The 557,305-nt window shown below is 45.6% G+C and overlaps 2 protein-coding genes and 1 long non-coding RNA gene across 54 annotated transcripts; 2 read left to right on the forward strand and 1 right to left on the reverse strand.

Annotated features, from left to right (window-relative positions):
- Positions 1-226: 226 nt before the first annotated feature.
- Positions 227-41,320, forward strand: RFLNA (refilin A). 3 transcript variants are annotated; one of them, XM_083590673.1, is made up of 5 exons: positions 442-1,115; positions 1,825-1,959; positions 3,650-4,038; positions 28,494-28,603; positions 35,832-41,320. In XM_083590673.1, exons 3-5 carry the CDS (start codon positions 3,820-3,822, stop codon positions 36,163-36,165), a joined length of 663 nt encoding a protein of 220 aa, XP_083446799.1. In that variant the 5' UTR covers positions 442-1,115; positions 1,825-1,959; positions 3,650-3,819; the 3' UTR covers positions 36,166-41,320. The 3 variants fall into 3 exon arrangements, with proteins under 3 accessions (XP_083446797.1, XP_083446798.1, XP_083446799.1); XM_083590671.1 differs by lacking the exons at positions 442-1,115; positions 1,825-1,959 and adding an exon at positions 227-427; XM_083590672.1 differs by having other exon boundaries at positions 430-1,959.
- Positions 41,321-70,155: 28,835 nt separating this feature from the next.
- NCOR2 (nuclear receptor corepressor 2) lies at positions 70,156-419,791 on the reverse strand. Of its 50 annotated transcripts, none has more exons than XM_083589595.1 (47): positions 419,081-419,791; positions 332,828-333,070; positions 315,879-316,006; positions 305,306-305,480; positions 288,986-289,165; positions 282,200-282,313; positions 264,643-264,699; positions 257,381-257,433; positions 244,744-244,810; positions 240,058-240,230; positions 238,438-238,531; positions 236,564-236,742; positions 233,919-233,973; positions 229,061-229,159; positions 205,983-206,128; positions 203,662-203,834; positions 198,039-198,101; positions 173,657-173,799; positions 154,485-154,638; positions 147,254-147,794; positions 136,175-136,295; positions 134,614-134,842; positions 126,581-126,742; positions 124,885-125,021; positions 123,606-123,711; positions 123,286-123,390; positions 122,126-122,229; positions 116,357-116,507; positions 110,768-110,917; positions 108,574-108,660; positions 107,650-107,756; positions 103,838-104,222; positions 94,605-94,832; positions 93,859-94,107; positions 92,851-93,000; positions 92,345-92,494; positions 92,031-92,193; positions 90,349-90,788; positions 88,064-88,210; positions 87,407-87,555; positions 85,533-85,729; positions 84,163-84,303; positions 82,760-82,905; positions 80,865-80,918; positions 78,386-78,472; positions 76,409-76,585; positions 70,156-75,021 (listed from the first exon to the last, which is right to left on the reverse strand). In XM_083589595.1, exons 2-47 carry the CDS (start codon positions 332,930-332,932, stop codon positions 74,840-74,842), a joined length of 7,203 nt encoding a protein of 2,400 aa, XP_083445721.1. In that variant the 5' UTR covers positions 332,933-333,070; positions 419,081-419,791; the 3' UTR covers positions 70,156-74,839. The 50 variants fall into 50 exon arrangements, with proteins under 50 accessions (XP_083445721.1, XP_083445704.1, XP_083445702.1 ...); XM_083589578.1 differs by having other exon boundaries at positions 78,242-78,472; positions 90,235-90,788; positions 92,851-93,003; XM_083589576.1 differs by having other exon boundaries at positions 90,235-90,788; positions 93,859-94,104; positions 107,476-107,756.
- Positions 419,792-446,142: 26,351 nt separating this feature from the next.
- Positions 446,143-454,831, forward strand: LOC310751442. Its single transcript, XR_014542502.1, has 4 exons — positions 446,143-447,398; positions 448,526-448,795; positions 450,730-450,878; positions 453,701-454,831. It is a non-coding gene; the product is annotated as an uncharacterized lncRNA (long non-coding RNA).
- The last annotated feature ends 102,474 nt before the right edge of the window (positions 454,832-557,305 follow it).

The following is a 557,305-nucleotide window of genomic DNA, read 5'->3' on the forward strand; positions in this document are numbered from 1 at the left end:
CGCTTGCTCCTGTCAACAAACAAACAGGCTGGACACCAAACTTCCACCAGTCCCGGGCAGCGCGATCAACGACAGCACAGTATATAATTTCTCAACATACTGCCTCCTGCTCCCAGTTTCTTCAGGAGAAAAAGCCAGCTTGGAGAGAGGAGGCTGGAGGAGGGGAGTTGTTGGGGGGAAGCCCCCTCTGCCCTGCCCGCGAGTCCCTGGCGCTGGCCGGGAGCTTGCGAGGGGAGGGGTCTGCTGGGGGCCGGGCGAGGCTCTCCCTGGGGGCCGGAGATGGAGCCGAGCCAGGCGGCAGCCGCCGCCGTGTCAGTTGAATAAGTCTCTCCGCCCGCTCGGCGCGCTCAGTCCTCGCTGAGCCAGGCGGGCCCGGCGTCGGCGGAGGAGAGACGCGGCGCCTCGTCGGGGACTCGCTCGCTTCCACGTAAATGGCCGGCTTTGGCGCGGGGGCGGCGGGGGGGGGGGCGCTCGCCTGGACCTCTCCTTCTTCCTCCTCCTTCCCTCGGGCCGAGACCCGCCTGCAGCGGCTCCTTGGCGAGGCCCCGCGCGCAGGACGGGACGGGCGCGGAGCTCTTTGTTTGCTCGCCGGCGGCGGGGGGAGAAGCCGAGCTGCGCTTGGAGGAAGCGGGCACCGGAGAGACCCCTGCGCTGGGCGCCGCCGCCGCCGCCTTCCCTCCTGGAAACGCAGCCGAAGCGCGGCGCCGTCTTTCCCGGGGGCCTCGGGGCGCCGCGCGGGTGGCGAGCGGGGATTTCGCCGCGGGGCGAGCCGAGCTGGGCGAGGAGATCCTCGGCGTGCCTTTGTCGCGCCCGCTGCCCCTTCCCTCTCCGCCGAGCGCAGCTTCTGGGGCGGACTGGTTTGGGTGGCGGGACTGGAGAAACCCGGGCGCCGCGGCCGGTGCAGCTTGGCGAGTGGTGGGTGTGGGGGGGGGCTGGGGACGGGGCGCTGGGCATCTCTCCCTCGGGGGGTTTCTTTGTGTCCGAAGAGGGCAGTCGTCACCGAAATCTGCCCCGTATTGGGACATGTTGTGCCCCAGTAGGGGACAGAGGTTGGGGGGGATACATTTTGGGAAGGGGGTAGTTCGTGATCTTACCAGGTTCATGAAGGGAAAAAGGTTAGTAAAGTGTGAGGGGAGAGTTAAATAAGCAAACTATTCCCACCCCTCTATAAATGTGCTTGGCCCCCTCTTGAGAACTCTGCACCAACTTCCCCTGATTCCTACAGTCTTCTGTCTTGATTTTACTGCATAGAAGACTCAAGTGTTCAGATGTTTAATTTGTCCAGACTTTGATTTGCTGAACTGCTTAGTTTTTGCTACATTGGAGAAGCTCATGAATGCGACCTTGTTTGTTTGTTTTTCCTTTAAAGGACATTCCTAACTAAGCTCAGGTGCAGGCCAACCCTTGAGGAGCCCTTGTCCACAAAAGGCCTTATTCTAAGACTGAAATCTTAAGAAGAGTTTGCTTCTGGAAAAGCAGGCATAGGATCAGAGGGGTAACTGGGAAGACTGGGGGTCTGGGAGCAGATGAAGAAGAGTTCAAGACTGTCTCTGTCTTTGACAGAGGACTAGAGAGATTCCTGCAGGAGAGGGCTATTGATGGCTACTAGCTGTGATGGCTCTGCTCTGCTCCACCGTGGGAGGCAGCGATGCTTCCAAGCACCAGTTTCAGGGAACCACAGGAAGCTGGAACCCCTCTTGTGGGTTTCCCACAGGCAACTAGATCCCCACTGTGAGAACAGGATGCTGTACTAGGCGGGCTGTGGGCCTGAAGCAGCTTCTTAGATTTCTTCTTCTTAGATTCTTCTTCTTCTATTTGACCCAGAGCACTGGAATATAGTCTTTTGGATCCAAAGCCCTGTGGAACTATTCCGAGGCCCCCAAGAGGGATTTGGGCTTCTGCTTCTTAAGCGACAGCGCCACTCTCACCCAGTGCTGTCCAGCAAGCCACTTTTAAAAGGTGGGCTTTTCGAAAAGGCAGTTGAGAGAAGTGTTTCTCCACCTCTCCTAAGGCTAGACCCACTGAAGCTGAAGGGCAAGAGAGTCGGGAAGACCATCCCTGGGAAATATGTAATAATCTGTGGAACGTGCTGCTGCAAGATGCGGTGAGAGCAGCAGCTTCAAATGGCTTTAGAAGGAGGTTAGAAAGGTGTGTGGAGGAGGCTGTCAGAGGCCCCCTGCACCTGAAAGCTGCTTGCTGGGACCCAGAATGGGAGAGCTGTTTCCCTCCTGCCCTGGCTATGGGCTTCCTGGAAGCATCTGATTGGTCCCTGTGGAAAACAGGATGCTGGACCAGGCAGGCCTTGGCTCTCTTCTGCTCTCTGCAAGTCATTTGGGGGACTTTGTTTTATATATACCCTTTCCTCCAAGGAATATACAATGACTCTTCCCCATCCACTTTAGCCACATGGGATTGCAGGGGTTTGGATTGGGTGACCCTTTTGGTTCCTTCCAGCGCTACGCTTCTGTGAGGCAGGTGGGTCAGTCAGGCTGAGAGATAGGGAATGGCCCAAAGGAACCTGGTAACCTGAATAGCTTAGTGGGATTTGAATCTGGCCTCTCCTGTCTTAATTCAACACAGGTTAGATTTACAGCGCAGTTCCTTACATGTTTACTCAGAAGTACGTCCCATTTGACTTAATGGGGCTCTCTGCCAAGTAACTTTGCATAGGACTGTAGCCCAAAGCACAATGCACTGCTTGGAAGTGAATCTCATTGAGTTTGTTGGGGCTTACTCCCATAGCTGTAATCCTAAACACAATAACCTAGACTCAGAGCGTAAAGCCAGCTTTCAAGCTCTCTGCTTCTCCCAAAGATGTATGTTTACTCAAAAACATGCATAGGTTTCCACTTGGTTGTTTTTTGTGTGTGCACCTGCCATTTAAAGGAAACACTTTTTAATTTAAAAAATGCTTTATATAGTCTTGATTGAGTGGATAAGACCAATAGTGGGTCCAGTGGCCAAGAAAGTGGTTTCTGCAGTGCTATAGAGGGAGGTGAGGGGCAGATGGGGCTCTTCCACCTGGAAGGGAGCCCGTCTAGGAGGAGGAACACACTGATCCTAAACCTCTGCTGCCTTGCAGAATATCTTCAGAAGAAGAAAAGGCTAAGGAGTAAACTCTACACAAATCTGGAGTGGAGTCCCTATGATTGGATGGCACCTTGTATGCCTCATTCCGGCAATTCCTTCAGCCAAGTTGGTGCCAAACGTCTTGCTCTGCTTTCCTTTGGACCACATGAGCGAGGGTGGTGTCTCTTGTCATCTGGCCAGCCCAGGACCTCCACGCACGCTGCCCAGGCTTGTGCCCCAGGGAGGTCACTTTGGGGCTGCTAATGCAGTGGTTTGACTTCACCCCCGGAGGCACACTCCATTGTCTCTGGAGACAGACAGATGCCAGCAACAACTCCTCCATCAGTCCCAGCAGGCATGGCCAATGGCCAGGGATGATGAGAGTTGTAGTTCAGCAATATCTGGAGGGCCAAAGGTTCCCCACACCTGGGCTAGCCCAACTGGTAGTGTCTCACCTGGGTCTCAGGGAAAAAAGGTTATTCCCCAGGTGTACTTGGAGATCTGCCCTCTCTTCTGCACTTTTGTTTTTTGTGTTGATGAAGAATGGTCTGTTCATTTCCACTTTCTCTCCTTCCAACAGGGGGCAGCTGCAGCCACAGGAACCAGCCCTGAGTCACCCAAGGCAACAGGCGCACAGGGATCCGGCTGGCACTCCCTGTGCATGTACCCCGTGCGTTTGCCTCCCTGCAGGAGGAGGTGGTGGGTTTCCCCCTGCTTGGCAGCCACAGCCCTCACTTCCCCACCCCAGTCATGGTGGGTCACCTGCAGTTGCAAGGAATGGAAGACAGCTTGAAAGAGAAGAACCGAGAAGGTTTGCTGGATAGCCCGGATTCGGGGCTGCCCCCCAGCCCTAGTCCACCTTTCTACTCCCTGTCTCCGGGCATCGTTGAAAATAGACCTGGAGGCAGCAGCTCTTCCACGGATACCCAGGGACATGGGCACAGGAAAGATGGCAAGGAGGGGAACGTGGTAAGAATTCATTCACCACTTGGGTGTCTGAGTGCACGTTACTGTGATTGCCCTGCTGTGTTTCGGAGAGCGGCCTCTTTGGAAATAATTCCACCCTGTGTGCATAAGAACTTGCTTTATGCAGAGTCAGACCGTTGGCCCACCTAGTTCAGCATTCTTTACACTACTGGCAGAGGCTCTCTAGGCCAGGGATTTTCCCCCAGCCCTCCTTGGAGATACCAGGGATTGAAGTGTTCTGCATGCAGAGCACGTGTGCTGGCGCTGACCGATGGCCTTTCTCACTGCATGCTTTATCTCAGGCTTGGGCAGTGATGTCCTTTTGTAGCCCCAAAAGCCTGACCAAGAGACCTGTGCGATTCCACAGCCTGCTGCCTTAACACGTTAACACAGGGGCCTCTAAGTCAGACAGGTAACCTGAGTTCCTTCATCAGTCCGCAAAAGTTTCTCGCCGTAAATAAGCTTTTCTGGATACCCTACCCAATATGTATTCTAGTTATAGTTTGCCAGGAGACAAAATGTTTTCCTTTGCATTGTCACCTAGACTTGATTTATACTCGCCACAGCTGATCAGGCAAGTGGATATGAACTGGTGTGTGTTGCATAGTTACTCAAAGTGGCATGGACGGAAATGCCAGCTTTTTAAGGAAAGGTAGATTGTTTTGCTCTAGCAAAGAATAATGAGCTGTTGAAGTTTGTTTTCTAGAAAGAATCACTCTGGAAGCGGATAATATCTTAGGGAGTGTTTTGCTGGTTGAACCACTAAGGAATAAATTAGAGGAGCAGTTCATTAGTTTCAGAGCTGAGTTGCAGGTGTGGTGAAATTTCCTCGTTGCCAAGGCACCGAGAAATGTGAGGCTGCTGGTTTCTATGAACTGAAGAGATTTGATTTAATTTTGCATAAGTTTGGCAGCTTTAGGAACAGGAATATATTTTCCCTCCAGAGCAAGGGATGTTGCACACCTACAGTGCATGGTGACTCGGAAGTAAGTCTCATTGCATTTGGTGAGACTTACTCCCAGGTAAGTGCATGTAGGACCAGAGCAGTATTTCCCAACCTTGGGTCTCCAGCTGTTTTTGGATTACAACTTCCATCATGCTCAGCTACCAAGACCAGGAATGATGGGAATTGTAGTCCAAAAGCAGCTAGAGACCCAAGTTTGGGAAACCCTGAATTAGACGCCTGTTTTGTGTTCTTGGTTGGAGATACATTCCATTGAATCCGTCAGGTAAGCGCTACCTATGCATGATTCTACAGGAACTCATAAAATCTGCATAGTGTGTTGCTGGATGTGGAAATTTGCTTCCTGAGATCATGAGCATCTATATTTTATAAGAAGTTCTCAGGTTTCTGGCCCTTAGTTGTGGAGATGGGCTTGAAAGTGTGGTGCAATCTCATAAACCAGAGCAGTCACTATACCAGATTTCCAAAGGTGAGTTATTCCTCTTGTTTTGCATTAATTGCCCAGAACTCTGTATTGGAGGAGCAGGATTACTTCCTGGTAAGTGATTAGGTAGAATTCAGCCTCCATGCTTTTCTTCTAGAAAGATCTAGAAACATGCTGGTATTTTCAAATGGAGATGAACATTTATGGTGGGGCCTCGAATATCCCAGAGAGGGCCAGGTACTGTGCTGCTGACTGCCAGCAGCCTATGATGATCCTGAATCAGGGTGGTGCTGGAAATGAATCTAGAGCAGTGTTACAGCTTTTTTTTTTCTTTTTTAAAGATTGGCTGGAATTTTCAGTGGCGTCAACAAGTAGCTTTTTGAAAAGTAGGATGCTAGGCCTCATTGTCATGGAGGTAAAAAGCTGGAAGCGGTGTCATGTGAAGGCTTCGAGAGGCTAAGATCATAAAAAGAGTCCTGGGGAAAGCAGATGGAGAGGCGTTTTTCTCCCTTTCTCATAAAACTAGAATCTGGGGTCATCTTATATTATTTATGCCATGTCACTTTCCACACACACACAAAATGTCAGTGGCTGTTGGTCACGTCTTATCTGCTGATTTCTCGCTCATTGTTTCTTTGGGCCAGGACACTTAATGTGGGGCTCCCGGGTAGCACAGAGTCCAGGGCCTAAGCAGCTTTATAAGCAAGTTTTCAAACCAGTCCCTGACTTGTTTGTATGATTTTCTTTTTTTGCAGCTTCTTATCTCTCATGCAAGGTAGTTCTTTATTTAAACAAATTTGTTCTTGTCAGGGCTACCCTAGGTCCCAGCTCACAAAGGACCAACGCTGCTTCGTTGTTAAGTATAAAAGCCTTTATTGAAGTTCAGTTTCACTTCCAGAGCCGCAGCGCGCAGCCCCACGTCTAAAGTGTCAGACCACTGATGCTCCGTCTGAGTCTCCTCCCCCTTGACACCAATTTAAGAGTCTAGCCTTGCTCCACCTTCTCCGCTGCTCCTTCCTCCTCTGGGTCCGCCTGCCCGCCGGGGTTCCGCCCTTTCTAGCCTCTTCTCCCGCTGATTCCCCTGAGCCTTCTCCCTCCCTCCGGCGGGCTTTAGGAGCTGGTTCCCCATCCGGGTCTCCTGCTGTTCCGCGCGCCTGCACATTTGAACTTGGCGCGCGCGCCCAGCCAGCAACTTTCCTCCTGACCGTTCCACTGCTGCTGTCACTGCTTCCCCCATCGGGGGGGCTAGCTGCAACTGACCTCCCCTCCGTTGGAGGCGTGGTCAGCCCTGACTCCCTCTCTGGAGGAGACACTGCTCCTGACACATGTGACTCCTCCCCCCCACTACGCTCTGGTGGGGAAACTGGTCCTGATCCTCCACTGCTGCTTTGGGGTTCCCCTCTGGCTCCTTGTTTCTGGTGCGTCCCCCCTGGGACCCCCCTTGCCCTGACCATCGGCGCCCCCTTCTGGGAATCTTCTGATTCGCTGGAGAAGCTCATGGAATCTCTCGGGCCACTGTCATACTCCCCTACGCTGCCCTCGGATTCTTCCCCTTCGCTCTCCCAATCCTCTCTCCCCAGTGCTCCTGCTCCTGATTCCCTGACATCCATCCCCCCCTCGAAGCCCCCCCTTCCCCCCTCCCCCTCTTCGGGTGTGGGTTCCGGGTGCTCCAGTCCAGTGGGTGTGAGTGCGGGATACCATTCTTCCCCCCTGGTGTGTAGCCGGTCCACTGGATCCGGCCCAACCGCAACGGGCTCGTCGACGTCGATTTCCTCTGCTTCCATCTCTCTGCTGATGTGCTCGAATCCAGGATCCTCCCCCAACACGTCCATGTCCTCCCCTCCCCCGGGTACCTCTGGTGAGACAGCTTGCAAAGGTCCCCGCAGCAGCTCCCTGCGCCACCCCACCTCCGGTTGAGTGTCCCACCAATAGGAGCGGTCTGTGGCAAACCCCGAGAGAGACCCCTCCGAGGAGCTAGTGTCTGGCGTCGTCTCTTCAGCTGATGAAAAACCCTGGAACGTACTGGCTGACAGTGTGGGCGTGAAGAGCCAGTCGTCGAAATACTCTGCCGGCATAGGTCTGTGTGGGAAGAGTGCATGGAACTCGTCTTTAAGATAGTGCTCCTCCACGGCATAGCACGGTACCCACCTGTTGGCACTGGCTGGGGTACCTTCCCTGGCGAGGAGGTATTCCACCCCCTCTTCCCCCCACCTCGAGTCCAAAATCTCCGTGACCTCGTTGAGTGGCGTCGCCCTCCGTGACCCCTCCCTCTTCGGAGATTCACTAAGTGTGTCTGGCGCGTTCCCTGTCGCCTGAAACCTGTGGGGTTCCCTGTAGGGTGTGAGCACTGACCTATGAAAGACTGGGTGCATTCTGGAGCCCTCCGGGAGTGTCAACCGGAAGGCCACTGGATTGATTTGCGCCGCGACCTGGTAAGGTCCCAGCTGCTTGTGCTTGAGCTTCCTCTTAGCTAGCGTCCTGGCCGGCACTGCCTGGGCTGCTAACCAGACCCAGTCCCCCACCTGGATGTCCTCCCCGACCCTCCTGTGCTTGTCTGCCTGCATTTTGTAGGCGTGTTTCGCCAGTTCCAATTGCCTGCGGAGTTGCTCGTGGACCTCCTGTAACTCTGCTGCTAAGTGCTCTGCTCCCCTTGGCTCCCCCTCCCCCTTCGTCTCTAACCCTGGGAAAGTTCTGGGATGCCGCCCATTATTGGCGAAGAACGGTGTCACTCCCGTAGACCCGTGCTTCGTGTTGTTGTAGGCAAACTCGGCCAGCGGTAGGTAGTCCACCCAGGTCGAGGGTTGTTGATTGGCGTAGCATCGCAGGTACTGCTGCATGATGGCGTTGACCCTCTCCGCTTGTCCGTTGGTCTGCGGGTGTCGTGCCGACGCTAAGTTGATCTTGACGTTCAGGATGCCCAGCAGCTTCTGCCAGAAGCTCGAGACGAATTGGCGACCCCGGTCGGACAGGATGGACCGCGGCAAGCCGTGAGCTTTGAACACGTGGTCTATGAACAGCTTGGCGGTCTGTTCCGCTGTGGCCACCTTCGCGCACGGAATAAAGTGTGCCATCTTGGTGAACATGTCTACGACCACGAGCACCGCTGTTTTGCCTCGCGAGCTGGGCAGATCTGTGACAAAGTCCAGGGCCACTCTCTCCCACGGTTCGAGCGGCGTCTGTAGGGGTTCTAGTAGACCCGCTGGCTTCCTGTGTACTGGCTTGGCCCTTTGGCAGGTGTCACACCTGGAGACGTAATCCGCGACTTCTCCCCTCACCTTGGGCCACCAAAAGTCTCTGGTTACTAATTCCGCCGTTTTGTCCTTGCCGAAGTGCCCAGCGCTGGGCGCGTCGTGTAGCTGCTGCAAGACTTTCGCGCGGAGGTCGTCTCCGGGCACGTAGAGAGCCCCTTTGCGGATGAGCAGTCCGTCTCGTATCTGGAACTCGTCGTCCTTCGCTGTGCCTCTTCGCACCTCCTCCATCTTGGATTGTGCGAACGAATCCGTCTGCAGCGCTCGACGCACCGCGTCCAGGTCCACGGCAGCTGAAGCGCACGCCCACGCTTTCGGTGCGAAAATGTGCTTGGCCGCCACCGGCGCCGCTTCCTCGAGATACTGCGGCTTCCTGGATAGTGCATCCGCCATGACGTTGTTGTCTCCCGGGATGTATTCTATCCGGAAATCGAAATCCGCAAAGAACTCCGCCCAGCGGATGTGTCTCTGGTTCAGGAACCGCGCCGTGCGCCAGTACTCCAGGTTCTTATGGTCCGTGCGGACTTGCACTGTGTGTCTGGCTCCAACGAGGAAGTGCCGCCACGCCCTGAAAGCTGCATGAATGGCCAGCAACTCCCTGTCCCAGATGGTGTAGTTCTGTTCCGCCTTGCTGAGTTTCCTGGAGTAGAATGCGCACGGCCTCCATTCCCCTTGCGGATCTTGCTGCAACAGGACGGCCCCCACTGCTCTGTCTGAGGCGTCCGTCTCAACCCTCATTGGTCTGCTGGGGTTTACATGTAGCAGCTGTTCTTCGGACGCGAAGAGACGCTTGAGTCTCCGAAAGGACTGCTCCGCCTGGTCCGTCCAGGTGAACTTCTTCTTCTTGGAGCTGAGGGTGTCCGTGATGGCCGCCGTCTCCTTCGCGAACCCTTTGATGAACTTGCGATAAAAGTTGGCGAAGCCGACGAACCTCTGGACCTCCTTCCGATTGCGCGGGCTCTTCCAGTCCAACACCGCGCGGACCTTGGCGCTGTCCATGGCGAGTCCCTTGTCGGACAGCTTGTAGCCCAGAAAATCCACCTCCGTCATGTCGAACTGGCACTTCTCTAATTTGGCGTAAAGTCTGTGCTCCCGTAGCCTCTGCAGGACCTCCTTGACGTCCCTCTCGTGAGCCTCCTGCGATTCCGAGAAGATCAGGATATCGTCCAGGAAGCAGACGCACTTCTTGTAGAGGAGTCCCGCTAACACGTGATGCATGAAAGCTTGGAAGGTATGGGAGCCATTTTGCAGACCAAAAGGCATTACGCGATATTCATAGGTGCCTAAAGGTGTAAACATGGCTGTCTTCCACTCATCGCCCTCCCGCATGCGTATAAGGTTGTACGCCCCTCGTAGATCCAACTTGGTGAAGATCCGTCCCTTCCTCACCGTCGCGAGCAGGTCGTCGATCTTGGGCATGGGGAATGCTGCGGGCTTCGTTTTGGAATTTATGGTCCTAAAATCAACTATGAGTCTCCGTTGGGGCGTGTCCTTCTTCTTCACGAAAAACACGGGACTGCCCCCCACTGCTTTAGATTCTTGGATGAACCCCCGCTTCAAGTTGTGATCTATGAACTCCCTGAGTTCTTGCAGTTCATCTTCAGACATGGAATACAGTTTCCCAGTCGGCAGCGTCGCTCCCGGCAGGAGGTCAATCTTGCAGTCGTAAGGCCTGTGGGGAGGCAGCTTATCCGCTTCCCTCTCGCAGAAGACCTCCAAAAACTCCTTGTACTTGTTGGGTACCGCTTGCACCATGCCTAGGTGTAGCTGCGGTTCATCCTCTTGCCCCTCCTCCTCCTGGCGGGTCTGGATGCAGTGTTCTGCGCAGTAGGAGGAACAGAAGGTCAACTGCCGCTGGTACCATGCCAATGCCGGGCTGTGCCTATCCAGCCAACTCATACCCAACACTATGGGCGTGTCCGACAGGTGGGTGACGTTGAAGCTGATGACTTCGCGGTGGTTTCCAATTTGCATCACCATCGGTGGTGTTTGCTGTACCACCTCTCCTCCCAGTAGCTTCCTGCCATCGACCGTGACGACGTTTAGGGGCATCGTGGCTGGCATGAGTGCTATGCGATGTTGCTTGATAAAGTCCACTCCAATAAAGTCTGCGTTGCTCCCAGAGTCAATGGTTATTGGTACTTGCATGGTGTGCCCATTGGGCAACTGGAGCGATGCGGTGAGTTGCACCACTGGTTTGGGTGGGAGGGGGTCTGTGGGCTGTAAAATCTCTGGGGACTGCTTCACTGACTTGCCTGGTTGGGCCCCAGTGGCTCTGTTTCCAACCAGGCTTCTTCTTCCCCCTGCAGCTGTTTCAGCTGCTCACCTGTTCCCTTTACTGTTGCTGAGGCTGCAGTGTGCTTCTGGAGCCTCTGGGGACACTCTTTGGCCATGTGCTGTGCACTGTCGCAGATGTAACACTTCCTGGTCCCTCTAGGAGCCTTCCCCTTGACTGCTCCCGGTGTTTGGGCTCTGCTGGCAGTCTGAGCCCTTGCACCACCAATCTCCATCGGCTCTTCTCCCCTTCCCAAAGGAGGCATGGACAGCGCCCGCCCCGCCTCTCTGGGAAAGAAAGGGGTTGTCCTGGCTGGGGTGCTTCCCTTACGTCCTTCCAGGCGCACACCAATTGCCAACGCTCTTTGGGCAACTTCTTGGGTATTTTGGGGTCTTTCTCCTCTTGCCAGTTCATCTTTCACCTCTCCACTTAGCCCCTCCCAGAACAGGTCTCTGACAGCAATGGAGTCCTTCTCCCAGCCCAGCACGTTCAGTAAGGCAAAAAAGCGCGAGTGATACTGCCTCACCGTCGCTTTCCCTTGCTGTAGTCCATGCATTTCCCTCCGAGCAATATCTACATCTACCGTAGATTTAAAGCAAGCGTCCATAGCTTTGATAAATGCATCGGAATCTTTGAGGGCAGGGTCTTTTTCGCGCCACAAATTCCGCAGCCACGCTTTTGCTTCCCCATGCAAATGAGTGATTATGAAGCCCACCTTCTCTTCCTCATCTCTAAAGTCTTTCCGAAGCAAATTGAGCGCGTAAACCACGTCAGCTCTGAAGTTAGGGTATTGCTGCAGGTTCCCATCAAAGTGCGCCACCAGGCTGCCCCCCCTCTTCCCGAGGCCAACTCCCTCCGGTTTGGGTCCTGGCAGCCCCTCTTTCCCCCAATGGTCCCACCTGGCTTGCAGATCCCGGCAGAGCGCTACTGCTTCTTCTTCTCTTTTCCTGGATGCTGCTACTTCCGCGTAAAGCGTCGTGACTGCTTCTTGCAGTTCTTTCACCTGGCTCTCTGTAGTCATCTTTGCCTATCTTCGTGAGCTCGCAAAACACCAAGTCTTGCCCCTCGCTGCACCAACTCACGCTGCGAGGTTTTTATGAGAGACGGAGCATACTGTCAGGGCTACCCTAGGTCCCAGCTCACAAAGGACCAACGCTGCTTCGTTGTTAAGTATAAAAGCCTTTATTGAAGTTCAGTTTCACTTCCAGAGCCGCAGCGCGCAGCCCCACGTCTAAAGTGTCAGACCACTGATGCTCCGTCTGAGTCTCCTCCCCCTTGACACCAATTTAAGAGTCTAGCCTTGCTCCACCTTCTCCGCTGCTCCTTCCTCCTCTGGGTCCGCCTGCCCGCCGGGGTTCCGCCCTTTCTAGCCTCTTCTCCCGCTGATTCCCCTGAGCCTTCTCCCTCCCTCCGGCGGGCTTTAGGAGCTGGTTCCCCATCCGGGTCTCCTGCTGTTCCGCGCGCCTGCACATTTGAACTTGGCGCGCGCGCCCAGCCAGCAACTTTCCTCCTGACCGTTCCACTGCTGCTGTCACTGCTTCCCCCATCGGGGGGGCTAGCTGCAACTGACCTCCCCTCCGTTGGAGGCGTGGTCAGCCCTGACTCCCTCTCTGGAGGAGACACTGCTCCTGACACATGTGACTCCTCCCCCCCACTACGCTCTGGTGGGGAAACTGGTCCTGATCCTCCACTGCTGCTTTGGGGTTCCCCTCTGGCTCCTTGTTTCTGGTGCGTCCCCCCTGGGACCCCCCTTGCCCTGACCATCGGCGCCCCCTTCTGGGAATCTTCTGATTCGCTGGAGAAGCTCATGGAATCTCTCGGGCCACTGTCATACTCCCCTACGCTGCCCTCGGATTCTTCCCCTTCGCTCTCCCAATCCTCTCTCCCCAGTGCTCCTGCTCCTGATTCCCTGACAGTTCTCTATTTTATTTATTTACTAGCAGCTTTGTACCCAGCTTTGCTCTGGAATTCTGAGGAACCAAAAAACCAGTGGAGTTTGGAAAGGTTCCGTCCTCCATCTTGGTTCAAAGTGGCACCTGATGTTACCGAAGCAGAAACCAAAACCTGCTCCTTGGTCCTCAGGGACCATAATGCAAAATTTGGTTACCATACCTTTAGTGTACAAATGCATAGCAAATGAGCAGCTTTCCAAAATATATAGTAGTAGAGCATTACATTTATACCACATCTTCCCTCCAAGGAGTTGATGTTGGTTGTGTTCAGCATGAGTCCTACTCAGAGTAGACAGATTCAAATTAATGGTGGGTAGCACTTAGCTGAATACAATCCATGGTTCTTCTCCCAGTTCTCCGGTTTATCCTCATAGCAACCCTGTGAGGCAGTTTAGGCCAAGAGGCAGTGACTGGCTGCAGATCAGACCCAGGCCCTAGTGCAACACTTAACTACTACACAACACTGGCTAGTTAAACTTCACCTCCCCTAAAAAAACAACCCACCATTAATTGTAAGACATTTGTGAATGGCTTGTGTGCGATGCTATAATCTAAGCAGCAGCCTTTGACTCACAGGCCAGTGAGCCTTGGATGCTGACTCAGAATCCATGCCCAAGCAAGAAAAAGCCTTGCGGGGCAGAAAATCTGAAGCAATTTTCTGTGCCTGCTTCTGGAGAGCCTGGAAATTCAGCTGCGGGTGCCAGCGTACGCTCTATTCTTGGCTGCTGCTGCTGCCACAAGTCTCTCCTCACCCAACACCAGGTGACAGCAAATAGGCATGGCAGGGGCGCCACTGTTTGGGTTTTGAAACAGCTTCTTCTGGCGTAAGCCCATGTGAAAATGGAGCCCAGGATCTCTTGCAGCAGTTGCTGCCTCTCATTTGCGCACGGCAGGTCTCAGCCGTTTGATTTTTTTTCCAGGTAATTTGTATACCCTGCTTTTCTATCAGTTGCAAATGGGATCTGCAACAAGCTGTAGAAGCATAGAGGAACCCTGTTCAGTGTGCCAGCGAGCCAGTCACGCCCTCTTCCAAAATGCTCCATTGCATTCTTAACCCCTTTTCATTTTCCTTCCCCCATCTTCACCAAATTAGCACAGAGTCCTGTGTTCACTGAGCTTACTCCATTCTCATCGGACTGCCTTTTTTTGTGGAGGGTTGGGTAAGTTCACCTGCTTAGGTTGCTGCCCTGTAAAATATTATTTCTACTTTTGCAAACCATGAGTTTTTCTTGGGCATGCAGATTCCTCCCTCATGTTTCTCAATAGCACCGTTTTTGCTGCAGCTCTGTTGGCACTCACCAGCTGAGTTCACTGTTAAAAGGAGTGCTGTATTCAGGGTGGCCAACAGTCTGGTTTAAAAACCACATCATAAAACAGACACTCTTCCAATATCACCGTTAAACAGGAGGAAGACTATCACAACAGATTTAGAATGATCAGAAATAAATCGGCTAAAAAGTCCCAATTCAACAACACATAAAACTCAAACACCTGCAGAAGCACATGGGGCTTTGGTACCCATCTAACTACCAGAAAGAGGAGGAGCCAGAATTCTAAGGTCCACTGCAGAACATATCCTATCTTCTGCTCTGTCTGCAAAGTGGCACTAGCTATTTAAAACTAGGACGAGAGGGTGCAGATTAGGTGACTTGGTTTGCCCGCTGATGGTCTGTAGGTTCTGTGGTCACTGTTGCCTAACAGTGAGTGTATCTTTTTTTTTTTTTTTTTGCAATCTTAAGCAAGTAAATCCTCCTGAAATCAGTGAGATTTATGCTCTAATCATTATGTTTAGGAATGTAGCCTTAATTTGGCTACCTTCATGGCGCAGAACTTGCAAAATGAAAGATAGCCACTTTAATCCGCCATAAGGGTCAAGAGCTCTCTTTATATTCATTTATATACATTGCATTTGGATTTTTATTTATTTTTTGTTTGTAGGAAGTTGTGTTTCTCTTTGTGTCTCTCTAAATGCAGAGAAGAAGGGCTCCTAGTCTTCATTTTAAGACCCATTAAAGAGAAATGGGAAGAATGATTATACTTCTGTCACTCTGGTGATCCTGATTGAAAAGTTTGGGGCAGTATTCTGAAATTCTTTTGGCAACTCTGCTTACAAACAAGAGAGAAAAGAAGATGCGGAGTGCCCCCACTTTGCTGGTGGTGCCATACTGTGCCTATGGGGTAACTGGGCACTGCCTGCAGCTCAACTGCCCCCCCCCGCCATGTGCCCTGCTGGTTCCTCCAGCCAGCTTCCCAGCCAGGGTATAGCCAAGCATTTCCTGCTAGCCACTGCAGTTTCTCCCAGCTTACCTGCTGCTCAGGCAGGACTCCAGCCCATCTTTCCTCGTGTGTTAGAAGGAGTTCTGGAGTCTCCAGGCCAACAGCTGTGTCTTGTCCCTGCTGTTTCATATCTGGCTTATCAGGCCACTCTGCAGGGAGAGGAGGCTACCTCTTGTCCTGCAGGTAGTTCATGCAGAGTTCAGACAGCATGCGTTAAAAAAAAAGAAAACATTAAATAAAAGCCACTCAATTTTCTGCTTAAATCCAGCACAAGAAGAATAATGGCACAAGAAGCATAATTTCTCAAGGAGAAAAGACCTGGCTCTTAAAAAAAAGGTCTTCCCCAGGTGGTAAAAGGATCTTAACACAGGCACCCAGAAAGCTTCCTTGGGGAGGGCATTTCAGCCAGGGCACCACCACCAAAAAGTCTCTCACCTATTCAGTTGGGGAAACCAGGTCCAGGGCCTCTGATAATAACTCAACGCCTGAGCAAGCTTACTCAGGAGGAGGCAACCTTCAGAGGTAGCCTGCCTCCACAGTGGGCAGCAGTGGAATGCCATAGCTTCCTCCAGCAGGTTTTCCCCATGAATAGAAGAAGCTGCTTTGAGTCACACCACTGGCTCATTTAGCTCAGTATGGTCTCTACTGGCTGGCAGCGTCTCTTCGGGGTTTCATAAAGGGCTTCTTCCCAGTCTTGTCCAGGGATGGAATATGGCACTAACTCCACGCAATGTGTGCCCTTTACCATGGAGACATAGCCTTGCAGTTTGCAGTTATTTTGATCCACATTTAAGAGCCCAGGGACTGTGAGATATTTAATGTGGGTGAGACTCCTGCCCAGAATTGAACAGGACCTTCTCCAAGTGACACATTGAGTTTTTTCAGCCTACTTGGCATAACCTTGCCTCTCTCTGACGCTACACTGCTATATGACATATCAGACACTTCTAGAGTCTGATATGACACTCTTGGATCTTTTTACTTCTAAAGCAGCTCATAGTAGTGAAGCAATTTCTTGCTTGCATGATACAAGTCTCCACTGTGTGAGGAAACTGCATGCCATGCTTATATAATGTATATTAATGCACATTAAATAGACATGAAGGCACCATGAGCCTCCAGGGCCCATCTAAAAGGCTGTAGTTGTACAGCATTTTACTTGTGCTTTCAATGTTTATATGGGCAATTGCCTCAGAGCAACTACCAAGAATAAAAGTTGCATTGTGAAGAATCCTGGGGAATAGAGAAGAATTTAAATGTTTCTGAAAGTTATGGTGGAAGACTTAAGTTGCATAAGAGTGAAAAATTTGAAATGCTTCTAAATGCTCCCACTTCATACTATAGGAAAATGAAGTGCAACTTTAATCCAATGTAAAAATATAAATTTGTAGTCAAAACAGATAAAATAGCAAATATGATACAATGACAAACTGATTTGCCTATTCAGGTCAAAGTCTGATCAAAGTCCATCTATGACCAAAAGATGACAACATTTTTTTTTCAGAGACCAGATGCATTTCAAACTAATTTATCTTCTTCAGTGGTCAGAAGAAAATTATTTTATGCTACAGTGGTACCTCGGGTTACAGACGCTTCAGGTTACAGACTCCGCTAACCCAGAAATAGTACCTCGGGTTAAGAACTTTTCTTCAGGATGAGAACAGAAATCGTGCAGCGGCAGCGGGAGGCCCTATTAGCTAAAGTGGTGCCTCAGGTTAAGAACAGTTTCAGGTTAAGAATGGACCTCCAGAACGAATTAAGTTCTTAACCCAAGGTACCACTGTATTTGGCCACAGGGAATTGGTCCACTAGGTTAGTTTGAAACGATGTGGTGAGTTAGCCATTTGTATAATGCAGCACCGTTGAAATTACTATGCACGTGTGGTACTAATTAGTACAGGAAGTTGTATTATGGTGGCGAGATTGAAGCAGTGACTCCCTGTGTCTTTCCTGATTCTGTGTTCCAGACATGAATAAGGGTTGATGAGAAGTAAGACTTGATGTATTGCCTTCATCAGTATACACTGTCCAAGTGCAGAAGACCAGGAATCGTGGGTGGGCAGAGCGCTGTTGCACTTGGGTCCAGCTGGCACGTGTCCCACTGGCATCTGTTCAGCCATTGTGAGAACAGGATGCTTGGACTAGAAAGGCCATTGGCTGATCCAACAGGCTTTCCTTATGTCTTAGAAGATGGACAGACTTGGGCCACATCTTGCATTTAAAGCACTGTTATACTACTATTAAAAGTAGCAACTCATGGTAGCAGTCATGGCTTCTCTCAAAGCATCCAGGGCACTGTAGCTTGTGAAGGGTGCCAAGAGTTGCTAAGGAGACCCCTACAGTTCCCAGAGTGGTTTAGAAATCAATCTGTCTTCCCAAGGTACTCTAGAAATTGTGGCTTTGTGTGGGGAGGCTCTCTTAACAACTCTTAACACCTATAGCAATATATAGTTCCCAGGATGCTTTGGGGGAAAGCTGTGGCTGTTTAAAGTGGAATGAGAGTGCTTTAAATGTATGGTGTGGATGTGGCCTTGTTCTCTGTTGTTGAAGAGGATAGTAGTTACTAGGAGTGGTGGACAGAAATGACAACAGTGCAGATTTCGGCTAAACATTAGAACATCCTGATGTGCAAGAACTGTCTGGCAGCAGGACAGAGGACCCTGGAAGGTGGTGCGCTCTCATTCGCGTGGAGGTATTGGAGCAGTGATTGGACCTGCCTAGCATCTCATGATATGATGCTGTAGCTGCATCATGCATTGCAGATTCACCAGGGGTCTGTACTAGCAGCCTTCCAGCATCCCTTCGACGTTCTTTGATTTTAAGAAACTTGGGGAAGTGCTGGAATCTTGGCTTCATTTTTTAAAAAAAGTTTCTGGCCCTCACGGTTGCAGAGAAAAGCATGAAAATAGGAAGACGGTTGAAGTGGCCAGGAGTTCGAAGGGTTCTGGGCAGGTTTCCAGCGGGTCAGGGTGGAGTTTCTGTGCCTGGCACAGCTGTGTATCTTCTGCCCTTATTCTCCTGTTGTGCCTCCCTCCAGCCTTGCCAAAAACGAGTCAAATTCTGCAAATCCCCAGCGAAAATATACTATGCATTATAAGTAACTTTACGAAAATTTGCTTGGCTTTCCATAATTTATTCTGAGTGGCGTATTTGTGTTTCCTTGGCATGGATTTTGGATTCCTTGGCATCGGCTTTGGATACTTTCTTTGGCCAGAAGTACGCACAGCTCTGGAGCAGGAGACCACTTGTGTTGCTGGAATTTCGGGACTTTGCCTGTTTGTGGTTATTGAAAATGACGGTGGCAGTTTTGCTTTAGAAATCTCTCCCTCTCTCTCTCTCTCTCTGTTAACCCATCTAAACTAGCCTGACTCCAATTCCGAAAACATACAATCCACCACCAGGGCATCCTTTAGAGTCTAGGCTGGGTGCTATGCCCTTTTTCCTTTAAGATCAGCTGGTTAAAATCCAGAGCATGATTAAAAGGTAAGCTACCAGTCTTAGCATTCAAGGGAGAAGAAAAGCTGTTATTTCCTTCTGCAGCTGATTGCCAGCTGCGCTGCTGTTTTCCCACTGCAACCACTTTGTCTCATTTCTTGACTGCCAAAGAAAGAAGACTGGGGTATTTTGGGATTCTATCAGCCTTTCTAAACCAGCAGGAGAATGAGCAGGAGGTATATTGAAAGGAAAAGTTGAGAGTAAAGGGAAACATTAGGAAGACTTTTTAATCATCAGATTAGGACAGCCATGGGCAAACATTGCAGGCGTTTGTGAAGTCTTGCAAATAAGTCTGAACAAGTAAGAACCATCCGAGTCAAGCTGCCCTAGTCTAAAACAGAGTTCCTCAAATGGCGACCTCCAACTTCTATTCAGATTATTTGCTGGAAGGTTGTGGAACACTTTGTTCATAAAGAGCAGCATGTCCATCAGAGTAGAAAGGCAAGCCCACAGTTATCACAACACACATTTATCATCATCATCATCATCATCCTCCAGCCTTTTCCCCTGACAACTTACAGAATAAGTATATTAAGTGGTCTGTGCAATTATTAAGTAGTCCACAGAGGGAAAATTTGAGAAACTCTGGTGTAAAAGAAACCAGAAACCAATGTTTCTAGGGCTTCGCATGTGTAGTTGCCTGTGGTGGACATTTGCTTGCGGCTGGTAACCAGGCAAGTGGCTGTTTACAAGCATGAACTTATTCCTAACTTCCAATTCATGTTGTGTGAACTGCAGGGAGGAAGGGGAGAGAAATTATGCCTCAGACCCTTGAACTCTGTATTCAGAGGGTCTCTATACACACACAAGGAGAGGGTCTACATTTATTTGGGGTGTGTGTGTACTTTTTACCTTGTTTTTCTGTGGCATTTCCGTCATCAGGTTTGCTGACATGTTCTTGGGCAAACATTTTTCTGAGGTGCGTTAGGCCATGAGGATGCTCTGTGTGTTTGCCGTATGGGTTGGATAGCCTAGAAATTGCCATTCAGCTCATAAAGAAAGGAAAAACCACAATGTTCTTCTGCATTCTTGCAAGTGTATTTCATCCCACAAGTTTTGCCAGTTCATAACTCAGTTGTTGGTTGTTTTTAGCAAGAACAGGTGATGTCTGCTTAGTGAATAAAATTTGCTATGTTGCATTTTTCCGTGTTACAGCTTCCTCCCACTCCTTTGCTGTGCTGAGAGGGTCAAATAACTTGTTCGGTTTCTCCTATGCTTGCAGTATTTCTTTCTTTTTTCTAAAGATAAGTAGACACAGAGGGGAGCAAGCACCTGTCTTGCTCCTTTCCCGTCTCCCAGCAGAAATACATAACTAATTGGGGCTTCTAATCAGAACACTTAATCAACAGGCTGTGTGCAAATCCAGAGGGCCATTTGTCATGGATGCTTTAGTTGAGATTCCTGCATAGTAGGGGGTGGACTAGATGACCCTCAGGATCCCTTCCAACTCACCAGTTCTATGATTCTGTGATCTTGCTTGCCCTCCTTTGCACACATTCCACCTTGTCAATATCCATCTTAAACTGTGGTGCCCAGAACTGGACACAGGACTCCAGGTCTGACCAAGTCAGTATAGAGCGATACTATGACTTCCCTTAATTGGGACATTATACAGTGGTACCTCTACTTACGAATGCAATCCATTTCGGGGTGCCGTTCGCACCCTGAACAGTCTGTAAGTAGAGTGCAGCTACTGCGTGTGTGCGAAGCACGCAGGTCGCTTCTGCACATGCGCGTGGGGTGAACAGTTTGCCGCGTTTGTAACCTGAAAAGCCGCAATGCGCAGCAAACATAACACGATGTTTGACTGTATTTTTTGTGCTGATGCATCACACTGTTGACTCCTGTTAAGCTTGTGGTCTACTAAGGTTCCTATATCCTTTTCATATGTACAGATGTCAAGCCAGGTGTCTTCCATCATACTGTATATTTTTGAATCTGCTTATTCCTGCAGAACCTTACATTTGTCCCTACTAAAATTTATTTTGTTAGTTTGGGCTCAGTTCTCCAATCTATTAAGGTCATCTTGAATCCTGATTCTGTCTTCTGAGATATTGATTTATAAATTTTGTAAAAAGAAAACAATAGGCCGACCCTTCCATTAGGCAAGCTGAATCAATGGCAAATTTGTCCCCGCCAGCTCCTGCTTATTTGCCTTGCCATCCAGCCCAACCAACGGACAGCTGACGCCACCTGCCCACCTGGCTCATGGCCAACCCATACCTTCCTCTGAGGCATTTTAGGCAAGATGGTCCAAGAGAGTGCTTGCAACTCTACTGCCTTTCCACAATCACTAGAAATTAGTTTTAAAAATTAATTAAAGGGAATAAAAAAACATGTCTTCCGCTTAAAATGAAATGTTACAGCCCTAATTATTTGTTGACTAATGGATTACACTTGTATACAGTAGTACCTCTGGTTACGTACTTAATTCGTTCCGGAGGTCCGTTCTTAACCTGAAACTGTTCTTAACCTGAAGCACCACTTTAGCTAAGGGGGCCTCCCGCTGCCGCCGCGCTGCCAGAGCATGATTTCTGTTCTCATCCAGAAGCAAAGTTCTTAACCGGAGGTACTATTTCTGGGTTAGCGGAGTCTGTAACCTGAAGCGTATGTAACCTGAAGCGTCCGTAACCCGAGCTACCACTGTATTATCCAAACGTTAGTATAGGGACATCAGAAACTGCTTTATTCAGACCATTGGCCCATCAAGCTCAGTGTTGTCTACACAGATTGGCAGCAGCTCTCCAGGGTTTCAGGCAAGAGACCTTCCCAGCCCTCTCTGGTGATGCCGGGGATTTTGAACCTGGGACCTTCTGCATGCAAAGCAGATGATCTATCTGCATAGAGCTCTTTGGAGACATCTTGGCACCATTTATTAAAATGTGAATTAAAATATGGTTCATTCTTAGAAGGGAAGGCCATTTTAATGTCCTTCAAATTCTGAACTCTTCCAGTTAACCCCACCTAATTAAATAAATTAATAAAATGCTCTGTTACAAGCACCCCACTCCTTACTGATGCTTGTAAGCAGGGTTGAAGGCAGACCAGCACTAAGCAAGGTTGTAGTTCCCTTTTGGATACGATGCAAGAGGCACACCAGAGAGGCTGTTTTCCATAACACTGTATATGTATACCAGCTGTTCTTGATAATTGCAGGGCAGAACAAACTGCTTTAAAATGGGCTGAATCTGCATTTCCTCACCCACCCCAAATGAAAGCTCCTGGCAGAAGCCCAAAGGGGCTGATAGGAATGTGTTGAAGGAGGAAAATGGAATCATGAGCATTTAAAAAACACCTCAATCATGAATGTTGCAGGTTCCTTGGTCCATCAGTTCAGTGGAGCTGCCACAAGTCAGCCACAGGTAGCTGCACCAAGTGGGAGCCAGGTGCTAGGATTCATGGGTCAGCATGGGAAGGTCAAACCAGAGAGCAAGCCAGGAGTGACTCTGGTTACCCACGTACAGCCCCTGACCAATCAGGAAGTCTTTGGAGTCCTTCCTCTTGAGGAGAGCCAATGGTTGGCCTGGATAGGTCCTTCACTGCCTGGGAGATGTTACAGCCAGTGTTAGAAGCTCAGGTATATAAGCTAGGTGACAAATGGCTCCTTAAACCAGGGGTACAGTCACCAAAATGGAATATCTACAGTAGTTGCCATTTTGGGGCCAGACAGCTCAAAAGTTGTATTTTCCAGGACAACTTTTCATTCTGATTTTGTCGATAAAATATAATGGATAGAATTGTACAGGATGTGGTATTAGTGTGTGAAAAGAGTCCAGATCCAAGGATCCCCAGGCAGGCACCTCCAGATGGTGGAGACGTCAGGTGCCATCCTGGCACTCAGGCATCTTCACTTGGTTGCAAGCGGCTGATAGCCAGGGGCAAAATGTGCCTGGTGAATTGAGAATGTCACTGCAGCCTTTAGAAGGTTTTTCCGTTTGGGCAAATGGGTCCTGTCACACCACTCTCTGCCTGCCTTAATCCTCCCCCTGTTGCCTGGGGAGGAAAGAGCTTTCTTTTTCTTTTTTGTGATTCAACTTTTACGAGTGAGCTTTCTGGTGTGCTGCTGGGAGGTGTTTTGGGACAAAGTGAGGCAAAAGCAAAATAAGTAACTAATTAGTAATAATAATAACAACAGCAAAACAACCACAGTTTTATAGGATGAAGCTGTTTTAGTGCCTTTTGTTACCTTCAAGCTTTCTGAGCTGGGAGATGCAATTCCACCACCGACTACTTATCATCCAGATGTTTTGAACTTCAATTCCCATAAGCTCCAGCCAGCACAGCCATGGCAAGCTGTCATCCAAATCACCCAGAGGGCACCAGGTTGGGCAAGGCAGGCTTAGAGAGTGATGTGCAGAGAGCTAGTGCAGTGTGGTGGTTAATACATTGGGCTAGGACCACAAAAGCCTGGATTGAAATCCCCACACTGCCAAGAAACTGACTGAGTGACCTTGGGCCGGCTGGCCACTGTCTCTTAACCTACCCTGCCTTATAGGGCTGTTGTGAAGATTAGACAGCACATGGGTGCTTTCCTGAGCTTTTTTGGGGAAAGAACAAAAATATAATAAACAGTCAGGGTTGGAACCAACTAAAAAACCCCAAATGTCATAACCTTTCCTCATAGAGGAATTGCTCCAACCCTTTAATCGTTTTGGTTGCACTTTCCCGAACTTTTTACAGTTCCATGATTTTTGAGGAGACTAGAACTCCCATTTTGTGCATCATCATCATCATCATCATATTGAGTGCTTTATTTTCAATCTCTTTCCCAATGAACTCTAACCTGGGATTTGCCCTTTTCACATCAGCTGCACAGGTAGACACCCTGAGTAAGTCACGCTCTCAGCTTAACAAGGGTTCTTGTGAGCATAACATAGGAGGTGAGAGCCACACTGTTACCGTCAACTTCTGAGTGGAAGGGGCATGATAAAAACGCAATACAAAAAGTAAATAAAAATATACCCAGGCCCCTGATTTGAGATCACCCATCCCTGAGGGCTGGGCAAGGAAGCCTGGAGGGCGGTATTCAGCCCTGAGCCTGAACATGCCCTTCCTCCGACTAGGACAGGAGGTGAAATTTGAATTGCGTTCACATGTAAAGGCAAACCTACCTAATTTGCACATTTCAAAACTATATGGGGACCAAAACACAACAATTCTTCAAAGTTCACACTTTCAATTTTCTTTGCAGATAATGTGAATAAAAATGCATATAATGGGAGAGACATGTCCATAAAAATATTTATATTAGTGAAAATAACATACAAAAATGCGTTATTTAAGGGGAAATGGCTTTGCAAAAATGTGTATCTTGGGCAGAATTGCATACAAACATGTGTATGGTAGGATTAATTTCCACTAAAATGTTGATGAATTTTCATGAGAGCCACACACACACACACACAAAACCACAATCCCATTGAGTAAAGGGCCAGTTTTATGGTCCCTGGCATTGGAGGCTGCTGCACTAGGGCAAATGGGGCACTGCCCCACTGATCTCAGTCTGCCTTCAGCGTGCGGCCACACCAGTGTGTGGGCTCTGACCATCATTGGTTCTAGCTCTGCCTGCCGTTGGTTCTAGCGCCACCTGCTAGTGGTCTCCCTACCTTCTGTCTTCCCAGTCCCAATGGGCACCGGTATCCATGGATGGCACATGTGGACCTCCCTGTCTGTGGGTGGAGATGGTCAACCCCAGAGACCTTTATGTTGTCGCTACTGGAAAAAGTGGTGTGTAAACATAGTATTTGCATAAAGCAGCATATACTCAGCAAGCAAAAGTCTGCCATAATAAAAATGCCCTTGCTGACCTGTGAAAAACTGCCACAGAGGGAGCCGTCTACACTTCAGTGGGCCAGGTGTTCCATAGTTACTGGTGCAGCCACTGAGAAGGCCCTGTCCCTTGTTGCTGTTGATGCTCCCTCCACCCTGGAAGAGATGTAGAGAAGTTTGTTGTCCCTCTCTCCTTCGCAATGGATCCTCAGAAGCGCTATTTACGATCTCCCATGTGGCATTTTGCGCCCGACACGTTACCTTCATCATGCTCTCGTTAAAAGCCTCAGGGGCGCAGGAGCATCTGATCAAAATGAAGATGGCAAAAAGGCAGTTATTTAATTTCAGCCATGTCAGAAAACCCACTCTCCTGGGCCCTCCCCATACGGTTTTCATTGATGTAGCAAAAACCCAGAAACATCTGTGAAACAGGGATGGGCTTGTTTGCTGAGCTCAGCAGGAGGGAAGCTTGCGGTTAAGCTTGGTTTTGCCTCCTTGCAGGTCCTTTAAAAACAAAAAGCCAGAACAAAAAACCTTGGCTCTCCGAGAGCTCTAGCTGGGCAGGCAAGCAGATGGAAAGGGGCAGGGGAGTGTGTGGGGCAGGCAGAGGCAGGGGGGAAAGCCAGAAAGGGATGGCACATCAAACCAGGCCTTCAGCCCAGAGTGTGTGTTGGGGGGGGGAGACAAAGACAGAAGCTGGATTCAGACAACCAGTAATTTCCTAACCCTCATGTTTTTACAGTCACTGTGGGGGTGGAATTCACTAGAACTGGGACATAATGAAGTATAACTTAGGCTGTTCTGTGGGGACGACTATTTTTTGTATGTTATATGAAAATGTTTAATGTTTATATGATTTTGTGTTTTTTTATGGTGTAGCATATTTATGTTACTGTTTTTAAATATAAATCGCTTGGAGACCTTTTTAGGTAACAAGTGACTAAAGATTGATCGTAATAGCACAAGAGCCCTGTGTGACCAGATCAAAAAGTCACCTTTGGCTATATTTATTATAATATTAAGGAAATGTATATATTGCCCTTCATTATGCAGTTACCACAAGGTGTTTTCCAACATAATATATAAAGATTAGTCATATTGTACAGTACTATAAACTAAAATCCAGTTTACAGCAATTACAGGTAAACAGCAGCTGATCGGATAAACTAAAGTCTTAAGCACCAGCCGAAACGGAAATAAATTAAATACTGTATTTCAAAAAGCTTGAGAGATCAGGTATGTTCTAGCCATGTGTCTAAAGTTTAGTCAACGTATCTATCTGTGCCTCTAGTTCTTGTTTTTAATCTCTATGCTGCCTTGAGTCCCATCAGGGAAGAAGGCAGGGTATTTTTTTAAAAAAAATCTAATAAAAGGGGTTGTGAGTTCTACATTTGGGGCACCAGTACAGAGTAGGCCCTGTCCCTACCTTGCTGGGTTCATGGCCCATCTCAGTCTATAAAGGAAAAGGTATCAAATACCTGGACATTTGGTGCTTTATAAGCCAAAACCTACATCTTGAATTGGGCCTGGTAATATAGACGCAGCCAATGCAGACTCTTTGTGCAGAAGCACTTGCCAATGCTCTTGTGGCATCATTAATAATGATTGCTGAATATTGAGGAATACCTTTATGTGGACTAGTGGCTGGTGAATTTAACTTTTTTGGAGCAATCCATCCTATATAATAAGAACTGGGCAGCAGGATTGAAAGTTGCAGCTAGAACATATTATGATGTACAAACCAGTCTTCAAATACTTGCCTGGGAATATGTTGCACGGAATTCCTCTGATCCAGGGAGCACAGACTGCCCACTCAGACTGCCACTATTTTCTGCAAGTCACTTTGGGTCACTTCTGTGAGGAAAGCAATTAATAAGTATGGTAAATTATTGTCACTGTTCTATGTTAGCTGCAGACCAGCTTCTTTTATATGCCACTTCCCGTCCATTTTATCGTCACAACAGCAACCCTGTGAAGTAGGTTAGGCTGAAAGTGACGGGCACAAGTGAGCTTTGTGGCTGAGCAAGGGTTTGAACCTGGGTTCCCTTGGTTCTGCTCTGCCACTCCAACCACTACACCACACTGTCTCTCTCCTAGTCCATTCTGCTTCCAGCTGTGGCCAGCTGGGTACTTCTGGCATGCAAGCACTGTACAAAGGGCATGACCCTCCCTAGCAATGGCATTCAAAAGTGTGCTCTGTCTGAACATGGAAGTTCAATGGCTAATGTCTAGTGGCCCCCATGAGAATAGAGAGTATGCAGCCAAACTATGGGCGAGTGTCAGAAATCTCTTTTTCTGCAACTAAGTCAGAACTTGGGAAGCTGCCTTATACCAAGTCGGACCATTGGTCCCCTTAGTTCAGCACTGTCTGCACTGACTAGCATCAGTTCTCCAGGTTTTCAGAGAGTGCTGCCTGGAGATGCCAGAGGTGGAACCTGCAGCATTTTGTGTTCTGCTCCTAAGCTGTGAGCCTTCCCATAAGCTGTGTTGAGAGTGGAGCCATGTGTGCACATGTTCCCTTCATAAGCCTCTCGCTCCTTTGGATTTCCACATCTGGTCCTCCTCAAAAGAAAAGAAGGGCTGGTTGTCTGAATGCACTCGGGGCTCATCCAGACTTCCTCTTGCACCCTGCTCTCCAGGCACAGGTCCACACTTTGAAGCTCCATGTCTGCGTGAGGTTTCTTTTTGGTCCTGGCACTTTCCCTGGGGAAACCCATTTTCACTACTGGATCAAAGCAAATGGCAACGCATGGAATATTGCCTTTTGCTCTAATTCAGCAGTAAAGTGCAGGTTTCTCTGGGGGTGGGGGAGGCTGGGATGAAAAAGAAAGTGCAGCACCAAAGGAAGTCTGAATGAGCCCCCAGAAAAGAAGTGTATTTTGGGGGTGTTCCAACATTGGAGCAGCCGAGGCAGGTGACAATGAAAACCCTTTGGAACTGACAAGGGGCTCATCCACACTTCCGCTTGCCCCTTGCTTAGAGAGCATTGGTCTGAACGGTTTCCCACCTGCCCCTTGCTTTCTAGGCATGGGCCCAAGCGGTTTAGCCTTTGCCCCACTGTTTCCTCCTGGAAAACCCACTCTTTTGTGGTAAATTGGAACAAACTGCAGTTTTGCAGAAAATGCAGTTGCTGTTTGTTCCAATTCAGCACTAAAGATCAGGTTTTTCTGGGGGCAAACAGTGCAGCAAACAGAGGTGCGGATAATAAGAATTATTAATATTGTTATTTATTAAATTTGTTTACCACCCTTCATCCATAGATCTCAGGGTGGTGCACAGCATAAAACTACAAGATAAAAACACAAAATGCATAATAAAAACAAGAACAAACCAATAATTCCCCCCTCCCAAGCCCAAAGAGTGTATGTAGAGCTGATTACGTAATGGCACACCTCCAGATGACACAGATTGGAGCACCCACAAGTTCAGATAGACGTGGTTTAAAAAGTCAGCTCGTGTAACCTTCACAATAAGAAAAAAGTTGTGTGAATTAACACTTGCTTTCATATACATCTGTTTTGGAGCAGAGTTTAGCCTTGCGGTGCTTCCCAAACATTGAATCTAGATATACTTCTGCATTTTGCATCCTGGAACACTGTATGCATATTTAAGCCTTCTTGATCTGGACCTCTGTTTCCTGATGTTGTTCTGCACTGATTTTGAGGTGGAAAGCTAACTTGAAGCATACCCTTGTACACATCTGTGTTCTGTTAGGAATGTAAGAGCCCTACTGGCTCAGACTAGCATCGTGTCCTCACAATTACATGCATGTGAGAAGCCCACAAGCAGGGCACTGTTGCAGTGTGAAATGTTTTCCCATTACACACATGGTGTTTCTGGAACTGGCCCGGGTCTGAGCTGGCCTGCACCATATGTGAAAATTGCGGGTGTTCATAGGGACTAGGGTCCTTGTGAGAATTAAACAGGTCCACAGCAATAGCTTTTCTTACCTGTGCTTAAAACTAACCACGGATTCAACTGTAAACATCTCAGCAGGCTCCAGATTCCTCATGTGTTTCCATTTTGCTCTCCCCCCCCTCCCCCTGCCCTGTAGATCCCTTATCTTCTTCTGAATGCCTCCACGTCAGAAATAAGGCCTCGGATGCACCCTGTGTTTTTTGGTGAAAGCATAGAGGTCAACCCCGAACCGGCACAGGAAATTAGGTAACGTATGGGCTTCCTTTTGTGTTCCTGCTTTCTCCTGCAAAAGATTAGTGGTGTTTATGAATGGGTTGGTGGGTGTTTTAGCCAGAGCTGTGGGTGGGGTGAGGGGAAGAAGGAATGGCTGAAATTAAAAAGAGTGAATGCTGTAGAATAATAGGAGAGTGTGAGTGGGGTGAGGGGTGGGAAGATGGAGGGGTCACCGCTTAGATCTCACATTGAATTCATCTCAGTTCTGAGGCAGAAAATCACTGCCAGCTGTTGAGCGGCCTGAACTCCGTGAATTGGTGGTCTTAGCTCAGAGACAGCCCATGTGATACCCTCCAGATGTTGCTGAGCCACAGCTCACGTCCCCCTGACCCCTGGCCTGCTGGCTGGGACCTGGTGGCAGCTGCAGTCCAGCAACACCTGGAGGCACCAGGTTGTCTCTCCTTGTCTTAGCTCAACTCACAACGGGTGGGGAAGATTTCTGTTGAATTTTCCCTTGCTTGCCATGGCAGCTGGCACCCATCACATCTTTCATTTGGCTGTCCGTTCCTTTTTCAGTGCTCGATTATTGTGGGTGGGTAGGTGGGCAAAATGAATGGGTCCTTAATGAAGTCCAGATGTTCCAGCTCCTTCCAGTTTTGGCCAAATTTCCCCCTCTTTAGATTTCCAAAACACTGGCAAAGTGGGGGGGGGATTACAAAAGGTCAGGGGGCCAGCCCCCAAATCCCTTATCCCTCACACCTCTGTAATTTGTTTTCTGAATCTCCTTTTGCTGAGCAGGGTTAGGTAGTGGCCTACATTACAAAGCTGACTTATGCATTGTTGCGCTATCCAGGCTGACAAGTCATTGGACTCCAGTTCCCATCAGCCCCAGCCAGCGTGGCCAGTGGTGGGGGATGGTGGGTGTTGTGGTCCCAAGTCATTGGGAGGGCTTCTGCCTCTGTGTAGGAGATGGGCCTGTGCTCTCAAGCAGGTGTAACAAAGAGGTAGGATTGGTATGATATCTTACGCTGCTGTAACCTGCCATGGGGAAAAGGGGTAATAAACCAAATAATTTGGTAGATAAACCAAGGGGTAATCTACCAAATAAATAAAAGCAATAGCTAGCGCAGTGGCAAGAGGGCCACTTCAAGATCGTATGGGAAAGCAAGTTTACGAGACTGAGCTGTGCACCAGGACAGCCCTGGTCCATGAACACAACTCATTACGCGACCTTAGGCAAGTACCATCAGTCCCAATCTCTGCTGGAAAAGAAAACCAGATGTGTTGTGCCTTTCTCGTGTCCTTTGTAGCTTAGAGTGTCCTGGAGGAGACTGGCTGGCTGGCTAGATCCATGAACTAAAACACTCTTGCTTGGAGGCCGGGCAGTGGGTGCTGGTCCGTTAAGGGCAAATGGGGCACTGCCCCGTCAAGTTCCGTCTGTCCTCAGCCAGCTCCCAGCTCCCTGCCTTCTTACTTGCACCCAGTCCAGCGGGAAGGAGCTGCCTCTCAGCTTCCTCCTCTTCAGTCTCAGTTTTGCCCTTGTGGAACTCAGTATGGAAGAAGAGGAGGACAAAACAATAATTCGTTTGGCTCTGTTTGACATTGGCTCCGACTCCACCTACTGACTTCTTTTATTTATAATATTTGTTTTCCACTACAAACAATTTGTCTCAAAAGCGATTTACAGTTTTCAAAAAAGCTTATCGTTGGCCTTCCTGCCTCTTCTGCCCTGCCAGCCATTTCTGAAATGAGGACATACTTCAGTATTTGTTGAAGTACGCACTTGTGGTGAAACCTTTCATAATCATCCTAGGTGTCTGCTGGGCGTGGGCATTTTCACAGCATTTAGGGCCAAAGCTGTGCCAATCAACAACACTGCTAACCCAGAGATCCCAAGATCATGGTTCTCCCTTTGGATGGTAGTGAACAATTTAGCCATTTCTCTAATGATTGCAAAGAACTGCTGTGACCTCTCACCCTTCTGGAATTCTTCTGATAGGCAGAGATTACCACCCCCATCTTCTGGTCTTTCTGTCTTACACTGTGAGGGTTTGTGTGCTGAGGGGTAGCGTTGCCCATCTCCTACTTCCATGTTTTTGGAGTCTCCTCCAGTGCTCTGTGGTCAGATTCTTCTCTGAGGGTCTCCAGTCCTAAGAAAGCCCAACAGCCCAACCATATGTGGGCACGACAGTAGTGGTGACATCAGACTCTTGTCCATCAGTGAATGGCAGTGAGAGTCCTTGACATTGCTGCTGAATTTTGCTTTTAAAGGCAAAAATGTAAGGTTAAGTTCAAGTGTGTTTTTTAAGTGGGCCAAATTTCCAAAACATTTTAAGGGAAGCCAATGTGGTTTTGGTGCAACGAGTGACATTTCTCACTTGGGGTTCTTCTCAACCTTCCTTTGGTGCTAGCCCGTGATGTTCTGGTGGTTGCTGGTGTGCCGAAATGCTGCTGCAGCTTTCTGCCCAGTGTCACTGCTACCCATGCACCCAATTTTTAAAGAGTAGCCTTTGAAATTTCAAGGTGCCACCAACAAGGATGTTTTTCCAATTGCCATCGAGGACTCCTGCTGCCTGCACCAAGCAGCTTGCTGGCCTCTGAGCTTAGCTGTGCAAAACTCATTAAGCAGATTGTGTTACGTGTGCCGTTTGGTGGGCCAAGCCTCCTCCAGGGCGTTGGCAAATGCCGTGCGCCACACCCAGCGTTTAATCTTTTTATACACAGAGCTGCAAATTCCTCAGCTGCTGCTGGTTGCGCCTCCAAGATCTGGAAGCATCAAACCATGTAAAACCCCTACGGCAACCTGGCAGCGGGATGCTTTGCGTGTCCTTCCTGCTTCTTTGAAGACAGAGATGCTTTTCACAGACTATAAAAGCTGCTTCTTCAAGTTGGGTGTGCAGTGAAAGAATGCAAAAACTAACAGGGATCTATCTAGATATCTGTTTGTGAAGTCTGTTCCAGCTTTGGCTAATATTTTAGGACACTTACTATAGACACAGAGAGACGAGCTAGATATTGAAACGCCAGATTTGCAGGGAGATGTAGGTTTTTCCAGTTAACTCCCCACCCCTCCAAGACACAAATCAGACAAATTTGCCAAAAGATGTGTAAGTGGAGAAGACCTGAAGAAAATGTGGATTCCAGCCTTCAAGGTTTCCTTACCTGTTCGTTGCAAAAACCAGACTTGATCAGTGGCGTAGCGTGGGGGGTGCAGGGGGGCTGGCCGCACCGGGCGCAACATCTGGGGGTTAGGGTTAGGGGGCGCAAATCCACGGGTTAGGGGGCGCAAATTACTTGCCTTGCCCCGGGTGCTGACAACCCACGCTACGCCACTGGACTTGATGAATCTATTCTGGTGTTTGCTTATGAGCAGTGCTGGCGTAAGGGTATTTTGCGCCCCAGGCAACCTCTGAGTCACTCCCCCAGTTTTCTTTTTGATATTTGAATTTTTATTGATTTACAAATAAAAGATAAACAAAAAATAAGAAGAAAATAAAAAGAAAAGAAGAAAAAAAAAATAGTACACGTTACATGTTTCACATCAGATATTTCACATTTCCATCTCTTATAAGACTTCCTTCAGCTTGTCCGTAAATCATTCGTGGTAATAATTAAGATTACGCATTTCCTAGCTTATATTGACAATATATATCTCTCTCTCTTCTATTCCCTTTAGTCAATAACTCTTCGTCTTTCACAATGCTTCTTTAAATCCCCTTAACGTTGTTTGTCCCTCACTTATATATTCCAGGTAATCTACATATTTTCCCCAATCCTTAATGAACTTTTGGTCTCTTAAATATCTAATCTTTCCTGTCAATTTATCCAACTCCGCGTAGTCTAATAATTTTGCTCTCCACTCATCCACCGTTGGTATTTCCTGCTGTTTCCACTTCTGGGCTAGCGTTACCCTTGCTGCTGTAACCGCGTAGTACACAAATTTACAATCCTTCTTTTGTATCTCGTTCCCTAGTATCCCCAATAGGAAGATTTCTGGTTTCTTTAAAAACGTATATTTTAGGATCTTCTTGAGTTCAATATATATTTTTTCCCAGAATTCTTTCACTTTTCTACACTCCCACCACATGTGGTAAAAGGAGCCTTCCTTGTCTTTGCATTTCCAGCACTTATTACAAACCTTGTACATTTTCGATAATTTTATAGGTGTTATATACCACCTATAAAACATCTTCATGACATTTTCTTTTATTGTCGTACATGCTGTAAAGTTTAATCCATCTTTCCACAGTTTTTCCCAATCTTCAAATTGTATACTATGGCCCACATCTCTAGCCCAGTGAATCATAACGGACTTGACTTCCTCATCTACTAAATTCCAATCTAACAACATCTTATACATTTTAGATAAAGTTTTCACATCATTGTCTATAATTTCCGTCTGAAATTTAGAGTCTTTATCCACATATCCTCTTTCTTTGCTGTCTTTTTTAAACATTGCATTTATTTGGAAATACTGTAGCCAATCAAATACTAGTTCTTTAACCTGCCCATAAGGTTTCAATCTCCATTTCCCACCTTCTTTAATTAATAATTGGCTGTATGTTACCCAGTTACTTCTCATATTAATCTTTTTCACACTTAACACTTCAAGAGGTGATAACCAGTGTGGAACTTTAGGCTCCAACAGGTTTTTGTACCTTTCCCATATTTCAATTAGTGGACCTCGAAAGATGTGGTTTTCGAATCCCTTATGTACTTTCCTTTTTCCGTGCCACAAGTAGGCGTGCCAACCGAACCTGTTGTCGAAACCCTCCAGATCTAGCAATTCATTGTTCACTAACTTGACCCAGTCTTTCAGCCAGCAAAGACATGATGCCTCATAGTATAATTTCAAATCTGGCAGGGCAAAACCTCCTCTTTCTCTTATATCTGTTAACAATTTAAATTGAATTCTCGGTTTTTTGCCCTGCCAAATATATCTTGAGAGCACCCTTTGCCACTCCTTAAAGACTCCATTCCCCTTAATTATTGGAATGGTCTGAAATAGAAACAACAACCTTGGTAGCACATTCATCTTAATTGTGTTAATCCTTCCCCAAAATGACAGTTTTAGTCTTCCCCACACTTCTAGGTCCTTTCTGATTTCTTTCCACACTGTTTCATAATTATTCTTATATAAGTCTATATTTTTAGGGGTTACCCAAATTCCAAGATATTTAACTTTTTTAACCACCTCTATCTGTGACTGTTGTTGAATTGTTTCTATTACCCTCTGATCCATATTTTTGGCTATCATTTTCGTTTTCTTCTTATTTAGTTTGAAGCCTGCCACATCTCCGAACAGATCTATTTCCTTTAAGATTTCTTCAATTGTAGCTATGGGATCTTCAGTCATTATTACCAAGTCGTCTGCGAATGCTTTAATTTTGTACTCATTATGACCGATTGTTACTCCTTTTATTTTTTTGTTTTGCCTAATTGAATTCAGAAGGACTTCTAGCACCGTTATAAATAGAAGTGGGGAAAGTGGGCAACCCTGTCTCGTTCCCTTCTGTATCTTTATTTCTTCCGTTACTACATTATTTATGATCAATTTAGCTTTCTGCTCCCTATAAATTGCTTTTATCCCATTAAAAAAATCTTTGCCCACTTCCATATATTCCAAATTTTTCAACATAAAGTCCCATGCCACATTATCGAATGCTTTCTCTGCGTCCACAAACATCATTATAGCTTGTTTGTCATACCTGGCAGACAGATATTCTAACATATTAATTATGTTCCTTATATTGTCTCTCATCTGCCTGCCAGGAAGAAAACCCGCTTGGTCTCTGTGGATAATTTCTGATAACAAAATCAGTTGCAAAATCACTCCCCCAGTTTTCACTCATCAGCAATTGTTCTGTTCCAGAACATTTTGGTTCCATCTCTCATTAATTTCCCTGCCATCTGCCCTTCAAACATGGAAGTGGCTCAAACATGGAACTGGAATAAAGTGAGAAGAGGCGGGGATACCATCATTTTTTTGGCAGCAGGGGATGAAAATGCAAGTCCCTGCCCTGAGCTGCCACCTCAACTCCCCCCACACCCCGAATATAGGGCAGAGTTGGGGCAAGGTGCCATTTCTTGGTCCTCCATGGCTCTGTATCAGGTACGGTGTCCACATGAGAGAGAGGTACTGAGTTTCCCCCCAAAACAACAACAACACTTGAGCAGACGCAGATTGGCAGTAGCTCAGGATGGGGGATATACAACTGGTCCTTCCAAAGTTGATGGGCGTTGCGATTCAAATGATGTGTGTGTGTTGCGTCATGTGATCAATTATGTGGGGCGGGGCTTACCTCCCCTCCCATTTTTTCCCCAAGTTGGCACCACTCCTGTTCTCCCTCCCTGTAGAGGTGGCTTGCAGGACTTGCCCCACCCCACTGCCAACAAATCCCTAATTCTGCTGGGCTGGTCAGGCTGCAACTACTGGCTACATTTGCCTAATCACATACAGTGCTACCTCCGGTTGCGAATGGGATCCATTCCAGAGGTCCGGCTGGATCCCACGGTTTTTGCAACCTGAGGATCGCTGTTACACACATGTGTGAGGCGGTAGACGTGGGTGTAGCCAAGGGGTGCAAGGGGCAGCTGCCCCATCAAGTAAATGAATAAAAATGCTTAACTAACTGACCAGTTGTGTCACAGATAACTCGGTTCTGCTCCCTCAACATAAAGCCTTCCCCCCCCCCCATATATCCTGGCTATGCCCATGCACTCTAGTGAGCCATCTCTGCTTTGCACAAGCAGTAAAAAGGGCAGGATCAGGCCCCAGCTGGCGAGACTCAGCTCCAGTGAAACCCTGGTGAGTTTGCAGCCCTAAACATCCTTTATCCAGAAAGGGGAAAGGGCCAACTCTCATGTGACTCTCACAAGACTTGAACGGGGCAGGCAAAAACAAGTGGTGCAAGAATTGCTGGGAAGTCCGTTTCCTGCTAGACACAATTTTGGGGGTTGTTCGGTGATTCTGCCTCTTTTCCTACTTTTTATGTCATGCTTTTATGGCAGCCATTTTATGAGTGGGACCTATGGCACTTTCTCAGCATTTCCAAATGTGCCCACAGGCCCCCCAAAACTTGCAGCTCAGGGTCAGATATGGTTGCGTCTTGTTGGAGAGCAAAGGGTTCAGCAGAGGAGGAGGTAATTGCTGTGGGGAACAGGATGTGGGACTTGAGCAGGTCTGTGGTTTGATCTTGTTGGGGCTCCACTGAAGTTCTTGTGCGTGACTTCTTGTTGCCCCCCCCCTTTTAAATTCCAGGTGCAACTCTGAGGTAAAATATGGCTCCGAGAGGCATTACAGGGATGATGTTTTCTACTGCCCAGTGCCCACGGTCACCACCTACAGCGAGACCGTCATTGCTGCCCCCAACTGCACATGGCGAAACTACAAGTCCCAACTCATCTTTGAGCCGCGCCAGAAACCCCTGAGGTTCCAGAGTACAACAATCATCTTCCCCAAACATGCCAAGAACATATACCGGACCACACTCAACTATAGCCTTGGTTCTGCCAAAAGATGGTTTGCCTCAAGTGTGCAGCTAGAGCTTTGTGAGGAGAACAGCCCCTGCATTGTCTACACAGAAAATGTTTAATGCAGTGTTTTGTTTACAGAAGAACTCTTGACTACAACATCAACGTAAGGCTTAGGCCTACGCCGGAGGAGAAGCCTTTTAAGACTTAATGGCCTTTGGCTGAGGGCATCCATTAAATGGCTGCAGGATCATTCATTTTTCACACCCAGGCTTGGATATGCCAAGTAGCTTCCCTGCTCCTAGAAGCAGCTGAGGGAGATAGTCTCATGTGCTGAAGCAGCTAGAAGCTGGTTTTGGTTCCCCTCAGCCTCGGATCGAACCTCTTTAATTAGCACTTGAATGCATTTTCAGTAGTGAGGGCCTTCCGTTACTTGGTCGCCATTTAGAAAGCTTACTATAGGGTAGTGTGTGGGCCCTCTGTAGCATGTAGGATGTGGCCAAATATATCCTTAGAGAAAGTGATTGTGTCACAGAAGATCATCTCCAGTTTGGCAAAGACTTGGCTTTGCAAAGACATCAGGTAGATCATGGCAGGCAGTTCTTAGTCATATCAAACATTAATTTTGTCCTGGGATCTTAAGTGGAAGCCCCAGCACAATAGATAGGGGTGGAAAGGCAAAGGAGTTGCCAAATCCCTGCTGCACAGGGGCCATTCGTGGAAACCAGGCATTTACAGTTCCTTGGCAACCAGCTGCCTTTATAAAGGAAGCCAACGAGAAGATTCCTTGGGCACCTGCCTCCTTGTGTGGATATAACAGATGGAAAATAGCTGGATGTATAGTTGAATGTGTGGGGAAAGAGTTAACATGTGGACTCATTCCTTCAGAAGGCTGCATTTTTTTACTAAAGATCTGGAAGATAATAGCTTTTTAAAAGACGGTGTTTGAGACCAAAGGCCTTTTTTTACTTTCTGGAATAAAGGACTGTAAAACTCAGGCCAAGATTTCCCAGAAGGGAAGCTTAGCTCTTGAGGGGTATGAGGAGGGGAAATGACATTTGTTCGGATTTGCAGATTCACAAACCTAGTAAACCTGAACTAAATGAATGAAACAGGAAGTGACTGTATGGACAACAGAATGAAGGGAAGGGACTTGAAAGTATTGGCTTAGTTGTGGAAGCAGTTGTTAAATTAATGACAGTTGTGCATACAATGCACAATTGTCTTGATGGTCATTATACATACTGCTTTTAAGAGCTGTCCTTTCGAATGGGGAAAGATGCATGGTTACACAAATTGTGCATCTTAATGTGCAACAATTATTACATATCCATTATGCTGCTTAGACATATTTGTTCTTTTGAATGGAGGAAAGAGTTCATTTAAGTCAACTGCACATGTACCTTGCAACTATTATGCAGATTTTTTTTAAAGTGTTCAGAATAAATGATGCCGGTCTTATTGAAGGCAGAAAAGTTCATGAAAATAAATTGTGGGTGGGTGGGTATCATATAGCTCCTATACATAAATGGATTCTTACTGGCTCATCACAAACATCTTACTGTTCTTTCTGCAATGCTGGCTTGTTTTTCCTGACTTCAAGACTAAAATGCAAGTGAGACCCAGGCCTTAGTTTTGTTTATTGCAACAGCTATTGCCTCAAAATGTTACCATGGTGAGTGATGGCAAACGTCGTTTGAACCTTTTTTTAATTTATAAGCCATGTTGTGTGGCATAATCAACCTCCATCACATCCCTTTAAAAAGTGTATGTTGTGGAGGGTGGGGGAAGCTCTTTATTGGAAAATGGCAGCCTTTAAATTCTTGGATTCAGATTAAAGATGTATGTTAAGGGTACATCATGTATGCATGCATCCCACATTTGAGAACAGAGAACTGTTACAGGTAAACAGTTAGCCAAAAGGTTATTTACTACAGGTACTGAATGCAGATGACTATTTATCAGCATGCCTTGGGGGGCTTGTGGGTGGGGAGTCGCAGGTGCTGTTTGACTTGCATCTTGCTTGTGGGCTTCCCAGAAGCACTGTGGGAAATTGTGGCAGAAAGTTTGAGGGCTTGTCCACGCCAAGTGGTGCATGTTGCTAAACGGTTCCAGAACTGCTGTATCATTGCAAAGTGAAGGAAGGAGCTCTTCCACACGGCTAGTTTCCCAACTGGTCGCAGGAGCTCATCAAGGGGGTAAATGGTTGTCTGCTCATCCTGCCAAGCGTTGACAAGACTTCAAACCTCACTTTTGTAAATTTATCCTACATCAGAAATGTGGAGAGGGGAAAACAGAGGAATAATAATTCTTCTAATCACTTGGAAGGACACCGTAGTCTGAACTCTCCACCCATCCAGCCCTCATCCATAACTTAACATCTGCACATGCCGTTCCACTAAAGCAGAATTACTATTGACTTTAGCCAGGCAAGACCCATGATATCCTGAGAATAATGGGTGATAGAAAGTTTATATGTTGCCAGATTCCGAAGAATTGCAAATATAAGATGAAGCTTTTTATACATGACCTGAATGCTTGAGGTAGGACTTTAGAATTGCTTTATCTATGCTATGTTGTGTAGGGTTATTATTAATTTTGCATTCAGAGCACATTTTGTACATTTAAGGGAACTATTTGCCCCATTAAAAAAGGGGGATGCTATTTTTTTAAGTGACAGAACTTTATATATTTATCCCCCCACCCTGAGATTGCCAGCTATTCAGTCTGAGTAAATTAAGCACAGCTTCTAAAATCTTGAGTGCCTTACTTCTGTAGTGCCCAAACCTTTCTTGAATATTGTATTGAAATGCTTTAATTCTAAAACTTTTATATTTCACAACTCTATACACAAATGGAAAATAGAAACCTTTACCCAAACTGGCTGCATTCCACAAAAAATGGTGTGTGTGTGTGTGTGTATGGTGGGAATTAATATATGAAGCTCTCCTATGTCACAACTGCACAGTGAGAGTCAGGGCTCCTGCCCCCTGCCCAAATTCTGGGAACTGCACTTTCTAACGACTCTGCACCCTTAACAAACTACAGTTCCCAGGAATCATTGGGGAAGCCATGATTCTTAAAGGCGTAAGAGTGCTTTACATTTATGGTGTGAAGTGGCCTCAATCAGACCATTGGTTTGTTTAGTCTGGTGCTGTCTGAGATGGGTAGCAGTGATGTGCTTTTGTCTTGGGCTGAGAGATTCCTCCACAGCCTTCTAACTGGGAAACTTGGGATTGAATTTGAGAACTTGTGCATGCATAGTGTTACTCTTCCCACCAAGCTATCATCATGTAAGCAGTTAGATCCAAATGTGTGCTCACGCCTTGCACTAAAGCATGTGAGAAAAGCAGAACTTTTGCACACAAGCGAAAACATAAGAATGGGCTTTGACTAACATGTATGTGAATTGCCAAGCCAATGAAGAAGACATTGTGTAGCATTTGGTCATTAGACACAACCAAATTTGCACACACAAGACAGTGACAGAAAGATAATTTATTGGTGTTAAATGAAGACTAAAAGTGCATGGTTCCATGCAGGCACATTAAAAGCACAAGATGTGGGTATTCAATGTAAAGGTGAATTTCCCGAGAATCCCAGCTTTCATTGTTTAAGAAATCAAGAAGTTACTAGCCCTAGTTGCAGAATGACACCCACACCAGACATTTAAATTATAATTATCTCTCTTCAACGGTAATGGTTTCCCCTCAAATAATCCAAGGAACTGTAGCTTGTTAAGAGTGCCGTAACACTTTGAAAGAAGACATGTCACTTCAAGCAGTGTAGGAGAGCTTTAAAGGTACCAGAGTTCAGGCCACTTTAAATAATCCAGTGGTTTGGCTATGGTTGACTTTTTATCACCTAAATTAACACACGGGCAAGCTGAAGAGAGCAAGTTTTTCAAGTTCATGAGTCTGATAGCACATGAAGCTCAGGTCTAGCAACAGATAGCCTCAGAAAGTCCTCTACATTCTTGGTTTTGTTTACTCTCATGAGGCAGAGCAGCCTTTTTCCAGGCATGCTCAAGCCCCACACCCTTCTCCAGGTGGTTTAAATTACAGCACTCAAATATACACAAATAAAAGGCCCAAAACACTGTAGCATTTAAGACGTTTCACAAAAGGACACAATTCCCCCAACACATTTGCACATTGCCACACCCTTTATGGCTGTGCTGGCAGGCCACTTAGGTGAGGGGCCGGTTACAGGCCTCTTTCAGGCAGCTGTTTCTCTTCAGAAAAGCAGGTGCAGGCATCCTGTATTCTCAAATCCAATAATTCTTTCCCTCAGGTGGTATTTTTTAAAATTGCAAGTGGCTTGTCCACCCTGAGTAACTATATGTTTTCATGCTGCAGTTCCATCGGGGGAAAGAGCAGGATTTATTCCTGTTTAAATGAATGGGAATTTCTCCACCGAGTTAGATTGGGTGGTTTTTAAAAAATCCATGTGGTGTTCTCAGTTGAAACAAGACATTGCCCAAGTGGAATGCTACATGCAAGCCTTGGCATCATGTTTAATATTAAGCATTGGGGGATGGGCATTGAGTAAATTAATGGATTTGTTTTTAATCCATGTTTTTAAACCATGGTTTGCACTAAGCATAGACTCCAAACCCTTACTTCCAGATGTACAGGCAAATAGTGGTTGGTGTGGTTTCCTTCTTTCCACACCTACCCTCCAAATCCCCAGATGCTATCTTAAACAACAGCCTCTTAGGGTGGACTGATGTTCCCAAGTGATGGCTTTCAGAGGAACATGAAAGCCATGGCTTGCTTCAGATTGTGTTTTGGTACCTAGATTGTGAGTTGTCTGTTCCTAAGTCGTGACAAAACCATGCTCTGGCTGTGCAAATCATAATTTGGCATTACATCTAAATCATCTAATAGTTTGGGACTCTTTTTTTCCTTTCCCATTCACAAAAGCCACTACATCTGCGGAAAACTGAAAGTAAAATTCCAGAGCTTAAAGAAGGCAGTGGATGCTGATTTGATGGTCAAAGGGGAAGTTAGAAGGTAGCTAATGGCTCTGTTGACATAGATATGTAATTATTTTTGTAGCTCTGCTCTTTCTAAGTGCTTACAAAAGTATTTCTGCTGTTTTATATTTTGTGATAAGGTGTTTTGCAGTGCCTTTTTATTTTTATATCTATATAAATATGGTATTTCCCCACATCCTTTAGTCAATAATGTCTTTCTATTCGACTAATAGAAAATAATTTAAGAATTTTTAATATTGCTAAAAACCCTATATATCATAATAAAATGATGGGATGCTTCTGTGTGTGTTGTGATTTATGAGCATAAACCTGTAGACAATATCTTGCCTTAGGTTTCAGCTAGTAGTAGTAGTAATTTATTATTATGGTCAAAGACCAGTTCAAGAAGCACAACTGAGACTGCTTTCACAAGAATGAAATACAGTGGATGCTCGGGTTGCAAACGAGATCCATGCGAGAGGCACATTCGCAACCAGCAGTGTTCGCAACCCGCAGCAAATGAGATCCATGCGGGAGGCACGTTCGCAACCCGCAGTGCCACGTCTGCACACGCGCGGCTTGCGATTCGGAGCTTCTGCGCATGCACAAAGCACGATTTAGCGCTTCTGTGCATGCACGGCCGCCGAAACCCGGAAGTAACCCATTCCAGTACTTCTGGATTTCAGCGGGTCCATAACCCAAAAAAATGCAACCTGAAGCGTCTGTAACCTGAGGTATGACTAGCCATTTAAAACAATATACAGTAACAGCTTATAGATTAAAATTAAAATAGTCGCATGAACGCAAAAAGACCTAAGGTGAAACTAACATGCAGATTGCCCCTGGGACGCCCGGCTAAGGCAGTTTTCCTAGAGATCTACTTGTTCCAGGGGGTGTTCTACACCTACAAATCTATGCGCAGAATCTGGCGACCATCCGGGTCATCTTGTGATTTTTGCCTAAGAAGAGAAATTTTAGTTTAGGCTTGTCCAGAACATAGCTGTCAACCTTTCCCTTTTCTTGCAAGGAATCCTATTCGGAATAAGGGAATTTCCCTTTAAAAAGGGGAAACGTTGACAGCTATAGTCCGGAAGGTCAGCAAGCCTCACCAGATGGTCGAGAGTAAAGGCCCTTCTTGCATTTCTGGATACGAGGAAATGGAGATATGCTTCCGGGACAGCAACATATCTCTCGTGTTCTGCAATTATGTAATTGGGACCTCACGCAGTCCTGTTGTCTCTCTATGTCCATAATTATTTGCCTGACCACAGATCTTGCTTGATCCAATCCCAAATTTAGGATGGCTTGAGGAGCAAGGCCCAGTTTCTGCAGAGAGTTCAGGACCGCTATCTGCCAGGCAAACAAACCAATCACAAAGAATCAGTGGAGCTATACCTTGGAGCAATTTCAGTGTCAACCACTTATAGACTGATGTTAAGCTAATATGAACCTTGACTCTCATCATCCCCATTTCTAATCTATGCATTTGAAATGCATCTGGGGACTTGTAAAAGGGCTCTGAGAAATTTAGATTGGACTCTCTCGAGGGGAGTGAAAGAAGAGGATGGTGGGCCCAAAAAGGACCCATATAGGAGCTGTGCCAACATTTTGGCCTTGTATAATTTTAGAGCCATGGTTTTCCCAGTAGTGATGTATGGAAGTGAGAGCTGGACCATAAAGAAGGCTGATCGCCGAAGAATTGATGCTTTTGAATTATGGTGCTGGAGGAGACTCTTGAGAGTCCCATGGACTGCAAGAAGATCAAACCTCTACATTCTGAAGGAAATCAGCCCTGAGTGCTCACTGGAAGGACAGGTCCTGAAGCTGAGGCTCCAATACTTTGGCCACCTCATGAGAAAAGAAGACTCCCTGGAAAAGACCCTGATGCTGGGAAAGATGGAGGGCACAAGGAGAAGGGGACGACAGAGGACGAGATGGTTGGACAGTGTTCTCGAAGCCACAAACATGAGTCTGACCAAACTGCGGGAGGCAGTGGAAGTTAGGAGTGCCTGGCGTGTTCTGGTTCATGGGGTCACGAAAAGTCGGACACGACTAAATGACTAAACAACAACAACAACAATTTTAGAGCTGTGGGGACAAAAAAAACCACCCTTGAGTTCTAAAGAATTTGAGGATACAGTTAGCAGATCTTTCCCCATAGTTTCAGCTATTTCTCCCCCGTTGGCCTAACTTCTTTATCTTTTTAAAAATTTATATATCAAATTTTTCTGTACCACCTTTCAGCCGAGGACAGTTCACAATAAAAGGTGCACCAAAATGCCTTGTTGGTGTCCATCTGTCTCAAGAGACAATGGAGTGCACCTCCAGAGGTGTAGTCAAACTGTTGGGGAATCATAGTGCCTGCTGTGGCTGCAGAGACCGGTAACTCGTAACTAACGCAATAAGACGCAGTAAAATATAGAATCTATTTTTGATAGCAGTGACCTGAAAGTCAGAAATATAAAACATACTGTTTTCCCTAGCATGGAGGTGAAATTAAAGGAAAAGCTTTACCATTTTGTCAGACTTCTGTTGAAACACATATGCTGCCAACTAAAAACTGGCAAGCATAGCACGTTTCCATTCATCTTTATTACAATCAGTAGACTTGAGCTCAATAGACACTGCCTTAAAACAGAGACTAATAATATCTAAGATTTTTGCAAATAAATAGATAGCAAATTGTGCTATCTAGTAGTTGCGAATTCTTTGTAAGACACTTTGAGGATAAAGTTGCTCACCTCCAAAACTGATTTTGATGCAGAATCTCTCTAGGTGTCCAATGCACCACGTGAGTGTTGTGGGATCAGTTTCACCAACCTGGTGATGTGAACAAGGTGCTTGTGGCACTGCCCCCGACACCTGTCCTCTCAACTCTTTGCACTTCTTGGCTGATTGAAACTAACTGGTGGTGCTGATTTTTGACGGGTGGGTCTAGGGGGCAGCTAATGCGTCACTGCGCACGAGGGTGGTGCCTACCACTTTGAAGGGAGTGTTGATGTGATCACGTCTGAAAAAGCCTGCCCTGGATCCAGTGGTGCACAACAACTTCCACAGGATCACGAATGCTCTCTTGAGAGGGCACTTGCATTTCAGCTGCAGTTGAATGAAACTGAGTACTTTGCCCCTCACCAGACTGGATTCCAAAGTGGGTTTGGGACTGAATTGGCCTTGGCCACTGATGGCTGACCTTCACCAAGAGAGGGGTATGGGTATTGCCTGCCCCTTATGCCCATGCCCAGCCACAAAGAGGGCTACTTCTCTCTGCCTTGTGACTTCAGTGCTGTGGCCCCTTTAATGTGAGAGCAAGCTTGTTCCAAGAACCTACTGTCCCAAATGCATGCCTGAGACCTTTTTATTTACCCAAGCCTTTTCTAAATGAAATGGTTAATTATTTTCTGCTCATGATTTTCTAGTTCTTTTCACAGTCATTTTAATCATACTATTTCTCCATGCACACACACACAGAACACACTTGTTGCACTTGGTAGAGCCACCTCTGGAATGAGGCTTCTGAAAAGAAATAGTTAATGTAGCAATACACCAGAGTAATACTGACTTTCATGGCCTTCCTCAAGGTCTCAGCCTGGACTAGAATGTCAGGTAGGAAATCACCATATATAACTACAACAACAAATATTTAAAACTGTCCTCTGTTCTGTCTTATTTCAGCATACAGTAGCACTGAAGGCATTGGTGAAGTTGTTATTCAAGAAGTCAACATGCTGGTATCTCTTAAGAGGCCCCACCCTATCCTCTGAAAGCACACAGATTATTTAAAGGTGCACAATAAAAATTTATAGGAGGAGGATGAGCCTTAACTATTCACAACTTAAAATACTGGAGCACAGTACAGCATCATTGCACAGAAAATGGATGCATGGTTGGGTAGGAAAATGGATATCTAATTTGCAGTTGTGCTGTAGTTGGAATTTGACTCTTATTTGTCCCCTATCTTGCATGTTCCACTTTTTATCCAGCAGCTGGCAGGGCAGTGGGAGAGATCTCTGTTTTCCTCCATAATCTCTTCCCTCCTGGCTTTTTTTGAGAAAACATCTCAGGCTGTTCTGACTGGTAACTTGAAGAATTTTCTCCTGTTTTCTGAAATTCTATTTGGGTTATGTAGTTATGATGTCCAATATTTGTTTAAGACTACTTAGTAGATTTTGTCCAGAATAGGCAGAATTTCATCTGTGAAAATGATTCTATTATCAAAAATTATCTTTTTATTTCAAACAGTTCCAATTTGTATTCCCATTAAAACTTTGTGAGAGATGGGAGAAAATAGTTACTAATTTAATACACAAATGGAAGCACCCTAGACATCTACCAGCAGAGATACCATGATACATTGCCTTGCAAAAAATATATAAAAACTTATGTACCTAGAGAAAACAAGTCATGGCTACATATGGAATATGATCTTTCATTGGCACTGAAAATTCTGGGACTCCCTTTTTTAATACACCACAAATGTATATGGGGGGGGGGACCAACACAAATAAACAAACTGACACCACTAACATCACCAGTGATACTGTCTGTTTCACCTACTTTTTTACACAGAAGAAATAGATACTTTGTGTGAGCAATGGAAAAAGACAGATTTATTTAGATTAACTTTTACACAGATGACATACCTTGACAGGGGAATAAGTATTACTCAAAGCAAGACAAAACACCAGGAATTGTTTAAATATATACCAAAATACACATTTCTAGCAAATCCAACAGTTGCTGCACATGCTTCTAGACCTTTAACACCATTTGAAAATTTAATACAAAATCTAAGAATATATTATTAAAATAATCATTGACAGGCAATTAGGCCAAACAAATTTGACAAAACATACTTGGGACTCAGATCTCAAGATGGTGATTGAAGAGGCAGATTGGCAGAACTTGTGGGACAAGAAGCCCTTAACATCAGTATCTATGTGCATAAAACACTCTTAAGCTCCTACACAGGTGGCATTAAACACCTTTGAGGTGTAGTCATATCAACAAAGCTATTTCTCCTCTTTGCTGGAGAGGTGTAAAGAGATTGGAATCGCTGTACGTACGTGGTGGACATGTGACAAATTGCAACCATTTTTGAAGAATATTATAGATTAAATAAGGTTGATCACAAAACAAAATGTTATTCACACTTCAACTTTAGTATTGTTAACAATCTTTAAAAATAAAAATGCCAGTTTTAGTAGCAGCTCAACAACTTGTTGCTCCAACTCAAAATCTTTAGAACATATGCGAATATCACAATGGAAACAAAAAAATTGGACCATAGTACTTTCAGAGAAACTGACCAAGGAAGTTCAAGCTGTAACTGGAAAGGGAAACGAGGACAATTTTTAAAGAAACATGGTAGCCCTTCATCACAGAATCAACAAAACATAGTGGTATCCACCAGACTGACATTTGAAACTTTGGAATAATGTTTTCCCACAAGATTTTGTGCTTTGGAAGAGGGGAAATGTTTCCTATGGGGGGTTATGTTCATTTCTGTAATGGAAAAGAGTAAGATAGTGCTATCATAACATAAGGTAAAGGGACCCCTGACAGTTGAGTCCAGTCGCGGACGACTCTGGAGTTGCGGCGCTCATCTCGCTTTACTGGCCAAGTGAGCCAACCTTTGTCCGCAGACAGTTTTTCCGGGTCATGTGACCAGCATGACTAAACTGCTTCTGGCGAAACCAGAGCAGCGCACGGAAACGCTGTTTACCTTCCCACCGGAGCGGTACCTATTTATCTACTTGCACTTTGATGTGCTTTCGAACTGCTAGGTTGGCAGGAGCTGGGACCAAGCAACGGGAGGTCACCCCGTTGCAGGGATTTGAACCGCTGACCTTCCAATCGGCAAGCCCAAGAGGCTCAGTGGTTCAGACCACAGCACCACCCACATCATAACATACACAGACACAATAACAGATCGCTTAGATAGCAATAATTTAAACAACAGTGTTCAAAGCACTGCATTTAATTTAAAAGGTTAATACTCTCTTTCTCTTAGTTTTGATTTTCAAGTGCTAACAACAATGTTCCAGAACCTCTCTGCTGCCATTCTAAGAGAATGAGGGAGATGTTCATGGTTCCTGTACCTGTTTTCTAGAAAAATAGCACTAGGTAAAACAATAAAGGAAAATACAAAATCTATACAGTCATACCTCGGGTTACAGACGCTTCGGGTTGTGCAATTTCGGGTTGTGCACCGCGCCGAACTCGGAAGTACCGGAACTGGTTAATTCCGGGTTTCGGCGCTTGTGCATGCGCAGAAGTGCTAAATTTGTGCATGTGCATGTGCAGAAGTGCCAAATTGCAACCCGTGCGTGCGCACATGTGGTGCTGCAGGTTGCGAATGCTGCGGGTTGCGAACGTGCTTCCCGCACGGATCATGTACGCAACCCGAGCATCCACTGTATGGATAAACAATCAGTATTCAAAAATAGCACAACAGTTGAGAACCCTTCAAAACCAACAATGCTGACCAACCTGTGGACCACTCTCTGCCCAAAAGTTTGTCTGCAGAATGAGGTTTTGGCCAGGTTGCAAGAAGCTGTAAGAGAGATTGAGTTAGGTGGGTCTCTCTTGGGAGAGCAGCCTGCAACTTTGATGCAGAGACTCCCCACCCTAATAACCCTTATCGGTATCAACAATCCTCTGGCCAGATGGGTAGGGCGGCTATTAATCCAACTTTACAAAGGATAGCCCTCTGTTTTCAGGGCCAATCCCATGTTTGGTCCAAATCTGGTTTAAAGAGAAAGAATCATTAAGAAGAGAGAGCAGAAGAGGGCTTGAAGTTGTTTATCTCCAGAACAAGTCACATGGTCATAGCCTTCCCTGCTAAGATGAGATTACTATATTTACGTATGTTTAAATTACAGTAATCATTATTTAAATTGTACATGCACATATAAAATATATTTAAAAAATTTAAAAAATATCCAGTAACACCTTAGAGACCAACTAAGTTTGTTCTTGGTATAAGCTTTTGTGTGCATACACACTTCTTCAGATACCTGAAGTATACCAGATACCAGGTGCTGTATCCCATTTCCTCCCTAGGGATGAGAAGAAACCAGCAGTGCCTCCTATTTGCCAAGAGGTTGCCAAGAAGGAGGCAGATCCAGCCTCCAAGGAGTATGCTGCCACCGCCACCACTACAACAGCAGCAGTGGTGCGTTCCTTGGAGGCTGGATCTGCCGTCCCTATGGATCCAGCCACCTGAGGTGGTCGCCTCGCACTGCTTCATGGGTGGGCCAGCTCTGGTTGCCAGTGGTCAAATGGATATTCGGGTGTATGGCCAATGGATTTAATCTCACTTTCCCCATGGCCTACTTGCACTCACTGAAAACAACAGGGTTTATGAGAACACTGTGTGATCTCTTAGCCCACCATGCAGCGTACCTCTTGCTTCAGCACACTTTTGAACTTCTTTCTCAAAGAGCAACCCTGCACCCCCCCCCCATGCTGCCACATGTCCAAACTGCTTTTAAAACAGAGGGGTGTTTCCAAAGCGGGGGGTGGGGGGGTGGGGACTGTTAAAAGAAAACCAGAAGTTTGAAAACCTACTGGGCTTGTCCCTGAACTCAGCAAACTGCATTTACATTGAGGATTTCAGAAACATTATTCTCCTCTGGGGATTTTTGAACAGTGAAACAATCCAATTATTCAAAAAGCAGCAAGGCTGACAAATACCCCCATTTATCATTTTTAAAATAAATAATAAGCCAACCACAGAAATAACAACAGAGCAGTGAGTTAGCCAGAGACATGATGCTGAAATCTGCCCATTCCCCCCTCACTATGCCCCACTTAATAAACAGGCATCTGACCAATTTCTTGTATTTGAATCCAGGGGCATTGGGTTACAGGAAATATAAACCCCTGGTACCTTGCAGGAGGCCTGAGAGCATTCCCCCCCCCCTTCTTTTTTCAGGGACACTGGTTAGGAAAATGCAGCAAAGTTAACAAGAACTTGCCTCTAGCAAATTCATAGTCAAAGTTCAGAGCACGTTCTCACCTAGTGTTGTGGTTTCCCAGTTACAGGACTGGGTTTGTGCAAATATTTAGCAAAAAGAATATTAGAATATTTTACTCCAAGCTTTGCTGAAATGGCATGGTTAGGAATAGATGATGAGGAAGAGTTTATGTTCCTGGCAAAAACAGAACATATTTTATGCTGTACATAAACCAGAATAGTTACTCGGGCGCAACATCCAGCAAAGTTGATAAGGCCTCGGAGGCTCTGATTTACTAGAAAACACTTGCCTTGAACAAAGACCTCAAGAGCAGGCTTGTTGTTTTGTTTTGTTTTTTAAAAAGTATGGAGGGGCCCTTAATTGAACTGGGTGTGGGATGTGAAACTTATAGCAGTCAAGTGCAGTGGTACCTTGGGTTAAGAACTTAATTTGTTCTGGAGGTCCGTTCTTAACCTGAAACTGTTCTTAACCTGAAGCACCACTTTAGCTGAAGCACCTCCTGCTGCCGCCGCGCCGCCAGAGCACGATTTCTGTTCTCATCCTGAAGCAAAGTTCTTAACCCGAGGTACTATTTCTGGGGTAGCGGGTAGCAGAGTCTGTAACCTGAAGCGTCTGTAACCCGAGGTACCTCTGTACAACATTCCTACGGTGGACATGTTAGGGGATGTTTGTCCCACTCAGGAGAAGACTTCCTGTTTCCTCCTGAGCTGGGACAGACTTGAAGAGGATGCGGTCTGTTGTACTAGCATGGAGGAGCCCACGGCCTCCATGTTTGGATCAGTGTGTCTTCTCCATTTTGGATGTTGCTGTGTGTTTGGAGAAGTGACTGCTTAGTCGCAGTCACTTGGGACTCACTTCTTTATGGAATAGTTCTAGTTATGTAACCTAAGCCTGCCTTCAGGGATATGTCTGTGAACCTGAATGAATCTGTGAGTAAACTATTTTTACAGTAATGTTAATCAGATTCTTGTGTTTATTCTTTTTAAGAGGGATTAGAAGGGTTTTTACCAGGAAGGAATCTTTAATAGTAAGACTCAGATGAGTCAGCAACAAGCTGATCGCTGCATAATTTAAAAAGGGGGACTCTGCTAGAATATGGAACTTGCTAGCACAAGTTAGGAAGGAGATCATTAAATAATATATCCTCTCCTGCCTCCCTAATCATCCCCACACTGGGCTTCTGGGGTGCTATTTTGTTTTTAATCTTGCTGACAAAGTGACACAATTTAGTTCTATCCTAGGGTTGCCATAGGTCCTCTTTCCCCCGGACATGTCCTCCTTCTCATGGGTAAAATGCAAGTCTGGGGGGATTTGTTAAATAGGCCAAATTTTCCTGGGGATTTTTGTTTGCTACCCTTGATCCCACCGTAGATATACCTCTATTGGGCACACCTCCTGTCATTCAGCAGTACTGCGGCGCTCATTGGCTCGAGGGCCTCCCTTATCTACCTATGTCCTGCCCTCCATTGCCGTGGGATCTGGTGTCTCCCGCCTGCCAACTTGATTCGCTTCAGGGCCTGCTTTTCAAGGGGTGTGGCAGACCCGGTTGGGTGGCGGCAGTGTCCATCAGCCCTCTCTTCAAATTAATTGGATGAAGACGAGGTCTCTCCCCTCAGCATCCCGCCCCACCGCCTGGCCTCTCATGGAGCTCAGGGAGGGCTGTGCTGGAGAGGCCAGCTGTTCCCAATCCCTCTTTTCTCTCACCCCCTTTTTCTGCCTCATTCCCTCTTTCCTCCCCTTGCCAGGGCTTCAACTCCGTCTGAGTCTCCCCCCCCACCTTCTCCTTCTTTTCTCTGGCAACTTGGTGGTTCTTCTTTGGGATTTGATACCTTTGTTGTTGTTTAGTTGTGTCCGCCTCTTTGTGACCCCCTGGACCAGAGCACGCCAGGCCCTCCTGTCTTCCACTGCCCCCCTCAGTTTGGTCAAACTCATTTTGGCAGTTTAGAGAACACTGTCCCACCATCTCGTCCTCTGTCGTCCCCTTCTCCTTGTGCCCTCCATCTTTCCCAACATCAGGGTCTTTTCCAGGGAGTCTTCTCTTCTCATGAGGTGGCCAAAGTATTGGAGCCTCAGCTTCAGGACCTGTCCTTCCAGTGAGCACTCAGGGCTGATTTCCTTCAGAATGGATAGGTGTGATCTTCTTGCAGTCCATGGGACTCTCAAGAGTCTCCTCCAGCACCATAATTCAAAAGCATCCATTCTTCGGCGATCAGCCTTCTTGATGGTCCAGCTCTCACTTCCATACATCACTACTTTGAAAACCATAGCTTTTACTATACTGACCTTTTTCGGCAAGGTGATGTCTCTACTTTTTAAGATGCTGTCTAGGTTTGTCATTGCTTTTCTCCCAAGAAGCAGGCGTCTTTTAATTTCGTGGCTGCTGTCACCATCTGCAGTGATCATGGAGCCCAAGAAAGTAAAATCTCTCACTGCCTCCATTTCTTCCCCTTCTATTTGCCAAGAGGTGATGGGACCAGTGGCCATGATCTTCGTTTTTTTGATGTTGAGCTTCAGACCATATTTTGCGCTCTCCTCTTTCACCCTCAATAAAAGGTTCTTTAATTCCTCCTCACTTTCTGCCATCAAGGTTGTGTCATCTGCATATCTGAGGTTGTTGATATTTCTTCCGGCAATCTCAATTCCGGCTAGGGATTCATCCAGCCCAGCCTTTCACATGATGAATTCTGCATATAAGTTAAATAAGCAGGGAGACAATATACAGCCTTGTCGTACTCCTTTCCCAATTTTGAACCAATCAGTTGTTCCATATCCAGTTCTAACTGTAGCTTCTTGTCCCACATAGAGATTTTGCAGGAGACAGATGAGGTGATCAGGCACTCCCATTTCTTTAAGAACTTGCCATAGTTTGCTGTGGTCGACACAGTCAAAGGCTTTTGCATAGTCAATGAAGCAGAAGTAGATGTCTTTCTGGAACTCTCTAGCTTTCTCCATAATCCAGCGCATGTTTGCAATTTGGTCTCTGGTTCCTCTGCCTCTTCTAAATATTTATGAGTATTTATGAGTATGTAGTATCAAATGCAGGTGTAGCTTGGCTGCAGAAATGCACTGTACATGTGTTAGCATCCGACATGGGTTCATGTCCTTGGAGTCATTGTTGTACCTTGATGGTAAAATGGGATGTTTTCAGGAGAGATCAATGTTGGTTGTGTTTTAGGGGTTGCTTTGGGGTTGTTCTTTTAGTGTGTTTCCTATTCTCTTCTCCTGCCTCCCTCAGCAATTTATCACAGCTTCTATAGCCTACATATAGTAGGGGTCTTTAAAATGAGAGTCGTCATAGCGTCCTCTTTTTTGCTCTTCAAAATGTGTCAACCCTGCTCTATCCCAGGTCTGCTCAGGATCCTGTTTCCACAGTGAGTGTCTGAAGAGATTGTTTTGCTTGGCAGCATTTCCAGCTTGAATTCAGTCAGTGGTTATTTTCTGATCCTTACTGCCATCCTCATGGGGTTTGTGAAATTTGCCTTGATGCTCAAATAGGCAGGTTGTACACAGTTTCAGGTTGGGATCAGCTTTTGGCCTTGTAGGTCAAGGGGTTATTTATGTCATACGGCAAATTTTGTTTTCTGACTGGGCATAAGAGTCACCTTAGCTCTGCTGCTGAGAAAGGAACATAAAACAAAGGGATTTACCTCATGGCAAGTTAGACCACTGGTCTATCTGACTCAGTACTGTCTACACTGACTACATACTATCCAACATTGCCCTGATGAAAGTCAGGGCACCAGAAGTTGTGCGTCTTTTGGTGCCGCAAGAATCAGCTGGCTCACAAGAGAGTGGCACCAAAGGAAGTGTGTCTTTTGGTGCCGTGCTCTGCACCACTGCAGCTGACTTGCACGAGAGCACAGCACCATGGCAAGCACCAGTGCTGGCTGCAAGCACTGGCTCATCCCAGGACATTCCAGGGTCACATAAGAAGCCAGGGTGGCTTCTGTAATTTCAGGAATGTCCTGTTAAAATAGGGGCGGTTGGAGGGCATGTGCTGGCAGTGGCTCTCGCAGAGTTTCAGGCAGAAGTCCTTCCCAGCTCTACCTGGAGATGCCACTGGGGATTAACCTCAGGACCTTTTGCTCTGCCACTGAGCTACGGCCCTTCCCCATTGTCTTGATCCTTACCACCTGGTCACCTGTTGCCCTCATAGTGATTTCCAGAGAAACTTTGTGGTTTTATCTAGCGTGACCATATGTTAGGCTCTGGTGATAACATCATAATTTCAAAGCATGCACAGATGACCAGATTTCAGCTTTCTATCTATTTATGGAAGTGCCCAAACAGTTTTGATACCCTGTCAGTGAACAAGAGAGAGATAAGGCAAAAATTTATCCTGTAAAGCAGAGTGCTCTGATATGGGGCTTTCATGAAATGTTGTGCACCGTATCAGTTTAGCTTCCACTTCGGTTCAAAGCCATGGGCAGAGCTGGGCTATACTTATCTTTACAGTATGCATGGCACATGTGTTGCTGCTGTTTATGTGATTATGCCACAACTAAATATGAGGTTATGTCCAGGCGCAACTGTATTTTTAATTTGGAATTTATACTCTCCCACTCTGATACCACCATCCCTTTTGCTGTAAGATCAGAAACAATTTTCTTTAAACTTCATAAATGACATCACATGTTGCCAGATTAAATATCCCTATAGCTGTTCCTCTGCAGGTTCCTGGATTTTAACCTTGAAAAGTGAAACACAGCCCCGTACAGTAATTGAATTACAGCCTTGCACTAAACATGGGACCAGGCTTTATGCAGACAGAATATATACCCTGGATACTGAAACCTCTTTGGGAGAGCGGGGAGACAAGTAAGGAAAGAGGCAGTGGCCCGCATTTTAAATCTGAGTGAGATCAAATGCAGACTGACTTGGTGGTCTCAACCTCGAGGTTACAGATCAGTGCTCAGGGCAGAAATGGATATGTTTCACATGAAGCGGCTTGGTTGAATGTGGGAGAATCTTTAGTGTTTGGGGCGACAAACCAGAGCAAAGCTCTTCTTTTGAGTTTTTATTCCTTTGGAACAATAGTGCCCCATAGCAGGGGTTTGTTGTTCTCTTTCAGAATACAGAGTAAAAAGTCAAGGCGGGCAGGTGGTGGTAGAGGCCTGTCAAGATGCCTCTTTAATTCTTTTTATGTCTTACACCTGAAAACATTGGGTTGGGTCTGGACTTAACTAGCTGTACTTAAGTTATTTCAAGCTGCAGTACAAGGAAAGGAGATTCTGACTAAACATTCGGAAGAACTTTCTGAGCTGTTTGATGGTGGAACGGGCTACCTCAGAAGGTGGTGGGCATGTTTAGCCTGGAGAGGAGGAGGTTAAGGGGTGATATGATAGCCATGTTCAAATATATAAAAGGATGTCACATAGAGGAGGGAGAAAGGTTGTTTTCTGCTGCTCCAGAGAAGCGGACACGGAGCAATGGATCCAAACTACAAGAAAGAAGATTCCACCTAAACATTAGGAAGAACTTCCTGACAGTAAGAGCTGTTTGACAGTGGAATTTGCTGCCAAGGAGTGTGGTGGAGTCTCCTTCTTTGGAGGTCTTTAAGCAGAGGCTTGACAACCATATGTCAGGAGTGCTCTGATGGTGTTTCCTGCTTGGCAGGGGGTTGGACTCGATGGCCCTTGTGGTCTCTTCCAACTCTATGATTCTATGATTCTATGATTCTGCCAAAAACTATGCTATTTGTCTCCACTCTGGCAAAATTAAGTAACTTACATAATTATGTATATAATTACATATTTATGTAAATTAGATTGTCATTACATTATGCTGTCCCACTCATTTCAGCTCAAATTCATTTCCCCATTTCCCCCCAATGCAAATGGGCTGGGAAACATTTACATAATGTTTGTGGACTGAAGGCAACAACAGATTTGTATTTGCTGGATTGATTTATCTTCTGGACATGGGCCAAATATGTGAGCATTGGCAGTTTTGCCTGGTTTCATTTTCATCAGGATTCCCTGACATTCCTACACAGATTCTGCGCTGCTTCAAACCATTCTCTCCCAGCCTGCTATGGCTCACTTCCTGTGCTGGAAAAAACAGACTCTCTCCCTGCTCTTCACTCCTGCATTATAGCCAGTCTGGAAGGCAAGTGTTTTGCAAACCAATGGCACTTTAGTCCGGCCCTAACTTAACCGTCATTGGTTTATATGGGACTAAGTGTGACTGGATCCAACCTAGGATGTGCGTGTGACCAGCACATGCTTTCAGCTGTGTGCATCATAGAAACTATTCCAGGTAGTGAGGAACTGGTTGTGGCTCTTCACTGTGTATACATATAGCAGAAAATGCATATTGCTGCTCAAATGAAGTGAATTTCTAAAGTGGCCTCCCCAAACCTGGTCCACTGCAGGGGTTTTGGATCATTTAGGATTCCATTTATTTCCTTTCACAAAAAAGGAACTATCTCCAAGTTACTCCACTAAAATATATCCACTAAAACAAAGAAAACACGTTTAAAATGTTAATGCAGTCTGCTATGCCAACCGGGGGTCGTCAGAGGAGTTGTATTCCACAACCCCTGGAGGGGGGCAGGTTGGAGAAGACTACTTTGTCGTGTTTTGAAATGCCACGAAACTCCTACATCCAAAGCATGTCTCTAAAGGAGTGAGCGTGCAACATAGACTCTTGCATTTCACAGTTCACACATCTCTGTTTTGCTCCTTACTGATGCGCTGGGAAGAGACAGGTTATTGTGGCTTTCACTGCATGAATGAATCCAACACATTTGATTGTCAACTATATTTCAAAGCAGCCTTATATCAGTGGTGGTGGGGGTGGAGGAGTTTCTGAGCTACCGAAAGGTTAGCTCAGTTAACATTTCTTACTATGCTCCAGGTTGGGCAACTAGTAGACTAAAAATAGGGGCAGAAGACATTCTGCATTGATCTGCAGCTTGTTTTTATGCCCATGGACACCTGCTGTCTCAGATACCAAAGCTCAAATATTTGCAGTATGGATTCTGGTGGACATACTTTGTTTACTGTTTTCAAGTGTTGACCTTTTGGATGCCTAGTATACTGAAACACCAGCTTGCTTGTTTTTAAAAGTGTGGGTTCTGAAATCTGGTTTTGTGGGGGCGGGATCAACCCATTGGGCTAATCCGGGCCAATATCCAAGACATCCATTGAAAGCAGTTCTGCATTAATTATCTGAATTTGAGAGGGAGATGTCTGGCCGTGGATGTAGCTGGGGGGGGGGCAGCGAAGGGCAGCTGCTCCCCCTAAATCGATAAAAATCAATATAAATACATAGCTAACTGAGGTTCTGCCCCCACAACAAAAGGCCTGCCCACCCTAATAAAAATCCTGGCTACTCCCATGTGTCTGGCCAAAGGGGTAGAAGGGGTTACATTTGTGGGGAGCTGAGACCAGCAGGGGGGCTGCACTCTTAGCTTTCATTTTCAAACAGTAAGTCCCTACATGCTCTAGTTCAGGGGTCAGCAAACTTTTTCAGCAGGGGGCTGGTCCACTGTCCCTCAGACCTTGTGGGGGGCCAGACTATATTTTGGAAAGAAAAAAAAATGAATGAATTCCTATGCCCCACGAATAACCCAGAGATGCATTTTGAATAAAAGCACACTTTCTACTCATGTAAAAACACAGTGAATTTCTGGTGCTAGGAAAGCAAAGCCTATGAATTGTGCAAACCTAAAATTCTTATATGTGCTTGAATCCTTCCTGCAGTTGTGGAGGAACACAAAATAATTCAGGCCGAAGATCAATTTTCTCGGGCAGCTGTTAAGCTTTCCTCTCTCCCCGCCCCCTCCTGGTAAAAGTACCCTTAAATGTTTCAGGCTTCCTTTCAAGCTTCAAAGAGGGGACCAAAAGTCTCCAGATGGCGTTTAGTGTTATTACTAAGACAAAAGGCTTCATCAAATTACACATTTACATCACGAAGGCGTTTTGATTGTTCCCAAAAGGTGAAATTCAAAGTGGAGGCCTGGCTTCCAGGGGCTGACTTTGTACAGAAAGCAGGTCAAGGGACTGACTACACTACTGGGGAACAGAGGTCCAGCTCCCCAGGGATTTCTCCCTTTTGCATAAGTATCCACACCTGTTCCATATTCTTTGCTGCTTCATGGTGAAAGTTGGCCTCCCACGGTGGGAGCACATTTTCAGGGCACTGCCTGGAAAAGGACGTCTCCAGTTTCCTTCTGCGCCAAGCGGATCTGCCCCCCTTATAACCAGATCCCACTCTAGGTCCTCTCTGTAGAAATACATGCAGTTTAGTTCTGCTGAATGGAGCAGCATGAAGGTTGGATCCCTGCTTTTGTATCTCCTGCAGGGGAACCTGACAATCTAAAAACCTGGCCATTCACAACTGATGGCAGTGCATATATATTTTGCAACTTAAGCCTTGGATACATTCTGTATACAAGACGTTCAGGAAGGTGCAGGTTGTCTCTCAGCACTGGGGTGGGGGTGGGGGTTAGACCAGACTGGGCAGGATGGTTGGATCTAGTTCAAGTGAGAGGCAAAACTGGTTTTGAGTGGTGGCAATACGCTTAGAATTAAGGAAGAAAGAGGCTTTGAGCACATCCTGAGCCCACTAACTGGTTTTCAGTTCCAGAACTGAGCTCATAGCTTTATCATATAGTTTTGGAGCCTTGGCGAAATCATGAAGATTCAGGCTGGCTTGGCTTTTTGGTTTTTTGTAAACAAAAGAGTTTACTATACTATACACCACCATCTGAGGTAGAACCTTTTTGGCACAAAGGTGGAGAAGAAGTCTAGTACCTCCTAAGGAAGAATGGCAGTGCAAAATGTTTGAATATGCTGAACTGGCTGGTCTGACGAACAGGATAAGGGAAAACAAAGATAAGGAATATAAGGAGGAATGGACAATGTTTCAAGAACCAGTATAGACAGATAAATAGCTTAGCAGGTCTTGAGTATATCCAGCAGAGTTGAAATAGATAAAAGTATTTAACAGATAACAGGATGATTAAAAAGATGTGGATTATGTGGAGTAGTAGAAAAGCAAAGGAACCAGGAATGGAAGGGAAGTCATGCTGTGTTTGGTATGAAGTTTAAGTGGGATTTTGAGTTCCATGCTGGCTTGTCTTGAGGAGCCTTGTCTGTGGGCACCTTATTTGCCAAACAGGAAAAAGAAAAGCAAGGCCCCTGCAAGGGATCTTGGGGCTCAATCTGCTCTCGTGGTTTGGCAGGCAAATAGCAACTCCTCACTCAGCCCTCCTGGCAGGAGCAGCATAGCACCACCTCCGTCTCTTTGGGCCCCTAGCAGACCATCTCCATGCTGTTGGACTGGACTCCATTTCCAAGGCTAGCAAGGAGAGAGGCTGGAGGAAGCAGGAGGCCATGGGGCGACCACCAAGCTCATTGGCAGAGTACCTGCAGTGCACACAGACGTTCCCAGCATCTCCAGCAGTGGCAAACTTTGGGCTTTAGAATTTCAGAGGCAATGCTAACATTTGGAAACCCCTCCTGCAGTGTCCTCTCGGTTCGGCAGCCAGTGCGGGTGAATTGATTGTGCCCCACAACTCCACCTCTGTCTCCAAATCAAAGGCTCAGACAGCAGGGGGTAGAAAATACACTCTCTACTTGTGTCTCAGCATAGCTCAGTGGGTTAGAGCATGGTGCTGATAACACAAAGGTTGCAGGTTTGATCCCCATAAGGGACAGCTGCATAATCCTGCATTGCAGGGGGTTTGACTAGATGATCCTCAGGGTCCCTTCCAACTCTGCAATTCTATGATTCTATGACCCCGAAGAGCCACTACCTGCCAGAGGAGATATTACTGGGATAGATGGACATACTGTATAGTCTGATCTGGTTGCTTTCTATGCTTATTGAAGTTCATGGCTTCTTTTAATACCAGGTCTAGCCAACCCAGAGGCTCCATGCTGCCTGCCAATTATAAGAGACAGACTTGTGCATTATTGGCACCGGAAGAGAGATATGAGACTATGCAGTTCTTAGTAGCCCACTCTTCTGAAACCGCATCTCAGACTGCAAGGTTCTTGGGCCCATACCCCAGAAACCCTGGCACACAGATTTGCCAGTGCTACTGCTAACAGAACTGTTAGATAAATACTGTTTGTTTGTTTGTTTGTTTGTTTGTTTGTTTGTTTGTTTATAAGCTTATACATTGCTGGATCTTTAAAAAAAACTCAAAGCAGTTTTAAAAAAGATAAAACAACAAAATCAAGGAAAAAATTACAAGCCCACTTAAAAAACCCCAAAAGTTAAAATGCTGAGATTTAGAATGCCTTGACTTTCTAAGCACCTGGGTAGGCTTGTCCATACAGGGATGTTTTTGACAGGCCCCAAAAAGGTGAAGGCACCTGCTTGATCTCAACAGGCAGGGAGTTTCAAAGTGCAGGTGCTGCCACAGTAAATGATCGAGTTCCTACAAATGCAGAGCCAGTTTTATATGGCGCCCATATTGGTGCCAGTTTTGCTGATTGAAGCAGTCAAGTTGCCACGTCATGAATGCATTAACTTCGTTGCTGATATAACTATCAATAAAGGGCAGCTTTGGTAAGTAAGGGAGGCGATTATGGATTTGGGCTAGACTGGCATTGTGATGCCCTTTAGTACAGGAACAGAATCTGTGGCTGTTGCTGAGCTCCCAGTTCCCATCAACCCCAGGCGGCATGACCAGTGACCAGCGCTCAGGGTGATGGGAACTGGAGTCGAACACCCTCTGGAGTCTGCCCCCCGCTGCTTCAGAGCACCCATCAATCTTTGGCTCTACATGTATGGTAAGCAAACCTCTTTGCTCCTCCTGCCATCTCTTCTCTTTTATTAAATTTGACATCAATTCTGGGCTGCTTGAAACTCAGCCCTTCCAACTCCCAGGCTGTGGCAAGTGATTTATTATGGTTCTGCTGGCTGGACTCCTTAAATATTAAGTTCAGTAATTATTAGAGGCAAGAAAAGTGAGAGGATAAATAAAGGTTAACATAAATTTGTACACAAAAAATGGGAGCAGAAGGAGAGATGGCCTACTATTTGCCACCTACGCTGCTATTCTGGGGGAGACAATAGATTCTCACCCTCTGGCTGGGATTTTGAGCGCCCCAAAGTCTTCAGATCACTAATATAACAATGAACAGCATCCCACAGCTGCTCTAACTTTTCCTCCACAATTCCTGCCAACCTTGAAAACCTTTAATGCACTGCCAAAATCAACTCTTTAGCCTGCTGCATCATTATCAGAGATCACATTTAATTTCGTGGCAAGGCTCCAGGAACTGATGAATGATTTGTTTTGGATTGCAATTGTCAGGGGAGCAGGGAACTCTTCCTGTTGTGAGGAATGTAAGAGACACAACCTGCTCATCTTTTGGGCCAAGGATGTGACTGTCCAGTAGAATCCAGTATATTTTAATAACAGCAGCAGCAGCAACAACAACCCCTCTTTGCTTTCCTGGAGAGAAAAGACTGGCTGCCCATTCTGTCAAACTGGAAACTATTTTCCAGGCCCTCCTTGGGATACCTACCATCCACATTGCCCACGACAACATAGGGAAACTCTTCTGGGAACTTCCTGGAGACCACCCAATTTTCCTCTGTCCAGAACTATAGAGGGGGAGGGAATGAGTGAGTAGGTTATGGAATGGCTCAGTCTTTCTCCTTCCTACTTCCAGACTTCCCTGCCCCCCCCCCCGATATAAGGCAGATGAGAAGTGGCAGTGGGGGTTAGAGGCAGAATTGTTTGGAATAATCTTACTATCTAGATCTGACCTGGCAGTGGAAGACTTGATGCCCTGTGCAAAACCAAAATTTGATGCCCCCCCAGCCCTTGTGCTGCCTTTCCAAAGGCAGGGAAGGAGGCATCTGGCTTTGGGAAGGAGGAGTGGGGGCTCTGGCAGGGTCCTAGAGCCTTTTCCTAGCTTGGAAAGCACTAACTAGGCTTTGGGAAGGAAGCGGGAGGACTCTGGGCTCTGTCTGAGCCCCCACCTCCTTCCCAAAGCCCAGCGCCTCCCTTCCTGGTCTTTGAGATGGTGCCCTCTCAGCTCAGTGCCCAGTGCAGGTGCATCATTCCTACAGCCCTCAATCCTCCCCTGCTTCTGGAGACTGCAAAGTTCCCCATAAACCAGTTGAAGGAAGGCCCAGTAGTCACAAGCACCATTCTGAGCTGATGTCCATTGAGTTCAAGAAGCATATTTCAGTTTCTCCAGCACAATATAGAGTTGGGCTATGAACCCACAACATGGACTTGGGATGGAAGGTTCTGACAATTTCGGCTTTCTCAGTTTTGACTTTTCCAAGCTTCAATTCACATTTCAGATCCACATTTCTCTAGCAATCTGCAAATTTTCTTTCAAAAAATCCTCATGAAAATTCTTAAGCTTTTTAGTGTGAAATTCCCATAATAAACACATTTTTTTTATCCAGTTTGGGCTAACAAATTTTGAATGATGTGGTTATAATAATACTATCATAACAATTTATTATTTATACCCCGCCCATTTGGCTGGGTTTCCCCAGCCACTCTGGGCGGCTTCCAACAAAATATTAAAAATACAATAAAATATCAGACATGAAAAACTTCCCTAAACAGGGCTGCCTTCAGATGTCTTCTGAAAGTGAGATAGTTATTTCCTTGACATCTGATGGGAGGGCGTTCTACAGGGCAGGCACCACCACCAAGAAGGCCCTCTGCCTGGTTCTCTGTAACCTCACTTCTTGCAGGGAGGGAACCACCAGAAGACCTTTGGAGCTGGACCTCAGTGGGGTGGAAATGCTCCTTCAGGTATACAGGGCTGTTTAGGGCTTTAAAGGTCAGCACCAACACTTTGAATTGTGCTCAGAAATGTACTGGAAGCCAATGTAGGTCTTTCAAGACCAGTGTTATATGGTCTTGTCAGCCATTCAGTGGCATAACAAGGTCAGGTGGTAGGTGGTGCAGAAAATTTCTTGTCACCACCCCACATTGAATTTTTAATTTATTTTTGCCTGCAAAAATGGTTTGACTTTATTTCATATTCTCTTTCAAAGGAATGTGGATTCTGGGCCTCTGATAACAAGTAGGCAACTGTGGACAGATACTTAATTCTACAGGATGGGTTGTGTTTGGCTTGTGTTGTTTTATTTATATTTATTGTTTATTTATTTAATAAAATTTAATTTAAAAAACAATCTGCAAAATGGTTTCCCAAAACAAAAAACAAAATTAAAAAACACCACAGCAGTAAAATCAAGAAAAATTAACACCCTACTTTAAAACATACAAAAGCTAAAATATTAAAACCAATTAAAATTACTTCAACTTCCTAAGCATCTAGGTATGCTTGCCTAAACAAGAATGCTTTTAGCAGGTGCAAAGGCACGTGCTTCATTGCAATAGGCCGGGAGATCCAAAGTGCAGATGCTGCCACACTAAACAATGCGGTACAGATATTATGTGGAACCTGAAGTAGTGCTTGAAACTATGGAAGGGGAGGTTTTATTTATTGTGATTCCACCATGCTCTGTATTATCTGAAAAGGAAAACATTTATTTAAAAAGCAGGTCTGCACAGCAGCAATCTATTCGCCTGCAAGTCTCATCATGATCAGTGGGACTTATTCCCGAGCTGACGGTGATTAAGATGGGCTGCAATCCTATGCACACCTTGCGTCCAACTTGTAGCTAAAAATCTGCACAAGCGAGAATTGTAGAGTTGGAAGGGACCCCTGAGGGTCATCTAGCCAACCCCCTGGGGCAATGCAGGAATCTCAACTAGACCATCCCTGACTGATGGCCATCCAGCCTCTGTTTAAGATCTCCAAGGAGAGGAGAGTTCTTTCCACTGTCGAACAGCTCTGCCTGCCAGAAAGCTCTTCCTGATGTTTTGACAGCTTGGGGGAGGCTTGGGAGTCGTGGGTGGGCGGCGTGCCATTGTCCTGCGCTCCCGGGCTGCTTTGGGGGGAGGAGCCTTCCAAGCCTCCCCCGAGCTGTCCAAATGAAGGGAGAAGGGGGGGCACCCAGGAGTGTGGGGCAACGACACACAGCCTGCTCACAACTCCCAAGCCTCCCCTGAGCTGTCAAAACGAAGGGGGAAGGCCGCCGGCAAAGCAGTGCAGCTCCCCCCCGCCCCCCCGCCAGGAAGCAGCACAGGAGCTGCCATTTTGTCACACCCCCCCTCAGTAATGACACCCAGGTCAGCCCACACACCCCTTCCTATGCCACTGCTGCCGCTCCCAGTCACCAGTCTAGCTGCCGCATTCTGGATTAATTGTAGTTTCCGGGTCACCTTCAAAGGTAGCCCCACATAGAGCGCATTGCAGTAGAGATAACTAGAGCATGCACCACTCTGGTGAGACAGTCCGCGGGCAGGGAGGGTCTCATCCTGCGTACCAGATGGAGCTGGTAGACATTCGCCCTGGACACAGAAGTAACCTGCACCTCCATGGACAGCTGTGAGTCCAAAATGACTCCCAGGCTGTACACCTGGTCCTTCAGGGGCACAGTGACCCCATTCAGGACCAGGGAGTCCTCCACACCTGTTTGCCCCCTGTCTCTCAAAACAGTACTTCTGTCTTGTCAGGATTCAACCCCAATCTGTTAGCCGCCATCCTTCTTTACATCCTTGTTGTTATACCCTCTTACCTTGTGTGATATTGACTATTCCAGCCCCCTCTTGCCACTGCTGACTTCCTCCCTCCCTCCTACTCATTCCTTATACGTTTTTTGATGTGTTAAAACCCACATGAAATGGTCACCACCTGTAATAAAATAGTTGACGCTAGGCAGTCTTGACTGGCCTTTCTCAATCTTGTGTCCCCAGGTGTTGGACTACAACTCCCATCATGGTGGGACACAAGGTTAAGAAAGGCCTGCCTAGAAAATAGAAGGTGCAAATTAGGCCCAGACCAATCCACCAAGCACAAATGTGCAGAGAGGGCTTGTTTATTGCCATAAATGCCCTACCCGCCTACTGCAAAGTCTTTGCCAGAGAATGCCCACGCCCCCTTTTGCCAAGGCGGACCACGGGTTTTTCCAGTTCAGCATTGTCTGCACTGGCAAGGCTCCTTCCCAGCCTTATTCAACTAGGGACCTTCTACCACTTTCCCCAAACTACAGCCTGACTCCAGGTTCTCCAGGTTCTCACCTAAGGAAGAATCACACCACGAGGCCAACGAGGCTGAACCTGTTGACTTTTCTGCATCAGTCCCATTCTGCATTCTGTTTCTGCCTCATGCAAGAACTGGTTTTTATATAGTTTTATCTAATTTATTTAGAATACCAAGAGCTGCTTTTATATAATCTGATGAACGGAGCCTCAGCTGCTCATGGCTGAGGTATGGGGCAAATCTGTCAGTTTTGGTTTCTCTCATTCTTCTAGTCTTAAGTTTAGTTCTCCACATTTCTGCAGCAGTTTGCAATTAAAATAAAAAATAAGTCCTTATGACAATTCATCAGCATTTCAGTGCAGATATATTTTAATATATACATTTTTGTATTTGATTTTGCTAAACATGCACATTTTTCGCAAAGCAATTTTCCTTAGTATAGTTAATTTTGTATGCTGTTTACATGAATATATTAGGTTTTGTGCACACATTACCCTAGTATATGTGATTTTGTAAACATTACTTAGCTGGAGAACTGCACTGCAAAATTCAAGGGAATGAGAATTTTGAAGGATCACACACGGTTTCAGAAAGTGTGGATTAGGTAGGTTTGCCTTTAAATGTGAGTGGAATCAGATTTCTCCTTTATCCTGACTCAGGGCTGTGATTTATTTTTCCAGTTTATATTTGCACATCATACATTTTTCATCATACATTGTTTCTATAGAGATTTCCCAACTCATCACGCCATGGCATTCTAAGTATCCCTTGTTTTGCTGCATATCCGTTAGTTTTTCTACCCCATTTTCCTCCCATCAATTTCTTTGTTGTTGTTAACTGTTGCTCAAAGTACTACCCCTACTTGTAGAACAGTTTTGGTGTCATATCATTTTAGGTATTCTTCAAAATATTCCCACTCGCCCCTTATTTTGGCTGTCATATTTTCTAGTTCTGCAAGCATCAGTTTATACAGCCATTGCTCTTTTGTTGGAATACCTCTTTCTTCCCAATTCCTGGCATTTGCTCTTCAAGCTGCAGCTGCTGCATAGAGGAATAATTATATGCCTTCTTTGGTATCTTTTTTAATTCCTCACGTACCATCTCCCAAAATTCTTTGGCATGTTTGCCCCCCCCCCATATGCATAAGAGAGGTTTCCACCTCTGAGCACTTCCAACAGAATTTAGACCCTCTTTTATACATTTCAGCGTCTTTGCTGGCATTAACTACCACCTGTAAACCACCTTTTGTATATTTCCGTTTATCAAATAACAGGTTGCAAAATTCATTGTTCTATTCCATAGCTGCTGTTTCAATGCTGTGTCCAATAACTATTGCCCAGTGTAACATTGCAGTTGTAACTAATTCATCTTTAGTCTCCCACTCTAATAAGATTTTATATGTTTTATATATTAGGGTTTTTTTTTGTTTTGTTATTTCCCAATACTGTGTGTTGCTTCTGAGCCACCATGAGATCAGAAACACATTTCCTGAGGCGAATGTGTCAGTCCCTGAAAAGGTGAACAGTTGCCTAGACAAGAGCAAGTTACTGTCAATGTGAAAGTGCCTTGAAGAGATTTTTTACTGCACCAGAGAATCTAGTCATAGGGCTTTTCAAAGGTGCCGCCATTTCCCGTCACCTTTCCCAAAGCCAAGACACAGCCACGAAAGAACGCAGCATGGAGATTTTGGGAGAGCTGAGAGGCTTTAAGATTCCCCTTGAAAACATCCAATAAAAACAGTCTACTGTGCATGGAAAAGAAGGGAGGGAAGGAGCCTCCAGTCACACATATTCTGTGGTCAAGTGTTTCCTGCCATTTGTTAGCACTGCCAGTAAAAATGAGGGATTGTTTGATCCCCTTCCCTTTTTATCAAGCTGCAGGAAATGGCAAGCTCACATTTTGAAAAGAACCCCCCTCCCTGCCACCCTCTCCTCCTCAAAATATGACATTTAGGGAATGGAGTATTTCAGTGCTGACAGGATGGATCAGCTCAGAGAAGTTGGGGAATTAAAGCAGAGCCCGTCCACACCCTGACAACTTGGCTGCGGCCTAGCCGCTCTTACAGCCCGGCCCCCTTGCTCCTTCCCCCTTTCTTGCTTCCCAAAAGAGTTTCTGAGAGGGGCAGGGGGAAACATTGGACATTTAGGCCACTGACGCTTTTTAGTCGTGGGAAATGTTTCTGTGCATTTTTGTGTACTATGTGTGTGTAGGTGTGCATACTTGGTTTCTGTCTGCTGCTGACACCCACACCTCCCTACCTCCATTCTCCGCTTAAACTAAAAGTCCCGTCCAGCTGGAGGGGGCTACTGTGAGGCCAGCACCCCAGTACACATCTGCTGGATAGACATTCTGTGATGCATTTGAGCCTTCCTTGCTTTGCGCCCAAACTCAGGCTCTGTGCTTGCAAGTGCGTTGCATGGGAAAGGCGAGGATTCTTGATCCTCTTCACAAAGTTAAGTTGGTGCATTTGTAGTCACGGTGCTGTGTTGCATTTCTGCTCACATTGGAGGCTGTTTCTTCTGCTTCCCTTGTCCATGGCTTTTTTCAGACCCCTGCCTTCCTTTCCTTGACCCTTTGCTCCTTTTCTGTGCCTTCTGCCCAGTGCAGACTTCCCCAGAAGACGTATGCTGTTCTGGGTGCCTCTGGGCACTTCAGCAAACTGAATCCTGCAACCTGACCACCACCACTGCCCCTGGAGTTCAGATTTTAAGACACAGCGGCCGGTGGGGAGTGGGGGCAACCTCTGCTTGAAATTGCAAAATGACACTGCATCATCATCATCATCATCATCATCATCGTCATAGCCAAGAATGGTGATGGTGATCTCCAAGTAAAATTGCACTTTATTTAGCACTTCAGAGCAGGGATGGGCAAATGTGTCAATTTTTCTCCCAGTTTCTCATTTTTTCCAATATTAAGTTCAGTTCTTCACGTATCCACATCAGTTTGTGATTTGTAAAAGCCTTCCTCAGGATTTTAGCATGCACTTTTCCCAATATACACATTTTTGTATGCAGTTTTGTCAAAGGTACATCTTTTTCAAGCAATTCCCCACCCCCGCCCTGAATGAATTTTTTGTATGTTATTTTCAGTAATCTTTTAATGCGCACTTTATCCTTGCATTCACATTTTTGTGCACATTGCTTGGCAGGAGAAGTGTGTTGCAAAAGTTGGACAAGTGCAAATTTTGAGAGATTTCTTCTTTCTTGTATTTTTGGGGAAAGTGCCATGTAGGTCCACCTTTAAACAGGAACTGGATCGAACCTATTTATTAGGAAGGGTTTGGGAACAATTAATCTATTTCACAGTTTGGGAGATTATCAGCCATTACCAGAACAAATCTGCAAATGGAAGGTGCTTGCAGAAGGAGCTGAAGAATTGCAGTGGAGTTAGGCTGGCATGGAAGGAATGAAGGAAGAAGAAAGGAGTCATTTAAAGAGCTATTTTGCAGCTCAGTGCAAGTCCAAAGTAAACCCAGGCCTGTCTGTGGTGCCTTTAACAAGGCAGGGGTTTGCTTGCTTATTCCACCTTCCCTGTCTCAGCCAGATGAAAAAAACATGGGGGTGGGGTCTCATTTAAAAGCTCCATTTATAAGTTACACAAACATGCACCCCTACAGCATCTTGTCTTGCTGAGGCGCTGGCAGCAGCATACAGGTCATCGCTGTCCTCGCCGCTTCTCAGCCTTTTCATTTCCCAATTTGTCTTGTTTTGGGAAAGTGTTTCAAAATCTGTTCTGTCTGAAGAGCAGCACTTAGTATTCCTTGGAATGAACTGCTTTTGTAAAGTTGCTCACCATATATATATATATTGCACCGTTGGAGGGGGCAGTGGTGGTGGTGGGCGATGCAATGGGGAAATGAGCTTTTATTTTGGGAGATCAGTCATACATACCTCTTAACAAACAAACAAAGGCTCCTCAAGACGTCCTTTTCATTGTGCATTCATGACTTTTGTGCTCATAATCTTACTGGGGTGGTCACATACACAATCCTGCTTTCAATATTGTTTGTGCCTGCAAGTTTCATGCTGCTTTGTTTCCAATCACCACGTCCCATAGTGTCCTGCTGAAACCCTGATTCAGGTGTGTGTGTCTTGCTTTTGTTGCAAGCACGCCCCTCCTGACGGCAGCCTTTGAATAACATGCCAGGACAACAAGTAACAAGCAGAATGTGTGGATGGTCCAGCATAAATCCACCATTACTATTGTTGTCTCACTGTTATGTTGCAAAATACACCTGCTCCAATATGGAATGTGTGGCATGGGCTGTGCAGTCAACTGCAATTTAAGTGGCTAAGCTGGGAAAGGTTGCTTGGCTGCTAGGACTAGTCTTGGAGCAGCGTTGTGTAATTTCAGCAGTTGCAGGGCAAGCTAGGCTGGTGGACGCCCCTTTCTTCCATGCCCCCCTCTCCCCCCACATGGCTGGGCTTGCTGATTTGCGATCCAAGTTTCTTAGGGATCAGCCCTCCAACTGTTCTCTGGGGGAACAGGATCATGTTCGGCCACACAGGTTATAATTTCTTCATTGTGATTAGTGAAGTTTTCAGCATTCCCTTTTCTTCGCACTAAAGCACTGTTTTGGGGGTGGGGGAAGGGGAGCAGGAAGATCTTCTATCCACCGTAGAAAAGGGCCATTTATGGGACTTCTTCTGCACCAAAAATTGCTGGCTAGGTCAGAAAAGCCTGCCTTTGTCCAGACTGGTTTTCTGCCTCTACAATTCTCAACTTGTTCTAAAGCAAAGAGAAAAGGCCTGTGTGTTGGCTTCTCTAGGGAATGATGCTCAATAAAGCCAACACAAACTGCTGAGGGAGGAGAAATAAGGCCTGGTTTTGGTTCCTGCTCCCTTCTGCTGCCAGCAATAAAATGTACAACCACCGCCAGCAGCTGAGCACCCTACCTTCACTCCTTCCAAATAAATGAAAGTGCTGGCCTTAAGAAATGCTGCCATCTAGCTGGCCAGACCTGGAACAGACACACATCCTTAAGGAGGACAGACTTCTCACTTGCCACCAATTGTGCAGTAACATTCAATGTAACAAATTCAGTCCTCTGAATTGTAAAGTGATGCATGTGATTTTACAAGACTGGCATCTATATGAGGAGGTAATGTGGGTCCCTAGCTGACTACAGCAGACTGCTTTGGGGGCAGTTCTCTATGGTGGAGTGGCATGGTGGGCAGTACAGCTGTGAGACTTTGTTCAGGTGTCAGAAGTGATGACCTCACCTGCCAGAATGCCATAATTGATGGATCTTCTTTGCTCTGGAAGTGAAAAAGAGGCTTCCAAATTCATTTGCGACAGATAAGCAGAGAGATGTTGGGGAATGAGGGAAATAACTGCAAGGTGAGTGCTGCTTCCCTTCCCCTCAATAGGGTTCTTACTTTACACTAGCAGATTCAGGAAATGTGTTATTTGCAAGATTCTCTCTCTCTCAGTGCGTATAGACTAATACACTTTCCATATAATTATACAGAATGGATAAACAGAGCTGCCTACATTTCTGGATTCTCCCTGGGGGTATGAAAGAAAGGACAGCTTAATTTGAGGCACAAAGTCAATCCAGGAAACTGCTAGCAGCTTTCAAATTGTGAACATGCAAAACAACACTTGAGGAAGTGCTATGCAAAATGTGTTTTAAAGCTGCTCCATGCTGTATTTCCAGGCTCTGGGCTGGGCAAATCTCTGAGCTTCTATGTGATGCTGAACTTCAGTTCACAGAGCCAATGATTAGGGATGACGATGCAAGTTGAAATCCACCAACATCTGGAGGGGATCACAGGTTCCCTTAGTCCTACTTTAGGGTCACAGCTTCCAGATTTTAATATAAGCATTTGGCCCTCCTGTGGCTTCCAGCAACTGGTATGCCAAAGGTCACGGACAAACAGCACAGCCATCATGAGTGGCACCCATGGAAAACATGCAAGTCTTCCAAATGAAGTATTACAAAAGCATTAGAGTAGCAGGTGCCCGTTTCCTCCATTAGACAGTTGCTCTGCTCCACAAGTCTCCCGGTTGGGTTCAGTGATGAGGGCTCCTGCATGCCTTGCCCCATCCTGTCATATGAAATAGCCATTTTTAACATCACACACAAGAATCATGAGAGCTCCATTTTGCTGGCAATAAGCTTCTCCCCTCTCTTTTTTTATTTAAACAGTAAGGCAGTGCTCTGACACTGCAAACCCACAGTGCTTGCTTAGTGGGCATGTAGAGCGAAAAACCAAAATAACAACAGTGAACAAAAACTTCACTTTCAGTAGAAGAAAAAAACCCCCAACCTTTTAGAGCAAGCTGCATAAATATTTACAACTTAGCAGTTTCTATATACAGTCCATTCTATCATACAACTTGCTTTGAAACAACTATGCACAATTTGGTTGTACAAAAGATAGATTTCTTTTCCCACTCTCCCCCTTGTACATTTCAAACAATAAAATTGTCCTTTTAATCTCTTTTTTTGTTTTTTGTTTTTATGTGTTTGTACAAATTACAAAGTTGGTAACACTTCAAACTTTAATAGTTTAACATAACTTCCTTTTTTCTTGATTGCACAATTAATAAAAAAAAATCATAGCCAGGTAGCACAATAGAGATCTATGTCACTAAAACCGACACAAATTATGCAGACAGTTGTGTATGAAGGATGGCTTTCCTTTGAAGCTAACACACAGTGCTCGGTGCTCACCTTACGTAGAGCTAACAGTCAATGGGGACGAGGCTCGTCTGCATTTGGTTGAACTGTAGTGAGTTAGGTTTTACCGAGATCTGGCTTGTGCGTGCAAGTACACACATGGATATGTGCCAGGCCACTGATTCAGGCACAAAGAAAATGTGTGTGTATGTATTTCTTATACATGCACACGCAAATGGAATAATATGTATACACAGAACCCAAGAGTATATATATATATAAATATATACACACACACACACACATGTACAGAGAATGTACAATGTCTGGTAATGCGGGAATAACCTTTTGGAAGGGAGGAGGGGCTATTCCTAAATCCCTTAGTGGAATGTACACATGACCTCAACTTGCAAGCAGTGGCAAGAGATGGTGTTCCAAAACTGTGAACGTGTCGGTCAAGGAAAGGCTACGTGAAGCGGCACAAATTCCATATGGTCTAACAACAACAATAAAATAACCTCATCAGCTGTGAGCAAATCCTAACCGATCTGTGCAAATGGTTCTGTGATGAGTAAGACAAAATTTTTGTGGGCAGCAAGTCTACAAAAATGTGGTCTGTGTATGTCACTTTAAAAAAAAACACAGCCAAGGGCATTTGGACCAGTGATATAAATATGGATATTTTTAAAAAGATCAGGGTAAATACTGGTTAAAGCACAAAGAACCTTAGACCTACCCTGCACAATGTTTTTCCTACATGGAGATAATCTGAGTGTAGGGAGAAGTATGCATCCCATGATGTAAGAAGCAACACAAGCACAAGCCAAGCAGTCGTCACACAGAGACTGGCTTTCTGATTTATGTGCTTGTGGTAAACTAAACTTTCTCCCTGCACATGGACTCCACAGAGATTATCTTTGCATAGGTAAAAACTCTGTATGAGGCCACCCCCAAGATAAGAAAAGCAGTGGCTGGAAGCGACAGGGACGAAGGAGAGGGAAGCTGTGCAGGTAAACTTAACACTGCCAGTGTCCAATAAACACAATAAATGCTGCTTCATCTATCACTGGGTTTGTTGGGCAAAACATGCTCTATTTTCCAGTTATTACTTGATTGCAAATTAGGATGATTGTGTAAGAGTGAGTTACTGACTTGGCCTAAATGAACTGATGGCAGGAGAGATGCTTTCGTGTTAAGATTGACAGTCAATTACACTGCAGAACAGTCACTGGCAGAAACTCCATCTGTGTCAACAGGCTATTGCTGACACTGGGTGTAATCCCAGCCAAGTCTCACCTCTCCGCAAGCTATTTGGCCCAACGTTGCACAATCAGCATCCAGTCATGCTTGTGGGGGCGTCCCTTTCCTTGTCAGAGTGGAGTGAGTGGGCCTTCTGTCACTGGGAAAGATTTAAAGGTTTCACTACTGTGAACTGTAGCTCTTGTGACAGAGCCAGGATTTTAAGCGGCATTCATTGACGACCCCCAAAGTGGTAAAACTTCAGGTCTTGCTAGGACTGAAGAAGCATGTATCGCTGGCATTCTTGCAAGAATGGTCTTAGGCACATGCGGCTAAGTATATTTCAGTATAAAACTCTTTAACCACTTTTCTGCTAAGAACACTCAAAGGTGGTGTATGTGAAATGATAAAACAATGCAAATCAGATGAAGTGACACAAAACAGCATGCAGGCACAAAGTACTGGTTTGGTAGTGGTTTTGTCACTAACACAACTGTGGCTCGGTTCTGGGTTATGACATTTCCCATAAGCTGATGAGCAAATTGTTTCACTGTCTATGCAGACAGATTAAGTACAATATACAGAATAGTGTTGGGGGGGGAATGCACATGACTGTATTTCTTGCCCAGTGAGAAAAGTATCCTCAGGTGGGCCTCTAGAAGGAAGGACTGGGCATTAAGGGAAGGCCCCTGATGCAAGCTCAAGGCAGCTTCTACTCGCTTTCTGGTGTGGGCCTAAGTTCTCCTGACCCTGGATTTCAGAGTCCAGTTTGGGTACATGTTCACAAAGCGGTCTTTTGGAAGGGAGGCTGTGCTGTTTTAATCTCCTGCAATCCACATGCAACTTGAGCTGAGCTAAGAGGAAGCAGCACTTGGAAAGGTAGACCATGCGTGGCTCTAGAATTCCTCCTCTGCCCTGCCAAACACCTGTGCTGGGGATTTTTGGTTTTGCAATCCTTTAGCAACCAGCAAAGCCCTGCAGGGCATGAAAATGGAGGCAGGGCAGTGTCATTCTGCAAGAACTGTAGCTCTGCTGGGGACAAGTGTTTTAGGAGTAGAGGCTTACAGGATAATGAGATGGATTCTCTCAGTAGATGTTCTTGCACGGAACCTCCACATTTTTGTGTCTTAACTAGTTTAGCAAACAACAAGCAACAGTTTCATCATCAAAACTGGATGGTGTGTGGGAGAAAGATGGGTGAGAAGGAAAACAAAATAGCAAATCTCACTGTAGAAACAAACTCACACAGTACAAAAACTCTGGTGCTGTGGTGTTGCTGTTCCCTGGATGCTGTGTCAAAATACTCAGCTTATGAAAACACGACTCTTGTCTGTTCCTGCAGAGAAGCTGTTCCCCAGATCTGCTCCCTCGAGGGGACAGAATGAAAATGATGTGTGAAAAAAGGAGGAGAATATATATATGACGAAAAAGGAAGCCTAAAGTGTTATGATTGGGGGAGAAGCAAACACCCACAAATGGAAAAACAGAACATTGTGGGCAAGTCACCAAAAACATGTAAACTTCCTGTGAGTGTCTTGGCCTTTCTCACTGCTCCCAAAAGAGACAAATCTCACTTGAAAAGTGTTCATGTTATCTCCATGCTGGAGTGTTAACTATGCAAATAAGGGCCCTACAGTTGTGACTATATATTTATATATATATAATATATTATATATATACTTCTTCATTTTCTTTTTCTTTTTAAAAAAAACTAAGTTAATACATTCTACTGAATTACAGAACCATTTTGTTGGAACATTGTTACCTCTTGACAGTTCCATACAATGGACAAACCCATCAAAAGCTGGCATGCAACATAGAAATCCTCTTTGTACAGGAGCAGAGACCGAAAAGCAGCATATAACACTGTTTTTAACGTCCTTCCTTGCGCAAACACACCATTTGCCAAAGGTATCAAAAATATACCCTGTAGACCATATACACAGCATTGTTTTGAAGAAACAACATATTCAAAACAGCTGCTTCCCCCACTCCCCCCCCCTCTATCTGCAGCTAATGCCAATATAGAGGAATTTGTTTCAATTACAATGCAAACCCAGCATTCCTTTCTCCAAAGGAATCATTCCTTTTCTTTTCCTGTTTTTGGCTTGTCCTCTGGCTCCTGCATCCAGAGCATTGCTGCCTGAATCTGTATTTGTTGAAAGTTCAGGTGAAGCTCCCCTCCATATATCTCTGGGTGCAGAGAACAAACTTATTTAACTGTGAGAAACAGAAGAAACCAACACTTTCTTCCAGAGGGGTGCTCTGCTTTGTCTCCCTCCACGACCAACATGCGACTCCATGGGTGAAACCCCTCGTGAAGGTAAAAAAAGAGGCAGGTTGAAGGAAGGGGCGGCTGAATGAATCCTATTTTCAAGTACTGGATTAACAGGCCACTACAGTGTGCAGAGGAAAGATGGGTCACAGAGGTGGGAACACGCAAGCAGCACACGCCACCTTCTCCCAATGGGCCCGCCGTTCCCCCTCTCTCATCTGGGCTGAAGGACAGAATTGGAATCCCCTGAGTGTTAGTAACCGAGATTCAGCGACTGGTTACAGTCCCTTGGGGGAGCTTTCAGGGCTCCCCACTGCTGCCCCCCATTAGCTTGGTTTAATTTCTTGCTGCAATGGCTCAAGGTATCAGCACCAAATTGGGAGAGAGGATTGGGATGGGTTCCATTTGCTTGGTGTTTTTTTTTTAAGGCTTTAAAACTGAAGAGATTTTTTTTCCAACTCCCTTCCAGATGTGACAAATAATATCAGCTGACTGGAACAGTGCTGCTCCTGCGCCTGGCCTAGGACAGCCGCACTCTGCGACAGCCAGCCACAATCCCCAAGCCCTTGGGCTAACTCAACAGCCAACCTATCAATATCTGTCCATTTGTTGCTGGGCTTTTTCTCCATCTCGCTTCCTCTTCTCCCTCCTCATTCACTGTCCGAGAGGGTCTCGTACTGCGAGACGAGCAGCGGCTTGGGCTCCTCCTCCCAGCCGTGGTGCTGGCTGCTGGAGTTGCCCTGCGGAACGGAGGCAGGCGGTGGTGGGGCAGCTGCCACTAGACCCGTGGGAAGCCTCATTGTCAGCGGGTTGTATGGAAATGGCGTTGAACCTGCGTTGAGACAGGAGGACAAGGCAAGGTCAAAGAGTTGGCCAACCACTGGCCCAGAAGGTCTCAAATTCTTTGTTCCCAAGGAAGCAGCCTCCCTCTTTTCTCTCTTGCACACTTTCCCAAAAATGCGGCACTGATCCTGGCATTTATTACTCTCCCGCCTCTAGAAGGCACTTTATTAATTTAATAGATTTCTGGCTTGCTTCTAAGGGTTAAAACTCCCACAAAGACGATTACAACATATTTTTAAAAGTAAATAATCAAACCATTAACCCCCCCCCCAAAATATGACCCACTGAGAAAGAGAGGGAGGGAGGGGGGGGAGAGCCTCAGTACAGGCTCTTTAGAAGAGTGTTGGGTTTTCTTGCTGGGAGCAGAGGTGACCAGGTTTCATTCCCATCCTGGGGATGCTAGACCTTAGCCTGCACTGCATGTGAATGGAGAGGAGAGGAGAGCAGGCAGTATGTGAGTTGTGTCATGCATGCAAAGTATTGCTATAAGAATTGGTCCCCAATGCTGCAACCATGAGGTGTATATTGGAGAAGATAGCTATGGCTGGCTTTTTCCGCCATTTAACTGGGAAGCAGGTGCTGGGCAGTTTAACCAGAGATTCCCAAGTGCCAGCAGCATCTAAACTGGGTCAATGAGAAAGCTCTCACGAGATGAGGTACCATGACTAGAGTAAGCTGAACGGAAGGCTGGTTTGAGGAGGAAAACTGCTGCAGCGTGGCCTGGCTAAGCCTGTCTGCATTGTATGGCAGGTGACTGATGGGCTGGCTAAAGCACAGCAGGGTGACCTGTCACCTTCATTATTCCTTTCTGTGGACAGTTTTGAAGTGTTAGAACAATCAGAAAGCGATCACTTTTCAATATCAGCATCCCTGCGTCCTCTAATAGAACGCATAACTACAAATGAATCTGCAAGTGTGAGTGGATAAATACGGGGCGTGTAAAGATTGACATCGTCTCACAGATTGAGAAGTGCTATCCGAGATACACTCTATAGCAACTGTCTGACGAGTTTGTGTCAATTTTTTATGACCAGGTCTTCAAATCCTGCTGATGTCTTCTAGCAAATTGTAACAGAACTCAGACCCTATTGTAACAGAACTCAGACCCTAACTTCTGCAATCACTAACTACAAATAATCAACATACCTTGGTTGGTTTGATGGTCAAGGCAAAGCAGCTAAGAAAGTTCTGGCTAAGACAATTAGGGTTTCTTGTACAAATCCATCAGAGGAATTCACTTGTACTGCTGACTCTGGCTCCCTGAAATTCATTTCCTCACATCTTTGCACTTGCTAACCCCAACCACAGTGCTTCCTGACTGTTTCCAGCCAACAGATGCAGCCAACATGGCACAAACAGATTCCTTCCCTGGTTACCTGCAGATGACGGCCTGTCCTCCCAGACGCGGTTGGTGAGAGGTGTCCTTCTGTTACAGTCTCCCTCTGAATGAACAGATGACACAGATGGTGGCCTCTCGGAGGAGGACAGGCCTGGTCCTGGCGACTTGGCCTTGCGGCTGTTGGCTCTGGCAGCAATCTTTGGCTTCCCTCCTCCTGACAAAAGAAGAACCATTCAAACAACCAAATGGTGGCCAGGTGTTCTCACATGACTAGGGAGGGCTTGATGCCCTAAAAGGGGCTCTTTAATGACAGGAAGAGGAAAAGAACGCTGAGCAGATAGCAGGGCAGATTTAGAAAGCTGGGAGACACAGGTATTAAATCCTTCCCACTCTAAAACTGGCCCCGAATTCAGTATGTGGCCGATGGAGGCAAACTGCTACTAGATTCAGGTTCCCATCATGCAAAATGATAACTCCTCCCTCCTCCCCCAGCACATCATAGGGTGTGTCCCTTCCTTTTGGCATCTAATAGGGGACAGGGAACAACTAGGACAAGATCTCCAAGATCTAACGCACACCTTAGTGCAAGTGTGAGTTATCTGCACTATGGTGCTTTTAATGGGACACATCTTCTGGTGCACACCCAAACAGGCACCTTGCACGGGCATGTGCTACCAAATGCACATTCTGTGGAAAGCCAACATGGTGCAAACAGGCAGCACTTGCAACTTGGATGTGCAGCTCCTGGTCTGGCATATAATACATCCGGAAAAGGCTGCTTTCACATGCACAAGTGGTTTGTTCAGCACAGCAAGGCAAACTATGGCTTGCCACAATTGCAAAGATGTGTGGGCTCCCAGAGAGGAGTTTGCAACAGCTTTGTTGCTTGATGGTCCTTCTTACTCTTACTCTTGTATTGTGTCAAGGTTTGACTTAGCTGTCTGCCTGAACTGGAGCTTGTGATTAAGCCCTCTCCTCACTAACCATGAGTTGGAGCCAAGGTTTGTTCATGGTTTCAGCTTCTGGTTAGTGAGGAGAGTGTTTAACCACAGGCCCCTGGCTCAGATGATATGCTGAACTGAACTGTGGCTTCGCTCAGCATGGCAGTAAAAAGGATTGGGAAGGAGCAAAGTGGCTGCCAGCTGCTCCCTTGGCACCCACATGTTGTGCGGTCCCAGTAAGCCATAGTCTGACTTGCTGTGCTGCGAGATCTCTGCTGTACTAGGTGAGGCAACGTGGGTGGTGGGAAGAGGAAATCTTTCCTTCTCTGTTTTTCTGAGGGTGGGACATAACAAACAAAGGCAGGAGCAAACAGACAAACCATGGACACACTTTTCGCAAGTCTGCATTTGTAAATGTGTATATTGACAGCATGATGTTAAGAAAACAGCTGAGCATAAACACCTAGTTCTCCCTTAGCCATACAAATGTACTTTGTTCACACCCTTCCTTTGCACCCTCCCTTCACTTATCCTGGCCCTTTCCAGCAAGCCTGGAAGAGGAGTTGGGGGATTTCCTGCTTTTCCTCCATGACCCCAGCATCTTCAACGCCCCCAGCCTTTCTGACAATTGCACCCCTCCCCATCAAAAAAAGAAAGGACAGCACCAATGGTCAGTGTTTCAGAGGAAGCAAAATGGCACTTCCAGCCTAACAAATTAAAGTGCTTCTTATCAAGCCAGGAACTGAGATTAATCGGTGTAATTAAAAATGGGAACAGAAAGTAAATGCCCAAAAGCTTAAAGAGAAAGGATCTGGGGTGGGGGTGAGACACAAAAACCACTGAAAAGACAAAGAGAGAGGGGTTAACAGCACAAAGAGAGGGTTTAATAACACAGCGAAAAGGGCAACAAAGGGGGGAGGGCTGCAGACCTGGCAAGGAGGAGTGCATGTCGTCAATCCGTCCGTCAGCAGTGGTTACAGGCATAGCAGCGGGCAAGCTTGCACTGGCATTCAGAGGGTTAAAAGCATTGGCACTGAGAGGAGAGCGCTCGTCCCACTGCTCGTCATATTTACCCATTAGGGCCTTCCTAATAATTGCCTCCAACCCCATGTTGGTACTGGAGTTTTCTTGGACCGACTGGCTCCTACAACTGATTAACCCTGGGAGGTGTGGAAGGAGGGGGAAGGAGAAAGGAGGGAGGGGGAGAAATAGGGTTGGGGGAAATGGGAAACCAAATAAGAAATTGGGTTGGGGGGGAAGAGGAGGAGGAGGAAAGGCGACAAGGGATAAGGGAAGAAACAAACAGTCAGCACATTCTTGCAAAGCAACAAACTCTGCCCGGCTGTCTTCTTGGTTCCCCCAAACCCCCTGGCACAGCCAGCTCCTCGCCTGCCCCCAAGGAGATTGCAGGGACACCAAAAAGGAAGCAGAAACTACTCACAGATTTTTGTTTCTGGAATGCCACACACACACATACACACAGAGACTAAAGGACTGAGGGCTGTGTGCACCAGTTTCACATCCAGTGGGGAAACCAACTTTCAACTAAATTCTACTTAGATTGGACCCACTGAAATTAATGGACCTAAATTAGTCATATCCATTAGTTTCAACAGACTGAATCCAATCCCTTCAGACACAGAGCAGTCTCAAGGAGGAAGGAAAGCTTCCCCCGGTGCCTGCCCAGCAGCATGAGCTGAAGAAACGTTAACACGTGGGCTCATGCAAAGCACCAGGGAACAGGGCATTTGACTGAGGCCATGACACGACAGGCTCTGTTTGCTCCAAGTGGAGGAATTTCAGTTGTGTGACATCACTGCTTCTGGACGCGCTTAAACACAGCACTGAGCAGCAGAAAGAGCAGCGTCAACCACGTTCTCTCACACCACAAGTGATGTTCATATGGGAGAAAATGCTCTGAGAGCAAATCGCTACAGACCTGCAAAAGAATTATGTTCTCCCAGGGAGAGCATGCAGGCTAAGAACATTTCAGGCTGCATTCCTGAGCATAGTTGCTTGGAAATAAGCCTTGCTGAAAGGGGTGGGATGTTGTAACTTCCAGATGTCACCAAAAACACTTTTTTTTTGCAGTTGAGTGTCAGTGAGATGCTGGGTGTCCGCAGACAACCATATCACATATAGACCTCCACTCCAGGTGTGCAGGCAAGTTCACCTTCCTACTTGGGCAGGTTGGCATGGACAACCAGGAAAGCTAATCTCCCTGGGGTGGGGTGGGCATCAATATGAGAGTCTTCCTTCAAAAAATAATCTTGATCCAAATGAAAGGGATGGAAATTTGAATAGAAGGAATATAAGGAGTGGCTGGGGAAACTCAGCCAGATGGGCGGGGTATAAATAATATCTATCTATCTATCTATCTATCTATCTATCTATCTATCTATCTATCTCTTGTCAATTCCCTTTTCTCAAAGGATTCCCCTTGCCAACAGCCTTTTTTAAAATCAATGCTTTCATTCATTCATTCTCTCTCTCTCTCTCACACACACACACCTTAATTTTAATGTTTGGCATGTTATTATGTTTTACGTGTGCTGGTCTGATTGGCGGGGTATAAATAATAAAATTATTATTATTCCTCTAAATTTATCCTTTCTAACCAAAAAGCAAACTTTGTCACTAGAAAAAGGAGGATGCCAAACAGAAGGAAGGAGGCAGGTGATGCCCAACTTCTACGCCTCACAGGTGAAACTGCTGATATATAATCTGGAAGTGGATTATTGTCATCTTTTCCATCCTTAGTATACATTGGAATCATTGGGCTGCATCCAACTAAGTTATACGTCATGCTCATGAGTTTCAGTGGGTCTAAGTGTCAGGAGGGCATATACTGGATGCAACCCATTCCTTCTACTGTGCTGCTTAGATTTCCCAAAATCCAAACTCTGCCACCCAATCTGGATCCTTCCAGCTTGATTCCACTTTCTGATGGTGGAGGCTGTGAGGACAGAAGGACTTCTGTATGGGAGACAGGCTGAATAAACGTGTGTGTGTGTGTGTTGGTATTGCGATTGTGAGTCATTAGAAGCCATGCAGTTAAGGTGCGGCAATGCACAAAGACCAGAGGTGGCATTGTGGGTCAGTGGCTTGCTAACCATTCCCAGGGCAAGAGGAGCCAAAATAAATAAAACAAAACTTTTAAGAGAGACTGAGTGATATGGAAGAGAAAGAATGTTCTTTGTAGAAACATAAAACATTAAATTAAATCCAGCCTATGATTTGCTCCCCACTCTGCCTTCCTGGGTTGACTTCCCCATTTCCACACAGGTGCCTTAATGGGAGTTCTTTGACAACCAGCCTCATACAAAATGGCAAATGACGCTCCCTCCACCACTACTTCCACATGACTCTCTTCTGCTGTCTTGTACAGCTGTTCAGGAACATGGCTGAGTTATCAGGAGTCTGACACTTTGCCCAATGAGACTGCATGGCCACATCTGCAATGCTTAAATTATCTGAAGGCATTTGTGATCTGCAGAGTCCTGTGTGGAATGGGAGTGTCAGACGCCGGATGAAGAGGAAGCACAGCTGTACCTGTTCCAGTAATGGCTGGCATGTTGAAGATCTCTGTTCCAGGCTGCCCGACATCTGGAGGAGGGGGGAAAGAGAGAGCCTCAAGCACAAGTCACACTCCCAGGTAGGCTAATTATAGACTCAAACTCCTGTAAACTCCCCATCATTCCAACAGGAGGAGTTGCATAAAAGCCCAATACTTTTTATCTTGGAGAGCAAAGATGGAATTGGGTTTGTTGTCCTTGAACGTACAGAACACCTGGCCTAATACAAGGCACTACCCATTTTTCTTCATTTCCCACCTCTGCAGCAAGAGGCTGCAGAACTCGCTGCCACTCCCTGAAGAAGCCATGATAACGCAGTTGGGATACTGGAGATATTAAGAGGAACATCGCTTAACTCTCTTGTCCAACACAATTGTTCTAAGAGTGGCTCGGATAAAATTGAAAGTGACTACTTATCATTTTAGGATACATTAAAATACAGATCAATTTGTAGTTAATGAGCAGATGGGAAGAATTTCTAATACAAGTTGTCCACTGTCGCAGGGACTCCAGGAGGGGCTGAGCAATTTAGAGGTTTGAAAGCAGCCACCTGGCTGAGTCGGAGGCCCCATCGGAAGCAGGGTCACATGACTTTCAACAGTCAAGACTCCTCCCAATGAATCCCAAGACCTGTAGTTTGCCCAGGGTGCCGAGAGATGTTAGGAAACCCTTGTCGCCCTGACAGAGTTGCAATTTCCAGAGTGAATCAATCCCTGTGGAGTCCTGGGAGGGCAATAGGGGTTGCCTAACAACTCTCAGCACCCTTAACAAACTACAGTTCCCAGGATGCTTTGAGGGAGGTTGTAACTGTCTAAGGTGCGGCTGGGCCAGATTCAGGCAGGATTGACAGCACTCATTAGTTTATGACATTCTTAGCAAATGAAACCAGGGCTCCTCTATACTGCCACTTACATGTGGATACTAAGCTTCCCGTGACTCCATTGTCCCGTGAATCACTGCCTTCTCACACCTTCCTCTCCCTCAGTTTGGATTTTCTCATGCCAGGGATTCTCCGAAACAAAGAGGGCATGGGGAAATCTGGACTGGGGGAAGGGAAAGTGTGGGAAGGCAGTGATGGGGGGGGTTATATTAACAACAGGGAATTAATGGGTGTATAAGAAGCTTACTATCCACATTAAACAACAGGATGGATGAGCCCTGAGTTCATAAGGGAGCAGGTGGCACTGTGGTCTAAACCACCGAACCTCTTGGGCTTGCTGATCAGAAGGTTGGCGGTTCGAATCTGTGTGACGGGGTGAGCTCCCATGGCTTTGTCCCAGCTTCTGCCAACCTAGCAGTTTGAAAGCACACCAGCGCTCCCTTGGCCTGAAAGCGAGATGAGCACCGCACTTCATAGTCGCCTTTGACTGGGTTTAACCATCCAGGGGTCCTTTACCTTTAATTAAGGCCACCCTTTTCTTCCGATCTGTTAACTGTTTTACCTGATTTTATTTTTATAGTGTTGCTATCTACTTTGGGACCTTGTAGTGAAGGGTGGGCAAGAGATGTTGTTGTTGTTTGTCAATTAATTTATTTGATTATATTTGAATAAACCTGCCTTTGTAATGAAGTAATTACCTTTTAATATTTTGATGCATGTGCCATGGCATTCACTGTTCACTCTCACACTCAAATATCCCTTCTAAAAATGACACTTGCAATATTCAACTTTTACATGTACATGCATAAAAATAATAAAAATAAGCTGACCAACTCATCAGGGAAACGCTTGGGGTCAATCAGAATAGTTTAGCTGATTAAGTTTGATTAGCTGACTGAACATTGCAGCCCCAACTGTAACCATCACTTCATTGCTCCTGCCCTGTCCCCACAGATAACAGGAATAGAATCCCAGCCCAGAGAAGTCCTTACTGTACTCTGCCTCGCTCCTGCTGTTCGTGCTCAGTTTCTTGATGATCTCTTGCTTCTTGGACTTCACCATAGCAGAATTGCTCTCTGTCAGTTTGCTGAAGAAGGCTGGTGGTTGCACGTTGTTTCCTGGAGATTTGGAGCCCATCCTGCACAATTGAAAGCCCATCAAACTGATTTTGTTGGAATCCTGATACCATCATGTTCGGCCTAGACAGCCCTCATCACAAAATGTATCCCAGGATTTATCTCTAAAATAACAAGTGGCCCAACCTCCTAATCCACTAGCAGTTTCACGCTAAAAGTAATACATGCTCCTGGAAGGGGGTGATCTATCTGTTGAATAATTGTAGGAATGATGTTGTGGAGAATGTGGCAAGATTTTTGAGTGACATCATGAAATTACATCACCACAGGTCCTAGGAGCCACTTTTGCATCTCACAACATCTGAACAGTTTTATCCTAAAGTACCTCCAACTATGTTTTGTCGCCTGTGCTGTGCTGTTCTGATCCATGTATATGACGTACTCTTACTACGCCAATAAGGGAGTTTGACTGATTGTTCCTGGAAGGGTAATGAGTGCCCCCCCAGGGCTGCTCCACACGTTCTCCAGCCTGCTGCTTTCCTCCTATGGAAAATGGCAATTCAGGTTTGCTCCGATTTTAAGCTTAAGAATGTGTTTTTAATGAGCGGGGCAAAGGGAAAACCACTCGGACCTAGGCCTAGAAACCGTGGGTCAAGCAGAAAACTGCTGCCCCCCATGCTTTCTAGGCATGGGACAAGCGGAGGTGTGGATGAGCCCTAACACAAACACACGTGCACACCTACCTAGCTCACTTATACACTGTTCCGCATGCACGGTACACAATGCACACAGCTGGACTAGGTGAGCCCACAGGCTGCCCCGTTAGCAGGGAAGACCACCTGCTTTGCAGGGAGAAGCCCCCCAGCTCAATCCCCAGCATCCCCAGGCAGGGCTGGGAAAGACTCCTGGGCTGAAACCCTGGACAGCTGCTGCCAGTCAGTGTTGACAATACTGAGCTAGCTGGACCCAATGGTCTTACTCCGTGTAAGGTAGTTTCCTATGCTTCCCACAACCATGCCTAAGTATGCCACTGATCTAAAGAGATTCCATCCGATTTCCCTAATCAATGCTGGATGCATTGAATGATTGGTTTCTGAAAGAGCTATGTGGCTTTAGAAGATGGTTTTAACCAAGCTGGGATGTCCAGCATTCAATGCACAATTGAAAAGCCTGATTGCCCACCCACAGAGCTAGTGTTGTTTGGAAGAGAACGACAAAAATCACTGGTTGCCCAGCGGGGAAGACAAAATGGGCGGAGTGGGGAGGCGGGATCGTCCCCAGGAACTCCCGCTGGACAGCCCAGCTGCCGCCTCCATTACCTCTGCTCCAGCTGTTCCCCTTCTCGATACAGGATGGGATATGTGGCATTTCGCACGTGATCGGCTTCTCCCACCCCATCTGGTGGAGAGACGGGCTCTATGCAGTTGTTCGGAGCAGGTGTTCTGATCTGCTCGGGAGACCTGAGGAAGCAAGCAGCAGGACTGTGTGAACCACACGGCTCTCTTTTCCTTCTGACACAGAAGAGCTGGTGTAGGTAAAGGGGTGGGGCAGAAAACCCCAATGTTTAGAGTGGGCAGAAAAGTGACAGAATTGCACTGGAAGAAATGGACAATCGCTATGGGGAAGGCTGGGACAAAACAACACCACCCCACTCCTGCAAGGTTTTAAACAGTCTGGGCTTTCCTCCATATCCTATTGTGATTCCCTTACGTTGAAACGGGACACTACTGTACAGTATGAGTGTGAGTGTGGTGATTGGTGCTCTCAATCAAAGGGGGAAAGAAAGAATAATGCCAGTTCCAATTACTGCTAGTCTAAAACAGACAAGAGCTTCTATTGCATCAGAATATAAACTGTAGCTCCAAGTCCTGCAACTGCTGGGCCTTTTGAATGAGGTGCTCCCTAAATCGCTGGCTGGTGCCGCTCACTGGAGCAACACCCAGAGGGCATTCTTCAGTCCGTGACATCTGTGCACGGAGTTCATAAGAGGAAGGCGTGCAGATGGCATTCTCAGTTGTTGCTCCACATCTGTGGAACTCCCTTACTGTTGAGACTCTGCACAAGAGGAAGGGCTGCAGCTTTGCACGCAGGCGTCCCAGGTCCACTCCCCGACACCTCCAGAGGACTGCCTGAAATCTCGGAGAGCCACTGACAGTCAAGTTAGGCTTCACAGACTCCACATTAGCAGCTTACTGTGCTCCTATGAAACTTGCCTTGGGGGGTGTATGGAAGGCAAGGAGGAGGATTCAGCTCGAAGGATCCCAATAAAGTCCCTTCTCTATCATTCACAGATTGGGAGGGGGCCGGCCTTGCTGGACTGTGATTTGCAGAGCTAGAATCCCGCAGACAGGAATTGCATCCAGCTTCCTTTGCTCCTGGGGTAGGAGGAGGCGAGGAGATGTGTGGCAGCTCATGGATATTGCCTCTCCCAAGGTCCCCCGTTTCACTGACGATACCTGTGCTCCTTTGGGTTTGGATTCTATATCTGCCTGAGCTTTGGACACAATCTCCCTAATCTTGAACCCCATTTGCTTCAGTGGAACCCTGTGCCTTCCTCTCTCGCCCCAGCAAAGGGACTTCCAACTCCGTAACTTTGGCTGGAACACACCCGTAGTATCAGAATGGGGCGAGACAGAAATGCAAGAAGCAGGCAATCAATGGCAAAGAGACAGGGACGAAGTGGGCTCACCTCTTGCTTTCTTCACTTTCGGGGGAGATTCTTGAAGCAGGGATGTGCTCCATTTGCTGCTGCTGCTGCTGCATGTAAGCCTCACTAGGAGTTCGCCGAAGATCCAGCACAGACCCTGGGAAGGGGTACATAGGGGTCTGGATGTGGGAGTTCAGCTGCTGGGGATGATGGCGCGTATAGTCTTGGGTGATAACCTCCTGCAAGAAGAGAAAACAGCTCTGCTTTTGTCTTCAGATCATTCCTTGTGTGCTCCAGGCAGCCTGCTATGAGGGAGGCTGAGGATGCAGGGCGCATGCGAGTGCTCCCGCTCCAAGGCGCTGTGTGAGCACCAATTGTGTGGGTGGCATGCTGCATTCTGGAAGGGGATCTATGCACTTCCCCCTCTCTCTTTTCTGGAGGCGGGAACTCAAAGGGCTGCAGGGTTGCAGAGCCAGAAGAGATTCCTCACCAAAAATGTAGTAGGGAAAACCAGATCTCTTATTTGGGGAAGAATGGATCACTCTTGGGCAGGCCTTTCCAAACTTGCACTTTCCTCAATGAGAGCCTGTGTGCCCACTGTGGAACAATGTCTGGACTTTGGAGTGTGCTCCAGGGTAGAGTTTATCAACTTGAGGCCTAGGGGCCAAATGTGGCCCTCCAACCCTCTATCTGGCCCTCGGGACTTTCCCCAGATTGCACACACCTCGGCCACACCCCTCAAATCACATTTGTCTGGCTGGGATGCATCACGGGAGGCTGCCCAGAAGGGAATGAAAGAGATTCCTACCCCTGGTTCTAAGGTTGAATGCTCTTGTGCCCACTTGGGCCTTGGCACTGCCCTGTGTGGACTGAGAGGGCACAGCAGAACAGAGCTGGTTCCCTGCTTATAGCTGTGCGTGGCAGGCAAAGATCAGCTGCAATGGGGGGCAAGGCTGGCTGTCAAGGAAACCTGCCTGCCATTCCAGAGCTGCTCACCAAGGAACCCCTGAGCAACTTCCAGGGAGCTCCAGGGCTCACCAAAACACACAGGAGGACATTTTCAATTCACAAGCAAAGACACTGGCAGCACCCACACTTTTGCCTAAAATGACATCAAGCAGGCACCTTCGTTTCGGAGCCCGCTAAACATCAGGAAAAACTTTCTGCCAGTAAGAGCTGTTTGACAGTGGTACCATCTCCCTCGGGAGGTGGCGAACTCTCCTTCCTCAGAGATTTTTAAGCAGAGGCTGATGGCCACGGATGCTTTAGCTGAGAGTCCGGCCTTGCGGAGAGTTGGGCTGGATGACCCTCAAGTCCCTTCCAGCTCTATGATTCTAAGCTTCATTGTTTGGCTGACTCTACCCAGGTGCTTAGAAAGTTGAGGTAACTTCAACCTGTTTTAGTATTATAACTTTTGTATGTTTTAAAACAGGGTTGTAATTTTTTCTCGATTTTACTATTTTATCATTTCGTAAACTGCTTTGAGGTTTTTCACAATCAAGTGGTGTATAAATTTTATGAAATAATAAGTAAATAAATTCACATTTTTGCCAGTCGAGTCGGTTATTTTATGTTGTTAGCTGGTCCTACATAATGCTCTACAACTGCAGGGCAGTTAATACTCTGAATGAAAATGTTTTATCTGGACGAGTCAGCCATGCCACAACCTCCAAGTCATTTATTCTGAGCTTAAAAGCAGAGACAAAGTCTGCTCCATGGATGAATCTTGGAAGGGGCTGCACGGATCATTCCTTCCAATAGAAAATGACTGTGCTTACAGGAGCTCTGCTTAAACCTAGCCTGGGATTGTGAGGCTTTGTGTGCTATGGACTCTTTCCAAACAAGCACGGCTTTAGCACTCCCCATCCAAGCCTGTGCAACATCCATTGGGAAGCTAAGTGACTAATGCTAATTACATTGATATGCTGAGCCAACGTGACGACCCGCTGGTGGCCTTTGGCGCTCTGCGACCCTTGGAATGGCTGGCTTGGAGACTGCCGATCTTCAGGGAGCTGGTGGAGCTGCTGTATTTGTGAGATTTCTGCTGCGGAAGGCTTAAGAGAACCTATGAGGAAAGAGAAAGATGGGCAGAGCAGCCCAGGAGGAGTTAAGAGACCTGAAATTCATCTTGGTCAGATGCTTGCTGCTTCTTTTAAAATTCACATAGGCCATCCATTTCCAGTGCTCTCACCTTTCCTTTAAGTCAAGAAAAATAACCCCTTACGTATAAAGCAAGCAAAGGCAGACAGGCAAAAACCGAACGACAAGAGCCAGTGATGACATGTCAAACATTTTAGAGGTGACAATTTGATCTGAAGATTGCAAGCAGTAGTAAAATCAATGCCACGTGCTGACTAGCAGAGATAGCCAACATGGTGCCCTTCAAATGGTGTGGACTCCAAATCTCATCAGCCAACATGTCTGCTGGTCAGGAGTGCTGAGAATTGCAGTCCAGATCACCTGGAGAATGTCAGGTTGGCTTGTTCCTGCTATTGGTTGTGCTTTTGGGCAAAGAGGTGATGCAACCAATGTTCGCTAGGTGTATGGTGGCCCTTTCCAGGAAGTCCCCTCACCTGGCTGCTTCAGCCGCGGGTCATGCTCCGCCCCGCGCCCTTTCTCAGCCTCCTGGGATGGCTTTGCCCCTTTCTCATGGAGCGTGCTGGGTGAGCTCACAGGACTTATTGCTTCTATGCCATCAGGGCTGTAGCTTCCATGGAAACCTGGAAGGCATGAAAGAGAGCAAAGGGTCTTTTAAAATGGCAACAACACTCTTTCCTTCTAAGCACTAATGCAGCAGTTGCAAAAGAGTCACGCTGTATTTAACAGAGGGATGGACTTAACAGAAACCCTTAAAAGACCTTCCTGACAGCCATAAAAACCTACAACTGGTTTCCATCCCTGCTTGGCACCTGGTGGTTCAAAGCAATTTGTCTCTGTGTTCTAAACTTGGTGGCACTTACTGATGGGGAAGGAAGGTGAGGAAAGGGGCACAGGGGGCAAATGTGTCTGCTCCTTAGTGCTTCTTTCCTGAACAGAAAGCCAGAGGCTGAAACACCAGGAAGCCAAACTAAGTAGAGAAGCTGTAGGTATAACATGTGGCTGCTCTCAAAGCAAAATGCAACTTAAAGAGAGATAATAATCAAATCTCACAGAATCTAGTTGGAAGCAGGGAGCCTGGGGGTCACCCAATCCAAACCCTGCAATGCAAGTGAATTTTCTGTCACCTGTGGAAGCATCTGCATCCTCACATCTCAAAGTGCTTTACTCCCTAGATCTTCCTACTTACAGCTTTGGCTTTCCATCAGATTTAGTTGGTGTGCCAAGCTGTGCCCATATTTAAAGAAACTGGACCTGGCTGCTGCTATTCATGCCCTAGCTACACCCAAGCCGGATTATTACAGAAGTTTTTACTTGGAGCTGCAATTGAGAAGTGCCTGGGAGCTTCAGCTGGTTCATAACACAGCAGCCAGAGTGATGCCTGGCATGAGCTGGTATGATCATATTACCCCAGTGGTACTTTCAGCTCAAAAGATTGCCAAATCGCTTCTAGGCTCAATTCAGTGATGTGAACGTGCTTCAGAGTTTGGAAACTTTGGAGATTGTAACTGCCATTAAAGAAAGTCCTAGATGCATGTATTGTGTGTTGGCATCTGTCTGTCTCAAGAGACAACAGAGTGTGCCTTCAGAGTTGAAGTCAATCTGCTGTGTTAGCAGCCCCAAAGTGTCCTCCCTGGGGCACAAGCATGTGTGGGCAGTATGCATGGAGGACCTGGGCTGCCCAGATGACAAAGCCCCACTCTCAGCCTCACTGATGTGGTCCAAAGGAAAGCAGAGGTCTACATTTGGCACCAGCTTGGCTGCAGGTGTTGCCGGAAAAAGGCGCACAAAGTGCCATCCTTAGGGATTCCACTCCAGATTTGTGTAAGGTTAACTCCTTAGCCTTTTCTTCTCTCACAGGAGGCAGTGGAGGTTTAGGATCAATTTTCCTTCTCCTAGGTGAGCTACCTGTTTGGTATAGACTCTGACCTTTCAGAGGCAGGGAGCAGGATGGTTGCCACAGCCCCTGGTGCCCAGCTGAATTATGCAGGCAATAACCCATGACAGGGATGGGGAACCTGCGGCCCCCTCCAGGATGTTGCCCCAGCCAGCATGACCAATGGTAACAGCTGTAGTCCCACGACACCGAGAGGCACACAGGCTCCCTATTCCTGCCCCCACTACTGCCCAATGCCAAACACAAAATATACATGCTATGATCCATATATATCATACAAACACTGAAAATCATGCAACTTATTCGAAAAATGTAAATCTTTGGAATTTGGAGCAGAGAATAAACTAAAGCCCCTGAAAACAAAACTCCACCCCAAAGTATCCATGCAGCATACAGTACTGTTGCCCATTACACTCTCATTCATGTTTCCCTTCAGCCACCTCCTTTTGCCCGTCACAATCACAGCCATGTACCAGGAACTGAATGATATGCATAACAGCAGCAGCAACAAACCAAACCAAACCAAACCCAAGAAGGCATGTAGATGGGCAGGAGGAGAAAACAAATATAGGAGTAAGAACCTTCATATGAGACACCACATGAAATAAAACAGGCCGTCACCACAAATGCAAAAATCAAATTTAAAAAATTGATGGGTGAGAAGGGTCTTCGGGGGAAAAAAAGGTATTTGTGTGTGTTTTAAGGCCACAAACTTGGAAGAACCGCCCCGCTCCCCCTCCAATTTCTTACCATCGCTATTGGCGTCGTTACTTAGCGAGCTTCTCTCTCGCTTCCCCTTATCGCAAGAAATTTGACGCATGATAATCACATCTATGAAGCTGGCCGCTGTCATGGTGGTCTTACCGAGTGCTCGGAGCTCCTGTTCCTGTACTGAAAAGGTTTTACTCTTTTCTCTACTGGGCTGCTCACTGGCCGAAACTGCATGCAGCGACTGCTCCAGGGGCGGGTGGTGCTGAGGGTGGCTTTTCCCCTGTCCTCTGCTATACAGGTGGGTTGGACCTGGCCCAGAGGAGGACAAAGGCCTGGGCTCCATGGCTTTAACGGGTGAAGGCGACTGTTCCAGGCCGCCCCCAGCAGGCAGCTTGGAGGAGAACAGGTTGCTGTCTGCCTGAGGCCGCTCCGCTTTGACATCCTGCGCTCTGGAGGCCTCCTTCTGCATGTGGGCAGGATCCATCATAGAGGTATAGCTGTCCAACCCACCTACGGAGCTGCGCAGTGATGATACCGAGGAGTATCCTGAGGAGCGAACTGGTGATGTGGTGGTGGCAGAGGAGGAGGTGGATCTGAAGAGCAGAAGGCAAAGTAAGAGACCTGTGGGAAGCTTTTTGGGTGGGGGCAGAGGTGGATTTAGGGCACAACTGTGGGTTCCCCGGCACAACTGGGCAAGCGCTAACTAGGCTTCGGGGAGGAGACATGAGGGCTCTGGCAGGGTCCTAGAGTCCTCCCACCTCCTTCCCAAAGCCTAGTTAGCACTTGCGCAGCTCTGGGAAGGAGATGGGAAGGCTCTAGGACCCTGCCAGAGCCTCATGTCCTCCATGTATTTATCCACCCTTTTGGAAAGCCATCTAACCAACCAGCAATCAGAACCTCTTCGGACAGCAAGGTCCAAAAACTAATTACGTACTATGGGCTGTATCTAGTGCTAGTCCTACTCAGAGTAGACACATTGACATTAATTGCCGTGAATATATCAGGCCCATCAGTTTCAGTGAGCAACACCGGCACTAGGATATAACTTTATGCAAATAGGTAATTCCCTTTTGTTCCTCTTGGACCACTTGTCCCTGACTCTTGAACCTTGAAGCCCTCCAGATGTTGTCAACCTCCAAGTCCTATCAGCTCTGGGCAGCAAAGCCAGGATGGTGGGGAGTTATAGTCACAACAACACCTGGAGGGCCATCGGCTCCCCAGCCCTGTTCTAGTTTGAGGGGAGAGGGAGAAAAGTCTTCCATGCTCCCCACACAAATCATTTTTTTAAATGGTGGCATATTGATTATGGAATGCTCACCCCTTGAGAGGCCTTCATAACCTCCTCTCTGCTGGCTTTTAGGTGAATGTGGAAGCTTTATTTTTATTTTCTTTGCCAGGCTTTGAGTGTTATTTTTCCTGCTGGTCTGAAGTTTCATTCTGACTCTGTTTCTGTAGTTTCCCTGTTCTCTTTTACAGTATCTATTCTTGCTTTCATGTAGGATTTGCATTTTAAATGGTTCTTGTATGCCCCCCTGGGGACCCTTTTAGGCTGAAGGGTGGGTTTTGAATGTTTCAGGTATATATATGTATGCTACAAACCTCTGCCACATCCCCCAAGTGGCACCTTAGCCGTGACACTAAAATGTCCTCTTTGCAACATGATCTGCACCCAATGCAATTTCCTCCCTGCAAGGCCCCAATCGGCAATGTGAAATGTAAATCGACCTGTGATCCTTGGATGAAGGGCAGTACAGAAATTTAATAGATAAAATGTGCTGAGCAACCCTGCCCATTGGTCAGGAACCAATAAGGCCGTTAGCGCATCTCTGACATACCGCAGAACTGAGGGAGCAAGGTTCTCCGAAGGGATCATCTTCATGTTTGTGTTATGCAACACGCTGGGGCGTTGTTGGATGTTCTCCTGGGTGCGGGGCGAGACAGGGGAGTGCTTGTGATTGTGAGAGTGTGCTGATGGCCGACTGCTGCTTTGGTCTGTGCCTGCCACAAAACACAAAGAAACACTGTGAAAACTCTAGATGTGGAAAATCCAAAACGAATAACAGTTGAACAAGAACGAACTTAACCAAGTCCCTGCCAGGCACCTCCACCCGCTGCCCCCCCCCAGGTCACTAAAGGAATGCGATCCAACCTGGTCTCCAGATGGGGGCATGCTCCACAGTGGTTGTGGCTGCTAAGACCGACTTCTTGCGCTCCTTCTCACGCTCCCGTTCACGGTCTCGTTCTTGCTCCCTTTCAGAAACTGAAGGTCCTGTCTGCTTGGTCAGGTGTGTGTGGCCTCCTATGAATCATTAAACACACAGTCTGAACATGCTCAGAAAGCAGATGTTTTGGCCTGAATATTAAAGCAGCTATTTTGCAGGCCCCCTGCCAGCAGCCAAAGAAAACTGCAGCCTGAAACATCCGAGGACACCCAGGTATAAAATGACATACCCATTTTAAAGTACTGCAATTTTAGCCCCTTAATTTTGCTTTGTGTCCCTTTTTTGGGGATATCCATGTGTTGTTGTTTCTTATTTTCCTCCTCTCCATGTCCCTTATGTTCTTCTAGGCTGAGAGTGCACATGTGCGTGTGTTAACTTAGGCTCTTAAAGAAGCACCTAATGAATTTCAGCAACATATCAAGAATCAGCCTACCTGGGGAGAGTGGAGAGCTGCTGTGTCGGCTAGTGAAAGCCTGGGGGGCACTGTGGATGTATGTGATCCGGTCAATGGAGGCGGCAGAAGTGCCCGGGGTGGGGGGCACAAGCACAGGCAAATGTGGCACTTGAGACAGGTCAATTATTCCTGCTAAGAGAATGGAGGAGGGAGAGACAGTTAGGAGAAGCAATATGCCTTGGTACTAGAAGTGCAGTATCAAAAAAGCAGTAACCTCTTGTGGCATTGTACGACGCTGTAGCCTGTGCTGTGTCAGCTGTGAAAGGATGCCTTAATCTGGACAGTGGGTACCACTTTCCGACTTTCCTGTCTGCCCCATGCCTCCTGCACTTTTTAGGGAGATCCATCTTCTGAAAGCAGCAAATTCTGTCCCTGTCACATGGTATCACATCACCTGAAGGGCAAGGCCAGCTGCCCAAACTGCCTGCAGCTTGTTCAGAACGGCAGGCAAAGAAGTGGGCAGACTAAACACAGTGAAGAACCTCTCTCTTGTCAGTTACACTTAATGCAACTTGGCAATGCGGAACAGGGAAAACTACAGGCCTGGGGAAAGGGTTGCTGAAGAGTTCCAGGTAATGCAAAAGCTTCATCACTAGAATTACTGGTGCAGTTAAGAAGCACCATTGGATCCCCATGATCTGCATGCATTATGTGAAACATAAAAAGTGTTGCAGCTGATTGATGCCTTCACCAGTTAATGTTGCCAAATCAGGCCCTTATGCCTGAAACTTGCTCCATGTTCACAAAGTCCTCCTAGTCTCAGCAACACAGAGAGCCCTATGACACCTTGAATCTAACCAGTGAATTGGGGGAGATACTTTTGCACTCTTTGTCCAGCAACGGACCAAGTCTGGCCCATGGAAACTTATGCTATAAACAAACATGGTTCTCTGAAAGTGCTTCAAGGATCTCTCTTGCTTTTGCTGCAACAGACGAACACAGACACCTGCCAGAATTTGCCACACAACCCCAAACCTATTTTCGGACCTGCTGCATAATTGAGGGCTAGCGAGGGCTCTCGCGGAGACAGGCCACGCAGCAGGTCTGCCCTCTGGGCCATTGCAGTGGCAGCCGCAGCATTGTGGTGCATCTGCTGGGAGGTGATGTAGTCATTGATGATGGTCTGCCTGTTCTCCATGGCAGCCGTATCTGGGTAGCCGCGGATTAGGTATGGTGGGTAGAGATGGGGGTACGTAGGGCTAGGAGCGAGGTGCCTTGGCAAGTAATAAGCGGCTGCTGGACAGAACAGAGAAAAGGGACAATATTAGCTTTTTCACATGCTGTGTGTTTTCTTCTTGTCTCAAAACAAGAGCACTTGGAGGGCAATTGGAGCCATCTCTGTTCTACTAGATCTCTTCTTCAGCTCTATCTTTGGCTTCTCACTGTAAGTTCACCACTACCACCCATGTCCAAACTCTTCTCCTCTTTACCTGAACCTTGCCCCCCCCCCCCGTTCTTGCTGCAACTATCCCAGGGTGTCTGAAACCAGAGATATTCTTCTTTACTTTGCATGTTGCTAGAATGGCCTCAAACATCTCCCAATGTTCTCTGTCCTTTTCCATTGTCTGTTAAATTGTTCTAAACTGAACCATGCATCCAGATTCTTAAGAACTAACCCAGTCAAATCTGTACAGAGAGACTAAGCTGTGTAATGCTGGCCTAGATAACTCAGCATATTCCAGCCATGGTGATTGTTTCACTGCTGCCATTTTCTGAACCTAAGACACGTTTACCTGCTTCCAGGGGGATTCCTCTGGGAATAGCTGCTGGGTCAAAGGCCAATGGAATGTGTCCCCTGTACAAGTCCACACCGCTCACTCCCCGGAGCAGGTGCTCATATGGAGAGATAGGGGGGGGGTGGTCTGCAAGGGTAGCATGAGGCGACTTGGAGCTGGCCATTTCTCTTGGCGTCGGGGTGATCTTTCTGTCCTGGGATACAGGCTTTCCAGCAGCGATGCTCCCTGTCAAAGTAAAAATGGTTTGTTACAAGACCCTCTGTGGAAACGCCCTCGAGATCTCAAGCCATTCTGAGACAAGTACCTCCCTTTACCTGTTAGATTTGACTGTTGGCTTTTTTGGCTAAAATGTTTGTAAAAGTTGAAAATGAAAAATGAAATTATATATAAAAAAGAGACAAGCAGAAGAGGTACTGGAAGAGGTTATGGAATATTTTTTTCCATAAAAATAAAACTACCAAGACGAGAAAACACACAAAAACAACTATTGATATCTCCAATATCAGAAGTTGAGATTGGGGAAACAATCTCAAATATGGCAAATGGTAATGCACCAGGGCTAGACTGCTTTCAAGTGGAATGGTATAAAACATATACTGATCTCCTGTCACCTAGATTCTATCAGTTATATGATGAGATATTTAGAGAAGGAATCAGCTAAACATTATTCAACCATGCTTACATTACTGTTATTCCAAAGCCTGCCAAGGATCTGATGCAATGTGCCAACTATCGCCCAATTTCTTTGATAAACATTGATACGAAAATCTTAACAGCAATATTGGCAAATAGCTTGCAAAAAGTAATGCCAACTATTATTAAAAATGACCAAACAGGGTTTATAAAGACGAGACAAGCTGCAGATAACATCAGGCTGGTAGTGGATTTGATAAATTTAAACAGGAACAGTGAAGATTTAGCTACTGTATACTATCTCTAGATATGGAAAAAGCTTTTGATAAGATCCACAATCTATGTGTGGAAAAAGTACTACAAAATTTTGGTTTTCCATTAGACTTTATAAAATGGATAAACATATTATATTGCTCCCCTACATCTAGATTTAAGACAAATGGCATAATTTATGCACCTTTTACATTATCTGGAGGTACTAGGCAAGGCTGCCCACTTTGCCTTTGCTTTTTAACATCTGTTTGGAGTCCCTGGCATGTACTATTAGACAGCATAAGGAAATCTTTGGTGTAATTCATAACTCATTTGAATACAAATTGGTAATGTTTACAGATGATATTCTTCTGTTTATTACGAAACCTCACAGTACTATTTCAATATTAATGCAAAATATAGATTTTTTGGCAGTATCTCTGGATATATTATAAACTGGTCCAAATCGGAGTTGATGTTAATAGGAAATAACTTTTTGGTTCAACCGTTTAAACAATACCAATTTCATATTTGCAAAGACAACATTAAATATCTAGGCATATTAATACCACAACTTGTCTAAATGAGCATAATTAAACATCAACAAAATATATCATGAGGTATCAATAGACATCGACAGATGAGAGTCATTGAACCTGACTCTGCGGGGGAAAGTCAATGCTCTTAAAATGAACACAATACCTAGACTTCTTTATGTCTTAAGAAAAATTCCAATTCACACGACGAACAAGTACTTTCACAAAATTAAATCTTTTATTAGAAAATGCCTTTGGGGCTCTTCAGTTCCAAGAATAACTATGCAAAAAATGCAAATACTGATAAAAGATGGAGGAATTTAGAATTGTATCAACAAGGATATTGACTGAGACCCACAACTGAAAACAACTGTCCAAAATGGGCTGCTTTGGAATATGTAGCACCTCTAGAGAGATGCAGCACTTCTAGAAAAACGGCGTTTCCGTGCGCTGCTCTGGTTCTCCAGAAGCGGCTTAGTCATGCTGGCCACGTGACCCGGAAGCTGTACGCCGGCTCCTTCGGCCAGTAAAACGAGATGAGCACCGCAACCCCAGAGTCGGCCACGACTGGACCTGATGGTCAGGGGTCCCTTTACCTTTACCTAGAGAGATGGGCAGCACTCGGGTCTAAATACATTAATACTTAAGATGCTACTGAAATAGTAACATCAGTTCGAACGATATGGTACCATATGTCCCCAAATTACAAATTTGATTTTTTCTCCCACGACAAAATTTTTTAAAGACTGAAGCTAATCTGTAATTTATTTAAAGGACCACTGTAAACAGTTAAAATCACTGGCAGGGTTGTAACGAAAATTGTAATGTGGATTTTTTTTACGATAATTATGGATATTTAATAGATGGATAATGATAAAAGATGCAGCAAACTTAATCTTAAACATGGAACCCATGGAGGGAGGGAAGGAGGTCCGAAGTTTCAAATGTACCTTGCATTTTAATGTTTGAAATGGTTATGTTAAAATGTATAAAATATATAAAATTGTGAATACACACACACACACACACACACACACACACACACACACCATATTTTTCGCTCTATAGGACACACTTTTCCCCCTCCAAAAATGAAGGGGAAATGTGTGTGCGTCCTATGGAGCGAATGAAGGCTCCTTGGCTTCAGCGATAGCAACACGAAGCCTCCAAAGCGCAGAGGGAGCGCTCCCTCCGTGCTCTGGAGGTTTCAGGGATAGCCGCCTGAAGCCTTTGGAGCGCAGCGGGAACTCGCACTGCGCTCCGAAGGCTTCGGGATATATATATATATATATATGGGGTATATTAATGTTAGACCAGCTGATAAATGAAGAGGATGAATATTATATATACTCCATCTTAAGAGACAAATACAGATTACCTACAAATGCTCAATGGCAATATCTCCAGATGAAACACTTGCTAACCACCATCTACGGACCAGGAGCTTTTACAGCCTCAGAGACCCCAGAAATATTGAAGCAGTTGATTAATTCTTATGCCACAAAAAACTGGCCATCAACATATATAAATCTTTGTTATTAGCAAACCAAATTGATATACAGGTACTGAAGGAGGTTTGGAATAAAGAATTAAGAGATCTCAATTTTGACCTTATACAACAACAAAAAATATTTAGAATATACTGGACCCCATTATGTTTAAAAAAGGGCTATCTAAGGTATCTAACTGTTGGAGATGCAATAGGGATAATGCTTCTCTAAAACATGTTTTTTCATTGTCCTATATTGAAAGATTTTTTGGCAGACGGTAACTGAAACTATCAACAGAACTGTACAGAATAACCTTACATTTACAGAGCAGAATATCTTCTGGAATTATATACCCAGCACCTGGAACCTTACAAAAGGACAATATGACCACAGCAAAAAGATTGGTACTGATGAATTGGAAAAATAAAAATGCGGCTCCCTTCTATGACTGGATTGAAGACTTGCCATGGACAAATTCAATGATATTTGGAATCCATTCTTACAAATACTGTAATAGGTTAAGATCTGGTGAAGTACAATAACAACCTTGTAAAATATACAGTTTGGGTCCCCCCCCCTTTATTTCCCCTTCTACGTGGGTTCTGTTTTTCTTTTTCTTTTTCTCTTATTTACGTCTCATCATGTTTAGTGCACATATAATTATGCACTCTTAAAACTTTCAATAAAGATGTTTTTAAAAAATTCAAGACAGAAGGCATGAAAACAGTTTCATTGCATTTAATAATAAATAGAAAGAGAGAAACAAGGCCTTCCTCCTGCTACCGACAGGTATGTTATCACAGCACTTGAAACCTATTGTAAATACTATCATTTTGTTATTTGGATAAAAGAAAACAGCAATACCATCCTTATTCTTTATTTTTTAACTTTTCTCCAGATGGAACACTAGTTCTTGCCTCTGTACAGCAGGATTTAACATTCCTTTATTTAAATCCATGGCACTCCCAATTCAGTTAGAATTCCCACAAACACAAAATCCAAAGTCACCCCTTTCTATTTCTTAACCTGATAGCTTCTGTTGATGTTAACCTTTCATTCATTCTGTTAAACCTTGGCTTTGTGGCAGTTTGATAACTAAGTACAACTAAACTAAACATAACAAGAACCCTGCTGGATGAGTCCGAAGGCCCATCAAGTCCAGCATTCAGTGCTCACAGTGGCCAACCAGATGGCTTCTGGGAAGCCCACAAGCCTTCTGCCACTCCTGGTCTCAGAAGAACAGCACCTCGGATTCTGGAGGCAGTACATAACCACCACGACTTCTAGCCATTGATGGTCTTATCCACCTCTCCCAGCTTTCAGCTGCACTGGATGACCCTGAACTCTAGTATTACAAGAGAAATCCATTTTCTGCACACTATGCAGGATTTTAACACCCCCTCCTTTACTCAGTTTTTCTAAACTAAAAATCTCCAAACACTATCACCTTTCCTCAGTTGCTCCTGTACTATTATAATTTTGGTTACCCTTTCCTGCACCTTTTCCAGCTGTACAAAATAAATTTCCAAGTTGCAGCAACCTGAACTGTACACAGTATTCCAAGTGTGGTCACACTACAGGTTTGCAGAAAGGCATTATAATAACTGGAGTTTTATTTTCAGACCCTTTGCTACTGGCTCCGACATGGATTTTGCCTTAGCTGCTTCACACCGTGTAGACAACTTCATTGAGCTCGCCACCTGAAACAAATCTGTTCTCATCAACAATGCAGTTCATGCACACTAGGGCATTGCTTGGAACTTGACCAGGCTATCAGATCTCTTTTGAGAATGCTATATATTATTCACTCGATACCCTGATTCAAAGGGTCAACTCACATCCTTTCCCCCAGGTGTAATTTAATGTGCCAGACATGCATTGTACCAGGACAGTCACTAGAGAGCCAGGATTGGCTGTGGCTCCCTCCCAAGTAAACACCTGAGTGAGTCACAAACCCAGGTTGGCTATCAAGTGTGGAACAGCCGCCTGTGCCATTTAAAGGAGCTGTTGTGCCCTAGTGTTTCTTTCCCACAACCCTACTGGATCACCTTAAAGGGAAAGACTGGTTTGCAAGTCCTTCCTTAACAGGAGTCTTGTTGTGTTTCAGTGGAGATGACGTGCAACACAGATCCATAGAAAAACTGCCTTCTAACAAGATCAAACTAATTGCACGCCTAGCTCAGTCTTGTCTACTCTTTGATCAGCAGCAGCTCACCAGGGTTTTGGGCAGACTCTGATCTGCTCATTTGAACTGGAGTTACCAGGGACTGAACTGGTGACGTGCAAACCATTTACATCGGCCATGGGGAAAGGAGACACAGAGAAGCCAAGGGGGGAAGTGGCACAGATCAGTGAGGGCTGGGATTTGGCTTTTGTTCTTTTGGCAGAAAGTATGGAGCCAGAAGATCTAGTAGGTTTAAAAGGAGCATGGGGAATGATTCTGTAAACATCTAAGGAAAGCGTACACTGAATGTACCCTTGCCTTATATATTCTGTCAGCAGACAATAGGTTAATGTGAAAATGAAAGTGTGTGTGTGTGTGTGTGTGTGTGTGTGTGTGTGAGAGAGAGAGAGAGAGAGAGAGAGAGAGAGAGAGAGAGAGAGAGAGAGAGACCCAGCAACCATGGAAAGAATTAAAAACATGCAAGGTGAAATCGAAGGCCAGATGAGGCTGACAGCCCCCCCCCCTCCTGTCCTGGGGAGCTGGAAGCATTTTTGCAACTTGCAGCTGGAAAGATGACAGGCTCTTCACATTTTCCTTCTCATTTGGCAATGGCACCTCAACTTTTAAATACTTCCCTTGCCAGCCCCTCCTGTTTTGGACTGAACAAAGCAAAAAGAGCTTGTTTGAGACTGAAAGGAACTGTGCCCATTTCCCAAACCTGCTCTTATCTGAACCAGTGTAAAACAAAGCCTGGAGTGTGACCCGGATCTGCCCGATGAGAACAGTTTGGGTTCTGCAGTCATACAAACACAGCTGCAACAGGCCCAGAATAGGTTGTACACCAAGGCTTGCTTTATTTATTGTTCATTTGACTTATTTATAGACTACCCTTCACTCTACGGCCTCACAGCACAAACAAATCACAAGGTCATCAAATGATCAACCAACACTATAAAATATTACAATAATAGAACAGGCACGCCTGAAGGATATAAAAGCAGGTGATGAAATTATCCAAGTGGTTCCAAATGTCAATCCCTCCTGAAGACCTGGGGAAATAGCTGCTTCTTTTGCTGCCAATGAAAAATTAGCAGTATCTGTGCTCAATGCACCTCAGAGAGAAGGCTTGCTCACATGCTGACACCCCTCTACCTAGATTTCTCCTGGCAGCAGGATCACTGATCATAACTCAGAGACCGTTCATATGGAAGGAGCCACTACTTGAGATATTGTGTCACGTGTAGTGCAACATAGGCATCTATGGGCTTGGAATCAAATTGGTAACCACTACCATTACATGGATTCGACCCAGACATGCCCATCGGCACTCTGGTTGCTGCATTCTGCACTAGTTGCAGCTTCCAGATCTACTTCAAGGGCAGTCCCACATGGAGTGCACTGCTGTAATCCAAGATGAAGGTTACCAGAACCGTGGCCAGGCCTTCCCAATCCAATGGTCACAGCTAGCAAACCGGCTGCTGCTGGGATTAGGCACACCTAGGCACTGAAGTCAACTTGGCTTCAACTGGCAAAGCTAGATTGAACTGCACCCCCAAACTACTCAGCCTGCTCTTTCAGATGGAAAGCAACTCCATCAAGGGCAGGCTAAATTCCAAATCCACAGTACCGCCATCTTGTCTGGGTTCAGCTTCAATTTATTAACTCGCCTCCTGGTAACTGACCAACCACACCAGATTCTGGTGTAACAGAGAAAGAGTTGGGTGTTATCTGTATATTGATGATGCCTTATTCCAAATCACCTCAGGACATCTCATAGTGGCCTTGTATTGCAAGATTAATCCTTGAGGGACCCCAGTGAGTAGTTCCCATAGGGTCAAGTAGAAATCTCCCACTGCTACTCTGTCTAAATAATCATAGAGGTGGGAATGGAACCACTGCAATGTGGTGCCCCCAACTCTCTGAGTTGTTCCAGATGGATGCCATGGTTGATGGTGTAAAAAGTTGTCAAGAGACTGAGAAGAAACAAGAAGGTTGTACCCCTCCCTTCCTCTCCCTTTCCCAACAAGAGTCATCCATCAGGGCAATGTTGCTTCAGTAGCATCATGAACAAGATGAACAGGACACCACAGAGGGGCTGGTCTGGAGCAGGATTGTCCAGCGGCCTGGCACAGACTCAGCACTAGATTCCACAGTATTTCCTGCACCACAACTTAGGGCTTATCCACACTTGCCTTTCCTCCATGCTTTCCAGGCATGAGCTGTGTTTTAAAGCTCCATGTCCAAACATCATTTTTTTTTGCTCCAGAGTGTTCCCTGCGAAAACTTGTTCTCTAAAGTTGAACTGGAGCAAATGGCAATCTGTGGTAAACCTGGACTGGTGTTCTGATGTTTGCTCTGGCTGAGCGCTAAAGAGTGGTTTTTCGTGAGGAAAACTCTGGGACAAACGACAACAATGCTCAGTTGTGAGCTTTTAAGCCCATGCCTGTGCCTGGAAAGAGCAGGGCAAAAGGAAAGTGTGGATAAGGCCTTAGTGCGCAAGAACCAAAACAACCCCAAGGCATGGTGGGCGGCACAGACTGGTATTGTTTCCTGCTCTAGATTCATTGAAAAAAGTTGGATGCTGTTGGTGGAAACCACCAATGCATTTTAAATAGGGCAGGGGCACACCTGATAAATTCCATCTTGTGTGTATGATTTTTAGAAAACCCACCCAGTACACCTGAAGTTCCAGCAACACAAATATTTCTGAGTACCCTCCTGTACCCGGCAAACTCATTTAGCATCAGAATATGATTAACCCACACCTGAATACTGCCTTTGTTTTGTACCCACATGCCATTTATGCGGTGTGAAATAATGATGAAGGCTTTTTGAGGTATGGCGTTTAAATATCCATGCCACTAATCTGCTTTGCATAAGCCAGCGATGGGGAACCTGTGGCCCTCCTGAAGTTGCTGGACTGCAGCCCTCAGCACCCCTGACCACTGGCCAGGCTGGTTGGGACTGTTGTGAGTCCAACAACATCAGGAGGGTAAATGGGTCCTCATTCCTAGCATAAGCAGCACATCAATACATCTTTAGAAGTACAGTAATTATTTCCAGAGAAAGAGTTCATATTTGCTTTCAAAGTCACCCCCCAATTCTACAGTCTTGCTAAATTACACCCCTGGCCCGGAATTTAAAACAAGTTTAAAACTGGGAATCCTCCAAACCTCTTGGCTACAATCTGCCCTGGAATCTTGCTTGCAGAGGGCTGGCCATATGTGTACATTACATAAAGGCCAGCCAAGAGAATCTTCTGTTCTTAGAAATGAACAAGATACTTCATTTAACAAATATGTTGATTCTCTTAAGGCAAGGGGGTGTCACAAACTAATAGGCATAAAGACTGTATTCGTAGGGAGAATAACCGTGCTAATCTTTTTCAAATGCATTGGTCAAGTCTGGAAGAAAAAAATAGGCTGACATAATGAAGTCTCCCTGTTTCTGCAGAAGTGGATCATGCAACTCTGGGAGTAGAAGCCGGCTCTTCTAATATGACTGACAGCTTCCTTAAAAGCAGGTGGAATCTGCAGTGACCACCTGCTGGCCAAACACTGCTAAAAAGCAGCAGCAAAAGGGGCAACTTTCCTCTTGAAAGTTATCATGGTGGTATGGACAGAAACATACTGGGTCCCGCCCAGAGCTACTGCTGATTTGCATATGCTAATTAAATATGTATACATGCAAACTTGGGCTTTAATGCCTGGACTTAAATGCCACACAAGGATTTATGCTAACTAATTCCTCGTTCAAATCACCCCAGATAAGCTATTCAATTAATCTGCACTGCACCACAGATCAACCAAAACCAGTTCCTTTTTCATTCATTTACCCCAATTAATGTACCAAACAACCCTGCTCCAGATAAATTGAATTTCCTTCAATTACCCCTATTTGTTACCCCCTAAGCCATAATTAGTTAATTTATTTCCCCAAATATCCTACCCAGTAAACCTAATTACCTCTGGTTCAATTCTCCTTGAATTCGATATTAACCAAGAAACATTCAGGGCACTTAAAAGAATGTCTGGGGCCTGTGCCCCATAAGCTCATCCCTGGACACGTCCCTGGTTCCCGTGCCTCACAACCTGCCTGAAACGTACAACCCGAAGAAGCCCCCTAATCCACAACCAGAGAAACAGGACCACTGACCTTCATGCTGCCGGGCGCTTGGCTCTCTCGTGGAGACTGGGGACCCTCGGTGCAAGTGACTGCTGAAAGCCGTCCCATGGGCTGCCTGGTGGTCCTCATAGGCAAGAGGGCTGTGGCGAGGTTTCCCTGCTTCAGGCACGATCACAGGGGCTCCTCTGGTGATGGAGCCGCCAGAGTTTGTCACTGGGCTGGGCCTGCTTTTCAAGCTCTCCTCGTAAGCACTTTTTAAACTCTCCCCGTAAGCTCTTTCCAGAGTCCTTGGGTCCTGCATGACATCCAGGGAATGCAGAGGATGAAAAGTCCTCCCCGGGCTTCCAATAATGGAACGGACATCATGCTTTTTGGCACTTGCCGAAGCGTTGCTGTCATATTTCAGCGGGGTTCCCTGGGGGGACAAGGTGGGAGACAAGAGAGAAAGGTCAGCAAGCTGGCAGGAAAAGGACAGCAGCACGGAAGGTCACAAATGGCTTTCTGAGGCTGCCGCTGGCATTCTAGGCTTCGCTTCGACAGATGAAGGGGGGGGAGGCACACTGATTCGTTTATTTTGTCAGTTAATTCCCATTTGCAGTTTGCCAAGTCTGTATGAAAATAACCACCGGGTTATAGCAGAGGAGGGATGGGATGGGATGCAGGGCTGCCACTTGCTCTGCTGAGAAGTCAGGCTTCCCTCTCCACCAACTGCTGTCCCCTGGCAGCCGCCATTCCACCAGGCCTTGGCAATGGAGGGAAGAGAACGGATGTCGGGTCAGCTGCCCTGGCAACAGTGCAGAGACCAGAAGCTTCTGGTGCCTCCTCTCCGTGAACATTTCCACCCAATTGGTCATCAGAAGAAAGTGTAACTCTGAACTTGTACCAAAGTTTGTTTATCTCCTACTCCTCCAATAACGCATTTTCTTTTTGTGTCATGTTGTAAGCTTGAGGGCAGGGGTTATCTTTTTTTTAGCAATCTGGGAGCCCATTTTGGCTAAAGAGCATAATAAAATTTATTTAAATAAATAAATAAATAGCACCCGCTTCCTTTGGATGCTCTTTCCCATCTCTTTTCAAATTTTCCACTTTCTGGGAACACTTTCCCGCACTAACTTCATTGCTGTGGAACCCCTATTACCTGTCACGTTGCAGAGGATTCTGGTACATCTTCTAGCCCAGCCTTTCTCAACCTTGGGTCCCTAGATGTTTTTGCGACTACAACTCCCATCAATTCTAGCCAGCATGGCCAGTGATCAGGGATGATAGAAACTGTAGTTCAAGAACATCTGGGGACCCAAGGTTGAGAAAGGTAGTTCTATATAGTAAGTTCATTGCACCAAACCATTGCCTACAGAAACCAAACCACAAGAAAATGTCACACCGAATAATGGTTAAGGAAGTTCAACCCTCTATTCCCTTCTCCTAAGATGTTTGTTTGTTTGTTTGTTAAGACCGAAAGGCTTAAAAAGGCTTATTGAGGGCCAGGACTATCCCACTACTGGCTTTTGTTAGTGAGTCTATGAGCCTTTCTGGCTAAAGGTATAAATACCTGCAGTGCTTTTTTAGTAAAAAATGTTTAGGGCTACTCTCATTTTCCTACTCATATTGAAATACTGCCCCTCAATGAGGCCAAACTTAGATTCACAAAATGTTTAGGGGTATGCGTACCGCTGCATACCCCCAGAAAAAAAGCACTGAATACCTGCAATAAACAAACTCTGCTTTGACTTGATGTTTGAAATGACAAACCATGGTTTGAGCTAACTAATTTGGTATGATCAAGATGCATAAATTAACACACTGTTATCACAGCAACTGGAATGCCCTGGTTTTCCCGTACATTTGGAAGCTCAAACCACGGCTTGGGTTCTAAACTATGGTGAGCACAAACCATGGTTTGGTGTGATATCTGTATTGAGCATCCGCTTATGCAGATGAAAGACCAAGCACATTGGGCCCCATGATCATGTCATATGAATTGAGAATGGACCTAAAAACACATTCAACGTTTCTCCTACAGCTCCACGTTGCAAGGAAAGATCAGAAGCGATGGTTAAACTGGCTTTGAAGGAAACATGTCCAGTGGGGAATCCATGACTAGGAACACTGAAATCACCACTCTACCTCACAACTGGTGGTCACTTACCACCTGAATGATTTATACCAACCAATAGGTTATTCACCATTAGCTACCAATAAAGTAAGCAGAAGCCTTAGTATTAAGAAGAGAAGGACATATATTTCATTCTTCCTCTAGGGCAGGACACAATGTGTGATTGGCAGGGAGTGGCGAGAGGGACTGCTAGGCAAAACCATAGATCTGCAGGCCTGGGAGCAAAGGGTGCTCCTGGGTCATTAAATGAGACACCTCTCCCAAGGGGAAACAATCAGCTCTGTATAAGAACAGGTGGAACCATTTGAGGCAGGATGCTTAATACACACATCCCAAAAATGTGGCATGAGGTAAAGTGGTTAGTCACTCTCAAGGAATATTGACATACCCACCTCATCTCTCCATGGGAACAAAGCAGATTTGTAGACAGCCCTCACTGAGGCCCGGCATAGCTGCTATGGAAACCATCCAAATATTTTATCAGCCCACGCAGGAGACACGAGCCAAAAGCGGACTCATCATTAAATGAATCTGGATCTGCTTGGGTATTTTGCTTGAAACTTGTAGCAGAGGCTCAGCTAGGAGAACTGAAGAGCAAGACCCGGGTTCAAATCACTCTATGGTCATGCTCTCACTCTGTAGCCTTGGAACAACTCTATGACCCAATTTTAGGTGCAGTGCTGAGATAAATCAGTGGCTTCCTATCCTGGCTTGTTTTAACTAACTGTCACCCTCTGTTTGGAAGCAGTAATAATAATAATAATAATAATAATAATAATAATAATAATAATAATAATAATTTATTATTTATACCCTGCCCATCTGGCTGAGTTTCCCTAGCCACTCTGGGCGGCTTCCAATCAAATACAGCATGACGAAGCAATGACGAATGGTGGTTATTTTAAAGCAGATGTCAAGACCCCGGAGTTCGCCACTGACTAGAACCCCAAGTCAGAAGCTATAGTGCTACTGACTGCAGATCCCACAGCACCAGGGCCCCTAAAACTGGACCCCCATGGGCACTTCCCCCTAGGCCTGAGCAAACTAGTGCCTCCCACACCACCTTGCCAGTCCAATGCTATAGGCTGAAGGTCATAAGAGTGCAGGATGAGTGCCCAACCTCAGGCCAGAGTGTTAATGTATTTATTATTTAAAGTATTTATATCCACCCAAAAGTCCTAGGATGGAAATATTCGCAGCCCAAACAAAAAATTACAGCTTGACCCTAAGCAAGATTCTAGTTCTCCCAGAAGGAGTGCGCAGCATAGGAGAGATGGGACAGAGGTAGAGGCCCAGAAGGCCTTAGTTCACCACCAACCCTCACTGAAACAACCTGCTCACTAGGAGTTCTCCATAGCGCTGAGACAACCAGCCTGGTTTGCTGCCTTGCCTCCTGGGCTCATTTGCAGGACCAGAACATCAGGAAGTGGACAATTCCAATCTCTGCCTCTAGTTACAAATAGCAGGAGCTCCTAAGCATCTGAGCAGAGAAGGACACTTGTGTCTTAGCATCCTCCCTACCCCAGTGCCTCTCTGTTACAGACCGTGTGGATACCTGGGTAATAGAGCCCTCCTTCACAGGCCTCGTCATCAGAGAGATGTCAGGCGTGCGCCTCAGCTCCTCCCTGGGAATCTCATGGATTGACCTTCCTGCTTCCTTCACAGTGGCAACAAGGCCTTCATGAACTGCTTTCATTTTCAACGGGGTAAAGCTCTCATGAGGCCTGACCTTGTAGGCCTCGGATAAGTCCCTCGGAGGTGTGCTTTCCCTCTTGAGCTGCTTAGCTTCTCTTCTGAGGTAGTCCTCGGAGGCTTCCACGTAAGATCGAGGTATTCCTGGGGGAACATACCAAAAGACAGAATCCACCATTGGGCTTCTTACAGAAAAGTAACTTCTGCAATTCTCTCTTTTATCCTCCAGATGAAGCACATCACACAATTTTCAACTCAACTAATTCAGTTAATTTGCAAAAAGGACCATACTTGAAGACCAGAGGCCAAAGCGCAGCCCTGTGGGCAACAAACAAAATGGAACACTAAACATGCCATGAAAATTTCCAGGTCTAATTTGGTAACATAGCCCAAAGACCAACATCATTACACAGTCTTTTCTAGCTCACAGAACTGACTTGAATCACTCTGCAGGTCAGTTTGTGGTGAGGCTGTCATGAGATGGACTCCACCCCAATGCCAAATTTATGCACAGCCCTTTAAAGTGTCTTCACATGACTGGGACAGAGAACAAAGTCCTCTTCCCCTTACTCTCACTAGCTGACATTGTATTTATAGCCTCCTGAGCCTGAAAGCCCCATATTGGCACACTGCTTTATTATAGGAGGAAGGGGATTCGGGGAACATGCAGGGTGAGTGCAACTCATACCAGCTGCAGTCCCCCTTTGTGTCTCCTGAATCCCTTTCCTCCCAGAACTTCCCACAAACTCCCAACAAGTCCCTCATCCTCCTGAAGAGATTATTCAGCTGTCATAGGCAGAAGGCTGGATTTGGCTGACAGACAACCTACTGCCTGACCCAAAACAGTTGCCAGAAAAGTAAACAACTACTGAATTAGGATTAGAAAGGAGTTTATCAGCATGACAGTCTGACAAGTTCTGCACCCAGGTTAGATTTCCACGCTCCCTTTGCTACACATTACCTTGCGTGATGGAGCCCCGGATGTGATGCGGTTCTTTCAAATTGAGGGGACTGTGGCGGTCGGGTGGGATGGCTCGTCCCATTAGACCTAGAGTTGCCCCACACAAAAGAAGAAACATATTAAGACATTTCAAAATGTGCACTTTTTATGCTCCTCTGTTCCCTCTGAGAACTTCTAGAGCTTCTATAACCAAAAAGCCAGACAGCAGAACTGGAATGAAGGGCCTTCCCTTTACACCTCGTTTCCACTGTGTTTCCTTTTCATTTTAATTGGACTGTAATTTGGAAACTACCCCAGCTGTCTCCAAACTGGTGCCCTCTTGGTCCTGCTGGCAGGGGCAGATGAAAGTCACATTCCAAAGAATCTAGAAAGCACCTGGCTGGCAAACGTGGAGTTGCAGCTTGTTCCTTTATTACTTTCTGTCTCCTGCCCCCACCCAACCCACTCATTATTAAGCACATGAAAGCACCACAAGCAAATTATGAAGACCTGCACACAGGCCCTTGCTTCTAATTATGAAGAAATGTGGGGGTCCCCTTCACAAAGGTCCCCAGCAGCACAGAGGCCTCGTTCTCAAGGTGCAAGGGAACACGTGTAAATAACTTAGCCATAAGCGCAGGGCCAAAAGTGGGTCCAGTGGTCAAGAAGGCAGTTTCTGCATGTGCTACAGAGGGAAGTGAGGGGGAGATGGGACTTGTCCACCTGGGAAGGGAGCCCATCTAGGAGAAGGAAAACTCTGATCCTAAACCTTTGCTGTCTTGTGGGCTATCTTCAGGAGAGGAAAAGGCTAATCCTACACAAATCCGGAGGGGAGTCCCTAAGATGGTTGGATGGCGTCTTGTACTCCTCTTTCCAGCAACTCCTGCAGCCAAGCTGGCGCCCAACTTCTTGCTCTGCTTTACTTTAGACCACATCAACAAGGCTTGTCATGTGGGCAGCCCAGAACCTCCAGACACACTGCGCAGGCTTGTGCACCGAGGAGGTCACTTCGGTGCTGCTAACGCAGCAGTTTGACTTCACCCCTGGAGGCACACTCCATTGTCTCGAGACAGATGGATGCCAACAAGAAGAAGGGCAGGGCACCTTGTGTCCTTCCACCAGTGGCCTAACTAGGACTGGGAAAGACACATTGCCCATGTAATCACATTATTAACATGCATTTCCTTGCATGCATTCAAGGTTTTGATGTATTAAAAAGGTAAAGGTACCCCTGCCCGTATGGGCCAGTCTTGACAGACTCTAGGGTTGTGCGCCCATCTCACTTAAGAGGCCGGGGGCCAGCGCTGTCTGGAGACACTTCCGGGTCATGGGGCCAGCGTGACAAAGCTGCATCTGGCGAGCCAGAGCAGCACACGGAAACGCTGTTACATCACTGCAATTCTTTTATTTGTTTTTATTTTCTATTTCTCTATTCTGCCATGGAACCTAACGGTGAAGGGTGGGCAAGAATGCTTACTAATAAATAAACACAAATCTTGGGACCGCAAATTCCAGCTTACAAAATAAGAGTTAAAAATTGATTGAGATTCTTCATTCTTTTCGCAAGCTGAAATAAGGAAATCGGTAACCCAGGATCAACAGGGATGTTATATTCAGGTCTTATGGATAGCAGATTTCTCTTGAGGGTCAATAAAGCATTCCCTTGTTTGATGTGCATGGAGGCTTATTGTGTAGGATGTCCAAATTAACATTCTCCTCCAACCCTTCCCCTTTCGTTCTGAATGGTTGATTTTAGATGAAAGGAAACAAGAGGAATGAAATATATTCCGAGAGACAGAAAGCAGCACCAGATTAAAGGACACAGATGCATAACGCTGAATGTTTGGATGGAGTGGTCCGTATGCCGCCAACAGAGAAGGTGGCATCAGCCACCTTTATTGGAAACCTGATTCATTGGAGAGAGTACATATGAATGGACAAAGCTGCCTTAAATGGAGACCGGCCACTGGTCCATCTAACCCATACTGTCTACTGTGACTGTCAACAGCACTCCAGGGTCTCAGAGAGGGTTTTCCCAGTCACCTGCTACCCAGTGATCATTTTAATTGGAGATATAAGTGGCTGAACTTGGGACCTTCTCCACGCAACCTGTGGGCCCTGTCATTACGCCCCTTCCAAAACACGGCAAGGGCAACTGATGACAAGCAATACAAATTTGACTTGACTGTATGCAACATTGTTTGTGAAAGCCCACCTTCGATGCTAGCAGATGGAAGCTCACGCCCAGATAAACCCCGTGATCCTCTCCCTTCCATCATGTCATAGGTCCGTTTGATGCCCATGGCCTCGTGTGGGGTTCCAGAGTTTCTGCTGTTCTCTTTGGGACACTGTGCAACAGCACCACCTGAAGGGGGAGTGGTAAAAGAAAGCAAAATAAGAGATGCATGAACATCCAGGCGAAAGATTGCAAGACTGCGGCTCATGCTTAAGGCAGGACCTTGGCCGAGGGGAGTCTCCGAGGCCTCAGTCCAACATAACTCAGCAGCTTTTGTAAACATTCCAATTTGGAGTCAATTCCCGGGAACCAAGTCATGTTTTCCCTCCCAACTTGCAATTCCAAATTTGGTGGCCTTGTGCTGAGATTCACCCCCAAACTTCCCGAGTGCCTGTCTCTAGCCAGCAGAACACTGCAAGTCAAATCCAGGCCTGGCAGAATTTGACTTCGCCTTTGCTTTCTTCTCTAGAAGGAGCCCTTTGCGAATATAGTGGCCCTCTCTTATTTTCTTTATGGACTCCTTTAAGATCTCCCCAACCCCCGCATACTGCTCATCAATCTGTGGAGAAAAGACAACTCAGAATCGCTCCATATCAACCTGAACGCAAAGGGGGAACCTGCATTTCTCCCCCCCCCCGCCCCCAAATTTGAACCAACAGATGGGCTACAACGCTCCAAGCTTAAAAAGCTGAAGGACGAAATTTGAGGAGGAAAAATAGCAGAACAAAGGGGGGGGGGACTACAAAGAGAGAGGCCAGTGCCGGGAACATGCTGTGCAGCCAGAGACCAGAATGATAGCAAGACATCTGCTGCGCCTGATATCCAAACCTCATGCAAGGGAATCTTATCTCTGTACAAGTTCCTAACTCTTTGCTTCCCTTCCGTGAGACCAATTCAGACAACCATTCTTATTTATAGAAGTTCAGATTTGCTGCACAGATGGTACTACAGTCTTTATCCATCTTACGAGAGATGACTGGCAGAGACCCAGCAGTGGTAACCCCAAGCAAACCTTGAAAACTACTCTAAAAACTCCTCCCAAGTTGAAAAAGATGTATAGATTTTTTCTGCAAAAGCTACTGAAAGGGGCCATGTGTTCGCATGTGTGGCATAACAAGAGTGCACACCACTACATCATAGGAACACTGAAATGAAGGAAGGTGCCCGAGTCAGGCCACTGGTCCATCAGAGTGAAGGCTACTCTGAGTTGGCCTGGTACTGAATACCACCCTTTGCTTCCTCTCTCACCCAGCAGCCAAACAAGATATGGGTGTGTGGAAGTAAGCTATTTGGGGTCATAAAAATGAAATTTCTGCCCAAGTTGCCAATTCTTCCTGCTTTTAACAGGCTCAAGTCATGCAGTCAGAGTTTAAAGGAGCTGAGTTTTGAAACACGCGGGGTGTGTATGTGCATTCCTACATCCTGTCATCAACAAACATCTGTGCTGCTCTTTTCTCCCTCTGCTCCCGAGCATGTTTATGGGAAAGGGGGGCAAAAAGAGAAAGAAAAGGATTCTGTAAACATTTCCCTTCCCCACAGAAGAGCTATTAGCAATAAGAATAACCAATCTTCTGCAATTCAGCTGACAGACACTGCAAGCTTTTGCCTCATTAGAGCTCTTTTCTTGGCAAGTATCACTGTGGCATCAATGTGTTGACAGTGCTCCCCCCTTCCTGTCCACCAGAACTCAATCACAGATTTATTTATTTTTAAGCTTCTCCCTTTCTCGATTCGACACTTCCCTCCTTATAGACTTTGCTAAAATTCCAAAGAGGACTTTCAGATTTCAATGTCTTTCTTTTTAAAAATCCAACTGAGATTTTCTTCCTCTGAAGAGCCAGTGTCCATGTGGCCCAACAGGCTGGTGTTACTCACCCTTGCTTCAGCAAAAACCACCCACCAGGAAAGATGCCTAAACTGTTTTTATCCATGTTGACTCTGCCAAGAGATTTTTGGGTAACTCTTGGCCAAGTCTTTTGTTCAACACTTGCTATCTGGTTGGGGGAAAGTTAAAAGGCAAGAAAGGAAGAGGAATAAAAGATGCCTTATACATGATGCCAAGAATTTCCCTGAAAAGAGGGTGAGGTATACTTTAAATGCTTATCCACAATTACTTTGCCCTGCTCTTTCCAGGCAGAGGTCTGCACTTTCACGTTCCATGTCTGAGTGGTTGTGGGTTGGGTTTTGGTTTTTTGCCTGAGCTTTCTCCACGAAATCCCGCTCAAAGCTGAATCAGAGCAAATAGCAATTCAGGTTCTCTGTGGATAACTGTTTGCTCCGATTCAGTTTTAAAGAGTTGGTTTTTGCAGGGAAAGCTCTGGAGCAAAAGAAGAAAAAGAAGAAAAATGTTCAGACACAGAGCTTTAAATAGCAGACTGTTCCTGGAAAGAGCAGCTGCTATTATTTATTTTATTATTTATTTAGCCTGTATCCTGCCCTTTTGCCCCAAAGGAACCCTGGGGAACAGGGTCTCCACCCCTGGATTAGTAGCTTTAAGTACACACACAAACAATGGCGCCACCTTGAGGGAAATGCTGCACAGACTTTGCTAGGAATCCCAAAGTACAGCTGGGGTGACAGTGGCCAGATCGACACTCACAACCCACATGCATGAAGTCCACAGCAGAAAAGCTAAGGCCCAGCTGCACAGCCTGGGAGCCATTTTGGACTCACAGCTGTCCATGGAGGCGCAGGTCAATTCTGTGTCCAGGGCAGCTGTTTATCAGCTCCATCTGGTACGCAGGCAGAGACCCTACCTGTCTGCAGACTGTCTCTGTTGGAAGCCGTCCAGAGTGGCTGGGGAAACCCAGCCAGATGGGCGGGGTATAAATAATAAATTATTATTATATTATTATTAGGACCCTTGACAATCCTCTTCTCCAGGTGAGGATACGAGCCCAGAACAAAGGTCTAAAAGCCGACCCTTCTCCTTTGGCAGCCAACATGGCAGTGCTGTTCACATGGCCTGGCTTTAGCTCTGTAGCAAAGACAACTGGAGGCAGATGGAAAAAATGTTACTGGGAAAGGAAGCCATCCATTCGGAGTGATGTGTAACTTATATGCATGGTGCAACTGCTGATTTGTGAGAGAGATGCAGAAGGGCATATGGGGCAACACAGATTAGGATCTGGCTCTTACCTCTCAACTGTGCTCAGCACAAAAAGCGATGCAGTCCATTAAAACAGATATTCATGAAATCACAGTTGCATCTTGCCATGCTTCCAGGTCAGGCAAGGCATTTGACATCACACACCATTGCCAATCTGCATATTCTGCAGCCCTAGCACTCGCACTGTTGGGCCCAAAATATGGCCTGCAAGGTTTATCCCATTTATCGAGTATTCTGCCAACTGGGGCAAATCAAGAAGCAGCCCACTCTCTCAGCCTAACCTGCCAAATATTGGTTCACTGCCCCGGCTTCACTCTGACCAGAACTATACTTGCCTCTGGCTCTTGTAAAGGACTTCCAATGGGCATGACCTTACAAGGCCTGTCAGCAGGTTTATAGGGAAGCAGGCAATCCTGCTATGCCTGGTTACCACAGGACCGTTCTCTCTACCTTTCACAGCTTAATGGAAGCATGAGAAACAAGTGGGCAGGAGAGGTTCCCATGGCCCATCTGCCCCCGCACTGCAGCCTGCTAGGTGAGGTTTGATTAATTCCCTCTGCTGCTTCTGACCTGCTGGGCTCCTTTGTGGTCTGCTTCCAAATCCAGTCAAAGAGGAAAGAGGCAGGAAATGCACATGCTCAAATGACTGCTAAGCTTTCTGAAAATAAAGCCCTGTAGGCACACTAGGCCCCAAAGGTTTCTTTCCCGTGCTTGGAAGGGGTTTCTCTGTGATGGGTATGTCAATAAGTTCTCCAAAAATCACATTGTTCTGATTCAGACATACCGTATTTTTCCCTCTATAACACGCAGATTTTTTCTCCTAAAAAGGAAGGGGAAATGTCTGTGCGTGTTATTGAGCGAATGTGTGGTCCCTGGAGCCAAATGGCAAAAAAAATCAGGCAAAAATCAAATCGCGCGTCTCGGAGAAGGGAAACCTGAAAAGAGGAAGTGGCTGCTTTCCTGCATTCTGCCTCAGGGTCTTACTGCCCACCCTCCTCTGTTTCCTTGCTGTGTTTGCTCAAACGGAACAAAGAGCAGGGAAAGCCCCTCCCCTCCAGGCAAGCAGAGTGTCGTCTCTGTGCTCCGGTGCTGCTGAAAACATGCAGGAGGGAGAGAGAGAGAGAGAGAGAGAGAGAGAGAGAGAGAGAGAGAGAGAGAGAGCTGGCTGGCTTGGGTGGGTAGGTGAGGGAAAACTTTTGCCTTCCTTTCCTCCCTCCCGTTATACCCCTCTCCTGCATTCTTAGCCAGCTGCTTCTCTGCACACCCCTCTCGTGCTCCTTGTCCATTCTGTATTTTTCCTTCCTTCCCCACTTAAAATGTGGTTAAAAAGCATGGATCCACATGGATCCTCAGGATCTTTGCATTGGGTCACCCCAAATTCACCATCAGATCACATAGCATGTCCATGGCTACAGCCTGCCCCCCAAAAATCACACACGCACTGTTGCCTGGGGCTGCAATGGTGCAAAAATGTGGTTAAAAAGCATGGATCCACATGGATCCTCAGGATCTTTGCATTGGGTCACCCCAAATTCACCATCAGAGCACATAGCATATCCATGGCTACAGCCTGCCCCCCCCCAAATCACACACCCACTGTTGCCTGGGGCTGCAATGGTGCAAAAACGTGGTTACAAAACATGGATCCTCAGGATCTTTGCATTGGGTCACCCCAAATTCACCATCAGAGCACATAGCATGTCCATGGCTACAGCCTGCCCCCCCCAAATCACACACCCACTGTTGCCTGGGGCTGCAATGGTGCAAAAACGTGGTTACAAAGCATGGATCCACAGGGATTCTCAGGATTTTTGCATTGGGTCACCCCAAATTCACCATCAGATCACATGTCTGTGGCCACAGCATGAAGCACAAAAATGATACATCCACTGTTTCATTCAGAATGTTTTTTCCCTTGTTTTCCTCCTCTAAAAACGATGTGCGTGTTATGGTCAGGTGCGTGTTATCGAGCGAAAAATACGGTAACACTAAACCACAGCAAGAGCCTTATGAGCAGATTGGAAACAATCTGTCCCTGGTTTAAATGAAATACAGTTTATTGATGTGTCTGAACTGGGAAATGTGGTTAGTCTCTAAACCATGGTGTATTGAAATAAGTTGGGACTAGAAACCATGGTTTGATCTTGGCTTGTTTGAGTAAACAATACTTCAAAAAACGCCAGAGTTTGTCTTTGCCAGATATACTGACAAACCAAAGATATAATTTTAACTGGAAGCAGAAACTTCCAATCTCCTCTTATAGCACTAGTTGAGGGAGAAGGGAGGGTTTGAGCAAGAAACTCAAGCACACCTTAGTGTTATGTCTGAGCTGGGCTAATATTACTAACCCCTTTGCCACTCCTATATAACATATCCTGCCTCATTTTCAAGGGATGCTACTGGCTCCGTCATGCAAAGCCTTCTCTCACAAGTGGTGCCAGAGAGGAATTTTGACTCACCATCGTAGGTCAGGACATGTCCCTTCTTCCCCTCGTAAATGACGTGTCCCTTGGGCAAGGCGTCCTCTCTCACTTTCTCTGCTCTGCTGGGGCTGTCTTCTCCGATTATCCTGGTAATGGTTCCTTTGTACAGCACTTCAGCTGGGGTACCCTTGGAAAGAGACCAAGATCCATATTTAACAGTGTCATAAACAATTAAGGCAGAAGCAGAGTGGGAATGTGAGCGCACGCACGCGCACACACACACACACAGATGAACACACTGTTCCAACAGACAAGCTGGACAAAGGGGAGAAAGACAAGCAAACTCCATCCTGCAATGCCACTTGCTGTCACAACCAACAGATATGTACAGCTTAATTATTGATGGGCACAATAACTGTGGCCTGAGTTTTGTCCAGGACAGTGGGGGTGGGGTGGGGGGGTGGCGAAGGTTAAGTGTTTCATCTTAGGTTGCTGGGAAGAGATGAGGTGAGAGGAAGATGGAAATGACAGGCACCACAATTCAAGAAGATGGTGCGAGCCTGAGACCTGGTACGGCAGATTTTCTGTATGTGAAGCTGAAATGGATGCCAACACCCATGCACACCCACACCTCTCCAGGTTTCTTTGATTTCTTCTTTCTCCCTGCACTGACCCTGAACCTCTGTATTGTAGAAAGGGGCCAGTGGGGATTTATGCCTTTGTGCATTTCAAAAATCAGCTTCCATTAGTCATAGTTGGGACACACCTTTGAATGTGTGGAAGCAAATGCCTCTTAAGAGAGGAATCTGCTGTGTGCTAAGTCAGGTCATTGGCCTAGCTCCTCCAGTCGTTCTCAACCTGGTGCCATCCAGATACTTTGGGCTACAAATCTCATCAGCTGCAGCCACCTTCCCAGTCTGGGTGCCTGAGAGCCTCTTGTCTGAGTTGCTGAGAGTAAACTCTGGGCCACGGGGTATGCACTGAGTTCTGGTCCCACCCACCGCCATCCACAATTTGCACAGGAGTAGAGGAGTTGTGCTTAGAGGAAGTTCTCTCGAGGCCCACCTTCCCTAGCAATTATTGATTTGGGGAAAGGAATAAAAGGACCACACAGAACCATAGAATTGTAGAGCTGGCCCAAGGGGGGCACAGGTGAAAAACACATAAATGGGGGGCAACGGCACGAGACTAGGGGGCCACAGTGGGAAGTGAGAAGTGAAGAAAACACAGAAGTAACTGAGAAAAGAAAACAGAAAAGAAAACAGAAAAAACAGAGTAGAGTGAAGAGAAAGTGACCATGCTTCCCAGTGGATGGAGCACCATGCGCACTTTGCAGCAACGTCCCTTCCTCTTCCTTCTCCCTCCCATTTTCGCACTCCATGCTGGCTGCATCTCCTTTGTCACGGGCAAGGTGCATGGGTGCAGCAGGGTTACTGTGGGGGGGGGGGCTGTTTCTTTGTGCAAGTATTACTATGAAAGGAGGTGATCTGTGGGTATCCCTCACAGCAATATAACCGGATATAAAGAAGCCTTTTTTCTTGTCACCAAGCACAAGGGTCGCATTGATTGAGAAATCAATTTTGATGTAATTGTATTTTGCATACATTATAAAAATTATAAATAAAACATGTTCTATTTACAAACAAAACATTTCTACCGGTAGGACAGGGGGCCACAGGAAGGAAACAAGGTCAAAAAGGAGTCACGGTTGGAAAAAGGTTAAGAAACACTGATCTAGTCCAGCCCCCTGCAATGCAGGAATCTTTTGCCCAGTGTGGGGCTCAAACCCATGAGATTAAGTCTCATGATCTACCGATGTATTCTAGAAAAATATTTGTTTGTTTATTTAAAAGCATTTCTATATCGCTTAATATCTCTAATGAGTGCATAGTCTAAAATACAAACAGTATATAATTAAAACAGAACCACAACCTAAAACCAGTAGCACAGCAATATAAAAACTCATAAAACCATATAGAAGTGAATAAAGCAAAAATCGTAAGACTCAATCATGTAAAAACAGGGTTGAATCTTATGGCTCAAGTTGTCTAAAGATACTTGTGGCTGTTGCAGAAGGAAGGACATTCCACAAAGACACCCCTTGCTTCCTTATTCACAATCCCAGGCACAGATTTGAGATCACACCTTGCCCTCTTCAGGCATCAAATCTAGGTAAGTGAAGAGTACCAGAATGCAATCTTATGTATAAGTGGCATTTGTTTTTTTTTTGGGGGGGGGGCAGCAGCTAGGCCGCGTATTTTAATCCTACCCCTCCTTGATTCAGGAAGACATATCAGGTGAGCGGATTGCTGAGCTACCCGGATGATTGCTTGGAGAACATGTTTGTCTTTACAAGGAACTGATGGCTCCAGGGGGCAAGGCTAAAGGAATGGAGACTGGAAAGAGATGAACAATGCCCAGCCAGGACTCAAGACACAGAACCAGAAAGAAGCAATCAATAATATCTTAACACATCGCTGAAGGTTGCTCTGAGAGCTTCCCTGTTCAATGTAAATGGAGTGTGCTGTTCCTCTTGCGTTGTGCAAGAGGCACAACGGTGCTGTTTTCAGTACCTCGCCTGTTAGCCCAGCTTGACTGAAAACATTTGGTGGCAGCTTTCTACACCTTCAGCTGAACCTCTCCTTTACAGCAGATGTGCTCAGAGGGGATTTGAAAAGAGAGGGGTGGCAGGTGGCTGTGGAGAACACAACTCACCTTTAAGCATCTGCATTCTGCACATGCGGCTTATGAATGGGTAGTATTGGCTGTCGCAGCCAAGCAACAAGAAACCATGATTAGCCCTGGAGGATGTTGGGTGGGTGGGTGTGTGCGCACACACAACACTGTGCGCAAGAGGGCACTGCCAATCTAAAGTCCTTCTGTGTAGGAAACAGTGTGCAAATCACCATGTGTATTAAGTGCCTAACACAAAGCCTTTCATTACACGGACATGTGATGTATATGTATCGGGAAGTTGGAAGCACAATGGGGGCTTCATTTCACCCAACAAAATATACATGTGCCTGCAAAATAAGCACAGAAAATGTTCAGTGAAGGAATTCTATTGCATTAAGGTGCTGTAGCAAAGCATTAAGTGCTGTAGAAAAGATTAGCAACCACCTCCAACTCCAACTTGAGACGCACAATAATTTGCTACTCCCCCCCCCTTCCAGCAGCTGAAGTAGCAGGGAGAAAGATAATGGAGGGGGGAGCTACCAAGAGAGGGAGAGAATGACAGAAAGAGACAGAGAGAGGACTGGCAGGCATCCCAAGCTGAGCAGAACTGTTGAAGACTGCCTCAAGGCAGGGAGCCAGCTGAGTGCCCTTAGCCCAACCAGCACTGTGAATGTCAGCACCTTGCAAGTGACGTCTAAGCACCCATTAATGGATCAGTTCTGAGCCCCAGATCCACCCCCCACCCCCACCCCCGCACACACACTCCTGCAAAGGCAGAGTTGTTCTACATGGGACAGAAATCCTCCATCCTTGGTCAGCCCATTGAGTTTGAGGAAGTAAGATAGGATCAATAGGATTTAAACCTGAATGCAAATCTTAATGGTTGGGGTGTGACATTGGCAATTTAAGAACCAGTAGGTGTGAATGATTAATGTGGGTGGCGCTGTGGTCTAAACCACAGAGTCTAGGGCTTGCTGATCAGAAGGTCGGCAATTCGAATCCCCGCGGCGGGGTGAGCTCCCGTTACTTGGCCCCTGCTCCTGCCGACCTAGCAGTTCAAAAGCACGTCAAAGTGCAAGTAGATAAATAGGTACCGCTCCGGCGGGAAGGTAAATGGCGTTTCCGTGCGCTGCTCTGGTTCGCCACAAGCGGCTTAGTCATGCTGGTCACATGACCTGGAAAAACTGCCTGCGGACAAATGCGGCTCCCCCGGCCAGTAAAGCGAGATGAGCGCCGCAACTCCAGAGTTGTCTGCGACTGGACCTAACGGTCAGGGGTCCTTTACCTTTTAGGTGTGAATGATTAAGGGGTTAAAGCACTTCAACTGCTATAGTTTTGAGCTGATGCGCAGTTTTCAGCATTTTTTAAAACCAGCATTAGACTAAAAGGAAGCCAACCTCAGCCATTATTATTCGCCTCTGCCGTCTTCTGCAACCCAGTGCCCTCCGCTTCTTTTGGGCAGCAGCTTCACCCCTGCTAGCAAGCACATCAGAAGAGCCGAGGGGCACCTGGTTGGAGGAGGCGGAGCGAGTGCAGTTCTGGATCTCCCAGTGACAAGCCTTCTAGCGGCAGCTGAGCTCTTATTTATCCTTCCCAGATAAGGAGCCCAAAGTGAGGGCAGAGGAATCCAGAATGTTTATAAAGCAGCTTTATAGATCTGAACACCAGCCAGCGAAAAATCTCTAAGGGAAACGGATTCTCTCTGCTCGGTTTCCAGATAAAGCAATAACTCAGCAGCCCAAAGTGATCACCCACTTGGCAGGGATTCTGCTGCTGGAGATGACGGATGGGAATCGGAACTCGCTGGTGTGTGTGTGTGTGGTGTGTGTGTGTCCGAGGGACAACGCCTGGAAGAAGACCCAACCCATCTGGCAGCCCACTCTGTTTCCCTTGACTACTAAATGATACACTGATTTGGGGAGAGGGGTTTTAGGAGCCGCCAAGCCTTTACCCACATTAGCGGCAGACCAAAGCCAGAGAGCTGTAAAAGAATGGCTCCTTGCCCACCTTGTTCCTTTCGCATTTCCTCACAGAGCCTGGTCTACTTCTCAGGCTAACAAGGCAGGGGCGGACCCGGGAGTAGGTGGGGGCCTGTTACACGCATTGTTCTCTTTCTGTGCCAATTCAGAATGTCAGTATTTCAATAAATCAGCGAGGGAGGGCAGAGCCTGGTACAAGTAACTGGTTATCATTTGTGCTGCTCAAGTTGTACCTCTCCAGAACATAAATGAAACTTTATAAGGAATAATAAAAACAAGACCCAGGTCCACTTCAGCAAGTCACTGTGAGGTTTATAATTGCAACATGGGGAAAAAATATATTTACACACGCACTTCCAAGGAATAACAATTCCTAGAATATCAGTATTGCTAGTAAAAATTATGCAATAAAAACTGAAATAAATTATTTTATCAACTTGTAAACTGCCTTGGGTGTTTCAGATGGAGAAAGGTGGGAGAGATTTATTTATTTTAGTCATTTACATGCCACCCAACAAAAGAAGTTCAAGGGGCAGTTTATAACAGGACTGTAGTTTGTCCTACTTAGGACACAACCTGCTAACATTCCTTTTCATGAAGACGCTCCAAAGAATGGAACTTCATCCTATGCCTAATCCAAGCATCTGGTTTGGGCCACAAATAGATGCATTTACCCTCCGATGGCACGAGAGAAGCAGAGTTTCCAGCCAAGAAAGCACTGCGCCTAAGCTTATGAGGCAAGAGTGCACCAAGTTTAATGCTGCAGTTAGAACGACTGTGGGATGCCCCTCTTGACACATCCACCTCCCTGCCCTGCGCCCTTCAGCAAGGTTGATGCCTTGGTGGTAAAGCACTTTGTCCTATCAGGCTTCTCAAACCTTTCCACATTGGGTTGGACTAGATGACCCTCAGGGTCACTTCCAACTCTAGAATTCTACGGTTTTCCATCTGTCAGCGAACTCCCATGTGTTGTTCAGCCTAGGCCCCTTGGGCTCCACAGCCTCTCTGCACAAATTGAGAAATGCACTCAAGTACACAGGTCTCCCTGGTGGAGAGGGGAGGTGGACAAGCGCTTTCTCAGGAAAGCTTGCCTCCTGAGGAAGTTCCAAGCCAATTTTCAGTGGCCCCTGGAAGCAGAGAAGAGACCTACGTGTGTGATGGATCCTCGATACGTGATGGGAGACTCCGATGGCGGCCGTGGGCTTGGGGTGCCTTTCGTGATGCTGCCTCCCGACAACGAGCCCAGGGATGTTCCTGCAGGATACAACCATGTCAAAAATGCCGCCAGCCTGGAGGAAGCCCAGGCACTGCAAATGAAGGCACTGGTGGGTAGGGAGTGCTTTTAGACAGGGGTGGGGAAACTTTTTTCAGTTTTTTCTAAGGACCGCATCAACACCCGGGCAACCTCCTGAGGGCCACATGCCAGCAGTGGGCGTGGCCAGAAGTAAAAAGGGGCAGGGCAATGGGTGTAAATTTCTGGTTTCTACACACCCTTCTCTGCTCTCCCATTCAGGCAACCAAGACTTCAAGGGCCCATTCCAGACAGGCGAATACACTCAGGGGAATGCAGCAGAAGCAGTGAGGGGGGGGGGTGGCCTGGAGAGGACAGAGGCCTGGGGAGCTGCAACTGGCCCCCAAGCCTGAGATCCCCCGGCCCCACCCCTGCTTTTAATATTTGCCAGTTTCTAGGGCACTTCTGGACACTTAGGAGGTCAGAGGTGACATTTAGGAAGAAACAACTTAGCTATGGACGTTTCCCTGTTTGAGCTCTTCTGTTGCACACAGGCAAGGCCACTGTTGGTCCAGTATGCCAGACAGAAACAGCGTCCGCCCGGCTGTATAAGCCATGCAAACAGCTCCTTGGAGCAGCAAGATTTTCAGGGACACTGAAGAAACATTGGGAAGGACTGCAGCTCAGTGGGGAAGTATCTATCTGCTTTGCATGCAGAAGGTCCCCAGTTCACCCCCAGCATCTCCAGGTGGGCAGGGCAAGGCTCTGGCCTGAAATCCTAGAGAGCTGCTGGTTTTATTCTGTATTTTTATGTCGTGAACCACTCTGGGATCTTTGGATGAAAGCTGGTATACAAATAATAGCCATAATGATAATAGCAATAATGATGACGATGTTCTGATTCAGCATAAGGCAGCCTCCTATGTTTCCAAGAATCCTGTGCAACGCCATCAAAAATGCTGGGATGCAACTCTCAAGACTGCATATGGCAGCTTCAGAGAGGGATGTAGCAAGTGACCCACCCCCCCCCCCCCGCCCAGGGAATAAGAACCTCAGACAGCACAGTGCCACTGCCTCACCCCGAAGGACGGAGTTCTCCTGCGACGTCTGCACAACTAAACTTTCTGGTTGGCCAGCCTGGCTCCGCGGAGAGAGCTGCTCCTGCTTCACTCCGGGGAAAGGCACTAGAAAACATTAACATATCATGCAGCCATGTTACAGTACCAGAACAGGAGTGGACTGGGGGTGGGGGCAGCTGTCAGGCGGCTTCCTGCCATAATTTCTCAATACTCATTAACTGTGAAGTCTCTCTTCCAGCTGCCAGCTGTGGCTCTGGTGCCGACATCTGCATGCCCCACCCCTGCAGTCCAACAGAATGGGGAATGTTATGGTGTCTTACCCAGCTTCTTGGGGTCCACAGTCAGAGGAAGGCCCATGCCGATGGAGCCAATGGGGACTTTTGCATGCTCGGAGCTGAATGGAGTGTGGAGCTGGATAGGCACCCCCTGAAAGGCACATCAAAGGGTGTTGTTACAGGGGAACAAGAGCGAGAGGTGCAAGTACCAAAGTAGCTCTGCTGTCACACCTTCTGAAATAAGTCATTACTGCTGCAGTTTGATATTTCATTCATGGAAAGAGGGTGCACTGGAGGACTAATGGGACAAGGATTGAGGGCAAGGATAAAGCTTGATAAAGCCAACCACATGAACCAGTCCAGGCAGCCTTTAGTTTAAACTACTGTTTGCACAAGCATTTTCCCACAGTCATCTGAAAACTGATTATGGGTTTTGGTGGACCATTTAGGGCTTATTCACACTTACCTTTCCTCCACTCTTTGCAGGCACGGTCCACAATACAAAGCTACAGGTCAATGAGCCTTTTTTTGCTCTGGAGTGTTTTCCCATTAAAACTTGCTCTTTAAAGCTCATTTGGAGAAAACAACCATGGAAAACCCAAATTGATGTTTGTTCCAATTCGGCTTTAAAGAATGGGTTTTTGTGGGGAACCCTTGGTGCAAAAAAACCAAAACAGAATAAAAACGCTTGGACATGGAGCATTAAGAGCACAGACCTCTGCCTGGGAAAAGCGGGAAATGTTATTGCATTCTGCAGGATTCAAACTGCAGTACAATAAAATGCAATCTAAACAATAAAAGAAGTAGAAAACACACGATTAAAGATCAATGAGAATGTTTAATGCAATGAATGCGCTGTTTCTTGTTTTCAGTCACAAATTGACAGACACACTGCAGACCTCCTAAAGGAACCTCATGGACAACTGTTGGCCTGGGAATCACAATGTGGGAGGAAACCTCCCCCGCCCCCGCTTATACTTTTAATCCATATTCCTAAATGCAACCAAGGATGGCAACATGGCAACAATGTCTGTCCAGATTCATGCTAGCCTCCCTTGGTCTCTCCCTCCTTCCCATCCCTGTTGCTTTCCTCACTGTCTGTTTCAGACTGGAAGCTGCTTGGGGGCAGGGACCTGTCTAATTTTTGCCTGTGAAGTTCTGCAAGGTGCTGTACATACACAGATGACACTTAGTCTCTTACACCACCACCCCTCCCCTGCTGATACTCTTTGTCTGGGAGACTCTATAAAGATCAGAGCTGCCACGAAAGGACCTGCCTAGCAAAAGGAATGTCTTCCACATGCCCTGACACCTGAGCCTTTACCTGGGAAATAGAGCCAAGGGGCCTTTCAAGAACTGAAGGATGCTTGGTAGAGATGAGAGGGGGAGGGTTGGAGATGGCGGACAATCTCTGGAAGCCCGGCCGAGAACCTTCATGCATGTTTAAGGAGATTGAGTGACCTGCATACAAAAATAAATAAACAAAAAGCAAGGAAAAAAGCAAGAGGTATTTATAATTTCAAATTTTTATTTTTAAAGAAAGATTGCTTCACTTGTCTCAAGCTTCCAGTTGGGGGGTGTGTGTGTGTCTGTATGTATGTGTGATAAGACTAGCTCAGCTGGTAAGAGTGTGGTGCTGATAACGCCAAGGTTGCAGGTTTGATCCCCATAAGGGGCAATTGCAGTGAGAGTCATTGTAGACAACACTGTACTAGACAGATTAATGGTCTGACTTGGTACAAGGCAGCTTCCCAAGTTCCTAGTGCCTACGAGCACTGAGTTTCCAAGAACGGTGGGACAGGATGTCTCTCATGGAAAGCTCGTAAGCAACAGATTATGAAAACTGCTTTCCAAGGGGGCTCATGGTGGCAACTGCTACCTGCACCAGGTTGTTCACACCAGCAAAGCAAGCCCACTTCAGAGTGCAAGGACCTCAAGGATCCCTCTCCCCATATGAACCAACCTGGACCCTGCAATCAACATCTGAGGCTCTTCTTTGTGTGCCTCCTCTGCAAGAGGTCCAGAGGATGACAACACGAGAACAAGCCTTTTCTGCGGTGGCTCACCGCTTGTGGAATGCTCTCCCCAAGGAGGCTCGCTTGGTTCCTTCATTATATACCTTTAGATGTCAGGCAAAAAACATTCCTCTTCTCCCAGGTCTTTGGCAAACTAAATAATCTATGACTTTTAAACTGCATGTGTGGGGGGGTGTTATTATTTTGCTTGTTGTTATGTTATAAATGTTTGTGTTTTTATAAAGTGTCCTGTGATCCTTGGATCACAGCAATAACCCAATACCCTTTTAAATGTTCTGTGGGAGGAGGTTACTGGTTTGTATTCTTGTTTTTATTATGTCTTTTTTATCTTGTGTTTTTATGGTGTGAACTGCCCTGAGATCTATGGATGAAAGGAAGTATATGTCAGGAGCGAGCCAGCAATAAATCACTCAAAGTAAGTGAAGTTAACTCTCTGTTGGAAGAAATCAGGATGCGCTCAGAGCTGTCAGGCCTAATGAGCACAGCAATTCTTCTCTGGTAGGTCTTGCCCCTATGAAGCAGTTGTGGAGACTGAAGGTCCCTGCCTTCCCACAGCTGCCTAAGTTTCCTCATCTCCAGGGTTTTCCCAAGCAATCTGAGACTGTGCCTGCATGTCTGCCTTTGCTCCTCCTGCTTCATGCCTCTCCGTTGCAGCAGGAGGGGAAGAAACCCGTGCATCCTCACCAGCCTGACTCCCTCATCCCACTGTCCTGTTTCAGCTTCTGCCTCTGATTCTTGGCTACTCTCTGCCACAGACCCTCCCAGCTCCCTAAGCTTCCAACACCTCTCTCCCGCCCCCCTGCCACAGTCTTCTCCCTCTTCTCCCTGTGACCACTCACTGCCCACTAATCCCCAGGCTCTGAGCCTTCCTTCCTTGGGGGTTCTTTAGCTGCTGCCTCCCACCATTCCTCTGCATCCAGCCACTACATGATAGTATACAAATTTAACAACAACGCAACGCAAACCTGACTGAACCTCTCTCACCTGGAGGATTATACTGAAACACGTGAGGCTCAGTGTGTGGAGAGGTTCGGATCAGATCCCTTGAACCTTGGTAGGGAAGCACCGGAGGCCAGCAGGTTGTGATGGAGGGCTCTCCAACCAGCTTTGGCCCCTCCGGGAGGGAGGTGAAATGCACTGGTTTCTCTGCAAGAGAAAACAAAGGGACAGCAAATCATCAGTCAGAAAGGAACCCCAAGTAGACAAAACACTGGGTTTGGCTGCAGGACATCCATATGCAAATCCCCATTCAGCCATGATGCTCATGGAGTGACCTTGTGCGGACAATCAGGCTCATTCACACACACACACACACACACACACACACACACACACTGGTCAAGTGATCGCTGCAAAATCAAGCAACAACTTCCAGGCGCAGATGGGCCACTGCATGTGTAGCAGCAAAGAGAGAGCCATTCGTATTGCTATCCTGCATCGCTTGAAACGCAGTGCTTTGCAGTGTGACCTGACCATATATACAGCTATCAATCACAATTCAAAGAAGTCAAGTTTCACACAAGTACATATGAACTGCAGGCTAATTATTCTCTGTCAAACTAACTAATCTTGTAAAACCTTTGTAGGATGATCTGAAGAGTTTTGAGTTATGAAAAGCTCAGGGGGGGGGGCGGGGAGAATAACAACAATAAGCATCTCTCGTATGCGACAATCCGAAGGAAGAGCAGGTAGGAAAGGCTCTTATCTTATGGTGGCAACCAATCTCTGATGTACCCTCATCAGAAACTTTATTTATTTATTTGAGTCATTTATACCTTGTCCCTATTTAAGCCAAAGGGGCTCTCAAAGCAGTTTACAAAAAGACAAACAAACCCGAACTAGTTGCAAAACTAACTTGTTCAGTTCACAGTTCAGGTCAAGTTCATGCAAATTATTCTCCCCCCTCCCCAGCATTCAGAATGTTAAAAGCTACTGTGCTGAAGTATACAATGTGCTTAAGAAGGCTAAGAGTACATCAAAGCACACACACAGAGTGGAAGTTTAATTACGATTCTTAGCCTTAAAGGCCCAAAGGCGCTAAAGTCCAAAAAGCACATTTAAGAGAATGAAGACAAATGAGAAACTGTTCAAAGTTCTACCCCAAACCAAACTTAATTCACATTCAGTTTGCCTGGCGATTATGGAAACTACTCTCGGGTGCAGCTTGGATGTTTTTGAACTAATTCAGTGAACTTCATTAAACTGAACCTGTTCCTTCCAAGCACTGTGTAAGGGGGGGCAGAGGACATGGGACCCAGCTGTGGGGCTCCAGCCCTGCCAGCCAGCATGGCCAAGTCAGGGGCGCTAGGAGCTGTGAGTCCAACATCTGGAGTCAGCAGCTTCCTGTTCCCTCTGCAAGGGCTGCTTCATCAGGCCTCTGCCCACCACAGAGGCAAGGACCTCAAGACAGCATGGCTGGGCTGAACATGGTTCTCCTGTCAGGAATGTACTCCTCCTACATACACAGTACACAACTGTTTAAGAATAAGCCTGGTTAACGTTACCCAAAGCTGATTCTATCTGCTGCTCTGCTTTTGAATCTGTTGCCTTTATTTGTTTTATTCTGGATTTATTTGTCTCTGCTGTTACTGCTAGCCCACCCTGATGGGTGTTTGCACTTAAGCAGGGACTATAAACCATTGAGTTAAAAATAAATAAACAAAGTTGCTTTTTTCCAAGTCAGAACATTGTGCCATCTAGCTCACTCTTGCCTACACTGGGATGTGGGGGACCTTTTTCACCTCGATGGTCACATTCCCTTGTCATCGCTGGGGTGGGGGGCATATGCCAATGGCAGACATGGGCAGAGCAATGGACGTGACTTTTCCCTTTGTGCAGTAGGCTACATTCCAGCCGTGGAACCTCTCCATCCTCTCTCCAGGCAAGCAAAAGGCATTGCCACAGAAGAACACACTCCAGCCAGGCAAAAAGGTTGCAAGGAGGGTGAAGAGCAGAGCAGTGTGAGGCATGGCCTGGGGAGAAGGGGACCGGCTTGGGGAGAGGATGCAGGGCCAGAGAGAAGCCCGAGGAGCTGCATTTGGCCCACCCCAGCCTACCTGGCCTAGAGAGTTTCAGGCCAGGGTCCCTCCCAGACCTACCTGGAGAAGCCAGGGATTGAAACTGGGACCTTCTGCATGCAAAACAGGTGCTTTACTACTGAGCTATGGCCGTCCCCAAAAGGAATAAATGAACAAATTATCTGTTTGCCTTTAGTTATGTAAAAACAACTTTACTGAGAGGCCCACAAGCCAACAAACAAATGCCCTTAAGGTCCTTCCAAGCACAACTAATATCTGAGACCAATGGAGAGATGAGGATTGCCAAGACCTTCACAGCACTTGATGTCTAGGGAGCAGGTCCCTCGAGAAAAGCAAAAGCCCAATAAAAAAGGAGCAGCATCCACTGTCCCTGTGAAAACACGTACGAAGGGACTTGTGTGACTCTAAAGTCTGCCTTTACTTGCTCAAACTGCTAGCAATGCAGATGGGGACTGTTTGGAGTTACGCCAGAGGTAAGATGGATACTGAGGGACTGAAAATGACCTGTTCAACCAAGGACTTTTTTGAGGGGGACAGAGATGAGCCTAGGGCCTCTGCGTGGGCCCTCACAGTGCCAGGGCTTCGACCCTGGAAAGAGCCAAGAGGGAGGTCTATGTGAACCCCCCCCATGCTTTGATGTGACCCCGGACAGACAATGGAAGAAATGGGCATGGAAAATTCTCCCAGCCAAGCCTCACCATGTTGGATGCTGCACCCTTGAGGGGGCTATGTGCTCTGCTGGGAAGGGAGATGCAAAGAAATGGGGTTTACTGTCCTCAAATGCCTGTGTGTTATATAGGAATAGCTCCTCACGCTTCTCCCTGGAAAGCCTACCTCATACTTTTGAGAACCAGGAGACTAAATTGCATCCATGTCGTCACCCCCCACTTTCTGGCTTTCATGATTTAAGATGTGAAACATGGTTTTTATCTGCACCTTCAAAGGATGGCATGAAGCAGATGGGAGACACGTCAGCATCAAAGGGTGAGGCTTGGAGGCAGACAGCAGCACAGAGGCCTCTGGCTCTTCAACGGCTTGTGCATATTTTCCTTGGTAATTCTCTGTGCTCCTCCCAGACTTCAACTCTCCCCTCACTGCACTCTCTTTGACTCTCCCACAGGGACAGCCAAGGCTACGCACGGAACCCGGGTGCAGGAATCGTGGCCCTTTGGAGGGCCTTTGCAACAAAGGGAAGGCGGCTGCCCCACAGCTAGCAAGGCGACGGTACCTTGACAAAATGGGGAAGCAATACGCCAAAAAAAGATTTGTACAAAAGCTCGGCTATGGCCCCATGAATAAGGTGAGTGCGGGGCCACCGCTGTTCTTCAAAGAAACAGTTGGCATTTATTTAACACTTGTTTTGAATAGTTTTCTTTTTAATTTAGCAAACCTGTGTTTGTCTCCACCTTCTGTAATCCAAGCAAAATATTTAGGGTTGCAGCCCATGTTGTTCCTACTCAGTAAACCCATTGAAATGAATGAACATGAATAACTTGGGTCCATTAATTATACTAGGTCTGCTCTGAGTAGAACTTAGTTGGAGACAACTCTTGGCATTTCTACAGCACTTTATTGTCCACGAAGAGCTCCACGTGCATTCGGGTGAATCCTGAGATTGTCAGGCAAGTGAGAGTGAGGGGGGGAGTGCCATGTACAGGGGCAGCAAAGGCCCCACAGCCACTGATCAGATGTTTCATCCCTAGCTAGCAGGACCCGGGGTCAGGGGTGATGGGAGTTGTAGTCCAACAGCAGCTGGGGACCCAAGTTTGAAAAACAGTGCACTGCACTATGGGTGTCTCCAGACTGTTAATACTTTGTGGGAGGGATTCAATCACACCGACATATTGGGACTTTAGGTTTGCAATTAAAACCAATTAAGAAGCATTCTGTTGCCCCTAGTGCAACAAATCCACTTTAAACATCCTGCATGCCGAATGGGGTGGATCACTCTTTTGTTTTATGACAGCTTTGTAAATAAATAATAAGAAAAGCTCAATGAAGACTGGATGGCGCCTAAATTCTGTGTAAGCTTTGTGCAAGCAAACTATGATGAAGGTTTAATGAACGGGTTGTCTGGAGGAGTCTACGTCAGACCACTGCTCCACTTAGCCCAGAACATATTGGAAGTGGCTCTCCAGGGCAGCCTTCTCCAATAGGGTGCCCCCAGGGATGATGGGAGTTGGAGTCAGACAACACCTGGAGGGCAGCAGGTTGACAAAGGCTGCTCCACATTCTTAGGCAGAGACCTCTCCTTCCCAGCCTTGCAGCCCAAGATTCTTTCAGATGGAGATGTTGGGAGCTGAACCTGGAACCTCTTCCGTGAGAAGGGCTGTAGCTCAGTGGCAGAGCATCTGCAGGTCGGGCTGGGAATATCCCCTTCCTGAAACCAGGGAGTTCTTCTGCCAGGGTGGACCAGCCTTTCCAACCTTGGGTCCCCAGCTGTTGTTGGACTACAGTTCCCATTATCCCTGACGGCTGGCCCTTCTCACAAGGGATGGTGGAAGTTGTAGTCCAACAACAGCTGTGGATCCAAGGTTGAGAAAAGTTGGTATAGACAATGCTGAGCAAGATGGCAGGCTGGGCTGACTCAAGGTAGGGCAGCCTCCTTTTCTCCCCCTAAGTGCGAGCTCAGCTACTGAGCTTTAGATCGCTCAGCATAGAGTGCTGTTGCTGTTTCTCCCAAAGCAGCGGAAGTCAGGAAGCCTGTGCGGGAGCTGGGACAACATGTGCTTTTATTTCTATCACTGAGTGTCTGGTGCAACAGGGGAAATGGCAGGGGAAATTCCTAATGGGAAATGGCAGAGGCCCAGAAAATTGCTGGATCCTGGTATAAGTCCACTGGCTGCAATATCCAACATACGTTATTTGCAATGGATCTTCAGCCTCGTGCAAAGGAAAGACGTGTGCTGCGTATATCTGGAAAGCTATCCCACCCCCAGCTGAGGGTGGAAACGCTTTGAAGTCTAAAGTACGAATGCTTTATTTTGACCTCCTCCTGCCATGCCGCAACCTATATTAAAGGGGGGCTATAACTCAGGGTCTTTTTGATAGAGCAGCTCTTATCCCCAGAAAGAGAGTTACTATTACCGTTTATCAAGGCCCTGGAAATTGGAGCAAGAGAGACATCGTTTATACTATCCGTCATCCAAATGCATGCTCTTGGCTTTCAACTGGCCCTCAAAAGGCCAAGCTAAAAAGGGTGGCTAAATCAATAGGAAACATATTGCTAGCTCCAAAGCTGCCAAGAGAAAAGGAAAGAAAAAGGCAACAACCCCACATTCGCACACTCTTCCCTCCCCTCCCCTCCAACCCCTTGCTCTCGCCTCCTCTGCTTGGCTTCTCCATACAAAAACAAAAAGCAAAACGCAGGGAGAGGAAAAAACCGGGAACCATCTGAGGGAGAAATGAGAGCCAAATGGGCAGTGCTCCCGTCCGCCAAACCAGAAAAAGGCCTTCATGCCAGAGGAGGAGGAGGAGGCGGCGGCAGTGTGTGTGCAAATGCTTTGGCTAGAGCAGCTCCTAGCTGACAATGGTTCAGCCAAAAGACCTGCAGGACAGGGAACCCCTCACTCAGGTTGTGATGGTGCTCTCTTAAAAGCCTGGCCAACAAAGCCGCTCTGGATGTTTGGGCCAGTTTAGCTGGCTCTGTTCTTCACGTGTGGGAGTGGAGGAGATCCCTCCTCCCGCCACCATATTTGACTTTTTTTGGGGGGTGAAATCCTCCCATCCAACCTGGGAGAATTGAAACAATGAACTCCCATTGCCTGAAAGTATAGTCCCTTTGCCAAGACAGCACGTGCCCTCCTGCGCAGGGATGACGCATCTCATTACCTTACTGCTCTGGTCTAAGGAACTTCATTCCCTGTATGCAATTCCCTCCCAGCCAGAAAAGGGAATGACAACAAGAAGGGAATGACAACAAGAAAATTGGTGGGGGGAGAGACCATGTAAAACTAAACAGGACTGCACTTGCTGATTTAGTATATGGCATTTGTCTTGCTTTTGTGTCTCATCGCATCTGCCTGTCCCTGCATTATCTGGAATCAGTTGAGATTCCTGCATTCTAGGGGATTGGTCTAGATGACAATCAGAGTCGCTTCCAACTCTCCAATTCTGCTGGAGGGATAAAAGAACTAATGACATACTGGTTGAGGTCAAATGCAAGGAACAGCACCAGGTAAGGGTCAAGGACATGAGCAGGATGAGAAAGTCCTGGCTAGTAGAATGTGTTTGCACCAGGTAAGTAAGTGCAGTTTGCATGACATCTTGGGTGGAGTTACCTGTTAGTGCTCCTTTCCTGAGTTTTCTTGTGTTGAAAGTTCTTCATTTAAAATGGGTCTCACTTCCCCAGATATTCTGTCTCGACAGACCTAGGAAACATGGCTAACCAATACCCAGCCTGACCGCTAGTCCAGCCGGCTCAGCATTGTTTACACTGACTTCTCCAGGGCTTCAGGTGGGTTCTCTCCCTGCCCTACCTGGAGATGTTGGTAATTGAACCTGGGACCTTCTGCATGCAAAGCAGAAGCTCTGCCAGGGAGCTACACTCCTTCCCAGTTAGACACCCCAAGGAATGCGGCCCATCTCCCTGCAGAGCAGGTTCAGCAAGAAGAGCACCTGCCCTGCATGGAGGAGGACTCAGCTGCAAACCTCAGCATCCCCACTTTAAAGGGCATACAAAGACTTTTGCTTGAGATTTCTCAGCCGAGGGGAGCTGGGCCAACTGCTGCGGCTCAGAGACCAGCAGTTTTTGGCTCTTCTGTCTCTTTCAACCTTTCCACCTTGTGACTAAGACACTGTACCCAACTTTTCTTGTTCCCTCCTCCCTCCCAATGCCTTTTCCTCTTGTGTCATGTCTTCATAGAGAATGCAAACCTGAGGGCAGGAGCTGCCTTGTTTGCAGCAATTTGTAAGCTGCACTATGGCTTTTGGTTTTATTTTTCTTACTGCAGAACTGGATAAAAAATTCTTTAAATAAATCAGCCTTGGAAAGTGGCAGACTGGCAAGCGGTCCAACTCAAGTCTATGGCAGCTTCATGTGCAAGCTGGAGACCTCCCTGCTGGCGAATCTTCTCATAAGTAAACACTTCACATGGCAGGATGGAGTGCCTACTGACAAGGACTTCCTCTGCTACTCACATTCCCCCCCCAAAAAAAACATGTTTGTGTCCCTAAAGATAATATACCATAGCTCAGGGGTAGAACATCCACTTCGAATGCAGAAGGTTCAATCCCTGGCATCTCCAAGCAGAATTGGGAGAGAACCCTCCCTGAGATCTTGGAGAGCTGCTGCCAGTCAGTGTAGGCAATACTGATCTAGAGGCAGCAATGGTCTGACTCAGTATAAGGCAATGTCCGTATGCAAAAAGGCAGAGGCCCAGTCAGCGCCACTCTCTCTTAGCACAGAAGGGAGCCACCCAGCAGCGGAAGGATTCTTAGACATGCATTATGAGGTGACCAATTGCAGTGCCTCCTCAAGTGTTTTGCCAATCAATACCAGGGAGGCACAGAGAAGGGGAAGAAAGCTACAAACTGCCCATTAGGTGCCCCAGCCATTTCCACCCTGAATGCAGCATAGAATCTTTTACAGGAAGCCTTGCCCTTCCAGTCAGGGCATTAGCATTGATTCTCCAAGAAATAATGTCTCCAGCTGAACACTAAAAGCCTTCTGAAGGCAGTGGGGAGTAGCTCGCCCCACAGCCCTGGCCCTGTTCCAGGTCTCCTTGCCCCGCTTCCAAACGCAACGGCCGGGGACATTAGTAAGAGGGATCTCCCGCCTCTTGGCATTTGATCAGGCAGAGCGAGACACGATGTTCCCTCTAATTAGCCATGCCTGCCTGACTCTGTGGAGAGAGAGACAGAAAAAGGGAGGCAGAGAAAGCTTCCAAAGAGCCCATGAGGTTGGCGTGGGGGGCTAATCTCCACCCTCACCTGCACTTCTGTGGCCATGGCCTCCCCGGACCCCAAACACCCACACACCTTCTTTATCAACCACAGCTGGGCTCCTGCTCTGGGCCCTGGGACTGCTGCTCAGCGGGGGGTCCTTTTCAGCTGGCTGCAGCTGCAGCTGCTTACTCTGTGCAGAGTCCTCGTGGGCAGATTCGTGGACCATGGTGATTTGCTGCTGGTAAAGGGCCAAAGCATGATGAGGCACCTGAGACTTCAGGCTTCCGCTCTGCAGAACTCCCTCCTGTAAACCTTCTGAAATCTGCAGGGAAGGGAAGAAGAGAAAAAGTGGATGAATCCTGCCATTTGCAGCTGGTGTGTACAAACACACACATGCATGCACACTCCATGGGGCATGAATGAATGCCACACTTCAGCTCCTCTGCAGAGAGGTTTTCAAAAGCCAGTTCATCCTCACTGAGCCCCTGACTTTTCCCTCATTCTGGGGAACAGGAAAGAGAAACTGGAACAGCATGGGAATCATTTTTAAACCAAGGGCCGCATTTCCCTCTGGGAGCCACATGCTGGGGTGAGCAGGGCCAGAGGCAAAAGTGGCCAGGGCAATGAATATGACTCTTACCTTTCTACAATGGGTGACATTCCAGCCATGCAAATGTCAGAGGTTTAGAACTACACTTGTCTCTCCCCATCTCGTCAAACAAGAGGCATTGGCATAGTTAAGTGAAGGGCTGGGGCAGGGAAAGATCGGGACCCTGCAAGACTTGATTTCTGCATCTGTGTGCGCCTGATTCAGCTGGTGCAAAATGCTGTAACTGCACTGCTGGTAGGGGCAGACTACCACCAGCACAGAACATCACTCTTTAAAAGCTTGCATTGGCTGCCATATGCTACTGAGTTACTGTAAGTTCGAGTCTTATATTAATTTCCAATGCCCTTGTAAACAACTTGGGTCCAGGATATCAAGGACCTCCTGATCCCTTATATCCCAACCTCATCCCTGCTATCTCTGGGGTAGTCTCTGCTAGTGGTCCCCCGTGGCTCAGATGCACGCCTCGTAACTGCTAGGAGCTGTGCATTAACTGTAGCGGGCTGCAGCCTATGGAACGAGCCTAACTGAGATGAGATGGGCATCCTTTTTGCTGAACTTCAGGTGCATGACTAGGATTTTCTTGTTCCGGCAAACATTTTGAGGTAGTATTTGGTTCTATGAAAAATATTTATTTTTTTATTGTCCTATTTTCTGTGGTTTGATTTTATGTATGCCACTTAGAAATAGGAATGATTAAGCTATATATAAATGTCTTACATTAAAAAATAAGCATTCAGGAGCCAGAACGGAGAGACTTGGAGGGTCAGATCCAGCTCCTTGGTCTGAGGTTCCCCAGCTCTGAACTGTGTGATAAAACCTGCTGATTGCCTGACTAAAAGCACAACAAATGGCAGGTGCCCTTCAGCCTTGGGGCTAACTCACTGTCACTTGGGGGAGCTGAATGGTCCATGCAAATTATTCCTACCGAGCACAGTCTTGCAGGGGTCACCCCCTCCCCAAAGCCCCGGGTTTAAACACAGCGGGAGCAAAAAGACAAATTGTTTTGAGGAAGGTGTTGGAGCTGGTTTGGGAGCCACTACTCACAATGGGCGGAATGGCAGCAGCTCTTTGCTTCAGCTGTTTCAAGTCCAGCGGCTTCTGAGGCGAGGAGCTGAGCCGGGTGTCATTAGTTGCGTTGAGGAGGCTGGGCCGGGAAGAGATCAGCCTGCATGGAAACACAAAGCACTGCAGTTAAGAACGGCTACTATTATGTCAGGAATCCTATGCCAGGGATAGGGAAACTGTGACCCTACAAATGCACCCCACAGTCTGTTTTCAAATCAAGCAATCAGTTCAGGGATCAGAGATGGATAATCTGTATCTCTGTACATGATTTTGTATAACAATTCGTCTCACCCCCCTGACCATTGGTTATGATGGCTGAGGATTAAGGGAGCCAGAGTCCAAAAACACCTGGAGGCATCACACTGGGCTATCCCGATCTAGACCAATCCCAATCCCAAGAGCAGCCTTCTGCAACCATCAGGCACCTGCTCCACCTCCATCTGCCAACCCCTTCCAGGTGTCCATGTGCACCCTGTGATATTTCTGTTGGGAAGCTGGTAAAATGCGAGCTAGATAATGGTACAGTTCAGTGGTTTTGCAGCTGGCTGATGGACTGCACCTAAAATGTACTTACCAGCAGCTTCTTGTCAACCTGAACATGTGGTACCCCAGGGTTCTGTCCTGGGCCTGATGCTGCAAAGCAGCTCTAGAAATGACTGACTAGAGGAGCAGAGGAGTTGCTGAGTTGCTGATATCTTAAGCCAACAGAAACAGGATCCAAGATGATACTGACAGAACAGAGAACTTGGCCAAAATGAACAAAATGAATGCCAGCAGAGATTAAGCGCAAATTTTTGCATTTAGGTAGGAAGAACAGCAGTAGATGTGTCAGTAGACCACAAGCTAAACATGAGGCAGCAGTACAATGTGGCAGCAAAAAGGGCCACTTCCTTGCCTTGCCATCACTCACCTACCCAGCTACTATCTGGTTCTTCAGAGCAGGTGGCACAATGAGTCAGTGTGTCTGACTGCTAACCAGAAGGCTGGTGGTTTGAGCTCACCCAGGGATGACTGTGGGCAGGATTCTTGCATTCCTGTGGGTTGGACTAGAGGACCCTCGTGGTTGCTTCCAACTCTATCACCTGCCCATACCTCACTCTGAGTAAAGAAAGAGGCTGATACCCTTCTCCAGGATATAACTGCTCTGTATGGGTAAGCAGGACTCCCACCTCGCCTCTTCCATCCCAAGGAAGAGGAGCACAGCAATGGAATCCAGGGAGGGTGTCAATCAACCATGAGGGCTGGAAGAACCAAGGTCCAAAGGGGAGGGTGGTACTCTTGTTGCCAGCAACAGACCATCACCCCTGACACAGTGAGCGGCTGCATGCTCAGCATTCTCGCAAGGCTCAAGGGTCTTGCAAGCAAGCTTGCCTTGCCCCACCTTTCAAAGCTTGACTTGTGGGAATCGGGACAACTCTGTTGGTTCCACGCAGTTCTAAACTCCTTGCCCTGATCTAGGACTCTGCAAGGCTGGCCTGTTGCCTCCAGCCTGATTGGTCTCACCTTTCCCATCACCTCGTCTGTGTGTAAAAGCTACTGTGAGTCTGTGCTGCTGAGTCTGTACCTCCAGTGCTGCCTCAAGAGCTCTTCCTTCCTATCAGGTAAGAGCCTCTGTCATCAGTTTCTGAGCAGCCATCAGGCAACCTGGAGACCAAGTCCTCTGTGGAAAGCCTGAAGGCGTTGGGAATGTTTAGTCCTGAGGACTGATGATAAAGGGGCACACGTATATCAAAGCCATCTTCAAATATGTACAGTACTGTACAATATGTTATACAGTGGTTCTGCTCCTTCCTCCTGGGCCGTGTCCAGAAAGTGGTATTGGGGGATGAGTGTTCAGAACCCTGGGCTCTAACTTATGGGGTGCCTCAGGGTTCTGTCCTCTCCCCCATGCTTTCTATCTATATCATGGGTAGGCAAACTAAGGCCCAGGGGCCGGATCCGGCCCAATCACCTTCTAAATCCAACCCTTGGGTGGCCCGGGAATCAGCATGTTTTTACATGAGTAGAATGTGTGCTTTTATTTAAAATGCACTTCTGGGTTATTTGTGCGGCATAGGAATTCGTCCCCCCCCCCCCAAAAAAAATATAGTCCAGGCCCCCACAAGGTCTGAGGGACAGTGGACCGGCCCCCTGCTGAAAAAGTTTGCTGACCCCTGATCTATATGAAACCGCTAGGAGAGCTCATCAGGGGGTTTGGGCTTGGTGTTCATCAGTATGCAGATGACACCCAGCTCTACCTCTCTTTCAAATCAGAACCAGTGAAGGCGGTGAAGGTCCTGTGTGAGTGCCTGGAGGCGGTTGGAGGATGGATGGTGGCTAACAGATTGAGGGAGAATCCTGACAAGACAAAAGTACTGTTTTGGAGGGACAGGGGGCAGGCAGGTGTGGAGGACTCCCTGGTCCTGAATGGGGCAACTGTGCCCCTGAAGGACCAGGTGCGCAGACTGGGAGTCATTTTGGACTCACAGCTGTCCATGGAGGTGCAGGTTCAAATTCTAAGAAAAAGAGTTTAGACTAAACATGAAGAAGAATCTCCTGACAGTATGAAGTTGTACAACAGTGGGGCGGACTTGTCTCCAAAAGCAGCAGGCTTTAAAGCAGAGGCTGGGGTCACATCCACACCGTACAATGTAAGCATTTGGCTTCTTCCAGAGACTCCTAGGATCTGTAGCTTACCTGTGCAGAGCTGCAACTCCCAAATTACAGTTCCCAATATTCTTTTGGGGAAGTCATATTCTTTTACTGTACGGTGTGGATTTGACCAGCATAGCCACCTTTCAGGGATGTGGTAGCAGTATGTGTCCTCCAATCGGAACAGAATTGCAGCAGATGACCTTCCCTGCTCAGAAGCCACCTGCAGAGGAAAAATTCCTTCCCAAATACAGTGATCTATCAGAACCAGAGCACAAGCTAAGGCAAACAGCTTTCCAACAAAAAATCGGGGCTAGGCCAAGCTTGCCTTTCGTGCTGCAAGCCTAAAGGAGAGTTGAGGCAGAAGGGAGCCAATTGTTAATCAGCAAGTTTGAATTCTGTTCTCAGTTAGTGACATGCTCTGCAAGAGAGAGATAAGAATCTGGTTAGGGAGAGAGGAGGCGGGAGAGGAAACAGGGAGAAGGGGAGGAATGACCACATCTGGATTAACTAGAGCGGAAGAGCACAGAGTTCAAGGACACAGAGAGTCTGAAAGTCAAGAAGGTGTTTTATGATGAGGAGTGTGTATCTGTGTATGTGTGTGCGCGCACACATGTTGTGTGTGTGTGTGTGTGTGTGTGTGTGTGTGTGTGTGTGTGTGAGGGAGAGGGAGAGACCAGATGAGTTCTTTTATATGATCAGCAGCCAAATAAGCTCAACAACTCGCTCCACTATGGTGCAACTGTTTGCCAGAGGCAAGCCTCACAGATATGCAGTTGGAAACCCTTTGCACTATCTACCTCATAACAAAATTCTGAGATACTAGCAAAATGCCTGGCATGACAACAGGTAGGGTCCTTCATCTCATGTGGATCTCTTTGTGTTTGTGTGGTGGGAAATCCCCCTCAATGGCAGCATTCACTTACATGGGAGCAATAAAAGAGGGGTGACACTGCAATAAGAGGCTGGGGCCTAGCCACTAAGAATCAAGCTTCCTCTAGATCTGCATGGCCTAGTTTCTTTTTTGTGGTCACTCCAGAGCAAGGGTCTGCAAACTTTTTCAGCAGGGGGCTGGTCCACTGTCCCTCAGACCTTGTGGGGGGCTGGACTAATTTTTTTGGGGGGGTGGGAAATGAACAAATTCCTATGCCCCACAAATTACCCAGAGATGCATTTTGAATAAAAGCACACATTCTACTCATGTAAAAACACGCTGATTCCCGGATTTAGAATCCGCAGGCCGGATTGAGAAGGCGATTGGGCCAGATCTGGCCCCCGGGCCTTAGGCTGCCTACCCATGCTCTGTGTTCGTAACAGGCAAAACTACCTCATGGATACTAGCCAATAGAACCTGAATGAAGACAATTAGTGAAAAAGAGGTAAGCCAAAGGTAACAGAGCAGAAAAAGCAGATACAAGAGGACACAATTCAAAGGCTGCTTCAGATGGGGCATCCCACACCGAAACGGCCTGAAGAGGAAAATGCATGGGAGTCTCTGGTGCAACAATTAGGATTACGCATGAGGCGACTGCAATTTAACATACGCTCCTGGTGAAATTACAAGACGTACTCCCACTTCCATAAGGAAGCCTGCCTTACAACCTTTAGAACCCAAGTTTTGCACTAATCACAGACCATGCAGGTCTTCTGCACCTGCAGGAGTACAGAAAAATGGATATTTCAAGTGTTCTACAGCAGACAGTGTTCTGTGTTGGCAACAGACTGGAGGATCAGAAAATCCCAAATGCACCCCCTCTACGATTATGCGACACGGCAAAATCCCATGGCCACAAACTAAGCAGTTTCTGTATAGACCAATATACCAGGGATAGAGTACCCTGGCGTTCTCCAGATGTTGCTGAATACACCTCCATCATCTTTGACCACTGGTCCCTGTTGGTTGTAGCTAATCTGCAGGGGCAGGGCACAGACTTCCCATCCCTGCCATACACCTTGCAGGTGGTGCACAGGCTGAAGAGCTGTGGATGAGGTTCCATCAAGTCCCTCAAAGTTTGCTATGTGAAGGCACTTCCAGTTCTTACGAACAATACACTGGCATCAGTAGTCCACACTTCTGTGAAACAGGTGGGTGGTGGAAGACTAGACTGTGCCATGGGCAGACTCTGCGTGGCCTGTGGGTATCAGAGGCACTAGAAGATAGAATCTGATCCTGCAAAAGAGACACATGCAGATTTGTCTCCAGTTGGCGTGGCTGCCACATTGGGTGAGCTGATTATCCAGCTCAGCCAAGCAAAATGAGTTATTCTTCATTAAGAACGCAAAAGAAGTGGAAAGGCTCATTCTCACAACAGAGTTAGTTCCCTGGGAAGCAGCATCCCAGGTGGCACCATGTCAGCCGGCATCTCGGGTCTACCTAGGGCCAAAGACCACAGTAATTTCTGGCAGGGGCGAGTGGACATCTCCCAGACTGATCAAGAGACGTGGAAGAGGAGGAAGAGAGATCCCAGGACAGATCATATGGGGGTTTGTTCCCTTTGTGCTTGTTTGTCAGCCTGAGCTTGGAGTGGCCTTGAAATTTAGGCAGTGAAATAACCAGCTAAAATAAACCAGGAGGAGGCGAAGAGCCTGGCTTTAAAACCCACTGGCAGTTGCAGAGGGGTAATCTGAGAGCACATTGAGAGAGCCACGGGGGGGGGGGGGAGCCCTGAATTTTGACCTAGCTCCAATCCCTGATGTGGGGAACAGAGGGGAGTTTCGGTGTCGTGGCCTCTGCTACAGAGCTATCTGAAAGCGTGCCCCGTGCTTTCACCTGGCTTTTGAAATTCTGAAGCCCTTTCAATTCAGCAAGGCCTGAACCTCTATGAACCTCTGTTCAGTTCCAGGTCACGGACAGTTCTTTGCCCACATAACGTTGCTCATCCGGTTATTGCTACTTTACTTGCTCCAGTCCTGGATTTGTTTACACATTTGCTCACCCCAGTGTGAGTCTTACAACTTGAAGCAGGAACTTGGAAACATCTGCGCTTACTGGCTTTCACCTATATTTCAAGAGATTTAGGCTACCTACCTCTGGGAGCTTTGCTTAATAATTATGTTTGCTCCTGGCTAAAAACTGTTAACAGTTTAACATCACTGGCTCTTACTCGCTACTCCATCTTGCAACACTTGGGTAAAAAAAAGCAGCCCAGTGCATTAAACTAAGACATCTTAAATAGCAAAACTCACTGTCTGTGCATTTTGTTCCCTTTACTTTGGGATAACTGACCAGAAATTGAGCTTTAAAAAAACACCAAATTTTAAAAAATCACTGAGGAGCATATCAGAACTTTTCAGCTGCTGCCACAAGGGCAACAAACACTTGACAAAAGGTTCCTCAGGGTTTCTTTCAGAACACCCAGTTCTCAGTCTTGCTTCCTCAGTTTAGTTTATTCTATTTGTTATTATTTAGAAAGCAGATGCCAGGAGACCAGGCCCAGACTGAAGAGCAAGGATGTAGAATGGATCCATGGCTCACGACCAAGGGGCCTACGTGTCAGTAAGCAATCCCTGGAACTTCTTTACAACCAGCAGTTGGGGTTCAGGCATGGTCTAGGAGGCCAGAGGATGTAAGGTCTCCCTACTGAGCTGGAAACAGGAGAGGTCTGTGGCTCCTTGTTCCTGATTCCATTCCTGCCCTCCTCGCTGCTTGCACTTCTTTTGATACTGACGGCAGATTGTTTCCCAACCTTACTTTTGGATCATGTTTGGGACCCTCTGTGTTTGACCCTGGCTTTTTTGAGACTATGCTGCACCTTGAACCTTGCTTGGGTAAGCGCTTGGATAAATGTGTTTTACCTCCTTAGGCTGAGATCCTGGCTCCTGAGGGCAGCCCTTGGAGCATAACAGTGGCGTATTAGTGCCAGGGGATAGTGGCTGGACATTTATGGGGCAGGGTAGTCAGAGTCCTAGTCTGTTAGGTAACAGGCTGGAAGGGCAACAGGTTCAACCGTCAAATGTTGTCCCAGGAAGTTTTAAACTACTAAGCAAATAGGATAAGGTTTCTGCTTGGCACCTTAGAACATTCTCTGGTCACCTGACATTAACAGCCTTACCTCTCTCTTAGCAATGAACTGACAACAGTTAACTTATGTCTCTACAGGCTGGCCTTCTGCATTCATTTATATTTAGCATGACCTACAGCTGAACTTTTATTCCTAGCACTGCCAGAAGTCTTTATAAAATATATATGTAAAGATAATTATCTTGGGGGACTAGGTTTTTTTAAAAAAAACACAACGGAAAGAGCTAAAAGCTGTTATTACCTTTGCTTTGGCTTGGCAATAGCTGGCAAGAGCGGCAGAGTGATGGAGGGCAGCCAGCGAAGTACTCCCTGAGCACCACTTCTATGAACTGTGCTTCATCTCACTGCTCTCCTCAGGGCTTACCCACAACGTAGCTTTCTGCTGCTAAAATGTGCATGCTGGCAATTCACTGCCTCTGCTGGCCTTTTTATCTGGCTGCAGGCCCTTCTCCTAAATTGCTGAGAGGCACAGTGAACGGTGGCGCCTGGGCCCATCCTGCCACCCAGGCCAGCATCAGGATAGGGCAGGAGCCTTACTTCCTCCTCCAACACCCCCAGGCCAACTCTGACAGGCAGCCAGTAGCAACCACCTGACACAATGAGGGCAGGTGACCCATGCTCCTTTGCACCTGCGGTTTGAAGTAAAACCGTGCAGCTGAATGCAACGGACAGCTGATTGTGGGTGCTTGCTCTGGAGATCCTGGCAGCCCTTGCAAAAGGCACACAGGGGCTTACAGGTGCCACCAATTGGCTGGTTGGTGGTACCTGCAAAACCCAGTTTCAGCCATGGGCCTTATTTTCATCTGCCCCATACCCCTTATGGTATATGATGTCAGGTAGGCTTGGCCAAGTATCAAGAGGTTTCCTACAGTTAACGTTTGGAATGGATCTTGCAAGCCACCCAGCCCAACCTTTGGCACAGCATGGCCACCCAGCCCCTGTTTAAATGCCCCCTCTACGGGTCATAGAGTACATCCCATGTGCAGAGGCAGCAGAGACCACCAGGTGCAGAGGAGAAACAAGGGAGGAATGCAGCTGCCTGCATTTCTTGCCCATGGACTCCTCAAATGCATTTGGCTGGCCTTCATCCAGCCAGACACTTTCAGGGGGAAAGGGCTAACGGAGCCTTGTTCAGAGATATCATCGTATGAGGAGCCTGGAATAGCTCAGTCAGTAGAGCAGGAGACTCTTAATCTCATGGTCGTGGGTTTGAGCCCGTTGGGCAAAAGCTTCTTGCATTGCAGGGGGTTGGGCTAGATGACCCTTGTGGTCCCTTCCAGCTCTACAATGCTGTGATTCTATGATCCATTGCCAGCATTAGTCCTGCAGCACTGTCAGGATCAGGCATGGGTTGGCAGCCTGACGCAGGAGGAAGACACGGGGGGAGAGGCTGAATGGGGAGAATCTGGGTTGGATTCCCGTCTCCAATCAGATTTTGGTCATTTTGGAAGGGGGAGCAGGGGTGCCAGCTCTCCTCTCTGCCCTTCCTAAGGAACAGGGAGCCACAGTGGAGGCTGGGGAGCACTTTGGACAGCTGAGAAGAGGAGAGACTGAACAGGAGGCGGCTATGACTACACAGGAGCCTAAACAGGGAGAGTGCAGCCTTGTCGCCTAGGACCAGGTGCCACCTCCACAGATGGGAGCAGACCCACCCCCTTCCAACAGAGTGTACACCTGCAATTCTGATATTCCCATAGGGCGAGGAGGTCACCTGAGTGAATACACGACATCTTGTCCATGAAAGGTGCTGGGAGGGGCAGAAAAACTTGTTGGGACATCTTCATTGCTCCCTTCCAGTTCTCAGCTCCTTGCTCTGCTACAGAACTCCTGAATTGTGATTCCTGAGTACTGTGTTTGCTGCCGAGCCTGTCCTGTTACTTGCCTGAATAAATATATCCTACTTACTTACAAGGAAGAGCTTCTGTCTCTCTGTGCTGGGAGGGAGCCAGGACAGTTCCACACAATACAAGAATCAGGCTTCAGTGCAGTGGCACCTACATTTTCATCCTTTCCCATTAAGGTATTAGTCATCTCTGTTGTCTTTTTTGGTGCCTACTGAAGACTGTCCTCTTCCAATAAGTCTTTTAAACGGAGATATTTGATCCGAGTCTACATCTATTTTAAAGCTGTTTATGTATGGTTTTTTAAAGTTTGTATTGTTTTGTATGTGAATTTATAATTTTAATTTTTGATATATGGAACGTTTTGAACTTACTTTTACATTTATTCTGTTTTGTTTTATGTAATTGTATTTCTTTTTATAATTAAATATTTTACTGTTGTAAACACCCCCCCAAGGGTCTTATGGGTAGAGGGTGGGCAAGAAAGCTTCTAAGTTAAGAAATAAACAAAAGAGGAGGGCCTTTTAATCTCCAGCTGGAAGATGGGCCTGCTGGACTGACTATGGGGTGACCACTGGAAGGGCTCGGATGCAAGCACAGAATCCTATAGCCAGGGTGAGGGCAAGACATTAGGTCTGAAGTGCCCTGGGAGTGATGCAATCACAATGGCTGGGGATGGAAGGATCAGCGTGATTTAAAAAAACTTTTCTGGATTAACCAATACACTACACTGGACCTCCTCCAGAAACTATGGGTAGCCTGACTAAAGGGGAGGGGCTGTCCTGCATAAGCCATTCGCTGGACGCCAAATGCAGACTGAACACACTGTGAACACCTATAACTGGGCAAAGAGAGAATGACGGCCTCCCATAACTCTAAGGTAGCTATAGCATATTTGACTTATTTAATTCATTTTCAAAGTATCTGTCTCAGCAGCAAATCTATAAATCATTGTCTGCAAGCTTACTGTCTCATTTAGATGAAAGCCAAGATTCCCTGTGTGTTTGGGAACCAGAACTTTAAGCAGATGCCTAAGAATCAGAGCCATTAACCTTCACTCATGTTTAAATACGGCTACGTCATTACTGTTTGGGGGGGGGTGCGCACGCGCGCACATCTGGCCTGCTTCCACCCTAAGGAACAATTTGTGCCCCCAATGAACCAAAGGCTCTTGTTTGTTCCTGCAAGTGCCCAACCCTCACTTGATGAATGGCTGTATGGGAGTATGGATCCAAGAGGCATTTAATGAAATTGACCGAGGCTATGCACTAAACCACAAATCACCTGTCACCCAGCGAAAGCAGACACTTGTCCTAATCAAGAACAGGCCACTGGCATGAGATGTGACCATATTGCATCACATGACCTTCTTTAACCCCTGACAACGGGCATCGATCCTGAACAGTATAAGCACCAGGGCCATAAAGTTGCCCTTTCAATTACTGTCACTGGCAATGCGAGGCTCGAAGAGCCAAGGCGCCACAAATCATTAAGCAAGTGCAAAACCCCACTGAGGAGAGCAGTGCAATAAGTCAGCGACTTTTAAGCTGCTGGTTACAGGAATGGTGCCCATCCACAGGCCGTTAAGAGAAATTTGCAGGCTGTTCTGTTCGCGTACAGGAAGTCATATTTCTTTGGCAACAAACACGGCTCTCACTCCTAGATCCAGATACTGTCTCTCACTGTCGGATGGCTGGGACTTGAGTCCTCAGGACTGTGTAAAAGCAATCCCTCCCCTCAACCCCCCCTCCCCGACCCTCATTTCCTTTCCAATTCTTCCCCTTGCCCCACTCCCCAATTGATAAGAAAACCTAAACCATATAAAATCAAGTATGAGGCATTTAAACACCCAGAATGTGAAGTTTCTGATCAAAAGAACTTTTGGCAGATGGAAGCAAAATCCTACAAAGCTCCATAAATTACAACACAAGAAACAACTTCCCTTCTCTGGTCCCTGAAGGCATTAGTGATGGGTTAACACGCGTTGAAAAGTCACGTGTCCCTTACAATCCTTTAATTGCCTGTGATTGGTACACAAAAGTCAACCCCACCCAACTGAAAACCAGACACAGTTCTACAGAGGCCCTCACTCCGTTCAGGAAAAACATGATTTCAAATCTCCAGACACCAACATTAAACCTTTTTTAAAAACGCTTAGGTAACTTGGCAGCTGGGTTTAGGTATTAAGATTACTTCTATAAGGATTCCTCCATATGACCTATCCATTCAGCATTCATCCTTGCATGCGTGAATAAAGGTTGGATTATATCAGGTCTTTACTGAGAATTTGTGCTGATTTGTTTGCGGGGAGGTTGCATGACAATGAGTATTCATCCTGATTTGCTTCCTTTTACTCATTTGCTCACCCCACACTTTGCAATGCAATCCCTGTCACTTTCCTAACTGCAAAACAGTAAGTTTCTTTTTTTAATGTGGATTTGTTGTGCCAGGGCAACAAAGCACTTTAATAATCCACTTTAATTTTGCAAACCTTTCCCAAAATACGGAGTGTCTGGAGGCCTCTTAACTCTTCCAAGTTTCCCACTCCATTTGCTCCTCACTCACTTGCTTCTGTCACCAGCATCCTGCTCGTCCATCTCATCGGCACTGCACGTGGCACTGGAGTCGCTGTCAGGATTTGCTCCCTTCCCAGCTTTGTGGTTCTCCTTCTTTTCTGCTTTGGGTGCTCCCTCAGCCCCTGTCACAACACTGGTGCTGGTGCTGCCACTGCTGCTGCTGTTTTCTGTGACCTGGTCACTGTCCTTCTCCTGGCAGACCTCTCCCTTCTCCATTTTTATTTCACCCCTGCTGGGTTCTGGGCTCTTGGGCTTTTCCTCGGCCTCCTCCATTTTCACCACATCAACTGTTTGCTCCTCTTGTGGCTTCTCTTCAGTGCAAGTTGGTTCAGGGGCCTCCTCCTCCACTGCTTGGATGGTGGCAGGATTTGCTTCTGGGGAGCTAGCGGTTTCCTCCATCTTAACAGCCGGTTCTTCTCCAGCATTGCTTCTGGTGTCTGGGGCTGGTTTGGGTCCATTCTCTGTGCTCTCTTTGGCTTCTGGTCTTGGAGAAGGGAGGCTCTCTGTGTCTGAGCTGTTATTCACTGCAACTGGAAGTAGAAAAACACATTAAGAACACAAGATCAACCCAGCTGGGCCAGGCCAGTGGCCCATCTAGTCCAGCATCTGGTTCTCACAGTCACCAACCAAATGCCTATGGGAAGCCCACAAGTGCAACAGCCCTCTCCTCCCCCCCCCCTGTGGTTCCCAGCAACCACTGCCTCCGACAGTGGAGGGAGCACTCAGCCATCTATCTTAGTAGCCACATTATTTTCTATTTACTTGGTGTGGTAGCATTTGCTGTGCCCAAATAGTAACACATAAAGCTATGAGCCCCCACCCCACATCCCCAACCTGATTTATTTATTTTTTAACAGTCTGAACAGGCCATGGTGCAAAGCTAGAAATTTGATAGATGATTTCCCTAAACTGCATTGGGCGCATGGCATACACACAGAGTGCAAATCTTCTTTTCTATGCACCTATTATTATTTTTTATTATTATAGGCAATATTTTAAAGATGGAATTTGGGTTTTTCACTACAGATACATTCAAGGATACTGTCTTGACACCTTCTTTTGAAGCAGCCACACACACACACACACACACACACACACACACACACACACACACACCACCCTCCCACACACGTCCCACACCTGTATACCACACTTAAACACAGCATATATTTTTACACAATATACACCTTCCCCATGCTACACATGTGAATACGACTCATCTAGAATTATTTATAAAAATGTCTTGCTTGTGCTAAACTGTCTGCAGACTTACAACTTAAAAATATATCCAGGGCTACAGCTGTGATAACACAAGGAACTGTCCAAGCAGTTTGCTTATAAAGGACCTAATCAATCAATGTCTCAAACAGAAGGTTGCTCTCCTATAATCACTGATAATCAATAGGAAACTTAAACTACCCTCACTTCAAGTTCTGTACTCAAAATCACTAATATGGTCTAGAATCTCTCTCTACAGGAAACTACTGAGTGGGGCAGAACTCTGCAATGCTTTATCCAAGGGATGGCCAATTGACCATCTACTGGCTGGATCCATACCCCAAGGGAATATAATTTACCCACTGGCTACCGAAGGTGTGGTAAAAGTTTGGACCATCACTTTCACTAGTGAGGGGAAGGGTTTTTATTTTTATAGGTATAGGTTGCTAGTCCTACTCAAGGTAGACCCATTGGAATGAACAAAAATGACTAACTGAGGCCTATTACTTTCAGTGGATGTACTCTGAGTAAAATTTAGTTGAATACTGCTAGAAGTGTCAGGGTACAGCTCCACGTACGCTGTAAGCTGATGTACCTAGATGAGAAAGGGTAGACAGGAGGAACTGCCAAGCCTCCTAGACTGTCCTCCTTATGCTGACCTTCCTTTGGTGTTAAGATGGGTGCTCTTAGGGGAGGGTTGCTGTATTTCAAAAATTAAAAATCTGAATCTGGACATTTTTTTGGGCAAAGTTGTTGAGCTTTTCTGGCAAAATCGCAAAAAAAAAACGACGTTTTTGAGCTATTTTTATGGAAATTGGCAAAAACAACCCTGCCGACATGGGTTGCCATATGTCTGGATTTTCCCAGCCATTTTGCTGATTTCCACCCGGACACTGCTTCCGACTTGAGTATTCTGGATATGTCTGCCCTGGCCCCACCTCCTCCTTCATGAGACATACTTGGAGCTTTCTCCTGCTGAGATGAAAGAGAGGCATGGCTTGCACCTTAGATAGAACTAGATCTTTCCTATCAAACATGTATTTCCTGTAGTAAGCATAGCTTTCGCATTTTGCAAATTCAGGGCTCATCCCTATTTCCTTTTGTGCCACAGGATTTCCAGGTCTGAATCGTAGAATTGTAGAGTTGGGAGGGACCAGGAGGGTCGTCAATTGTAACTCCCTGCAATGTAGGACTCTTTTGTCCAATGTGGGGCTTGAACCCATGACCCTAAAATTAAGAGTCTCATGCTCTACTGACTGAGCTATGCCAAGTCTGAGCGGTTGTTGCCCCCTCCTCTCACTTTCCCTTGGAAAACCCATGTTTTACCATTGAACTGGAGCTAATCTGCAGAAAACCCAATTGCAGTTTGCTCTGATTTAGCGGTAATATGTGGGTTTTCCCAGGGAAAGCAGTGGAAGTTAAAAAAAAAAACCTGCTTGGACACAGAGCTGGAAATCCCAGACCTGTGCCTTAAAGCGTGGCACAAAAGGAAGTGTGGATGAGTCCTTAGTCTCAGTGTGATTATATCCAGGGAAACAGATGCTTCTCCAACAGAGATTCTGCTGAGCATTTAAACTCTGAATGCCATCCGGTGCAACCCTATGTGTGTGAGAGAGTAATAAAGAGTTCCACACTTGAATGTTACATCTCCATCTGGCTTCTGCATGGGATGAGCCTCGCATGTCTGAGTGCTTATGGCTCATAACTGAGCAGTCCTTACTGCAAAGTGTTGCCTCTGTCATTACAGAGCCTGACTACCCAGGAAGCGGTTGGTTTGTATGACAAGATATGCTTCAGAGCCCTGGAACATTGACTAGAGAAGAAGACATCTCTTGAGCATACTGAAATGGGCCATCTCTGCCTAAACAAAATTTTCATCCAGACAAAACAATTGTGGTCCAAGCAGTCGTGATTTGTTGAATAGGGAACAAGATGCGTGCCCACAAGCTCCCCCTTCCCCATTATCCCATCCCTTAGTTCAATACTTCCTAAACTGGGAAAGTATGGTTTGAATGATCACTAATAACCAGAATATTAAATCACAGTTGGATATCCTGTTTTCAGGGATCTCTCAAGTCACAATGCTTGTTGTTCAAACACATGGGAGATAAAAGTTTAAGAAACCCAGAAGTATTGATTTGAACACACAGGGAGAGAGGTGTGGAGGTAGGTTGCTGAACCAGAATTGTTATTTCTGAATTAAGCCACTGACCACAGTGTTTATAGGTGCCCCTTGGATTTACTTCAGTATTTGCCTTATGAAGATTCCTTAAGGTTCATAAGATACCTTCTAATACCCACTGAATAGTTCAAAACTGAGGAAGAATCTGGTGCAGGAGGCGGAGGTTACTGTCAAAGTCACAGACTTAGAAAACTAGAGTATATGAATTTGAAGCTAGGTAGGTGGACATCTGCATATTTTAGCCATCTTTGTGTTTGTGAAATGGGGGCGAGGAGAAAATCTCTTCCATAACTTTCTCATTCTCTCCAAAAAAATTCCAGTCTGTTCTGATGGATCTTAGTATGTTTTGCCTAGAGAGCAAGATCTCTCCATGTAAAAAAATTTATAAAAATAATTCAGCCTCCTCTGAACCTCAGTGAGGCAGTGTTTGTGCTGGCTGCCAAAAAACCCGTCCCCCATCAGATCATCTGTGAAGAGATCTAGGGAGCCTTCCAATATCCCCCCCCAATCTAGTCAAAGAGAAGGGAAAACCATGTCATGGTCAGTAAGAAATTAAATAAAAAAGAATCTGACAAACACCTTCCAAATCCTAAGGACCAGGTTAATAATTAAAATGTGAAGAATTGCCTGGAAATCTTGCATTCCCCTAAAATGGAAATGCAGCTAACTATTAATAAGAGAAGAGCAAGAGGTGGAGTCACTTTGTGGGGAGGGGCATGTTACATTGCTGCAGATTTGGCAAAAGATCCCCCCACTGCTCTTGTTGGACAGAGTGAGCTGGTAAAACCTGTGTACAACATGCAGAGTACAAACAACTGAGAGATACTGTTAGAGAAAGAAGTGTGTGTGCCTGGATCACACCTCACCGAAGGGGGGGAGCCTTTTTCAGCCTCACATCCACATTCCTTTGGGGGCAGGGGCACGTCAGTGGGGGGTGGGACCAGAGGCAAAAGCAACAAAAACTAAATTTTGCAGGGTGTCTCTCAGAAGCTCTGGAGAGCAGCTGCCAGCCAATGTAGACATGAAACTGCTTCCATGTGCAGGCCTGTTAAACTCGTCTTCTTGGTAGTGGCTTGGTTGTGGGTCTTCCCTCCAAAATTAAAACAGTTGCAGTAGCATGGAGAAGATCCTCTGGTGTGTGTCATGCAACTTCATGTGAGTAACAGTGGCCATGGGCCACAATCTGAAACAGAGGGCTCCCCACTTGCTTGGGAACCGCTTCTACGTGAATGGGTTTTGCATGGACAAGTTAACATTTCAATGACCCAGCCACTTGCACAGGGACAAACCGCTTGGGTCTTAACGACAGAATCAGCACCCTCCCTGGATGGGAAGGTGCTGGTTCCCCCACAGAAATCTACGTAGATGGCTTCAGTTGGTCATTTCACCACTACCCTAGACATACAAGACCCACTGCTGTGTCCCCGTATTCCTTTCCCCCACCGCACGGACATGCCACAAAGAGATTTCGATATACTTTATTAAATTTCTCGTTTGTTTCGAGGATAGAATCTGGAATTTCTGGCACAGCGGAAGAAAAGCTTATAGTGTATATCTTTATATATCCTTTTTGGCTCACACAAGAAGTTTCTGACCTCTGGTGGGGTGGAGGGGACTATGTTACATGCTCCACCCTAACTCTGGGATTGCATCCAAGAAGGGAATTGTAAGGATGGCAGAGTGAATTTGAGTGTGTGCTTTAAAATGGAGACTTCAGCAAATGTTGCCATAACTAAAGGAGAAAGTGAGGCATGAAGCCAGAATTCTGGACCGGGGCGGCGGGGAGGAGAGATGACCTCATTACAATCTGCAACATTCAGACATTTCCAGGTGCTAAGGGATCTGAATATAGAGTGAAGCTCTCATGGGGTTTAGGGATTTTGTCTCAAAGTGTACTAGGTGGGGTGGGCGTAGATTAAAATACATTCAAAAATGGTTATATGCAGAAAGAAAGTCCCCACATATCTTGTGAAAGGAATGGAAGTGCTTTTGGGGGGCTATGCTGGATTCCTACAAAGTGGAATAGTATCCGCACAGCCTGGGGATATCTCAAAGCATTTCACATTTTTTGGCCTCTCCAACCAAATTCCAAGCATCACTGGAGTTTATTTACTTGCCATGCAACTGTGAAAAAACCAGTCCCTCGCTCTGCTCCAAAAGCAGACAATGAGGAAGGAATTTGCAGTATTTAGGCTGGGGTGGGTTTAGCCAAAATGCAGCTGCAGGGAATATATGAGCCTGCTTCTATTCTCAGTTCAGAAAGGATTGTAGGTTTGGGGGTTCAAACCATAAAACTTTTTTTTTTTTTTTACTTCCCAAGGCAGTGAAGCGCCAGGATGGGGTGATTGAGAAGATGTTGGAAATCCCATGGAAGAGGCAGTTGATCAGGAAGAACAATGCAAACCAACCATGGGAAAGAAAGCCAGCAGTGTGTTTGAGCGAGGCTGGAAAAGTCCTGGTGTGATGAAACCACCTCTAGGCCTTTCTGAACGCACACACGCACACACCCTTGGTATTCACTACACTGAAAGGCCTCCCAAATGTCAAATGACAAACTGCTGAGGCAGAAGGCTGACCTGACATTTCTGCTCCTGTGACATTTTAGCCACCTTGGCTCAAAGGTCTGTTCAGTTTCATATCCCATTCTGGATAAGACAGTTATCCCTGTGCCTTGCCTTCAAGTTATATAGAACTGAGGTTGCAAAGCTCCCAACTCTGTCAGAGCGATCCGCCTTTTGGGGGGTGTGAGGAGCATATGAAAGATGTCCTCAAAATCTGAGCCTACTCTTACAATTTGAATCTGGATGATGCACACTTTTTCTCACAGAAGATTTACCTGGAAACTGTTTTGCAATGAGTCACTTACAACACTGATTTGAAAAGATTTCCAGTTGCGCATGCCATTAGCCCTTCACTCCAGTGCCAATGAGGTTTTGTGTGTGTGATGTTAAAGCTATTAAATCACTCCTACAGAAGTTAAATGGGGTGACTATTATAAGTTACACACACTTCTCCTAAGCTTGCTGGCTCTGCTCCCGAGTGAGAAATCACTATGGCTGAGCATTTTCATTTCATCCTCTCCCTGCTCCCTCCCTATTTCTTTCTGGTGCCAACTGGACAATGACATTGCTTCAGCTGAATGGGGAGATACCACAGCACACTCCACTGTACTTACTGATCGTCCAGTGGCTATGAGGGGCCAAAATCAGATGTTGCACAACTGCCAAATCAGCCTCACACCTTCCCTATTCCCCAACTCTTGAACACCTTATATGCGTTGAGATATCGCAGTGCTGTGTCTCTGTGTGTTTTCTCCCTCTTTCTCATGCCACACACTGCTCACTGGATGCTGCTGGTGTGTGGGGAACATGCTGTGTTGCAGCTTTACAACACAAGAAAGTGCTAACAGATGTTATGGAGGGAGAATCAAGGAGCTAGGAGGGTTTCTTGGTTGATGCCCCATTTCCTAAAATAAACAAACATCCGGTCAGGCTCTGCAAACAAGAAACAGCATCTTTGTGAAGGAGCCTGGCTCTCTGCCTGCGTGAGTGAGGGCAGTCAAATGTCAGCTTCCCCACATCTCTGACACTGTGTGAAAGTTTCACCCTCACACATCCCTCAGGGCGCCAGCTTCCTCCCTTCTCTGCTGGGCAACTGCTCTTGCAGACATACGGACGCAGTGACATTTCCCAGGTTACGGAGAAAGCCTCTCATGCCATTCCCCTTGGCAGGACAGCAACAGTGAGACAGAGTTGCCCGTCTACCTAGCTGTCTACCTATCTGTCTACCTCAGACACAACAAGTGGGGCAAGTACTTTACCTTCTGCATCCTCGGCCATCTCCTCCTCATTGCCACTGGTGCCTGACCCATCTTGCCCCATCTCCTCGTCTTCGGCTGCTGGAGGGAAGGCCGTTTCCTCGTTTTGGACGGTGGGGGCTTTTTTCTTTTTTCTCCTAGCATTCCTTTCTTTCTCCTGGAAAAGACAGGGTGACAGAAGTGAATCTTGAGAAAACATCTTCCTGCCGTCATTCCCAATATCAGTAAAGTTGGCATTCTCAGTGAAGATGCACTAGAAGTTGAGGGGGAGGGGGGAATTAGAGGGTATTATTATTTTTAAACTTTTTATTAAATCTGTATACTGCCCTTCAACCGTAGGTCTCAGGGTGATTCACAACGTAAATGAAAGGAGGGAGCACCTACCATTCCAGGGTAGAAACATGTTATTTGGGGGGGGGGGGTTGGAATGACCACTCCTGAAACTGGCGGGGGCTTAGGGCTGCCCAGGTACCTGGATTTATACTGACAGGGAATACTGACAACGAAGCATGGTGTGCAAGCAGAAGCCTGGAGCTAAGCCAGGATGGGAGTTTGCCTGTGAAGAATGGAGAGAACTGGGTTTGGGGGATGCTTCCTCTAAAACCAATTTCTGACCACTGTGAGGCTCCTTTTAGTTGTGGTGAGGACTGCCCTCTTGCAGGTTCAAGGACCACAGCTTAGCAGTAGAGCATCTGTCTCAAGGGCAGAAGGGCTCCAAGGACAATCCTCTGGTGTCTCCAAGTGGGGCTGGGCAAACCTCCTTCCTGAAACCCTGGAGAGCTGCTGCCAATCAACACAGGCAATACTGAGCCAGATGGACCAATGGTTTGGCTCAGTATAAGGCAGCTCCCTGTGTTCCCATGACGCATCATGGAGGATACACACATCCTCTATTACGTAACTCAGACGGGGTCCCCTTTATATCATTACTGTTTAGTTATTTGTATGCATTTTACCCCAGTACACAGACCATCTTAAAATCTACACATCCATTCCATGCTACAGAAGGCCTGAGGTTCAACTCCTAGCAGCTCCAGGTCAATATTAACAGCAGCAGCAGCAGCAAGAAGAGGATGAAGTAGAGAATGCTAAGCAAGGCCTCTCTGTCCATGACCCTGGACAGTCATTGCCAGTCGAAGTAGGTAACACTGGACCAGAGGGACAAATAGTTTGAACCAGGGTAAGCCAGCTTCCTATGCTTCACAGTCCTGTGAAGTAAGGTGCTTAATATTCCAATTTTACAGATGGAGAAATGAGGATCACATGAGCATTCTGCAACCTGTTTCAGGGCAAGCTTTTTGGATAGGTCTCCGGAAGCCACCCTATAGCTCTGTATTTAAGGAAATGTTCACTGTTCTAACAAGCGGTAGCACTCCAACCCCCCAGTGTTGGAGGCAGTACTTCTGCACCCCAGCTGCTGGGAATCACACCTGGAGAGAGGACTGCTGCACTCCAGTCCTGCTTCTGAGCTTCCTAGCAGCATCTGGTTGGCCACTGTGAGAACAAGATGCTTGACTAGATGGGAGTCTGGCATTCTTAAAGTTTACAGGCCATCAAATAGTAACACTGCTGATGATCAGGGCTGGGATCTGCTATCAAGCCAGAATTAAACACCCTGAAAGTATTTCAGTTTCCATAAAAAACATCCACGCCAAAGTTTCCGGCTCTCATCAGCCAGGAAAATGAATGGCCAAGTAGCTAATCTGAGAAGCCTGAGTGAGATTTCTAACCACCAGCCAATAGGGCTTCAATGACCAGCTGTCGGAAGCAGAACAGATTTTTTCTTTTTTGAAAGCAAATTTGCTTTAAAAGCCTAGTTTGTTGTAGGATGCCTGCATCTTGGTAGCACTGCTCTATGTTAGCGTGACATTGTTCAGTGTTAGCTTGATATTGTAGGCTGGGTATGTCTCTCAGAGCTGCCAGAGAGAGAGTGGTACGACCCCCAATACAAGGGAGTAAGAAATGGTCCTCAGTCTCTTAGGATGCACCTGCTCTCTGCTGACCCTCTCCAGAACTGAAGATGAGATGCACAGGCCTGCTTCAGATCCCATCATATTGGGAAGCTGGACTGGCCTCACAAGCAGCTTTATCCTCTGGTGCATTTCTGTGGGCTGGATGTTTGTCTCTCATGGCATCCCATAAACAAGGTTAAGATATTTTGCAACCACAAAAGCACAAGAAGTGGGATCAAGCCGAAGATTCAGGATCCAGCTTCCTGCCTCCCACAGCGGCTGGCAGGATGTGTCCATGGAAGCACACGACCCACATATTTAAAGCACCTTTACAGCACACAGCTCCCCCAAAAGAATACTGCAAACGTGAGTCTACCTCTCAGGCAATGACAATTCCTAGCACCCTTCAAAAAACTACAGTCCCCAGGATTCTTTGGGGGAAGCCATATGCTTTAAATGTATGGTGTGTACAAAGGAGACAAGCCCACACACTGCCTTCTCCCTTTGCTGTTCCCCAGAGACTGGCAATTCAGAAGCAGGCTACCTCTGAACCAGATAATGTTTTGTTGTTGCTGCACTTTTATTGACAATTTCTACCCCTTTGCTCTTATTTTTTGTTTTATTTGAACTGTTTTATTGTTGTTTTGGTTAGCTTTATTGTAAAACAGTTGGAAACTGACTTGGGGGTGAAAGGCAACATAAAGATCCAGGAGACAAGCCAATGATTAACTACTTCAGCCTGATGTGTCAGATAGGCTGATGTAAATTCTTTTTATGAATCACTGTCTGGGTCTCATCCTCCTGATATAGCTAACGCTGCAGGTGCTTTGCCAAACCAAGTTGTTGAAGATTTAGGGCAGATAAAGGAAAGTCCTTCTTCATGTAGCACATAGTCAAACTATGGAACCTGCTCCCCCAGGAGGCAGCGATGGTCACCAACTTGGAAGGCTTTAGAAGATGAGACTTTAGAAGGCTTTAGAAGAGGAGAAGAGGGCTATCAATGGCCATGAGCCACGATGGCTGCGCTCTGCCTCCACAGCTGGAGCCAATGCTTCTGAAGACCAGTTGCTGGAAATCACAGGAGGTGAGAATGCTCTTGTGCTGGGATCCTGCTTGCTGGTTTCTCACAGGCATCTGGTTGGCCACTGTGAGAACAGGAGACTAGGTGGGCCACTGGCCTGATCCAGCAGGCCCTTCTTATGTCCTTAAGGTTATCGCCGCCATCTTTTTTTGGAAAGATTTCACTCTCTATAAGGAGATGCTTCTCTACACTGCATCTTTGTATGCTGGGAAAAGCTTGTTGTGTGGGTTGTTAAAAGAAACCAAGTAAAATCTCTTAAAAAGTGGTGCACCCCTACTCACGTTGCCAAACACTTAATTGAGACGTTCCCCCTTCAAACCGAAATGGAAACATCACCTTTGTGATAATACTGAATTGCAAGAACAGGAAAATTGCTGCAACTAATCTTGATAACAGCCAATACCAAGATAAAAACTGCTTCCTCTCGTTTAATAACCATTTTGACAAAGTGTATTTTGAGGTCTAAGGCAATATTAGGGACAATGCAGAAGGCTTTCACAAGAGTACAAAAGAGACACGTTCCATGTCAAACATTAATTACCTAACTGGTGTGGCTAAAAGGCCATGTCTTTCCCCTTTAAAACACAGGAGTGGTGATCAGGAAAGGGTCCAACCCTGGGCCTCAGGTGTTTCAAAGGGAGAAGCTGTGCTTTAAATGCTTAGTGGCCACTACACAACTGAATGCAATAGCTAAGTATCAATGCTGGTGTGGGGGAACCTTTGGTCCTCCAGATATTGCTGGACTACAATTCCCAACAGCCCCAGCAAGCATGGCCAGTGGCCAGGGATGATGGGAGTTTTAGTCCAGCAACATCTGGAGGGCCAAAGGTTCCCCACACCTGAATCGATGCATCAAAGTCTGATGTTGAGTACAAAGGCCTATCAGCTGAGCAGAGAGAAGCAACCATTATCTTTTGAGGGCCATTTCCCCTTGGGAATATTATGCCAATGGTCACAGCAGAACTGGGGCAGGGAGTCTGCTTGGTCATTGGTCTAAGCCAGTCTTCAACTTTGGGTCCCAGATGACAACGTCCACCATTCCTGACCACTGGTTAAGCTGGATGGAGATGATGGGCAGCATCTAGGACTCAAAGTTGAAGAATTCTGGCCTTAACAACTAAGTTACTCTGCTCTTCCTTGCACTTACTATGGGTCATCTTGAGCTAGTTTAATGCTACCCAAAAACCTGGCAGATGATACAAATTTGCCAAATATAAAATTGATCTTCTATAAATGGCTCAGTTACACCTCAGGGAAAGTCTTCCTAAACAAAAATGTATCAGGAGATGCTTAAACATCATCACACTAGCCACTGGTCTGATCTCAGCTGATAATTGGTTCCAGAGAGCTGCAGCTACAACACTCAAAGCCTGGTTTCTGCTGCTGCTGCTGCTGCTGCTGCTGCTGCTGCTGCTGCTGCTGCTGCTGCTGCTGCTATTTATATACCACCCTTATCCAAAGATCTCAGGACAGTGTACAATATTAGAAACACATTACAAAACATCAATGATAGAAACATAATAAAAAGATAGTAAAAGGCATACTGACAGACAGACAGCCTAATAGTAAAATAATTGTAATACTAACAAGAGTCCTGGGTAAAGAGGAATTTTTGCCTGGCATCTAAAGACATGTAATGATGGCACCAGGCGAGCCTCTCTCCACAATCGGGGAGCTAAGTACAGGCTAAGCACACCTCTGGGGCAAAGGGTCCTCTCAGTAATGCCCCACCTGAGCTGTGCTTAGATACTTGCACTTATGGGCTTCCTGGAGACATCTTACTGACCAGCTATAATAAACGAAGATGATAGACTAGATTGACTTCTTGTCTATCTTGGCATGATTCTTATGTCCTTTAGTTGGGTTTGAGGGCTTTGGTTCTTTTTGTTTACTTTTTAAATAAACAAAATAATGTTGTTGTTGTTGTTGTTTGTTAAAAAGGTTAAAACTAGCTCAGCATTGGGAAAGTTGCTATATTTCAGCTGCCCCACTCATTTGTAAAATGGGTATAATAATGACCCATCAAAGGAGTCCTATTGCAAGGGTGAATGAGGCAAAGGCATCAAACAAAGCACTCTGTACAGTAAAAGTGCTGGATGAATGATGAATACTCATAGTCACCATTTTCAGGTCTTTATGAAACACCTGGTGAGAAAGATCAGCAAGGGTGACGCCTTTCAAAAGACGGCTTCACCTGGGCTGTAGGAATGGTGTTTCATATCTGATGCTGTTTCCCATCATTAACACCTGAATAACTAAAACTAGCAGGGACCTGCCCGCTGCCTCCTCCCACAGTCGCCAGGCACACCATAATGAATGCTATCCTTCTGCGTGCACACAATGAATGACGTCATGTAACGGTTCCGATGGAAACACTGACTTGGCCACCTGAGCTCAGAGAGCTGTTGAGTTCTCCTTTGCCCCCCCCCCCCCCCCGTTTTCAGGTAGAACAAACAGTTCCTCACTTCCCACCCTGCAGGCACAACAATAAACACCCGCTTCTTTCTGGCCTAGCCCTTATCAAATACGTTAGTGAAATCCAAGTTTTCCAAGAAAAGAGATAGGAAGACCTTCCACACCAGAGACAGGGTAGACTAAACAGTGTCTGGGTTGTGCGCAATTGCTAACCAGCAGCAATATAAAGAACACGCCATTTTCTTCTGAATTCATGCATCCATTCTTGCAAAAGCCCATGAAAAGCTACCAGCCCACAAATGTTCCAAAAAGCTACTAGCTCCTGTCACTACAATGCAAGTGCACAGGGGAATGGTGTATGTTTGTGTGTGAAGTCACAGATCCACTTTACAAAAACTTGCCAGTCACCTGGGAAGTCTTCTTAGAAGCAAGTTGTTGCTTTCCCTTCTCAGCTCTGTGTTCACGTACTGATATGCAGAAACAATTCCCTAAATTAAAATGATCCCAGCTACAAAAGAGGCAGATTTTTGAGGGTGGCAAGGTGCACAGCACATGGGTCCCAGCACCCCACATGGCTGCTTCGTGTATCTCAGACTAATGGAACTGACAGGGTTGTTGTGAGGCTAAGGTGTGTGTGTGTGTGTGTGTGTGTGTGTGTGTGTGAGAGAGAGAGAGAGAGAGAGAGAGAGAGAGAGAGAGAGAGAGAGAGAAAACCATGTATACCGCCTCAAAGTTCCTCGATGAAGGATATAAAGCTAATATAAATACATATGAATGCTATGGGGCTAAACTGCCATAAGCCCCACAGTGCTGCAGGGATTGGGGTTGAGTTGGCAAGCTCTGCCGTAGGAGGAAGAAACAGAGGAGGAGTTGCTTTGGAAACAACGTCAGTTGCTTTGGAAGGGTGAGCAGGGATACCAGCTCAACTTCACAGCCCATGGTTTGGAGTTAACTTGTTTAGCAACTTAACCATTGTTTGTTGTAAACCACAGCCCTCTGTTCACACGTAACATGAAGCCGAAATTATTTGGAAGTGAAAGTGAATGTGTCAGAATTCCTTCACTTGGCTATATAGGAGGAAGAACAGGGAGGACACAACCCAGATGATTTGCTCCGAGTTGTGGAGGCTTGTCCACACAGCACTAAATCAGTCTCCCTCAGACGGGTGCCCTCTGAATGTTTTACACTCCCATCAGCCCCAGCCAGCATGGCCAATGGTTAGGGATGCTGTGAGTTGTAGTACAAAACATCTGGAGAGCACTAGGTTGGGCAAAGCTACACTAAGCTGCAGTTTAGTTACATGTGATTGCAACCACTGTCTGAATCATACTTCTTCAATTGTTTTCCACCTGCCTTTGATGGAAGAATATGTGGCATGCAAATGGTAAGCGTTATGAGAAACTGCAGAGAATTGCATATATCCAGTGTTAGCCCTACTCAGAATCACTAGAATTAATTAATACGACTAATTTAGGTCCATTAACTTCAGTGGGTCTGTTCTGAGTAAAACTTAGCTGGATAGAATCCAGAGTTTTTTGGGGGGAGACAAAAAAGAAAAGAAAAAAGAAAACCGCCTCCCCACCCCATGTCAGTTTTTGAGTTCCTTCTCTGATTTATTTTATTTTGTCTAGTTCATTCTGCCTCAATTCACCACCTGTGAGATGGGCATAACAGCACTTGCATCTCACAGGCCCGATGCGCAGAGAAACAAAAACAAAACAAACAGCGAAGCCCTTGGCAAGTCAAAAAGTGCCGCTTCCTTTTCCAAGGAAAGCCTCGCCTGGGCTTGAACTGCTGCCAGACACAATTTCCATAAGTACTCATTATCAGCGGTTGAAGCAGCCTGTCGCTGGGGCACTGGATGATGCTAATGCGAGCACAGCTACGATCTCGTTACTATGGCAAAGTGGTCTTGGCCTTGCTGCCTCTTACTCGTGTTGTGTGTGACTCATGCGAACTGACGGAGCAAGAGATTAGGCCGGGGGAGGCTGCTTCAAAACCAGTCTTTGAATACGCACGGCTCTCCACTGACAGATGTTCTCCCTGAATGGCTTTTGCCGTGGCGCAGTTTGGAGAAGGGGCTGGAAGAAAAAGAAACCCATCGCCTGATCACCGCGTAATCCAAGCATCAAGTGCAGGAGCATCAATGCGGCACAGGCAGAATTCTAGGCTCAAAACTGTGGGGGAACCTAGGGACACAGGAACCTGCATTATACCAAGTCAGACCAATCATCCATTTAGCACTGCATTGCCTGCACTGGCTGGCAGCAGCCCTCTAGAACTTTAGGCAGGATTTTCTCTCAGTCCTGAGGGAATTGAACTTGGAAACTCCTGCATGCGAAGCAGATGCTTCCCCACTGACAAAAGAGGGCTTTTCCTGCCCTCAACTTGCTGGAGAGCACTGAGGTGGCCACTGTGATAAGAATTTAATCATGAGATCCGGAGAAGGAACCCACAGCCAATGCAAGTGGACTTGAAGTGTCAAAACAGAAAACAAAGAGGCCTTCATTTCAGTGCTTTAATGATAATCTGGTTTGTCTTTGCCTTGTTTCCTTTCTTGGTAGTTACAGAACACATTGTTATGCTGGTGCTCAAAGCACTTTGCCTCTATTGCCTTAGGAAACTTTACAACAGTCCTTCAGGGTAGGCTAGCATTAGTAATATTGTCAAATTACAGGCAGGAAGGGTGAAATCAGAGAGAAGGGCTTGGCCAAGGTCCAACCAGGGGGGCTACACCGTTAAGCAGGGTGTCTGAACTGTCCTCAGTGCTCCTCCTCCTCATTTAAAATACTTAGAACAACCTTCTGCACACCACGTTCCAGCTTCCAGGGCAGAAAGAGAGTGGGCAGCCCTGGGCCGTGCGCACATTGTTGACTTTACATGCAGCTAGGTCAATCTTTTTCTCAATTCAGATTTTGAAAATGCATCAAAACACAGGATCAATAAAGATTGTGGCCAACGTTGTGTGTACACCACTTCCCAAACCAATGGTGGAAGCACTTGAGACGCAGAGTAAGCGTGAATGCGCACGCAGCCTCAGGAACTAAGGCACACAGGTGGGACCTTCATGGGGCAGTTCCACTGCCCAGACCTAGTTCTTACTGAAGTGGAAACCTTGTTGTCTGGAAAGCATCACTTCAGATTGCAGGCCAGGGACTCGCATGACGGAACGCTTGTCCATACAGGACACTGAGCAGGGGAGAGTGAAACCCCCTCCCCATAATATCTGCATGTGCAGATATTTATTTAAAAGCCTTTATAAACCACTTTTTATTCCTTAAGCCAGCCTTTCTCCAACTTTGGGTCCTCAGCTGTTGTTGGACTGCAACTCCCATCATCCCTAGCTAGCAGGACCAGTGGTCAGGGATGATGGGAGTTGTAGTCTAACAACAGCTGGACACCCAGGGTTGAGAAACACTGCCTGAAGCAATGCACAATATGAAAACAAGTAATCAGTATTAATACAAAAATACAACATTAAAACCAATAAAGCAGCAATGTAAAAGCATATTTTAAAACCCCAAATAAAACAGATTCTGTGGGTAGTTACATTCAGTGCTGGTTACAAGCTCTGGAGAGTCTACTGGAAATCCTTCAGAGGTCTGCCACTGCAACCCAGTCTAAATTCTGCCCACCCCTTGAACAGCCACCCCTCACCCCCCAAAAAAAACTCAGGATTGTCTGCAATGCAGAGTTGTTCCTCAGCTGAAAGGTTCACTGAAGCTAGAATGTCCAAAATCCACCACCAGACAGAAACAACACGGGCGATAAATCCCAATGCATATTGTACAGCAAGGTTAAGATAAGAACAGAAGAACCGCTGTGCTGGATCAGGCCAAGGGCTCCTGTAGCCCAGCACTCTGTTCTCATAGTAGCCAGCCAGGGGCCCATGGGAAGCTCGCAAGCAGAACTTGAGCACAGCAGCGCATGCTCCACTTGTTTCGCAAAAGCAACCGGCTGGAGTGAGCACTCCATGCACCGCCCAGAACAACCCAGCTGGAGGGAGACAAACCTTTCTCTGTGTGGGGGACTGTGAAGCCTTCCTGCGCTCCATTTTAACAGGGAGAGTCAGCCCTCACTCTCCAGGCAGGTTTATTTTCTTTAACCAAAGGACAGGCCCTCAAAAGCTCTGAACTAAACTTCGTTCCGAGCATGTGGGGGGAAGCTGTGGAAACATACAAGCTGCCCATGTGGGGAGAGAGAAACAGGAAGCTCTGCGAGGTGGGGCTGGGGAGCCACATGCTCCTCCTGGCTCCTGATCAAAGGCGTTTGCCGGGAACAGGAGACACAGTCCCTTTGTCACAAGGCCTCTCCCTCCCTCCCACCTGGGAAAGAAGCCTCCTCCAGCTCTTTATTTTTCTGCAGTAGGAGTCTTTTGCTTTTCGTGGCGGAAAAAGCAACGTCCCCAAACACCAAGAGGGCTGGCCCAGCACACCTAAAGGAGCACCTGCTTCCCAATGTGGTGAAGTGGACAGAAGGCAGGAAATCTAACAGTTGTTGCTGTTGTTTGTAACCACCATTATTATCTGGGCCTCTGGAAACATTTTCTCCATGCTCCTCTCATTGGGATCAGCACCCCACCTCCTCAGATACACAGAAAGAGAAAGTGTGCACACACAGGCTTCACTTTTCCAAGGAATCTGGACAAAAACAGGATGCAGTAGAAGAATTAATCTGAGCCTTCAAAAGCACCTGCAGCTGAAAGAGGAAGTGGGGAAGACCCCCCACTCCTCCTGCTTCCTCTTTCTATGTACTTTTCAAGGGAGGAAAAGGTCACCCCTCTCAGGATTAAAGGGGCAGTGAGTGGGGGGGGGGGCTCAGAGGCTTTGCGCATACTGGGGAACGACCTCAAGGGCACCACTGTGTCCATGGGTACCACAGTGGCGACCCCTGGCTGCATTTATATCCCACCTTTGCTCCAAGGAGCTCAAGACAGCATAACTCAACCCCCCCCCCCCCATTTTATTCTCACAATATCCATGTGAAGTAGACTGAGCTAGCAACTGTGGTTCATTTATTTTATTTTCAGTTTTTAATGGAAGGCTATAACAATTAAAACATCATTCACACAAACAAACAAACAAACAGAAATAAAGTAAAATGGGATAGTTTAAATAGAGAACAGGAGTCATGGCGAAGAACTGCCCTCTCTACTCCCTGCTGCTCTCACTAGCTGGCTGGGCCCAGAAGTCACCAATTCCACCCGCCCTGCTGCGAAAAGCAGCAGTAAAATCTGCACTGGAGGGGAAGGGACCAGCTGAGCCCCGTGAGACAACCTGGGACCACAAGCCGGGGGATTCCAGGAAGGCCCCTGAAGGCCAAGGCTGCCAAAGTCAACACAGATGCCACAGGTGGCAAAGCCATCCATTCCAGAAAGAGTTGGGTCGCCACTGTTTCTGAGATGCCACCAAGGCCTAGTCCTCCCCTGAAAACCGTGAGAGGCCAGTTGCTCCTTGCAAGAACCTTCATAACATGAAGAGTTGGGGGCCTGGGTTTGCTTGTTTTCTTTTTCCGTAATATTTTACTAAGGCTTTTTCATAGTACAATAAAAGAAACTAACCTAAATAAAATCAAAAACATAGAAAAGAGAAAAGAAAAAGTAGAGTCCTCTTTCCAAGGAAGATCTTAACCCCTGTCTCAAACAGAAAGGGGGGGGCCCTCTCAGGTCTCACCTGGGAGCTTCCGTTTCTTCTTCCAGTCTCCCATCCTGGGAGATCTTCCCTTCCCTGCCTCTCACTCAGAATCCTTCAGCAACCATCTCATCCCGTTTTTGTTTTGTCTAGTGTCATTTCAGATAACAGGGACCCAGCAATCAGACTTGTTTTTTCTTTTCTTTTTTTTACGGGTTTGTGAATTGCTCTGGGAGCTTATCCAGCTGGAGACTAGGGTACAGCAAGTATTTTAAGCAAACAAATAAATAACAGATTAACCATTAAGGTGTTTTGGCCGGGTCTCTATCTTTCAGTCTAAAGGTCACCCAGTGAACTCTGTGGACAGGTGTGGATTTAGATACAAGTTAAAAATAAAATGGGATGATACACCCAAATTTACATAGAGCAGTATTAGATAGATTTGAACCTGGTATTTCTACTCTTGACACCCTGGCCGTCGGGACTCTTTTCAGTCACACCCCTTTCCCCAGGCCATGCACTTTGCCCTCCTTGAATGTTTTTGCCTGGCTGGAATATGTTCTTGAACTATTACAATGCTTCTTGCTTGCCTGGGCAGAGTGCAGTGTGTGAGGTTGTGGACAAACCAGCCCATTAAAACAAAGATAACATTCACATTTATTTTGTCCACTTTTTGCCCCTAGCTCTGCCCACCACTGGGGGGGGGCGCGGAGGGAGAAAACCACAAAAGCTGCACTGAGATCCTTGGGGAGGGCAAAGCATGAGAAACGCTGTAGAAATAAAAACGCCTCCTAATTAATTAAGGTGAGCCTAGAAAACTAGCACCTCAGAGAGATGGATTCCAGGGAAGCCTTCTTTCTGACATGCTAGCTTTCTATGTGGGACATAATTTTGTATGGAGAGTTTATTCCAGGAGTGGGAAACTTAGTGCCCTCCAGATGTTGCTAGACTCCAACTTCCATCAGTCCCAGCCAGCATGATGCGAGCTGTCCTGACTTAGGCTGAGATGCAAGTTTACTGCCTCAGTTGGAAGTAAGCCTAACTGCAGGATTCCTCACTTGGCTGCAACTCTGCTTAGCTTCCACTGGCAAATTCTGAACAGGAGCCTCTCACAAAACCAAAGGACCTGAACTTGGTCAACATCTGCCAGCTGTTGGCTTGTAGACTAGCTTCACGGTGTTGTTTAAAATATGCTATTACTTATTTGTATTCCGACAAAATAAACCACATAAAGAAAAAGTAGGCATTTGTAAAGGTGGGTTCATCAGGGCCCACACTTGTGGGGGCTTTTTGGTCAACTCTAGGCTGCCGTGGTTTTAAACCAGAAGGAGAGTTGTGGCTCAGTGGTAGAGCATCTGCTCTGCATGCAGAAGGTCCCCAGTTCAGTCTCCAGCATCTCTGGACAGGCCTGGGAAACCCTGGAGAGCTGCTACCAGTCAGTGTACACAGCACTGAGCTGGATGGACCAACGGCCTGACTCTGCAAGGCAGCTTCCTATGTTTCGGTGTTCCTATGAAGTCATCCGATACAGGAGGGAAGAACAGGGCCTGTCAGCAACAAGCGGTGGATCACCAAAGACTAGAAGCATAAATCAGAATAAGAAACCCTTCTTGGGGTTGGCTCAAGACATTTCTCTGCCGGAGGTGAAGGACACAACTGCATGTACAGAGAAGCCGACTGGACTGGCAGCTGAATCCTAGCTCAACATGCCAGCAGGAGGCTCACTGAGGGGGCACAGGACAGGCCCCATGGCACACACAGCTCCATCTTCCAACGGAGTGAATAGCCAGGGAAAACAGCTAGGGCAGTAGTTCCCAATTAGCTAAGTAAGGTGGGAAGTACAGCTTGTGAAAATTTTGATATCTCTATGGTAGTTTTTGTTATGTGAATGGTGTGACCACCAGTTGGGAACCACTGAGCTAGGGGATAGGTGCCTGCCAAGATTGGCCGCCTAAGGAGGTTGCCTCACTCTGCCTAATGGTAGGTTTGGCCCTGACCACTGTATCTGTATCTGAGATAGTGGTGCACTGAGCCAGGCGAACCAAAGGTGTGACTTAGAACAATGCAAGCCCTTATAGCCTTCTCCCATTTCCTTCATTGCTTCATTGGACAGCTTCACTGGAGCTGATCAGACTACAAGCAGCAAGAAATTAGCCTTAATTCTGCTGTTGGGCTCCTCCTCCTGCCCAGAATGTGGCCCCTCCATTTGAGTGTGCACGCTCACGCACGCAAAGCAGCAAATATGTTTAGGAAAACAGTTTGCTAGATTAACTGCAGATTTTGTCTCTCCGCTTTGTATTCAGCTGTATAACATCTGTTGCTGCCAACAAACAATAGCATTTTTTAAAAAAAAACAACGAAAAAAGAGCAGCAACCAGGAACAGCTGAGTGCTCATTGTCCTTATGCAAAAAAACAACAACATCCAAGACTGCCACTGCTTCAAATTGTTCACCCAAAGAAGATTATCAATCCAGGCTAATGACATAAACTAGAGAGAGATGGAGATGCCTAATAATTAGCATGAAGGAGTTGAGATGCTACATCCGAGGAACGGAAGCCGGGGAAAATAATTGGAGCTAGAAGAAGAAGAATTGTGCATGTAAGATTTCTGAAACGCAAACAGGAGAGAAAAGTATGCTGACATGTCCCAAACTAAGTCTGTCACAAAACAGCAGTCGGAGAGGTTTTCTCAAGTGAAGTATTAAAAAAAAAGACAGAAGAGCACTATTTATATTGTAGCATACTTGAGGATTTTGTGGGTGTGGTGAATTTTTTTTTTATATTTATTAAATCTGTATACTGCCCTTTCTCTATAGATCTCAGGGCAGTTCACAGCATAAATGAAACCTTTGGTAGTGACTGGCTGAGCTACTCATAATGTCACAGAAAGGCAAGGATTCCACTGATCTAGCAATGTGAGAAGGCATCACCCCCCCACCCCCATCTTATGCAGTGCTGTTTCTGTTATGCTGCAGTTTACTTTCTGCTAAGACCTGTGTTATTTGTCTTGCTGTCTGCTGTGGCAAACTCACATAGCTTACATAGTTCAGCAGGTAGAGCATGAGACTTGGGGCCTGGGTTCAAGCCCCACATTGGTCAAATTGGGGGGGGGGGGAGGAGAGACAGCAAAGATTATATGTCATTTGCTGACCGAAATATCTATCACATTTGCTGGGTTGATTTCTGTTCTGCACATAGTCTGAACACTAGCAATTGTTTCCATTTCCACTGGAATACTCCAACATCCCCAGAGGTGTAGCTAGGCTCCCTTGCACACACACACCCCAATCTCCAGGGGGAAAATAACGTAATTTAATAATCACAAATGATTCAAACTGGCTGTTTAACAGCACAAGCCTATAGATATCTACTCCAAAGTAAATCCCACCACGTTCAATAGCGCTTACTGGGTGCACAAGACTAAATCTGGCAAGACAACGACAGGAGCTTCTGACAATACCTCACTTGCCTTTTCGTTATTTCCAACAAGGCGCCAGCAGAAAGGCACTACCTCGGAGGTTGCGCCTCAGTGCACACTCTACTCAGAAGTAAGCCCCCTTAAGTCAATGGCCCTTGCTCTCTCTGGGGTAAATATGCAGCGGCACATGCACTGGAAATTGGTCAAGGTTGGGGGGAAACCAGGGGAAAGCGACCACAAAGAGCCTCGCCTGACATTTCTCAGTCAGCACATCAGCTGACAGCCATTTTTGGGGCAAGCAGAGGGAGTGGAGGGTGGGGAGTAGTGGTTGCGCTAGGACAGAGAGCCAAGCAGTGGTGTCCTCATAGAGAGCCCCACTGCGCAAACTAACGTGCAGCACTGCCAGCCGACAGAGGAGGGGGCTCTGCAGTTTGGTGCAATGGCCCACGCCAGTGTCAGGATTACCCCACCAAGGTGACAAGAAAGGCACAGCTTCTGTGCCATTCCCCAGGCCTGAGCCTTTGGTGGGGTGCAAGCTGGCCAACTGCTAGGTAAGCCCCTAGACATCCCTACACTGGCTTAACCACTAAGGTGTGTGGGGGGGAGAGAAGGTGCAAGGGCTTCGGAAAGAGTAGAAGCGATAGAAACCTAGGAGAAAAGGAGAAAAGGAGGCTGGTCCTGGGAAAGGAGCATGAGCGAACTGTCCAGAGAAACTACGGCAAACGTTTATCCCTCTCGCATAAGATTAGAAGCTGACTGGCAAAAGAGTCAGGGTACCACCTCACCCAGTGCACTGTCAACTTAAGGAATTTGCAGGTGTAAGTAGTGGTGATGGCTAAAAGCTTAGGTAGCTTCAAAAGCAGGATTAGACCCATTCATGGAAGAGGAGGGGAGAAAGAACAAGACTATCATTGGTTACTAGTCCGAATGACTGTAATCATCCAGGGTCCTGTGAAGAACAGTTGCTAGGAAACAACAAACGCACTCATGCACTGGCTTGCGGGATTCCCAGAGGCATCTGGTCGGCCACTGTAGGAAACAGGACGCTGGACTTTGATGCACTTGGTCTGATCTGGCAGGAAAGGGAGGCCATAGGAAGACTTCAAAATAAGAGAACACAGAAAGAAAATAGATAAAGAGATGTGCTTGGCTAGGGAGCACAGGCTAGGCAACATCTCTCAGACTGATTTGAAACAACTACTAGCCAATACTTTGGCTTCAGGCCTCTAAAAATGTTCCTCTAGTGCGAACAGGAGCAGAAGGTAACCTTTGCATTTCATTCTTGTTGCTGTTGTTCTCTCTACAGATGGCTTCCCGCCCCACTTCTTTAAAACTGGCCCTAGTGAAATGCTGGAAGGCAGCTTTGCTAACTTACATCCAAAATCCCCTCCTGCCCCAACTCCTCCTGAGCTGCCCTAAAGATCCTGGCGGGACTAAAAGGCTTTTACGCTCCCTAGCTAGTAAGCATGATCAGTGGCATTCCCGAAGCCCCCTTGGGCCAGGCGGGAGAGGGCTATTAGCACTGAGGCCTGGAACCCCCACAGTGCTTTTAAAATGAAATAACAATAATTGCAGCACTCGGCAGTTCCAGGGCAGCCTGCCGTGTCTCCAAAGTGCTTCCAGAGCATTAGCAGGTTCTAGCCACACTGGGCTTAAATGTATGCCCTCCGCCACAGCATCTACAGCCTCAAACACAATACTTTTAAGTAGGTGGGGGGAAACTTAATAATTCTCCCATCTCAGGACAGCTGGGATACCCCTGGTACTTTATTTCAAGCTGGAAGAACACACCTCCTCTGCAAAACATGTGAGGTGACATTGCCATGCAGAAAACTTCCTCACCTTCCTGCTGCTTTGCAGGGGATGCAAAAACCTGCAGTGTGGTATTTGCTTTCCAGGTCATTTACTTATACCATTCTCTCTCTCTTTCTATCTATGATTTAAAAAATATGACTTTGGTCATAACGTCTTCAAGGCAGTGGACAAAACAAACATAAAAATAATGTCCAACAAGATAAAATTAAGAACGGAGGAATAAAACCACAAAAAAAGAGTTCCCCCCCTTTAAAAAAAGTTGTCTAAACAATAAAAACCATCAAATGCTGAGAGGCACAGACATGCCTTGCTGGATGCTGGGCAGTGAAGGGGCTCACTTAGCACACCTGGGGAGGGAGGTTCACCATCAGGGTCCTACTATAAAACAGGCCCCTTGCCATGTTCCCACCGTTTGTCTTGTTCTAGTCTTGCTGAGGGGGCTGTTATTATAAAATGAGCAACCAGTCCATCTTTCAGGATCCAAAAGTTTGTTTAACAACATAATAAGAAAACAGTTGCTGCAAAAAACCCCGCAGAAATCACCAGACAGGCCATAAGGGACAGATACATGAATTTGTCACAAATGCCCTCTGAAGCAGCTGTGTTTTAACCTGTCAACTGAAAGCTATTAGTGAGAAAGTTAGGCACGTCTGCATAGGAAAGGCGGATCCCAATCTGGGAAGCATCCCATGAAGGAGCAGAGAAAACAGAAGGAGCACTAAGGGACGGCACCAGCACAGAGATGAAGGCACCTGCCTAATATTGACAATTGCCAAGGGGATCAAAGGAGGATTGAAGAGGGCAAGGCAATCAAGGAGCAAACGATGACAATTATAACTGCCTTTTCTCTCCCTCCAACTTGCTTCTCAACTGTCTTGCTCCCTTCAATTCTTCTTTGATCCCCATGTCAATTGTCAATATTAGGCAGGCACCTTTGTTATATTGCGTTTTGATACCTGCTAAAAATTTTCTTTAGGCAAGCTTACCCAGACATGCAATTTCAGCATGCCTATTTTTAAACTTTTAAAAACTTGATTTTATCAGTATTTTGGTAATCCTATTCCATCTACTTGTTTCTTAAGTCTGTTGATTTTATCAGTATTTTCTGATAAATATTTTATATAATTCTGTGTGAACCACTCAGAGGTGTGTGGATTTTTCTTCTTCAATTAAGCAGCATCTGAATCTAGTAAAATAAACAAATAGGTCCAGGGGAGGCAGGAAAGCTTCTGCCTTTGCTTTCTTCTCTGGTGCCTTTAATAGCAGCTCCTGACATAGAAAGTAAACAGGATGCTCTTTTCCTTTCCAATTATCTCCATGCCATTAAAAGCTTCACCTGCTTACTTTCTGTCTATCACGTAGCAACGCCAGCAAGAAAAGATGGAGAAGGAGAAGTTCGTGGGATTTCTAAAAAAGGGGGGGCAGGGGGCGGGGAGCAGCAGCAACAACAATAACGTAATTCAACAACAACAACAACAACAACAACAACAACAACAACAACAACAACAACGTAATTCGAACCAGCACCATCTGAAAAGCAACTTGTCCCAAGACATACATGTCAACATGGCCCAAGGCAGATAGAAATAACGGAGTCCTCACCACCTCACTGGCCCTTCACCAGGAATCACTGGCCCTTCACTTAATGGAAGGGTCAAATTAAAGGGCTCTGAACAGCAACAAAACACGTTTCTCTTTCCTTCTCTCGGACACCACAAAGAGTAATGTGAACGTTCGAGAATTTTTTTTTAAAAAAAAGTTCATAAGCAAACTTTCTTCATAAACAAATTAGGATAATTTGAGCTGGGAATTTTTCAGTTTGCATCATAATTCCCCCTGATGCCCTAGAGCTGAGGTAGCCAATGGGGTACCTTCCGTATGCTTTGGACAACAACTCCCATCATCCCAAGCCAACATGTGAAGTGGTCAAGGATGGGGAAAGCTGTGGTCCAGCATCAACCAGAGAGCACCATATTGGTTATCCCCGCCCTAGGGAGTGTTTAGCATGCTTAATTTACTTCTATTTAGTAAACAGAACTAAAAACTTTAAAGCTGCCAAGCTTGCCTAAATATTGTATTTGCAGTTGGCACCCATTCTCACGTTTACTTATGAGACGATAAATTTTCCATAGAAAAATGAAGCACTGTGAAAAATTCCACCACATTTCACTGTACACACATGTGAACCCTCGTTTCTGGAAGTATTTTCACTCAGTTCAAGAACATCAACTCAACTACCTTTGTGTGTCCACACCCACATTTGAAGCACATTTATGACACTTTGTAAGTCACGGCATCCCCCAAAGAATCCTGGAAGTGCAATTTACCCTACACAGAGCTACAATTTGCAACACCTTTAACAAACTACAGTTCCCAGAATTCTTTTGGCGGAAACCACAAACTCTAAATGTATGGTGTGGATATGAACTTCAAGAATAACTCATCGCTAAGTGCTAAATATGTATTCCTCCGTTATAGCCTAGAAACATCCTTACACATGGTATATATCGCTCCACACATGGTATATATATTTATGTATTCTAAAAGACGTGAGCTTAAGATTTTTTGAGAATACACCTAAACATGTAAAAGGGTTAATATGACAAAATAATGTCATTTCATAAAAGAAAAGGAAACTGTTGTGCAGGCAGACTCAACAGAGAACCAGGATTGTGAGCAGATATGCTGTTGACTGCACTCTCAGTGGCAAACCTGGGTTTTGTTACTATGGACAGTGTGAAACGGCTCTATACCCAGGTAAATTCTGCAGGAGGTAAATAAATCCAAACCAGACACTGCAGACTCATCTTGGAAGATGTGCAAAAGTTCACCAAAATGTTATCTGAGAGGTCACTGCATTTACCATTTTCAGTTTGTGCTGCTGCAGGATCTCATCCAGGTTCTGTCTCTTCTTGTAGTTGAAGTAGAAATTTTTACACTGGGAGACACTCTTGGATCCCACCATCCTGGAAATGGCTGACCAGTTACGTCCATGTTCAAGGAGACCTGCAGATCAGTGATACATACATACGGTCAGAAGGGTTGAAACTAGACTTAAAGCCAAGAGGAAGGAAGGAAGGAAGGAAGGAAGGAAGGGAGGGGAGCATTTAGAACAAGGGCTGCAGTTTAGTGGTAGAGCATCTGGTTTGCATGTGGAAATCCCCAGGTTCAATCCCTGGCATCTTCAAGTAGGTCTGGGATGAAACCCCTGTATGAAACATTGGAAAGCCACTACCAGTCAGTGGAGATCAAGGTGGACCCTTAATCTGATTTAGTATAAGACAGCTTCCTATGTTCCTGTGAGGGATTGTTGTTGAAGGAAGAGAAGATAATCTCCTGTGATCAGCAAGTCACAGTGGATAATAATAATAATAATAATATAATAATAATAATAATAGTTATTATTTATATCCCGCCCATCAGGCTGGGTTTTCTCAGCCACTCTGGGCAGCTCCCAAAAGAATATTAAAAACACAATAAAACATCTGCCCTGGACACAGAATTCACCTGTGCCTCCATGGACAGCTGTGCGTCCAAAATGACTCCCAGGCTGCGCTCCTGGTACTTCAGGGGCACAGATATGCCATTCGGGACCAAGGAGCCCTCCGCACCTGACCGCCCCCCTGTTCCCCCAAAACAGTACTTCTGTCTTGTCAGGATTCAACCTCAATCTGTTAGCCACCATCCATCCTCCAATTGCCTCCAGTCACTCAAACAGAACCTTCACCGCCTTCACTGGTTCTAATTTAAAATAGAGGTAAAGCTGGGTATCATCCACATACTGATGAACACCCAGCTCAAACCCCCTGATGATCTCTCTCAGTGGCTTCATACAGATGATAAAAAGCATGGGGGGGGGGGAGGATGGAGCCCTGAGGCACCCCACAAGTGAGAGCCCAGGGGTCTGAACACTCATCCTCCAACACCATCCAGGAGGATCGGAACCACTGTCTAGCAGTGCCTCCAGCTCCCAGCAAAACTTGCTATTGTCTCTACTGCCCCTTGCAATAGCATGGGAAAGAAGACCATCAAAAGAGATATTTTGAGTCAGTGCTCTCTGTGCACCGCTCTTCCATCACAACATGTCTACTTTGAATCTCAGTATTCATTTAAAAAGAAGAAGCGCCAAAAGGCATGTTTCCAGCACTCATGGCTACAAAGATAGGTTTCAAAACATGTGGGCAATACCTACAGCAAAAAAGTGCTGGAAGAAGAGTATCTCATGCTTTGAATCCAGCTCCACACCCAGGTGAGTGATGTGCTGCTTGGGTGTCAGCGATCAGGGAGGAGAGGAGCTCAAACACTCCAGAAGACCTTGCACTCAAACCTCAAGTCACAAAAAACTGTTCAAGGAAGGCAAGAGAGCAGGTCAGACCCAACTGCCATGAACCGCAGACAGGGCCAATCTTTGGGGAACACTATATTCCCTCCCACAGAGGTTTTATTTAACTTTATACAGACGTTGTTAATAAATTTGCATTTTATTTTTTATAAATAATAAATAAACACAATTACAGGAACTTCCCCTCAAAATTATTTCCATATATTACATTGTAATGCAGCTTTTCCCCAGCCTGCTGCCCTCCAGATTCTTTGAACTCCAACTCCTACCATCCTCAACCCTTGGCTAAATAGCTGGGACTAATGGGACAGTATGACATGCCCAGTCATTCCCAGGTGTAGCCCACCCTTTCCTGAGGCTCCTGGTTTCCTCACCGTTCAGGTCTGAGAAGAAGTTTTGGGTTGGCTGAGAAGACACAGAGCCTGTGAACCTCGCCTCCTTCATCCCCCTGAGGGGCCAGAGCCACAGGAGCTGCATGAGGAGGTGGTTATGGGAAGGAACGGGTCCACACATGCTTTACACACTCCACATGAAAATGCAACCCAAGAGAAAACACTATTTTAAAATTGCCAGCTTGCTGAAAATCCTGCCTTAAAACAAATGCTCCAAAACCAAAGGTTCCCAAATTTTGTTAGCCCTTTATTGGTTTGTGTATTTCAATGTCCCTTCAAGACTCACATTACCCTTTCCCCCCCTGGATGGTTCACCTTAGGAGAGAGTGATAAAAAGAACAACACAAAAGAAGGAAAACAAGTCAACCAATCCCAAAACGTGCTAATATGAAACCGCTGAGTCGGGTTATCCAGTGTTTTGGAGCATGTTGCCAGCAATATGCTGATGACACAGAGCTCTACTTCTCCTTTACATCTGCAGGTGGGGCAGTGGAAGTGCTGGACTTGCCTCAGTAATGGACCAGATAAGAGCCAATAAACTGAACCTCAATCCAGATAAGATGGAGGCAGTTTAGACAGAGGTGCCAGGAGATGAACCTGGGGTTTCCTGCAGGCAAGGCATGTGCTCAGCCACTGAAATAAATTCAATAAAACAACTAAAAATTCACGATGGCTGACAGATGACAGGTCATATTGACCACAAAGCTCTATTGAAAAACAGCAGCAGCAACAATAGCAACAACAACCAGCATGTTATATAAGTAACTTACAGCTAACACAGCCCCTCCCAGGGGCCATATCAGGAAAAAATAACAATATTGGAGTCCTTTTCCAGCAATATTCCTCCCTCCGAAGATCACAGGGCAGTTTACAATCGCAAAGAGACCACAAAACCCTTGCAGACACCAGAGTTATCCTTTCCAGCAAGCTCTCAACTGTCAGGAAATGCACTGGGATATCCTTCCACAGAGGAACCCCAATCGGATTGGTGAAAAGCCCCTGGAACACCAACGTACTTTGGCAGACACTCATCAGCTACACAGTCGAGTCAAGGGCTTGGCATTTGAGGAAGAATCTTCTTTCTGTATATAAAGGTAATGTTTAAGCTGCCAAGAAGGGAGAACCCACTCAGAGATTTATTAGATACTGCTGGGGGAGGGAGACAACGACGGACAAAACACCAGCACAGTTCTAAGTGACTTACATTGCAAATTAAATGTTGAAAATTAAAAACGTGTCTGCAACAAAGAAATGCAGCATGATAAAAATCATTGACACTAACCAAGCAAGAGAAGCAGAAAAACTGGTATATTAAAAGTCTAACAGGAAGCCCAAGATAAAATATAAAATGTAGCTGAAAATAAAATACTTGCCCAGCAGAGAATGCCTTCTAGATGGAAAGAAACAAACCCTTCTAACTTCACCTGTCCACCAAATGGGGGACGGGGGGAGGCGACAGTAAAGGTAGAACCTCTCCAAGAAGGGGGGCGCCACAAAGGACGATGCTGGTTGAAAGACTACTGAATTACACTTTGGGGGGAAATATCTGTCTGAGATTTTAGAAACCCACTGCCAGTTGGAATTGGACCAGCTTTCCTCAATACAGCGGCCCTAGATGTTACAGACCAGGGATGTCCAACAGGTCAAGCAGGATCGATTAGTTGATCCCCGGAGTTGATGGCAGGCTCCTTTTCCTTTGGGGTGGCATAAGAGCATCCGCCCCCCCTCGCCCCATCCTCCATATTCGCATGACTGCTGGAACGTAAGACGGAGTTTCCGCTGTGAGGCAGATTGTTTTCTTAGCGATCTTTTGGTGAGCGACTTTTCCCTTTACTCAATTTTGACATTTTTCTCTCAAGAACGGGACTTTCTTTGACCTGAACCCTGCCAGTTTTTTATTCTGTGAGGAGATTGCAGTCTCTTGGGAGTTGGACATCCCTGTTGTAGACCATGACTCCCATCATCTCTGACCATTGGTCATGATAGCTGGGACTGATGGGAGTGGGGGATCTAAAACATCTGGAAGGCACTTGTGTGCTGGAACAGGCAGTAGTGAGCTAGGCAGCTAATGATCTGACGCAGGTAGCTGTTAACTTCCTCCACTATGTTCACTGCTGAAGAAGAATTGCCCATAGTTCAGTGTGCACCATAAGGCCCACTGCTGGGCTCTGACCTGCTGCTCTGGATTAAGAGAGGAGCAAACATGTGTATTTCAAGAGGCCCATGTCCAGTCTCAGGCTAAGCTGCCAGAGTGATGAAACTGAGATCTAAAAGTCCCCAGCATGCCTAGCTAGGTCTTGTCTTCCAGGGCACATGAGACTCACATTCTATTAACACAAGACAGTACAGGTAACTCACAGCTTACAGACGGTTCAGCTCTGGGGATCCATGCATACGTGCAAAATTGTAAAAAGCCAGGGACCCCTGAGACCGCCACCCACCCTCACGCAACCATCCCTACCTGTCCGGGCAGGCCTTGCCCTCTGCATCACTTACTGGACTCTGGGAAGGATGCATGAGGGCACTGGGAGTGTCCCAGGGCCCTCACAAGACCTTCCCCTGGCCTGGTAAGCAGAAAGGGCAGTAAGATCTTCAGGTCACTGAGTGGTGGTGAGTGTTTGTTCTTCCAACCTTACAAGGCAAGTCTTTCTTGCCACTATAAGGGCTCACGGGATCTGCTTTTCTGCTCATTTGCTAGTCCCCAGCAGGGTTAGCTGTGTGGCAAACTATACTTCCAGCCCTGCTATGTCTATCTTGGGGTGGCAACAGCAGGCAAACCTAAAGGCACCTTGCTTGGGAACGTGACCGTAGTCCAGCGGTAGTGCACAGCGGTAGTCTTTACACCCCAGAGGGGTGGTCTGGTAAGAGAACCTATCTTTGAGGTCTTGATGGCAGATGCTGCAAGCATATTGTTAAAGCTTAGCAAGCCTGAATTGGTTTCTGGAGGACAGCTTTTCCTGGAGGACATGCTGCCCTGAGCACCTGAGTAGGAAAGATAGGATAGTAAGGCAATACAGGCAACTCACAGCATACGATGATTTCACCTATGCAATCTCAACTTTACGTGGGCTGCAGGAAAATAAATAATTAAATGGAGAATGGGGGGAAACCGGCCATGGAAAGAGCTTTTTAAGCCTTCTCTCTGTCGTGACATAATCAGTCTTGTTTAGATACCTATTTGGACATGTGGACTGCTTATACTATTTTATATGTCACTGTTGGGATTGATTTAATATATACATGCTAGGATATTGCATACAAAAGTCTAAAGAGACAGGCAGTATTTGAGGTTGGGAGTCTCTTTCTCTCTCTCTTTTGCAACTTTTGCTTTTCCTTTTTCCATAACACACCTTCACCAAAACTGGGAAGGATAAACAGGGACCACACAAAAATACCTTCAGGGATGAAGGGTGGACTAGATCTAGTAAAGATCTAGGAGTCAGGGGAAAGACCCACAATCTCAGTTCAAAGAACTTCTTGCGTCAAACACATACCAAGGCCTGATCTACACATGCTCCGCGGAGAATGGGATAGTTGAGTCCAGTCCTGACACTGCCTCCAGGCTGCAGGTGGGAGGTACCATTTTGAAACCCAGGTTCACTCTTGGTGCTAGTTTTCTCCTTGCAGGGAGGTACGCTTGTTTTCAATGCAAGAGAGCATTTAAAAATGGTATCCTCTACCATTGTTCTGAAATACTACTGTCCATTCTGCCACTTCCTCCTCTCCTCATTCTACTGTGTGTTTAAGTCCACGGCCAAAACTTCAAGGAGAAGAAGCAACATCACCTTCTAAACCTTCTGAGTCCTTCCAAAGGCACATCCCATCTTAGGCCAAGACATACAGCCCTTTCAGGAAGCACAACCTCATTTTCTTTTCATAAGAAGCTCCCTCATCTCAAATAGCCTACTCACCCTTATTTAAAGACAGCAGGTTGGAAGCTGGGACCAAAGGCAGGCAAGTAGGATGTAAAAACAAACAAGCAAACAAACAAACACCTGCATTTTTTTAAAAAAAGTCTGAATTCTGCAACCTACATGAATTATGTAAAATGAATGTGTTTGTTTTTCTTGAATAATTTAGGTAGAGAAAAGAGCAAGGGGCAAAGCAATCTCTAGCCCAGTGATAGCCAACTCTCACCAGTCTTAGCCGCCACGGCAAGCCGTCAGGGAGGATGAGAGTTGCAGCCCAGCAACACCTGGAGGGCATCCCCTGGCCCCCTTGTTCCTACTCAGACATATGTTAATCATGTGGGGGAGGAAGCATGTCCTCCTCCCTTCCCCCTCTGCTGCCTTTGGGGTCATCTCCTCCTGAGAGTTGGACAGTGGCCTTAGGCAGAACAGAGTCCTAATCAGCTTGAATAAGTTCCTTGTGGATTTTAAATGATTCTAAAATGTGCAGGTCCCTAAAGTCATCCGGGAACACAGAAACTAAGAAGGGACTCCTGAGGGTCATCTAGTCCAACCCGCTGAATCCCTGGTTATCAGTCCGATGCACTGACCCACTGTGCCACCTCAGACCCCCCACTTCTTTCACCATGTGATTGGCATTGTGTGGAGGAAAAAATGTCCAAGCAGGGCCTTCTCTTAGAGCTTCTTACAGCTGAAAACTTGTTTCACTTTCCCCAGCTCACCCGTCATAGCCACAAGGACTAGAACACTGGTCAGTTTGTTTTTTCCTAAAAGAACATAAATTGAGTTTCTCGGCATACTGAGTTTTGCATCCAACACCTTGCAAAAAACTTGTGTGGAAAAACACACAAAGTCCCAAATTACCTTTTATGTCTCAAAAGAAAGAACACCAGAGTAAGTTAAATGATCTGGGCTTAAGCCTAACCTCAGCCAAACCACCACCCCAAAATACACCATCTATGCAGCCCTGGACAAGTTAAGTTCTCCCAGAATCAGCTCCTCTTCTGTGGCAATGGAAATATTTTAATGGACTGCTGTAGAGGACTGCTGTTGTGAAGTTGTATCAGAAACTGCAAAATGCTCTGCACATTAATAGCAGGTCACATGTTTAAAAGCAAGCACTTGTTTTGAGAACACAAATCATCCATCCAGGAGCTCAGAGTCATGATTACTATCTCTTTCTTAAAGTTATATCCTGCCTTCCCCTCCTCCCATCCACTCGATGCAGCATGTATATTCCCTCCACCCCAATTATATCCTCACAATCACCCTGTAAGGTAGGTTAGTCTGGGAGAGAGTGAGTGAACCAATGCCACCCACCCAGCAAGATTCATGACTCATCAGAAATTTGAACCTGTGTCTCCCAGTCCTAGTCTCCCAGTAAACCAACTATGCCAGACTAGCTCCCAAAGTGCTGGACGTAAACCTGGTGGGAAATCAGGTTCAAATTCCCACCCAAACACTAGGCAACCTTAGTCTGTTCCAAAGGTTGTGGTGACAACAATATTATTATTATATATTAAGTTTGTATGTATGTGGCCCTTCATTCGATGATTTCAGGGCGGTTCACAGCATAAAAATACAGAATAAAACCAAAAAGTACATAATAAAAACAGGACAAAAGAAAACAAAAGAATAACCCCCTCCCGCAATCACATATAAAATGACATGTTGAAGAGGAGTGTTTTCGCCCGGCACCTAAAGGTGTTTAATAACGGATGGGGTGGGGGGAAGGGTACCCAACCAGCCACGTATGCCACCCTACGCTTGCGTGATGACGCGAGATTAAAATATAACAAATACTGAGAAAGCAAATGGAAGTCCATTCTGGATGCATGCATACAGCACCCCACAACCTGGCTCCTGCAGGGTGCTCCCTCACAAGCCACGGCACTCTACAGTTCACGGTGCCTGCCCAACAGGAATAGCCCTCCCAAGTCTTTGGCGGTGTTCCCGCCTCTGCTACTCCTGGCTGTACAGGTGTCCCATTTCCCTCTCATTCGGATGGGGCGGTCTTGTTTCCAGCATACACACCTGAGTCTTCCCTGCAGGAGCGAACTGGCAGGTACAGCTGCCCTTATCTTTACAGTAACGAAAACCAAAACACCAACACCTGCTTCCCAAAACTATAATTATCCACACACGCACTCGCCTGGGGAGGGAAATGTCAGCAGCCACCCTCATTCTTGCTAGGGAACACCCAGAGTTACATGGCACAAACAGGCCCATGCTGATCACCCTGTCATCTAAATCCCTCCCCACTGCAACCCCCCCCCCCAGCACAAATCTTCCCATATAAACGCACGCCGTGACATTCAACCTATAAATCACTATCACAGGAACAGGGCACTGACTTCAGGTTGTGATGCACAAAAAAACACCAGCACTTTTTCCTGCTGCTTCCAGCGGAAAAAAGAAACCCAAAGACAGACCTTCAAGTCCAAATTGGCTTGAAGAGATATCACAGAGCTTTACAAGGTATTTGTCACACACACACACACAGTCCCCCGTGCCACACACTACAATTTTCCACTGCCACCCCGAGTCTGTTTAATGACCCAAGACTTACATTCTCTTCTCCCAGCTTCGCCTGCTGGCAAATCCACTGAAAACATGCGGCAGGCGAAGGAGGGGAGCTCTCTCTCCGGAGGAGTCAGTCGTGATAGAGAGGAAAGAGCAAAACAAATCAAAACAAAAAACCAACAGAGAGCAAACAGTGCATTAAAAGCCCTCTTCTCTGGCCGCCTTCCGGCTTTCTTGGCTTTTTTCTACTCCATTCCAGTAGCCGAAAAAGCAAACTGGGAAAGCCATGCTGCGCTCCTCTCCAGCACTTTTTAAGAGCAGGGGGAAGCACAATCCGAAGCCAGGGGAGAGGTCAACAACTCCTTGGGCTCCTTTGTGCGAAGTTGCGGGGCACCCATGCCAGGTCTTTCTCTGCTTTGGGGCTGCTGCGTCCTTCCACGTTGGCTGGTGGGGGGAAAGAGGGGGGAACCCGATAGGAAAAAAACACCACAGCACTCGAGCGCTCTCTCTTTCTCTCTCTTCTCTCTGTCAAGACTCCCACCTGCTTAGCTCCTCAGAGGTTTCCAACTGCCTGGAACTACAATCTGTTAAGGTGGATTGGAAAGTTCTTTCGGATTGGTTAGGCTTCCCCTCTCTCCCCCCCCCCCCCCGCCTTACAATCCTCCTCTGCCTTGCTCAGCAGCTGGGGGGGGGGGGGAGAAGAGGAGGCTGTGAGAGGCAGATTTCAGGAGATGCTCAGGGTGCTGCCAAAAATGCAGACGGGCGGGCGACCTGCAGCAGGCTTCACTCGCTCATCAAGTCAGCTGAGGGAATGGCAGAGGAGCAGGAAGAGGAGGAGGAAGAGGAGGAGGAGGAGGAGAGCTGGGTGCCTGTTCCAAGGCTGGAGCCAAATGAGCTGTGCGTAATCTGCTCCCTCCCCACCCACCCCCTCCCCACTGATCCTGCCCCCAGGTGACCCAGAAGTTTTCTTCTTCGTCTGAATGTGACCTCTAGACAGGGCGCTCATAAGCAGCGTGGCGCTGGCCCAAGACGACAAGGGTGCGGCCAACTTGGCAACCCTTCTCCTCTCTCTCTCCCCTGAATGTCAACAGCAGGGGGAAGCGATCCAGGAAAACAAAGCTTTTCTTAATAGCTTCCTTTGCTCTGATGTGAATCAAAGGGGTTTTTCTTGGCAAAGGCAGGCAAAAAACCCGACAGCTGAGCTTGCCCCGCCTGTTGCTCCCCTGTTCTGCCCCAGAGGTGGACTTTGTCCAGAGCACATCTGCCCTCTTTGCAGGCAAAGCAAGGGCTCTGGAGCAGCATGCAATGGTAACTGTTCAAAGAGGTCAAGGCTCTCCACACCAATAAGTGACCGGCACACCCAACGACATGGGGGTGGGCACCATGCTTTTAGGTGGGAGGGGGTTAACTTAATTGAGGGTTCAGGCAGGATGTGAGGTGTGGGTGGGCAGAGGAGCTGGATTTCTCCACATAGAATCATAGAGTTGGAAGGGACCATGAGGGTCATCTAGTCCAACCCCCAGAAATGCAGAAATCTTTTGCCCATGACCCTAAGATTTATGCTCTACTGGCTGAGCTATTCACAGGGCAAGTGCAAACAGAGGGGCTTCACGTATCATGCATTTTCTGCATGTGAGTCAGGGTGCAGTGTAGTAGCTAGAGTGAAAGTTCTGAATTGTTGTCAGCTCTAATCCTGCCTCTGCCATGGACCCAATAGGTTGGCTTAGGGGGCTGGAGCTGTTGAGGTATTGATTTCCCATACATAATATGGGCACAATGACCTACCTTGCAGGGTTGCTGCAATAATGTGTGCAAAGTGCTTTGAATACTGCCAGCACACGTACACATGTCAGAGCTTGTGAGTGTACCAGTGAACCTCCTACTTCCTATGTGGAAACATACGATTCTGTCTCCCTCCAGCTAAGCAAAGAGTCACAGGCTTTTCGCAAATGTGTGCATTTCTTCAGTAAAGATACTTTTGGCTTCAAGTGAAATCTCTCCTCTTAAGAACAAGGCAGAAGGTGAGTGTCTTTTCCACAAGAGGGCATCAGGAAGGGAGCTCAGATGGATTTACAGATCAAGGTTAGAAAATGAAAAGAAATCAGAGACATCACTATTTCATCCCCAAAGAGCCCTAATATCCAGAGCAGCAAACTATGTTTATCAGGTGCATTTGTTGACTGATGAACCCAAAGACTGCTCACTAATGGTTCCTCATCATCCTGGAAAAAATGGACCAGTGAGGTGCTAAAGGGTTCTGTCCTGGGCCCCTTGTTGTTCAACCATCTTTATAAACAACGTGGATGAAGGAATTGAGGGGGTGCTCACCAAATGTGCAGATGACACCAAGCTGGGAGAGGTAGCTAATGCCACCTTCACAGATGGAGAACTTGGCCAAAACTAACAAAAAGGATTTAAACAGGGACAAATGTCAGGTTCTACATTAGGGCAGGTAGAACCAGATGTACCAATATAAGATTGGGGGAGGGCACCTGGCTTGCCAGTAAGAGTCTCAGTAGACCACACACTTAAAATGAGTCACTTAACTGGTGACTGGGGGTGGCTGCAGAGACCATATTCCACCAGTCCTGAAAGATCTACATTGGTTCCTAGTGCGTTTCGAAGCAAAATTCAAAGTGTTGGTGCTGACCTTTAAAGCCCGAAACGGCCTCCACCCCCACCGTTCAGCCTGGACACTGAGGTGCAGCTCTGAGGGCCTTCTGGCAGTTCCCTCACTGCTAGAAGTGAGGTTACCAGGAACCAGGAAGAGGGTCTTCTCAGTAGTGGCGCCCACCCTGTGTAACACCCTCCCATCATGTGTCAAGGAAATAAACAACTACAGTGGTACCTCGGGTTACAGACGCTTCAGCTTACAGACTCTGCTAACCCAGAAATAGTACCTCAGGTTAAGAACTTTGCTTCAGGATGAGAACAGAAATCGCGCAGTGGCAGTGCAGCGGGAGGCCCCATTAGCTAAAGTAGTACCTCAGGTTAAGAATAGTTTCAGTTTAATAACGGACCTCCAGAACGAATTAAGTTCTTAACCCGAGGTACCACTGTATCTGACTTTTAGAAAACATCTGAAGCAACCCTGTATCAGGAACTTTTTAATGTCTAATGTTTTACCATTTTTAATGTGTTGTAAGCCGCCCAGAGTGGCTGGGGAAACACAGCCAGGTGGGTGGGGAAGGAGGAGAAGAAGAAGAAGAAGAAGAAGAAGAAGAAGAAGAAGAAGAAGAAGAAGAAGAAGAAGAAGAAGGCGGCAACGGCGTGATGCAGCAGCAAAAAAAGCGAATGCTTTCTAGGCTGCATCAACAGAAGTATAGTGTCCTGATGAAGGGAAGTAATAGTACCACCCTATTCTGCCTTGGTCAGACCACACCTGGATGCTTCAATTGAGATTCTTGCATTGCAAGGGCTTGGACTAGAAGACCCTTGAGATCTCTTCCAATCCTATAATTCTATGATTCCCAACCTTAAGTGTTACACAGGGATGACTGAGGTTCTTGGGACATTACCAAACTTAAAAAGGGAGCACAGAACCAGGTGGCCTGTGTAAATGTTTTGCTGTCAAACTTTTTAAAAGCGACAGAGCCAAGGAATATCCATCCTAGGAAAAAGAGCAGACTTTGGCAGCTGGTCTAAATTATACAAATTAAATGCATTTGGATAGATACACTTATATTGCCTACATTTGTTCTGCTACTGGAGGTCAAGGAGAGAGTCAAGGATCTGGGGAGGGAGGTGAAGCCAGGCTCCCAAAGCATTAGATATGCTTGTTGAGGTCATCCACTTTTCACCCCCAAGCTTTGAAGATAATTGCTCTCCAAAGGCTTCCAAGACTTCACAGGCAGAAAGACAGCATGAAGCAACCACATTCCTGAGTCAGACCCTGGCACTAAGTGGCAGTGGCTGCAGGGTTTTAGATATAATGGTGTTTCCCCAACTCTACTGGGAAGGTCGGGGATTGAACCAAGAATCTTTTGTAGGAAAACCATGTGATCTACCCTGAACTATGGCCCTTCCCCAAGATCAGGGGTATGGAACCTCTAGCCAATGGGCCAGTCTTGGTCCATGAGGTATTTCCCCCAAACCACATCTACCTGACAGCACTCCTATGGGCCAGTGACATCAGCTGATGAGCAGGGTTCAATACTGTGTTGGCTTTGCCACTTCCCCTGGGGTGTGCGCAATACTGTTCAGATCCCTGCAGGGAATGTGTTGGTGAAGTAGATCCCTGCAGAGAACAGGACTGAAGTCTCCTCTCATCAGCAGATGAGCGGAGAGTTCAAACCAGCTCGGTGCTGTTTCCTGGATGCTATCTCCTCCACCCCACCCCACAAGACAACTTTGCCAGGTGGGCAGTTCATGATGACATTGGATGATTGACAGGTGGGTGGCGCTTTCCACTTGTCAAAGTCGGCTCGCAGACATGTGGTGAGATAAAGATCCAGCCCCCGGGGACAAATATTTTCCCCACCCTTCCCCAAAATGGTGAACCTATATCAAATCATGAGCTCCTCCCAAAATTTCACAGTTCTCTATGTTCTTGGACTGGCTCTCAGAAAAGCACCAAGGGCTGGAAAACTGGATTCATATTGGTGTATTACCAAGAAAAGCAGAATGAAGTAACAAGGTTTGAGGGGAGCTAAACTTTTTCATGTTTGCAACTTCAGAAGCGACAGAATGTCATCAGAATGTGAATTAAAGCCTAGAGACTGGTGACCATTTATATTATGAAAAAGCATTTCAATTTCAAAGTCTACACAACGTTTTATTAAGTTAGCATGAATGGAATTTAATCCTCACCAGATTTTAAATTTTTATCTTCACCCATTTCCCCATTTTTCCACGTGGTATGTTGCACATGTTCAAACGAATCTCACCCAGCTGGACGCAGGCTAATGCTACAATCCAACACACCAAAGGTTCCCAAACTGTGGACCATAAGCTTTATTCACTTGGTCTGACTGCAGTGTGTCCACACTGAATACTCATATGTACTTTTATCACTTCCTTTGTTTATTATATTATCTTACAATTTGAATTCTGTGGAATGCAAACTGTAACACAACAAATTACAATGCAAAAAATAAAAGAAGCAGTAAAAACACAATTAAGAATCCTGCATCATCTAGCACAGGGCATTACAATTGCTGCAACAGGCAGAAAAATCATTAAATGGTCCACCAAGACCATCAGCAGTTTTCAAGTGGCTTGTGGGGGAAACTGCTATAAACAGTTACTGGAAAGTGAAACCCATTGATCTGAGTGGTATTTACTTTTGAGTAGACATGCACAGGAAGGTAAGTTAGCATGAGCATAGCCCCGGGGGGGGGGGGGGAGCTGCCTCCCTAAATCAAGTAAATAAAATTTTTAAAAAAACTAAAAGTGGAAATAATCTGAATATTTGAAATTGAAATGCTCACAAAAACCAGTTAAAAGAGCGGATCTAGTAAAAGAGGTGGAAATATTTTAGGGTAAAGGGATCCCTGACCATTAGGTCCAGTCGTGAACAACTCTGAGGTTGTGGCGCTTATCTCGCTTTATTGGCCAAGGGAGCCGGCGTTTGTCCGCAGACAGCTTCTGGGTCATGTGGCCAGCATGACCAAGCTGCTTCTGGCAAACCAGAGCAGCGCACGGAAATGCTGTTTACCTTCCCGCCGGAGCGGTACCTATTTATCTACTTGCACTTTGATGTGCTTTCGAACTGCTAGGTTGGCAGGAGCAGGGACCGAACAATGGGAGCTCACCCCATCACGGGGATTTGAACCACCGACCTTCTTATCGGCAAGTCCTAGGCTCTGTGGTTTAACCCACAGCGCCACCCGCGTCCCTGGAAATATTTTACCCTGCCACAAAAAGGCTCTGCTCATCTCTCCTGCTCAGCCATGCAGCACTTGTACCCTGGAGCAGTCATTCAGTACCTTGACAAGAGTAAAGACCTGGCTAAGGTCAAAGATGGTAGAGGAGCATCTCAGTGGACTACACTTGGTGAGGGTGCACAGAAAAACTGTGCTGGCAGACAGGAGGACTTTAAGAAGGAAGTGCTGAAAAAGTTTTCAGCAAATCCAATAAAACTTGTTTTGGTTTAGATTTTTTAAAAATAAGATGAAAAAAAGGCATGTTCTTTGTAATTTTGCAAAATCTAATCTTTAACTGCATGAAAGGTACCCCTTGGTGTTAATTTTTATTTAACTTCCTAGTTTATATTTTTTTAAAAATAAATTTTATTAAGGTTTAAAAATACAAAACTTAGTATTATTTCCCTTTTTTTCAACCAAACCAATATTTTTATCTAGATACAATAAAAACACAGAAAGTGGCAGGGGCGAGAAATAGAGAAGGAAAAAGAAATTTTAAAAAGAACAAAAAGGAGGTTAAAAGAGAAAGATAGAAAATAAGATTCATAACGTTTACTAACTTCATAGTTTTCAAATGACTGAAGACTTTGACAGATTTTTCTGAGCACTTGGTGCCAAAAGAAAGTAATTTAAAGCAATTGTTGTTGAGACACTTCATTCCGAATCTGCTAGACAGAGCCAGACAGAGGATGATGGCAGGCAGGTGTCCTGCTCTCTGCCAAGGGCAATCCTGGCTACAGCCCTGGAAGTTAGCTGCAAGTAGCTCCCATCTGAATCAAAAGGACTTGAAGCCACAAACTTTTCACACTATCAATGAGGCTGCAGCAGAAATAACTTAAGGGCCATTCCCACTTCTGCCCCCCCCACTGGACCCAAGGTTTTTAGGCAAGGGGCAATCAAAGTGTGGATGAGCCCTTAGTCTGGATCCGGTGTCCAGTTCTGGGCACCAGTTTAAGATGGATATTGACCAGGTGGAATGTGTGCAAAGGAGGGCAAGCAAGATCACAGAATCATAGAACTGTAGAGCTGGAAGGGACCAAGAGGGTCATCTAGTTCAACCTACTAGTGAATACTTTTGCACACTCTCATGCCGCCCCAACTTCCCCCTTTGCTTTGAGAAGCTCTGGCACCACCCCCACTCTCCTGCACCACCTTCCCACCTCACCCAGGATGTATAGCTAGGAGACAGTTTTTTTGCTAGATATTCCACTAAATGCCTCCTTTATTCCTGCTGCCACCAGAGAAAACCTTTTATCTGAACACTTTGCCCTTCGTGTAGCCAAGAATGAGGCATGTGGTGTGGCATAATTAATATAGCAAACATTTGTATGTTTTAAATATTGTAAATTTTCTTGATTTCGTACTACTCAGAGTAGACGCATCAAAATTAATGAAGAGGGCTCACTTAAGTCCATTAATCTGTGAGTGCCTGGAGGCTGTTGGGAGGATGCATGGCGGCTAACAGATTGAGGTTGAATCCTGACAAGACAGAAGTACTGTTTTTGGGGGACAGGGGGCGGGCGAGTGGGGGGGACTCCCTGGTCCTGAATGGGGTAACTGGGCCCCTGAAGGACCAGGTGCGCAGCCTGGGAGTCATTTTGGACTCACAGCTGTCCATGGAGGCACAGGTTAATTCTGTGTCCAGGGCAGCTGTCTACCAGCTCCACCTGATACGCAGGCTAAGACCCTACCTGCCCGCGGACTGTCTTGCCAGAGTGGTGCATGCTCTAGTTATCTCCCGCTTGGACTACTGCAATGCGCTCTACGTGGGGCTACCTTTGAAGGTGACCCGGAAACTGCAATTAATCCAGAATGCAGCAGCTAGACTGGTGACTGGGAGTGGCCGCCAGGACCACATAACACCGGTTCTGAGAGATCTGCATTGGCTCCCAGTACGTTTCTGAGCACAATTCAAAGTGTTGGTGCTGACCTTGAAAGCCCTAAATGGCCTCGGTCCAGTATACCTGAAGGAGCGTCTCCACCCCCATCGTTCAGCCCGGACACTGAGATCCAGCGCTGAGGGCCTTCTGGCAGTTCCCTCATTGCGAGAAGTAAGGTTACAGGGAACCAGGCAGAGGGCCTTCTCGGTAGTGGCACCTGCCCTGTGGAATGCCCTCCCAGCAGATGTCAAAGCAATAAACAACTATTTTACTTTTAAAAGACAACTGAAGGCAGCCCTCTTTAGGGAAGTTTTTAATGTCTGATGCTGTATTGTTTTTAATATTCAGTTGGAAGCCGCCCAGAGTGGCTGGGGAAACCCAGCCAGATGGGCGGGGTATAAATAATAAATTATTATTATTATTATTATTAATAATAATAATAATAATAATAATAATAATAATAATAATAATAATTTCAGTGACTCTCCCTTGACTGTAACTTAGTTGGACACTACTGAGAATACTTTATTTGTAAGACAGGGTGGCTACCATCCTATGCCCACATACTTGAGAGTATGTGTTATTGGACTCAGTGTAACTTACTCCTAAGATTGTGAACTGCAATGGAAAGAAAATTTCTTTGAAATAATAATAATCATTCAAAGTAAAGTAAAGTGTCATGTATTAATTTAAAACATTTGTCTCCCGACTTGCTATCTAGAGGACCCCAAGGGCAGCTAAAAAATCATTGCAGACAACAAAACAGATTTTAAAACACTATTACAATAATAAAACAGCTAGCAGGAAAAGAAACAACAAAGCATTAGCAACTATTAAAAAACCACAGGCATCAAGAGAGTCTCTTTTGTTTCCAAGAAGCTCTAAATGCCATCTGAAAGTGCCTGAAGACAGAAAACATCACCTAGAGCTGTGAAGAGACTGTACTAACAAACTATTCTATACAGATTTAAAATAAAATGGCAGGGCGGGGTTTGCACTGAAGTAGCTGAAATTTTACATCACAAAACCCTAATTTTGCAACTAATATAGATCACTCCATGTGAATGTTATGGACTCCCTCCCTGCCCCCAATTTCACAATGCTTTGTGCTTTTGTTAGTCATGGGGAAAGATAAAACCAAGCAGGGTTCCCCTGCAGACCCTCCCTCACCCTTGCACATGGGGGGGGGGGTGTACACAGAAACACAATTTCGTAATCAAAGGGCTAGAAAATTAGACTGTTGTCAGCAGAGATTCTGAGTTCTGTCTCCATTTGTGCCACATGTTTTCATGTTTTGCGCACACGCACGTGCACCCCCCCCCAGCAAATATGTTATATGAGCAGGCTGTGCTTTTACAATTCTTGCAGACCTTCAGACGTCTGGAAGCACACCATAGGAACAAGGAAGGATGTTCATTAAGCATCAAGATCCCAAGGGGATGCAGCTGGGAACCACACAGCGAATACAGCTCAGGATCAGTTGATTCCCCGTGTTCTGGACATAACAGGTGACCAGGGAAGGGCAGAAAGCCCAGTCATTACCTTCCGCAAAGACAAAAGGCGAATAACATTTTGCACCAAGGAATCTAGATCTGGCCTCCTTTCCAACCCCAGGCAGAGAACAAAGCCTTATTGATGGGGACATCCTGTGCATTCAGGTGATCCTGGATGTTACAGAGCAGTTTGAGAAAGCTTTGAATCTCAAAGGGAGAGGAGATGGCTATGCCTAAGGAGATGTGCCTCCTGGGCTCCAGGAGGTGGGAGGGTTTTGAACCACTTCCTCACAGGAGGGGTCATGCACAGGGCAGAGCGGGCATTAGGGCTCATGTAGCAGGATGTGCCATCGTGATAAGCTCTGGGAGCCAGCTGTTCAATATGGAGCTATGGGTTCAAAAGGAGAGTTGGGTCAGCCTGCCAGCAGGTTCCACCACACTGGCCAACATCTCAAGAGTTCTTGCCGATCCAGCTGGATCAAATCAGTGCCAGCTGCTCCTGGTCAAAAAGCAAGGAGGGCCATGCAATCTGCCAACCCCTGGGAGCTGAAGAGACAAACAGCAACTTGTTGACTATGGTCCCCTACTGTATACCTAAGGGAATGGCACAGTATGTTGCCAAATATCACATGCCAATGTGCTGCAAGCTGTTTCCTCTAACCCTCTGCTTATTCCTGAATCACTCCCTCCAAACACCCACCCACCCCAGAAGTGGAACAGTCCAGACAAAGATTCCACCATTTTACTCTGTGAGAACAAAGCCTGAAATGAAGAACACATAGACACAGCTCAGCTCGTGACCTCTGCATGACAACAATAACGATGACACCGCAGCAGAATTAAAAATGTAGGATGAGATAAAAATTAAATAAAATTTGCAGTAATTAAAAACAATCTCTCTGCTTACAGCAACAACAGCAACAGAACAACTCAACTCTGCAAAGCTCCTCATGACAGACGGCCAAGTGTGCAGGAGGGAGAGCAGCGCGACAGGAGAGACGTTAAGAGCTATGCTCAGTGCCTGCCCCCACACCTCCAACGCATTACTCAGGATGCTGCAGAACTGCCTTCCAAACAAGAATGTGTGAAAAACTCCGGGAGGGAGAGGAGAATGCCAGCTTGGAGAGCTGGAAGCAGGCAGCCAACTTATCCCATATGGAGACCTGCACTTAGCATTGCCAGTCTGGTGCCCAATTGTATCGGCAAGAGTGCCACAAAGACACAAGAATCCAAAAGTGTGCTAGCACCACTCTGGGTGTGCTGCAATGCACAGAGGCTGCTTGCTTTTGCTTTGGTTTCGGTTGGTCTAGCAAGTCAAAAGCATGCATCTGCTCAGCCCAGATGCCCTTTCGTTCCTCCTTGCACCCAGAAGGGTGTCAAGGGCCATACCTACAAGCTGCAGAACTTTGGAATTCACACAGGGGACAGGCAGTGTGTATGGGGTGTTAGAGTAGAGGCAGGATGGTCTGCCCTTGGAGGCTGATGGATCCAATGGGTTTCCAGATAGCTCTGAGGAATTTCCCGACTGATATGACTGGCGCTCTTGTGGAACATCAGGATGGCTTGAGCTGTTGACACGATCGCCCGTGAGCTCCCTCTTCCACTTTGTGGAGCCCATTTGTGCAGCTTAGGGCAAAGAAAAAAGCTGGGAGACAGCTTGAATGCAAGTGAAAGAAAAACTAAGACAATTTAACCAAACACTGGTGAGTGTGCATTATCGAGCTCACCCAGTGGCTGGGAAAGTAGCAAAAAAGGCATACTTTGCTATCTCCATTGCATCCCCATTGCGCCATCCGGCAGAGCCTCTTACAGTCTGGCTCGAAAGAGGTGGCAGAACCGACAGTAGCTCCCTGTGAGTTGTTTGCAAAGCATTTTGAGGATAAAATCTCTTGCATCCACCAGGACCATGGACCTGTTATAGCAGATGCATATTGAGAACTGCCCAGAGCACTGTCTTGTCCTGTTACATTAGATGAGTTTTAGCTAGTAAGGCTTGAGGATGTGGACAAGGTGCTTGGATTAGTCAGGGCGACCACTTGCACTGTGAACCCTTCCACCTCTTGGCTGAAGGGGAAGGGAAGGGACAGCTGGCTGGGCCAGGAAGGTGATTAATGCTCCTTGCAAGAGAGGGTGGTCCCTACCTGCTTGAAAGAGGCTGTGGTAAAGCCACTCCTCAAGAAACCCTCATTGGAATCAGAAAATCTAAGTAATTACCAGCCAGTAGCCAATCTCCCCCTTTTTGGGCAAGGACCGCCTGTCCCCATAGGAACCAACTCAGACCCTGCAATCATCGTCTGAGGCCCATCTTCATGTCCCTCTCAATGAGAGGTCTGGAGGGTGACAGCGGCTCCCCACTTGAGGAATGCTCGCCCCAGAGAGAGCCAACTCACCTGGTGCCTTTGTTACATATCTTTAGATACCAGGCAAAAACATTCCTCTTCTCCCAGGCCTTTGGCTGATCAACAACCTGCATCCTTTTAAATCTAATTGTTTAAATTAAACAATTTGAACTGTGTGCAAGTTGTTATTTTTGTTTATTACTATGGTATATATTTTGTGTTTTATACTGCAAACCACCCTGTGATCCTCAGGTGAAGAGCGGTATAGAAATTTAATGAATAAAATAATAAATAAAAGGCGGGTCTGGAAAAACTGAAAATTACTGGTTCTGTTTAAGACTTTATTTTTTAAAACATGGTTTTGCTTTTAACAGCCAGGCATAATCCACTATGAGGGTGGCTTTATTGGTATGTTTTTATCTTTTTAAAGCAGATTTTAAACTGGACATTTGTTATGCATTATTTATATTTTTTATATTCTTGTTTCCCACCCGTAGCCTTCAGGGACAGTCTGGCTGAATATCTGGATGAATAAATCATTCAAAACAGATGAGAAAGGGTTTAATGGCATGTAATGGGGGAAAGATGGAACGCGGGTGGCGCTGTGGTCTAAATCACTGGGCCTAGGGCTTGCCGATCAGAAGGTTGGCGGTTCGAATCCCCGCGACGGGGTGAGCTCCCGTTGCTCAGTCCCTGCTCCTGCCAACCTAGCAGTTCGAAAGCACGTCAAAGTGCAAGTAGATAAATAGGTACTGCTCCGGCGGGAAGGTAAATGGCGTTTCCGTGCGCTACTCTGGTTCGCCAGAAGTGGCTTAGTCATGCTGGCCACATGACCCGAAGCTGTACGCCAGCTCCCTCAGCCAATAAAGTGAGATGAGCGCCGCAACCCCAGAGTCGTCCGCGACTGGACCTAACAGTCAGGGGTCCCTTTACCTTTACTGAGGAAAAGGAGGATCCTCCACATTTGTAGTAGAGTTTTGCCCAGCTCAGTGACTAGAGGTTTGAAGGTTAGGAAACCACTGCACAGTCACCCCAAGCCATGCATTTCAGCCAATGTAATGTAATCACAGTACAATCACTGTTTAAACCTGTAACAACAAACCCCTTTCCAGACATTGTACCACTGAAAAGAGAGGGAAGCCTTTCAGAGAAGAGAATCCCATAATTTCCCAAATTTGCTAAAGTGCCTAACTTTCAGGGCTGGATGCTGAACGAAAGGTACACGCTGAGCCAGGAAACAGATAGGTGTGCATGCAGAAAAATGGGCAAGCATAGATGGACTCCAAAGATGGAAAGCAAATCAATCTGGCACAGCATTGGCACTGTCCTGGGCATACTCCAGTAGCTGCTGGGAGCTCACTGGGGCTGATGCCAACCCTCATTGCTTCAACATCCTCAGTAAGCAACACACACCCCACTGCCGCCAAATTGCTGGTGCTCTTCCTACTGGAACCAAGCAACAACTTGGCTCCAATTGACCCTGCACAGCCACCATCTTTAATTTTCCAAAATGCAGTGCAATAAAGCACTTGATATAGCCCTGTTTCCACTTATCCTCTGCAGCATTTCATTGTGGAACATTAATAATGGTGGCTGGCACAGCTGAGTAAGTGGGGCTGGAAGCATCGGCACAGAAACAGAAAGCTGGTGGTCACCTTTTGGGTGCTACTGAAAATAGGCGCTCCTTTACTGGCATGCAAAGATGGTGCAAGAGAGTAAAGTGTCAGGATCTGTAAGGTGCTTTGGGGCTCAAACTGGGGATTAAGGCAGTGGAGATCCAGGCACCTTACTTCCTGCAAAACCAAGGTAGCTCAAGAGCTGAAGGAATTACAAACCTGATGTTTCCCATGCTGCAGCAATGCCTTTATCACAGCCAAGCACGCTACTGAAGGTCATCAACTCAGCAGGGCCCCATGGTCTGAGAAACCGGTGAGAGTCTGGCTGGCTGTATATAAGTAAAGTGCCACACATGGCTCCTCAGTCTAAGCAACTTGCCTCATGGAATAGCTACAGAGACTGTGGCCAGCATCCTTGATCTGAACCACCAGCCCATATTCTATCACTTCTTCTGCCTCTGGCCCATTTGCTCCTCATTTCCCTGCTTCAGACCCTAAATCCCCATCTTCTTCTTGACCACATTGTCTTTCTTGCGCCCTTCAAGGCTGCCTGTTGCAGAACTGGACCCCTCTCAGTGGACCACCTCAGAGCTTGGCCACAGCCTGTCAAGAGTGCCCCCCAAGTGACTTACACCACCGCAAAAAAAGCTCTGCTCTGTGCAACCACTATTTTAGACTCAGAGGGAGCCACAGTAGCCAACCTGTGCCCTGAGTGTGTGTAGATACATGGGGAAAGGCATTCCTTGAGGAAAGGGATTCCTAACCATAGTGAATCAAACCCTGATTTTGCTCCAGTTATTTATTCCGCTCCTAGTTGAACAAGCTAGGATCAGGCTTTTTTTTTAAAGGAGGGGTACTACACCTCCAACAACATTACCGTACCCCATAATTATAATAGCTGCTGTATGTTTTGACAGCCTGTTGGTTCAACGGTTTATTTCATGATAAAAGTGTCATTAGGCAAGAACTTTCCTCTTGCCAGACTTGCATTTCCTTGCTTAATGCTAATTACAGGGTGCTTCCTTCTTTTGTCTCCTGCAGCAATACGCAATCCCTCCTTCCTCCACTTAAGCCTCCCTCTTGCCAAGAGATGCACTATCCCAAGTGCTGCTGAGCCTGTTCTGCCTCGCTTGCTTCTTGACAGCAACCCACATTGTCAACGTGGGGCTCCGCAAAGCAGCCTATACCTGCACCCCGTGCAGCACATCTGATGTGCACCCATGGCATAACAATCCACTGCGCAAGTGCCCCGCAATGGACCTTGTGCACTCTGAACTGGAAACAAAATTATGTATCAAGCAAGTTGAAATCCTGCTGGCAGTGACTCATTTTGTACTGATTAATCTGTGTTACAAATGTGCTTGTACTGACAGATTAAGCTCTATACAATTTAACCTGAATGTTAAGATGGAGTGGAGGTGCCCTCATGTCGCTGCCACATTTGCTGAGAATCTGCTATGGGGTGATACAAGAGAAGACATTGCCAATATAAGTGCCCCAACTGTGGAACTCCCTGAACTCTCAGTTACAACTGGCGCCAACACTTTAGGAGCTTTTGGTGCTAATTGAAGACTTACTTCTTTGCACCCTGGTCTTTGTTTGAAACGTGTTCTGTTGGCCCTGTTTCTTGGATTTTGCTGGCTATGTATTGATTGTTTATTGATTTTGGTGCTGCATTATTATTAATGCATATCAGACCTTTCCAGCATTTTGTTATATACTGTGGCTTTTACTGATTGTATGCTGCATAGAGATTACAGCAATAATGATGAATGGGTAAGAAATTCCGCAAATAAATTAATGCACCAAGTTTTGCAGGGATTTGGTGGATGGCTTTAAAAGAGAATGAGACAAATTCATGGAGGAGAAGACTATCAATCGCTACTAGGCACAATGGCAATGTTCTACCTCTACTGTCAGAGGAAGTATGGCTCTGTATAGGAGTTTCTGGGAGCTGCAAGTGAGACAGCAACAGACTCAGGTCCTGCTTGTGAGCTTCCCAGAGGTGTCTGGATGGCCACTGTGAAAACAGGAAGCTGCACTCATTAGGTCTTTGGCCTTATCCAGCACTGTTCTTCATATGCAATCTGGATATTCAATGTGGGCAAACCACAGACCACCTGAACGAAGCTTGTGAACCACAGTTTGGGAACCTCAAGTCTAGGTAAACCAGCCAGAATTCTGGTAGCTTAACTGTGTACTAGTTGAAATGTTCTGAGTCATTTTCAAGGGCAGCCTCATAAATAATGAATGCATTACAATAATCCAATTTGGAGGTCAGATTATTGTGTACACAGCATCATCAACATGTTTTATTGTATTTTTAATATTTTGTTGGAAGCCGCCCAGAGTGGCTGGGGAAACCCAGCCAGATGGGCGTGGTATAAATAAATTGTTGTTGTTGTTGTTAAATTTTTGCATGTCTCTAGCATTTCCAATGCCTTTTCACTCACTGGCTAGAACAGATAACCAGAACTGGAAGGTGAGAGCAGTCTTCCCTTAACTAAGCAAGTCAACAGGCTACTTGCCTGCACACTTTCCATATTCACCACAAAACAAAGGACAAGAATCTCAGCAAAGAAGAAAAAGAAGAGAGGGATCGTATAAAATCCTTGAGGAGGCTCAGACCTGCCTCTTGCAACCCAAGTGAATACACCTGGCGCTGCTCACCTCTGGCTGCAGTGTCAGCCCAACAGGACACAGCAGGGCTACTGCACAGAAGCTGCTCAGACTCAAGGGCCATGTTTCAAATTGCTCACAAAAAGCATCTTCAATTCCACAATATTCCATATTGCACCAACTATGCAAGCACTGAATAGATCTAATGACAAGCAAATTTATTCAGGAGAGAAGAGACATTTAAACAGAAAACAAAACAACAGTGTCACCTTTTTTAGCCGTTTCCATCTCCTCCTCTGTCCAACGAGAACTTTCATTCATCTCCAGAGAGGCTGAAAAACAAACCAGAGCTGGCTGTAGCAAATGGTGGGGGAATAGAGCATAACTCAATTTCTCTTCCTGCCCCATAGCTCAGGGGCAGAACACCCATTTTGCATCCAGGAGGTCCCAGGTCCCAGGTAGCAAGCAGCAGAGCTGGGAAAAATCACTGCCAGAGACAATCTAGAGCTGTTGCCTGTCAGAGTAGACAATACTAAGCAAGACAGCTCAATGACCTGACTCAGTTCACCTACTTCTCACTTCCAGTTCTTGAATTCTTGAATTGTGGAATTCTTGAACCAATAGCTTTCCCAGCATTGCAGCTGTGGGGAGGGGGTTACAAGGGAAAGGTGGCAGGCGAGGGGCAGGTTAGGCTCCCCGCACTCCCTTGGGTCAGCTGCTGAGTGTGTGCTTCCAGCCTAAGCTGGAGGGCTGCCAAGGCATCGAAGTTGGTAAAATACTGGGAAACAGAAACAGACATGGTATTTACAGATATAGTACTAGAATGGAACATGGAAGTGTGACAAATCACACTTCCCACCCAAACTCGGTTTTCTCAAAACCAGGCCCAAAGCAATGAAAATCAGGATGTTCAGACGTAGCCAAGCTTTGTGGAAGGAATGGGGGGGGGGCTGGTTATAGTCAGTGCCATTCCTTTATTTTTAGATTTTGAGGCCAAAAGAGAACACAGCATTTCCACTGACAAACGAGCCTGCCCGCTCTTTTTGACATCTTTTAATACCAATAGCAGTAACTGGAAGGGATACAGGAGTTGGCATTCTCAGGAGCCACACCTGGATTAACGAAGGTCCTACCTTGGAAAGTCCATGTGACCCTTTCACTCCTACTTTAAGTTTTGATTTTGGCAGGCATTTGTCCTCCTGGAATCAATGAATTTGAGTGGCTGATCTCTTGTTCTTGTTTTCACCTCTGGAGCCCATCTTCAGTTTTATTAGATTTCCCCCCAATTATATTTTATTAAGTTTCAACATTTTTACCATATGCAGTCATAACACAATTTCATCTTTTCTCTTATTTTTGTCAACTTCCCACTCCTCTTCCATGGAGTTTTTTCTCCCCTTCTGCTGCACCCTATCTTCTATCTATCAAATCATAACCACAATATTATAATTAATGACTTCTGTTGCTCGTAGCTCAAATCCAGAGATTTCATCATACTATAATATTTTTAAATAGTCTGAAAAATCAGTTTTATTTTGTTATAATTTATTATAATAACTTTATTTTTATTATGTTTGTCTTTCTTACAAATGGTTTTGCTATTTGTTTTTAAGCTGTCCTGGGACAGCATTTACATTAGAAGTACAGAGGGCATTGGCTCCACCCACTAATGATCTCCGTCTTCTATCCTACAAGTCTCAATGAGCACCAGCCACTGCTGGGTGCAGCTGCTATCCTTTCAATGGCCAAACATTCTGTGGGTTTGCCCTCTGTGGAACCGCAGTCAAAGCAGAGGTATCGGCTGGGAGCTGAACTGGAAGGTGCAGGAGGACTCCTAATTTTCAGACTTTAAATTTTTATTTCATGATTTCTACTTCCTATCTCAGCTTTCCATACTGAAACAGAGTTGACAAGGGCAGCTTTGGGATTTTGTGTGTGAGAGCTGTTTGCTTCAAATCTTCCAGCCCGCGATCCGGCCCACAGAGGAATCTCCCAAGGACCAATCCGGTCCAGGCAAGATAAACCATGCTGACCCCTGCTCTAAACTAAGAGAAAATGTTATTTTGATCACAGTGAAAGATGTTTGGACAGCCTCCTTTATGGAAATAAAAAATAGCCTTAGAGGCTCATTTAAAAGCCTCTGCAGAAAGAAAAGTTGCAACAGTCCTAGAAAGACTTAAACAAAAATATAGAAAGCTAACAAGAGACAGGCAAGAGGAAAGCTACAATTCTCAAGGCCCATGTCTTGTTCAGAGTCAAGGGCTAGGGAGGCAGAGGAGGGGCTGGCCTTCACATCTGGAGGGATGGGGTTGCAGCTGGCTCCCCTTGCATGTCAACAAGGTAGTTTCACCCTTTGCAAAACTGATTCCCCATAATGAGACAAGCTCATATGCGATAAGCACGTTGGGAAGAGGGTGAAAGGATGAAAGTTATCCAAGGAACTGGCATTGCCAGGAGATGCTCTTCTACTCAGAAATCTAGCTCAGAAATCATTACAAAACCCCTGCAAAGCAGGCTCATTGGGGCAGTATGATTAGATTACAGCCATGGATGCTTGCCTAAAGTTGTCTGTCGCTGAAACAAAGTTGAATTCAGGGTCTTTCCAGCTCATATCTTGCTCTTTTCTTTTTCTACCCATGCTTTCAGAAACTTTTATGAGGTCCTAAATATGTAAGAGCCTAACTGATCAGTGGCACCTCAGAAGCTCCTTGTGCTCCAGCCCAGCCACTTTTTTACCTGCCCAAACCTGACATCAGCTTCAGGTAACTGGCAGGCCATTGCTTAGTTAAAACAGACTGTGGAGGGGAGGCCAATGAGACCAATGGACTTGAGGTCCCCCACACCCTGATTTAATACTTGAGAGCATCCCCATGTAGGTCACATTACAAACAGTTACACATCACTTGGGAAGACAGGCGAACAAATATCAGTGTACTGAAAAAGCAAAGATCACCAGTGTTGAAGCAATGATTCTTCAACATCAACTTTGTTGGACTGGTCATGTGGTTCAGATGCCTGATTATTGTCTTCCAAAGCAGCTACTGTACTCGCAGCTTAAGAATGGAAAGCGAAATACTAGTGGACAGTAAAAGAGGTTTAAAGATGCTATCAAGGCAAATCTTTAAAAATGCAGTATAAGCACAGATGATTGAGAAACACCGGCCTGTGAGCGCTCCAATTGGAGAATAGCTGCTACCAAAGGTGTCATGGACTTTGAAGAAGCATGAACTCAGAAAGAAAGGGAGAAACGTGCTAAGAGGAAAGCACGTTTGGCAAACCCTCACCATGATCAACACCTGCCCGGAAACCAGTGTCCCCACTGTGGAAGGATGTGTGGATCTAGAATTGGCCTCCACAGTCACTTACGGACACACCATTGACCATGTTCATGGAAGACCATCTCACTTGGCGAGTGATCGCCAAAGGGTAGGTCACATTACAAACAGTCATGCCTAGAGGCTATGGAACTGTGAAATGGTTTTTAAATAGCACTCAGCCTTTTCCCCACTATCCCTGCTTATTTCTTTCATTTATTTTTATTTTTCTGTGGAGGAGTATTTGAAAATGGTACCCCAGCTCTGCAATACGAAGAAACTATCCACTCTACCCCCTCAGAACATGGCTGCCTCCTCCTGCTAGAGGTGTTTCTCGAACCTTGCAGAATAGCTCTAAGGCTGATGTTGCTAAGGAGAGGGAGCTCCACAGGTCACGTTTTCCTTTAGCTGCGTTTTCTGCTGGCATCATCTGTCCTTCGGGACAACTGACCTTGACGCAGGTGCAGGAGGAAAGCCTTGCCTGTGACCGTTCTCAGTGGCATGTTCCACTAGGGAGGACTAAACCCTCCCAGCGGCTGTCTGTTAAAGGATGTGTGTGAGTGTGAGAATGAGAGAGAATGGTCTTCTCCTTTTGCGCCAACGGCACTAGTGGCCTATTCATTTCCAAGTGCAATTCAAAGAAGTGCAGGTTTAGACCTATAAAGCCCTTTCCAACTACCTTTGATCAGGATCAACTGGTCAGTTCAACACAAATGACCAAAACCTCAAAATGAGAACCTTCACTGTACAGTGGTACCTCGGGTTACATACGCTTCAGGTTACAGACTCCGCTAACCCAGAAATAGTACCTTGCTCCAGCAGCGCAGCAGCAGAGGGAGGCCCCATTAGCTAAAGTGGTGCTTCAGGTTAAGAACAGTTGTTTCAGGTTAAGAATGGACCTCCGGAACAAATTAAGTACTTAACCCGAGGTACCACTTTACTATGTCTACTTTCTCTACAGCATCCATACATTTTATACACCTCTAAAACTGCCTTTCCAATTGCTTAATCAACTAGTGTTTGGGTTGATTAATCTACCAGTTAAACTCAATTAAAGCTACAACCTTGGTTGGTATATATTCCAGCCCAGGAATACACACATGCCCTTTTCCCTGGATGAGATTTCTCAGTATTCCAAGGCCCTCAAGTGGTTGAGAGGGGAAACTCTTCTAAAGTTTGCATACCAAGATGGAAGTGAGCAGAAGAAGAAAACTGCATTATAAGATGATCCTAACCCCAAAGCATCTCATTTCTTGTTCTAGTGAGTAACCCCAAGTTGTGACAAGAAATTAACCCCCGCTCCCCAAAACACCCATGCAATTACTAAAGACAAAATAAAGGTGGACAGGCAGTTGCAGATGCTCATTCTCAGTACAACTCTGGAGATAATTCCAAACAAGAAGAGAAAAAACAGAAGTGGGCATGGCAGTAACACCACCAGATTTTCCTTGTGTTAGGATCCATGACCACATTCTGCTCCTAAGAACAGCCAGCCACAAATGCCTGTGGGCCCTTGCAAGCAGAACATGAAGTGAGGGGATATAGCTCAGTGGTAGAGCATGTGTTTGGCATCCAGAAGGTCACAGATTCAATTTACTTAAGCCAGCACCTGTTAGCTGACTGATGGTGACGGCAAGCCTCCCTTGCAACAAACAATTGGGAGTGCTTCAATATGTAAGGCTCCCGACTGTGCACTGGTATCTCCACTGGCTCTTCTCCTGGGGCAGGTGGGCAGGGACTGGAGACAACAGTCTTTGGGGGCAAATCAGTCCATCAGGCCAGAGGTTTCCCATCCCTGAGGCAAACATTAATGATCATCCCAGAGCACAACAGATGCATTTTCCCAGGGGCTACAGTCTATTTTGTGCACCTACTGCTAGAAAGACCTGAAGATATTCCCCATATAAACTGTCCTGGATCCTGAGATCATCTTCTGAGGCCCTTCTCTATGTGCCTCCTCATCATGAAGTCTGGAGGGTGGCAACACGAGAACGGGGCCTTTTCTGCAGTGGCTCCCTGTTTGTGGAATGCTCTTCTGGGGGAGATTCACCTGGTGCCTTCATTATATATTTTCAGGCACCAGGCAAAAACGGTCGTCTTCAACCAGGTCTTTGGATGATTAATATTCTACGCCATTTAAATGTGTTTGTGGGAAGGGGGGGTTATTGTTTTGCTGTTTTATTTTATTTATTTTCATGTTTTCATCCTGTATTTTATTCTGTGAACTGCCCCAATATCTTATGATAAAAGGCACTATATAAATCAAAAAGATAAGACAGACAGAGCTGGCAAAGTTTCAGTCCCCGCTGGCATCCTTCCTTATACTGGTGTGCATGTGTTGTGTATGCTTCTGGAGGAAGGGTGGTATATATAAATTGAATGAATGAATGGAGAAACAAACAAACAAACAAAAACAAGCAAGCCATTAATACGCTAAATAATATAATCAATAGTAACTAACTATATGAGTCTCCCCCCCCCCTTTGCTACTGGGCTCCTGCCTATCGGTTGCGTGCTTCACTTTGCCTACCCAGATGCCACCTCCTCCCTCCGTGCCACAGAGGTAGCTGCTCCATACCCAGTTCTGCATTCTGCTGGGGAGCAACCACTTCCTCGCTGTTGGCTTCACTGGCCATGGAGCGGGTGATGCGGCCCTTGCGCCGGCCCTGGCTGTTGGCGGTTTTGCGCCCTTTAGAAGCAACGGCTTCTTTCTCGTCATTGTCCTCGCCAGACGTATCCTCGTTCTTCTCCCTGTGCGAGCCAGAGTGGGGGGAACAGAAGAAAACTATCACCATCAACCTGTGGTACTGATTTCCCTTGCCTCTCCCTCTTGCAAGAGAGGCACTTTCCCCACTTTGTTCTCTCTGCCTTGCAGAGGGCTGCAGTTTCTCAGCCACAGCTGTTGAGGGACCTAACAGAGACAGGTTGAAGACCAGGGCAGCCAAATCATCTTGGCTCTGTCTCCTCGTTTATCTTCCCAAAAGGGATCAGCTGAGAAACGCATCACGAAGCCCGGATGCCACAAAGCCAGATGCTCCTTCAAGCCAAAGATTAAGCCCCATTAAAGAAAGTAAGCAAACATATGCCAAATCATCCACAGAAGTCAAGTGGTGCTCATTTCATTTCCCTGTTAACCGGAGGACATGCCAAGTCTCTATGGCAATGCTCTGCTGCACAAGTAGCAGGATCAAGCTCAACAGTCCCTGCACCAGCATGTTCCTGCAATGTAGTGGGACAGACACCCAAGTAGCACTGTTGCAGCAACACTCCAAGATGCAACAGTACACAAGGGCAAAAGGAAGTGGCATAGATGCACCCTGTAAAGTTTTGTGCAAGTGACACTGGGGAGGACACAAAAACAATCCTGCTGGATCACCACAAAAGGTCCCTCTGGACCTGAGGTAGGGGATCTTTGGCCCTCCGGATGTTGCAGAGCAGCCAATAGTCAAGGCTGATGTGAGTTGTAGTCTAAATAATCTGGAGGGCCAGACCATTATCTTGTTTCATACTGCAGCCAACGCACGCCTCTGGGAAGCCCACAACAGCTCAAGTGTGCTGCAGCTGACAATACGTCTCAAGCACTTTTTGTTAACAGCATAAAAAAGCTTCCCCTGAGAGATTCCTTGAAACTCACTGGCAGCCATTCAACACTGTGCAGCTGTGTCTCTGCACACACCTTTTACATTTATACATTGCTTTCTATTTCAAACGTAACTAAGCGGTGTACTGTCTAAAAAAATATGGAACACTTCACTAAATTACATGAATTCCTATTTCTATTGGTTCTCCACTGTTACATTTGTGTTAGAAATTGTCTTTATCATGTCAATGTTATAGCAGGTCATCTATCCCCCCACCATCCCAATCTGCTCCTTATCACTGTGTGTGTTGTGTTGGGATATGCGTCCTTTGTTTGGTGTCTCTGCAGTGAGTGCCTAGCAATTTCAATCAGAAAAAGGTATTGGATAGCGATTCCAGGACTTGGAGAGTTGCTACCAGTCCAGGTGCATTTGGATGTGGGGTTTGCTGTAGTGGTCTTCCTGGTTACAATGCTAGTGCTTCTGTCCCTGTTCCCAACATTCATTTTACACTGCATTACCCGTTTAGTTATGGATCTGTGGCTTTCCGGTCAGTATGCTGCCACGACACGGCAAATATCATTTACAGCACTGGGTGTGGTGCAGCATAATAGCATCTGTCAATGGACATGCCATCACTATTTATGAGTATGCTTGCTTCTGTTCCCTCAATATCCCCCCATGGAAACAACAGAAAAGAACTGGATGCCAGAATACCACTCCAAATTTCAACATAGGCATGACCCACGAAACCACAGGAAAATCACAGCGTGAAACTCCAGCAATTTTCTGGGCTAACAGGGTTAAGCAATTAAAACAGAAATGAGCACTAAACCTCCATCAGATTCTGCTAGATTTCCAGAAGTGGCTTTTATGATGTGTGAAAGATCACATAAAAGGTGGGAATTATCAGGTGAGGAAACATCAGGAAAATGGAATAAAGTAGTCTCAGAGTAGCCAATACCGGGACCTGGAGAACTGCTGCCAATCAGGGTACACAATATTGGTACACTCCAGACAAACCAATTCTCTGACAGATTACAAGAAAGCTTCATATGTAGGTCAGGGAATATGTGAAACAAGATTAGTATTTTGTTTAGGAAAACTGTGCTTCACCTTTCCCCTAATGCTTTCATTTTATATTTTCTCTATATTGTGTGCCATCTGGGACTAGGCCTTGAGCCTTGATTCTGCCAGCCAATGTCTGGAGAAGGGAGCGCTTCTGCCTTGCACCTTGGAGGCAGGAAGAGGGAGCTGGTAAGCAGGTGCTGTCCTGCTGGCTCTTGGGTTGCTGGAAGGGAAGAGAAGTGGTCAGACTTACTTTGACAGTTCCTCTTTGTCGTTTTCTGCTTCTGGCTTCTCTTCCTCCTTCTCTGTGTCTTTCTCCTTTTCTTTTTCATCTTTCTCGTCTTGGCTGCTACGGGGCATCTGTTGCTGCTGCTGCTGCTGTTGCTGCTGCTGCTGCTGCTGAGAAATGGAGAAAAGGGAAGCCAAAACCAATGAGCACCTGGGTGACACTCAAGGGATGCCAGACACACACCAAGGCAAGAGAGCTAAAAGGAAAGGAGAAAAAGAACGCCCCCCATGCTTCATATTGTTACAGATTTTTTTGTGACTGAAAGCTTTATAAGGCAATCGTTTTATTTTATATTTTTAAGTTATTTATATGCCTTCCGCCAATAAAAAAATATATTTTCAGGGTGGCTTATAAATAAAACAATAAAGCCAGAGTAGAATCTTTTATTTATTTAGATTTCTTGCCCACTCCAAACCATAGCATCCCACGGTGGGTTAAAACAGTAAAATAAACAATTATAAAACAAATAAAACAGCTACAACAATAACCCAGGAAAAGTGTGAAAACAATTAAAAACATTTCCATACAGAGAGCTGTTCCATCTATAAAGATGACACAAACATTGGGCGGCCTCCAAAAAACACGTCCCATCAGTGCAAGGATTTTCATTTGCGCAATGGGGCTTTCCTGCTTCTCCTCCCCCTCGTGCACCCTGTGCCCTCCCCAACTCAGGTTGCCACCCTGAGTATGTCCATCGGCTGTCCCCTCCACCTTAATGTCTCTTCTTAGACTCACTGAATTGTAGAATTGGAAGGGACCCAAAGGGTCATCTGGTACAACCCCCTGCAATGTAGGAAACACAATTAAAGCATCCCCCCACGCACTTCTTTGTGGCAATTGTTCCCATAAACCTATGTCCTAAACAAGGAAGAAACCCAGGTCTAATGTGCCAACACATATATCTTTTACTCTGGGAAACATAAGTGAAGTGCCGAGCCATTCCAAACAGTATGCTTGCACACACACACTATTGTTAAACCATCTGTGTGGCCAGGAAGCAGCAGTGGAAAGTATTTAATGCAAGGGCTGGGGAGGAATATCTGGCACTGCATTTCGGGTATGCCAGCTTTCCATGTAAGAGCCAACTTTCTACGAAAGGAGCTGGATTCTTTCACTCACAATGGGGAGAACAGATATGGCCATGTCGCATTCCACAATACTCTTCCCATAAGCATTCCGCAACAACAATTTATACAACATGCAAGTTACTCCTGGAAGTGTTTCATCTACATGGTCTATTCTTTTTCAAGATTTGCCATTTAGATGTGCTGCAGCAATGTTAAGAGGAAGGCAAGAATGGAGAGGGAGGAGGGTGTGGAGATTTCCCCATACTTTCCCCTGCTGACACAAGGGACAGAAACTTGTTTTTAAGAAAGAAATGAACCAACCAAACTGATGGTCAAGAAGGCAACGCTAGATATAAACTGGGACACAGAAACTTGGGAAGCCGCTTCATACTGAGTCAAGACTATTGGTGCACCTATCTCAGTGCTGGAAGAAGTGCTGCCAGTGTAGACCAAGTTTTTAGATGGGGTTTCCCTAAGCCCTACCTGGAGATGCCAAAGATTGAACCTGGGACCTTCTGCATGCAGAAGAGATACCCAACTGTGAGCCACAGCGCTTCCCCCAAGATGAAAGGCGTCACAAATAAGAAGCTTAGGGAGAAAGGAGTAGAGTGCACAAGGTGCTGAGAAAGGAAGGAGCAGATTTCTCCTGCTGCCAAAAGCAACATGAGTCTAATCTTCTCATCCTTGATGCACTTTCTAGGTGCTGATGGATTTGATGGGAGTGGCCACCCAAGAGGAGAGTGTCTGCAAAAGCTGGAACTTGCACGCACCCTGCACAAATCTACTTTGACCACCAGAAGAGAAAAGCACAGCTGGCAAAACACACCCATATCTAGGTTCCATTGCCTGTGCTGGTTGGGTCTGCAGTTGTGCCTAGCCCTGACCAGGTGCCAAATGCTAAGTTCTTTGAGGACACACCAGACACTCCACAGGTCGTGGACCTTGGGGAGAAGGCATGGTCTCCTGGAACCAACATTTAGTATATTCTTGAGGGGCCCACTGGTAGGAGGCCTGTTGAAGAAGCCCTGGAGTTGTTAGGAGGCCATGGAACCAATCCTCTGTGCTTGAGAACCCTGGCACCAAAAGGTCCAGGTCCAGGTTGAAAAGAGATGACATAGCCTGCATCCATGGACACAGAGTTGTCACGTGGCTTCTAATTAAAAGGATCTACTTGTGAGTACACAATCCCTGGTACTTATTTACTACCAGCAGATGCAGTTAGTGTGTGGTCTAAGAGGCCACACTATAGGAGGTCTCCCTCTTGCAGCTGTTGGAAACAATACAGGTCTCTGGTGTCGGGTTCCAGATTCCCCTGCATTGCTGTTTTTCCCCTTGCCTGAGCAGTCTGTGCTATTGACCTTAGACTAGCCCTTTTCAACTATGAGTCCTCAGATGCTGTTGGATGCCAGTGGCCAGGGATGATGGGAATTGAAGTTCAAAAACATCTGGGAACCCAAGGTTAAGCAAAGTTGCTTTAGACTGTAGCCTGACCTAGCCTCTGGATGTTTTGGATTTAGACTGGTTCCCTGCGCTTGGATTTGGCTTGTTGAGACTATGCTGCAGCTTGAACCCTACTTTCTTGGGTAAATGCTATGCCTTACCTCCTGGGACTGAAACTCTAGCCTCTGAGGGCAACTCCTGGAGCATGGCATCTGTTGGGAGTCCAACGGCACCTTCAGGATGCCAGTTAGCAAAGGCCGCCCTCTACAGAACTCACAGCATGATCAGAAGGCCCAGGAACCTTAACTAGGATTTCAGCAACCTCCTGGCTGACCCTGCGGGGAAGGCCAAAGCAGGCTCTATTAAACAGAATGGGAAGGTTCTACAAAGAACATCCTACTTCCCCTCCAGCTCAAGAAGAGACTTTAGCAGCTGCTTTACCTTTAAAGTTGTCAAAAGAGAGAAATCAAAAGCTGAATCAGACATGCGTAGGAGGAGCAGCTGGAAGTGAATCACTGGAAGGTGACAAGAAAGCTGGAGGATGTGGCTGTCATACCAGTTTACTTTACTCTACACAAAAAATCCCTTTATTGAAAAAGGGAAAGAAAGAAAAGGAAGCACAACTCTAGTAGAAACACACATGCACGATCACACACGCATTCCTGCCGCCTCAATCGCTGCTTTTGCAAAATGCTTCTTTGGTGACTAAGGGGACTCTTTGGGCTTCAAAGAGTCACATCTTTTAAGAATGCTAGAAGATCAAGCACCTCCTCAAACCCTTTGACTGCAAAGGGCATCTACCGAAGCAGCAGACTGTGGCATTGCCAGTGCCGTTACTATGAAAGATCTTTTATGGCTGCAGAAGTATGACAACGCGACATATATTGTTGCATCCACAACGTTTTGAAAGTAATAAGGTAAATTGATCTCATGGGCTTAGATGGAGGGAGAGGAAGGAAACCCAAGCAACTTCCACCTATAACATTGTCAGTTTCACTCCCAAACGGGTATAGGAACTTTCTCATGACAGACATCAAAGAAAACACCCAAACTGTAGTCCATGAGCTTTATTCAGGTTGTCCACAGCACACACAACTGTATTTTATTGTACTGTATTTTATTGTACTACCATTTCAGTTATATGGAATGCAAAACGTAATACAATCAAATACAATAAAAAGTAAAAAAAATACAATTAAAAATCAAACAGCCTCTTTGCAATTGCTGCAACAGGCAGAAACATTATTGTCCCCAAAGACCTTCAGTAATTTCAAGTGCTCCATGTGGGAAAAGGTCTGGTGACCACTGCACTAAAGGACAAGTTCTTTGGAGAAACCTCCTGTTCACGTCCAGGCAACCCAAAGAAGATGAATGGGGAAAAAACAGTTCAGAGCAAAAACAAAAAAGCAGCTTGGAGCTCACAGAAATGAGATCAAAACTGGGAACTTTATAAAGGTATGCATCTGGGTTGCAAAGGAGCACAATCCCCTTTGAGTTCAGTTTATTTACTGCACTTATCTCCTCCATGAAGATCAAGACAGCATACGTGGTTCTCCCACCTCCTACAACAACCATATCAGGCAGGTTAGGCTGACAGGAAACGCCTGGCCCAAGATCATTCAGCAACCTTCATGGCTACGTGGGGACTTTGGATTGTATTCAACTAACTTCCACTCAAGAGCAGACTCATTAAAATGAACAACCATGATTAACTTAGGCCCAGTAATTTCAATGGGTCTACTCTGAGGAAATGTTAGCTGAATACAAGCCTTCAACTGTGATCTCTCCAGGCCTAATCCAAAACTTTAACCACTACGCTCTGCTGGTCCTTACACTGTCTACAAGTATGTCAGGAGAGGGCTGCATCTGTAGGCTTGGTCATGGCAGCCCCTGTTGCACCACCTGGCCTTAGTCAGCATCAGGCTTCAGAAGGTCAGGTTCTAAGAAGAGGGTGAAAGGGTACGACCACGACATGCACAATATCGGGAACATGATGCTTCTGTTAAAGCAGATGATGTACAGGTAATGCTGATCGGAGGTTCTTCCTCCATTTTATTTATTATATTTCTATGCCACATTTCCTCCTTTTTATCCTCACAGTGAGCCTGTAAAAGTAGGTTAGGCTGAGAGGCAGAGACTGACCCAAAGCCATGTAGTGAGCTTCATGGCTGAGCGGGGATTTCAATGCTGGAAAGAGGCTGAGGGACAGGTTCCAAGACAGCAGTCAAGCATCAGAAGAAGAACCAGGTCCACAGTCAAATACAGGCAAGGGTCAAATTCTTAGGCAGCGTCCAGACTGGAAGAGCAAGCAGGGAGGCCAGGGATTTATAAGGCCTGGTGGACAGGGATTGGCCCTTTCAGTCAGCTGACTGGGTGTCCAGTTAGGCTGTTACCACAACCCAGATGGTGCCCTGAAGTCCCAGAGAATAGTCTACTGCGATTGCAGAGCTGGTGGAACAAGAATGCAAGGACCATCAGCTCATCTGCCTAAGAGGACCCCCCTCACCTCACCTCCAAAAAAGAACACTTCAGGCCTTAACAACCCCTGTGACCTATGTCTCACTAGCAACGCCAGCATCCTCTGCCTAGATAAGGAAGCAGTGCAGACTTCTGCTTAGTGTTTTCCTGAACTCTTTAACTCCTCTCCCTTTGAACGACTGAAGGAGGTGGATCAGCAGCGGGAGAACCTTGGAGCCAGCTATCATCTCAGATAAAGAACTGGAAAATTCAGAAAAGGGCTCCCCACCTGCTGGCAACCGAACAGTTATCAAGAACACTCTGCCACAGTTGGCTTGATTAAGTCCTTCAGCCTTTGCCAGGTGCCCTCCAGATGTTTTGGACTAGAGCTCCCACCAGGTCCAGCCAGTAGGGCCTATCCCCACATTACACAGATGACAGAACTCTGTACCAGTTTTACATTTTTCTTAAGCCACTCCCCACCCGCATATGCACACCAAACACCCCTTTATGTAGTAATCACACCAGGGAGCTTCATCGCCACCAGCCCTCTGTCCCGCAAACATTATATTAATTTGCTCTGAGATTTCCAACCTGGAAGGGCATTAGAACATTATACATAATCGAACACACCGGCAGAGGTACTGTCCAAATCTCTCACAGCTTGTTGCAGAAAATGTAGTTCTGCTTGCAGAATTCAATGACCTTTGGTTAAACTTGGACCAGAACCAAAATACATATATGAGAAAATGGGTGTGAGATTTGGATCAAGGAATAACCAGAAACAATGGAAATGGATTTGGAACAACTTCCATTCCAATATAATTCTAGCAGACCTAAAGGAGAACTATTTTAAAACCCTCTATCAGTGATATTTAGCACCTTGAATTGAATTTAATATATAAATTAGGATCAGAGAAATGTTGCAGATATGGATTAAATAAAGCAGTTTACATGCAAATCTTCTAGGATTGTTCTCAAAGAGAAACATTCTGGAAATCTATTCAGGCTAATATCTCTGATATATTAGGATATTACATACCCATGGAACCTAAAGTATTTCTGCTTGGTTATCTAAAAGATGTTATTCTGGAAAATGATCAAGAACTAGCTGCTAAGATTGTTGCAGCTAAAAATGGGGGTGGGGGCAATTTGTCATACTATATCTCAGTGAATTGAGAAAAAATGGTCTAGAAACTAACTTACTACGAAAGAATACATATAAACCAGCCTAACAGCTTTAAGGAGAAATGGGCATTTTGGGGTAATGTTTTGGAACAAGTTCAGTGAAAATGTTCAAACTTATGCTGCTTTCAACCACCAGTAACACCATTTCCTTCTGCTCTTTATCTTTGGCTTATTTTCATAAACAAACAAACAAACAAAGTAGCTCAATTCTTAGGTAATGGGGAATCCTGGAAGCTGCTTAGCCAGGTGACAGTCACTGCCGTTCTATTAAAGTTTGTGGGACTGCCTCTTCCTGCAGCAAGCAACATACAGACAAACGTTCAGTCAAAACATCTTCCCATGTCCCAAAGATACTGCAACTGGGAGGCTGTACTCCAAATACAGCTAGCTGGCTGCATCAAATGTGGTCCAGAGGGAGCCATCATAATTCCCTGGCTATAAACCAGAATGATGGTCCGGTTTTAAAACAGCTCTGGACTCAGCCTCCAGGAAAGCCTCTGTAATGGAACTCTAGATGCCAGAGTTTGTCTTTAAGGTTGTGTTCAAAACAAAGATGTCCATTCAGTGCTCAGTTACAGGCAAGAAACGGCAATCCACACAACCACAAAAGGTGACACATGGGGTTTTCTGTTATTGTTGATCCATGTGATTGTGCTGCAAACGGATGTTTGTTTGTTTTTAAATAATTTTTATTAAATGGCCAATCACATCAAATTAAATCACATCACATAAATTCCGAATTACAAAGCCAAATTTTGAATTTTGTTGGGGGGACCCATATTTCAAGATCCGAAGGGGAATTCTAATCATCTTCTTGCTGCTGCGTTAATGTCCAAATCAGTCCAAATCAGTCCAGACAGAGTTCATAATTCTATCCCATCTTATCTTGCTGTTTCCACATCGCATCTTGTTCATATAATTTCTCTTTTTTCTTTATGATCTCTTCTGATAGTCTCCTTAAGCCGATAAACACCAATAGTAATAATAATCCTGTGTGAATTTTCCGTTCTTCCAATCCTCAAATCAAGATGGTTTCCATATATCATCTCCTTCATGGATAACATCGCTCTTTCCATCATAATCTTGCAAAACTGTCGCTCTTAAATCCCACTGAGGAGTTTAATCCACAATATATAAACAGCTCTATTTCTCCTCTCAGACTTAAGTCCTCCGACAGAACTTCCCAATATGGCGACGGCATTTTTAACTGCGTCATTCCAAAGCTCTTATACATTCCACGCTCTTCTTAAAACATGCTTTGGTTCGAAAGTTTATCTCCACACAACCTTAAATCCACAGCTTAAGTCCTTAAAACGACATTTCTCACTCATAAGGGGAGGGGATTCTTGTTTAATCACATAAGAAAAGAAAGGAAAGTTTTTTTTCCCCTCCCCCATCAGTCATTTGCCGTACCGTGTCTTGGCGTATCTTCTCATGTTTTATTCTTGTCTTGTTTTATCAGAGATCTCTTCTGTTAGCAGTCTTTACTCCCCCTTCTTCCTTGAAATATGTGCATTCGCCTCATCCAAATTGTTTCTTTTGAAGTTCTTGCAGCCAGTGGCGCGAATCAGGGACGGCGTCCAGGAGTGCCGAAATCCCACAGGAGGGCTTTGTGCCTAGTGCCCCCATCCCCACAAATTCGGGGGTGGTATAGGGCACAGCAGGCAAGGCAGTCCCCCCCGCCATCCTGGGGGGGGGGGTTAGGGAGGCTAATTACCCCCATCATAGCCTCCAAATTACCTTGTGTGGGTCGGAGAGATGTTATTGTCAGCCACCTTCCGATGCGCCCCCTAGTGGGCCCCGCTGCAAACGGATGTTAGCAGGTTATCAGGGCCCCCTTGCGATAGAAGTCTTTGTTTGAGTAGATCCAATCTATCGAGAATAGCCTGCTGTTCTTCTGTTTTTATGTTTGTACATATTTTATGGGCTAATAGCCGTAAATAAATAAATAAAAAGGTTATCAGGGCACACAATGTCCCAGTGCAGTGAGGTAAAATGTTAACTGGGCTTGGACCTGGGAGGTGGTTGAATTCCAGAAGTGCCACAAGAAGGACACTCTTTCTTAACCTCCATTTTCCATTTCTAAAATGGGAATGACAGTGACAGTTCCACTGTAACACTGTGAAGGTTGCAAAACTTCCTTGCAAAATAAAAGGGTTATATAAATAAATGGACACTTGCTGGATTACCCCAAAGACCCTTCTAGTTCAGGGTTAGCCAGCATGGTGCCCTCCAGACTACAATCATCCCTGACCACTGGCCACACTGACTGGGGATGATGGGACCTGGAGTCCATCAACATCAAGAAGGCATCAAAAAGGCTACCCATGACTAGTCCAACACTCTGTTTCTCCAAAGTCACTAGGCAGATGCCCTTCGTGAGAGCAATAGAATGGAGGAGGAATGGTCACCCCCCAATTGTGCCTGCTGTTCACACCTGTGCTCATTACTCTCCTGTAAGGCATACTCAAGCAGAGACCTGAGTTTGAGGGTGGGGTGGGTGTGCCTATTACTATAATTATTGTTGAATTTATATACTGCTCTATATCCAGAGGTCTCAGGGCAGTTAAATAAATATGGGTGAATGCACAAGTTCCACTGTTCATGGAGGCGCAGATCAATTCTGTGTCCAGGGCAGCTGTCTGCCAGCTCCATCTGGTACGCAGGCTGAGACCCTACCTGCCCACAGACTGTCTTTTCAGAGTGGTGCATGCTCTGGTTATCTCCTGCTTAGACTACTGCAATGCGCTCTACGTGGGGCTACCTTTGAAAGTGAACCAAAAGCTACAACTAATCCAGAATGTGGCAGCTAGACTGGTGACTGGGAGCGGCAGCAGAGGACACATAACACCGGTCTTGAAAGACCTACATTGCCTCCCCGTACATTTCCGAGCACAATTCAAAGTGTTGGTGCTGACCTTTAAAGCCTTAAATGGCTTCGGCCCAATATACCTGAAGGAGCGTCTCCACCCCCATCATTCAGCCCGGACACTGAGATCCATCTCCGAGGGCCTTCTGGCGGTTCCCTCACTGCGAGAAACCAAGTTACAGGGAACCAGGCAGAGGGCCTTCTCAGTAGTAGTGCCCACCCTGTGAAACGCCCTCCCATCAGATGTCAAGGAAATAAACAACTATTTGACTTTTAGAAGACATCTGAAGGCAGCCCTGTTTAGGGAAGTTTTTAATGACTGGTGTTTCAATGTATTTTTAATATTTTGTTGGATGCCGCCCGGAGTGGCTGGGGAACCCAACCAGATGGGCGGAGTATAAATAAATTATTATTACTATTATTACTATTATTATTAGGGTTCAACGCCCTCTGAACACCCGGTTGTTTGAATATCCCAACAGCATGGAGCCTCTATACAAATGGTTGTTTAAGAAATGGCCTGTTATTGGGGCGCAGCTAAAAGTGTATTCCTGTGCAGATATGTCCTACACACTAATAATAATTTTATTATTTGTACCCTGCCCATCTGACTGAGTTAAAAAGAAACTCAACCTTAAAATCTGTTTCCATTTTTCTTAGGGAAAACTCCTTAAAATTACTACACAGATGGCATCACACTTCTCCGCAAATGTTAAAAATGTTTTCCTCTATGTCACCTAATCATTGGAGGGGTTGCAATAAACTTGATACATATTATCATTTATTGTGGGAATGTAAGCTGGTGCAAGATTTTTGGAATTTAATTTTGCCAGAAATGATAACTATTATTAAAGAAACTATTTTTTTTTACGGAATATTTTATATTGGCAGCACGAATAGTAATTGCAACCATGCAATTTCAATGGAAAACAGTCCCAAATCTTACCCTGGACGCTTGGTACCACTCACTCTGAAATACAGCTATAATGGAGGATATTATGCCTAATTTGAGACCAACAAGGACAGGCACCTCCAGATGATGATGATAACAACAACAACAACAACAACAACAACAACAACAACAACAACAACAACAACAACGTATGTTTGTTTGTTTATACATACCCCACCCATCTGGCTGGGTTTCCCCAGCCACCCTGGGTGGCTCCCAACAGAATATTTATAATAATACAGCGGAACAATCCCTTTCAAGAAAACCCTCATCACCTCTGGCAAATCTGGAGCTATACTTGATAATCCAATACTGTTGATAGCCCTAACTTGGGCTTTGTTATTTAAACCCAAGTGCCACTGTATGCATTCTAAGTGCCTAGTTTATAGTTTTGTTTTTCAGCTTTTAATGCTTGTCTGTTGTTATAATTGTTCTTCCTGTTTTATATTCATTGTGAAATCGGGTGTATGGGTGTGACCTGGCGCCCTCCAGAAGTTGATATACTACAACTCCCATCATCTCTCACCACTGAGCTAGCTGGCTGAGACTCATGGGATTTGGAGTCCAACCCCATCTGGGATGGTCACAGCTTCCCTATCCCTGTCCTAAAGCAACTCTGGCACATTTCTGCTGCAAACATGAATCAATTATTGGCTGCATCTTACTTGTGCTGCATTTCTAGTGTTTTTGAGTTTGTATTTTAAATTTTCTTGTACATTGTCTTGAGACCCAATGTGTAAAAATTTCCCCCAAACAATTTTGTTCTGCTTGCCACTGCAAGCGAGGCACCCTGCTGACTACAGTTCTCCAAATTACTGACAGAGAGTCGGCAGGTCAGACGCTCTGAGAAAAACTACAGTTCCTGGGGTTCTCTTGGGATTGGGGACAACACCACCCACCTAAGTTAAGACCTATTTGTCCCTGTACAGAAGTAGCCTTAGTGCCCTGCAAAACAAAAATAAAACCCATCAGCTTCAACAGGTGCAGTTCCAAGCCCCGCCCTGCCCTCCGCGCACTCCAAAATAATACTGTGGTGTTATGAAAATAAATGTGCTCCTTCCAGGCCACTGCTCAAAGGCACCAGGCCTCGTCAGCTGTTAGTGATCGGCCCCTGGGGCCTTGAGGCTGATGGCACCGTTCCCTGCCTCCGCATATTAATTATAAACAGCTGCTCACCTTTGTCCCAATTTCCAGTTGCATCCTGAGCGGCCCAGGCTGCCAGCATTCTCCCCACCCCACAAAAGTAGGGGGGGGGAGCCGAACGAGTTGCACACTCCACTTAGTTCCCACATCTACGCAATTGCAAGCACACACACATATCACCAGGGAAACACCACCCAGCAGATAGCTTATCTTCAGAATAGCACGCTGGCTCATATAAACAGAGCACAGGCGGTTGCAACATTTTCTGCCTTGGCCATGCCAGACTGAATCTCTGAACGGACGCTTCTCTCTCCCTCTCCCTCCTCGGGACCTGTTCCTGGCACCCTCCTTCCCACACGGCCCAAGCGTACGAGGAACACAGTTCCCAAACCCCAACAGCCTCTCTCTTCATCACCCTGCTCCAACCAACTTCCACGGCTGCGAGGTTTTGGCGGGAAGCAGCTGAACAATTGGGGAGGGGAAAGAGAAGACTTTGTCTTTTGGGGAGAAGTTCCCACATGAGACCCTCAAAAGACACCCCTCCCCTCCCCAACAACAGGCAAGGACCCCTTTTTAAAAGCCTGGCACCCTGAACCAGCCAAGGCGGAGGGGAGAAGCATGTCCCCATTTGGCTCTTGAGGCAAAGAGGACTTTCCTCGAGCCTTTGTGGAAATCTCCTGCCAAAAGCTCCCTCGCAGCAAGATCCAGGCCAAGTCTGCCCAGAGCACCGGACGTCCCTGCCTTCCCCCGGAGAAGCCCGTCTCCCTGCAGAAGTGCTCAGCCTCCAGCCCTGCTGTCCCAGAGAGCCCCCCATCACCTCCTCCTGGTGCCCCCGGTGCCTTTTCACAGCTCGGCCATCCCAGCTCGGCGTGCCTTACGCTCTCCGACTCAAATGGCTTCCTGGCGATTTGCATAGTTGAGCCGTAAACCAGCCACGGCATTCCTGTTATGATTTTGCAATCTACTGGAATAACACGGTCGCTCTCAGTCGAGCCGATGAGTCATGAGCTATAAAACCACAGCCCTCGTCACCGGGAGCTTGCAGTGTTGGCTACAGCCTGTGAGTGATTAATATCTGAGGATGGCAAACTCAACCCTGCAGCATGCCTGCCTCCTAATTTCTCCCTCCCCTCTCCGATTCCTAGGCTCTCAGAGGGTGCCAAGGTCGTAGTCTCTGTTGCCCTGCCAGGACAGGACACAGGCAGCCACGGTAATTCTTCAAGACAGTTACCCAGTAACACACAAATGAAAAAACAAACAAACAAACAAACCCTAGGATGTTGGTTTGTCTGTGTGACTCAGGAACCAACTCTTGCTTTTTTAAACTTCTGGAGCTCTGGCTTTTGATCAAAATCAAACATATGTACATGCTTTGTTCCTGGGACAAAATAACCTTCCATCAAAACACACCACAGATCTGCTCCAGTCACAAAATGGGTCTAATAGGGGTTGTTTATTTGGGTTTTTTACTTCCCATAATTGCCTCTTTGATGACAGAAACAGGCACTAGGCCATTTGCCCACTTTGCCATGTCCCTGGACAACAACCAGGGCAGGTTTTCCTAGAGGGATCCTTGGCCAGCATTATCACAGAATTGCAGAGTTGGAAGGGACTCTGAGGGTCATCCAGTCCAGCCCCCTGCAATGAAGGAACCTCAATTAAAGCATCCATGACAAATGGCCATCCACATTCTGCTTAAAAACCTCCAAGGAAGGAGAGTCCACCACCTTCTGAGAGAATCTGTTCCACAGTTCTTGCCGCCAGAAAGCTCTTCCTGATGTTGAGTCGCAATCTCCTTTCATGTAACTTGAAGCCACTAGTTCAGGTCCTGCCCTCCAGAGCAAGAGAAAACAAGCTTGCTCCATCTTCCATGTGACAGCCCTTTAGATATTTGAAGGTGACTTTCATATCTCCTCCCAGTCTTCTCTTTTCCAGGCCAAACATACCCAGCTCCTTCAAGCACTCCTCACAAGTGTTGGTTTCCAGACTCTTGATCATCTTGGTGTGATGGCCTGGGAATCTGATTCAGAGGCTGAACTGGAGGAATCCCAGCCTGCACAGGAGTTCCCGCCTCCAGGGCCGGCTGAGCCGGGGCAGGGCCTTGAATCTGAAGCGCCTGCACCTGTGCCGGATCCTCAGGAGCAGACACCAGATGAATCTACTCTGGCTCTGGAGGTGATTGAGGGCCCATTGCCTACAGGTGCGCCTCTCCCAGCCCTGTCAGGGGAAGGTGAGCCTCCCCCTGGGTCCGGTAACCCTCCAGCCTCTCCTGAGCTGCAGAGGCTCAGGGCAGAGAGGCGGAGGGAACTGGGTTCTCTCAGGAGGAGTGCTCGCCTTAAGGCCAGGAGAGGCGGGTCACCTGTGGGCCGGGACCGCCCCTGGCCTCAGAGAAGATAAAGGCCAGTCAGCCCGGTCCCAGGTTGCGGGAGCAACGCCGTTGGAAACCTGTTTCTGCCAGCACCCAGACCTAGAATCATAGAATTGGAAGAGACCACAAGGGCCATCGAGTCCAACCCCCTGCCAAGCAGGAAACACCATCAGAGCACTCCTGACATATGGTTGTCAAGCCTCTGCTTAAAGACCTCCAAAGAAGGAGACTCCACCACACTCCTTGGCAGCAAATTCCACTGTCGAACAGCTCTTACTGTCAGGAAGTTCTTCCTAATGTTTAGGTGGAATCTTCTTTCTTGTAGTTTGGATCCATTGCTCCGTGTCCGCTTCTCCGTGTTCTTCTTCCAGAGTTCCCGACCTTGTCTGGCTCCTCGCTTTGGACCCCGCTTCGCCCTTGGTGGACAGTCTCCAGACCCTCTGACCACGCCTCACGGTAACCTCCCTCCGGGACCAGCACACTTGGTTGCCCTTCTCTGCACACGTTCCAGCTTGTCAATATCCTTCTTAAATTGTGGTGCCCAGAACTGGACACAGTAGACCAGCTGGTGTCTGACCAAGGTAGAATAGAGTGGTACTACTACTTTCCTTGATAGAGGGCTATACTTCCTGTTGATGCAGTCTAGAACAGCATTTGCATTTTTTGCTGCTGCATCACATTACTGACTCAAGTTAAGCTTGTGGTCTACGAAGATCCCTAGATCCTTTTCACGTGTACTACTAGTAAGCCAGGTGCCCCCATCTTATATTTGTGTAGCTGGTTCTTCCTGTCTAAAGTGAAGAACCTGACATTTCTCCCTACTGAAATTCATTTTGTTAGTTTGGTCCCAGTTCTCCAATTTGTTAAGGTCTTCTTGAATACTAATTCTACCTTCTGCAGCATTAGTTAGCCCTCGCTGCTTGGTGTCATCTGCAAATTTGGTGCGCATCCTCTCAATTCCTTTATCCAAGTTGTTTATAAAGACGTTGAACAATGATGGGCCCAGGACAGAACCCTGCAGCAGTGCAGCCCTCTCCAGGTATTCTGCCATCTGTTCCTGCCCCCCACTGCCTACTGCCACTGATATTCAGGGGCATTTTGGTCTTCAGAGTTCCACTGAGCTATCATGGCTCATTACAGTAGCTGGATCTATTTTGCCTTCATTTTAACATTTCTCCCTTTAAATCCATCCAAAACCAGTGGCCACTGCCACTGAATTCTTTAGCTTAATTGGGCTTTTGTGCAAAGAAGCACAGCTCTCAGTGCACCCTGGTCACAAGGACTTTGCACGTGATTTGACGACATTTGAACGCATTTCACACAGGCAGCAATTTTGTGCAGATATCTATATAGATATGTGCAGGGCTCATATTAACTTATATGTTTAAGATTTGTGTACTGAAAGCCACAGTATCTGCAATGTAAATTGATGGAGGTCTGCTATTATTCTACTACTGGTATTATTATTATTATTATTATTATTATTATTATTATTATTAGCTTTTCCTTCTCCCTCCTGTATTTTTTCATATTTTTTCTTTCCTCATTAAATATGCAAGTAAGCTAAAATGTGTGAAAAGAGACCAGTGCTTCACACACAGACAGAACTATCTGACCGCAGACTGTCTCGCCCGAGTAGTGCATGCTCTAGTTTTCTCTTGCTTGGACTACTGCAATGCGCTCTACGTGGGGCTACCTTTGAAGGTCACCCAGAAACTACAATTAATCCAGAATGCGGCAGCTAGACTGGTGACTGGGAGTGGCCGCCAAGATCACATTAACACCAGTCCTGAAAGACCTTCATTGGCTCCCAGTACGTTTCCGAGCACAATTCAAAGTGTTGGTGCTGACCTTTAAAGCCCTAAACGGCCTCGGTCCAGTATCCCTGAAGGAGCATCTCCACCCCCATCGTTCAGCCCGGACACTGAGGTCCAGCTCCGAGGGCCTTCTGGAGAGGGCCTTCTCAGTAGTCATGCCCACCCTGTGGAACACCCTCCCATTATGTGTCAAGGAAATAAACAACTATTTGACTTTTAGAAGACATCTGAAGGCAGCCCTGTTTAGGGAAGCTTTTAATATCTGATGAATTATTATATTTTAATGTTTTGTTGGAAGCTGCCCAGAGTGGCTGGGGAAACCCAGCCAGATGGGGGGAGGGGTTATAAATAATAAATTATTATTATTATTATTATTATTATTATTATTATTATTATTATTATGAGTGCCGGCGTGGTTGCTCGAGAGCAAACAGGCAAGACTCCCCCCGTTGGTATTTCAAGTCTTTATTATCTGTCCAAAACGTTCACAATGCAGATCGACTCTTTTCCATGTCTGCTCAGTCGCTAGCAGAATCTGGGAGTGGGCGGTTCTTAAACTTTCCCCAGCAGAGTAGTCTCCTGAACCCCATCCTACGCCTCCCCTCTCTGTGCCTAAACCTACTACGCAGAGAGGACGTGGGCAAAGGGGGACCTACCTCCCCCCCGCTTTGTTCATGCTCGGTGCTGTGTCTCCCTTGCATCCTCTGAGCCGTGCACCCCTTCCCTCTGGAGGCGTGGCTTCCCTCCTCTGCGGAGGAACTGCTGCTTCGCACGATCTTTGGAGGCTCCCTGTAACCCAACTGCCCTTCAACCTCTCGCCTCTGAGTTGATGGCAGTTCCCTGACAATTATCATCATCATCATCATCATCTTGAGTGTCCTCCTGGTGGACCTTACTAATCATTGCATGCAGAAGACAATGCGACTTCTAGCGTACGCAGAGTCATCTGGGGCCCTACTTTTTTTTTTTAAAAAAAGGATATTATATACAAGAGGCAGCAGGAAGCCATGTTAGATAGGGAGGTGTTCAGAGGAACACAGCAGGTCAGCTTGACCGGGCCTTCTGCCTCAACTGCCAGCATCCATTCCAGCTGCAAGAGTGGGAGAGGAGGGAAGAAGGACTGTTCCATCGCAGGAAAACCAGCTCCATCACTAGGCTCCTCCTGTCCTTGAACTGCTTCCAATCCAGCTGGTCATTTTAAGAACTGTTCTTTTAACTTTTAAGAACTGGTGCCTGAGGTTGCTTTTTCTCCCCCTTCTTCTCTCTCCATCCCCCTTTCTTCTTGTGTTTTGTCTTTTAGGTTATAAGCCAGGGACCGTCTTGTTTTAATCAACTGCCTGTAAACCGTTGTGTGAGAGTTGGTGGCTGAACCGTTAGGTACAGATGTTACAAATAAATAAATGAGCAGCATCAAGTACTTCCATGGGAATTGCTCAGGGGGGCACAGCTAACTGCTGTGCTGCTCACATATTCTGCAAGAAGAGGCATATGATATGTAAAAATCCAAGTACTGACACCTGGCCTGCCTAAATCTAAAGGTCTGGTGCCGCCTATCCAGCACAGCATTTGTTGCTGCACTATTTCCTCTGAAGAAGACCCAATAGCCTGACGAATATGCCATCCTGTGTAGCAGACTCAACTACAATATTCCCAGGTGTGATGGCCTGGGAATCTGATTCAGAATCTGAACCTGAGGAGTCCCAGCCTGCACAGGAGTCCCCGCTTCCAGGGCCGGCCGAGCCGGGGCAGGGGCTTGAATCTGAAGAGCCTGCACCTGTGCCGGCACCAGATGTATCCACTCTGGCTCCGGAGGTGATTGAGGGCCCATTGCCTGCAGCTGTGCCTCTCCCAGCCCTGTCAGGGGAAGGGGAAGCTGCTCCTGGGTCCAATAGCCCTCCAGCCTCTCCTGAGCTGCAGAGGCTCAGGGCAGAGAGGCGGAGGGAACTAAGTTCTCTGAGGAGGAGTGCTCACCTTAAGGCCAGGAGAGGCGGGTCACCTGTGGGCCAGGACCGCCCCTGGCCTCAGAGGAAATAAAGGCCAGTCAGCCCAGTCCCAGGTTGCGGGAGCAACGTCGTTGGAAACCTGTTTCTGCCAGCACCCAGAACTTTTCTTCCAGAGTTCCCGCCGACGCTCGGCTTCTTGCTCTGGACCCTGCTTCACCCTTGCTGGACAGTCTCCAGACCCTCGGCCCAGGACCGGACTCTGACCACGCCTCACGGTAACCTCCCCCCGGGACCAGCACACCAGGTCATACCATAGGCAGGTCCATCTAAACTAGGGATGGGCAAGCCAGAGTTCTAATTCATGATTTCATGAGTGTGACAAGGTAGGCGGGAGGTAAAGGGGTGGCAGAAGAAGTGACAGCAATAGGGTGTGTCTGTTTTTACCTCTGGCCCCACCTCCTTTACATCTGGCCCCTCCCACCACGGGCACATGCCCCAATAGATATCTGCGGAGGGAATGCTGTTTTCAGCAGATTCCCAGCCTCTGAGGGAAACCTCTCATTTATAGCAGGGAAGGTTAATTGTACCTCTGGGTCATCTTTTCCATTCTGCAAATCAAACAGTAATGTGGGTTTTCCAGAAAATTATTAACTGGAAAATTTCCCTACACAAATTGGGCAAGAAAGCTGGAGAGAAAGCTGTTGCCCCCTGCCCCCACTACTCCCCAATGTCTTTCTTGCAGGTTTCCCACAAGCGTCTGGCTGGCTACTGTGAGAATTGAACTAAGCTATTTGCACAGAAGGGATGCGGGTGGCGCTGTGGGTAAAACCTCAGTGCCTAGGACTTGCCGATCGTATGGTCGCCGCTTCGAATCCCCGCGGCGGGGTGAGCTCCCATCTTTCGGTCCCAGCTCCTGCCCACCTAGCAGTTCGAAAGCACCCCTAAGTGCAAGTAGATAAATAGGTACCGCTTTATAGCAGGAAGGTAAACGGCGTTTCCGTGTGCTGCGCTGGTGCTGGCTCGCCAGAGCAGCTTCGTCACGCTGGCCACGTGACCCGGAAGTGTCTCCGGACGGCGCTGGCCCCCGGCCTCTTAAGTGAGATGGGCTCGCAACCCTAGAGTCGGACACGACTGGCCTGTACGGGCAGGGGTTCCTTTAACTTTACCTTTATTTGCACAGAGGAACTTGAATTGGGGGAAATTTCAGTTTACATGGGGAAAATTTTCTGATGCCCTAGTAGGTGATTTAATTTGGTATGCTTATTTTACATGTATTTAGTAAACAAAGTTTAATTTTTTTTTCTTTATTTAGTAAACAAAAATACTCCCTGGAAAAGACCCTGATGTTGGGAAAGATGGAGGGCACAAGGAGATGGGGATGGCAGAGGACGAGATGGTGGGACAGTGTTCTCAAAGCTACCAACATGAGTTTGACCAAACTGTGGGAGGCAGTGGAAGACAGAAGTGCCTGGCGTGCTCTGGTCCATGGGGTCACAAAGAGGCGGACACGACTAAACAACAACAGCAACAACAATGATGTTGTGTTTGCAAATGGCATCCATTCACTGTCACTAATGAACTTAGGAAATGGATTTTTTTCCATGGAAATATTAAGCAATGGAAAAATTTCCACGTTAAAAAACCTTCTACCCCACATCACTGAAAGCATCTAAATGTTACTTTAGGATGACTGGCTTATACAACAGTGACAGATTCAAAACAAGGTGCTGGTGAGTGGTAAGACCCAACCAACTAGACTTGGGACATATAAGAGTAAGTACTTCTTTCCACAGCACACTGAATTCACTACCACAAATGTACAAATAGTCAACAACTTGGATAGCTTTAAATGGTGAAAGATTAATACGATCTGAGGAGAAACCAGAGTATAAATGAGAAGTACATCAGCTCCTGGTCAAAAACCAATGGCACATAAGGCCTCTTCAATAGGTCTCCCATCATCTTTTCTTACCCACCTGGGTATGACACTGCCCTCAAAGCTGTGAAGCACGAGGTTATGGGATATTGCCTTTAGTGATGTGTGATCTTGCTCACATGTGACCTGTGGCCCATCTGTGTCACGAATCCAATACCTACAGGGTTTTCTGTTATCTCCCTACCTTAAGAATTTGACTGTATCTACTTACTACCATCTGTTTTCTAAAGCCAGATTAAATGTTTTCCCTTCCCTTCTGAAATGCTGAGGGGAAGATTGGCTGGTGTCCATACCAAGCTAGGCTGTGCCCATGTAACCAGGATATTAAATGTATGGAGCACATTTTATTGCATTGTAGTTGAGACAGCATCTAATCAATCGAATACTAAAAGAACAACCTGGAATGTCAAGGTTCTCCTTGAGGATAAGTTTGATACTATTACATTATCTGTAGCAAAATCCTCTCAGAGGCAGCAAAAATCAGAAATCGGTATCTACAGGCTAAAGCTCCTCTATTGGCTAGCAAGGCCGATTTTACAGCTTAATAACTGTTGATATTTACTACTGTTGTACTATTTTGGGTCCATGGACTGCAATAAGGCTGTGTGTGTGTTCTTTAAATGGGGATAAGACTACTAATCGTGTGGCGATAAGCTTGCTCCAAAGTCAAAGGCAGCATGCCTTTGAACACTAGTTGTTGGTGAACACCAGCAACCACTTTGAGATCTTTTAAAATCAAGCAGTATATAAATTTTATGGAATAAATAAATAAATGTTCTTCTTGCGGGGTTCCAAGATACACCTGACTGGCCACTGTGAGAGCAGGGTGCTGGATTAGTTAAGCCATTGGACCCAATTCAGCAGGGCTCTTCCTAGGCTCATACAATGTTGCTTTGCCACCAGTTTTAATAATGTTTTGCAAACATCCCCCTCTGTCTTCCTTCCCCTCCCCACCCCCGCCTCCCCACATTCTCCATTGTGATGCTGTGACATGAAGTTCAGTCTCTCTGCTCCCTTACATGGTATTGCTTTCCAACCAAATCTGTTTTGGGGAAGCTATTCTTAAAAGCAAGCTAACAACCTTCTTAGTCCAGAGCCAGCCAAAAACAGTCCAGCATATTGAGGTGGAAAATCAAAACTGCACAGCCCCACACCACGCCGCATACGCGTGTACACACAGCCCAACAGACATATGGCAGGGTCTTCCAGAAAGTTTTCCTCCATGTGCCCCACTGAAATACATGAGAGCTGAGTCAAAGCATAGTTGAACTGCTTCTAAGGAAAAATAAAAGCACTTAATAGTTCGGGTTATAAAATAATGCACAGCTCAAGCAATGTCAGCCCGGATCTTTTGTTTTAACACATAAAATGTCCTAAAGTGTGGGTGAAGAAAAAAGTCTTCGCCTATTTGCAGAAAGACGACAAAGGTGCCAAGCAGACCTATCTAGGGAGGCTATTCCATCGCCAGGATGCCGCCACCAAGACAGCCCTTTTGCTAGTGGTCACCTGCTTCAGATAACCCTCATTGAGCTTCTTGAAAAAATGGTGCAGAAACTGCAGGATTTTTAACTATGACTGGGCATTTTAGCCACATCACACCAGTGCTTTGTCAGTGACACTGGTTCCCAGTCTGTTTCCAAACCCAATTTAAAGGTAGATTTTTATTTTTAAATCCTCCATCACTTGGGACCAGGTTACCTGAAAGATCACTTTCTCCTGCACACACCTACCCAAACATCTAAAGTAGAGGTTACCACAGCATGGCTAACACTCTACTCTGACTTAAACTAGTTTGAGGGGGTTTGTTTATTTGAAAGAATTTTGGAACTGCTTAATATTTACAAACTGCTAAGCAGCGGGTTAAACCACTGAGCCTAGGACTTGCTGATCAGAAAGTCGCCGGTTTGAATCCCCGCAATGGAGTGAGCGCCCGTTGTTTGGTCCCTGCTCCTGCCAACCTAGCAGTTCGAAAGCACATCAAAGTGCAAGTAGATAAATAGGTACTGCTCCGGCGGGAAGGTAAATGGCGTTTCCGTGCACTGCTCTGGTTCGCCAGAAGCGGCTTAGTCATGCTGGCCACATGACCCGGAAGCTGTACGCCGGCTCCCTCGGCCAATAAAGTGAGATGAGCGCCACAACCCCAGAGTCGGCCATGACTGGACCTAATGGTCAGGGGTCCCTTTACCCTTTACCTTTAAGCAGCATGCAAAAATAACATAAAAGCAATAAAACAGTATCAGTAAAAGGACAAAACAGGATTATAGAACAGGAATTCAAAGATTAAAAGGTTCATAACTTACAACACACGAAAAGCTTGGGCGAAAAACATCAGGGCTGATTCAGAAGATATCCAAAGCAACTAACGGATGGTGCTTCACATAACAGAAGATGCTTCAGATGGATCTGCTAAAGAGCTGAACCTGGGACCCTGGTCATGCACAGAAGGTGCCCTGCCAACTGAACTATGGACCTTTTCCAAGGCAGATATTGCCTACTCCTAAAGGCAGAGGCTCTCCAAGGCCACAGGCAGTGGTCCTACCCCGCCCTACTAACAGAGACCTCCTTAAGTGGAGATGCCAGTGACCAACCCTGAACCTTCTATGTGCCAAGCAGGTGCTCTACCACTGTGCTAGTGGGCCCTCACCTCCCTGCCTCCAACCCACTTACTCATTGTATGGTATGAAGGGTTCACATGAGCACCAGTTTTCAATACAGTTGCAGGCCCAATTCAAGTTGCTGGCTTTAACCTAGAAAGCCTCACACAGTTTATTGCACACAGCACAATATACATAAAGCCATATAAGGCTGGGGACCCCAGTACTTGAAGGAACATTCATTTCCCCATAGAAGGCCCTAAGATCATCTCAAGAGGCCTGCCTACAAGGGCCCATGCCTGCTGAAGATCGGGGGGTGGAGGCTGCAGCAGGAGAGGGCCTTTTGGGTGGTGGCTCACCACTTGTGAAATGCTCTCCCCAAGAGAGTGTGCCCACCTGGTGCCCACTTTCACATCTTTTTGGTGTCACCTAACATTTCTCCCAGGCCTTTTAATAACCCAGGCTTCATGTGTCAGTCACATTTGGATTGTTCAATTTGATGGAAATCATGTTTGCACTTGGGGTGGAGATTTCACTGTTTGTCTTTCACAGTTGCTTTGCTCTATTTATTGTATATTCCATGCAGCATATACTAGATGTATTAATTTTACTGTTAAGTCTTCAGGGACTTCAGCATAAGGTGACTCAATCTTAGTAATAATACTAATTTGTTTTTATTTACTCAGCCTGTGCCCTGTACAGATTTCTGCCCCACAAAGACAATTATGGAATTGTAAGCAACAAACAGTCCCATTCATACTAGCTAAATTCTACCTCCATTGTTGGGAGGAAATTTAATAAATAATAGTAATAATAAATATGCCTCAAAGTATCAGTTGCTGGCAATCCCAGGTGGGGAGAGTGCTGTTGTGCTCAGATTCTGCTTCTGAGATACCCAAAGGCATATGCTTGGCCACTGTAAGAACAGGATGCTGGACCAGGTAGGCCTCTGGCTTGATCCGGTCGGATTCAGCCACATCTGCAATTCTTAGTGACAATTATTATTCTTCAGAGCAAAGCCATGGGGTCTGCAAGCAGAAGGTTCCAGATTCAGTCTCTGGCATCTCCAAGAAAGACTAGGAATGTTCCCTTGTCTGAAAAGCTGAGGAGCCACTGTCCGTCAGTGTGGTCAGTACTGAGCTAGATGGACCAAGAGTGGGACTCAGTGCAAGACCCCTTCCCATGCTCACTTCCACATGGTCAGTGCATGACAAATTAACAAAACCTCCATCACATCTGCTCCACAGGACCACCTCTGCCTTCCTCACCTGGTTCTTTCCACGCCTCCGGTAGTTCCTTCTCACGAGGTTCTTATAGTTCTCATTCTTCTTGGTCAGGTAATAGTAGAGGACGCAGTCGGCCACCGTCTACAATAACACAGGATGGGGACAAGAGTTAAGGTGGATAACTGGAGGACTAGTTGTGCGCACATTGAGCAATGAAATGCATAAGCAGCAGCAGCAGCAGCAGCAGCAGAAAGTTAGACCACAGAACAAAATATTTATTCTTCATTTGTACGTTTACAAACCACTTCACAATCAACAAAAGTGGGGCATCATAAAATAAAATAAGATAAAATAAGTGTTGCATCTGCAGCCCTCTGAAATCAGTTACCAGATAAAATTAGGTAATCATTCTGACGTTTTGGCATTTGTGGAAGATATTATTGTTTAAGAAGGCTTTCCCAGAAGTGTGACCCATTGTAAAAATGGTTTTATTGTTTTTCGTTAACTGATTTTGTAATCTGTTGTTTACACTTAGCATATGTTATCTCATTAATCCCTTACACAACAACCTAGCAGGGTAGGTCAGTATCATTGTTTCCACGGTGAAGTTGGAGGGCTGAGATGGAGATAAGCAGCTTTCTGAAGGCTATCCCATGAGTTCATGGCAGAGGTTGAGATCTGAACCGGGAATGTTCCTGACAACTGATTACACTAGCACCATATCTGTGCTTTCAAACCCTTTCTCATTTTACTCTCATTTCGAATTACACACAGATAAACAAGGATATAATATCACCATGCTGAGAAAAGTATGACCTCACATTTCAATTGGCATTATAGTATTGTGACACTTCCGTTATGCAGCAAATGTCAACAAGTCCCCATCTCAACTCCTTGATTGTAAATGCTAACATCCTTGTTTCAACTACGGGCCAAACATTCTCCAGCAACTCCTCTTGCAAGGGTCAAGGTTCTAATTTCCAGTTCTGAGCTAACAGCGTGTTGAGATTCCTGTATTGTAGGGGTTGGACGAGATGACCCTCAGGATACCTTCCAACTCTACAATTATTTGATTCTATAATAGAGCTTTTACAGCAATTACAAAACCCCTTTGCTTTGCTTCACAGTCTGCTTTGACTAGCTGCAAGATAGATGAGTGTCAGGGAAGTCCCAGCCATCCTATCCTATGGCCTGTGAAACCTCTGTGACACCCACTACCCTCTGTAACCAATACAGATTGTGGGCCATCCCACACACCACCACCCATCCTCCTCTGAGCAACAGCTACTTTCTGTTGCAACTTCCTCTGTCTGTCTGTCTGTCTGTCTCAGCTGATATGTGCAGAGGCAAAAGACATCTGGTTAGCCAGTTTCCTTTATTGAGAATCTTTCCCTACTCTCTCTCTCCTGCCCCCTCCCAGTTGGGGCCTCAAGTGGAGCCAAAGGTAGAGAATTAAAGGGGAGGAAGAAACTCTGCATTGAGAAATCATAATATAAAGTGTTAGAGAACTGATACATGCCCTTAAGTGAATTGCATCTCTGCATTCTGGCAGAGTTTTATTTCCAGCATTATGGAAGACTGCACAGGAAAAGATGGAAGGACTGACCCCAGATGACTGGAGCAACTAAAAGCAAAAGGGGGAAAGGAGGGGGAGGAGTAGGAGAAGTCTATCATCCTTTAGCTTCAGTGGAACACTACATATAACCTGCCATACAACTGTCAGCAGCCATTATTTCCACCCATTAAGCTTGCAAGGTGGAACACACTTCACTTTCAGGCTGATGCATTCAGTTTCCCGCTTTCGGGAGCTGTCAACTGCATTCCAATCCCAGCGTGCTGAGGAAAGGGCAGGAAATCAGCTCCTCAGCGGTGTTTTGAGACTTGACAAGTTATATTTCAAGAGCAAAAAGGTTTCCCCATCCAGCTTGCTAGCAGATTAGCTCAAGACCCGGAGCTGCCCAAAGCAAGGCTTCTTAAAATGCAGCCACATGAAGTTATGGGGGGGAGGCGCTTTGGATAAGGCCACGCCACTGCGTTGCTCCACTGAGCTGCATAGGATATGACTGCACAGTGCATGTCTTGTAGTTCCTCCACTGGTGCAGCACCCCTCTCCCGCTTCAGCTCATGACTGCAGTGGACAAAAGCACAAGCCATAGGAGGCTTTGAACAAGAGTGGACAAATCTCAATTTTGGAATCGAGAACCACTGCCTCTTGCTTGAAACCACCATGGGGCACATAGGGATGGGAGCACAATTTGTTTGGTTAGGATCTTAATGCAAGTCTGTGTAAGTTGCTCTTCTGAAATGCAGCCAGCCATCAAAACTCACACTTCTCCATATTTGGCAATGCAGTTGTAACCCCCACCTCCCAAAAAAGTGTGCAAAAAGAGGGGTGTGTGCACCCAAAAACACACAGATTAGTGAAAATAATGTGCATTATATTACGAAAATTGCTTTGCTATAATGTTTTCATACAAAAATGCCTATACAGTGGCACCTTGAGTTAAGTACTTAATTTGTTCCGGAGGTCTGTTCTTAACCTGAAACTGTTCTTAACCTGAAGCACCACTTTAGCTAATGGGGCCTCCTGCTGCTGCCGCGCCGCCGGAGCACGATTTCTGTTCTCATCCTGAAGCAAAGTTCTTAACCTGAGGTACTATTTCTGGGTTAGCGGAGTCTGTAACCTGAAGCGTATGTAACCTGAAGAGTCTGTAACCCGAGGTACCACTGTAATAGGCTACAAAGGTATAAAGCCACATTTGAATTTTATGTAGGCTTAAAAAATAAATAAATCACAAATACTCCAAACTGAATTTAATACTGGAAGAATAAGGAACGGAGAGATCTTTCCCGCCTCAAGCAGCTTTACCAGCCCACCGATGGAAGCGAAGGCTCAGAAAAAGCTCAATATGGAGGCCAAATGGCCGAAATATTGGGAAATTCTGGAACAAGAGGGAGATAAATTGAAATTGCAGAGCTTTGAAAAACTAAAAAACAAAGTGTGAGATTGGCTTCATTATTATCAAATAATGGAGGCATACAATTTGGACAACAAAATTGGATTCCAGGTGGAAAAATCAAAATTGGAAACAGAACTGTTAGATCCCACAACTAAGACTCTGTCAAGGATGTATAAGTTGCTGTTGAAATGGAATACTCAGGATGAAACGGTGAAATCTGCTATGATTAAATGGGCACAAGATGTTGGACATATTATTATGATGGCTGACTGGTCACAGTTATGGATCAAAAGTATGAAGTTCACGGCATATAATGCCTTAAGAGAGAATATTATGAAAATGATATACAGGTGGTACATGACACCAGTCAAGCTTGCAAAAATCTATCATTTGCCCGATAATAAATGTTGGAAATGTAAAGAAACTGAAGGTACATTCTTTCACCTTTGGTGGACGTGCTCAAGGATTAAGGCTTTCTGGGAGATGATATATAATGAAATGAAAAAGGTATTTAAATATACCTTTCTGAAGAAACCAGAGGCTTTTTCTCCTGGGCATGGTTGGCCAATTGGTGCCAAAGAAGGATAGAACTTTCTTTATGTATGCAACAACAGCAGCAAGAATACTCATTGCAAAGTATTGGAAGACACAAGATCTACCCACCCTGGAAGAATGGCAGATGAAGGTGATGGACTATATGGAACTGGCGGAAATGACTGGCAGAATCCGAGACCAGGGAGAAGAGTTGGTGGAAGAAGATTGGAAGAAATTTAAAGACTATTTACAGAAATACTGCAAAATTAATGAATGTTAGAATGATGTCGGAATGAAGTTAAGTGGTTTTAGCAGTAATGTTACAAAGGAGTATGTAAAAATAGATTGTTAACAGGTGAGAATGTAAAGTTATAATATATTAAGATAAAGGATTAAGATAAAAACAAAGAGGGAAAGGATTTGCTGAATTAACTAACTGAACTGGAATACAAAAAAGGGAGGTGTGAGGAGGTCAGGGAAACAAGTAAATGAAAGACAAGACATGGAAAGTTACAGATAGGTAGCTGTGTTGGTCTGAAGAAGTGTGCATGCACACGAAAGCTCATACCAAGAACTAACTTAGTTGGTCTTTAAGGTGCTACTGGCAGGAAAAAAATTTTTTTGTTAAGACATGGAAAGATTGATTTGTTTTTAATTGTTTTTATTTTTCTGTATTTTGTATTTTTTGCTTCTTTTTTCTTTCTTTTTCTTATTTTTGTAACCTTTTCTGAAACTTTAATAAATATCATTTAAAAAAAAAAAGCAGCTTTACCAGCCCTTTGCCTTTCTTTGCCTCTTTCCTGTGTGACAGGATTGTGCCCCTCCCTGCTTGATTCAAAATGCTGTCATGCTCAGTTGCTATTCTGGGGAGGTCCACCTCAAAGCTAAATCATGCTTTTGGATCCTCTGAAGTGAAACAAAACTGGTCTGTGTTGTACATACATACACACTTAATTTTATTTATATGCTGTGTTTCCATAGTTCATGCTTGAGGAAGATTACATGAAAAAAATATGTAAATACAACATAACAAATGTAGTTGTAAACATTAAATAAAGCAACCAAAAATATACAACCAAACCCCCAAATCCCCACACACATCTCATAAAGAAAGATATAACACACGCACACACCCCACCACCACCACCATCATCATCAACAACGGCGAGAATTACCCCCCCCAAAAAAAAGCAATACCCCAGGCCCAATAGCCTGCTCAGCAGCCCCAGCTTTTGTAGCTGGAGTCATTCTGGGCCCCACCCTCCCACATCAGGTGAAAAAGTGCCTGTGGGGGGAGAGCAGATCTTCCAGGACTCACAGCCAAGATGCAATCTAGACTGAACAATTTGGGCAAGAAAAATCTTTGCTTAAAAAGGAAACATAGGAAATGGGGGAGGAAGACTTACTTTCCGGTCCAAAAAGGAAGCGATGAGGCCAAAATTCTTTGGATGCTGCATGAACCTAGAAAACGGAAACAAGAGGGGCAGGCAGGGGGTGGAATTAAGAGGCAATTATAAAGGGCGTTTCACTTGAAAATCCTGGTTGATTTTGTTCAAAGAAACAAAGCAAAAATGTGTCTGTTTCCTGCTGGTCCATGTGCTGATCACAGGCCCTTGCTCAGCAGTGGTGAACTGTTGGCCAGTGGGTCTAACCAGGCCCCCCCCCACCTTCCCATTTGACCCAGAAGGCCACTGCAGCCAAGCCACATTCACCTGCCTAACACCTGATGTCATATATAGGTTTATCAGGTCTCTGCCTGTATAGTAAAAAATGGTTGTGGTTGTTGTTTTTGATGCTGCTGTGTGGGCTGATGTGCTGGCGTGTTGTTGGTGCGCTGCAGGTAAGGGCACAGCTGTGCCAGAATGGAGTTTGCAGACACTGCCAATCAACTGAGTCAGTGCTTGCAAGGCTCTTTTAGCCTTGCTCATGTGGTTTGATCTGAAACCACAAGGGCAGAAATGGGTCACTAATACAAACATCAAGTGATTGACAGACGGGCAGTAGCCCCACCCACCTGTCAATCTTGGCCTGAAGGGGTGGAGAAGATAATGCCTGGATCTGCTGCCCTATTTCTTTTATTTTATGATTTTAATTTTTATCCCACCCTTCCTCAAGTGATTGGTGCTGTACTCCCTAACACTGGTGTTAGGCTCTGGGAATGTGTGCAGCAAGTCCTGAACCAGGATGTCTGGCCACCAGGATTCCAGACAGTACCTCGTGGGCCTATAAGCCTGGCATACTAGCTTCTGGGCTTCAAGGGTGCCATCTAGGCCACAGGTTTAGTCAGCTGATCCCAAAGACCAGTCCCAGCGCACAAGAGCCCATATAGCCCAGGCCTCAGAGCTAAGGCCTCATTTCAAGCACAATCAGGTCCTGCTTGCAGGGCTTCCCAGAGGTCTCTGCTTGGCCACTGTGAGAAGAGGATGCTGGACTAGACGGCCCTCTGGTCTGATCCAGTCGAAAGATAGTCTTGTGACTTAACACATTGGTATAGTGAAGGGGAGGGACCACCATTCAGTGGAAGAGCATCTGTATTGCATGCAGAGCGTCCCAGGCTCATTCCCAGAATCTCCAGGTAAGGTTGGGAATGTTCCCTGCCCGAAACTCCGGGGAGCCACTGAGAGTCAGTGTAGACAAGACTGAGCTCCAGTGCCAGGCAACTCCCAATGCTCATGCTGCCCCACAGTATCTTATCTCCCAATTGCTCCCTCAGAGCACCGTCTTCACGTGCGCTGGTCTTGAACCCACCCTCTTGTGCTTCAGAACTTGATCTTCTGCCCAGCGTGGACTATGGCCTCCTTCTGGACCTCATCTACTAATCTGCTTTCCTTGGAACCTGGCTTTGCCTGCTCTGGTCCCAGTTTCCACCTGATGGGCTGACAGCCAGTTCCTCTGGGCCTTGGGACTTGACAGTCTGAGTCAGGCTGCTGCTGAGGCACCTGGTGACTCCAGACAATGAGAAATAAGCCCTGCTCTAATCTACATAGTCCTGGCCTAGTTTCAGCGTCTTGGTCATGCTGGTGTGTGGCAGGATCTCAGCCATTCTAGATGAAGATGGAATAACTTTGGTGACTAAGAAATTGTCTTTCCACATCGGACTATAAACAGGTATAGTACTAAATATAGCTGGACTGAAATTATGATATTAAGTGATGTATACTAGTTTACTGTATTTGGCAATTAAGACATATAACTGATGTAAAATCAATGTATTCATTTTATCCTGATACTATAGTTTTCATGTAAGTCCATATCAGGGGTGGCTAATTTGTTGGGTTCAAGAGCCACATTTGCTGTCAGTCAATCCTCTGAGGACCATGTGTTAGCAGTGAGCAGGGCCCAAGTCTGCACAACCACACATGCACACGCACGCACACAAACGCAGACACCTCTTTTTGTTTCTGGAGCATTCCAGCCTGTTAGCAGTGGTGTCTTGGAAGAGGGAAAAGAAGCATCAACAAATTTGTTGGGGGCAGATGGGCTACTTAAAGTTTGTAATAAAATTTTGTAATATAAAAATATGGAAAACATTAGCATTCAGTGCAATATTTGTGCCCCAAAATGACTGGAACTCTTTGACCTTTTGTAAGGGGTTTTATGGTGGGAAACAGCTACGGCCATTGGACTGTTTTATTTATTACAGGGTTTTTGCACCGTGCCTTCTGCTCATCCTTTCAGCAGAGGGGGCCCTTTCGGTACCTCCACTACCTGCAGAAGTTCAGGGTTTGCCCAGGAAAGCACCTTCTCTGCGGAAGTCAGGGGTCAGCAAACTTTTTCTGCAGGGGGCCAGTCCACTGTTCCTCAGAACTTGTGGGGGGCTGGACTATATTTAAAAACAAAAACAAAAGCCACGAATTCCTATGCACACTGCGAGGGGGACAAGTAGTCCTCCTCCCCACACGCCCCAGCCCCAGCCGCCTTCTCGGTTTGCCGCCTGACTCATCCACCAAAGGGCTGGCGGTGGTGGCGTGAAACGGGCTTCCTCCCCGCCCAGAGAAAGAACAGATGAATAGATGTGACTACGAATGGGCCCCTCCTCAGCACAACTCACTTTTCTCGGAAGGTTTCTTTCTCCTGCTCGCTCCACATGTTCATCACCTGCCGATCTTTGTACACCTTCATGGGGTCGTCCATGAGGCCATTCATGTTAATGAACTTGATGCGTTGCTGCTCAGCATCATACAGCATGGGAGGGATGACAGCAAGCTGGCGCATCTGTTTCTCCAGATTCTGGGCAGGGAAAGCAGAGGAAAACAGGTCTCACTGAGAGCACAAAAGGAAAACTGACCCAAGAATGAAGACATGAAAGACCAACCTTCACCAACCTGGTGCCCTCCAGGTGCTTCGGACTACAACTCTCATCAGCCTCAGGCAGCACAGGATTACAAAACACCTGGGAGGCACTAGGTTGGTGAAGACTGGTGTAGGTGCTGCACGAAAGAAAGGAAGTTATCAGGGAAAAGCCAGGAAGTGATGCACTACAGTCAGTGTTGAGGAAAGCTGCTGCTGCGACCAAGAGAGATCCACTGCATCTTCTCTCTCCAAAAAGGAAAAGCTTCAGCATTAACTGAAAGATGCTGTCTGGATTGTTGCTCTAGAGCAGTCATCTTCAGCTTTTAGGTCACCTGGCCCTGGGACCTGGGTCTCCTTGGACATATTCAATATTCTAAACACTACACTACTGACTCTCTAACTAGGGAAGCTGTCTGGGAAACTGAGGGCTATAGTGGTCAGATGGGGAGGGGCTAGAGCAGTGGTTCCCAATTAACTAATTGCTGAGGACCCCCTATTTTTCAAAAGGCAGGCTAAAGACCCCTACTTCTAAAAATTTTGATAACTCTATGGTCGTTACCTCTGCAAAGCAATTTTTGAACAAAAAGTGGGGTAGCCCCTAATAGGCAATGGGTTTTTGATATACTAAAAAACAGACCATAAAATTTGTGATATTCCCATACAAAAATGACAAAAAAATAATTGGGGGGGAGGAAAGGGATAGGGTCGTGGACCCCCTGGGTGCTTTTTGCAAACCCCTAATTGGGAACCACTGGGCTAGAGGATGGACTGTGTGCCCAGGCCAGCAATTGTTTGTTGCTCTGGAGCTGGGGTGGTCAGCCTAATGCCCTCCCAATGTTGATGGGCTCCAACTCCTATCGTAAGTGACTGTGCTGGCTGGTGAGCATTGTAGTCCAACACCATCTAGAGGGCACCACGCTGGAGAAGGCTGCTGTAGAGCCTAAGCTGTTTCAGAGTGAAACAATTCTCCCTAAGAATGCACATGCAATATATAGGATTTATCACATTAGGCACACTTAGGGAAGACAGGACTGTCAATGGATATCAGTTATGACAGTTCTCTGGAACCCTCTATGTGTTCAGGATACTGGGGCTAGATAGATCTTTGCTCCAATCTGCTAGTGCCTTTTTATGTTCTGATGACAATAACTAGGGAAGGCACAACCTACTAACACTCTGACATTTTTATCTTGTTGATGCCCAGCAGAGTTCAAGGGAGCATCAGAATCTCAGAGGAAGGGGCACCTGACAAAGAAACAATTCAGGAGCCCCTTTTTAGAATGGCGTCACTGAATCTCATCAGCAGTGATAGGTAGCATCAACTGGCAGACACCGCAGAAGCTAACAGACCCAGGAGGGGGGGGGAGAGGGAGGGAGGGAGGGAGAGAGAGAGAAGTCTCCCTAAGTCCCCGTTTAGGGTCCTGTCAAATCCATCAAGGCATCACATTCCCCAACACAAGACAGTGTTTGCTAAACACAGCTTGGGCTGAAGCTAATGCAATTTGGCAGTAGCGTCAACAGTAAGTTCCAACGCCAAGGTCTGTTGTGGCTGCACTGGTTTCCCCAGAGGAAAGGAAAGAGAAGAGAAGGAGAGAACGCAAAAGGAAGAAGAAAACGGTGACCCAGCCTCACCTCTTGTTCCGAGAGCCCATCAATAATTTCTGACACCTCGTGTTCGCTGCGTGCCGCAGACATGGAGAGGCCACTGCCCCTCTGTCCTACCCTGCTGGGAAACGGCAAAGAAAGTGCTGAAAGATTTATGCTCCATTTTGCACTTGGCAATGTATCTTCTTAACAATTACTGTGGCTGCTTGCGTGCGATGAAACAAGTGCCACACAAAGAGTGGAGAGGTCAAAGCTGGGAAAGGTGGAACTTGTGTGTGTGTGTGTGTGTGTGTGTGTGTGTGTACACATGGCACGGGGCACAACAAGAGAAGAGCAAACTTTACTGATAGCTCAGTCAAAGAATCAGAGAGCTGCCATACAGATAAAACCAGCATTGAGGACTGGCTTCGGAGACTTTTCCAACATAGAGGTGATGGCACAATCACTGCCACAAGCTGACACCTGTGCTGTGGCCACAAGTCTTGCACATGCCACAGTATGTATCCAGATCCAGCTCTTGCAACTGGAGCCACTGAGTGGGTGAAGGAGGCGGTGTGCTTGGAAAGCCAGTCTGGACTACATTGGCTCATCTGTGTGGGTTTGGAGGACTGAGACCATTGTATAGTCTCTGTGCTAAACCAGTGATAGCCAAATTCCTGAGCTTTCAGGAACTGGATCAGACCTTTCCCAGCCAAGGTGCTTGAGGACTACATCACCCTTGGCAACAGAATTCACTGCCACAAGATGCAGAGATGCCCACTAACTTAGGCGGCTTCAGAGAGGAGATCAGACAAATTCACAGAAATACACCTATCAAGAGCCACCAGTTATGATGGGTGTACATGACCTCCCACAGAGATAGCATGCCTCTGAGTACTAGTGGCTGGACCAATGGGAGCTGAGAGCGCTCCTGCACTGAGGTCCTTCCTGTGGGCTTCCCAGAGGCATCTGGCTGGCTCTAGCGAGAACAGGATGCTGAACTAGCTGGGCCTTTGGCCTGATCCAGCAGTGCAATTCTTATGTCCATACAATAATATTTCCCCCTCTGGTTTTAATTAGAGGAAATTAAATATATTTATTTTATCTAGAGAGGATTTGGGGCAAGGTGGTGGTGGTAACTGAAGGGAAACCCAAATGGTTTGGTGCAGGGTCAACTGAGAAATTTATTGCGTATTTGATACTAACTTTTGTGTATCCTTTTTCAAACTTTAATAAAATTTATTGGGGGCGAAAGAATTTATTTGTTGTTGTTTTAAAAGGAAAGTAACTGGAAGTAAACAAACTGAAAAAAATCAGATTTGGGTTCATCTGGGACATGTTGCAAAATTAGCTAAAAAAATTATCTCAGGTGATTTGGACTAAAAATTAGTTGGCTTGACTTCTTTGACATTTCCATTCTGAATTCACATCTATGTGCTTAATAGCATATTGTAATTCCATGCAAATTTCTGCTCATGGACTTCTTCCCCAAACCATTTTAGCGAGGCTGCTGCCTGGAGGCCAGCATTTCCCACACAAGGAGCTAGAGGAAAAGCCCCTTTTTGCCACAAGACATTCGTCTCCACCAGAAACTGACATGCCATCTTCAGTGCCAAAGGAGTCTTAATGCGCTCCTGCCAACACACACTTGAACACATCTCCACTAACCTCTGCATGCGCTCTTGGAGTTCCCTCTGTTTCCTGATCTCTGGGAACTGCTTCTCATAATATTCACGTACTTTGCTTTCCTTTGCTCGGCGCCGGGGGTTGTTTTCTATGCGCTCCACTTTCTTTTCCCAGGCTTCCATAAGCTGGTCATAGCGCTGGCAAAATTTCTGTTCCTGAAACGGTGGGTTTTGTGGGGAGGGAGAAGGTGGGGGAGAGAGAGAGGGAGAGGGAGAGGGAGAGGGAGAGGGAGAGGGAAAGGGAAAGGGAAAGGGAAAGGGAAAGGGAAAGGGAAAGAGAAAGAGAAAGAGAAAGAGAAAGAGAAAGAGAAAGAGAAAGAGAAAGATCAAAAATGGTCCCTTGGAAGTCCATTTCAAGTACCTTCTCACACCTCAGCAGCAAGGTCTCAAAGGAAAATTAACAATGATTCTCAGTGCAAAGTCACAAAACTGAAGAACATGGCAGGGAAGATAAGCCATACAACCATCTCCTCATGTGCTCAGTATATGAAACAAATCTTTATCATTTAAGTTCTGGTGATAAATGCTTCTGGAAGGAGGGGGAGGTGCTAACAAAATGTGCAGTCTAGGAACATCTAGTCACTGAGGAACAGGATGTGGCGAGGGTGGTAATCACCTGAGACAAAGATGATTGTACATTAGGCAGATAGGATGGGGGAGCCCCAAATCCTGTCCCTTGAGCTTGAGATTTTAATCAATTGAGCCAACTGATTAAAAGCTGCCGCCACAAAAGCATGAATGAGGATAGAAATGGGTTTTGAGCCCAGACTTTCGGGAAATCCCCGAGAGCTTATCAAGGGGGTCCTTAAGGAGAAGATCAATGATAATAATAAATTATACGCCGCCCTTCCTCCGAAAAGAGCATGGGGCAGCAAACACCCAAATGACAAAACACTTAAAACATATAAAAGTAATTCCAGTGCATATGGAAACTAGGAAAGAGGTTTTTCAGAAGCCAAAGGTCTTCAGGAGGTGCTGAAAAGACAACAGAGATGTCTAATGCTTAGGTGCCAACAAGCAGGTGCCGCAGCATTAAGGATCTGGTTCCTATTTTGTGAGGAACAGACTTCCTGATAAGAAGGACTTCCTGATCTGCAGGAGGCCCTCCCCTGAAGAGTACAAATCATGGTGGTCAAACTAAAAAATGGTATGGCTGGAAAAGGGACAGAAAATAATCAAGGGCTTGAAGCAAATTCCCTATGAGGAAAGGTTGCAACTAGGTTCCTGAGTTGTAACGAGATTATTGTGACAACTGGGTGTTCACCCTGGGACATTTCCCAAACCTGTAGGGTCCCGGAAAAGACACCAAGGGTCTCCTCAGCAGGCAAATGAGTGTGGCAAAAGTTCAGGCAGTTTTGAAAAGCACTATGGTTTTAAGAAAACACACACACAATTAAACAAAACAGGTAAAAGGTAAAGGTAAAGGGACCCCTGACCGTTAGGTCCAGTCGTGGCTGACTCTGGGGTTGCAGCGCTCATCTTGCTTTATTGGCCGAAGGAGCCGGCATACAGCTTCCAGGTCATGTGGCCAGCAGGACTAAGCCGCTTCTGGCGAACCAGAGCAGCGCACGGAAACGCCGTTTACCTTCCCGCTGGAGCGGTACCTAGTAATCTACTTCCACTTTGACGTGCTTTTGAACTGCTAGGTGGGCAGGAGCAGGGACTGAGCAATGGGAGATCACCCCGTCGTGGGGATTCGAACTGCCGACCTTCTGATCGGCAAGTCCTAGGCTCTGTGGTTTAATCCACAGCGCCACCCGTGTCCCAAAACAAAACAGGAACAACATATAAATAATGAAGTACATAGACATGCTTGTCATTTCTCGACAACAGGTCTGCAAAAATGCTGTACAATACAGTTCCTTAAGTAGATAGAATGAGAGCAGGAGCTCCCCGCCCCCTTTACACACACACAAACGTGAACAGGAGTATGACTCAGTTGGCAAGAGGCATGGGGGGGGGGCCTGAGCCAATTGTCCAGAACCCAATAGGAAGGCACGCATTAAAAACCGCATTAACTGGCAGGCTTCCATGCCCCCCCACTGCCGCCCCAAAAAGACTGAAAGGGGGGGGGAGGAACCAAGAATGTTCAGAGAGTCCCTGCAGTAATCCTCTTAGGCCTCCTGGAATTACTCTGGTCTATTGTGTACTGCAAAAGCATGGCCGAAGCTCTCTAACGGTGAAGAAAAGCATGCAAAATCCATCTGACGAGAAGGCCACAGCCATTTCCTGTCAAGCTTGAGCCTCTGTCCTGCAGTCTTCACTGCACAGGCCCATCCTTAAGGACTGCCTGGAAGCTTCCAGGTTGATTCCCCTCACCTTTATCCATGGATGGTTTGAGGCCCATGTTCCTGAGAGACCATTCTTCCCCTCACAGCTTCCATAGAGGTGCTGCTTTTTAACCTTGAGTGGCTCAAGCCTTACATTCCTGAGAGACCACTGCTCCCTTCACAATGTCTACAGTCTGTGCCAAATAAATAAAACAGCTTTCTACGTGGCAAGCACTCAATGGCCTGGGCACGCAGATTGGCATTTTCTGCTTAGGTGCTTCTTGTCACTCACATCTTTTCCTGCTCCTTTTTCATGGCCAACAGCAATATGCTTTGAATGCCAATTGCTGGAAACTGCAGGAGAGCACTGCTGCACTCAGGTCTTGCTTGCGGGCTTCCCACAGGCATCTGGTTCACTGTATGGAAGGCTAGATGGGCCACTGGCCTGATCTAGCAGGCTCCCCCTAACTTCTTATATTCCTTTGGCCAGAGTTCCTATTATGCAAGGTGTGGATAAACCTCTGCAGGTGGCAGATTGGGAAGATGTATGGGTCCACTCATGGGAATATTGTGGGAAATCTGACCCACAGGGCAAACTCTATTGTGAAGTTCACCAGAGGACACCGTGCCAAAGGCACAACTTGTATGCTGTCTCCGTAACCACACGGAGGTCAAAACAGTCTCAAAACTCCCATCATCCCTGACCACTGCGCACGTTAGCAGGAGCTGATGGGAACTGGGAGTCCAGTAACACCTGGGAGGGTCACAGGTTCTTTGCCTGCCATAAAGAAACAAAGACCAGATTGACAGCAACTCAGAGAGCAGCACAGGACAGGATTAAGTCACTATAGCCCCAAATGCCCAGGTAGGAAAGTTTGGCCTGCCCAAAATGAAACAAGCAGCACCTGGTCATTTCTCTGCTTCATAGCCCTAGTGATAAAGTGCCTGAATTTGAAAGAGGGGTGGTTTCTTTGCAAAACAGAGTCAACCCTTTCATTTTAGCAACAGCTTAGGGGCTTCTTGAAACAGGTCTAGATCCAGCCAAGAACAAAGTGCTGCTCTGCTTCAGCTGTGCTTGATGCTCAGCCAGGAAGAGAAATATAAAGAGATTCAAGTTCGAGCTCCCAATTAATCCGGCTGAGGATTCAGTCACTTTAGCTCAGTACCTTGAAACACCAAGCATCCATCTGACAAAAGGAGTGTTCCAGCCAAACAGCATCTCCTCTGCTAACTAGTTAAGCTCTGAACTGTAATCCCTTTAGAATGATGATTTCAAAATAACTTCCAAAGAGCTTTAGAAGTAGCGGCAGAAAGTGGAACAGACCCCAGTTATGCATCTTGTCAAAACATTTAAGATACTGGCATGACTCAGTCAGTACTGCTAGGATCTATGAGTAAAAGGCTGCAAGGACCTGGCCAGATTCTTCAGAAGCTGTACCCAGATCTAGGCTTAAGAACACAAGAAGAGTCCTACTGCATCAGGTTAAAAGCTCATCCAGCCCAGCATCCAATTCTTACAATGGCCAAGCAGATGCCTATAGGAAGCCTGCAAGGAGAACCTCAGTGCTTTCTCCTCTTGTGATTCCCAGGAACTGGCATTCAGAGCATAGTGCAACAGTGGAGGCAGAGCATACCTATTGTGGCCAGGAGCCACCGATGGCTTGAAGGGTTCGGAGAAACTGAAAGCCGAAGGAACTCAAAACAGGTGGCAGCTGGGGCCTTAAGCACAGGCGGCAAAGGGTCCTACTCAGCTGACCAGGCAACCCCCCTGCAATTTAACCCAGGGATGACCAATCCAAAGACATCATGTTGCCTGCCAATCACACAGGCTGTTATTGCACGGCCTGGATTCCCTTTGGTTCCTCAAGGGGGCGCTGAATCCAGAACACGAACAAGGTTCTGGGTAGCTCGCCAAGGAGGGTGCCTCCTCACAAACAAGCAGTGTAAACAGAAAATGGGGGGGGAATCATTTGCATGGATTGTTGACCTAATGACCCCACTTTATTCTCCCGGTAGCAGTGCTCATTTACAGCACCAAATCCTTCCAGTTTTAGCTATGCCCCTTCCTTAAACACTTAACTTAAATACAGTCTGGTTATTTCAAAAAAGCAAAACTCCCCTCCACCTGCTTTCTCTACCTGTCCATTTCCCCTTGCCCTCTCCATCTACCTCGTCTGACCTGCTCTGCATCAGACTTCCTTCCCCAGGGATCGACATTGGCTACCACCTACTTCTTTCCTAAGCACTCTTCTCCCCTGCAGATCAACGCATCTCAGTGCCACAGTGGGGGTGAAGCTGCATCCTCCAGGATCTGCATACATGAGTTGCCAATAGAACTCCATCCTGGATATGTTTGTTTTTCAAAGGAGTCCCACAGAAGCCAATGGGGCATCACTTACCCACTGCTTGCGAGCATGATTTCTCCTCTTGAAGTATAAGATCAACTTCTTCCGCATTGCCTGGTTTCTGCAAAGGAGAAGAAAAGGTAAGATTCTGTTAAAGTGCCTCTCTCTCCTTCTCCCTCTCCATCTCTCTCTCGCACACACACAGTTCTAGCATCAGTCTGCAAGGTAATTGTTCACACTGAGTTTTCTCCATGGTATGATCCTCAAGAGGCACTTACATGCTTCCAAACCATGCAGAGAAGGTTCCAGCAGCATTTTCTCTGGCCCACGTTTTAAACAGCTGCAGAAGTTTAACTGAGCACCTACAGGTACCTGTCACATGCAAACTGCTTATATAGACGGTTCACACGAAGGTGGGAAAAAACACAAGTCCTTTGGAATTACAGACAACCTGAAGAAAATTTCCCAGCACAACTTCAGTGTTATTATTTTTATTATTTATTAAATTTGTATACCACGCTTCATCCGTAGATCTCAGGGCAGTTCACAACATGTTGATGGATAGCTGAACCCAACAGAGTACAAAAGGCTATTTGAATGAAGTTCTTTTTGCAGGAACTTCATTGAGCAGCTACAATAGAAGTGTACATCTACACTATGGTTTTGAAGGAACTGCTGTGTACCTCTACACCACAAACTTGCATTACTACAATAATTATTAATATATTATACACACACATAAAATATAGTGCATACAACCTATAAAACACAATATATATTCACATTTTAAATTGATGAATATAATTCTTATACAGTATAACAAACAACTGCTATATATTACTTTTATATAATAACTTAGATAAACTGTCATTCATAGAATCGTGGGAATAGTAGCATTTTCAGGAGAGGAAAATTAGGATTCTCTAACAACACTCTCAGCAAACTACCATTACCAGAAATCTTTAGGGGAAGCTAAGACTGCTGAACTGGTATAAAACAAGCACATATTTAAAGTGAAGACAAGCTGCAGATATTTGCATGTGACCAAAATTTTGCCTGGTCAATCCTCACATAAATCTAAATCTCTTTGTGCTGAAGGCAGGGCAACCCATTTGCCTTCAATGCCACCCAGGAACCAGCTGGTGCAACCCAAGAATAAGTGTGCCTCAAAGCAGATGACCGTGCAAGCGAGCGAAGTTACGTGCTGCAATAGCCCTTTAGATTCCCTGTGACTTTGCTTAATTGACTGAGCTCTGAAAATCATCAGGCCAACCTGGGGCATATGACTTTTCAGTTGCGGGGGGCCAGAGACCATCCGATCAAAATCTACCTTTCCTATGTTGGTATCTGTTTCCACAGCTGTGTGACTCTCACCAAAGCTGAGCCCACTCCAAGCCTCCCTTTGTGCCCTAGTAGACTCAAACGGTTAGCCAGGACAGGTACATACATACTTTGTGGAAGTGGCCTTTTTTTAACCAGCTACATGAGGTGACAAGCTAACACCAGGTTCCCAAACAATGGCCATATTGAGCCCCATTTTCTCCAGTTTGGCTGCAAAGGCTTTGATGTAAAAATAGGACACAATTTCCAAGGTATTGCTTGGCAGGGTGGCAGCTTCCTCCTTTCAACTGGAAACAGGAGCTGACCCTCTGAATCAAAAACCCTCTACCCCTTTAAGCAAAGGGAAAAGCAGAGGGAGAGTCCTCTGTGGTTAACCCAATTACAGCCAGCAAGAAGGGCAAGAGAAGAAGCAGGTCCACCATTAAACAATTCCATTACAAAGCAGTCTGCTCCGTTTTGATCTGGTATGCTTAAAAACAACAACAGAACATCACCCCTCCGCTGCTGTTTGGAACTGCATCTGCCTCTGCAATTTAATTAAGTACCACAACGCTCCAGCTTGATTTATTTTACATGCATGTTTCTAGATCTCATGGTGGGAGCAACAAACAAGCTTTTCTTGGGGGGGGGGGCAACAACTGTGAGTCACTGAATGCTAAACAGCAGCAGTATGGCAATGCCCACAAGCCCTTCCCTATAAACTTCATGCTTGTTGCCCTGGGTTCCTTCAGCAGAAAGGCCAGAACAAAATTTTTATTTCTAGTAACAACAACAGTAACACCTCTGAAGATGGTTTGGAAACTTCAGCTGGTGTAGAATTTGGTAGCCAGGTGTGCCTCACTGTGGTAAGATGGTTTGAGTGTATTACACCGATGCTGGTCTGACTGCACTGGCTGCCCGTTAGTTTCTGGGCCCGACTCAAAGTGTTGATTTTGACCTATAAAGTCTTAAATGGCTCAGGACCACCTCTTCCTATATGAACTGACCGGGACCTGAGATCAACATCTGATACTCTTCTGCGTGTGCCTCCTCCACGAGAGGTCCAGAGGGTGACAACGTGAGGACGGCCTTTTCTGTGATGGCCCGCCCGCTCATGGAATGCTCTCCCCAAGAAGGCTCAACTGGCACCTTCATTACATCTCTTTAGGCGCTAGGTGAAAACACTCCTCTTCAACCAGGCCTTTGGCTGGTCAACAACCTATAGCCTTTTAAATGTGCTTGTGGGAGGGGTGGGGGGAGGGGGTGTTAATGGTTTGTTTTTCTTCTTGTTTTTCTTATGTATTTTGTTTGTGTTTTTATATTGTATTGCTACGCTGTGAACCACCCTGAGATCTTCAGATGAAGTGTGGTATACAAATTTATTAAATAAAAATAATAAATGGCAGATCTTTAGGTCTGGGCAGCCAGCCTCTGGACCCCAGGCTTAGTTCCTGGTATCATGCAGTGGTTTGGGGAGATAAACTGAATGTCCCAGGTTCGAGTCTCAGCCCAGATAGCAACTTACTCAGTGAGTTAGAAAAACCATTAAATTTCAGCTACACCCCCCCAACACATGAGAATAATAACAACACCCTATTCTGCAGGGCTCTCATAAGAATAACAGACGTTATCTTTATAAAGGACTCTGAGAAAGTGCTACGTATATACTAAGTGTAGAACCAAAATGGTGCAGCACAAGGCTGGAGGATCTCAGGTCCGCGGGTGAAAGGCGGCCTGCTAGGGCCTCCCCATTTCGCCTGTGAGGTCATTTTGGTGGAAGTCATGCTCACCCATTCTACACTTGCTGCCATATATGGGGCAGATAAGAGTGGCACCTGAAAGGAACAACCAGGAGCTTAATTTCCCCACTGTTGCTCTGCAGGAGCAAGGCACACTCCCACTTCCCTCTCCCAGCATTGCTCTTTGAAGCAGCTTCTCACTGCTCCTGTAACTTATGAGAATCGTGAGTTTAATGGAACACCACAAGGCAGCTTCCCAAAATCTTTCAAATAGCCCTGCACTGCTCCTTTAAATCTCCAATTTTCCCATCCTGTGCTTTGAAATCCCAACAAATGGGGCTTCAAAGCACAGCATCACCCAATGTCAGGTGATTGACAGATGGGTGACCCCTCCCACCTGCCAAATTTAGCTGACCAGGAGTGGGGAGCCTCAACTCAGCCAGAAAGCTCATCAATTGACTTTTTCCAGTCGTCATCTCTCAACCAAACATATCTCCCAGGGTGGTTGTGAGTACAAAATGGTTGGGAAACTACTTTGAAAAAGTGGAGTACAAAATGCAATAAATAAATAAGAATTCATTATGAGGCAACTAATAAAGATCAAATTGAATGACAACTTATTTGTTTAAGGGGTGTTTATCCTAATAATAGATGTTCATGGAGAGCGAACCCAGTTTAACACCCTATACCATTGTGGTTGCATATTTTTGTGAAAGTTAATTGCTCAGCAGATCCTATTCCCATCTTGTTTTCATCAGTAGGTGTGTTGCCTAGTGGTTAGAGTGTCAGACTCAGCCCTTGAATGCCATGGTTCAAATCCCCACTCACCTGTGACACTCACTGAGTGACTTTGGTCCAGTCACTGTTTCTCGGCCAGAACCACCTCACACGCTTGTGGTGAGGATAAAATGAAGAAGGAGAGTGTCAGGTACACCCCTTTGAGCTCCTTGGCAAAAAGGTGGGATATAAATGTACCGTATTTTTCGCCCCATAGGACGCACTTTTTCCCCTCCAAAAATGAAGGGGAAATGTGTGTGCGTCCTATGGGGCGAATGCAGGCTTTCGCTGAAGCCTGGAGAGCAAGAGGGGTCGGTGTGCACCGACCCCTCTCGCTCTCCAGGCTTCAGGAGAGCCGCAGCGCTAGCCCCACAACATCGGGGGACAGCGGGGAGGCGGAACACCGCCATCCCGCTGTCTCCCGATGTGGTTTGGAGGCTGACGGCGGGAAGACGCGTGCTTCTCCCCGCTGCCTGCCCCGCAAGCTCCGGGGACAGCTGGGAGGCGCAGCGCGTCTCCCCGCTGCCGGCCCCACAATCGCCTGGGGGGGAAATAATTTTTTCCCCCTTTATTTCCCCCCCAAAAAAACTTGGTGCGTCCTATGGGCTGGTGCGTCCTATGGGGCGAAAAATACGGTAGTAATACATAAGATGAATAAGAAAACCTCGTTGGAATTGTGCAAAAACCACAAAGCAACAACCCAATTAAGCACTCGGTGCAATGAGGCAACAGCAAAGGTGAGCTCCTCCTGTTCTGCCCTCCTTAAGGACGGTCATCTGTGAAGGGCCTTCCCACGTGTGCCAAAGGTACCACACCAGAAATCAAACCCCTGAGGTTAAGGAGAAGGGCTTCTGGTGCTCTTTACGTGCACAAGGGAGTAGCTGCAAAAGTGGGGGGGGGGCAGAGAGAGAAAGACAGCGGGAGAGGGAGTAGAAGACCATCCCAGCAGCCTCACCTTCTCCCTTCTGGGCAAGACAGTTGAAATAGTCAATAACAATCTTTTTCAAAAGCCTTGGGAACTGCTGGCCCAATCTGAGAGCAATGCAGGAGACCAGGAAGCCGTAACACAGAGACTCCAAGCAAATCAAAAGGGCTTTACAATACCTGCCTCAATTATTCAGTTTTGCTGGACCCCCAAGGAGGTTAATATGGAGGAGTGAGCGAGGCTGAGCTGGCTCTGTGCATTTGCAAAGGCAGCAAAGAGTTTCGAAAGCTGCAAAGCGTTTACAAAGGGGCTGGGCTGCCTTGGTTTCCTTACCTTCTGCACCCCACCACGCCTTGTGCGAGGGAGGGGGAACTCTGCGGATCCCACTCCGCTTCAAAAGGCTCCTGTGAGCATTGGTGTGCTTCGCAGCCAGTCCTCGCTACGTGCCACTGCCGTTACTTAGAAACCGTTTGCGAGAAGGTTAATTCGGGCCATGTATCGGAGGAAGCACATGTCGCGGTCCCTGGAGGCATAGCAAGCAAGCGAGGCTGCTGCAGCGCAGCCGGCAGAAGGTAAAGAACCGACACACACCAGTGGGAGAGGCGCTCAGCGACTGCAAACAGCACTTTAGAAAGGTCAGAACTGCAACGCGCCATCACCTCCCCAGCAACGATCTTCTAACTGTTTACATCGATTAAAAGGGAAGGAAAATCAGAGATGGCAGAAGCGCTGGGGAGTCCTAGAGGGTGGGGCCAAGCTAAGCAAACAGAAGCTCACCTTCGTAAGCAATGCAGAGGTTACATTTTTGGCTCTAACGGGCTCCTCTTTATTAAAAATAAATTGTAAAAAAATCCCCCAGACCTTGAGGGGTACTTACATATAAAAAGTAACAGGGTTGTTGTTTCTTTGCCTTTTTAAATGTCAGCTGTCCCTTTTGCCATGGGAAGCTGTCTGCATGAAAAGATAGCTGCAGGGTTCGGAGCTGACTTTCATTTTAAAAAATTTAGAAGTTCATTTAGTACCATTTCCAAAAATGTAACAGGGGAGGTCTCTGCATAAAGACACTTACAATCTAAAATTCAAAAGGCAATAATATATGAAGAGGAAGGAACTGGAGACTGAGAGCAAAACAAGGGAAATCAGGTTTATTTGCCGTGGGGCAAGGGGACTAGCTTTGGCCAACGCAGCATGACCAGGCTCCTCCTACTTGGACTTGGGCTGGACATGCCGCTTGCCCACAGCAGAGGCTGATGCTGCACACCCAGATTCCCTTCACAGCCTAAAAAGAGGGTCCTGGGCAAGCACAATTCTGGGTAAGCTCCTGGTTCAAACCTTGGAGTGCCTTACATCAGAGATAGGGATCCTGCAGCCTTCCAACAATATCTGTAGGGTTGCAGGTCCACCTACTTGCCTTCCTGAGGAGCACTAGCTTCTGCGTGAAACGTCTGTAGGGTCAATAGCCAGCATAAGCAAAGTTTATTCCCTCTGCTTAAAAGCCACTGGGCAAAGAGAACAATTCCACCTTAACGCTCTCATCGGGCACAGTTCCAAGCTCTTTGGAAAAGGAGTCTGTGAAAGAAGTTTGGTGTTTTGTATTCCCTGGCCCACAGCCACCTGAATATCTCTGGCCAGCCTCCAGGGGGGTTAACAGCTTCAGTATATTGTGTAAACGTATGCTGCACGTAGATTAAAAACCCCAAAGCCAGGGAGTGGCTGGCGGGGGAAAGGAGAGAGATGAAGGCAGCGGAGATATAAGAGAGGCCAGCTTTCCTGAGACGAAGCCGGAGCCAAGAGAGAGACAAAAGCATGTCTGTTAGGTGGTCACAAACTTTTATCGCAGGTATTACATTACACAGGAAGCCTTTTGACTCATCCAAAAGCCAGGATCAACATCAGCAGCGAGCTTGGCAAAGGGGAACGGAAAGAAGGGGACCAAGTAGGGCCGGCGGTTCAGATGGCAGAAATAAAACAGAAGGAGATGCCCGGGAGCTGAAGAGGAGCAACCCACTTGCCCTTGCCCTTCCAGTCTAGGAAGAGATTTGTGCTGGCGGGTTTGGATGGAATGAGGCAGCCCCAGTAAACAGGAACAGAGAGTAATTTCATTTGGTTTGCATTTTAGAGAAGAAGCTTAATTCTCAGTTCAAAGGTTTATATGTGTGTTGGTGGTATAATGTGATCCATGGGTGCTTGGTCAATGTCTTGAGTTAGCACATCCCCAAGCTGCTGGATGTTCTGAGTTGCACTGGGTTACCACAGCAACAGAGCAGAGTTTGAGTGTACGACTTGCTAAGTCATTCACCTTCCCTTTGGTTCAAGAATGCAGAGATAGGTATAATGGTCTCTAGGGCATTGCCTTCATTATGTCCTTGTATGCATGGGGGTCCTGATGCAAATCCTGGTGCTGCCCTGTTTGCCGTCAGGGTCTGACTCTGAATCTGTGAGAGTCTGGGGAAGAGGCTGTGAGTTTTACAGAGCAGCGTTAGCTAGCATGGTGACAGTGTTAGCGGATCTCTCTGTACCTATGTATCTTTACTACAGAGACCAGAAGATCTGTATATAGTAGATAGCAGTGTTCAGCTTTGTCTTGTGTCTGGAGACCAGAAACACTTCGGTACTTTTAGCTGTGTGGCATAGGAGTTTTCCCGTAACTGGGACTCTGGAAGAGGCTGTTGTGCTGGAGCAGGAAATCTCTGAAGACTCTGCTGAGACATCACAGTGGCTGAGGTGTGGTGAACTAACAACCGCCTTCCACAAGTCACCAACATGTGTGTCAGAGGTGCTCTGCAACTCAGTGGCAGGAGTTTGCATATTGCAACCCCTGGCATCTCTGGTTTAAAGAAGGATCACAAAGCCAAACTGGCTCCCCCCAGATACTACTGGGCTCCCAATTCCCACCAGCCCCAGCCAGCCTGGCCAATGGTCCAGCCCTTTGTGTTGGTCTCATAGAATATGCGGAAAGGGTGTGGCTCTGTGGAAGAGAACCTGCTTTGCGAGCAGAAGGTGCCAGGTTCAATCCCTGGCATCTCCAGCTAGAGTTGGGAATGCCTCCCCTCTCAATCCCTGGAGAGCTACTGCCAATCAGTGTAGACAACACTGAGCTAGGTGGACCAAGAATCGGACTCCATATGAGGCAGCTTCCTACGTCCCTATGCCAGGGATGATGGGAGATGTAGTTCAGCAAAATCTGGAAAGCACCGGGTTGACTACCCCTCAGCTAGAGGGACAGGTAGAAGGACCTGTTGTAAAACAGCTTCCTATATTCCTACTCATACTTTGCTCGCCACAGTTCTTGGTACTTCATCCACTTGGGTTGAGGTGGGGCAGGGGAGAGGGAATGGTACATAGTATTGGGAGACAGGGGTTGAGGGAGAAGGAAACCACCAAGGCCAGCAACATGCTTCTCAAGCATTTAAATAATTCATCCAAACACTTTCTTGCAAGCTCACAATAACGGAATGGGGAACTCTGAATGCTAGGGAGCAGAAAAGGGACGTGGGGAGAATTTTTAATTGAGGAGGTTGCCAGCTGTGTTTAAAAGGGGAAAGGGAATCAAGCCCCCAAGAAGACTATACTAGTATGTGGCCACCTTGGCAACTTGCTGCATACCTTCAGCATGAAGCAGAGCGTATTACAGAGAAGAGGAGGCAAAAAGGTCAAAGAAGGAGAGAGCCTCCAAAAGCAAGATTTTAATAATTGAAAACAGTAGAAATGCAATCCTTTTATAGCCCAGCTCTTACCGGTGCAGATTCATTAGGGTCACTCCAGGCTAAAGGCATTTGAAGCTGAAGCCAAGGAGGGGTTGGTAGCAGTGGGAAGCAGAAGGTTCAATCCCTACTGGCATCTCCAGGTGGGGCTGGAAGAGACTCCTGCCTGAAGCCCTGGAGAAGAGCTGCCACTCAGGGTGGACAATGCAAAGCCAGGTGGCTCTTCATATGCTGGACATTAACTTCCATCAGCCTCAGCCTGGGTGACATGAGCTGGAATCTGACAATGTGTGGAGGGCCACGGGTTTCCCATCCTTGTGCTAAAGGATCCCATGTTATTTGTTTATTAATTTATACACTGCCCCGGCTACATGCCAAAAATGGCTTCAAAGCAGTTTACAACTCTAAAATCAAGATATAATTAAAATTAACAATAGCCATACACCGGGGAATCAAAACATCCTTAATTAAAATATACAATAAAACTATCAATCAAAAAGCCCAACAGTTTGGAAAGAACAGCGAGATCAATAAAATCAGCTCAGGGGACCACCTGCCTAAACAGATGAGTCTTCAGGAGCTGGTAGGATGCCAATACCGATGAGGCTCCATCAGAGCTGGCATTCCGCCAGCTCCCAAAGACATACCTGTTTAGGCAGGCATTCCCCTGAACCCAATTTCTGCTACAAGGAAGGGAAAGGCCTCTCTCTGCCTAAGGTCTGGGAGAGCCACTGAAAGTCAAAACAGTGTCAAAGCTGGGCTGGACTCACTAGAGGCCAGATTTTACATTAAGGCAGCTTCTTGTGTTACCACCACAGCTAATGTACAAAGTCACAGTGAAGCTCTTTAAGCCACACTGCATCTTGGTCTCCCAGGGAGCTGAATGCAATGATTTAGAAGCTCCTGAAACTGCAGATGCAGGAATGAACTGGGGCATGAAATTAATTTTAACTGTGCACTGTTAAAAGGCAGAAACATTAAACATCCAGGCATTGGTTACGTGGATCAAAAGGGCACACTGTGCACAGGAAGAGAGGGCAGCCTTATGGGGCCAATTGTTAAGAATGACATGCCAGAATGGAGACTCATCATCACATCTCCAGGCCCACAAAAATGCAACAACGGCGTACCTTGGTAGCAGTGGAAGGAGAGGAGAAGGAAGGAGAGGGAACAGATAGGAGGACAAGGAGTTTCTGGGCTCAAAGGCTCCCTGGGGAACCTCAGAATTGATTGCATGACTTAAATCAGGGATGGGCTACCTTCCGAGGGTAACATTAGCCATACACAAGAGTATGCCCATTAAAACTGGCGGAGATGGCTAACTTCACTGAGTAAAACGTATTTGGATACAACCCTATGGTTTCTTTCATTTTAGTTAAACACACAGAGAGACAAGTTCCTAGTCCTTGTTAGTTGTGCGGCACTGAGACCGCAGAAGCCAAAGATAAGAGGCAAAAGGAGGTTGGGGGCTGGCAAGGGCTTCTCGCAGTCTTCAATGCTGTTTCTGGTGTTTGTTCCCCTCCAGGTTTGCTGTGCCAAGTCTCAGATGCATAGGGCCACAAATGCCAACCCAGCAGTCCATTCCGATTTTATCTCCTCACTCACTGGCTTGGGCTGACAGCCTCCGGGCAGCAATGCAAGTCTGCTGTGGCTGTTCTTAGGGCGATAGCATTACACTCTAGCTGCACTGTGGCTGAGCAGGCAAGGGACAGCCCTCCAGAGGGGACCACAGAGGATATACATTACCATCATGTTCCCCTCAGTGCGTTCCTGAATGCCAGGGCAGCCACCCACAGCTGACAAGAACCGTATTTAAGCTATCCAATGAGGTGAGCCACTAGGAAACACGCAAGGACTGTGACAAATGGCCTTTAAATCCTGAGCTGCACCTATCAGGGTCTGGGGGTGGGGGTGGGAAAGGGCATGCACACTGCCTCAGCACCAGTATCTCAGGGTCCCAGGATATGGCATGAAGCAGGGGTCAGCAACCTTTTTCAGCTGTGGGCCGGTCCACCCTCCCTCAGACCATGTGGTGGGCCGGATTATATTTTTTGGGGGGGGAATGAATGAATTCCTATGCCCCACAAATAACCCAGAGGTGCATTTTAAATAAAAGGACACATTCTACTCATGTAAAAACACACTGATTCCCCGATCGTCCGTGGGCCGGACTGAGAAGGCGATTGGGCCGGATCCAGCCCACAGACCTTAGGTTGCCTACCCCTGGCATGAAGGCATAAGGAGCTGCCACCCTGCTAAAGCTAAGTGGGTGTGGATCTGGTCAGTACCTGGTATATGCCACCTTGGGATCTATGATGGAAGGCATGAAGAATATAAATATAGGAAATGCAATGCCACACCGAAGACCACCCTGGCCAGCTCTGGCAGAGGAGCCTCCTGGGCAGCATGGCATCTGGTGCACCAAAAGAACTCCAGTACTGTCTCACATACACACCGCCTGAAGGGGAAGCGCTCAAAACCTGGGAACTAGAGAACTTGAGCAGGGGGCTGGTTTGTTCCTTCACCCCACCTCTCCAGGCTTGGCTGCAGCGAGGTTTGAAATCTGTAGGTCCACAACAGGAGACCTCTCCCACCTCCTCCAGCTGGTGATGCATGGCAGAAATAGTTTTGCTTATTCTGGATCAATTCCTGGATTTTATTATCTTATTATTGGTGGCGTAACATTAACCTGCAGCACCCACAAACGCAGGAGGCTGCCAACAAGCCTACTAGGCCGCCCCAGATGAGGCGGAAGAAAGGCCCTCACAGTTGTCCTTCTCCCATCATGGAAGCCCAACCTCCTTCTGCCCACTGCTGTGTGAATGTCAGCATCCAGCCCAACAACTCCCAGCCTTCCAAAAACACATATTGGCACTCCGTCAGCCATCCCAACCCAAAGCTAATAACAAAACACCAGGGAGAACATTAAAAGTCCCCACAATAATGAACAGATCCAGGGAGCATTATAGCCAAAGCAGGGCCAGCACAACTGTTCAGGAAAGCGAGGCAGCTGACTCAAGCAGCGGGAGCTGAGGGGTGGCAGTGGCAGGAAGACAGAGATGCATCTCGCACACAGCCTGCCATGTGGCCTCTATGTTAGCCTGCTGCTCTCAGTACGACTGAGCGTATTCTCCTGTCACTTGCCAGTTCTGTCAGCTTCTGTACATGGAAGGTGCCACCCTTTCCTTTGCTTCAAACACCAAGTATGTATCAGGAAAGCCAAACTATTAATGCAATGATGGAACCAGAACAACAGAGATAAAGCACAGTGCTCCCAGCTCCCTCCCCTCCTCTCTGTCTGTCTGTTTCTCTCTTTTACACACACCCTTCGCTACAGTTTGGCTCAATCTTCCAAAGCATGGCACTCAGTGGACTTCGTTGGACAGCAACTCTCATCAGCCCCAGCCAGCATGGCCAGAGATCAGGCATGATGGGAGTTCTAGTCCAAAACATCCAGACGTGGCCAGGTCGAGGAAGCCTGATGATCTACACCAACTCAAAACCCTCACCTGATCTGCTGTAAGATGACACACTGTGGTTGTGCTCTCTTTGGGGGAAGGACAGGAAACTAGACTTAAGTTGCAAGGCTTCACTTCAGGATAACTTCTGGGTCAGGTTGGAATTTCTGACCTGAGCACCAAGGGACCTGGCCTCACTCCCCTCATCCCAATCTTCTGGCTGTGCTGACCAAAGCCACCTTGCTCCCATGTCTAGTGCAGGATCCTTTACAGACACCCCAAACAAGCTCTGTGCAAGTGCAGAATCCTGTTTGCTGAACTGCTCAGGGATGGTGAAAAATTGCCATGAATCTTCAGGTCGTTTCAAATCTCCCTTCCAAACACAGGCACACGAACGTCCCCCAATTTCCTTCTCATCACACCCCTTCCTGTTTTCCTCCCTCACCCCACCCTCACCTTCCACAGCAATTACCCACAACACTCCAGCCACCCCTGCTCCATCTCTCTGCTGACTCCAAATGACAAACCACTTAGGACATTTTGCTGCTTCAAGCCTCAAAAGCAGGAAACGCAGCACGAGGGCAAACAGGAGAGATGTCCCCTCCTGCTTTTCTGTCTCGGCTGCGCAGGAAGAGATTTGAGGCAGGAAGGGCAAAGAATCTCTTTCTCCCCCTGCCTTAATCTCACTAATGCACAGACCTTTGAAAGGAAGGCGGGGAGGGGGTCGAGAGAAAGAGATGGAAGAGGACTTTATTGCCATGTACTTACATTTTAATGTTCTCATGGTATTGCCTTGTGTCTGAGGGTTGGTTGTAGAGTGGCTGAAAAGAAAAAGGAAATTTGAAGTGTAAATCACAGCGTGGGCTAGCATATCATAATTATGGAGCGCTGACAGCAAGGCACCCTGTACTGCTTATGAGCTTTGGCTCCCAGGGAGCTGAAGGCACGCTAAGTCCCCACAACTCCAAACGTCAGTGCCAAAGGCCCACTTGCTTCACTGCCCACCCACAGCCTTCCACCATCACCTGAGATGCTTCTCCTCTCCATTCGCTTCTCCTTTCTTCCCCAAGGTGCTGCCTGCCTGAGTCACTGCAGAACTAAGAATACACTGTTCAAAAGCAAGCTTGTTCAGAAACAAGCAATTTGCAACGTAACTCCTCTGAAGCCCCATGTGCGACACAGCAGAGAGTAGCAAGCTGGGGAGGGGCAGGCTATTACTCACTTTATTGTGGAAGAAAATGTTCACGTCGCACACATGGGAACTCAGGGGATTGGCCGGGGATGTGGGGAGTGTGGCTGCAAAGGACAGAGCAACCTCCACAGCTCAGAGGTAAAGAACAAGCTTTGCATGCAGAAGGTTCCACACAATCAGTGCTCAGCACTGGCACACGAACGTCCCCCAATTCCGGAAGCTCAACTCAGGAAGCAGAGTTGACAAAGATGCAGCTGAGATGCTGGACAGCTTCTGCCACATAGGGCTCATCCACACTTCTGTGCATAGAAAGCACAGGTCAAAGTGGTTTTCTGCTTGACCCACGTGTTCTAGGCACAGGTCTGAGGGGCTTTCCCCTTGCCCTGCTCCTTTCCAAGGCAAAACCTGCTCTTCAGCAACTGAATGGAACAAAAGGCAATTCATGAGAAACCTGAATTGTCATTTGCTCCAACTGAGTGCTGAAGAGCAGTTTCCCCCAGAAGGAAGCAGCAGGACTCAGTCCAAGCAGAGCATGCTTAGGAACATAGGAATCTGCCTTATACTAGATTGGGTCATTGATCCATCGACTGGCAGCGGCTCCTCAGGGTTTGAGGGTGATGTGACCCCACAATCCCAGTTGCCTTAGGACTGGGGTTGGGGCCTGGGAGGGAGGATGGGTGCCCTGCTTCTACACCTTTCAAGGGCATGAAAGGGGAGACCATCCTGCTGGATCCCTATTCTGCCACCAGCCAGGGAACTGTGAGATTCCCTAGCAATGACCAAAGATGTCAACCAGCCGAGAGGAGGCGGAGGAGGAGGAGGAGTCATGGGGGATGACCTCTGTCCTGCTGACAAAGACTCAGTCGCCTCCACCACTGGGAGCAGACCCATGATCCCATTTGGAGGAGTGCATGCCTCCAAGTGCTCCGGTGCCATAGGAGGAAAGAGCCTTGCGAGTGAGCAGGCCACATCTTGCCTTTAATAGCTGGCAGAAGGGGAGCAGCTAATCGTCGAGACACATTTGCAGCTCTTGTATAGTCTCAAATCCTTGATGCAGTTCTCAAACTCACTTTGGCGTTCTGTACCTATAGCCTGCCCTGCACCATTGCAAGTCTTGAGAAAAGCTTTCTTACTCTCCACGTAGAGATGTAAAATTTACAGAAATTGTCAAGCTTCCCACCCCCACCCCTGGTTTTTCTAGAAGAAACTTTCCTTCCCTTGTGACAATGGCAGAAATTGCAGAAATTGCATTTTGCGCTTGCATTTGAGAGTTGTACTCTCAGTAATGATCTGTAATTATCTGATACTGTCCACAGTCTTACATAAAGGTCTCCCTGCTGCATAGTTCTAGAAATCATTTGGACACCTTGCCTTAACATTTTGCTCACCGTTCCAAAAGAAAATATTTCATAATCCCACCCATCCCCAATGCATCCCCCCCAAATCTTCCTTCTTTTGGGGGGAGGGGTGCAGAGGGAGATTTTGGGGCAGTGGAGATTGAATTCTTTCCAGGGCCTTCACATCTCTACTCTCTCATGAGAGCCTCTGCTGTGGAATTTGGGATGGGAGCCTGGGCAGCGAGTGGACCTTCCCAGCCCCACCTGGAGATTCCAGAGAATGAACCTGGGACCTTCAACATGCAATGTGGATGCTCCGCAACTGAGCCCTGGCTCTTCCATGGTATTCTGAGGTTTGTTATATGGCATAGTGAATTTATAGTAGTGTTTTTAAATGTGTTGAAAGTCTCTTAGAGACCTTTGGGTAACAAGCAACCAACAAGTATAAATAATAATAAACAATAATAGCAACAACAACTATAATGATGGACCAAAGACCTCATTGAGCTGGGATATACTTTATGTATGTTCTTTTGACCAATAAACACCAAAGCATCAGGACAAAGATGTATCAGAAAGCCTAGCCTAGCCTGAAACCTCATTTGGCCATACACAGGGTTGGATCCAATGCTAGCCCTACTCAGAGTACACCCATTTAATTAATTTGTTAACAAATTTAATTAATGCAGGCCCATTAATTTCAGTGGGTCTACTCTAATTAGAACTTAGCTGGATACAGATGTTAACTGCTGCATTTATATTTAATGATTTTAAACTGTGAACCACCCAGAGAATGCGGCTGAATGGGCAAAGTGTACAATTTTTTAAACAACAACAACAACAACAAATTTCATAAAGGGATTGTGATTTGGGTCCCTAGAGAAAGCAAATGGTGCAGCAATTCAAGAATTAAAACTCACTTTCACCTGGAACAAGATATAACAGCTGCTCAGGGTGAGCCTTGAATCCAATCTTGATAGTGGATCTATTCCCTCCCCCCACATATCCTGACGATGTTCGGGAAATTTATCTAATTGCTTTGTTTCAATACTGCAGAAGGGTTTGTTGACACCCACCCACTCTTACAAGACTCTCCCCACTTCTCTCCTCTCTATCCGTTTAATTTTTCAGACAGAAGACAACAAAGCTATAAAGAAAACATCATTGGAAAACCACAAAAAAACGGTATGGTCAATAAATACAGTCCAGTAACTTTAAAAATATGCACACACACATACCCAGGATCTATTTCCCTAATTTCCAGGTGGGCAGCTATGTTAGTTTGTTGCAGCAAAACCAACAGAGAGACTTGTGGTATTTTCAACACAGACAACTCAATGCTGAATTCCTTTCATGTACTACAACAGAATTCAGAGACTGTGGAGAACACCAACCTGTACAGTAAAGCTCTGTTTCTGTTGGTTTTTTGAGAGAGAGAGAGAGAGAGAGAGAGAGAGAGAGAGAGAGAGAGAGAGAGGGAGGGAGAGGGAGAGCTGTCTCCTCCTTGCCTTCCCCCAGAAAGATATTTTGCATGTCTAAAGACTACATGTTCAATCTCTGGCACTGCCACTTCAAAACATACTGGCTATTAAAACACCCGCCAGAACTGCTGCTGGAGTGTCACTGCAAGTCAAAATAAGACAGCCCTAGGGGAGGTGGAGCAGCCGTGTGATTCTTGCATCTTCAAAACAACAAAGCCCAGACCAACCCAATGTGTGAATGAGACTGAAGCCCTTCTGGGGAAACATCCTGTCGCTCAGTGACTTCTCTGGGCCTTCTCACTTAAGGAGAAGGAACAAAGCGCCCTCAAGGCCACCTTAAGCAGCTACCTCCTCAGACATGACTAACACTTGGCTTATGAATCATTCATCAAAATTATGGCCATACTTGGGCTGCTTCCAGATGAGTAATGCAACCAGGGCCTTCGGAGTTGAACACTAGTCATGAGTTGGGAAGCTGCAGAATGTCCCAATTTTTTCAGGGTCAGCACAACAAATTCTCCCTGTCTGCTGTGCAAGTTGAGGCCAGCACAAGCTAGAGAAAGCGACTTGCACAGGGGATTTCCTCAAACAAAGTTTCAGAGTGAAAGTTTGAAAATGAGTCGAGTGGAAGCCAGGCAGACCAAATGGCACAGCTTCTCCTGGGATGTACTGCTACACCACACAGGTAGATGGGTTACGGTTTGAATAACCCCCATGCATTTAAAAAACAAAACAGAAAACTAGGAAGTCAGAGAGAAGGACTTTCTGTCTGAACATGTTTGTGTTTTTTTTAATCTGTAAGGGGGCACATCCTCCTTGGCCACTGGGCCATGCTAGGTGCAGCTGGTAGGAGTTATAGTCCAGTAACACCCGGAGAGCACAGGGTTGGGGAATGCAGGATTGAGGCATGGCAGCTTCATAGGTCATAAGTCTCCTCTTGATGGAGCCAGGTGGAGGCTTCATCTCCCAGTTTACCTCCATCCCTGTTTTTTGGGGGGGGGCACCCAAGCTCTTGCCATGGGCACGGGTAGCACTATGCCACTGAGTATATAGCACGTTATTCCCAAAATCTGAACAAACACACTCTCATGTGCTGGAGTAGCCACAAGAAGGGCGTAGACAATTAAAAAGGAAATCTGTTTCAGTGAAATGCAAATTCTGCACCAAGAAAATGAATTATTTCAACTCACAATGAAATTATAAATATGATGTGACTTGAATCCAAATTAACCTTCTGTCAATCACAGAGGAGAGGCAAAGAGTTATAATGAGCACTGGTCCCACCCACTAATCACTGAAAATTCTGCTGAGACTCTCCCCTCCACAATCTTAAGTACTAAAACAGTCATCTTTAAAAAACAAACAAACTGAGATTTGCCAGTGGGCATGTTCTACACTGCCAGTACCAATGTTCCACACTTGAACTGCCAAATCTACAAAGCCACAGAGGTAAGTACTAGGGATGTGATCCTTGTGGGGTATTTGACTTTATGTACAGACCCAACCAACAGAAACTAATAGCACACTATGTTAACATAGCTGTCATTGTATGGACTACTGTAAAATGGGGCACATCTACACTATAGAGTGAAAGCACCCTTTCACCATTTTAAAAGTCAAGGCTCCACCCCCCACCCAAGAATCCTGGGAACTGTAGTTCGTTAAGGGAGCTGAGAGTAGTTAGGAAACTGCCTCCAAGAGGTGCAATTGACAACACCCTGAACTAACTACAGTTCCCAGGATTTCTTTGGGGGAAGCCATGGCTGTCAAATGGTAAAAGAGCACCGCCTGGATGTGAATGCAGTCAGGGAGAGGAGGCACACCAGCAAATCAACAGAAGACATCAGTCGCGTTTAATTTTGAAAGGATGGGAGGCCCACAGCGGGGAAGGGGGTTGGGAAAGATTTTTTACTTGAAATGATTTAATTGCTCCAAAGAGACCAGCCTATTTTTTATTTTTAAAAAACTCTGAAAGACCACGGTGACATCCACCATCACCCTCATACCATTTTATGAAGGCGCACTCCAGGTGGCTTTCATTCATAGGCAGGGTGATAAGCCACAGTGCAAGTCGCTTACCTACTGCAGCCCAAAGGAATCATCACAGCTGCCTAGTAACCACAGACAGCAACCAGAGTGTCACGACCGGACATGAAAGGCAGCAGCCAAAGACCAAAAGGAGCCCTGCCCACAATTCACTGTGCAATTTACATCCAGCTGCTTCCTGCAGCCACTGGGCAGGCTAAATTTAACAAATTTCATGTAGGAATTGAGGGGTATAACCTGTTCAAAAGGAATAGACCGAACAGGAAGGGAGGAGGAGCAGCATTATATATAAAGGATGTGTACACTTGTGAAGAAATCCATGACATGGAGCATGAAAAGCAGACTGAGAGTATATGGGTAAAAATTGAGGAGAGAGAAACAACAGTGACCTTCCTGTGGGTGTCTGCTATAGACCGCCAAGCCAGACTGAAGGCTTGGATGATGCCTTACTAGAGCAGATTACCAAACATTAAAAAAGAGAGAAATAGTAATCATAGGGATTTCAACTTCCCCGATATCTGTTGGGACTCCAACTCTGCCAAGAGTGTTAAGGTCTGACAAATTCCTCCATTGCCTCGCTGACAATTTCATTTCCCAGAAGGTGGAAGAACCAACAAGGGGATCACCTATCTTGGACCTGGTCCTCACCAATAGGGAGGAACTTACTGATGAAGTGGAAGCACTCAGAAACTTGGGAAGAAGGGATCATGTTTTCCTGGGTTTCAGGATACAGAGGCAAGGGAAAACTGAGCGTTGGCTACACACTCTGGACTTTAAAAAGGTCAATTTCGAAAAGCTGAAGGAACTACTGAGTGTGATCCCATCATCAGAAACACTCAGTGAGAAGGGAGTCTAAGAAGGATGGGAGTTTCTAAAAGGAGAAATACTGAAGGCTCAAATACAGACAATTCCAAAAGTAAGAAAAGTGGGAGGCATCTAAGGAAACTGGTGCGGCTGCATAAGGAGCTTACAGATGAGCTGAGAGTTAAGAAGGGCATGTATAAGAAATGGAAGAACGGGGAAGTCATAAAGGAGGAGTACACACGAGTAGCCAACAGTTGCATGGGGAAAGTCAGGCTGGCTGAAGCTCATAATGAGCTTTATGAATGAAAGTTTCTTTGGCTACATCCGAAATAAGAGGAAAAACAAGCAAATGGTAGATCCCCTGTGTGGGGAAGACAGAGAAATGCTATTAGGGGACAGAGAAAAGGTGGAACTACTCAACACCTACATTGCTTCTGTCTTCACCTAAAAGGAAAGCAATGTCCAACCTGGTGATAACAGAATAAATGATGTAAGGAGGGAGCTGCAGCCTAAGATAGGCAAAGAGGTAGTAAGGGAACACCTAGCTACTTTAGATGAATTTGAATCTCTAGGGTTTGAAGAGCTGAATCCAAGGGTACTAAAGGAGCTTGCTGTTCTTGGATAACAGTTGAGGTCCCTACACACTGGAAGCAAGCAAATGTTGTCCCCATCTTCAAAAAGGGGGGGAAGGAAAAGGAAGACCCAGGTAAATACTAACTGGTAAGCTTAACATCGATACCAGGGAAGGTCCTAGAACAGATAGTTCAACAGTCGGTCTGTGAGCACTGTGATTACTAAGACCCAACATGGGTTTCTCAAAAATAAGTCATGCCAGTGCAGACCATACTGGAGTGAATGGGCCAATGTACGGCAGGTTCCTCTACATTCTGTTGTCACCAGGCAGGTGTTCTCAGCCCACTGGCCCTGTCTGCTGAGCTTCCTGCACCAGAATCAGGCCATTCTCAAATCAGAGGGAGGCTTCCTTGCAGATCTCGCTGTCATGCAGATGCTGCAGTCAGTCTACCTCCTTCTCAACCATTTGGCTACCCTCCAAAACTCCAAGGATGGCAGGTAAGGGGGGGGGAGGAAGCATGCAGGGTAGGTGGGGGCGGCTGTAGGGAGAGAGAAAAACACTGTATGTATATTTGTTAAAATCACAGACAGACTTACCAACTCCACCTGAGGTCCCAGCCCTTCCAGAATTCTGTGTGCTGCTTCTGCTTTTTTCTGCAACAGTGAAAAGGAAAAAGGAAAATGCTAAATGACTTAACAACTGGAGTCTCACACTTGCAGGCTTCACTTGCTTCCCCGCTCCCTCAAATTTTCCCTCAAAGGCAAAGGGCCTACAGATTTAGCCTCATTTCCCTCCACCCCCCCTTCCCCAAGGCAAGAGGAGAAAGGTTAAAAGCGCAGAGAGAGAGAGAGAGAGAGAGAGAGAGAGAGAGAGAGAGAGAGAGAGAGAGAGAGAGAGAACCCTCCCACACACACTGCAATGTCACAGACTGGGAAGGGTTTGAACGGCTGCCAAGCTGAAAAACCCAAACAAGAGGCACACACAGGAGAAAACTCTCACGTCTGCTTCAAGGTCTCAGCTGCAAAAATGAACCACGGGACGGGGGAAAGGATATACTCCACTTGTGGTGCCTTAGCGGCAATCTAGCACAAGACACTCACACATCAAAAAGCCTTTTTCTCTCTTGCTGCGACAAACAAATTCTCTTTCACTTTCAAATTGTCTGGGTACTGTGCAATCACTTCAGTGGCTATCCAAGAGTGGAGACGTTGTGGGAGAGAGGGGAAGGTCTGCTTTGCCGTGCCCCCTTTTCCAGGAACTGGCCTTGCAAAAGGATGTGATCAGAGTAGCACCACCATCCTTGGGTCATCTGCCCTGACCCACCCCCCAGCACTCCTCCCTCTCCTCTTTATCTTCCTGCTCTTTTCCTCCCCAAGCTAGATTACCTTGTGCTCACAGAAATATACACAAAACGAGCAGACATGCTCTTGAGGGGACATGTCAGAACAGGGCTTGGAAGAGTCACGGGCTCACGGCACCAAAGCGATTAAATAAAAGATGACCTTTCCACTCACACACAGGCTGCTTTCCCTGATGATTCTTACTAACAGCCTGGTAAACCTGCTACCTAAAAGCCAATGAGGAACGAAAGCAAAGAGGGCAGGTCCAGGAACAGATGGGGCTGGAGACAAATCCTTCAACAAATGGAGCATGGGGCTTAAGGCACCTTACGGGAGCAACACCCTGAGCAAGGGAAGTTGGTTCACCCCTCTCTGAGGATGTATCATCAAGATCATTTGTGGAAAACTTGCTCTCGCCTAACAGCCTTTCAGCTTCCCAGTGCATGGCACCAAAAGGAGTGGATCTTATTCCTTGACCATGCTTGTTAACAGGGAGTTCTTATCAGCGTTGGCAGTTTTGAGCATGCAACCATGGGAATGTAGTTTGTAATAATCTCATTATAAATATCTCCCAATTAGCTAGCATCCAAATTAAAAACTAGGCGCTGTGCAATTAATAAAAAGACGTTTGTGTTTCAACCATACTGCAGTTTAGTGTGACAAGAGTCTGCACATTTCCTGCTTCCTATTCCTCCTCCAGCAAAGACATGGAACATTTGGAAGTTTTCACTTCTGATTTCAATTAGGAACCATTTAATGTAGGGCTCAAACTCTTAAGCTGTGGTTAATGGTTTGTTTAAACAAGCAAGCTTCATAACCCATGGTTTGAAGTTGGCTTGTTTCAAACAAACCATAGTTTAGATTAAAAAGTTTGTGGGCTGTAAGAAGAGTTTTATAAGACCTCATCACAATCGCACTAGAGGAGGAAAAGGGCATACACAAGCCAGCGTATCTCTGAAGCTAATTTTCACCATGCAAATTATGGCTTTCTGTGGCATTCAGACATAAACTATTGTTTTGTCATATGCAAATGAACTGGATAATGTATTGGACTCAAACACTCCTCTCTTGCCCATGTGGAGTGGGGGGGTCTACTTTTTAATTTGTGGCAAACTATAGGCTGTCAAATATAGAAAATTTAAGTTTTGAGCAGACCACAGTTTGCTATATCTGGATGAAACAGTAAGCTATTAGTTGCCGCACATTAGAAGGAGATGTAAAGGAGAATGGGCAGTAGGGTCTCATAAGGACAAAGCATAGTTCTGAACCAACAATCCTCCTCAGAGATTTACAGTACAAGAAAAAAATATATAAAGAACAATGAAGAAAGTAGAAAAAGAAGTTACTCTGGATTAATCATCACAAAGATGGATGGAGAGATCTTATGGGGGGGGGGGGGAATTAAGACCTGAAAGTTTCTGGCCCTTTGCGGGGTGTAGAAAATAACCACCTTGCAAGCAAGAGTGTGACAAATCAGTCAAGAGAATGAGCTCTGAACCAAGAAGTCCCTGTTCAAATCCCACCTGTATCATAAAAGTCATTAGATGGTCTTAAACAAACCCTGACTATCTGCAGTATGGGAGTAACATTTCTGGACTACCTTACAAGGCTGTTGTATGAACTTTTGAGATAATGCATGTGCACTCTAAGGCATGATATAAATAAAATATTGTAGGAAGAGGCCTAATGGATCAGAACAAAAAGTCCCATCTAGTCCAGCATCCTGCCTTCCCAAAGCATTCAACCAAATTGTTCTTTCATTTTACTTACTTAACTGTATTGCCATAGTTTTAGTGACTTGTAATAATCCAACAACAGGGAACATGTTGTCCTTAGATGTTGCTAAGACCCCCAACTTCCATTAGCCCCGGCCAGCATGGCCAATGGTGAGGGAAGGATGGGAGCTGTAGCCCAATAACATTGAGGGGGGGTCGGGGCAGAATAACCCTGCAGTAACCAATAAAAACAGGCAGGAGAAGAGAGCAATGTGAGAAAGATCCAAGAGAAGTAGGTAGCATAAGAGATTCATATGCAACGATGGACAGAGAGTAGATGAAGATCTACTGATAGATCTGGGCTGATAGGCAGTTGGCCAGCAAAGATTCTGGCTCCCAACTGTTTAGCAACAGCAACAAAGCAGCTTTCCTCCTCCTTTCTAAATTTAGAAAGGCAAAAAGCTCAGCAGGCGGTATTTTCACGTACTGGTAGTGGAAGCAAGAATGCTCAGAGACACAGTGCTCCTTAATTCTAAGGCCACATGCACACCATACATTTAAAGCACACAGAAAACTGTAAGAATCCTGAGAACTGTAGTTTACCCCTCTCATAGAGCTACAATTCCCAATGCCCTTAAAAAAACTACTGTTCTCAGGATTCTTTGAGGGGAACAGTGTGCTTTAAATGTATGGCACCTATCTAGCCTAAGAGTATCTTGCTAGATTCTGAGCCACTCTCTTGGACCTGGCTCAAGTTGGTGGATTCCAAGCGGTGTTAGAAACTCAGATATATAAACTAGGTGCCAAACGGCTCATTAAATCAAGGTTATAGTCACCAAAACAGAATGTCTAGTTGCCATTTTGTGGTAAGACAGCTCTAAAGTCTAATTTTTCAAATGATGGACTATCAGTTAAACATCTGGCTAGTTCAGATAACAACCTTGAGCTAGGTTAAGAACTTTGAGAACTTAAAGAAGAAAAGTCACTTGATCCAGGGACAGTCCACATATATTGGCCTATTCTAACCTCTTTTTCTTGATGGTGACTGCTCCTGCTCAGGCTGTACAGAAGGCGCAATTTGGTTCCAGAAATTCATTCTAATTGTGCAGATTAAATAGAATGGATAGAATTCTACAGGATGTGGTATTAATGTGTGGAAACAGTTAAGATGTAATGATCCCCAGGAATGCACCTCCAGATGGTGGAGATGTCCGGAGCCATCCTGGCACCTGGACATCTTCACTTGGTCGCAAGTGGCCAATAGCCAGGTGCAAAATGAGCCTAGTGCCTGGCTAATTTTGAACACTGATTCCATGGTTCTAGCAACAACAAAATAGATCTGCTTGCCTCTGCCATACAACCATCTTGACTACTTGCTATCAATAGGCTAAAATACTAAATATTATTCTGTTTTCATTATCATCGTCCTCTCATGCCTAACCACTTGAGGAGAATACTGACCACAAAGGATAAAGCTGGGCTTCCTGATCTGCCAAGCATCTGGGCATACACAGCTGGCAACACACATTTCTTGGGTGCTACCACAAGTGACCTCAAAAGATGGTTCAAGTGGGGAAGTTTAACTCTGCAGGTGGCAAAGGCAGAATGCAGCAGGATGGTTGAGAGGGCAAAGATCTCAGACTCTCCCGAATATCCTGTTCTCTCTTCCTTGAAAAAGAGGTGCTGGGTCTCTAGTCTGTCTGGAAACACCCACTATAGAAATGCTTTTACCCCTTGACCCTGGAGATGTGGGGACTCTAGTTGTTCAGCATTATAGCAATTTTATTTGTTATTGTTATATGGTTTCATTGTATGTTTCAAACTGCTATGACATGTTTATGAATAGTGGTATATAAATATTTTTGTAAGTAAGCAAATAAACAAATTATGCTTGCTCAGGGGCACTCTCACTTATAGGTTTCGAAACTGAGCCCTTGCACTGAAAACAGGTGCCAGAGCTGAGCACTAGGGAGCTAAGTTTAAGCTATGGGGAATCAGCCCTAAGAACATAAGGAGAGCCCTGATGGATCAGGCCAAAGACCCAGCGAGTCCAACATCCTGTTCTCACGGTGGCCAGTCAGATGCTTATGACCTGACTGCAATAATATGCGGGGTCCTAGTGGATACTTGTGGTTCCTACTTCTGACTCTCAGCAAATGATATTCAGATGCATCTTTCGTCTGCCAGGATAGGGGGAGCACAGCCACTGGGCTAGTGACCATTATCCTCCATGAACTGTTCTGATCCTCTTTTAAAGCCTCCAGGTTGCTGGCCAGCACTATATCCTGAGGGAGCGAAATGCAGTGCACGGTAATGCACTTTCTGTTGTCTGTCCTAAATCTTCCAATATTCAGGTTTGTTGGATGGCCCCCGGTTCTGGTACCTGTTCACTTTCTCCACACCCTTCCTCATCTTATGCACCTCTTACCTTTTCTCTAAACTGAAAGGCCTCAAACCTTGCAGCCATTCGTTGCAGGACAGCTGCTTCAGCCCCTTGATCATTTGGTTGCCCTTTTCTGAATCCTTTCCAGCACTGCAGTATTCTGCTTGAGGCAAGATGACCCAAATTGTATGCAATGTTGTGGCTGAACCCTTTCCTAATGACCCCTAGCGCAGAATTCACCTTTTTTCATGGCTGCCACACACTGGGTCAACCCCTTTGTCAACCCCAAGCTGTTGTTCTTATTGTCACTCACCACCAGGTTCAAACCCCAGGAAAGTACATGCAACATGCAATACTTTTTGCCCCATCATGCATCACTTTGCACTTGTTTACGCTGAACTGCATCTGCCATTTGTTGCCCGTTCCTCCATTTTAAGGACAGCCTATTGGAGCTCCCTGTATCTTTTTCTATTCTAACTACCCTGAACAATTTGGAATCATCAGCAAGCTTGGCTACCTCACTGCTTACCCCTAACATTCATTCGTTCATTCATTCATTTTATCTGTATGCCACTTTTACACACACTCATGTTCGAAGTGGCTTACAACAAAGAAACAGGGAGGCATTTCAAACAAACATTTTTAACGCTAGATCGTTTATGAGCAAGTTAAGAGGACAGGGTCCAACACCGATCCTTGGAGAAGAGTATACTTAATACACCTCTGCCACTGGGAGAACTATCCATTTATTCCTACTCTGACCTTCCTGATCCTTTAACCAGTTAAAATTCACAAAAGAGGCCTTCTCCTCTTATTCCGTGACTGCTAAGCTTATTTCAGAGTCTTTGCTGAACCCCTCTGCACAACGAAAGCGGCTCTTGGACACGTTACACAGCCGGTGACGCCATCCAGTGGTCAGCTTTTGAATTACCACCCACAAAAGACCCGGTTTCAGAGTCTGCAACTTCAGGCTGACTTTCAAAGGAGCCACCGGGTGGCTGAGGGGATGAGTCACTGCCAGAAAAGGGAAGTGTGAGCACAAGCCTAGTCAAACCACATCTGAGTGATAGGGTTTTAAATTGATCTAATTCCAGGAGGGAAAGGAAGCTCTTTTCCTTGTGCACATCTCTTCAGAAGAGCAGCCCAGAGGCCTGGAGCGTATTTTGTGACCTGACAAGACTCTTCACAGTTGGTTGCAAAAGGCAGGAGAACCAGCAAGGAAGGTTTCAGGGTTATGGAGGGTTTGCACCCAGGCACCGCTCAGGTGTCCCGTGTGCATATGCAGAAACACACACAAAACGAAAATGCTGGGGTGGATGTTTCCATCTCTCTCAGCTTCTGAAAACTATGCTCTTTTTCCTGACAAATGAAACTGTGGACAAAACCATTCACACACACCTCACATACAAGCGTGTAATACATACCAAAATTTACTATTTATGATACAACTCCCCTGCATTCCATAGATAAGATTTATCAGTTTTATATCACATTTTCCCCTTACTATTTCAACAGTAAAAACACACAAATAACTCTAAAATCAGGTTTTTGCTTCATTTAACCAATGAAGGGGGGTGGCAAATCTTAAAACTGTTCCTGCCTTTGTCCCTGTTCTCCTAATCTGACATACAATGGTACCTCGGGTTATATACATTTCAGGTTACAGGCTCCGCTACCCCAGAAATAGTCCCTCGGGTTAAGAACTTTGCTTCAGGATGAGAACAGAAATCGCGCAGCAGTGGCACAGCGGCAGCAGGAGGCCCCATTAGCTAAAGTGGTACCTCAGGTTAAGAACAATTTCAGGTTAAGAACGGACCCGGAGAACAAATTAAGTTCTTAACCAGAGGTACCACTGTACTAGTATAATAATAATACTTTTAAGTAAATCTTATTTTTGTGTGTTTAGACATTTCCTCAACATACCATGTTTTGCTAACCCACTCCTGTTCATTACTTCCGAAGTTTGCCATTTAGCAGCTAATAATGTTTTTGCTGCTCTTCACAGATTTTTCTAGTATAAAATAAAATACTTTGGCCATGCATCTGCCTTCAAACAGTCCAAGAGAACTTGTAATGGATTTGTAGGTGTGGAATAACCAATCATACCTTCCATTACCTTTAACTATTCTCTCCCCATGAGTTCTAACTTTGTCACAACTCCACCAAAATTGCACAGACTCAGCTTCATTTTTTTCTACATTTCTTACAACAGCAGTAAGCTTAGGAACAAATACTTGCTAGTCACTTTTGAATCCAACACTGGCAATAAAGTATCCTGCCTGACAGTGTCATTAATTTTTTCCAAACTTCTTCCATGGTATTTATCTGTAACAGCCTTTGCACATCTTTGGTGCATCTTCATTAAAATTAGGTAATAGGTCAGATGAAATTGATTTGCAGGGCAGGATCTCATCTGTGGGCTGACAATCAGCCATGCCAGACTTTCTGTTTACTATGACTAATTTCAATGAGACAAGTGTGAGTCACTTTCAACTTACATTCATGTAAGATTTATGCTCTGCTTACATCACATTGAGGTCTCCTTTCCAGAGAGAGGGTGATTCAGAATACAGTGACACACTGCGAACCGGAGGTCATATGGAACATATTCGCACCGTGTTGAGGAGGGAGTTTTGTGTTATTGTTTCACATGCCACAATGCCAACCTGATACTATTTTGAGTGTCAATTTTATTACTGCTGTGTGTTCTCTTGCAATCCTCCTTGGAAGCAATTGCTAAATTAAATGTGTCTACAAACCAAAATATATTCTGCTATTTTTAAAGTACACTCCCTGTTTAGAGCTCTGTCAAACCTCTCACAGGGAGAAAGCTCCATACATGCGGGACATAAGAACAGACGAAAGCTGTGCTAGATCAGACCAAAGATGCCTCTGAGAAACCAACAAGTAAGACATGGGCACAAAACCACTCGCTATAGTTCTCACTGACTGGTATTCAAAGGCATAGTGCCCCGATATGGCAGTTTTCATGACTAGTAGCCAGAGGTAGCTGTATCCTCAATGAATTAATCTAAGGGCTTATCTACTTACCTTTCCTCCGTTCTTTCCAAGCACGGACCTCAATTTAAAACTCTGTGGACAAGCACTTCTTTAAAGGTCACTCGGAACAAACATCAAGAGTTGACATTTGCTCCGATTCGGGTTTAAAGCACGAGTTTTTGCAGGGAAATCCTGGGGGAAACCAAAATTTTCAGACACTGAGCATTAAAACACAGACCTCTGCCTGGAAAGAGTGGGTCAAAAGGTATGTGTGGATAAGCCCTGATCCACTGGGGGCGAATTGAAGAAGTCCTTCCTTCTATGGGTCCTCAATCTCCCAACATCCAGCCTCACTAGATGTCCCTGAGTTCTAGTATTATGACAGAGGGAGGAAAATGTCAGTCTACCCATGTTGTGTATGACATGCATTATTTTATACACCTCTATCTCACCCCTGCTTACTTGCCTTTCTCCCCCCCCCCCCAAAACTAAAAAGCCTTTCCTCACAGTGGAATCACTCCACCCCCTTGATCACTTTGGCTGCTCTTTTCTGGACCTTTCCCCAGCTCTGCAATATTCTTTGGGAAGTGCAGCAACTAGAGCTGTACACAGTATTCCAAGCACCGTCTCACCATGGATCCGTATAAAGGCATGTTTCTGGGTGCACTTGGTGTATGCAGGCAGTATTGTGAAGAGCAAACAGCCACCAGCTGTACAGACCCCACCCTCAGAGCTGCTGGGTAGGTAAGAACAAGGATGTTCATGGCAGAGCGGCAAGTCAGCTAGGCCATACTGAATCACACACCAGCCTTGCTGCAAGTGCAGAAAAGTTCTTTTATCAGAAACTCAATCCTAGTATTCCAAATATTCATAAAGTTTATGGATCAACGTTATCATTCAGAATCAAAACTAAGTGTGGAGTAGGGTTCTGGGTAAGCATGCTTGAATCAGGGACATACTTGAATCAGCAAGACAAATTTAAGGAGTACCTTTACAGGGCATGTGCATGAGTGGGTCTGGCTCCTAGGAGGCCTACCAAATTTAAAGTAGGGTATGCAAAGCGCACCTAGAGACACAGGGCAGATCTGCACCATGCATCTAGGTACCCCTGCCCATACAGGCCAGTCGTGACCGACTCTAGGGTTGTGCGCCCATCTCACTTAAGAGGCCGGGGGCCAGCGCTGTCCGGAGACACTTCCGGGTCACGTGGCCAGCGTGACGAAGCTGCTCTGGCGAGCCAGCACCAGCGCAGCACACAGAAACGCCGTTTACCTTCCCGCTATAAAGCGGTACCTATTTATCTACTTGCACTTGGGGGTGCTTTCGAACTGCTAGGTGGGCAGGAGCTGGGACCGAAAGACGGGAGCTCACCCCACCGCGGGGATTCGAACCGCCGACCATGCGATCCCTAGGCACTGAGGTTTTACCCACAGTGCCACCCGCGTCCCCCCACCATGCATCTAGAGCACATCTAATGTACATTTAAAGCATGTGATTTCCCCCAAAGAATTTTGGGAGCTGTAGCCTGTTGGGGACACTACTGCGAATCATAGCTCTGTGAGTGGGACACTACAGTTCACAGGACATATGGTGGGGATCTGTCACTGTTGAACCACTAAGTGGAAGTTAAACCCCACTGATCTCAGTCACTGGGAGATACTTGACATTATCAAAAAAGAGCTTCTATTTACATGGCCCTATTTCTTCATCTGCATATTTTAGCCTGGCTTGTTTCTTGGTCTCACTCAAGTGTGACCGTGTGTGTGTGTGTGTGTGTGTGCGCGCGCGCGTGTGTGTGTGTTTACAGATGATCAATTGTCTTCCTTTAATATCTGAAAATGGCCTCTCTTCCTAGAACACTGAAGATCCACAGGACAGACTGCATTGTCACCTATAATACAACATTAATGAATTACTTGTTCATTTATTGCATTTATACCCTCCCTTTCTTCAAATATAAAATTCGAAGTGGCAAATACTGGGTCCCTAGGTGGTCTATCATTTGGGCACTGAACAGACCCAGAGCTGCTTAGGTTCAGCAAAGTGAATGTGTCATGTGCCCTCAAACCAGGCCCTGAGACGGTGATACATTTTTTTTCGTTTCTGGAAATGCTAGTCCAAATATTTCCTCTACCATTCAATCTGTACATAAACACTACAGTTGGAATGTAAATATACAGCTTCCCTCCGGTGGTCTGATTTCCACTGTGCACTCTCTTTGGCATCAGAGTAAAATATCTTTAGTCCATAGAATAAGTAGCAGGCAAATTCCTGCTAACAAAAAAGCAAAAGGGACATTCTTCAGAAAATTCCCCTGCCCAGCTCTCCCAGGCATGGAGACCTTCTTGTAGGACACAATGCGTAGCAATGGAGACTTCCTGTTAAATTCAGCAAGTAGTGTTGATCTGTCCATACAATTCATCCCACAGCCAGACTCTCCCAAACCTGTGTATCCTAGCAGAATAAATGAATCACACTGTTCTATCCCTTCCTTATTGGCGCTACAGTTTCATTACTACAACCAAACACTGACAGAAATATCACTGCACATTCAGACACCTTGCAGGTCACTGGCATTACTGTCACTGAGTAATAGATACCAGAGCGGCATAAATTTGATGGTGACATTGACTGCTCCATCATGCAGAAGGCCAAATAGCTGGATGCTGCTGCCTCTAGCCCAGGGCCATACCTCAAGGGTAGAGCACCTGCCCCAAGTTTAGCCCCCAGCATCTCCAGGTGGGGCTGGGAAAGACCCCCAGACTGAAATGGTCGGGAGCTGCTGCCAGCCAATGTGGACAACATGCTGAGCCAAGTCGACTAATGGCCGGGCTCAGCATAAGGCAGCTTATTGCATTCCCACGGATCAGTACAATATCACACTGGGCCACTTAAAGATATGGGCATCAAAATTTGGTGTACTGAAGTCGCCAACTCACTGTGCTTAAAACCTTCAGAGAGCCTTCCTGAAAAAGCATTTCAGAACCAAAAAAGTAAGAAAATAATAACAACAACAACAACAACAACAACAACAACAACAACAACAATAATTTATTATTTATACCCCACCTATCTGGCTAAACTAACCTCACATGTGGCCAGTGAGGCAGCCTGGAAAAATGACACACCGAGATGAATGAGCTGCAATCTCAATGCTCGTAGCTCTTTCACTGTCCCAAGGGGCTTCTGTTTCCTACACCCCAGTAGGAATTTGCTCTAAAAGGTGTTCTTAGAACATTTGATTATTTAAGGAGCTAGTCAGATTACTCCCAGGAGGAGCTTTCTGGAACACAGAGTTCCTGGAAATCAGGACAGCACGCAACCTATTCTGTTGCCTTTTATTCTTTTACCAGGGCGATGATGTAGTGAGTGTCAAATCTAGTTTCAAACCCTCACTTAACCAGGGAGCTCAGTGCTTGAACGGCCAGGGCCAAATTGTGGGGATCTTGATTCAACCTTCCCATGCAGGATTGCTGCGGGGAGTAACTGTGGGAAACCCCTCTGTACGCTGCCTCTAATCTGCTAAGGGTTTAACAGGACCTGGTATTTTCCCACCCAATATATCCAGTTTTCAACCCCACAAACAGGGCAGACCCACACCATACATCCAAAGCACATTTGAAGCATGTGGCTTCCCCACAAGACTTGTGGGAAATGCAGTTTCCCCCAACAGGGCTGCAATTCTTAGCACCCTTAACAAACTACAGCTCCCAAGATTCCTTGAAGGAAGCCGTGTCCTTCATATATGTGTGCTGGATGTGCTTTGAATGTATGGTGTGGGTGTACCCTGAAACACACCGCTGCACTTCTAACGTGCAAGTCGCAACCTTCCTTGTTGAGTCCTACGAGCTCCACTATGATTTCTCCACTGTGCAGTGGAAAAAAATAGGACTCCCATCTGAGATATCTGCTATTAATATCAAACAGTGGGGGCAAACAAAAGGGGAGGTCCGTTGCCTTCATGCTCAACTTGCAGGCTTCCAGAGGCATCTGGCTGGCTCCTGTCAGAACATAGGAAGCTGCCTTGGACTAAGCTGGACCACTGGCCCATCTAGCTTAGCACTGTCTATACCAGCACTTCCCAACCTGGTGCCCTCTAGCTGCGCTGCACTGCTTTCTTAGTGCTTTCCCATTTGAAGAATGATCTTCCCAGGGACGTATGTCTGGCGCCATCACCCTCTGTTTCTAGGCTGGGGCAACCCAGCCAAATGGGCAGGTATAAATAAGAAAATTATTATTGTTAATTATTAGGCACCGGGGGGCGGGGATTATGCACCCATGTCCTTTAGACCTCAGTTTTCTTTCTTTTTTTCTTTTTCTTTTTTTAAATTTTTAATTTTTAGTAGACCTCAATTTTCTGCTTATTTTTTAGTAGGGTGTGTTGAGTTGGATTTCCTGGATATATTGGTGTGCATTTTAGGATGTTTAATTCCTGTTTTTGTAACCTGTTTTGAGTTAACCTTTCTGGAAAAAAGCAACCAAATAAGAATAGCAGCAATTATTATTACACCACCTGGAGACGCCAGGGACTGAAACTGGGACCTTCTGCACCCAAGGCAGCTGTTCCACTGCATTCCAGATGACTAGTGGGGCTCTCCAGCTTTGGCCTATGAAGTGTTGGCTTTCTCTGGGCTGCTTTAATGAACTGCGCTGTTTTACTGTGATATTTTAACTTCCTCCTTCCCTTCACCAGATTGTAAATTCCCCTGCAGGCCTGCTGGGTCAAAAGGCAAGGTAAAAATATTTCAGTAACTAAAAGGGAGAGGAGAGACAGAGTGTACCTACAGATAAAATCCAAGAACATCTTGGGAAATGACATAACTTGCCTACGAGGCACTGCAAGCGATCTAGTTCCTTGAGGCTGCAATCTAGACATACTTGCGAGGGGAGCAAGCTTCACTGAACGATCAGGCCTTACTCCTGAAAAAGCATGTTTAGGATTGCCCTGTGAGTCACTCATGCGCTTCAGCGGTTGACAGAGGGGGCTTAGGCTTTTGCGAGTCGAGTGGGAAGAGATGAGGAAACTGGAGTTATTTTGAGAGAAAGAGGGAGGTGTTTTTCCTGGAATAATTCCAGTCACCATTCCAGAGAGACGGCTGCTGAACCATGCTCTGGATTTTATTTATAGCATTGCTCAGCTCCACCGCGCCTCGGAACAAGGCATAAGCATTTCCATTCAGGATCCAGCTTTCTCGCATGGATGGAGGCAGGAAACACAGAGAGCGAGCCTTGCTGGGAAAACAGGTCTCCCTCCTACTCCTCCAACTGGGGAAGTGCCATAGCTCAGTGGAAGAGCACGGGCTGTGCGTGCATGCGGCCCCCAGTTCAAGTAACGGCTGGCAAAGACTCAAGGCTGGGAAAGAATGCAATACTTGTATTTATGGGTGACTTCAACTACCCATATTCAGTCACAAAAAAGAAGGGCGGCAACCCTGGAACGCATCTTTGGTGGCGCCCAGGACCAGATGCAAGACATCAAATTTTAAACTAAATATACATGTAAATGACCAAATGCCAAGAATATCCAGCATGGCCACCTTTGCCTTCAAAAGAGGAAACTCTCCCCAAATAAAGGGATTGGTAAAAAGGAAGTTGAAAGGCAAAGGCAAGAGCAGGGGTCAGCAAACTTTTTCAGCAGGGGGCCGGTCCACTGTTCCTCAGACCTTGTGGGGGGCCGGACTATATTTTTTGGGGGGGAAATATGAACAAAATCCTATGCCCCACAAATAACCCAGAGATGCATTTTAAATAAAAGGACACATTCTACTCATGTAAAAACAGGCTCCATGGGTCGGATTCAGAAGTGATTGGGCTAGATCTGGCTCCTGGGCCTTAGTTTGCCTACCCATGGGCAAGAGGGTCCATTTACTCCAGAACGCTTGAGAGTTGTTTAAAAACACATTATTGGAAACTCACTTGGAGAGCACACCACAAATCAGGAAAGTTACCTTGAGAGTTAAGAGGGTGCTTTGCACAGTTGACAAGCAGAGGCAAAGAAGCTATTGCTTTATGACCCGGAAGCTGTACACCAGCTCCCTCAGCCAATAAAGCAAGATGAGCGCCGCAACCCCAGAGTCAGTCACGACTGGACCTAATGGTCAGGGGTCCCTTTACCTTTACCTTAGAGGAACAAAGGCTTCCTTTCAAAAAATGCAAGTTTTGTCTAAATGGAGAGAACAGAAGGGAACACAAAAACTGCTCCCTCCATGCAAAAAGAAAAATTCCTCAAGCTGATTGTAAGGGTGATCCACACTCATCTTTCCTCCGCTCTTTCCTGGTGCAGTACACAATTCAAAGCTCTGTACCCGAGCATTTTCTGGGTTCAGAAATTTCCCTGCAACCATCCACTCAAGAACCTTGCCCAGGAAGGGGAGAATGGCAACTGGCTGTTAGTTACTTAAGATTTTTCAAATCCAGGGAGGGTTTCTTGAGGAGTGGTTTTACCACTGCCTCCATCAAGCAGTCAGGGACCACCCCTCTCACAAGAAGGCATTGATCACCTGCCTGGCCTGCTCAGCTGTGCCCTCCCTGCTAGTTTTTATCCGCTAAGGGGGCAAGGGTCCAGAGCACAAGTGGTCACCCTGACTGATTCAAGCACCTTGTCTGCATCCTCAAGCCTTACCAACTCACCCAACACAACAGGACTGCAAAGTGCTTGGGCACCTTTCAATATTCATCTGCTACAAAAGTGGAGTCAAGATCATGGTGGATGCAAGCAATTTTATCCTCAAAATGCTTTGCAAGAAGTCACAGCGAGCTACCATTGGGTCTGCCACCTCTTTCAGGCCAGACTATGAAAGGCCCTTCACTATTCAGAAAAGCTTTGCCGGATGGCACAATTCGGATGCAGTGGAGGTAGCAAAGTATGCCTTCTTTGCTGCCTTCACTGCCACTAGGAAGGCTCAATGATGAGCCCTCACCAGTGTTTGGTTGCATTCAGCCGGATCTTCCTCCACTTGTGTCCAAGCAGTTTCCCAGGTTGTTTCCTCACCCTAAGCTCTGGAGCCAAGAGAGATCCACAAAGCAGGAAAGGGGCTAAGAGGTGATTGTGTTAATGGCCCAAGCCATTCGGACACTCCAGAAGTTGGCTAGGGCTTCGACAGAAGTGCCACCCATATCAGCTGGGAAATCCTCCATCAGCCTTCAGGGGCGGACCATACTAATAGGTCCCCTTCCTCTGCGAAAAGGTGCTGAAAGCCCAAACTTCAACAGGAAGTGATCTGGCCATGACAAGCCACTGGTGTCAATGTCCCCCACTTTCAAATCACCCTCTTTCTGCCCAGCCAAGAAAACAAGGTTCAGAATGTGACCTGCCACACATATTGGGCTGGCAAAATGTTGGTTCAGCCCCATGGTCATAGGACTAGGAGAAACCTCTGCCTGAATCCCTAAAGTGCTGCTGCCATTCAGTGCAGAGAGAGCACTGAGCTAGGTGGGCAAATGGTCTGACTCTGTACAAGGCAGCTTCTACTCTCCCAGATGGCCCTTTGGTCAGATCCAGCAGGGCTCTCTTCTTATGGGAGGTGGGTGTTTCTAACAGAGCGAGATGCAGATGACTCAGTAAGGAGGAAATGGGTTGCTGGGGATGGCTCTGGAGACTGCTGCTAACATTTCCTCTGCAGAGTGCAAAAGAAGAACATTTCCTTTCAGTGGGTTTCTGAGAGTGAGGTCTCTATGTTCTGGCAATGAAATATCATAAACCTGACGGGAAAACAAAACTGCTTTCCTTCTCCAATTCTACCCCAAGGACTTTTTTTAACCAGCAATTAGAAACATATTTTACACTCCTGCATTACTCTATCTGGATATTTCCACTAGTTTATTTGGCTAATGAACTGAGGGGGAAAACAAAAAACAAAAACCCAAAACCTTTGGATCAACTAAGAAAGTTCCCTGATGATGATGATGAATTAGTTGCTTTGTTTCCCACAGCAACTCAAAGCAACTTACAATATTTTAAGAAAAAAACACATACATTAAAACCAACATTTAAAAAACCCTACATTAAAACATCCTGTCCACCAACATATGCATCATCTAAAAACAAAAGTAAGGTGGTTTAAAAATATTTAGAACGATGCCATATTTTTTTACTTGTAAACTCACAGAAATTTGGGTTGCAATTGCAGTCCCACTTCCCAAGGGAGTAAGGCCCCACTCTGCTGGGGCTTACTCTTCAGCAGATGTGTATAGGACATCAGGTTGGGTTATTGCATTTAAAAACTCATATGATTTAAAAACTCGTATGATTATTTATAAACAGCTGGCAACCAGATTTAACTGATTCATAAATGATAAAAACAATTGCTCTTATGTCCAATGTCTCCTGAAAACATACTTTGTCCATGAAGTCTTTGGCACAACCTTCAAACCCAGAAGCTACACCTACACACACCAACACACACAATCTGCAATTGTTTTAACTGTTTTTATACATGTAACTGCTTTATATATGTTTTTATATTGTAAATTGCTTCAGGGTACCTCACAGGAACCAATTCATAAATGAAATAAATAATCATTAACCACTGGTAGCTAATAGCCACCCACAGACGGAACCTCCATGAATTTGCTTATACAATTGCAGGGGGGTGTTCATAATATTTACCAATAAAATGAATTCAACACTTACAGTACAGCCATTCTTCTTTAGAGGTGGGGAGGAACTCACTACTTGGGGTGGGGGAGAAAGTACTTCAACTCTCAATTTTTTAGCATAATGTTGTGTGTATTAGACAGGCAGCTATGCCCTTTCAGAGATACAAGTGCTGAGACAGAGAAGGAATTAAAATTTAATCTTATTGATTTTTACAGACAGTCCCAAGAGCCAATAGACATTGCTGCATCACACTGGGTATTTTTCTCTTTTTTTTCCTTTTTTTTTAAGCATTTTTTAAAAGCCAACAGGCAGTAAGGCCTGGAAAGAGACGCTTGGAGCTTCTCTGCCACCAACTGTCACCCTCTCCCGGCCTACCTCTCCACCAGAGGATTTGGGGAAGGGGGAGACTTTAAAGGATCCAGAAAACCAGGATGCTGCGCCTTAATTGATCCTTTCAAGAGAGAGGCATTGCCTTTTCTTGATGCAGCACAAGCCGTGAAAGGGAAAACGCTGCAGTGGGTGTCCTTACATGAACTCTCCCTCTCCAGCGAGAAAGAGAGCGCTGACGAGGAAAAGACAGAGAGAAACGATGAGGTCAGCTCTCAAAAAAGGAAGCTCGCAGGCGGTTGCTCAAAGGCTCACTTGCATCTGAGAGAGAAAACACCGCAGTCTTTGTGGGCGGGTGAAAAAGCAGCCAGTCTCCAGGGGAAGTGCTGGTGCTGCTGCTGCTCCGCAATGCCCTGCAAAGCTAGCATTAAGAGAGACCTGCTTTTAGCAAGTTGGAGAGCCCAAGGGGGAGAGGGGAGAAGAGAGGTGCCAGACACACTAGATGGGTTGGCAGCGGTGCCTGCATCTCAAGAAGCCAGCGAAATAAAGGACTGCGGTTTCCTGAGGTGAGAGGCAGATAAGCCATCCAGGTCTGTGCCCCACTACCAGAGATAGCCAAGTGAGGAACAAACTGTGCAAAACAGTAAACGCTACAGAATAAATTATGCAAGATAAAGAGAAATCTTACAGAAGGGCACAATTTGGATAACCGTGACCCATTAAAGGGGCCAGCTCTGGGTTGCCTGAGCAGAGAATTTCCCCCAAAGCATCAAGCACCTCAGGACTTACCCGATTCTCATCATAGATTATTTGGACCAGGCTGCGATGCTTGGACTCAATAGGTGGAGGGGAGATGGGCTTCTCTGGCTCCAGTGGCTTTGCTGCTTCCTCCTCCAGCTGCTGCTGTGGGATTTTGAAAAGAGAAGAGAGAAAAGTGTGAGCACTTGCATGTGGCATTGCTGCGCTCACAGAGTATGCCATTAAGGCTGGGGAACCTGCTGTGGTCTCTCCAGCAGGTAGGAAATTGAGCCCCACATCTGGAGAGCACATCTGCCACCCTGGTCTAACTCTTCATCACTACTTGCACAATTGGTTGAAATTCTCTAGCACTCACAGATGCAATGATTTACACAAATGTGACACATACTAATTCTGGTTAGGGTGAGTCACATGCAAAACAGTTGGTTTTGAAGCAACTCTCACCTTTAATTGTGGCTTTTTTAAAAAAAAGACAAGTTTCTAGCCCGTATGATTTTCGTCAAGTGTAGATCTAGCCTTTCCTAAGCTACTGTGAACCTGTCTGTTCCAATGTATAGAGTGTCAATTTGAAATTCTGACTAGGGAAGCCCCGGGGTCACAATTTCATCAAAAATTGGCGGGATCCAACATGGTGACGAAGGTAGTTACTAAGTAATTTCGCTTACCCTTATCAAAGTTTTAAGTGGTTTTAAGCGGCTTTTATCCTCCCTTGTTTTTATCCGAGAGTTTTAACGATCTGCTGGCTGTGCTGGCTGTCTTTTAATAAAAAAAAAAAATTCTGACTAGGATTCACTGGCAGGTTAATTTTTGAGAAGGAACAGATCAAGTCATTTCCCCCCACCCCACAATAACAGCCAATTCATCAGTCAAAGATTATTAAGAAAGTTCAGTTCACTCAGCCCTCACATCATTCCAATTGTGATAGAAGGTCCAGCTGCCCTCCTCAGTACAATAGCCTGGTTCACACATTACACTAAACCATGGTTTCTTTAGTTTAACTATGATGTGCTTGAATGTGTGAATGCAGCGCAGCTGACTGGGATAGCTCAGTTGGTAAGAGCATGAGACTCTAATCCCAGGGTTGTAGGTTTGAGCCCCACATTGGGCAGAAGATTCCTGCACTGCAGGGGGTTCAGCTAGATGATCCTCTTGGTCCTTTCCAGCTCTACAATTCTATGATTCTGTGACCAACAACAAATCATGAAATGAAGCCAGAGTTTCTTGTTGGTTTATGAACCAGGGTTGCTTTGGGCTAAGGTTTGATGTGAGGCCTAACCCCAACAACCTTTTTTTACCATGGATCATTTGGCCACCCCACCCCAGATGCTCACCAAGCTACAGAAATAGGAGGCAACAGAAGCTGGTAAACCAAATTTGGAGAAACAAACCATAGCTTGTTTGCTCGCCTATGAGACAACACCTTGTTTGTTTGTTTGTTTGTTTGCTTGCTTGTTTTTTTAAAAAACAAAACCCCAATGATTGGACAAACCATGGCTCAGTGTTATGTGAGAATGAAGCCAGACTGGTGCTATTAATAGCTGGAACAATAGTTACACCAAGCACACAGAGACAGCCCTCCCAAGCCTGCTTGGATTTTTTTGCCTGAGGATGGATGCTAAAAGGAGGGGGAAAGAGTTGAAGGCCAAAGGACCTTTTCCAAAGACTGTGTACAGTCAAGCTGCAATGATACCTGGGCTTTACCCTTTGGGGTTGGAAGGAGAGAAAGGACAAGGGGATCAGACACAAGCAATGGTCAGCCTGTCTACTTGCCTCTTTCTGACATCTTGGAAACTCTGGCTGCATCAGGGTCTACTGAGCCAAGCACCAGCATTGTAGAGCATGCCCAACAAAAGGCATTGTTGGATTAACTAGGCATTATGGAAGACATGCAGCTGCTCTTGAAAGAGGCTGTCCCACATTTCTCTGCCAACCTCCCAACTATTGCCTAGGATGGGGGTGGGGAACCTTTGGCCTTCTATCAATCCCAGCCAGTAGGGCTGCCCCTGGGGTTGGTCCAGAAGCAGCAGCAGCTGAAGAACATGGCGGCTTGGCTACTTGCGGAGGGGAACTACTGATAGCATATAACACTTTGGCAGCCATTGCAAATTCTGCAAGCAATCTGCTACAAGGCCAAGTTAAAAGTGTTGGTACTAACACATAATGCCCCATACCGATCAAGAATAATGGGAGTTGTAGTCCAGCAATATCTGGAGGGCCAAAGGTTCCCCATCCTTGGTCTAGGAAAGCCAGATGTGTGGCATTGCAGTGCTCCAAGTTTCTTTAGTTCACTCATTGGCGGCAGCTGGTGGGAATAGGGAACCCTGGAGAACAACATCATCACCCAACTCCCACCAGATGCATCATTTCCCATGGCACCCAAATCCAGCCTTGGAAGGAACTAGCCAATTCCCAAGAGCTGGAGATGGTCAGGAGGCCAAATCAGGCCATGAGACAAGTGGCTTTTATACCACAGATGAGCCCAGGAGCTTAATCTGAAAGGATCCCCCATAGGTATGTTACTGCTTTTTTGCAGAATATATGCTCCTGATTACCCAGGAGGACTCCTGTGTTGCAGCCAAAATAAAATATCAGCAGCCACGTTTTATCCCAGAAAGCATGTGCCTCGCTAGCTGTCCCCAAGAAGCGGGCAGCCAGCAAGAGAAATGTCTCCTCAGCACCCTCTAAAAACAATAAAGCCTGGCCAAGCGAGCAGCCTCTATTGGGATTTGCAGATAATGTAAAAGACAACAGAAAATAAAAATAATGCAGGTCAATGTGGACATACAATATATTTTATTATAAAGGTCTAAAATGTTTGGGGGTGGGGGAGAGAAGCCAAGCTTGTGACCTTTATAATCAGAATGAGTCTTGGCAGTTTCCCAGTTGCTCTTCCCACTCCCCAGCCAACAATTGCGTGCCATCTCTCCTTCCCTGCAAGAGAGAAACCCCCTGCTGCGGCTACTCAGGAGGGGGTGACAGCATGACCCTGACTCTCCATCAATGCTGCAAATGTCCAGCCAGTCAGTTTCTAAGAGGAACTTTGAACCAATTTCTCATTTTAGTCGCAGACAAAAATATCACAGATGTTGGTCACGCACTTGGGAAGTTATAGCTCTTCTCCACTCAACACTCAAAAAAGGGCGCTCGGAGCATGGCTGTGTTGGAGAGCCTTTGGGCAAATCCGCATCAGCCCAGCCAACATGGCCAATCACCAGGCACATCTGGAGGTGCACAGGGTTCCCCACCACTGAAGTACCATGTTGTTCCCACCAACCTGGGACCTTGAGGGTTTGGGACAATGAGGTCATTCCATTCACACAAGGACTTCTGCGTGTGCAACAGAATGCCCAGTACCGATTGGATGGGGCATCCGCAGATGGGGGGGAGAGAGTGGGGGGAGTTCTGTTGCACAAGCAGAAATTCTTGCATGGATGGGATGACTTTGTTGGATAAAACCCTGTGTGTCCCAGAAGATAGTATCTTGAGGTGCTAGATTGGACAGAAGTCAGAAAGTAGTGCAAGAGCCAAAAGATCCTGCTCTCTGTATTTATTTATTTTTCACTAGACCAGGCCAATCAAGAGACTTCATTCTGCTCGCTAATCAGAAGGGTAGGTGCTGCAAACCACTAATGCCTTCTGCATCTGAAAAGGGCTGCAAGGTCTGAAACCAGACAATCCCTTAGACTAGTCCCCAGCCTTTGGCCAACAGGCTTCCATTTCAAGTCTTGTGAATTCCTTCACAAAACTTGGTTTTAGGTACCAACATTCAAGATGAGTGGTTAGAACTCAAGAAGAACCAATGGGAGCTTATAAATATGGTAAAAGGTGCAGAGGGAAAGCCCAAGCGGGGAGGGAGGCTAAAGGAACCGGGAGACTTGCTGAAGACACTATATTAAAGGATAACACCTGTTAAGTTCCCAAATATTTAAGGAACCAGCACACATTTTAAACTGTGGAACTTGATCCTACAGGAGGCAGTGATTGCCACCAACTTGAATGGCTTTTGAAAGGACTGGTCAAATTCATGGAAGGCAAGTTTATCGGTGGCTACTAGCCACAATGGTTATGCTCTGCCTCTGTGGTCAGAGGCAGCAACACTTCTGGAAACCTCAAGATGGGATTGTGCTCAGCTCCTGCCTAAGGGTTTCCCACAGTCATCTGGGTGTCCATTGTGAGGACAGGAAGCTGGACTAGACAGGCCACTGGCCTGATTCAGCAGGTTCTTCTTATGTTCTTAGATTCTTAATAAAGCAGGTTACACTGTGGTACAGTTTGTTCTGCAAGCTCTGCTATTTCACTCACCCACATGGATCACTACTTTATCATACAGTACATGGCAGCCCTCACTTGGAAGACCACTTTGAACAGCTTCCAAATTAAAAACATGGCTTCAGCCAAACTCCTGACACAGCTTTATGGAATGCACAGCTCTAGTGTGGGCAATGTTAGGAAAAGATCTGTCATAGAAGAAGCCACCTTCTCCAATCTGTGCCTTCCAGATGTTTGTTGAACTACTATGCCCATCAGCCCAATGGTCAGTGATGATGGGAGTTGTAGTCCAGGCACATCTGAAGGGCGCCAGGCTGAGGACAGCTGCTGTAGTATGTGGGCTAACCAACTAATTAAGATGTGGCTTTCCATTAACAGAAGGGGGTGGGGAGACAATGGTCAACAGACAAGACCTTCTGCAACATTCAAGTTGAAAATGTCTGGGCTGCAGACAGACTCTCCACATTGCAAGCTGTGGCAGTTTTGTTTCGTCTTCCATTTTCCACTTTTTGTTTCCATTTTTGGAAGTCTCAAGGATGTTGGCTTTGCTTGCATGGCCTAAAAATGTGACTCATTATTTCCTGGAGGCCTCCCAATGAGAGGGAGGGAGAAAATGCACTGAAATGCAAGGCCCATGTATACAACATGTTCCTGATGCTGCTACAGAAGGAGCTCCACCTCACATGCATGGTTTGCTCCCTGCCTTTCTCCCTCCATTTAGCATCTCAAGAACCAGCAATAATCAAAATGTTCCTGGAAACACGCCCCCCCCCCCCCGTGCAGGAAGCATCTGTTGGTGTTGTGACTAATCAGAAACAGCCCACTGCATTTGACTGTGCCGTCCTTATGCAGTATGTTTGTGGAGTGTTGTAAAGAGCAGTATGGTTGTGATATGGGGTGGGTGGGTCTCCTGGAACTTATACAAATGCATCCATCAGACACATTTGCACAGGTCACTATTAATACTGAAGCACTCACCCCCCCCGAAGACTCCTTTCAATGAAAATGGAGGAAAATGCCTCCAAATGTTTGCAAATCCAAATGTTTTATCTACTTGGATCTTTAAACTTGGCAACAGAATAAAACAAGGGAAACGCCATACCTCTCTTTGCCTTCCCACTGCTGTCTTCCCTCCACCCACCCTCCCAAGATGGTAGTTCCAGATGTTGCAGTCACTCTATAGGGCCTGGTTGTGCAGCTGCTTCTGAAATCTTTTCCTCTCTTCAGCCCCTAAGCCCTTTCAATAGCGCTGTGACAGACAGCAACAGAAAGCAGGTGTCTGGGATTAATTAAACTTGTTTTGCTTGGGGGTGGGGAGGATTCTTCCACATGCACAGAGAAGACACCCTGCCTTTATGCTTATGACAAGTTCTTTGCTATCTAAAAACTAACCCTCTCAGCATACACATATGGAGAATCAATCTCCTGAAAATTAGGGCCATGTCTAATCAAAGTTCTCAGCTAAGCACTTGGGGGGCAAGAATCTCCAAAGCTCCCTCCCTCTATTTGCATCTGCTTGCCCACAGCGATTTACCCCTCTAGGCAACTGCTTCGCTGCTGTTCTTTTGTTGTTCCTCACAGTGCAATTCCAGTCAATAAGGGAACATATTCCAAATGTGATGCTTCGCTGTCAAACCACCCAGTTAGAACTGGCATTGTGTCAAAATCACTGGTGACAAACGAGGCTAATTCAGAGTGAGGGCAATGATCCCCATATCAAATTAACCTTCCTCGGAAGGTGCAGTGTCAGGCTCCCGCCCCAAAACACTGCAACAGTGACTCTTACTTGCAAAGAAGGTGGAGATCTTTATTCAGGCTACTGGTGGCACAGGCTCAGCAGCCAGCACAAGGGCCAAAGTCATGATCCCAAGGTACATGAGCAAGGCAAGAGGTTCACAACTGAACAGAAGCTACGATGACATCCCAACAGGGCAGGCTCACTCACAGAATTCTCACACATACAATCCCACCTAAGAAGGTGGCACTGGGTTCTTGGTGACAAGACTGTCCCTTATGCCTCCAGCTGTGACGCTTCCTGTCAGAGGCTCCTTCCAGTCCTACCCTTCCATAATGAGGCTGTGTGCTCCACAGGAGGGACAGAGCCAGCAGATCTGCTTCCTCACAAGGAGAGGCCCTCACTGAGCCCCCCATCAGCTCCTCCTTCCTCCTCCTGTGTCTGGGGCTGCCAAACCATGCCAGATCCTGACAGAGCCAAGGGACCCATGACAGTTGGGGAGGGAATGGGGAAATGTTTGCCCTGAATATGACACATGCAATGGAGTTTAGGGAGGGAAATGCAGCTGGTATTGTGGTTGCTGCTGCCTAAAACATTACACACTACCCACTGTACTATGCTAGTAGCATGCCTTTGCAGGGCAGAGCTGTGAACTCACGTGGCCAACTTTGGCTCAAATGTCTTAAAACCAGCTCATTTCTGTGGTTGGTTATACTCTGAAACACGCTGAAATGCCAGCTGTAACCTGATTAGCAAAGATGAGGTTCAGGGAAGCTATTTCAGTGACAGCAATTGTTTGGGGGAGAAATTACCTGCTTTTTCTTCAACTTGGAAATCTGCTGCTCAACCATGGTGATTTCACGGTCAACACGGTCCATGTTCTGGATCAGCTCCTCCTTAGACAGCCTGGATGGCAACAGATCCAGTTCAGAGTCAGGATGGACAGGGCTGGCTGGTGAAACCGGCTCCAGTTTTCCTGTTAGGCCCCGATCCTGCAAAGTTGAAAGGGGGAGAAAGGCAGATTAAAAAACATTCTTGTACTGCCATTAAAGATCTTGCTGAGGAATCCTCAAAGAAAGTTCTCAGGAATTCCAGGTTTGGCTGTCTGAACACACCAAGCATGTGCTTTGGTTGTATGAATGCAGGTGTAGTGTACCCCTCCCAGACATTCAACATTTCACATGTGTCTGTTTCAAAGTAGGCACTAACTGCTTTCATAAGTCCTTCCCCCTTCTCTTCCTTTCCTCACAGAGGACAGATGGCTGGGTGTGTAACCTTAAACCACTGAGGAGGTGCATGGCTGTCACTTTAGCAGCTGCCCCTCATAAAGAGGCCCACATCCAAGTTTGCTACCTTAATCACAGGCAGCCTCCCCAACCAGGGGAGCAGGGACGACAAAGCGACCATTGTTTGGTAGTACTAACTGGTGTTCCCTACACTCCTGGCAACTGGGAGGCCCCTTTGGGAGACGTTCAGTCAAATCTAATAATGCATATTCTTGCCAGTTAGCATGTGAAGGGGTTAAGACCACAGAGCTGAATTGCTGATAAGGAGATTCAGACCATAGAAATGTAATTGGTAGAGAAGGTTCTGTGTGATGTCATTTCCCCTCCTCTCCTGGGAGGAAGAAGCAAATAAGTATTTCTTGTTCCTTCCACCTTCTCTCTCTTCAACCAACCATGGAAACAGACATCTGTCCACTTGTTCCAGCATCAGGCACAGGCCTTTTCAGTCTGTAACCTGTTTCCCTGAAAAACGGGGTCATAAAGGGGGAGTCTAGTCTAATGGCTAATTCCTATGCATTCGATTAAAATGTATGAGATTTAAACTTTGCTCAGCCCTGTGCTTTTCAAATGCAAGCGGTAAGCTGATCCTTTTACCTGCTAACCTACATACGTGGGTCTGTAATGAGAGAAAATATAGTTAACTATATACCTTCACCTACCCAATAAAACTCACCAGTTCCCTCCCCTTTTTTACTGGTGATTCACTCTATCTGGGCAGATGCCAGACTCTTTTCCTTGTCTTGAGATGACCAGCAGAGGAACATAGGAATCTGCCTTATACAGAGTCAGACCATCTGGCTCTACACTTATCTACACTGCCTGGCAGCAAGAGTTTTTTCCAGTCTTACCCGGATGCCTGGGGTTGAACCGGGGTTCCTCAGTATGCACCGCAGGTGCTCTACCACTGAACTATGGCAGGTGAGTTATTCCATCACCTCTACAGGCCTGCAACCATCCACAAATACCGTCTCCTGCATTCAGCCTCGTCAACTTGTTATTTAGCTGTCTCAGTGGGCAAGACCTTCATTTTATACTCAGTTTAGAAGCATGAGAAGAGCTGATAAGATGGAAAACAAAAGGGCAACTCCCTTAAGTATGAACAGATTTACTGCCCAACAACCAAAACTGCCCAAAACCACTGATGACAACTCTCCACTCAAACCAGATTGTGTTGATGGTGACAAGCATTGGAGCCACGCAAAATATTAAGTCTCCAGAAGATGCAAGACCACAGAGATGCATGCTAGTTCGCTCACCTGCACCAAGGCTTCCTTCTTTTCACTTCCTAAGCCAACCTTCACCAACCTAGGGCCCTCCACATTTCAGACCAGATGTGGGGAACCTTTAGCCCTCCAGCTGTTGCTGAACTATCATCCCTAGCCATTGGCCATGCATACTGGGGCTGATGAGAGTTGTATTTCAACATCATCTGGTAATACAAAGGTTCCCCACATCTGTTTTAGACCACTGGTCTTCAACCAGTAGGTTGGAACCCACCTACCAGGTCACAGCCTGGTCTAAAGAGGGTCACAACTGCAGCACTACCACCATACCAATATATGGCTAAAAATATGAAGAAGACACTGTTCCCCAAATACATGTCTGGGTTATACATGGGCCCCAGGTCTGAAAAAGCTGAAGACTATTATTTTAGAGTAGAATTCCCATCCTTTGTGACCCCTGGCCATGCTGCTTGGGTCCAAAACATTTGGAGGATACCAAGAGCTCAGTCAGTAGAGCACAGGACTCTTCATCCCAGGGCTGTGGGTTCAAGCCCCGGCTGGAGTGAATGATTCCTGAATTGAAGGGTTGGACTAGATGATTGTGGACCATTTCAGCTCTTCTATGTTTCTATGATCTCACATTTTTGCTTCTGATCCTGCCCACCATTGGTAGGTGCCCCTTCCTTCCCCAACATCCTGACAAAGCATTGAGAGTTGGAAGCTGCCTTGTATTGCATAAGACCTTTGGTCCATCTCGCTCAGCATTGTCTACCCTGACTGGCAGCAGCTCTCCAGGGTTACAGTGAGGGGGCTCTCTCCCAGCCCTAGCTACCACTGACCTTCTGCATGCACAGGGGCTGCTCCAGCTGTGGCTCTTCCCCCTCTTGGAAGAATCGGACATTTCAGAAAAAAGCTGCAAAAAACCTAGCTCACTCTCCTGACAGCATCTCCCTTTTCACTCTTTCCCATTAATTGTTCTCCGCAACAGCTGCTCGCAGCTCAGGGCAGTTTTATGAAAATCTGTCTCCCCTCCACCCCCTCCCCATCTCTGCACATATTGTGTAATTATACCAGTAATCCTAAAACTCCAAGGTACACTTACTGTTAACCAGAAATAAGCATCAAATTGCGGGGAAAGGGAACAATTTCTGCCAAAACATCGTTGTGAGGAATGAAGCCACTGCTTTCCCACCCCATCCCCACCCCCAGGAAAATGCAATCCTTGGCATTTCCAGCTGCGAGACTTTTGGGCAGCAAGGAAAGAGGAGGCTTCTGCCCAAGAGTATGAAGAGCTGGGTGGCTAAGCCGTGGCTCTCAGTTTGCTGCCAGGCTCCGTCTCTCATCAGTCTCAGAGGACAACCACCTGTCAGTTAGCACAGGCAAACAACAAGAGTGATGCGAGTTGTGGTCCAACAACATCTACTGCTATTACATAACTCTGGTGCTCTAAAGCTTACATTGGTTGCTCAGACACTATCAGGCCAGGTTCTTCTGTTAATTGACATTGCCCGTAACAACTTGGGTCCAGGATACCTTTAGGGCTGCCTGATGACTGAGATCTTTGGGGCAGCCACTATTAGTGGTCCCCATGGCTTGGATGCACAGAACAGATCCACCAGGAGCTGTGTGTTGACTATTGTGGGCCCAATTTTGTCAAACTTGAGGTCAGGCAGGCACCCTACTTGCTGAACTTCCAGGACTCACTGAATCTTTTTTGCTATTATAGTTCTAACAGGAATCTTAAATGAATTCTGATTTTATACAGTTTTAACTCATTTTTAGTTTCATTGTACTGAGTTTCTCTACACCGCTTAAAGGCAATTGTCATTAAGCTGCATATAAATTGTCAAAACAAAGCACTGGGAAAGGCAGAAGTTAAACCACTGCCAGCCAGAATACCAACTGCTGATGGTTGACCTTGTGGTCAAGTCGTAATAATGTAAGAACAGCTGTACTGCATCGACCCAAGTGGCATCTAATCAAATTGTGACCAGCTAGAGCAGGGGTGGGAGCAGAATGAAATGGTAGAGTTCCACAAGAGCTGTGTTCACAGGTTAGGGCCAAACCAGTTGTAATGCTAAATAAAGCTTTGGACTTAACGCTTTCCTCCCCTGTTGCGGCCCTGATTAAAACTGCCCCCCTGCAGCTGGTATTTGCATTAAGAATAAAGTTCCCATTAGCCTCAGCCTTTAAAAAATGGCCTCACTCACCCCAGTGGGGAGCTCCTGTGCCATTCCTGCTTTCCCAGGATCTCTTGTCCCATTTTGCAAATGCTACACTGGGAGTTTCCTAAGCTTGTGTTTCACAGAATAATAGAATTGGAGTTGGAAGGTAGAATCATAGAAACACAGAATCTTAAAGCTGGAAGGGACTAGAGGGTCATCTAGTCCAACCCCCTGCAATGAAGGAATCTCAGCTAAAGCACCCATGACAGATGGCCAGCCAGCCTCTGCTTAAAACCCTCCAAGAAAGGAGAGTCCACCACCTTCCGAGTGTGTCCATTCCACTGTTGGCTCTTACCACCAGCAAGCTCTTCCTGTCCAAGATCCTTGAGTCTCACAATAAGGCTTTTAACTGCCCCCCAACCCGTCTCCGCAAGTATGTGCCGCAGGGACAGCCCAAGGACAAGATCAGGCCAATTATTTTTAGCATCCATACAGAGCTGGAGGGATTCACACGCTTCAGGTTCTGCATCCTCTCCTTGAATCTCTGCAGTTGGCATCTTTCTCTGAAACTAGAGGAAGGGGATGCCAAGTCTCACATACTCTCATGTGGAGATGGCACACAAGTCGCTAGTGCCAAACCACAGTTGATGTCTGAGCTTTACACAGTGTATGGGGGAGAGATAATGCTGCTGCTGTTGCAAAACACGACTGCATAACAGGAGGCAAGAGAAGAAGAGGGGAGCAGAGAGGAAGATGAAACTGGATACAAAAGATGAGACTGGGTGATCCAAGGAAGAAACAACTGCCATTAACACACACACCCCAAATCAAAGCAGGAGCAGGAGCATCATCCATCAGGCTTAGCAGCCCGTCCAGAAGGCCCTTTGCAGAAGGTCCCAGGTTCAATCCTCAGCATCTCCAGGTAGGGCTGGAACCCTATCCCAAACTGCCACTCTCCATATGTTGTTGGATTCCAACATCCATCAACCACAGCCAGCAGGTGCAATGGTCAGGGATCATAGGAGCTGGAATTAAAAACATCTGGAGCGCACCAAGTCAGAAACAGCTAGTGTACATAATGCTGAGCTAGATCCTAATGGGCCAATGGTCGTATGTGGGATAAGGCTGCTTCTTGTGTTCACTCAAACCCCTTGCATTGTAATATACTTCTTTCTTCATTAGATTTTTATTCCAGTGTCTTACAATAAATTCAAAACAGCACACAAAATGAGTATGCCATTTTCCCAAAAGAAATATTCAAAAACAACAGCAAAAGCAACTTGAAAACAAAAGACACACAACAGTATCTCCTTCACCTGGGAGCGAAATTTCCATTTCAGCCAGTTTCCTAAATGGAAGAATAGAGGTGGCCATGCATTAATCCTTGTGCATGGCATTCCAAATGCACTACTTCTCCTAGTCAGCACCAGTCACACCTCAAACGGTTGTGGCACTCTCAGTGCAACCTCCTCTGGCATTAATGCAGCTTTCCCCAACTGCCTAATGTCACTAGACTCCAACACCCATCATCCATGACTGCTAGACATTCTGGCTGGAGTTGTTGCAATCCGGAGTCCAACAACATCCAAAGGGTGTTAAATCAACCAAAGGGGAGGCAGGGGAGGCCACCTCCCAAAAGAGAAAGGTGAAATTCGTTAAGGAATTTTAGGAAAGTGACTTCATATGGGGGCTTCCCCAGACAACTTATTTATTGTGCATTTATCCTAAGTTGCATGCACAAAGTTTACACAGAGTTTAGACTATGTCCTGACTTTACTGAGTGTTTGTTCTGAGTTGTTTGTGGGGAGGTTATATAGCAATGAACATTCATTCCATTTGCTTCCACAGTGGTTATATGCCTTCCCACTAATAAATCATTCAGCCCACACTTTACAGTGCACTTCACCAACACCTTTCTAACCACAAAAGTTTACTTTTTAAAAAAGCAACCATGAGATTGGTTTCACCGCGGCAACAGAGCAATTAATCCACTTTAATTGCACAAGCCTACTTTTCCTGTATGTGCTTGTATCCTTCCACAAAATAGTGACAGACTGGACACAGCCTGTTTGAGAAGCAATCCGTTCAGTAACAGGCTCCATTGGCTCTCATGTCCAGCTTTAAAAGAAAATTAATCTGGATAAGTATAACTAAGAGGGCAGCAGTCTCCTTAAAGAATTAGTCAGGCAGGCAGGTTTGAAATATATTAACCGACCAAACCTACACTTTAATAATAATAATTCAACACAGAACATGATACACTCTTTATTTTTCCAAAGTTGTGCACAGGTGAGAGAAGATATGCCCATTTTAATAGGGCACCTGCCACCCACAATCTTTCTAGGGGCTCATCCACACTTCCTTTTGTGGCACAGGCACAGGTCCACGTTTTAAAGCTCTGTGTCTCAGCAAGTTTTCTTGTTTTTTGTTTTGTTTTGCCCCACCGCTTTCCCCAGGAAAACCCACATTTCACCACTGGATTGGAGCAAATGGCAATCCGCAGAAAAAGACACATTTTCCTCATTAAATAAGGTTGCTGAAATAAAGAAAACTTGGGATAACAAGGAGTGGGCATTGGTGTGAAAGAAGTGTGACTTCAGGGTTGTCTCCAATGCTAAGCTTACTTAAAGTAGGGCCATTGAAATAATGAACATGACTAAAACTTATGCCCATTGATTTTATTGAGTCTACTCTGAGTAGAAGTGAGTGGAATACAACACCCTCAGTTCTGAATGCAAATCCCTAGGCTGAGAATGCACTCAGAGGCACCCTGCTGTCTATTTTTGTACACGGCTTTTGTACATGGCTCAGGTTGGTAGATATTTTAATCTATTTATTTCATAACATTTATACATCACTTGGTTGTTTAAAAAAAGCACTCAAAGCAGTTTACAAAAAGAATAGAACAATAATACCAGTGAAAACTCTTAAAAACAGCTATATAATATATTAACAAAATAATTAAAATCAAGGGTAAGTAAAAAGCCGATTAAAACACATGCCAACATTATACATATCTAGGTAGGTTTGTCTAAACAAAAAATGTTTTTAGGAATGAAGGCACCTGCCTGATGTCAATAAGCAGGGAGTTCCGAAGTGTGGGGGCTGCCACAGTAAAAGATTGAAGTTTTTCAAATGTGCAACGAGTATCGTATGGCACCTGCAGCAGTGCCAGTTCTGCAGACTGAAGCAGATGAGAGGCTAGGCATGGCGTAAGGCGATCTCACAGGTAATATGACCCCAAGTTCTTGAGGGCTTTATATGGTAACAGTAACACCTTGAACTTAGCCCAGGAGCAAAACAGTAACCAGTGCAGGTCTCTGAGCACAGGTGTTCTATGCTGATAGGGTCTCCCTCCTGTCAGCACTTGTGCTGCAGCATTTTCTGCACTCACTGCAGCTTCTGAATCAAGCGCAAGGGGAGCCCCACGCTGCAGTAATCCAGTCCTGAAGTAACCAGGGCATGAATTACTGCGCCAAGCTTTCCTGATCCAGAAATGGTCACAGCTGATCTGAGTTTCTAGTAAAAACAAACAAACAGATATATCCCACTTTATATCCTGAGAGGTTCTCAAAGCAGCTTGCAAAAGGTTCTCATAATAAAAACTACATTCAAGTCCAGTATTTGGAACTGGTATCGGGAAAAGAAGCAATGGGGCATTTTTTTTTTGCCCTCACCCTTAGTCTTCCCTGTTCAGGGGCAGCCCAAAACATGTTGGCACCTGAGGCGAACCACAAAATGGCACATGCGCACTCCTTCCAAGGAAGAAGGGATGAGTGGAGCTATACATCTGAACGAAGGGCTAATACAGATTTGCACTGGGAGGGTGGGAGGAGGCCAGCAGCACCTCCCAGAGGCAGCCGTGGGGGTGGTATTGTGGGGGGTGCTAGAGGGGCAGCAGGCGCACCAGGGGCAGCGGACAAGAATTCCTTGGGGGCCAGATCTGCTGCTGTTGTGGATTCTGCCACCTAGGGCAGTCGCCCCCCCTTGCCTCATGAGGGGGGGCCTCTGATGCTGCTCTTCAGCCTCCACCTGCGAAGCCACAGAGGCCACTGGTGTCCTTGGAGGAAGGGAGGGCAGCTGAGTCGCCCAGCCCAGGATGCAGACAAGTTTGAGACTCCAACTTCGCCAGTCACCATGGTTTAATGGCGAGGGGTGATGGCAGTTCAACAACACCCAGAGGGCACCAAGTTAGGGAAAGCTGTTCTAGAGAGCTGGGGGAGGGGAGAGAAGCAAGGGAGAAGCTATTCTGAGCCTAGTGCATTTCCTTTAATCTCATTTATGAGAAGAAATTGGGTGGGGGGACACCCCAGTGCCCTTTTCAGCACTCTTATCAGAGAAAGGAAATGAGATTTCTAAAGCTCACATTTAGAGAGAAGGAAGGGGGAAGGGAGGAAAGTGAATTTCCACTTGAGACACACTTCAGCCAACAGCTTTTGTAATGGAAATGTCGCTCTTTGGGAATGCTCAGATTTCAGATGGGGCTTTTGGGGGAGGGGGGAGCTGAAACTCCTTGCTCCAGCCCTTTGAATGCTAGCTCCCAGGTGACCATCTGGGAGGAGCAGAGGGAGAGAAAGAGATTTGCCAGACCATTAATCAGCACCATTGGGGGTGCTAATGCTGGGGAACAGGCCTGGATTGACAGCTTCGTGAATGGAGGTCGCTTTTATTCAATCAGTTCCGCAAACGAGATTGGCCTCCCAAGGGTGCCCCCATCCTTCCACAGCTGGGCCCGTCAAGGACCCAATTACATTATGAACTCGGCTTCAAGGGAACCAGTGCCCGGGGGGGGGGGGATTACATCCCCTCCACAGCCAGCACTAGGGTGGGGACTGAAAGGAGGAAGAGCAAATAAGAAAACAGTGGTGCACTCTTTACATAAATAAGGGCTTGTATTAGGACTGCCATGCTATATTTACTTCTCTCTATCTTACAAGGGACTCGAGCCCCCCAAATACCACCAACCCAAATTATTGCAAGTGTTTATATCGCATAGGCTCATTGGTAGTACACATGCCTGGTATGCAAAGCCCCCCCCCCCAAATCAATCTCTGGCATCTCCAGGCATCTCCAGCAGCAGGTGCTGCCGCCAGTTTAAGAGCACATAAGAAAGAGCCACCATGGGCTCCTTAGCTTCATCAGGACTTGGCATGGCTTGGCAGCTCAACATGGAGGAGGAGGAAGGAGATGAAGCAGAGTGGGGGGGGGGGAGGCAGGCATCCAGTAATGGAAGATGGCAGTTCTCTTCTTTTGACTCAAAGTATCAAAAGAGAGGGAACTGCCACTCTCTCCACCATCCCACCTGGAGAGGGGGTTGGAATCCACTCAGAGGGAACATTCCCGTAAAGCAAGAAAATCTCGCTGTGCCTTGGCTTTAAAAAGTGGGGGGGGGGCACCACAACTGTTGGGACATCTTCATTGCTCCTGCTCAGCTCCAAATCTCCTGCCTTACTTGTATTCTTTGGAATCACAACTTCTGGACCCTGCGCTGGCCTGAATTAAGATCTCTTTCGTACTCACAAGCCTACTGCACAAGGGGGAAATGGAAATTCATTGCTCTACACACTTTTGCCTCTGACCCCACCCAGCACAGGCATGTGGGCCCCAGAAGGGAACAGGGCCCTCAAGCTCAGAACACCTTCCTCAACCCTGGCTTCTCCAATGCTTGTGCAAAAACTGTACAAAGCTTCCGGGTTGGCAACTTAAGGTAGAGTATAATTTTGTATCTCCTTGCCTTCTGGCATTTCAGCCGCCTTATTATCATGCCTTAAGGATGCACTGAATGAGATGCTGAAGCCGTCATCCTGTTGGTGTAGTTCAGCAAAGCTTCTCATCAGAAGGAGAAGAGGGGAAGAGGGAGAGAAAGGGAGAGACAACATTTCTTCCAATTACAGAGGCGGAATCCATGAAGTTAAGGGATTCACTTTCACCCAGAGCAGACAGGGTGAGGTGTCACCTTGTAATATTGATGGAACAGAACGGAAAGGTCTAATTATGTAAATGATGAGCTGGGCTTGCTAAGAAGAAGCAGCCAGCCTTAACGAGGAAGGGGGGTCTCTTGCCACAGTTACAGCTTGAAAGGTAATTTAAACAGTGGCTATAAGCGTCAATCAAAAAGGCAAGGAGCAGAAAGCGGCAGAAGATCACTTCTAAAAGCTGCATCCAAGTAGCGGGCAGACACACAGCACAGCACCAGGTGAATAAATTCCCAGGATTCCACTCGTCTTTGGCATCTCTCAATAAAATACGCAGTTGACAGCCGATGGGAAACAGAACAAGAAATCCCAGCCTCTCAGACTCATAAGATCAGAAGCCTTCAACCTTTTCAAACTCAAAATATATTTTACGGATCTGGGTCCTTTCTGCCTTTTTCCTTTGTGGCCCCCGCTATAATGTCCCTAACCTCTTCTCACAAACAACAGCACACTTGAAAATTGAAGATCAGTATGTTGTATGAATCACTTTCAATTGTAAAATCAATGCATGGCATAACTTGTAAATCAATATCAGAATTATAGGGGGAAAGGTACGGCATTAACAAGAGCCCTGCTGGATCAGCTTAAAAGCCTGTCTTGCCCAGCATTCTGGACTAACAGATGCTTCAAGAAGCCAAACAGCAGGGCTGGAAGGCAACATCCTTTGGTCACTGTTGCTCCCTATTGACAGATATACTGCCTTTGGGAATGTGGGTTCCATTTAGCCATCGTGACTAATATCCACTGATAGTCATACAAATTAGATGGTAAAGCCACCTAATCTAGGTCAGTGTGAACTATTGCATCTTGCGGCAATGAGTTAACTCCATAAGTTAACAGATGTTGTGTGGCCTGCAGAAACATCCCAAGGGCCAGGGGGAGGCCTGGGCCTGAGCTTCCCTAACACTGTATAACAAAACAGAAACAGAGGACCACCAGTGGGGAAAACAGCAAAATAAAACAAACAGTTCTCCACTGAAAATAAAATGCTTGGGATCTGCTCCCTGAAGGGATAGTACAGCTAAGCACAGGCCACTTTTTAATCTCCTCACTCACACTACAATACCACACTGTTCAGGCCTGCACTACTTCATTTTAGCCACCTTGGTTGTTTTGTTTTGTTGTTGAAGCAAGAAGTGGAATCTGTGAAGTTACAGAGACGAGGTAACGTCTCTAAAGCATGTGTTGCTTTGCCTCCGTGCTGGGCTAACGGCATCCCGGTCCGACTGGCAGGAACCATGCAGTCCGGCAGCACCGCCAAAGGCCAGCCCCTCCTGCTTCACAGCCTTCTCCTCAGGAAGCAACCATGATCTCTTTGCTGAGGAGAATGGGGAACAGCTCTCCACCTGCCCCAGTGCACAAAGCTACTGTTGTCAAGGGAATGTCCACTTGGTATGTTCACTGCTTTCCCCCCAAATGTAAGCATTCAGAATGAAAATAACAATACAGTGTCTGAGAGGAGGAGAAATAAATCACAGACTTAAGTTGGCTCCCTTTAATCCTATGATATCACACTGTTTCTTTCACCCACAAGCCTGTGGCTATCTCTTTTTATTTGTTCGTTTGCTGTTAATGTGGATGTACCGTATTTTTCGCTCTATAGGACGCACTTTTTCCCCTTCAAAAATGAAGGGGAAATGTGTGTGCGTCCTATGAAGCGAAGACGCCATAGCCCCGCGACCCTCTCCCGGCTGGAGAGGTGACGCGCGGCTATGGAAGGAGCCTCTATAGCCGCGCGTCACCTCTCCAGCCGGGAGAGCGTGAGCGGGGCTAAAGAAGCCCCCCGCGACCCTCTCCCGGCTGGAGAGATGATGTGCGGCTATGGCAGCAGCCTCCCCGCTGCGCCTTTCCGCTGCTCCCTGACCTGCTCTTTGGGGCTGGCGGTGGGCTTCGAAAGGAACAGAGCAGGTTGAAAGGAACCTGAAGCCTGGAGAGCGAGGGGGGTTGGTGCACACCGACCCCTCTCGCTCTCCAGGCTTCCAAGGTAGCCGCCTGAACGCACCTTAAATGGCACCTTGTTTTAGAGCGGAAAACAAGAGGGGGGAAATTCTCCCCCTCTCTGCGCAGCGCCTCCTGCCGCTTCGCTGAAGGGGCACTGGGCAGAGAGGGGGAGAATTTTTTTTTCTTGTTCTCCCCCCTCTAAAACAAGGTGCATCCTATTGTCCGGTGCGTCCAGTACTTCATTAGTACATCCACATTAGTACAACAACTGTTGCATTCAAAAAAGAGTAAGGAAAAAAATTTCTTTTCATATACTTCCCATCCACGCCTTCCATGGTTTCCTCCCTATTCCCAACCTATCCACGTCTTCCTGTTCTTCTAAATTTTCCTCTCTCCTTCTCTTTATCTCATGTTATAACTTGCACTGCTAAATTATAATCACCCTGCTAGGTTGATTGTCTTACTATAATAATTTTTCTTATACAACACACAATCCTCTTTAAGTTCTTTTTCATCTCTGTTTCTGTTAGTCCTACCCACGAGTTCCGCATATTCCAGCAGTTGATGATGCCACTCTTCTTCGGCTGAAATCACGGCTGTTCTCCACTTTTGTGCAAGTAAAATCCGTGCTGCCGTGGTTGCATACATCAATAGACTCACTTGTTTTGGGGGGGACTTCTGTCATTATTATAGCCAGAAGATAAGCTTCTGGGTTTTTAGGAAAGGCGCTTTTAAACATTCTTCCCCCCCCCCAGTTTGCTATGGATTAATTCCCAGTAATTTTTAATAACCCTACAAGACCACCACACATGGTAGAATGTTCCTACACTCTCTCTACGTTTCCAACATTTATCACTCTCTGCTTTGAACATCTTTGCCAACTTGTTGGGAGTTAAATACCACCTATGAATCATCTTAAGATAGCTTTCTTTTAAAGTGTAACAGGCAGTAAACTTCAAGCTGTTTTTCCAAAATTGTTTCCATAAGCTTAGGTCAATATTATGTCCCACATCCCTAGTCCAGCTGATCATAGATGACTTAAGAAATATATAATTTTTTAAAAGTTTTTACCTTCAATCCTAATAACTCCTTTTCAAATTGTGATTGATTGTCTGCAAAACCATATTTTTGTCTGCCTTAAACAGAGCATTTAGTTGATAATAGTTTAGCCAGTCTGTTACATACTCTTTAATTTCTTCTTCTTTTTTCATTTTTGGTCCCCCCCCCCCTTAAGATCTCTGTATGTACCCCACTCAACAACAGTGGCTATCTCACAGGTTTCTTTCTCTCCGTCTCTCACAGTGGTGACTTTTTCCTTCAGAGTTTCTTTTTTAAAAATGATGGAAAATGTGTTGTTGCCTCTGCAAACTCCTCCATTTCTTCCCAACCTGGTAGTGATGGGACATATTTGGGAGAAGGAAAGGCTAAGGAATGAACCCAGAGTGGAGTCCGTAAGACAGCTGGATGACGCCTTGGACGCCTCCTTCTGGCAACTCCTGCAGCCAAGCTGGTGTCAAACAAACATCTTGCTCTGCTTTCCTCTGGACCATGTCAGTGAGGCCAAGACGGGGATCTTGACGTCTAGGCAGCCCAGGACCTCCATACACACCAGGTCCCAGAAAGATTTATTGGTGCTGCTGGAGCAGCAAGAACAACATGGCTTGACTTCACCCACAGAGGCATACTCCATTGTCTCACAAGACAGACAGATGCCAACAGGTGGTGATGGTTAAGGAGCTGGCAGCTGTGGTGTTAGCACACACATTTACTGTCTCTGTTCAAAGAGCTACAACCCCGCTCACCACCACCAGCACTAGAGCTAGATCACTCATTTAGATATTAGGCCCTTGCCAAGTGGGAGGCCTACCAAAGTCTAACGCAGGATTTGGCCAGTTCCATTAATAACTGCATGACCCAGACCCACTGAGTGTGAGTGTGGACAGCGTGGGAGGACAGAGCCCATGCCTGCTTAATCCCTGCAACATACAAGAGCCCCAGATTCCCATAGGAGAAGGAGAAGGAAGGTGGTGGTGGGGGGAATAGCATAGCCCTTTCTCAGCTGCCTGATTTTGCAAGAATCCCTCATTAGCAAAGGGCAAGAGCACAGCTCCACACACCGGCCAGGCAAAGCAGATATACTGCTCAGTAAGACCCTATCCACACTATAGTTTAAAGCAGCAGCATGCCATTTTAAATGGTCATGGCTTTTACCCACCCAAAGAATCCTGGGAAATGCAGTAGTTTGCTAAGAGTGCTGAGAGCTGTCAGTAGCCCGCTATTCCCCTTACAGGGCTACAATTCCCAGAGTTCCTTGGGAAGCGGGACTGGTCATTAAACCATTTGTAGCTCTGTGAAGAGAATAGGGGGTCTCCTAGTGATTCTCATCACAAACCACACTTGTCAGGATCCTTTGGGTGAAGCCATGACTAATTAAAGTGGCATAATAAGGCTTCAAATGTATAGTGCAGATGGGGCTTAAGGTATTCCCTTACACCTCTGGAATGACTATGAAGAATTCTGTGGGCTAAATTCTGCCAGTAAACAAGTTTTCTATGTCCTTCCCAGCTGCCCCCTCCCCCAACAAGATTTTTTGTGTTGTCATTTTCGCCGCCCGCAATGGTCTGACTCTGTATAAGGCAGCTTCCTATGCTCCTGTGTTCCCCCCAGTCACGTCCACTCCCCAGACTATGCTTATTTCCTCAGACCACGATCTCTCACTCGCACTGCTCCACCATCCACTCAAATGATTTTGCCTGGCTGGAATCTGTTCTTGAACTGGGATATTGCCCAGAGGGTGAGAATGCCCAAGCTTTGCACCAAGCCAGAAGACAAAGCAGCTTAATCTACAGAGCAGGAGTCACCAACTAGGCCTTCTCTAGTTCTCACGAAATACCCTTGCTGAAATTAGGCTGTTGGCCGCTGCAGCCAACAGAACATAATGCAATGGGGGTGGTGTTTGTGATGTGTGTATGGTACCCACAACAAGCTTCTCCAGTTTGCAAATTTGCCCAGAGGCCCAAAAAGGTTGAAGATGATGCATAAATTATTCCCAGCAAAATCTGTGGTCCAGAACTGATGTTTGCATGTGCTTCTAAATTAGACTGCTTTAAGTTAAGAAAGCCTTAGAGAAAAACCAGGAGTGGAGCTGGGATAGAAGATTAAGTTCTCATTTCTGGCACTGATCAGAGGCACCTTCTTTCTTAACTACGCATGCATGCACACCCCCCACACCCCACTACTTTGCATCTGGCTCTAGCTGGTGTACCTCTAGGTCCTAGTAAAAGACCAAGTAGATCATACAAGGCCAAAAGTCCACCCCACAGGGGCACATAAATATATTACAACTCACTCGGAGAACGATTATAGCCCACCCAGACCACCATAGAAAAACAAAATTGGCAATTGAGGTTTGTGCCAAGCATTTGCAGCTCAGAGCATGCTTTTCCAAAGCCAAAACTGCAGCCAAATTCAAAGCCTCAGCAACTGAGCATCCAACACTCGGTCTGAAAGGGACACACAACAGCCTATAGTCCAATGTGCAAGTGCAGGACTATCACTGCCTGCAGCCAAATCGTTTATTCAAATCCACATGCAATACCCTGCCCCTTAAGAAACCCTCCCCACTTCTCGTATAGCCCTGGGAGCTCCTTGCCTTCTGTGCTTCTACACACTCCTTCCCAGCTTCTTCCCCATCATCCTTTCCCTCAGTCACCTCCACATATTTTTTCTCTCAACTCAACCGACTTGTATCCCACTTATTCTGAAAAGAGCTCAGGGCAGTGTGCATAAGGCTAGCCCATGTTGTTGTTATTGTTGCTATTATTATTTAAATCTGAAGATCCTGAGGCACTTCACTACAGAAAAATACAAAATTAGAATACAAAATACTAATAAAAGCAAAACAGAAACAAAATCTTCACAAAAACTCTGTAAGGTAGATCCACACTGAGAGGCAATAGCTGATCAGTGAGTGAATGTCTCAGCTGACAGAAGGAAAGGAACCTCTATCCACTGCACCACACCACTGCTTTCCATTCCCCAGATTCCTGCTTCCCAACCAACTATTCTGCTCTCTCGTCTTTCTGCCACCCTTTCTCCTTCAGTTCACTTACACCAGCAGCCCTCCTGTTCATCCAGCTTCCAAAAACCTTGGCTTTCCCTGCAGACAATATTGCAGACAAATCCATTAAGGTTGCAAATCCTTCCATTTGGCAAAGCAGAATTTTGTGGGGTCTGCAAGGTGCATTCTGGGGTGCCTGTCAGGCCCTTCTGCTGCAAAGCGTTCAGCCAGTGGGCCCATGTAAGGTGAAGGCAACGCCAGCATTTTAGTTCCTCTGAGCCAGCCTCTAAGACCAGCAGAAGTGAGAGTTCTAAAAATCCATTTGCTGGCTGCATATTGCAAACAGCTAGAATATTGCAGACCACACAGACAGTTTTCAAGTTGCCCATTGTATTTCTCCCAGCCGCCACCTCCTCCTCCTCCTTTTCCTCATCGCAAAACCAACATGTACTGTACTGCGTGTGCCTGGCTCCTTGGCTTACCTTGGAGAGATCCTCCGTCCCTCCCTGCTGACTGAGCAGAGGTGAATGTCTCAGCAAAGGCTCTTGCAGCAGCTCCAGCCGGGGCCGTTTCGTCTCAATGAACTCAATTTCCGACTGTTTGCTCAGGTCAGAGAGGTAGGAATGTGACTCAGCTCGGGCGTGCAACTCCTGCGACCTGATGGGGAGGCAAAAAGAAAGGATCCGTTACAGGGCCACAAGGCAGCCTTAGTCCTGGGATGCACCTGCAGTACAGAGAAAGCAGAAGAAAGGGCACAGGAATTAGGACTGCTGTGACAGGTAGTGCTGGGTCCTGGCCTAGGAGCCTTGGTGAAGGAAGTTTCCTGCAGCTTTTCCACTAGCCGGAAAAGGGAACTGTGAGCAGTTCAGGCTGAGACATCCTCACACCCTCCCAGAATCCTCTCAGTCCTAAGGATCACACAAGTGCACACAGCCGATCCTATGGCACTGCCTGCTATTAATAGATACATTGATTGAATCTGTATACTGCCTCACTATAAAGACTCCTAGATCTGCTGCTCTTGCTCAGTAAGCAAACCCAGCTAAGAAGAAACACCTTCACACAACACACTATAATCTCTCTTGCACCACCCAACAAGGCTGAATATCTGCCATTTTGCCTCTGGGCTTTCTGTTGTTGCCTCAGGTGCTTGACAGTCTGTCAGAAAGACAAAAAGAAATTCTTTTTTGAGAACATTTTATTAAATTTTCCAAAAGTAACAACAAAAGCATCATCAACAAATTTTAAAACCATAATTTTATTTGACTTTCCTCACCGCCCCTTCTTGGTTTCATTGTTTGATTCTCATTCACGCAGGTCGTTAAAAGCTTGACAGTCTTTCAACCTGAGTGCCTGACACACTATCTGTCACTATGCTGAATCTTTCCCATTTGCTAAGCACTCTCTTGTATTCATAGCATGCATCTTCAAAACAGCTCCTTGAGGCAGGCCTGACATATATCCCTAAGGCAGAAGGCAACTTGAATCCATTCCTCCCAAGTCTGCACAGCATACCATTTCCCTCAGCATGAAGAGCTTTCCCAGGGAAAGAAGCCCCACCTGGATTCCCTTTTGTAATCACGATCTGAATCAGGTGCCACCCCCTGCCAGGCCCTGCTCTTGAACAGTTGTGGGCTGTGGAAAAAAGTCACTGTGGTCGAGAAGCTTTCACTGGTGCCAGAAAATATCAGCTGATCCTCTCTCACCCAGTGGGTGCAAGGCAGTCTCATAACCAATGTCCTAGTCTCCCTGCAGCTTCCCTCCTTTAGTCAGTGGGGGTGCACAAGCTGAACCCCACCCCCCAAACCACCCTCAAGCATCCAGGTGCCCTCAAGAGTCGTTGTAGGGGGGAAACTGGGAACCTGTGGCCCTCCAGATACTGCTGGGTGATTGTAAACCACTTGAGGATGCCTTGTGGCTTGTGAGAAACAATTGAGGAATAATCATACTAGCCATACTTAGCTGTTGCCCTTGTTATGTTGCTGGGGCTGCTGGGAGTCCAACAGCATCAGGACGCATGGTGCTGATAACACCAAGGTTGCAGGTTCGATCCCAATATGGGACAGCTGCATATTCATTCCTGCATTGCAGGGTATTGGACTAGAACTAGATGATCCTCAGGGTCCCTTCCAACTCTACAATTCTGTGAGTCTACGACCAAAAGGTGACGACAGGAGATGAAGAGGAGAAACCCCTTCGCAAACCTATTTGGCTGCATCTTAAATCTGGTAAACCTATTGAGCATCCCATCTGGCATTAGCACTGCAAGTGCTACCAGCTCGTCTCCCCAGCCCCAACCCACCACCATCTTCCCAACCCCTCAATCAAGAGGATTAATTGCTTTCAATAAGAATCGCAATTAAGCTTTCCCCTCTCAACACACTCCGCACGTCTGCTTCGGAGGGCTGCAAGCAAACGTAGGCTTATTAACGTGCACAGAATGTATCGTTTTTGACAAAAGGACCATACTTCTCGTTACCATGGGACAAATGCTTCAAAACCTTAATTGCCAGGAAGGGGAAAAGAAAAAAGATAAAGAAAACAGAATTAAAAGCGGGTGAGGAACCCTTAACAACGACCAGCTCCAAGGAAGAATGACTCACAAACCTACCCAAACCTCCTTTGAAAACAAACTGCCTTGCCTTTACTACTATGGGTGGAGGCAAAAATGCACAGGGCAAATTTACATGTACAGCCATTTGTTACAGCTTCCATTTCTTTCCTCAAGACGGAAGTCTAATGATTAATCTTCCCCGCTCCCCTCAGAAAAGCACTACACATAATGAACTCTCTATCCATATATTGATTTTTTCTGAAGTGACTATGCAGATATAACTGTACCCACCTACCCACCCTGTGTATTCAGGTAGAGTAAAAGATGGTAGAATGAGTGGGGCAAAGAAGGCATGAACTGGAATAACTGCAATGTTCTGCTTTAGGGCAGAATTTCGGGGGCCCACTCAGGTGTATGATCAGGATGTGCCCCCTCCAAACAAATCAGGGCTGGCTTACATCACTTCCTTCAAAAGGTGGTAAAGGTAAAGGGACCCTGACCATTAGGTCCAGTCGTGGCCGACTCTGGGGTTGCAGCGCTCATCTCGCTCTATGGGCCGAGGGAGCCGGCGTACAGCTTCCGGGTCATGTGGCCAGAATGACTAAGCCGCTTCTGGCGAACCAGAGCAGCACACGGAAACGCCGTTTACCTTCCCGCCAGAGCAGTACCTATTTATCTACTTGTACTTTGATATGCTTTTGATCTGCTAGGTTGGCAGGAGCAGGGACCAAGCAACAGGAGCTCACCCCGTCGCGGGGATTCGAACCGCCGACCTTCTGATCGGCAAGTCCTAGGCTCTGTGGTTTAACCCACAGCGCCACCCGTGTCCCTCAAAAGGTGGAAATGCCACCTAAATAAGACCTCCCCATAAGACATGGGTGGGGACTCTCCCCAGGTGACACCTCTTCCCCAGATGCACACCTCCCTGTTTGCTTTTGGGCTCCTGAGCTGTGATAATGCCTCTTGCTTAGAAGTGCAGAGTTGGGAGGGGCCACAGGCCATCTATTTCAACCCCCTGCAATGCAGGAATATTTTGCCCAAGGTGGGGCTCGAACCCACAACCCTGAGATTAAAAGTATTATGCTTTACCGACTCAAGCTCATCCCAGTGGAGGACAGAGAGGGGTGCATGAGCATATAAGGAAACTAGCCAAGTGTACAAAGATAAAGTTTCCATATGTGGCCCCTGGCTCCACCTGCTGCTGGAAGGTTGTCCAGAAGGGCATGCAGCTGTCTGGCTGAAAAAAACATCCCTGCAGGACCATGCAGTCCACAGTCCAAGACTGCTGTGCCGCACCACTGAACAAGGCTAGGCTAGGGCTGAGGGTGGTTAAGCCTGAATCTAGGCCAGGTGGGTTTCCCAACCCAGGGTGTGGGAGAGGGGGAGTGCGGGATCCTCCAACTGAGGTCAGTTCCCGGAGTTAGAAGATGGAGCCTGAATTTCGGGGGGTTGGACTAGATGACCCTCAAGGTCCCTTCCAACTCTAAAATTCTATGGTTCTATGAAATGCTGAAAGCAGAGAATACTGCTCTGTTGGCACAAAAACATTCAGTGCCTGGGGAGGTAATGGTGGCGGTGAGAGTGTGCTAAGCTGGTTGCACGGTGTTGAGTGAGGGGGGAGAGTGATCTATTCACCTAAGACAGTGGTTCTCAAACTTTGTTCTCTGGGCCACACGAAATATTTCATTGAAAAGAAATACATTGGAAAACACAACTAGGATTGTTCTCAGTATCACTTGATGCTCTTGCTCACATTTTGAAAATATATCTATCCATATTCTACAAATATTATATATATATATATATTATACTACACTGAAATGTTCATGTGTTTCATTGATTGTCCTTGAATCTTCCCATCACGCTTGCCATCCTCTTCTGCCACACCAGTGTGTGCACTACCACTGACTGAAGATATATCCCCCCACTAAAAAAGGCAACGGGTGAGTCTTGTCCTTGCTTTTCTGGCAATTTGCCTGTTTTGAAATCTGCTGGCTGGGTAAGAGAGAAAGTATTTATATCAGATCTGGCCAATCAAGAGATTTTGTTCTGAGAGGAACAAGAAACATGGTCTTCTCAGTGGTGGCCATGTAACTGCAAAGATTTATTTTGAGTGAGCCCAGGCAAGCCCCATCCCCCAAATATTTAAACAAGCCTCAAAGACCTATCATTTAGCCTTTGTGGGCAAATTTAGGAGTTGGGCTGTAGGTGCTATCCTGATTATTAATGTTATGCTAGGTTACTGTTACTGTATTGTTAGTACCAAATGTGAATATTGCTTGAATGAACTCAATGTTTTGCTGTTATGTTGTATTGTGCACGGGTGGATATAAAGTTCATAAACTGCACTGGGAGGCACGGTTTTGTTTCTTTGTGTTTTTAGCATGAAAAGCAGTCTTTATAAAGTAAAACAAATGTTGCTTGCCCATTAAAAGGGTTCCATACCCCTTTGGGCCTGCAGTGGGTTGTGAGGCCTATGGAAAAATAGTCCTGGGTAGCTGCATGACTCCGGCCTGCAACCTGAACTTTCCATGTTCAAGCGCCACACTTGCTTCAAATCTCCTTCGGTGGCCTTCAGCAAGCCTCCCTCTTTCTACCAGAGGCCCTCCATCTGCCATATGGGGTTAATAATACTGCAAACATACAGATAATGATACTTGCAGAAGGGCTGCCAGCTGAGATAAATATATGTGAAGTGTTTCCTGCTGGTTTTCTACACGGCAGTGAAAGAAAAGCATTAAAAGCCAGGGATGGCCCTCCAGATGCTGTTAAGACTCCGAACCCCATATAAACCCCAGCCTGCGAGGTCAATAGTCAGGGATCACAGGAGTTGGAATCCATCAACATTCAGAGGGCCACCAGATTTACATATTGTTTCTACAGCACGGTGAACTACAAGAAAACTCCACCTGAAGCAAAATGAGCAGGCAGAGGCAGGCTGGAGGACTGCAGGTGTGGCTCAAAGTGTACAACAGGTGTTTTTGAACGCCAACCCATCATCTGTCCTGCTGGCCAGCATGTCCCAATGCATCAGGGATGGTAGAAGCTACAGTCCAGCAAGTCTAGAGGACCACAGGTTCTCCATCTAAAATGGAAAACATGCCAAAACCCACATTCACATTTTGAGCTGGAGGAGCAGCATCAACTTGTTTTGACTCAGCAAGGCACACCATGCTTTCTCCAGCCCACCTTCCGATGGTGATGTTCCCTGGGCACTCCCTTTCTTAAAAGGGGGCACTACCCTTTTGTAGCATAAGGCTTACACCTGAACACTGAAGACCATTCTGCTGTGATCTACTCCAACTTTTAAGGAAAAATATATGCAATTCTAGTCCTTTTGCTACATTAATATATTTACATATATGCTTTCTTACCCACCCTCCACTGCGAGGTCCCAGAAGAGGCTGCTGCAATGCAATCATGCTTCCAGTTGTAAAACCGTTTGCATACAATTGTAAAAATACAATGCAAAACCATTTCAAACAAAAGCAGCAAGGTACAAATTAAGCAAAAACAGAAATACCTTAACTGTCAAAGGCTGGGGTAAAGTTCTGCATCTTCAGAATACGGCAAAAACTATGCCCCAAAGGTGCTTGATGCACCTCTCTGGGGAAGGAGCTCCACAACTTGGGGGTTGCCACAGAGAAAGCCCTGTCCCAGACAGCCATTCCTGACACTTCTGAAGGTGGCAGTATTACCAAGAAAAAACCCTCCACTGAGCTTAGCACTCAAGAGGGTCTCTGTGGGGATGGAAGCAGCTTTTCAGACATTTGGGGCCTAGACACCAACGTGAGCACCTTGCATTGGGGCTGCAAATCTGGATGTTTCGAGGGCACACTTCAAATATTCCTGGGAAACACTACACCATTTCTGAACAGTTCAGGGACAGCCTAGGATGTTAGAAATATGCCTTGGGGCGGTGATCAGACAAAGAAAAGAAGCAAGATTGCCAGCACATTCCTCTGCAAGTATTTGTGGTACAACGTGTACAAAAAGGAGATCTTAAAATAACTTTTCAAAGCTCATTTGTCCCAGCTGGCGGGGCCCACGGCACACACGCTGCAGGGGAAACCTTCCAGAAAATGGCCCACAAACAATAGATGAGGTGTGGCAAGGCATAGCTTAGTGGTAAAGCACTGTCTAGGTGTTGCAAGGTTAAATGCCTCACAACTCCAGATAAAAGTGCCTCAGGGACAACTTGCACGGCTCCACAAGCAAAATATGGCACAGATCTTCAAGGACTGTACCAATTTAACTGCAGGCGAGAGACTGTGTGCTTGAATACTGCTACCAGATTTGGAAGGCGCTGGTGCTGGGTGCAGGCAGTCTGGCCCCTGGTTAACAGCTTTAGGGACACACAGAAGGCATGGAGACAGGATCACTTTTCAGCCTGAGGGTCTGAATAATAAAATCCCTTCAGAGCAGGATTGGAGCAAAAGTGGAAGCAGCCAACACCCGCCCGCTCCCCTAAAAAAAACTGTGATGTGCTTGCAGGATGTGATCCTTAGAAACTAGAGTCATAGAAAGCTGCCTTACTATGGCAAAAAGGCTAGTATTGAGGCACAGTAAAGATAAATCTATGGCCCCCTTTAGTCAATGGATTGAACATATGACAGCATTCGCAATGTATGAACAACTTGCTTACAGATGTAGCCTTTCTACGGAAAAATATAACAATATTTGGAAAGCTTTTATAAAAATTTTGTTTAATTAAAATCTTCTCAATTAAAAAAGTAAAGAAAAAAATAGAAAGCTGACTTATTGCTTTCTATTGTTATTCCATCTAGTTCTGTATTATCAACACTGGCTGACAATAATTCTCTAAGGTTTCCAGAAGGGAATCTTTTCTAAATCCACCTGGAGATGTTGAAGGCTGACCTGGGATCTGTATCTCCTCTACCGCTGAGCAACTGCCCTTCCTCCTAGAAGGAGCCTGATCTGAAGGCCAAAGAACATGCAAGCAGATGTGGAACCTGACAAACAGGGAGGGAGCAGGCAGGCAGCAAGACAGACAACACAGGTTCTGGAATATAAAAATAACTCAAAACAAGCCCCAAAGCTGGCTGTTACATGGGCAGTGACTTGGCTCTGACCTCAGGAAGCAGCAGCAGAATATCCACTTGGCATGCACATGTGACGTCACGTTGGGCCTGTGGGGACAACAGTCTTCCACTACTCTGCAGCCTGAAGTGGCCCACCAGCAGACAGACTGGGAGAGCCTCTCCGATTTGAGTCTCCTTCGACCACAGGGCAGGGAGCCCAAGGGCAGAGTTTTCTTCTAAGCAACCTGCCGATGGTGGGCAAGGCCAGAGGCAGAAGTCGGCTGAGCAAATCATGCGACTTTTAACTTGGGACATTGGCTAGTTTCGGCTCATGGCCATCTCTATCATCCATCCAGGCAATGAAGGGGCAAAGCAGGGCCAGTGAGGGTTCTGGCTCAGCAGTCCTAAGGAGGGGCCAGAGGGCTGAAGAAAAAGGCTTGGAGAGGCCGGAGGGTTCGCCATACCTGCCTATTGCCAAACAGAACTTGGATAATTGATTTCACCCCCTTTTTTGCCTTCACAAAGCCTTTGGAACATGCAACGGATGGTATTTAGAGGGCATTGTGAGGTTGTGGTATTTAGAGGGCATTGTGAGCTTCGGAACCTCAAGGGATCATAACTGCGAAACACATTGTTATGTAGATCACTGTGAAAGCTTCACTTACTGCAGAGCATGACAAACTTGCCGGGAGTGATTTTGTAGTGTTCAGGAGAAATGTTGGGAGAGGTCTTGGAGCACAAATAGTGGCCTTTGCTGTCAAAAGACACAGACACTGCAGCCCAAGGTGAGGGGAAGGAGTGAGGGAAGCTCCACACCAGGAACAAGGGGGAAAGAAAGACTGACATCCAGATTTGCTGCCTTGAGGATCTTGCCGCCTCAGGCGGTTGCCTCACCTTGCCTCATGGGTAGGCCGGCTCTGCTGAAGCCTGGGCCGGGGAACCTTTCTCAGCCCAGGAGCCACACTCTCTTCTGGAAAAACTTCTGGGGGCAACATGCCAGTGGAGGAGGAGCAACAAGAAACCTTCGTGCAGGAGCCTGGCTGCTACACACAAACACTCTCTCTAGCCTCCATTCCAGCCAAGCCAAGCACTCATGGGGGATGCGAAGAAAGCCCTGGAAAGAGGGAGTGTGGCTTTGAGGGGGGGGAGCCTTGGGGGCCAGATAAAGATTCTTGAAGGCCCCCAGGCCTGAGGTTGCTCACCCCTGCCACGGCCCCAGCCGCTGTTCATGTGGCAGGTGGGGTTCATTTCTGGAGCTGCTGAGCAGCCCACCAGCTATCAATCAAAAAGCTCCTCTCCCTCCCTCCCTCAGTTGCTCTCTTGCCTTTCCAGAAGCAGAAGCGTTTCAGCCAAAAGGAGAAGCTGGAGGAATGAGAAGCAAATGCCGCTGTTGTGCTGGTGATGAGGAGAAGACCAAGGACTCTGAGTAAGCTGCTTTGAAAAACAGGAGTGTCTTACGAGAACTGACCGGCAGGCGAGGAAGCGGGGTGGGAGTGAAAATAAAATAAAACTGGGGCTCCAGCAGATTTCCGGTTAACAGCCATTTCTGGAGGGAGGTCATTGTGGTGGCACCTTCCAAAGTACTCTGGTCATGCATTCAACTAAAATGCCACACAAAGGGAAGGAAAAACTAACACCCAGGGCATCAGACAGCAGATGGGCAGTGAGTCGGTAATAATCCCCCCCCCACCGTCCATTCCTCTCTGAATGTTCTCCCACCTCAACCTACTGCTCCCATCAAACATTGTAGGACTGCAACGCCCATCAGCGCCAGCCAGCATGGGCAACAGTCACAGCTGATGGAAGCTGTATTCACCAAAAAACATCTGGGGGGCAGCAGGCTGGGCAAGCTTGTCCTACTTCAGGGGTGGGGAACCTTTTTCAGCTGGAGGGCCACATTCCTTTCTCAGCAGCCTTCTGAGGGCCACATGACAGTGGTGCCCGGGCCAAAGACAAGCAGAGGAGCGCATATATTTTAGAAGAAGAAGAGTTTGGATTTGATATCCCGCCTTTCACTCCCTTTAAGGAGTCTTAAAGCGGCTCACATTCTCCTTTTTCCCTTCCTCCCCCAGAACAAACACTCTGTGAGGCGAGTGGGGCTGAGAGACTTCAGAGAAGGGTGACTGGCCCAAGGTCACCCAGCAGCTGCAGGTGGAGGAGCAGAGACGCGAACCCGGTTCCCCAGATTACGAGACTACCACTCTTAACCACTGCACCACACTGGCTCTCTTTTACCTTTCTACAGCGGGCTTGTTCCCACTGGCACCCCCTCTATCCTCCAGCCAGGTGAAACACAGACAAGGAGGGTTCAAATGCATGGCTGAGAGTCTGACAGAGGGTCCAGGGGGGCCATATTCAGACCCTAGGCCTGAGGTCTCCCACCCCTCTTCTACCTAACGCCAAGGGGTGGCCTGACACAGATAGCCCTGGTCCATGCCAGGCTTGGCCTCCTGCCCTCAACCGTTTTTCCTCCTCCCCTCAGAGACACAGCAGCAGTCTGTGCTTGCTGTTTGCTTGAATCCTCTCCTCCAAATTCACAGGCCTCCCTTGTGCCTGCCGCTCCTCCCCAGCCCCTGCCAGCCCACAAGAGCCAGCTGCCTCAGCTGGAAGCCAAGCAATCGGAACCTGGGAAGCCAGCCAAAGCTCTTACAGATGCGTCTAGCTTGACTCTGCGGGGGGGGGGGGCTCAGCTGCATGGCCGGCTGCTCCTCCCCACTCCTCTGGCGAAGGAAGGGCGAGGGGGAAATGAGGGAACCGCTTCTGGTGCCAGAGAAAGCCCAAGGAATTTGCTGTGGCTAGCCCTCACCAGCACTGCAGCCTCCAGCCACCAATAATTCCAAGAAACACAAAGGGGGGGGGAGCGTGGGGGTGTGGGAAAGGGCCTCAAGAGGTCACCTAAGTCCACAACTGCTGCACCAAAGAAGGATTAATTAGGCTTGAGCCGCTCTTGACATATGTTTATGCAGGTCTATATTTAAAAACTTCCACTGATGGAGAAAGGAAGGAACTCCACGGCTTCTCTTTGGCAACCACTTCCAAGAAATATTGTGGATATTTTTCTGGCTATCATAGACCACAAAGCTGGGAAAGGCCACAATCAAATGATCTCACCAGGTAGATCCCATACTTGAAAGCATCCCTTGCCAACACTCATACAATTCTCCAGAAACCTCCAAAAGGAGGAAATGCTGGTTTCTGAGCTGGTTCCCATGTTCTGTGTACCCTTCAAGGTACTGGATGAACAGATGAGTTTATTTTTCTGTCCATTTCGGGCTTGTTCATTTTTGGGTCCATTTCGTGCCACTTCTGCATTAACCCTTGGATGGTGGTGGTTGTTTAAAGACAAAAAATTGTATTTCAAGATTTTTGCAACCTTTCCCTACAGACCCACTTATATCGGTGCACAAAGCACTCTGTGCATAGCACTACACATGCAACCGCTCCTTGCATTCCCCTTACCTTTCATTCCCTGGCTGGAACTCTGATAGCAAGGACGGCCTCCTCCGCTGCGGCTGCAAGATAGACCCAGGGGGAAGGTGAGAAGGGTAGTCCCTGGAATGGTGCTGATACTCCAAGAGTCCCACGTCCTGAGCAAAAAGGGAGGGGGGAGAAAAGAGACAGGATTTGCAGAGGCTTTCACATAGGTTCCAGCTGCCTATTACACACTCTCAATCTTCCCCACAATAGGACTGTGAGCCCACCACACTAAAAGCACATCCTCAAAAGATTCTGTAGCAAGGGAATATGCATTTTGTGACCCGCATACACTATGCAAGCTTACATCTAACAATTTCTATGATTTATTCTGTTTGGGGTATTTTGCATCATTGTTTTGCCAGTCGTGGGGGGGGCAGGGGTGAGCAAGAAGCTTTGAAGCAAACCAAAGCCCCTCTGGAAACCACAAAAAAAACTATTTTTATTATGCCACCACTCATTTTTGACAGGTATCACACATGAACTTTTCAAACTTACCTCTGCAGCCTCTAAAAACCAGAAACATGTTTGCTTTCACCCTTCTTTAGCCAATAAAAGGAAGATTGGTGGGGGGAGATAATCTTATGATGTAAGAAAAAAACTGCTCCTGTTCCCTTATCGGGTACCCAAGAACCCATATAGAGTCCTTTTGTAGGTTCTCTATAGGTAGGAGAAAATAACAGAAACCAACTAGAGAATATTGAGAAGCAAAGTCTGATCTTTATTAACTGTTGCAACAGGGTGCTCCCCTCACACGCAGAAAAGGAGGATGACCCTAAACAAAGGTGTGCCCGCCCTTATAAAGACATTTTAAATTGCCCGCCCTGGAGTCCAAGACCACCCCCCAGACACATCATACCTACATCACAAAAGAGGCAGTCTACAACAGAAATCTGAATGCGTTGCTTATCTTATGTGTGGCAAGTTACCTGATTGCATTATCTGGGTTTTGGCCACTCTTTTGTTATTATAACTACTTAATTCCTGAATCTAGGTCACACCCTGTTCATATCTTGAATGTGCCCTTAAGACAGGATTTGTGAGGAAAGAGACAATGGGGAGGTTTCCCACTTTGACCTTGCAGAGAAATATTTGAGGTCAATTTGTTCAGGACCTTTTCTATGGGGTTTCAGACATGTGGTTTATATATAGTTATGAACATGCATATATATATATATATATATATATATATATATATATATATATATGTATATGTATATGTATATGTATATGTATATGTGTATATATATGTGAGAGACCTTAAAATTCTTATAACAATAACAACAATGAAAGCTGACATTCCCAGAAAGTTTAGTTCTGAATCAGAGACCAACAGACCATGCAGAGCCCTGACCATAGCGATCCATTTCTTCAGATGTTAGGAATGTACTAAACTGCCTCACACAAAGCTGACTGTCCAGCTCAGCACTGTCCACAATGACTGGAAGCAGCACTCCACCATTTCACAAAAGGGTCTCTCTCATCCCTACCTGGTGGGGTGGGGTGTTGAACCTGGCACCATCTGCAAGCAAAGCAGACGCCCTACCACTGAGCTCTGGCCTTGGCTTCCTGCAGAGGATTACCATGGAGGAGAACCTTGTCAGAAAGCCTGGAGGGCTGCTGCCAGTCAGTGCAGACAATATTGAGCTAGATGGACCATTGTAAAAGAAGAAGCAAAGTCTCAAAGTGGTATTAAAAACAAGTCTTAATAGTCCGAGATACAGTGTCTTGATAAGCAGAACCTGTGTCTTGTGCCCCTGAGAAAGGTTGTCAACAATCAAAATGGCCAGACATTTTATTGTTCTGTTATTTGATCAAGACCTACACTTCAGTACCACCTTCCTTTCGCTTTTCGGTACCATTCTGCACACATGCACACACTTCCCCACCCCGCCGCCAGACTATCACTATTCTGCCTTTCCTTCAAGAAACTCAAGATGGCTCTCCCTTCCCCATTTCACCTGTTGTAAACAAAATCTGCCCTTTTCCCTTATGGGGTATCCAAGAGCCCATATAGAGTCCTTAAGTGGGTTCCCTATCGGTAGGAGAAAATAACAGAGGCCAACCAGAGAATACTGAGAAGCAAAGCAGATAGTAAGCCTGATCTTTATTAAACTGTTGCAACAGGGTTCTCACTCCCCACACGCAGGATGGAGGAGGAACTCAGAATAAAGGTGTGCCTGCCCTTATGTAGACTTTTCAAACTGCCCATCCTCAAATTCCAGACCACCCCCAGAAACATCATACATACATCACAGAAGGGGTGTAGCCCAGGACACCCCCCAATACATCATAAATACATCACAAAAAGAGGTGGTTTGCAGCAAAAACCTGTCTGGCAGAAAACCTGTCAATGGTCACTGATTGGATCACCAGGCCAGCCTGGCCATTCTTTTGTAATGATAAACTCTTCATTCCTGAGCCAGGTCACAGGCTCACCCTATTCACACCTTCAATGTGCCCTTAAGGCAGGATTTGTGAGCACAGAGACAATGGGGAGGTTTTTTCATTTCCTCCCTCCTGGCAGAGAAACATTTGGTCAGTTTGGGAGAGTCAAAATGGTTTCAGGACTGTCCTCCTATACTGTTTCACACATGTGGTGTATATATTTATGTACATGTTTGCCTTGTACATTTAATTTATGTATTTGAGACCTTAAATTCTTATAATACACCCTTACAACAACCCTGTGAGGTAGGCCAAGCCAAGAGATTGGGACCAATCCAAGGGCACTCAAGTGAGCTTCATAGTTGAGTGGGGATTTGAACCCTGGTCTACCAGTCCAGGGTCAACAATTGGCTCTGCTTCACAACTCAAAAGGGTCCCATGGGCGATGCATCAAAGAGTTTCCTGAAGGAAGATAACTTGAAAAAGCTCTGACCTGGGCCATTTGCCATTATCTCAAGGATGTCTCTTCAAACACTCTCAGAAGGGGAATATTTGTTTCGGAGAGAGCAGGATGGAGGTGCTATTTTATTAAAAGGCACATCCATCTCATTCCTAGACCCCTCCAAAAATGAGAGGGCTCCTGCAGTTTAATTAACTGAAAAGCTCTCTGCCACACCTATTAAACACCTTGATACCTCAGCTGTTCCTTATTAGCAGATATGGTGCCTGCCCACAGGAAAGGGAGGGGAGATGCTGTGCAAAGAACAAAGAGCAAATTATTTAGAACCTAGGCCAAAGCCACATGATACCAAGAGCAGTTTCATTAAAAAATGGAAGACCTGGCAGCCATAACGGAGTCACCGTGCAAAAATCCACGAGGAAGGTAAGTCAGTATTTTAGCCGGGCCAAAGGAGGATTTCAAAATCTCTCTTAAAAATCCCTTAAAAGAACCTGAAAAGGAGGGGGGGAATCCTAATGTTGGGGATTTGGGGGCAGCTCTTCTTAAAAATCTTTTTACACCCATACCCACACCCTCTCCTCACACATACAGCCAAGCGTGTTGTGGAACCAAGCATATACACAAACCTGTTCATAGGTCTGAAAGGTAAAGGACCCCTGGACTACCCTCTACCACATCCTTTTAAATCAGCCTTTGCCAACTTAGTGCCCTCCAGAACTTGACTGGACTCTCTCCCAGTCCTACCTGGAGATGCTGGGGACCGAACACTGGACTTCCTGCATGCAAAGCAGATGCTCTACCACCAGGAATTCCACCCCAGGACTGTGAACCTAGAAAACTTTTATTTCAGCGGAACTACTCTGATTATTACTTAAAGGTAAAGGGACCCCTGACCATTAGGTCCAGTCGTGACTGACTCTGGGGCTGCGGCGCTCAACTCGCTCTACTGGCCGAGGGAGCCGGCGTCCAGCTTCCGGGTCATGTGGCCAGCATGACTAAGCTGCTTCTGGCGAACCAGAGTAGCGCACGGAAACGCCGTTTACCTTCCCGTCGTTATCTACTTGCACTTTGACGTGTTTTCGAAAAGAGTTGGGTCCCTTCCAACTCTGATTCTTTCTTTTGCAAGCCCCCCCCCCCAAAAAAGGTGCTGTCAAAAAGAAATAAAAATATAAAGTATGATGCAATAATAATGGTACAGATGAAGCCCTCTGGGGTGTGCATTAAACATTTCACATTTTGTAAGAAGTGAAAACGGAACATCTATCAAGCAGATGGAAAGAGCAGACAAAAGACAAGCGTTATTAGCCACAAACCACAGCCTGGGTCTAGGTTATCAGATGCATAATCTCTTTGCATGGACAGCAAAAGTCTTCCTTTTCTTGGTCACGCTGAGCTCCTGCTCTGAACGTGAGCTGTGCACACTTGCACACCAGACATTCAGAACTGCTCCACTTCATAGCAGCCTGCACCCAAAAGGCACCAAACAGAAACCATTCCGTAGTTTTCTAAGTTCAAAGTCCTGGGGTGGAACTCTATGCTGCGCCATTACCAATGTTCCAACTGCTCAAACGTTTCAGCTTACCCCCCTCTCCTCTCCCTGCATGCTGTTCTCTCAACTCCCTCAAGCCAAATTCAGGAAGGTGGGGGGAGGGAAGACCTGTATCCCTGGTCAGTAATTTAGGTCACCTCCTGTACTTTGCAGGAGGAATTCCATTGCCCTAGCATGATAAACCCACTTTTTTAAAAAAATGGTTAGAAAAGTGACAGGGAAATGCACTGCAAGTTGTGGGATGAACAGACAGTTAGCAGAAAAGATGTGCAAGCACTTTGCAAGTGAATCAGGATGAATGCTCATAGTAGTATAAACCTCTCTGCAAAAAAATTCTAAATGAAAGCTCAATAAAGACTGGACACAGTCTAATCTCCAGGTAAACTTTCTGCAAGCAAATCATGTCATCTGGACGGGTACTTAATACACACAAGCACCATGTTTTGAATTAAGGCAAGAACAAAGACCCTTTGGCCCTACAGACACAAACTGCAACTGATGTGGTTGCCGCTTAGAATAGCCTCCCTCAACTTTGACCCCTCTGTTTAGACTAGGAAGACCATCTGCCTCAGCCAGCATGGCCAATGTGTCCAGGACGATGGGAGTCCAGCAACATCTCGAGGGCCCAACACCAGGGGAGAGCCCTGTTCTCAGACACGCTGAATGATCTTGTGGGAACCTTTCGAAATGCACTCTGCTTCTCTGCCCACATCTAAACAAATCTTGCCACCCGAAAACAATTCTTCAGGTTGCTTATATAAGACCCCAAGCTTCCCTTGCCACACCTCTCCATGGGAACTTAGGAAGCTGCCTTATCCTGACTCCACGGAGCTCAGGGTCTCTCCCAACCCTATCCAGACCTTCTGCATGCAAAGCAGTGCCTCTGCTGTGGGACTACAGCACTTCCAAGAGCAATGAGCAAGTGCAGCTGCTGGGAGAAGCCACCATCTTTCATCCACTTTTGGCATTTGGAGCAGGGAAGCATTCTATGAATGGGAGGCTGGGGATTAAAATAACTAACTTTCCTGGCATCCCAAGAAGGAGAAATCTTTAAAATACTTTTCTTTTGTCTCCCCCGCCCTTCTCTCTCTCTCTCTCTCTTGCTTTCTTTCCACCAAGTAACTGTAAAATATATATTATTACTTGACAGCCCCAAAAGCTCAGCTTTGATATTTCCTGACATTTCTGTCTTCATGGGAAGCTCCCAGCTGGAACCGGACCACCAATGTGCCAGCCTGGCTTGCCTTTTCCTTGTTGCTTAGCCTAACGCCACCACAATAAAATCTTGTTTGTAGCAGAGCAGAGGGCCACGCGGAGTCCAGCCAAAAGGAGGAGAAAGACGACATGGTGATATCTGTAGAAGAACCAATTGAGTCAATCCTGAAAGTAGTACAAGAGATAAACAAATCTGGCAAGCTAGCAGGTCTTAAGATTAATAAAGATAAAACCAATCTCTTGGATAAGAATATGAATGCTGAGAGTAAAAATAAATTACAAGATGTGTCTGGATTAAAGACTGAAAGGAAGGCTAAGTATTTAAGTGTAAATCATATAGATCTGTATAAAGATAATTATTTAAAATTATTTATTTATATATAAATAAAAATTAAGCAGTTTGTATTTTTTTCTAAATAAATAAATAAAACACATGCTGCCGGGAGAGGAATTGTAAACAGTAAGGTCAGAAGAAAAATGGACAGAGAAAAGCACAAATGGTGATAATTACATTTTTAACAGTGACCATTCATGAATACACCATGCTAATAACACAACCAGTACTGGTAAGCTATTAGCATATGTAATGTGATGAAAATCCATTGTGCTGATTCAATCCGCAAGGGATAGCATTTGAACCTCTTGATTAATTATCATTCAGCAGTTTTCAAGTCTCTCTCTGAAGCTCCCTCTGCTACTTTGGCCACTGTAAGGTCAGTTGCTGAGGGCCTGAGAAGCTGAATTGTTCCCCAACTTGTTTTTCAATATTGCCATTTCTGATACCAATTTTGCATCCAATTATTGTCTTGCGCTGAGACTGGACTGTTTCTCCTATGTAGAATACAGAAGGTCACTGTCATCACTTTCAGAAAATGAGCAGGTAAATGAACCTCTGATGATGTAGATGACATTATTAGGTCCCATAAAAGCGTTGCCATGACATGGGGAACAAAGTTGGCATCTGGATCTGCTAATGTGACCTGCTAGTTAAATAGCTGTTTTAGGTTGGGGGTGGGGAGCAGGACTGTATCAAAGCAAACATAAAAAGGTAAAGGGGACCCCGACCATTAGGTCCAGTCGTGACCAACTCTGGGGTTGCACGCTCATCTCGCTTTATTGGCCGAGGAAGCCGGCATACAGCTTCCGCGTCATGTGGCCAGCAGGACTAAGCCGCTCTGGCGAACCAGAGTAGCACACGGAAACACCGTTTACCTTCCCGCCGGAGCAGTACCTATTTATCTACTTGTACTTTGACGTGCTTTCGAACTGCTAGGTTGGCAGGAGCAGGGACCGAGCAAAGGAAGCTCACCCCGTTGCAGGGATTCGAACTGCCGACCTTCTGATCGGCAAGTCCTAGGCTCTGTGGTTTAACCCAAAGTGCCACCCGCGTCCCTTCAAAGCAAACACAGGTTCCTGTAAAAGAGAAGCATCGTTGTCTAGGGTGGGCTGTAGGTAACTGAGGATACCTTTCCATGGCTTTAGTGTCTGTGGTTGTAAATCACTTTGAATCATTCCTGTGAGTAAAATGACCAATAAATATTAATAATAAAAATGACAAGAACTGGGAGCTGTAAGTGAGAACAGGTCCCTTTTTATTCATGTTAATAAATTAAAAAATGAATAAAGGGCAAAACTACCATATTGACTGAAACACCCTGTCAAAAAACTGGGGTTGTCCAATACACGGGTAGTGGCATGGGGGGGGGCAGCACGCCTGCCAGCCAGCTGGTTGGCGGGAGCGCAACTTCCCCTGATTCAGGAAACGATCTAGGGAGTGTTTCCTGCCCACAGCTGCATTGGGGGGAGAAGCTCAACAACTTTGGGCCATCTCCCCTCATTTTCTTAAAACTGAGTCCCATAAATTGGGGGGGGGGGTCTTATACATGGAGGCGCCTTATAGATGGGAAAGTACGGTATTTCCACAAATTTAGCACAGGTCTCTTTGTGATACGGGTGCCAACCAATAAGTAGCACCCACACCAAACCTCCACAGCAAACTTGAATAACTCATCTTTTCCCTGACTTTGTGGCTAACATTAAAATCTCAACTGACTCACTTCCCTCTCCCAACCATTTCTGCTTACCCCTACTCATTGAAAACCTGCACACACACCCTAAGAATAAAGGGGGGAAAGTAATAGCCTTCAAACACTATTTTCTTCAGGGAGAGATATGTCTACTGTTGCAGGAAGCCACATGGAGTCCTGCCTGGGTGTCCTGCATGGACAGCAAAGGCAGGAGACTGAGCAAGATCAAGACTCATGGTTTTTTGGTTTTAAAAAAATCAACAAAGGTAAAGCAGCACTAAAAAGAAGAAGAAATTAAGGAAAGTCCCAACTCTCTGAATTCTGGCAAGAAGACCAACTTCCCAAAAAGCAACTGCCATCTTTAGAATAAAACCACAGCAACTGCAACAACATAGATGTAAACTTGTCTGCCAGAACTTCCTTTGTGCCCCACATAGTTATTAGTTGCAGCCTTACACTTGTTTCCTGCCTTCATTTCAAGGAGTTCGGGGGCAGCCTAGGAGTCTCGCATCCACACCTCAGGCAGACCTCCTGCCTGCTTCACTTCAATGATGTTAAATGGACTATTCAGACCAGCCAACCTGTTGCCCTCCACGTTTCAGGCTACAACGCCCATCTTTCCTAAATACTGGTAAAGCTGGCTGAGACTGAAGAGAGTTGTAGTCCAAAACATCTGGAACAAAACAGGTTGGAAAAGGTTGGTTCGGGTCACAGCACACAGGCAGGCCCCTGCAGCCAATTGGAAGCTGCACCTTGGCTTCCAAACATTTGAAAGTTGAACAGACTTCCAGAATGGATTCCTTTCGACTTCCAAGGTACGACTGTATCTGAAAATCAGTTGCTGGGGGGCAACTGGAGGGCTCTCCTTCCTGTACAGCCAGCTTGTAGACTTCCATAGCTGCGAAGAGTTGTAGCTCAGTGGGAGAGCATCTGCACTGCAAGCAGGAGGTCCCAGTCTCTATCCCTGGCATCTCCATGTAAGGCTAGGAAGATGGAGAGCTGCTGCCAGTCAGTGTAGACAAAACTGAACTAGATGGACCAACGTTCTGATTCCGTATAAGGCAGCTTCCTGTGCTCCCGGAGGTAGCCAACCCACTTTAGGAAGCTGGTTGCGGGACTGGGTGGAACTCTGACCAGCCCCTGCAGGCCTCTTCTTACATTCACAGAAAAAAACCTGGGTGTGGGTGGGTGTAAAGCTCATTGCATGTGACTGATAGAGGAATGTGCAGGATTACAGGGTGGAGAGGAGAACTGACCAATGACTGACCATTGAACTTTCATGTGCAGGTCAAGGATGGTCAACAGAGGCTCCAAAGACATCTGGAGTATCGTATAAACAAAACATGTGCACTATGCTTCCACAGCTCATTGCACACACTGCTCTTCTCCTTCCATGACAACCACATCTTTGACATATGCACGGTAATCTCCACACATATTATAATTCAACAGATTAGCACCGGGAACTCTGTCATAACAGGCCACACAAAATGCACAGTAGTGTAAACATGTCTGTAAGACACATTTTGATCTAAAGAAAATTCTGATGGGAGTTATTACAACTTATTTAGCCCAAAACATGTGGAGGGCTCCAGCTTGGCAAAGGAATCAGTGTATCATATGTTATGGAAATTACAGGGGGGGCACATCTTTAAAGTTAAATATTACAAATATTATGCCTGAATATATCCTTCCAACTTGACAGCTCAGGGAAGTCACCTAGCTTTAAAAATAATATAAAATCATCTCCTTTCCCAGTTCCCCCCATTCCAAAGCTATTTTCCCCTTGCAAAAGGACTCCAGGAAGTTCTCAGAGGTGACAATTGCTGGGCTCATTGTTAGCCAAAGGAAGCCAAATCTCATCACCTGACTCGCCGCAGGCTCCAGACATGCAAAGGAACTTCTATTGTAGTTTTGGGTGGTGGGTACTTAAGACATATTTGTCTATGCTAATCTTATACCAGAGTCTTGCCCTGCCATGTCTGCTTATGCTAATCTTGTACCAAGGACTTGTCTGGACATGTTTGCCAAGGTTGACCCCTCCCCTTCGAACAGTATTCTGGGATGTGGTGGGAAAGTTTTAAAAGTCTTTGTCTCCCCATCCTCGGGGTTCAAAATTTGCTCTTTGAACCTATTTCGCAATAAACTTTGGTCTACAGCTATTTGCTCCGATTGGCTGGACTCCTTCCTTTATTCTGCAGGGACCCGCGGGTTCTGCCCGACGAGCTGGGTGACTGAGCAGCCTCGCACCTAGATTTTTCCCCCTAACACATAAAAGAAACAAGAATTATTAAAATAGGAATCCACACAGCTACACTAAAAATGCGCAACATCTGGAATCCTTCTAAATCAAACCTTAGGTAAAGGGGCCCCTGACCATTAGGTCCAGTCGTGACCGACTCTGGGGTTGCGGCGCTCATCTCGCTTTACTGGCCGAGGGATGTGGCCAGCATGACTAAGCTGCTTCTGGCAAACCAGAGCAGCGCACGGAAACACCGTTTACCTTCCCGCCGGAGTGGTACCTATTTATCTGCTTGCACTTTGACGTGTTTTCAAACTGCTAGGTTGGCAGGAGGAGGGACCAAGCAACGGGCGCTCACCCCTTCGCGGGGATTCGAACCGCCGACCTTCTGATCGGCAAGTCCTAGGCTCTGTGGTTTAACCCACAGCGCCACCAGCGTCCCTAAATCAAACCTTACATCCATCACTAATGAGGGTCAGGCCAATTTTTATTTTCCCAGTGTGGAAGACATTTCTGGGAGCAAGCCAGAGGCAGACGGTTACACAAAATCACCAAGGCTTGTCCCTGTTTTTCCTTTTTTAAAATTCATATTACTCAGTCAAAATAAATTAAAAAATTGTCCAGTAGCACCTTAGAGACCAACTAAGTTTGTTTTGGGTATAAGCTTTCGTGTGCATGCACACTTCTTCAGATATCATTTTGACTGTGTCAGACCAACATGGCTACCTACCTGAATCTAGAATCATTTTTACTCAGTTTTTAAAATTGGTATTTTCAGCATTTTTTAAAAAGAAGGGGTTCTCTTCCATTCTTTGTCACATCCAAAGAGAGATTTCTGGGAAATCCTTCTGCCCTAAACAACCTCAGGTGATCTGGACTCATTTGAATACAATAATTAAATTGCCTTTTCTGGAAAAAAGAGAATGGGGAAGAACAGGAAAGAAAAGTGGGATAGTACCTATTTTAGTATTTTTCTAGCTCTCAGGAGTGTTATCATGTTCACCGCATTGTCCAGCATAAAAGCCTGTGTGTCAACCTAGAGATCCTAACACCTGTGTGTTAGGATGCAGGAGAACATAGCTAAAAGGTGGCCTCCCATGCTGTGCCCACAGGAGGCCCCTGGTTCAAACCACAGCATCTCCAGATTTAAAAACATACAGTGGTACCTCGGCTTACGAACTTAATTCGTTCCGGAGGTCCGTTCTTAACTCTAAACTGTTCTTAACCTGGGGCGCACTTTCATTAAAGGGGCCTCCAGCTGCCACCGCGCCGCTAGCACGCGATTTCTATTCTCATCCTGGGGCAAAGTTCTCAACCCAAGATAACTCTTCCGAGTTTGCGGAGTTTGTAAAATTTAAATCAAATCCACCCTGTGATGCATATCTACAAGGAGTGTCACCAACATGAAAAGTCTGGAAAGCTCTGCCCTAGAGCACTGTATGTATAAAATTTGTCTTCCTCATCTATCAGTTGGTCCTAGGTCAATACACCTGTTACCATTCAGTTTTCCCATATTACCATCTTTTTTCCAATTATTGAAGTAGGATTTCCCCAGAGAGTAAGTTTTAGCGTGTGAAAATGGATCACATTTATTTTTATTAGCCAATATATTCCGTATCTTTCTAACTGACTTAATTGTTCCAAGAGTTGCTGGAACTTTCAAATATTTTGATCCTAATACTGTCCACCCAATCAAAGGCATTATATATGTATATCCTAAGGTTGCACAATTTTGGAGATTAAGATCATCAGCAGGTCTCCAATGTCTGTTACTTGTCAATAAACAAGTAATAAATAATAAATAAATCCACCTTCCTTAATGTGTAATTTGCAAATTGTGGCAGTGTGCGGGGGAGGGAATGTCTTTCCCATTACCTGTTACCTGGTTCTTGACTTTTCTTCAACTGGAGAGGCCAGGGATTGAACTATAAGACCTTCAGCATGCAAAAGGATGCCCCAGACCATTGAATTCTAGTCCCCTGGGGGAAGCACTGAAAGTGCAGCAGTAAATGTGTTTGCCAAATAAGACCATCTGCAGCTGTTCAATTTCCCTGCTTCTTCCTCCTAATCAGTGGGAAAGCCATTTGCAATGGAAAAGTTCAGTACTGCAGCAGCCGAGCAATAGGATCCGCCACAAACAAATAGGTACAAAGCCAACATTGCTCTCTGTGAATCATTTATAGCAGCACAGAGTAAATGGAGCTGCAGCACACCAGTGCGTACCTGTATGCTACAAAGAGCCAAAGACTATATTATCATCACAAGGAAATAGACATTAAAACAGTGGAGACATATTTAGGTCCACTTAGGAGAAATCCTCCATCCTTGGCAAACAGATGTTCCCTATTAAGGCAGCAAGGGGAAGCTCAGTCCCAAGAGGGCCTGTTTTACACATAGAAGGTCCCGGGTTCAAACCTTGGCATCTCTGAGTAGGGCTGGGAGAGACCCCTGGCTGAGAGAGCCACTGCCAGTCACTACAGGCAAAAGCTGAGAGAGATGGAGCAATGGTCTGACATGGCAGAAGGCAAGAAACTATGTTCCTAGGGAACTAGAAAATCTAGTGGTAGGAACACGACACCTCTGCACTGCCATGGTGGCTTGCCAGCTCTTTGTCCAAATGGCAGTACTAGTGGGGATCAAGTGACCCTCATCAGCCAATGGAGTCCCACCTGTAACTATCAATCGTCTGATTCTGGCCCAGTTTCTCAGTCCATGCAATTCGCTACTCTGAGCAAGCTGAGCTTCTAGAATCTTTGACCCTGCTTGCCAGCTTGGCTGGCTGGCTGGCTGCACTCCAGAGCCCGAACCCAGACCATCACCATAAGCTAGCTGGTCCAACTAAAACTCCCACATTGCTTCCAAAAACATTCAAGGATTTTGCTCGGCCTTTGCGGAAAGCAAGTTCCAGGAAAGAGCCACAACTTGCAAGGATAACTATCCATGTCCGTTTACTGATCTGTTAATAATATTATTATTAAATATTGCTCAGCGCTTGTTATCAAGCAGCTACAACAGGCTACATCTCACCAGCATTCCAAAAATGATTGCCACCAGCAATGTTTTTGCCTGATTGTTTTCGCCTGGCTGAAATGTGTCCTCAAGCTCTTGCCTGCCTGGATTAGGGATTGAGAAATACAATACTTCTTCATGCAACAAACACTGGAATTCGCTCCCAAGAGGCAATGATGGCCACCAACTTCGAAGGCTTTAGAAGAGAATTAGACAAACTCATGGAGAGAGAGCTATCAATGGCTACTAACCAGGACGGCCCCTGCTCTGTTGGAGGCAGCAATGTTTATGAATACCAGGAAACCACAAGTGGGGAGAGTGTTCTTGTGCTCATGTCCTGCTTGCTGGTTTTCCGCAGACACCTGGTTGGCCTCGATGAGAACAGAGTATTGGACTAGATAGATGGGCCACTGGCTGTTTCATGTCGTTAGAGAGGGATGTGTGAATGTGCATAAACCGGGCTACAATATAAACGTAAATTGTGCATCTGTTGCTGCACCCTCTTTTTCTTCTGGCCCCACCCATCAGCAGCATATGGCCCCCCAAATGTGTTCTTGGTCTGGAAAGGGTTCCTTAGCCCTGTCTTACGCAGTTAATAGCTACAGGAACCCTACCAAAAAACAGAGAATTCTCTGCATTTAAATTTCTCTAAGAAGATAAAAAGAAGGCTATTGATCAAGCAGGTTGCCCTAACTCACAGCCGCCTGACCCAGCTTTTTTCAAACAAGAGTTGCAGATTCCAGACAAAATAAGGGATCTGGCACTCCTTTGTAATCAAATATGTTGTTTCAGATAAGGGTCAGCAGTGTAAACCAGGTTGAATTACTCATTTGGCTCTTATCTGCATGGATGCAACAACAGGCTTGAGAGACAACAGCATCTTCATTGTTCCAATGACCTTGTCCTTGTCATCAATCTGCAAAGCTGCTGGTTGCTGGGGTGTGTGTGTATGTGTTAATCTCTTTCAGGTAGCGGCTAAATCAAGACACAGCTCCTGCTTATGGGGCATGATGATTTCCAAGGTTACTGCCACTACAAAGAAGAAATGTGAACAGTGCTTGGAGGGGGGGGGTAGGGGGTCCTTCACTAAAATCCACAAACCTAGAGTCCATGCCCCACCTCTCCCCATAGTCTAACCAAACAGTGTGGAGGGTCATAAATAATAAACAAACAAACAAACAAACAACAGTAGATTGGAAAAAGTTTCTGACTCCCAACTGTTTATAACACCAGCAACAAGAATGGCCTCCAGTGACCTGAACTTTTCCCACCCCCAACCTCGGGGTCCTCATCCTCTGATCCTAAAATCCCCCCCCTGGTGCCACAGGGCCTATGACACCTGGCTCAAGAGTGGTGAGAGTGGCCACCCTTTCCTCCCTTGTGTGCAGAAACTAGGTAAAAAAAATCAACATTCCTTCATCCGACCACTTTTGCCTCTGGCCCCACCCCCCACTGACATGCGGCCCCCAGAAAGCTGCCCAGAAGGGAAGGTGGCCCTTGGAATGAAAGGGGTTCCCTAACCTTGGTATAGGAGTTTCCTAAGGACTGGCACCTCAGCAGACCCTCAAGCCATGCCTTCCAGCCATCACCACCGCCCAGTTCCTCCCAACATCTTCTCCTCTGCCCTAGGAAAGCACACAGAGACTCAGAAAGCTGTGAGATGTGGCCGTCAAGGTCAAGACTGGCAGGAAGTGATACGTTTGCATGCCAGGAACAGCCCCATGATTCACCAGGTGATGCAAGAAAAGAAAAGAAAAGAAAAGAGAAAAGAAGGCTGAGCTAGAAGAGGAAAACGTTCTCCAATTCAACCACATTTCCCCTCCTCGCCCAACAAGCTCGCTTCTTGGTGGTGTTGTTGTTTTAGCCCAACTGTGAGCTCAAAATCAAACACAAATTACTATGTTTGCCAAGGGTAAGGCTGGGAGCAAGCAAAATAATGGTGCCAAGTCAATATCAAAAAATGTTTAGAAACATTGGCTAGAGTCGTGGCTGGGGTCAGAACTATGTCACACATTCAGAGAAGAGAAGGAGATGCAGCCCAAGGTGGCGTTGAGCAGAGAATTCAGACTTTATAAAAACAAAAACAAGTAAAACTATATGTTTCTAGACCTAGTGATGGAGAAGACATGTTTGAAAGGGCAGTAAAACCTCTCAAGCAACAATGGAGGGGGGGGGTCTTCTCAATTTGTGTGCTTTACGTAAATCACAGGATCCAGCTTCTCCTGTTTATGAATTTCTGATATGCTAGTGCAAAATTGTGATAGATGTGCTATTTAAAAATACAACACACCTGCAGACCTGAGTTTAATCTGCAGCAACCATCTTTGCCAATCCAAAAGCTATTGCCAGAAGGTTGGGGTGAGGCTCTTCTTCAGCCACCTCCTAGCAGGCAGTAATTTCGGACTGGTTCTCCCCTGTTCAGAAGGAAGCTAAAGGCTGAACTGTGCTGGCTGAGGAAGGATTACTTTGAAGACATTAAGTTAATCTGCAGATTGGATTTTCTTGGAGAAAACAAAATGGTGTTGATCCAGGTAAAGCAAATCACAACCAGTGGAACAAGTTTGGTTGCAACCAGTTTAAACACGCTGTTTTTAATGGGTGCTCAAGGTTGACCAGAAAAAATACTCTCTGTTTTCCCCACTTCTCTGACCACAGGTAGTAAAGGGGCATTTCAGCTATTATTGCAGCCGTCGGGAAAGGAAGGGTTGAAAACAGGAGGAGACGCTAGCAGCATCAGTGGCAGGTGCATTCTTCTAGGGAGCTGGTGCCTACTGTTTTTATTTCTCATAAATCCAGTGGGAATTACTATATATCAGGTTACAGATAGGTAGCCGTGTTGGTCTGCCATAGTCAAAACAAAAAATTTTTTTCCCTTCCAGTAGCACCTTAAAGACCAACTAAGTTAGTTCTTGGTATGAGCTTTCGTGTGCATGCACACTTCTTCAGATACACACTTTCGTGTGCATGCACACTTCTTCAGATATATATCAGGGAGAGTGGTGGGTAGAGCCAGAAGCAAAAGTGGGTGCAGCTACAAAAGAAAAGTTTACATTTGTACAGTAGGCTAGTTCTTACACACACACACCTCTCTCAATCCTCTAGGCAGAAAAGCACGAATTCAGACATTATTAGCATTCAAGGGCTACTTTCCAGCCGGGATGCGATGCATATAGGATGCGAGGCAGGATCAGTAAAGGATAAGCCATAGGAAGCGTTTCAGGAACCAGATGGAGAGGCCAGCAGGGCTCCAGAGCCTGAGGTTCTCCACCCCTGATCTATAAGATGATGCAATGTCATTTCCACATGACGTCTGGAAAATAAAAATGGTGGCCAGCTGCAGGACAACTTTCACACGCGGTCACATGTTGAGCACTGTCATCTCAGCCTTTGTGAAAAGCCAGTTAAGATGGATTGAAGTGAAGATGCTTGAACATGGCATGCCTCTTTTCTTCCCCAAAAAGTCACTGGGTCCCACTTCACAAGCTCAGCTGGCACCACAAGTTGGCATGCCTGGGTATGTTCTGAGGGGCCCACACTCAAGAAGTAGACTCACTGACAGCAGCCCCCTGGACCAACTGTAGATATACACACTTAGGAAGGGGGCAGCATGGAGGGTGTCATGCCCAAGGAATGGGCTGTGACTCTGTGGCAGAGCACCTGCTTTGCATGTCGAAGGTCCCAAGTTCAATCCCCAGCATCTCCAGGTATTATTATTATTGCTTATTCAACTTATATTCCACCCTTTAGCCAAAGATCCCAGGACAGTGTACAACATTAAGAACATAACTTACGCAGCACAATAATAAAAACAGTAGAGCTGGGAAAGATTCCTGTCCGATAAACGGTAGAGTGGCTGCCAGTCAGTTACACGAGTTACTGAGTTACATGGAGCAATGGTTTGACTCGGCATGAAGGCAATCTCCTAAGAGCCCTCTGTAAGCTAGGGCCAGCACTGTCAGACACACCCAGGCTCCAAACCCCTCACCACCATACAATTCACCTTGTTGATTAAACAGAGGAGAAGAGAGAGCGCCACACACTCACCACATGCTGTTGACTTATGGCTACCGGGTAGGACATGGCATGAGGAGGATAACGGGGTTCACTCCCTCGCCACGTCTGCGCCACAGGTTGGGTAGATCCAGACATTGTGGAAGAAGTCCAGAGGGGTCTCACTTTTTCTTGTGTAGATATATAGAGAGAGATCCCCAGAATCTGTGATGCGAAGCACTAAAGAATCCTAGATTTCCTCCTCATTACGCACGTGTTGGACGACTCATGCTGCGACTGCAAGGTAAACAAGAGGAGGAGAGAGAGAGAGAGAGAGAGAGAGAGAGAGAGAGAGAGAGAGAGAGTGTGTTAGAGCACAGTCAAAACCACTTTGGGAAGACGCCACAGCTTTGTGGCCATGTGTATGCTTTGCATGCATAAGGTCCAGGTTTCAATTCCCAGAATCCGCAGGCAGAGTTCAGAAAGACTCCTGCCTGAAACGCTAAAAAGCTGTGGCCAAACAACACAAACACTGATCTAAAGGGTATGGTTTCCTAGTTTCAATTGACCCAAGCAAACCTGAGAAGAATTCAAGCCGAAGAAAAGGCTGTATCCAGCTACATTCTATCAGAGCAGAGCCATTATGAACACGAACCCTTAGTTTCCTCCACTTCAACGGGTCTACTCCAAGAAGAACTGAATTGGAGACACTCTCAACTTCTAGCTCTTCTTATCACTCGATAGTCACTCCACCGTTTGCCAACCTCTGTTATCTTACCCAGGTATATATTATTTAACTTTACTACAATGTTAAACCAACAGGCAATGAATTCTTTACTTGTAGAACACTCTTGCCAGATAAGCCCGCCCTGAAGAAAGGCTTGAAGGCAGCAAGCTCTCTCTCCCCAGCTACTGCCCCCCCCCCAGCCAACAGGAAGTTCAGCCGCCATCTTGATTAGAAGCCAATGGCAGACTTATCCTCCACCAGAAATTTGTATGATCCTCTTTTAAACCCAGACACCACCGGATTGCACTGTCAGTCATCTCTCTTTTTTATTTTAAAAAGTTAAGAGAAAATAACTAATTCTTTTATCCCTTCCACATAGGGGATGCCCTCCCAGTCCATGATTTTGGTTGCCCTCTTGCGGTCCATTGTTACTGAACAGATAAAGATGCAGGAATGTGAAATGTCCAAACTCTGCTTTTGCTTCCCTGCACCCAAGTGGAGACCACCCTGATATATGCACAAATAAAGCAGAGTTTTACAACCTGCTGGCTTTTTATGGACACTTACAACCTATTTTGCTTGGAGATGGTCGCGCGCTTCGCTTTGTCAGGTTTTCTATTAAAAGTAACGAATGTCTCCATGCGCGCCCTTGACTGCCAGCTGTTTAAAGAGGCATTAAGCTTGGTTCCTGGCATTAACTCTTAATTATACAAAGCATAAATTGCCCACCGCTGCCTGCAGGGCAGATGGGAAAGCTGCTACCACTCAGCTGCTGCCCATCTTCTCGGAAGCACACAACTTCAGCCCACTTTTCAAGCAAACGGCCTAGTTCAAGAGCACAATTTTATTTAAGGTTTTTTGCTTTCCTTTTTGCAAACCTTGCAGCAGCACCAAGGGGCAGACCTCCCCACCACAAACAAGGCTGCTTCCTTTTTACTTTCTCCTGATCTCTGTTGAAGCTGAGAAAAACAAGCCAAACAGACATCGATTTCAACTGAAAGTGGAATGTGTGCACATACAGAAGCATTGAGAAAGAGGAAGAAGGATGTGTCTTCCCCCCCCACCCCTCCTCAGCCTACAAAATCAGTCTGCGCTGATAAAGCACCCCCTCTTGACCACAAAAACGGACACCAGAGGGGCTGCAGTTCCATGCCTGCTTACATGCATGTTGGTTGAGGGATAAAACAACTGCCAAATCAAGATGCTACACACATTGGCTACCTCAAGGGTGGGTTACTGCAACATGCCCTATGTGGGGCTGCTCCTGACGCTGGTCTCGGGGGTGCAGACAGTGCAGAATGTAGCTTGTGGAAACCCAACACAGGACACCTTGCCGGTGGGATTTGCACTAGCTGCCAATCCGCCACTGGGCCATACTCAAGCGTTGGTACTAACAAAAAAGGCCCTATACACCTCAGGACCAGGTTACCTGAGAGACCGCAACATCCCTCATATACCCTATAAGTCACTGTAGTCTGTGCAAGAGATTTTCTTTCAAGTTGCAAAGGTATCAGAAACCCTCTTGACAATAATTCAGAGCACAGCTTTTAGTGTGGACACTGCCCGTTCTGTGGCACACCATTCCTGCCCAGAAAGGACAGGCACCCACTATTTGCTCTTTCCAGAAACAACCAAGGGTTTTTTGTTTCAACAAGCCTTCCTAGAGGGATGAACAGGTTTCTGCCACAAGTGTCCACTTCGCATTGTTTTTAAATTATTCTGGTGTTCTTTCTGTGTTGTCTTTTAACTATTTTAGGGTGTTTTCAATGCATTTTGCAAATTACCTAGAGATATGTATGTGGAAAGTGTTTCTTCTTTTTTATTATTATTATCATCATCATCATCATCATCATCATCATCATCACTACTACTACTACTACTACTACTACTACTACTACTACTAACCAGGCAAAGTCTTGCCCATATGAACCCAATCCTGGAGGCAGAACTGCCATTACCAAACTGTCTAGAGTAAGTTTCTATCCCAGAGACATGAAGTGTAAAGCCTGGAAAAAACTCACCTGCATGTCGGGGATGAGGGGATGGTGATTTGTGGTGGCAAGGGAGAAACCTGCCCTTAACTTGGCATTACTGAAACTCTTGGCCTTAAAGTGGAGGCTGGGACTGTGAGATACAAATGATGCTTTGCTTTCAAGCTTCAGAGCAGAAAGTTATCATGGTGGTGCAGAACAAGAACTGCCTCTGCAATGGGCAGGCAGTAAGAAGCTTCTGCACTGGCCAGGACAGATATAAACGAAGCAGCCTGGTTTTCTATACCTTTGACTGCTCAAGAATTACAAGATTCCTCATAGGTCCAAATTCCATATTCAGAATCTCCACAGGCTAGTAGCTGAACATTACTTCCATGCTGGTGGTGGGATGGCATCCTTCACTGACCAGAGGGCAGCAGGTGGTACACAGGTGGTACACAGCAGGGCAGGTTGGGACTCGAGGGGAAGCGTGGCAGGCTGCCATCCTGGGCCGTAGCCAATATTAGCCCTACTCAGAGTAGACCCCACTGAAATTAATGGACATGGCTAACTGAGGCCCAGTAATTTAGTGCGTCTACTTTGAGTAGGACTAGTATTGGCTACAGCCCCCTGCCCCCACCACTTGAGCCAGCTGCCTCATTCTGCCCAAGGGTAAGACGGTTCTGCCTCCAGAGTTACCTAGACTCCAAACAAATTTAGAAGTACAGGTCCAACTATTTCTTTTTCTCAAAAAGCACCATGCAAACAGAGAAAGGGAGGGGGAGGGACCAGCAAAAGAAGGCCCCCTAATCCTTCATAAAATCACACTGCATGAGAAAGTAAGTAATGGCAGACAAGCTGGATTTAGGGAAGGATGTCCGTCATCACAACTATTTCCCTGGAACACAACTGGTATGGCTGAACGGAGCTTTCTTTAGATGGAGGTCAAGGCCAGCTTAAAAAACAAAACACACAAACATAACTGCAATGTAAACCAGTGTCCACATATGAGAATCACAGGAGAGAAAATAAAACTGTAAGCGCATGATGAGTTTACCATACAGGGAAGATAAATATCCATGCTTACCAACTGATCTGCATTCTTCACATAGATTTAAACAGCAACACAATAGCCACCTTCATTTCACCAACAGCTCGTAATAATCCTCCATTTGCAGGTCCCTTGTGCTTGCATATTAGGATAAACGATGCTTTTCTAATTTCCCTTCAATTTTAAGCACCTGTGGGGGGGTATTCTCTCACTGAAATGTGATGCTCATTTGATTCCCCCCACATCACCTTCCTAACACAGAGAAATTGTATTTCTGGCAGAAACTATCTCTGATGTCTTTGGAATGTCACGGAAGCCGCCTGCTAGAAATTCCTTTGTTGAACATAATTGCTTGGATCACAAAACAATATTTTTAATGATTGAACATCCTGAATAAAAGCTGCAAAATACGTGCCTTGATTGCTTTGAACTCTGCTGCATCGCTACACAGCTTTTGTTGTGCTCCTCCATTTCGAAGAACATCAACCAAACCAAAGAAAAAGCCCCCACATGTTTTAAATTCAGGATGTTCTTCCCCCCAAAATCACCACCCCTTTTCCATTTTGTTTTGCACCTACTGGTATGGTTTGGGAAAGCAAATGCTATATCCATAATGGGTCCAGGGCATTCTTGCAAACGCTTCCATAAAATTTAGGAGCCCAAAAACTTTTTGAAATAGCCCACCACCGTAACCCGGTATGCTCAGCATCATACACTGAGAATCAAGGGAAGGAGGCAGGTGGTGAACACAATTTTTCTGAAGCTTCCCAAGCTAATTGCCTAGAGCAGTTTTAAAAATTATCCCTGACCACTGGTCCTGCTAGCTAGGGCTGATGGGAGTTGTAGTCCAACAACAGCTGAAGACCCAAGTTTGAGAAACATTGACCAAGAGGCAAATGCTACATGCTGCAGATGAATAGGTAAATGACTGCTTGCTTGCTTTTTTGAGTATCGCCCAGGAATACAATATGACAAAGTTTTCTTTACTTTTTTTTTAATCCAACGCTTTCTTGGAATATGGAGCAAAATTGTTTTCTCCTGCTCAGTGGCGTAGCGTGGGGGGTGCAGGGGTGGCCGGCCGCACTGGGCACAACATCTGGGCTTAGGGCAAATCCACGGGTTAGGGGGCGCAAATCCACAGGTTAGGGGGCGCAAATCCACGGGTTAGGGGGCGCAAATTACTTGCCTTGCCCCGGGTGCTGACAACCCACGCTACGCCACTGCTCCTGCTCTGGTGGAAGGACCCCAACCAATGGGTTCGCGTTACAAGAAAGGAGATTCTAACTAAACACCCAGAAAAACTTTCTGACAGTAAGAGCTGTTCGACAGTGGAACAGACTCTCATGAGAGGTGGTGGACTCTCCTTCCTTGGAGGTTTTTAAGCAGAGGCTGGATGACCACTTGTCATGTATGATCTAGTTAAGGTTCCTTCACTGCAGGAGGTTGGGTCCTTCCAACCATACGATTCTAACATTCTATAAAAATACTGGTTTCAATATATTTCTCTATGACTCTTGCTGCTGGTCCTTGGACAACAAAAATTCTCACAATAATCATCACAAAAGCGCTAAAAGGTAAGTCTTTGGTGTTATCTACTACAGAAATGAGTGTGCGTTGCTTTCTTTTTGCAATGGAAAGGCAGGAGAGGAATGCTTACAATAAAATATGCAAACCAACATCACCACCACAACCCCTTTACTTGTTTACCCATCTCTATCCCACCTTTGCACAAATGCCTCAAGGCAGCTAACAAAACCCATTTCAAGTCAAACACAGTAGGGAAGGAATAAAACAGGAGCGATCTCTGCATTCACCTGCAACTATGGTTTATTGTAACATGCAAACTGGGCCAATATACACCCGCAACACACATGTTTTTCAATCATTTCTACTTCCTGCTTCCAGTTTTCAAAACTCCCATTGTTCTAGGTGCATTTTGCGACAGGGAACTTCATTAGCGCAAGTAGTTTCTGAGCTCTGGGAGCAGTACTGTGCCTAAAATTTCAGATTAAACCTGCAAAGTGGAAGGCAAGGAGGATCTTTTTCGGCATTCCCACTTCCAGCTACTCTGTGAAGACTGGAGAAGAGACCCTCTTAAGAATATTAGAGGGGTGGGCAGGAGAAGGACTAGACCCTGTGAAAAATGAACGTAATATTATAGCTGCAGTTCATTCATTTTCAGCTTTGTATTCTTGTCATAAAAAGTGTGCCTAGACATTCTGCTGTTGCACCCATAACCTAGGTTTAAGTTGCCATTTAGCCCCTAGCTTTGCTATCTCGGTTTCCAACATTGCCTGCTTCTCTTTCGGGGACACAAACCCATGCATGACTAAGACAAATGCCTTCCCTGCCACCTCACCATCCCACACTCCGCCCCCAAGTCTGTCTGCCTGCCACAAAAAAGTGCATGGCTCTGGGCAAGGTCTGCTTTCCCCCTTTTCAATGCCTTCACCGCTTAACTGTCAGCCCTTGTCCAAGTGAAGCATCTTTATTAGTTCCTATTATTAGAGGAGTCCTCATCTTCAGAGAGAGAGAAAGACACTCTCCCAACATGACTCACAGCAGCCCTCAATTACTGACGAGGATGCAAGCAAAATAAAAGAGGAGAGAGAGAAGACATCTTGATTCTGAGAGCTGTTATTGTATCTGGGAGGCTTGAGAGTCAAAAGAGGGAGGTGGAGTGGAGTGGGAGATGCTCAGCCTGATTCCATTTAAAAACAACATGCAAAACACAGGGTCATATAGATGGCTTACTGAGTACGTTTTAGGTTAAAGTCACTTCTCATTTAGAAGCAAAAGTCAAAAGGAAAGGTCAACCAAGCAGCAAACAGGACATTAAAATCCAAAACATGACTTTAAAAATATTTGTGGGTGTATTTATTGCCCAAAGTCATTTTGTTGCCAACTTTCAATCTTCCATATACCTTGAAATTGCTTTTTTGGGTTGGAGGAAAAGGGGCAGGAGAGCATGCAAGACAGACATAGTCAGTAAAAAAGTTTCTTACTCACTCTTACACTATAAAAGTACAGTGGTAAAATCAGTGAAAACAATGTGCAATCAGAGGAAATGGGTGGGCCCTGTTAAATCATGGACGTGAAGGAGCATTCTCTTCTTCACAGAGCACTCTACCTTACTTTGATTCAGGTCTGGTGAAGGATCACTTCACCCCTAAGTCCCAAGCAGGAGTAGTACTCAAGAGGACATGCTGGCACAATTAGCTAGTGACTGGGTCCATGGTCCATCTAAAAGACATGGAATCCAAACTGCTCTGGAAGTATGCCACATGGCAGGTCCAGTGGCCAAGGATGGTGGGAGCTGAAGTCCCACAACATCTGGAAGGTACCAGTTTGGGAAAGGCTGGAACCAGACCAACAAAGTGGACATAATGAACAAAAACCCTGCCTCCCAAAGTCTGTGTTCCTCACTACCACTGTCACTCCTTTTTCTTAGCCACCAGGCATTGCCCTTCACCAAATAAATAAATTTGCACACTCAATCCCAAAAACTGCTGGTTGTGAGCAACTGTGGCCCTGCCTAGAGCATCAGAAGTGGAGACTTTAGGAGCCATCAGGTTGCAGAAAGCAGAAGTAGCAGATAGGTCATCCCTTTTGTGTCATGAGCCTTCTTTTCCCCTCCCAAACTGACTCAGCTATTCATTTCCCCTCCCGCTGCATCAGCAGCTACTCTGCAACCAAGGCAGCAAAAACAGCACCTAAGAGCAATGGCAGAGCTGACCGGGGAGTGATTGCAGAAGGCAGGGGTACAAAATTTGAGATTAGGTGACGAAATATTTAAGCTAAGAGGGCTTGGCCCCTGCACAAATTTATGGGCTTACTAGAAATCATTTGCATTCCAGACACATTATAGGTCAAGTGGGAGGGGAAACAGTCTTTAAGCAAGCACATTATGGAGATATCCAGCAGCAGCAGCAAATCACAAGTCTGTGGTCTTAATTCTATTTGAGATGCAACTAGGGAGGGCGAAGATGGCTCACCCAATCATGTTTATGCAGCCCAAGGGCTAAATGTAGCCTTCTATCTGGTCAGTTTAGGATTCTTCCAGGTGACACCTCCTTTCAGGCCACGCCCATCACTGAAAGTGCTTGAGTGTTTATGTAAAGGTAAAGATACCCCTGACCATTAGGTCCAGTCGTGACCGACTCTGGGGTTGCGGCGCTCATCTCGCTCTATGGGCCGAGGGAGCCGGCGTTTGTCCGCGGACAGCTTCCGGCTCATGTGGCCAGCATGACTAAGCCGCTTCTTGCGAACCAGAGCAGCGCACGGAAACGCCGTTTACCTTCCCACCGGAGCGGTACCTATTTATCTACTTGCACTTTGACGTGCTTTCGAACTGCTAGGTTGGCAGGAGCAGGGACCGAGCAACGGGAGCTCACCCCGTCGCGGGGATTCGAACCGCCGACCTTCTGATCAGCAAGTCCTAGGCTCAGTGGTTTAACCCACAGCGCCACCCTTTAGTCTGGCTGAAATGCATCCTTGAACTGACAAGGGTTCTAGGTGACAAGGCTTCACTTTTCCATTTAACCTCTCCCATCCACTGATGAAGAAAGCCAGCCTCAGGCTCTCCACTACGCAGGAGGGTGAGGCACCCTTGCTCCCCACTCCTGGGGTCAGGGTGGAAAGGAGATCTTGCATCCTCTAACCCAGATTCCCACAATTCAGCCTCCCTCTGTTTCTTCCTTTTCCTCGGTCTGAGCCTGTCAATCCAAGCTTGAGCCCGACAGTGTTGTAGTGCTCATCACATCCAGAAACACACCAGTGTAGCAACCCCCACTGGTGCCTGAGACCGGGGTGGGGTGACGCACATGACCCCCTCCATGGGGCAGGGTATCCAAGTGGGCGGGGTACGCCACCTGAGCAAATGCATCCCTCCCAAAAGGGAAGCAGCCGGTGTGCGCCAGCCCAGTGCTGTCAGAAAAAAACATCAAGGGGTGCACCGCTGGGAGGGCGCCCGGGACTCAGGAGGGAAATCTGCAGGCCAGCGCACACCAGCCACGCCCCTCCCGGGTGTCCCTTCCAGGTGCCCTCCTGGCAGCGTAAGCCACCCTGCTATTTTCAGAAGTGCTGGGCCCGCTGGAGGGCAGCCACGGCTGGGGCGCCCTGCAGACCCTGTGCCACCTGCATCGGAGCCAACACTGTTTCCAGGCAGCGCTGGGCCCGCCCTCTGAAGGGAGCCCTGCAGCCCATGGCACCCGCCCCCTACTGTAGAAACACCTGACTTCTGTATGGATGGGAATGGGATGCATTCAAACCAATGTGGGCTGTGCATGCTTTTATTCTGTCCCTGATGCCATGTAGAATATACCAATAATAATGATTTGAAGTATGCTTTGTTTTATTTTCAGTTCTATATTACCATTTTGGGTGTTCCTCACCTTGGGGCCTTCGAGTGAAGAGTTCACTATAAATATTTGAAGTAAGTAATAATCTGAATCCAACAAAGGGTTGGAGTAACATCAGACGCCATGCAATCAAAGTTCCTAGTGCAAGGTAGAGTCGTCCCCTTTCAACTTCCCTACAATACGCCAATCTATAAGAACGTCCAATATAGCAGTAGGATAGACAGAAAGATTTAAACCTCTCCATCCAGCCAAGTACCATGATGTTACCTGCTGCAGATTCCGATTCTGCCATAGTCAGTGTGGCCAAAGAAACCGCTTGGGAGCTGGATTCAGTCCACAGACCATCAGTTCACCACCCCGACAAATAGTCTGCACGAGTAGTAACTTTTGCAAACGTATTTGCTAGGCTGCTTAAATCCCAAGCATGAATATCTGACAGCCAGCAGTGCATAGGAATCTGCCGTATGTTTCCTTTCTCACCAGGAGATGCTCCAACAAGGAGAGTTAAAGTCCCATTTTGACATTTGTGTCATTTTAAGTAAAGCACAAGATTGAAGTAAATTGGATTAAGTGCAAATCTTCCTCAGATGTTTGCGGTTCGGACTGATTTATAGATAGATGTCATTTTCACGTCACTCTGGGTTATTTAAGAAGCCTCTTGGCTGCTGCTTCAACAGTATTATTACAAATCACACATGGAGATGACTCTGAAGCAAAAGGCAGGGAACAAAATAGCATATTACCCACAGCAGCTCCAAAGGAAGGAGAAGTCGGTGAGAAATGACATTAATAATGATCATACAATAAAAGTATCTGGAAAATACAAATGGCTCAGAGAAATAAAACAGGGGAAAGCAAAACAATGAAATCTTGTTGCACCTTAAATACTTAACAGATTTATTGTGGCATAAACCTCACATAATTGCATTTTCCCCGGTAACTGCATTTGTAAATAATTGCAAACACAATTACGTGTAATCACATTTTCCCTGCAGCAGCAGCAGCAGCCAACCTTGTTTTGGCAAATGCATCAAGCTAAAACCCAACGTTTTGTATTTCAAAACATTCCCTTTGTTCCACTAGTTTACATGGTAGCTTTCAAAAACTATATGCAGATAAAGTGAAAACACTATTTTTTTTAAAAAAAAAAACAAACCTAAGAAAAGAGCAGGATACAGTATACAAGCATACAAAGAATCTGAGCTCAGCAGATATTTGTCTGGTTGAGTATGGTGTGATTAAGAATCATGCCCAAATGACCGAGGAGAGTTTCCAGTTTGCTTGCATAATTTGCTTGCCAAAGGCCCCAGGTTCAATTCTAGGCAGTTGGGCTGTCTCTGTAAGAAGCACTTAGCCGCCTGGAAGCCCTTCTGCATGAAGCATCCATGCAGCCAGTCCCCTCTAGCCCAAGGGCAGCACAGTTCCCTCCGATGCCTCAGAGGACTCCAGCTCAGAAGCTCTACTGTAAGGTTCCCCAACCTTCTTTGTTCATTGACCCCTTGATGAGATTATAAAATTATCATTGAGCCTCATCCAGATTGTTAGGCATATAATTGAAATAAAGTCAAGCAATATAATCAATATTTATTAATCACTGATGCCCAGAAATCATAAAAAAGTAAAAAATAAATATTTTCTGATTTTCAGAGATTCCTCCCTAGCAAGCTAAGTACACTCTGTGCATGTCCATGCCATTTATTTCTGTAGCTCATACGTTCTAACTAGATTTTTCACACAATACCTCATGGACTTTTCTACCTCAGGCCCTTTTTGACCCCATCAGGTCTTATTTCACCCCCTGCACTGTCCCATCAACCGGAGGGGGGTCAATATCAACCATTTGGGGAAACCCTGCTCTAGAGCAATCCATCTAGAGTCAAGCAGGCTTCTCTTAGCAAAAGTGGAGCTAGTGAGGTTTCTGGGGCCCCCATTTATGGCTCAGTCTAGGGCTGGCTGCTGCTAAGTCAACATCTGAGCTCTGCTCTCATGGAGTCTGCAGCCTAAGCTGTCCAGGGTAAGCTTACCTTGCCTCTGCTGAACTTCTGTTGGACTCACCAATGACTGGTGGTTGGTAAGATTCTACCAAATATTATTTATTTTTATTCTTTAGGTTCTTATCCCACATCGTCAGTACGCTAGTATTCCCAAGGTGACTAACAAAAACCAAACAAAAGCACCATACGATCAATGAGAGGTCAATAAACGTAACAGAAGATAGAATGGATAAATTTTGAATCAAGGTCAGAAACAGGGAAGGAGCCAGAGATTAGCTGGACTGAGCCACCAGGCTCAGCTGACTTGCTAATGCAAGAGTAGGCTCTCAGGTTCCCTGAAGGCAGGTGTATATAACTAAACCGCTAGAGATCAAGAAGCTGGAGCAACTCCCCTGTGAGGAAAGGTTACAAGGGGGGTGGTTAGTTTAGAGTAAAGGCAAGTAAGAAGAGACACGTTAGTGGTATCATCTAGTGGAGGTTGTTGTTGTTGTACCCTACCCAAGAGGACAGTGAAAAGCTTTTCTCCATCTTTCATAAAACTAAAGCTTGGGGACACAGAATGAAGTTGAAAGTTGACAAACGAAAATACACTTCTTAACAAAGCATATAGCTAAAACTCTGCAATTTGCACCCACAGAATGTAGTGGTGGCAATGAGTTTCAATGGACTTAAAAGAGGATTAGACAAACTGGTGAAGGCTACTAACCACAGCAGCTATTCTGTACCTTCACTGCCAGAAGAAGTATGCCTCTGAGTCACAAGTGGAAGAGGGCTTTTCTTAAGTTCCTACGAAATGCTGTCCGTTGCACATTTAACATGTATCAGGAAGACGCAGGGAATCTCATAAGAACAAAATGAAATAAGCAGGCCACACAAAGCTGGCCAGCCTCCCCCGACTCCTGTCCTCAGCTTTGTTAAAGGCTCAAGATTTATGCCCCATGTTATGGCCTCCCTATTAATTACAATTCATTTCTGAATTGCCACTGAGTCCTAATCCAAGGTGGGTGGGGGAAATATTTCCTCCATCAGAAGCAGGGTCTTCCTACATTATTTAACATGCATTCTGTAGGCTAAACTGACAGGCCTATTTTACTTTAAATAAAAGCTAATTGGAAAAAAATTGCTCCTCCAGGTGTCAACACATTGATAGGGCTTCCCGCTGTTTCAGACATCTTGATATTTCAGTTTTAGCAGTATGATGGGCCTGGGGGAAATCGGAGAAGGGAAAGCACTTGTACTCCAAAAGAGAAACAGTGGAGCTGAGGAGAGTTGTCTTATTTCTAGATAAAGGGCCTCGGGGAACAATGTGCCTCTCTGGAATTGCGAGATCTGGTTCACCAATGCATCTGCTCCTTCAGAAAGGCGAAGAAAAGCAGGCAGGTGAAAGGGAGTCGGATCAAGGCCTGCACCCCCAGCCCCCCTCACACTTCTTGGGGCTCAATGTGACTCAGTGGTGATCAGGGAACAGACTCCATCGATGGTGGCACCACAAACAAAACAAGCCAGCCCAAGTTGGCCTCCCTGTGATTCCCCATTAGCTCAAGGGGACAAATTAAAATGGACTATCATCTAAGGTGCAAATTCAGCAAAGAGCAGACCAGTTACACACAATTCAAGTGCTTATAGGAGTAAAACACACTTTTTAAAAGCACCTCTTAAGGCTGACCCCCCCACACAAACCTAGGCGTCTTTTTTCTGGTTCACATTGGGTTTTTTCTTTTGCTTTTAGTTTCCTAAACAGACCTTAAATATCTGTTTGTTTCAAACGGTGTTCTGTTAGAAATGTCACGAGTTGGGTTTTAAAATTTTGTAATTGTCCTATTTGTTTTTCAAGAACTGTTTTAAACTTTAATTAGATAACTGCAATTTCCCGCACAGAACTATAATTCCCAGCATGGTTGAACGATCCTTCTCAGGAAGCTGTTGCTCTGTAAGAGGAACTGGGCGCCTGGCTAACAACTCTGAGCACCCATAACACAAACTACACTTCCCAGGATACTTTGAGGGAAGCTGTCACTGTTTAAAGTGGCATGATAGTGCTTTAAATGTACAGTGCAGATGGGGCTTAAATGCTCTTAGGACACATGGGAATCCTATAGCTAAGTGGATTTGCACGTTCTGAGACAGTGTGCCCCTTCCACACTTTCTGCAGTTCCTTAATTTTATTTTTTAATATCTTCTACACATCCAAATTCATTTAATTTGCTCATTTAATTATCTACTTTAAATATATACTCTTATGAAACTGCAGGTTATTACAATAACCCTGCTAATGTTTTGATCTGTTTGCAATTTATCTGTAAATATTCAAAAAACCATTTCCATTCTTTAACAAAAAAGTTTGTTATTTTGATTTCTTATTCTTCTAGTAAGTTTCACCATTTCTGCATATTCCATAAATTTTTGTATCCATTCTTCCTTTGCTGGGACTTCTGCTTCTTTCCACTTTTGGGCAAGTAGCATTCTTGCTGCTGTAGTAGCATACATAAATAAATTTCTGTCCCTATAATTCCCAAAAGAAAAGCTTCTGGTTTTTTTACAAAAGTTATTTTGAACATCCTTTTCAATTCATTATATATCATTTCCCAGTAAGCTTTAACCTTACAACAAGATCACCACATAATATAAAAAAACCTCTTCTTTCTCTTTAGATTTCAAACACTTGTTTGATTTAGATTTATACATTTTTGCCAGTTTACTCGATATTAGATATCAACACTATATCATTTTTAAATAATTTTCTCTTAAACCATAACATGCTAAATTTTATATCCATATTCCACAATCGTTTCCAAACTTCCATATCTGTATTATGATAGATATCTATTGCCCAGTGTATCATTGAGGATTTTACTTGCTCATCCTTTGTCTCCCATTCCAGTAATATTTTATACAATTTAGACAACACTTTTACATTACATTCCAACAGGTCTCTCTCCAGTTCCCCAAACCCTTGCATCCTATCTTTCTTAAATACTTCATTCAAATGATGATATTGTAACCATGTTGTTAATTTCCCAGATAATTCCTCTTGCTTTAATAAATTTCTATAAGATGTCAACCCTTCTATCATATTCTTTTTCTTTACCACTTTAGCTTCCAGTGGTGAGAGCCAACGTGATGTTCTTACCTCTAATCTATCTGTTATATTTTATCTGCACAATCAGAATGAATTTCTGGAACCAAATTGTTTTTTTCTAGGCAGCCTGAGCAGGAACATTCACCATCAAGAAAAAGAGGTCGGAATAGGCCAATATATATGTACACTGTCCTTGGATCAAGTGACTTTTCTTCTTTACGTTCTCAAAGCTCTTAACCTGGCTCAAGGTTGTCATCTGAACTAGCCAGATATATAACTGAGAAGCAATCAAAGTCAGTCCATCATTTGAAAAATAAGACTTTAGACCTGTCTTGCCCAAAAATGGCAACTAGACATTCTGTTTTGGTGACTGCAACCTTGGTTTAAGGAGCCATTTGGCACCTAGTTTTTATATCTGCATTTCTAACACTGTGTTTTAGTTGAGATTCCTGCCATGCAGGAGGTTGGACTAGATGACCCTTGGGGTCCCTTCCAACTCTACAATTCTAGGAATACCAGTTGCGTGTTTCTTGCATGGATCAAAATACTGTATCCTTGGAAACCCAGTCAGTAACAATGCATTAAATCCCACGGCTTTCTCTCAGCACCCCAACCAAGGCAGGCCTACCAAAAATAAAGCCCTTTATCTCTTGGTTTTTTTTGGGGGGGGGGGTTGCAGCCAAAAATATGAGTAGTTCCGTCCGTCCCCCTCCCATTTCAGTCCTGGCAGTGAGTAATAACTCTTTGTAGCTATGGTAACCCTGGCTGCCGTCCAAAGAGCCTGTGGGTGAATTGACACACCACTACGAGGCCTGATGGAGGCGCAGGGAGGGAGGGAGGGCGCCAAAAACAATAGTTAAGCCAGCCCAATAGCCTTGTCTCCCCACCCCACTTTAAAAAAACCATTTCCTTCACTGCAGCTTAACCGATTTCTACTATCAAGCTTCTCTTTCTCCAGTTTTGCAGGCCTACCTGTTTGAGAGGGGTGGGTGGGTTATGGGTTGTAACCAGCGAAAGCCTGCTCAGAAAGAAGACCTACCAAAATTAAAGAAACTGACTTAACCAGGTCCACTAATTTCAATGTCTTTACTCTTGAGTAGCACAGGAAACAAAAAACCTTTTATTTCCACACCTCTAAATTTCATAGAACTTTACAATCTTAGAATTGTAGAGCTGCAATGGACTCCAAGGCTCGTCCAGTCCACCCCCCATAATGCAGGAATCTCAACTAGATCATACATACGGTAATTTGCTTTACGTTTTGGCTATGTTTTCCAGTGGGTTGCTGCATATTACTTTTGGAGGTTTTTCTTGGAGGTGGGTCCCATAATTAATTATAATTGCCTTCCACATACATCCCAAGGTGAAGTACAAAATAAAGACAAATAAAAAACAGGCACTAAAAATAGTACAGAAATTAACAGAAGCTAATTTAAAAACAATTTTAAGAATGAAACTCTATGGCAGATATTTATACATCCAGCTGGGAAAGCTTTTTTTTGGGGGGGGGGAGATGATGCCTTCAGCTGTTTCTAGAAAGTGCAGATGTTGTGCACCTGTGGTATCTCAAGAGGGATGCCGTTCCACAGAACAGGGGCAACCACACAGAAAGCCCTGCTCTAAGATACTGTTGAGCAGGCAAATTCTCATCCTATATACAAATAGTAACCTCATTCTCCAAAATGGCACCATCCTTGCACAACAGACAACAGACCTAGGGGAGCCCCAAGATTTGCAGAAGTACAAAAAAACCCTGTAGAGAACCCCCCCCAAACACCCCAACATAGATGGAGCACACTAGTTAGCTGCTGAGAATGGAAACCTTGGGGGATGGGATGGAGTATCCTGGGAAAGGGCATGGCTGACTGGCAAGCTTGATGAACAGCAACATTCCACATTGCAACATTTTGTTTCAGGTCCCCCCTCCTACCCCCACTTCTTCTTTATTAACAGATTTGCCAACTCTTTTACAGTGGTACCTCAGGTTACATACGCTTCAGGTTACAGACTCTGCTAACCCAGAAATAGTACCTCGGGTTAAGAACTTTGCTTCAGGATGAGAACAGAAATCCTGCAGCGGCAGCACAGCGGGAGGCTCCGTTAGCTAAAGTGGTACCTCAGGTTTAGAACCGTTTCCGATTTAGAACGGACCTCCAGAACGAATTAAGTTCTTAACCCGAGGTACCACTGTACTCCCTTCATGCAGTCCAAAATAGCTGCTGCGGTTCAACCAAAGAACAAGGGTGGGTTGGAATGGCTCGCTCATTCATTCTTTCTTTCTTTCTTTCATTCTTTCCTTCCTTGATTTATTTATTTATTTAGACTCAGAGCAACTTACAAAATAAACATAAGACCAACTAGAACAAAAACTTAAAAACAAAAGACAGGACTTACAGATCCTGACCCACTAAACTTTAAACCCTTCGAATTAAGGGCCAGAAGCCTGAGTAAAAAATGAAGATTTTGCCTGGTGCCTTAAAAAGATGGTGCAGGGCAAGCCTCTCTGGAGAGATTGTTCCACAAGCAGATTAGCCAAGAAAAATCTACATTGTCCTTTGCCTACTTTATTTGTATCCTGTGTCATCTCCAAAAGCTCAGCAGGGTTTATATGGGCTTCTCATTTTACCTCATAACATCTCTGCAGGGTAGGTTAGACTGAGCACATGCAAACTGGCCACCAAAAGCCATCTTAGTAAGAATAATGAACTAGACTGGGAAAGTGTTTCACATACAGCAAGTCTGCAAATCACTTCTGCAGAAACAAGATGGAGGTTTCATGTAAATTCTGCAAGAAGGGTAGTGACCAGAGCACCTTCCACAAACCTGGCAACCTCCAGGTGTGTATTACAACTCCTATCATTGTCAAGGAATTTAGTTAAAAATATCTTGCAAGGTACCAGGTTGTCAAAGGGTACTCTTTTTCTTTTTGTATGCAACATAAGGAGTTGGAAACATTTTTTAAAAAATGACGACAGAACTTGTGCAATCGGGTATACCGTACTTTTCCGTCTATTAGACGCCCCCATGTATAAGACTCAATTGGAGGACTCAATTTTAAGAAAATGAGGGGACATGGCCCAAAGTTGTTGAGCCTCTCTCCCCCCCCCCCCCCACACTGCTGATAGGAAACAGTCCCTAGATCGTTTCCTGTGTGCAGGTAGGGAAAGCATCAAGGGAAGTGGCGCTCCAGCCAGCCAGCCGGTTGGCACCTTCCCACATGCCACTGGGAGCGCTTCCCATGTGCAGCGGCATTGGGAAAAGCTGTGCGCCGCCAGCCAGCGCCCCCAGATCGCTCCCCGCGTGCAGCGGCATCTCCCCCCCCCCATGCCACTATCCATATATTGGACGACCCAGTTTTTTGACATGATTTTTGGGTCAAAAAACCTCATCCAATACGGTAAAAATATACGGTAATTGCTCTTCTGTAAATCTGGAGGTCACAAGGGTGGCAAAGACTGTGTTAGAGAGATCAGGAAGAACCAAGTTCGAATTCCCCTCCATCTAGTAAGCTCACTGAATGGCCTTTGTCAGTTACTACTTCTCAGTCTAATCCAACTCATTTCTTGGGAGGATAAGACTGATAGGGGGCGGACCATATACACTAATCCTGAGCTCCTTAAGTGCAAGGGTAGTGTTTGTAAATAAATAAATAAATAAATAATATTGTGTCAATCAGCACCACAATCTTCAAAATCACACCTCCTAATTTCCATATGAAAGTGGCAATGAGCCTACCACCTCCTCTGCAATATGTCAGTTCCCCCTATGGCAATGCAATTTACTCTGCCCATATCAGAGCTCTTTTTCATACTGTAAAATGCAGAGAGAACCGCTTATATAATAAGCTATTGGCATGTAAGGGGCCCATGGGATCCCCTTGCCACATTTCCACGCTGCTCTCGCATTTGGGGGGTGTTGCAGGGGAGAGCCTTTTCCAGCCATTAGAAGCTGGTGTTCAATGCTGAAAGCATACAGGAATTCCACACACCACAAAACCCCTGTTTTATAGCCTCATCAAATACATAAGCACTGGAGCACAGTGCAAGGATCCTTTCCAACACCGGGTAAATACATGCAGATTTAAAAAGTGTTCATGGGCTAAGACTGAGCTTGTGCTAAAGAAGGAAAACCAGCTGGTGGCTTTCAAAACAAACAAAGCAAAAGCCCCAAGGGACAGTTTTAAACCCTCCCTGTGAAAACCCTGCTCTGGCATGGATCAATGCTTTTGATGAGGAAGAGAGAAAGAGAGGGGGAAAGCAGCAGAAGAACACAGAAGAACACATCGTTTAATATTTATAGCACACCTAAAATGTACTCCCAACACTTAGAGCCTGGTTTAAGCCCAGGCAACTGGCAAGAGCAAAAGCTATGTGAGCTTCTTGTGTGTGCTGAAATCCATTTAAAATGTGCTTTCCATGTGTGCAGGGAACTTCATTTTCATTCATATCTATATTTCTTTTATTGTATTTGTGGATCACCCATCCCACCAAGTTCTCTGGGTGGGTTTACAGAAAATAATAAAAATACAGTTAACAATTAAAACACAAAAAAACAAAATCACAAAAGCAGTAAGCCCAGCCCCAACCACAAGCCCAGAAACCCACAACCAAATAAAATCACCAAAACAAAACCCCACAGTGGCTAAAACTATCTAAAACCAGCATTAGAATCCAAGAAAATGGAACTTTATATTTTAATGGGTGGGTGGGTGGTTTTTATACTTAGAAGTCTACTTTGGCATCAAGAGGTACATACTTGGTGCAAGGACTGAAAACGGCGATCAACTGAGAGTTAAAAGACCTGGGAAAACAAAGCAAGCCTTGCAGGTGCCAGGCAAGCCTCTCTTGGGAGGCCCTTCTAGAGGTGGGGGCTACTTCTGAAAAGACTGCAGCCCAGCAGCACCTGCTGCGTATCTGTGGGGTAGGGAGCAAACATGGAGAAAGGCGTTGGCAAGACAGTGACTGGTGGTCCAAATGGACACACACACACACACACACACAAGCACAAACACACTGATGGCATGCTAATGAGAGCTTCGCCAGAAATCCTTTTAACAAAAGTTTTATTTGTTGATATTTCAGGATTTTCACAAATATTCACTGTATTTTACTCCCACCCTTTGTCAAAGAAGCTCACTAGCATTTGCCTTGAACAGCAGAACACAAGAGGTGGCGCCCCCTCACCTTCACCGCCTGCCTCATCACCTGCGCTGCCAGCAGAGGCAAGATTCTGCTGGAAGCCACAGCTGCCGCTGCTGCTGGCGCTTTGTGGGGGCCACTGCAATGCAGGTAACAGAAGCACGGCCCAGTGAGGCAGCAGGTTTCTGTTTCACCAAGTGATGAAACAAGGCGCCCCTCCCCGACTCAAGATGCTGTACATGGTTTCCCCAACTCCATTTTATCCTCACAGTAGCCTCACGAAAATAGTTTAGGCCTAAAGAGTGAATGCCCAGACCAGTCACCCAGTGAACTTCATGGATGAGCAGGGCTTAATATTTTCCAGCACCGAAACTCAGAATTCAGTCTCCAACTGGTCTCTCTCCCCATTTGTTCCCAGGTCACACCTTTGAAGAGGAAGCCGGTATGGACACATCCAAAGCAGGACACTGGAAGAGGTGCAATTCCTGCCCAAATGTTTAAAAAGGGTAACCAAAACACCGTGTACCTATGGTGTCTATAATACTATAATTACCAATACTCCTGGAACAACTCCGCTTGCCCTTGTTCTAAAACTAAAACGGAGGGGAGACACCTCCTCTACAATAGCTGCAGGAAGTCACTGTTATACTCACTCGTAAACCAAGATTTAGATACACTTACATTTTAAAATATAACTCTATGTCCCACAAAGCCATGTATCTAATACCTTCAGATGACCCACACATTTTTCCAGCTTCTTTTTTGTTCCAGCTTTGAAGAGACAGAGGCACAAACTTGAAAGGCACTGAAGAGTTCAAAGCCATTTATAATCAAAGAATCTGGAAATTTGCAAAGCGCAATTATACCCAGTTTGCATGCATACATCCAACCCCTTAAATTGTACAGAAAAAGCAACAACACAGAGCAGTCTTTGGTCACCAGGTGCCATCAAAATGTTTTGCACTGACATTCTCATCAACCCTATCCAGTAGTCCAAAACATCTGGGGGGGCACCAGGTGGGCCACAGAGAATTAAAGAAAGGGGGTAAGCACAAGCAATTGCTATTCAGGCAAGAAGACCAGCAAGCGAAGTTGAACCTGGCCTGAACGGGATATAAAGGCCTTGAAATACTGGTCTTCCTCTTCTAATCTTTTATTTCCACTCCCCTTTCCCCCAGTGTCTTGCAGTCTTATTTTGAAAGTTTGGTGGCAAGTCACCTCCCTCTATTTTTAAATTGATGTAAGCCACTTTGAGAAGAATTGCTGTCTTAAAAACAGGGAGGAAATACAATCAATCAATCCATCAATGTGTAGGGGTAGCATAAACCTAGAAAGTTTGGTTGAGGCGTGGGCTATGAAAAGTCTGCTGCTGCTTCGTTACTATTGCAGGTGTCCCCACACTTGTGGGGGGGTTATGTTCCAGGCCCCTGCAACCTAAGTGAAAATCGCTTAAGTGGTGAGCATCCTCTAAACCCCCTTTAAACATACTTTCAGCTGCTTTCTCTTCAAACCACAGCAAAAAGACTATATCCAAAAATATTGACTACTAGAATTGAAACTCTGGGGCTGGCAAGAGGCTGGAGGACGTGTGAGAAAGTAGCAGCAGCAGCAGACGCTGACAAAGCCCTGCTGTGGCCCTGGTCTCTTCAGGGCTTCCTCCACCCTCACTGACATCCAGTGCGGGCTCCGGGAGGGTCTCTTTGAGAGCCACGGGGACTCTCCAGCTCTCTCCCGCCGTTTTCAGGTTTGAGCTTATTTATTAAATTATTTCCCAGCGCTGCACATATACATGGTCACGCACGAGTCAATTATGTATAAGTGGGGGCACCTGTATTATATTCCTTGACTGCCCTTCCCCAGCAGATCCCAAGCTGGGGTACAATCCTCTAAAATTTAACATTAAAAACTGTTTTAACAAAAATTGATTATTTTCATAAGAATCTACTTTACATGAGCAAGTATTGTGAAAGTTATTTACAACTTTTAAAAATTGTTAAAGTAAAAGGTATATATTTAAATGGAGTCCATTCACACATGTTTTGTGCAAGCAGGCAATGTGAGATCAAGGGTTGTAAACAGCGATTACATTACTAGTTTGATCATTAGGCTTCTAATGACTGAAATGCTTTCCCTTCACACATTCCTTATTTATGCCCCCAACTGAAATGAATGTGAGCCATTTTTTTAAGCATTAGTTAAAGGGGGTGGGGGAGAGCTGCAGGGAGACTGGGAGGAAATCCCAGCAATTAACTCAAGGAGTTCCGACAGCAAATTACACTGTTCAGTCATGTATGTTCCCAAATGGCTTGATAAAAAGGATTTTAGAAGAGAATGAGCAAGAATGGCATTCCTAACAATTAGCTGAGGTAGGATGGTTTAATCAAGCTTCCCCACTGCAAAATACCAACTTGTCACAAGCTAAGGATGAGAGGGGCAATTATCAGAATCAATCACCATGTGGCACTTGGTAATTGAAGGCTCAAACATTACCTTGGGCTGAGATCTCTTCACACACAAGAGCTGTCTGTGCAAGCAAGCAACATAATATATGTAAACTGCAAGCTTGCAGATCTCTGATGCAGCAGAAACTCTCTAGGTTCCACAGTGTAACTTTAACACATTCAGGGCCGCCTAGTATCAGAGACAGTCCTGTGCTCAACATCTAACGGTGCACTTGCTGCTCATGCAAATCTCTGGCCTGTACAAGTGAGACAAGTAGTCACAAGTCAAACTTACAAAAGCACAGAAATTGTATTTAATACTTTCAGCGAGTGGCATGCATACACGTACGCAGGAATGCAAGCATCTTTCTGGCACGCAAAGCTTCTATTATTTGCTAGCATAAATAATACATGCATATTTATATAATACCACCACTGTGCAAAATGCTTGGTTGAAAATGTACAGTCCCTGTCCCAAACAGCTTGCAATCAAGAATTTGCAGGTGAAGAGGCAACAGGGCAAGCAGAGTGAAACGGAGGAAGAGGTAAACGTTTATTCCATTTATCTCTATCTAACCTTAGTAAGATACGGGGAATATGCAGCAATGCCAATCCTGATCAATGAGTGGGATCAAGGCAATTTCCTGGTTCACAGTTTGCACTCATCACACAACTTTTCAATTTACAGAAGCTTTGCCATCTTTATTGTGTTCCTCTTCATAAGAGCCCAGTAAAATAGGTTACTATTACTCACATTTTACTGGTAGGACTGAGGCTTAGAGATAGGGTTAATAGGGTTAAGCCCATACGAAGGGGTCACGCTTTCCATTGGTGGAAGAGCATCTGCTTTTCATAGTCTGAGAAAGAACCCCACCTGAAACCCAGTCATCGAGTAAGCAAGACTGTGCTAGATGGACAGGCGCTCTTTTGATGGGGAGCCCGGAGAAGAGAGGTTCATATTGAAAGGATTCTCCCTACATGTAGAACGGCCATGGGGAACCTTTTCAGTCCGAGAGCTACATTTCCTCAATCCAAACTTTGCAGGGGGCACATAGCAACGTCAGAGTCAGATATTTGCACAAACACATACATACATATACCCCATGTAAGCAATGGGCATCAACACAGTCCAAATACACATTCCAGTCAGCGGGGAAAACACAGAAAGCAAAGGGCAGGAGTGTGAAAGGATACGGTCTATGGAGGGGTGAGTGGCACAGAGTCCTCAGAAAATTTAATAAATAAAAATAATTCTATGTCTTTTTAAATGTGTTTTGGGGTGCTGTTATAGCTGTGTTTTGTTCTTGTTCTTATTTTGTATTTTGATGCTGTGAACCCCCAAGATCTTTGGATGAAGCGTGGTATACAAATTTAATAAATAAAATAAATAAACGATAACCCAGAAGCCTGAAGGAACACACTGAATGCTTCATTTAATGGCAAACCACATTATACATAATACATTTCATGTTCCTAAAATAACAAAGTGACTTTCAATCTGTAAAGGGTGTTAAAAATGTATTTATTTTTTTTCTCTCTCTCTCTCTCTCTCACACACACACACAAATATTCTGTCCTCCCTGCCCCCATCGTGTCAAAATTTCCAGAACTTTTACATTTTTATTCACAGTTGACAACACTATGCTACGTAGAGCCTGGCATGGTCTGAAGTAGCAGATTCAAGTGTTGCACATGGTTTTCAGGTCAGCTCACCCTCAGGCACTGCTCTGTCACCTGTTCATAGCCTCAGCTGTTGAACCTTAACATGTGCATTTAGGATGTGCACTGTATTCACCGCTCCACACTGACTCCTAAGCTGAAAAGAACATCGTCACTGAACCGCATACTTCCGATACCCAAATACCAAAAGAAAAAGGACCACACCGTGGTTTTCAACACATTTCATCCTTCACTGGAAACATGACAACAAGCCCTTATAAGATAAAAGCTATGACAAAGATGGATAAACACGTTTCGCAGAGATGGAAAATTGGCTGGAGACGTCAAAGCCATTTCACTTCAATATCTGGTCTGTGAGGCATCAGTGCACCCAATTTAGCCTTACTAAAAAGAACTAAAAATAGAACTAAGAGGTTTATATTCTGTGCACAGTGGCCAAAAATAAAGCCTAGTTGTATTTTTAAAAAAGAAAAACAAAAACCTGAAGTGGTAACAGAAAAGAAATTCAGAATGATAAAATGAAGCGGAATTGCCACTGGCAACAAAATATCCAAAAACATCTTTTATTTGTGGAAATTTGCACCTCACTCTGTAATTTAGGGCAAAAGCAGCTGACTAAAGGAAAACTGCAGAATGCAACTGCAACTAACCAGTACAAAATTACTAGTGTATAAGATAGCCAGGGCTGAAAGTTGGGATATAAACATGAATGAATGCCATGTTGGTGTGATATAGTCCCAACAACTTAAAAGGGCTGTGAGGACTAAAACGCATAGAATTTGTTCTCACATTGCACAGGACATATGGAGGTTATGGTGCAATCCTGCTCCCTTATCCATGTGGTTCAGTGGCTGTGTGAAGATGAATCTGAGAATACAGTTAGCAATGGGAAATGGAGGTATGGTCTTAGCTGTGCTCAGCTCAGTCATTTGCCTGAACCCATAAGTATACTTTATTCAGATATACCTGCAATTTTAGGGATTTTAAAGAGTGCTTGATTGAACACCTTTAGAAACCTCCCTGGGAGCAGGAAGCCAGGCTTACTGGGGACAATGCCAGTGGGCTTTGCAGGTGTGCCCTGCCCCAATCACTGGGTTAACCCTTTACATGTTCAGGTGAAGACCCGAAGACAGCACTTGGAACGCTTCCTCTGAAGCTGGTAAATTAAGGGCAGGAAAAGATGGTCTCGTGTTTTCACTGTTCAAGTGATGTACAAAATATTTCAAGTTAAGAAAAAGTTTAAAGTGCAATGTTCAGGGAAGACTACAGCTGATATTTCCCCAAACTTGGCTTCCATGCCTGTGTTAATTGCACAAAGCCCCACTGCTTTCTTCCACAGGGAGAATCTCTGTCAGAAGTTGCTCTAGTTTATATATTCTTGTGGCTTAGACATGTGGTAACAAGGGCTCAAAGGGAGCACAAGAGGGGCCCCCTAAATTTAATGCAGCTTAGATTTGACCACGAAGGGCCTATTCACACTTCTTGTCCCACTGCTCCCAGCCCCCCAAAACCACTTTAGCATCCAGTAGGAGCAAATGGCAATTCAGGTTTTCCCTGCATTGCCATTTGTTCTGATCTATCGCTAAAGAGTGTGTTTTCCCTTCGAAAGGAGCGAGGCAAGGGAGAAACAACTCGGACCCACGCTTTCTAAGCATGGCACAAGCAGAAGTGTGGCCGAGCCCAAAATTGCACCTGTCAGCTGTATTAATTTCTCCATCACCTTTTCTTAACCTTATGACCAAGGAGGCTTGCTCCTGGAATTATGCTACACCTTGACAGCCCCTTGAGCGAGTCTGTTAATTTATTAGACACTTCAGTGCTCCCTCAGTCAAATCTACCAGTCACTGCTGTCTGTTTGGGCTTCTTAAGATGTGGCAACCTTTATGAAACCTGTGTAGTCAGGGCTAGAAGGCCAAGAGAAGGCACAACAACACTGGCCACAAGGCAGCAGGGAGACCACCAATAATGGCCAACCATGGCGGGAGGCAGCAGACCTAAAGAAGGAAGGTCACCCTTACAAATTAGGAGCCCCCATTCGGTTTCCTTGATGCACCTCAGATTTCAGGAGGACGGGCCTAGGTCTCCCCAGTATTGAAATGTCTGAGAAGGATTCTAACAGCCTGGTGCTATGCAGAATTAGGGGCACCTAAACCCATGGAATCAAGCGCTTTGGAGCACCTAACCCTGCAAAGCACCAGGCCTTCACCAAGTCTTTCAGACAATTCATTGGGAGAGCTCTGGGCCCTGTTTTCTTTCTTCCCACTCTTCTCAGGAGTTAGGGCAACATAGGAAGGTACATCCTACCAAGTCAGACCCCTGGTCCATCCAACTCAGTACTGCCTACACTGACTGGCAGTAGCCCTCCAGAGTTTGAGGCAGAGGACATTCTCTGTTCTACCTGGAGATGCCAGGGATGGCATGCAGAAGGTCCCTGGTTCAAAGCAACTGTTCTGCTACCAAGACACAGATCTTCCACTTATTTCACTGACAATCAAGGTTGTGTTCCAGCAGATCCCTTTTTGTTTGTTGTTACTGAAATAGCAGTGCTTTTTATATGTTCAAAAAGAGGCCTACTGAAGCCTTTCTGTTCACCTTGGGTACCTTTTTTCTCTTCTTGTACATTTTCCCCCTTGCTCCCAAAGGACAAGCATCCCCCACCCACCCACCACCCTATATTTCTTCCTTTTTACCTTATTAAAAAGAACAGGCTGCTATGTGCCTTACAATAACTCCAGCTTCCTGGCTCCAGGAAAGGCAGTTTTTCATTGTTTGCCTTTGCTGTGCTCTAAAGAAAGCCAGTTGTATTTCAGTCATCCCCCAAGAGCCTTCCAAAAGACAATCCAGGACAAAAGCATTGACAGACAATGAATACAAAAACAGGCAACAATGCTTTCAGGATGCAACTTGCCCATTCTTAGTCTCCTTACACGAAAGCCTGGGAGGAGGGGGAGAACAAGGAGAAGAACAACAACAAGAACAATTCTGCACCTGGACAACGCTGTGACAAGGTGCGCTCTACAGCCTATTTAATCATTATGCAACCTTTTTCAAAAAAACAAAACAAAACCCTCCTGCCACATATTTATTCAGCTTCCACAAATCATTCAGAAAGAAAGTAAGGGGCTGTGCCTAACCTGGTCCTTTGAAATCTGGCCCACTCCTTTTCCACCTTTTCTTTTTAAAGCTTATGTCAGACCTATGTACAGTACTTCTAATTCTGAATCTGCAATCACAACAGCAATAAACTTGAGTGTAAAAGGAACTGAAAGTATTCAAAGGGACAATTTCTCTGACAGCGTGCAGCAGTGCACAGAATGTCGCACAAGTAAGACACCGCTGTGAAGCTCAATGGGTCACTGACCATCTCTTAGTCTGACCTACCTCACAGGGGTGTTGTGATGATAGAACTGTGGAGGTGGGAAGAAGAGAGCCTTGGAGGAAAGGACGGGGGGAACAACATTAACATTCTGGCATTCCGTCCCACCTTCCCCCCCCCCCCCATCATAGGATTTACTCTCTCACACCTTCTCCATGACTGTGCCACAGTATCCTCTCCATCCAGCACAGAATGAACACAATCAGCCCTCTCAAGCAGTGGTCGCAATTTATCTGCACAGTTTCAGGCAACAGCTGATCAGCCACATTACCAGGCACATACTCCCCTTTTTTATTTGGCAAACTTATAAACCACTTAACCTTTTCGGCCAAAATCCCAAAGCAGCTTAAAAATATTATGAATTCAAAATACAGTAAACACAATAAAATAATATAGATGAACATTATTGTGCCATAAATAAATTGTTAAAACTTCATCACTTATGATATCAAGTCAGCAACTGGACAGGGTAACACCACCAAGCATCCAAAACATGTGTTTTTAGGAGACATCTGAAGCATCCCACAGACAGAGCTTCCCAAATCTCTTCTTGGGTCAGCGTTCGAGGGGGCCAGTGCTACATCTGAAAAGGCCCATTTCCCAGAGGTTTATTATTGTAAAGGTTGATTTGGCTTGTAATAGTGAAGGTATCCTGGTCCCAAGTTGTGCTTTATATGTCAATAAATAAAACATTGTGCTTGGCTGAGTAGCAAACAGGCAGCCAGTGCAGATCCCTAAGCAGCAGTGCAATGTTTGTGTGGCTAGATCAAGCTTCCTCCAGATGTTTTTGGCCTACAACTCCCATGATCCCTAGCTAGCAGGACCAGTGATCAGGGATGATGGGAATTGCAGTCTCAAAACATATGGAGGGCCGAGGCTGAGGAAGCCTGGGCTAGATGTACCACCCTTAAATCTATATGCAGCTTCTAAACCAAGCACAAGAACTGCCTCATGTTACAGCAATCTAATATAGGAAGTTTGGTCCAAGTTAGCAATTTTTTAAAAATAATATTTATTAGTTTTCAATTACAATCCAATAATAGCCTCATCGTAACAATACCAATTTATAATACAATTATTAATACCAATCGTTCAAATACCGAATTATGTAATTTAGATAAAGTGGCCCCTTGCATGCTAGATTTGATTATTTTCTTTATTCTGCGTTCTCTCCACTGGTGAAATTGATGTCAAAGACAAGGCCCGACTTTCTTGCAGTAAAGGAATATTGAATCATTAAATGGTAGTGTTGGAAGGGTCCATGAGGGTCATCTAGTCCAATCCCCTGCAATGCAGAAATATTTCGTCCAATGTGGGGCTCAAACCCACAACCCTGGGATTAAAAGTCTCATGCTCTACCAACTAAGCTATCCAGCCTGAAAAGCACTCTCTGCTCTGCCAAAGACTCTTTTCTCTCTTTTCTCTCTCTCTCTCTCTCTCTCTCTCTCTCTCTCTCTCTCTGTTTCTTTCATAGGGCAACAGACTATTCTTGGCACTGTGGTGGGAAAAGCAGTTGACATATCATATGCACGGTTCTTTCCTGTGCTCTGCTGACCTCCACGTAATTTGCACATACTCCTAAAAGCACATGGTCCAAAGGCCTTGCTTCAGATATTGCACAGCAATGAATTCTGTGTCACTCCCTTTAAAAACGGATGTAGGAGCTATACTGGTGCTCCAACTTAAATGGGGAACCATTCACAAACATTGCAGAAGCTCAGGCACTGGCTCCCACCTGCACTGGGGCTGCTAACTGCTAGCCATTTCAGATTGGAATTCCATTCCATGATGCTCCTGGGTCTACAAAGTCAGGGGATACTGGCGGACTAATCCAACGCTACCCAAGAACTAGGAAGGCTGACATCTCTGCTTACTTCTTTCTGTCTGAGCAACTCACAGCTGGGAAGAGGCCATTTTCATCCTCTTCCTGCTGTCTCCAGGCTTCTGGCTCCCAGACAGTCTCAAGGTACCTGCCTGTCCTTGCCTGACAATTATGTCATTAAAAGCACTTAGCATATTTCACTATAGTATTGCAGAGCTCGAGGTTTATGTTCCATTACACATCACTTTTTATCTTCCCTGGAAATAGTGGTGCATATGTTTCAAAATTAAAACAAGAAGTAGCATTAGAACACACATATAGATTTTGATCATCCAAGCTTCAAAGAATATTCTATATTACACAAAACAAATAGAATGCCGATAGAGATATCAAACCAAACAGACCAGTGGTTGGTATAATTATATTGCAGCTATTCCTTTATTATGAGATCCAAAAATATGACTTGGGAAGGTGATATTGTGCATTTTCCATATGATCTAACTTTAAGGTGGCCATGCACACTCAAAATGGCCGCTCAGAATGTTCCTCCCCCCAGTTCAGAGGTCAGTAAGTCAGGAAAGAATGTTGATGGTACCATTTGCCATCAGATAGGAGTGTAAATATACGAGGTCACTTTCTTACATCTACAGGACCCATAAAGCCAGAAAACAAAAACATGACTTCCACACCAGCCCCAGGCTAAAAGGCTCTCACTTCCACCAGTCAACAGGCCTCATTTAGCTTTTCTCAGCGTTTGCTTAGTTACAACAACGCAGATGCAGTTCTGACAAAAACACTACATTCTGCAAATGCAGTTCAGTCCTCATAGTGGGGGTGGGGAAGTCCATCCACAATGCAAAATTTTAAAATGCTTAATGACTTCCACCCCAAAATCCATGATGTGTTGCAACAAGCTTTTAAAAATAAGTCAGTCAATCCCAATATTTTCAGGAGGAGGCTGTGGCCATTAAAACTGCTCCCAAGCCAATTTGCATTTCAAGTGTGAACATTCCCTCCATTAGGGATGGGGACCCAGAGGTTGCTGAACTCCCAAGCTCACATCAGCCCCACCCAGCATGTTCAAGCTTCAGGGATGATGGGAGTTTTAGTCCAGCAACATCTGGAGGGCTGCAGGTTTCCCACCCCTGTCCTAGATTGACTGGAAACATGAATTCCCAAAAAAGGATTCTACAAACAGCTCCCCTCCCTATGCTTTTTACAACAGGGGATATTTGCCCCATATTCATGATAAATACACAGCACCCAGGCACACCACAGCAGCAAATGTGCTATAAATAACCAGGATAAGCCAGTTAAGAAATTCCTTTCAGTAATTCCATCCTATTACTTCTGGCTCTTCATCCTTCTACTGCTATACACAATTCCGACTCCTTGGTATTTGCCAGTCAAATATTTATAGACTATTAGCAGTGCTAGTCCAGGGGGATGGCTGCAACGCAAGAGAAGAGAACATGCTTTGCATGCAAAGATCCCAGGCTTAACTCCTGCCATCTCCAGCTGAAAGTATCAGGTACCAGGTGACAGGAAAGATCTCAGCCAAAGGCCATTCAGAGTAGATAATACTTGGCTAAACAGACCAGAGACCTGACTCGATTCCTGATGCGATTCCATTAAGTCAGTGTGCAGTCAAACATAGGAAGAGATGCTGGTTTAGGAAAGGGCCACAGCTCCAAAATGGGGATCCTGTTTTGCACGCAGAAGGGTTGCAGGTTCAATCCCTGGCATCTCAAGAGACCTCTGCCTGAAACTCTGGAAAGCTTCTGCCGGTCAGTGTAGACTATACTGGGTTACATGGAACAATGATCTAACTATGTAACAGGATCCTCTGTAGCCACTGCACATCCCCATAGAAATCACTTAGCAATTTGTGTTGTGAAGGCCAGCAGTTTGTCCCCACAAATGAGGTTGCTACAATTTATTCCAGCTTTGATTTTTTTATTACATAAAAGCAAGCAAGCAAGCAAGCAATCCAGTGCTCCTCTTTTCCCATTCAGAATTTAGGGAACAAAAAGAGAAAAACCCAGCTAAATGTGAGGGAATTTAAATCGGCTTCTCTAGCTTCTCCCCTTAAAAAAGAAAATGTGTTGCATATCTTAATAAAACTGTCTCCCTTCTTTGCGCCATTTCTGTGCAGGAAATACAAACAAACATGTTTATTCCACACCTAGAATTTAACGCAAAAATATTATCCGAAGCACTTTGCAAGGTATGGCAGAGTATGGAGAATGAACTCTCACCAATTTTGCTCCTATCCTCAGCTTCAAACTTAGGCTTCAGAAGAGCTCAGAAACAGTCACATCAGTATGCCCTCAGAATGCAACACAATGTCGGATCTGAGGTTCCTTCCACCACACCCAGCCGAGTCTTCTCTGCATGCCAGAGGACACAGGGAAAAGTAGAGCCAGTGGCAACCACAAACATTAGCTGCCTGTTACGGCTGGAGAAAATATGTGAGCCTCTCTGCTCATCGTGCGCAGGCAACGGGGAGGGGCTGTAGCTCACCTGCTTGGCACCATCCGCCTGGCATTCGAGCGGCGCCGACGGCAAACCGCTACGTACAATGCATGCGCGGTGTCACACACATGCGCTGTACATAGCGACGTCGCACATGCGCTGTACGTAGCGGTATGCCACCGGTGCCACTCAAGCGCCGTACGGACGGCAGTGAGATCTCTCCGCCACCTCGAGCAGAGGATCCTGCCACCGTCCATATGGTGCTTGGGCAGCGTCGGCAGCAAACCACTACGTATAACGCATGCACGGTGTCGCACACATGCGCTATATGTAGCGATGCCGCACATGCGCCCTACGTAGCGACGCCATGCATGTGTCGTACGTAGCGGCGCAACGCATGTGCAGCCGGCAATTTGCCCCGCCCCAGGTGTCAGTTAGCCTTTGTTTGCCCCGGTGACAAAAGCCAACAGGTTACGAGCAACCACAATTCTCAGCCTGGCTACCAAGGAAGCCAAAGACTGGACCTCCAAGGCCACCCTATGCTTGGGGCCAACTGAAAGGTACTCTGAGGCCTACGCACTCTGGGGCAGCTTTCCTCAACCTGGTGTTCTCCAGTTGTTGTTTGGCCAAAACTCCCATTAGACCAAAGGTCTAAGGAGTGATGGGAATTGTGATCCAACAACATATGGAGGACACCAGGATGGAGAAGGCTCTTGGAAGAGATGCACACTGAGGCCACAGGGATGGGGAGGTGCAGAAAACAGCCTTAAACATCAGCTCAAATCACTTTCAAATCAGTAAGCATGGCAGGGCAATTTGCCACTGGGCTACACTTCCAAAGCTGACCCCTTCACTCTCTTCTCCCCAACAGCTGGACATTTTCACCGTCAGGTTACTCTGTTTTTAAACAGATCTTCCAACCATAACAAGCAGAACCCAGGGAGGGCTTGAAACCGGCACGAGAGAGAGAGTTTGCAGACAGTCCCGTCTAGACGGATTTACATCCTTGTAAACACAGCAGTCCCTATTTTGGGGGGCTGCCACCTGCCCCAGAGCCAGAGGCACTGGGATGCAGTAAAGCTCTGTGTCTGATCAGAGCTTCCTTCACAAATGCAATATGACAACTGGAATGAAGAAGGGGGGAGTGAGAAGAAGAGGAGAACCACATAAACGCTCCTTTTCTTCTGTCACAGCATTGCAGCTGCAAGCTTGCCAAAGCAGTGCCCAATTCTGAACAACTCCATGTTGATCAGATAATTTATGCAAGTATATAAACCGTTTCTCACCTAGTCACCAATGGAGGGTAAAATGTCGCTCCAAGCGACCAGGCATTAGGCAAACACTGCAAACCAGCAGAATACAGTTTTCATTCTGTTGCTTGGTGCATTCTCAACTAATGTTTAAAAACTGTATTTTTTAAAAAATTACTTATTTCATAAAAATTTATATATTGCTTGACTGTAGACAAAAACCTCAGAGATTTGACCCAAAAAAAGACAATAAAATTAGCAGCAATACTAAGAAAATGAGCAAGGTAAAGAATACGCACACCCAAAGAATCAAGTGCATCTTTCAAATCTACCAAAAATAGGTTTGTTTTTTAAAAAAAGATTAAGCTAATCAATCAAGTTGGTGAAACTCTGCAGTCAACGGACAGCCCAAATAAGTTCAGAGAAAAGGTGTTCTTACTCTTCAACATTTGTTGCTTTTTTAAAATGAAAGTACACCACCCCCTCCTCTTTTTACATCCCCTTTTAAAACATGACGGATGACCTCAGTGAAAAATGTATGCATCAACATGCCAAAAAGCACTTTTACATCACTCTGGTGGTCTGCTATGATGGAAAGCAAGTAGAAGCCAGGATTGTTAGCAAGCTAAAAAAATAAAATACTTAAAAGCCGGGTTTGTAAATAATACTGCACCAAAAGAATGGCTAAGCATGAACACGCAGGTGCACAGAGCAAAAACTGCAACTGCTTCAGTCCTCCACTGGTCTTGCTGATGTCACAAAACACAGGGCTCTTCCTTGAGAGTAAGGAAAAGCTCTTTATTCAGGCTAATCCCCTGGCACTGGCTGGTCAAAGTCCTTCCCACTCCCCAATGCCTCTCTGCACAACACAGGAGGGATGGTGGGGAGAGAAGAAGCACCTCCCTCCATCACCTCCCTTCAAGCCCCACACCTTCCATTTCTTCTCCTTTGTCTTCCCCTTCTTCTGTCTGGGACTGCCAAACCATGCCAGATCCTGACAGAACTGAGGGACCAAGTGATTTGACTTAGTGATAAGAGTTCATGGTTTGTCTCCCCAAACCTAACAAACCATGAGTGATAAGCCAAGAACAAAACTTGGCCACAGCGAAATGTTGTCCTTGGCTTACCACTCATGGTTTGCAGCTCTAGGACTAGCGGGGAGCAAAGTTCTGTGCGCCTGCCTGCCTGCTTGTTTGTGCTAACCAATGCTTAGCATTACATGTGAACTAGGCCTTGACTAAGAAATGGGCAATACAGCGGTACCTGGGGTTACATACGCTTCAGGTTACAGACTCTGCTAACCCAGAAATAGTGCTTCAGGTTAAGAACTTTGGATGAGAACAGAAATTGTGCTCTGGTGGCGCGGCAGCAGCAGGAGGCCCCATAGGCTAAAGTGGTGCTTCAGGTTAAGAACAGTTTCAGGTTAAGAACGGAACTCCGGAACGAATTAAGTACTTAACCCGAGGTACCACTGTACTGCAAGATACTGGCTACAAATACCTAATTTAGGGGGACTGATCATGGGTTGTCTAAAATAAGGAGCTGGAAGGAAATCAAACTGCTAACCAGACATCTTAGGCTGTATACAAATTACCCTTTGCTCCAGGTCCATTATGCTCCCACCAGTGGGTTTGGAATCTGCATGCATGCGACGTCAGCAGCGCTTTAGAGATACCCTTTAGATTCTTGTAAAGCCTCTCCTCCTTCCAGAGGGGAGGAGTTGTGAGCGGGAGCCGTTTCCCACGTTTTGCAGGGGGCGTTCTGGCCCCTGCTTGGCTGTCCCTGCTGCCGCGCCCCCGGGCAGCCAACCAATCAAGGGGAGGCTTGGGGGCGGGGTTCAGCCACTCAAATGCAGTTGCGGCAGCGCTTTCCCCTCATTGCGCTGCCGGGTTTCAACGGATCACCCACCCACCTTTCCCTTTAGTTCATTACTTTGTACTTGACCTTGCTATGGACCTGTGGTTGGTTGCCTTGGTTGTCCAAGGGCCTGGTAGGAATTTTTATCCAACTGGCAAATTGGCACCAGCAACTTGGTTTTTCGCCTACTTGGTAGCAAATCATCACAACTTTTAGGTATTGGCGGCTCGGCATTGGAATATGTTGTTGGTATACTGGAGAGCAGGGTGTGGCCATTGCCTACCCCTCCACTTTATGGGTATTCCATTAAAGGAATCCGGTGGTCGTGGATCCTGTCCGATGCCCTGCTAGTGGCTAGGGCAATGGCACGACCCCCGGTGACATCAGGGGGAGCTTACAGTTGTATTTGCATCAACAGGCTCCTCCTACTGGTGGTTAACCCTTGTTAGACTCACCCTTTCCTGAGGGGATGGAGTCAAGCTCTGTTGTTTTATCCAATGCCTAAGCCAATACCTCTCACATGCTGTAATCAATAAAGTTGTGGCCTTTTTAGCCCATTAACCTAATATACTGCATCCATGTGTCTTTCTTGTCCTCAAGCGGGTGGCGGGTCCTCGAATCACAAAAAAATGTGGTTTCATGCAATTTGCGGGAACAGGATGCTGGACTAGAAGGGTCATTGGTCTGATCCAGCAGGCTCTTTTATGCTCTCATGTTATTCCATACCAGCTACACGTCAATTTGAGAATGGTTGTCATATTCAATTCATTGTGAAGCCCACATGTGTACATTTAACATGCCTATGACAGGGGGTGTCCTATATGTCTGGTGTCAGTGGGGGAGTATCGCTGAGGAACATCATTTGTCTTTCTAGAATCCTTGCGAGCACCTCAAGAGACTGATGGCCCCTGCTTGGAGCCAGTACCTTGAATTCCCCTCCACATTTGATTTTATTTGGGGGCTCTAATATTCTCATCACCTCTCTCTCTCTCTCTCTCTCTCTCTCTCTCTCTCTCGTGTGTGTGTGAGTGTGTGTGTATAGCTGCTTGTAAAACATGCTTTTCCATTAAAAACAGTTGTTGGCATCCATCTGTCTCAAGAGACAATGGAGTGTGCCTCTGGAGATGAAGCCATACTGCTGCAGAATCACAGCACCTGCTGTGGCTGCAGAGACTGGGAACTCGTAACTGCTGCCTCTCGTGTTGTTTCTGCTGTGTTCACAGCACTGAAGTGGCCTCTGCATGGCGCAGGCCTAGGCAGTGTATGTGGAGGTCCTGGGGTCAAGACCTCTCGTTGATGTGGTCCAAAGGAAAGCAGAGCAATACGTTAAGCACCAGCTTGGCTGCAGGAGTGGCCAGAAGAAGGCATACAAGGTGCCATCCAGCCATCTTAGGGACCCCACTCCAGATCTGTGTAGGGTTTACTCCTTAGTCTTTCTTTCCCAAAGATATCTTGCAAAGCAGCAGGTACATTAAAAACAGACATCCCAGTTCAATAGCACTCGCGGACTGCCTTGTAGTACAGACAACAGTTTGGTTTTCTGGCACCTTAGAAGACTAACAGAGCAATTCTATCCATTTCTACTCAGACTTGACTCCTACAGGATTTCGTTCGCTCACTCCCAGGTAAACGGGGTTAGGACTGCCCCCTTAAGCGGTAAGCCTATCTTTGCTTATTTGAGAGTAAGCCCTATTTAATTAGACTTAGTTCTTCATGCACGGGGCTCCAGTGTTGAGGCTGGTATCATATGCTTTTACTTACTCAGAAGTGTGATGACGGCCACACAAATAATTATTACTAGGGGGTGAGGTTTGAGGGAGGAAAAGCTTTATGAGTAGACATTTGGGGGGTGTGGAGGGGCAGGTAAATCAAGCAATATATTTGCATCAAGCTAATGCATTCCATCCCCTCTCAGCAGGGGACAGAAAGGAGGAGACATGGAAACACATCAAAGACAAGTGATGTGTATAACAATGTGCAAATTCGAATTGAAATGAAGCAAAAATACTTCACTGCATTTCAAGACATTAATGTGTGCACACAGCCTTATTTTCTGCATCATGCTGGCTCATGTTAGGAAACAGCACTGCCAATGTTGCATAATTTTTATCTCCAGTGAAGAGTTTACAATTGCATCAATTTGGCATGCATTTTTTGAAGCACAAGAGCAGCATCTGCCTGCTCTGGTCTGGCAGGAATGTAGGGCATAGGTTACTACAGAAGCCTTAGGGAATGGAAACGAAAACAAGATCAATAGTGCACTATGTGGTTAAACCTGCTTGAGAAGAGAAATTAATTTCTGCTTTGCCAAAGGGGAAACTTTCCCCCAAAATTTAAGTCAGCCACCTGCCAACCCACCATCCAGCAACACCACTCCAGTTCAATTACTTCAAATTTTTATTTTCACTTGCCTAAAGAAGGCAAAAAGCTTTCCAATTCACCATTCATCGATGGGACAAACTACTGGGAGTACTGAGGTTCTGCAAAACCTGGTCTGTTTTATGATCAAAGCAAGACATTAGCTGTCAGGCAAGCATCGTACACCTTGAAAGAGATCAGCGGCACATTAAAATTCGAATTTAATAACCAGCAACCAAGAAGACAACACTGTCCTAAGTTTCCATTCTCTGTCCATAATTCTAGTTCAACAAATCCTTTTAACCATAAAGAGTGTTGTGTGTGCAAAGGTCGCTCAGGACTGCTTGGGTGTGACACCTTAGCTCCCGATATGAAAGTGCCCCAAGGTCATTGCTACGTAGATGTTAAACAGCAATGGGGATGGAACTGAACCCTGAGGAACCCCACACTGAAGACTCCGCTGGGCCAAGGAGCACTCGCCAAGCATCACCCTCTGGATGACTGCTCTTATTCTGCACATAGTGTGCACCTGAAATATTAAGCTGTTTAGAAATGGTTTTGTTTTTGGTTTTCATCTTTCTGATGAAAAGTGGTATATAAATACTGGAAATAAATAAAACAGGCTAATTTATATGTAGAGGTGTATATATAAATGCAGATTCTCATGCAAATTCAGAGAGGGGGAAACTGTTTTTTGCCATTAGGGCTTTTGTGCATACAAATCTTGTCCAACATCTAACACCGAATTCTCCTCCAACATCTCACACTCCCCCCCTCCCATTTCTTGTTCCACACCCCATTGAGCTCTTTCATGTGCTTACAAGTTTCCTGTTAACACTATGCAGACATGATATCCAGCAACTAAATATCAATACAGCCTATGCCACAACTGGAAAACAAGAAAACAGACTGTGTGTAGAGCAGATTAAAAAGTTAGTTAAGCTACACATTTTATCATCTTGAAATTAAGCAAATAGATTACATTCCAGAAAACATATCACCATTTGGGACATGGTAACACAGACACTTAAGCTTGAGTGATGTAACAAGCCCCCCTCCCCCCACAACAGTCTGAGATTATAAAACAGCCCCCCTCTCCCTTTCTGAATTCCAGGTTTATTTATTGGAGGGGAGTAGTTTCTATTACTGTTATGTCTTTCTTGTACAATTTCCCAGACACACTTAATTCATAACTTGTTTGCTCTGCTTCTTCTTTGATGAGCTCGGGGCATCTGCAGGGCAACAGGTTGGAGAAAGCCGGGGGGGAGGAAGGCAGGCTAGATAAAGAGGAGTTTGGGAGCATGGCAGCCATCAGCATCTTGCACTATTACCTTATTAAAGAACATGTGCCTGCTCAAGAGGACCTTCTGATAGTCTGGTTTAATTATTGCTGGGTGCTTATTTATTGCAATAATGGTTGTGTTGTAGGGATGTTTTAATTAATTGGCTAGTTCTTTTATGAGCCTAAAGCCGGGGTTACCAACCTTTCTGGGCCTGTGGGCTCATTTGCAAACATGAGAGGCTGTTATGAGCACCACACACACCACAAGCAAGTACAGACCACAATCTATTCTACTGGCTACAAGCCCAATGGGGTTGGGGGGGATGGAGGGGACTCTGTGGGCAGCAGGAACAGTTTCTGAAGATGCACATGTGCCCACAGGTGCCACCCTGGCAAATTCTATCCTAAGCCATGGTTCATTTAACGAAAGTGCAGCATGCATGAAAGTACATACCCAGCCAGGAACCATATTTTGTTTACCAGCAGTCAGTTGCTTTTGGCTTAAGGACCATGGCTTATTTTAACAACGGCTTCATGTTACATGCGATCTGAACAGCCTTGCTTAAAGCTGGGCTGTTTGGTTATCCCACCTCAAGATGCTCAACACACTGCAGAGGGCACAAGTGAAGAGCAGCTGCAAAATACGTAAGTCAAGCTTTGTAGAAACAAGTCACAGCTGATCTGCTTGTTCACGGGACTCGGTGCTGTATGCTGAACAAACTGTGGCTTAATGTGATGTGCAAACTCAACCAATTTGTATGAACTGTATATTATGTTTACCGAACTGTTAATTTCCCCTTACTGAACTGTCATTTTATAAATTATTGTAGCTTTTATATTTCGTCAGTTTTCATATTGTTTAGTTTTACTGAATTTGTTTTGGGGTGTAAGCTGTTGGCCACCTCGGGCTTCATTACTTTTAGAAGGAAAAGCAACATATAAGCATTAACTGAAATAACAATTCATTGAGCACTGAAAGTTACCTCTCATCTTCAATATCTCACCATCTTCAATATCTCAAAGAAGCACAGATATTGAGGTTCTGGTAGTATACAGAACTGATTAAATGAATTACAGTGGTACCTCAGGTTAAGCACTTAATTCCGTTCTTAACCTGAAACTGTTCTTAACCTGAAGCACCACTTTAGCTAATGGGGCCTCCCACCGCTGCTGCGCCACCGCTGCACAATTTCTGTTCTCATCCTGAAGCAAAGTTCTTAACCCAAGGTACTATTTCTGGGTTAGCGGAGTCTGTAACCTGAAGCGTCTGTAACCCGAGGTACCACTGTAAATGATTAATGGATTATTAAAAGGACTTAATTGGTTGGCAGCCTTTATTTTAAACAAGACAGGAATAGCACTAGGAAACAACCTTGCTAAAATAACAGATTCACGGCATTTTTCGTTCCATAAGATGCACCTGACCATAAGATGCACCTAGTTTTTAGAGGAGGAAAACAAGAAAAAAAAATATTCTGAACAAAACAGTGGATGTATGATTTTTGTGGTTAATGCTGTGGCCACAGACATGATATGTGATTTAGGGTAGCCCAATGCAAAAATCCTGAGGATCCATGTGGATCTGTGCTTTGCACCATTGCGGCCCCACACAACAGTGGGTGCGTGATTTTTCTTTGGTGCAGGCTGTAGCCATGGACGTGCTATGTGATCTGATGGTGAATTTGGGGTGACCCAATGCAAAAATCCTGAGGATCTCTGGGCTTTTACTTCCTCCCTCTGAGGCAGCCTCCTTTATCTCTAGCTTCCCTTATCTCCCTCCCGATCACCTGCCGATCAGCTGCTTCCTTTCAACACCCCCTTCCCTCTTGTTTGCCTTAGTGTCTTTTCCTTAGCTGGAGCAGTTTTTTGCTCCTCCTTTTCTTCTAATTTCTCTCCTCATTGCTTGTTTTAGTATTCCTGTGTCCTCTCCTTGCAAGTTCACTGTCTTTACCTTCCCCCTCCCAGGCAGCCTCCTTTATCGCTAGCATCCCTTATCTCCCTCCGATCTCTTGCCGATCAGCTGCTTAGCGGCTTTGTTTCAACACCCACTTCCCTCTTTCTAAAAAAAAGAGCATGATCTGCTTTTCGCCCCTGGGCAAATCGGCTCCAGGGACCACGCATTCACTCCATAAGACACACAGACATTTCCCCTTACTTTTTAGGAGGGAAAAGGTGCGTCTTATGGAGCAAAAAAATGGTATATAAAAATGAGCCAAACATTTTTGATAATAATAAGCTAAAGCAAAAAAGGGGGAGTGGAGTGACTATAACCCCTTCTGAATGAGAAAGCCCTCCATGCACTCACATTATTAAATTAGAAGCTGCCTCATTATCTGTCATGTTTACTACCTCTATGCAACCATGCTAAACAGCAGCTGCTTTTCATGTTTAATAATCCGCCCATTCATAATTGAACAGCAAGAAGTACTGCAATGCACAGAGGAATTAAATCCTGCAAATTTTTATAAATTCTTGAGAGAGAGAGAGAGAGAGAGAGAGAGAGAGAGAGAATGAGAATATTAGGTCTTTTCATTAGCATTGCAAATATAAAAAAATGCACTCACACAGAGAAAGAAAAACTATCAACATGATTTGGGGTTTACTTGAATAGTAAGTGAGGGGGAGGTTTTTTCGAATTACATATGATCTGAAAAAAGAAAGGAGTAGGAGAGGAACTGCATGTCTTATACACCAAGGACTTCATTACCTCAGGGGCAATATGTTTGTGGAGGCATGGTGGTATGGGAAGGGGGCAGAACTATTGCCATAACACACTTTCCCCCCTCACCTCATGAAGATGTTAGGCACATGCATATTAGGAAAGGAGGGAAAATTTGGCCCCCAGAAGTAACTGCTGCATCGCCTGAAGACCTTCTTATGCCAACAGGCCTTTGCAGCAGCTTAATTTGTATTTTTTATTAACTAGTCACCGTAATGTGGTTGTGCTTTCTGTTTTAACATCGTATACCGCCCTGAAATCTTATGATATGGTGATATAAAATTACTTAAAATCTGCACACTCCCAAGATTTCCCTGTGGTGTTTGCCATTTTGAACAGCCACCAACCAGGGCAAGGAGTGTTCCCAGTGCCAGTGACATCTAGATTTTCAGCCACCACAAACTCTTACACCAGTGTGCACTGACTGACAAGCCCACTATAAATCATAAGACGCGCCCAGCTGTCCACCATGTGCAGCATATATTACATAACAGCAAGTTAAGATCAGCACCGATCAGATACGACCAACTGAGGGAGGCCTGCTTCAAACCTACCATGCCCAGATTGACCTCTATGAGAAGCAAAGCCTTCTCTGACTGCAAAAAAACCCCACAGGGCACAGACCACACAGTTCCACAGGCTCCACATCCAACCCCATCCCTTCTGACCCTCACAGCCAATAGTTTCCACACTCTGTTGATTGTTGTTGCTGCTGCTGCTCTCGGTCCATTTTTTAAAAATCTGAATTACTGGCCTGGTTAACATGCTGCCTTAAACAAACTATGGCTTACCAGAACCATGCATATACATACACAGGCGCCCACCGAGAGGAGCCTGCAACCGCTTTGCTCCTCCGTGGTTTGTCTCTCACCCTCACTGCACTGGATGAAGCCAAGGTTTGGCTTAGGAGTCCCGAGAACAGTGACTCATCCTTAAGCTCTCTCCTCCTCACTAACTCTCTGGGGGCAGCAAAGCCTGCATATTTGCACAGTATTGCAAAGTCATAGTTTGGGCTTACTGTGGCATGGAAACCAGGCCGTCAAGTTGAATTTGTTTATTCATTTGTTTTTTACTTACTGCCGCCTTTCACCCCAAGTTCCCAGAGCAGTTCACATAAAACATCACAATTTTAAGCAATACAAATCATTTAAAACAAAAACTAAACTAAACTAAACAAAAAGCACAAAAAAGCACAAAGAGGAGTGTGCATCAAACACACCAGGAGAGGAAACATCCACTCACCCATAAATGTAGTGAAATTGTTATGATTATTTACTAGATTTGATAGTCCCTTGTTATCCAAGGTCTACAAACTGGCTTACAATATGTTTTAAAACTTTAATGTAGATGCATCATCCCATAAAAAGCAAAACAAACAACCCCTATAACAGCCACAGGAAGTTTTGACAGTAAGGAGATGCATTTAAAATTTTCATTTTTACCATAGCCCACTTTGAAATCTCTGCATTTGGGGGTGAAAAGTAGTCTAGAAACATTTTGGAAACAAATACGGTAAGTTAAATAAATGTGCGCACATGCACACGCTCCCCACCATAATTTTTGCCACATTTCACAGAAATAAAACCTTGCATCAAGAGAAGAGAGGCCCTGCTTTGAAGGGTTTGCACAATATTGAGTCATCAGCAGCACCAGCACAGAGGGACAACGCTAGAGGACAACTTAATTACCTATACAGAACAGGCTAAAAATAGAGAGCAACACGCTGTACCACTGTAACGTTAGACAAAGCCCAAAACAACAATTACATCGGCAGAGGAGAAAAAGAACAACCTGCCATCTATAAAGACGTCAAGGACTCCAGAGAACTTCATCTCCGCCTCTTGAGTCTCATTTGAAAATAAAAAATTGGCTTCCCTCAGGAGGGAAATAAAAATTAAAAAGAGAAAAACAGGCAGCTGCTGGATAAATGGAGGGAGGGAGCAATTTAATTTGCTTATCAACAGTAGAGCTTGGAAGAGGCACGAATTACATCACTTGACAGATGAGCCAAGACATTTGTAACTAAATACCATGATGGCCAGTAGGGAAGTACTTGGAGGTGCCGAGAGGGGCCTGGCAGCCCAGCCAGCCCAGTTCTGCCACATTGCACACCTCGGCCGCTTTCTCCCAGAGCAAGGATGGGGCCCTCCAGATGTTGTGAAACTACAATTCCCATCGTCCCCAGCCGTTCTGGCCACCAAGTGTGGCTGCTGTTCATTGTGACTGGCAGAGGAAGTGACAGACAGAAACAAGAACCAATGGAAGGCACAGAAAGCCAACTCTAGTTTTGCTCCCTGATGAGTTCTGCAAGGGCAAAACTGAGGACAAAGAAGAGGAAGAGCAAAATATATATCCTCGCTGTATGTGAATAAATGACAGGATATATATTATATAAATATGGTAAATGGCCTTATAGGATTTTTTTCTTCTTCTTTCTCTTTTTTCTTTTGCTTTTTAAAAAAATATTCTTGCTCTGTAGACTAGTTTGATTCTTATTGTATTTTATGTCAAAAAAATTCAATAAGAAATGCTTTAAAAAGGGGAAAAAATGAAACAAACTGATAATGCCCTTCCCTCACTGCGAGAAGTGAAGCCACAGGGAACCAGGCGGAGGGCCTTCTTGGTAGTGGCACCCGCCCTGTGGAACGCCCTCCCACCAGATGTCAAGGCAATAAACAATCATCTGACTTTTAGAAAGTTTTTAATGTTTGATGTTTTATCACTATTATTATTATTCTGTTGGGAGCCACCCAAAGTGGCTGGGGAAACCCAGCCAGATGGGCAGGGTATAAATTTATTACTATTGTTGTTGTTATTGTTATTATTATTATTACTACTACTCTCCAACAAACACATTTAAAAGGATACTGTATGTTAATCAGCCAAAGGCCTGGTTGAAGAGGAACATATTTTGCCTGGTGCCTAAAGCTGTACAAGGTGCCAGGTGAGCCTCCCTGGCGAGAGCAATCCACAAGTGGGGAGCCACAAAGGCCCCTTCTCACGTCACCACCCTCCGGGCCCCTCATGGAAGAGGCAAACAAAGACGTCTCAGAAGATTATGGCAGGGTCCGGGTCGGTTCATGTATTTCTCTTTAGTAAAACTTTATCTACAAAGGCTCCAATCTTCAGCAGATCTACAGGTTCACTCCAACATCTGGGGGGCTATAAGATTCCCATCCCACCTTGATTTGACATATAAATATAGCGAAGAGAATGCATGGAGAACACTAAATGTCTGAAGAGCTACCAATAAACTGTTTGGCATTTTAATGCACAGCTGCAGACGGAGAAGCTTTAACAAGTATAAACACACACACATACACACACCCACACAGACCCCAAAAAAGAAAACTGCTTGTCAAGATCTGGAATGTCAGCACTAAATCCCGGAAGCATCTGAGTGAAAAATGTATCTGGGAGATGGGGAAAACATGCCTCAGCATTCTTCCATTTAGTTTCTGCTGCTTGTTAGTCAGTATATGATAGTTTGGATTAATAAGAAGTTCATTCACAAGCAGCACAATGCCATGGTTTATTTGTCCTGCAAGATTTGGAAAACCTCCTTCTAGCAGCAATAACCCCATGGGCTTTGGTAAACCTTGGGCAAATCTCAGGAAAGGAGGAGGGAGGGAGAGAGAGAGAGAGAGAGAGAGAGAGAGAGAGAGAGAGAGAGAGAGAAATGGTGGTAGTAATGCAAAGATAATTTAAGATCTTTGACCATTCTAAAGCACAATATCCATTAAGTTGTTGTTGTAATCATTTTATTAATAGCTATCTTCATACCAATCCTGATTTGAATCTCCTGTGGGACCTCTGCTTGGCAGAGAACTCTCCAAGCATGCAGGTGCTCAAAAGAAATTATTATTATTATTATTAATTATTATTATTATTATTATTATTGAAAGAATCCAAAGGAGGTGAGGGGAAAACTTTTGAAGACACACACAGAGACACAAGCATTCCCATGATCTCCTGTTTTAATGGGGTTGGTTTTACTACGTATTTTAATAATGGACATTGATATTTTAATGAGATTGTTTTCTTGTGTGCTTTAACTATGGTCTATCTTTAATTATTGTTCATTTTGACAATGTTGTAGAATTTGTTTTATGCTTTGCAATCTCCTTAGAAGCCATCTTGGCATTAAGCAGTATATAAATAATTATGTATAATATTGCCTCCGTTAGCAGAGGTCATCATGGCAGTATTCATTCATACTTTAAAGCATAGGTAGGCAAACTAAGGCCCGGGGGCCGGATCCAGCCCCATCACCTTCTAAATCCGGCCCTTGGACGGTCCGGGAATCAGCGTGTTTTTACATAAGTGGAATGTGTCCTTTTATTTAAAATGCATCTCTGGGTTATTTGTGGGGCATAGGAATTCGTTCTTTTTTTTTTCCTTTCCAAAATATAGTCCGGCCCCCCACAAGGTCTGAGGAACAGTGGACCGGCCCCCTGCTGAAAATGTTTGCTGACCCCTGCTTTAAAGCAACGTTTCCCAAAGTGTGCAGGGCAGACAAAGGGTACAGAACGTATTTTTAATTTTACTTTGTTACAGCTATTTTTGCTGCAGAAAACAATTCAAAGATAAAACAGCATTACTGAAACTACCCCCAAATTACCTTCACCCAAGAAGGGATACAACAGTAAGACTAAACTCTCAGAAGGACTATGCAACTTTTGTAAGTTACTGGGAGTAACTTCTGGCAACATGGAATAATAGAGCCTTTTCACCTCACAGTGTCCAGTCTGTTATATGACTGGCACAGACATTCTATCATTTTGTCACTAGGTTAAGATTGATTTATTTGCCCAGGCATTTTATGGATTGTTGCTTAAGCTGCTCCATTGTATTAGCAGCAATTATTTGTTTTATGGCTTTTTAAAAATTATTTTTTAAATAAGCACTGTTGTTTTCTTTTTTGATTTGCTGTCAGTCTTTATTTTGGGTTCTGTGGGTTCTGTACCATGCCCTAGATTATGCATCAATAAAGGGCAGCTTAGTTTTCAAATGCCCACAGGTTGCTTTATTCTGGAACGAAATGTACCAGGAGGTATCAAAAATTATTTTGAAACACATATTCAAATTTCTCTTCAGTTATCCCTACTAAATATGTGGGCAGACACTATGAAGACATTTTGCCAAAAGGAACTTTTGGAATGGATGCCGGCAGCTGCCAGGATCTCTACAGTGAAGGATATTAGGATGTAAAAGGGACCTTGTGAGGACTATACCTCTGGCAGTTATGAGGAAATGCCAACATAAACAGCACAACAGTGGAAATCATGTCTTAAAATCTGAATATATCCTCATGGTATAGAAATCATTGGCATTTAGTCCTTGCAGAAAATGTAACACATAAGTTACAGGGCTCCAAGGGACACCAAGATCCTGATCATTTCTACCCTGTGTGGTGGGATTTTATATAATTTAGTTAGATAGATGGGTAGTTAGTTAATTTCATACACCACCCCTAATCCAAGGATCACAGGGCGGTTTACAATATAAAAACACAAAAATATGTAACATAATGACACACAACAGAGGTTTGGTGCATCAACGGAAATATAGTATCCAGGTCAAGGGAAGTAAAAGTGCTGCTCTAGTCTGTCTTGGTCAGACCATACCTGGAATATTGTGTCCAGTTCTGGGTGCCACAATTAAGAAGCACATTGACAAGCTGGAACATGTGCAGAAGAGGGCATCCAAGGTCACCAAGGGTCTAGAAACCAAGCCTTATGAGAAATAGGGCTGGGCGGTATCAAGCTTTCATCTTTGCGATATATCACCAGCTAAACATTGCAATAAACTGTGGTACCTCGGTTTAAGAACAGCCCTGTTTACAAACTATTCGGTAAAAGAACTCTGCAAAACCGGAAGTAGTGTCCCGGTTCGGTTTGCGAACTTTACCTCAGTCTAAGAACGGAATCCAAACGGTGGAAGGTCACCAGTGGCAGGAGTCCTCAATAGGAAAAGCGCCCCTCAGTTTAAGAATGGTTTCGGTTTAAGAACGGACTTCCAGAATGGATTAAGTTCGTAAACCAAGGTACCACTCTAATGATGTATCACAAGGTCTGAAATAAGGACGGAGGCATTGGCTGGCTTCAGAGTTTTCCCCATATTGTGATTTTTGCATGTGCGCACGCACACTTGCACACGTTTTGCAATATATTGCCAGGTCAAAAATATGAAACCAATTTCATGATATGGTCTTGAAACTGGTTTTGGATGATATATCAATATATTCCCAGCCCTAATAGGGAGCTGGTATGTTTAACCTGAGTGCTCACTGGAAGGACAGATCGTGAAGCTGAGGCTCCAATACTTTGGCCACCTCATGAGAAGAGAAGACTCCCTAGAAAAGACCCTAAGGTTGAGAAAGATGGAGGGCACAAGGAGAAGGGCTGACAGAGGACGAGATGGTTGGACAGTGTTCTCTAAACTGCCAAAATGAGTTTGACCAAACTATGGGAGGCAGTGGAAGACAGGAGTGCCTGGTGTGCTCTGGTCCAGGGGGTCACAAAGAGCCAGACACGATTAAGCAAACAAAAACATACATGTTTAGCCTGGAAAAGAGGAGACTGAGAAAAGATATGATAGCCATCTTCAAATATCTCAAGGGCTGTCACATGGAAGATGGAACATGCTTGTTTTCTCCTGCTCTGGAGGGCAGGACCCATTTCAGTGGACTCAAGTTACAAGAAAGGAGATTCTGACTAAACATCAGGAAGAACTTTCTGACAGTAAGAGCTGTTTGACAGTGGAACAAACTCCCGCAGGAGATGGTGATGGTCATGGATACTTTAGTTGAGATTCCTGCACTGCAGGGGGGTTGGACTAGATGACTCTCAGGGTCCCTTGCAACTCTTATGATTCTATGAAAAAGTTTCAGATATACATGCTGTCTAGAGAAATATGCTTTTTTCATGGTTGTCATATGGTTGTCATGACTGGGTGCTATTATTTAATATGTTTAGGTTTTACATGCCCTGCCTTTAACTGGATATATTACTGATTTTTTGTTACTGTTTATTTGTTTCTCAGGTAGGTTGTCAATTGTTAATAACACACCCCTCTGCACTATGAAGTGGTCCAATCCAGACGTCTCCCACCTCAGTCTATGAACCACATTTGTTCAAAGGGCCCACCCCACCTCCACTGCCACACCATGTTCTGCGTCCTTAAACATCAAAAGGCAGAAAGAAAAATCAAGATCAGCCAGTAATCAATAATCTCCCTCAAGCCAGGCCTCCTGCTACCCCTGACAGAATTCAAGATTATTTTTTCCTCTGTTTCCCCCAACTCCCCACCCCACCAGATTTCCCTTTGGCAGCTGAGTCAACAGCTGCAATCCCACTCAGGCTGCTCTGTTTGAGCTCAGAAATCGCGCTCTGGAATCAAGGCCCCCTCGCTCTCCACCCTGCCACTTTTTAGCTGTGGGCTCGCTTACCTGCCAGCAGCCGTGAACAGGGGCAAGACGCCTAGACAGGGCATGACCTACGGATGCCACTGGCAAAAATGTCCCCACTGCTGTGTCATCTATTAGCTCATAATTTAAGTCGGAAGGCAAAAAAAGACTTATATTAACTGGGTTGTACCTAATGCTAGTACTACTCAACAGTAGACCCACTGAAATTAATGAACCAAATGGGTCTACTCTGAGTCAAACTTGGTTGAATTGTACCCTGCAGATATTTAGGAAACATGGTAATCTGCTTTTCTTAAGTCAGACCACGGATCCACATGGCTCAGTGCTGACTCCATCGACTGGAATTGGCTTCCCAGGGTTTCAGACAGGTAACATTCTCAGCCCTACCTGAAGATCACTGAACCTGAGACATTCTGCATGCCAAGCAGGTGCTCTGACACTTTTTAAAGCAGGCAATAAAAACTTAGTTAGTGGTGACTTTTCATAATTGTATTCGACTGCTGTTACTGTGCTATTACTCTGTGATTTTATGGTGCGAATGGTTGTGCAGCATTAATATTTGCCATTGCCTGAAATGTATTGCATGATATTGAGGTTAAATGTTTTGGTTTTAGTTATGTTACTTTATCAATCATTAATTTGTTTTAGTCAGCCACCCTGTGAGAAATGCTTTTCTAAAAGGCAAGATATAGATTCATTAAATAAGTAAATTTAACTTTTGAACAAATGGACAAATAATTTCTAGTGGGCTAGCTATGGTGGTTTGTTGAAGCAAAAACCAAAGTCTTCGTGGTGGATTGGGAGAAATTGTGGAAAAAAGGAATTAAATTTACAGCATGTGATGTATTAAGAGAAAATCTGATGAAAATGATGTATTGATGGTACTTGACAACAGTGAAGTTAGCAAAAATATATCATATTCATGATAATAAATGCTGGAAATGTAAGGAAAAAGAAGGAACCTTTTACCACACGTGGTGGACATGCCCCAAGGTGAAACACTTCTGGGAAAGGATTTATAAAGAACTGAAATAGTGTTGAAAAACACATTCATTAAGAAACCAGAGGCCTTTTTACTTGGTATAGTGGGGGGTGAAATCCCCAAAAAGGGTGTTACTTTTTTTCTGTATGCCACAACAAGCTGCGAGAATATTACTAGCGAAGAATTGGAAGAAACAAGATTTACCAGCTATCGAAGAATGGCAGATGAAGATGATAAGACTATATGGAACTTGCCAAACTGACTGGGAGAATCCAAGACCAGAGAGAAGAGAGGGTGGAAGAAGATTGGAAGAAGTTTAAAGAATATTTGAAAAAAATATGTTAATATTTAAATCTTAGAATAGCTTTGGAAGTGGATATAGGCTGTAGGGTTAGAAGTAGAAGATAGTGTATTTTAAAATAGTATTATTTGTAAGTGATAAAATGTGGAGATTTTTATGGTAAAAGTAAGCGTGATTTTAAAAAATGGTTAAAAATTATGATATATGTAAACTGCTAAAGATGAGGTAAAATGAAAATCAGATAGGGGGACTTGGGGAAGCTCATCTAACAATGTTTAGAAAAAATAAGGATAAGACAAGAATCTGTTTGTATTGTTTGTTTTTCTGTTTGTGTTGTTTAGTTGTGTTATAAAATGGAAAAAATTTGAAAAAATATTAAAAAAATGTTTTATTAGTTTTTTAAACAAAAATAATAAAAGTAAAAACAAACAACAACAAACAAAGAAAACTGTAGATAAAACAGTATCAAATCCATGAAATGGGATTCTCCGAATCCCGTGACTTCCCCTCCCCCCTCCCCTAGTTCCTTAATTTTCTTTTTCAACCGCATATCATTTCTACTCCAAATTATTTTTCTACCTCAAATTTCTTACATTATTTCTAAAATTACAAGTGCTCTTAAAACCCTGTCAATGTTTTAACCTGTTTATAATATGTTTGTAAGCACAGTGGTACCTCTGGATGAGAATGGGATCCGTTCCAGAGCCCTGTTCGCATCCGGAAGCAAACGTAACACACGACTGCGCGTCTGTGGGCCGTGTTTTGCCGCTTCCACGCATGACGTCAATTTGAGCGTCTGCGCATGTGCGAGTGGCGAAACCCAGAAGTAACGTGCTCCGTTTATTCCTGGTCGCCGCAGAGTGCAACCCGAAAATGCTTAACCTGAAGTGTACTCATCGCAAGGTATGACTGTACATAATAAACATTTCCCATTCTTTTTAAAATTTCTTGTCCTCTTCATTTTTGAGCTTTCCAGTTAATTTAGCCATTTCAGCGTAGTCCATTAACTTGGTTTGCCAAACTTCTTTGGTCGGGACTGTCTTAAGTGTTATCCTGAGTTGCAAGTCACACACACAGTTGGGGATTGGGGAGACTTGTAAACACTGAGACCAGAACAAAATGAGATGGAGGGGAGGGGAAAAGATTGTGGTACTTATTTACAGAGGCCATTCTCACTCACACACACAATCGTGGTTGTTGATAACACATTCATCATTGCATTGGTAGGTCAATTAATAGATGTTATGTGATAAGAATCCTTTGACTCAATTTGATCCACAAGCGATAGCATTGTTAGAATTTGAATACTTTTTATCAAACTCACCTGGAGAGGAGGACAGCTGCAGAAGCCAAGAGGCTCAATCAACAAAGGCTGAACCTCTCCACTCCTTGCCTTAGCCAATTAAGGTATCTCAATTTCTCCACTTCCTTGGCAGCTTCTAGCTACCACCCCCACCCCACATGAAAACTCTCCTGCTTCTGGGTCAATCCATAGCTATCCATCAGCTGGGTATGCCATGACACCCACTGAAACCAATCAAAAAGGTCCATCGTTAAGACAGGACAACTACACAGCTGTCTGCTCTGGTGCCACAAGCATAAATGACCTACATGAGGACAGAGGAGTGCTTGTGAATGTTTGTGAAGTTTGTGAGCCAAAAAATTATTTGCAAGGCTATGTTGAACTTCAGGAACTGCATGCAACACAGCCTGGTGTTGCTGCTCTCTCCTACTCCCATTATTATTATCTCTGGGAAGGAAAAGCAGCAAAAAAGCAAACATTCACCTTTAAGTTTATCCACTGAAGACCTCCCTCTTGACTTAACCTTTAGGTTCTTATCTTGCCCTTATAAAAGGCCACCTTCCAAGACTCCAATTATTTGTGTACACACAAAGCCATACAGGGACCATCACCATGCAAGACAATGAATGTTCCATCGTTGCACTGAATTTGAGAGGAGACAAGGGGGTCCCCCAGGTTTCTCTGCACCGCCAGAAATCTTCCAGAACAACTACATCAGCAGTGTGCTCTTCAAATCCTGTGTGCATTCTTCAGCTCTCTAAATTCTCACTAACCCTCAGGGCTCCTAGGAGAAGCAAAATGCACATCCTGGAGAGTGGGGGGGAAGAAAGCCACAGCGCAGAACAGCTGAAAAAAATAGGCTCATTTCATCCTCTCATGGCTCTCTGGTTATTATTAAGTTGCAAGCGAGAGAAGGGGGGAAAGAAGTGAACAATGAACACGTTTGCCAAAATGAAGGCAACCACGGGAGCTTTAACCAGGGATTGTCTTCACACGGATAGCAACTGTTGTAATAGTGGCAGACCAGAGCCTGCACTAATCCTAAATGGGGGGGGGGGGTCCTTCTAAGCAGAGGCTGGCTGCTTACTTCCACCTTGGGTTGCTGGACTGTAATTCCCATTACAGTGAACGCTCCGGTTGCGAACGTGATCCGTGCGGGAGGCACGTTCGCAACACGAAGCGTTCGCAAACCACAGGTCGTGATTCGGCGCTTCTGTGCATACGCAAAGCATGATTTACTGTTTCTGCACATGCGAGAGCGCCGAACCCAGAAGTAACCCATTCCGGTACTTCCGGTTTCAGCGCAGTGCGCAACCCAAAAACACACAACCTGAAGCATCTGTAACCCGAGGTATGACTGTATATCCAGCCAGCTGAGGAAATGGTCAGGGATGGTGGGAATTGTATTCCCAAAACTTCTGGGGGACGAAGGCTGAAGAACACTTGCATACATAGCTTCCATCAAATTTTGCCTAAACTGGAAGCTTCAGGTCAAATTGGGAGGTTTCACCTGGGCAAACATCTGAGATATTTCAAAGAAAGGATAACACTAACCATCTTTTTCAGGCAGGATTCTGTGCATCCTACATACTAAGAGCAGCTCACTCTTTTGGCCCCGGAGCCAAGGCTGACCAACCCTCCCAAGGGCCGTGTGTCTACAGTGGTCATGGCCAAAGTAGTCGTGGTTACAGAACACGCCTTTGCTCTGATGCTTATATGCATACACCGAAGCCACATGCCTATCACCTTCATCACAACTCATTGTCTCTCTCTCTCTCTCTCATACAGAACATAACCTGCATCCTTGAAGACCACTCACACCACACCAGCACTGGGGTAAACAGCTCAGAGGTACAATATACGCTTTGCAAGCAAATGGTCTGTTTCAATCCCCAACATTTCCAGGAAGGACTGGGAAAATATTGTCTGAAGAGCCCCACTGCCAGTTGACACTGACAATACTTACTGCATGTACCAGTGTCTACTTGATATAAAGGCAGCTTCCCATGTTCATAAAGAAATTTCTTTAGAATTTTTGCACAAATCCCCACCCACAACTTAGTGCCTCTTTTTTGTGGGTTCCATTTCCTGCACTTCTGGTTTTGCCTTAAAATTGCACAACCAGTAGCATGGGAAATTGCTGTCAAGATTCAGGCAGATTGGCCAATCCTATCACTCAGATTCAGACTTTGAGAGCAGGCTCTCTTGTCAACCCCGAACATGCAGCCTCAGAACTGTTCACCATCTGCAATTAATTTATAAGAAAAATGGAGGGTTCTGTAGCCCTAGGAACCACAGCCAACCTACAAGTTTCCATTTCCCTGAAGCAAGCTGTTTCTGGAAATTATGTGCTTCAGCTATGACATAAGTCTCTGAAAGACTGCATTCTTCCTCTCTCCAAAAACATGATGAAGAGGCAAGTCTCCTCCTTCCTACACCAAGCCTTCGGACTTCATCTTTTCCCCTATGGAATATCTCACGCACTGTCTATGATCCTAAACGTCCCACAAAGCAACCCAAGGCCATGTAGAAAACAACACTAGACATTGCCTGACACTAGCAATTACCTCCAGATCGCAGATACAAAGCCTGCTATTGATCTATTCCTAAAGGGAAGAACAAGCTTTCCAGTTTAAAAAAACCCCACTGGTGTCACATTATTAAATTCTGAAAGGATAATAACAACCCTTCGGAGAGCTGTTATTTGTATCTTCCCCTGTTTTCACCTAAAACAAAAGGGAGTGCAGAAGCATAGTCAGAGCACTGAAACACTAAGAGTGACAAAAATTATATGAATACATGACTATATCCATATCTAAACCGAAGGCAGGCATGCCAGCACTGTTCAGGTAGACACACTGATGACAGTCCATGGGGTCCTGGCACTAGAGCAACCTCAGAGACTGCTGACAGACGGAGGATTAAATGCACTTACAAAACCAGGGATGGGGAAACCTGCTGCCCATCACCCCAGACCACAAGACATTCCATCTAGGGCTGATGGGAGTTACCACAATGCTCAATGGATGATGGGCCAGTCATCATCTCTCAGCCTACCATACTACAGTGGTACCTCTGGTTACGTACTTAATTCGTTCTGGAGGTCTGTTCTTAACCTGAAACTGTTCTTAACCTGAGGTACCACTTTAGCTAATGGGGCCTCCCGCTGCTGCTGCGTGATTTCTGTTCTCATCCCGAAGCAAAGTTCTTAACCCGAGGTACTATTTCTGGGTTAGCGGAGTCTGTAACCTGAAGCGTCTGTAACCCGAGGCACACAGGTCACTATTACGATAAAACCAGAGCAGGGAGCAAAACCAGGTACACAGTCCTGAGCTCCCTAAAGAAAGTACAGGGAAGCCATTGCAACAAGTGAATAAAACACACAGAACTGCCAGCCAGGCCTTACCGCTATCCCCCGTGAAGCCCAGTGCTCTCTCTGTGACCCCACATCTGCAACACTGGTGCTGCAGAGGACATTGCCTGCCATTGCTCGCCTTGCCTTCTGAGGAATCCCTGGGTCCCCTGAACACAGCTGAGAACCCCAACGGCCGTGGGTCACTAATACCATGCTGCCATGACCACTTCTGACCTGGCCTCAAGGCAGTCGACAGGAGAGTCCTGGAGCTACGCAAAGCCATGAGTTGCCGAAAGGGGTGGGTGAAACTCCAGAAAGGTTCTTCTAAGTAACCCCCATTACAGAAGATGCCAAGCGCCCGTCATCGGAGGAGTTCAGTGAGGCATGAACACTTTCGCCCCGAGGTGCCCTCGCCTTAATGGCCCCTCAGCAAGGCCTGTCAGCAAGAGACAGGCCCAGGATTTAGCCAGGCCTGCTTGAGTTTCAGATGGCGAACAGCAGCAGCATTGATCCATTTGTCGTCTGGTATGTTGCCATGGAGACCACAAGTCATTCCCCCCCAACCTCTTTTTTTTCTTCTTCTCCTCTTTCCCCACCCCCTTCCTCCACCCCACCACCCCTTGCAAGCTTTTGAAACTGACAGCTGGGCACTCAGGAGACCATTCTGAGCGCCGGGGACATTAAATCCACAAAAGAGGGAATAGCGGGGTTTATTTTATGTTCTATTTTGGACCCAAATGTAAATCAAGACTTTCAGGCAGGCCCTGCCTCCTCTGCCTCCTTCTGCTCTCTCCACCACCTCCCTCCTCGTCGCTCACTCACAGTTCCCCTCATGAAATAAATATTACTATAATTGAGTAGGCTTTCCGAAATGCCGCTCTGTGGATTTTCCCAGCACTCTATAGCCAAAGAGGCTTTGTGTGACAGGACACGTTCTGCATTTCTGCAGAGGGCACAAAAGCACTGCGTCACTTTGCCAGCTTCCTCCCTTCCTCTTTATTGGAGAGAAAAAGGGGACCCTGCTAAATGTTAGCAGGCTGCTGAGGGCCAAGTTTGGATTTGAAACTTAACCAAAGGGGCTTGGAATCCAGTGTGTAATTCTGGCAGCTTGCCTTCTTGCATCTTGAAAGGCAAGTAAACACAACAAGTCAAGTTTAAAACAGTTTTGGGTAGGGGTGCCAAAATAAATAAATAAAATCTATGCAGTTCCCAAAAATGTCAGTGTGGGGAATCTCCACATGGTGGAATCAATGTGGCTGCCTGGGCCTCTCTACCTGACCCATGAAACTCTGCCTAGGACACCCCCCTGTGCATCCCTGCACCCTCTCCAAATGCTTTGGCCTAGCTGGAAACTGTCCCTGAACTGTCGTAATACCTCATTTATCTGGGTGGGTGGGTGGTTTGGTGGGTGGGTGGGTATACACATGCATGCGCAAAAGAAAGCCTCCAACTTCTGCATGGCTAGAGGGTTGCCTATTGTGCAAGGTTGGAGGCACACCTGTTGCTCCACTCACTTTTTGCTTCTGGTACTGCCCACCACTGGTAGGCAGTTCCTGGCAGGTTGCCCACAAAAAAGGGCTAAGTAAAAAATAAAAGACAAATCCTCACCTCTGCCTTACAGGCTGATAAGATCTCAGCTTGACCTTTGGGGGGGTCTAGGAGAGAGAAGAGCTTCTCTACATAGGAAGCTTCAAAGGGGAGGGAGCAACTGCCTGATACTACTTGTGACTGTTAAGTTGTCAGGAGAGTGTTGTGGCTGAATGGGGAAACTTCCAAAGACCTTAAATGTGCAGGAAGATTTGCTTTCCCCCCTTAAATATTCTGGACTCAAGTCATGGTGCATAGCAGAGAGAGAGAGAGAGAGAGAGAGATACATTGTTGTCTTATTAAATTGTTTATACTGGTTTTAGTTTAATTTTTAAATAAACATTATTTGTTTTGTGACAAAATAAGCTGTCATTTCTACGGCATTGTAATTTTAAATGTTGGAAGCCGCCTTGAATTGTATTTTTGCAATGGAAGGGCAGGATCTCTCTCTCTCTCTCAGGCACCCCTTGAGCTCTTGACCAGAGACTCCTGTTGTAATTGCAGTGTTGTTTTAGTTGAATTGTTTCATTGTAAATTTTAGTTACTGGTTGCTTAACTGTATCTTTAATTATGACTGTTTATATTTTAATGTCTGTGCAATGACTTTTCATGCTTTGTAAAACACTTAGGAGTCCATTTTGGCATTAAGCAATGTATATATCAATTTTAGAACATTTTAAAAGACTCAGGAAAGAATATGCGTGCCATTAGGGCAGGAATCCACAGATAAAGTAAATCAGCCATCAGTATCCTTTGCTACCCATAGCATGGACCCATACTGATCAGGCAAGGACCACCAGTTCTGCCTTCTCCCCCCCCCCCCCCCAAGTACATGAGGTGGGTGCTCTCAATCCCCTCCCTTGTAAGGCCTAAGCAGCCAGGCCCTTCTTAGGAAACAGCTCATTCCTGTGCAATGCACAAAAGGTTTCTTTGAAACCAAAGGTGCAAAGGGAGAGACTGTTGCAGAGAGAGAGCAGAAGCCAAATTCTTTATGGCTATAAAGGGATCCCAGAGCCAGCTATCCAGGAGGAAAGACAATGATAGAAGCGAAAAGAGAAGAAAAGCAGGAGAGAAGAGCTCCTGTTGGGAGGCTGCAACCCTTAAGAGTGGTGTAAAATGCTGCCTGAGCACCAGCCAAGACCTGCGTGTGGCATTTCCTGAAGGTTACCTCTAATAAGTGCTGTCAGCCTGCCAAGCACAGACAGCCTGCAGAGCTTTTTATCCCACAACCACCCGCCCCAATCCTCTGGCACTCTCTCTGAGGAACACGGCACAAAGCCACCCAGACTGCCTTGTGATTGTCACAATCTGTGACAGCAAGGACTTGTAAAATAAAAATCCATTCTGGGTGTCACAGAGGAGGCAGGTGTCGGGAGCCTCAGACCTGGTGGAGAGATGATGGCACACCACAGGCTGGGCTGCAGGGAGGCCAAGAGGGAAGAAAATCTCTCATTCAGATTCAGAATGAAAAGAACTGATTTTGAGGCAAAACTGAAGCAGGAGACACAACAGCTAGCCGGAGGAATCTGTATGCGGGAAGGGGGCCCTCAAACTTTTTTTGGCCTGGAAGACTAAGACACTGTTGCATGCACCACAGAACAGCCATTGATGGGAGAAAAGCCAGCAACACTCCAAACCCCCCTCCCCAAAACAACCACGTGAATACTCATATATGCTCCCAAAACAAAGAGTAAAAAAGCAACCCGTGCCCCCAAAGTGAGCTATCATCCCAACTAAGCAGCCAGAGACCTTTTAAAACCTATATTTTAAAAATTAATTAATTAATGGGAGGATCAAGGGGTTGGGGAAGGAAGATGCTGTGGCACCCACAGGTGCTATGTTGGGATCCTTCCCACATAGGAAGTCCTGCTATGTACCAATGAAGTGTCAGGACCTCACTTGCAACCAGGAGAAATTAGGATTCAGGGTTGATGTGCCAATATGTGACCAACGAAGGTAACTACAAGATCACCAGCAGTCTTATATATGCTTTGCTCCTTCCTGTGGATCTGCCTTTCTGCATCCAGAACCATAGTCCCCCTTCCACGCACCCACCACAGGAGAGATTAAATCCAAAGACAGCAATCTCAAATGCTGTCCTCAACATACCCCTTCTCTGCCAGTAATCTAGAACACAGCATCAATACACTTACTACACAGTGGCTGCTGCTGGTGCAGTAATATTATGCGCTAGTGCACACAGCATCCTTCAGTAGGGATTTACAACATCAAAAGCAGAAGCACTGAGTCAAAGAGACACATACAGTTGACAGTAAAATGGACCACAGGGTCAGACCACAGGCTGAATGTTCTGCAGAAGTTATATGTGGAACAGACAAAATAAGAGCAGTCACTGCTAGTCAAATCCAGGGATGCAGTTGCTTCTGCAAATGAATGAAACTCACATTGGAAATTATTTCACATTTGTGGGGGCCATAAGCTTTTAGGCAACACCATCAAAAAATGTGCAGATGCCAGGTCAGCCACTTAACTGGGGTTTCCCCCCAAAGTCAGCAAGGATGTATTTCCCCACCCCCACCCCAGGTTACGTAACTTTCATTTCCATGTCTTTCAGCTACAGCTCAAGTTCAAGACCTATATTGAGTAAGCTACAATAATCCTCTTAGGAATTCCCCTCACATCCTAGCTTGAACAGACCTGCAGGAGAGAGCTTACAGGGTTGCCTCCAGTTAAAAAAAGTAAGCACAGGCGGACACACTTTTATTTATAGCCCTGAGAAATGAGAAGCACGAGATAGGATACTGGGAGCTGAAATGAAGAGATCACAAAGCACTGTCCAAATAACCTTCTCCCCCTCCACACACAAGATCATCAAAGCTGTTCTTAATCATGCAAATACTCCCACATATATATCCCAGGAGCCAAAGTGAGTTAGCACCACCACACTCAAGGAAAACAGAGGGTTTTCGTGGACAGAAAGAATGTGAATTACTGATTAAAACAGGCTAATATCATTGTGTCCTGGTCTAGAAGCACAAGGGAAGCCCAATGATGTCCCTTCAAGAGTTCAAGGCTGGAGTACAAGGTTCCCCAGCCCTTCAGCACCTTGGACATTTCAAGTCATTTTATTAGCTTTGGTCTCTGCAAATGTCTAGCTCCAAATGAAGTTCTATACATGTGGTGCCTTCCCAAAGCAGCTAGTTGACTGTTAAAGAGCCCTCACCTCAATTTTCAGTGTTTGGCTCCTATGGGGTTGCAAGGACATAGGTACCATGAGAGACTCCTCTTCTGAATCAGAGGGAGGCAGCAAGGCTGCATCCTCCAGTCAGGAAGGTCTTGAGTATGGTCCTAGCAGTTCTTCCCCGAAAGACAGAGCCAGAGCCACATCATCTTCTGAGTCCATCACACTGGGCATGATCCCAGGGTTGTGGCACCTTTCTCTACCTCTAACTGGCAGTGGCTATTTGCGGTTTCAGGCTTTTCCCATCATCCAATTTTTTATTTTAAAAATGGTGGGTGCCTAGGATTGGACCTGGGATCGTCTGCATGCAAAAGCAGAAGTGATCCACCATTGAGCTATGGCCAACCACTTACTTGTGGTGAGCTGAAAATATCTTCCAGGTGACCAAGCCTGGAGGTTCTCTCAAGGTATGACCATTTCAGAGAAGAGCTGTGAGTTTCATAGAGTTTGAGGCATTCTGAAGAAAATCCTAGTCCCACTAGGAGAAAGAATGAAAACTGTGTATTATCATTTCCTCAAGTGTACTTAAGAGATTCCTTACCTCCCTCCAATTCAAAACAACATTTCTCTCTATCAGTAGTTCATTAAAGATTTGTTCATTATCGGCCTTCCTCAACCTAGTGCCACAGATGTTGGATTCCAACTCCCATCAGTCCCAATCAGCATAGGCACGGTAGTTCAAAACATCCAAGGCACCAGGTTGGGGAAGGCTGATCTATTACAAAATAGCAACTACTACCATACTTCTGCTACTACTTAAGAAGAGGAACCGTAACTAAAATTAGAATGAAAAGTTTTGAATAGCAAATATATTGCTCCTTTGAATAGTACAAACTATCAGGAAGTCCAGAGGCTTCAAATATTTAGATTATTTCCCTGTATATATAAACCCTCCTTCCCTGCACATCATAACGATGTCCTAAAAGGTAAAGGTAAAGGTAAAGGGACCCCTGACAGTTAAATCCAGTCGTGGACGACTCTCTTGCTCATCTTGCTTTACTGGCCGAGGGAGCCGACGTTTGTCCGCAGACAGTTTTTCCGGGTCATGTGGCCAGCATGACTAAGCTGCTTCTGGCGAACCAGAGCAACGCACGGAAATGCCGTTTACCTTCCTGCCAGAGCGGTACCTATTTATCTACTTGCACATTGATGTGCTTTTGAACTGCTAGGTAGATGCATTTGAATCAGTTTTCCTGACCCAATAGATCCAAGTCAAAGTAAAGAGCATTAGCAGAGGTTTCTGTGTCGCAAACACAAATAAATAAATTAGAGGATTATGAACGACATGGGGAGGTGTTTTTCTCCTTCCTTCTCCTGATTGCAGAACACCCCAAAGAGGTCATTTGCAGTCCATTCATAACTGATAAAAGTAAGTAAATCTCCATGCAATCCATTATTAACTTACAGAATTCATGACTACAACATGGGCCAAGATTCACCAGCTTTGATGTCTTTCCCAAGCAACAAGACAAATTCACAGCAAAGAGCTTTTGACAGCTATTAACCATGGCCATCACTACCTCCATCTCCCATCAGCCATCAACCCCAGCAAGCATGGGCAGCTGGCGAGAGTTGTTGTCCAGAAACTTCTGGAGCACTGCTGGATCTGTACCCCTGGAATGGACAAACTGGGAAGGCCATTCTGATGCTCACATTCCTTTCACCAGCTTGGAAAGTTTTGCCTCCATATGAGAGAAAGATACACAGTTTAAAGATTACCCAACACCAGGAAGAATAATGTTCGCAGGCAGGGTGTTGCCTGTCCCTTTCCAAGGCAAATGAACTGAAATGAACCACTCAGCTTAAGCAGAACATGGGCTTGTGTATTTATATAGATGCCAAATCCCAGGGCTATCAGTAACAGTCTCTTCAGTAAAACCCAGATTACAGTGCTGGAATCTCTAAACTCCCTCCTGCTTGCACAAGCACATACAGGGCGCACCAGGAGCTTCCAACTGCTCTCCACCATTTCCTCATTACCGAGAAAGGATTCAGATTTATTTATGAGGTCGCAAATCCACTGCAAAACACAACTGGAGAAACAAACCCCAAACATCATGGAATGTTACATATTACGATGGTATTAACATCCCACCTGTCCTCCAAGGAGCTTAAGGTGGCATGCATGGAACCTCCCCTCCCAATTTTATCCTCATAACCTCCCTGAGCGGTAGCTTAAAGTGACTGGCCCAAATGAGCTTTATTAGCTGGGTGGGGACTTGAACCCTGTGTCCCAGCTACTAGCCTGATGCTCTAATCGCTATACAACACACAGTATGAAATGTAAAACAACACAATTCTCAGTAATAATATCTGAGCTCTTACCTTGATTACCAAATTATTAATTTTTTTTTAGAAAAGGTTACACTTCTAGTAACATATTTGTCCCTTCATACAAAATTCTAATATAACATCAATCATATGTGTATGTGTTGATTCTACTAAACAAGTTATTATGGGCTGCCCTGCCTAAATGGTGGCTTTAATTTAAAGTGATTAAGAAGGCCTGGGGTGGGGGTAGCTGAAAATCAGAGAGTGTAGTACACCTACAATTGCTCTGCTCAGACGCCAATTGTGTTTCTTAGATGCTTTTCAACTACAAAGGACTCTAAGTTGCATGCATTATTAATACATTGGCCATCGTCACTATCTTCTTTTAAAAAGCAGAAAAAAATAAAATTCAGATTCAGCAGATCTTCAGGCTGGGCACACCTAGCAGTTATGGAGAAGGCTCAACATCAAGGGATAAGAGGTCTCAGTCACTGCAAAACGCACTGGAATCAACAGAAACCCTCTCCTGAATGGCTACCAACTCAGCCTTCCTATCAGCAACGAGTTTTATATAAAGCTTCCTGGGACAGATTGGCACCAACACAGAATGCTCTATCCACAAGCTTATGCCAGGACAAAGGACTTCCTAGCACAAAATCAAGAACTTCTGCATCGCAGGACACTGTTCTGGTTCCTTCAAGAATAATGTGGCTGGCAATCCAGGAGGCTGCTTGCAAGCCTTTGCAATTAAAATTCAGTTTTTACTCACTTGGACAAATAAGCGGAGCAAACTCACCGCAGCATATTGGCTGCAGAGGGAAAGACTCCTTGCCTCCACACAGGATGAAAATAGAACAGTGAAAATGTTATTATTTATTAAATTTATATATCACCCTTCATCCAAAGATTACAGAGCAATTTACAGCATAAAAATACAAAATGAAAACACAAAATACATATCACAGTAAGAACAACAAAAAACCAATAGCCCCCTCCCACAAACACATTTAAAAGACCATAGATTGTTTACTACCTATCTGTAACATAGATTGTTTAATTAGCCAAAGGTCTGGTTATAGAGCAGGGTTTCCCAAACTTGGGTCTCTAGCTGTTGTTGGACTCCAACTCCCATCATCCCTAGCTAGTAAGACCTGTAGTCAGGGATGGTGGGAACTGTAGTCCAAAAACAGCTGGAGACCCAAGTTTGGGAAGCCCTGTATAGAAGGACATTTTCACCTGACATCTCAAGATATGCAGTGAAGGTGCCAGGCAATCCTCCTTGGGGACAGCATTCCACAAACAGGGAGCCACCACAGAAAAGGCCCGTTCTCATGTTGCCTTGCCACCCTCTGGACTTCTCATGGAAGATGATTGCAGGGTCCCAGTCAGTTCATATGGGGAGAGGCAGACATGAACTTCCTTGTCACGCTGTCTCCAGGTAAGGTCTGAAGGATGGTGAAGAGAGAGCAGGGCCTTTTCTGCAGTAGCTCCCTGTCTATACGGAGCACTCCCCTTAGGGATGCCATCTGGGCACCAACTCTGTCAACATTTTCATGCCAAGCAAATGTGTTTTTCCTTTCTCTGGCATTCTGGCAGTACTAGCAAATGGCTGCTTTAACTCTGTTTTCAGGACGCTTTTTTATTATTACTTTATTTTATTTTTGTTGTAAATGAGTCCAGGACAGCTTGTTGTATAAATTCAATAAACCTAAACACAGTGCTATTTTGGTATTTTTTAACAATATAAGTTGTTTGTACCCATGTATAAGTGTCATGGATGCTAGCAGAAAATGTCTGCCATGAGCAAAAAACAAAACAAAACGGTCATTACCAAAAAGGTACTGCCTTAAACTAACTATTTCATGAACAGAAAAGCAGCTGCAGCCTTCCTACCCTGATTCTGTGAAGTACAATCCCGTCCCCCAAGCGTGTTGCTACCAGAGACACAAACATACTAACCCTTGAAACTAAAAGCCTCCCCTCTCTAAGGCGCACACCCGTCTCCTCTTCACAGCAATGGCAAAATGGCTCCCAGTGGCCCACTCCCTCAGCCAGAGCCTTTCAGGCGTAATTAATTCATTTGTGCCCCAACTTTATTTTATCTTTATGTAAAACATTTGTTACCCACTCTTCACTAAAGCAGGTATCTGAGAGCAGGATACATTAAAAAATTAAAACACAATGTATTTAAACACACCCACCCAAATATAACAACCCACTCTAAACCGCCAGAAAACGAACACCTCTTCACAAAGAAAAGTCTTCTGCTGGCACTGAGAGCTGATGGGGCAGGCTATTGAAAGAAATCACCTCCATCAAGACTCCTCTTGCCTCTGCACCTATCGCTGTGTTCTAAAATATCAGTATTTTATTTGAGTCTACTTCTAACAGCACAGGTTTGGGGCAACCTTTTCAACACGAGGGCCACATCCCCTCCTAGGCCACCTTCCAAGGGCCGCATGCAGAAACAAATGTGGGTGGAGCAACCTTTGTGCAGTAGGACACTTTCCAGGCCCACAAAAGCCAAAGGTTTCTACACATCCCTACACACGTTTATATTCAGGCCAGCAAGACCATATCATAGTTCAAGCACATATTGCAGCCAGGCAAAAAGCACTCAAGAAGGATGCAGAACAGAGCCAGTAAGAGGTCTGACTGAGATCAGTCTGGAGGGCCAGGTGGAAAGCTTGGAGGGCCACATGTAGTCCCAAGACCAGAGGTTCCACACCCGTTACAGAGGATAAGGCTACTGATGGCCATTAATCATGACAGCTGTGTGTTATTATTTCTGTGCCAGAAGGCAGTTCTGAGTCCTCAGCACATAGGAGGTCCCATTCAAATCCAGGGCTAGCAGTGTTCATTTATTACAGCAAAAAAGCAAGTCTATGGATACCTTAAAAACTAATGGATTTTCTTCATGGATCAGCACCTCTATTTTCTCCACTTTTGAGAGGCCTCAAGAGTACTAGGTTAATTAGCATCCCCAGTTCAATCTGGTCATTTTATAACATTGGAAAGATTAGCTAATGAAGGCCACAGCGCAAACAAACAAGCTACTGCACTCCAAGTGAGACTTGATCCACCCCCTTCCAAGCGATAACAAATAGTCTATTTTAGTAGCTTATGGAAATCCTCAGTTGGCACAAAACACACTCTCATTTACAGGACAGTGAATGAACAATACCAGAAAACAACAGCTTAGGTCAACAACCAAGAAGCCAAGACCAGCAGCTCAGGACTTTTTGTTTGGAGAACTTCATGTGCCACCAAATTTTCTGAACCAGCCTGGACAGATCTACTCACAGGCACGTCTCCACAAGCCGAAGAGAATGGCATAACATCCAAACCCACAAAACTGCTACTCAAAGAGAGCAAAAATAAACTCTGTGTAGCCTTGAAGAAGTTGGGTAGGAGATGCTGCTCATTAATTATTTTCTTAAAAGCTGTCAAGACTGCCAACAGATTTGTGGGTTTAACAAGCAAGCCACCTCTAACCGCTTAGCTCAGATATATCAGTAGTAGCCCCAGTTCATCTATCATAAATTGCATGCATCTGTTATAACAACAACAGCAGCTAAAGTAATATTGCCCCAAACCAGGAAAGTTTTATTGCAAACAGTCCAATTAATAGAAGTGTCTGACGTAACTTCTATAAGCAAAGTGGCACATCAGATAGAAAACATCATACAAAAATCTTTTGCAGATGTATGGAGACCCTTCTTTCATTATGGGGACTCCCCAGGTTTTACTTATATATTCTCTAATATTTATTTCGTGCTAAATAGCCAATAAAAATAAAAAATGGCCACCCAAAATTTAAATATCAAAGTATGAGTTTTTTAAGAATAAGACAAAACAAAACAGCAGGTATAGCAATTATATGGTACAAGATCATCTTATAATTATTATTCTATCCATTTCTGATATTTAGGATGTGAACACCCAGGAAAAATGCTGGGCCAAATGAATGCCAAATGAGGCCAAAGCATGCTCAACTGACCAAAAAATAGTGGCTGTTTCAGGGGAGAAAAGAATTGAGTGGGAATGGAAATGAAATGGAGTATCCTGGAGAAGGGATTGCTCTACACGACATCATTTTGTTCCAGGTCACTCTTTTCCTGAGTTCATAACCATTTCACAGATATTCTTCCAGTAGTTACATCAAAATGCTGTATAGGAGGCTTGCATTACCATTCTCATAGTGGGGCAGAGATAAGGGGGAAATATTATTATTTATTTGACTTCTTTGTTGCTTTACTACAAAAACTCTCAAAAGTGACTTACAAACCCTGAAACCCAGCAGGAAAAAAAATATTCAGCAGAGAACTTTCTGCACAACAGACCACCAACCAACCTGTAATAATCCATCAACTGTCTGGGAGAATATATAAGTTTTAATCAAACACTGTAATAATGTTAATGATGGCTCCAGGAGAAACTCATTGGGGAGAGTATCTGACAGAGAAGGAGCCACAAACAGGACTTCCGGAGGCGGCGCCAGCGGCAATGGCGGAATCCCTCTAGTTCTGAGGGAGTAGCTCCACGGAAATCGGGTCTTGCCGCTACGGCGAAGCGGGGACCCCTTCGAAATCACAGGCGGGTGAAGCGGGCACTTCGGCGGGCACCTTTAGCGCCCCCCCAAATTGCGAGGGAACCCTGCGAGGGGCTCCGGAGCGTAACGGGGAGTCTGGCACGGTGCTGAGAGTCAATTGCTTCTTCCGTGGAGTGAAGCCGCACAGCTGTTGCCGGAGAGCGCTGACCTTTTTCCTGTGACAATTTGGCTACTAAACAACTACCCATGAGTAGGTCAAGTTTAAAGATCGGGGAATTTAAGGGAAAAAAGGATAAATTTGGCACTGAAGCGGGAAGGCGCAAACAGGAAGTCCGCCTTCCGCTTTCTGTATACAGATCAAAGCAAAGACTGTCTAAGCTAAGACCTGGAGAGTTGCGTTAAAAAGACCTAAATCCTAACGTCAAATTAAATGAATTCCCTCCCTGAATTGCAGGAGAGGGGAGGGAAGAGGGGAAAGTATTTTTTGCCTGCAAAAAAAGAAAAGAAGGAGAGAAAAGGGAATAAAGACCACCACTTAATCCTTGGGAACGGATTGCCAGGATCAATAGAATTGTTGCATTGAGAGTCGCACTATTTATGGACAATGTAACTTTTTGACAGTTAACTCTGCAAGTGAGATACTTTTTGAAGGGCTTCTTTGGACTTGAAACTGTTGCTTATTTTGTTGAAGGGGGGGACTTTGGAAAGTTGGAAAAGATACTTTACTGCAATATCATTGACTGTTACTGTGTCCCTCTAGAGGAACACTGAAATTGTTACAACCAGTTGGTGAATTTTCCACTCCTAACTAGCCAGGGAAATTTCCACTGCAAAACAAGCTTTGGCCATGGGACTGACCTTGATCCTCAGATAACGTGTTATGGCAAACCTGCCTCAGGAAAAGAACTTGACTCAGGAAAAAACAACAAGATCGGGCAAGGTCAGACTGCAGCAGACCAGTGCAGCATTGCAGCAGCGCAGCGCAGAGCATCTGCATCCGGCCCTTCTGCATCACAAGGGGAAGATCCTGCACAAGCTGGGTCAAAAGGAATGGCATCTGAAGAGGGATTTACTTCAGTATTAAGTAAAATTTATGAAACCTTGGAAAAATTTAGCAAACAAGTTACTGAAGCAACAACTAAAATTGACCAAAATACTACTAGCATCAACAACTTGGGGCAGAAGGTGAATTCAAATACAGAATCTATTGAAAAACTGCTGCAAGAATCTACTTCGAATCGAAAGACAGCAGAGGAAGCAAAGGAAAAAGCAGTGGCTGTAGAGGAAAAGATAACACCGATATGTAAACAGCTTGGGGACCATCAGTCGCTTTTGTCTATGATTGAACTGAAGGAGAAACAGACAAATCTGAGGATCAGGGCGGTACCTGAACTTGAAAAAGACAGCCTAAGTGACTTTCTTACACAGGAATTTGCAGGCTTTTGGAATTTGGATGATAAGCAAGACTTCAAGATAGTAAGTGCTTTTAGACTTGGAAGAGGAGGGAGAAAGAACAGGGTGAGAGACTGTTTGATTACCCTCTGATCAAAAGAGGAGAGAGACAAAATATTGAGTCTGCACTTCCAGAAGACCTTAGAAATAAACGAATCAAGAGTGGAGATATTTAAGGACATCCCGAAACATCTTTTGGACCTTAGGTCTAACTACGGAGATTTGGTGGCCCTGCTGAGAGGAAACAGAACCATTTTCAGGTGGGAATTCCCCCAAGGCCTATCCTTTACCTTTAAAGGGAGAAAGTTTAAAATAAGATCAGTGGAAGATAAAGAAAAATTTCTGAGAGAACACGGAGAAGACCTGCAAAAAGAAGCTGAAGAAGAGCCAAGAGCTTTAAAACCAGGAATACAAGACATAGTACCACTACCTTTGGGATTGGACAAGCTAGAGAAAGTGATACCACCGTCAGAACAAGAACAATTATTGGGAGCAGTTGGAGGAAAAGCAAAATAAATACACCATGTCTCTGCAACTATTAAGCTGGAATATTCATGGTTCAACTCCCCGGAGAAAAGGAAGAAAGTCTTTCATTTATTGAAAAAGGAACAATTGGACTTGATTTGTTTACAGGAAACACATGTGATAAGGCTACACAGGAAAGTATTGATTAATAAAAGATTGGGCCAAGAGTTTATTTCATCGGACAAGGTTAAAAAGAGAGGAGTAGTTATTTATGCAAAAGAGAGCCTATCACCGAAATTTGTTTTTAAAGATGATCAAGGAAGATTTGTGGCAATCGAAATTCAAACATAAGGAGAAAAATTTTTGATAGTAGGAGTATATGCACCGAATGAGGGGAAATCTGAATTTTTAAGAAGTTGCATGAGACATTGTTAGACTATATGGATTACAACATTATCATGATGGGAGATATGAAAGGAGTGGTATCTACAAACATGGACAAGTCGCAGAGACAGGTAGTTACCAAAGATGGCAGACTACCAAAAACCTTTTTTGAATTGACTGACAATATGGATTTGATTGACATTTGGAGAACTAAGAATCCCTTGGGTAGAGAGGGAACCTTCTTCTCTGAAGCCAAAATGACATGGACAAGAATTGACCAAATCTGGATAACTAGAGGACTGGCACCTAAGACTCGAAAAGTGGAAATTTGCCCTAAAACTTGCTCCGACCATAACGCTGTGAAAATGGAGATGAAATTAACACCAACCGGTTCCTTCAGATGGAGGGTTAAGAGATCAAGAGGTTACCAAGAAGGCCCAAAAAACCTTGAGAGACCTATTTTGAGATAAATTTGAACACCACCATTGAAAAAAGAGTAATCTGGGACGCAAGCAAAGCAGTTATGAGGGGGTTTCTGATTCAACAGAATGCAATAAAGAAGAGAGCTCAAAATGAGAAAAAAGATAAAATTTTGGAAAAAATAAAAGAGGGTGAGAAGAAACTGAGAGCGAAACCAAAGTCACAAGAGATTCTGAGATATATAAAGTTATATCAAGTGCAATACATGAAGATGACGAATCAGGGAATCGAATGGAAAATTAAACAAATGAGACAAAGGACATTTGAATCGGCTAATAAATGTGGAAAATTGTTAGCCTGGCAAATGAAAAAAAGACAAAAGCTCAATACTATTACCAATTTGGAAGTGGAAGGAAAGAACATTCAGAATCCAGTGGAAATTAGAAAATGCTTCCAGAGGTATTTTAAACAGTTATACACACAAGGGCCACAGAAAGAGTTTGATATAGACCAATTCTTAAAAACAAATGGACTACAAAAAATATCTCAAGAAAACAAGATAATGCTGAACCATAAAATTACAGAACAGGAGGTAGAAGATGCCATCCAGAATATGCAGTTGGGCAAATCTCCAGGGCCGGATGGCCTAACCTCAAAATATTATAGATCTCTGAAGGATTGGATAATTCAACCACTAAAGGAGGTTTGCAATGAAATTTTGGAGGGGAAAAAAGCGCCAGAGTCGTGGAAGGAAGCCTATATTACGCTTATACCGAAAACTGAGTCTGAAAAGACACAACTTAAGAACTACCGCCCCATATCCCTGCTCAATGTGGATTACAAAATATTTGCTGATATTTTGGCTAAAAGATTTAAAAAAGTATTAGTGGAAGGGATACATAAGGACCAAGCTGGCTTTCTCCCAGGTAGACACTTATCTGACAACACGAGGAATATAATTAACAGTTTGGAGAAGTTGCAAGTGAACATCAATACTAAAGCAGTTTTAATCTTTGTAGATGCGGAGAAAGCCTTTGATAATATTTCTTGGAGTTTCATGAAGAAAAATCTTCAGGGGATGGGGGTTGGTCAAGGGTTTGAAAATGGTATAAGTGCAATTTACTCAGAACAAAAGGCTAAACTAATAGTTAATAATGTGGTGACAGAGGAATTCAAGATAGAGAAAGGTACACGACAAGGCTGCCCAATTTCCCCATTGCTTTTTATTTCGGTCCTGGAGGTTCTGCTAAATATGATTAGAAGGGACCGTCTGATTAAAGGTATACAGGTCGGAGCCAAACAATACAAATTGAAAGCTTTTGCAGATGACTTATTATTGACGTTACAGGAGCCAGAATCTAGTACTAAAAGAGTATTAGAACTGATTCAAGAATTTGGTCATGTGGCAGGATTTAAGTTGAACAAGTTAAAAACTAAAGTTCTTGAGAAAAATTTAACACCGATTGAGAAAGAGAGGTTTCAGAAGGAGACAGGTTTAACATTGGTTAAGAAAGTAAAATACCTGGGGGTTAATATGACTGCTAAGAACTTAAACTTATTCAAAGACAACTATGAGAAATGTTGGTCAGAAGTGAAAAAGGACTTAGAAATATGGTCAAATTTGAAGCTTTCCTTGTTGGGTCGAATTGCTGTTATAAAGATGAATGTATTGCCAAGAATGTTATTTTTGTTTCAATCATTGCAAATTTTGGACAAAATGGATTGTTTCAAGAAGTGGCAGAGAGACATTTCTAGATTTGTCTGGCAGGGCAAGAAGCCCAGAATAAAATTTAAAATACTAACTGATGCAAAGGAAAGAGGTGGATTTGCCCTGCCAGACCTTAAACTTTATTATGAATCAGCAGCATTCTGCTGGTTGAAAGAATGGCTGCTTCTTGAGAACACAGACATTTTGGATCTAGAAGGTTTTAATAACGTTTTTGGGTGGCATGCATATTTGTGGTACGACAAGGTTAAAGCACATAAAGCATTTAAAAACCATATTGTCAGGAAAGCATTGTTTAATGTCTGGATAAGATATAAAGACTTACTTGAAAATAAAACCCCAAGGTGGTTGTCACCAATGGAAGCAAAGGCTCAGAAAAAGCTCAATATGGAGGCCAAGTGGCCGAAATATTGGGAAATTTTGGAGCAAGAAGGAGACAAATTGAAATTGCAGAGTTTTGAGAAATTAAAAGACAAAGTGCGAGACTGGCTTCACTATTATCAAATAAGAGAGGCTTATAATTTGGACAAAAAAATTGGCTTCCAGGTGGAAAAATCAAAATTGGAAACAGAACTGCTAGATCCCAAAACAAAGATACTTTCAAGAATGTATAACTTGCTGTTAAAATGGAATACGCAGGATGAAACGGTTAAATCTGCTATGATTAAATGGGCACAAGATGTTGGACATAACATTATGTTTGCTGACTGGGAACAGTTGTGGACCACCGGTATGAAATTTACGGCATGTAATGCCTTAAGAGAGAATATTATGAAAATGATATACAGGTGGTACATGACACCAGTCAAGCTTGCAAAAATATATAATTTGCCCGATAATAAATGTTGGAAATGTAAAGAAAATGAAGGTACATTCTTTCACCTTTGGTGGACAAGCCCAAAGATCAAGGCTTTCTGAGAGATGATCTATAATGAAATGAAAAAGGTATTTAAATATACCTTCTTGAAGAAACCAGAGGCCTTTCTCCTGGGCATAGTCGGCCAATTGGTGCCAAAGAAGGATAGAACTTTCTTTATGTATGCAACAACAGCAGCAAGAATACTTATTGCAAAGTATTGGAAGACACAAGATTTACCCACCCTGGAAGAGTGGCAGATGAAGGTGATGGACTATATGGAATTGGCGGAAATGACTGGCAGAATCCGAGACCAGGGAGAAGAGTCGGTGGAAGAAGATTGGAAGAAATTCAAAGACTATTTGCAGAAACATTGTAAAATTAATGAATGTTAAAATGATGCTGGATTGAAATTAAGTGGCATTAGCAACAAGGTTAATAAGAATATGCAAAAATGGATTGATAATGGATGAAAACATATAGCTATAATATGTTAAGATATAGAGTTAAGATAAATGAAAGAGGGTAAGGATTTGCTGAATTGATTATGTAAATGGGAATACAAAAAGGGGAGGTGTGAGGAGGTCAAGGAAACAAGCAAATGAGCTTAAAGATACCAAAAAATGGATTTGTTTTTAATTTTTTCCTATCTATTTGTTTTTTGTATTTTGTATTTTTTTTCTATGTATTTTTGTATTTTTTGTATTTTTCTTTTTTTCTTGCTTTCTTTTTATTCTGTAAATCTCTGTTTTTTGTAAAACCCTAATAAATATTTTATAAAAAAAAGGAGCCACAACCAAAAAGGCCCTCCCCTTGCTGCCACTCTCTCCGAGGTGGAACCGGAGGGAGGGCATCAGGTGAAGACCAGAGTCTGGGTAGATTCTTATCAGAAGAGGTGCTCCAAAAGATATTGGAGCCCTGGCCCACAAAGGACTTTATAAATAGAAAACAGCACTGTGAATTGGACCTAGAAACATATTGGCAGCCAGCACAGCTCTGTTAAGATGCGACTTATATGATCAGCTCATCTCAAGCCTGCCAAACTTTAGATGGCCTCACTCTTCACCAGATGCACTCTCCAAAGCATCTTTAAAGGCAGCCCCATGTAAAGAACATTGCAGTAATCTAAGCTTCAGGTTACCAGAGCACTGATGACTGCAGCCAGGTTTTTCCTGTTCCCATAGAGCTAAAGCTTACAAAGCAGTGATTACTACCTCAATCTAAAGAGAGGCAACACAAGATGGAGAAGATTTTTACATCTATGTTTTCAAGCAGGCAACAAGAACCAGACCTTCAGCAGGCTTCTGCATAATCTGACCAGTTCAAAAGGTTTACTAGTTTGTTTGGCTTTGGCAAACATAGAAATGAAGTGGATTAGGGCCTGTTAAATATTGAGCAATATTCATGTGGGACTGAGAAGTTATGGAAGTTTCACTACAGGCTTGTCAACCCCTCCCCACCACTCTCATCCCAAAAACATTCTCCCCCACCTACTTTCAGTTTCAATAGCATAGTTACCTGAGCACCAAATTGCAGTTTGGAACACAATTAGAAGGAGAGCTGAAAGCAGTGGATTGTGCTGACCATGGTTGCAGTTCACTGCATGTAACTCTAACCACAGTTATTTGTAACTAAAAGTGAGAACATCCATTCAAGGAAGAGAAGAGGGGCACCTAAGCCTTTGCAATGCTCCTAATCACCTAACCATAGCTAGGAAATGGGGCAGTATTATATCCACACAATGCTAAGAAATATTACAGTGGTACCTTAGTTTAGGAACTTAATCCGTTCCAGAAGTCCGTTCTTAAACCAAAGCTGTTCTTAAACTGAGGCGCACTTTCCTTAATGAGGCCTCCCGCCGCCGGTGCCCTTCCACCGTTCAGCTTCCGTCCGTAGACCGAGGTAAAGTTCACTAACCGGAACAGTACTTCCGTTTTTGCAGAGTTCTTATACTGAATAATTTGTAAACAGGACTGTTCTTAAACTGAGGTACCACTGTATTTTTAATTCAAAGCAGCCTCTGCATTGTACATCCACTGTATTTCCCAAGTTTTTGAAAACTACTCCATGAGTTTTATGCTTAAAGTGTTTTATTGCCATGAAGTATTTTATGAAGCAGCAGCCAAATCCCATCATCTTGTTGTACAGTATAGTATAGGATAGTATAGGATAGGATGATATGATATGATATGATATGATATTATTATTTTTTTGCACTGGAGTTGGAAGCACCTCTGCAACCTGCTCCTCTGCGCTCCACTTCCTGCACTTGCCATTCCCCTTAAGGGACCTCCTACCAATTTGCTTGTTTTGTTGTGGGATCTCTTTTCTCTTTTTAATATGCTGAATGAAAAAGAAAGCACCCAAGGGACCACGAAGGAAACGTGAATTTAGCAAACTTGCCCAATTTTGCCTCTGAAGGAGCAGGTTAATGCCTTGCTGAATCAAAAACACTAAAAATTGGCTAAGTTCAGCACATAAGAGGGGAAAGCAGCGACCTGGAGGCAAATCTATGTTGATGCAGCTTCTTGGGAAATGAGAGTTTTGTGGAGGAAAAACAAAGAATTCTTATGGTAAGAGGGGAAAGTCTAAAAGAGGGATTTGCCATGTAACAACAGTATTTTGGAGCTCTATGATGCAAAGCGTTTCAAACATCCTCGCTTCAGGGAAAAACTTTCTGCTGATGAATCATTCACATGCCATGGAACCTCTGCATCATGTAAGGGTTCTGGGAGCATTTTAAGGCACACACACTCTGTCCACCCAAGGCACATCGACATAACCAATTTGGGGCCTCCCCATGAACTGAGGATGCCACTTTCAACACACTGAACAAGGCCAGCCCTACCATGAAGAGTCTGGCAACCACCTCAAGCCAGTGTGGTGTAGTGGTCAAGAGCAGTGGACTCGTAATCTGGTGAACTGGGTTCGATTCCCCGCTCCTCCACCTGCAGCTGCTGGGTGACCTTGGGCCAGTCACACTTCTCTGAAGTCTCACAGCCCCACTCACCTCACAGAGTGTTTATTGTCGGGGAGGAAGGGAAAGGAGAATGTTAGCCACTTTGAGACTCCTTAGGCTAGTGATAAAGCGGGATATCAAATCCAAACTCTTCTTCTTCTTCTTCTTCTTCTTCTCCTCCTCCTCCTCCTCCTCAGGTGCTGTTCCTCCCAAGTCCTACAGTTGTTTGAGGGCAGAGCTGTGTGCATCACACAGCCAGCTCTGTGCCTGCTTAACTGGCCTGCTGCCCTGAAGAACAGTGGGAGGATGCTGTCCCACCTGCAAAGTTGCAGTTAAGATTCAACTACCAATCACACTGACTTCTGCATAAGGAACAGTGTAGCACCGTCTTGTATTCTAATTCCTCTTCCATGGCTCTGCATCCCAAGAAAAGATTGGTACAAGTAGGCGAAATGCATTTCTGGGAAATATTTCAAACACAGGGAGCCCGATCATCTAGTCTAGCATGTGTCCAGCAGAGTCCTCCAGATGCCTCTGGGTGATCACAGGTGAGGCACAAAGGTGATGGCCATTCAGAGTTATTTGTTTGGGTATTTAGAGCAGCATGCTACCTGTTAAGTGTTGATAACCCCAGACTATGTGAATTTGTGTGATCCTTTTAAAAAGACACCCCCACTTTAATTCAGTGTTAGAAGCTGGGATAAGAAAGGCTAGGAGCCAAATGGCTTCTGGGACCTGGGTTGTGGGCGCCAAAACAGAATGTCCAGTTGCCGGGTGGTGGAGTCGGCAACACTTTATTTATTATTGTGATAAGCATAAATTAATATGCAATCACAGTGACAAATTTTAAGTAGAAACTGTTAATACATGTTTAATTTGGCGTTTATAATAAAAATATTGGTATCATAATTCAGTTTTCAAAACACTCTACTCTTTATTGCGAAACTCCTTAACATATACTTCGAGGCTTCAAAGCACATATATTTCAATAATCCTTGAGTGTCAGCCAGGTGCAAAAAAATGGCACCCAGACTTTTGGAGGTGCTCGCAAATGGAGAACCTTTGGGCAGAAAATGCGCCTGGTGCCCTGCTAATTTCAAACCCTGTGCTTAATGCTCACCACCACACTGCCCAGCCGAGGACCTGGTCTCAGGGCAGATGATGCAGCTGCCTTGCTGAAGCTAAGCTGGTCCGGACCTGGCGGGACATAAATGTACTAGCTCAGAGGTGGGGGACCAGAAGCCCTTCAGATTGAGCTGGACACCCTAGACAAGATGGCCAAGGGGATGGGATGGTCCAACCTCTAGTGGGTCACAGGTTCCCCATCCCTGAACTAAATGAATAAACATGGCTGCTAATTATGCATTGTGCAAAGAAATAAGAAGTATTAGTGTTGGTCCTGAAACTGCTGCTAATCCATTCAACTAGACTGTAGCATTCGGTGTAGGGACGAAGCCTGCCCTGATTATCAACCTTACTGTGGTAAAGTGGGAGATACTCAAAACAAAATTAAAAAATTCCTTCCAGTAGCACCTTAGAGACCAACTAAGTTTATTATTGGTATGAGCTTTCGTGTATTTAGGCTCAATGTTGTTTGAGCCTAGGACTTGCCGATCAGAAGGTTGGCGGTTCGAATCCCCGCAACGGGGTGAGCTCCCGTTGCTCGGTCCCTGCTCCTGCCAACTTAGCAGTTCAAAAGCACATCAAAGTACAAGTAGATAAATAGGTACCACTCCAGTGGGAAGATAAATGGCGTTTCCGTGCGCTGCTCTGGTTTGCCAGAAGCGGCTTAGTCATGCTGGCCACATGACCCGGAAGCTGTACGCTGGCTCCCTTGGCCAATAAAGCGAGATGAGCGCCGCAACCCCAGAGTCGGCCTGGACTGGACCTACTGGTCAGGGGTCCCTTTACCCTTACCTTCAAGTCATCGCCAACACCTTGAATTCTTCCCCATATTCTATCAGTAGTCAAGACAGCTCTTTCAGGATCAAGGTCGCCTTTAATGGCAGCTCCACATACAATGCATTAGATTAATCCAACTAATGTTATGGGGCTGCCAACTACCATCATCCCCAGTCAGCAATCCAGTGGTCAAGGATGACAGCAGCTGTAGTCCAGCAACATTTGAAAAGCCACAGGTTCCCCAACACCATCATGTTCTCAGTAAAACAAAGACACCACACAAAACATACTTCTCACAAGCCATATGTTCGGGGGGAGGGGGAGCAAGGATTTCTCAAGAGTTATGATGTACTTGCTCTCCCAAGGCTAACACCACTAATCCATCTGAACTAACCATCTATTTTCTTTTTGAAAAGTTCAAGGAAGAGTAGCTGGGAGGCAAACATTCCAGAAGATCAGAGCTTGGAGAAAACAGGCAATTAAAACGGAGTTCTCTGACGCATTAAGACGCACAGAGACTCTACAGTGAAGGTTTTATGGTGCTTTGGTTTAAAAAAGAAACAAAGAAAAGAAATCCACTTAGATATCAAAAGCAAACTCTGCCTAACCACAGAAGATGTTTGGCTTTCAGAGCGGAGGGAAAATAAATTCTGGGAAGGTGATACTCCCACCCATGTAAACCAAAATATGCAGATACTCTGGAATACAAATGAACACAGTTTCCAGTAAAGAGCTGATTGATTGATTGATTGATTGATTGATTATAGAAATGATTATTTTGAACAAGATGTGCTAAATATGAAATGGTGTTTGTGCTAATAGCTACTGTTGTCAAACGCCTACGGATGTTTTTATTTTTACATTTGATCCCACCACTTTCCCTGAGAGAAATCTGCTTAGCAGCCAGTGTATTTGCATATTTTTAAATGTATCCATTGGTTCCAGGCAGTTTAAGGGAGCTATCAGTAACTAGCAAACTGCACATAGTCATTCTGATGGATGTGGGCTGAACAATTGGAGACTTGTGCATGGGGAGGAGGGAGCCCCAGCCTACAAGAGCTGGGCCGTCCACTGCTGGGCAAAGGGCAGGCTCTGCTCTCACCACAACCCTGTTCCAAAACACACTTTTACTCTTCCCCAAAAGAAGCGACCGACAATCATCCAGAAAGAAAGAAGCAAAGAAGCACACTTGCAATCAATGAATCGTGGGAGCTCTATTCTGCCACTGTCAATCTCGACCCAACCACCACCATCACACCAGCTCCCTTGTGCAGTCTGCCCCTTGATTTGACCAGCCACATCCTGGGCTTCATTGGTCACACCTGCATGTGACAGAATGTTGAAAAGTGGCTTTTATCGAGATAGGTCAGGAGAGAGAGAAACAGCACCTTGGATCAAGACACAGGAAACTCCTAAGAAGTCAGTGCTGGTGGTGCATAAGGGATGGTGTCCTTCACACAGCCACCTGCTCTTGTGGGAAGATGCTCTGTGATATTCTGCACTAACCTCAGTAATAATGCTGATAAGGAGCACAGATATCCTGCTCTCAAAGCGTTTAGGAGAGGGGTAGGAGATCATTTTGGCTCCATGGGCCAACTCTTCATCAGGATCTGCCTCACAGGCCAAATGTGTCAGGTGGGTGGGGTCACCCACCTGAAAATCAGTCACTACCACCCCCTGTTTAAGGGGAAAGAGTTTAATCCACACCCATCAGCTGATGCATGGGGACCAAATCCTACTTCCTGATCTGTGCGGTTCTGCTCCCTGCTAAGAGCAGAGCACAAAGCTAATGCAGGGTCAAAGCCTGTTCTCCTGCCCATAAGGTGATGGGCAAGCTGGTGCAGTTTTGGGGAAACAGCCTTATGGGCCAAACTGGAGTCCCTGGTGGGCCAAGACTGCCCATGAGTCATTTCTGGTTTAAAGAACGTAAGGTGCATTTTCTGACAACTACCATATTTTTTGCTCTATAAGACTCACTTTTTCCCTCCTAAAAAGTAAGGGGAAATGTGTGTGCGTCTTATGGAGCGAATGCAGGCTGCGCAGCTATCCCAGAAGCCAGAAAAGCAAGAGGGATTGCTGCCTTCACTGCGCAGCGATCCCTCTTGCTGATCTGGCTTCTGAGATTCAGAATTTTTTTTTCTTGTTTTCCTCCTCCAAAAACTAGCAGCGTCTTGTGGTCTGGTGTGTCTTATAGAGCAAAAAATACGGTACATTCCAAGGCAGGTCAGAATTATTATCCCCAAATTACAGTCAAAAAGGCTAAGAAAGAGAGAGGGGGGCTTACTTAAGGCCACCAAGTAAGCTCATGGCCAAGACTCATTTGCCAGTACGCAGCACCCACGCCAGCTCTAATTAGCAGCTGTCTCAATTCCAGCTCAGGATTAAAAATTATATTTCAAACATTTAAGTGGCTGGGTTGCATTACGGTGTGCAGAACACAGCTTATTACCTCAATTAAACAGCCTCCAGATAACACCTCCGTCGAGACAGATACTGCAGTATCTATTTTAGCCCATTAATGAATCAATTAAAAGCAAGGAAGTTTAAGACAAAACACACATCTATCCATTCGATAGCACACGCTTTCATATATTGTCTTAGTTTGCATATAATTATCCCAATTGTCTCTAATTGGAGTTGTGAGGTTGGCTGGTCTATTAAAAAAAGGAAAATAATAAAAATAAGAAACATGAAAACACTGACTATGAGACTGCTTGCATCAAGAATAGCCTTACCAAGGAGGAACAAAAATTAGGAAGTATTCACAGCAGGCACAAAGCGCACCAGATTTTGTTCCTGTGCTGCTCTCATTTCCTCCCCAGTCCCACAAATAAAATGTTATCTGTATACCATGAATAATTTATACCCATTACACGCTAGAGCAAAGTGCCAAAATCCCTCCTTCCACAAGTCAGAGGAAGTTGAAAGGGGTTTTTCCCCTTAAACAAACACACACACACACACACACACACACACACACACACACACACTTTTTGGTTGCTCAAAAGAACTGCTTCACTGCTGAGAGTAATTGCTAAGACACACTTCAGGCTACGCAGAGGCGTTCCAGAGAAACAAACTGTTAAGTGTTTATAGTTTCTGCACAAAATTATTCCTTTTCCCCTCACAGAGAGATGAACCAAGGACACTCGGTGAGTCATTGACTCGGGAAGGAGCCTCGGAAGAAAGAAAATCAGATGCCGGCAAAGAAACCTCTGTGTGTGCAGGTCTGTACCTTAGAAAGGGAAGCTAATGTGCGGATGCAATACTGTCCAACCTCCTAACCATGGTTAGGAGATTACCAGGATCCTTCTAGGGCCTCTCCATCCCTCTCCTCCTGTTCTAAAGTGTAAAACCTGCTTCAGCCCCTGCTTTAAAGTCTACCAAGGCTAGCAGCATCGAACTTGGTAAAGATACCTGCTAACCATGGTTAATGCAAGCAACAACAACAACAAAATGGGAGGGAGGACAAACCTGATCAAGAGGGGAGAGAAGCCGTGTGCAAGTCTGATGGGCAGGATTTTTAAATTAGTTTTAGTGATTAAACTATCCTACAACTGAATTTCCAGGATGCTTTGAAAGATTTATAGAGGGATAGGTGCATTGCTCTGTTGTAGCAAAGGCAATGAAGAGTCTTGTGGCACCTTAAAAATAGGAGCAAATCTGTTATGGAACAAGTTCATCCATTAAAGGTTAGGCCATAATAGATCTGTTAAGTCCTTAAAGATGTCACAAGACTCCTTTTACTAAATTTAAACAATAAAGCAAATTTTAAAATCACACATTAAAAATATTCAAATATACTGTTATGCATGTCGTTGTATTTTGCCTTGTACCATTCAGTTTCTTTGTTTGCATTTTCTAAAGTAAGAAATAAACTGTATGTATTACCACCAGTGCTTTTCTTCTAGAAAAAGGGTGCTGGCATGCGTACCCTTTACCCCCAGAAAAAAGCACCGATTACTACCACCATCTCTGAAGGAGTCATACATACTGTGTGGTAAACTGCATTTCCTGCCTCCAAACTAGACCATCATCTGCAGAAGGGAGCTATCATCACTGACCCACCTCCTTGGAGAATAACAAAGCTGGCTGTCCTTCGCAAGGTACCTCTCACATCCACCAGGAAGACATTTATGCTCCAAGGCTCCTTGAAATACAGGACTGTGCTTTGGTCCCATTTCAAAACATTCCAGTAACAGAGGCAGCACACTTCTGAAGACCAACTGGCCCGGGGTCCCCAATGGGGAGTGCACTGTTGTACTTGGGTCCTGTTTGTGGACTTCCCACGGGCATCTGGTTGGCCACTGTGAGAAGAGAATGCTGGACTAGACAGGCCTTAGGCCTGATCCAGCATGCTTCTTCTTACAGTATTAAAAGATGCTACTTGAAAGAGCCTATCACTAACCTAATGGCCATCGTAAGCAAAATAAAGAACCTTCCATGCCCTTCCAGCTGAGTGAAAACAATAGGAGGGCTCAGACAAAAGAGGAATACTTGGCAGACTGAAGAGACCTCTAGAAGTCTGGGTTCAAACAGAAGCTGACAGGTGCAAGGAATTTACAGACAAGCCAAAATTGGAGGGGGGGAGGGGACGTGTTCACCATCCAATTATTCACACTAGTACAGAAATATTAAACTAAGCTTAAGCATGTTCAGCATCGGGGCGAGAGAGCATGTGACAGCTCAAATCTTTACTTCCAACTTTATTTTCTAATAGCCTTCATTTTCACAGCCATAAAGCAAATTGGAAGTTCTCTAAAGTCCTGTTCAAACTGGCAGTGCTGTTCTCCCTTCCCATTAGTCAATGTTTGCTCAGGAGCTCTTAAGAGGCATAGCCCTCTCCTCTAAGTTAAAGAATTATCATTCACTCTGCTGCTTGGCAGGTTCATAGCCCTGGTGTTCACCACAACCTGCTTCCCGTCTCCCCTGCATTAAAACCACCACCCCACCCCCCTTTCCTCTGTTCCTCAGCCCCCAGCATTTACTGACAGTTATTTCAGGACTGTATTGTTAAGGGGCCATGCCAAGAGAAAGAGACAGAACACTCACCATGCAGCATGCTACTTTATGGTGAACAATAGGCACTTCCTCAAGGGTTGCTAATAGCTCACCTGGCTAGTAATTAACTAAAAATAAATTCCTGAAGAAATCTGAAGCCACACCTCCAAGAAGTGTGGGGACCAACAGAACAATGCATGCCATGACGACACAAAAAGAGAAAAAGTTTGAATTTTGGAACAGCCAGGGAAAAGGTAACCAAAAAGTCCATGCGCAATTCTGGAGGGGAGGAAAGGGAGTGTAAGACCTTAGGGAATGAGGACCAACACCACCTTGGATCCAGTACTATCTGCCTCTATTCCCAACCTGCTTCCCACTTAACTCAACCTGCTGTAACATCTATTCACAGATCCTAGACAAAAAACTCAGCTATAATATATGTGCTGATTATTACTAACACAACTGGATGTAGTTGAGGTTGTTGGGGAACTGAAACTTATTGCATGTTTGTTCCTATGTTCAAACTTACTTTTTTTGAATAAAGAAAGTATATACAGACTGTAAGAACATATACTTCTGGTTGCAAACAGGATCCGTTCCGGAGGCCCGTTCGCAACCTGAAAAGAACGCAACCCGTGTCTGCACATGCGTGGGTCGCGATTCGCCGCTTCTGTGCATGACATCATTTTGCACGTCTGCACATGCGTGAGCGGCAAAACCTGGAAGTAACCCTTTCGGGTACTTCCGGGCCACCGCAGGACGCAACCTGAAAAAATGTATCATGAAGCAAACGTAACATGAGGTATAACTGTATTGTCTGGAAACAATATATATAAGTTGCACATACATACATACATACAGAGTTAACGAAGAATCTGCTTAGATGCAGTGGTGGATTCATAAATTACACCTGAATCAGCAATAAATTTCAGAAGTCCAGACACCCACTTCCTGCTTTTACATACTGAAGCCATATAATTAATAAATACATATAGACACAGTCTCTTCCCAGCACTTTGGCAACCTGTTAGCAAGCTCCATGCCAAAACAAGAGCAGGAGTCAGAGTAGAGTTCAAACCCATAAAAGCAGATTAGGAATTGCAAAACATGACATGTGTTTATTTTATGTTCGCAAAATAACAGAACACAAAAGTCACCGGCACTAAGCAGGCTTCTACAGAATTTCACATCTGGCTCCAAGAGGCACCACTCAAGGAAGGACAGACCAAACAGTGCCTTTGCAGCAGGTAACACACCTCACAGAGGCTAATTACCTGAACTTGTAGAAAAAGTTCAGTCATTTGCATGCTGTCCTGAAACAACCTGTGCCCTGACTGTACTTTATACCGCTGTGAGGCCAACAGTCTCCCTTTGAGCCAGGCGCGCATCACAAGTGAGCTGTGGTTTCAAACTAGGTTTCCAAGGAACCTGGGGTGAAGAGGAACAGTTAATGGTGGAAGGGGGTTTTTTTGGGATGACAATTCGTCCACACCATCTGGTTGGGCTGCTCCCAAGATGTGTGATCAGGGAGTGCACAGGACAATGCAAAGTCCAAACAGACCTTACCAGCCTCCACATGAGCATTCTGTCCTAAACATTCTCCAGAATTTTCCACAATTTTCCACAGCAAACAGAACAGTTCCTCAGCAAAAGAAATCAGCTTATATTGAGAAGACAATTGGTCCAGACCTCAGAGTTACAGAATAGAATCACAGAATCACAGAACTGTAGGGTTGGAAGGGATCCCCAGGGTCATCTAGTCCAACCCCCTACAATCTGGGAACCACAGCTAAAGAATGCCTGGCAGATGGCCATCCAGCCTCTGTCTAAAACCTTCAAGAAAGAAAAGTCCACCACCTTCCAAGGATCTACAGTCATATCTGGGTTTTCGAACGGCTTCGTTTTCGAATGTTTTGGCTCCTGAACACTGCAAAGTGAGTGTTCCGGTTTGCAAATGTTCTTTTGGAAGCCAAACGTCTAACAGGGCTTCCTGCAGCCAATTGGAAGCCGTGCTTTGGTCTCTGAATGTTTTGGAAGTCAAACGGACTTCCAGAACAGATTCTGTTCAACTTCCAAGGTACGACTGCACTTCTTTCTTTCTTTCTTTTTTACTAGAACCCCGATTTCCACCAGTTGTCGTCAGGTGTAAAGTAGTCAGTGTTAGAAACTAGCTAATCTAACTGCCAAATGGCACCTTAAGCCCAGGCCTCAGTCACCACAATGGAATGCCTAGGCACCATTCCATACCCCAATGAGATTTATTTATTTATTTATTATATGCATTTCTATACCACTTTATATTTTAAACAACGAATCTCAAAGCAGTTTACAACACATTAAAACATCAAATAAAACAATTCAGAATAAAATTAATTCAAGCTTCAAGGAAAATATTTCAGATTCTTCTCTAAGTGACATTTTGCTTTCCCCAGTTGCCAACCTGGCGTCCAGAGATCTTCATGTGGTTGCAAATGGACCCTCGTCAGTTGCAAAATGCGCCTGGTGCCTGGCTAGTTTTGAACACTGAAAGTAGTAGATCAAAGCAGAGAGGTATACACTAAAAATTAAGAAACAGAGCACTCAGTCAAGGACTTAGTAATCAGTACCAGAACCAAGCTAGCATGTATTTTCCCCAAAAAAATCCAATCCTGGTTTCCCCCTAAGCCTTCTTTTTCTACAGCCTAACTGTTGATATGTTGGGGATGATCTGTTGCTGCTGCTGCTGCTGCTCAGTTGGGAATCAGAGGCTCTTGCAGATACTCTACAAATCATCTAGAAATCCTTACCTTCTGCCTAGCCCTTCTCTAAACCCCTCACAGAGCTACAATCCCCCAAATTCCCTGATCAGAGGGGTTGATTATTAAACAGCTCTGAGAATTGTAACTTTGGATAGTGATAGGGGTTTCCTTACCACGCTCAGCACCCCTAACAAACTATAGTTCCCAAAATTCTTTGGAGGCTGTTTAAAGTGGTATGATATTGTTTAAAATGTATAGTGCAAAAAAAAAAATGTATAGTGCAGATGGGGCCAAGGAGAGGAGACTGGAAGTATGTTTTTCCACCCTGACAAAACTTGCTAAGGTGTTTACATGCAGGGAAAAGAAAAGGCAGCAACCAATCACAATAAAGAGTTGTGTGGCTAAGGTAAGAGCCTATAAGGCTCCTTGGGGAAGTAGGAATAATATAGGGTCAAACAGCAGAACTCCTGCCCCACACAACTCAAGGCTGCCTGCAGCTTTCATAAATGACTGTACGAATTTCCTCTAGAAGAGAATGTTGCAGACAAAATACTGTATGAAGCCCTAGGACAAGACACCGTATCTAGACTATTCAGGAACGTGGGATAGGAAAAGCTTGCCAACCCAGTAAAGATGAAGGTGCATTTGTTGTTTGGTTCACATAGGCAGGAAATGAAAAAAGGCACACCGGGTGTCAAGCCTGAAGAAGTCCCCTCCAAGCAGCAGGTTCAGCTAGGGATAGGGGGCAGCTGCCTCCAAGATGGGAGTCTTGGACTGAGTCTCCTGCCAACTGTACTTTGTGCAGGCCAAGAAGCAAGAAGAAAAATTTAAAAAGGCAGCAGAGTTAGGAACAGTGGGAAAGAAGAAACCTCAAAAGCAAAAAACCAACACAACCCGAGTGCAAGAGCATTCTGAGTTTCTTCCTACAAACACAGATACTCATAAATCCAACTTCACTTTCCCAACCAATATTTATATATCAACCACCGAACATTCAGAAGCATGTTCGATGCCTTATCAAAACAGGAACCAAAGCTGTGTTTCACCACAAACGCATTGTTTTCCCACAGGGTGCACACGCAAACTAATGAAGGAAGAGGAGTTTACTCAGAGAAGCTTTCTGGCTGCAAGAGAGACAGGACAGGGCCTCCTCCAAAGGACCAAGGTTGCCCAAATGCCAGCTGAAACCTTGGAGAGCCCTTCCTCATTAACTCCAGGAACCCAAATCTCAGGCTTTGCTGTCACAAGTTTGCCATGTGGCCATGGCTTGGAAAAATAAGCAGCCCAGTGGCTCCTTGCCACCAAACCCTCATCAAGGAAACTGGAGACAGAAACAAACAAAATGCCAGCAAAAAGGAACCACCATTTGGGTGACCAGAGGAGGAAAGAAAGGGCTAAGAGTAGAAAGCTGTGCCAGTCCCCGGCCCCACTTGAAGAGTTTCCTTTGCAAATGTTGAGGGAAAAGGAGACAAGTCTCAGGCGTGTTTTGATCACAAAGGACTGTGATTTCAGCCACACAACTGCCTGCATTTTCTCCTCTTGAATAACCAAAAGCACACACGAATTGGCACCTATTTGCTCCGGATTCTGAAATTCTAGTATGTGTTTACAATTCCAGATGGGGAACCACTTTCTTTCCCTGAGTTCAGGAGCGCAAGGGACACCATTTGTCACTTTCCTCCCTCATGATGGCCTACGCCAGATTGAGAAACTGAGACAGCACAAGTTCAGTTAAATGCATTTCTGGTACATTCTCTCTCTTTCTCCATGCAGGCCCACAACCCCATTATCTACATGTTTACGCAACAGTAAGCCAGACCAAGATCAACCGGTCTTACTCTCAAGTAAGCTCTCTTGGAAACAAGCTCCAAAGACTTGGATGCAACTTTTAGTCGCAAGTTAAGGGATCGAAATCCTGGCCTTTGGCTCCCAAGCCGGCTGGATCCTGACTTGGGTCAATCTGCCCCTCGTCCGCCGCACACAGACAACCAAGTGAGGCTTGCACCGACGTAAACCAGCGCAGCTTCGGAGTCACTGCCAAGCTGCAATCCTACCCACGCTTACCTGGGTGTAAACTCTTTCTTCCGAGTGCGCCGTCGAATCCTAAGCAAAGAATCAAGTCCCACGGACTTCAGCCCAGCGAGAGCTGCGCCGGGCGGGAGCCTTGCTCGCAAGTAAACTTTGCTGGAATCAGTCAGAACTGAAGTCGAAGAGGGCAGGATCAAGGCGCTAGAAGACTTCCCCAGAGTTTGAGGGCTGGAAAACTCTCACCACGTCCAAGACACGCGCAAAATTAGACATAAATTAAAATGACTCGGCGGGCGGGCGGGCGGGGGAGGGGCGCCGTCCAACCTGAAGGGAATTCCCAGGGTCCCCCCCCCCCGCGCACACACAGCACTTCCAGGGAATTTTCTACTAGATCCACAAGGAAAGGAGAAATTGAGGCGGAGAAGACCGCGAGGGCGGAACAAGGGGGTGTTTTGTTGTGTTTTGAATTCTGGGATTTGCTTCGCCTTCTCCCCCCCCCCCCCGTTACTCCTCCTACACGTAGGAACTCGTGCAATATCTCCCCCCCCCCGCCGCCCGATTTTCAAAAATGCATTGCTTTGATATCGTCATCTCCGTTGCACATCCAAATATATATTTAAAATAATAATAACAGGCAAGACTCCCGACATCTCTGAGGAAACGATCGAGACTGGGGGCGGGGAGAGAATCGGCGCTGATCTATCCGAATTTTTCTGCCCTCTTAGCACTGAAAGAGACTGACTGGAGGGGTGGGGTGGGGGCGATATTTGGGGAAGGGGACCAGGAGGCGCCCCTTCAATCTTTCTCCGCCTTACCTTCTTGCAAAGCCAGCTGCTTTTCCCTCCATCGCTGCTTTTTAACTGTTAATCCCTTTTGTGTGTGTGTTGTTTTCAAATTCCTCTCTCGCTCCAGTTTCAGAAAGATCAGCGAAGTAGAAAGCTTGAAAGGGGGGGGGGGGGTCCTCCGAGGTTGCAATACAAAAAATGTTTAAGATAATATTTTTAGAAACAGCGAGGAAGAAGGCAAATCCGATAAACAGCGATTAAAATATATTCCTCAAATCAATCCCGGGAGGAAGAGCAAAAGGCGCCTCTGGTTCTCCTCCTTCCCCATCTGCCTGGCGTGTTTTGTAAATCCAAAAGCGGAGCGAGCGAGTCCGGGTGTCTCTTGCTCGAGTGCCCGGAAATCTCTCCTCTTTTTCTAAGATGTCTGAACCTACAAGCAGCAGGAAGAGGAACAGCAGCAGCGGCGGCGGCGGCGGCAGGAGCAACTCCTCCAGATTCCCTTTCTGGAGCCTTTGCAAAGCACCAAGTTTGAGATCCTCATTCTTTCTGAGATCCGGGGAGGGGTGGGGAGCAGGAAAGATTGATAGCTGCGCTCCGCCGCCGCCGCAGCAGCAGCAGCAGGCAGCTCACGCCAAAAAACACAGCTCAGCTTTTGCTTGCAACAGCAACAGTCTCGCTCCGCCGTCACCCCGGCTCCTCTCTTAAAGGGGCAGGTGCCACTTCAGGAGCACTGCCACTTGGTGTGCATGTGTGCATGTCTGTTGGTGTGTGATATGCACGCAAAGTGTCACTCTGAGCTTCGATTTGATTGCTAAGCAGTCGCGAAGGAAGCAGGAGGCGGGGAGGATGCAAAGCCACCCAGCACACAAAACCCTGCGAACTTTGTCACTCTGCAAAAATAAAAAAGTAGCCCGGGGCGGAGAGAGTGGGTGCCTTGTTTTTTATTTTCAGCCAGGACTCAGGCCCAGAACTGGCTTGACTGCCAAGCGCTGCCCTACATGAATTAGAAGAAAGGGACATATTTCCTCTGAACATGCGCTAAGTGCATTTTCCTCTTCGCTCATTTTTCTCCACGCCCCCCGAAAACGGAGCAAAGCTGCGGATGTGAGGGTTTAAATGTCACTACTGAAGTCAGTTATTTTCAGGCAGTATTAGTATTCTTATTCTTATTAGTTTTATACCGTAATTGCCTTTTTATTGTTGTAAACCACTCTGGGACCTTATGATAATGCATGGGTAGGAAACGAAAGGAAGGAAGATTAACATTATGTTCATCTCCCACCTTCTCTTCCAAAGAGCTGAGGTGAGGTACCATCGTCCCTGTCTTCATATTATTCTTACAAGAGCCCTGGTTGGGCTCAGAGATCATGACTAGCTCATTGTTCACCCAGGAAGCTTTGTACGGAAATTGAACCGAATGCTTTTCCAGCCAGACATGGGCAAAGCAGTGGTCAGGGACGATGGAGACTTAAGGAGAGCTGTGCTGGGCCTGGCCAAGAGGCCATCAAAGCCAGCATCCTGTTCTCATGGTGGCCAGCAAATGCCTCTGGGAAGCCCAGGCACGCACTCTGAGCACAACAGCACTCTCCCCACTTCTGCCATGGGACGTTGGCCACAGGTTGCACAGCTTTGCCTTAATCACACTATCATCACACTGACTTTCTGAGGCACAGGACAGAGCCACACAGAACCTGCTGTTTTTATGCCAGAGGTCCTCCAGCAGGAGAAGTGATGGGAACATATCACCTCTGAGCATGTGGAGAGTGCCTTTCCACACATAGCCATGTGCACACATCACTATATACCTTCAGACTTGTTTGGGGTTAGGAATAAGAGTCTACATGTGTCAGGCGGCAGAGGAACCAACCCCCACGGCAGGTTGCCAGGAACAGAGAAGACCAGGAAAAGTCCTTACCATCTGCTTTTTATTCAATATTTACAGAGAGAGGCTTGGGAATGCAGCCTCTTGGAATAATGGCCTTGTCCAGAGTAAATCTCCCCTACCCTTCTCTCCCACTTCCTCGTTTGTCAACAGCACCACCCTCCTTACGGTTGCCGCGTAGGGCCATCTGTCTCCGAGCTCTTTGCTCTCCTACTTTTAAGGCTCGCTGGGTTCTGGGAGATGGTGGATCTGGAATGCTTTCTAGTGATAACGTGTCAGCCAGCTGCTCCGGCTCTGCCGCTGCCGCCTCCTCCTCCTCCTCCTCTCCCATTATTTCCCAACTTTCCCTCCCATCTTCTTCTGAGCTGTGACCTCCCTCAAACCCCTGTTGTAATTCTGAACTATCATCTTCTTCTCTGGAAGGGTCAGGCTGGAGAGGTGGTCTCCACCATTCCTCCTCTGCCCAGTCCCTGACAATATGCCAGGGATTGTGAATTCCAGGATGTGTGCACTCAAAATTACTTAATGTTCTTTTCCCTCAAGGGTAAAGGCACGCGCGCGCACATGCACACACACGTTTCTTCATCAGCATCCTCACCCTCAGCTAGTAGGTGGGCAGCTGAACAAACAAGGGCAATGAGGAACAGCAATGGCAGTCTGGAGTTAGTGGTGGACCCTTCTGAGAAGGTGGGGCCTTAGTAGCAGAGCTGGAGTTAAAGGTGGGCTTGGTTGGTCTCCAGCCAAGAGGAGGGGTCGTTGCCTCCTAGAGGAGGGGTCGCTGCCAACTCCTGCAGCCTCTGGCCCAGCTTCTGCTTGCTTGTTGTATCTGGCCACTTGCTCTCCCTGAGAGACCAAGCAGAAAGAGCTGTAGCCTCCATAAACCTTGTCAATCCTCCCCACCATCTTTCCAGGAGGTGGCATGGATTGCAGTATGGATTAGGCCAGAGGGAAATGCAAGTCAGTAGCAACACTAGTAAGGAGGACATGGGTGCATCCAGGGCAGAGGCCCCGCTGAGGGAATCGTGCACAAGGAACACACACGCCTTGAAATCCAGGAATCACCCCTGCTTAGCACCTGCTGAAAGATGCCAACCCCTATCCATTGCTAGCTAGAGCAGAATACATTACGCAGCACTGTCAAGTTCACAATGTAGACAATGCAGAATACATTATGCAAAAGTGAAATTTGCAGGAATGACACTGGCCACAGAACTTGGGACTTTCACATTGGAGAAGTTTGGCTGAAGTTGATGCGGAAATATTTTAAAGCACAGAATACATCCAAGCCCTAGCTCTGATGAATGCCTCCATCTGTACCAGGCACAGCTCTTGAGGAACACTTTGGCATTTCTATTAACAGCAGTGCTGTGAACAAAGCTCCCAAAAAAATCCCACTTATTTGGGGGACAGTTTGCATCCAGGCAGGTGTCTTAATGCTGAGTCATACTAAAAGGCTCTTAGGCACTGCAGAGCATACATTCGGTTATGACTAAAAGTTTTCAACCTCTCTAGCTTCAGAAATATCTGCCTTGAATCATCTGCTGAAGAAGTCTTGCATGTCTTCCATGGAATCATTGGAGGTTTTCAAGCAGAGGTTGGATGTGTCATGGTTTTGCTCCATCATGATCCAGAGCAAACCTCAACCCATAGTTTAGCAGAGTAAACACAGTGCAGGGTTCCAAAAAAGTTTCAGAGAAAATCTGCTTCATCCAGTATTATTTACTGAAGGTAAAAGAGCCTAACAGTTCACAAATCCAGCTCTACAGGATTGGCATAGTCCTTACAAATCCAGTTCCAGCAAAACCTTAGCACTTAAACATACTACGTACAGATCACCACACAGGAACAAAAGACAGAACCAAGAAGAAAAGAGAAAGAGAAAACCAGGCTCCTTCTGGCCTCTTCTTATAGTTTGCATGACCTTGAGAGAAAGTTCCAGAACCTTCTTGAATCAATGGAATAGAAAGTATTTCTACACTTTAAAGCAAAAATGTACCTAAAAATGCAAGCCGTGACAGGATGGCCACCTATCATTCATCCTTTAGTTGGGATTCCTGCATTTCAGGGGGTTGGACTAGATGACCCTCAGGGTCCCTTCCAACTCTACAATACTTTGATTCTATGAATCCTAGGTGTTGCAGAGCATTCTGAGATGTGTTCTGGGGCTCAGTTTCTGCAGCTCATTGGCGAGATCTGTTGGATCTCACTGAACTGAGACCTAGGACATAGCTGACTGTTTTTATCTATATGAAGATCTTTCCTTTCTGCCTCACAAAGTGCACATGACAGCATTTCAGGCATATTAAGGGCCATATCAAATTCAACCATGATTGCAGAAACATATCCCAAGCTATACATTTCAGCCTGGTGCACTACAACTGTGACTGTGCCAACTCATTGTCCCCCTCCCATTTTGGATGCATGATTTTCAGCATCTTTTATAGTCCTAATGGTATCCGACTTCAACAGTATGATTGAACAAAGAATATATTTTCACAAAACATGTTATGTAGTGGCAGAAAGCTCTTCCTCACATCAAATGATTTTTCAGATATTACGTTGTAAGGTGGTGGGTGGAAGCAAACCATCTCATCCAGTTAGAATCCAGGTGAGCTTTGTGCAAGTAAATCAGAATGATGCTCTGTAAACAGGAGGAGCTCTGAACTTATTTCCAAGCTGCTTGCCTATTGACAAGGGGTTTAAGGGGAAGCTGGGCATCTTTCTGCCAGGGAGGCTGTAGCAAAATCCTGCAGTGAAACCCTGCATCCAGCAAGGGGTTGGACTAGATGACCTGCCAGACCCATTCTGCCTCTGTGGTTCTCTTGTCTGGACTGAACATTCTGCCAGTCACTTTCATCGGGTGACCTGGTGTTCCCGCATTATGAAAGAGGGAGGGAGGGAAAATGTCTCTCTCCCCACCGCACCCTGCTCATAAATTTTATAAACCATGATCCTGCACTTCTTAGATGGCTACCAATTACATCTCCCTACAGAGGCACTGCTTAGAGGACAGATAGTGCAGCAACTGTACACAAAATAAAAACGAAATCCTCATTTCCGGAGCCAAGATGTTCTTTGACACACCTGGTCTGCAGCTGCCCTTTCCTGCAGAGCGGAGGCTGTGCGGGTCAGAGGGCAGCTGCATATTTCTCCAGAGGCCTCTGATCAGAGGAGCGAGCCAGAAAGCACTCTGCACATTCCTTAGATGCTTGCTCCCCCCTTTCCTCCCACATCTGCGAGGAGGCTTTGCGTGGGCTCTTTGTCTCTCCAGCCGCACTCACATGCTGATGCCTTTCACTTTGGTTGGCACCAGCCAAGGTTATCCTTGCTGGTGTTTGCCGGCGCTGAGTTTGCATTCCCATGCTGACTTTGCATAATATGCAGTTTGCATCGTTGGAGCGCTGTCTATTTAGCAAGGATCAAGAGCCAAGTCACAAATTATGAAATTGCTAGGTGTTCTGTCCATGCCGATAGGGTACCTCAGCCATGCCTAACTTGGAGCCCTTCAGATGTTTTGGACTACACTTCTCATCATCCCTGACCCTTTGCCATGCTGGCTGGGGTTGGCAGAGGGCAAAACATATGGAGGGCAGTTGGTTGGGAAAGGCTGGGGTTGCAGTGTGCCCGCCCCCCCCCCCGGTTGGGATCCCGTGGTAGTGACAATCTTTTGATCAGTGCTGTGGGCCCCTCACATTAATTTCCCCACAATGCTCCAGATGAAGCATCCCACAACAGGAGCCAAAATTTTAATTTGCTACAATGCTCCACATGTCACGCACATAGTGGATAAATTCAGTTGGTGATTTCGTTGTCCTGGGCAGCAGGAAAAATATTTAAAGGGAAGCCCACAGCATGTTTTCAATGCTAGTGAGATTTTTCTTACCATCCATCTTCAAATGTTCTAGGATGCGGGTGCAGAAGTTATGGGCCTCTATGTGTCACTGTGGAAGAAAGGGCAGTAGCTCAGAGACAGAAGATCTCAGGAATGAACAAGCAAATATCAACAATTTTTGCTCCTATTTCCATTTTTGTTAGAATTCCGAAACATCAATACTTTTCACACTCACACAAATGTCCTAAAGTGATTTACAGCATAAAAGACACTAAAACCATATATAAAACTATCATAAAACACAATGCCCAAAAATGCTATTTCAATCATATTCATAGAAAGGAACCCACACTAGTACAAGATGAGCACTAAAACAAAGAAAAAAGGATAAAAGAAAAATACAATATCACTATCCTTCACATTAATGGTCAAATGTCAGGGTAAACAGAAATATTTTAGCCTTGTACCCTTCCCTGCGGAGAGTATTCCAATAATGGGGAGTCAACCCTGAAATGGCCCATTCTCGTGTTGCCACCTTCCGCGCACAGAGAAGGGTCTCTGAGGACAAACACAAGTTCATGTAGTGAGAGGCGGTCCTTGAGGTATTAGGGTCCCGATCTGCATAAGGCTTTATAAATCAAAACTAGCACTTTGAATTAAGCCAGGAAGTGCAGTGGCAGTGAGAGGAAGCAGTGGAGCAGAAGGGTGGTTTGTAGGATCATGTCTCCCCCATTACCACACTGTAATAAGCAAGGGAATGGTATTCTAACATTCTCTTAGGTGCCACATCTGCTCAAAAGGAGTGGAAACTTAGTTTTAAAAAAGCCAGATTCCTTAGGAATGACATCAGGCAACTTTCCCAGGTAATGTTAAGCCAGCAGTTGAGCAAATTACTATTATTTGCATTTGTGGGCACATGTCATTCCTCTCTTTGCTTATAAATAAGTACCTGTTTTACAGAGTGCATAATTGGACACAAACTAATTAAAAACAAAACAAGGAGCAAAAGACCAAATATGCCTTGAAGCACTAATGATTAATGTGATACTGCCAAATGCACTGGGCTAAGCCAAGTATTCTGAGAGGTGTGTGTAAACTCTGAGCTGCTCCTTCACGTTTCATATCCAAACAACCACCTACTATTGATCACCAAGATGTCAGTCTCAGTTCTTCCCTCATTCTAAAGACAGCTGTCCAGGTCACTGCTGCCAGATCAAAATCTCAAAAATTAAGAGACACATCAAAACTAAAAATAAAATGACTAAAGGCACAGAGATGGCCATTATCTTCCAGCAGGTTTTGAAAATGAAGGAACAATCCTTTTAATTACAACTATCAGGCCATTAAAATCAATCAGTCCTGGGGTTTCCATGCTTTCTGCCTAACGGGAAACCTTTCAACATTGATTTGTTCGCAAAGAACCCCCACATATCACAAACCTCCATGGCCAGCTGTCTGTGTGTTTAGTTATGAAGGTGACCGTTTTCACATTGCTCCAGAAGGAGAAGAGGGCATAGATCTGCATAAAATGTGCATATGTTGATTTATAGAGAGAGGGGCACACATTTAGAAATCATTACTATAACATAACTTAAATAGAAACACAATTATGTCTCACCATAGTGGGAAAGACCAAGTGATTTGTGTGTCTGCTCAGTCTGCCATCCAGGTGCTAATCGCTTAGAAGTTTTGATGATTAAGCAATACATAAATCCTGCTAAATTAAAAATAAATAAATAACTGCTAATGGTCACTTCTGTCCAAAGGTGGAGTGAGGCATAGGTCAGCAATAAAACCATAAATCAGTTGATGTCACTGAAGTTAACTCTTTATTCAAATAAACCCAAACAGCTCAGTCCTAGTGGTCACAGCAAGGGTGCCAACTTTAATAAAATAAGGAGGGGCCGATCACATGATGAGGTGCATGCACACCATTTGAATGGCAATGCCCATCAACTCTGGGGCGGGCAGCCCCCTCAAATACTTTAGGGGAGGGCAAAGGGATCTCAGCCCCTGGGAGTCACAGCAACCCTTCTCAGTAGGTCTTGCCCCAAAGAAGCAGTTGTGAGGACTGAGGGTCTCTGGCTTCCCAACACTCTCTAAGGCTCCTCCCCTGGTTCCTTCCCCAGCGTCTTGTCTTGTTGCTCTGCCCTCTTGATTTCTCTTCATTGAAGGGGGAGGCAGGTCACCGCAGAAGGGGGAGACTCTCTGGGTTATTCAGCAACCTGCCTCCACTCTGCTTCTTGACCCCTCTCTGCTTCTGCTCCTGATTCTGGACTGCTCTCTGCTACTTCCTTATCCTGCTCATTAAACCCTGTTGCTCTTTCAACTTCCGACACCTCCTCCTCCCAGTCTTCTCCTCCTGACCATGCAGCCTCCTCCCGCCACCAATCCCCTGGCTCTGAGGCTTTGTCCCCTGGAGGTCCCCTTGGGGGTTCCCCATTGATGCCTCCCACCACTCCTTTGCATCCAGCCAGTCCATGACAGCTTCATGTCCTCTGCTGCTCTCTCTTCTTTCAACCATGCTCAGACTAAACAGCCCATCAAATAGAGGACACTTTCAAACAGGGGTCTGTCCTCTGTAAAGTAGGGCAAATGTTCACACTTCTAATGATATGCAGTTTTGTTTCATACTTTGGCATACTAAAGTACTTGGTCAGGCCATTTGTCAAGAGGTTTGGTGTTCACACACCTCCTCCTCCCCATTTCTCTCCCTCCTTACCTTTCATGGCCCATTCTACACACACACACACACACACACACACACACACACACACTTACTTCTGAATGTGCACTAACCATAGTTTACTTCCCAAACAGCACTGGAAACTATGGTTTGGAATGGAACATAGGAAGCTGCCTTAAAACAATTTGTTCACCTAAATTAGGGATGGAGGAGTAATTCAGCTTTGTTTGCATTTTAATGAGAAACTTGCACTTGTCAAACCAATACACAAACAAAAACATATCTAGCCTTTGAAATTTGCTGGTCTCCCATTTTTGCAATGCAGTTCTCCAAATAACATACTGTGAACACAAATGCATGTATTAGAAGAATATGTGTATGAAAATGTACACGTCAGTGAAAATATATATAAAATGCATTATTGTAGGATAAATTACTTGCAAAAATGTGGTTACTAGTTAAAACCATACATAAAATGTATTAGGAGAGATACTTAATAATTTTCATGATGATTTTTTTTAATCACTGATTGCTGCATAAATGTAGAGAATTGAAATTAAGTTTGCAACAATTAGAAACTAAAAGAGCGGGAATAGATAGTTTAGTCCATTCCTGGTTGAGACCAGTATTGTTTATACTCATTGGCAGTGACTCTGAAGGGTGTCAGACAACTGTCTCTCACATCACTGATTATATCTGATCTGTTTAACTAGAGTTGCCTGGGATTGAACCTAAAGTGTTCCTCAGGGGTGGCCCAATACCAGACCCTCCAAGTGTCCCTATTTTCCAGTATGCTTGAAGGAGTGTCTCTACCCCCATCGTTCAACCCGGACACTGAGGTTCAGGGCCCTCTGGCGGTTCCCTGAGAGAAGCGAAGTTACAGGGAACCAGGCAGAGGGCCTTCTCGGTAGTGGTGCCCGCCCTGTGGAACGCCCTCCCATCAGATGTCAAAGAGATAAACAGCTATCTGACGTTTAGAAGACATCTGAAGACAGCCCTGTTCAGGGAAGTTTTTTATGACTGATGTTTTAATGTAATTTTAATCTTTTGTTGGAAGCTGCCCAGAGTGGCTGGGCAAACCCAGCCAGATGGGCGGGGTAGAAATAATAAATTGTTATTATTTTTATTTCCCAGGGACGTCCCAGATTTAGAAAAGCTGTCCTGGTTTCTGATTTGATCCTGGAATCTCGGGCAGGCGCATGTCAAAGTTAACACACGTGATAAAGTCCGTCAGGGCTGGGGGGGGGGCACCCGTGCCAGTTCATCCTTAATGCGGGGATGAAGTCTCTGATGGAAGTGGAACCGACCGGCAGCTTCATTCCACAGGGTGTCCGCAGCCCACCGACGGAACTCTGAGGCGTACTCGGTAACTGGGCGAGCCCCCTGCTGGAGCTTCTGCAGGGCCATCTCAGCCGCCTGGGCGCGATTCGGCTCCCCGAACATGCCCTCTAGGGCGGCAATGAAGTTGTCCAAATTCCCCAGCAGAGGGTGATCGGCCTCAAGGTTTAGAGTGACCCAAGAAAGTGCCAGGCCCACAAGGAGGCCGACCATAAAGCACACCTGGCTCCATGGGGTGGGAAAGTCTGCTGCACAGGTGGCAAACATCAGCCGACACTGGCATACAAGGCCTTGAAGGGCCCCATGCTCCCCCCTGAACCTCTCTGGCGATGGGACGGGGGGAGCACATTGGGCCGGGGCTGCAGCAGGGGCCACTCGAAGCGCTTGAACCTCCCCCTGGAGCGTAGCTACCTGCGTGTGGAGGTTCTGCAGCACTGTGACAAGATCAACAGCCCGGGCTCCGTCCATCTTGCACCCTGGCCGGGACGTAGGTTGGCCACAGCAACGGGTGGTTGAAGACCCGGCTGGGGATGTTGGGACCAGGGGCAAGATGGCGGGGTGGGAGCAGGAATGGGAGTCCAGAAGCCAGGAGTCAGAAAGCCAAGAGTCCGAGGGCCAGAGAGCTGGGAGTCAAGAAGCCAAGGTTCCGAGGGTCAGGAAGCAAGGAGTCAAACGCAGCGAGGCAGGGAACGTGTTGCTGTGGCAAAGAGCTGAAGGGAAAATGCTGATCTTATATCCCTTCCTGGCTCTTGCCACCAGGTGCTGTGAGTTACCAATCAGCCTCACCTGTGTGGCCTTGCCTCTCTAGAACAAACTTAGGAAGGCCCTAGTCCTGCAGAGTCCTATTGATCACATGGCCTGGCTCCTGCACGCCCACCTGACACCAAGGAGAGAGCATTGGAGGCTGCCTCACACAGAATCACAGAATTGTGGAGTTGGAAGGGACCCTGAGGATCATCTTAGTCCAGCCCCTGCAATGCAGAAATACGCAGCTGCGCCATACGGGGTCAAACCTGCAGCCCTGGTGTCATCAGCACCATAGCTAGTCAGACCAATGGCCCACCTCGCTCAATATTGTCGGTGCTGAACAGGATTTCAAACAGGAATCAAACATCACATCCGCACCATACATTTTAGCACATTTTAAAAAATCAATATTTTTATTGATTTTCCAATATTGTTCCATAACAACCTCGTTATAATAACACCAATTTTCTCCAATTAATACAATTATTAAAACCAATTATTTATATACCGAATTATACTATTATATACCGTATTTTCCCCTCCATAACACACAGATTTTTTCTCCTAAAAAGTAAGGGGAAATGTCTGTGCGTGTTACTGAGCGAATGTGTGGTCCCTGGAGCTGACAGGCGCGAGTGAAGGCAAAAATCAGGCAAATATCAAATCGTCCGGAGAAGGGAAGCCTTGAAAAGAGGAGGCTGCTGCTTTCCTGCATTCTGCCTCAGGGTCTTACTGCCCAACTGCTTCTGTTTCGTTACTGTGTTTGCTCAAACGGAACAAAGAGCAGAGAAAACCCCTCCCCTCCAGGCAAGCAGAGGGGAAAGCAGAGCGTCCTTCCTTCTAATTCCTAGGGACTCGCAGGCAACGTGCCGGTGGGAGAGAGAGAGAGAGCTGGCTGGCTTGGGTGGGTGGGTGGGGAACTTTTGCCTTCCTTTCCTCCCTCCGGTAAAACCCCTCTCCTGCATTCTTAGCCAGCTGCTTCTCCGCACACCCCTCTCGTGCTCCTTGTCCCTTCTATGTTTTCCCTTCCCTCCCCACTTAAAACGTGGTTACAAAGCACGGATCCACATGGATCCTCAGGATCTTTGCATTGGGTCACCCCAAATTCACCATCAGATCACATAGCAATGATCTGATGCAAAAACAGGGCTGCAATGGTGCAAAAATGTGGTTACAAAGCATGGATCCACATGGATCCTCAGGATCTTTGCATTGGGTCACCCCAAATTCACCATCAGATCACATCGCATGCCCATGGCTACAGCCTGCACCAAAAAAATCACGCACCCACTGTTGCCTGGGGCTGCAATAGTGCAAAAACGTGGTTACAAAGCATGGATCCACATGGATCCTCAGGATCTTTGCATAGGGTCACCCCAAATTCAACATCAGATCACATAGCATATCCATGGCTACAGCCTGCAGCAAAAAAATCATGCACCCACTGTTGCCTGGGGCTGCAATGGTGCAAAAACGTGGTTACAAAGCACAGATCCACATGGATTCTCAGGATTTTTGCATTGGGCTACCCCAAACTCACCGTCAAATCACATGTCTGTGGCCACAGCATGAAGCACAAAAATGATACATCCACTGTTTCATTCAGAATTTTTTTTTCTTGTTTTCCTCCTCTAAAAACTATGTGCGTGTTATGGTCAGGTGCGTGTTATCGAGCGAAAAATACGGTAATTTAGGCTTCAAGGAAGGAAACCAAAGCACAAAATGAACACTCAAGCCCTTCAAGATCCTATTAAGTGGGATTGCTTACAAACGACTCTTAAGGACCATCTGCTTTCGGAATTCCCTGATAACATTGAGGAACACTGGACCAAGCTACAAACATCCATTATTGCAGCCGGTGAACAAACTATTGGATACCAAACCGAGAAACACCAGGACTGGTTTGATAAGAATGACGGTGAGACTGAACACATTATTGACAAGAAACGGAAGGCTTTCAGATCTGGAAAAGAGATAAAAACTGCGCCACTAAAAAAAACACCTATGCCAATGCTAAGGCTGAGGTTCAAAGAAGAACCAGAGAACTAAAGAATACCTGGTGGATAAAAAAAGCTCAAGAGATGCCAGTGTACTGGAAGAAGCAAAGATCACCAGTGTTGAAGCAGTGATTCTTCAACATCAACTTCGTTGGACTGGTCATGTTGTGCAGATTCTTGATTATCGTCTTCCAAAGCAACTACTCTATTCCGAACTTAAAAATGGAAAGCGTAATGCTGGTAGTCAACAAAAGAGGTTTAAAGACTCTCTCAAGGTAAATCTTTAAAAATGTAGTATAAATACTGACAACTGGGAAACACGGGCCTGCGAGCGCTCCAATTGGAGAACAGCCTTTGCCAAAGGTGTCATGGACTTTGACCTCTGCTTCAGAGTATCTGACGAAGTGTGCATTACAAACGAAAGCTCATATCTTGAAAGCTTATATTTAGTTGATCTTTAACGTGCCACTGGAATTATTTAAAAAGATTTTTTCATCTTTCATCTTGTTATTTATTATGGACTTTAAAGACGCTGGAACTCAGGACAAAAGGGAGAAACGTGCTAAGAGGAAAGCACGTTTGGCAAACTCTCACCATGACCAACTCCCGCCTGGTAACCTATGTCACCACTGTAGAAGGACATGTGGATCCAGAATTGGCCTCCTCAGTCACTTACAGACCTACTGTTAAAACCGTGTTCATGGAAGACAGTCTTACTCAGCTACAAGTGATCACCAAAGAAGAAGAAAATAGGAAGAAGAATACAATTATTAAAACCAATTAGTTATATACCGAATTATACAATTTAGTTAAAGTGACTTCCTGATGTGCTAGTTTTGATGGGTTCCTCTTTGGGGTGTTTTTCCCCCACTGCATTCCCAAATGTTAATAATTTCAATTACATTCCCTTCAAGATAGTAATCCTTTATACAACAGCTATAATCTTATGGTTTCAATTTGTGTTAATATATTAAGTAACTTATAAAGTTTCAAGTGAGGTACTCAGTCTGTAATCATTGTTCTTTCCTGCATGTGGCAATCCCCCCCAATAATATTGTCCCAACCATATATGGTGTTGTATCCTTCATTCTTCAAACTGTTGATCTTTCCATGGGTAGGCAAACTAAGGCCCAGGGGCTGGATTCGGCCCAATCGCCTTCTAAATCCGGCTCGCGGACAGCTCCGCCACTAAAATCTGGAGTGTGAAAAGACTTGGGAGTACAGAAGCACAAAGCCTGTTCATTGTGGCCAAATTACACTTTGACCATTATCTCTGAACTGGATGCTCATATGTTTGTCACGTAAAGAACTTACGTTGCTGCAGCAAACATAATTGCCGCATTGGATATTACTCAGAGTTTGCCATCAAGGTTATGGCCAAAGCAAGAATTGCCAGTCAATCCCAGCTTGTTTAAGAGTGCACCTGTATGATACATCTGCTCATTTAGGGACACACTTAATCCATCTCAGGTTATCATTTAAAACAAACATGTAATGTGTGGAATGGCCTAAAGTACAAAGTGGTATTTAGTGGAAACCCACAGAGCTAAAAGGTCTGGAGTCACAGAAGACATTTCGCCTATTGGATGAGCCCAGTCCACAGAATAAATAACCATCTCCTGACACATAAATAAATTGCTGCAGCTTTATTAAATCAATATTAATTCATAATCTTTAATGCACAATTACAGTTCTATCTCACATACAAAACTACCCTCTCTTCAAAACCTCCCATCTGTCAGATTTATAATTAGCTTATTACTGGCCATATATCTGCTAATAACTTTTCCCTGAGCCCTGTGAGGTGAATTAAGGAGAGCTAATAAAGCATGGCTGGTAATCCATTTACAAGTCTGTCTTACATTTTTGTCCAGGCTTCAAATTAAAAGATACATTTGAAGCAGAGAGGAGGAGAAGTATGGGATTTCCTTCACACACCTCAGAATTCCTTGGCCTTTCCAGATTTAATCCAATCTGGAAATCCGGGCCTAGCAGGGGAAGTTTACCTGGTTTTCTATGGGGGGTTAAGAAATACGGTAATTTCAGGAACTCAGGCATAAATGTAGGCTGTGAACGCCTTCAAAGGACATTTATAGCACAATTTCCCTCCTCAAATAATTCTGGGCACTATACTGTAGTTTGTAAAGGGTCGCTGAGAATCGTAACCCTATAAGCAGTATACCACCTTTTCACAATCCTTTAAGGGCAATAATGTGCTTCAAATGTGTTTTAAAAGCATAGTGTGTATGGAGCCACAATTTGGTTCTGTGTCTTCTCCCTTTTAAGTACAAATGGCTAGCATAAGGTATGTGTAGGCAGTGGGCAGGTGGGCTGGTAAAATTTAATAACTTTTCAGATGTGTTCACAAGGCTGCCAGCATGCACAAAAATACGAGATGTGTTAATTTCTTAATAACTGCAAACAAGAAATATGGTCACATCTCAGCAGTGCATAGTTTATTATACTCATAAGCTGCAAGTTGTGGTGTTGGGAAATCTCCAAACACGGTCCTGTCATCTTATCATATTTATTGGAAATTGGCAAGGTTTGGAAGAGGGGTCCCAAGTCCCTAAGCATCACAAAGCCTGACACTCAAGGCATCTCTAGGATGCAAGCTACTACACATTAAACAGCCACTTCAGCTACTGTTTGTTTTCACTGAGGCACATCAAGAGTGTTTGTGTGCTTATGCAGTCCTGATGCCTCACTGCCCCAGGCTGCTTGTGTACAGACAGCCTGGGAGGAAGCCATAATGATCTGAGTAGGGCAGGAAAGACAAAGTCCATTCTGAGTTATCTGGGGCACTCAAGATCTAGGGAAATGAAATGTTCTCCGCTTTTTGTAGCCATTACAAGGCACGTGGACAGAAGCTAGACCCAGGAGGTAGCAAGGTCAGGACACTTCCAGGGCCTCAAGGTTGGCAAAGAGCCTACTGTTCCAACACAGGGAGCACCCAAGACCAGCAGCAGCCGCTTGAAAGAACTTGCACGTCCTGTATCTCAAGCTAAGGAGCCCTCAAAATCCTAGAGCTAGCAGTGTACCCAGACACCATTGATACCTCCACATTTATTCCATTCCATTTGTCCAGGCGGACACTGTCACCTGCCTTCAAACTTACCAAGCCCAGCAGCTCCATGCAACCTGAAGTGATAATGCCAGGCTGTCAAAGCAGGTCAGTTCAGCTATTGTTGTTGTTTAGTTGTTTAGTCGTGTCTGACTCTTCTTGACCCCCTGGACCAGAGCACGCCTGTCTTCCACTGCCTCCTGTGGTTTGGTCAAACTCATGTTAGTAGCTTCGAGAACACTGTCCAGTTTAGTTATAGCTTCTGCATTTACAGCAGCTGATGCCCATCAGACCCTTGGAGACTTTGTTCAATCTATGACCCTGAAGAAATGGCCACACCTCCCTCTCCTGTATATAAAGCCATGTGGATTCATTTGTAAGCTCAATTACAGATAGGTAGCCGTGTTGGTCTGCCATAGTCAAAACAAAAAAAAATTTTTTCTTCCAGTAGCACCTTAAAGACCAACTAAGTTGGTTCTTGGTATGAGCTTTCGTGTGCATGCACACTTCTTCAGATACGAAGAAGCCCAAGTTATAGATGGTCTCATAGTTAGAAATAGTGCAGCAGGGTCCCTTAGAGAAGTGAAGGACCAGAAATAATAAATATTACTAAAGAAACTATTGTTTGTTGTCCAACATTAAGGTTAGGGGATATTTTTGATGATACCAATATGGTAAAAAAGATGGACTTATATATGATCCTGGCAGAACGAACAGTAATTGCTACACCATGGGAAGCAGCCCAAATCTTGCACTGGATGTTTGATACCACCCACTCTGGAATATGACTTTTTGGGGAAAAATTATGCATAATTTGAGAATTCATCAAGGACTAGAACCTCCAGACACATTTTACGTTATTTGACATTCTTTTATGACATTTACAGCAGAACCATCATTTTCAAAACAAGCATCATCACAAGCCTGGCAAATCTGGAACTATACTCGATAATCTGATACTGTTTTTATATTTTAATTTTTGTCTGTTATTATAATTGTTCTCTCTGTTTTATATACATTATAAAATTAAATAAAAAAAAACACACGTTAAACCCGCCCCCCTTCAAAAAAGGGGTGTGAAGGACAGGTGGTTGAGGAAGTAACTATTTTCACTCCCATTTCTTTCCAGGCCTTCATATCTCAAGTTATTTGCCTTGCTCCTGGCTTGGACATTAATTCTCTTCTCATATTGTTTCCTGCCCCTTTCGCTGGGGAAAATCCAGTTTTTCTAAAGGCGAGAAAAATGCTTTCCAAATCCACACCCACTAACGTCATGAATGAAATCCCATTTTATGAGAGAGGGTTTGTATATATAAGCTTGTGCATTGAAAAGGCTTTTTGTGTGCTTTAGAAACTGGGGGAAGAAGAGTCATAAATTCCACAGATGGAATATTGATGCTGCAGCTGTTAGAAGCAACCGGGACAGAGTTTGGAAGAAGAGGGGATCTTGGAACAATGATGCAATACAAAAAGCCTTAAAAGGCGCGCAGGAGGTTGAGAGACCATGTTATTCAAAGGTGGGCTGTATGAGATACAGGCCACCCCATGTGCCATCTGCAATTTGCAGTTTCCTTCTTAGCAGCTGTCTCTGTATAACCCCCCCCCCCCAACTTTCTCAAGTTTAGACTACAATCTGAACTGCTTCTTTGGAGTGAATGTAAAGGGTTGCTTATGCAGCAGGTCCTAACAGTGGGACCACGTGCAACATCCAAAACAACTTAGGAAAGTCCTCAAGCTTCAAAAGCAGTTTGTATTCAAACTGTATGGGGCTGCTGTTGGGGGATTGCAGGGGGACACATAATAATACCCTCTGCAAATGCAGAGCTAACAGTGGGGTTTCCTATGGCATCATGAGCGCTTTTCCCCACACAATAACTGCCACCTTGAGAGATTATTTAAAGCTGCCTGTGCACAGGGAGAGTAACAAATAAAATGGCCCTTGTTCTAGCAGTAATTGCATGGGTCTAGAAAAGGACTAGCATTTGTGCAAAAGATAATAATATAAAAAAGTGTTAACACGAATGTGCCCGCTGGACTCTGTGGCCTGGTTATGACCTGAGGCCTAGAGCAGCTAATGACTCAGCCGTTTTTATCATGGAGGGCGGAAGTGGTCGCGAACTACTGCGGAGGGAGGGAGGGAGGGAGGGGGAGAAGTGATTGCTGGATAGATTGGCACTCGAGGGCAGCCTTCTCCTGCTCTGATGGATTGGTGCCAATGCCGTACAAACCATTTGATCTGCATCAGTCTGGTCTATCAAAGGGGAGAGCATGCTTTGCCTCTGAAGCGGGAGGGGGAATACAAAGCAGCTATTATGGAGACGCATATTCCTCTCTGACTCACACTAGGATTCTGGCTCGCGCAAGAGCTCCTCATGCAAGAACATAAAAGCTCAGAGACACTGGAGCGCTATAAATAGGGCATATAAACTTTCAACTGACAAGGCTCTGATTTCGTTATTGTACCAAAAAGAAGGAAGCACAGATAAGGGCTGACAAACAGGGGAGCAGAAGGGAGGGGAAGAACATGGAACAGAAATTTGCTCCTCTTAGTGACATTATTTATGGCAAGTCAAATGCATTTAGAGCTATTACTTGGCACATCCGATTGAATGAAAGGGGAGAAAAATAGATGAATCTGCCTTTTGTGGCATCTCCTCCAGCGAATCTACAATTGTGCGTAAACACATATTTAGTTATAATGAATATGATTTGGGAAGGATGAAAATAAATTCAAGAAACAAAACAAGAAAGAGGGCTGAGATTGTAAATGCAAACCTAGAGTGTGGGGCAGATTCTGCAATCGGTTGCTGTGGGTGTAGATGAACAAGTGATGGGATGTGGATTGTCAAAGAAAGAAATACTGGGGTCAAGGCGGACAGTTACTCAGTTATAATGTTGATCTGGCAGCAGTGAAAAAGGCAAACTGTGTTATGGATTATTAAAGAAGACACTGGGGAAAGGACAATAACTTTATATAAATCTATGGCATGGCTGTATTTAGAACACTGAGTACCGGTACATTTATGGTGAAATGTTATTGTAGGAAAAATAGCAACAACAACAAAAAGGTACCAAAACAACCAAGGGAGCAAGCAAACTGCCTGGAGAAAGGCATTTGGAGAAGGATAAGAGTCTTGGTGCTTCATTAACTTCTAATTAAAAACAACAAGGGAATAAATGGATGTGTCAAGAGCAGTCTGGGGCTTTTCGCAAATCCAGACAGTCTATTCTCTTCCTAACTCATTCGCTGGAGCCACAGTGCAGTCACAGCAGAAGGGATGCAGGACCAGCGGACAAGACGGCCACATTCCACAACCTCACCAGGTGGTTTTAGGAAGGCTACTATTTTTTCAGGGAAGGAAAAAATTTAAAAATAAATTCATTTTTTTTTTAAATCAGGAAATGGACAGAAGAATACAGAGTGTTTCTCCAATCTTGTTTCCAGCAAGTATTAGGATTTGCTCCCAGGCCCAAATTTAGGATCGCAGCCTTAATTGTTATAAATATAATGGCATGGAGGCGATGCTGTTGTAACCCACTTTAGGTTAGGCTGCCACCTGGCAGTAGGTCTCAAACCACCAGTTAAAGACCAGTGATCTACTGCAGGGATGGATAACGTCTGGCCCTTCAAGTGTTGTTGGGCTACAACTTCCAGCATCCTTAACCCACTGAGCATGGTGCCTGGGGCTGATGGGACCTGGAGTCCAGCAATACCTGGAGGACTGCAGGTTCCAGATCTCTGATGTAAAGGAAGAAGCAAACTCTGGCTGTGAACACACTTAGCAAGTGTGCTAGATGTGCCTATTCCTTGAGGTGTCTGATTTGGCCACAGTAGCACACGCCTTAGATACATCCCATTTGGATTAATGTAACATGCTCTAAGTGGGGCTGCCTCTGAAAAGCATGACTCCAGCATGACTAAGCCACTTCTGGCAAACCAGAGCAGCGCACGGAAACGCCGTTTACCTTCCCGCCAGAGCGGTACCTATTTATCTCCTTGCACTTTGACATGCTTTCGAACTGCTAGGTGGGCAGGAATACACCTTTAGGCACCAGGTGAAAACATTCCTCTTCAACCAAGCCTTTGACTGACTGACATTTTAAATTGTTTGATTTCAAATGTGTTGTGGGAGGGGGAATTATTGGTTTGTTTTTGTTCTTATTGTTCTTACGTATTTTGTGTTTTTACCGTATATTCTAATTTTATGTTATGAAACTGAGATCCTGAGATCTATGGATGAAGGACAGTATACAAATTCAACTTCAACTGGCTCAAAGAGCTGCGGCCAGATTCTTGACCAAGGCTGGTTATTGGAGCATATAACTCCCTTGTTACAACAGCTCCGCTGGCTACCAGTCTATTTCTGGGCACAATTCAAAGTGCTGTTTATGATCTATAAAGTGCTGGGATGCAACCTTGCCCCTGCTTCTTGATCTCTCACTGGTTTTTGAGACCATCGGCCATGGTCTCCTCCTGAACTGGCTGTGGGGAATGGAAATTGGGGGCATCGTATACAGTGGTCCCAGTCTTACCTTCAGGACCAAGACCAGAGAGTATAATTGGGAGGGTGTTTTTCAGCCCCTTGGAAGCTACATTTTGGGGTACTGCAAGGGACAATCTGATCTCCAGTGCTATTTAATATCTACATGAAGCCGCTGGGAGCAGTCATTAGGAGATTCAGGTGAGGTGACATCAGTATGCTGATGACACTCAGCTCTACTTCCCCATAACATCTGACTCAGCAGAGGCTGTGGAGTCCCTGGGCCTAGATGCAGTGGTGAGATGGATGAGGGAGAGAGAACAAGCTGAGCTTAAATCCTGGCAAGACAGAGGCACTGTGGGTGAGTAGCTCCCATGTCCAAGAAGTTGACCCATTGCCTATCTTGGATGGGGTTGTGCTCCCCCTGAAGGAGCAGGTTCATTGTTTGGATATCCCACTCTGTCACTGGAGGCTCAGGTAGCCTCAGTGGCTAGAAGTGCCTTTTACCAACTGTGACTACTTTGACAGCTAGGGCCACTCCTGGACTGGAAGAGCCTGACCACAGTGGTTCATGCCCTGGTCACTTCAAGACTGGATTACTGCAATGCACTCTGTGTGGGGCTCCCTGCATGCTTGATCTGGAAGCTGCAGTTAGTGCAGTTAGAATGCTGCAGCACAATTGCTGACAGGAGTGAGGCCTTGTCAGCATGTAACACCTGTGTCCAGAGGTCTGCACCTGTTGCTGATCTGCTATACAGCCAAGTTCAGGGTGTTACTGTTAGTATACAAAGCCCTTAACAGCTTGGGACCAGTTTACCTTTGAGATCACCTTATTTCATATGTGCCCACTCAACTGATTCAATCAGCACAACTGGCACTTTTGCAGGTGCCGTGTGATACCCACACCACATTTGTAAGAACTTGGTCACTTAATGTGGTATCACCAACACTTTGGAACTCCCTGCCTATTGATATCAGGCAAGTGCCTTTATGTATTCTTTACAGCAGCTGCTAAAGTCATTCTTATCTAGAGAAGCCTTCTCAAATGTTTAGAAAGTTTTCGTGAGTTTTCATTTGTTGTAGTCTATTCTATTGTGCTTTTAACTTGTATGTATGTTTTAAATTATGGTTGTAAATTTTTAGTGATAATTTTATTGTTTTATCTGTTTTGTAAATCATTGAGTTTTTTCTACAGTCAAGTGGTATATAAATTTTATTAAATACATACATACATACATACATACATACATACATACAGCACTGTAGACTTAGGTCCAGGCTATCTCATACGAACCTGCCCAGGCTATGAAATATTTGGGAAGGCGCTTCTTTCAGTCCCGCCCCCCTCACAGGCATGCTTGGTGGGGACGTGGGGGGGGGGACCTTTTCAGTGGCTGTTCCCAGACTTTGGGACTCCCTCCCTAGACAAGCTAGACCAGCTCCCTCCTTGTCTTTCAGTAGGCAGGTGAAGACTCCCCAAACAGGCTTTGGGGAACTGACCGCTTTTAAAGGAACGGGCTGGTTCTGAAATGCTTTTATTGCAATGATCTGTATGTTACCATATTTATACACACACACACATGCATGAACACTCCACTCCCATTTATTCTGCATGCAGTGCACTTTCACCACTGGTTAATGAAGCCATGTAGACACACAGCATTAGCCATAATCAACATCTATTCTGTAGTTTCTTGATAAATCTTGTGCTTTGATGCTTTCCCCTCCATACCAGCTTCCATCCCATTGAAAACATAAACAATATGCAGGTATTCATGACCCTTTTCCACCCACTGATGTGGACAGACTGCAGGTGACTTGGAAAGACATCCTTCCGTACTGTTCTGTACAGCAACAAGCAAATGCAATTTGAGATGCAGCCCCCCCAAAATAAAAAATACCTTGCTGTGTTTTAAAGCCAGCAATATGTACTTAACTGAATCTTATACTGTCCCCATCTCTATTAAAGTATGCAAACACTTTTGCATAGATCTTCTGGGTTACATAATGATCCATCAACACATTTATAAAGATGTTGCTGCAAGATCCATTTAAAAAGAGGTTTAGTGATTAGAGGAGGAAACCTGCACAGCTTTGCTTGTCTTGTCCCCATTTTATAATTTCATAAAATAAGATTTTAATCACTACTCTTCGACCCTGCCTCTACCATCAGAAAAAGCCTCCCCCCCCCAAAAAAGCGGAAAGATTCACAGGACAAATATGGCAGCAGCCCTGGGCTCTGTTCATTATTAATTAGACTTTCTTTGGTGAGGAAAAGGGAAGAGGGAAGGAAGGAGGAAGCATAATTGCAAGCTTCCAGTCAGAACATTCATTATCATGATAATACAAAAGGGGGAAAAGTGGGGAAAGGATGCCTGACTGCCCTCCTCCGCCAGAATGTCTGCGTGTGCGCAAACATGTTCTAATTACTCTGCAGCGAAGTGTGTCATTTTCACATTTACCTCAGTGCCGAATGAGATTCGAAAGTCAAAGTTAAAAATAAAAAAGGTTAATCAGTGCCTGCCTCCTCCAAGGATTAGGAAAGTCCAGCAGCAGCCCATTAATATGTTTCTTTTCCCTTCAGGCCTAAAACAGGCAAAACAGTATTAAGGAGTCACAGCCCTGTGGATTTATAGCCCACACATCAATTTCTGAGGTAAATTTTGAAGCCGACATAAGCCTGGTACTCAGTGGCTGTACGAGGTCAGCTTTGGTCTTCAGGTTTTGGAGAACCAGGCTGTTGATTTCAAAATTTACCTCAGAATTTGATCTGTGGGCCAGCTTCTTCCTCCTCTGTTTTGCAATCCCGCTTGTGGCAATCTCCAGAATCCATTTTTGCTCTTCTTCAGAATTTCCAGTTCCTTCAGCTGGCTTTTGTTTATGTCAATCCCTGAGGTGGCCCAATCCCCTCAGATAAGGCAGCAAACATGCCCACAGCCTGCGGGGGTTCGCTTATCTTCTGCACCTTTATCATCCACACGTCAAGCAAATGATAAAAGAGCTATAATTTATAGTAATTATTAACAGAGGTCATTTGCAAAGTATTCAACACGAGTCACATCACTTGAAGAATTGCCTTATTGTGCCAAAATACAATAAATGGTTTCTAGTTGGGGTTGGACTAGAGGACCCTCTTGGGTCCCTTCCAACTCTACATTTCTCTGATTCTGTTAATCTAGCAAAGAAATCTGTTGTGATTTTGTCTTGCTTCTTTGAATCTAGCATAATCAGTTTTGCCATATCTACATATTCCTGTGATTTAGCTACCGTTTAGCAAACGTGGGACTAGAAGACAGCTTCCAAACCTTTGTGCTATCAGGGTTGTCATACATGATGTTGCTTTCAATACATACTGTTTGCACCTGCTAAAGTTTTGGGGCAACCACAAGGCTTCATTTCCAATCAGTAAAGACCCTGCAACTTCTTGATGAAATCCTGTGACAGTTGTTCTGTCCCACTTTCATTGCGCCATAGCCCCTCCCAATAGCAGTAATGTGGTAGCATCAGGAAAGCATCACAGAGCAACTAATAAAGCAGAATAAATCTACCACAAATGCACAATTATTGTGTGAAGAACATGTTGCAGAATCCACCCGCAATTAAACAACAACTTGGAGGGTCCTTAGTGCAGCCTGTGCGCTGCAACAATTATTTATGAGACCATAGAATCATAGAATCATAGAGTTGGAAGAGACCACAAGGGCCATCGAGTCCAACCCCCTGCCAAGCAGGAAACACCATCAGAGCACTCCTGACATATGGTTGTCAAGCCTCTGCTTAAAGACCTCCAAAGAAGGAGACTCCACCACACTCCTTGGCAGCAAATTCCACTGTCAAACAGCTCTCACACAAAAGCTTTGGTAAAAATAAAATTGCACAAGTTAACAAAAACAGTAGAGGATCCGTTTCTGTTTAACTGAGTGATCTACATCACCCAGCAAATTTACATGCCCGACGTATATGACAGTAACAACCCTAACTAATAATTATTATCACTCCTAGCCGCAAACTCAGATGAGGCTAAAAGAAGAAAGGCCAGCAGCCATTGCTATGCTCTCCTCCCCGTGCTGCCTCCACAGTGGCCTCTCAGCAAACAGGAGGCTCTGCTGGTCTCCTCCCACCCCATGGAGGAAATGGCGGGGGCTGCCCTGTGCCCCCTGGGGTCTCCCGGGCTCTGCACCCACTCAGCGTGGCCACTTTCCCAACATGACGACCTTTGAGTCCCACTTCAGCACTGATTCCCTCCCTCTGGCTTGTTCCTGATGTAAATCTTCCCTCCCCTCTTCTTCGCTGGTGGGGCAGGTGTCCTGTTGTGGTTCACCAAATGCCTTGGGCTGGCCCTGGAGGGAGGTCTCAGCATGCTCAAGGGAACCCCAAAGTTTTCGGGGGGGGGTGTGCATCACAGGACTTGTTACTGGCTCACTGCCTACCATCTCAGGAGGCATGGCACAAAAAGTTTTATTTAGTAGTTCCCTCTCCCCACTTTCCTTCTTCCTTCCCCACAGGGCGGATAAAAAAAAGCATTACTGTTCTTCATTTAAAAAGAGATGAAACCAGAGCTGAATTCCCTGACAGGAAACAGATGACCTTTTGTTCTGGGAATATGCAGCGCTCTCCCTTTCTTTGACTTTATCACCGAATGAACCCAGCATGCATGAAAAGCAATAAGGCATGAGGCAGTCATCTCTGTTTGGCTTAGTCACCGGCAATAACATTAAGTGGAGAGGCAAAGCAGGCGGGTGGGGGAGGCATTGGCATGAAAGATGAGGGATGTGGTTCAAGCTGTCCAGGCCACAGTAGCAGAAATGTGGATTGATAAAGCCACAGGTCTGGAAAAAACACCAGTTGTACTCGGGCAGTGTGTGGCAATTAGTATTTGTATACTTTGTGGGGCGAGTGGCAGCTGGCATCTCCTGACAGGAATCTGCCCTTATGGGTGATTGCCAGGTGGCACACACGGCTAATTCGTTGCTCTGTGAGCGGCTGTAGCTCAACAGTTAGGGGGCTGTGCAAATCTGTCCCTTTCAATTTCTCATTTTTCCCAAAATGAGTTTGGTTCTTCACATTTCCACATCACTTTGCAAACTTTTTCTTTAAAGAGTCCTCACAAAAATTCAACGGCATTTTAGTGAGAATTTCTCCTAATATACACACTTGTACAATATTTTGCCTATTATGCATATTTTAGCACAGCAATTTCCCCTAATACAATGAATTTTTGTATTGTATATTTGCATATATATTTTCACACAAACCTAGACAGCATCTTAAAAAGCAGAGACATCACCTTGCTGACAAAGGCCCGTATAAGTTCAATCTATGGTTTTCCCAGTAGTGATGTATGGAAGTGAGAGCTGGATGATAAAGAAGGCTGATCGCCGAAGAATGGATGCTTTTGAATTATGGTGCTGGAGGAGACTCTTGAGAGTCCCATGGACTGCAAGAAGATCAAACCTATCCATTCTGAAGGAAATCAGCCCTGAGTGCTCACTGGAAGGACAGATCCTGAAGCTGAGGCTCCAATACTTTGGCCACCTCATGAGAAAAGAAGACTCCCTGGAAAAGACCCTGATGTTGGGAAAGATGGAGGGCACAAGGAGAAGGGGACGACAGAGGACGAGGTGGTGGGACAGTGTTCTCGAAGCTACCAGCATGAGTTTGACCAAACTGCGGGAAGACAGGAGTGCCTGGCGTGCTCTGGTCCAGGGGGTCACAAAGAGGCGGACACAACTAAACGACTAAACAGCAACAACAAACCATTTATTTATTTTATAGAATTTATATACTGCTTGATTGTTTAAAAAAATACCTCAAAGTGGTTTACATAAAGAGTAAAGCAATAATATTATGAGTAAAAACACTTAAAAGCAGCTGTTTAAAAAGTTCAAATAATAATTAAAATTAGCAATGAGCTCAAAACAGATTAAAACACATGTAAACATTCTATTTGTGCAGGCTTGTTGAAACAAAAATGTTTTAAGCAGGCGCCCAAAGAGTACAGTGAAGGCGCCTGTCTGATGTCAATAGGCAGGAAGTTCCAAAATGTGAGTGCTGGCATACTAAAAATTGATTTCTTAAAAATGTGGAACAAATATTATGTGGCACCTAGAACAGTGCCAGTTTTGCAGATTGAAGCAACACACTGGGCATTTATGGGGCAAGGTGATCTAACAGGTATATGCACACTTTACACTAGCATATGCATTTTTCAGCTCATCATTTGGCTGGAGAACTGATTTCCAAAAAGCAGAGAAATTTGAATTTCTAAGGATGGCTTTGTTTCGGTCCGTGCATTGGTTTGGAAAGTGCAAATTAGGTACCATACTTTTCCGTGTATTAGATGAGGTTTTTTTTTTACTCCAAAATAAAGTTAAAAATGGGGGGGTCATCTTATACATGGGTAGTGTAGAGGGGGGATGGGCGATTGGTTGCATTCGGGAGCAGGATCTAGCGATTGGGTGGGTGAATGGTGTCTGCTGCAAGGGCTGCTTTGGATTGGCTGCTGCTTTGTCAAATAGGCGGGTTATTAGTGGATGCTTCAAGCGCTACTTTGGATTGGCTGCCACTTCAGCAATTCGGCTTGTGTTGCTTGAAATTGTTAGTGTTTGCCAATTGGGTGAGTGATATTTGGTTTGGCATTCCCACCCGCCCCAAAATCTTCTCATTTTCTTAAATTTGAGGGCCCCCCCAAATAGGAGGCATCTTATGCATGGGGGTCTCTTATAGACTGAGAAGTACGATAGGTTGTTTTTAAATACAAATGAATCAAATTTATTCTCCTGTCCCTAGAGGTAGGGCACATACTTTGCAGGGTCAATCCCTGGCATCTCAGTTAAAGAAGGATTTGGCAGTAAGTGATAGAAAAGCCCCACCTTTGCCTGAGATACTCCGTTTTGTACAGTGGTACCTTGGGTTACAGACGCTTCAGGTTACATACGCTTCAGGTTACAGACTCCGCTAACCCAGAAATAGTACCTTGGGTGAGAACTTTGCTTCAGGATGAGAACAGAAATCGCGCAGCAGCAGGAGGCCCCATTAGCTAAAGTGGTGCTTCAGGTTAAGAACAGTTTCAGGTCAAGAACAGCCCTCCGGAACAAATAAAATTATTAACCCGAGGTACGACTGTAGTGGGAAACCAAGGCAGGGCAGGGCTATGGGACAGAAATCCAGAGCCCCACTCAGCAGAAGCAGCACAACTGGGTTGGCTTGCCACATTTTGAAAAACGTAAAGCAATACATATATCTCTCTAAAAAGCGTCACCCCACAATGAGATCAATAACTCCAGTGTCTTAAACTGGTAAGAGAGCTACAATGGTTCTTGGATTGAGATAGCTTTACCACAGTTGTCCATGCATGTAACCTCACAATTGGATTACTGCAATGCATTCTATGTGGGATTGCCTTTGGGGCTTTTCCGTCAGGTGATTTTGGTGCAGGTTGTGGTAGCTTGGCTGCTGGTGGGGGCAAGCTAGCGCCAGCATATAGCCAGTGGCGGAGCTTCATGCTCCGGGGGGTGGAGAGCAGGCAGGGTGGGGCTGGCGCATATCCCAGGGGCGTGGTGCTGGCACCCCACCGGGATCACACTGCCAGAGGTGGTGCGCTCCCCCCCCACTCCTCTTCCTCCGCCAGTGCATATAGCACCTTGCTTGTGGGATTTGCACTGGCTGCCAATTTGCTACCAGGCTAAATTCAAGCTGCTGGCATTGTTCCAGGCTGCCCCAATCCCTGCCAAGCCATCTGCAGGATTCCAGGGGTCTTGGCCCTCAATCAGGGTCTGTGCTCATTTGCAGAACTGAAAATGCAGCTTTATTTTTATTTTTTTTGAGGGGGGAGGACACCCGCTTGCCATCATCCTCTGTCTGGCTCTGTCCAGCAGATTTGGAATAAATGTCCCAACAACAGTTGTTTTAAATTACTTTCTTTTGACCCCCAGGGCTCAGAAAAATCTGTCAAAATGTTCAGTCATTTGAAAACTAGGAAGTTACAGTAAATAAAAAGTTAACATCAGGGAGTACCTTTAATGCGGTTAATGAGTATATTTAGCAAAATTACAAAGAACACGCCTTTTTAATCTAATTTTTAAAAATGTAAACTAAAACAAGTTTTATTGGATTTGCTGAAAACCTTTTCAGCACTTCCTTCTTAAATTCCTGCTTTTCTTCCAATGCAGTTTTTCTGTGCACACTCAGTAACATGGTCCGTTGAGATGCTCGCCTGCCATCGTTGACCTTAGCTAGGTCTTTACTTCTCACAAATGACTGCTCTGTGGCACAAGTGCTGCATGGCTGAGCAAAAGAGATGAGCAGAGCCTTTTCGTAGGGTAAAATATTTCTGCCTCTTTTACTAGGTCTGCTATGTTCAGCTCTTTTAACTGCTCTTCACTGATTTTCTTCTTCCACATGGTGTACCATAGTATAGCTTTGGAGTCTATCATTCAATTGGGTTGCCGGTTGGATTGCTAGATTGCGCCACAATATCATCCAAGTGAGCTCAGCGAGCATTTCAATTTCAAATATTATTATTACTATTACTTTTAGTTAAGTATGTTTATTTACTTGATTTAGGGGGCACCTGCCCTTGATCCCTGTCAACATAAATGGGCATGGTGAAACATGTGGATTTAAGTGGTCTCAGGCATGCTGGGCCTTATGTCCTGAGAGCCTTAAAAGCATTCTCCAGCACCTTTAAATGAACTGGGAAGAAGATAATAGGGAATGAGTGCAAGCATTGGAATGTTTGCTTAATGGCTCCCGATGACCCAACCTCATCAGAATGCTATAATACTAGCAGCACCCTTTCCAGTTAATTACATTATGTGGCAAAGGAAAATTATTGGCAACTTCTGGAGGGAAAGAAAAGAAAACCAACCAAAACCATCTATTATATTTAAAGGTTATATTCTCTTTCATCTGAAATTCATTATGGTCTCATAATTACGTTAACAGCTTTTTAAACCCTTGACTCTAGCAGCCCAATTAAGGCATTCTCTGAAAAGTGTTGGTTTGAACTTGGTAGGTGGGAGTGATGGAGGGTACCCAAGCTGGTACCCTCCAGATATTTTGGACTACAGCACTCATGAGTCCCAGTCAGCATGGAACTTCAAGTTCATTCTCTTACGTATGCATTATACTCTTTGGGCATTTACACTTAAAGATAATAATTGTTGGGGACAATAAACTATTCCCATGCCAGTGTGTGTTTTTCTTGATCTGTAGTCCAAAACATCTGGAGGGCACCAGGTTGTGGAAGACTGGGGTAGCTATTTGAAGGGGTAGTGATGGTTAAAGTGTGCTGGTGAGAAAGCAGGTTTTTTCCATGGAAAAAATGTTCCTGGAGATGTCAGGGAAAGCAAACATTAATATATGTTATCATAACCCACACTGCAGCTACAAATCAGATAAAGCGAGGGGAAAGTAGCATCCTTGGCTGACAGTGTTGTTTTTTTAGATGGAGCCAGAGACAGCGGTTATAATGCGAACAAGGACATTTTAAATATACTGTATGTTCAGACCATGAAGATGCAAACATATATGAGATACAACAATGCCCACACCCTCCTCTTGCTCATGACTTGTCTGGAGGAACAGCAGCCAACTCCTAGGGTGTGTGTGGAAAGAAAGACAAAACAGATGGAGTGTCCTGGAAAGGGGCATGGCTGACTAGCTGGACAAGAGTGCTCCATATCCACACTTCAACATTTTGATGCAAGTCCCACAGGTGAATCAAGAAATTTTAAAGGATCTCGTATCTCATCACCTCTTCACCCCAAAATACCATTTGGATCACTCCAAATTACAAATCCCTGTCAATGGGGATGGCCTTAAAAAGTTTGCAGCCTCTCATTTCTGAAGCAACCCCACTGTGCGGTGACACACTACTGCTGTCCTTGCACTATTTTAAGCTTTTGGCCTCACTTTGTGAAAAGTAGTCTCTGGCCCGTGGAAGCTTACGTTGTGTTTACTTATTATTAAATTTTTATCCTGCAGTTCCTCCCGAAGGAGCCCAGGGTGGGAAACAAGTGCTAAGACAAGAAAAATATATTAGAAATGTTCTAATACATTAGAAAGGTCTTACCTTAAAAGGCTTGGTGGAAGAAGACGGTATTCAGTCACCCAGTGAGCTTCATAGCTGAGTGGGGATTTGAACACTAGTTCTCATGAGTCTGACACAAATTTATTATTTATACCCCACCCTTCTGGCTGGGTTTCCCCAGTCACTCTGGGCTTCTCCCAACAGAATATTAAAAACACAATAAAACATCAAACATTAAAAACTTCCCTAAACAGGGCTGCCTTCAGATGTCTTCTAAAAGTCAGATAGTTTTGTATTTCCTTGACATCTGATGGGAGGGTGTTCCACAGGGTAGGCATGATTACAGAGAGTCTATGTTTAGGGGTACTCTCATGTTCCTACTCATATTGAAATACTGTCCCTCAATGAGGCCAAACTTAGATTCACAAAATGTTTAGGGGTATGCGTACCCCCAGAAAAAAAGCACTGGAAATAACCAAAATTCCATGTGAATTCCCTCTTTTTTTTGCCAGTGTTTGACAAAGGAGATGATATTGCTTCCAGATAGGCAGGTGCCCTTTCCTCAGCCCTCAATGAGTGTGGAAGTTTTGTCTACGATATTTAACCCATGAGAATGAAGGATGTGATGAGTTTTGATCCACCGAAGCTCCAGGATTCTATCCATACTGCTAAATCTATTAATTCTAGGAAATTACAAAAATAATGGCTGCTTTTCATGCATACAGGCCTACCTCTCAAAAAATAGATGCAAACAGGGTGGGATTAGAATCGGGGTTAGGGAAGCATCTGCAGTATTGAAGATACTGCTTAAGAAATGTCAAAATACACTATTTGCATCGCCTTGTTTCAATTAACTTCAGAGCTTCTCACAGTGGGAGGCCGCTCTTGATCAAAATAACACTTCATTCCGCTTGCCTTGTATTGTATTTTTTAAAATGCTTTTCACAGCTGACGTAATACAGTGCACTCTGCACCCTGACAGTTGCTATTTCTGCTGGGACCTGGGGCTGTGATTCAGAGAGCAGGCCCAGCTGCATTGTAAGCTTAAAGAATTATGCTACCACTTTAGACAGTCATTGTTTTCCCGAAAGAACCTGGGAAGTATAGTTTCTTGATAACTGAAAGTTGTTAGGGGCCCCTAGACCTGTCAGTAAGCTACAATTCCCATAGTTCCCTGGGAAGAGTGTTGATGGTTAAATGACTCTGGCAACTGTAGCTCTGTGAGGGGAATGGGGTCTCTTCAGAACGCTCAGTGCCCTTAACCCTTTAGAGTGGCATGGCACTGCTTTAAATGTACAGGCTTGCTGAATGGCCCAGATGTGCACCATCCCACTGTTGACCGATTCTTGTCAAACAAAAAACCCTCCTCCAGTGCCAGGGCTATGTGTGTTGGCCCCAATCCCATAGAATGCAGAAAATCAGGACCAGCCCCACATCATCAGTGTCCCTGGTGAAGAGCGTCTTTGGCAGTCCCTCCAACTTCTGATTACATTTTTTTTAATTGTGTATACATAGCTCATTTAACAATTTTCATGCCAGATTTGCATGCATGATTTATCCCTGTCTAATAGGCCTGTATTTATTTGTGCCATATGAACTGTTTGAACTATTTGTTTCAGCTATTGATAATGGCAGGCGTCCACACACCCCAAACCTGATATCCTCAGAAGTTACCTACATCACCTGCAGAAAACCCACAGAATGTAATCCTTGGCATAGATTCCACTTTCCTGGGAACATCATCTTTCATGTAGGAACCAATTAAAAGGTAATCTATAGTCCTGATGACAACAACAAAGATATGCTTGAGACTGAGTGTGGGTGATACCTTCTGAAACCTTAGAAGGCAGAGAGACACCTTAACACAATATCCACTGGCGGGAGGCAGGGCCCTGTGTTTTGCTTGCCTTTCTCTCTCTCTCTTTTTAAGGAGACTAAATTATGCTAAATAGTTTTTTAAAAGCCAGATTAGTTAAACAAGACAAGGCAAAAAAATACTTCATTTGTGTTTATTAGTCGCATGCTCTAGTGGAATGGAAGCCCATCACAGGCCATGCCCCAGCATTACTTTGTTCTGCATAACTTTATCCTTTAGCATTTATTTTGAATTTTGTGTGTTTAATGAATGCTCAGAGTCTTGGCAACTTGTAAGCTATGCCTCCAACTCAGCACTTTTGCATGCATTCTTCTGGAATTGTGAGACGAGCACACAGACATACAGCTTGCATGTCACTTATTTAGCAACTAACTATTTTCACTGATGGTTTGTATATGGAGTCCTGCCTTTTAAACCACTGCCTCCTCATCTTTAAGGCAGGACTCCACGTGGGTTTTCTCTTTCCTCCATCAGGCACTGCTGAGTTGACAGATGTTACAAAACTTGGAGTCTGGCATTATTGTCATTCCACAGACACCTTCAACCTCTCTATCAGAACCAAAGTGAGCACTGTGGCTCAGCAGTCATGGCGTCCACACAGGGCCACTTCAAGGTTTTTTTAAATGAGGCCTCATTTGCTTCGCCTGCATGTTTTTCTGAACTAAACAGCTGCTTGACTAAGGTTCCCCCTTCCAGCAAGACCCCACCTTTTCTGCATTCCATCAATGAGTGGGATGACAAATCCCCCTGGAACTGCTTTCTTTCTCCCACCCCCTACTTTTTTTAAAAAAATATTTTTATTAAAGATTTTAGTTTTCAAAAATATTTGCATTGTTACAAGCGAATAGTAAAGAGAACCTGCACAAGTGATGCTGACACAAAACCCCCCACACACTAAGTAGAATAGAAGCATTGCAACCCGACCCCACCCACCATTCCCCCCTCCACCACTTTCCCCCTTTTCTTCCTAATGTAACACTAATGTCTCAACAAATGAAACCGATCTGTAGAAAATGTAACTTGAAAAAAGAGGCAGGGCACATACTTTTGTAAACCAATAAATCTTTAATAAAAAATATGTTCAACATGTGTGTGTGTGTGTGTGTGTGTGTGTGTGTGTGCATTGTCTCTTTTTTCAAGTTGTGTTTTCTACAGATCAGTTTCATTTGTTGTGAGACCCTAGTGCTACATACTGTGTTAGGTTAGGAAGAAAAGAGGGGGAGGGGCAATGGTGGGTGGGGTGGGGTGGGGTGGGGTAGTTCTGTCCCAGCCCCTGCTTGAGCACTTTCTCCATCTGCCCTTCCAGCCTGAAAAAACAACAACACACACATCCAAGTTGGCTGCCAGCAGAGTTTTCAACTCAAATCCTTCCTTCTGAAAACCCACCTTTCCCAAAACTTGACCTTAATCTTCATCCTCAACCAAAATAAATCCCATGGGCATTTCCAGGCATGAGGCAGTTTGGTTTGTCATGCCAGAGTAAGTGGACTGTTTTGGTCGCAATACTAATTTGCAGTGCTTTTTTTCTAAAAAAATGTTTAGGGGTACTCTCATTTTCCTACACATACTGAAATACTGCCCCTCAATGAGGCCAAACTTAGATTCACAAAATGTTTAGGGATATGCGTACCCCTGTAGCACTGCTCATTTGCATGCTGAATGTCTTCTTTTCTGTCTTAGGAATGATCAAAAGTGCATAGGAAGGGGTGCATCAAAGTGTATATCAGCCTCATGATAATGTTCTGTTTGTAATCCTCTGCGCTGTCACCTGGAATGAGCCTCCCTAAGCAGCTGGACTCATTTCCAAATAAACATGCACAATTTTTCATATATGTGCATCCGTGGCACTCTCTTCATTCATTTGTTTGCTACCTTTGTCTGTCCCAGTCAGATCTTCGCCTCGGTGGCTCCTTGATTGTCAACATTTAGATTATAAACTCCTCAAGGGTTTACAGAATTCTGAAACTAGCTAATAGCACTGTATAAAAGAAACATAAAACAGCCAGGTCAGTATTTTCAGCCCTGCACCAGAACCCATATGCATACCCCAAGTTCCCAAGCCTTTCCATGCTACTATTCAAACACATCCCTAACATGGTTGTTCGGCCTGCCCTTGGAAAACCGACAGACATGATACAGATATCTGCATTTTTGCAGCTTTGGGAATCTAATAGAAGGTCTGGAGATGGAAGGGGGATTTAGGCCAGGAAAATGGGGCCTGGGGAAGACATATACATCCATTACCATAAGTACTATAGCTTCAGTGCATTGGACAGTCAGAGGCACTGTGCTACCAAATAGCTGCTGGAAAGCACAGAAGGGGTGAGTGTTCCTGTGCTCAGGTCCTGCTTGCAGGTTTCCCACAGGCAATCTGGTTGGCCACTGTGAGAAGAAGATGGGTCATTGGGCTACGTCAGCAGGCTATTCTCCTGTTCAATCAGAAACAGACATGCACAATCCAACAACTCTCCACATTAGGTGTTTTCAATCACTTCTATTTTGCATCTTGCTCTGTGACTGCATGAACAACATACATTTGAAGTGTATGCCCCCCCAATAATAATCATGGGAACCGTAGTTTACTCCTTACAGAGCAACCATTTACAGCACTCTTAGCAAACTACAGTTCACAGGAGTCTTTGGTTGTGTGTGCTTTAAATGTGCTTTAGATAGATGTCAAGATGTGATTATGATGTGCAAATCTGGTACTTTAGGGAAAGAGCTGCCCACCAAGTTGAACTGATCATTATCCTTGTGAGTGGGATTGACTTAACACAGGACTCTTCTGTTCTTTGCAACACGTGGTTCCATCTTTAGACCACATGGCATAAGGTAAGAAGTCACATGGCCATTTCCTACACAAAAACAGCACCAAACCGACGCTTGAGTGTACACTATCAGGGAGCCACAACACTGATAGTGAACACGCCTGTATGATACTCATGTCTGCAAGCAAATGTTCACATTTTCCATTTTTAGATGTGCATGGAAATGTTGGGTGCACACTAAAAATGAAATGCGTGAAGCAGGGCTCTACTCTTAGCCTGTGAGCTTTGCAAGCATGATGTGGACATGTACACTCTCCATAGCAAATGCATTACTCAACATTCCACATTGGTGAGCCGAAGAGAAAAAATATTTGGGCCACGGAGAGCGGGACAAATTAATAACTCAACACTGCCCCCGCCCTCGCTGCAGGCTAGGCTGACATCCAAACTCCCAAACTTAACAGTCATGGTTTTCCTCCCCTAACCCTGCCAATAAGCATCCAGATTCTATGCTAAATTAATTTTCCAGAAATTGGAAAGGCTTACATTGATGAATGGAATGCGGGCAGAGCAAGTGAAACTCTCTCCAGCATCCTCCTGACTTAGCCTACTTTTCTGGGCCAAATACAACAAAATGGGTGGGATGGGGAATTAGATCCCATTTCAATTAAAAAACTGAAGACTGAGCTCCAAAGATCAGCCCATTCTGTAAGCTTGCACTGTTTACAAAAACTTACCTGGACAATGTCAAGGCTACTTGCAGGTGGCTCTGTGGTTTAACCCACAGGGCTTGCTGATCGTAAGGTCGGCGGTTTGAATCCCCACAACGGAGTGAGCTCCTGTTGCTCGGTCCCTGCTCCTGCCAACCTAGCAGTTCAAAAGCACGTCAAAGTGCAAGTAGATAAATAAGTACCGCTCCGGCGGGAAGGTAAACAGTGTTTCCGTGCGCTGCTCTGGTTCACCAGAAGCAGCTTAGTCATGCTGGCCACATGACCCGGAAGCTGTACGCCGGCTCCCTCAGCCAGTAAAGCGAGATGAGCGCCGCAACCCCAGAGTCGGCCACGACTGGACCTAACCATCAGGGGTCCCTTTACCTTTCCAGGAGTTGCCTTATAGCAGGATTTGTGTAGGGTTTGCTCCTTAGCCTTTTCTTCTCCTGAAGATGTCCTGCAAGGCAAGAGGTACAGATTTTCCCCTCTACAACATGCGCACTAAGCGCCTTCTTGACTCAGTGTCTGTCTCATCTTCTCACTCTACCGGAGCCTGTCTTCGCATGCAGAGAACGTCCCTAACTGACTGAGGGTTTGAGACCCATTGGCTACCCTCACCTGGTTTGGGTGTCCAGCCGAAGCCGATCCTGGAGTGTGGCCGCTTTCACACACTGACAGCTTCTAGGAGCCACAGGTGAGAGCTGAGTGCAGGGTGGGGACCAAAGGTGGAAAAACATTCCCAGAAGGAGCATGGCATGTCCCCCACCAGAGGTACTACCCCTCCTCTAACATGCCAAACCCTCAGTTAGCAACTGTCCCTACTAGATCCCTGTAGGATAAATTAACACCTAGTCAGCCCTGGCATAATGTGCATGTTTAAAATCTCCATCTCCCCACACCCTCTCACAGCAAGGGGAAGGGGAAGACGGAACATGCCTTCCTTTATTTATGATCAAATTATTCTAACAGAAAAGAGAACTTGATCTTCTGCCCTGTAATAGCTTTTTGGTGTGCCTCTCTGTGAAGAGCTCCGTTTTTAACCTTCAGACCATCATGAGTGTTTTTTATTCTCCCCTTGCAGGCTTTTAGACAGCCTGGTTTCAGCTAAATGTCCTTTGGAAGTACTGACACGGCTGAGCAAATCTCCCCCTGGAAGGTGCCCTGTGTTCTAAGTGTGGCAGGAAAAGCGCTGTGGTGCCCTTTCATTGTCATGATCAATTACCATGAAGCAAAATTCCCCACACAGCTCCTTTGAGGGGAGGGAGACCATTCACTTCATGGTTAGTGCTTCAAATGTACTAGTTTGATTTTTCAAAGTTCACTGAACTACTTCAGAAATCTCTGAACTACCCCTGCAATTAGTTTCTGTAACTGCTGGGTGAACTGAACGTGAATTAAATTTGTTTTGGGGAAGAAATTTGGATGATTTCTAGTTCATCTTCAAGTTCATTCTCCTATGTATGCTTTATACTCTTTGTGCATTTAACCCAAACACCGTAATTGTTTGGGGAAATAAACTATTCCCATGCCACTGTGTGTGTTTTCATGTTTTTCTTGATCTTCTTAAGTATATTTTACACTTCAGCACAGCAGCTTATAGCATTCTGAATTCTGAAAAAGAAAAAATGCCAAGGATCATTTGGATAAACTTGAACTGCGAACTAAACACAAACCAAAAAAGTTCATTTTGTAAAAGGATGCCTGTGAAGTGGAATTAGTCCCCTTTTTTGGACATGTCCTTGAATGAGAACTAGTTCCTCTTTAAAATAAAATTTCTAGGTTCTGTTCATCATATCCACTGACAAAGGGGATTGGCTCTTGTGTTGCTCCCCCTCCCCCTGACAACCTGGAGAGCAAGAGCATAAACAGAAATGCCTTGCGGGGTTGCTCAAAGCATGGTTTCACCCTCACGTTGCTTTTGCCAGTCTTCCAAGCATGCCTTTACTCCCATGGTGCAGCTAAGAGCCACGCATGGGCATCGAAGTGTACCACCAAATTCCCTACTGGAAAAGCTGGATTCTGCAGCGTGTGTGTGTGTGTAGACACATACACATTTGCAAATATGAGTAACTTTGAATAACTCCTCTTACAGAGTCACCACCTGCAGATCACAAAATATGTGACACCAAAAAGGACACTAATTTGCAATTTATTTGAATACACTAATCTATATGTGTACATTTCTTCCAATATACATATTTCTGTATGCAGTTTTCCCTAAAATGTACATATTTGCAAAGCAGTTTCCTCATATGTAATGCATTTTTGTATGTCATTTCCTATAATATATGCATCTTTGTGCACACTTTCCGCTTGTATTTATGGAGTTTATAGAGTTGGAAGGGACCTCAAGGATCATTAGACCAACCCCCTGCAATGCAGGAATCTCAATTAAATATCCATGACTGATGGCTATTCAACCTCTGCTTAAAAATCACCAATGAAGGAGAGGCCAGCACCTTCCAAGGGAGTCCATTCCACCGTTGGAGGGCTCTTACCGTCAAAAAGTTTAATCAAAATTTCCTTTCTTGTAACTTTAATGCAATGGTTTGGATCCTACCCACTGCAGCAGGAGAAAACAAGCTTTCTCAGTCTTCCATGTGACAGCCCTTTTGATATTTGAAGATGACTCTCCTATCTCCTCTCAGTCTCCACTTTCTCAGGCTGAACATACCCAGTTCCTTCAAGCGCTCCTCATAAGGCTTGGTTTCCAGACCCTTGATCATCTTGGTCACCCTCCTCTGCGCACATTCCCACTGCTCAATATTCTTCTTAAACTGTGCTGCCCCAAACTGGACACAGGACTCCAGGCGGGGTCTGACCAAGGCAGAATAGAGCGGTACTATTACTCCAAAGTGGTGTGGATTTTTTCCAGAACTTATGGGTGTAAATATGCTATATACTTATATAAATTGCATGGGGAAATTCCTGGTAAAATCTCCAAATGGGATTTCCAGTACTGTAGTTGTTTCGGAAAGCATGAAGTAGGTAAATTCACCTTTAAATGCAAAGTGAATCCAGTGTCTCCCTTCCTGAGAGCTGGAGTCCCTCCCCAGGCCAGCCATCTGGCCTCAAGATCAGCACCACTGCTGGACTCCAGGGTCCTCCCTGCCTCATTGGACTCTTGATGTAAGATGTGTGGAAACGGAACTCTTTTTTTTTAAAATAGTTTTTATTAAATATTTAAACAAAACATATTCTCCAAAAAACATATCATCCTTAATTTTTTTCCATTTTCCTCCCTCCCCCCACCCTCCCACACAACCCCACCCCACCCCCACCCCGACTTCCCTCAGTTCCAGTCTTTGGTTTCTCTGTAAATGCTGTTCTCTGCATGTTACAAAGTTGTATAGATCCTTAAATTGTTTAACTAGTTATTGTCAATAAAAAGTTTGTGAATGTTTATTCAAAACCTGCCAAGGAGTCCAATTCACTTTGTTGCTTCTTCAGATACTTTGTAAAGGCTTCCCATTCATCTTTAAAATCACAGTTACCCTTGTGCCATAGCTTATGTGTCAATTTTGCCAGCTCTGCATAGTCCATTAATTTTTCTTGCCGTGATTCTTTAGTTGGAATTTCTTCAGTCTTCCATCCTTGTGCTATTAGGACTCTCGCGGCCGTTGTCGCATACATGAAGATGTTTTTCAGCTTTTTCGGCAGATCTTTCCCTACTATCCCGAACAAGAATGCTTCAGGTTTTTAAACAAATATTAAGTGGAACATTTTCTTCAATTCATTATATATCATTTCCCAAATTTTTAAAATTACATTACAATCCCACCACATATGATAGAATGTCCCCCCTGGAAACGGAACTCTTAGGCCACAGAGAAGGTGTCTGCGAGGGTCCCAGCTGTGGTTCAATGGTCCCTGGTATTGTGAGGTTGTGTTCTGTGGGCTCCTGCCAGCCAGCTTCAGATTGAGTGGTCTCCTGAACACCAGGCCCTCAGTGCCTATTGTAGACGTAAATCAGATTCCAGATTCCAGTCAACAAGATGGAGCTTAGCAGCCCCTGTGTAAACTCCAAGTTTTCCAGTTTATGAACTGAAACATGCAGCCCTGCCTCAAAATAGCTGAACATGCATATCCAAATCCCTGCTCTGAGTGCTATGTTTCCTAGCTGGCTGCTGACGAGAGAGTCATTGTGCCAGCACCATCAATGCAAACAACTTTTCTCAGCTTTTATGATGTGCCTTAGGCCTCAGCTGCTACTGACCTGATGCGGGAGAAGAAAGAAGCTTTTCAATCCTCATCACCACCATCCAGTCAAACAAAAAACAAAAAACAAAACCACCAGCTGCAAAGTGAGATTCAGTGTGACTATTAGTGAAAGTGGCACAAACAGTGTATGCTTATGTTCCAGAAATAAAACTGGAACATTCGCCTAGTTCAAGTGGAATGCAGGAAAAGCAGGATGGAGAGCCACACATGCTAAGCACATTTCTGCATTTCTTTTCTCCTGCTACCTTTCCCTTATGGGATATTCCAAAGCCCGTATAGAGTCCTTAAGTGGGTTCCCTATCGGTAGGAGAAAATAACAGAAGCCAACCAAAGTATATTGAGAAGTAAAGAGGCTAGTAAGCCTGATCTTTATCAAAGGAAATAAACTGTTGCAGCAGGGTCCCCATTCACCACACACAGGAGGGAGGAGAACCCCGGACAATGGTGCGCAAGCCCCTATATAGACTTCTGAAATTGCCCACCTGTAGACCAGCATGAGTAGACCATGTAGACCAACTGTAGACCAAACTGCGGGAGGCAGTGGAAGACAGGAGTGCCTGGCGTGCTCTGGTCCAGGGGGTCACGAAGAGTCGGACACAACTAAATGACTAAACAACAACAACAGCCCAAGACCACCACCCCAAAACATACATCACAGGAGGCGGTCTCCAGCAGAAATTTGAGAGTGTTGCTTCTCTCCTGTCTGCCAGGATACCTGACAAGGCCTTACTTGATTGCCTTTTCTGGGCAGCCTGGCCATTCCTTTGAGATGGTAAATACTTAGTTCCTGAATCTTTTCTGCATATTGATAAGTGTGTTCAGCTTAACAGATACTTGCCAGACTGTATTTGAAAAGGGAGGTATAAGCCCCTACAGTCAAAAGACAATTGGAAAGCTTTTCCCATTTCCTTCCTCCTTGCAGAGAAATATTTGAGGTCAATTTGGGAGAGTCAAAATGGCTTCAGGATTGTTCTACTATACTATTTCAGACACATGGTTTATATATTTATGTATGTGTTTGCCTTGTACATTTATGAACAGTTATCTTATATTTGAGATAATGGAATTCAACCTTAGAATTCTTTTTTTTTTATAAGATATTTATTAAAATTTTCAAAAAATAAAGAAAAAACAAAAAAAAACAAAAATAAAAAAACCACACACATATAATTACATACATTTCTGTCAATAACATATTTCCTTGACTTCCCCACACCTCCCCTTCTTGTATTCCAATTCAATTTTTAGTTCAGCAAGTTCTTAACCCAAATTTTACCTTATCATATTTAAATCCTTTTGGTTAACCAGTTTTAACATAAACCTCAGTCTTTATACATCAGTACTTATTCTTAACATCTTTTTCTAAGATCGACCCCAATTCCCTTTCACGAGTTCCCCATTTTAATATAAGTAACAAAACAAAGTATATAAAAACAAAGTATAATTGTACACCCTTTGGATACCCAAAACCCCACTCCCCGCCTTTCCCGGTTTCGAGCTCCAACAGATGTCCATCAGTCTATCTGCTGTCAGCCTGGTGACCTCACGTCCGAGGCTCTTAAGTCTCTCTCATTTCCTCTCTGCCGGTTTTTTTTGTAGTCCTTTATATTAAACACCAAATCTCGGAGAAGCTCTGTCCCAATAAGGTCCATGTTTCTTCCAGCCCGACCTCCGTATTTAAAATTGTAGTCCAAATCTTGTTTCTTACTCCTTTTAAGTCCAAATGTCCCAGAAACTCCAGCTTCCACTTTAGTCAGGTTTGTAATCCATGAGTCTTCAGATCTCCACATGAGGAGATCTCTCCATTCCTCATTCTTCCATTCAAACCAGATTTTCATAATCTCATTCTTCTTTTCCTTTATATCCCTCTTAGCAGGCCTCTGGCTCTCCTTAATCATCTGCAGCATTATAGCTCCTCCTTCCTTTCCCTCTAAATTGTCATGTATCTCTTTCCCCACTTTCTCAGATTTCTCAGGTTTCTTTTCTTGTTCAGCTGCAAAAGTTTTTAGCTCAGTTACAAAGTCTTTTTGTTCTGATACAAAGACTTGAGTCAAGTCCCTTCCAGTTTCAGCAAGTTTATTTACTGTTTCATTCAATGTTGTAACATTTGTAGCCAAAACATTGCTTTGTTCTTGAAATTTTCTCAAGAGAAGAAAAGTCTTTTCCAGTTCAATCAGTATTTTTCCACTTGCAGCCATTCTTGTAATGTCCCAGAGCCCCCTCTAGAGGAGTTCTGGTTACTTAGTATTCCTTCCAGTTCCAATCCAAAAGTCAAATTAACTTTTTCTCTTTATTTTCAACAATTTATTACCTATATGTATCAAATACAACCAGCCGAGGCAACAGAAACAAAGTTCTCTTCCCCCCCCCCCAGCTTTGACAGTTAGTTTGACAGCTGTCAAAATCTTCTATGTCTCTTCAACAGGCTCTCTCACAGATTGCTCCCGGGTCCTGGGGGGAGGGGTGACGGTTCCACACTCAAAATTAACTCTTATCCTCCAGCAAAGTCACTTATACTGCCAAAACGTGAAATTAATTACTTTTATCCTCTCAAGAAGAAGGTGTTCTCTCAACCTTAGTTATCTAGTCCTTGCTTTAAAATGTTTACAAGACGGGGAGACGGACTTCCTCTTTGCGCCTTCCCTGCTCGTGCCAAATCCAAAAAGGAAATTTTAAATCCAATTTCCGTATTACTCACGGGTTGTTACTTTTAGTCCAAATGTTCAAAGGAAGAAGTCAGCGCTCTCCGACCATGGCTTGCGGCTTCACTCCGTAGGGGGAGCAGTCGACTCACAGCACCGCGCCTCTCCCTGTCCCCCGTTCCGAAGCCTTTAAAAAGGCTCCTTCGCGGGTCGGGGGGGGCGCAAATGGTGCCCGCCGAGTCACCAAGTCCACAGGCTTCAGCGCCTGTGGTTTCTGAGGGTCCCCGCGTCGCCGCCGCGGCAGGACCCGTCCCCTACTGAGCAGATTCCCTCCGGAGCTCGAAGGGAATCCGCCATTAGTCGATCACGCTAACCCGGAAGTCCCCTCAGAATTCAACCTTAGAATTCTTATAACTGTACCTTTAAAACACATTAGAAGCACATCATTTCCTTCGAGGGATTCTGCGTCCTATAGTTTACCCCTTACAGAATTATAATTCCCAGCAACTCTTAATAAACCCTGGAATTATCTGTGTTGGGAAATGTGTTTTGAATGGGCTTTGGAGTGTGTACACAGCCTGGGAAAGGCTACAGCTGAACTGCAGGGATATCCATGGCAGTGGAAAGGGGGCTTACAAGGTCAGCTGTCTCTTTCTGAGGATGCCCCTCTTCCTCTCTGCCCCCAGAGATGGAGACCTGCCCTGCCCTGGGATCCCGTGGGACCACAGGGCGCAGGGTGAGATGGTCAATTGCGTCACTTGCAGTCAGTTTACTCATTCAACATAGGAAGCTTCCTTCTAATGAATTAGGCTTTTGGTTCACCTGACTCAGTGTTGTCTACACAGGCTGGCAGCAATGGCTCTCCAGGGTTTCAGACAGCCGTCCTTCCTGGCCATACATGCATTCCTCATGACACAGTTGCAGAATAAAAACATGTTTTGTACTAGGGCTTCTCAGACTGTCTGATGTGGTGACGCGCAATTACTTTCTCATGCCATGTGCCAGGGACCTGCACCATATTTAGTCCCAGAAGCATCCCACTCAACCTGGGCAGTAGTGGAGCTTCTGCGAACCAACAGCCAATGGCTCACAGACCAGCACCAGTCTGTGGACCACCATTTTGAGATGCACTGCTCTACATGATTATAGATGTTGCACACACGTGGGGTAGCGGGCGCGCCAATTAGAAGAGGCGTTCCCCAAAGCCCATATAAGAAAAAATATTACAGTTATTAACTTTGTGGAAGCAAACAGCTGACCAATTAACAAGGGGACACCTTTACATCCGCACCATACATGCTGCATGGCTTCCCTCAAAAAACCCTGAGAACTGCGGTTTACCCCTCACAGAGCTACAATTTCAAGCACCTTTGGCTACAGCTCCCAGGAAGCTTTGGGGAAGCAGTGAGCTTCAAATGTGCTTTAAATAAAAGTTTTTAACCTGATTCGTTGACTGAAGGTTGCAGCTCTGGTCTTTGCTTGGCTGCTACGTCACTGTAAAATGCAGCTAGGCGCATCAAAGCAGCATGTTCCCTTCCCCAGTTTGGCAGGGCCAGAAACAGTATCTCCTCCACTCCACACTCACAGAAGAATGGAGGGAGTGTCGAGGACATGGCTAATGTTCTGTTGAAAGATGACTTTTGGGTCAGCAGTGGTAATTTTTAAAATCACAAGGGTGGAAAGCAAAATGCTCTCAGGGGGCCAGGAAACCTTGGGAGAAATAATATTTGGAAGAAGGTCACACGTCCAGATAAAATAAGTGCCAGGCACGTTTGTAATTCCTTCTGGTGACTCAGATGAGGGGAGGAAGAAAATCCTCTCTGGCTTCTCCCTTGTAGGCTTTTGCTTCTTGTCTTTTACTGCACTGTCATTGCAAGCTTTGGACAGAACTCAGAGGCAAGGTGAGTCAAGAGTGAGACTGTCAGACACTGGAGATGCCGGGATGTACTCCTGTTTGGGTTGCAAACCAGAGAGTTGTGAGTTTGGGAGAGGTTAGCCTGCATGATGCCCTGGGGTCCTGCATCCAGCAAGGGTTAAAATCTGATGGAGTATTCTATTGTTGAACTAGCCACGCAAGCTTCTAGGTGAGGTGGTCACCCTAAGTATGGTCCTTAGTATAAGAAAGGAGGTTGCTCTGTGCCAGAGGGCAAATGGGTGGACCTCCTCCCTCAACTGGCTGGTAGTGAGGAACACAAAAGCCAGAGCTGCATTTGAGAGCTGGGCTAGAAGCAGGCAGAAGCCAGAGAGGCAGAGCCATGCTTGATTTCTGATTTAATCCAAGGCTGTGACTGTGGGAAAAGCAAGACCTTGTAGGCTCAGGTTGTGCATACATTTGTAAATAAACCATATACCATAAAGACACCACAGTCTCCGCTGTCCCTCATTCCAAGGAAACTGGACTCTGGAACCCCTGGAAGCTCACAGCACTTGGAGTTTGGGGTGGCAACACAAAGAAGAGAAGAAGAAGAGTTTGGATTTGATATCCCGCTTTATCACTTCCCAAAGGAGTCTCAAAGCGGCTAACAATCTCCTTTCCCTTCTTGTTCCACAACAAACACTCTGTGAGGTGAGTGAGGCTGAGAGACTTCAGAGAAGTGTGACTCGCCCAAGGTCACCCAGCAGCTGCGTGTTGAGGAGTGGAGACATGAACCCGGTTCCCCAGATTACGAGTCTACCGCTCTTAACCACTACACCACACTGGCCATACAGGCCTTTGGGGGCATTGATATACCAATCACATGCTTGTTTGAGGTGGAAGGAAACAGGCCATTCTCTCTCTTCATATTTTTAAACCTTCAGAGCATTTGCAACCCCCTCTTCCATGCCAGAAGGCATGGCTTAGAAACACTGTTGATCCCGGTTCTTGCATTGTCCACACATGAGCACTGCCCGTTGAGCTCTGTTGCAGTGCACAGCCACCAGTACAATAAGACTTGCACTGGCAATCAGGCTGCGGAAGAGACTGACCACCATTGTTCTCCCTGACATTTGCCTTTTGCAGCTGTCAGCCTCTTCTGGAGGAGAGATGTGGAGGCAGCTGTATATCATCTACCTGGCCTTGGGGTGCAGCAGGACCAGAACCAGAAACTTTATGGCTGGTTAACTTTCAGATTTGCTTTGTGTTTATGTACTTAAACCTAGATTGGGTGTGTGAGTGGGTATGTAATATTAAATTTGTTCTGTGTTTGCTAAGTTGTTGATTTTTGTTACTTTGACTTCACTGGCATGTTCTGTATTTCGATTATTTGAATGCTTGCTGTAAGCTGCTTTGGGCACAGCTTGTTGTAGAAAAGTGGCAAATAATTTAAACAAATAAGCAGACAAATATTGGACCCAAGAGCCCCAAGAGCTCCTAGGGTAGCATAAAGAGCACTTCTCTGTTCCCACATTCTTCTGCAAACCATTAGCCGTACTCCAAACCTTCCATAATGATGTATTTCTGTTTCTCTCCATTCTGTGTCCTCTATCACAACTGCCCTGGGATCTTCAGATAAAGGACGGTATACAAATTTTATAAGTAATAATAATCTGCTGACAGTTCATTTTGAAATCCTTGGAAGATGATGGCATACCTGAGCATGGAAGGGTTGGTTTTGGGGGAGGGGCGGGGTGTTGTGTGTGCTGGATTTTCTGCTGTCCTTGTTTATTTTAAAGAGAGGAGGAATAGAACACACAATAAAAGAGAAGAGGTGCTTTGGAAAACCGTTAAAATGATATGCATTGAAATTCAACTAGGGGGATACGAGGAAGTCACTTAACAATGTTAAGAAGATTAGTTTTAATAAAGTTATGATTTGTGTTTGTTTGTTTGTTTGTTTGTTTGTTTGTGTGTTTTTAATTTTGTGAAAATCAATAAAAAAAATTGGGGGGGAAAGAGAGAAGAGGTGCTGCAAAGGTTTTATTGGGCTGGAAAAATGCCATGGACATAAAGAAAAGCCAACTCCCATTGTGCTGAAACCGACTTGAGCACATAAAATGCTGCCATTGCGGACGGTGCTCAGCACACAAATAAATTCAAGGCCAAAAGTGTGCACAGAAATTCACGCAGGATTTGTTTTACTTATTCAGATTCCTTCCACCCCTACCCCCTAGTTCCATGGGCTCAGGCTGGGCAATACATCTCTGCCCCCTCCCTTCATTTTATCTTTACAATGGCCCTGTGAAGAAGATTGGGATGAGAAGACTTTGTCACTTTTATTTACTGGAAAAATGCAAGCTATTGCGAAGGCTGGTAGCCCCGGAGTATGGGTACAAGAGGAGTGATGGGCTGCACAGTGTCAGGGCTGTGAGGAACATAGCCAGCTGCCTCATACCAAGTTGGACCATTGGGTCCATCTAGTTCAGTATTGTCTACACTGACTGGCAGCAGCTCTCCAGGGTTTCTGGCAGGAGTCCTTCTCAGTGCTACATGGAGATGCTGGGACCCTTCTGCATGCAAGGCAGATGCTCAGCTACAGTGCTATGGGCCTCCCCCTTCAGAATCTGCCACTACATCACTGGTTCTGAGCATATATATAACTGAATGAAAAGAGTTGGAGAAAGAACAAGGATGAAGGTGGCATCCGTCTATCTCAAGAGGCAGTGGAGTGCACAAGTCAAACTGCTGCATTAGCAGCACGGAAGTGACCTTCCTGGGACAGTGTGTCAGGAGGTCCTGGGCTGCCCAGACAACAAGACCCCCCTCTCAGCCTCGCTGGTTGGAGAGCAATACATTTGGCACCAGATTGGCTGCAGGAGTTGCCAGAAGGATGCATATGAGGCACCACGTAACCCAACCGTCTTAGGGACTCTACTCCGGATTTGCGTAGGGTTTACTCCTGAGTCTTTTCTTCTCCCAAAGCTCGGCTCCTTCTTGAGCACTAGCTGCAAAAACTCAGATTTTCATCTCCATGGGAGCTTGAATATAGTAAAATTATTTCTTTCAGTACCTACCCAGATGTGTTTTGTAGCCACTACTTCCCAATGGCCATCAATGCTCATTTTAAGCAAACCTTTTGTAATTGTCAGTACCCATTAAAGAAATATCTTCAACTATTGAGCTAAACAGGAGCCTGGAAGAACTGCACTCCTTTTGTTTCTGTATGACCATAAGAATGATGTTATGGCTACTGCCTGACCATTCCTTTGTTAGGCTGATTGCCAGTTAAAAGTGCAGAATAGGCTGCTAATGTTTCCTCAGTGGCAGCTAATGGCCAGGAAATGGAGTCTTGGGGAACTGTGCTTTCAAATGAGATACTCCTCAGAGCTTGGAGGAGGTGACAGTCCTGTAGCTCCCAGGGAAAGGGAAAGCTCAGCTCTGTCTGGGGGGGGGGGGAGGAAGTGATAGGAAGATTTTAGCTGGAGTTAGCAGAAATCGGAGGTGTAGGCTGAGTGAGAAGCATGCAGCCAAATAAGAAATATATATAAATAGGGGAGGGGGTTGGGGAGTAATATCCCCATAGCATCATTAGGTAAAGACCCCCTTTCTGAAATCCTGAAATCCTGGGGACATTGCTGAGACAACACTGAGCTGGGTGGACCAATGGTCTAACACAGAATAAGGCAGGGGCAAAACTAGGCTTTATTTCACCCTGGTCAAAGACCCACGTTGGCACCCCTCCACGTGCTCTTGGGTACACACACACAGGCTGAAAGCCTCAGTGGCACCCCTCTGGAGACTTCACCTGGGGCAAAAAAACTCAGCTAGCACCCCATAGATATGGCACTGAATAAAGGAACTTCATTTGTTCTTTGGGCAGGGGGCGAAATCTGTAACCAGAGTCAATAGGAAAGAGAGTGCACATTACATGTGATAGAAAGGGCCACATATCCTTGGGAGAGCAGATGTTTGGCGTGCAAAAGTTTCAGGTTCAATCCCTGGCATCTCCAGGTAAGGGAAGACCCTGGCTGGAAATCCTGGAGAGAGCAGCTGCAGGTCAGCATAAGCACGACTGAGCGAAGCAGAGCAATGTCCCAACTCAGCCGGGCGCAGCTTCCTAGGTTCCTAAGTGCCGTCTTGGGTCAGGCCAAAGATCCATTTCATCCAGAATCCTTTTTCAATAGTAGCCAACCAGATGTCTTTAGAAACCCCACAAGCATGGCACACACGTAATGCCCGTTCACTCTGGTTGTGCACCACACCAGGGGTGCTTTCAGATTGCTCCTATTTTTGGGGTGGGATTCAGTCGTTTACTATCAAAGTCAATTTGCAGAATTACAGTGATATAAAAATTGGGGTTTTGCTTTTGCTGCGTAACTCCCCATGGGACTCTTTGAGTCCCCTAAGTCCATGATCAGTCAAAGAAGAATGGAGGGTGGCAGAATCTAGGGGAAAGCAAGGCAGACATTTATTTTTCTGTTGCAACAGAGTTTCCTCCCCTCCTTCCAAGGAGGGAGAGACCATGAACAAAAGTGTGCAGGAAGCTTTAAAGACTTTTGACATTGCCCAGCCCCCTTACCCAAAGACCACCCCAAAATCATCATACATACATCATAGGAGGTGGTCTACAGTAGAAATCCTGTCTGCCCAGATACTTGATAATAGTCACTGATTGCATTGCCTGGACATTCTTTTGTGATGGTTAATATTTTAGTTCCTGAGTCAAGCTCACAGGCTCACCCTATTCATACACAAATATGCCCTTAAGACAGGATTTGTAAGCAAAAGGACAATGGGAAGGCTTTCACCATTTGCCTCCCTTAATGCAGAGGAATATTTGAGGTCATTGGGAGAGTCAAAATGGCTTCAGGATTGCTCTCCTATACTATTTCAGACACATGGTTTAGATATTTAGATATGTGTGCATTTATGAATATTTATTATATATTTGAGACCTTAAAATTCTTATAACAACAGCTGACCAGAGGGTTGTGTACAACAAACCTGCTTTACCTCCCCCACAAAAAAACTTCAGGTTGTTTGCAATAAGGAATCAAATCAGAACAAATGATCAGTACATAGCCAACATTGTCTAACCTCCCTGCAAACTATGTGGAAATCACTTAGGATGAATCCTCAATAAACAGGTCATCTGAAAGTGACCCTGGTTGCTGGCTCTGGAAGGTGGTGCTTCCATTTAGCTCTCAGTTTATAGTTGTTGATAGAATTATCCCCCATCCGTTTGTCTGCTTTCTCCCAAAATAACTCCTCTCTTCCACCTGTGAAATGAGACAGAAGGTATTTTTTGTGCATTTGTGCATGGCACTCTTCCCGAAAGACATCTCTGTCTGAGGGGGCCGTGCTGACCTGCCATGCCCCAAATGAAGGCACAGGCGATGTAGCAGAGGAGAGACAAAAGGAGACTTTGTACTGACTGTGCCACAGGCCCAACTTCTGACACAAGAAGGACCTTATCTTTCTCTGTCTGAGTTAAGACAAGGGCTTTAGAAGTCTGACTCATTAATAACTCCCCCACGCATACACACACAAAGAGCCTTTTTATCAGACAAGCTGCCTTTTGTGTTGTGCTTCCCAGCTCAATAAATAACTAAGATAAAACATGGATTCTAGGATGGAGCAATACATTTGCAGCCCACTTCTGTCAGAAAATGTGCCTCTAAGGAAGGGTATTTCTTTCTTTCCAAGGACTCAGCTAGATTGGGAAAGAAAAAGTGTTTTGCATGTGTTGGATATGCATTATAACCCTGTGACACCAGATGGTGCTCTGGAGTTCTGTTTTTGCCAACAGGATTTCTCAGACAAAGTTGAGAATGCCTTTTCCTGAAACGCTTCTTTGATGTGTCTAGATCCAGCCCATATGCCTGATGAGAGGGGGCACCTGGCCTGACCCCACAAATAACCCAAGCAGCTGCTCAGGGGTGTAAATAGTTTTAGCTACTCTTGCTAAATGTGAAGGAGATAATTGCAAAGAAGTTGCATGTTCAGACCCAGAGACCTCCCCCCTAAAGACACATTTGACTCAAATTTTAGTTTTGGTTTTTGGCAGAATTTAGGCCACAACTTTATTGATTACAGAAGGTGAGCAGTTTCATAGGCTCTGGTTCGACTAGCTCCCTGCACCCTTGCAGGCAGCACTGACCCAGGGCACCAGCATAGGTCAGCCAAGGGTGAATACCTGGGTAGGCGAAAAGCTGGGAACAGACTATGTTCACCACCCAGATGCCCCCCTGGACTCAGGCATGGGCACAACGCCCTCTCAGGGGTTGACCAAACCAGTTAAGTCCCTGGATTCCTTTAACGGAATACCCTTCACGTAGGGATGGCAAGAGCGTTCTCCCATCCCTATCACCTGAACCAGTGCCTATCCGCAACCTTACAAGTTGTGACGATTTGCTACGCTGCAGGCGAAACCCAAATGGCAACAGCCAATAAGCCAAGTGGGGAAATTCCTACCGTGCCCCTGTCCCAACAACAGATGACGCACGATGGCACAGCAAGGTCAATTGCAAAATGCCCTAAAAAATAGGGAGAGGTGGGCGGGTGTTCCGAATGCACGAGCTGAAAGAGAAAGCTCTGGGTCACGTGCATGGGTATATATAGGTCCCTCGATCCATTTGGACTGCGCCCCATTGGTCAGATTGAACCCAACAATGAGGGACCTACCAATCGGGTGTTGGGCTGTCCGATCTCACCCACCCACAACACAGGAGGTCGGTCTCCAGGTCTCACTGCAACACATGCCCTCTTTTAGGGAGGACACGATCTAACACCAGAATCTTGCCAGAGAATCTGTTGTATTACTAAAAATTACTGTAGTACAATATGCAGCATGGGTGTGAGGTTTGGGGCAGTGTGTCTGGTTAGTTTCAAAGTGATGAGCCAAGAACACCTCCAAGTTTAGCTTGGCCATCTCCGTTGACACGTGGATGCAAGTTGTAGGCAGCCTTTGGTTTCATCCAAAGCGGCAGAGAATCTGCTTTGCCTGCAGAAGGTTCCCAGGATCAATCTTTGGCATCTCCAGGCAGGACTGGGAACGTGTGTTGTGTATGAAAAGTATGGTGTGCCTCAGCAGTCACTTCTCCCGTGAAATGCCCTGCCGCAGGCACAGGACTATTTGTAGCTCAGCGATGAAGAGATGTTCTATGTGGTGGCGGCAGTCTTGGATACGAGGATCAGAAGGCTCATTGGAAGGAACGCAGTGTTTGCATTTCACAAATGTGCAGCTGTGAATTTGAGTTCACACCTCTTCGTTGTGCTCACAGCTTTGGCACAAACTGGTTTGAATCCTTTTAAATCATTACTTGCCTGAGGTAAACAAGGCAAGACTGTATCTAGCCTGGATAGCTCAGCTGGCTGGCGTTGGGCTGATAATGCCAAGGTTGCAGGTTCCATCCCCCTATCCCTGTATGCACGGTCCTGCCTTGCAGGGGGCTGGACTAGATCAGGGGTCAGCAAACTTTTTCAGCAGGGGGCCAGTCCACTGTCCCTCAGACCTTTTGCGGGGGGCAGACTATTTTTTTTGGGGGGGGATGAACGAATTCCTATGCCCCACAAATAACCCAGAGATGCATTTTAAATAAAAGGACACATTCTACTCATGTAAAAACACCCTGATTCTCGGACTGTCTGTGGGCCAGATTGAGAAGGTAATTGGGTTGGATCTGGCTCCCGGGCCTTAGGTTGCCTACCCATGGACTAGATGATCCTCAGGGTCCCTTCTAACTCTACGATTCTATGACTCTATGGTGCCACCAGAAAGTCAGGATTTTCTAATGTTTTATTGAAGCACTTCCTTACTCTCCAATTAAACAAAGCAGGAAAGAAAATGTACCTTATCTTTGAAAGTACAGAAACTTCATTTTTAAGTGCAAAAGTGAGTCAAGGAATTTGGGAGCGGGGTTTTGACGACACACAAGAGCCTTTTTTGTTCTAAAGAATGCTCTCCCCAGGGAGACCCACCTAACATTACACAAATATGTTTTTCTTTGGGGGGGGGGCATTTGGACAGCCGCATGATTGGATGTTTGTCTTCTTTTGGTGTTCATCTTCAATTGCATGGGTTGGTTATGATGGGAAGGAATGCTTTTATGATACAATAATTTGAATATGTTGTTAGCATGCTTATGTAGTTTTAATTATTGTATTTGTACTTCAGTTGTAAATCACTTTGGGGCATTTTGTAGTACGAAGCTATATATAAAACTAATAACCTAACCACTAGCCAATTCCATCCCCACCCAAACTTGCTAAAGGGAAGTTGGTGGTCATGAGGGCACGTCCAAAGCAGATGCCCTAACTGTGCTAAAGTAGTGTAACCTGGGCAGAGCCCTTTTCCAGGGCAGTGACTCTTATTACATAACAAATAAGGTGGTGTATATTTAGCCACAGTTAAGGATTCCCCTAGGCACGCTCTGAAGTCAAGTAGGTACAGTGAAAACAAACTCCTTGATCCACTTAAAAGATCTCAGGTAGTTAAGTGACAGATGGAGATGAAAAGTAACATCAATTACTAGTGTTTAATTTATGCCCATATTTTCTATGAATTGTTTTATGTCTAACAAAGGCAGTGACAATATAATACCCAATGAACGACCTTAAAAACTATACAACAGAATAATTAGGCAAAAATACTTTCAAGAGCAGCTGACCATTGGAAATTAAAAGTTTGTTTCAGTAGTTGAGCTTTCAAAATGCAGACAAAGCATTTAACAGCAGAATGGGAGGGATCCTGATGAATCTCCACAGCGGCCTGTTTCACCTGGCATGGTAAGCCAAAACAATGACTCAGTGGGTTCACACAAATGTGTGATCTCCCAAAGAGGAGCTCAGAGATGCTTTGCTCCTCTCTGGTTCTTTTTATTCCTGCTTCCCACTAATCTAAGACAACACTTGGCTTAGTGTGTCATCGGAACCCAGGCTTATAGTTAAACTCTCTTCTCAGTAACCGCAAGCTATAACCAGTAACAAGCCCTGGCAGGGAGCAGAGAGGAGCAAAATGGCTGCAAGCTCTTTTCTGGGAGCCTGCAGAATTTGCAGGGTCCTGGTAAGCCACTGTTTAGTTTATTGTGTTGTGTGAACTTACACTCTCGTGCAATTGGGATCTCATGACTGCAGGCTCATCCCAGCTTTATTTTGTACCCTAAAAAGGTTTTTGGCCCCAGGTTTTTCAGGTTTTTCCCTGAAAAACCCACCCTTTACTGCCGAATCAGAGCAAATGGCAATCTGCCAGACCTACCATTTGTTCTGATTCAGCATCAAAGAGTAGGTTTTCCTGGAGAAAGCACCAGGGGGAGAAAAAAAAAAGGACTTGGACATGGAGTTTTAAAGTGCAGACCTGTGCTTAGGAATTGCAAGGCAAAAGATAATTGTGGATGAGCCCTGCATTGCCAAGGGCTCTTCCACAAAACCTCTTGCCTTTCTCACCTTCTCCTGATCTCCTCTCACCTTAGAGATGGTTCACACTTCTGCTTGTGCAGTCCCTAAAAAGCACAGATCTGAGAGTTTTCCCCATTATTTAGTGCTAGATTGGAGCAAATGGCCATCTGAGGAAAACCCAAACTGCTGTTTCCTCAGATTGAGCACTAAAGAGCAGTTTTCTCTGGTGGGGAAGCAGCAGGACAATAGGAAGTGGCTAAGCCCTCAGCCTCAAGGGAATGAACTTGTTCCTTCCGACAGCCAGGAGCAAATTGCATGGAGCACGTAACACACCTTCTGTCCATCTGGTGAACAGGGACACACATGACACCGTGTGGAATACACTGATCCAATTTCATTCAACCACAGAATGTGGAATGCACTGGAGAGTCCTTGTACCCCTGCTGATTTTGTTTACCTTCAAAACTGTGTTGGGGGTGCTGATAAGTTTGTTGCTCTTGTTCACTTGGAAAGTTGGGGTGTGTTAACATCAAAAAATGGGAGAGGGCCCTGGCTTCCTCTGCACACTGCTCCAACAGGTGCCTAATTTTATGCTCCCCTGTTTGTACCACTCATTCTGCCAGGCTGATAAGCATCCAGACAGCCTGATCTGCACAAAAATGCCCACAATGGATAGGAAATGGGGGGGAGGCACAACACAATGGGAGAAGGAAAATATATCAGGAAAGAAACACATCAACGAAGAGGGAAGGCTGAACCTGCTGTCTCAATTGGTAACCTTATTGGTATAACCACTTCAGTATTTCAAATCAGTGTGACTTTTTCAGAACCCTAGGCAGCAATATCTAGCTCTGGAGTGCTGCCACTGATATGAATGGTCCTTGAGGAGTGGGGTGGTGTGTGGGTGTGTGGAGAGAAAGAAAACAGACTAATGAAGAACTTCTTCCTTTTCTCCCCTTTCAAAAAAGCACAGTAGGCAGTGTGTATAATCGGAGAAGATTTACTAGACTCCGCTGTGACTGAGGCACAGCGTAATTAGAATACGGAAAGGACCATTTATCATTCGCCAGAATGAGTTAGATATTTTCCCACTACTCAAAAGAACATAACACAGAGGGGAAGGGGATGAGAGAGAATAAACAGAAATCCCAGGCTTTGCAATGGCCCGGAAAACATTAACTTCAGGCAGAAAATTATTTGAAAAAAACAAACCAAAAACAAGCTCCAGTACAAAGTCAGTCTGCCTCTTCAGGAAAAGCTGTGCAGATCTCCCATCAATTTAGTTAACACAGGGAAGTGCCCACACCCCATTTGAATGGCAATGCTCATCGACCTGGGGGGTGGCCCCCTCAAACATTTTTTTGGGGGGGCAAAGGGCCCTAGGAATTGGCTCCTATGCAGGGCAACATGCATGGTTCTCCCTCCCTCTTAGATCATTACAACAGCCAGGTAGGTCAGGATGAGAGATGGTGACTGACCTAAAGTCACCACAGAGAGCTTAATGGCTGAGCAGGGATTTTCTTTATTATTGCATTTATAATATGACATCTTTCCTATGAGAAGCTCCAGGTGACACAATTCTCTCCTTCCTCCATTTTATCCTCACATCAACCCTGAGAAGACGGTTAGACTGGCCCAAAGCCCCCCCAGTGAGTTTCAGAACAGAGTGGAGATTTGAACCCTGGTTTCTGAGGTCGCACCCCATTGTTGCTGTTAGGCAGCTTTCAATATATATTCATATATAGTCAACATATATATATTCCAATATTAAACATTAAATAACCCCTCTACAGGGCTGCCTTCAGATGTCTTCTAAAGGTTGTATCTCCTTGTCTCAGGGGTTGTATAACACCATATCCTCCAACATTTCTCCGATGAACATAGGGATGTCCTAAGGGAAAGCGGGACATTCCAGGATCAAATCAGAAACCGGGACGACTTCTGTAAATCCAGGACTGTCCCTGGAAAATAGGGACATTTGGAGGGTGTGCATCCTGTAGGTTCTTGAGAAACCTTGTTGTTGGATGCATTCCCTCTCAACCAGCTTCCACCTGATTTGAAAACATAAGCCATGTTCACTTCCCATTTAAGCTGAGGTGTGTACATTTGAGACAGCCGTTGCGTATGGTCAGATGAGAGTATATGCTCACATGAGAGCTTCATGAATAGAAGTGGGGAGGGGTGCAGGTGCAGGTGCAGGTGCAGGAAAACCAACAGGAAATGAGCATTGTGTGAAAACATCACTGCCCCTTCTCTGCTGCATATACAGTGGTACCTCGCTTTGAGTCCGGGATCCGTTCCGGAGCCCCGGACACTCGACGAAAGGGACACTCTGTGCATGTGCGTGAGCGGTTTTGCACTTCTGCACATGCATTAAGCGCAATTTAGTGCTTCTGCGCTTGTGCGAGCAGCAAACCGGGGTAACCCGTTCCGGTATTTGCAGGTTTGCAGCAGACGTTCCATGAAATGGATGCTAAACGGGATGGATTCACAACGAGGTACTACTGTAAGCAACTGGTGCACCCATTGTCCAAGTTTGTGGGCAGCTAAATGTGACCTGTTTCTCAGCAAGCCTTTAGGCCAGTGGTTTTCAACCAGTGTGTGGTGGCACCCTGGGGTGCCTTGAATGATGGTCAGGGGTGCTGTGGGCAACGCTGGCCTCTGTCCCTCTTTCCTTTCCTCCCTCCTCTCGCATCTCTGCCTCCCCAAGGCTTGCACAGCTGCTTGTTGCAGCAGCCCTGGCTACAGGCTCCCCAGGCGAATGGGCCTCTGGGGCTGGCCAGGGGGTGCTGATTGCCAGGAGCTGAGGCAGCCTTGGAGTAAGCAAGCAAGTGGACGAGGGAGCCCAGCCAGCCAGTAGTTTGCATGTTTTCAATGGAGTGTGATGGAAGCACTGCACTGGGTGTTGAAATTTTGTGACCCTAACAATTTTGCGGGACGCGGGTGGCGCTGTGGGTTAAACCACAGAGCCTAGGACTTGCCGATCAGAAGCTCGGTGGTTCGAATCCCCGCAACAGGGTGAGCTCCTGTTGCTCAGTCCCTGCTCCTGCCAACCTAGCAGTTCAAAAGCACTTCAAAGTGCAAGTAGATAAATAGGTACCATTCTGGCGGGAAGGTAAACGGTGTTTCTGTGCACTGCTCTGGTTTGCCAGAAGCGGCTTAGTCATGCTGGCCACATGACCCGGAAGCTGTACGCCAGCTCCCTCGGCCAATAAAGTGAGATGAGCGCCGCAACCTCAAAGTCGGCCACAACTGGACCTAATGGCCCTTTACCTTAACAATTTTGCACCCAGGGCAACCACCCCTTGTGCCCCCCTCCTGCCGCTATGCCACTGGCTTAGCCTGTGAAGAGGAGACTGAGAGGAGATATGATTGCCTTCTTCGAATACCTAAATGGCTGTCAGATTGAAGATAGAAGATGAAGCAAACTTGTTTTCTCTTGCTCCAGAGTGTAGGACCCTCACCAATGGATTCAAGTTGCAAAAAAGGTGATTTCCAACCAGGAAGAACTTTTGAGCAGTAAGAGCTGTTTGACAGTGGAACATACTCCCTGAGGAGGTTGTGGACTCTCCTTCCTTGGAGGTTTTTATTTCTTATCAATAAAAAAATTGGTGTGGCGTCAGCAAATTTTCATTCTGAAAGTGTAATCCAGTGTAAACCCAAAAAAGTTTGCGCGCCACTGTAATGTAAATAAATAGGCCTGATCTTTACAGCCCTGAGACTGTAGCACTTTAGAAACCTACACAACAGTTTTGCCTAGAGATGGGAATGGGATGAAAGACAGCAGGTATTGTGTACACCGCCTGGCTCTTGCATTCCCCCACCAGCCCTCTTAAACATTATCCCCTACCTCCACCTAACATTTGCTCTTCCCGGTGCAAGAATGCTAGCAATCCTTCTTCAAGAACTGGAATGAGGCTATCCCTGTTGGCAATTTTTTGCCCAACTTTGCAAGTCTGGTGGCAAATGTTTGGTATAATGGTATCAAGGCTTCTTTTATCTGAGTGCTGCAGCAGATTGAGTCCTTTCTTCTGCCACCTTGACATGCACAGAGAGAATAAGAGCCCACTCCTGGATGAGCAGTCACTAGACTCCAACCAAATGTTATCAGTCACCTGCCAGCTGTGTCCCAATGAACAAAGGCACTCTGTTAACCCCCTTCGCCCCCTTCTCTCTGGAAGCCAGGCCAGTCTGCAGCTGCAGGTATGAAAAGTGCCATGCGCCCCCTGATCCACATTTGTACTTCTAAGTCATCTCTTGATGGCGTAGCTATCGAGTGAGAAAGGGGGAAGCTTGAACCAGTTCTTCAATGAAAGCAGCCCACTGAGAACCACAGGGGAATTATGACATGGGAGCGTTAGGCCCCCCTTTAAAAAAACTTATTTTAAACCTCACTTACAGGATAACTGGGCACTCTACAAATGACAGTGCCAGCATGACCCCCATCCATTTGCTTTGTTAATATGCTCAGACACACTTGACTTAGGTGTGTGCACATTGCACATGATAGAAATTTAATAAATAAATACGGTGATGGGACTGGTGGTTTTGTTTGTTACTATTTAAGATATTTTGTGGTTTTTATATTGTAAACCAGCCTTTGATAAAGGCGGTATAGAAATTTAATAAATAAAATAAATACCACTTACGCCAGCTCCAACACACTCCCACCATTGATGTTGGAAGCTGAGCACATATGACGTTAGTCACCATCCATAGGTATCCTGTAGCTTCTTGAGAAATACTCCTGTTGGATGTGCTTTGGGTTTATCTACACCTACCTTTGGCCCCTCTCTTTCCCTCTTTCTTCCCTCCAAGCCCCACTGGGATCACACTTCTAATAGCACCTCCAACTGACTTTTGGGAGAGGGCCTTGCAGGGCTGCAATGATGGTCTACAGAAGCAACTGGATTCCTCTGCCAAGGCATCCGGAGGAGCCTGCATGCCTCACCTGACTGTCCTGAGCAGCGGTGGAGCAGCTCAGGGAGCACACAGATGGCCAGGTGCGTTCCTAGTCAGAGTGGAGAGGTGTGGTTTTTGTGACCCACCCCTGGCCCTGCACCCTTGGTCTGCCCCTGGGAATGTGGCCTTGAACTATGACAATGCTTCTTCTTTGCTTTATTGGAGGTTGGAGAGATAAGGTGCATATGTGCTTGTGTAGAAAAGTTTGTGACTTGCGTAGGTGGAATGTGGCCTGTTGTACAGCAGTAAGGCAAGTCAAATCTCTTGCACCAGCGGCAGGCAGCCCCAGACGGTTGCTGATGAGAAGAAGCAGCCCTCAAGCTGTGGAAGTTTCCTCACTCCTGATACGTTGAAGGCACTGCGCCAATGCAGTCACTTCCAGGCAGTCTGTTTATTGAGCACTGAGGTTGTGTGACACCCAGTTTCTTGAGTGTTTGTTCAGAATTGTTTGCATGGAGGTTGTCAGACGTCATGTCAAGGATTCATTCCCTTTCTAGGACATTTTGCCGCCATTACTTTCATACCTGCAAGAAGTCGGTGGGGTGGGGTGGGGTGGCTGCACAACCTTTAATTGTGCAATTTGTCAGCAGACAGCAAAATAAAAGTAGTCTGGAAGCCTATAAAATAAATAGCACATCATCTCTCACTTGGCTCTGGCTCCACAGTCTCCTTGGCCCAATCGCCTTCTAAATCCGGCCTTGCAGATGGTCCAGGAATCAGCATATTTTTAGATGAGCAGAATGTGTCCTTTTATTCAAAATGCATCTCTGGGTTATTTGTGGGGCATAGGAATTCATTCATTTGCCCCCCAAAAAAGTCTGGCCCCCCACAAGGTCTGAGGGACAGTGGACTAGCCCCCTGCTGAAAAAGCTTGCTGACCTCTGGACAACATCATGAAGATGATTTCAAAACTGAGCCCACTTGGTTGGGGCGTAGGGTTAAGCATGCAACCCCCACATCTAACTGGCCACTTTACCAGCCAAGGTGTGAAATCTCGTTAGAACATTAGCACCGCCTTGCCTAACAATAAAAAAGTACAACTGGGGAAATTGTGTTGAACTTGCAAGGGAAAGAGAAGAAGAAAGCCTCACACACTGCTGGGAATCAACACCTTCCTGGTATAACTGTGATGCCACCCCAGAATGGGCCAATTCCAGAGGCCCGCTTTAGCTATACAGGTTAGGAAGTCAGTCTAGAAAGTTTGGAGGTTTCATTTCATTTCACTTTTAATTTGCATGCTGTCTTATTATATACAAAAGGTGGTTTACAAGCTGAAGGAACAAAAAAATATACAAAGTCACATATGAAGCCACTGGGAGAGATCATCAGGGGCTTGGGCTGGGTGTTCATCAGTATGCAGATGACACCCAGCTCTACCTCTCCTTTAAATCAGAACCAGTGAAGGCGGTGAAGGTCCTGTGTGAGTGTCTGGAGGTGGTTGAAGGATCGATGGGGGCTAACAGATTGAGGTTGAATCCTGACAAGACAGAAGTACTGTTTTGGGGGGACAGGGGGTGGGTGGGGGTGGGGGATTCCCTGGTCCTGAATGGGGTAACTGTGCCCCTGAAGTACCAGGTGTGCAGCCTGGGAGTCATTTTGGACAGTCACAGCTGTCCATGGAGGCGCAGGTCAATTCTGTGTCCAGGGCAGCTGTCTACCAGCTCCACCTGGTACGCAGGCTAATACCCTACCTGCCCACAGACTGTCTCGCCAGAGTGGTGCATGCTCTAGTTATCTCCCGCTTGGACTACTGCAATGCGTTCTACGTGGGGCTACCTTTGAAGGTGACCCAGAAACTACAACTAATCCAGAATGCGGCAGCTAGACTGGTGACTGGGAGTGGCCGCCGGGACCACATAACTCCGGTTCAGAGAGATCTGCATTGGCTCCCAGTATGTTTCCGAGCACAATTCAAAGTGTTGGTGCTGACCTTGAAAGCCCTAAACGGCCTCAGCCCTGTATACCTGAAGGAGCGTCTCCACCCCCATCGTTCAGCCTGGACACTGAGATGCAGCGCCGAGGGCCTTCTGGCGGTTCCCTCCCTGCGAGAAGTGAAGTTACAGGGAACCAGGCAGAGGGCCTTCTCGGTAGTGGTGCCCGCCCTGTGGAACACCCTCCCTTCAGATGTGAAGGAAATAAGCAGCTATCCTATCTTTAAAATACATCTGAAGGCAGGGAATTTTCTAATATTTAATGCTGTACTGTTATTAACATTTGATTGGGAGCCGCCCAGAGTGGCTGGGGAAACTCAGCCAGATGGGCGGGGTATAAATAATAATAAATTTATTATTATTATTATTATTATTATTATTATTATTATTATTATTATATCTTATAACAATCTGATCCAATGGAAATAACAGAATCATAGAATTGTAGGACTCCTGCGCACGGCTGTCCCTGGGTGGACTTGAACCACCAACCTTCTGGTTAACAGTCGGGCGTGCTGATCCATTGCACCACTAATAAGTTGTAATAATAAATACGACTTAAAATAAACAGTTTATATCAAATAAAATCATACTCAACGATCCATTGGAATATAATGGTGCACAATAAAATCAACTCTCAAAATATCAACACATAATAATTCAACAAAAATTCACTCTCAACAATTACAACAAATCATTACCAAATTATTTGCAATAAAAATAACAGCAAAATTAGAACACCTAAAAAGCCAGGTGAAAAGACTGATTTGTGCAACAAGGTCACATCACTTATAAAGTTATTAAAAGAATTTTGTTTTTTCTTTCTTCACAGTCACTCTGCTGTTCAAGGTGGAGGCTCTTCTGCCCTTGTTCACACTTCCCAGCTGAGGGAGCTGGCAGGACATTGAGGCAGCAATAGCTGTTAAAGTGAGATGGCTGTGGCTTTTCACCTCTCAGTGCCTTCCCCAGCTAAACCCCATCAACCTTAACACAAATGTGTGCTGCATCCCAGAACTTCCAACACCCCAGACCTATGGCCAAGCAAGAGAGGGAGATCTGTGGCCCTGGAAGATACTGCTGGACCACAACCTTGACCATCCTTGACTGTTGGCCATTCTGTCTGGGGACCTGGGAGTGCAACAACGTCCAGAGGGCTGTGGGTTGCCCCTGCCCTGCCTTAAGGAAAAGCAGGCGCCCCTTGGTTGCACTTCCAGTCTGAAGAATACCTTCAGACCTCCTCTTAAGACATCATCATTATTTTTTTATTTTTTTATTTTTAAATAATTTTTTATTAAAGGTTTTTATAACAACAACAAACATATAACAAATACATAAACAGACAAAAACAAAAACAAAACAAAAAACATGTACCATTTCATATCTTAATTTCTTATACCTTTCTTCCCCGACTTCCTCATGCCTCCCTTTTCTGTATTCCAAATTCTTATCAATTACTCAGCAAATCTTCCCTTATTTTAATTTAAATTTAATCTAATCTTCCTTATTCTCCTTGTCTTAACCCTTGCTAATAGTAACCGTTTACTTTCCAGTCCAACATCATTCTAACTTTCGTTAATTTTATAATATTTCTTTAAATAGTCCTTGAACTTTTTCCATTCTTCTTGCGCTGCTTCTCTTCCCTGGTTTCGGATTCTGCTCGTCATTTCTGCCAGGGACATCATCATTATTATTATTTTTCCCCACACATCTGGGCAGCTTACGGCATAAATAAAAACAGAGCAAGGCCTAGAAAGCCTTTGCAGCCAAGCCTGCCCTTCAGAGAGAAGAGCTTGCCTTTGTGTGGGGACTCTGCCTCAGAAAGCGACCACTTCCTGCTTCCGATCTTCCCTCTTAGCCAGGGCCGGCCCACCCAGGAGGCAAGGGAGGCATATAAAAACTGTTCTGAAAATGCTTTTTAAAAAATACAGTGGTGCCTCAGGTTACAAACACTTTGGGTTACAGAATCCACTAACCTGGAAGTAGTACCTCAGGTTAAGAACTTTAACTCAGGATGAGAACAGAAATCGTGCGGCAGCAGCATGGCAGCAGCAGGAGGCCCCATTAGCTAAAGTGGTGCTTCAGGTTAAGAACAGTTTCAGGTTAAGAACGGACCTCTGGAACGAATTACGTTCTTAACCCGAGGTACCACAGTACATTTAATTTTCCATAGGGCTCACCATTGCCATCTAGTGTCACATTGTATACTGCACTTAAAACACACTTAAAATGTTTTATTTGCAACTGTCTAGCTGAGTCCCGAAGAACGGATGCTTTTGAATTATGGTGCGGGAGGAGACTCGAGAGTCCCATGGACTGCAAGAAGATCAAACCTATCCATTCTTCAGGAAATCAACCCTGAGTGCTCACTGGAAGGACAGATCGTGAAGCTGAGGCTCCAATACTTTGGCCACCTCATGAGACCCTGATGCTGGGAAAGATGGAGGGCACAAGGAGAAGGGGATGACAGAGGACGAGATGGTGGGACAGTGTTCTCGAAGCTACCAGCATGAGTTTGACCAAACTGCGGGAGGCAGTGGAAGACAGGCGTGCCTGGCGTGGTCTGGTCCAGGGGGTCATGAAGAGTCGGACACGACTAAACGACTAAACAACAACAAGCTGAGTCCCATCAGGCGGCCGGCTCTGGCGAGTTATGAGGGGCAGCAGATCTGTGCCACCCACTGTGTGCCGCTGCCACCTGCTGATGGAAAGTCACCTGCCTCTCTTGTTGCCGTGTCTCCCTCTTCCCTAGAGAGGGAGATGCAGCTGCTGTGAACCAAACCTGCTCTCAAGGAGGTTGGCTCACAGCTGCTGTGTTTCTTCACTCCCCCTTTATTTCCCATGCTGATCTTCACTCCCCACTGCCCTTTCCAATATTTTTCAAGGAAAAATCAATGTTGGGAAAATGGGGGGGACGGGACGTGAAGATCAGCATTGTGAAGAAGAGGATTAGCACCAGAATTTGGGGGGGGGGTGAGGAGCCTCGGCTGTACATAAAAAGCGCCCTTATTAAAGTACAATTGGGGAGGGGCGCCACAATGTCTGTGCCTGGCTGCCTGGGATCTGTGGGTCTGCAGGTCACCAGCTTGCAGGGAGGGGGTTAAACTTGTTTGCCTCATGGGCAGCTTTATGTATGTATACATTGGGGGGGGGGGCAGGAGCTGGCCATGAGGTAAACCTGTCTGAACCAGTGTACATTTTTGTTTGTTTGTTAGTTTTTGTTTTATTTTTATTTATTTTTTGTCGGAAGTCAACCAGAGTGATTGGGGAACCCAGTCAGATGGGAGTGGTAGAAGAAATTACTATTACTATTATTAGAAGAAGCATATTATTTTTATTTTGCTCTTCCCTGGCAGCAATTCCATTACAAAAGTTGAGAGATTGTAGCCCATGTTCCCTGAGTCCTTATCCACAAGCATCAGTTATACCTAAGATGATCACAGGGATATGATTAAAAACTATTTTCTCTTAGTTAGGGGGTGTGGGATAGCAGTTGGGAAACAACATACAAAGAATTCCATCAGCACCACTTTCTTTTTCTTTTTTTAAAAGAAGTGCAATAAATGTGAAAGTGAGGTTGCTGGAGAAGTGGGAGGAAGGTGGTCTCTGAATCCTTTAGACCGTGAAATTATCACACACACACAGAAGGGCCGACTGAATTCTTCAACCTCCGTTCTCTAATGGAATCATTAAGAACAACGCAAAGCTATTCGGCTAAATTGTCTCCAATTTCTGATGCTCCCTGGAGAACTTAATCAGGTCCTCCACGCTGAGAGTTATGATCAAGTATGCGCATGTTGCCTCACACTTTGCACTAAACCAACAGCCGAGGTTAGAACTGGATATGGAACAACTGATTGGTTCAAAATTGGGAAAGGACTACAGCAAGGCTGTATATTGTCTCCCTGTTTATTTAACTTATATGCAGAATTCATCATGCGAAAGGCTGGGCTGGATGAATCCCTAGTCGGAATTAAGATTGCCAGAAGAAATATCAACAACCTCAGATATGCAGATGATACAACTTTGATGGCAGAAAGTGAAGAGGAATTAAAGAACCTTTTAATGAGGATGAAAGGGGAGAGCGCAAAATATGGTCTGAAGCTCAACATCAAAAAAACGTAGATCATGGCCACTGGTCCCATCACCTCCTGGCAAATAGAAGGGGAAGAAGTGGAGGCAGTGAGAGATTTTACTTTCTTGGGCTCCATAATCACTGCAGATGGTGACAGCAGTCACAAAATTAAAAGACGCCTGCTCCTTGGGAGAAAGGCGATGGCAAACCTAGACAGCATCTTAAAAAGCAGAGACATCACCTTGCCGAAAAAGGTCAGTATAGTTAAAGCTAAGGTTTTCCCAGTAGTGATGTAGGGAAGTGAGAGCTGGACCATAAAGAAGGCTGATCGCCGAAGAATGGATGCTTTTGAATTATGGTGCTGGAGGAGACTCTTGAGAGTCCCATGGACTGCAAGAAGATCAAACCTCTCCATTCGTAAGGAAATCAGCCCTGAGTGCTCACTGGAAGGACACATCATGAAGCTGAGGCTCCAATACTTTGGCCACCTCATGAGAAGAGAAGACGCCCTGGGAAAGACCCTGATGTTGGGAAAGATGGAGGGCACAAGGAGAAGGGGACGACAGAGGACGAGATGGTTGGACAGTGTTCTCGAAGTGGCCAACATGAGTTTGACCAAACTGCGAGAGGAAGTGGAAGACAGGAGTGCCTGGCATGCTGTGGTCCAGGGGGTCACGAAGAGGCGGACACGACTAAACAACTAAACAACAACAACAGCCGAGGTTATTTTTTGTGGGGAAGGGGAGGGTTTCTTTGCCCAGAAATTAGATCTGTGGAGGGGCCACTTAGAGGAGCTGAAGGCGGGATTTGGGCTCCACCTTTCAAAAGACACACGGTCTCAAAATGGTGGCTAACAAGCCCCTCACTCTTCATCCCCGAGGCTGCTTCAGAGGCAAGCTACACATGTAGCTAGACACCAGGGATCAGATCACCCTATGTTTTCATTATTTACTTTTAAACAGTCTTGGGGGCGCAGACTAATTTAGTAGCATTTTTAGGGCTACTTCCCAGATCTAAATTGTCCCCCTCACCCCCACCATCTCTAATCTTGCTTTTAGCTCTGCTGGGGAAAATATGCACATTTTTTTCTACAGTAGTGGTAACAACTATGGGGAGGATATTATTTAGATCAGGAACTCAGTATAGGTGGGTAAGTGTCTCTCCGACCCATAAAAATGCTGTAGCTGCATTCAAATTCGGAGTACCTCAGGACAGCTTTAATACACAGATGCAGCTAGATGCGCAGCAACTGTGAACCCCCAGTGTGTGTGTGAGAGAGAGAGCAGCAACCACACACACTTTGGCCACAGGCGTACCAACTTGAATAAAATATATGGGGGGGGGAGATTGAAGCCTTAGTTAAAAGAGTCCGGCTGTTCAGCTGTCCCTCAGATCCCCTCAGACCTCAGGGGAAGGAATGACTCCAGAGACTTCTTTGTCAAAGAAAAGAGATTTATTCAGTAGCTCTGCATGCAGGGGCAACCAGCAGATAAGTTCTGCAAAGATGGCTGCGACACATAGTAGCAAAACAGCGATATTTATACCTTTCACTGCCCCCCCCCAACTACGTACCCCTCCCCAGTCCCCCTCCCCAGCCCTGTGCAACGCGTGATCAGCTCATGTGCTATACATTCATTGGTACCTGTGTGCACGTGATTATTACGTATGTGGTGCTGCTAGATACTTGGTACCTGTTACTCTGCCTGGTACCTTATCTTGTTTTTCCTCTTACCCTCTGAACATTCCTTTCCTTATTTAGTCATGTTTTCAGTTGGTTAGCTAATGCAGCCCCCCTTAGCTATATGCGGCTGCCTGTTCTGTTCTATATGTGGTTGCCTATTCTGTTCTATATGTGTCCCGTTCAAGAATTTAAAATCTGTTCCTCACACTCCCTCCTCTTTTTGTGGATCGCTATTGAGCGCATCCACCGATAGCTCATGGTAGCCACGCATGACAGCTACAACCTTCGGGCCTAGCAAATGAGATGTTACACGGCGTATCATGTTTTGCAAGCATTGCATTAAGCAAGGTATACAGAAGCAAAGCAGCAGCAAAATTAGTAACGAAATTAAAAGAGGGCCAGCCACCAGGACCACAAGGTGTCGAAGCCAACTGCCGTCCGGCAGCCAGGAGTACAACCAACTCCATAGATCTGCTCCAGTGTCCATTTTCATGTGGTGAGTCAAATTTTGCAAGTGGGATACCTGCTGCTCTATCGCCTTGGAATTATCAGTCAAATTGAAACAGCACATCCCCTCCATCTGCTCACAGCCATAATGATGGAGCATAAGTAAATAATCGATGGCTGCACGGTTCTGTAGGAGCCCATGTCTTAATTCACTTTGCTCCTTAGTCAACAGGTGAAGGGCCTGTGACGTAGAATTGAGAGCTTTTGCAGCAGAGCAAGCTAACCCATTTATATTTCTGCTATTTCGGGTTGCCAATCCAGGGACTCCTACAAGGGAAACTGCTAAAGAAACATATTCAGCTTTGCTGGGAAGAGCAACAGAATCATCACAGTCATTGGTTAATTCCACAGAGCGCCTAGTCCGTGGTGTATGGTTAAAGAAGTGGTGCTTCTCTGGTAAAATCATTGAGAGACGGCTCAGACAACATGGTGTTCCATGGCTTATGTTTGCAGGAATGTAATTAAATGTGTACCCGGGGCAGGACCAAAACCAACCCCCTGGCAACTCAGTGTATTTGTACACATAGGAAATATTCACATACTTAGAGCAGTTAAAATTGTCTCGGCCGAGCCTTATGCAGTTAGATTTTGTACAATTCACCATCCTGGCACAGGTAGTATTAAAAGAAGCCACGTAAGGGGTCAGCAGATCAATAGCCAAAGGCGGACGGCGTTGATACTGCCTACCCCAATTGTGGTATCCGGGATATCCGAGACCCTGGAGGGAGTCATTTTGGGGCAGGGATGAATAGAACCATGTATCATTATTAATGTCACCAGGATCATGGCATACAGGGATCAAACAAGACCCCAAAAGGTCGCCGATGGAAACCTGCTGTGTTAGGCAAAAAGATGACACGTTAAGGGTTTGTGCAAAGGATTCCCATACATTAGTTGTAGGGGATGCTGGGGTAGGTTTCCCACACCCTAGGCCAACTAAGGCCAAGAGTGCTAGAAGAAAGGGGAGGGAAGTGGGCTTCTTTCGTCCCCAGAAGCGATGGCGCTCATGCCAGCAAAAATAGAATAGCATCCAAAGAATGAGGGTAACTACTAAGGCACCTACCCACCAGGGCCAACTATCCCAGAAACTGAACATTATTTAAAATTAGGGGAGTAGTCCCAAACTATAGCAGTATTTGTCTCGGGTACGTTGGGAGCGCTGCCAGCGGGCGTTCCTCCTATCCACTGCTTCAGCCGTGCGAAGAGATACCAGCCTCCGGAGTGGTATCAGCAGAGCGGTTGTCAGGTGCCTTCCTGGAGATGGTCAGCCTCAAGGGATCGTCAGGATTCGGTGTAGCTGTCCAGTTTGACACGACCTTCTTAACACGAGTGTGGTGGACCCATGGAGTGATGCCAGCGACTTTAACAGCAGTGGGTGTGGATATCAATACAGTATGTGGGCCTCTCCAGCACGGTTGCAGGGGTGTCTGGGCCCAGTCCTTGATCCACACTTCGTCACCTGGCTCGAATTGATGCAGAGACTCGATTAAAACACAAGGCGTGCGAGCCTGGGTCCACCTGTTGAGACAGAGGAAAACTCGGGAGAGTGATTGCACATAATTGTCTAACTGGACATCTCTGCTCGCGTATGGTGTTATCATCCTAACGTAAGGGACCGGTCTCCCAAACATTACCTCAAAAGGGGACAAATGGGTGCGCTTCAGGGGTAGACTCCGTACCCGGAGTAGGGCCAATGGCAACATAGACACCCAATTTGAACCCGTCTCCTGAGTGAGCTTTGCTAATTGGTTTTTCAATGTCCTATTCATTCTTTCAACCTTCCCAGAACTCTGGGGCCTATAAGCTGTGTGTAATTTCCAACCAATGTGTAAGGCTTTTGCCAGTTCTTGTAATACTGAATGTACAAATGCTGGTCCATTGTCTGAGCCAATTGTTCTAGGTAGCCCGTAACGGGGTATGATTTCTTTCAGGAGGCATCGAGTCACTTCGGTAGACCGCTCAGTCTTAGTTGGCCATGCCTCCACCCACCCTGTGTAGGTGCACACTGCCACTAGCAAGTAGCGGTAAAATCCGCAACGGGGGAGCTCAGTAAAGTCTACTACAAGGTCCTCCATAGGGGCACTCCCTGCGTGTTGGGTGCCTGGGGGCACCAGAGGCCCAGTCCTAGGGTTGTTCGCCTGACACAAAGTGCATCCTCTTGACACTTGTGCCGCTAGTTGGTATAAGTTAGCCATATAAAAGCATTTTCCCAGCTGCTGGGCGATAGCATCTGGTCCTGTGTGTGTGGACTCGTGATATCGCTGAATGATCTGGCGAGATAAAGAGGCTGGAATCCATATTCGATCATCAGGTGTAAGGTACCATCCTTCTTCAGAAAGCCTGAATTCCTCGGCTGATGCAGTAGCTTCCTCACGTGCAGAATACCTTGGTTTTGATGAGTTGTCCAGAATCTTCTCTGGCACTAGAGCGCCAATAAAAGGTGCTGGAAATGGGGTCCGGGCTGCTTCCTTTGCTATCCGGTCAGCCAACCGGTTTCCTCTAGCTGCTGCACCCGGTCCAGTCTTGTGCCCATAACAATGTACTACTGCCACTGCTTCTGGCTCCCAAACGGCATCCAAAAGGTCCAAGAGTGCCTGGGGATGGGCTACCTGGTTTCCCTTGGAAGTGAGTAGGCCTCGCTCTTTCCATAGTGCTCCATGGGCATGCAGAGTCAGGAAGGCGTATTTGGAGTCCGTATATATATTAATCTTCTGTCCTTTTGCCAGGCACAAAGCTCTAGTGAGTGCCGTGATCTCTGCAAGCTGCGCTGAAGTACCGGGCGGAAGGGGCTTCGCCTCAATAACCTGGTCTTCCAAGGCTACCACTGCATACCCTGCTTTCCGCTGGCCATTTTCCACAAAGCTACTTCCATCCACAAACCAGGTGGGCCAATGTGGGTTAGCCTCATCCTTCAAGTCAGGTCTGCTGGAATACACTTCGTCCATGACTTCTACACAATCGTGGGTCGGCTCCTCATCTTCTCCAACCGGTAATAAGGTCGCTGGGTTGAGGGCTGCTGTAACCTGAAACTTCAAGCGTGGGTGCAGTAGCAACACCTGGCACTTCCTCATCTTCGCTTGAGACAGAAAATAAGTGCCTTTCATATCAAGCAGGGCCGGAACCGCATGTGGCGTCACACAAGTAGTCTCTTGTCCAAAGGTAAACTTGTCTGCTTTTTCCAGCAGGGTAGCCACAGCCACTACTGCCCTCATGCAAGGGGGCAAGCCCTGTTCCGTCGGGGTCAATTGTTCTGATAAATAAGCAACAGGCTGCTGCCAACTTCCCAGTCTTTGGCACAACACTCCCTTGGCCACCCCCCGATCCTCATCTGTATACAAGGTAAACGGCTTTTCTGGGTTGGGGATGCCAAGTGCTGGGGCTTGTTGTAATGCAGCTTTAAGATCCTGGAAGGCTTGTTGTTGCTCAGGTCCCCACACAAATAGATCTTTCTCTGTTCCTCTCGTGGATTCATGCAGGGGGCGCGCTATACCACTATAATTGGGAATCCATATTCTACAAAACCCTGCAGATCCCAGGAATCCGCGAAGTTCCCGGCGGTTCTTAGGTTCAGGTATTTGGATTATGGCCTGCTTCCTTTCATCCCTTAGCTTACGCTGCTGGTGAGATATGTCAAACCCCAAATACCTGACCGTAGGCTGACAAATTTGGGCCTTTTTCTTTGAGACACGGTATCCAGCTTCTGCCAAGTGATTTAACAGCTCTATAGTTGCCCTGAGACACGTGTCCTTATCAGGAGAAATCAGTAAAAGGTCATCCACATACTGTAGAAGAGCCCTAGTGGGGTCAGTAGGGAAGCTTGCCAAATCAGATGCCAAAGCTACCCCAAAAAGGGTAGGTGAGTTCTTAAAACCTTGGGGAAGTCTGGTCCAGGTATATTGTACTTTAGTGCCAGTTCCCGGGTCAGTCCACTGAAAGGCAAACAAGGGTTGGCTCTCTTCCGCTAGGCGGCAGCAAAAGAACGCATCCTTCAAGTCCAGTACAGTAAAATACTGTGCAGTGGGTGGTATAAGGCTGAGTAAAGTATATGGGTTTGGCACATTCGGGTGGAGGGTCTCCACGGCCTGGTTTACCATTCTAAGGTCTTGAACCGGTCTAAACCCTCCCCCTTCCTTTTTTACTGGCAGTAGGGGCGTATTCCACTGGGATTGACAAGGTCTTAAAATTCCATGTTTCAACAATCGTTCCAAATGAACCCACACTCCTTCTGCTGCCGCTCGTGGGATGGGGTACTGGTTTACTGCCACAGGGTTGGCAAAGGGCTTGGTCTTTACGATAATGGGTGGGATGTTTTTGGCCATGCCTGGTGGGTTGTCCTCAGCCCATACACGGGGGTCTGCTTCCCGTAAAATCACCTCAGGGATCTGCCCCTCCTCTTTTTGTAACACCATCAGCCTCCACTGCTCCCTAAGGGGTACTTCTAAAGACAATTCACCCTTTACACCCGTGTTCATAGTTACTTCTCCACTTGGGGTAAAGGTGATCTGAGCTTGCAATTTAGCTAACATGTCCCGGCCCAATAATGGAATGGGGCATTCAGGGATATAAAGGAACTTGTGCAGGACTGTATGTCCTCCCAGCTTGCAGCAGACAGGTTGCAGGAATGGTGCCTTTTGCGGTTCGCCCGTGGCCCCTACAATGGTGATTGCTTGTTGGGTTGGTTTGGATATAGCTGTAGGTAAAACCGAATGGGCAGCTCCTGTGTCCACCAAGAAAGAAAAAGTCCGGTTCCCTGTTTTCATTTTGACCGTGGGCTCATGGGAACCTAAGTCAGTTGGGCCCGGTCTGTCCTAATACTGGTCCTCTTGGAGACTCATGGCTCCAGCAGGTCCTCCTGGAGTGGGGGGGTACCAGGGCGGTCCCTGTCCACGACCTCTTCCCCTTCCCGGCACCCAAGATTCAGCTGCTGGATTCATTAGGTTTCCTCTTCCTTGGCCCCTCCCTTTGGAATTTGCTTGGGGGCATTCTCTCTTCCAATGCCCATCCTGCTTGCAAATAGCGCACTGGTTTCTGCCGAGTCGGGCGCGCCCTCCTCCCCGGGCGCCTCCCCCTGTGGCCCCTGCCTGAAGTGCCATCAATTTCTTAGCTTGGTATTTTTCCTTTTGCTTCTGGGCCTCCTCATCTCTCTGGTTATAGGTAGTCTGCGCTATTTCCAACATCCATTCTAGGGTGTTCCCCATGAACCCCTCGTGTTTTTGAACTTTTTTTCTAATATCGTGTGCTGCCTGGCCCACAAAGGCTGCTTTTATGATGGGAGCATTTGCTCCTTCATCTGGGTCTAGGGGGGTGTATTGCCTGTACGCCTCCTTTAGTCGTTCCAAAAAGGCTCCCGGGGGTTCCTCAGGTTTCTGAACCACCTCCCTGACCTTCACTAAGTTAATGGGTTTTCGGGAGGCCCTCCTCATCCCAATCAGAACATACTGACGGTAAGTATTCAGGGTGTTTTGACCATTTATTTCCTGGTAGTCCCAATTAGGGGTTTGAAGGGGATAGGCAAGATCTTCATTTACATTTTGGGCCCGCAAATGTGCCCTGGCTTCTGTATGAACTCTTCGGACCTCCTCCGTAGTCAGCAAAGAGTTTAAGAGGTACTGCACATCATCATAAGTGGGGTTATACGTTTGAAAAATCCCCTCAAACAACTTTATAATTTTTGCTGGGTTTTCCTCAAAAGAGGGATTCTGGTTGCGCCAATTACACACATCAGAACTAGTAAAAGGGACATGCTGGACGGTATATGTCCGAGGTGGTATCGTCCCATCTTGCCCCGGGGGTCCTGGTGGGTCATAAACTCGGCGCAAAGGGGCTATTGTGCTTGCTTTTTCCTTTTGTTTCTGAGCTACCTCATGCAGCTTCGCTCTATCCCATGCTTCTAACCAACACCTTTGCAATTTCTTTGTCTGTTTTGGCGTATACATTGCCACGTCCAGCAAATGTGGGGATACATCCACCTCGCTTTTCCACGGCTCAACATCTCTCTTTACCTTCAGTTCATCTTGCTCTGACCACCTCTTCCCTGCCTTATTCCGTTTTTTAAGTCTTTCCCTAAAATGAACCTCGTCTTCCTCACTATCCTTCTCATCATCTGAGGTGTCTTGCTTTGCAGGGGTCCCTCCTGCCCCTCCTCCCGCCCCTGCCTCCTCTGGTAGTTGCGGATCCGGCAGCGGCGCACCTGGTGGTGGCGGCGCCGTTGGCGGGGCATACGGGGGAGGGGGCCTCAAGATCCCTCCTTCTTCCTCTTCTGGCTCTGGGAGGACTGGGGGTACAGGCTTTTCTTTTACTGCACAGACCCGAGCCTCTTGGGCACCACGCCCCAAGGACGTTCGGCAATTCTGTAGCCAAGGTGGATTATTCTCTGTGTTCCTTTTCCAAGTGGAAATATATGGGATTTGGTCTGGGTGGATGCTCACTATATTTCGCCACAAAGGATTTATTAACTGCAAATCGAAGGTTCCCTCCGAGGGCCACCTAGTCCCGTGGGCGGGCCAATCCACTTCGCACAAAGTTCGTAGGCGTTCTTTTCTTAGCTTAAAGCCCCAATCATCGTCCTTCGTGGCCGCTTTCCAGTTATCCAGAAAGCATTGCAGGGGGGTGCATTTACTGCCTCCTGACCCCATCTCCTAATAGGATACTCCGCTCCTGCACAGGGTTTTACAAGCACTCACAATTTCGCTACAGGCTGTGGCTTGGTCGAGCTCGCGCTGCCAAGAACCTCACAGCCCTACACACGCTTAGCCAAGGGGACGCTAAGCCCCGGCCACTCACACATTCATCCTTTCACTGGAGTATCCTTCACTCCTAATACCCCACCACCCAAAACCTTTCCCCCTTGTACCACCCTGTTTACCTTTTACTGGCGGCACTTTACTGCCACGGCCAGTCGAGGCTGATCAGGCCTCACGCCCTGCCTTTTCCTTCCCCAGGGCTTACCTGTTCCGCTGCGGACTGTCACCCCTCCGGCCGGCCTCTCTCTCTTTTCTCCCTCGACCAGGTGTCTCCACGCAGGGACGGTGCAGCGATCTCCCCCTACAAACTGGCAGGGTGCGCGCTGGAGGTTGCAGACGCCGTTCCTGGCTGTTCACCGGTCGAGCCTGGCCCCTGGTCTTATGCGAGGGGCGGGGACATATCCCCGGACAGGAGCCCCCAAATGAAGCCTTAGTTAAAAGAGTCCGGCTGTTCAGCTGTCCCTCAGATCCCCTCAGACCTCAGGGGAAGGAATGACTCCAGAGACTTCTTTGTCAAAGAAAAGAGATTTATTCAGTAGCTCTGCATGCAGGGGCAACCAGCAGATAAGTTCTGCAAAGATGGCTGCGACACATAGTAGCAAAACAGCGATATTTATACCTTTCACTGCCCCCCCCCAACTACGTACCCCTCCCCAGTCCCCCTCCCCAGCCCTGTGCAACGCGTGATCAGCTCATGTGCTATACATTCATTGGTACCTGTGTGCACGTGATTATTACGTATGTGGTGCTGCTAGATACTTGGTACCTGTTACTCTGCCTGGTACCTTATCTTGTTTTTCCTCTTACCCTCTGAACATTCCTTTCCTTATTTAGTCATGTTTTCAGTTGGTTAGCTAATGCAGCCCCCCTTAGCTATATGCGGCTGCCTGTTCTGTTCTATATGTGGTTGCCTATTCTGTTCTATATGTGTCCCGTTCAAGAATTTAAAATCTGTTCCTCACAAGATAAGTCTCGCCCCCAATCCTAGCAACAGAGATACCTAGGGCTGGTGAAATGGTTTATTCCCCCCTCACCCCACTTTTTATGTGAGGTTTACTGGTCTCAGAAACAGCAACTGGTCCAGGGCTACTCTGAATTCTTAAAGCTAAAAAGGGACTTGAACCCAACTCTCCCCAAACTCAAGTTTCTAGACTCTTGGCCTCTGCACCACCACCACCCAGCAAAATCAATGAGGGCTGGCTGCAAAATTAAGCATTGGCCTACTTGGGCATATTTTTAGGATCCATATTATTTCTGTGAGAGTAAGTTGTTTTAAATTGCTTTTAAATATTGCATTTTAATTGTTGTAACCCCCCCCCACCTTACGGTAAAGTGTGAATAATAATAATAATAATAATAATAATAATAATAATAATAGGTTTTACCCTCCAAGTCATCTAAAGTAGGCTCTCCTAGTTTATTTAAAAGTAATAATAAGCAGCCGGGAGCCACTTCGTCTCTCATCGTAGCAGACCTCTGTGAACCTGCCACACGGAGCAAGCAGTTCGCATTCTCTCTCCTCTAATCACAAGGGCCATAAGAAACAATGTTGGAGGTTTTTGCCCAAGCCTGGCTCTCTTACCATCCAGCAACACTTTTACAAGTTCGTGTACGGGGCTTGCTGGGAAACAAAGTCCAAATGTGGAAAAGAAAGAAAGGCAGCAATGCCCACCAGCTTTTTTTCGGAGGGGGGTGTCCCCTCAAATATATTATTGGGAGGCCTGAAGGGACCTGGACCCCTAGGAGTTGGGACCTATTTGGCCACAACTATCAGCGACCAAAGACCAAAAAATGCTTGCCAGCTACGGTCTTCCTTAGCTGGGAGAGGCTCTTAGCATCTTAAGCAGACAGAGGCCATTTCCAGATCTGGTCTCCAAGATTCTTTCTAAGGTTGCCATATGTTCAGGTTTCCAGGACATGTCCTCTTTTTTGAGGCCAACATGGCCACCCGGGCAGACTTTTACATTTTGCAGGCAATGTCTGGGGGTTTGTTTGCTGTGCCCCGGAAGTGGAGGTGCCGTGTTTTAGAGGTCACTTTGGTTGGTTGTCCCAGAGATTCGGTAGGAGCTGGGGTATGGGGTTCTGCCTCTGCCACCGCCAGCTCACCACCAGTGTCGCTGCCCGGCCCGCATGCCTTTTTTCTCGGCTAGGGCGACACCTCTTTTCCCCCCGCTCTGGCTGCTGCCACCCCAGCATGCACCCACTCCCACCCCCAGTGCTGGCAAATGTGTCCTCTTTTTTAATCTTCAGAATATGGCAACTCTACTGGAACTGGAGACGGAGCCTTTTTAAATGAAAAGCCTGTGAGTTAGGGCATCGCATCTCATGGCCTGGGGTCCCTTCTAGTTCCTACAAGTCTTTGGCCTCTCACAGCAACCAGGTGTCTCTTTCAGAGGGGTCCAGCTTCCAAGCTTGAGAACTCCAAGGTTGATGCAAAACTGCAAGAGTGAGGGCCTCTAGAAATAGAAATGACTGTTGACAAATTTCTGTGCCTTTCCTTAGCTGATCACAGCTGCTGATCTCTGGATGAGGTCACAGTATAAAAGGCATTTGTTTCTTTCCCAATAGGGCTACAGTGGTTGTTGTTCTTGTTTTCATTGTTTTCATTGTTTCATTCATATATGAAATACACATACACACACACCACAAGGAAAAGTTGTGTTACATGTGCCCAAAATGCACATATCTGATGTTGCTTTGCTTACAAAAAGAACGATGGGAAGTTCAGCAGAACAAAATAAGATTATTCCACCCTAAAGTTTCAACAGCACTTTTTTTGTTTTTTAATATATTGTAGGGCATGTAGGGCATTGGGCTTCTTTGAATATCTTATAGAATTCTGATGTAAAGCCATCTGGGCCTGGGGCTTTGTGTGGCTTCAGGTTTTTGAGGGCCGTATCTTTTTTCTCTGGGATGATAGGCCTGTCCATTAATTCCTGTTCCTCATCAGTTAAGGTTGGCATGGTTCCTCCTTGGGCAGGTGTATAGCTTGGAGTAAAATCCTGTAAATTCTGAGGTTATTTCTTTGGGAAAGAATGTTATGTTGCCGTCTGTTTTGGTGATGCAATGTATTCTTGTTTTGAGTGGTTTTTCCCACACTTGTTTGCTAATAGTGTAAAGGGAATTGGGGTTGCTTGTGCGTAACGGGGCTGCTGCTCTAGGCAACGTTGTCTGGCTAAACCTTTCCCTGGCTGGACAGCCCTTTCTCCGTGGCTGTCTCAGTCACTGGCAGAATCCGTCAGTGGGTGTTTCCTGAACTTCTTCCAACATAAAAGCTCCTTGACTCCAAGTCTCCGCCTAGCTTCCCTGCGTGGAAGTCTTCTGCGCAGAGTGGGCGTGGCCAGCGGAGGCCCTGGGCTCTCCCCGCTGGTCCCTGTGGAAGAGTCTTGGAGCCATGTCTCCGAAGTCCTTCCCTGCTCCCCTTTCTTCCTGGTGTCACGCCGATTTCCTTCCCCAAAGGAAGTGTTCTCTCTCTCCCTGCTGGTCCCTTCTCCTGCATCGTTGGGGAGCCTTACCTCCACTCTTGGCTCCGATGGCAGTTCCCTGACAAATAGTCTGGAGTTTTTCCCTCCATACTCATAGAAGCATTGTTTTGGGAGCTAGCCGACCTAACCGGAAGAGTCCGCAACCAGAAGGAGGAGGAGTACCAAGAGGAATGGAAGAAATTTAAAGACTATTTAGCTAAATATGTTAAGATAACTTAAATAGAATTACTTGTGAGCATCAGATTGGCCTACGATTTAAATAAGTGATGTTGTAGAATACTACAGTAAAAAAAAAATGAAAAGAAAGAAAGATGTTAATCGACTAAGTAAATCTTATGTGAAAATAGTTTTGGAAAACTGCTACAATGACATATATGGAAACTCAGCCAGGGCGACTCAAGGAAGTCACCCCACAATATTAACAAAAGTGGAATTATTACAGCTAGGATAAATGTTTGTTGTTGTTGTTTTTTGATGTTTTCTTTCTATTTGTTTGTTATAAATTTTGAAAATTAATAAAAAAAATAAAAAAAATATTTGTGGTTAGGATGGGACTGAAGGACCATGATGGGGTGGTTTGTGTTCCTTTTCCTATTTTAAAGGTAACTTCTACTGGGGCGTTGTGATAGGAATTTTCTGGTCTTAGATATATGGTAATCTTCATAAGTGTACCAACCAAGCAGGTACATAGATCAGCACAGGAAGACCAACCTGGAACCATTTTGATTCCTAAACTGAGTAAATGTTTTCTCTACAAGGTCAAAATGGGAAACCTCCCCACTGTCTCTTTCCTCACAAATCCTGTCTTAAGGGCACATTTAAGATATGAATAGGGTGTGAGCCTGTGACCTGGCCCAGGAACTAAGTATTTATCATTACAAAAGACTGGCCAGGCTCCCCAGGAAATCCAATCAAGTAACCTGCCAGACAGGAGATAAACAATGACAGGAGAAAAACAACATTCAAATTTCTGTTTTAGACCGCCTTTTCTGTGATGTAGGTATGATGTATCTGGGGGGTGGTCTTAGGTTACACCCCTTCTGTGATGTATGTATGATGTTTCTGGGGGTGGTCTTGATCTACAGGGTGGCAATTTCAAAAGTCTTTATAAGGCCTTGCGCGTCATTGTTCTGGGTCCTTCCTCTCTCCTGCAAGTGAGGGGAGCACCCTGTTGCAACAGATCAATAAAGATCAGGCTTACTAGCTGCTTTGCTTCTTTGCCATGGTGCCCAGACTGGAGTGTTTGGCTGGTGTCTCCCAGGTTTTCTTCACCCAAATGTCATAGAGGCCCCTGTTTTTGGGGGTTTCCTTCAGAGGAAGGTTGCCCATAGGGTTGGAGGGTGGGAGTCTTTCAGGGAGATGCCTCCCAGGATTGCTTCCCCTTCGGAAAAGGAGAGGAACTTGTTTAGTGTTTTCTGAATGAACTCTAGATGTTTCGAGTTTGGGGCATATATGGAAGCCGATTGTCAGTTCGTTTTGCCATCTAGTGTCCCTTTAGCGAAAATGAATCTGCCTCTTTTGTGTTCCAGGACTGTTGTGGCTTTGAAATTCAGGTCTCTACTGAGTATGATGGCTACTTTGTGGGCCTTCTCTGAGCCAGGTACACACAGCCATGTCAGACAAAAAATACTAAAATACAAAAACTTCTAAAAGTTATATCAGTTTCATCCCACTGAACTGTCATGGCTTCTCTCTCTCCCCTTCAAACCCCCCCGCAAGAATCCTGGGAATTGATATAGTATTGTTATGAGTTTGGCAGGGGGGGTAGCCTGTATGCCAAGACCCTTCTAATTCCTGAATCCAGCAAGTGTTAAAACAGAACCTTCCAAACTTTTCATGCTGGTGACACACTTTTTAGACATGCTTCATTTCATGACACAGTAATTCAGTTTTACTTGCAAACCAGAGATTAAACTGAAGGAAGGTGAGGACAGGTGACCCCACCTAGGCCCGAAGTCACCCCCCCCCAAAAAGCAGGCTCAAAGCTTCTCAAAGCTTTTCAAAATCATTTTCTCAGCAGCTAATCATCTGCTCATTTGCTCTGCTGTTGCAAGGCAAAACCGTTACTTTTATCAGCACGAGAAGGCTTCAAAAAGCCAATGAATAGACTCTGTCAGAGCAGGCCTGAGAACTGACTTTTATCTCATTCTGGTTGCAACTTCTTGGACATGCTGAACCACTCTCATTCCCCCTTTCCTGGGAAGGGTGCCAAGAGTCCAATAGTCCCAATACAGGGGAGCTTTCTGTTCATGCTCGGAGGAACCCATGGGGCAGGACTCCTGGGAAAGGAGGAGAAAGGGGAGGGAACTGGAAGGGGAATATATACTCTGTGTACATGACTGTGAACCCGTGCATGTTTTTGTGAGTTATCACACTTGCTCCTTCTACCAGTTCATGGATGGTAGAAATAAAGCTTTTTCTTTGAAACTATTCCTTGAGTGTCTGTTGACTCCCATTTTCCCTTTCCCGGGTGCAATATTTTTCCCACCCGAGGGCAAAGCCTTATAAGGCTACAAAACTAACCCCTTTCCAGCCCGAGAACGTGGGGAGCATTCGCACGGCACACCTATACACTGCAGCTGACACACTAATGTGTTGCAACACACAGTTTTGAAAGCTCTGTGTTAAAATCTAAGCAAGGATTCAAATTCCTGGAATAGCTAGGCTAGCTACCTGGTGAGGCAATGGGCCATTAAAATAACAAAGAAAGTGGCTCAGCACCAGAGAACAAGGGGTCCCTCCCTCAGTTTGCTAATAGTTAGAAAGACAAACTGCAGAGTTGAGTGATGTGAACTAGAAGCTGGAAGCAAGGCAGCAGGCTGGGAAGGCAGAGGGTCAGAGCCATGCCTGATTTCTGCTTGAAGGCTGTGGCTAGGGGAGAAGCAAGGACCATCTTGGAGTATCAATGCTATGAACCCCTCAATTTTAGTCTCAGGTTGTGCATATGTTTAAATAAAGACACTACTCATTCTGGAGGAAACATGAACCCTGGGTAAGCTCCTGGAACCCCTGGATTCTTGCACCACTCAGAGATTCGGGTGGCATGCAACAGGGTAATGGGGCTCTAAACATAGGGTGCAGACATGGCCAGTGACTTGTTCACAGTAATTCAAACAATTTTATAAAAAGAGAAAGCAAAGATAACCTACAAAAGTGGTGCAGGGCTGACAGGGTGCTGTGCGCTGTTGTATCCTTTTCATGATGCCCTGTAGCTGGAGGGCAGCTTGAGAAGGATACAATAGGCATGCACCCTGCCAGCCCTGTGCCTCTTCTGTCAGTCCTGAAAAGCAGTGCTGAGTTTGCAGGGCTCCATGAGTACGTCCCTCAAAGCAGGGCAGCATCGGTCGCGTTGCCTGGCTGGGCCACCCACTGAGCAGCCAGACAGGTGGCACAGCGTGGCCCCACTTAGCTCCAGTGGGTGGGGATCACTCCAGCAGTGTGCCCGCATCCCCCCCATGGTGCCCCATGCATACCGTGGTGCATGCCCACCTGCCCAGCTAGCAACGCTCTGCCACTGTACAGGAGGCCAGTTTCTACACACCTGCGCTTGGTTGTCTGGGCACATTCCATCCAGACAAAAACACTCAGGGGTACAAAGCAGAGCCAGGGAAGCATGTGGTCTGGAGAGAGTTCAGAGGGATAAGTAGAGGGCCAGATTTGGCTCAAGGGCCGGAGGTTCCCCACCCATCTCAGCTTCTTGGCCTGGGCTCTCAAGGCCTCTGGGGTGCCTCTGTCTCCTCTTCTGGCAACACAGAAACAGAAAAGCTTATTTGGGGGGGGTCCCCAAGCCTTACTTCCAAGGGCCCCTCAAGGGGATCTGTGTAAGAAAACAAAAACACTAATGTGATGAGTAGAATGCCTGGCATCTGGTGGGCAGGGCTTTTGTGTTGTGCCCCCAAATCATAGCTGTCAACTTACAGATTTGAAAATAAGGGACCAGCAGCCTCGAAAATAAGGGATCAGCAGCCAAAATAAGGGATTTTAATCAACCAGCTGAAATGTGAAGTTAAAAGGGACCAGATCATTTGGGAGAGCAGCGCTGATTTTTAGCCCTTCATTTCCAGAGGTTGCTGCTCAAGACACCAGCTGATGGAACACTGCAATTAAATAACTACAAGCAGCAACCACTTTTCGCGCAAAACGAAGTCCAAGCTGCGAAGATGCTGTTGCAGTTCTGTATCTTTTCTTTCGTGCTCCATCTGCAGCTCTCAGTTCCATCAGGCGGGGCAGGAGGAAGGGGGGGAGGAAATAGTGCCCGAAGTAAACCTGCAGATTAGACCATCTATGCTAGTCTACCACTACAAATCTATGGGAGAAGTGCTTGTTGGAATCAAGCCATATCAGTCAGAGGAATTTGGCCACTCTCCAGGTGCCCGGCTTGAGTTCCTTGTTGATCTCCCCCGTCAGCGACTCCCGGCAAGACAAGGCGAGATCCCGGCGATCCTTCTTCAAACGTGAGAAGGACACACCATCCCTCCTCCCCTGCCATTCCCCAGGGAGGGGAGAGAGACAGACAGAAATGTATTTACATGCCTTTATTTCTGTCTTTCCAGCTGTGCAGAGAAACGTGTCTGCACTCCTCAGCAGCCACAGCAGAGAGGGAATAACTCCTCCCATGTACATCCAGTACAGGGTCATGTGACACTCTGAGCTAACATCCGGTGCTCAGTGCACAGAATAGACTGTTCCTTGTTCCCACGGTACAGTCCCATAACATCAACATCCTGTTTGGCTTTCCAGCCATCTGGAGCACTCAGCAGCATTGCTCCTTTTTCGTAACAACCTCCCCCAAAAGAAGCAATGCGTGTTGCGGCAAGCAAAGCGTGATCCAGAGAAGAAAACAAACAGTTGTTATACACATAACACTCCCCTGTTGTTTCAGTTCCACCCTTGGAACTACCCGCCACTGGTTTCCCCAGTGTACCTCTCTGGTTGTCTGGCTTCCAAGGAATGAGTGCATCTGCATTACCTTGGCTAGCAACTCTCTGTTGTGTCTTTGTCTCTGACTTAGACACAGCTCCAACCTGTCCTTGGTTGTTTACAACAGCAACACACGCAACAGCTAAGTTAGCAAACTCTTCTGAGTACCTTTTGGGTGGTTCACCCTTTGTGACTCTCTCAGACCTACGTAAGAGGTGCTGATCCTCTCTGCTCACTGGTTCAGTCTCAGGACTCTTAGCAGAACCAGTTCCAACAGTAAACAGTGGTTCATCCTTCACCTGTGAAGGTCTTTCCATTGAGTGAGATTTCCTCTCGATGACTGTGACAACTGAGCTCTCTGAGCTATCACTGTCGCTCTCAGTACCACTGTAATCTGTAAAATCATCATCATCATCTGAATTGTCCTCTGTGGGAAATGTGTGTACTATCACTCTCTCCTTTTCAGGAGCACTCTCTAGAAATTTTGTGAGAATCACCTGACCAGATTCAGACAAAATTACTCTGTAGAGACCCTTTTCATATCCCACAAAAATGCCTCTGGCATTCTTTACTCCACCTGGAGCTTCTGTCCTCACATGGGACCCAAAAACCTTGAAATGGGCAATAGAAGGTTTTCTCCGGAACAGTTTCTCAAAAGGAGAACTTCCCAACTCTTTTGAAACCTTTCTCACCCACGCATAACAAAACGACATGAGTGACTCCGCCCAGAACTCATGTGGCAGATGTGAACTAAGCAATTGCGCATTCATCCCCTTTTGCAATTCTTTGTCCACCCGTACACAGACACCCCTGTTCCACGCTTCCGCTGAAACAGCAACCTTGTGTCTTATTCCTTCCTTCTGCAGGAACCTCTGGAAATCCTGTAAAAGAAAAATCTGCTTCTCATCTGTCAAAAGACAATCAATGTTAGCATCATGCACAGTCTTAACCTTGTCACAAAACTCCTGAAACCTTTCCAAGGCTTCCTGTGGCCTTTTTAACACATAAACCCAGACAAAGTTAGAGAAATGATCCACACACACAAGATAAAATCTTGCATTCCCTCTAGATGGTTCTAGAGGACCAATCACATCAGCATACACCCGCTGAAATGCTCTGTTGACCCTGGCCACCTTCTTGGCGCTCGTTTTGGTCATACCTGCAAGAGAAATCAAGTTAGACTCAGAATTACATTCCATGTAATCACTTTGCTCAAAAGTCAACAAATACAGTCCATCTTTCTCTCTGGCAGAAAGATACAACTCTCCATCTTTGAAGATCTTGCAGCTCTCAGCATCATAGGACAGTTTCAGTCCTTTCTTTGCAATCTGCGAAACACTCAGCAGATTGAACTTCAATTCAGGAACCAAGTAAACATTGTTTATAGTCAGGTTCAGACTCTTAAGATACACAGTTCCAATCCCGGTCGCTTCCAGCTTCTGACCGTTGGCTTGTTCCACAGCGAAGCTTTGCTTCTTAAACGTCGAAAAGAGCGCCTTGTGTGGGGACATATGAAAATTACAGCCCGTATCGATTATAAAAGAGTGTCCAACTTCTGGCGTGGTTCCTTTCGCCATCAGGGCCTTTGCAGGTTTCACCGAAGACTTGGTATGACCTTTGCCTGCTGCCTCAGGCTTTGCTGAGCGGCCCTTCGCTCCTTTCGGCTGGCGTGGCTTCTTGCAGTTCCGCTGAAGATGCCCAGCCTGTCCACAATTGTAACATCGGACAACGTTCAAAGCTACAGCAGCCTCTCCAGTAGCAACATCAGTGGGGGAATTAGAACTCTGTTCTTCCCTCCCCCTGTCCTGTACATCCAGTGCAGCAAGCCGGTCGTGTTCATCCAGAACCACGGCACTCAGGGGAGGTGGATAAGGCAAGGCTCCCCCCTTCTTGGGATCCATTTTGAATCCAAGTCTCAGCTCTTCACCCTCGAGCTGGTAAAATCCAAAAGTCTCTTTTGAGCTGTTTTTCTGCCTCTCTCAGGCAGGCAATCTCCAAGCTGTCTGAAAGTCAAAACAACTTTGCTTTCCCAGTGCTCTGACTGAGCCAGCCCCAGGTGTCAGTAACTTTCCAAGCCGACTGACCGTCGTTGCTTAGCAACTGTGCATACTTCTCTTTCTTATCTCACCACAAGTATGCCTGGTATGCAAGCCTAGGCTCTCAGAGATGTTTTTCCAAACGCAGCTCTCCTGTGAACCAGAGAATAATCAATCTGCATTCACACTTTCAGCCCGATATTCAGCATACCTTTCCGGGGCTCCGATGCTTGGAAAACAACCCCTCTTGGTGTCCAGCCGTCTGTTCAGCTTCTGGCTGCAATGCAGACGTTATCTTCCTTCCTTGGTGCAGAGGATGGCACACGATCCATCAACCTCTCACCTCTCATGCTGATTCCCATGGATCAGATAACCAGCAGAGTCTGCTACCATATGTTGGAATCAAGCCATATCAGTCAGAGGAATTTGGCCACTCTCCAGGTGCCCGGCTTGAGTTCCTTGTTGATCTCCCCCGTCAGCGACTCCCGGCAAGACAAGGCGAGATCCCGGCGATCCTTCTTCAAATGTGAGAAGGACACACCATCCCTCCTCCCCTGCCATTCCCCAGGGAGGGGAGAGAGACAGACAGAAATGTATTTACATGCCTTTATTTCTGTCTTTCCAGCTGTGCAGAGAAACGTGTCTGCACTCCTCAGCAGCCACAGCAGAGAGGGAATAACTCCTCCCATGTACATCCAGTACAGGGTCATGTGACACTCTGAGCTAACATCCGGTGCTCAGTGCACAGAATAGACTGTTCCTTGTTCCCACGGTACAGTCCCATAACATCAACATCCTGTTTGGCTTTCCAGCCATCTGGAGCACTCAGCAGCATTGCTCCTTTTTCGTAACAGTGCTTGCAGTCCTTCCCTTGTAGCCCTTGGAACACCTGCCCATGCCTCCGCCTCCGCCTCCTCCTCTTTCTGAACTGCTTTCTCTATGGTTGCCCTCGCTCTCCTCTCAAGGCTCCTCAGCAATTCATAGGGCGCACCAGGCTCCCCATCTCATCCGGGTCCTTCGGCGGCGCAGCCACAGTATGGCCTAGCAGGAGCGGGAGCGGTGGTGACGGGCAGAGGGGAGGCCCAGGCAGAGATGCTCAGTTTGGTGGCCGCGAGGAGGATGGCGGCGGAAGGGCCCGAGGCTCCCACCAGTCCCGGCAGGGAGGGGCTCCTGGGGGCCGAGGCTGGTGAGAAGAGGCTGGAGGGGGGTGGGCCAGGCAGCCAAGCAACACAGTTGGAGCCTCCCTCCTCCCTGGCCGGCAGGGAGGGAGGGAGAGGAGCTGCTTCCTTTGAAACCCGGGAAATTTAAGGGACATCCATCAACAAGGGACAGCAGCGGGACACAGCGCTGGGATAAGGGACTGTCCCTCCAAATAAGGGACGCTTGACAGCTATGTCCCAAATTGGCCCTTCCTTTTGGGTGTTTAGTTAGGTAAGTTCAGTTAGAGAGACTGACTGTCATTCTTGCCTCATTCTTGTCTCATGATGTTCTTTTAGTTATGTTACAGTTTTCTTTATTACTAAAATTTTGTTTGACATATACATGAGCCGCTTCCTTTGCTGAAGAGTGGTGGAATATCCTCAACTGGGTGAGTAGGGGATATTCCCAATCTTACAGGAGGATTGATTTTTTAGTCAGCCCACCCTCCACAGGGACCCTCTCTGCTCTGCAGTGCATTCTCTGAGGCCTCTGGCTCAGGCGTGAGAACAGACATCTCGGGGGCCAGAACAAGCCTCTACTCTGAAAGCAAGATTTGGGTTTCCTTAAGGCCAGATGCGCCCTCTTTTTCCGTCTCTGTGTTGCAAGTCCTGCATTTTATGTTGTCTCTGAATAGTTGGCTGATTATGAGGAAAGGGAAGGGGGGAACTTACCCAATTCCACAGAGAGCCATTTATTTTCATGTTTCCTGAATGGGTCTGGGGGAATCGCTTTAGCATAATCTTTTCTCATAACAGGACCGCTCATTCTTCCAGCCTGACATGTTTATGAGACTAGTACAGGAGCTGAGGACAAGAAGCCCATTTCTGTTCTAGAGAATCAGAAACCGCAGGCAAACCAGCTGAAACCTTCCCACAAAACACACACACACACACACACACACACACACCCCCTGTCAGTCGCCTACTTGTCTATTTTGGCCTGATGCCGTTCACATGAGTGAGAAGTGGAGTTGCAGGGAGGGGGGGAGGTGTTGTGTATTCATGTGTGTGTGTCTAAGAGAGAGAGAGGCCTTCTTGGCAGCTAGTCAAAGGCTTGACTCGATGGAGAAAAATATTTTTTTTAAAGCCAGCTGCTGTTAAAAGAGGGTTATTTCTGGCACCGTTTTCCCCACCCCTCCCCCAAATTGGGCTTAATGAAATCTTTTCAAACAGATTATTCCTTCGAGGAAGAGAAGGAGGGAGACACAGACCATTTTGGGTTGTGTCTCAGGAGTGAAGCAAGGGGAAGCCACCCAATTCATCTCAGTCACACAACGCACACCTGCATTTCCAAGCTGCCACTTTTCACCTGGTGCTTTTCACCCCTGGGGATATGCAAGGGTACACAGTACCAGCACTATTTTTCTAGAAGAAAAGCACTGTGCGTGCCCCAAACCCCAACACACCAATACTATTTGTGCCTCTAAGCTCACCATTCCAACTCTCACCCCACTGGGCAACCCCACCAACAACCGGGGGAATGTCATTTTTCGCACCCCCCTTCCACATAACTCACACAGAGCACTCTTCTGTCTCCATCTGCATATCCATAGCTGGCCTGGACTTCAGGTTTGGACAAGAATAATTTGGTCTTGGCAATCTCCACCTCATTCTGGCATAGGAAGGGAGAAGGAGGCAAGCTGTGAGTTACAGGTTGCAACCTTCTGGGGCTCAGATCACGCAACCAGTTACTGGTGTGACTAGCAAAGCTAGGAGACTTGTGTCGGATGTTGCCAGACTGCCCATCGCCTACCAGGTTTCGATAAGCCCTGCCCGCAAATCACCAGGTACCAACAGGGATCTGCCCTAACCTGCAAAATTCCATACAGACAGGGCTTTTTTTCAGCTGAAACTCACTGGAACTTAGGTGTGTTCTGGCACCTCTTTGGTGCGTTTCCAGCAGCTCTTTAGGCTGTGTTCATAAGTGCACAAGGTTTTGTTGTTTAGTCGTTTAGTCGTGTCCGACTCTTCGTGACCCCCTAGACCAGAGCACGCCAGGCACTCCTGTCTTCCACTGCCTCCCGCACTTTGATCAAACTCATGCTGGTAGCTTCGCGAACACTGTCCAGCCATCTCGTCCTCTGTCGTCCCCTTCTCCTTGTGCCCTCCATCTTTCCCAACATCAGGGTCTTTTCCAGGGAGTCTTCTCTTCTCATGAGGTGGCCAAAGTATTGGAGCCTCAGCTTCAGGATCTGTCCTTCCAGTGAGCACTCAGGGCTGATTTCCTTCAGAATGGATAGGTGTGATCTTCTTGCAGTCCATGGGACTCTCCAGAGTCTCCTCCAGCACCATAATTCAAAAGCATCAATTCTTTGGCGATCAGCCTTCTTTATGATCCAGCTCTCACTTCCATACATCACTACTGGGAAAACAATAGCTTTAACTATACAGACCTTTGTTGGCAAGGTGATGTCTCTGCTTTTTAAGATGCTGTCTAGGTTTGTCATTGCTTTTTCCCCAAGAAGCAGGCGTCTTTTAATTTCATGACTGCTGTCACCATCTGCAGTGATTATGGAGCCCAAGAAAGTAAAATCTCTCACTGCCTCCACTTCTTCCCCTTCTATTTGCCAGGAGGTGATGGGACCAGTGGCCATGATCTACGTTTTTTTGATGTTGAGCTTCAGACCATATTTTGCGCTCTCCTCTTTCACCCTCATTAAAAGGTTCTTTAATTCCTCCTCACTTTCTGCCATCAATGTTGTCCACAAGGTAAACACACATATATACGTACATAAACCACATGTCTGAAATAGTACAGGAGAGCAATCCGGAAGCCATATTGACTCACTTAAATGACCCCAAATATTTTCTCTGCGGTAGAAGGATCTTGGGGAAAATAATTTCCCAATAGTTCTTTTCACTTCCAGGTTCCCTCAAACACTGTTGATGGATGAACTTCTCATATGAGGTCTGGTACAATGGATTTGAGAGCTGAGGTATTTACCATTTCAAAAGAATGGGCCAGACTGGGCAAGAGAAGACAACCAGCAACAACAACAACAACAACAACAACAACAACAGCAACTTATATCCCACCCATCCAACTGGGTTGCCCCAGCCACTTTGGCTTCCAACATTAATATAACATAATATAATTAATATAATTAATATAATAATATAATATAATATAATGTAATAATAATATCATAATATCATTGATATAATATAATATAATGGGTCGTGGGTGGCACTGTGGTCTAAACCACTGAGCCTGAGGCTTGCTGATCAAAAGGTCGGTGGTTCGAATCCCCGCGACAGGGTGAGCTCCCATTGCTTGGTCCCAGCTCCTGCCAACCTAGCAGTTCGAAAGCACACCGAAAAGTGCAAGTAGATTAATAGGTACTGTTCTGGCAGGAAGGTAAACAGTGTTTCCGTGTGCTGCTCTGGTTCGCCAGAAGCGGCTTAGTCCTGCTGGCCACATGACCCGGAAAAACTGTTTGCGGAGCAGACAAAAGCTGGCTCCCTCGGCCTATAAAGCGAGATGAGGGCCACAACCCCAGAGTCAATTGCGACTGGACTTAACTGTCAGGGGTCCCTTTACCTAATATAATATAATATAATATAATATAATATAATATAATATAATGATACAAGCTTAATCAGGTATCTTGAAAGACAGTTCTTCTCCCTCCCTCCCTACACTAGAACATGTGGACGTTCAATTCAGCCGAATGCCAGAAAATTCAGGACAGAGAAAAGGGAGTACTTCTTCACACACAGTTGAACCATGGAACTCACTTCCACAGGAGGCAGTGATGGTGAACAACAGGAGTGGCTTTAAAAGAGCATTAGACAAATCCATGGATTCCTGGGCTGCTAGCTGCGATGGCTGTGCTCTCCCCTCACTGCCAGAGGTGTTATGCCTTGGAATAACTGAATACCAGGAGGGGAGGGAGCTCTTGCAGTCATGTCCAGCTTGCAGGCTTCCCCCAGGCTGGGGGAACTGGGGGAACAGAATGTTGCATTAGATGAGTCCCTGGCTTGATCCGACAGGCTTTCCTCATGTTCTCTTCTGAAAATGCTAGCCAGTGGAGCTTATTTCAGGTCAAGACTTGCAACCCTGTCCATGGAACAAGAAGTACAGTATTATTACTATTCTTTTGCCCTATTCTCCTCTGAGGAAATTCTGTCATGATGAAAGAATTTAAAAACTCCCCATTTCCTCTAAACACAAGAACATACACACCCACCCTATAGCAAAGGAATATTTCTTTTCAAAAGTCTATACTTCATGAGTTGCAGTCCCAGAGGGAAGAGCTATTGGTTTCCTAAAGGCTGCATGAGTTATATGTTTAATAAGCCATGTGTGGTTTCTGTGTATTTCAAAGCAAACACAAAACCAGTCACATTTTTTTAAAAAGTTGCACGCTAAGCAATGATGTTTGTCGGCTCATAGAACCACCACTTCCGTTTCTCTCTCTTTTCTAATATTTCCAATCTTAACTTTAGCTCACCACATTTCTGCATCCTGCATTTAATGCATTCTGCATTAAAAAAAATCCTCATGAAAATCTGTCAACATTCTAGTGTGCATTTCTTCTTATACACACATTTTTTGTACACAATTTTGTGGCGCTGTGGTCTAAACCACTGAGCCTAGGGCTTGCCAATCAGAAGGTTGGCGGTTCGAATCCCCGCAATGGAGTGATCTCTCTTTGCTCAGCCCCTGCTCCTGCCAACCTAGCAGTTTGAAAGCATGTCAAAGTGCAAGTAGATAAATAGCTACCGCTCCGGTGGGAAGGTAAACGGCTTTTCTGTGCACTGCTCTGGTTTGCCAGAAGCCACTTAGTCATGCTGGCCACATGACCCGGAAGCTGTACGCCGGCTCCCTCGGCCAGTAAAGCGAGATGAGCGCCGCAACCCCAGAGTCGTTGGCCACATGACCCGGAAGCTGTACGCCGGCTCCCTCGGCCAGTAAAGCGAGATGAGCGCCGCAACCCCAGAGTCGTTTGCGACTAGACTTAACTGTCAGGGGTCCTTTACCTTTACCTTTTTATGCAACTTTACCGTAATATAATGAATCCCCCCCCCATGCTATTTTCAGTAATATACTTTTATGAGTTGTGGAGTGATGTCGATCTGAATGAAGCCCTTGGTCCCCTTCCAGACTCTGTGATCCTCTGTCTGTGAAGGTAGACTGGATAAGCCTGGGGAAATTGGTCAAACCAGTTCCTTTGTCAAGGTAGTGGCTTTGGTTGGCTAGTTAAGTGCCGTGATTTATTATAAAGAGGTTGCTCTGTGCCATGGAATAAATGGCTGGGCCTTTCCCTCATCTGTCTCACCTAGCTCCCGTGCAAGAGAATATTAGCCAGAATTGTGTGAATGAGCTGAAAGCAGGAGTCACTAAGATACGTTTGCTCTGTGCTGGACTTTGGGCATTCCCTGGAAACCTAATGGAGAAGCAATATCTATCTGCTGGGGTGTTAATGCTGTGAGCCCCTCCATCCCATGCTCAGGTTGTATACATGTGTAAAAAAATCATATATCCAAAAAAGACCACAGTCTCCACTGACCTTCATCCCAAGGAAACTGAACTCTAGGTAAGCACTGAAACCCTCCGAGTCTCTCACTGCCTGGAGACTGGGGTGGCACATAGCAATAGGCGTTTATATGTATACTTTCCTCAAATAGGCACTGCAACAAATCCACCTCTTCCCACCCCTAGACCCAACATCCCAGGGAGGCTGGGATAGCAGAGCACAAGACCCTTTATCTCAGGGTTGCGGGTTCAAGCTCCACATTACGTAAAAGATTCCTATCCTATGATACTATGCAGCTGCCTACTAAGGTCATACTGCAGATGTGGGGAGTCCAGTTTGGAATGCTTCTTCATGTTGACAGAGAAAGAGAGCTCTCTATACAGAAACATAACTCAGCAAGGGCAGAGGTTCTAACCCAGATCTTTGCCTGCTGTGCTACTCTTCTAGCTGCAAGGAGTCTGACCCACCATTAAAAGAATCCCAGTACAACTCTGCTCTACAATGTGCTAGTCTTCTACTTGTGGGACAAACTGCATTTATTTGCTTTGAATGGTGCATTGATTGAAAACTGCTTTTGAAAACTCTGGCTATACTTTCTGGATGAGACATAGACATACCTGGTGGTTGAAGACTTGCTTTCCTCTTTCCTTCTCCTGCCCCCCTCAGCAATTTATTGCAGCTTCTATAGCCTACATATACCTGTAGTAGGGGTATTTAAAACGAGAGTCCTCATAGGGTCCTCTTGTTTGCTCTTCAACCCTAAGCATGTGCAAATCTGGCTTTCTTGTAGCTGCATGGAGTAGAGGTGGAGAATGGTCCCAGCATGGTCCCAGCAAAGCACCCTCCCTGCTCCTCCTTCTCAAGTCTTGGTGCTTGCTCTGGATTTATCAAGTTCAGCATTATTAGGTGACATTTGAAGATGGAGGGTGGAGAAAGAAAAAAGACAGTTCCCTTGTCTTATATTCCTTGGGAAATTATGTCTGAATGTAACAGCAGAACTCATTCTATGTGTAACGTAAGGGTGAATTATGTTATCAGTAAGCCAACTCACCAAGAGGGGCGTGGGTGGAAGTGCTGCTTAGCAACCAGCCAGAGTGGCATGATCTCAACTGAGGTGGCACATGCTCTGATTGGCTAGGTTGTTCTGAGGAACTTTTCCTTTATATGTTTAGTTGAATGTCTTCCTGCCCTGTTCCAGGCCTAAAATAAGAAATACAAAACTGTCATTCATTTGTTCTCTCACAGTTTTGTTCAGTTTTCCTCAGTAAAGTGCTACTAGGATTCCTCTTCTCTCTGGACTCCATCCGCATTATTTAAGTGATTTTGCTAACAAATTATTCACATCACAATTCCACATTCTTCTCTCACAAAGGTAGTGAATGTTGCTGCACAGGCTTTCTTTTTTAGCTGGTGTGTACAAATTGCAGTACACATTGTGCAGCCAGGAGAGAGATTGCTTTCCCATATGGGCTCACAGGGGCTGTGAATTGGAGACACACTCAGCCAGATGGCTCAATAGCTCCATGAAGTCAGTTGAAAAGAATTTTAGAACCAAATCCAACTTTTTGTGCAACTGCCACCCAGAGCAATGGAGCTCCCCAAACAGCGCTCCTTCTGATTCACCACACACTGCTCCCGGAAGTTTTTCCAGAAGTGCTACTTGCCAGACTTTTTGATGCCAAGATTCCAACATAGTAACACTAAACCTTTTTCAGTGCCTGGCAATAATTGCCCCTGCTGCAAAACTCTCTTGAGTGTATTCTGAATGTTAGTTGCAGTAGTTGTTAGTTGTAGCTTTTAGACATAAGCAAAATACTCTCTATGGGGGAAATGCAAGATAAGTGCAGCTTTTTAATATTAATGTGTTTTGTTTTGTTTTGTTTTTTTGTAAAATAAAGAACATTCTCTGGGTGACAATCCTGAGGGGTGGGGGAAACAAGTGGCTTTGCTGCTTCTCAATTTATGATATCAGCATCTTGGTGATATACAAGGCGTGACCGGAAAGTTTGGTGAATGGTCACAGAAATCGGACATTGAGAAATATTTGAACATACATACCTTACAGGCCTTCAAAGTAGGCCTTCTCTGATACAATGCACCATTGACAATGTTTGTAGAACTGTTGGAAACTTCTGGAGAAGTCCTCTTTTTGTACTGTTTTTGGTTCCCTTGTCACAGCAGCTTGGATGTGTGAAATGTTGGAAAATCTGTGCCCTTTCAGTGCAGATTTTAGTTTTGGAAAAAGAAAGAAATCCGGTGGAGCCAGAGCAAGACAACTCGGTAACCTCAGTAACAATTTCATGCAGAATATGCAATTCTTCGGCCACCATTCAGATGAACAAACACCAATCCCACATCAATAACTCACAAACTCTGTCGACATTTGCCAACGTTCTGCTCATTGATGGTCTGCCAGACCGAGGGTCATCTTCGATGGTTTGCCTCCCTTCACGGAAATGCTCAAACCACTCATACACTGTCTTTTGAGTTACAGCTTCATCTCTGTACACAATTGTGAGCATTTTGTGGGTTCTAATGCTGATTTACCCAATTTGAAATAGAATTTCATATTGACTCTGCTCCATTTTCAATCGCAACACACTGCACTATTAACAGCTACTAAACACTACCGCATGAACGTAGGCCTGTCAACAAATGCCAAGACACGTGTGCATATGTTAGCTGAGATACGGCCGAAAGCCTCCCAAGTGTCTCCACCAATCCGGCAGTTCCCATTACAGGGGTGATTCACTCTACTTTCCGGTCACCCCTTGTATATATGTCAGCAACAGCAATTGTGGGAAGGGCAAGACTGATTAATCCAATTTCTCTGAGTACCGATTCCCTGAAATACTATACCTTCTTATCTTTAGGATTTTATATTATGGCTAGTTCTCTATTGGAGCAGTAAGGAGCATTGATAGACGATCCCTGTTCCTCTCACTGAGCTACAACTCCCAGAGTTCCTTGGCAAGAGGGATTGATTGTTAAACCACTCTGGAAATTGTAGCTCAGTGAGAGGAATTGGGGGGGGGGGTCCTAACAACTTTCATCACCCTTAACACTTCCCAGGATTCTTTGGGAGAAGTCTTGATTGTTCAGACCCTTGAAGTATCCCTACTTTCCTGCCACATTCCTGGATTTACAGAAGCCATCCCAGTTTCTGACTTAATCCCGGAATGTCCCATTTTTCCTGAGGACATCCCTCGGTAGTGGCGCCCGCCCTGTGGAACGCCCTTCCAGCAGATGTCAAAGCGATAAACAACTACCTGACATTCAGAAGACATCTTAAGGCAGCCCTGTTCAGGGAAGTTTTTAACGTGTGATATTTTATTGTATTTTTGGTTTTTATGGAAGCCGCCCAGAGTGGCTGGGGAGGCCCAGCCAGATGGGCAGGGTATAAATAATAAATTATTATTATTATTATTATTATTATCCCTGTTTTCATCAGAGAAATGTTGGAAGATATGGCGTTATCCGACTCCCAAACGATCTGAAGGAAACCCTGTATAAGGAAGTTGTTTATGTTTAATGTTTTATTATGTTTTTATATATGTTGGAAGCTGCCTAGGGTGGCTGGGGCAACCCTGTCAGATGGGTGGGATATTAACAATGGAATAGGATGTCCCTATTTTCATCAGAGAAATGTTGTAGGGTGTGCTGTTTAAAGTGGTATGGCACTGCTTTAATTTTTTAGTGCAGATTTGGTGTAGATCGGGTGCCTAATTTATGGTCCCTCCAGGTATTTTTGGGCTACATTTTCCATCATCCCTGATCTCTGGCTAGGCTGCCTGGGGGTGATGGGAGTTTTGAGTTCATCGACATCTGCAAAGCCACAAGCTCCCCACCACCGGATTAGATGAAACCACCAGTTTACAGCCATTTGCACAGTCAGGGCCTCAGTTTTGTCTTTGAGAAGTCAATGAAGGGCCAAAGATTTATCGCTGCAGAGCTGTTTCCACCGACTCATCCTGCCACGTTCTCTTGTGGGTGCAGTGCATTTCCAAATTCTGGTGTTTTTCTGCCACCTGCATGACATTTTTGTAGTTTTATTTAGCATTGTTATGAATCATTAGCACACCAAACGCTCCTCGGAAATGATTCATCAAGAAGGAGGTGAAAGGGGAAGCCAGCAGATCAGCAACAGATTAAGAATCCCAAACTAACAATAAGAATACATTGAAACGGGATCATAAATCTGTTTGTTCAGAGCATGTGGATAAATATTTTCCCTAGAACACTCAACTTATCTGAAAAGGAAGAAGGCGTTAAACACAGAAATAAAAATGCCAGCTTCAAGAGCACTGGAAAGAGCAGGGCGTTGCCAATGTGCTCAAGTGTGAGTTTCTAAGTCAAAAAGCTCTTCCTTTTCAGGGGCAGCAAGTTCGGATTTCAGAAGTGTTGACCGGCTGCCAAAGTCTTGATTTTCATTTAATTTAAAAACATATAACCCATTTCTTGAGGAGCTTTGGGAGGAATTCAACATATCTCTCAGTTTAAGTCCCTTAGCAGTATACAGTGGTACCTCGGGTTACATACGCTTCAGGTTACATACGCTTCAGGTTACACACTCTGCTAACCCAGAAATAGTGCTTCAGGTTAAGAACTTTGCTTCAGGATGAGAACAGAAATCGTGCTCCGGCGACGCGGCAGCAGCAGGAGGCCCCATTAGCCAAAGTGGTGCTTCAGGTTAAGAACAGTTTCAGGTCAAGTACGGACCTCCGGAACGAATTAACCTGAGGTACCACTGTACTAGCTGCAAGTGGAATGGCTTGCAGAAAGACATGTGAATCCAGAATTAGAAATTCTCACTAAAATGCTGGCAAATTTTCTCCTGGGAAAAAGAATTCACAAATTGATGTGGAAATGTGGAGAGTGATTGTAAGATTAGAAAAAGGAGAAATAGAGAGAAACCACAATGGACAGATTTGCCCACCCCTCCTGCCAGGCCCTCACCTCCTCTTAAGAAAAGTTTTTACCTTCCTTGCAGAGTCCCTGGGTGCAGTACAAAGCCCAGTGTTGCAGAGATGCCAGCTCACGAGTCATCTTCATTTGCCCAGAAGCCACGGTTCAGCCAAGGTGTCCACATGCAGTTCAGGCAGCCGTTCTGTGGTGCCGGCGGTGTTGTTGTTGTTGTTTTATAATTTTATTGATTTTATGCACAATCTTAACAACAGAGGACTTTACAACCAAAATAAACCAAGACAGAAGCAATAACATGACTCTCATGTTTTCATTTGTACTAAATTCTTCTCAGATTTCCTTATTTTACTATTCTTTAACTTAAATCTTCTTCTTTTACTTCCTTATTCTTAACCTCCTAAAACACGTATTTGTCCTCTACAATTTTCCAATTACAGTCATACCTCTTGCTACGTTTGCTTCAGGTTACGTGTTTTCATGTTGTGTCCCGCGGCGACCCGGAAGTACCAAAAAGGGTTACTTCTAGGTTTCGCCACTCGCGCATGCGCAGACGCACAAAATGACGTCACGCACATGCGCAGAAGCGGCGAATCATGACCCGCAAGTGCACAGACGTGGGTTGCATTCCTTTCATGTTGCGAACTGGCCTCCAGAACGGATCCCGTTCACAACCAGAGGTAACACTGTACTGCCTTATACCTCCCTCCCCCTTTACCCATTACTTCCCTTCACCCATGTGCGATCTTCTCTTCACACTGTTTTTTCTTGTTGTGTTGACAGCTATTAAATTTGTTTTTCTGTTTGTATTGTAATGTTCTCTTGTATCCTTGCGTACTTCAGGCTACTGCATGTTAAATTTAAGCTCTGAAACCAAATCTTATCATATATTCCTGTATGCATTCACATTCTTTGTAAGTTTTTTGATTAGAGTAGCCTCTAATTGATGGCATTAGTTTTGCCATCTCCGCAAATTCACAAATTTTAGCTCGCCATTCTAGTAATTCAGTTATTTTTTCTGATTTCCATTTTTTTGCCACTACAATTCTAGCTGCTGCTGTTGCATACAGGAATTTTGTCCTTAGGGATGTCACTGGATATTAATCCCAGCAAATATGCTTCTGGTTTTTAAGAATTGAGCTCTTAAATATCTTTTTGAGCTCTCCATGTACCATAGTCCAAAATTGTTTGACCACCTTGCACCCCCACCACATATGACACAGTGTCCCCACCTCTGTTTTACATCTCCAGCAGAGGTTTGAGTGTTTTTTTAATAAATCTTTGATAATTTTACTGGGGTGAGATACCAGTGATAGAACATCTTCATTATATTTTCTTTTATCAAATACCAAGCTGTAAAGTCTATATCAGTTTTCCATAACATTTCCCATCTGTTTAAGTAGATTGTCTGGCCCAGATCTTGTGACCGTTTAATCATTGTTTATTTTATTAGCTCATCTTTCAGCTCCCATTTGATGAGTAAGTTGTACATTCTCGATATAATTTTCTTGTTTGGTTGCAAAAGTTCACTTTGAAATTTTGATGTTTTCTGTTCAAATCCTATTTTTTTATCTTGATTAAAAAGATGCACTACCTGATGATATTGTAACCAACTGTTACAATAATTCTTGATCTCTACATAAGGTTTTAATTTTACATTACTGTGCTCTTTTATTAATAACTGTTGGTATGTTGGCCAACCCTTTTCCATATTTGTTCTTTTTACCGCTACTACCTCCAAGGGAGGCACCCAGCAGGGTATCTTTATCTTTGGTTCTAAGAGCCATCGGTAATTTGTCCATACTTTGCATAGGGACTTCCTGACTATATGATTCAGAAAGTCTCTATTTACAGCCACCTTATTGTAAATTAGATAGGTGTGCCATCCATAGCGGTTGTTCCATCCTTCCAAGTCAAGAATCTCTGTTTTATTTAACGTGACCCAGTCTTTGATCCATCCAAGACCCGTTGCCTGATAGTAAAGTCTCAAGTCTGGGAGTCCAAAGCCCCCACTTTCCTTGGTGTCTGTTAACAGTCTGAATTTTATGCATGGCTTTTCCTCTTGCCTTATGAATAAGCCCTTTCTCCATTTTTTGAAAATATCATATTTGCTGATTATCGGGATCATTTGGAATAAGAACAGTAACTTTGGTAATATGTTCATTTTAATCGTCGAAATTCTCCCCCATATTGATTGTTTTAACCTTTGCCAAATTTCTAATTGGTTTTTTATTTCTTTTCAGGTTTTATTATAATTGTCCTCGAACAGATTAATATTCATCATCGTTATATAAATTCCCAAATATTTAACCTTTTTTACAATTTGTAATCTGCTTATTTTTTCTAGATTCTTTTTCCATTGTTCATCCATATTTTTTAAAAAAAAATTATTCAAAATTAAAACCAAACATATTATCCAGAAACATATCATCCTTGTCCCCCCCCCCCATTTTTCCTCGCTCCCCCCCACAAAACCCCCCACCCCCAGCTTCCCTCAGTTCCAGTCTTTGATTTCTCTGTGAATGCTGTTTGCTGCATGTTACACATTTGTATAGATCCTCAAACTATTTAGCTGATTATCATCAATAAAAAAGTTTGTGAATGTTTATTCAAAACCAGCCAAGGAGTCCAGTTCGCTTTGTTGCGTCTTCAAATACTTTGTAAAGGGTTCCCATTCATCTTTAAAGTCACAGTTATCCTTGTCCCGTAGCTTATATGTCAATTTGGCCAGTTCTGCATAGTCCATCAATTTTTCTTGCCTTGATTCTTTAGTTGGGGTTTCTTCCGTCTTCCATCCTTGTGTTATTAGGACTCTCGCGGCCGTTGTCGCATACATGAAGATGTTTTTCAACTTTTTTGGCAGGTCTTTCCCTACAATCCCTAACAAAAATACTTCAGGTTTTTTAACAAATGTTAAATGGAACATTTTCTTCAATTCGTTGTATATCATTTCCCAAAATTTTTAAATTACATTACAATCCCACCACATATGATAAAATGTCCCCTCCTTTTCCTTACACTTCCAACATATATTTGAACTAGTTTTGTACATTTTCCCTAACTGCACTGGTGTCGTGTACCATCTGTACACCATCTTCATGTAATTCTCCTTCAATAGGGAACAATCTGTAAATTTTAAATCAGTTTTCCATAATTTTTCCCACTCTTCCATCATAATGTTGTGACCTACATTTTGTGCCCATTTAATCATAACTGATTTTACCTCTTAATCTTTTGTCTCCCATTCTAATAATATGCTGTATGCAGCCTTCAGTAATTTCACTTTCCCTTCGATCACTTCCGTTTGAAACCAAGATCTTGTGTAACTGAATCCTTTCTTGCTGTCTTCTTTATGTGTTTCATATACCGTATTTTTCGCTCTGTAACATGTACCCGACCATAACACGCACATAGTTTTTAGAGGAGGAAAACAAGCAAAAAAATATTCTAAACGAAACAGTGGATGTATGATTTTTGTGGTTCATGCTGTGGCCACAGACATGTGATCTGACGGTGAGTTTGGGGTAGCCCAATGCAAAAATCCTGAGGATCCATGTGGATCCATGCTTTGTAACCACGTTTTTGCACCACTGCGGCCCCAAGCAACAGTGGGTACATGGTTTTTTTGGTGCAAGCTGTAGCCATGGACATGCTATGTGATCTGATGGTGAATTTGGGGTGACCCAGTGCAAAAATCCTGAGGATCCATGTGGATCCGTGCTTTGTAACCAGGCTCTCTGTCCCTCTCTTCTCCCCACTCAATGGCTCTTCTTTGCTGTTTCAAAGCGAGCAAAGCGAGCCACGGAGGAGGGAATGAAGGGGAACCATGGATTCTCTGCTCACGACTGCAGCAGATCCCCCCGCCATCCGTAGGTATTCGCTCCATAACACGCACAGATATTTCCCCTTACTTTCTAGGAGGAAAAAAGTGAGTGTTATGGAGCAAAAAATACGGTAATTGTCGATAATGCTACCAACTCTGAAAGTGATCTTTGATCTCATCGTAATCTCTTAATTTCCATTTTCCATCATGGTCCTTTAATAAATCAACATATGTGAGCCATTTTCTTTTCTTTCCAAGTGGTTTGAGCAGTAATGCTTCATGTGGTGAAAGCCACCACAGGGTCTTTGGTTCCAATAAGTCTTTGTATCTCTCCCATACTCTCATTAGTGATTTCCTGATTATACGGTTGTAAAAACTTCTATGAACCTTCCCTTTCCCATACCATTAAGTATGCGTACCAGCTAAATCTGTTGTCATGTCCTTCTAGTTCTAATGCCTCTTGCTTATCCAATCTCATCCAGTCCCTGATCCATACCAAACAAGCAGATTCATAATACAATTTAAGGTCTAGGAGGGCAAACCCACCTCTGTCTTTCACATCTGTCTTTTATGTTTTTTCCTTGGCCTTTTGCCCCCCCCCCCCCGATAAATTTTGAAATCTCTTTCTGCCATTTTTTAAAAACATTCATCTTTCAGGATGACTGGTATTGATTGAAAAAGAAATAGCATTTTTGGCAACACATTCATTTTAATCGCCGATATTTTTCCTAACAATGAGAGATTCATTCTACTCCATATTTCTAAATTTCTTTTTACCTCAAGCCAAATTTTTCATAGTTATTTTTAAATAGGTTTATATTTCTTGATGTTAACCAAATCCCTAAATATTTAACCCTTTTATGGACTTCAATCTCAATGTTTTGTTCTAACTCGGTTCTTTCTTCTTCCTTCATGTTTTTAACTAATAATTTAGTTTTATTCCTATTTAACTTAAATCCTGCCACTTCCCCAAATTTCTGAATTTTTTCTATTACTTTAGGGAGTGAAGTTTTAGGTTCTTCCACTGTTATCACTAGGTCATCTGCTTACGCTTTTAACTTGAATTCACTTTTCCCAGTTTTTACACCTGTAATCTCTTTATCTGCTCTTTTTACAATTTGTAATCTGCTTTTTTTCTAGATTCTTTTTCCATTGTTCATCCATATTTTTAACCATTATTTTCGTTTTTTCTTTATTTAACCTAAATTCCGCCACTTTTCCAAACTTTTCAGTTATCTCTAACAGCTTCTTTATACTATCTGTTGGCTTCTCCAACATCACTATCATATCGTCTGCGAATGCCCTAATTTTATATGAATTTCTTCCTAATGTTATGCCTTTTATTTCCTCTTCTTTTCTTATAACCTCATTTAACACTTCCAGTGTTAATATAAATAGGAGGGGGGAGAGTGTGCACCCCATCTCGTTCCTTATTGTATGGGGAAATATTCTGTCGTGTCACTGTTTATTGCTCCTCAGAAGGAAATTGATCCTTTAAAAGGAGAGAAACTTCCTGCCATTTGGGGGAATGCAGCGGTTGGGGCGTGGCAGGGGAAACCGGCCCTCACTTCCCGGCCAAGTCTTTGCAATAGAGCAAGCCTAGGCTGGCCCCAACTCCTACTAAACATTAGGAAGAACTTCCTGACAGTAAGAGCTGTTCGACAGTGGAATTTGCTGCCAAGGAGTGTGGTGGAGTCTCCTTCTTTGGAGGTCTTTAAGCAGAGGCTTGACAACCATATGTCAGGAGTGCTCTGATGGTGTTTCCTGCTTGGCAGGGGGTTGGACTTGATGGCCCTTGTGGTCTCTTCCAACTCTATGATTCTATGATTCTATGATTCCTACAGAGCTCCCCATTGCAGAAACACACATGCACAACACACTCTCTTTCACATGCACTCCATGGAAGGGCACACATGGGACGCAATTACTCAAAGAGAAAAACAGCGCATCCAGCGATGTGCTGTTTGCCAAAGCTCTTGGCAGGCTAGGAATGGAGATGATTACACCATATTTCTTGAGCACAGCTGCTGCTGCTGGCTCAGCTCTGCATCTATATTTTAGTTGTCTTTTCTTCCAGCGCAATTCTCAGATGTGGCAAAAGAAGGGAAACACAAGAGAGAAATTGTCCCCTCTTGAGAGTTTCCCCTTTTTGTGGGGAGGGCAGGGGAAGCACAGCTGAGGGAGACAACTCCAGCACTCTGGATGAGTTTCAAGTTGAGTCGGCCTTGTTTTGTGGGGATTTCTTGCAGCGACCTTCCCCTGACCTTCTCCACCTCAAAGAGTTGTTTATTGGTTTTTCTCTGCACCCTCCAGTGGTGCTGACAGGCAGGAAAGGCAATTCTAGGGGGGGGAGAAAGGGGGGTCCTCCTTTTCTTTGTTCATTTTACAAATTTGCAGGAGGGGGAGGCCTGTCTTCAGAGGGGGCCACTGGAAAGGACATGGTGTCAAAGTGACCAGAGTGACACCCACCCCTGGCAAGGGGGGGCGGGCTAGAACAGCCTTCCTTCCAGGCTGACCCTCCCACCCATTTGTATTACTTTTTTTATACCGTGCTTTACATAAAAACTCAAGCATTAAACCCAACAAAAGACACTTCAAGGAAGCGGGTATCTAAAAATGAGTTTGCTGGATCTTCCAGGAGAGATAATTTCACAGCTGTGGTGTCACCGCTGAAAAGCTCCCTGTTCCCAGAGGGGCTGGGGCAACCCAGTAAGATGGGTGGGGTAAAATTATTATTATTACTATTATTATTACTATTATTATTATTATTATTATTATTATTATAGGACATCCCTATTTTCATCAGATAAATGTTGGAGGATATGCACCTCTCCACAAGCATTAAATTAAATTAAATTAACCATTAAATTAACCGACTGGGCTTATTTTGCTTAATAGCTTATGGTAATGCTCCCCTGGTAAAGGTCTTGTTAGGACATCTGCTGTCCTATCTTCTGCAGTAGGACAATACTGCAGATCATAAACGCTTGTTCCTGTGAATTAATTAAAAAAAAAATTCACATCAGTATGTTTGGGTCTGGGGTTGGGGTCCCATTTAGCCTGCATTTGAAGAGAGGTTTAGAACTTGAGCAACTAAGGTAGGTTTAAAAACACAGAGAGAGACACACAGGCAATGTGTTGCATGACATGGCCATAGAATGTTACCAGCAACTGAGCTGCCCTGGAGCCAGAGCAGGAGGAGAGGTTGGGTCAACTTTCTGGAACTCACTAAGACACATTACAGACACATTTCTGCAGTACATTTAGGATATTTATCATCTGAGAAGCTTTTAAGGAAGCTCTCAGTCTGGAGTAACACTTGGCACTTAATTACATTAGCATTGAGCTGCCTCAGCTTTATAGTTCAAGACTAGATGTCTGATGGGGTGAAGCATTTGAATAATGCTTCTAGAGAGCACCTTATTTCAAGGAGTTCAAGATGTTGTCTCCATCAAGGCGAGGCCAGAGCAGAGAAAAGGGACTGTCCTAGGAAGCAGAAGCTTGCAGGGGACAGGTAAGAGTCTCATACCCTCCAAGTGTCCCTATTTTTTAGGGACAATCCCAAAATTACAAAAGACATCCCAGTTTCTGATTTAATTCTGGAATGTCCCGGTTTTCCTTTTTCCTGCATGTCTTGGAGAACAATTAAAAGTGGGTAGGTGGATATGTGCAAAAAGAGAGTCCTATTTCTACTGAAAATAAAATACTTGCACCAATTGAAAGAAATGGTGAAGCTGACATACAAAGTCCTTCCTATAATTTTGAAGGAAAATGTCACCAATCCACTTTAAATTATTTCATTGTAATGCTTCAGAGGCAAGCCATTTCTTAGAAAACTTGTGGAATATTGATTCCTTTATTGTAAATGGAGCCTTTCACTGCCTACTCAGAAGTAAGTCTCAATGTATTCAATGGAGCTTACTCCCACGTAACAGGAGGAGAAGAAGAGGAGGAGGAGGAGGAGTTTGGATTTGATATCCCGCCTTTCACTCCCTTTAAGGAGTCTCAAAGCAGCTGACATTCTCCTTTCCCTTCCTCCCCCACAACAAACCCTCTGTGAAGTGAGTGGGGCTGAGAGCCTTCAGAGAAGTGTGACTAGCCCAAGGTCACCCAGCAGCTGCATGTGGAGGAGCGGAGACGCGAACCCAGTTCACCAGATTACGAGTCCACAGCTCTTAACCACTACACCATGCTGGGCAGCCTTACACTGCAGTCCTAAGCATTTTACTATGTCCCACTGAGTTCAATAGGATTTATTCTCTGGTATGTTCCTGAACATATTCACAGTTTCTATTACTATTATTATCATTATCATTATTATATAATCCCACTCTCCCCCAGACTCAAGGCAGCTTACAGCTACAAATTTAATTTCATTCCACTTATCTGTAGAAGGTATTGTGAGGTAGGTTCAGCTGCGAGGTTGTAATTGGCTCAAGGTGACAGATGTAGATGTGTAGATGTTGGAGGGTATGGAGTCTGATGGTCTCTAACCAGCCAAAGTAACTTTGCTAGGTACGTTTGCAGGTTCACAGGGCAGGAGTAGCCTATATGGTGCCCACCAGATGTTGATGAATGACAGCACCCATCAGCCACTGGTCACCAGCCAGCATGGGACACTGAGAGTTGGAGTCCCTTAATCTGAAATATGCCATGCTGGCTGCCTCTGACAAGCATTAGTGGTTGGTTGCTCCTGATCAGCTGACACCCTGCACTGACCAAAGTTCTTCCTAGACTTTTCTTCTTGGTGGTTCAAGCTCAATGCTGTCAGTGCTCAGGGATGTCAGGCAATATTCCTCTGATCCACCAAGCAAACACAGAAAACATTCTCCGTGTGGGACATTATTGCAGTCATACCAACAATTCATGTTTTGTCAGATAGGCACACGAAGAGGCTGTCACATGGAAGAGGGAACTTCCTCTTTTCTCCTGCTCTGGAGGGTAGAACGCAAATGGCTTCAAGTTACAAGAAAGGAGATTCCAGCTAAACATCAGGAAAAGCTTTCTGACAGTAAGAGCTGTTGGACAGTGGAATGATCTCCCTTGGGAGGTGGTGGACTCTCCTTACTTGGACGTTTTTAAGCAGAGTTTGGATGGCCATCTCTCATGGGTGCCTTCACTGAGATTCCTGCATTGCAGGGGTTGGTCCAGATGACCCTCAAAGCCCTTCCAATTCTATGACTCTATAGGAAGGAAGAGAACCCAGCCTTGAAAAACTTTATAGTGCATAAAGGGTTGTGGTTTTTAGCTTCTATTCAAGCCTGCTTTGTGCAATATTTTGCACAACTCTGAAGGGTTTTCAGTGATGAAGTGACCTGTTCTCGTTCCCAGCCATCGCCATCCTTGCCATACTGATCAGCTTAATGGTTAACTGCTTTCTTCCAATTTACAAACTAATTCATTAAGTGCAAAGTGTCATTACTGCTAAGTACTACTCATCAGACTGTACTACTCCACTGTCCCCAATGCTGATGTGACCTTTGGAGGCCATCAGTCTCTTCTCTTAATGTACCCTGTCACTTCCTTGTGTTGCATTGCAGTTGCACACTGGCCCAAAATTGATGAAACAGGATTGTGAAGTTGACACCTGCATAGGTCATAGCAAAAAAACAAGTTTAGAGAAAGTAGTTGCATACATACCATGGAATCATAGAGTTGTAGAGTTGGAAGGGATCCTCAGGGTCATCTAGCCCAACCCCCTAAAATGCAGGAATCACAACTAAAACATCCATGACAGATGGCCACCCAATCTCCGCTTGATCATTTTGGTAACCCTCCTCTGCGTACCTTCCAGCTTGTCAGTATTCTTCATAAATTGTTGTGCCCAGAACTGGACACAGTACTCTAAATGGGGAGAAGACAGTGGCACTATTACTTCCCTTGATCAGGATGTTATACTTCTGTTGATGCAGCCGACAACAGCATTTGCTTTTCTTTGCTGCTGAATCACACTACTGACTCATGTGAAGCTTGTGGTCTATTAAGCCCCCTAGGACTTTTTCACATGTACTACTGGCAAACCAAGTGGCCCCCCCATCTTATCTGTGTGACTGGTTCTTCTTGCATAAGTGTAGAATCTGACATTTGTCCCTATTGAAATCTTTTTTGTTAGTTTGGGCCCAATTCTCCAACCTGTTAAGGTCATATTGAATGCCAATCCTGTCACCTGCAGATTTGATGAATATCCCCTCAATTCCTTCACCCAAGTCATTTATAAAGATGTTGAACAACAAGGGGCCCAGGACAGAACCCTGGAGCACCCTACTTGTCATTTTTTTCCAGGATGATGAGGAAGCATTTGTGAGGAGACTTGGGGTTCAGACTACAAATCCATCTAACAGTTACCTCGTCTAGCCCCATTTCACCAGCTTTTCCACAAGAATGTCATAGGAGACTATTTCAAAAGCCTTACTGAAGCAATATGTCCACAGCATTTCCCTGAGCCACCATGCTTGTAACGCTAATAAAAAGAAAGAAACGAGATTTGTCTCTTGGTAATCGCAGCATCCTTTTCTAAGTGCTCACAGATTGACCGTTTAATTATCTGTTCTACGACCGTTCCTGGTTGGTAGTTACCTGGGTCTTCTTTTTACCCCTTTTTGACAATGGGGAGAACATTTGTCCACCTCAAGCGCTCAGGGACCTCACCTGTTCTCCAAGAATTCTCAAAGGTTATAGACAGAGGCTCTGAGATTCCACCTGCAATCTCCTTTAGTCCCCTTGGATGCAGCTCATCAGGCCCTGGAGATCTGAATTCATTTTAAATAGTGAGGTGTTCCCTTACCAGCTTTTTCCCTATCTTGGGCTGCAGCTCCCTCCTTGCATTGTTTATTCCGTTATCACCAGGTTTATTCTGTTATGGCTGCTTTCCTTTTGAGTGAAAAAAAAACCAAGACAGGCAGTGTAGGTGTTGAGCAATTCCACCTTCTCTCTGTCACCCAAAAGCATTTCTCCATCTTCTCCACAAAGAGGACCTTTTACTTTCTTGTTTTTCCTCTTCCTTTGAAGATAGGCCCAGGTTGTATATATGTGTAAATAAACCATATATCATAAAGACACCACATTCCAAAGGAAACACGAACCCTGGGTAAGCATCTGGATCCCCTGGAATCTCACACCACTGTGGAGATTGGGGTGGCATGCAACAGTACTTAAGCTGTAAGCAGATCAGGGCAGAGATCTGTCTATTGCTTGTAGCATGTCTATTGTGAAGTAGCATGTTTACAGTGCTGCTTTATTAATTTCCATTTTTCCATTGAGCTGTCTACCCAATTTAAACCTTGTCAGCAGATGGAAAATCTGACTCTCAACCAGTTTGCTGATTGTATTTAAATATTTGTGCATATTGGCAAACCCTCACTAGGAGGCAACCTTTCCAAAGTTGTCAAATGAAGGCAAGATAAAAAAAGCCCTTCTAGCCTACAATCCAACCAAAAGCTTTACCACTACAACTGCAAAAATAAAATAAGAGTTCAACTTCTGAATAAAATATTTAGGAGGATGCAAAGAAACAGATGTGCTGTTGCGAGCTGCACACCTAATTCATATCGGCATTATCATGTTAATACCAAGAGCCCAGTCTGGTGGCAATAATGCCCTTATTCTCTGCTACTTCCTCCATGGAGTAAAAGATCATGGAGCATTAAACACAGCGGATGTGCCCTTTGAACCCCAAACTGTTCCTTGAGCAATAAATCAGAAACCTGCCATGAAAGCACAATGGCTCAGAAATTAATTACCAGATAAGGATGTCTGTCTGGTCTCCCCCACCCCCAATCTCAAAAGAGAAGTGACATTGGTGCATGTACACCCAGACACAAAGAAGGAAAGGAAGAAAATAAAAGAAGAAGAGTCAGCAGAAATCCTTCCTGTAACAATTGCAGTGAAACTCGGGGGGGGGGGGACACTTGGGGCAATTACTGGTGCCATTAACGCCAATGGCCTAGTGTGAATTTGGAGCATCTTCAGGAGCTGAACTACTCAGAAGTTTGGTTGGGAGGAAGTTACCCAACAGACAGAGTCTGCTACCATGGCAATGCCAGTTCTGCTGTCTGTATATCCCTGACATCCATCTTCATAGGGCTGCAGTTCTTTTGAATTTGGCTTGACCGTAAGACTAAGCTTTGGCAGCGGAGAGAAGGTCATCAGCTCCCTTTTCATTGCAATCCTGCTTCCCATTCCCCACAAGAGGTGTGAAAATGGGATCTGCAACTGTGCCTTTAGTAGGAATCAGCAGATGAAGCTCTTCAAGGCACAGAAGTGAGCACAATCAGGTCTAGTATGAAGAGCCCAGGAGCAGGAACGGTAAACAACAACAACAGAAGATCCAGCCAGGTTTGCCACATGTACATTAGGCTGGTTGCATACCCCTCTGTCGTCCGTCCAGGCAAGCAGGAAGCATTACCAGTCAGATCTAGCCAGGCAAAAACACTACAGGAGGTAGCTGTTTAAATCTTTTGTTTGTAAATAGAACATGTTTTATTAATAATTTTTATAATTTATATAAAATACAGTTACATAAAACGGTAGGAACATAATGAAATATTGTTGAAGCAGTATGGACTAGCACATGAATCTGACCTCTGAATAATAAACTAATATAATAATAATGATAATGAATATTTTTTATACCCTGCCCTGCCTAACCCTGAGACCTGCGGGTATAGGGCGGTATATAAATTCAATAAATAATGATAAAATAATAATTGATCTGGACACTAGACTTCTGTTGATGCAGTCTAGAATAACATTAGCCTTTTTTGCTGCTGCACCACACTGCTTACTCATGTGAAGCTTGTGATCCACTAAGACCTGAAGATCCTTTTCACATGTGCTACTGGCAAGCCAGGTCCCCCCCCCCATCTTCTACTTGGGCATCTGGTTCTTCCTGCCTAAGTGCAGAACCTTACATTTGTCCCTTATGAAATTCATTTTGTTAGTTTGGGCCCAGTTCTCCAATAACTGCCAGCATCCTTGGCCAGAGGCCAGGCTGGCTGGCTCCCCATCCTTTTCATAGCTGAGTTCAGACTGGGGGCCAGGCAAGAAGTCCCAGGGAGAGAAGCCTCGGGGAATGTTTTGAAGTGTGTGAGCCCCGTTCACATATACATTTCATATAGTAAGTGGCGTATGTGTAAAGGGAGTGGGACCCTCTTCCTGTGCTTCAAGCAGAGGTCGCCAATGTAGGGCTTGTGGGCACTCAAGGCCACAGGCTATTTGTGTGACCCCGACGTCCTCAGGGCTTTATTTTCTTTTCCAGCCATGCTTGCTGCGATTCCCGGTGCATTCCTGAACGAAGGAGCCTGGTCATGCAGACATGCACGTGTGTGCACATACGTTATTTTATTCCCTCAGTCCCACAAAACCAGGAAACTGGGTGCACTAAAAATTTACAATTCCCTGACTGTGTCAGGTTGCCAGAAAAGCCCCTCCTTTTGTCTTTTGTCTGATGCTGTAACCAGGCACAGTACTTGCAGTAATTAGCTTTATTGCTCAGTCAGTCAGCACACGGCACATCCATCAGATAAGCAGAATTCAGAATCAGAAGAATCTTTATTTGCATCAGCCACTAGCTAAAGCAATAAAATAAAATGTACTGAAGATAGAGGTAAAAATTTAACTATACAAAATACATTTTGGAGGTTTATGTCAATAATCAAATAACAGATACAAAATAAAAAAAAATTCCTTCCAGTAGCACCTTAGAGACCAACTAAGTTTGTTATTGGTACGAGCTTTTGTGTGCATGCACACTTCTTCAGATACCAAATAATAGATCTTATTCTAATTGCCTCGCTAAAAACCTTGCAGCTTTTTGCTGTCACCTGATCATCTTGAGCTGCTAAAAGAAAGGACACAGTAGCAAAGGTTGAGCTGCCTGGCATGGACAGTAATAGAGGGGTAATAACCTCACTCCTCAATGCTTAGAAAGAGTGCAAGCCAGAAGCACATGAGCCACTGACTCAATACTGCCGTCTCCACAGGGACATAACCGTTTTTCCAGTGGGATTTTTTGAAATTGACCCTTAAGTGCAGCCGATGATGACTCCTCCCTGACCCACCACAGGTGCCTCCTGCCACCACCCTTCCTTGTCTAGCCAGCCCCTGACATCCTGTGTGCTTTTTGCACACTTCCTGGCTGGGGTACAACTATCTGTGCACATGCCCTGTTAGTAACGTATCAACGTTCTAGAATCAGCCAGTGAGAAGGTGAGGTCAAGTACAAAAGGGGAGGCCTAGTGACATAAACAGGGAAGGATCAAATTGCTCCTCATATACAAATTCAAAACTATATGTGGGGGGACAACTCGGGTCTATTTCAAACAGCAGGGGAAAGTGGATTAACAGCTAAATAATGCTCAGATGTGCATAAGTCCTCTCATCTTCTGCCCCCCCTTTTAAGATTTCTATAATGAAAATAGGGATTTCCTATTCCATATTAATAATTGTAATTTTATTATTTATACCCCACCCAGCAGTCTGGCTTCCAGCATATATAAAAGCATAATAAAATATTAAATTTTTAAAAACTTCCCTATACATGGGGAAAACTTCAGGTGTCTTCTAAAGGTTGTATAGTTACTTATATCCTTGGTTCGGGGTTCTCATAACTCCATACCCTCTAACATTTCTGCAATGAAAATAGGGACATCCTACCATACCCTCCAACATTTCTCTGATAAAAATCAGGATGGCCCAAGGAAAAGCAGGACATTCCAGGATCAAATCAGAAACTGGGACGGCTTCTGTAAATCCAGGGATGCCTCTCGAAAATAGAGAGACTTGGAGGGTCTGACAGTGTGCATGTGCAATGGACGCCACACTCCTTACTTCGCATGTGAACCAGGGAGACATGGCTGTGCTTTTCACACTTGCCCCTCACAGTATTTCTTCCCTTACACTGAAACGCTCCAGTCGCTTTACAGAAGCGCTCCAATTCAATGTTGACTGAACAGGCCACCCAAGTGTGTGGTAGGAACCACAAAAACAGCCTGGTAAGACCCCCGGGGTCGTGAGCTCAGCACCCTTGCCTTGAAGCAATTTAACTCCAAAAGAAGTGTCAAGTTCACATCAAGCACCAGCTCCTATTCTTATAAAAGATATTTCTCAAAGTGCTACGCATTGGCCTCATTTCTGAGCAACAGCCATTAATGTTCAGGCTTTTGATTTAAGCTTTCATTAACTTTTAAGTCTGAGGCAATGCTGCAAGAAATCAACTACCTTTGCCACAAATCACAATGTTATTATGGAAAGAGTCCAAGGGCGATGGAGAGGATGGAAGAGGCGGTTGGAGGAGGCAGGAAGGGAAAAACATATATTACCACAGGTGTGTCCCCCCACCCCCTGATTAAAGAGGACATGAATTTAAACTACTCAAGGTTTACAAACCCCTCCAGCAAAATCCTATAAGCTTTTACGTTTATTGATTCATAGTTGAGAATTGTTTTTTGTTTTACTTTTTTGGTAAGTGGGGTGGGGGGTATATTTCTTCCTGTATTATCCAGTTGGAAAGTCAGACCCAAATTATTATTATCAGGAAAGCAAACCAATATAGAAGCGCTTACCAAAAAATGTCTGTAAGAAACCCTGATAGCCGTGACTAAAGAGAAATTATTAATAATCCGCGTCAGCCGCTTATAATTGGAGCAACATCCTTTTGTGAATTTAAATAGCTTCCACTGAATTACAGCTTCTGACATTAATCTAGACAGATTTATCGCTCCGTTTCGTAGAACATAGAGGGCCTAGACAACTAGCACCTGTTGCTAATTCACAGAAGCAGTGGCATAGCTAGGGCTTTTGCCACCTGGGGCGGTCACTGAATTTGCTGCCCCTCCCCTGTTCCTCATCTGGGAGTCCCGCCAACTTGCCACAGTCCTCCCCTTTGCTCCAGCTATCCTTCCTTTCTCCGCCCCCCCCCATCCATAGCTATCAACGTTTCCCCTTTTTAAGCGAAATTCCCTTATTCCCAATAGGGTTTCCCTTTAAAAAAGGGAAAAGCTGACAGCTATGCCCCCATCCCACTTTCCAAGGGGTGGGAAGTAACTCAGTTCCTGTCACCTCAGACTCCAGCTCTTCGTCTCTTTACTTATTGCCTCATCATTTTATTTGTTTCTCAAAAATAGTGCAAAGTAGGAGCAATAAGGGAGAATGTAACCTCTCATACCTGCATGCTGCTTCTGTGGACAGCTATAATACTGCTCAAGTATGGTGGATTTAGGTTGTGTCATAGGCACCCCCACCCCTGCAACAACCCCCCTTGGGCGGGCTGCTGCAGGTGTGGGAAAGCCCAATGGGTCTTATTACAGGTGTGGGAAAGCCCAGCAAGGCCTGGCCCCTCAAGGTTGGGGGTGCTTAGCCCCATCCCAATTTTGGGGGGGAGTGCTGAGGTCCTCTCAGCCATAGGAAGATGGCACCTATGGGTGGTGTGGTCAGATGAGGGCTGCCATCTTAAACCTTCCCAAATCTAGGTAAGTGCGTCACAAAAATCCATGTTTAAAAAAATCCCTGGGACTTCCGGAGGCGGCGCCAACGGCAATGGCGGTCTCCTTCTGAGTAGGAGGGAGAAGCTCCGCAGAAAGTGGGTCTGTCCGCTACGGCGAAGCGGAGACCCGGCTGGAAATCGCAGGCAGAAGGAGCCTGCGAGCGTGGGACTCGGCGGGCACCATCAGTGCCCCCCGATCTAGCGAGGGAGCCCCGAAAGGGGTTCTGGAGCGTAACGGGAGCGGCGCGGTGCTATGAGTCGACTGCTGCTTCTGCGGGGTGAAGCCGCGTAGCTGTTGCCAGAGAGCGCTGACCTTTTTCCTGTGAAAATTTGGCTGCTAAACGACTATCCGTGAGTAGGTGAATTTAAAAGATTTGGATTTGAAGAGGAGAAAAAAGTGAAAATTTGGCACTGAAGCGGAAAGGTGTAAACAGGAAGTCCGCCTTTCCGTTTTGTAACAGATCAAAGCAAAGACGCTTCTATGCTAGAACTTTAAAAGTGGAGTTTCTAAAGTTTTAAATCCAAGCATTAAAGCGAAAGAATTCCCCCCCCCAGATCAGGAGAGGGGGGGAAGTAATGAAAGTGACTTTATTTCTTCTGGAAAATTAAAAAAAAAGACTCTCTTTGGAATCCCTGGGAACGGACTGCCAGGTTTATGAGGACTGTTACATTTGGACTCGCACTACTTATGGACATTGTAACATTCAAGGTTTAACCCTGCAAGGAGATACATTTTGAGAGTCTTCTTTGGATTGGAAACTGTTGCATGTTTTTATTGGAGGGGACATGGAAAGTTAGAAAAGACTTTACTACTGTGAATTTAATGGCTGCTACAGTGTCCCCCTAGAGGACTATTGAAGTGTGCATCTAGCTGGGGGAATTTTCCATTGTTGACGTTGGGGATTTTCCACAGTAAGGCCTGACCGTGGGACCGACCTTGACTGAAGATAAAAGGGGATGACTGAACAAAGAGCAACAAGATCTAAGGGCAGAGTGCAACAGTCTAGTATAGTCTCCCAGCAACGTAGAGCATCTGTGCCCGGCCTTCCTGTGACTCAGGAGGAAGATTCGGGGCAAACTGAGACAAAAGGAACGGCCTCAGAAGGGGAATTTACATCTGTACTGAATAAAATTTATGAGAAACTGGAAGGCCTAAGTAAACAGGTTTCAGACCAATCAACTAAAATTGAAGGGAACACAGCCAGCATTAATTCAAATACAAAAGCTATAGAAAAATTGCTGGAGGAATCTGCGTCTACTAGAAAAATAGCTGAGGAAGCAAAAGAAAAAGTTGTGGCTGTGGAGGAAGAAATTAAACCTATGCGTAAACAGATTGGGGATCATCAGGCTTTATTGTCTATGATCGAATTGAAAGAAAAACAGACAAACCTGAGGATCAGGGCTGTGCCGGAACTTGAAAAGGACAATTTGAGTGACTATCTTACACAGGAATTTGTGAAATTTTGGAACTTGGAGCTGGAAAAAGATTTTAAGATAGTGAGCGCCTTCAGACTTGGAAGAGGGGGGAGGAAAAACAGGGTGAGAGACTGTTTGGTGACCCTCCGTACGAAAGAAGAGAGGGATAAAATACTGAGTGCACACTTTCAGAAGACCTTAGAGATCAACGATTCCAGAGTTGAGATCTTTAAGGATATACCGAAATATCTTTTGGACCTGAGAACCAACTACGGAGACTTGGTGGCCTTACTGAGAAGGAACTGTATAGCTTTTAGATGGGAATTCCCCCAGGGACTGTCTTTTACCTTTAAAGGGAAAAAGTTCAAAATCAGATCAGTGGAAGACAAGGAAAAATTTTTGAGAGACTTCGAAGAAGACTTACAAAAAGAAGCGACAGAAGTGCTAAGAGTCCAGAGACCAGGAGTTTTAGACACAGCACCACCACCTTTGGGACCTGACAAATCGAAAAAAAAGATACCACCGCAAGAACTTGACGAGCTTCTGGGAGCAGTTGGAGGAAATTAAAATAAACACATCATGTCTCTGCAATTATTAAGCTGGAATATTCACGGTTTTAACTCCCCGGAGAAGAGGAGGAAAGTATTTCATTTATTGAAAAAGGAACAATTGGACTTAATTTGTTTACAGGAAACTCACGTGGTAAGGCTACATAGGAAAGTTCTCATTAATAAAAGATTGGGTCAAGAATTTATTTCATCGGACAAAGTTAAAAAGAGAGGAGTTGTTATTTATGCCAAGGAGAGCCTATCACCGAAATTTGTTTTTAAAGATGAACAAGGAAGATTTGTTGCAATTGAGATTCAATCACAAGGAGAAAAATATTTGATCATAGGAGTGTATGCACCAAATGAGGGGAAGTCTGAATTTTTTAAGAAATTGCATGAGACATTATTGGACTATTTGGACTATAACATCATTATGATGGGAGATATGAATGGAGTGGTATCTACAAACATGGATAAGTCGCAGAGACAGGTGGTAACTAAAGATGGCAGATTACCAAAAACCTTTTTTGAATTGACTGACAATATGGACTTGATTGATATTCGGAGAACCAAGAACCCCCTTGGAAGAGAGGGAACATTCTTCTCTGAAGCCAATATGACCTGAACAAGAATTGACCAAATATGGATAACTAGAGGACTGGCACCTAAGATACGAAAAGTGGAAATTTGCCCAAAAACTTGCTCCGACCATAATGCAGTGAAGATGGAGATGAAATTAACGCCAATCGGTTCCTATAGATGGAGGATGAATGACACCCTGTTCAGAGACCAGGAGGTGATTAAGAAGGCCCAAAAAACATTGAGAGACTATTTTGAGATAAATTTGAACACCACGGTTGAAAAAAGGACAATCTGGGACGCAGGCAAAGCGGTTATGAGAGGGTTATACAACAGAACGTAATAAAGAAGAGAATTCAAAATGAGAAAAAAGATAAAATTTTGGAAAAAATAAAAGGAGAGAAGAAATTAAGAGCGAAACCAAAATCGCAAGAGATTCTGAGAGAAATTAAGTTATATCAAGTACAATATATGAAAATGATAAACCAGGAAGTGGAATGGAAAATCAAGCAGATGAGACAAAAGTCATTTGAATCGGCCAACAAATGTGGGAAACTGCTAGCATGGCAGATGAAGAAAAGACAGAAATTAAATACCATCACAAATTTGGAGGTAAATGGAAAGATCATACAGAATCCGTTGGAAATCAGAAACTGTTTCCAGAGATATTTTAAACAACTATACACACAAGGGCCACAGAAAGAGACTGATTTAGACCAATTTTTGAGAAAAAATGGATTACAAAAAATCTCTCAAGAAAAAAAGACAATGTTGAGCCATAAAATTACAGAACAGGAGGTGGAGGGTGCCATTCAGAATATGCAGTTGGGTAAATCTCCAGGACCAGATGGCTTAACCTCCAAATACTATAGGGTTTTGAAAGATTGGTTAATTCGGCCACTAAAGGAGGTCTGCAATGAGATCTTAGAGGGGAAAAAGGCGCCGGAGTCGTGGCAGGAAGCCTACATTACACTTATACCGAAAACTGAGTCTGAAAAGACACAACTTAAGAACTACCGCCCCATATCCCTGCTCAATGTGGATTACAAAATATTTGCTGATATTTTGGCTAATAGGTTAAAAAAAGTATTAGTGGAAGAGATCCATAAGGACCAAGCTGGCTTTCTCCCAGGTAGACACTTGTCTGACAATACGAGGAATATAATTAACATTTTGGAGAAGCTGCAAGTGAACATAAACACTAAAGCAGTTTTAATCTTCATAGATGCGGAGAAAGCCTTTGACAACATTTCTTGGTGTTTTATGAAGAAAAATCTTCAGGGGATGGGGGTGGGCCAAGGGTTTGAAAATGGTATAAGTGCAATTTACTCAGAACAAAAGGCTAAACTAATTGTTAACAATGTGGTGACAGAGGAGTTCAGGATAGAGAAAGGTACACGACAAGGCTGCCCAATTTCCCCATTGCTTTTTATTTCTGTCCTGGAGGTATTATTGAACATGATTAGAAGGGACCGTCTGATTAAAGGTATTCAGGTCGGAGCTAAGCAATACAAACTAAAAGCTTTTGCAGATGACCTAGTCTTAACATTACAGGAGCCAGAATCTAGTACGAAAAGAGTTTTGGAATTGATTCAGGAATTTGGTCAGGTGGCAGGATTTAAGTTGAACAAGTCAAAAACTAAAGTTCTTGAGAAAAATTTAACACCGATTGAGAAAGAAAGGTTTCAGAAGGAGACAGGCCTAACATTAGTAAAGAAAGTTAAATATTTGGGGGTTAACATGACTGCTAAGAACTTAAACTTATTCAAAGATAACTATGAGAAATGTTGGACAGAAGTGAAAAAAGATTTAGAGATATGGTCAAACCTGAAGCTTTCCTTGTTGGGTAGAATTGCGGCTATAAAGATGAATGTATTGCCAAAAATGTTATTTTTGTTTCAATCTTTGCAAATTTTGGACAAGATGGACTGTTTCAAGAAGTGGCAGAGAGACATCTCTAGATTTGTCTGGCAGGGCAAGAAGCCCAGAATAAAATTTAAAATACTAACTGATGCAAAAGAAAGAGGTGGATTTGCCCTGCCAGACCTTAAACTTTATTATGAATCGGCCGCTTTTTGCTGGCTGAAAGAATGGCTGCTTCTTGAGAACACAGACATTTTGGACTTAGAAGGTTTTAATAATGTTTTTGGGTGGCATGCATATTTGTGGTACGACAAGGTTAAAGCTCACAAAGCATTCAAAAACCATATTGTCAGGAAAGCATTGTTTAATGTTTGGATAAGATACAAAGACTTATTGGAGAATAAAACCCCAAGGTGGTTGTCACCAATGGAAGCAAAGGCACTGAAAAAGTCCAATATGGAGGCCAAATGGCCGAAATATTGGGAAATATTGGAACAAGAAGGAGACAAACTGAAATTGCAGAGTTTTGAGAAATTAAAAGACAAGGTGCGAGATTGGCTTCATTACTTTCAAATAAGAGAGGCCTATAATTTGGATAAAAAAAATGGCTTCCAGGTGGAAAAATCAAAATTGGAAACTGAATTGTTAGAACCCCAAACTAAAACACTTTCAAGAATGTATAACTTGCTGCTAAAATGGAATACGCAGGATGAAACAGTTAAATCTGCTATGATTAAATGGGCACAAGATGTCGGTCATAACATTATGTTTGCTGACTGGGAACAGTTGTGGACCACAGGTATGAAATTTACGGCATGTAATGCTCTAAGAGAGAATATTATGAAAATGATATACAGGTGGTACATGACACCAGTCAAGCTTGCAAAAATCTATCATTTGCCCAATAATAAATGTTGGAAATGCAAAGAAAATGAAGGTACATTCTTTCACCTTTGGTGGACGTGCCCAAAGATTAAGGCTTTCTGGGAGATGATCTATAATGAAATGAAAAAGGTATTTAAATATACTTTTCTTAAGAAGCCAGAGGCCTTTCTCTTGGGCATAGTCGGCCAATTGGTACCAAAGAAGGATAGAACTTTCTTTATGTACGCAACAACAGCAGCAAGAATACTTATCGCAAAGTATTGGAAGACACAAGAGCTACCCACCCTGGAAGAGTGGCAGATGAAGCTGATGGACTATATGGAATTGGCGGAAATGACTGGCAGAATCCGAGACCTGGGAGAAGAGTTGGTGGAAGAAGACTGGAAGAAATTTAAAGACTATCTTCAGAAATACTGTAAAATTAATGAATGTTAAAATTATGTTTGGATTGGCAATAAGTGGTAATTAGCAACAAAAGTTAACAAGAATATGTAAAAAATGTATTGATAAATGGAAGAAAATATGTTATGATATAAAGTTAAGATAAATGAAAAAGGGTAAGAATTTGCTGAACTGATTATGTAAATGGGAGTACAAAGGGGGGAGGTGTGAGGAGGTCAAGGAAACAAGCATATGAATTTAAAGATATCAAAAAAAAATATGGATTTGTTTTTTAACTTCTTTAACTATTTGTTTTTTGTATGAATTTTTGTATTTTTTGTGTTTTCTTTTTTATTGTTTATCCTTTTGTGTGGTGTTTTTTTTCATTCTGTAAAACTCTACTTTTTTGTAAAACCCCAATAAATATTTATAAAAAAAAATAAAAAATAAAAAAATCCCTGAATTGCAGTGATGCTGGAGCGCATCAGAACTGCCCCCCAAAGGTATTTTTCCAGGGTGAAAAAGGATTTAAAGTGAGGCAGGAGTTAAGCAGGGAGGTGGAAAGGTGGGAGACAGCACAGAGAGAGAAAGAGTCACCCTGTTAACCTGTTCTCAGCATAACAAAGAGCCTTGAGATACTTCAAAAACACAGCACATCAGGAAAAGAAACCTGTCAGGATGCTGTCAGTGGCTCCTGGCTGCTTGCCCAGAAAAGTATAAAGACAAGAAAAAGTTTCTTACTGCCCTTTTTTTATTTCAATCTTTAGAGAGATGGTGTTGTCCTGAGTGACTCTCCACCCCACCCCTGTCTCTCCCACTTCCTCATTCCTCATCGTCTCCTCTGTGCCCTCTGTCTTTGAGCTCTTTGCTCCCCTACTTGTAAGGCTTGCCGGGTTCTGGAGAAGGAGGGTCTGGAATGCTCTCTAATGACACTGTGTCCGTCAGCTGCTGCTCTGGTTCTGCCTGTTCCTCCTCTTCCTCCTCCTCTCCCATTATTTCCCAACTTTCCCCCTCATTTGCCTCTGAGCTGTGATCTCCTGCAAACCACTGTTGTAAATCTGTACTGCCTTCCTATTCCTCCTCCCTGGAAGGGTCAGGATGGGGAGGTAGTCTCCACCATTCCTCCTCTGCCCAGTCCCTGACAAAACTCATGAATACAGGAGTGGAAGTGCTTACGTGCTATGGAGTGCGTTGCAGCCAAGAGAGAAGCAGCTCTGTGCAGCTCAAAAGCTCCGGTGGGGAGGCTCGCTCTCACCTCTTCCCAACCCGTGCTTCTACCTCCGGGCGGGGGCTATTAGGGCGCTGCCTGAGCCTGAGTGGGTTCAGGGGGTGGTGGCACAGGCCCACACTCTCCCACCGCCGCTGCCATTGCTCCAAAGATGGAGAGGGAAGGCGAGGGAGAGAGGGGAGGGAAAGGAAGAGCAGTGAAGCAGGGCCCCTCTCACTGTGTAGCCCTGTGGCACCCATGGCAGATTGCCCCCCTTCCTCTGCCAGTGCACAGAAGGCCAAAGCGTGGCCAAAGAGATTTGGTGAGCAGTAGTTGCAGGCCATCTTGACTTGCCAACCAAACAGATTCACTTCCCAGAGCAACAAGGAGGAAAGGAGGTGTACACTTGCTAGCCAAATCATGTAGGCAGAATCGTAAGAACTGGAAGGCAGCCCATTGGCCAATCCAAGTCACACTCTCTGACTACATTTGGGTCCAATAAGCTTGCAATTTACGTGCGTTTAACTTGTGCACATTCAGCTTTCAGCGCTTGGCAAAAAATAAAAAGGGGGCAGACAGGGGGCGAGCATCCACGAAAAAATACTTTGGCAATCCCACCCACCATTGAACCCAATATGTTTTGACTATAGGTGTTTTGGCTTTAGGTACGATCCCTGGAAAGTAAACCCCCCCCCCCATAAGTTGCTTACTGCATTCACAATTTAAAATGTCCCCAATACATTTTATGATAGAGAAGTAGAACACACAACAGAATGGAATAGGAACACTGTAAAATGGGTGTTCCTATTCCAGCCCAGCATGGCTTTCCTGAGGATGCTATATAAGCTGTAAGGCTCAAGCTGGGCATTCTGCTCCACCAGTTCCTGGTTTGTGCTCATACTGGTACTCTAAATCCCATGCTCAGTCCTCATCTGGCTGTTTTGTGTGTGTTTTGAGGGGCTGTCCCCTTATTTTATTTTATTTATATTTTTTCTCCTTTTGCAAACTTCAAGAGAGGAAGCTGTCCTGTCTGGAGTCATTGTTGTCTACACTGCCTGGCAGGAGCTCCCCAGGACTTCCGGCAGGGTCTCCCATGGAGAGGCCAGGGGTGGAACCTGGAACCTTCTGCCTACGGCCCTCCCACTGATTCAGCTGAGCATGCAGTACCTCCCTCTTGCTTCTCACTGGCAGAACTTTGACTCCAATCCTGCTGGCAGTCAACCACCTGAGTTTGCTGTTAGAGGGAGTGGTGAGCCTTCAAGAAACAAAAACAAATTTGGGGGGGAGCCCTGAAATCTCTCTCTTCCTAGATTGGAATCAGAGTTCTCTTGCAAACAGAAGTACACAAGCGTGTTTTCTAGCCCACACGCCCTGGATTCAGAGAGGACAAACCAGTTTAAGCCAGTCCTGCAAACGGGTGCCACTTAGTGAGTGTTTCAAGGTGTCTTTGGACAAAGCATCCTAATTTGCCCATCAAAGTCCATTGTCAAGATACAATACAAGTTTACGGAGGCTTTACACAATGGAACAGCAAGGCTCACAGAAATAGTTAATTCCACAGAGTATTCAGATCTTGCATTTCCTAAAACTGTATGCAAATAGGTCGGTGCTTAGAAACTTTCTAATTTCAGGAAAAGTATCTCTCTGAGGGGGAGAAGAGAAAAGCAAATCTTTGATTAAATTATGCTGAAGCTGAGATAGTATATGAGTGAAAAATGAAGCTGATGGGTATACAAGGCTTTCGTCTGCTTAAGAACCATAAAGAACTAAGCCAGGGATTACGAAAGGGGGTGGAGGGAAAAGGAAATTGTGTGGCCAAGTCACTGACTAAAGTGTTCTGAAATACTGTTGTAGGTAGTAAGTATCATTACAGCTATTTTTCTAGAGAAAGAGGGGCCGGAACTCACCATGAATGCCTCCCTTGTTCTCTTAGAATGGCAATGGCACCCACCTGAGAGGTGCTGGAACCAAGTTCTGGTGGGTTCTGGCTGGAAAAAAAGACCTGAGTATCATTATTAACACATGATAAAGTGACCTTTACCCCTCTCACAACCCCCATCTTATTATTCTCTACTAATTTAATGAATTTTCGACATAAAAGCCACTTTAAATACACTCCTGAATGCATAAAACTTGGCTTCCTCCTCCATCACCAAAGAAAACCTTTGCAAAAAATGTTCTCCCTGCACTTGCAACCTTATATAGGGTTGCCATACATCCTGAATTTCCTGGACACACCTGGAATACTGCCGTCGGAAGCAGAGTCTGAGCAGAAAATCTGGACATATGGCAACCCATGTAAGCAGTGTTGTTTTTGCCAATAATTGAAAAAAACCAAAACAAAACAAAAACCAACCCTCCAAAAAATTGTGTTTGGATTTTCTCTTTTTGAAATATGGCAACCCCACCTTATCCCAAAATCTATGTGCATCCATGATGTTCCCATGGACCTCTTGGGTGCCCAAGTTGTTCTATCCCTTCACAATGGAAACAGCTTGCTGATGCAGAGAGTAGTGTGTGAGCGGATCAGGCCCTATCATTAAAAGAAACAGATGACCTTTTGTGCATGAGGAATCCAGCATGCACGCAATGTATCAGGTCTCCTGCAGCTGTAAGAATTATCTGGATTGAAGTGGTGGGTACCCAGGACTGCATGATAATGTACAGAAATAGGATCATACAGTGAGCAATTATTTGCATTGGTGTCAGCATCCGTCTGTCTCGCAAGACAATGGAGTGTGCTTCAAGGGGTGAAATCAAACCGTTGTGTTAGCAGCACCATCAATGCCAGATTAAACCCTGTGGAGGCCCCTGGGTAGTCGAAATCTCAGGGCCCCTTTCGCAAATTATCTCCTAATACGTTTTTGTAATTTTCTTTCAAGATCAAATCAGTATTATTTTGATCTGTTGTTGCAGGGACCTTAAAAAGCCGTGGGGCCCATAGACTGGTGCCTACTCTGCCTATTTGGTAACCTGGCACTGAGCACCATAGTGACACAAGCCTGGGGCGCAAGCCTGGGCAGCGTGTCTGGAGGTCCTGGGCTGCCCAAATGACAAGACCCAAGTGTGGTAAGTCTGTTTACTAGTAGGCCAAAATTGAGAATTACCAAGATTCCTGGTGGTATGGAAGACTTGGCCTCGGTCCCTGGTGGTAAGATAGGAATCAAAGCCACAAGGACAGCTCAGTCTTTAAAGGTTTTCTCCCCTGTTTGTTGGAGGCTGTGTCCTCCAGCTCTTCCTGATGAATAAGAGCCAGAGTCACTCAGTCAGGTCGCATCTCCCAAGCAGGTTATCTGAGTACATTTTAATACAACTGACAGCCTGGCTTAGAGAAATGGTGGGACCAAGAGACCAGGGTCCTGTGTGACAAAGAAATGGGGGGGGGACGGACAAATAGAATGGGACAGTTAAGGTTGCAATTCTAACCATGACTACTTAGAAGTAAGTCCTGTTGAATTCAACGGGCCTTACTCCCAGGTAACTGGTTAGTATGCAGCTGTACTCTTTTAATGAACACAAGCACTTTTTGTTTAGAACTTATTTGTACAGCTTGCCAGCTAGAAGGTTATTGTCTCTCTTTGCTTTTTTAAAACATGATTCCCCCTTTTTATTCCTTTGCTCTGTATATCACATCCTTTGAATGATGTGTTTCATGGCAACTGCTTTGTAGCACCAGGCAAAAGTTTGGTGGAGCAGAGAGTTATGAGAACAGCAGAATAAAATGTTCCACTGTTAATCTTACAAGTGATTACATCTTCTTTAAAGGACTGGAGTTAAGATAAAATTCCTGTCAGCGACAGCAGAGATTAAAGATTTAAAAGACTAGAGAGGTGTTTCTTGAGAAAGTGCAAAGGAAGCTGGAAAGAAATCTCTGACACATCTCCTTTCAGAAGCTGCTATGAACCACAATGCACCTTGTACTATCAGCAAGCTCCAGGGCTGCTGAGGACTCATTCACAGACTCATGCACAGCAGTAAATGATTCAAAACTTGATTTCTCACAGCCAAACATGTGAGCACAGACTCTCTTGAGAAGCCATGAATTGAAGGTGAGGTGTGATGATCACTGCTTCATAATGTTATGAGTAGGGATGTAAGATGAAATTCTTTTCCATTCTGCTCTGCAGCATTGCTTCTGTTCTTCTGCAGTTCATCTTCCGCCAAAACCTATGTTTGTCATCTCTGGCAAAATTGTGTGATTATGTAATTTATGCAAATCATGTTGTCATGATGTTATCCCACATCATTTGTTCCCGTGCAAAGGAAACATAAAACAAATTGTAGGCAGGGGAAACAATAAATGATGAGTGGTTTGTATACTGAAAGCAACAACAGTGAACACTGATCATATTCACTGGATTGATTTCTGTTCTGGACATAGGACAAATAAGCAAACATTGCCAACTTCTGCTCCTGTTTCCTGGAGACTGCTTTGGCTGTCCTGTCGAAGTCCCCTTTGCTAGGAAGATTGGCTGATGGGCCTAAAGTGACTATTAGGAAATAGTTGGATAGGTATCTGAATTGTGAGAGCCATATTGGCAAAAAGGGAGTTACCTCTCTCCCCTGCACCCGCAGCTAAAGGTGATGTTATCCAGGGACTCGGCAGTACTTTTGGCTCACAGCCTGTTTCACCTGGCTCTTGGGGTCCTCTCCCACCCACCAGCTGTTCAGTCGAGAACAGTCAAGGGGGGAAATGACTATGCTGTTGCACAATGTGTGCAGTTGCAGCATAAGATCCACTGCAAGAAGGTCAAAGGAGAGGGGGAAATAACTATCTGCAGAGACAGGATTGTCTTTGCAAATATACACAAAGTGTCCATGGAATTTGCAATTTCATGCATGCAATTTGCAGGATACAATTGCATTTTGAATTTTGTGGCTTTGAATAGCTGTAAGGCAAGGCTTGTTCTGAATATTCTACTGGGACTACTGAGTTCTTTTTGCAGGCCAGATAAAGGGTGTAAGAGAGGTGTTTTTTGTTATAAACACTGTTTCAAAAAGTATGGAAAGTGAAAGTTTATAATCTGATTCTGCTATATGCACAAGCTACTGTTTCTTGACTTCAGGTGCTTAATTCTGTCACTTATTTTGTGGCTTCCATCCAGCTCTCTCACAATGGGGAGAGGGCCAGGGACTGGATGTGGTTCTGCAGGCCACACCCCCTCATTGGCCATGCTTCGCAGCCCAAATGCTTATACTTGTCTGAAGTGAGTCCTTGAGCTCTGAGAACGCCTCTGGCTTGTCTGGATGTGGAATGGAGAAGAGTATAAGAATATGTGTGCAGAAACTAGCCTGCTGTACAAAGATAAAATTCACATTACTTGCTACTCCCACTTTTCCCTCTGGTCCTGACCAGCACTGACATGTGGCCCTCAAAATGTTGCTGAGAAGGGAATGCACTGAGAAGTGCCCTACTCATGTTCTCCTGTGCATTGCATTAATACTGAAAACAGCATGCAACTCAATTGTCCCAGTTTAAGTGGGGCACCCCAGAATTACAGAAGCCACCCCAGTTTCTGATTGGATCCTGGAATGTCCAGTTTTTTGGTCCGGTGCTCTGCTTCAGCCAGAGCGCTAAACCAAAAAACAAGCATCCACATTTCAATCAGTGGGATGTTGGAGGGCATTAAATAGAAGACCTATTCTATTTTTTAAAGACCACAAGTATGAGGCTTCTGACAGGGGAAGAGGTCCTAGTACCCTGTCAGAATAGCAAAGAGCTCTGGCCTTGCATTGGGAAGTGCAACCTTGAAAAGCTTTAGGGATGCTGGTCAGGCCACAGATCATAACCAAAGCATTCTCCGAAGCCTCACAATTTCAATAATGCAGACAAGGAAGTCAGGGAGCAGTGACTGGGGTACTAAGTGATGAATACATCAGACTTCACGAGGCTGGTTTTGTCAGAGTGGTAAATGCCATTGTTGCCACAGCCAGCTCTGCAAAGGAGTGCAGAGCATTACAAATGAACTAACTTTTGCAATTAAAGGAATCATAACAGGTCCAGTGCTGAAGTACTCACATGGCAACATGTTCCCACACAGATATTAAGATGGTACTGGGGTAGGAGCTGGCTTAGTATAGTGGTTAAGAGACTGAGGATGCTTCCAGACATTTATTGAACTGCCATCCTGATTTGTGTGCACAAAGTTTGCAGGGAGATTAGGTAACAGCAACTATTTATTGAGCTTTGTTTGTGAGGAGGTTCTACAAAGTTGCGCCTGGTTGGCATCCATCTGCCTTGGGAGACAATGGAGGAATGTGCCTTTGGGGGTGAAGTCAAACTGTTGCTTGTGCCTGCAGTAACTGGAGAGACCAACATGGGAGAGACATGTTTTGTTGCAGCTGGGGCAAATGAACCAGGGCATTTCTTCTCTCTGCAGTCCTCCCAGCAGTCATTCCTTTTCTGGTCACTGCTGTGGACGCATGACCTGATTATCTGTCTCCAGGCACTGCAAAGGATTGCCTGCAATGTTGCACCAAGCAATGGTTATTCCACACTCTCCAAGTTGCCCAGAAGGCAATATGGCTGAAAAGGTTTTGCCACCCTTGGTGTAGCTGGAATATAGCCTACTGTACAGTCATAAGGTCACACCTGTTGCTCTGCTCACTTTTGCCCCTGGCCATCCCTACCACTCAAGGGCACCGATTTCCCCCCACATTAAGGGGGTTCGGCCACGTGACGCCTTTGTCCGTCCCAGGCCCTGCCCAGCTCCTGGGCTGCTGGGCAGAGGCTGGGGTGCGGGATGGCACCCGGCGACGGATGTTTCCCCTTGATGCTGGGGTGGGGCTCAGCCTCTTGCCCACCAATATTGAGGGGGCTGAAGCCCCTTCCTCCTCCTATAGTTGGCACCCCTGCTACCCCCGGCGTGCAATCCCCAGAAGGCTGGTCATGAGAGAAATTTCCCCTGACAACTACGCCGTGCTGTTTCTCATCTGTGGATCCTGCCATGGGTAGGGAAATGGCTGCTCCATGCAGCACTGGGAGTGGTTTACATCATGTTGTGCACATAAATGTTTTTTAAAAGCCCATCACAAGCTGTGCTAGGAGAACAGCCTTCCTTCTCCAGTGAAGGAATGAGAGGTAAACAAGAGAGGCTGATGGATTAGGCAAACCAGCCAGATGGTCCTCAGCAGGTCTGCATGTTCTACAGCTGAACAGTTGAATGGACCTGGCCCTGTGTTTTGGTACCCAGGCATGACAAAGCATTGCAAAAAATTATGAAGCTATATAAATAGCTTTGCAATAATGTCTTTACGACCTGATTGTCATTTAAGAATGTCAGAAGCGCTTGTATATTTGAGTGGCTGTCCTGCCTTGTAGGTTTCATACAACCTGGTGGGTAGGAAGGAGCCAATATACCAGTATATATAGCAATACACTCTAAAAGCCAGTATTTGCATGAAAAAAAAATCTAAACTAAATGCATTCCCTTCAAACCTTTGATAAAAGAGAACAATGCAGTTCTCCAGGAGGCCCCCTTTCATGAGCTCCATCGAAATGAATGGCACACTCTTCACTTACGTACATTGCTCATGTCCCCCACTCCCCTCAAATGCCAGGAAAAAATCCAGAAAAAATAAAAAATTGAAATGCAGTTAATTGATTATATTCCAACTGTTACAGCAGAAAACAATGTTGTTTTTTTAAATGAATATAGGGGGTTGCAATCCTTAACACGTTTACTCTTGAGTGAACATGGTGGGCCACCATGAATAGACACTGTGTGCACAGGATTGTAAAGTTATAAAAATAAGGTTATCTGGGAAGCGTAGCTCAGTGAGGATTTTGATGCAGTGAATGTCATTATGGGCTACAGATGTTATGGATCCTCACCCTCCAATGAGACAATGGTTCCCTGGGAAGAGACTTACTTAAGCCTGTGATGTAGATATGCTCTCACTTCCCAAGTCAAGTTTGAATCCTAAATTTCCCCCATTAGCCTTTCCCACCTGTTTATACCCATTGCCATAAATAATAATAATAATAATAATAATAATAATAATAATAATAATTTTATTTATATCCCGCCCTCCCCAGCCAAAGCCGGGCTCAGAGCAGCTAACAACAAGTAAAAATAGCACAGTGTACATAAAATCACACAGTCAATTAATTAAAATACATTCTAAAATCAATTCAGAATCAAATTAATGACAACCATTGGGCTAGAGTTCTGTGAGGATTGCCAAAGGAGGGAGTCAGGCTGCGCCGCCCTGGCCAAAGGCCTGGTGGAACAGCTCTGTCTTGCAGGCCCTGCGGAAATATGTCAAGTCCCGCAGGGTCCTAGTCTCTTGGGACAGAGCGTTCCACCAGATCGGGGCCACGGCCAAAAAAGTCCTGGCTCTGGTTGAGGCCAGCCTAACCTCCCTGTGGCCTCACTTCCCACATATTGGGCTCATCCTCACTTCTGTTTTTCCTGTGATTTATAGGCACAGATTCAAGAGTTTTCTTTTGTCCCAAAGCTTTCCCTGGGAAAGCCCGCTGGTTACTGCTGAATTGGAACACACATCAGTTGGGGGTTTTTTACAGAATGTTTATTCCAATTCAGCAGCAAACAGCAGGTTTCCCCAGGGAAGGCAGTGGGACAAAAGAACACATAGCCTCCAACATTTCTCTGATGAAAATAGGGATGTCCTATTTAATAATGATAATGATGATGATGATTTATACCTCTCCCATCTGACAGGGTTGCCTCAGCCACTCTGGGCGGCTTCCAACATATATAAAAACATACTAAAACAGTAAGCATGTTTTAAAAATCCCTATACAAGACTCCATTCAGATGTCTTCTATAGGTTGTAGTGTTACTTATATCCTGGGCTCGGGGGTTGCATATCTCCATACCCTCCAATATTTTTCTGATGAAAATAGGGATGTCCTTAAAAAAAAAGTTGGACATTCCAGGATCAAATCAGAAATGGGGGCAGCTTCTGTAAATCTAGAACTGTCCCTGGAAAATAGGATCACTGGGAGGGTCTGAGAAAAGCCTCTTGGACGTGTGCCCTGAATCAGGAGTGTCAAAAACCCAAACCCCCGTTAAAATTAATTTTCACTGAAGCAGCTGACAGGTCCCTATTTTTATAGAGGATACAGATTTCCGCTCTCCACTGCATGATGCAGGACTATAGACATTAGTGTTCCCGGGCATCCTGTGAGGGAAACATTGTAATTTAAATCAATGAGTTATTGATCCATTTTTCATGCTCAGGAAGATAAAAGGGAGCGTGTTATTTCAGCTTGTACTTCTAATGACCTCAGAACCTATAGCATAAACCCACTGTAAAATATTTTGTCGGCTAATAAGGGAGGGATTTCAATAACAGTGGGTCTAGATGAGCAGAAAAGCATCGGCAAAACAGGCTGCTGCAATCCACAGCCAACCTGGATATGGAGCTGCTTCTGGTAGAAAGCTAACACCCCAAAATTCAAAAGGAATCTTTTCCTGAGATGGCAATTTGTCTTTTGTGGGGTGGGTGGAGGGGACTTCTGCAAACCTTGCAACTTAAAACGCAAGAGCCCCGCTGGATTAGGCCAAAGGCCCCTCCACATACCCTGCAAACATCCTGTTTTTCTCAGGACACCCCAGAATTATAGAAGCCACCTGGCTTCTGATGGGATCCTGGAATGTCCCACACTCTCATCCAAATCAGCCGTCTCCCGCAAGAGTGAGGCAGTGAAAGACGCGAGTCTGAATGCTGGAGGGTCTGCATCTGGCCCAACATCTTGTTCTGACTGTGGCCAAGCAGATGCCTGTGGAAAGGCCACAAAGGAGAGCTGTGTGGAAGACCACTCTCCTCCCTTGCGATTCCCGGCAACGGGTGCACAGAGACGTGGAGGAGGAACACAGCCATCGCGGCTTGTAACCGTTCTCCATGAGTTTCTCTACTCCTCTTTTAAAGCCACCTTGTGGCAGTGAATTCCCTAGTTGAACGATGTCCTGTGTGAAGAAGTGCTGTCCTGAAACTTCCAACACTGGACGGCCTGCAGTTCTGTTGTAAGAGAGGGAGAAAGGCTTTATCCACCTTCTCCGCATCGTGCATAACTGTAAACACCTCTATCATGTTCCCACTTCCTTAGCCATTTTGCTAAATTAAAAATTCCCAAATGTTGCATTCTTTGCTCATAGAAGGGTTACTCCAACCCCTTGGTCATTTTAGATGCATTTTAGGTCTCCCAGAGCCTGCTGACATCTCCTCCTAAGGTGCATATGGTGGTGCTTTGGCTACATAAGGATTTGCCCTCACAGAACTGAGCCTGCTACAGGGAAATAGGATTTATTGCATATGTACCCCACCCTTCATTCACAGAACTCATGGAGGTGGAGGTGCTCTTCCCTGCTCCCCTTTTTATCTTCACAACAACTCTGTGAGATCAGGCCGAGAGATCGTCATCTAGTGAACTGTACGAATGGTGTGGGATTTGAACTTTTATCTCCTTGATCCTTGAACTCTGCACACTACAACACACATGGGAATGTATGTATGAAACCCAAATTTGTTCTAAATACGAATTCCAGGGGTTCTTGAGTTAGAGTTGAGACAGTGTAACAGATCTGAATCTGGTTTTGAAGTAAGCCTTGAAACTACTTGCAAAAAACTAAGAACCTCAGTGTTTTTGGAACAAGAATACACACACACACACCCTTCAAATTTTATCCAAATTCAGCCTCTGCATCAGGCTGATATTTATCATAGAGAGCTTGCTTGCTTGCTGGCTGGCTTATTTATTTATTTATAAGTCCCAAGGCAGGTTACAACAATCTAGTATAGTTACGAAAGCTAGTAAAACACAGGAAACCATTATAACCAAAACAGAATGGTATATAGTTTCAGCAAAAGACGTAGATTCCACAGAACAAAACAGCTTAACTGTTGAAGGCCCAGGATAAGAGGTGCGTCTTCAGCATACAGCAAAAGCACTACCTTTGTGGATTTCCACAGCTTAGGAGGTGTCCTCACTCGAGCTGCCAATTTCTGGACTCCTGCGGGCAGCGGATCTACCAAGCTCCCGGCCACTCACTGCTGATCCTGCAGGCGGCCTTTCAGATATTTGGGGCCTAAGTGACTTAGGGCTTTAAACACTAGCTGGAGCCCCTTGAATTGGGCCAGGAAATAATTTGGCAGCTGTCTGAAGGAGGGTGGCACATCCTGTGTTGCCACCTGAAGTGAAACAGGAAGGTGCTATCCAGCCTAGCTGCCACTACTTCGCCAAAGCTTCCTTAGCTGGGTTGTGTGTTGGCACCCACAAAGCAATGGCATCAACACCAGGTCCTGGCAAGATCTTGCGCAGCGCAAAAAATCTCGTAAAATTTTGGTGAGATCTTGCCAAAAACTGACACTGCCTCTTGGGCTTCTGCTGCCTGAGATGGGCCATCCCTGGTCTAAAGACGAGAGGAGGGGGAAACGCTATTCAGCCTAAGCAGGGTGTAAAATGAACGAAATTTACCACTGCTCATAACAGCGTCGATTAGATATTAGCCATCTCTACTCCAGAAGAGAACAGGGTTGCCTCTAAACTTTTCCAACTAGGGTTCAGAGCAGGACAGTCTTCCCCAGTAATCTAGCAGACAGCTAATTAACAGGAAAGCCAAATCTCCTGCTTCACCACATTAAACCAGGAGATGGTGAGCCAATAAAGCCTGCCAGTCATCAATCAAAAGGCATTTCCGAAGTGCTTGTCGGGGGCGGGGAAGGGAATGCTGCTTTGACAAAGGTAAATGAGAGGTTCCTACAGACAGGTTGCCCTTCACTACTTGATGGCTCAGAGGGAAACGCCATGCGCCAGCATTTAAGAAATTAAACCCACAACGCGTCGCAGTGCCATCTTGCAATGACAGGGAGCCTCTCTGTCAAGAGGATAAATCCTTCTGAATCTCTTTGCTTCAAGTGGGGGGCTCTTTCCAAAATTGCAAATGGCAAAGATCTAGTCTGTCCATATGGGAACTGCAAGACAGCCATCTGTCATGGACAACGAGTCCCAACAAACCAAAACATATTTATCTTCTTCTAAATACCTTTGAAGAAAGGTTACACCTTTGATTCCTTTTTAAAAATAATTTTATTTATGAGTTTCAAAAGCTTACAAATTAATATTTTTTCCCCAAATACACATTCATGTCACATTCGACTTCCCCTCCACCCCTCCATGGTTTCCTTGTCATTTCTAAATGCACTGCATATTATAGACATTCTATACTTCATCTTTTCCATACTGTAATCCAATAAATTTTCAACTGCTGTTCTTTATTCAAATCCTACCTGTGTTTTTACATGTTTACAATAATTCTTTAAATATAGAACAAAAGGTTTCCACTCCTCCATAAAATCTTAAAATCCACTCCTCCTTAAAATCTGCCTCTTCTTGATCTCTAGTTTTCATAGTTAAATTTGCCAATTTGGCATATTCCATCAGTTTTAACTGCCATTCTTATACAGTAGCTATCTCCTGGTTCTGCCATTTTTATGCATAAAGTATTCTTGCTGCTGTTGTGGCATACAAGAATAGGTTCATCTGTCTTCTTGAAACTCTGACCCAGTTATCCCTAAGAGGGTTTTTTCTTTTTTAAAAAAATGTCACCTTAAACATTTTTTTATCTCATTATAAATCACCCCCCCAAGTCCTTAGCCACTTTGCATGTCCACCACATATGATAAAAAGTGCCTTCTACTTCTTTACATTTCCTGATTTCTTTGCCTAGTTCAGCAGTTTGCCAGCTGAGTTCTGGAGAAACCAGAGGCTCTACAGAAGCTGGTGGAGGAGGAGGAGGGAGGTTCTGAATGAGAAAAACAGCAATGAAGGGCTACCAATGACTCCTATTTATGAAGGCTGTGTACCACCTGGATTTTAGGGAGTTGTAGTCAGTTCCCCCCCCCCCACAGTGCCCCAAGCTGAGAGGGCACAAAATTGAGAAGATCCATAACTGATAAGTTCTATTTGGGAGCACCAAATTTTGGGCTTTTACAGGGCGCTGTATTATGAATGATGACCAAAGTCTGCCCCTGATCAGAGGCTACCAGTTGCTGGACCTACGAGTCAGAGAGAGGTGTGCTCATGTCTTCCTCATGGTTGGCTACTGTGAGACCAGAATGTGCTTTGGCCTGATCCAACAGCACTGCTCTGAACTCTGCTTGTTAAACCACTCTGCAAATTGTAGCGCTGTGAGGGGAATGGGATGTCTCCAAACAACTATTAAACAACAGGTCCCAGAATTCTTTGTAGGAACCCATGACTCTTTAAAGTGGTATCATAGTGCTTTACATGTATGGTGTGAAAGTGACCATAGTAGTTAAATGGTGAGCACTGCTGGTTTTGATAAGGGGTGCTGCTAGATATGGGCCATGGGACACAGATTCTCCACTTTTTCCCTGAGTGGATACATAAATTGGGGGTGGGAATTGAATTACTGGTAGGATCTTAATTTGGGGCAATGATTTAAGATAACTTTCTCTAAAGATGATCTGAGGTTAATGAATGGGGTAACTGAAGGGGAGCTGAACTGATTTGGAGCAGAATTTGTTGGGAAGTTAATTGGGTGGGGCAAGTATATTGAAGAGGAACTGATTTGGTGTGATCTGTGTTGAAGTACAAATTAGTTGATTGATTGATTTAGGGAGATGTGGATAGGACTTGACTTCTGTGACATTTAAAATCTAAATTTGTGCTTATACATGTAAGTAAAATGCATATGTGATGTCATTTGTGTGTATTAACCCATTCCTGAGATCTTTAAGTATTAAGAGTTAGTGAAGGAGACAGTAATCTGACTTTTTGGAACTAGAGTACAAGAAGCAGTTTGGGGGGATGAGCACTGACAGTATACAGTTAGCGCTTGATCCAACTGATGTTGCTGTATAAGTCCACCATGTCTGGGGGCTTGCCTGGGGGCTTGCCATGCTCATTAGTAAGCAATATTACATAACCATCACTAAGGCTGTTTCCAGACGGTTTATTGAGCACCAATCATTCACCCTCACTTAAAATTTGAAGGAAGTTTGACAACAATGGTTATTTAGTAAGCATGCAGGGAGGTTAGACGACATCACACCAAGTGTTATCCCACATTCTCCAGTGCATTTCTTCATCACACATCACCAAAAATTGGGGGGGGGGGTTAGGTGGGGTTGTTACAAATGAGCTCCAAATTGATTTTAATTGCACAATCTGAATTTTCTGGTTTGTAGTTGAAACCCACCCAAAAAATAGTCATAAGACCACTGATATTGTAAAGATGCCGATAGAAATTGCTTCCACGTAGGAAAGTGACGAGAACAAAATTGGAGTGCAAAGGATATTATTATTGTCATTATCACTTATTTCATCTTCAAATATCTCAAAGGCTGTCACATGGAAGATGGAGCAAGCTTGTTTTCTCCTGCACCAGAGGACCAATTCAAGTTGCAAGGAAGGAGATTCTGACTAAACATCAGGAAATCTTTCTGACAGTAAGAGCTGTTCAACAGTCTCCCTTGGAGGTTTTTTAAGCAGAGGTTGGATGGCCATCTGTCATGGACGCTTTAGTTGAGATTCCTGCATTGCAGGGGGTTGGACTAGATCCGGGGTCAGCAACATGCAGCCCATGGGCTGGATGCGGCCCACAAAGACTGTTTTACCGGCCCACAAGCTGCCCCTGAACCGAGCCACCTGTGCACTGTGTCTGACCATTGGTCCATCCAGCTGAGTACTGTCTCTACACTGACTGCATCTCTGCAGGGTTTCCGGCAGGCGGCACTCCCAGCTCCACCTGGAGATGGCAGAGATCGAACCTGGGACCTTCTGCAGGCAAACCAGTTCACTGTCCTTTTCTGTTGGCTCCAGAGGAGCAAAGGGTCAAAGCCAGGGGAGGCTGCTTCACTTGCTCCTCACCACTGTCACTCTTCACTTGGCCAAATGGCACGAGATTTTCTCAAGTAGTCCGCTCTGGTGTAGCTGTTTTGCTTTTTTAAAACTAGCCAGCTTTTATTGGGGAGGAGAGAGCCAAGCTGCATCAGGACTTGGTCTATATAGTAGACGAAGCCCTATATTGTAGAAAGTTTCTTGGGCCAAGTAGCAGTGAATCCTGCATAAGCAGACCTTTGCATACCACTTGCCTGGGCTCCTTTGCAGGAAGGCGTAAGTTAGACATCTAATGAATTAACAGGTAACTTTATCTATTGTAAACCGCTTTGACATCACCAGATAGTAAGTGGTCTATAAATGGAAATACAGTAAGTCTGCAACTTGTGCATATTTAACTAGCACACTTTACACACTTGGCAAAATAAATAAAATAAATAAAAATAGGGTGGAAAGGGGGCAGACATCCATGAAAAAAGACTTCGACAATTCCACATGCCATTGAACCAAATGTGTTTTGACTACACACGATTTTGTCTTTAGGCACGATCCCCAGAACGTAACCCCTGTGTAAGTATTAATAACAATATACAAAATATTTTAACAATTGAAAGGCTTTTTCACAGCGTAGGAAAACAAACATTAAGAACCTTTGAAACCAAGGCTAAGCAGAAAATTGGCTTCTATAGCAACCCTCATGTGGCTTCTGGTTAAACTGGAACATAATTAGTTGCAGTTCTGCAAAACTGGGAGAAAGTTACTTGCAGTTGTGCAAAAATGAGAAATAAAATGACTTGCAATTTTGCAAACTTAGGTTTTATTTCCCAGTTTGGCAATGTCAAATATTTTTCTTTAAAAAAACAACCCAACAGTAGTCTAGCAATTAAAGCATTCCGCCTCCTCAAAAAGCTAACTTGTCCTTTTTTTATCTTGTGTATGTGTGTGTGATCCTTACATTACAGCCTATTGTAGAGAGTCTACTGGTTCCTCCTATGCAAATATATAAGATAATAGTTTTGTTGTGCTTTATCATTCTTCTGAGCTAGTTGTCTTTCACTTTTGAGCTTATAGCAAGAGCCTCTGTGCACTTTGTTGCTGGATGTTGCGGAAAGCAATTAATCAAAAGTCCAACTCAGCCCCATAAAGGAAAGGTTAGCCGAGAACTGGGTGCTGCCACCGAGAAGCAGTTAAATGAACTGCATGCCTGCCATTTCAAATGCTGCAGAAATGCCACTTAGTCCATTAACCCCTTGCTATGGTATTTTGGATGCATTTTAAATGGGTTCACTTTATAACCAGTGGCCTGCCAAGCTAAATCAGCAAACCAGCCATCTAGGGCAGCCTGCTGAGGTCTGGGCAAGTCTGCCAGAATTGAGAGGGAGAGGGTCTCACCCCCAACACACAGCTTGTGTGCTGCATTGGACTGGGTGGGATTCCTGCTATGGAGGGGCAAAGGGAGCCAGTAGCCAGTCTCAACATAGGAACACAAAAACAACCATGCTGGTTCAGGCCAATGGCCACCTAGTCCATCACCCTCTTCTCACAGTGGCCCTTGGAAGTCCAGTTGCTGGAAACTGTGGGAGGGGAGAAGGCTGCTCTTGGGCTCATGTTCTGCTTGCCGGCTTCCCACAGGCATCTGGTTGGCCACTGGGAGAACAGGGCCGCTGGCCTGATCCAGCAGGCTACTCATAGGCAGGACCAGAACGCAAGACCACTCTCCTCACTTGCGATTCCCAACAATTGGTATACAGAGGCTTACTGCTTCTGACAGTGGAGGTTCAACACAGGCATCATGGCTAGCGGCCACTGATAGCTTGGGAAGGAGGCAGCCTCATCTGCCTTCATCCTGTACAAACGCTGAGGTATAAGAGGCAAGCGACTGTCCCCTCTGCTACAGACTGTGGATGCGACTTCACCCTGGGAGTGCAACTGGCACCGTTTGTGCCACTTTGGCACCGGTCAAAGACTTACCTGTTTGCCTGGGTCTTTATTAGTGAGTCACTGCAATTTAAGAGCCACTGGGTCACTCTATGCATTTTCATTCTATATTAATGTGAAGAGATATGTTGCATTTTACGAGTGTGTATTTGGGATTGAAGTTGCTTTGCGTTTCTAAATTTGCATTGTACTCTGGCATTCCTTCTGATCAAAATGACACTGCAGTAAACCGATCAATCAGCCAGCACTGGGGGAAATCAGCTGGGGGATTAATGCCTTTGGCTAGGGAAACAAGCACCTCTTTGCCTTTTGCCTTGATTACTGCATTGACTTCGCCTTGACATTTGGGTAGTAGCAGGAGACCATTATCCCAAGACGCTGTTTTGCACCACTTTCATTATCTCAAAATTATAATGAGAATTATGTAACCAGGAGGAGCTGGAGGAGGAGCAGAAGGAAATAGTGGAATTAGAAATATCTCTGTTTCAGAGAGCTGGGGTATGGGGGTTGGCAGGGAAGAATTCCTTTTTCTCAAAAACTGGATGAGACTTCAGGGTTCTAGTAAAAAAAATGCAGGGGGATAGTAGATCCGAGAAACTTGAGTTTCGCCAGTGGGAGCCAGATCCAAAACAGTGGCACAGGGAACGAAGCTCATTACAAAATGATGGCTCAGTGGCTGTGGTGCAGGGGTGAATGTTGACATGCAAGAGCTCATCGCAACAGCCGCAACTCCTCCACAAGGAGTGTCCAAAACTGCCGGCAGCTATGTTGATCCATTATTATATATTATATATTACATGTGTGTGTGTATGTGTGCATACACACACAAAAACACAAAAGAGTCATCGACAATCTGGTGTCCTCTAGCTATCTCTGGACTACAATTTTTATCATCCCTGCCTATTGGCCAAGTTGGCTGGGGCTGATGGAAGATGGAGTACAACAGAAGTTTAGGAAAAGCCACTCCAGATGTGTGTGTGAAATAATCCAGTAGGTCCAAATTGTTTCCAGACCAGAACTGACAGAAGAACTGAGCCGTTCTTTTGCACTTAAATGTATGCAATTGCATACTGAGCTTGTTGCACACCCCTCCTCATCTGTTCCCCCAGTCAGAAAGCACCAGGCGAGTGGAGGCAAAAGTATAAAAAGGGCAGCGGAGACCCTTTGAGGCTGCTGGCAGTCTTTTGACAAACCTGTGGCCTGCTCCAATGATTTACAGGCCTGCACCAGCACCTTCGGTCAGCTGCAGTTTTCCAGGGTTGCTTAATGCTTGACTTGAAGGCCAAGCGCATGCAGGTGGCATTGAGATGCCAGCTGCAAGCAGCTGTGCCAAGCTGGTTTGAGCTATTAGCTTTCATGCCAAAGCTTTTGAGATTGGGGGCAGAGAGATTAGAGTACAACTTTCTTTTGTCCATATCACAAGAAGAAACAAAACAAAGAAGTGTGTACATCCCATTAATAACTGGAGTTTCATGAATAGTCATGATTCAAACTGTACACTGGCCATGGTCCATTGGCAGGACCCCAGGAGAAAGGAATGGCTGTGTCCCTCGGGCCAGAGAGACCATGGGAGGAGGACTGCAGAGAAGTGCAACTCCAGGAGTTTTTCCAGACCAGGAGCAATGACATCACCTGCTGGGGTAGCCAGCATAAGTGCAGCCAGCGTAAGTGCTGGACCCTGCCTGCCCTGGCAAGTGAATGAGGGGAAGGCTTACAAGTCGGGATGACTAACCTGGGCCAGTTAATGTCAATGGGTCTAGACCTAGTAGAACTCAGTTGGTACAAGTTCAGGGACGCGGGTGGCACTGTGGGTTAAACCACAGAGCCTAGGGCTTGCCGATCAGAAGGTCGGCGGTTCGAATCCCTGCAATGGGGTGAGCTCCCGTTGCTCACTCCCTGTTCCTGCCAACCTAGCAGTTCGAAAGCACGTCAAAGTGCAAGTAGATAAATAGGTACCACTCTGGCGGGAAGGTAAACAGCGTTTCTGTGCGCTGCTCTGGTTCACCAGAAGCGTCTTAGTCCTGCTGGCCACATGACCTGGAAGCTGTATGCCGGCTTCCTCGGCCAATAAAGCGAGATGAGCGCCGCAGCCCCAGAGTCGGCCACGACTGGACCTAATGGTCAGGGGTCCCTTTACCCTTTACCTTTAACCCTCAATAAATAAAATAAAAACTACTCCAGGGTTATTTTGGAGCTAAATTGGGGTTGCCGGGGAGGGCGAGAACCAATTTGTACATCACACCTTGGGTTCGTTGAAAGGAGTGGCAAAATATTGTAATATTGTGCAGCTTTCCGGAACAAAAAAGACAGGATCTTCAGGTTTCAGCTGCTGGAAGACTCAAATCTTCCCAGTGTGATACACTAGTTGGGAGTGTTAGGCTAGGGCCACATCCGCCCAGGCATGACTTCCCCCAAAGAATTCTGGGAGCTATAGTTTGGTAAACCTTGTAGGAGATCCCTATTCCCCTCAAAGAGCTACAATTTCCAGAGTAGTTTAACAGCCAATCCCTCTTCTCAGGAACTTTGGTAATTGTAGATCTGTGAAGGGAATAAGGGGGTCTTATAACAATGTCACCTTTAACAAGCTACAGCTCCCAGAATCCCTTGGGGAAGGCCGCAGCTGTTTCGCAGTGCTTTAAAGGTATGGTGGGAACACGGACTAGGATTAGAGGTGACCAGGCTCAAAGCAGAGTCCGCCTGGGAAGCTCCCTCCAGGACCCTGGGTCCATCATGGCCGAATCTACATCACAGGATTTGCTGTGAGGGAAAAAACTGTGGGCAGAGGAGAACCATGCATGCAACCTTGAGGTCTTTGGAGGAAAAGGCAGACTATAGCA

The sequence above is a fragment of the Podarcis filfolensis genome (genome assembly GCF_964270895.1).
Source record: "Podarcis filfolensis genome assembly, chromosome: 16".
NCBI lineage: Eukaryota > Metazoa > Chordata > Lepidosauria > Squamata > Lacertidae > Podarcis > Podarcis filfolensis.

What these genes read in the sequence shown, in the direction of transcription:
- RFLNA (XM_083590671.1), top strand. Translation starts at nt 3,820, where the DNA reads ATGGTGGGTCACCTGCAGTTGCAAGGAATGGAAGACAGCTTGAAAGAG. An exon ending in ATGGCAAGGAGGGGAACGTG is followed by an intron (nt 4,039 to 28,493) that starts GTAAGAATTCAT and finishes CCTGCCCTGTAG; the next exon opens with ATCCCTTATCTTCTTCTGAA. An exon ending in GAACCGGCACAGGAAATTAG is followed by an intron (nt 28,604 to 35,831) that starts GTAACGTATGGG and finishes TTTAAATTCCAG; the next exon opens with GTGCAACTCTGAGGTAAAAT.
- NCOR2 (XM_083589552.1), bottom strand. Translation starts at nt 332,932, where the DNA reads ATGTCTGGATCTACCCAACCTGTGGCGCAGACGTGGCGAGGGAGTGAA. An exon ending in TACCATGAGAACATTAAAAT is followed by an intron (nt 244,811 to 257,380) that starts GTAAGTACATGG and finishes TCTCCTTTGCAG; the next exon opens with AAACCAGGCAATGCGGAAGA. An exon ending in TAACGACGCCAATAGCGATG is followed by an intron (nt 88,211 to 90,234) that starts GTAAGAAATTGG and finishes CATGCCTTCCAG; the next exon opens with GTTTCCATGGAAGCTACAGC.